This window comes from Cuculus canorus, chromosome 2, assembly GCF_017976375.1.
Source record: "Cuculus canorus isolate bCucCan1 chromosome 2, bCucCan1.pri, whole genome shotgun sequence".
Lineage (NCBI taxonomy): Eukaryota > Metazoa > Chordata > Aves > Cuculiformes > Cuculidae > Cuculus > Cuculus canorus.
The window spans coordinates 3,179,883-3,756,598 of record NC_071402.1 but is presented as its reverse complement, the minus strand read 5'-3'; the positions used below and the strand labels follow the sequence as shown (position 1 = coordinate 3,756,598).

At 43.1% G+C, this 576,716-nt stretch overlaps 1 protein-coding gene across 3 annotated transcripts; it reads left to right on the top strand.

Annotated features, from left to right (window-relative positions):
- Nucleotides 1-92,215: 92,215 nt before the first annotated feature.
- On the top strand, nucleotides 92,216-399,617 carry ADGRB1 (adhesion G protein-coupled receptor B1). 3 transcript variants are annotated; one of them, XM_054058902.1, is made up of 34 exons: nucleotides 92,216-92,970; nucleotides 174,076-174,996; nucleotides 221,087-221,245; nucleotides 230,278-230,385; nucleotides 235,701-235,865; nucleotides 237,365-237,529; nucleotides 242,328-242,492; nucleotides 244,453-244,617; nucleotides 248,690-248,791; nucleotides 250,289-250,395; nucleotides 251,281-251,475; nucleotides 252,475-252,543; nucleotides 256,734-256,842; nucleotides 257,699-257,842; nucleotides 261,120-261,195; nucleotides 265,817-265,919; nucleotides 267,088-267,131; nucleotides 301,667-301,808; nucleotides 321,020-321,123; nucleotides 322,303-322,398; nucleotides 328,754-328,856; nucleotides 333,401-333,551; nucleotides 338,233-338,302; nucleotides 349,617-349,683; nucleotides 355,115-355,200; nucleotides 360,899-360,997; nucleotides 369,420-369,591; nucleotides 371,275-371,370; nucleotides 374,277-374,331; nucleotides 379,038-379,717; nucleotides 380,718-380,753; nucleotides 382,671-382,775; nucleotides 385,851-385,904; nucleotides 396,832-399,617. In XM_054058902.1, the coding sequence occupies exons 2-34, from the start codon at nucleotides 174,249-174,251 to the stop codon at nucleotides 397,027-397,029; spliced, it is 4,938 nt and encodes a 1,645-aa protein (XP_053914877.1). In that variant the 5' UTR covers nucleotides 92,216-92,970; nucleotides 174,076-174,248; the 3' UTR covers nucleotides 397,030-399,617. The 3 variants fall into 3 exon arrangements, with proteins under 3 accessions (XP_053914877.1, XP_053914878.1, XP_053914880.1); XM_054058903.1 differs by lacking the exon at nucleotides 322,303-322,398 and having other exon boundaries at nucleotides 92,218-92,970; nucleotides 237,365-237,530; nucleotides 242,320-242,492; XM_054058905.1 differs by lacking the exons at nucleotides 322,303-322,398; nucleotides 360,899-360,997; nucleotides 385,851-385,904 and having other exon boundaries at nucleotides 92,223-92,970; nucleotides 374,277-374,316; nucleotides 396,832-399,616.
- Nucleotides 399,618-576,716: the final 177,099 nt, after the last annotated feature.

The window sequence follows — 576,716 nt, the reverse complement described above, 5'->3', positions numbered from 1 at the left end:
AACTGAATGGCAAATTATCACAAGAGTGGAGTAGGGAGCAGAATCACCTCCCTTTCATTACTTCTCCCACATCTGGGAAATAGTCAGAAATAGTCAGATCTCTAGCAAAGAAGGCACTGACATTTGTTTGTTGATTTGTCAGCCCTGCAGAAACTGATCCACAATACTCATATAGTGGTTAGTTGAGTTCCTCCTTTACAGTTTGAACTTTGATAAAATTCAGATGTGGCAGATTGTGCAATTTGTGAGTGATATAGAACTAGAAACCAAGCATCCTGAGGCTTTTATTTCCCTGCTCCACCATTAAAAAGAGAAATTTTTGTGAAGTAGAAAACATGCCTTTAGGATCTGGGAGCTACAGTGGGACTTGTGGAAGGTGGAAATGTATTGGATGAAACACAAATCTATATGGAAGGCCCATATACTCCTTTAATCCAGCTCATGCTCAGGGGTCCCTAAGTCTCCCCAGTGATAGCCCAGGCATCTGCATGATTATTTTCCCCTTTGAAAAACTAATCCCAGAGAGATTTGATATAGTTATTACCAAAATATATCTATGCTGAATTGCTCAAGAAGTGAATGTAAACCATATATTTTAAGCATGCATAGAAATTGCACAACCACACACCTATACAGGTAAAAAGTGGTGGCAAGTGAGCAGATTTGAGTTTAGAGTTACCTTAATGGGCAGCAAAGTGCAGTGACTCTTCCCTTCTCTGAGGGGTCCAGTGGAGCTCAGCTGACGCATCTGGACTCCCACCATATCTTTCCCTCCTCCTTGTTATAGAGACCTGCACCCCACAGTGACTAGGACCTACTTCACAGCAGTAAAACTTGTGCACTTCAAAACTCTCTGTGCAACAAGGGTATGTTTGTATGAGAATATGTCAAGCTATGTATACATGCCTGCATCCTTGCAAAGGAACCCTGGTGGTTTGTTCCTTTTAGAAAACCAAGGGAAATGTCTTCAGTATATTCAAGACAAAAGCTAGTTTGCTTTGTATTCAGGAAAAATTCAAAGTTCTGGGGCCAGATTCTGCAATGTCCTGAGCATTTTGGCCTCAGGTTCTGACAGAGGAGGTTTAGATTGGATAGTAGAAAAGATTTCTGTACTGAAAGAGTGTTCAAGCATTGGAGGAGGATGCCCAGGGAACTGGTGGAATTTCTTTCACTGGAGGGGTTAAAAAATTGTGTGGCATTTCGGGGCATGATTTAATAGGCATGGTGGTGTTGGACTGATGGTTAGACTGAATGATCTTAGAGGTCTTTTCCAACTTTAATTATTCCCAGCCTTGTCTTCTGTTGCGAAAGGCAAACAATCCCAGATGCCACATAGGAAAGTCAAAGGGTCAAGGTTGTTCCTTGGAAAAGCTGCATCCTCCATGGAAGTGTTTTCTTGAGCAGGTGACAGGGGGTTGTGCGCCGTGCAGAGAAGGGAGCACAATGTGCTCTTCATTTTACTTCTGCATTTGTTGGGAATTTTACACATTCTGAAAATGCTAGTCTTTCACAGAGCACAGTGGAAGCTGCAGGATTTCTCATCCCATTGGCTTGCTTCCAACCACAGCAACCACCTTCACTTCTGCTCTTTTCATTTTCTTATGCTTCCATCCTGAGCATTGTCCAAGGGAAGAGCTTTCAGGTCTGATCTAATCCTGTTTCACACCCGGGAGCTTCATCACAGCTGGCAAGTGCTGGGAATCTGGCCAGGCCAGTAGGTACCAGGGTTGGACAAACTCTCTCCCAGAAGAGTAGCTCTGCAGTTGAAAGAGCTGTGTGAGGCCCTGAGCATCATGGTGTTCATGTGTTACCATTACCACTTCATCCTGTCCATTTGAGACTCTTTCTCATTGATTACCTCCTTAAATCAATACTAATGGATTTTCTCAGACTTTTTTTTTTTTTTTCTTTAACTCCTTTCTCCTTTCTCACCACCCCTTTCTGACACTTTCCATCTCTGGTGACTGGAGTCCTTGCCAACTTCCCTCCCTTGCATCAAAGCAGTGTTTCATTGTAGGACTGTAATTTATACAATTTCTCCTGCTAGATTTGCTTAATTGTGTCATTTGTAATGTTCTATCCTCTTTCCTTTTTAGTTCATTCAGAATACTCAGTCTGGTTAAAATAAATATGTATTTTTAATTTTAAGCATCTTAATTTAATTTTGTAAAAGTGGGATGAGTATTAATCAGGACTGCTTCTGAATCCAAGGCACATTACGCCTCAACTAGTAAAATAGCATGTGTTGCTCAGTTCTACACCCCTCCTGTCACATTTTTTTACATGCAAAGCTCTGAATTTCTCTGCCTGAGGTTCAGGTACTCAGCGGACTTTTCAAGCTCCGTGGAGGTGGCTAATACTGAAGAAGTGGAGGCAGAGTGGAAGATGGGGGGCTCTGACAGGTGTTGTTCTCAGGGTCAACAGCCTGCTTTTGGAGGGGTTGTAGTAACGTCACTTCATAAAAGACTTGCTTCCCAAGTGTCTCCCGTGAACCATTTGCTTCTGATACTGCTAACCTCACCAGTCCTTGTGCCTTCTTTCCATCACTGGCTTTATCCCACTCACCTGAAATAAGCTGCCAAACAAGTGTTTTTCTTGCCATACCCATGAATCACCACCAAAAACATTCTGGCTGTCTCTGTTTCAAGAGACTCTTTCCATTTACAAGAAGCTCAAAGTTTTCACCAGATTGATATCAAGGCTTTTCTTAGAAATCTCTCCGTGTCTTTCATCTCCCAGATGAAACTTCAGAGCACTTGATGCGTATCCCAAGGCAGGTCATGGGCTGCTGCCTGTTTCACCCCAGGGGGAAATGTGAGTCTCCAGGGAGCTGACATGACTCAAAGCATTTTCAGAGAAGTGCAGAACTTCAAAAAGTTTATGGGTAGGCATTGCTGGTGAAGAGAAGTTTTTCTGAGTAAATTCTTAGAAACCGCTCTGTGCTCGTTTGTGGCTCCTATTCATCTACCATCTATAACCCTGTGTGCCTGAGGAGACCAACTCAGTGCTCCATGTTCATTTCTGTATTCGAATAACTTCATGTATTTACTTCTATGCGCTAATTACAGACAAGACAAGACATTCATCCCTTCTCTACATCCCTACCCTTCCCACTTCTAATGTGTTTTAATACTTCTGGCTCTTCTCTTGGTGACTGACACCTCATCACACTGCAAAAGGGCCTGCAAATCTTCAAATCACATCAGTCCCAGCCATAAATCATCCAAATGCTGCTGTCATGAGGGTCTTTGGTGGCAAGGTGCATTCCTACCCCATCCTGAAAACTCCCTTAGTAAATTATGGTAATGGCAAACCAAGGGCACGAGGGCCAGAAAGACTTATTTGGTGTGTACTGCACTTTGCAGGAGTCTGGGTGAAAAGTCAGAATGAGCTTATGAGGGAGTTTAGGGGGACTACAGCTCACTTCCCAAAACTTCCATTTTTCTGTTCAACAACCCTGAACATTACTTTATCCCTTACCTCATTTCTGTAGCGTTGATCATAGAGTTTATTGAGGGTTGCAGCTATGCAATCTCAGAGCATTGTCCTCTAAAGTGATTACTCCCAGTGCTGATCTCAGTAGTGTTTCTGTTCTGTGCTGTGAGAGTTCTATTCTATGCACCTTGGCAGAAATGACACTTGGGACTTTATTTCCCTGTGCCATCATGCACATGAGTTCATCCACTGAGCTTATCCATGCAGCAGGGAAGGTCTGCACTCAGGATCACTCCTGTTTACATCGCCCTCTCTCTGCCCCAGGAGCCTCTTGTTCATGGGAAATACTGAGCCTGACTATATTAATTTTTCTTAATATCTAAAAGTTGTTTGAGCCATATTCAGCCTGGCCTTGAATGCCTCCAGTGATGGGGCATCCACGACTTTTCTGGGCAACCTGTGCCAGTGACTCACCACCCTCACAGTAAAACATTTCTTCCTAATATCTGGTCTAAATCTCCCCTCCTTGAGTTTAAACTGTTTAGTCCTTGTCCTATCCCTACACTCCCTATTAAAGAGCCCCTCTCCAGCTTTCCTGTAGGATCATAGTTACTGAAAGAGAACTTTTAACCACCTATACACATTAAAGTGTGGTTTTGCAAGTTTGCAACCAACATGTGGATGGAGTTAAAAACCCGAAAGAGACCTACAGTGAGGCCAAGGCTGGTGATTCCTTCTCAGATTGAGGGACCTTTTTCAATAAAGGGATGTTGTGCTACTGTTGGGCTGGCACGCTTCAGGGTACATTTGATGGACATCTAGACCTCCTCATCCACTGTCTCAGGAAGTGCTATATCAGTGTCATGTTTCCACCGAAATTTCTTAAGAATGAGATGGGCACAATCTTCTTGGGCCAATAAAGAGGGAAAAGCACTGTTGTGACAGTTTCTGGGTCACCTGTCTCAGAGAGAGCTAGATATGAGGGGGCTTTGGATGGTAATGCTAGCAAGACAAAAAGAATAAGTAGAAGCATGGGCTACCCAAAAGGTCAGAGGGAACAGAAATGGGCAGCGGGTCAAATTGCATCCTGGGCTTCACACTAGCACTTCTAGCCCCGTTCCTTCTCTCTTTCTTTCCCACTATGTGCACAAAATATTCTTGGTTTAAAGACACACTAATTTCACTTGAAATGGTCCTGACCATTACTTAATGCCTGGTTTTAGAGATAAGACAAATTCAACAAGGCATGACAGTGATCTGGCCAGCTTTCTCTGCAAATTCACCACAGCCCAAGAGCTAGAGCTCGCATGACCAGCATCATCTCCATCCAGAGAGAGAGTGTCCATTGGGACAGCAACTTCACCCAAACTTAATGCACACATGACAAACTCCTGGCCATGCAGAAACACCTACAAGGTCAACTAAAGAGGCAGGAGTGCTGTTGTCATTGAAAATGTTTGATGGCACTGGCTTGGCTGAGTTAGAAGGACATTCTATGTCTCTGAACTGTATCAGTACCCCACTATGAACACGGTGACCACTGGTTCTCTAGAAGACATCTAGGAAATGCTTCTATATTTTTTTTAAGTTAACTAGATCCCAGATTTGTGGCCCGTGGCACTAGGACACACACACAAGGGACACATCTAGATACGGGCCTATAATATCCCACAAAAGCTTTTTCATCAATTTAGACTGTTTCTGAGTTGCAGTGATCAATATGATGGCTAGGGCCAAGGGATGGAGAGTCTAGGCTGGCATGGGTGACATGACACAGCATTTAAATTGAAAAAAAAAAAAATCACAAAAAAATTTCTTCCTCCTCTGAGATATTCGGTAGGACACTATGGCCTTAGTGCTCTATTTTACAGACTGTAATAATGGACACATTTTATTGAGTATATGGGCAACCAGCCATCAGTCTGGTCTGGAGGTCTGAAATTGAAGGGCAGAGAGGGCAAGTATCCCTTATTTTGTTTCCTTCCAGAGGTGCATCTTAACACTACAGGGGCACTATTTATTTCCTTGTGCTCAGGGGGAGCTGAACTAGAACTTGGCTTTTTTAATGGCTTTCTTTAAATAAACTTTCTAAAGCCCTAGCCCAGAAAAGGCTGCTATGTGCATGTATTTTGACTAGACTCTTACTAATTCCAGACGGCCCTAAGAAAAGAAACCTATTTAAAAACATTCATTAAGAGAGCTGTGACTAATCTGAGGTGACCCAATTAACCCAAAGTGTCCTGTGTGGAAATTGTTGTGGACACAGAATAAAAGGCCCAGGCTGAATGCACATAAATTTTCTGTCTGCACTTTCATTCCCAAAGAAGCAGTCAGTTCTTCAAGTGTTATTTCTGGATTGGTATTCAGAGCTTACACCTTGCCAGTGGCTTCTCCTGCAAGGAAGCTAAATGTTTTCACCTCACCATGGAAAAAAAAGTTGTGCACTTGACAGCAACAAATTCTTTTTACACTTGGTAATATAAGCAGGTTTCATCTATGTGTGATATTTTCACAGGAACCAGTTGCCCTCAGCTCCACTATAAGTGGAGGAGATACAGTCAATATAGTCAGTAGAGCATTGTAAATTGGGGTAAAATTCTTCTTCTCATTAAGAATAGATGTCTCAAAATAAAGTGGGTCAGTTGGACCCTGGAGTATCAATTCTTATTTTCCCACTGACTATACAGGGAACCTCTAAGCAATGAGCTGTATTGTAGATGTTTATATGACAACCTTCACAGGGTAGGTGAAATGAATCCTGTCCTGCATGTCGGAATTAGGTAGCTACTGGGCTCCCAAGCTGATGCTCACACCAGAGATGGGCACAGGGCTATGAGGAAGGGAAAAATCAAGTCTAACTATCAACCTACTACTGCCAAGTCTACTGCTAAGCCATGTGTCTAAGCACCACATCCACAGATCTTTTAAATATCTCCAGGGATGATGAGTCAACCACTTCCCTGGGCAGCTTGTTACAATGCTTGACAACACTTGTAGTGAAGAAATTTTTCCTTATATCTAATGTAAATCTCCCTTGGCACAACCTGAGGCCATTTCCTCTCGTCCTGTCACTTGTTACTTGGGAGAAGAGACCAAGATTGGCCTCACTACAAACTCATTTCAGGTAGTTTAAAAGAGCAATAGGTCTGCCTTCAGCATCCTTTTCTTCAGACTAAGCAATGATTCTGTGGTTTTCTGATTCTATGAAATCTTGTCTATGAGGAAGCAGGTTTGCACCTTGCCAAAGACATGGTAGCAGAAGATCAGAGGAGTGAGGAGCAGGATGGTGTTTAATATGTTGCACAGTTTTATGTACAGAGAAGAGGAACTGGTGACTATAGAGATGTGTAAAATAGCTTAAGAAAGTAACTTTCACAATGTTATATGTGATGGAAGCACAGATAAATGCTCTGGGGATTATGTGAGAGACCTTGGCCCTCTGGTTTAGCAGCAGAGGCCAAAAGGTGAGGTTGTACAGTTATTCAAGACAAATCTGCAAAACCAAGGCACATCTTGGATGGGTGGGTCAGAGACAGAGCTAGTCAGAAGCTGATAGATATTCAGAGTCTGTATAACATTTGAGATTAAAGAATGAGACAGTAGAACATACTGTGTTGCCTTGATGGAGTTTAGAGCTTTCAGCTGAAGCAGAGGGAAAAAGTCCTGGAATAAATATTAAAAATTAGCTTAATTTGAGCAATGAGATGTTTATGGGCTGATGTCAAAGGGGAAGGGGAAGGTTTACATTTGGAATGTAGCTGACAAAGAGGAGTGATTTTATGGTGCCCTTTCATACTGATGGTGGTTGAACATGTGTCTGGAGAAAAGTGGTGAGAAAGGTCTGGGACCATGTACAAAAAGGAAAAAAAAAAAAGTTCAAATCAGAATCTAGAAACTGATGAGAAACAAAATCTTTGAAACAGAAAATATCTTAACCCTGAAGTAGCAAATAGTGCAGACTGGAAGTAGACGAGGTAAAGAACAAGAAATAGACAGTCCCAGATCTATCCATTCCCTACAGATACAGGACATGCCAAGTTTGAAGTATAGACATGAACCTGGAACAAGATTTCTTTTTTAGAGAGAAATTATTGATCAGGAGAAATTGACACAACTGCTATTTGGGCTGTCTGGCAGAAAATGCAGCCTGAAATTACTTTTCTTTGAGACATAATATCCCTGTTATTGTAGTCACTGACTAGAGGCATTTGTGTTGTTGAATTGTCTCTCCCCAGTGTAGGACAACATGAGGAATGACACTTGTTTGAGCAGGAAACAGTAGAGGAAACACGCTCTGCTGGTATTGATGCATCACTGTTGTAGCCGTATAGATACAGTTCTTGAATATTTTTGGACAGATACTTTTGAATTATAGAGTTACCTTTCTCCTTGAGGGTGATGCCTTTACAGGGATGTCACCCACAAACAAGAGGACTTCATTACATAGCTAAACCACCCTATTTGAAAGATGAGACTTGATCCCAATTTACAGATACCACTGCATTCACATGTGAGTTCCCATTCCTCGCTATGGAGCAACAGATATGAGAAAGAAAATTGTGGGTAAACTCTGCTAATCTGAATTGATATGAGTTTTTCCTTTTTCCTCCTCAAAGATGACTAGATAAAAGCACCTGTCAAGGAAGGCAGGAGGATTGGGTGCTGGGTAAGACAGTATTACACACCGCTCAGTACAGCACTAGCAGGTGTCGTGGATGAGGCTGAGTGAGTTAAGAAATATAGCTCAGCACAATGTCAGGATGAGAAGTAAAGCAGCACTTCTCTCAGAAATGCCATCCACCTCTTCCTTCAGCTGTTCTGGTATGGAAAAAGTTTGGCTGAAGGAATGTCAGGGAGATCAGTGCAGTCCTGTGTTATGGACCAAATGGAACAGGGCAGGTTTCCTCTTTTTTATGTCTCTGTCCTTGGTGTTTGACAGTGCCCTAGTAATCTCTGCTTGGGAAATAATTCTTAATTTAATTATATTAATAATATTAATTCATAGTAATAGCAACAGTAACAGCAGTAGTAACAACGGGCTTCCTCAGTGCTTGTGAGAAAATGTGAGCTCCTAAGCCATACTTTCCACTTAGAAGTGAATAAACAATTCTTTTCCCCTCTTTTTTGCTATTTCTATACAGATGGTGGTTGGAAAGCACAGTCTACCATGCTATTTTGCGAAGGTGAAGTGATTCTGATTGTCTCACAGTTGTCCAGTGCTTGTCTCTCACACTGGGTGGAATTACTTTTATGCAAACTGTTTTCTTTGTAAGGACACCATAATGTAATTAATGGCATTTGTGTGGATTGGTGGGCTTGTATATTGAAAACACTTTAGTCTTTCTTTAAGAGAATTAATAAATGTGGAGAAATGGGATTGCGCATAGCCCGTGTTTCAGCTCTGTGTCTCTTGTTGGCCAGGGACTTCAGCCTGTCAAAAAGCCTAAACACATCCAGGCATGGGTATCTGAATAATGTAACTGCAACTCCTGACAACAGTGTCGGGAAGCCTTCAAATGCCTCTTTCTGGGATCCTTCTTTGCAAAAAAAAATCTCATCATCCAATTTTTACCAGGTGATACGAGGTGAGGCTGTGGAAAAAAATAAGTAGTGTGTTTATCAAAGCCAGGATAAACTGGCAAGTTTTCTCCCCTCCACCCATTGCTATTTATCTATTGCATTGTATTGTGTTCTATTGTATTCTAGTCTATTCTATTCTAGTCTAGTCTAGTCTGGTCTGTTTTCCGGTGCTGGTGTGGGTACATATTGGCTGATCACTAAGGGCAGTTATCCACAGGCGAGAACCCAATGAACAAAAACACTGCAAGCTTTTTAGGGCAGGAACTGTTTATTTAGTGTATCCCAATACAGTATGTCACATCGTGAGGCCTTGACCTGGTTGAGACTGTCACGAGTAATAAATAAATCAGTATTAATCATCATGAGCAGCAGCCACCTTGGGATGAGAAAATGATTCATTACTCCAATCTGCTGAATTATTCACTCTTCTGGTGCAAAAATGGCATGAAATATGAGCTCCGAGGATGTGGAGGTTTTTAACATGATAGGGATTTTATTCTGGTATTAGAGGTAAACTACTAAAGCTGGCATAAAAAAAAAATCTATCTGAAATTCGTGATGATAAATGTGGGAGTACTGTTATAGAATAACATATTTTATAAAAAATAGCCTTTCTTTTGTCTACACTTTTTTTTACATTGTATCATATAAATAGCTTGTTTAAGCCTTGCCCATCCAAAATTATAAACAGCACCTTGCAACGCAGAAAGAATTAAAAAGATGAAAAATCTTAAATTTTTCTTATAGTGTTGGGGTTTTTTTTTTATTTTTAAAGAGGAATGAATATTTACCGAAAAGAAAAGTTTCCCTGTAAAATCAAGAATTTTCTGGGTGACTGCAGTGTGAACTTCTAGAAGGAAGGTTTTCTTTCAAGTTGTTGAGAAGTTATGTGACTAGGAACATTTCAGAGAAATTCAACAAAGCGAGTATCAGGGAACAAATGGGTGAAAGTTAACACCTTCTGTACCTGTATGAAAGGAAAATTCTGTGGAAGATTAACATTTGCCCAGAATATTAAGTTACACTCAATGTTTATGATCTGGCTACTTTCACCTAAGAGGCCAGTGAGAACATGAAGCACAGAAATATATTTTAAGGTATTTCTTTTCAAAAATAAGTTTTCAACTTAAATTTCCCCTTCAGCTTGCCACTGTGGATCTTCTGGAGCATCATGACTCATGGCAGCACCTCCACTTCTTGAACGATTCCTTGCTTACATGGCATTATTCCTATTAATAATGTCATATCATATGATGATTTGTACGTTCGTGGGTCCTGTAAGAGAGAGGGTTTCACACAGGGAGATACGTAAATTAATGAAAATTTAAAAAAAGCATCTCATGCAGAGATATCGAAGCAAACAGTATGAATACCTTTCTTCTGCCAGTCCTCTTTTCAGTAGGTGAAGCACCAAATGAGATGACAACTACCAGTGTTATCACTGCTGTTTATCTCATGCAGACAGGTTACTTGTGATCTGGTAGAAGCTGAATTTATTCCAGGTAAATTATTGCATTCCGATCATCTGATTCTTGGATGATGATGATGATGATGATGATGATGATAATAATAATAATAATAATAATAATTTAATAGTAATAATAATTTAATATTATTAATATTATTAATAATATTATTAATATTAATGATGCTGTGGGGCCAGTGGTGCTCTGGGATGGATGATGCTGTGGGGCCATAATTATTATTATTATTATTATGGCCAATTTGATATGTATTTTCTAACTGTGATATAAGCTATCTTGAGGACACTTTTGACTAAACAATATTGGGTTTCTGCCTGTATAGGCAATAAAACCATAGAACACAAAGAACAATGTAAATTAAATAAACTGAACCAATAAAGTGCTTTAAACACTTTACCTTCTTGCAAGTATTTGGGGATGTGAATGAATTAGAATATTGGTTTTCCTGTCCACTCTGGTCTTTCCAAAGATCGCCAGCAGGGGATACACTTTCAAGAATGTAAATAAATGCCAACCTAATGAGATCCCATTAATATTATTAAATTACCCAGAAAACACTATTCGTGGCTGTAAACTCATTTAGCAGAGAAGAAACTCAGCTGAATCACTGTAGGGACCTTGGCAGTTACCCAATAACCATGATGAATAAGGCTAGTTCCTGACAGCTTATTGACACTGATGCTGCTCTCAGAAGCTCCCCAGCACCCCATCTTCAAATTGGACTTCAGGAGGATTGCTGCAGTTGTCTAGCAGAAAAATTGCGTGGAGAGAGGAGATCCAGTTCCAAGATGATGGAGAGAAATGGGCATCCCTTTGACCTTTCTACCTTGCCAAGAAGTACCCTCCGCACCTTTGCCCAGCAGGTCTAGCCCTAAACATCATCCCCTTCCTTCGGACTTCTAGAGGCTGTGGGGTACAGGGTGAGAAGCACAGTCATTCATCTTCATCCATTCACTGGAGCCCAGATAATGAATTAGCACAGACATAGCAGATGGATTCACATAACTCATAACATCCAGTGAACTCAGAGCGGAGCAGGGAGAGAAACTCACAAGGGAGAAAGAGAAACCTTAAATCAAAATCAGGCTATGTAAGCATGAAGACAAAATTCACCTGCTAGCCTCGGTGAACACCCCAGCATCAATCAACTTGCTATTCCAGCAGGAAGTGTGGACTGAGAGAGTGAAGGCTGGGGCTGGTTTTTATATTCTTGTGTCCTGTATAGTTGGCTATGCAGGGATTGAGTTCCTCAGTGCTACGTTCATTGAACCATCAAGGCAGTATGCAATACTGCTGGGACTTGTGTCCCCCCTGTTTGGTGGTAGCATAGTCTTTTCAAAGAACACTGTGCATCTCCATCGAAGTAAGGACCGGAAACATTTGTTGTTGAGATACTGAGTGAAATAGTGGAAGATCTTCTTAGTAATCCATTGCTTTGGAAAGCCCTAACAGATCAACATAACTTTCTGGGCTATTGGATAGACAGATCCCTATTTTTCAGTTTTCTAATTATTTCAAGGTTTCTTATGGCTTCTGTGCTTTTTAGGAAAATTGTTCTAGTTGAAGACATCCTCTGTACAGATCTAGCAGGCAAAGCTTATAGCCCTATAAGCTCAATTTTTTCTGAGTTTTTTTTTTTTTTTTGTTGTGAGAGCACACCGTGTATACAGTGTTCAGTTCTAGAATCCTCAGCACAGGAAGGACATGGATCTATTAGAGTGGGTCCAGAGCAGGCCACAAAGATGATTAGAGGTCTGAGGCACCTCCTATATGGTGACAGGCTGAGAGAATAGGGTTTGTTCATTCTAGAAAAGAGAATGCTCTAGGGAGACCTTAGAGCAGCCTTGCAGTACTTAAAGAGGGCCTACACGAAAGTTGGGGAGTGACTTTTCATCAAGGAATATAGTGACAGGACAAGGGGTAACAGTTTTAAGCTGAAATGGGGAGATTTATATGGGGTATTAGGAAAAAATATTTTACTGTGAAGGTGTTGAGGCACTGGAACAGATCGCCCAGAGAAGCTGTGGGTCCTCCATCCCTGGAGGTGTTCAAGGCCAGGTTGGATGAGGCTATGAGCAGCCTGATCCAGTGTAAAGTGTCCGTGGCCGTGGCAGGGGAGTTGGAACTGGATAATCTTTAATGTTTCTTCCAACCCAAACCAGTGTCAGCCTCTATGAAGGCTTACATGGTGACTGTCTATCTATTGTCCTGAATTGGAAAGTAGTTGATTGAATTTAAGAGTGAAGAGCTAAAATTTGGTCTGAAGTGAACTATAGGGCATGAAGCTAGAAAACTTATTGTGATGATGTAAAACTGAAACAAAAGATAAGATACTCTCTAAGCATAGCATCAATCTTTTGCTACTCTTTTCCTCATCTGATTTGCCATCAAGAGCTTTATGGTGACTAGCAGTTACTGGAGCAATTACAATAGTCATTGTTATGCTTGCTTGCAATAATTACTCTTCCAAATGAATCTCTGTTGCAACACTGGATACATACGTGAAAAATACAGGTGCTCATTATGAACATCGGTGTTTATTAGACACAGTTTGATATCTGGGCATAATTTGATTTAGCTTGGCAAGGGTTTAAAAAACAGCTAGCTGAAAATGCCTGTCCAAGATCTCCTCGAATCCAGCTTGCTAAGTAATCATTACAGACTGGTGATTTTACACTGAAACACATCTGGTGAGATATAGAAATGGCGTATATAATTCATAACAAACCATTTGGTCCATTTATGTACTTAAAAGAGGCCCACAACGAGATCACAATTTTCTGAAGAGCAACATATTTGCCATACGCTGCCTGCCAATAACTCTTGGTTTGTAGACGGTTCATGAGCAGTTGGCTGTGATCATTGAGTGTTTTGGCCTATGCCCATTTTGAAACGACTGTGCTGCTTTCATCTGTTCTTGGAAATGAACCCGTTCGAGGCCTGGTGAGTATTTAGGTGGGAGACTGTTTAGGAATTCTGGTTGTTCTATTAACAAGCCAAGGAAATTGAGGTAAGCACCAGAAACCATATCAGAAAGCTGGCTCCTAAGCTGTGTTGATGAATGGGAATAGAATAAACAAGAATCCAGTTGCTCTTAATTAATGCTCCAGCCCCCAGGATCATTCTGTTCCTAGCCTGCCAACCATAGCACTATGTATTGTTATAGGGCCACGTTCTAGGTGGAGATTAGCTAGTTAAGGAAAGAAAGAGGCTTTAAAAGCTAATTTTGTCATTATTTAACAATGATATAATAATATTAGAGATGCTATAATTTTGGGGTTTATATAATTTTCTCTGATATTGCATTAACATAAACCAACTCATGCTCAGATATAATATGACAGCCCTAATATTTGTGCTGATATAAAAAATACCAAGATATGACTCTCTTCACCTAGTCATCTGAACATGTCCACTACCTTTGGGTGATTATCTGGGGCATCCTCAAAGTGATGTTCCTAAGCGATGTTGACACTCAGACTGAAAAATAAATCAGGCATTGTGTTCAGCTTCTGCAATAACAACAAGCTGAGGAGATCTTACTTACATTTGAGTGAATATCAATTTTTTAAAAGGTTTTCAAGCAAAATAACAGGTGTGGAAAAAAACACCATCTCAGCTCAAAGATGTCCAGGTCAAGACAAACTCCCTGATACAAAATATGAGTAAAAAACAATGCCGTATACAAATAGGATCCCCTCTACCACTTGACAATTAATACTTTATTTTTATCTGGAAGACTTTCATTCCTGTTTGGAAGTGTCTTATGCAAATGTGTCTTGATTCTGATGTAACCAGAGTGTTCTCATTATCTCTGTAATGACTGAATATAGCTAATTAGGTAAAGATTCATAGACTCATACAAGGTTTAGAAGAAAAGATAAGAGAATAAGGGTCCTTAGGTCACTTTTTTGAGCTCTTTCTTTAATTTTACTGGTTCCTTCTGTAGCAAGGCCAATAGTGTATGTTTACTGAAAACATCAGGCCTGAGAAATCAAATACATTTGCTCTGAAAACATCAGGAGATGAGATTCTGCTTCTTCCCCGGATAGCTTGTTTCAATGATTAATCACCATTAATAATGTGTGCCTTTCCTCTAATCTGGATTTCTCTGCCTTCAGCTTTCTGCTGTTGGTATTTGTTTTGCCTTTCTCTGCTAGATTAAAGAAACTTAGGCACCCACTATTTCCTCTAATGCAGGTACATCTAACCTAGGCACTGTATTTTTTTTGGTAAACGACATGACCTCTTTATGTCTTATTTAATAAGGAATCTTTCTGTACATCTTAACTTATAATGCAGTGTTTTCCAGAACCTCCAGTGACCTTTTGAAAAGGTTGGGCAACAAAGTGACGCAAATTCAGCAGTACCAGCTTGACCAACTCTATCTCTAAATAGAGTATTGCTTTTCTCTCCCACTCACTTCTCCCTTGGTTGCTCTTGCCACAACATCGTGTTGGCAGGTTACGGCTTAATGCCATTTGGCTCCCAATTGTTTGCAGTCAGAGTGAGCTAGAGAACCACATTCTGTTCTGTAAGCACAGCCCAAGCTCCTTGTTCTAGGTATTTGGTTGGATGTTCTGGGTGCTTGGGGATTGGAACTAGATGTTCTTTAAGGTCTCTTCCAACCCAAACCATTCTATGAATCTATGTAGCTGCATTTTACTGGAATAGGCACAGCTGACTGCCTGGTCCAGGCTGCCCTATAGTACTGTCCCAGTCACATCACATGTCACTATTTCCCAACTTACTGTTGTCTGCAAATTTTGTCATAATTAATTTTATACATTTTTTCAGAGTATTGATGAAAACAGAGGATGAGTGCAGGCCTAAGATGCAAAATCTTGTTAAAAGCAAGTCTATCTAGAAATGATTTCCCACTGTCTGTCAGCCAGTCATGTTATAAACTATTCAACTTGATAATGATACTATCTAGGTCTGATTTTTAACATCTATGTCATCCATCACTTGAGTCTTTATCCATACGGGTATTCAAAACCCGATGGGACATGGTCCAAGGCAACCTGCTCTTTTTAGCCCTGCTTGAGTGAGTGGTTGGACTAGATGATCTCAAGAGGTCCTTCCCAGCTTCAATGACTCTGGTTCTGTGATCAGTGAGCCAAATTCCTTAAGAATGCTTGTCTTTCCTCCCAAATCACTTCTAGCGAATGCCCTGAAAGAATGAAGTCAGCCTGAGTTTTTCGCAGTGCTTCTTTCCCACAAAATCGTGTTGACTGACACTAGATACATGCCTATCCTTCTGTTCTTCACGAGCTAACAGCTATATTTCAATGTTGTGTTTGGGATTGATGTCAGGTTGAGCAGCCTATAATTTCAGGTTTGCCCTTTCAGGGTGTGAGAGTAGCCATAACTCCTACTCAGTCTTCCGAAATGTCTCTGGGTTTCTAAGGTGTGTGAAAACTTGGTATTACCAAGGCTGAAAATCTCAACAAGTGCATAGATTTCCTAATATAGAACAGAAGTGTTCATTCAAAGCTTACCCTTCTTCTATAATGTCATTAGTTGGATATGGTTAAATTGTTGGCCTTTGACATTCTTTACTTTGCTCTTATTCTCATATATTTAAAAAACTTCCTTCAACAATTCTTAGTTCCTCACAGTTTGGCATTTCTCCACCTTATTCTTTCTAAAAACTTCAATTGTTCTTTTCTGTTTGCCCCCTGTAATCTAGGTTTCATAAGTAAATAAATAAAGGCCAAGTAAAGTAAATAAATTTTTAAAAAGACTGCATAAAAAGACTAAGTGCAAGGTCCTACACCTGGGTCAGTGTGATCATAGAATCATAGAATCACCAGGTTGGAAAGGACCCACTGGATCATTGAGTCCAACCATTCCTAACACTTCCTAAACCATGCCCCTAAGCAATTCATCCACACATTCTTTAAACACCTCCAGGGAAGGTGACTCAACCACCTCCCTGGGCAGCCTGTTCCAGCGCCCAATGACTCTTTCTGTGAAAATTTTTTTTTCTGATGTCCAGTCTGAAGCGCCCCAGGTGGAGCTTCAGGCCACTCCTCTTGTCCTCTGTCACTTGGGAGAAAAGGCCAGCTCCCTCCTCTCCACAATCTCCTTTCAGGTAGTTGTAGAGAGTAATAAGATCTCCCCTCAGCCTCCTCTTCTCCAGGCTAAAGAATCTCAGCTCTCTCAGACTCTCCTTGTCAGACTTGTTCTCCAACCCCCTCACCAGCTTCGTTGCTCTTCTCTGGACACGCTCCAGAGCCTCAACATCCTTCTTGTGGTGAGAGGCCAGGAAATGAATGCAGTATTCGAGGTGCAGTCTCACCTGTGCCGAGTACAGAGGGAGAATAACCTCCCTGGACCTGCTGGTCACACCGTTTCTGATACAAACCAAGATGCCATTGGCCTTCTTGGCCACCTGGGCACACTGCTAGCTCAGGTTCAGTCGACTGTCAACAGCTGATATCAATATAGAATAAGTTACAGACAGATTGAGGGCACCCCTGTGGAAAAGGACATGGGGACGCTGGTGGATGAAAATTTGAATGTCAGTCGGTGATGTGTGCTTGCAGCCCAGAAAGCGAATTTTCTCCTGGGCTGCATAAAAAGAAGTGTGACCAACAGGTCAATGGAGGTAATTCTGCACCTTTACTCTGCCCTGGTGAGACCCCACCTGGAGTACTGCGTTGAGCTCTGGGATCCTCAGCACAAGAAGGACATGGACCTGATGGAACAGGTCCAGTGGAGGGCCACAGAAAAAGATCAGAGGAATGAAACACCTCTGCTGTGAGGAAAGTCTGAGAGAGTTGGGTTTCTGCCTGGAGAAGACTCCTAGGAGACCTTATTGGTGCCTTTCCATATTTAAAGGGGGCTTATAAGAAAGATGAAGAAGAACTTTTAAACAGGTCCTGGAATGACAGGACAAGAGGCAATGGTTTTATACTGAGAGACAGTAGGTTTAGGTTGGACATAAGGAAGAAATTTGTTAGAATGAGAATGGTAAGACACTGGTTTCCCAAAGAAAATGGGGATGACTCATCATTGGAAGCATTCAAAGTCAGGTTAGATGTGTGTTAAGCAATCTGACGTAGTGAAAGATATCCCTGCCCATGGGGTTGGACTAGATGATCTTTAAAAGTTCCTTCAACGCAAACCATTCTATGACTCTATGAAAAATACATAAATGCATATTTTTTCATCTGCATGAAAAAAATACATGCATACACAGAAGAAGTAAGGAAGCAATTAGACATAATAAATGCACACAGACACAAAGATAATACGCCCGTATGTAGATGTTTCTACTTGATGTTTTCACATTGGCGGGAAATTATAATGGCTTTTTAGTCAAAGTTATCCTCTGTCTTGAATGCGGATGCTTGGCGTTTGGCCATCTAATAAATTATTCCTAAATGACTCTTGATTTTCATTCACAATTTCCTGTCTACACTTATGTCAATTTCCCTCAAAATTTTTCTCAGCTTTCAGAAATTAGTCCTTTTAATGTACAAAGCACATATTTCATGTTTGAGACTGTCCTTTCTATGCCTGTAATAAATGCAATCATAGGAAAGCAATACTAAGAAGGAAGAAGAAATGTATAAGTTTACAGCATGGATTTGGTTTTTCAGCTTCGGATGGAATTTTCAAAACTTTCTAGATCATCTAGAAGAAATTTTCATAGATAAAGGAGAACGACAGCCCAGATAAAATACCCAGAATTGCATGGGCAAGCCTTGTTTGGTGTTTTACTCTGTTATGTGTAAGTGATTGCTAAAAATTCGGTTCAGATCTTAGTGGGCTTAAAGGAAAGAAGAACTGGAATGTGTTGTCGGGTTCAGATTCCTAAAAATGAGAAACCTGCTTTTTCTATGCTACAGCATGCAAGAAATCCTCAGAAGAGGAAAAGTGATGATAGAATGAAGTCAGATTCTGAACACTGAGTAACATTTTTAGAGTGCTGAAGTCCCTTTGCCTCTCATTGTGATCTAGCATTCAAAAACTCTTGATGAAAAATCAAGCTTATTGCCTATGTTTTCAGGTATCAGCTGGGATTTTCAATGTAAGAGTTAATCACAGAGGTTATTTTCTTCTCTGTTTGCTGACAAAGAGGTCTGGACAAACTTTCTTGTTTGAACTGACAACATATTCAGCAGCATATGCAAATGATTCATTATCATATTATTAATATTTTCGTCAAGGTCATTTGCATGGAAATTACTCATGCAGCAGTACCTGCAAATAACGGTGAAGATGAGTCTCTGAAGCCTCGTGTGTCAAATCTCATTCCCTAAAACCTGATAGCCATGTAGCACATGCAGCTGACCACTGGAAAAACAAGCAACCCATTGGCTCTCACTGTGTAAAAGTTGATGGCCTTTTCTTTCCTGCAGCTCTAAGTGATATCTTGGCAATATCAAGAGATCTGAGCTGTATGCTGGAGTTGGATAAATTAGTGCTTTTCCTTTGGGGATGGGTTTTGGCTTGGATTAAAGGCTACTGGGATAGTTTTATGATGGGGTAATCCTCACCTCTTAAACCTACAAAACTCATGTCCCAGATGGAAAGCAGTCACCATGGCACATAAGTCATCATCTAGGCTGGATTCATACTTTTAGTCAGCTAAGAATTCCATGATTTGTTGAAGCAGTCAAGTAAGTTCCCTCAATATTTACTAGAGATTGAATGATACCTCTGTGGAGTGATTCATCACATGAGAAATTGGGAAAATGATCAGATGTGGGGAGAGAGGAAGATGAATCACCTCTATAGGTGCTGATCTTGTTCTATTGAGTGAGGAATGAAGCAAGACCAACTAGCTTAGTGGGTGCCCACTTCGTAGGTAGATGTGATGAAGCCAAGCCTAATCACAGGTTGTCTGCAAGTAGCTGACACCTCTGTTATTAAATTGGTCATAGCACACCCATTTCCTGGGCATAATTGGTTGTGGACATAATGAAAGATTCAGTGTGTTATTGTCAGAGTGGACCACTAGTTACTCCCTTAAAATGGAAAAAGGGCAATTTTACCACCCACAAAAATACCCATGTCTCTCTTATCCCAATGACGTATCTCCTTTTGTGCTTTGATAGGTTGCGGGATTTTTTTTTAATAGTTGTGCTGCACATCCTGACAAAGTACCAAATTATTTCCATCCCAAAAATTAACTTATGCACCCCTGTGATTCCTGGGAACTCATCATGTTTTTCCCCTGGAACGCCATTCCAGACATTTGCATGGCAGTGAGAGGGAGACAGGGTCCACTGCCCAACGTTATCTGAACCCACCAAAGAAGAGCTGCCTACCACAGGCTTTACCATTATGAATCAGCTTCTTTACCTTTTCCTCTCTCTGCAAATCAACGTAGCCATTTTCCTCTGCACTAACCAACTCCTTTCATCCCTATTGGAAAACCTTTTTTCTCACTCTTCCTTTAGTTGCCAATCCTTTTCATAGGAAATTTCTGTCCTTCACAGCGCAGATTTCAGTTCATGCTCATCACCTCCTGTTCTGTTTACTGCAATAGCTTGCATTACCAACTAATCTATTTTCCAAGACTTTCTCCACTTTTTGTGGCTGCCAGTGTTTTTAATTCACAAGCCAATCATTCTCTTAAAAATCTAATCTCTGTTTCCTTACAGAACCGCAGCCTCACAGAATGTTAGAGGTGGGAATAGATGTCTGGAGGTCATCTGCTCCAACTCCCCTGCTCAAGCAGGGCCATCTAGAGCCAGTTGCCCACAACCACGTCCAGATGGCTTTTAAGTATTTCTAAGAATGGAGAGTCCACAACATGTCAGAACAACCTGGGGCAGTGCTGAGTCACCCTCACAGTAAAATAAATGTTCCCTGATGTTCAAAAGGAACCTCCTGTGTTCCATTTTGTACCCATTGCCTCTGCTCCTGTCGCTAAGAAGAGTCTGGCTACATCCTCTTTGCATCCACTCCCCTCTTCAGGTATTTATATACCTGAATATATATAATTATAATATATAATATATATAATTAGATCCTCCTCTGAGCCTTCTCTTCTCCAAGTTGAACAGTCTCAGCTCTCTCAGCCTCTCCTCATAGAAGAGATGGTTCAGTCCCTTCATCATCTTTGTGGCCTTTTGCTGCACCCTGACCTGTATGTCCCTGTCTGTCATACTGGGGAGTCCAGAACTGGACACAACATTCCAGGTCTGAGTAGAGGGGCATGTCATCTTCATCAACCTGCTGGTAATGCATTTTTCTAATAGTGCTGAGGATACCACCTGTTGCCTTTGCTACAAAGGCACATTGCTGGCTCTCATTCAAACTGGTGTCCACCAGGACTCCCAGGTCCTTTTACACCAAGCTTCTTCCCAGCTTGGTGATCCCCACCCTAATCACTGCATGGGGTTGTTCCTCCTCAGGTGCAGGACTTTGCACTTCCTCTTGTCAAGATGTTTTTGTAAGCCCATTTCTTCAGCCTGGCACATCCCTCTGGATGGCAGCTTGGCCCTCTAGCATAAATGCCATTCCTCCCATTCCTCCCAAGCTTCTCTTTTTTTAAGTCCTTCTTCTGCACCTCTGTGTACTTACACAGATAATTCTGTTTTGACTTTTCTCTACCAAATACGAGCTTTGTCTCTGTGCTTCTTTCTTGTCCCAGCAGCCTCTGCAGCTCTGGGTGTCATAGCACACTGTTGATGTTTTCTGCTCAGCTAGACTTAGTCAGCTGAGAATGCACACTAAAACCAATCAGTTGTCCCCCTCTCATGACTTTTGAGCCCATTTGCCAGTTTAAGTAAAATCTGATAGAAGGAAAATATTAAGTTCTTGCAAGCTTGAGTGAAAATGGTTGGACTTCCACATAGAGAAGAGTGGCATAATTAGTGGTTCTACGGGGAGAATGGTCATGGCTATTGTATGTTTTTTCTCCTGTTTCTCTTTGTTGTCTAACAGAACACAAATTCTACTTCAAGTATTTTACACAAGCCAGGCATTCAGAAAACCTCTTTGTCTTCTGCCTGACATCCAATAGAGTGGAATTCAAATGACAATTTTAGCACAACCATCTAATACATCATGAGATGCAATTTCACAGGAACCTAGTTTCAACATCCAATGTTGAATACCTTAAAAATAGTTTCTTTCAATTGATATAGAGTGGTCTGATCGCTTGCAGGCCAGGCATAGCTTTTGTGCTATGTGTTCACAGCTCAATGCTGACTAGTAAAGTCTCAGAAAGTCCAGAAAGGCTTTGTTATCATATTGCCAACACATTTGCATTTTTCCACGTTCTTCACACAACAGCATCTTTTGTTGTTTGTAGGGGGTACTTCCCAAGGAAAACTCCCTCCCTTCCACTTAGCATTACATAAAAGCTGGAATAATTAGATGTATTCAATATTTATTTGTTTCCTCATAGGTAAGGGCCTCTGTTTGAGGTAAAGCTTCCTATATTTTTATGGTCCAAACCTTACTGCTGGGGCCTTCTGCTGGCAACATCTCTGATCAGAATGCATTAAGTTCACTTCTCCCCAGATGCTTACTGGCTTCTGTTTTATTTAGTGTGCCTGGATAGTTTTCTAGGACTACATCCAAGGTAGTCTCTGACCTTGCTGGTCCTTTAGTTAGCTGCTGTGTACACAGAGCCCGCCAGAAAGATGAGGTCGGTTCCACAAGCCTCCCTGCAGAATGTGTCAGGTACAGTAAACTTCCCCACATTCACTCTTTTTGACAGGATGCACATACAGGGATGCAACAGTGACACATTTTTCACAGATGCCTGTGTAAGGCAAAGAACAGGTTCTCACATTCATAAAATCAGCACAGTCTACCCTCAGGGAACCAAAGAACTCATTTATTTTGCCTTTCCCTATCATTATTTCATCTGATCTCTCCTCTTGGTCCCTGAGACACTAATGTGCATTTCAGCCATGTGTTCCATCCTGGAAATATCAAAGTATTATGCCAATGTGAGTGACTTCAGCAGCCTACCAGTTCAACAAGGGTTGTTATTTTCAAGTTTCTCTTGTCCGTATTACCAGCCTTGTTTGGAGAGCAATACTCTGCTCCACATTACGGAATAAGCCATATATTTTTAAGGAGAGAGGTATCACCTTGAAAAAGAAAATAGACATAGTGGTAGGAGGAGGTACCTCAGATAAGATGAAAAGTACCGGTCCAGTTACTGACAGCAGTGCAGCAGCACAAAGTCTGCCTAAGCCCATTCTACCTGTGTTGAAAGCCTTAAATTTTGGTGTGGGGCAATTTACTCTGCATTTTTGGTGAGTGAGTCATTACATAAGAACTTAGAACACACTCTGCAGGAAGGAGAGAGAACCTAAGACTTCTCTGGCAGGTGAATATCTTCCAATAGTCTGGAAAATAGAACAGCTTTGACACAGCCAAGGGACAGTGGGATTGAGGGCACCCTCAGCAAGTTTGCTGATACCATCAAACTGTGTGGCACAGTTGCCATGTTGAAGGGAAGAGATGCCATCCAGAGAGACCTTGACAGACTTGGGAGGTGGGACTTTACTAATCTCATGAAGTTCAACAAGGCCAAGTGCAAGGTCCTGCACCTGGATCTAGACATGGATCTGTTAGAGTGAGTCCAGAAGAGTGCCACGAAGGTGATCAAAGGGGTGGAGCACCTCCCAGTATGAGCACAGGATGAGAGAATTGGGTTTGCTCAGCCTGGAGAAGAGAACGCTCCAGGAAGACCTTAGAGCAGCTCCCAGTACTTAAAAGGGGACCTACAGGAAAGCTGGGCAGGGGCCCTTCATCAGAGAGTACAGGGATAGGATGAGGGGGAATAGTTTTAGGCTGAAAGAGGGGAGATTTAGATAAGCAATTGGGAAGAAATTTTTCCTGTGAAGGTGGAGAGGCACTGGCCCAGGTTGCCCAGAGAAGTAGCAGGACACCCCATCCCTGGAGTTATTGAAGTCCAGGTTGGATGAGGCTTTGCACAACCTGATCCAGTGGAAGGTGTCCCCAAGGCAGAGGGGTTGGGACTGGATGATCTTTAAGGTCCCTTCCAGCCCAAACCAGTCTATGATTCTACGAACCTTTGGAGGGCTTTTTATATGAAGCATGCAAAAAGACTGTTCCTTTGCTACTATATTTCATGGTGAGACTGGCTGCATGGCTGCATAGTCTGTACTAGATGCTGATTATCATTGTGGAGTTACAGGATCTACCTCCTTTTCTGGATAATAAATGAGAATTGCACAGAAAAAAAAAAAAACAGGAGAAAAAGAGTAATATTATAAATCTTGTAGAGTTTCAATTGTCTGTGTACCAGGCAACACATTGCTTGATGGAAATAGAGAGAAGTACTTCAAAATTTCTTTTCTGAAACTGCCAGCCAGACGTTCTTCACTGGAAGTATAAGGGGTCAAGTGGAAAAAAAAAAAAATAAAAGGAGGCAATTGTGAGATTACTCTGCACCTGGTCCAGAATTAGGTATACTTCCTTACTGCCAAGCTCAATAGAGGTTAATAATGTGTTAATGATTTTGTATGTGAAATAAGTGAATATGGCATTGAGAAGCTCATCTGCATAACTGGGTTCACTTCTGAAGTATGACACCTCTAATTTTCTTTTGATGATTTTTTGCCTGTGGCCTTTCATCATCTTAACTGTAAGGGCCATGACAAAATACAAGCTATACATGCTGTTTCTTTTGCTATAGATCAAGGGTCTTTATTGGGGGATGTAGCGATAGGATGAAGGGTAACAGTTTTAATCTGAAAGGAGGGAGATTTGGGTTAGTTATGTAGGAAGAAATTTTTGCTGGGAGGGTGGTGAGGCACTACCCAAAGAAGTCATGTGTGCCCAATACCTGGAGATGTTCAAGACCAGGTTGGATGGGGCCTTGAGCAGCCTTATCCAGTGGGAGGTGTCCCTGCCCATGACAGAGAGGTTGGAACTGGAGGATCTTGAAGGTCCCTTCCAACCCAAATCATTCTATGGTTCTAAGTAGAGGTTTTGTGATGGTAACAAGATTCATGAAATGAGATCACTGCTGTGGCTGAAGGGCATTTGCTGTTGGAGACCCAACAAAATCTTTTTCCTCTGCCAGAAGAGGAGGTTCCCTTCATGGAAGGCATTTCTCTGCTTGTGTCACTTTCCTGCCTGTAAGTTACTGTGTAATTACATCATCATGGGAAGTATTCATTAAAAAGCTGGAACCATTTGCAGAGGCACGGCAGCCTCCTTTGTTTTGTGCAAAATTAGATACCAGCGCGAAACCCAGTTCTGGCTGCATTCATGTTCATAAATCAAAGTCAAGTATTTCATTAAAGTGTCTGCAGTGTATGTATATAACTCAGCAGCAGAGTGTCTGCTAAGCCTAATGTGTTGTATTTAATTAACAATTAATTAGAGGGTTTTTGTGGGAGGTGCATAAGTATTTGCCAGGCATCTCGTAGCATGAATCCACATGTTGCTCGCTGGACATTAGTGTTCAGTTCTTGTAAAGAAAGGCTGCAAACTGAAATCATCTTTTCAAGCTAGGCAGATCTAGCCTCAAGATACCTTGAGATTCATATTTGACTTAAGATTTCAGAGAGTTTAATTTTATATTGGATCTCTTCCTCTGGTTTTATTTTGCTGATCTTACACATGTTATATTTTAAGGATTATACTTAATCCTCTCTTACTCAGTTGGGTGGAGAATAGTCAGGTCATGCTGGAATGACTTGTAAAAGACCAAATGTATGCTATGTTTTAGGAAGAAACTCTTTCCTGTCAGATTTGTGAGTCAGTTCTGGGGAAAAAGAAACTGAGAGGAGACCTTATCACCATCTACAACTGTCTGAAAGGAGATTGTACCAGCTCATTTTAAACTGATTTTTGCATGCACAATTCTGTGTTCAAAGTAGGAAGTGTCTATGTTAGCTGGTCACCTGGGGTCTTCTTTGGAGTCATTGGAGTGAACTAAGGCTTCTTCAGAAATATAGAGCACACCCAGGCCAAACACCTTCTCCAAATTACCTTCCATAGGTGAAAACTATCTGACCTAGGCTGGATATCTGCAATATAATATCTTCATCTAAGCAAGTCAAACCAGCTTCTCTTTATTAAGCCAACTTCAGAGCATGATTTATCTGACCAAAGCAAGATATCTACCCTAGCACGGGAAGACTTGCGGAATTACCTCTATTGACTCTGTTGACTAGATCTCCACCATTACAGGAGGCCAGAAAACCCTTGCACTTGTAGACACCTGAAGGTAGACACCTGGAGACAGATAAGATAAATCTCATGTAAGGTTTCTGACTATCAGCTGCAGAGGGAGACTGCAGAGATCTGTCAACTCAGGTCAACAGAGGGTGATAAGGCTCTAGAACAGGTTGCCGAGAGGAGCTGGGGATGCCCCATCCCTGAAAGTATTCAAGACCAGGTTAGATGGGGTTTTGAGCAACCTGATCGGGTGGAAGGTGTTCCTGCCCATAGTAGGGAAGTTGGAACTGGATGATCTTTAAGGACCCTTTTAACTCAAACAACTCTATGATGTATGATACAGGTTTATATCTAAAGTTGGGTGATGTGAGTTCCTTTAGTTATCATGACATGGCTAAAACAATCTCCAAAGTAGTGACCATTGCATGGACATCCTTCTCTCTTTAGACTTTTAGTCTAGGTGATGTATTTCTGTTCTAACTCCCTGCCAACCTCACAGACAGATATGTGAGACTGTATATCTGGACTGTCTTAGGACATAAATGTGACCAGTGTTGAAAGTAGAACAGAAACTTGGTGCAGAGTTGTGAGCTCACAGGCTCATTGCTGCTGTCATGGCTGCAGGCTCCTGGAAAATTACAACTAATCCACTTCATTTCTCCTAAAGCTTCATTTCTGAGCATGGTTTCACCTCATCCTTGTCCTATATGGTTTTTACCCCATGCTGTGAATCAGCCACTGCTGTGCTCACCCTGTGGTTGATGGGAGAAGTGACCCATTTGGAGTAGCTGTCCTTTTCAGAGTGCTGCTGTGGTAAGGAGACTCTAACCAAAATGACAGATTTCCTCATCCTGGACTAAACACGTTTTCTCACTAAAAATAAAAGGAAAGGAGAATAAAGGAGAGTTGGTTGGGTTTGGTTTGTTGGTTTTTTTTTTTTTCCTCCACTTGACCAGCTGCCCAATGCTTTGTATTATGAGAAGCTGTTAAGGAGGGCTCAGCTCATTACTTCTCATTTCTGTAGACATTTGTCTGAGAAATGATCTCTCTGATCCTCTGCAGATCAGCTGGCTGTTCCTCGTGTATCCCATTCCCTAACTGGTTTTGTCATGCCTGATTCAGTGGCAGAATGGCAGGATAGTGTAGGACCCTCAAGGGAAAAAAAAAAAAAAAAAAAAAAAAGCAGGAGAGAAAACAAATCTTGTTTTTCAAATGGAGATCTGTATTTTTTTTTCTCTGCCACAATAGTGTAAGCCCCGCACAACTCCTGTACGGTGGACATGGTGTGGTATAAAAGAAGGAAAGATGAGAACAAGTATAGTGAAGGTGGGTCTGACATACAGTGTAGTTTCCTACCTGGGTTAGTGGGTCTAATGGACTATTGCAGGCCAGATCTCAGCTGGCATAATTTGTGTATCCCCCCTAAAGTTAATGGAAGTCAATGCTAAATTACACCCCATATGGACCAAAAGACCACTGAGTTGAAGGGGTTTTAAATGATGCAGTTCAGTGAGGTGAAGCAAGAGATGGGTCTGGCAGGAGTGTAATAATCTCTCTGTCTCCTTCATCAAGGCTTCTACCTCCTCTCAGGGAGTAAATTTCATCAGCTTAGACTGCCTGAGCCTTCCCTTCTGCATTTAGTTTGTGCAACTTAAGCTCATGATGACAACTCAGGTTATATTCCCCCAGACCCGTGGAGTGAAGCTGGGTTACACCAGGAGCAGATTGGGAGCTGTCTCATTTGCTACTGGTGGACTTCTCATGGGAACCAGAAAGTGTTGGAGGAGGTAAAAATCAAGAAAACAGCAGGAGTTTGATTCAGTTTTGAGATCTAAGTTGCCACTGATCAAATCCAAGTATATTCCTCATATGTTGAAAAAGATTGCTTCCATCAATCTTCAGGAAGGCTTCAAGATGAACTTCCCTGTTGCAGGCGTCTTCAACCTTTCAGATCTGGGACACATTTGTTTTTCAAAGTTAATTTTATGCATCTTCCTCCTCATTTCCGCTTCCTCATTTGCCACAACCTGTAGGAGAAGGTCCAGCTACAGTTGATTGATGAGTTAGCTGTCAAAGGCACCACAGCAGTGTTGTCTTTTTTTCCTCCTTTTATTTTTAATTTAGTGTTAAAACTTTCTGTTCTCTCCACTTTGTGGCTGCCAGTTTATTTTCCAGATCAATAGAAAGTTATCTATCTCTTTATTGTTTTATATTAATACTTGACCTACAGATAAGAAGGGAAATGTGACAGGAATATGAGGGAGGAAAATGTGTAGCCATAGGTGGCATTTGAGGAATGTTCACCTTCTGTGGCAGCTGCTTTTTCTGGGTTTAAAAGTAATCCTTTCCACAAGTAAAATAAATCTTTCATGGGAGGGCATTTTATGGTTGTGTAAGATCAGGAAGGGTGGAAAAAGACACTGTCACTACTTGCTTCACAGTCACTTTTCAGACCAGCAAGTCACTGTCACGTACCGATATTGCTCTAGCAACATGACTTGGCTTACCACCAGAGTTTACATTCACAACTCTACACACTTCACTGTTTATTATGTTTCCACAGATGTCCTCCGTTCTTCTTACTATGAGTTTGTGTATCATGTGGGATTGAGATAAGAGAATGGGAATCATTGTATGAGGATATTTTACACAAGAGTGCCCAGAGATAGAGATGCAGAGTGGATACCACCAGTGATGAGACTGTGAATGTACTTACAACGACGCCTATGTTCAGTATTGACTCTTGCATCCCTTGTCTCTAAATCTAATCTTAGTCAGTCTTCTGGTCATCTCTGTTCACAGGAGCAATCAATCCCTGTAGTCACCACAATGGGAGAAAACCTTAACTGGAGCCAACCTGACGGTGGGCAGAGAAGGCAGATAAGCAGCTATTCAGCCATGTGGGCATATCATAAGTAATTCTAACGTATGCTCTCCTGAAATGGAAGAACTTTGCAAGAAGGGAAGGAAAGGGAAAAGGAAAGGGAAGGGGAAAGGGAAAGGGAAGGGGAAAGGGGAAGGGGAAGGGGAAGGGGAAGGGGAAGGGGAAGGGGAAGGGGAAGGGGAAGGGGAAGGGAAGGGAAGGGAAGGGAAGGGAAGGGAAGGGAAGGGAAGGGAAGGGAAGGGAAGGGAAGGGAAGGGAAGGGAAGGGGTTACTTTTCGCTGGCTTTACCTGCATTGTTTGACAAACTCTTCCGCCCTGTGCAACATTCCTCATGTCCTCTCCACCCCACATGAGATATTCATGACCCTGCTTGCACTTCAACCTGGTACTTAAACCTCTTGATTGATTTTCGGCATCAATCCTGGCCCCACAACGCTCTGATGCTGCTTTGGGGAAGACAGAAGTGGTTTTTTCAGACTGTTAGCTGGCTCAGAAAAGCATATATTTCAATATATATGAATATTTCGCCTTGGGCTATCAGTTGTATTTTCCTTGTAAGTATGATCATCCATTCAAAGAAACTGATTTTGGTCCAGTTCTTCTGGACAACATGAAGCAGGAACACTAAAGAACAATTCAGACTCACCTCAAGGAAAGGAGCTGTGCACAGGCCTTTTTTTTCCCAATCTGGCATGGAATTTGCCTGCAAAAGGCCTAACTTCAGTTTCTTTGCATCATCTTGAGAAATAGCAAGGTGAAATCTACCCCAGGCTTGTGCTTTGCTACAGCCCCTAATCAATCTTAACTGCCATTTATTGCTCCATATTTTACCAAGCAAAAGAGATTATCCCTTAATTATTTCCTCCAGTGCCTTTGAGGGTTGCAGGAATAAGGCAAACGGAGTTCCAGCAAAAATAATCAGTAACATAAAAATTAAAACATCAATTTTCTCTTTCGTGATCTTGTAATTGAAATACTCTGTCCTTTTCAAGCCTCATGGTGTTCACGCAGCTTAGTTTCCTCTGTGTGATCAGTAGAAGGAATAAGGCTCCTTCAGAGATGGGTCACCCCATTTCTGAGACATGGTATCCAGAGGTGGTTGTCTGTCTCTGCTGACTGTTGTAGAAGCCTGCCTTACGGCAGAGTTGCAAGAAATCTGCTCTTAAAACCGAATTTCACATTTTTTTGCATGTAAACCTTCACTGATACGGTGTTTTTAATCTCCTACCTTTAAGCCACTTTACAAGACAACTGGGGAGACACAGCCCCAATACTCTTCTGGAAGCATCTTGAATTATTACTGTGAATTTATCACAGTGTTCAGCTATTCCAGATTTACTGCCATATGTTGGCCTTTAGCGTAACTCCCTCCATCCCCCACATAGTTAGCAGCCTCAGGTGTGCAGAATGGCTCCATGAATCTGTGAATGTGATAAATGCTACCCATTACTGTCAAGAGTGTTTCGCATCTCTTTGCAGTTGGATTCACTACAAAAATGCTTCCTGTAAATCAGAGTTTTTATTTATTTATTCAAGTGATTCCTATATCTTTACTGTTGCCCTGGTCGGTGCACCTTTCATTAATTACTGGTGATTAAAAAAGTTGTACAATGTTGTTTTCAAATGAAAGCTGTTGTCTGTTGTCCTCAGGTATCTGACCGGGAAGATGACTTGTGATGCATACTTGAACTCCTATGGCTTGGCTGAGTGGATGCAGACCAGGAGAGCAGAAGATGCTCCTGAATCTTTAAGTCTTGCTTATGTATGTTCTCTTAGAAAAAGCGTCATGTGCAAAGAATGACCTTCAAGGGCTTTTGGTTGTTCCTAGATGGCAAAAGCCATGCCAAGGACCTTTTTAGTGACTTAGTGATACACACAAATAATTTCCAATCTCCTTCAGCATTTCCTGCATTGCTTAACATATCAGTCTATAGTCAACTCTACTGTCCCTGTGTTGTGCAGTTGCAATGTGAGCTGTGGAGTTTTTTCAAAACCCATCAGCCACAGTTTTGCTTTGAAAGTCATTGTAATATGAAGGTAAGAGTACCTCTCTGATTCCAAAAGCTGCACTGAAACTCCCAAAGCCCCTTATACCAAAAGTAATCATGTTTTTTAAATCCAATTAAGTACCAACTCTGGCTGAAATTCCAATGATCTGACGCGCTGGGGGACAAGAGGAAGGAGAGAAGATGGAAACCACAATGGTAATTTTGATGCATCCAAAACTTGATTTTGTTCCGTATCTAGCTGGAGAGAGTCCTCTAACTGGGAAGTAAAGCATCCAGATAAAGCTTTAAATTTTACCTTGACAAAACCTGGATGAGGAAGAAAAAAAATGTCTGGGGAAGAAACTGAGTGCATGTTAGCTACAAACTACTGTGTAAGTACATCATGGAAATATTCTTTCAGGAACCAAAAACATTTACAGCAGCACATCAGTTGTCTTTTATTCTGTGCAAAATTAGATGCCAGAGAGAAACCCAGTTTTAAGGGCATTTGTGTTTGCAAATCATACTTGTGTATATCATTAGCGTCTGCAGTGCATCCTTTTGACTAAGCAGCAGAAAGGCTGCTACTTTGGAACTAATTAATTTTTAATTGAAGGTGACTTATAAGAGAGGTCTGAATATGCAGAATGTATATGTCATAAATACATATGTCTACACATATATGTCTGTAGAAGTCTTTTAACTATTTTTAATTGTCAGTCATGGGGTAGGACAGTGCAGGATACCCATCAAGACCATATCTTCTCCACCCTTGTGATTTTAGTTATAGGGCAGCTCTTCAGAGGACTTCTAATGATCTCCCTGTGACTTGTCTTTGCCCCAGTTGTGCTTACTCTGGATTTATAACTACCTCAAGTAACGAGGAGGCTGAAAAGCCTTTGTTGGAGATGTGTGTAGACATCAGTGTCCTATAAAGAAAAAGGCTTAAGAAATTTTTGTAAGGAAAACCACTGATGAACTCATGAGAATCCCATGACTGCTGTAGGCTTAGTGATGGTACAAGTACTTTCCCTCTGGATTTGCTTGGATTGCGCCATGGTCAGATCTTCAAAGCTGAAAGATCTATAAGGTCTCTGCTATATTTTTGCTTTTACTGCAAAGTCCCCAGGAGATACCACAGCTCTCAGCATGCTCCTGAGGTCAGCACAGCAGGTGGTGGTCTTTATTGGATAACTGGTATTCCTGCAGGTGCTGTGGTTGCACACTGCTGAGAAATAAGATCCTACCTGTTTAGTTTTCCCAGGCATTTCATTTCTATGAAGAATTTCTCTTTGCAGCATAGCACTGGTTTTGGGTGTTGCTAAACAGCTGGTCTGTTCCACTTCTAAGTGGACCACCCTCCAGTCTAGGAAAAAAGCCTGAATGAGAAGAAGGTACTGTGTTCTCCCAGCGTGAAGCATCTCATTTGAGTTTTCAGGGGTCTCTTACAGAGGTCTCTCTGAAAAAGTCTGAAGATATATTGCTGCATTTTCTCTTCTGTTCTTCTAACAGCAAGAGTTCACACCCATTCCCATCACATTTTCTATCATTCAGTGGGCACTGTGGTTCTGCCTGCATGAGTCCTTCTGCAGAACGAAGAAGAGGAGCAGAGAAAAGCTGCTGTGTTTTCTGTCAGATGGAATTTAGTAAATAAGTGTAAATAAGTCTTACAGAGCCATCCATGAGTTTAAAAGGATCCAGCCAGGAATAGCAAGCTGGCAGGACGGGCTCTGCTCAACAGCATCACCCCGGCCATCAAGTTTGTTTGTACATTTTTTCTGTGACAGAGGCAAAAGCTGATGGAGAAAATGTGCGTAAAGGTCCAGGAAGTGACCTGGAAGTGAAAAAGAAAGAAAAAAGACTCTGTAAAATTGTTGTATCTCAGTCATGGGCTGGGCAGCTTTCTTTGCTCCTCCATTTCCTTTTATCTGTGTGTAAGGTGCTATTATTTCTGTTTTCAGAAGAACGCAGAGGCTCATCTGACACTGAGATCCATTATGCCATGTGTTTTTCATAAATGAACAACAGAGGACATTTTCTGTTGCAGAGAGCTCTCCCAGAAATGGCTTGATGGAAAACCCTTACTCAAAAAAATGCCCATGAAGCCTTTTGGAAGGACATGGGAAATCCCTCTGGAGATGCAATGAACCAGAGGGCCTTTGTTTTATGATCACAGATGATCCAAATCTTGGATGAGTAGCAGCAGTTGAAAGGCATGCTGAGTCCAGCTCCGTGTGGTGGAAAGGGACTGCCTGCGTCTTGGAGCATAATTCCTGTTCTGTGTTGTGAGTCACATCTATTTCAGCTTGAGCTGTTGAAAATTAGCTACATAGATATTTGAACGAGTTATCTAGCTTTCCTTCATAGCAAGTGGATACAGATGGGTGCCTTCAAAGGCTCATTCACCTCATGGGCAACTGAGATAAATGAGCCAACAGGTACTCCCTGCAAGGGGTCTGAACTAGATTCAGGTCTTTCAAATTAACAGAGATGAGGGAAAGACCAGCTACTCCACAAAGTTCAGAGCATCTATTGCTTATACCCAGAGGTGCGATTTTATGCAGCAAGTAGCATACAAAGTCACCTTTACATGGTGTTTGAGGAGTAATGCAGGAGACTTTACAGTCCTCTTAGACTCAATAAGCACCAATTTCTTTGGGGAGACCAGGTAGTTATCAGAAAGAGCTTGCATTGAATTACAGTGTGTCTGATACAGTTGGGACTCTAGAGGTTAACAGATACTCTCATTAAAATTCAGTCCTTTAAAATGAAATATCCTGAAATCTGCTGCATTTCACACCACATGAAAGTGGGTGTAACAGCAATGGAATGAGTTGGAGTTCATCTCTGCTTAAAGCGTCAGGCAATTTGCAATGCAATATGCAATATTTTGGTGTGAAGACATCAACTGGCTTTTCCCAATGCAAACAGGGCACAGATTTTAATTTACACTAGCAGAAGACCTGGTCCCAGAAGTTCAAATATACGATTAGCAATGCCCGAGTAGCACAGTGCTAGTAAGAGTGACAGAAATTGTCAGTCAGTTTGGTTAAAAACAAGCTTTGAGCATCCCTTTGCAATAGATTTTCTTAGCTCCTGCCAGCCCCATATATGTCTACTTATAATTGCAACTTTCCTCAGTTAATCATGTCAAAAGTGGCATTTGTACCCCTGGGAACGGTATCTGACGTAACAATTTTTGTGAAGTTGTTAATCCCAGAAGAGAATCCCCAAGTAAACTGATTACAACACTGGCAGCACGAAATAAGCTCAGACCTTCCACTAATCGCTGCACAAACCACAGCAAAATTCTGAGCTGAATTTAGATCTATAGGAACATTCCTGGCACTTAAGGGAATAATATATAGACAGCTTCAGACATCATGTGTGTGGGTAGTTGCTGAACACAGAAGCTATCCACTAGTTGGTGGTAATGCAATAACCAGAAACTCCTGTTCATTTTCTTATTTGCTCGTATGGAAGTAGTTCACACAGTAATACTGGGGCTAGAAAATTGGAATATATTAAAAGAAATGACACTCAAGGAATATTTTGCTAATGGCTGTCTTGTCTTTCCCACCAAAAGCTGCCCAGACAGGTCCTTCTATCATCTCACTGCTGATTGACACCCATCAGATGCAGGCCGAGTGTTTCCACTGTGGTTTTCTCCAAGAAATTAAAAATGATTGGAGATGGCAACTGAAATGACAACCTGACTGCAGAAACCCCAGTAATGAAAAGGACCTCATGGAGAAGCTGAAATGACTGTTAGATACCTGGAGATTTCAATTTGCTAAGCCTTGGCTTTCTCCAGTCCACCTTGGCAGGGAACAAGAAAGTATTTTATGAGGAAAAATAATAAGAGCAGTTTCATTTTACATCTAGCACAATAAAAAAAAAAAGCAAATATGTTTGAGTTTTACAATATTCTTTTTTTTCGTAAGACAAAACCGTGAGTCCTACTCCGACTCAGTCTGTGTTAATGCTGGCTGAATGGGTAGATTGCTTGAGATCATAGGAAACTTTCTGCCCTATCAAATAACTAACCTCCCCATTTTACTCCCAAGTCCTGATATCCCCAAACATTACTGCACTCTTAGACTTTATTTCTGGGAGACAACCCAGCAGCTGCCTCCTAAAACAAGACCTGCTTTGAGCAATACATCCATGCCAAGTGACAATAATGATGAGGCTGCAGTGTGGGTCTTTCCTTGTGATAGGTGAATTTGGAAGTGGAAATGTAACCAGTGAAGCGGCACAAAAGCATATGGGTGGAGCCATCAGCAAGATACAGGAGTTGCTTTCCATCAGTTCATTTTGCAGAAAACCATGCTGCTTCCTTAAATATCTGTTCCCGCTGGTCCTCATTAAATGCTGCTCAATTGCTTCGGAAATAAAATAGCAGTTTCTTAATGCTCCATAGTCCCTCCTCCCCTTTTCTGCTGCATGTGTCTGAAATTAAATTCAGATTTTAAATCACAGGATGATTTATTACCATTTTCTAATGGTTAGCCTCCCCTTGGTTTAATAGATTATTTACCAGTAGCTCCACCCCTCAGGGAATGAAAGTCTCATACACTGAATGGATGATACAAGGATCTTTGTTAGATGTTGATGGGCAGTGGAAAAGTCATAGGATTTAAAATACAATATGCACACCATTTAAGTGAATTCTCAGTGTCTTCCAAAGGTGTCGGGGACTGTCCCCATAAGCAGCCATTTGCTCGTTGCTTTTTAGGACCTCAGTGTGGTCATTGTGATCTAGGGAAGTGGTTGAGTTACTATTCCCTGGGAGTATTTAAAATTTACACTTAGGAAATGGTTTAATGATGGACTCGGCACTGTTAAGTTTACAGTTGGAGATGATGATCTTAAAGGTTTTTTTCCAACCTAAATGGTTCTATGATTCTGTGATTCTGCAATTCTATGTTTCTGTACTCTGTCTCCATTGTAGAAGACTGCATCCAAATTGCACCTAAAGAACAAAGACTGTAAAGTACACCGAGATCTCAGCTACTTAACAGTGTGGCTGCATCCTGAGAGACCACTTGGGTGCCTCCATGATCAAAATACTCTTAAAGATGAAGGAAACCAAGGCAAAGGAGGTAGGAGGCAGCAAAAGAATACAGATATATTCAGTGCAATGGAAACACTTAGGAGCATCCTCTGCCTACCAAATCCAAATAAATGGGAAATTATCACTGTGGTACATTTAAAAGCATGCTCGGTATTCCTGTGAAAAATAGTTGAGTGTGATTCAGAGCACATGAGACATTTCCACTGTGCTGAGTTGAATACAAATACGCATCTCTGCTAGGTGAGGTGGGATGTAAATCAGTGTTAATAGTTCTGGTCTTTCACACTTCAGGGCACCAGCCTGCACCAGCTTGGGACCAAAGTGGGCAGTCCCCACAAATTAGTGCACAGTTGAGTGCCTTTTGTGAGTATTCCTCCTGGGCTATTGTGGGCAGGTGACTCCAGCTTGTCCTGGGGAGATGTTGCCAGTGGATCAGATGGACCGAAGAGCAGCTGGCTTTGAGTAATGGAAACAAGAAACTGTCAAACACATTTGGGAGTTCACTCCCTGAGCTGTAAAATGAGATTGAAAGAGGAGACACAAATAACCTTTGCATTAATCTGTCCTCACTGCTGCTGGAAGCTCCTGCTGCTTCCATTAGACAGTCTTTGCTGAGCCTCCGAGCTGTGGCAAGGTGTTTCTGCAGCAGACACGGCTGTGCAATATCCCTCCTGCCTTGAGGTTTTGGTGCTTGTTTTTATGATTTTTTGCTGTCTCTCCCAATTTCCTCTTTGTCTAACGTAAGAATGTATCCCTTCTTACGTTAGACAAAGTGACTCTAAGCAGAAACCTAGCAGAACACGGAGGGTTTTGTAATTGGCTTTGCTGTACAGCATACTTTCTCCTTCACAGCCAGATTTGCTTTCTAAGCTAAAGCCTTGTGTGGAGGGGTGGGGTTTGCTGGGAAAGTGGAAAAGGCATCTCCAGATATATCATTAGACACACTGTGGATGCATCAGAGCCTCCTTCCCTCCATTCTCACCCAATATATTTCACACACCTGTCTCTGAACCAGGCAAGTCCATTTCCCCAGGGTGTGGGAACAGTGATGCAGGTCCTTAAGGTAAATCAGGACCAGCTTTGCCTTCTACTACTTGCCCATGTTGGATGGAAACAATCACAGAATCAAAGACTGGTTTGGGTTGGAAGGGACTTTAAAGATCATAGAGTTCCAACTCCCCTGCCATGGGCAGGAACACCTTCCACTGCGCCATGTTGCTCAAAGCCCCATCCAACCTGGCCTTGAAGACCTCCAGGGATGGGGCATCCACAACTTCTCTGGGCAACCTGTGCGGGTGCCTCACCACCCTTGCAGGAAAGAGCCGTGCAGCTCCAGCTGCGGTGATTGTCTGTCCATCTGTGTCTGTCTGAAATCCTCACAGTAGTGATGTAGCAACAAATGGATGCTATCTCTACTCAGCAGCTGTTGGGAAACTGAGCATTCCAAGAGGGATTTGAAGGAATTAAAGAAAAGAGGATTCATTAATGCATAACAAAGGAGTGAGACCAGGAGAGCCCTTGCCTGTCAGCTGGAAGTGGCTTTCCTTGACATCTTTCTGCATCGATTCTTCTTAACATTCAACTTTACTAGCTTTTCAATATCTGCTTAAAGTTTAGTGTTTCATGCAAAAATGTTCCGTATCCAGTAAAGGAAAGCAAAAGCAAACTAAATCACACATCAGCATTGACTAAGGTAATGAAATAAGACAGTTTTGTTCTCTCGTCTCATAGAATATTTCAGAAAAATGCTTATATAAATACCAACCAAAGTTTCCGAATCTCTAGCGGAAGGAAAACTGATATCAATTATGTGGTTAGTAATCCTCTCAAAATACAATAACGAAAGGCTTAATGACGTCAGGTCTATCTGCTGTAGTGAAAAGACATTAAAAAGCAATCATAAACAAAACAGATCTCTGTTCATTGCAATATAGAAAGGCAGATTACTGTACTTCAAGGGTTTTATCTAAACCAGCAGTGTAAGGAAGGATAAATCGGAGATTTACTACACGTATTTTGGTTAAAACACTGGTGATGCACGAATCCTGATTCTCACCAGATGAATTTGTCAACTGAATTCTTGCTGAATAGTTACAGGCAAAGGAAAGAGCTCACACAATTGTCAGTGCATGGTTGTTTTCAGATGTTTATTTCTTCTCCTGAATTTGCAGTGTACGGCTAATTAGCCAAATTTGCATTGTTCTGCTTCTTCTCCCTTACTGAGGAAATCAATGTTTTCAGCCTGAGGGTAAGGAGTAGCAAATGCCACATATGCTTATACAGTATCTGTGTGCTCTTCAGTTCTTCTAAAAAGAAGTAGGACGTATCCAGAATCAGACTGAAGAGGATTCAAAATCAGTGAGTATAAACATTCAACATCAAATACGCAGGCATAATAATTATATAATTCAAAAGAATCACAGAAAAATGGAGTGTTTATTCAAAAAAGAAAAAATATTTGTAAATCAATTTTTAATGACATAACTGATGTCAGTACTAGAAAAAAAAAGACATTTCTATTTGGGTGATTAAATAAATATATCAGCATGTATAGCTGAGCTGGCAAAGCTATTGAGTCTCAGCTTCATGGAAAATTCAGTAGTTCTGATATTTTTTTTTTCATTGCAATCTGAAATATAATGTTACATTTTGATTTTTGCTTCTCAAGTGCATTTAAAAAAGCATCACGTTTTTGGTCAATGAGAATACATCACTAAAACTATTTCAACATTTATTTTCATTTGACTTCTAGTATTTCATTTTTACCAGATAAAACTGTAGAATATAGAATTAAAATAAGGAAGTGAATGTAAAATTAAACATGAACATAAACGTGGAATAAAAACAAACATAATAAATAAACTGATTTTATAACATAACATAAAACAGAATAAACAATATATTTCAAAACATATTTCAAATAGAATAAATCTTACAACTAAATGCTAAAATGTATTATGTAAAAGACTTTTTTAAGCAACATTGAATTGAAATCTGTGCATTCTTCAAGAAGGTGGAGATTTTGGTGACTTTCAGATTGTGATGGAGAAATATTTTGCCAAAATCCTGTAAACCAAAGCTAATGTATTTTGAAAAGCATATGTTAAGAAGCAGTTTCAGATGACATACTTGGGCCAAAGGGATAACAAGAATTTTTCCAGTGAATTTCAGATGGGAAAGCAGATGGGGCTGTTTCTTGCTGTTAGGCTTCTGTGGCCATGATCTCTCGAGGGCTCAACTTGAACATCTGAGTTCTTGCAATTATTATTATTATTATTATTATTATTATTATTATTATTATTATCATAACTAAAATTAATGTGATGAGATCTGTACCCCTAACATATAGCCTACCGTACTTTGCGGGTATCAAAATCTTCAGCCCATCAGAATTTTAGGTGCCATGTACATGATGCACCTCACCTAGGTTTAGAGCTGGGGTTCACTTGCAAATACATGGAAGTCTTGCACTATTCAGGAGTTCCCAGGATGTGTAAAGCATCTGCACAGGGCTGACAGTGATGGCATAAGACCTACAGAAGGCTCACACTCTTCTGAACTGTCATCAGGTGCAATCAGTATTTGAAGAAGTACTACGTGTCTATGTTAAGACAACTAACCCTCATTTTATGAGGATGTGGGTCTGTATATGAGTGAGGTATCAAGGCTCTGGATACAGCCAGTAGGGAATGTGTGGTAGGTAGTTTGTGATCCGAGCTATTACAGGCCTCTCTTTTAGGAACAGACAGTTTGTCTCCACACTCCACTTCCTGTATGGAGATCATGGAGTGACTTGCTGGCATTGAATTATTGAATGGTTTGGGTTGGAAGGGACCTTCAAAGATCCCTTTGAAGGATCATCATCTAGTTCAACCTCTCCTTCAGGAGCAGGGACATCTTTCACAAGATCAAGTTGCTCAAAGCTCCATCCAACATGACCTTGGACACTTCCAGTTATGGGGCATCCACAACTTATCTGAGCAACCCAATCCAGTGTCTCATCACCCTCATCTTAAAAAATGGTCTTCCTTATGTCCAATTTAAAATTGTTGCCCTGTCGCTATTGTCCTTGGTAAAAGGTGTCTAACCAGTTGAAATACTGAAACGTGACCCCTGGAGACGCTTCTCTTCTCCAGGCTGAACAATCCCAGCTCTCTCAGCTTTTCCTCATATCAACCAGTTTTGTGGCCTGCCTCTGGACCCACTCCAGCAGGTCCATGTCCTTGTGCTGGGGACTTTGAACTGGGTGCAGTGCTCCAGTGGTATCCCACCAGAGTGGAGTAGAGGGGCAGAATCCCCTCCCTTGACCTGCTGGCCCCACTTATTTGGATGCAGTCCAGGATGTGTTTGGTTTTCTTTCAGCCTGGAGAAGAGAAGGCACAGAGGAGATCTTATAGAGACCTTCCAGGACCAGAAGGGTGTCTACGGGAAAGCTGGAGAGGGGCTATTCACAAAGGCTTGTGGTGATAGGATGAGGGGGAACAGGTACAAACTGGAGAGAGGCAGGTTTAGACTAGACATTAGGAAGAATTCCTTCACCAGGAGAGTGGGGGGACACTGGAACAGGTTGCCCAGGGAGGCTGTGGATGCCCCATCCCTGGAGATGTTCAAGGCCAGGTTGGATGGGGTGTTGGACAGCCTGCTTTAGTGGGATGTCTCTGCCTATGGCAGCAGGATTGGAAATCTATGATCTTTAAGGTCCCTTCCAACCCTAACTATTCTATGACTCTATGATTCTTGGTTGCAAGCACACATTGCCAACTCCTGCTTGGCTTTTCATCCACCAGTGTCCCCAAAGCCTTCGATGCAGGGCTACCCTCTATCAATTCATAACCTACTCTTTGACATGCAGAATTGTACCAATCCAGGTACAGAACCTTGCTTTTGGCCTTCTTGTACTTCATTACGTTGATCATGGAGCTACCTATATTACTGACTTCTATATTCAGGGTGAGTTTTCACCCTGATGTTTGCTGGAGTGCTGATGAGATGCTGAGACCTCAGCGAGCTCAGCCGTGAGTGACTCCAAAGCAGACAACGGGTGACCTCTTGGATTGGCCTCTTTCATAAGACACCATGCAAAATGCTAACATTTGGGTAACCTGAACTGATAGCCACTTGGAAGATCTCAAGCTATGAAATGTTGCTTTTGCTGTCATTCCTGCTTATCCTTGAGGTCTACAGAGATGCATTCTACACTTGGGATTAGACTGGAGATGGCTGTGCAAGGCTCTGCCTACAGTTGCAGATATCACATCATACAATGCCACTGGAAATTGCACTGGTTCAAACCCATTTAACTGCACTTAAGCACGGACTGACAGGTAGCTAAACCTCTGGCTATGTTTCAGCAATGATGCTTTACCTCCATTCTCATTTTTAGTGTGATCACACTGTAACTGTCCATCTGTCTCAGTTGTCAGTCCTGCCTCTCCCTCCTAATACTGTTTCCTACCACTTGCCATTTTCAATAAAACTGAAAGAATGACTCAGTCTCAAGAAGTTGTTCCTAGAAATGGAACATTTATGGGCCTAAGGGGGGCAGAGTTTCAGCATGAAAAACAGAATGACCTCTTCCTCTTGACCTCATGGCATACCGGCCAATATGTACATGCCCTGTGGGCACTGCTGCCTCTTCTGCTTCTTGCTAAACTGCTAATGAGGGGACATGAGAGGAGCTGGAGACAGCGTGGATCGGAGTTCAGGGGTTATCAGGAAAAACTGAAGGGATTTGAGGAGTTTCGGGCTTGTGGAGGACCAGAGGTGCCGGGATCTGCAAAGCTGAAGCATTACCAGCCTTGGGACTTGGGAAGGTCCTTAGTGTGCCTCAGTAGGTGGAGATTGTTCTGTACATGAGAGGAAAACTGAGACTAATGTTGTAGCATTATTTATAGAATATTGTGTGCTGAATTCTGTAGAAAATCTGTCTTCATTTAAATCTGCTGCTTATGAATGATATTCGGGTGGCTTACAGTCAAGAATATTCATGGTTTCCTTTGCAGAACTGAACACTATGGAGCCTGTTAAGTCCTGGTCCACAGAGTTGTGCATTTTGATTTTCCTTTTGTGTTCATTTGTGCAGCTAATGTGAGTATTTTCCTAATCAATGCTGGTAGAATCCTCTTTAATTAATATTGATGAGTCGTTGAAAGAGTAGCATGGAGAATAGTTGGGGTTGCTCAGTGTGGAGAAGACAAGGCTCTGAGAAGACCTTATAGTGACATTCCAGTACCTGAAGGGGGCCTGCAGGAAAGCTGGGGAGGGACTATTCATAAAGGCTTGTGGTGATAGGATGAGGAGGAACAGGTACAAACTGGAGAGGAGCAGATTTAGACCACACATAAGCAGGAATTTCTTCACAATGAGGGTGGGGAGGCACTGGAACAGCTTGCCCAGGGAAGTTGTGGATGCCCCATCCCTGGAGGTGTTCAAGGCCAGGTTGGATGGGACCTTGGGCAGCCTGATCCAGTGGGACATGTCCCTGCCCATAGCAAGAGGGCTGGAATAAGATGATCTTTATGGTCTCTCCCAACTCAAACCATTCTCTGATTCTATGATTCTGTGATTCTGTGATTCTGCGATTCTGTGATTCTATGATGCTAGCAATATTTCCTCATGACGGTGTGGGGAGAAGAAGGTAGGCTTGTAAACCAGAAACCATGGTGGAGGGACATTCTGCAATGGAGACCCTCAGCTGGACCTCTGCCCATTCAGAAGAGAGAAGAGCACTCCAGAGTCATCACATGAAGGTGGAGAAGATACCTTAAGAAACCAGGGATGTTCAAAAAAAGAGGAATTGTAAGGCTGAGAGCAAGTCTGTATGGCTTTGATGGTGCTTCACTTTATCCCTGATTGGCTTCCCACATGCACTGACACCACTAAAATCTCTGCTGGGGATTTGGTGCTGTGACATATCCCTGCTCCTGTGACATCCTGACATGGCCACCCTTGGACATCAAGGTGCAAGTGGCTTCAACAAGCTTCAGTGGGCTGCCAGTGGACAAAACTCTTTACATGGAGAAATAAAAACTGCCCAGAGTGCTCTCTCTGACAGGAAAACTTCATGTCAATACATCCCAATCTCACCATAGCACAGGGCTGGCAAAGTAACACTGATATTCCCTGTTGGATTCACAAAGAGGAGATCTGGCAATGTGTCATGGACAAAATAGATCTGTTCAAATGAAACCACCCTGACAAACAGCATCCGTCTTAAAATTTAAATTAACGGTTTTCCCTCCCCTAATAATACCAGTCACAGAGCCAAATTCTTAGCTGTGCTTTCCCTTGGTTTCTTTTGTTTACTTAATCTAATTTAATTTAATCAACCATTAGGTTTTGGACCTGTCTTTATGAATCTGTTCAAACGTATTGAGTGCTACTTGGGAAATAGAGACTCGCTGTCCTTCATTTGTCTTTCTTTTTTCCTCCTGGTTTGCACTCTTCCTAATAAGGTGCAAAACCTAGAGTTTAGAAGATGCTTTTTCATGTCTCTTTCAAGCAGACAGTGTTCTTTTATAAAGACTGATAAAAAATTAATAGAGAACTTCAGAATCTACCTTGATGCAAAGTGGAACTGTTCCAGTGACTTAAGGTAATGCATTCCCCAGGAAAACAAAGCTTGTAGGAAGGAAGATTCGTGTCCCATGGTCAGGAGTTCAGCTACCTTTCCTATCAGTCAGACTTTCTCTCTAGATCATTGTGCCTACAACATCATTGCAAATAGTGATGTTAGAGACAGCTCTGTCCCAGCACTGTAGGCAAAATCAAAGATTATTATTTTGAATGATGATGAATGAAGGCTAGGAAGAGCTGAAAAGGGGCTGCCAGAGGGAGGTTGGTGTTGGTGTCTTCTCCCAAGTAACAAGTGAGAGGACGAGAGGAAATGGCCTCAAGTTGCATCATAAGAGGTTTATGTTGGATATTAGGGAAAGTTTGTTTACTGAAAGAGTGGTGAAGAGGCTGCCCAGGGAAGTGGTGGAGTCACCATCCCTTGCGGTGTTCAAAAAGCAGGTAGACGTGGCACTTTAGGACATGGTTTAATAGGCACAGTAGTGCTGGGCTGATGGTTGGACTTGATGATCTTAGAAGTCCCTTCCAATGTTAATGATTCTGTGATTTTATGACCACCAAGGATGAAGGGTTGATGGGACAGCCCTGAATGTTCATGCTTATCCCTACAGTTTAGAGAGGAAGGAGGTGCGAGTATAGTAAACATTTCTGCATGGAGGAATTAAAAGGGAGGATCTTTGGCCAAGCTATTGGATGCTTGCTTAGCAGTATCACTGTGACTTTTCATAGTTCTGGTACGGGGAGGGAAAAATGTGTGTACTGATGACCCTACAGTGTCCGATCATTCCCATTGTCAATCCCATTCTCCTCCTTTGGGCAAGATAGAAGGCCACAGCTGTACGCACAGAGAGGAAATCTTGACCTCAGCAGCAGCAAGGAAGAGAATACCATTCAGTGTGGCTATTCCAAGCACCATGTCCTGCCAGTCATCACATCACCTGCAGCACCCAGAGCTGTCTCCTGCTCTTCACCACCAGTTGAGGGCTGAGGATGGCTGCAGTGCAGAGACAGAACGGTGTTGGAAGTGAGTTACACAGTAGCCAGGCTGCTGGGTAACAGAAGGTGGGAGTCAGCAAGATGACTCTCATTTTATATATGTCTTGACAGGTCTGAGAACCTGTAGTGCTCCCCAGCCACAGACTAAACAGGGCCTGTCAGCTGATCCAAAGTGAAAAATTAGATAGGTTTGCCTGGATAGCAATGAAACAAATGGGGCTTATCAGAAACTCAAAGGTCAGAACTTGTCACTTACCAAAAAGAGTATCAGATGGGAGTAACTTGTGAGTACAACAGAAGCTATGGGATAAGATATGAAAGAAATACATTGCAGTATTGCCTACTGTGTTTTCCTTGCCTATGCTTGGGCCAATTACCCTCATCACGCTTTTAAAGTTTTGGGGCGGAGGGTATCTAAATGAATACCCTAAGGGGTTGGCATAAGAGTTGACTTTATTATAATGATTTATTAATATTTTCAGTTCTTTTTAACAATTTATTTCTAGAACATAACTGATTCAAACCAGCTGCACTCTTCCTTTTCTTAGTATTTCTTATTAGAATTTAATCTTCTCAAGATTTTCAGACCTGTCATTAAGTTTTTGCCAAGTATGCTGAGTGACACAGCAAAATCTCTGTGTCTGTTATTCTTTACCTTACTGCAGAAGTTATCAAGCTATGGAGCTGGACATAGTCCACATCCAGTGACCCCATTACCCTTCCCCATTATGCTTGATACGAAAGGAGTGGAGGACCCTTAGGAAGAAGAGAGAAAATGTGTAAGGGGCAAAGTGTCTTCTTGCCACAGGGCTCTATCTTCTCTCTCATTTCCCCACTCCCTGCTTGCCTTCCCTGAGAGGCAACCTCAAAACAGACGAGATGTCCCCACTCCATTTTGAAAGCTTTCTGCTTCAAGGTCTCAGGCTGCTCTAAGAAGAGACAACAGCTCAGGTCTTTTTGTCAGGACAAAGATGCAGAGAATAGCATATAGATAGGGAGATTGCAACCACCAGCTGGGGAACTTTATGAAGAAGAAATTAGATAGGGGATGTGGCCTGGGAGGACAGATGAAGCATGTATTTTAAGGTGAATAAGACAGAAAAGGGACAGAGGAATTACTTAGATGGGATAGAGATCTACAGGGTCCAGAGGGAGTAGGAAGAATGGAGGGGAAAAATAAGATAAATACAGTTAAGGGAGAGTGACTTCTGAACCTGTGTACTCCCAGGACACCTCACCCTCTATTCTCATATACCCAAATTTTAGGCTTGCCAAATCTATGAGTAGTTCTGGAAGGTTGTTCCTTGAGGTATGGGTCCTGACAGCACAAAATATTCCTGTGTTCTGCTGTTTTCTCTGAGATTAATCTACATGGATGCTGTCCCTTGAGAAAAGTCATGGCTAACAGGACCTCTCTAAGCAAAATAAATTTCGGACCACAAATGACACAGATAGGAAGGTGGAGTCCACACCACCTCTGGGTACCCCAATCCAGTCTGTCCATCTAGCTGTCTGTCCAACCTCAGAGAAATCTCTGGAGGATTCCTGCTTTGGTGTCCTGAGTACAATTCTGGGACCAGCAAAATCAGAGGTTGCACCAGGAAAGAGATTAGATGGTTGGAGTGAACCTAGGACAAGACTCACTAAAGGGGTCTCAGGCCTGTGTTTGCTAGGGTGTTGCAGATGCCATTAATATTGATAGTTGTCTCCCCATCCCTTTTGCTAAAGCATCGAGTACGACTGGTCAAATAGAAGGTTTGGGATCTGTTACTTGGAATCCATCCTAAATTAGAATAGATCGATCTTCTAAAGGAAAGCCAAACTCATCTTTAAAGTTATGGAAGTTGCATCAACATTTCAATCCTGCTGTTATTAATTAGAGCACAGATGTGTTTAGGTGGTCACCACTGACCAGTCAAAAAAGTACTTGATAAAATTGCGTATAACGGACATATTAGCTAATGAGGCCCAGTACTGATTAAATGCATAGTTAGAGAGGAAAGCTATACGTTAATAATGAACGCATTCCTTATCACATGAGAAAAGTAAGAATTCATAACACTTACTATTTTTGGAGGATTTAAAAAAAGTCACAACACTTGAAATTGTCCAAGTCCTGTTTCAGGAATGTGAATGAAGTATTTCATTTTCCTAAAGCAGGAACATGCAGTACTTAGCATTTCCAATCGGAGTTTATTTTAGTCTAATTTATTTTGAACAGCTTTCTCCTCATCTTGAGTGCTCTGAGAAGAGATAAAGATAATACATTCCCACAAGAGACAAGGGATAAAACAACATCAGCAAAAAAAAAGATGTGTACATTGAATCAATCCTCTTAGTGAGCTGAGATTTCAGCCAGAGAAATAGGAGCAGGAGGTTTGGAAACTCCAGGTGTGCAGGATGTGTTCTTCTTGGCATGGGGATGTGATTGGTATAAGGTTGAAAGTAAATTTGTATTTTGTTTGGTTTTGAGATACAAAAGTTGAAGCTTCTTTCACACATTAAGGGTCCAATACCTCCAGCCAAATCTTTGATATTTAGGGCAGCATTTTTATATTTGTGTTTGATCAAAAATAAAACAGTTTTTTTAAAAAAAGAAAGAGAAAATCAGAGATATTTTCTCTGATTTTTGTTTTATTTCTTTTAATCAGATAAAGAGTATAAAAATGTTAACCTGAAAGGAACAGATTACTCCCACATCCAGATAGACTTTGGCTAAAAATCTTGTTGTTGGATGTTGGTGATAGACACAGTCAAGCTTATAATTGGTAACTTCTTTGTTTTTAGGAGACTCTTTTTTGTGATAAGGGAGCTGGAGCTGGTATTTAGATCCCAACTCAGTGCTTCTGTTTTGTCTTCTGTCTTTGTTTGGCTAGAGGTGTTATTTTTTTCTTAGCAGCTGTTTTTCTGGAAAACCTTAAAATATAGACAGCATCCTGCTTTTGATATTTTCTGTTCCTCTGAGAGGACTGAGTTGATTCTGATAAATGTTCCTGGTGTAATGAATTTAACTGTTATGTCCACAAATTGCCAGATTCTGTCAGCTTGAAATGCAACAGTTTGGCCTACTTGTTGTAAAGGTTTGCTACTCCTGTGTTTTTCTTTTATAATTATTCTAGGATTGTCTGGAGAGCTTGGCAGATGTTGGCACTTCATCTAATTGTGAGGTTTTGCTCCTGACACAAACCTTTACATGTACCTACTTGCCCACTAACCAGTTGATTTTGTTGGCTGCTTTCATTTGTCATTTGCTTCTTCATTTTTAGAAGTGGTTTTGTATTTGTTCTAACTTCTTTCCTATTTGACTGTGCTCAGCAAAGATGATTGTACCAGTTACGACACAAAACCTCTCTCCATAAATTACGCTTTTAAAGACTCATTCTGAAAATCCTCTGCAAGGACCAAAGGCTGCTTATTCACAGCACTTGTTGGAGATGTTTGAATAGATGCAGCATCTTCTTGTTCTTCAAAGTCTCTGCAAGCAAAGCAAAGAACATGCAGTCCAGGGTTAATGGTGGGGTGACGATTTCTGGGTTGCCTCAGTATGAGTAATGGTTACATACAAGGATTTGTCAAGACAGCTGGAATACATCAAGGTTAAGGACTGTGGAGTAGCTTTTAGAATAAGTTATTTGTGTATATTTCTGTTTCTCGTGTCGTCTCCTGGGTGCTTTGTACTGTAATATATGAAGAAGTCAATGATAAAACACAATTCGATGAGCTAGCCTTGGTTCAGTTCATTTGAGGTTGATGGTACACATGCAAAACACAAACAGCGGCAGCTGGACATCCTTGTATGGACAAGCCAAGACCACATGCTTCCCACCTACCAACTCAACATTACTGCCTAAACAAGGTCAGTTACCTGCATCCCTCTCTTGAGTGAGATATACCTTACAGTGACTGCTGAGGGGGATAGGAACATCTGATCTTCGAACCTAGAATTAACATTAAGATATGTATTTCACCAGACTCAGAGAACAGAAACTCTTAAATCATTATTGTCTAAAAAGCATGGTGTGGAAATGCATTTTGGGACTGTGAAAGTTCTAGCAAACCTTTATATTTCTTGGAAATGGATGACACTCTAGGCAGGAATTTATAGCCTTTGCTAGTGCTCCGTTCAAGAGTTTTACCTGAAAAGATCTGTTTTTTTCTCTAGGTTATCTACAACCAAAAGAATTGCCTGCAATTTTGGGACTTAGATCTGGAGATTTCTGAACATCTCCGAAGATGGAGTTGCTGGATGTGTCAAAAGTCAGCTCCAGGTTATATACCACAAATCCAACCCCTCTACTTCAAACCTACTGCTTTTATATCCACCATTTCTGTTTAAAGAAAGAGGGTGAGGTGAACCCTCATTGAGTAGATGCTGATTATAGAAGATCTCCTGAATTTAAGCAGCCTCTTGACACTAAAATCTCTGCTAGCTGGGGTTGAAAGTTGGTCTCTGCTCAGTTTAATATCAGGTGAGATCCTGGTGTTCTCTCCAGGCTGATCGGTGGATTACTGTCTCACTGAACAACAAAGAACAAGTGAATAGCTGGTCTGAGCCATCCCAAGGATTCTTGTCTAGTTTGTCAATCACAAGGACCACCCCCCTGCTGTGTTAACAAGACCTTAATTTTTCTGCCATGCTGTATCTCCACGCAGGCTGTGCATAGCAAATGCGTCATTCCTTCTCCACTCCCCATGTCTCTCTCTCTACCACCTTAGTAACCACCAAAATGTCATTCTGGCCACCAATCTGTAACTTTATTTTGAAGGAAGAATGAACTATTCAGCAAGGGGCTCAAATGCTCCAAACCCCTTTACTTAGTGCAAGATGTTTGTATGTTCTTAATTATTCCTTCCTCCTTTCTCCATCTCCCTGGTCCTCCCCCATGGCTGTTCCGCCCTGGCAGCTTGGTCCTTTTGTACATTACATCCTTTCCCTTTCACAAAACACAAAGACCTCGTGGGGAGACGGACACAGGAAATGCTGCAAGCAAGCAAAATCCATCTCCTCCCTTGACACTTGAGCTGCTGAGGAAGGGAGGTAATGGAATTTTTTGTGTGTGTGGGGTGCGTGTTTTGTGGTTTTCCCTTTTTCTTTTAAAGTCCTCTTTTCCACACTTCTGTTCCTGTTGATTTGAAAGCAATTGAAAACAAAACCTGCAAGCTGAGCATTGTCCCCTCTCATCCCCCTTCCCAATCTTTCCCTTGCTTTCAGAAGTTCAGTCCTTACAATGCTTGAAGAGGAAGGGGAAAGATTTCATCCTGCTGTGTCTTCTACATACACATGATGCCCAGCTAGCTCTGTGCAGCAGAGTGCTCGAGCCTGCTGTGACAGAAATCCTCCACCTTATTACACAGGACCTGCATATGCAAACTTCTACTGAGATTCCATGCACTACAAACATCTGGCATGACCATGGTCACTGTGTGAACACAAAGGGAGCTAACAGGAATTGTTTGGGAGCCAATGTTGCACATGAGGTATTTTGCTACATCCCATATCTAGACAGGACGGCTGAATTCTTTAACTTACATTACAATTTCAAGTATAGGATCAGAAAAAAAAAAGAATTATATGGCATCAGATAACAGGGCACCTCACAAGACTCGAGTTTGCAGTGGTCTTATTCTTGGCCATGTGTTTTTCAGTGAGCAGGGCTGTTTCATTCTGATTCCAGGACACAATACTGTTTACATGCATGAGAACATGCCATGACACAATTCAGATTTTGCCTCCAAATGGCATTGAGGCTTCACAGAAGTACTCATTAGTACTGCAATCATGTTCTGGTGCCCAAGAAGACAAATATCGTCCTGGTTTGTAGCATAAATAGTGTGGTTAGGAGGACCAGGGAAGTGTTTGTACCCCTGTACTCAGCACTGGAGAGGCCACAACTCAAATCCTGTTTTGGGCTCCTCACTACAAAACAGACACTGAAGAGATGGAGCATGTTCAGAGAAGGAAACAAAGATGGGGAAGGGTCTGGAGCACAAGTCTTATGAGGAGCAGTTGAAGAAACTGAGGATGTTTAGTCCAGGGAAAAGGAGGACAAGGGAAGACCTTATCACTCTTTACAAGTGCCTGAAAGGAGGTTGAAGCAAGGTGGGTGTTGATATCTTCTCCCAAGTAACGAGCAATAGGACGAGATGAAATCGCCTCGAGTTGTGCCAGAGGAGGTTTATATTGGGCATTAGGGAAGATTTCTTCACTGAAAGAGTTGTCAAGTACTGTGACAGCCTGCCCAGGGAAGTGGTTGTGTCCCTATCATAGTATCGTAGTATCATAATATAGTTAGGGTTGGACGGGACATTAAAGGTCATCTAGTTCCAAGTGCCCTGCCATGGGCAGGGACATCCCACTAAATCAGACTGCCCAAGGCCCCATCCAGCCTGGCCTTGAACACCTCCAGGGATGGGGCAGACACAACCTCCCTGGGCAACCAGTTCCAGTGTCTCATCACTCTCATAGTGAAGAAATTCTTCCTAATGTCTAGTCTAAATCTGCCCCTCTCCAGTTTATACCCATTCCCTCTGGTCCTGTCCCCACCAGCCTTTACAAATAGCCCCTCTCCAGCTTTCCCGTAGACCCCCTTCTGGTCCTGGAAGGTCTCTATAAGATCTCCTCTGAGCCTTCTCTACTTCAGGCTGAACAAGCCCAACTCTCTCAGCCTGTCCTCGTAGGGAAGGTGCTCCAGCCCTACAATCATCTTTGTAGCCCTCCTCTGGACCCGTTCCAACAGTTCCATATCCTTCTTATGTCGAGGATTCCAGGACTGGACACAGTATTCCAGATGAGGTCTCACAAGAGAGGAGTAGAGGGACAAAATCACTTCCCTTGTCCTGCTGGCCATGCTTCTTTTGATGCAGCCCAGGATATAGTTGGCCTTCTGGGCTGCAAGTGCACATTGCTGGCTCATGTTGAGCTTCTCATTGACCAGCAGCCCCAAGTCCTTCTCTGCAGGGCTGCTCTCAATCACATCGTCCCCTATCGTGTACTGAAAACGGGGATTGCCCTGATCCAGGTACAGGACTTTCCACTTGGCCTTTTTGAACTTCATGACGTTCTCACAGGCCCACTTCTCCAATCTGTCCAGGTCCCTCTGGATGACATCCCATCCTTCCGGTGTGGCAACTACACCCCTCAGCTTGGTGTCATCCACAAACTTGCTGAGAGTGCACTCAATCTTGCTGTTAATATCATTGATAAAGATATTGAACATCGCCGGTCCCAGTATGGACCTCTGAAGGACACCACTCATCACGGATCTCCATCTGGACTTTGAGCCATTGACCACTACTCTCTGAATATGACCATCCAACCAGTTTCTTATCCACCTTACCGTCCACCCATCAAATCCATCTCTCTCCAACTTAAAGAGAAGGATGTTGTGTGGGACTGTGTCAAAGGCTTTACCGAAGTCTATCCCTGGAGGTACTTAAAAACAGTGTAGATGTGATATTTAGGGACATGGTTTAGAGGTGGAGTTGGCAGTGGTAGATTAAGATCTATGATCTTAAGATAGATTAAGATCAATCATCTTAAAGGTCTTTTCCAACCTAAAACAGTCTACTAGTCAATTATTCTATCCCTATGTGAGCCACGTACTGACACCCAGGCACACCTTCTCTGATGTTAGGCATGGCACCTGCTATTGGAGATAGAAGCTAGCACTAGAAACACATATCAGTGGGCAGTGTGAAGGTGACAGCCTGGAGCTCCTGGGTTTACTTCGAGGTATTTTTCTGTTTGGGGAAGATTGTACTATAAACTCATTGTTACTTCCTTTGTGGGCTGATTAGAAAGACTGTGTCTGGGGTGAAGACCAGAGAGAAAGAAGACATCTCTGTGATGGGAAACTACACCCAAAATCCCACTTCAAGGAACATCTCTTTAAGATTTTTCTCTATTTTAGCTGTGTGAAGGATGAGCCTTGGTCCAAAATCTTGGCCAGTTGTGGCACTGTGAGGTGTCTGGCCAGCAGCCTGCTCTTCTGCAAAGGTTAGACCAGCAACTCACAAGCTGGCAGCATTTCGCAAGCTGGTAAAACATCAAAAAGCCAAAGTCTTTCTCTCCATCACAGATCTATGTTTAGCATTAAAAAAAAGTGTAACGTCCAGTCTTTGAGTATTAGTGGCTGCCAACACCACATTTCAAACCAGATATCTCAATTTGATCTCTTCTGATGGTTTAATTTTCTCCTTCCCCGAGCCTGCATTGTCCTGTACCACTCCCCCCACTCCCTTTCCAGAGACTTGTGATAACCATTGCCTAGGTAACAGCATCTTGCCTAGTGTGTTTTACTGACTGCAATGCATGTGGGGGCGTGTGCTGTGCCTGCATTCCCAGTGGGATAAGAAGCGGAGAGTCAAATATTGTATGTGGGAGAAAAACTTCTTACGTTGCTTCTGACACCAGCGGAGGCAAGAAGGCCAGCTTCTTGCCTCCCTCTATGATAGCTGCTGCTGTAGTGGCTAACATAGTATTTATTGACATCTTGGGGTCTCATTGACAGGGCTAGGAATGGAATGACATGGTAGACTATCTACCAGCACCCTTGACCAAGATAGTCTTGTCAAATGCAAGTAAGTTGTGCCTGGCTAAAGTCGTGATTACTGAGAAGCTAGCTGGCTAGGAAACTGATTTGCACTCCACTCATACCTTGGGTTTGATCTGGAGCAGGCTTTAAATCTGTCAGGGGAAAAAAACTAACCCCAAGAACCATTTATCAACAAAGATCAAGAGAAGGAGGACCAGAAATACAGCAAATCAAACTAACAAGAATTTTCCTGCTCCATCAAGGGTTAATCTAGGCCCAGAGAATGTCAAAAAGTCTCTACGTCTCAAGAAACTTCCATGTATCATTAATTTAGGGAAGTTTGGGTTTATTTTTACTCATAAGTGGGCTAGAAACCAGGTAAAAGACAGCAAACAGAAGGTCAGGCGTAGCAGAGTGGGTAGAATACAAACAGGACCCATGGAGGCTTTGATTATCCTAGTTCTAAAGTGAGCTCTTAACATATTAATGACTTCTTTTTTAAAGCCATCTGAAACACTAAGGTTTGAACCAACCAGCACAGGAAGAAAAAGAAGAAACAGAATGCTCAGGATTTAGAACTGGTGGTAGAAAAAGCTAAAATGAGATTGTATGTCAGAGATAAAGGGAATAAATTCAAATGTGTATATGTAATGCAAAAAAAAGAATGTAAGTACCAAGGCACGCTGAAAGAGACATATAAGCAAGGATAGACAGCAAAGTAGATGGCAATTTGGTCCAACAACTCATGACTTGCATCAGGTAGAAGGGGAAGGGAAAGGCCATCTTGTTTCGCTGCTACCGCCTCATGGACTTGCTGCTTGCAGGTTTCCTTGAAAAGTCAGCATCAAGGGATTTATGGTTCCAGACAACTCAACAGATTATTGAAAAGAGTCCTGAGATCAATGCCCATCATTGATGAAGAAAGGGGTGCAGAACAGATGACCACAATTCCATATTGAATCGCTCACACCTACAGAACCTGAAGGTTATTCTGTTGCAGTAAAGGTGTGAGCAATAAGAAGAGAGACCGCAGAGTAGCACTTAACATGGCAGTGGAAATAAATCCATGAGTTTCAAAAATATACTGGTTTTCACCTCTACCACAGTTCCTTCTCTGACCAGCTTGATAACACATCAGGAAAATTCCTGACCTACAGCTTCCTGAAGGAAGTAAAACTCCATGTACAATTGGTGTAAATTTTGAGATTGTCTTATGCAGGGATAGGAGGTAGACTTGATGATCCTTGTGGGTCCCTTCCATCTTAGGTCATTCTGTAGTTCTGTTTAGTAAATTTGGCTGTTTGGAGGAGGAACAAATCAAAGTGAACTATTCTGCATCCAACCAGGGTCTTCTCTCCACTAAAATCAGCTTTTCATAGCAGAGAAAGGATTTGAAATACTGGTATGAGGATACAGGGCTCTCGTAACAACTCGTGTAAAAATTAAACCCTGTAGTTAACACAGGGAAGTATGAGCAGCTTCCCCTTCCCTCAGTTGGGTAAGATGAAAATAGGGCCTGGAGAAGAATAGGTTCAAGCCATCATCCAGGAATGCAGATACACTAACAGTTGTTGAAAATATCAGCCAAACATGAAAATCAGCTGACCTCTGGCCACTAAACCAATCTCTCCAGTATTAAGTCATCTTCCTTCTTCTCCCTTTGCCCTGAGGTTGCCCCATCTTCCCCTGTTCCCTCATTTTGAAGGATGCTTTTTACTTTGACTTTTCTCCAATGCTTTTATGTCTGTTTTCCTCCTCTGTGCAGAGCTTCTTAACCAAACCCAGAGTGTCAGAGGTGGAGGGAACAGTACCAGCCACCAGAAAACACTATTGAAATGATTTTCCAGTACAAGTTAAAATGAAATAACTCAGCATAATGTGCACATCAATCCTGTAGATTTATTCCCAGCTCAGTACAGATTAGAAATGAAAGGAGCAACCCTTGGAAATGAACACAAAGCTCCCAATATTTCTCCAAACCTTTGAACTCACTCTGGTGTTCCCTTCCTTCCTTTTTCTTTTTTTTCCCCCTTTCCCTTTCTTTTCTTTTTACCAGGAGTGAAACAACTGCAGGCTTTCACCAATCATTCTTGTGCCATTCAAGTCAGATTCAGAAGCAAGGCAACAAGCAAGTCCTCTGGGTATAAATCAGACACTGAAGTCCCTATGCAGGGAGAAAGAAACCAGCTTCAACATGTACTCAAACTATTGGAAGGGGAAATAAAATTCCTTGAAATTAGTGGTTTCTTTCATTTCCCTCTCGTTGCAGTTTTGTTTGTGTTGGATGGGTGTCCTGTGGTTTGCAGCTTGTATACTATTCGATTTCTTCTTTTGGGACTTAATGTCCCAACTAATAATGTCTTTTGGGATTCCGATATTTTCTGGGTTGTATGAAGACTGAAAGGAAGTTTATTACAGGACATCACAATCATCAATTTTCATTATTAACTCTTATTAATCTGGAAGCATTTAGGAGCTACAAACACACAAAAGCCCCATTGCATCATGAGTGTGGCTACAGTCCAAAGGCTTGTAGCAGGGGCAATAAGTGCTTTAACCAGACCAGCTAGTGGGATACCAAAAGACGATACTGGTTATCATCATACTTTCCTGCTAATTAGCTCTTACCCATCACCCCTCTGCACCATTGATGTTCCTTTCTCTGATCCCAGCCCTAGGGGTCTTTTACGTCATTCTTCCTTGCTGATTTCTTAATAATCCTTTATCAAAGCACTACTTTTCCACTCAGTGCAGCATTCACACTCCTTTAGAGAAGAAGCTGAATCCTTTGAGGGTGCCCTTAATGGTGAGGGGAACTGGCTGGTCTCTGAGCAGTGGAAAAAGTTTTAATGCAGTAGTTACCTACTCATGAAATAAAGTGGAGGAAGAAACATAAGACTAATCATCCTTTTCCCCATTTATTTTCAGGTGGTTGATCAATGCGAAGGGCAGATACTCAAGTGTCTTTTTCACACAGGGGATTTGCAAAAGCTGGAAGAAGAAGCAAGGATAGAAGGAAGAATATATGGAAATGGGCCTGAAGAGTGGCTAGAAAATAAGTGAAAAATAATGAGCGGAAAAGAAAGAGGAAGAGGATGATTGGAAGAGGGAGGAGCACCCACAGTAGGAAGAGACACTCAGTGTCCTGCCACCTGGTTCCCTGTAGTCCTAAAACACTGAGGAAATTTCCAAAGAGAAAAGTAGTAGTACAATGAACACTGATTTTCTCCATTGTATTCTAGAATCACTCATGAATACTGGAAAGGGTCTTTGGAGCTTCCGAAGGAACATCCTCAGAAATTGTCTCCCGTCTCCGTATTCAGACAAGGGACTGTGATGATTCACCAGCCACTGACCAGGAATATTCATGGCCTTTCCTTGGTGAAGGCAAAGTGCTTCTGTCCTGAGGCTGGGTCCATCACCCAGAAAAGTAGTGTTGTCAGCTCTTGCATAGGTCTCTGCCCCCCTTAGAAGTAATGCTTTGGTGAAGTGAGGCAGCAGGTCAGACAGGGCAGTTTTCTTTCTTACTTTGGGCTTCCTTATATTGTATTAACCTATGACAAACGTACTAAAAGGGAATGAGAAGCTGAGTTTTTGTTTTGCTTCTGAATGAGAGAGGAGAGTGACACCCAAAAGGCACAATGTGCATCTGTGGAGTAGAACTTTGAGGGGAGGGTGCGTGTGGGGCAGACACCCTCCCTCTGTGTGTCTGTGGGGTGTGCATCTTCCTCCATCCCCTGCCTCTCCCTCTCCCACTCCTCCTGAAGTGCCTTTCAGAGCTGCTGCTGTGGTAGATGAGTCAGTGTGACAGCTCAGACATGGGGCAGCCCCCTCAGCTGCTGAAATGCCAGCCAATCTCCCAGCAGACTCAGAGCCCACTATTATAAATGAATGCAATGCATTATTTCCCCCCCCCCTTTCCTGCTCTCCTTCAGCTGGCATGGTGAGTCAGTAATCAAGGTTCCTTTGTCATTTTGTGGGGTGGTGGTGGAGCTGGTGGTGGTGCCGGTGGGCACAGGCTACGTGGGACAGATTAGCTGTATCCTTGTATGGGTCTTGCATTACTTCCCTGCTTTGGCTGAGAAAGCCCCACCAGCTGTGGTAAAGGGCAGGAGCAGGGAAAAGACGGGGAAATAAAAGAAGAGGGGGAAACAGCCCCACTCTGATTTTTAACACTCTCCTTTCTGATTCACAGTGCTCTTAAAGAGAGACTAAGATCCTGCCCGGTTAATGACAATTGTTCAACGAACATCGAGGGGATTAGGAGAGGAATAAAAAAATCACAGCGTTTGTAGTACCAAAGTTCTGTGAGAGCTTGGAGAAGCTGGCAGGCGACAAGAATAACGTCAGCCCCTTTGTTTTGTGTCTCTTTGCTGAGGTGGGCTGCATGCTGTGGAAAACATGACAGCAGCAAGAAAAGGAGCAAGGGAAGGAGGGGAGTGAATGGGAGGACAAGTCAGCGTGTAGAGGGGGGTTGGAGTTTCACTGCAGTGAGGGAAAGAGAGCCCTGGGCAGAGGGGAGAGAACCAGGAGTACTGCCAAGAGAAAGGGGACAGCCTAAAGCATGCTGGGGGATGACATGGAGAAGAAAACCAGCCAGTTCCTGCTGTGTGATCCCTCAGACATCTGTGAACAAGCCTTCCCCTGGGATGACACATCTGCAGTGACGGGTTTGAGCAAAGGATAGTGCAACCCTGAGCAACCAAAGTAGATATCAAGGGGAGGACAAAAGCAGGGTAAATGCACTGGAGTACATCTCTGTAATACCCCAGTCCCAGCAGGGCTCAGGGACCTTCTGAACCAGTGCTGGTGTGATGATAAGGGACAGTCCTATGTGGATTTTTCTCCCGTGAATTTATCTGAACACTTCTTAAACCCAAGCAAGCACCAGCAGTAGCATCCAGTAAAAAGCTTCCACAGCTTAGCACAACTTGTATGAAAAAGTATGTCCTTGAGTTTCTGGTGTCCTTTTCTTCCGGTATCAGAAGAGAGTGTAAATGATCATCCCTTATTCAGCATCTCTTGTCCCCTTATGACTTTGCAGCTTGCTCATGTTTCCCCTCAGTCATCATTTTTCCAAGCCAACAAGTTCTTCCACACATCACAATGTTCTCCCTTACATTGCAGGACACCTCATGACAAAAAAAGTGGTGTTCACCATGACCTTGGGGTTTCTGTGGTGCCCGTGGGATGGTAAACTGGCAGAGATCTTCATTAGGTGCCAAATCCAGCACCAGGGCAATCTCCCTACAGGAATCAGCATAGTGAAAGTGCAGAGAGGGAATTGTGTATATAGGATAAAGTCAGAGAAGGTGTGGTATGAAATGTCGCTGGTCCTGAGATCATATTAATGCTCCTTTTTCTGAGCCATTTCTGTCTTCAACCACTTCTTTCCAGCACTTATCCTGTGTATGCACACATAGCTTTGTGTAAAAGTCTATGTTTTTAGAAAAAGCAGAACAATCATTGTCCAGATCTTACAGGAAACTGTTAGTTTGTGAATTCACATTTGCCTAAGTTGCTGTCTGCCATGCAGCTACTGAAGACACGTAGTTCTTCCCATGGATATGAGTAGGGATAGGGTTGCCCTTCCCTCTGGGCTGGTTCTCCTGTTTGAAGATTATTGGTTTTTCTGTGTTGTTTTTCTGCTGGATCAGTGAGTGGAGCAGTCATTGTGTGTGAGCACATCTGTCAGATCTGACAGACAGGTGGCTGTATGAACGTACCATCAAGGACACTGGAGCAAGTGGGATGGTCCTTTTCAGTGGCAACACAAACCTAGTTTGATTTTCTTAAGCCGGCAGAAAACTGTACCTTTCATTGCTGAGTGATGCAGAAATACTGAAGGAAGATATTGCAAGATTATACCTCATTAATCAGGGATATCAATGAAATCCCCTGGATTTGTATCTCTTGGTTGACCCAGGGTATGACCTAAGCTTTCCTTTCTGTTGTGAGCATTCATAATACCTTTCTGATTATACCTCTCAGATGTGGACTCCTTGTTATCTATTAAAAGCTGGCATGCCACAGCCATTTCTTTGGAGGGGAACGCTGATTCTCCTCCAACAGCATGGCTTTGTTGAGAGTTGTCTGAAATTAGTCAAAGAGTTCAGAAGCTACTGGGGAGATGAATAGGCAGAAACTATTGTCAGTGTGAGCTGGGTTTTCCTGTGAAAATGAGTCTAAAAACGTTGATTGAGAGAAGGGAATACGAATAGAGAAGAGAGTAGTGGACCTGCTGCAAAGGGGAAAAAGGACTGCCTGAGACAGTGACCACAGGAGTTGTTCAGAAGAAAAAAGGGGGCAATGAAATGATATGTGTTTCACAGGCTGGTATGGAATAAAACAAGGGTTCGAAGATTGCAGAAGGAGTACTGAAAAGACATAGGAGCAGTAAACATTTGACCCTCCATAAGGGAGCTGGCTGCTGAATGCTAAGAGATGTTGGCATATTTTTTGGTCTTTGAGTCTATTCTAGGGGAAAATTTACACTTCAAGTTTTTCTAGCACTGAAAAGAGTATTTTTATTGCAGTATATTTTCAGTTAACTGTGTATTGATTTGCATTTTATTCCAGAGTAGAGATTAAGAGACAATTGATAGTTTGCATAATTTACTAACTTCTGTAACTGCTAAATTGTCCAAAGCATGAGAAAAATCATAATGGAACATTCTCTTTGTGTATATCTGAAGGACAAGTGGGCTTTTTTTTATCAACTCTAAAACATTCTAAAACACAGCTCAACCAATCTCACTTGTTGATGACAGCAGTCTAATACATACTTATGCTAAATAATACCATGCTTCAATGCATACCAGTGACATCATGATAATAGTGGAATCAGTTGTTGAATGCTTCTGAGCACACCTCAGGGGCTAATCTACATCAGTTTCTTTTAAGTATTTCTCTGCCATTAGCTGTTTCTTTATTGACCTGTTATGTACTTTTTCTTCTACTCTCTCATCTCAGATGTATCCACCTGAGTTACTTTCTCTGTAACTTTGCTGTAAGTTTCTGTATTGTACTAAAACGTAGTGATAAATATGTTCCGGAGCTCAATATATTTATTGAGTGTAGGGTTGGGTGAATGCACACCTGCACCCAAAATTCCTCACGCTGTACAAAACTCGTGATTCAACAAGGCCAAGTGCAAGGTCCTACACCTGGGTTGGAGCAAACCTGAGCACAAACAAAGGCTAGGCAGGGAATGGATTGAAAGCAGCCCTGGATAGAAGGACTTGGGCGTGCTGGTGGATGAGAAGCTCAACATGAGCCAGCAATGTGCATTTAGAGCCCAGAGAGCCAACCATAACCTGGGATGCAATAAAAAAAAAAGTGTGACCAACAGGTTGGGGGAGGTGATTTTCCCCCTCTACTCTGCTCTTGTGAGACCTCTCCCGGACCCCTGCATTCAGTTGTGGAGTCTGCAGCACAGAAAGGACATGGATCTGTTGGAGTGTGTCCAGAGGAGGCCATGGAGATATCGGAGGGCTGAAGCACCTCTCATAGAGGACAGGCTGATAGAGTTTGTGTTGTTCAGCTTGGAGAAGAGGAGGCTTCAGGGGGAAATTATAGCAGTCTTCCAGTACTTAAAAGGGGCCTACAGGAAAGCTGGGGAGAGGTCTTTATTAGGGACTGTAGTGACAGGATGAGGGGAAATGGTTTTAAGCTGAAAGAGGGGAGATTTAGCTTAGATATTAGGAAGAAATTTTTTACTTTGAAGATGTTGAGGCGCTGGCACAGATTACCCAGAGAAATCATGGAAGCCTCATCCCTGAAGGTGTTCAAGGTCAGCTTGGATGCGGCTTTGAGCAACCTGATGGAGCGGAAAGTGTCCCTACCTATGTTAGGGTGTTTAGAACTGGATGATCTTTGAGGTGCCTTCCAACCCAAATTGCTCTATGATTCTATGATTGTATGATTCTATGATTCTTATTCCCTAAGTCTGACAGTGAGGTTTTCAAGGGAGCTCTTTCAAGACACAAAACCAACTGTTAGATTTCAAGGTGTTTATTGTTGGTTTTCTATTTTATACTATTGAATGAAATGTGACTGCATTATGCTTTGTGCCACTTTAAAATTCTTAGTCAGAGATAATTCCTTCTGAAGGAACCTGCAATCTGAGAAGACAAGATGAACACACACAGAAGCAAGGATGGGAGGATTATTATCCTTTTAGTGATGAGGATTTGAGGTTTTCAGTAGTAAAGGTCAGCATCTTTCAGGGGTGACTCAGCCCAGCTTAGATCTGCGTCACTTCTTATGCCCATCTATATCTGTGGAACACCGAAGAAGCCAAAGATGGTATCGTTCCTTCCATAGACATCTCCAGATGTATTTTTAAAGATTGGATACCTAATATTTGTGTGCAGCTCAGTTATGTAAGGTGAAAACAGGTCTGAAATTTCCTTTAGGCTTCTCCATGTGTTTCTTGGGCGTTTAAATACCTTCAAAGCTCACTCTTGTAACACCAACCATCCCACTTCCAAGAGGAGCTGGGAGACACTTTAAAGGACAGTGACAAGAGGCTGTGTGTTGAAATAAAACACGCAGTTCTGATTTCATGCATTATTTTTATTCATTAAACAGTTTAAAATATCCAACAGTCTTCCCCCGCCCCCTCCTCCTTTATCTGGAATGATCATTTGTGTGCATTCATCCACGTAACACTCTTAACAGAGCTGCAGAACTTTTTAAAGAGATCAATAAAACTTGAAAGGTGGAATAACTGTGAGTTTCTCAAATCCTTTACAATGGGTTTACCCAGGGGTCGGCTTATTGACCTATTTGGGGTGATTGTTGGAAGAATAAAACTCTTGGCATAGACAAAGGCAAGTGAGTATGGGACAGAGAAGGGGACTGTGCAACTTATAATGCAAGAAAAGGCCACAAATGTTGAAATCACTGGAAAGGCCAAAGTTACATGCTTCATAAACATAGGGGTAAATCAGGCTGATAATGAGCAAAGGCATAAATAGATGTGTCTTTCTACAGGGAAGTGAATGAAAGAATTGGGCAAGTATCTGGCAAAGCAGGTGCTGGGAGGATCCGGTGTTGTATAATAAAGAATCATAGAATCATAGAATAGTTAGTGTTGGAAGGGACATTAAAAATCATCTAGTTCCAAGCTCCCTGCCATGGGCAGGGATATCCCACTAATCAGGCTGCCCAAGGCCCCATCCAATCTGACCTTAAACACCTCCAGGGATGAGGCATCCACAATTTCCCTGGGCAACCCGTTCCAGTGTCTCACTACTCTCATGGTGAAGAAATTATTTCTAATGTCTAGCCTAAATCTGCTCCTCTCCAGTTTATACCCGTTCCCCCTCATCCTATTACCGCAAGCCAGTATGAAGGCTTTCCTGTAGGCCCCCTTCAGGTATAGAAGGTCGCTAAGAGTTTGTGTGGAGTATTTAAGGCTTCATTTCTTGATGTACATGGATCCACTGTCTCTTTGTATTGATTTAGTGAGCGGGGGAAAGAAAGTCTTTGGGAGTCTTGATGTATTTAGCAAAACCAGGAGTCAACATGGTTTACATCCATGTGTGCCTGCCACCCCTCCAGTCTAATGAGGACGTTGGCTACCCCTTTTCTCACCAGCTTGATGCTGAACTACTGCAAGCTGCATTTCAGAAGCCTTTGCTCTTTCCTTCATTTCCCTAGATGGCTTCTGCAGTGGTTTCATGCAGTTAGGTAACTCACGTAAGTACTTCTGTGGAGCGGCCCTGAATTTTCATCTATGAAAGATGCTTTACGAATATTAGAGAGTCATCATTACCTAAATGACATTTGATATCATAACAGTAAAGTCAGATTTGAGCTAGCTCTTATAAGCTTCCCAGTAAATTGCGTTGACCCCAGTACAAATGTCACACAAACATTCATCCGTCCATCCTCACTGTACTGCTGTACAGAAGAACCTGGTAGTACACATCCAGAGTTATTGCTGCTGAGGAGAAACAAAGGTCATATCTCCAGACACCCATGAGTACTTACACATCGTTAAAGGGATGGTAGTGAATATAATATACTTACCAGAGGGGCAGACAGCAAGAATGTGGCAACCAGAACAGGCAATTTGATGTTGTGCAGGAAAGCAAGTTTGATTAGGTGAGTTAAACTCATCTAATTCAGCTCCAGATCTCAGCAGTACAGGCACCCTTCCCTGGCAAATTAAAAATTCATATATAGAGAGAGAGAGAGAAGGAAAATGAGAGTGAAGTTCAGGACCTCCAGCAAAGTTAAGATTAAATTTCAGGCAGAGGTTCTGATTCTATCTTATTTTGCTTGAAATATTTTGTCTTCCATAGCACAGAACAGAGCTCCTTAGAATGGAGTTCATCCTGCTTGGGGCATAGTTCTGAGCATAAAATTCAGATCATGCTTTTCTGAAAAATGCAGACCTGGGTCACAATAGCAAATGTCAGACCTGGAGTTGAATTCTTCTAAAATCTCAGAGTGCCAGAATTCGGAATTGTTGGTTTGATCTCTTTTAGGGAAGATGCTGAAGCTTCTGCTTCTTTCTGGATTGTTGTATATTCGGATATTTTTTTTACTTGTTGGTTTTGTAAAAGAACTATGTTCTACAAAGAGATTTAATAATAAATTTGATACAACTTACACTTTAATGTCTAAACATTTTAAAGATTCAGGTTTTTTAAAATTATTTTAATGCATATTAATAAACAAATAGTTCCAAATCTGCTTTGAAATAGTCTACTTTGAAACTGATAAATATAATGGACCTCAAAAGGTTGTAAGGCAATCTTCTCATGATCCCCTAAAAGCATCTCTGTATGGAACACTTCTGAGAACACCCTTCATGCATTTACTGCTTTTTCACTCTTCTTTCCCAACAGCACACTGAGTAAGGTAGGTTAATGAAAATAAATCCTCCAAACAGCTGATGACGTCAAGTTATTCTCATTTTTAACCTAGAAGTTTTTTTTTCCCCCTCCCCTGCCCTTTTTTATTTGGCCTAGATAACACCTTTTCTTCATAAATACCAAATGTCATAGCTACCTAGGCATTTGTATGGTGCCTACAGAGAAGTATAATTATGTATTCATATGCCAGATGTAGCTTATCCACAGAGATTTGCACCACCATTTGGTCTAATGAAGTAACAGCTGGATTGAACGAGGGTGCACAATGAAACAGAAGACAGACATCAATTATGAAGCATTCTCACCAGTCAAACTCCTGGTGACATTACATCCCACATTTACATTTTACTTAGAACCTGAAAACTAGTTCTTCTTGGAGACAACATTTTGTCTTCTCCCAGAGCTTAAAGAAAACCACCTTCTGCTCTTTTCAGTTGTTCCCCACTGGTGAGCTACTCTCATTCCATTCTTACTCAGCCACAGCCAGTCCCTGAAAGGTTTAATCTAGGGGAATATCATTGGTCGCCCTCCAAAGCTAGAAGGCAAGAGGAAAAATGAAATGAATCTTTAATTTCACCCTTTGGCTTCTTTCTTCTGACACTGAATCTGTGGAATTATACTGTAAAATACTTTCATTGGCTCTGGTTATCATCTTCACAGCCTCAGGACTATCTCAAAGTTCTCCAGATTCTGGTTTGTGTTCAGAATTCAATGTTAAATGCCTTTGGTAACATTTCTTGGACGCTAAGGTACCCAGGCAAGGTTTAGACTTTTGCCCACATGGAATATATGCTACAGGAAGGAAAACAAAATATTCATTATCTTTCCTCAGATATTACTGACAATGTGTCTTCTTGCAGTTTCACTCAAAAAAAACTATGGTTAAAAAGCTTTTCCCAAATATTCAGCTATTTCGCAAGATTCTCCTGAATATTTTGATGGAAGAAGGCCAAACACAATCAGGCTGACTGTTATGCAAGCATGAGGGATGCATGTGTTTCTAGGATCAAAGTAAACTTTTTAAATTTGAGTGACCTTGAATTGTTCTTGTGTGCTGTGCAGATGATCAATGGCAAACAGACTGAGCTGTCTCTGTCTCTGCAAGTTTTATAGTCCCATCACTATAGGATCTGAGTAACCATCACATAAATCAATAGAAAAAGTCTAGTTGTTGTGGCCAAGACATATCCTACAAGACTGCAGATGCTTACCTGAAACACTTCTCAGATGATCCCAGGATCTTCCACAGACAATGGAGCAAAAGGACAGTCCTGCCTCCTCAAGAGCTACTTTTCCTTGGATATGAACGTCATGAGATACAACAAGGCTAAGTGGAAAGTCCTGCACTTGGGTCAGGGGAATCCCCAATTACAGTAGACAATAGGGGATGACGTGATTGAGAGCGGACCTGCAGAGAAGAACTTGGGGGTGCTGGTCGATGAGAAGCTCAACATAAGCCGGCAATGTGCACTCGCAGCCCGGAAGGCCAAATGTATTCTGGGCTGCATCAAAAAAAAAACATGGCCAGCAGGGCGAGGGAAGTGATTCTGCCCCTCTGTTCCTCTCTTGTGAGACTTCATCTGGAGTACTGTGTCCAGTTCTGGAATCCTCAACATAAGAAGGATATGGAACTGTTGGAATGGGTCCAGAGGAGGGCTACAAAGATGATCGGAGGGCTGAAGCATCTTCCCTACGAGGACAGGCTGAGAGAGTTGGGTTTGTTCAGCCTGGAGAAGAGAAGGATCCAAAGAGACCTTAAAGCAGCCTTCCAGCACCTGAAAGGGGCTACAGGAAAGCTGGGGAGTGACTATTCATAAAGGCTTGTGATGATAGGACAAGGGGGAACAGGTATAAACTAGAGAGAGGCAGATTTAGACTAGACATTAGCAAGAATTTCTTCAGCATGAAAGGGGTGAGACACCAGAACAGGTTGTCCAGGGAGGTTGTGGCTGCCCCATCCCTGGAGGTGTTAGAGGGCAGGTTGGATGGGGTGTTGGGTAGCCTGATTTAGTGGGATGTCCCTGCCCATGGCAGGTGGAACTAGATGATCATTAATGTCCCCTCCAACCCTAACTATTCTATGATTCTGTATTGGGACCTGTATGTTACTACAGTGGAAGATTATGTTCCTAATTTCAGTGCTTAATTTAGCTGGGGTAGACATCTTGCTCCAATAACTCTGGAGCCTAGGGAAACAACATGCCTTTCTTGGATTCTTCCCTTGACAGAAATTCATGGAGTCTCTTAGAAACATTTTTTTTCAAAACTTGCACTCTCCTTTGTGCTTACTCTTCCATTCTGAGAATTTGCTGTATTTCTTTTTTTTCGTGCTTCTATAATGTGCTGGGGAAGAAAAGCTTCGAATATCAACATTATCCTTACTACAAAGATTCCAAAATTTCTTGGCTTAATTGATCTCTACCATAATTTCTTGTAAACTGACATGATGCTTCCTTTCTGTTAAATTTGCAGTTGATAGTTCTGTTTTGTATGGACTTCAGGACCATCTGGGAAGAATTATCATAACCTAAGATGCTAATGACTGTCTTGATCATCTGTTTCGGAATGGCTACTCTAACTGAGATGTGAGTTGATTTTATTTTTAAGAAAGGATGTGGTATAGTGGTCCTCTAGGTTGTTGGGCCTTGGATCAATCTGCTCTGCTCTGGGAGATTGTCTGTTTTTCTCTCCTGATTATGGACTACTACTACAAGTCTTCCATTTCAACTGCCTTTGAGATGAATTACTGGATATTCAAATGGATGAGTTTGACTCACCAGTGGCCAGGATAGCAAAGGTAGAAGTTTTCAATTGTTATTTAGCACAGCGGACATGTTTCATGGAATCACAGAATTGCAGAAACATAGAATCATAGAATGGTTTGGATTGGAAGGGACAAAAAGGTTATTTAGTCCAACCCCCCTGCAGTAAACAGAGACAACTTCAGCCAGATCAGATTGCTCAGACTCCAATCAAATGTGTCCTTGAGTGTTTCCAGGGATAGGGTATCTACCACCTCTCCAGAATACCTGTGCCAGTGTTTCACCACTCTCAGTGTAAAAAACGTCTTCCTAATATCTAGTCTAAATTTTTCCCGTTTTAGTTTAAAACCCGTATCCCTGTCCTATTCCTACAGGCCCGGCTAAAAAATGTTTTCCCCATCTGTCTTATAACCCCCCTTTAAGTTTGAGCCTTATGTGTTTCTAGCAGCTGGTTCAAAGGGAAGAAGGACAGTCACTCTGCGAGTGCTCTGGAATGTTTACACGAGTCTCTTCTTCAGCTATCCACACAGTGAAAGAAGTGTTCATCCTAAGACAAAAATCAAAAACTCTAATACCATTCTACTATCAAGGTCCAGCTTTACTAGTCAAAAAAGACCTCTCTAAACTTCAATGCTACAATTTCTCTTCAGTGAGAAACTCAATAAGCATTGAAGACTTGACACCTGTTTCATAAACTGGATAAGGGCTTTTAGATAGGGACATTATCTCGTCTAGCTTCTCCCAGCATCACTTTTCTTGTTGTTTCGCTAGAGGAATCTGCTCTTCACTGAAGAGCTCAACTCCCTTTAGTGTCTCTAAGTTTTCAGACTACATTTGCATTTCAGTTTTACTGTTCACTTTGTTTTCAGTGAATGCCTTTGCACCTTCTGAACTAAAGAAATTAAACTTCTGTTGCTGTTTTGAAAAGAAAAGGAGTCGTTATCAGTGGTGAAAATTGAGTACAGTGTGTGGCAAACTTAGCAGTGGTTCCTCTCACATAAGCACCTCTGCAAGCTTTTAGGAGGTGTTTCAAATTAATCTTGACACCCTCTGGGGTTTTGCAGCTCTCGTAAAGGTGTTAGGTTATGAAAATAGGAAAAGAACAGCACAGAAAGCTCTTTTGTGCTTACCCTTCCCAGCACCATCTCTTTGAGGGATGTTCCATATGATGAAGAAGTAATAAGAAAATTTAAGAAGTGAGTGTTTGGAGAAAACAGAAAAAATAAAAGCCCTCCATTTTCCCAGCAAAGTAACAGCTGACCACACTGAAAATGTACCTTCATGAAGCATTAATTCATTATTGAACTACACCTCCTTTATTCTAATCTGGATACCTTATTATTAGCCCAGAGATCAGTGCAGAGAGGCAGATCTCCCATGAATGCTTGTGAATAGATAGTCCCTGAGGGTCTGATCTTTCCGTCTCATGGACATTAGCTACCTGAAACAGTTAATTTACCTTTCCCACCCCAATCCTGCAAAAGAACTACCAACACTTTCAGTGGAAGCCAGCACTGTATTAAAATGGAGAACTACATTCTTTTTTCCCCCTAGAGTTGTGGTTGGACTGCAACCCAGTGGGGCTCCTTTGTGCAAGGAAGGAGTACCACCTCCTGTGGATCTGTAGTGGTGTGCATTTTTCTGCCTGCCTGCTCAATCATTTGAAAATATAATGAGCTGCGGACAGATACTTCCCTGCCTATAAAGCAAATTCTAGGCATGTTTAAGCCAAAGGAAATCCTTACCATTTTGTTTTCCCTCCTGAGGCTTCCATATAACTTCTCTTGAACCAGTCAGTGAAATAATTTTGGGGGCTTTTACCAGTCTGTTTCTAATGGGATGGGTGTCTTTTGGGATGTGTTCTCCTTTTCTTGGAATGTAACCAAGAGCTAAGAATAATGCATTTTTGAGCCATCTTCCATTTAGACTGTGGATAAACAGAAGTTTTTTCTTCCTCTCTATTAGCTCCTTCACAAGGCCTTGGGAAGATGTTCTCTCTTTCTTCCTCTGCCTTTTCTGATTACTGCTGCTAATTTTCTCCTCCAAACAGGAAAGGAGGAGTGATTCAAGACATTCTCCACCATGGTGTCGTTCCTTAGTTTCCAGAGAAATCTCTGGGCATCCACAGTTAAACTTGGGCTTTGGATTTACTACCATAAGAAAACACTTTTGATAGTTTCACATACCACAGAAGACAAAAACAGCAAATATCTTCATCCTTCATTATGAATGAAAAGCAGCTTGCATGTCCATCATCTACCATGAGCTCAGAGCGTGCTCACAGATCAAGAGATAAGACTAGTGGTAATTGATTACAACCTCAAATAAAATATCAGCATTTTTTGGAGATGGAGTAACTGTACTTTTTACAAGCTTTTTGTCTCCTGGTTCCTGGAAATCACTGAAAGACTGACTCCATTCCTCATCATGTGTCACTGTTCCCTTGGTGCTGATGAACAGGAAGGGTGCCAACCCATGGAGGACTTTCAAGCCATATTTTCAGGCCAAGCAGCAGAAACAAACAATATTTAATGCAGAGATGATTGGCATGGGGCTCATAGAGCATTTGCAGTTGTCCTTTTTCATTGCACAAAGTGATGTTATGGTGAATTTTACAGTTGCAATCACACTACAAAACAAGTAGGGAGGAATCAGTAGTTTCTGATCCAACCTCCACTCTCAACAGGTTGCTCAGGGTCCTGCTCCTAGATGGACTACTGTCCTGATGAAAAAATTGTTCATAATGCCTAGCCAAGGTTTTCTTTCTTGCAACTTGGCTTTGTTTTCTCTTGCATGCATCCTGGGAGGCTTCAGGAGCTATTAGACATTCATGGTGGTGTTACTTCCAACTTACCTTGTCAGTACTGAGGCTGGAGGGTAAGGCAGAGAGACTGCAGACAGATATAGAAAAACCATCTCGTTAGAGGTGTATGTTGTGTAGGATGCAGTAAGCTCTAGAACATAAGGAGAAAAAATATCCCCTTTCTCAAGACCAGAGATTCCCAAGCTGTGGGTGTTACTGTACACCTACCTCTGAAAACTTTTCCCAAGCAGCTGTCTACAGAAATTAGTGCCTGCAGAAAACTGCAAGGAGGGATATCTTGAGCATTGTTGCACCAGATTGTCTCGTGACTTCTTTGTGCTACATTGTTGGTTTATATCCATCTGTTGTTTCTTGCCTCTTCTTTCATCTATTGAAAAGGACTTGGCAACATGGCCTAGGGATTAGACCTTCATCTTCAGGCTAGGGAAGAGATGAAAGCCAGATGTAATGAGAGACACAAGCAGAAACTAAAGACGTTGTTAGTGTGAAATGTTATCAGAAAAAGAAGGAAATCAATTAATCCTTTCTTACATTGCTGTTACAGGCTAACTCATGCTTTGCCTTTCTCTCCATCAGCTGCTGGAGCATTCTGGTCATTTTCTCATGGTTTCTCTAACTTCTTTGCTGAAATCTGGTAAAATAATTCCGTTTAAAGTTCGTGCTTCTTGGTGAAGTGTTTCCAGAGTTGTCTGATTAATAAATACTCTATGCTCTACACTCTGCTCCGAAATGGGTGAACAAGTGAGTAACAGAATGGGAAATTCATGTACCAAGATTTTTCTAACATGTGCAGCCACTTGCCTTCATGTACCTAATGCAGCAAAACACTTAAGCACATTCTTGTCTTTAGGAACATGAGTGTGTGTGCATCTCAGCATAGGTGAAGATTGATTGATGATATTAATAATGTCAAATTATATTCTTTTCTTTAATACTCCTGGGTTATTTTACAGATAATAAGCATGAGACAGACAGTTGTAATGAGTCTTCGGATGTTTTAATTTTGTCTGATTCTTTGCTTCTATTGTATTATATTGTTTCCAGGAGGAGAAACTTGGGAAATTTAGGCTTATGACACTAAATTATCCTCACTGGCAATTCCACGGAGGGTACCAGAAATTGTTTTGACACACTGAGATGTCACATTGCTGAAAGAAGGTGACCTCCACAATTATATCTCCTGAGAAATTAACAAAATAATCTGGTTATCATTTTGAGACTATCAGCCCTCTGTGATGTTGTCCTATATTCTTTTGACTCCTTGTTCAATCCCAGCCTTTGATCAACAACTCCAGATAATTTCTAACTGAAGGCTGAGAGTAGATGATGTGGTGTTTGATCATAGAGTGCATAGCCATCAGCCAGGGTAGTATCCATCCATTTATAGTACATGACTCAACTTCTGCCCTATGTCCTTCTCTGGAGGAGCCTGACATCTGAATTCCTGTTTGACAGTCCCAGGAGAACAAGCAAGTACTGAAAAGGTCACAGAAACTTAACTTCTTCTGCTCCCCCAAAAATGTCAGAAACTGCGATGGGATTGTATGTGGGAAAAAACTGACTTTTGTCTTTCCTTCCTTGGAAATATGGAAAACGAGAAACTGCAGCTTTTGAAACTGTCCTTGGAAGATACTGCCCGAGTAATAGTCCAGTTGTGTAGACTTGTGCATGTATATTGAGCAGGATGCCTCCGACATGCCATGGTTCTATGGGATAACACTTACCACCAGCAATGACAAGAAACTGATGCTTGACCCCTTCAATAAGCCCTACAGCTCGTATAAGGCAGATGACAGTAGCTTTGAAATTCTTCGAATTTGTAAGGAAAAAGGCACAGAGAGTAAGGGTCAGGCTTTCATGAGTATTTAAAAAGATATCTTGGTGAGTTTATGAATGAGCAAAAACAGTTTGTGATCTCTAAATGTAGTAAAAGGAAATGTGAGTTAAACAGTAACCTAATTTCCTGTGTTCCTACCTCTATCACGAAGCCCTGTTTTTCAAAGGATTTCAAGCACAGGAATAGCATCATGCAGGGGGAAGTAAGGCAGTGGGACATAAAAGTTAGAGCAGAGACTCTTACAGCTTGGGGGTACCAAAGGAGAAGATTAAGATAACTTGGCTTTGGCAAGATTTAGGAAACACAGAGCACACCCAAGCTTCCTCTGACCTTAGTGGAAGATATTAAAAGGTGGGCCACACAGAGAGAAATGCAAGATATGTTTAAAACATCGATAAATAATTCCCAAAGTTGGTGTTATGTTCATAGCAGAAATGCTGATTGTTTTGGTGCAGAAGTCAAGAAATTAATTAGAGAAGAATGCAAGCAATATCCATCTTTAACTCAATTAGAAAGCTGATGAAAAAAATATCACAGAATGGATTAAATATTTAAATGTGAATTGCCCCACCCCTCTTACCTCCAAAATTTCTGGAGCTGTGGAGGTTTTCCTTTTACTATCAGTCCAGCTAATTAATACCTGCCAGTTTATTTTTCCCACTCCTACTATTTTTGGACTACTATTTTATTGAAAAAATAAAACAGAAAAAGGATAGAGAGGGTGAGAAGGCTATAAAGAGAAAAGAAACAGTTGAATCTTACCTCTTCTGATAAAATGTATGCAATTCTGAAGATAATTCAAATATTGAATCTGTTTAAAAATTTCCTACGTCTTTTTTTGCCTCATTTAAATCTTTTTATCCTTTTAAGTCATGTTATGCATTATGTCATGCTATCCATTTTCTCCATAGAATATTGTTTGTATTGGTTCCTTATTTTCTTCCTAGGTGCTCTTGCTCACTGAAGGAAGTCTGTTCGTGACAACCTTGATGAAATGGCTTTATAGTTGGAGTTGTCCAGGGGAGAGGCTATGGATTACTGTTTGCAACAAATAGCAAATACAAGCAAGGCAAGTCCTTCGTACACAGTGACAAAGAAAGTTTCTAAAAAATTAGTGACAAAGGAAGTTTTTCAAGTTTTATTTTGTTTAGTTTTGCTTTTAAAGCCAGGGCATGCTCAGTCTTACTAGGCTGAGGTTGAGCCAGATGCTTTTCCTTGTAAGAACCTTGACAGATTACAAGTGGGGCTGGAAGCATCACTGCAAGGCACTGGACCTCATCAACATATTGCTGGCAGCAGTACTTGAGTTCCTCTACATCTTTCCTACTGATTGTCTGTAAACGAACAGTAATAATCCAGGGCTGAGTTCACAGTCTCAATTTTTAGGCATGAACCAATAATTCGTCACTGAGTTATAGTTTTCTACTAAAGAAGAAGTAGCCAAAGCCTGAAAAGAACAATTAATATTGGTATATCTGGATATGCAGGTAGAAATAAAAAGCAGTATGTAGCCAAGACATATGTGACCCTGCAGTAAATCAGAGCTATAAGAAATCAAGGAGCTCACATGAGAAGCCCATGCCTTGCTGGTATGCCAACTCATGTCAAGATGGTGAGATTTGTGGAAGGTCTGACAGGTCCACAGATGCAAGATAATCTGGATAATAAAGATGCTGTGCACAGGAGGGACTCTCTGATATCAAATTTCTTCCCTCTTCCAGCTGAATGGGTATTCAAATCACGTTCATCTCCCTGTTGTGATAGTAGACACATAAGAACGACATCTAACGTTTTAAGGACCTGTAACACGTCGGACCTTTTATGTCAGGTCAGACCTTTCAGTTCTTTCCAGAAGCCCATGTGGAATAATGACAGCTCTGGGGTATGTTTCAATTTAATTTCTATGTTTGTAACCTGACTTCCAAAATTCCAAGAGGTCTGAGACAGGTAGACTGTGGTTGAGCTTTCCCAAAATCTTTTCCACGATGGCATTCAGCAGTAGTGGCTACAATTCTCACTACCAGGGACATTATTTGCTTTATAATAGCAATGCTTTGAAACTACAGCAGGAGGAGAAGTGCTTTAGCATATCTGGATACCAGATTGATAACATCTCTGCAGCAATCTTCACTCAATCAGTGAAGATTGACCTCATCTCATACATTCAGGATGGTACTCATCTGATTTATCCTTTAGGGATGAGATTTGTCCCACTATTTATGGGTTTCCACTCAGAGGAGAGTGAGTCAGTGGCATTGATGAAGTTCAGGTCAAGATGTTTTATCCTAAAGAAGGTGATTCTCTCTGGTTCTATGAATCATACCTCTACCCTCACAGAATACATTGACTAATTCTCCATTACTACATTGGGCATCTGATGAATATACTAAATATGGATAGCTAAAATTAGAAGGGTTAATCCCAATCAAATGGCCAACAGTCAGCTAGTGGAGTTACGTGCAAACAATTCCTCTCTGTTCATCCCAGAGAGTGATAAATCCCATCCCATGATTAATGCCTAGATAAGGTGACCAGCCAATGCCCACCTGTCTTAGGACAGGCTAGATGGCTTACTCTTAGGCAACTATGGTTAACTATACTGAATTGGACCCTGATACATGTATCATCACACACCGTTGTTTGAAAAATTATCTCTTAGCATTGATTGTGCTAAAGCTTCAGTGTCCTGTTCTGAGAAAGTTTTTCCACAGATTTTCCAGTTGGGAAAGGGAACTAGTAAGGCCTTTTCAGTATTAAAACTCGACTAGGTGACAGTAAGGTAGATGTTCTGGGTGATATGGACATTCACAAACACAGAGACTTTGCAAAGATAAAGGACAGCATCCAGGGAACACTGTCCCATGATGTGAGGAACTGTACAAATATCGAGCCATCAGGATGGGCTTTCTCATATCTTTCGCTTTCCATAGTCTGTGTTGGAGAAAACAATCCTGTTTGCATTCAATCATACATTTTCCTGTCTGTGGCAGAAAAGAAAAGGATACAAAACCAACCCCCTCCATGCTTTTTATTAGAGGCTTTTTGCAATGGTACTATCTCCACAGCAGGGGCTTAGAACCAAACTCATCGACTTCCTGTAGACCAGAAAACACCTTGTGGTTATTATTACTTTACACCAGATTCCTGTCACTGACCTTGAGAGGAAAACTCCTTAACCCACTTACCAAATCCCCAAGTAATCTTGAAGCCAGAGAGTAACAGTTAATAAAGCACTTGTCAAGTTTCACATCGTTTTTAACTGACCTGTATTTTGACTTGTTACATGATTGTCAGTGTAAGGAAGTCCCACGGGTAACACTTCTAATGCTGAGCCCTGTGAAGTGACACCTGAGAATAAGACTGAACTCTAGTCCTGACCCTGATGTACACATGTGTAAGTTCGAAAGGGGGGGTGGAGGTGAAGAAAGGGGGAAAGACAGAGAAAAAGACAGCAAGAGGAGGGAAGGAAGAAATCATAGAATCATAGAATCATAGAATCATAGAATCACAGAATAGAATGGACCTTAAAGATCATCCAGTTCCAAACCCCCTGCAATGAGCAGGGACACGCCCCACTAGATCGGGCTGCCCAAGGCCCCAACCTGGCCTTGGACACATCCAGGGATGGGGCATCCACAACTTCCCTGGGTAACCTGTGCCAGTGCCTCACCACCTCCGTCATGAAGGATTTCTTCCTAATGCCTAATCCAAATCTTCCCCCTTCCTTTTCAAAGTCATTCCCCGTTGTCCTATCACTACATGCCTCTGTAAAAGTCCTCTCCAGCATTCTTGTATATCCCACTGAGGTACTGGAAATCTCCCTGAAAGATGAGAGGAGAGGAGAGGAGAGGAGAGGAGAGGAGAGGAGAGGAGAGGAGAGGAGAGGAGAGGAGAGGAGAGGAGAGGAGAGGAGAGGAGAGGAGAGGATGTCACCAAAATCGCTTGCAGAATAGGCTCTTGAACATGGGATTTTTCAAGTCCTACTATACTACCTTCCTCTACTACCTCCTTCCCTTGAGCTGCAAGGGCCCCAGTCAGCAAGGCTTGTGAGTCTTAATCAGATGATAGTTTCTACCCAAGACTACAGTTATTCCCATGAGCTTTTTTCACAGACAAGAGAACTGATGGTTAAATGAACACAAGCAGAGAGGTTAACAAGTACAACAAATACAAGCTCACTCTCTGAAGACCCTTGGATAAGAGCTGCTATGGAAATGCGTGTTATCATTGCTGTTACACTAAGGATTACCAGCTATGCCTGTCCATAAGGAATGGTTCCTGTTTTGAGTTGTTTTTCCTCATGCTTGAAGGAGACCATCCAAATAACTTGTGTTGAAAAATCAACTTTAAAGGGATGTCAACTTTGAAGATGCTATCTGGAGAGTAAAAAGAGGCATTTTAAATGTTTCAGTTAGTTAGAATCATCTGCATAAGTGCAAGACCAGTCCCTAAATACTGACTCAAAACACATTTTAAGAATTTCTTCTATTATTTTACAGAAGCTGAAATTTGCTGTTAGTGTCATAACTATCCTCTACTCTTTAGTCTTGGTACAGAATGAGAGCACTGTTAGTTTTACACTTGCAGTGATACAATCGTTAATGCTGCTACCTGGCATTTCCATGCTTCCAGGCTCAGCTGAACTGACAATGTTGGAAAGATTGTGCAAAAGAGAAAGAAGAAAGTTGACAGCTCCTTAAAAGCCTTGTACAAATAGGACAGGGCTTGACATAATGCTGTTCCAAAGTCAGTCACTTGGACTTGATTTGCAAGACTTGCAAGAAGCTGGTTGTTGCCTGAATTTTGCTGTGAAAGATGGTTGGATTTGGTACCTCTGGGTTTAACATCTTGAGAAAAGCTGGGCAGATGCCATCAGTAACAAACAGAAAAGTTGCAAGGCTTAGCTTCGTCTGAGAGAGGAATTAGAGCTGAAGAACAGAAATGTGTCTAGGGAGGATCTGGCAGCGGTGTTTGCAAGTGAAAATGCACATACACAGACACACATGGAGAAACAAAAAACATTTTCTGTGACTGAACAGGAGAAGACCACTATTGAACCATGCCACAGTAGATTTCACAGTGTCCTTGGTTTGTATAGACCCTTAAAAAATAAGAAAAAGTAGTGTAATTCGTTTTGTTATTTCTCTAAATGCTCCTGTTTGTCTGTCCTTATTCTTTAAATGGTCTCATTTAAATACCCAGGCATCTGAGATCTTCCTTGTGAGCACCACTTTCTGCTCTGTGTCTGGGTACAGACTGCTTCTCCCACCGTTTAACCCCTGAGCCTCTAGACTCATTTCACCACAAGATAAGTGTTTACAATGTCAAATAAACCATCCTCTGGAAGTTGCAGCCTTCCTCTGTCCACTAGAAAGTCCAGCTGTGATCAGACGCCTAGTCAGACACCACAGTTGAGGTGAACCCTACACTAGATGACCCATCACAACGCTGTAATCTGAATTTAAGACTCCATTTCCCTTTGATGACATCAGTGCATATTCTGACCTCTGAAGCTCCTCAAAGACATGCTGTATATGATGAAGAAGGTGCTTTCATGTCCCTGCCCTGTGCAGAAGAGGAGCCAGTAATGGTTTCTGCATGACACAAGCAATGTCATGAGTTGTTCTTGGTATAATTGGGAACCTATTGTTTGGAAATGTTGTTCCTCCTCTAATATAAACCATTGCTTCTCCCATGGGATCCTTCCCTGGAAGAAGCTTCCTTCCAACCTTGGCTGCCCAGGGAGATAGTGGAGTCATCATTCCTGGAGGTGTTCAAGTGTGTAGATGTCGTGCTTAGGAAAATGGTTTAGTAGGCATATTGGTGTTTTGTTGATGGTTGGACTTGATGATCTTAGAGGTCTTTTCCAACCTTAATGATTCTATCATTCTAATCTTCCCCATTTTTTTTATCTTCTGCTGCTCAGCTGGCAGAAATATCTAAAGAGTTTGTGGACAGCCAAGGAAGAGAGTTGTTAGCAATGAAGATGGAGACTGAAATGGAAGTAAGAAACAGGAAAGGCTTCTGTATTGGTTCAGGAAATCCTTTGATTACTATTTTCCAAAGCAACTCCTGCAATATTACTAAATCCTGGGAAGTTTTGGGTTCAGTCCAGGAGTCAATGAGAGAGAGGCCAAAATGAGCTGAGGCTTAGCGATACCAGAGCAACAAAAAACTGATAAAACCATTTGTATAGGAAACCCTCAGAGCTGGTGCACATTTGGCTAGGAGAGAAAACAACAGCAGGCAGTTAGGGTAACTACCTACCCTTGAGTAAAGGGATGTTATAACGTTGACCCAGATCAATTCCTCTGACCACCTAGTGAGAATAGAAATAGATGCCCAGGGCACAGCAGAGAAAGCATTAAACCAAGAATGGCTACATGCTAGAGGAAATTTCATAAATAATCAGTGCCAAGCAATGCAGAGCTGTCTACTGGCTCTGCAGGAGGACAGAGAGATGGCCCTGGGTCTACTGAAGAAGAGCACAGTGTTTTCCCTGGGCGGTAAACAGCTCTGGATGGAAGAACCTCGAATCTATCTGGATCGGCTAAAAGCAAGACATCCTCTGCAGTACTCATCTCCCTTTGGGGTCTCTGCCAGAGGGCAGATGAGATCACCCCCTCATTCCTCAGAGTAGCAACTGCTTATTCAAAATTCAAATATTTTGCAGTCTCCCACTCTCTCCCTGGCAGCGTATAAAGTATACACAGCCCTTAGCAGTGCTAAGCAGCAGTAAATCATCTATGCAGGAGATGGCTGGGAGTGAACACCAAACCTTGTGGTAAAAAAGTGCATGTGGGCAATGGGGGTTTTGCTTTGCCTCAGCTGGAAATTAAAAATGTTGCCTGTTTTTCTACTACCTTTGCTATCTTGTAGGGACCTCTCTCCCCTCAGGGCTGCAGCCTCCTCACTTGAGAAATACTGAGGTCAATAATTCACTTGTGTATCTTGCCATGCTAAATAAGCACTTCCAAAACCACACAGCAAATGTCTCTTGCTACATCGATGTCAGGAGCTGGAAGCGAGAGGCACGAAAAAAGCTGGGACCTTCAGGCAAATGTCTCCTTCATAGTTTGGGAGCGATTAAACTGCAAATTTAATTGCTTTGATATATATTTGTTTTACATGAATGCAAGATCCAGCTAATCTAATTGGCTTACTCGCTCCAAAGTTGCTAACAATGGACCCTAAACTGTACATAAATGACCGTTAAATTATTAGCTATCAGAAAGATCTGCAATTGGATTTTGAATGTGAAACAAAACGAGGGCTCAGAGAGGCAATTATTATTTTTTATTTTTGTATTTTTTTAAGCAGCATTATTATCTCTACAAGAACCTTGCTCAGGAGAAAGCGTTCCCATTAGAAAATCAATAACAGAGCTGCTGTGATAGCAGCAGCAACCTGTCTAGTTTCAATTAGTGCTTGGAAGAGGTTGATCCTCTTCCCTGAGCCTGTCACTTTCTAACACCGGTGGAATTTTGTACGCATTTGTTTTCTGGAGAAATCTAAACTCTTGGCAGTAAAAATGTGGAGACTGGAGCTCTTTTTCTCTTTTTTTAATGGCAGGAGCTGGTGTTGCAGTGGGTCACAAACACACAGCTGGGGGCTGTAGGCAGAGATGGTTAAACCTTTGAAGTGAATTGCCCTCATCTTTCATTTGCCCCTGAGCAGCTATAGCAACAGCATGATCTGCAAGGAATCCCATGATTTCTTTGTCCCTGTTTTCTTGGACTTCTGAAGGTCCCTGAGACCATGAGAGATTTTAAAGGGTTTTATGGGAAATACATCAGTAAGGAGATAAGGGTCATAGTCTGCTTCTCTCATGATTTGAGCAGGAATCCTGTTGCATCTTGACAGAAGTCAGAGAATCCTTCAGAAAGATATGGAAACGCTGCTCATCTGTCCTTCACTCAGTAGAAAAGGGGAAGATTTTGCACTTGTAACAAGAACAGGCCTTTGTTTTTGTCAGAAAAGTGAATAAACCTAGTAAGGAACAGGTCCATTGGAGGAGATGCTGCCTTTTCAGGTATCTTCTTGGCACTTTAAGGAAGAAGTAAAGCAAAAGCAAAACTTTGAAGAGACAAGACACTACATATAAGGGGGACCTCACCTGCTTAACATGGCATGGGGTGCAGGCAAGAAGTTGGTCTAAACTGTTTTAAAAACAACAGAGAGAGATCAGCTCTTCCTGATTGTGGCTTGACCCATACTAACAGGGCAGGTGGGACAGTCACCCTCGAGGAAAGGACAGCTTCTTCCCATAGTCCATAGAGTGTCCCCTGGTGAGTAGATTGTATGAGATGCCTGGGCTTTCAGATACTTAAAGTTTGGTGAAGAATTCTGTGGTTGGTGGCTTGTTCTAAACTTTCTCTCTGCATAAGAAAAATCAAAGCATTCTGTCACTGTCTTGTGTTACCACTTGGTGGTTGACATGAAAGTTTCCTATCTTCCAGTGCCCCTCATCGAACAGATGTTTGTGAGAAAGGTGCATCCATATCCTTTCACAGAAAGTTTAAAAGTAGAGTTCTGACAAGATTAATTTCCTACTGCAGACAATGACTACTCTATTAGAGATTCTTGAATACTTAATTATTAATCTGCATTATTAATGAACACTGCAGGATTCATGGATTGACATTGGAAAAATGCATACACCTAACATTAAATGTGTCTGACAATTAGAAAAACATTCAATATTCATTAAGGTGTGGAAGTTCACACTGAATTTATGACAGGGTGCATTTTGCAACTCACTAGAAGTAAGTTGTCTCTGAGTTTAGGCAATTCCACAGCAAGCAGATTCTTTATTATTTGCCATCTTGCTCTTCTTGTGTCTTAAAACTTAGAATAATGACTAGGACTGATATTCTGAAGCATAGGTCTGCATTTTCAGCTCCCTAGACATAGACTTGCTTGTTTTGAGACTTGGTAAAAGCCAGTCAAAACTTTCCAGCTAAAAGAATTTCATTGCAAAACATAGTTTCCAAACTGACAGAAACTCCATGTGATTTTTTGACATGGAGTTTTTTTTTTTCTTTTCATCTGCAGAAAAATAAACAAGAAAACAAAAAACATTTCACTTTGATTTTCTCCTAAAAAAGATGCTTTCTCTTTATTTTTATTTTCTTTTAATTTGAACTGATATTCCATTTAGATTTCTTTTCTACTCTGCTGAGGAAACACATTATAAAGCTTGAAAACAACATGAAGAAATTTGTTGTGGGTGGAAGACAACATTAATTTAAACTGAGATATGCTGGGCTTGTTAGTCTGTTTGTTTGTTTTCCATTTTCAGTTAGCTGAATTTCTCTTTTTTTCTTTTTAGTTTCATCTCAGATCTGCCTCCAATTTATTTATTTATTTGCTTACCTTGCGGAATTGGCAGCAAAATGAAAAATCAGTTATTCCCACATCTCAGTTTAGCAAATAGTATGTCACTATCTGTGCCTGGGGGGGTCCAGAAGTGGCTCTAGATCTCCAGATAACATTTTAACGTAATTGAGAATAAGTAACATACATAATAGAAATAACAATAAAGCAGTAATAATAACAAGACAGATTTAAGCAGTTGGAGATTAGTGTCGCTTAGTGTGTTTTCCACACTGAGTGTGAACGAACAAAATCCTAATGCCTTTCTACGTCAGCCTCTTCTTCTAAAATCTCCACTCTGGGTGAATGGCAGGTCTTGCTTACTGCTCCCACCTTCCTGTCTCTGTGCACCTCTCAGACCTAGCAGTGGTTTACCATGAAGTGTCGAGCAGTGCCTTTTGCTGGAGGCTTGTCTCTGATATCATTGTCGTCCTCAAGTCTGGAACAGAGACAATGAGATGCTGCTCTTCCAGGGAAGTCAGAGGGAAGATGTTCTGCCAGCCCAGAGAGGAACAGCTGCTGCTGAGGTTGTCTCAGTTAAGAGATCAGCCTCCTGTACCTGAATTGATGCATTGCAGATTATTTCCGTGGTCAGCTACTCTGGGATAGCAACAAAGAGATTGTGGCTAATGTACATTAGACAGAGATGATCGTAATACTGGAAGAGTTTAATCCACTGACAAGCAGATAGGAATTATCCTATGAGTCTGTAAGTCTTCAGAGATGAGAAGAACCATGTCTTGCTCTTCTACTGCATTGTGACCATCAACAGACAACCTCCTCAACTGAGCTGAACTTCAAAAGTTCAGCTTGAGGAACCTTTTTCCCACTGCTCAGCTATGCAAACCAAGCTCGACACCAGTGAAGACATCAGAGCAGGAGGTCACAATTTTGCTTTCTACTAGGACTGGGGGCAGAGCACAATGTAATGTACCCTTCAGATACATTCAGATATGCCTTTTGGACAATACCTTTGTATTTTGATTTTTGGGAACATGAATATTCAGAACTGACTTTGTTGTAACCTATGCTGCAAATACATCAAATCCAGTTAGTGCTGGTGTCTGGATTTTGATTTGAAGCAGGATAGTTTGGCAAGCCGAACACACTTCTTCTGGAATGATTCCCACAGGGATACGACAGCACCTTCTGCAACTTCATTTTTCTATGCCACTGTGCCTGGTACAACAGTACCCTTACTTAACTGAAAAACAGGCTCCAGGGATGTGTTAGAGTCCAGAGGAGGACCACAAAGTTGATCAGAGGGCTGGATCATCTCCTTTATGAGGACAGACTGAGAGTGTTGGAGTTGTTCAGCCCGGAGAAGAGAAGGATCCAGGGAGACCTTACAGCAGCCTTCCAGTACTGAAAGGAGGCCTGCAGGAATGATGGAGAGGGGCTCTTTATCAGGGATTGCAGGGCTAGGATAAGGGGTAATGGCTTTAAGCTGAAAGAGGAGAGTTTTGCGTTTGGTAGTAGGAAGAAATTTTTTCCTGTGAGAGTGGTGAAGCACTAGCACAGATTGCCCAGAGAAGTATTGGATGCCCCCTCCCTAGGGGTGTTCAAAGTCAGGTTGGATGGGGCTTTAAGCAACCTGATCCAGTGAAAGGTGTCCCTTCCCATGGGAGGGGGGTTGGAACTGGATGATCTTTAAAGTTCCTTCCAACTCAAACCATTCTATGAATCTTTGATCTATGCAAACTTCCCCCCCAGTGAGAATAAAAGGAGAGTTTAAAATAAGTGACAATCTCCTTTTCCTCCTTCCCTGTGGGCAGAAGACATAACTGGCTTAGTCCAATTTGGCTTTTTATTTTTACTTTCTACTTTTACATTTCTTTTCTTTGAACAAGCAGCTAGAGATGGTTAGGGCCTGAAGACAGACCATTACTAGAGTCTTAATCCCTTTTACATAAGCTAATTATGCCACTGCCAGCCTTTTTGTAAACTTTTTGGTACAGGGTCACATTCTTGCAAAGACTTTCCCAACCATCCCTATCCTGAATTTTGGCAGTCTCAGCCTGGGAAAGGAAACCAGCTGTGCATCTGCTAGTGTGGGTCTGAACCAGCCTGTCACTAACTAGTCTGGTATTTTGCCTGTGGTTTTCTCTGTTGGAGATATTTCCACCGGGTGGCCAATACTCTGCATGTGTTTCACAGTTATATTTAGCTTGAAAGCATCTGACTCAACAGGTAAGAAAGAGTCCTCTCTGCAGATATGCACTGTTCTGATTAAGAGAGACACTGAAATTCGATATAAAATCTGTTGTTTCTTGGGGAAACTGTTAAAAAAACACGACAAAACAAACAACAACAAAAAAAAGGGTTTGTGGTATAGTGTTTTACTTGCTTAAAATTTCTTATGAGCTCAGGCTGATGTGTGTTGTCTTCTGGTTTAGTGATCATCCCTTCCTTTTACAAGACAGTTTTACAAGTAAATGCTAGAGCCAGTGGATTCTCCTTCTGTCTAGGAAGGGTTGTGTAAGATCTCAGCTATCTGAGAAGGCTTCACATTTTCTGTGTTGGAAGTCATGTGCAGATACTGTTTTTAGTAAGCACTGGTGAATTTGCTCTTCATGGATTTATCTAAATCTGTGTCAAGGGAGAGACATCCGTGCTGGAAAATGGGGAAGGTGCACCAGTAAATCTATCAATCTATCTATAAATCTATCATCACCTTGCAGCTGTGTAGGGTTTACATGCCAATATGAGTGTATTTTCTCAAAAGTAAGATTACAGTCATGTAGACCTATCGGACCATTGCTACTGCAACACCGTCTGAAGCTATTTGCAGATTGTTAAGGGTTTGGGTTTCTTTTCTAGCTGTGCAGCCCAGACAATCAGGTTTATGCTGCAATATATCTGCTCTAAAGACACAAGCCTCTGCTCTTGTGTCTTCATCAACATCTCTGTTAGTGACCAACAGGTCATGGCCAAAACTGAACAGGTTCTGAGCCCTCCTGGGGGAAGGCAGTAAATCCAAGAGACAAGTTATACGTTATTAAAATCACAACATATACGAATTTCTTTCATGCTTATGCCCTCCTTTAGAAGAGCATCAAGGAAGGCAGAGCAGAAAGAGAGTCTCTGCCCCAAACCATTTACAATGTGCAGTGTTTGACACCATTGATGGTCGATCCATACTTTGTCATGCATGTAAAAATGTTACAATTGTGCCTTTAGACCAAATATTTCAGTGACAACAGGAAAATCATGGTGACTTCCAAGCATTTTCCATGCAGCGTGAACTAAATAAGCTCACTAAAAGAAAATACATCAGATTCAGGGTAGGAATTGCGGTTGTATTGAGCAGGATGTTCTCAGTCTCTTCCAATTATTTCAAATCATTCCTACACCCCCATGAAGTTGCTGATTATGTGAGTTTTAACACCCCTGGAGATTCTTATTCCTATTTTACCAGTCTTTTTGCAAGCTCTTGGGATTTCTCTGACAGGGTTGCTTTGGAGTCAGTGATAAAGTCTGGAGGAGTTGAAGGAAAACTGGGGTGGTGCTTGGGTCAAAACATACAGACATGAGTGCGCCCATGTGCTTACACAATGGTAGTGCAGAAAACTGAGCCTGTGGCTGCCTAAATTATGTGAGAGATCTGTGTTTCTCTTGATACGGGGAATTTTTCTCACACGTGTCTCCAAATAAACAAATTAAAGTGAAATTTACTCTGTTTTCTCATGGCTCCAGCACCAATGGATGCCTCAACATGAACTTCAGGCTGCTCTGTTGATCCCAGATTTTTAGCAGTTCATATGGTCTCCATCTTCGGGCACTCTCTGTCATCCTGCAAGACTATTGTGTGTTGAGAAATGGGAAGACAGGGAAGAAAATTAGCAATGTCTGACTGTAAATGTGGGTCTTGATGTAAAGGCACTCATATTAGAAAGAAAACAAGCAAGCAAACATGGTTCATTATGTATTAAATGACCCTCTCAATAGCACAACTTTCTTCAGAAGAAATGTAGATGGAAGGGTGTAATGCAAAATTTGTAATGTAACAACAAATGCAATCAGCACACCAGCTTCTAGTTGTGCTGACAAGCCTAATCAAGGTGAGGCAGGATTGGGGATACAGCTGGTGCTGGAAATGACCCTGCGGTCATCTGCTCCATCCCCAAGCTTCTGGACCACCATTGTTCTGTCTGTTTGAATCTCCTTAGGCCCGTGTTTTCTGAAGGAGATGAGCAGCTTTTGCATGCAAAAGTGACACATCAGCAGTTCTTAAATTCCTCTCAGATTACCTTCCAAATTTTCCAGCAGCCTCCAAGGGCTGCATCTAAACTCAAAATACGCCTCTAAGCAGAGATTAAGATGGTTTCTAGAGTCTTTAGTCTCCTCTTGGTGGAATGGCAAATGGTAGGAAGAGAGCAAAGGTCCTTGAGTGAAAGTGGTCTTGCTTTCCATTAAAGTACATAATGAAAGTAATGAGTCAGATTTCACTCAAGCTGTGGCAGTTGCATTCTCTTCTAGAAGTAAAGTGGGCTACAGAACTTGAGGGTCATTGAGAATAAGAAGGAAAAGAAACACAAAAGAAACTCAAGTAACAATTACTTTGCTTGTATATCTTGAGCTTAATATGATTTGACTATGTCCCTTAAGCTTATTTAAACATTTAATTTTGTTCTCTTGTTCTGCCCTCATGTACATATGGATTTCACATAGGTTTAAGTTTAACAGGACAGCGGAACATTCCTTGTAATTGAAACAGGCGTTATGCACAAGTGTTCCACACTCAGAGGGAGAAAACTACCTCCTTCCTGTCTGAAGTGACTTACTTTCTGATTAAAGGAAACAGCTGTGAAAAGGGAGAAAAGTATTTCCTAGAAGAGCACCACCAACAAAACAGTTGTTGAACTCCGTTCAAAGGGAATACCCTTAAAACTTTAGGATGGTAATACAGAAAAAGCAGAGGAGGACTCAAGCAACACCATGGCTTGTTTCTGGGGAAGAATAGTGTAGAAAATTCAATAATTGTAATAATACTCACAAATGCTTATCATAGACTCACAGAATCATACAACTGTTTCAGTTGGAAGGGACCTCAAAGATCATCCATTTCCAAACCTCTTGACTTAGCAGGGACACCTTCCGCTGGATCAGGTTGCTCTAAGCCCCATCACATTAGCAGACCTGATGGAAAAATGGTCTGGAAGCTTAGGACTTTCTTTACACTAAACCTCAATTAATAAAGTCCCTTCACAGTGCAGCTTCAACACACCAAATACCCAGCAGGAAAACAAAGATACTTGCAAAGAGTTGCATATTTCCTCAGTCTGGTTCTTTGCTCCTTTTTTTAGCTAACAGTATCAGTTCATTGAAACTAGTGTTCAATTTGTAGAAAAAGAGTTTTTTACTATTAGGAGGAAAGAAATGTTGCTATTTTTTTTTAAAGCCTCAAACATTATTAATCTAAAATTATTTTGAATTTTGAAAGCTAACTTAGATATTAAAGCAATAACAAAGCAGAAATGTAAGTTGAAATAGAAGAAATTATTTTCACTAGCTTGTTGTGCTTAACTGATGGTTTGTGAAAATAAGCCTGGGATTTTCAGTTTATTTCAGCTTTTTGTGACAGCCAGTTGAGATATCTTAAACTTTTTACCAGTACGGAAAATTGTTTTCTTGTTCAACTAGCTAGGTATCATCCCTGTGAAAAAGGATCTACAATCCTATACAACAGAGAGGCATTTTACATTTCAAGCTCTCTTTGCCATACTCGGGCAAGGAGGCTTTTCTTGCTGTGTTCTTCCACTTTTGATTTAGGAGTTCTCATTCTGAACGCATTGTAACTACCAGGAAATGAAATTCCCTCACTTTCTGCTAAAATAAGGAGATTTACTTGGGGAAACAACTCCGTAAATACTACGTACTGCCATCTATAGCTCTGCTTGGGAAGCACATACACAAGGTGAGGGCTGCAAATGAGCCTGCTCTTACACCATCAAAGAAACCTTTTGTGCTATCGAAGGTTTTTTAAAAGTGGCTAGCAGTTTCCAGCAGTTATTGTGGGAAAAATACACCGTTCTTATTATTATCATTGTTATTTTTAGAAGGTGTTCAGCACTTTCCTTCTCGTGAATAGTTTCCAAACAAGGAAAAGGAAGAGCTGAGAACTTGTTAGAGAGATTCCCTTTATATGACCATTAGGGATGCTCTGGTTTTGACTTTAATAACTTCTTTCCGTGCCCCACTCTAATGAAGGCAGATACAACAGAGCTGCCCCTACAACAAACCTCTTCAACTTTTTAACAGATTCCTAGTCATTAAAATAACCTCATTTTTATTTCCCCCTCTATAGTACACTTTTTTTTATCCTCATGCTACTGGTTCTCAGCCTCTGGCTCCTGGATCTCCACCAGCTTTTGGTTTGTCTGCAGAAGATGACTCTGTGATGTCTTACCAAGCTCTCCATGGACAGCCAGGAACTTCAAATGTGAAAAGTCTGGAAAGCAAGCCTCAAGACTGGGTCAGAGGTGGGAAAAGGAAGGTTTAAATTTCTCACTTAAGTGTCCTGTGGTATTTAGGCTGTCTCCTTTGTCCCCATGAGTCTGGCTGGAAGGGGGATTTTGCAGAATTAGGGTCAAGTTGGGGTGGTAGCACATAATGTCTTGGCCCTTTCATCTTCCCCAGTCCTTGCAAACAGAAGGTCTCTCTAACGCTCATTCCCTTGCAAGCTGGGTTATTGAGCCACCCCATTTCTCACCTCCACACTCAGTACTTAGAGCCAAAAGGAGATGCAACCAGGGCCAAGCATCTCTGCTGGGTGGTGGGGGGTGGGGGTTGGCAGGGCTGGGGACTAAGGTAGAAGTCATTGCCTAAGAGCTGTAAAGGCACCGCTGGAGTGTCCCTCTCCTTTCATAGTCCAGCTGAGAGTGATGTGTAAAGCTCCTTTAATTCCCACAAGAGTGTGCATTTTTGTGCAATGGACATGTGGAGAAGATGTGGGGAAGGAGGGCTGAAACCACAGTGAATCATTGTGGTCAGAGTGGAGTGAGAAGGCTAGAGGAGGACTTTGCCATCATCTTCTCTCCACCTCTTCCCTTCCTAGCCAGGGAGGGGAAATAGGAAAGTTCAAGATCTGTGCAAATCCGTAGGGAAGAAGAGAGGATCTGTGAACATCTAAGCTTGGGGCTTCATCACTCCTTCTTGCTGCCAGATCCTACATCACAAATGCTTTCAGAGGGGTATTCTATCCTCTTCCCTGACAATCCAAGAGCTTTGGAACCCTGGTGACGGCTTGGCTTCCTCACCAACAATGCAGTCACTCATCCACCATCACTGGTCATGACTGTGTACATATCGGTGCTTGTTCCTCACACTAGGATTCCTCTTTTGGGTTCCATGAAGTTGTCCCCTGGCCCTGATGTGAAAAGCAGGGTAGCAAGAAGGGCTGGAGTTAGGATTTCCCCATGCTGTCACATGGGAAGCTGGGACTGCTGCTTTGCCTCACTTTATAACTCTAAAAAATGCATTCAAAGCTACATTCCAGGTTTAAAAGTTTACTGTCCAAGAATGCCTTTGATCAAAGGCACTTCTTGAACATAAACAATTCTTTCACTTAATAACTACAGCCCATGTGAGGAGGAATAGCAGTTTTATCTCTTGCATTTAGGAGAGGGTACATTTTCAGGGTTTGAGACGTGTGATGATGTGAGCATGAACAATCTCAAGAAGCCTTTGCCAGCAGAAACCACAGCTGGTAACAGGACTGAAAATTCATTTTAAAAAATAAAAATGAAAAACAACAAAAGTAAGGTAGAAACCACAAGCTAGCAGTCATGTGAGACAAAGTATGGGAAAATCCGTTTTAAGCCCTGTGTCCTGCCGAGTTATGCCATGTCGTTCTTCAGCAGAAGGATGTGGCTGGCTGGAAACAGGAAATTTTCAAGCAGATCTTTAGCCAGACACAATGCAAGGTGTTATAGATGTAAACACAGTGGTATCTGTTGCTGCAGGGGAAGTAAACTGATTGCATACAAGCTGTCCTGCTTAGCAGTTATCCTCTTCAAACAGATTCCCTGGGAAGCCCAGATATTCCCTATTTTTTTTTTTTTTTTTTTCCTTGCCATCCTCATTCACACCTCTGATGGCGGGGTTGTCACTGGCAGGAGAGGTCTCTTCCAACAAACTGGCCTCAGTTCCTCTACACTGTAATCTTCCAGCAGATTTTAGGGACAGATATTTTAACCCAATGGGACCATAAGTCTTCCTTCACAATGTTGGCAACACAGAGTTAATAAATCTAAACTGACTCTAAACAAGCACCTGCCCAAACTGTCTATTTCCATCAGTATTAGGTACTACGAAAGAAGGTGCAGAAGCTAGAAAAATAGAATATGTTTTGCTCTCTATTTCATGTCTCTCATGTATTTTGTAGTCTGAGACTGGCTTAGGCCCATGAAGGGTGCAGATTATTCCTCCTCCCAGTATCTCTTTGTAGATTCCAAGGATGCCGCATTTAATAATAGACATATCCCACCCCTTTTTGATCTTGACCAGTTTTGCTGTTTTCTTTAGTCAGAGAGAAGCAGAGTTACAGCTGGATCCAACACTTGCCATCTGCAAAGCCCAGACAGAAATCAGACCCCGGGCAAAGGCAACAACAGCCTAGTGGAGAGGAGACAAACCTCTGTCTCTTGGTTGTGATATTGCACAGCAAAGCCAGTTTTTGTAATTAAGCTCCCTGGGAAGTGTTGTGGGTGGGTCAGCATTATTGACACCGCTGTGGTAGTATGGGGATGTTATATCCCAGAAGCTGTTGTTTTGTGTGACCTCTGGTTTTGCTGATCTCAGTTTGTTCACTTTTCTCTGGCCATGGCCTGGAAGATGCTGATGACACCCCTGTCTTCCCTGAGTAACCTCAGAAGCCCTCACACCACATCATAGTAGGACAAGGGTTGCCATTTTGGGGTGAGCTTGAGTTGAGTGGCCTAATTTCAAGCAGGCCTGTGGAGACAGGTGAGGAGAAAAGCTCAGTGTAACTTCTCTATCCCTTTTCATTACGTAGATCCTCATTTATTCCTGCTCTCCAGCATGATGGCTCCCTTTTTCTTGAGGACACAAGGGATTCCCTACTTCACCATGTGAGTGTGCCAGGATAGAAAATGACCTAGAGACCAGTCAAACTGCTTGACTTGGAGGCTGACTGGTATAAAATAGGCCATTCTTTCCGGGGATTACATGTTTTGGTTATACGGTAGGTTGGAAAGAAGGGTACGTGCCTTCCCAAACTCAGACTTTAAGAGACCTGATGTCCTGAGAGCAGCTTTTACTCTGCAAAAGAACTTCTTTGCCCTTAGGGGTATCCTGCAGCAGTGAGTTTCACAGATTATGAGGTTATGGTAAACTTCTTTTGTCTTCATCACTTCACAGACGTGAAAAACCAAAGAAAATAGGTGAGCTATTGTATCTGGTTACGTCAGCCAACTGTACAACCCAAATCCTTGGATGCCCTGTTCCCCACTGCAGCTCATTCCCAGTTCCCCCTGGAGGGCACCTAGTAAGAAACAGGGAGGTTAGCCCTCTATTCTCTGTTTTTATGGTGTGGGTCATGTTTACACTCTTGTTCAATGAGGGTCTGGGGATTTATAGACCTCGCTACCTAGGACTGCATAGAAATGGGCTGCAGTGAAAGTTTTCATTACATCAAGCCCATTTTCCCATTCCCACAAAGGTGACATTTCTATCATGCCCTGTTGCAGCAGGTTGGAAATGGGTTTAATTTTACTTGTGGCACTTTCTGATCATTTTCTTTGTGCTGAGCTTCTTTGCCCTACAACACAGGCAAGATGCTAGCTGCACCTTGCTCTACTGACCTTCCTATACCACAGGACAGGGAAGGCAAGGGACCTCCTGCTTCCCCCCCATCCCAGAGGCAGATCTTTAGCCAGACACAATGCAAGGTGTTATAGATGTAAACACAGTGGTATCTGTTGCTGCAGGGGAAGTAAACTGATTGCAAACAAGCTGTCAACCCCATAGGGCTGACAAGGGCAGGACCCACAGCTTTGCATGGAGTCCTTTTCCAAGTACACCGTGGTTCCGACTAGAAGCTTTCTGCTCTCTCGCTTGCACCTGCTGGTGCTGGAGAAATACAAACTGGAAAAAGAGAAGCGGAGAAGAAATCCCTGGGGAGCTCGGGGGAGCAGGAAAACCTTCTTGAAGGAAAACAAACCAGCCAAGCAAACTCCCGAAAGGCTGGAGAGAGAAAGAGATTTCCATTCGGAGCATGCAGCGTGATAATCCAGCATAGCCGCCTGTCGGCTGAAAACAAGCATTTCAGGCCCCAGCTGCCCCTTTGCTCCAGTCCCTCCTTAACTGGAGATTTCACAGATGCCTTTGGCCAGCAGTGCTGCAGTGCTGGCTGGGGATGAGGAGAGGTTTCTTCGTTGTGCTGTGACACAGCCAGGGTTTGATGTTCAGCTCCCCGAAACGAGCAATTTTCTCCCTTTCCCCCTCCCAGAAGTTTTTCTGGCAGGTGAAAGAGGTTCAAAGGTGTGGAAGTGTGGGTAAAAGGGCTGGATGAGGTGAAGGGGAGGGAATAAAGGGGACGAAGACCAAGGGAAGGAGATGGAGGCGCCTTGGAGAGCCCCTTGGGGGAGGAATGGGGTGCTCTTCACCCTTCCTGAGGCAGATGGACAGAAGACGAGGGAGGCTGAGGGTCTCACCTCTGCCTCTTGGGGCACGTCTGTGCCCCTCCACTGATGGGGAGGCAGCAGCCCTGAGCAGGGAAGGAGGTGATTTTGTCACGGAAAGGGGTTTCCTCTTTGTTGGGGAGAAAGGGTTAAAGACAAGGGGCAGGTCTTGAAGTCTGGCAGGATGCTGAAATCCTCCTGCTCTCCCTCCCTTCTCCAGCCTTATCCCTCTCCCCTCATCCCCTTCCCACACCCCTCTCTCTGCTCAGCAGGCTCCTCAACACCTGGGGACCTTCCCTGGGCTGTAAACCAGGAGGCAGTACCTTTACCCCAAAGCTGCTGGGATGCAGCACGTACCTTTTACCTCAGCCCATGTCCTCCTTCTCCATGCGCTCAAACTCTCCCTTCCCCCCCATCCTGCTGCCCCTCTGGGGTATTGCATTGCTGTGATACTTTCCTCCCCTTCTCCACTCCCCCACCCTCCCCATCCCCCCCTCAATATGTGGGTTCATGGAGCAAGGAATTAGGGAAGATGCTAGGAACGATGTAGAAAAATAAATAAATAAAAAAGGGCTAACGGCTGTTGCTGTCTCCAGCCTGGACAAACCGTGTGTCCTGTTGCAAAGCCACAGCCAAATTGGGGTGCACAGGGAGCTCCAGTCCCCCCTCTGCCTGCCAGGCTTGTGGGGGACTGGGGGAGCTGCTGTCCCAGCTCCCGTTCCCATCTCCCAGGTTGTCAGCTCCAGGGGGGGCAGCAAAGGATCCCCAGCTCCCGCTTTTCCCTCCCAGGATCCAGGGAGCAGCAAGTGTGTCCCTGCGCATCGCTCTGCGGGTGACAGGCACCTCTCCCGTACTGAACCCCTGCAGGTTTTGTTGGCAGAGAGGGGGGACCAGAGCCCTTGCCATCCCCACCGCCACCATCCCAGCTCCCTCTTCACCTCCTGCTCCCTGCTTAGGGCTAAGCTGTCCCAGGAAGGCTGTGCTGCCCATCCGCCAACGCACTCTGGCTCTCGCAGGATCCTCTGCTTCATCCTTCCTTCCTTCCATCCATCCATCCATCCATCCATCCATCCATCCATCCATCCATCCTCTCCTCCTATAGGCTAGCAGAGCATGCCCGATGCGATACTGTGGTAGTTAGGGTCCTTGCCTATAGCTGCCTGTTTTACAAAGCTCCGATCCGTGCGTGTGCGTGTGTATGTGTGTGTGCATTTTATCCCTCCCTCCTATCCCTCCCTCTCTCTCTCTCTCTCTCTCTCTCTCTCTCTCTCTCACTCTAATGTGTGATCTGGAAAGCTTATAAAAGCCTGATGTAATCCTTAATGCAGCCCCTGGCTACAAAGACTGGATCTAGTTTCACAGAGAGAGATTCAGAAGCAGAATTTTAAAAAAAAAAAAAAAAAAAAAAGTGGGGGGAGAAGAGAGAGAAAGAAGGAAAAGCAGATGAGTGGATTTTAAACAAACATATCTTTCTGAAGAAGACCATTCTCACTCTTCGCTGCCGGGAAAGCTACTCTGAATCCTGCTGTATATTTTTTTTTAAAGGAGAAGACTTGATTGTCTGCTTGGATCTAATGATTTACTGGCTTTCAACTGCGTTTTTCCCCTCTCCTAAGGATTCCTCAAAGAACGGCTTAATTATTTTCAGCTTTTCTCTTCCACCTGCCTGTCTGCAGAGACACCAAAGGTTCTCCCTTCCTCTCCTTCCCCACCCCCATTTCTTTTAGGATTTGTTTTTTTTCATTTTTCCTTTTAAATATATATATATGTGTATGTATATATATATGTAGAGGCAAGAGTGGAGGGAGCAGAGGAAGAGAGAGCTCTGCCATCCTTTTGGACTTCACGCGCTACCCAATGTTGGGCTGGTTACCCCTGGATATGTTGCTGGTTTCCATTTGGAATTTGACAAAGGGAAGAAGCAGGATATAAAACCTGGGGAGCTCTACAAGGTAAGGGGCTCCTGGCCACCCTTCCATCTTCCTTGGAGGGGAGGGAAACAGGGGAGCCGACTTTTCTGTGCTGCGATTTGCCTCGAGTGCAGGGGGGTCTCTCTCCATCCCCAAGGGAGACAAGCATAGGGACAGAGATGGACACCTGCTCCTTTCTTTTTTTGCCCCTGGAAACAGCTCCTGGAGAATGTTTTTGCCCCCTTCACTCTGCAATTTGGACTAATAGAGCACAATCACTCCCTGTCATGGGAAGTTTTAACTTTCCTGCATGCAAGTCCTGTCAGCAAACATCAAGCTGTGGTGAAAAATATTGATGTCTGTAGGATGCAGAAGGGGAAATACATTCATGTCCTGGGGAAAGGAGCTGGGAACTGGGTTGTTCATGGGGAGAAGGCAGCCAGCCGGAGGAAGGGGAGCAGAGGATTGTGGCAGGAGAACTGCAGAGCCAGCCGGGGCTGAGCTGCAAAGTGCTGGGGAGCCACCGTGCCTTCATGGACAGTCCCGGGCTCCTCAACCTGCAATGTTGGCAAAGTCTCAGAGGGATAGGCAGCTCTCTGCCCCACATCCCAGCTCCTTGCCTTCCTGCTTTTCCTTGGAGACTTTGGAGGGTGGGGGGGGAGCGTGAGCCTTGATTGCTCTGCTGCTCTTGTGGCACCTTCCCAGGGCTGGAGGCAATGATGATTGGGGAAGCAATGAGCTCCTAACGTCCTCCCCCCTCAATGCCGTTTAACAGCACTTCACTGTAGGAGAAAATTAGTCTTTACCCTATGTAGATATCAGAGCATGGCACAGAGGCACACATACTGCTCCTGGAGCTGGGCTTCTGGGGGATGCTGGCACCCAGGCATGGCTTAGCCTTTCTTTAAGGGGGTAGAGAGAGAAGTCTCCATCAACGATGCGTAATTACAAAGCATCTTGTTCTGAATCACTCTGTGTGGGAATGAATCGCAAAATTTGTCTCTCCCTCTTCCCCCACCGCCCCCTTCCCTTTCACGGCCTGACGTTCGCTGATGGAGGGTGGCTGTTGATGCATCTTCAGACTTTCACAGAGAGGTAGTTCAGCCATGGCTTTGCCAAGGCTGCAAAGAAAAGCGAGGTGAAGGGGTGCAGGAGGGGGTTTCAGAGGGACTTTTCAGGCTGGTTGTACTCCAGTCCTGGCTGAGAGAAGGCATCGATCCCAAGCAATTGAAGGCATGGGTTGATGGGTTGCAGATCAACTCTGCAAGGTACCTTTGGCTGTGACTCACTCTCATGTCCCTGACCCTGCCCTGGCCAAGGAAAAAAAACCCTGTGAATCAGTTGCCCAGAGAGGAGGTGGTGGGGAAAGGAACATTAAGACAAGGTCAAAAGGATGTAAGACAAAAAGAACCCCCCTCGCTCCATCCCTGGCCACCCCTTCCTTTTGGAGCTGGGGCTTTCCAAGGCTCAATCCAGCTCCAGCACTGGGTCTGGTGAGCGCCAGGGCCAGCTGACAGCTGATGGCTGAGGGAAAAGGAGGAGGGGGTGGGGGGGGAAGAGTGAAGCTACTTTGACAGATGCCAAAACCTGCCTGTGAGGAAGAGCGAAAATTGCAGTGCTTCGAAAGCCAGTGCTGCCTGGGAGGGTGCCAGGGGTGGTCAGGGTGCAGAGTGAACCTCCTCAGCCCCTTTACCTGTTGATTAGAGATAGGTTCGCTCTTGCCTGACCACGCAAACCCTAAGGAAAGCCAGGAGCGATGAGCTCCGGGCACTCCTCAGAGTTGACTGGCGACCTCCGCCACGTAGCAGGGAGGACTGTGTATTAATGATGATGACTCTGCTTTGGCTGGTGCTGAAATATCTGTATTATCTATTATCAGCTGGGAGACGAAGCTGGAGGCTTCACAGAGCTGGGATCTCATCCAAAGCCTGAGCTGCTAAAGGAAACAAACAACTCCCCGTGCATATTAAGTGGGTCCCTAATTAATTAATGACTCATTAACCTGGGTCCCACAGTCATTACTGTGCCCAATACCTTGCTGAGGAAGAGGAGGGGAGTCACAGAGCAAAGCGGAGGAGGTTTTTACCCTCAGAGAGTACTAAAGAATTGCACCAGCTCTCAGCCAAGCTGCACTGCCAGGGGACAGGGTGGCTACAGGGCTGAGCTAGGCAGGGGCCAGTGGCCAGGAAGGAGGATGAGCAGGCAGAACATCCTGCCTGGTGGGTCTCAGCTGCAGCAGAGCGGCATGGGGACAGAGGGGATGCAGGGGGGGGAGGTAGAGTTTGGGGATCCCCATGCTCCGCTCCATACCTTACAGTGGGCTCAGGGTGCAGCAGCCTCTCTGCTGTGGAGGGCAATGGGAAAGACTAGGTAGAAACTGTACATCGGCAAGGCATAGGCAGGGAAGGAGCAGGGCAGAGACAGGGAAGGAGTAGAACTCCTTCTCCTTTTCATGGCATCTGGGATGGTGTTGCAGAGCCTTGAGTGCAGGGATGGGGGCTTGAAGCCCCCATAATTGGTCAGCAAATGTGGGTATGTTCAGAGAAGGACTGGCAGCAAAGTGGGGGTGTGATTTTTTCCATTAATGAAAGCTCTGTGCCCCTAATTTCCCTTTTTACGTGGGAGAAACTGAGGCAGAGGTATACCAGACCCCATATCTAGGCTAAGAAGTGTATGTGTAGCAGGGGATACTCCATTCACAACCCAAAGCAGAAGCCAAAGGCAGGTTTGGGGTGACAGGAGCACCCCACCCCACTGCTCTGTCACCTCAAGAAGACCTGCAATATCCTCCACCCCGAAAGCATTCAGAGGTGGTCTGGGACACACACACACACAGAGCCCTTCCCTCTCTTGCAGCACCCCCTGCCCACTCCCTCCAAAGCCCCCCAAACTTAGCAACAGCCCCTCTCCCCTTTTCTCCGCTATGGCATCAACATCCTCCGCGCTGCATCCTCAGGCGATGGAGGCTGAGAAAATGAAGGGGGTGTCTCAAATTGATGTCAGGGTCCCCTTACCAACCTTCCCCAGCTTTCGGCAACGGGGAGAAGGGAGGGGGCGTCCAGGGCTTGCAGCGAGCGGCGGGGAGGTGGCGCTCTCAGCCCGGCTATCACCGCCCGCCGCCCCCGGAGCGCAAGGATGCTCTGTACAGCCCTGTGCAGAGCTGCCCTCTCCCTTTATTTCACCCCTCCTTCCCTCCAAAAAAAAAAAAAAAAAAAACCAAACAAACAAACAAAAAAAACCAACGGTAATAAAACCTACCTCTCACCAAAACATGCCTCCCCACCAGACTTATTTGCCACTCTGCAAGCATCAGCTTCCCAAGGGCGCTTTTTGCGTCCCCTCCTCATGTGTTTTTTTTTACCATACTCCTCCACATGTTTTATTTCTCCCCTTCTCCCTGGTTTCAGCATCCTTGTGAAAGCAGAGGCTATTTGGGCTCTCCCTGGGAGTGCAAGCAGCAATGTGCAGCTCTGCTTGCCTCCATGCCCAGGAGGAGAGGGAATGGCTTCAAGTTGCTCCAGGGGAGGTTCGGTTTGGACATTAGGAAACATTTCTCCACCAGAAGAGGAATGCTGTCCAGGGAGGTGGTGAAGTCACCATCCCTGGAGGTATTTAAAAGACAGGTAGATAAAGTGCTTAGAGATATGATTTAGTAGGGAACAGGTATGATTGGGCTCGATGATCTCAAAGTTCTTTTCCAACCCAGTGGTCCTGTGATTCTATGATCCCCCAGCCCCAAAGGGTTTGCTTGGGGACTGTTTACAAGCTCCCTAAAAGTGAGGAATGGGATTTCCAACTGCTCTGCTCCTGGGAAACAGCCCAATGTATTGTCCAGCAAGGATCATGCCCCTTCATTGCTCCTAAGAGTGGAGAGGAGATAATGGAGGGGCTTCCCATGGTGCCTGTGTGGCTTCAGCTGGCTTTTCTTTTACCTCTCTTGGGGAAAAGAAAAGAAGGGAAACAGTATTATAATAGATCCAAATTCACCTTCTCGCATAGCTCAAGTATAGCACACAGGAAATCCCTTGTCATCGATACCTGTTGCAGGGTATCAGCTTGTCTCATTAATTAGCTCCAGGAAACCTGCACTGGTAAACAAATGAGTCAAACCTTTTCTCTGGGCCTGATTCTGGGCTTGCAGCATGCTGATCACCACCTTTCTAGGAGAGGCGTAAAGAGAGAGGAGTATTTTCTTCAAGATGGATGACAGGTTGTCTCTGTAACTAGCTTGCTTCCTCCTTTTGGAGAAAATTCACTTCCCCAGGCGAGGCTTCAAAGGGAAGGGATCTGGCACCTGGCCTGGAGGTTTGCAGAAGAATGTCTTTCTCAGTGTCGCAGCACATATCAGAATGGCTTGATGTGGCTGCCGGCAAAGCACAAGGGTCCCTGACACATCCCAGCACTCACTGTGCACAAGATTATCCCATGTTGTTCTTGTGACTCCTTCTCCAAATTCCCTGGACTCTGCATTTGCTTGGGGCTTTCAGAAGGTGCTGAAATGAAAGAGGGCAGGAAGGCGATGTTTGTGTTTGGATGAAACTGTACTTAGGCATATGCAACTTGCTGATCGAGGTTGATGCCCATCCATATATTTGGGCGTGATGGGGATTTGGGGCTCTGAAGCATGAGAATAAAAGGGTTAGGGCAGATTCCTCTCAGCCAGGGTGGAGATAGGGATCTCCTTCTTTGCATCTCAGTTGTTATGAACCACATCTCTGCCAAGGAAAACAGCATTTCACTGTCCCATCTGTACTGGAGACGCAGGAGCCCCTTTGACTTGAGATGCATGCTTTTTCTTGTGTGACCCCTCAGGTCCCAAAATCCACAGGGAACGAGCCCTCTAGGTCCCAAATCCTCATGACAATGAACTGTGGCAACCCTCGCTTCTTCAGGTTAGGGCCACCACAGATGTCATCTTGGTCTCTATCATCCTCCAGCATCCCAGTACAGGAAGTCCCATCGGTTTAATAACCCTTCTTAATGCTCCTACTGCCCAATGTACCCCAGGTACACAGTACCACACTGCCCCAGGCCAATTCTAGTGACATTTTGTTCATAGACTCATAGAACCATAGAATATCCTGAGTTGGAAGAGACCCACAAGGACCATCAAGTCCAACTCCTGTCCCTGCATGACAATCCTAACATTCACATGACGTGTCTGAGGGCATTGTCCAAATGATTCCTGAATATTGTCAGGCTTGATCCCATGACTGCTTCCCTGGGGAGCTGTTCCAATGCTCCACCACCCTCTGAGAGAAAAATCTTTTCCCAATATCCAAAGCAAACCTCCCCTGACACGTCTTCCTACTATTTCATTATGTACCAATGCAAGAAAAGACAAGCTGCAATCCAACCTTCTCTCTGGCAATCTGGCAGGTCAGCCAATGTGGGGAGCATACATTCCTTTCTCCTACCTGCACTCCATGTGGTGGTTGGCTCTTTAATATGGTTACAAAACGGAACAGTACACATTAAAAAAAAAAAAAGGAAAAAGGATAGTAAATTTAGTCCCTTCAAAACGTCCATTCATTCTCACATCTTGGGCTCAGAAATTCCTTGCGGTGCCTCTTGGAGCAAGGGTTTTGTATTAGTCTGATTATGCTGAGATAATCTGTCATGTTGCTCGAAGAAGCTCTCAGGGAAAGGGAAAAAAAATAAAAAAGAAAAGAAAGATAATATTTTAAATCATAGGATTGCTAGATTGGTGACTCTGTCTTGCAGAGACACACATCACTGCCCCCTTTATGAAAATTTAAATTGGTTACCTCTGTCAGAGAAAATGAGAGAAGATTTGCTGATTTTAATTTGCTAGAGTGAATTACCCCTGCCAACGTTATCAAAATGAAACTAGGGATGGTTTTCTATTTTCCTTCTCCAACTCCCTCTGCATTTTTTTCTGAAATATCCTTTCATAAAACATTAATCAAGGAGTGACCAGCTGATGATAAATGAGCTGTTGAAACTGTGAGCTCTGATGTGTTTGGTGGCATGCCTTATCCCTGGGACAAGAGGGATCAGGGACAGTAAATGACATCTGGAGGAAGAATGGAGAGAAACCTAGTAAAGAAACCTAGAGTTTCTATGAGTTTTGAATATTATGGGGTAAAAATTGAAGCAGATGGCTGTGATATTATAAGGTGCACTCTATGTTAGCCTGAAGTGCATGTGTGAAATACATACAGTATGAAAAATCCTCCTTCCAGTGAGCATCATATCTTTAGGCAGGTGGTTTACTCCAGGTAGAACTGCTGCTTACTGACTTGATTTGGTGTGAGGGATGGATGGAGGAATCCTGCATATATTCGGGACACCATTTTCTACATACTATACGCATGCACCAACGTATATTACTGCTGAGTTCTTTTTCTGAACATTTAGTTTTAGTCAGTCAGAGGTAGGTCTTGTTATACCTCATTCTATGACTTTAGCACTCCCTTCTGCAAGCTCACCTTTGTCTCCTTCCTATTATCAAGCTGGCTTTGCTAGATGGGAGGCATTTCCTCTGTTTTTGAGCTCAGTTGGCCTATAACAAAGTCCTTGCTGTTTTCAAAATGGCTTTCTTTCTTCCCTTTGTGAGATACTAGGACCATCCCATTCCTGGCAGACCTACCTATTCCATTTTCATTGCAAGTTATCATATTTCTCTCTCTAAATACATTCAGGATAGGGGTCATCATGATTTCCATGATGATCCAAAGCTGAAACACTTTGTTCCTGTCCCCCCTCTGCTGCTGTCTGCTCATCGACCTCTCAGCTGATAATTTACGCTCCACAAGCCACCGAAAACTTTGTCTACCCAACACAAAACAATGTGACTTGATTTTAAAAGATGCTGTAGTGCAATCCCCATGGATGTTGTAGGGCTGATCTCACCCACTGCCAAACCACATGTCTCGGGCCAGGGGTTCAGGTCACAGTTAATGCAGACACTGGTCTTTCTTCACTTTGGTGTTTTCATTTGTAAAATGAGGATGCCTGGCTTCCTCCTTCCCAAAAGGGCTCCGTACCAGCTGATCAAATGGACTTGGTCAAACACTTTTGGCATTATGAGACGAAGGGCACCAGATAAACACCAGGCATGAATTATTATTATTGTGTTTTGACTGTGGAAGAATGTCCACCTTTAAACTTTCCTCCTGAGTCATGTTTTCTTGCCTTTTTACAATCCTTTTTTTCTTGATGTCTTTCTACATCTGAGAGATCTGGAAGTCTGCAAGTCTCCTGTACCCTTCTTGGGTTTCCTGTGGACTAAAGTCATGTTTATTTCAGGAGACCATGTATAATACTTCATCCTGCAAAATTGTCCTTTGTATAGTACAGCCCACTTTGATATTCAAGTAGATGAAGCCTGGGGTAGGAGTCTGGTTTATATGATATGTTGTTTAGCAGCAATCTAACAATTGCTATCTTCTCGAAACAAATATCTGCTGGTTCCTGCAAATGAAAGTCAATACACCTTCAGAAGGAAATTTGTCCCAATAGGGTCTTTTGTATTGAAAGCCCTGTTGCTAGATTTATTCATTGTGCAGACTCGTTCCCTTAACAAGTCAGTTATTCACTGGCCATTGCTTGAGGGTGTGTGGAATTTATGGTCATAGTCCTGTAATCAGATATTTTCTTATAGAGGGCTTTGCCACTGTGGAAGGTTTGAATAAATCAGTATGCAGCAGAAATTGATCCTCTTGCAATCTATTTCTGGACTTGGCTCCTGCTTTGAGAGCATTTTCCCTCTTCTTGATCCACGTTACTAAAGACTTTGCATGTTTGTGCTCTAGTCGGCTCTACCAAAGCTATGCATTAATGCACTTACACAGGAATACCCACACACTTATGCATGTTTTCTGGGTATGATTTTTCGTTCTGACTATGCTTGAGATACACGCTGTTGCCATTTCCAAGACAAAAAAAAAAAAAAAAGATTTTTCTCTGTCACCTGAATTAAGCATCTGGATTTTGGAAAGGACTGCTTGAAAAGGCTTTAATCAGATGCCAGTGAAGAAGGGAAATCTGATTTTGAGTGGCTGCACTGAAGCCTTAAGTACTAAAGAGTTTGGCCTGCTAATCTCCACTTCTCAGATGTTGTTCTACAATCTGATCGGCCCTATTGAGCTGAAACAAGGGTTAATTGCTGACAAAAAGCTCCTCACCTTTGTGCATACAAAGAAAGGGGCAAGGTGAGCACCTTGCTTTTTGGAGCTTAGTGTGAGCTTGCCACGTGCAGGCAATGGCAGGAGAATTGGGTTCTTGTATGTGCCCGAAGGATATCTCTCTCTGAAGGCAAAATTACAGCAGAGCCTATGATTTTTATGGCAGAAATCAGGGATGGGAGGAGAGGAGAAAAATCTCTGTAACCTAGCAGCCTCTACAGCTGCTGACTGTTAGGTTGTCGGTGATACTAAATGCATAAATGGCAGTGAACGTCTCTGCTGTAAGCAGGGCTGAACGGTCTTGGCACTTACTCTTGGGATGGAGTTTGGCAGTGATGGTTAGTCAATGGTCTGACATGCTGCCCGCCTTGAAAGTGTTCCCTGAGGCACAGCATCTTTCTAGGGAAAAATCTGATGGCTCTAGGGATGGGTTTAGTTTTAGAAAGAGTACGTGACAAAGGACATTTAGTGCCTGCTCTGCTCTGGTGGGTGAAGCCAGCCAGAAAGAGTGTAAGACAGTAAGATAAGGAGCATGTGGAATTTGTCCGTAGAGCATGTGAGTAGACAAACACATGGGTGCTTATGGGAGAGCAGGGCTGTTCTCTGGGCTGCCCACATCTCATTAGAGGCAGCAGATGTGACATAGTAATGGTCTTCCAATCACCCATTTTAGCACTTGCAGGTCAGCCATGAGGGCAAGTAAATGAATAAGTTAATAGTGACTATACATTTGCTGCATAATCTGAATGCTTAAAAACCCAACATGAACAGTGTAAAATAGAGTTTGTCCTGTATGACTTACTGGCTCCTGCCGGCTTGGGATTTTTATATATGTTAATAGGCATAGCAATGTTGGGGGGAATTCCAAATACTCCAGATGGAGATGATTCTGCTAGCAGCAGGAGAGATGGTGACAGTTAGAAGTGCAGCAAGGCTAAGAGGGCAAGGGGGAAGCCATGAAAGTTCCCAGCAAAATGCCAGTCAGCTGTGGGATTTAGTTTAGTAGGATGCATGGAAATATTAGGTAGGTGTCCTTTGCTGTGAGAGTTTTCATGCTTGTAGATCCACCCAAGGCATCCCTCAGGGACTGGATGACTAGCTATATGTGAGCAGTGCCTCCAGGCATGGAAATTCTACCAGAAGGGGAGATTTCTGTAGCAAGCCCCCAGATGAGTAATCTCAGTCCAGAGCCTGACCCTCTACAAAGACCAAGGAAGATGATGACATTGTCTGGAGGAGATTTCCAGAGTTCTCTTCCATCCTCAAGCATTAGTGATTCTGTGAAGATGGGACATGAAAGCTGCAGCCCACTGGACACTGATGTCCTCGTCCTCAGGAGCTTCTCTTTGTCCTGTATATGATGAACAGACACCATGCAGGATATTTAAAGGTGTCCTGGGAAAAGCACCTGAGATTGTGTTGAAGGACAAAATCCAGAATGGGACTGTATTACAGCACCCTTTGAGCTTGGCATCTCACACTGAGGTCTGTGGGTTGAAATCTAAGGGTGCTGAGGCATCTTGAGGGAAATTGTTTTGCTACTGTGTGAGACAGCCTTACTGCTCCTCGAGAAGCAGAGACAATCCTTGCCCTGTATTGGGACAAAGCCCTGGATTGATGTCCTTTTGACATTACCCAACTTCTTTAGGTAAGGACCCTCTTAGTTAACCCATACACCTTCTTCTCTCTAGAGCCTTATACTGACTTTTTGGCTGGGCTCTGGCCAGTGGCAACGCTACAGCATCTTTGATCAGAAATGGGAACACACATTGCTCTAACATGGGATATTTAGCTTGCTTTACTTTCCTCACTGAAACAAGTGATTGCCTTGTTGTGAATGGCTTTCTCTGTTATCCTGGGAAAAGCTGAACATTCAGGCTTGCTCTGGAGCTGAGACATGTCTAGCGTGTAGAAACAGGGGATCCTCTACCACAATAACTCCTTCTTCCTGGTTCAGTGGGGCTGATGGCTGGTAGGTCCTTCCCTTCCTTGGTCTGGTTTTTGACTTCTGACTAATAGAATAAATCTTCACAAAAGCACCTCTAAGACCAACCCAGAGTGCCCAACAGAACAGCACCTTTGTACTAACGGCATCAGGTATGATGTGGGATGTAGTGCCGGTGATGAGGATGATGGCTGATAAAGCTGGTTGTGATTCCTAGCAGCTCCCTGCATGTGCAAGGAAAATTTCTTGGGTTGGAGCTCAACTTAAAAGGTTAAGGAAACTGAAACACCTTCCTCTTTCCTGTCTTGAATAGGTCTTGAATGTTTTTACAGAGAAGCTCCCCATAATGGTTTCAGTTTTGTGTGATGTGGGGAATGTAGGACGAAGCAGCAATTTTTCTCACCTCCTTTCCCTCCCCAAAAGGGTAGTTGGATCTAAATAGGACATGACTCTTCCTAGCTCTGGAGCTGGGTCACCAGACTCTGCTTGTGTGCAGCTGACAGTGCTGAGGTGTGATAGGGAAGCTAGTGCTAAATACAACTACCATGCACAGCCAAATACATCGGATGCTCCACACCAGCCATGGCTGCGTTGACATGGACTGAAAAGTTTGCCCGTAACTTCCTGTAGTCATAAATGCAGTTATGAAGCACAAAGTGCACAGTATGCCAGAGTGATGTGATTATTAAAACCCCAGCCTCCCACCTCAAATTACAACCCAAACGCTGTGTTTGTTTCCCACTTAATGCTGTCCCTCTGAGGTTTTCTTTTAGAGCTAAGCCCTTTTGAAGTTGCTGTTGATTACAGAGCAGACAGCATAATCTCCCTATGGAAGTTATTTGTAGCTGAGGAGGAGCATGGAGGAGAAATCGATCACCCTAATGCACACGCCAGAAATGGGGTGGAGAATTAATGCTGCTTCTCAGCCATGCTTTCCAGTCAGTGGCCTATCCTGCCACTCAGATGTCCTTTTATGCAAATGTCGGTCTGATTGCTACAACTCCTTAGACAGTCAGAGGATTGCCCTGACTCATGTGCAGGACCTTACACTTGGCCTTGTTGAATTTCAAGAGGTTTGGACAAGCCAGCCCCTCAGGCCAACCGAAGTCCCTCCGGATGTCATCCCTTCCCACTAGTGTGTCACAGCTTGGTTGCATTGGCAAACTCACTGAGGATTCACTCAATCCCACTGTCCATATCTCCGACAAAGATGTTAACAGTGGTCTCAATACTGACCCCTGAAGAGCACCCCCTGTTACCGGTCTCCATATGGATGTTGAGCCATTGACCACAACTCTTTGAATCATCTCCTTTTTTTTTTTTTTTCCATGTGCCTTAACATAGTTCCCAGGAGGATCTGCTCCATGACCCTGCCAGGCACAGAGGTGAGACTAGCCTGTAGTTTCCCAGGTTTTCCTTTTATCCATTTATAAAAATGAGGTAAAGGCTCCCTTTTTCCAGACAGTGGGAACTTCACCAAACTACCATGAATTCTCAAATGTGATGGACAGTGGCTTGGCAAATTCATCCACCAGTTCCTTTGGGACCCATGGATACATCTCATCAGGTGCCATGCATTTGGACACCTTCAGGTTCTTTAGATGGTCCCAAACCTGATTCTCTCCTACAATGGATGATTCTTCATTGTACCAGTCACTGCCTTTGCCTTCTGTGACTTGGGTGGTGGCTAGAGCACTTGTTGGTGAAGACTGAGGCAAAAACTTGATTGAGTACCTCGGCCTTCTCCATATTCCAGGTAACCACATTTCCTGTTTCCTTCCAGAGAAACATTTGTTCTGTCCAGCTGCTAAGCCCTCATCAAATACTTGCAGCTAGGTCTCTGCCTACATCCTTTTATTCTCTGTTCTTGTGACAGCTAGGCTGGTTGTTTCCTGGGTCATCAACTCTGTGAATCATTTAAAGTCACTGTGCTTTATTCCTTCTCCAATTATTGGCCAATAGTGTCTGCTATCTCTCAGCTTTTCTTGATGAGCTCTTTTAGACTCATATCACTTGACCACCGTGGGTTGTACAGCACCGAATATGAGCATAGCCGATGTGAGCACAAAGGCAGCTGGTTGGTGTATGGCCTGAGTTAGGTGGAAAGTGAACCTTTGGCAGTGAAGAGGTCAACATCAGGTGATCTTTGGATCTTGTTCAGCCCTATCCAGCTTAGCCCTATCCCTCAGGGAAGCTCCTGGAGAACTGTTGCCATCTCTTGACTTTCGAATTTCTTCGATTCTTTCTTTCTTTCTTTCTTTGGACACAAAGGCTCTTGCTGGGGAGTTTTGTTTTCCAGATGTTCTTGACTTGATTAACTGCAGGTCCTAGAAGGCTGCAGCATTTGGGTCTTGCCAATCATTAACCATAAATAAAGTTGAAATAGTAACAGTGCAAAGCCTGGCACTTTTGCACTGGTGCATAGGCAGGCAGAACTGGCAGGTGGAGGATGTTAGCCCTGACCAACCCAGTGCACCAGCTGCTCATTAATGGTAGTTTCCCTTTATTTCATTGTGTACATAGCACAGATTCCAAGAGTGGTTGAGGCTCGGTAAAACATTAACTATTCTTCCTCTTGAAGAAAACTCTAATATTGGTAAATATTCAAGGTGAAGGAAGAGCGAGGAAGCCTGGGTAAATATGATGGGAAGCCTGCTTAAATATGATGCTGTTGCTAGCACCACAATGGGTAGTAGAGGCTCCGATCAAGGCTAATCATTGTTGTTTCTGTAAAATTGGTATTTTTAAGATCTTTTTCCTTCTTTTTTGAGGAGTGGAGGCAGATTTCACCTGAGCACCATCAGAATTTCTTTTTCTTCTGCTTAATCCCCACAACTACTTTGCTATGCCAGCATCTTTAGCATGTGCAGGAGTCTGAATCCCTGCAGGTCCTCAATCAATGAAATATCAGATCAAATGTTAGTCAATGATACAAGCTAGGCTTTGTTCTTTGACTAAATTGCATGGTGCAACTTCTTGCTGCAGTACTAAGTTCCATATATCAGGACAACGCTTTGTCTATAGCCTGGGATGTGCCAAAGAGTATCCTAGCTAGTGGTGTGGATTTGCATTTGGTAGCTTGGCCCATAACTAGTTGAGGTCAATTTGTTGTGCAGTGGGATGTGGCATCTCAGATGTTTTTCCAACAAAATGTTGGTCTGTCTGGGCTGGACCTCTTCATTCACTCTTGCTTTTTGATGGGGGCTTGTGGCTCACAGAGTGACACCAGTCCACTTCACATATACAAGAGTCAGACAGACTTGGCAGAACAGTTTTGTCCAAGCTTCAGTGATTTTCGATAGCTGGGAAGGAACTTGGCTCCTCCTTTGCACCACTTCTCAGTAGTGATGAGGAAATATACCACTGAATACCCTGAGCATCTGTTTCATCCATGGCATGGGGAAAGTGATTTTCTTCACTGCTGTACTGATTGGAAGTCAAAGAGCATTCAGTCCTGTGTTGATTATGTTCCTTGGAGCTTTGAGTCTCCTGCAGTCTCTGAGAGCCTATATGCATGAACGCCAACCTGTAACACAGCAGTTTTTGAAACCATATTTTCTTGTGAGACAAAGCCTGATAATTTCTGGTCATTCAGAAGCATTCAGGAACATCCTAAATTGTGTCCTTTGGGCTGGATTCCAATGTCAAGTCTTTTGTATTTCAGACTCTTCTGTATGATTATTGGAGCAGGAGGATGGACTCACTGCATGAGCAATCAAGGACGATCCACTCTGCTTTTCTCCACCACTATGACATTTTGCAAAACCCCAGGGTACTTTCTAATCCTCTCCTCCTCTAGGGCCCAGTACACTAAAGAGGCATAAGGCACAGACCCACAATCTACCTTGCATTTGTACAGATAGTTTTATATTTAGAACACAACACAATGTAATTTCAGACCTGCTCAGGCAACACTCTCCCATCCCAAGCTTTGCCAGGATTTGACAGCCTGGCCAGGGACTCTTCCCAGCAGCGATGTGGTCACCCTCTTCTGGCAGGGAAGGAGGTGAAATCCGCCGTTGCACAGTGGCCCCGTGTTGATTGGAAACCGAGCAGCAGCATGTGGGCTGAGCTGTGTGGAGATGCCTTTCTGGGGTCTCCTCTCTGTACTGTAACACTGCACTGCAACAATCAGCCACTTTTACAGCTCCATAGATCACTGGATAAAAAACACATTTAATTCTATAGTAAGGTCACTTTTTAGTTAAAAGGGACAGAATGGATTTAATTTATAAGCCTCTCCAACTTTATGGCTTGCATTTAGAGTTATATCTATTATGTAGTGCCAAACTCTTATTATAAAAATTGATTCCCCTTTTCTACTCTCTAGATTTGCTGTGTCAGGCGGATTCTGATTACCCTCCTGTTTGCTTCAAGCCAACAGATAGACTGAGGTAGATCTAAGTGTCAGGGATGACATCTGTGGTGGCATAATGCAATTTTATAGGGGATGAGCCTGGCCCAGATCTATTCCTGGGTAGCTGGGAATGAATCTGATTTCTATCAACCTACTACAATGCAAGGTATGAGGACAGGAACACATTCTTCAGGGGAAAGTACAGGTCAAAGTGATTGCAATGTGTCAACAGGTTACTTTGTGTGGGTCCTTACATGGTAATAAGTCTTAGCCTCTAAATGGAACAGCAGATTTTAGGCAAGAGAAATAAAGTCCAGAGGAGGTCAGGGAGAAGAATCATTAATTTATTTCTTCCAGAAAAGCTTTTAAAAATTTCTAAGAGTTATAACAGCAGTGAGAATGAGGGTTGGAAAGAGACCATTGCAGGGAATAGAGGGAATAGAGTGACAGCAAGATGAAGTAGACCAAATTTATCACCTGGTCATCACTTCCAACATCTCTACAGCTGATGCTATAGCCACACCTTACTTGATTTGAGTGATCTCTTTGCAGAACAATGAACATCAGAGTGAGGGACAAGGAAAGGGAGAACATGTGAGGCCAGAAGGAATTATAATGTTGTGTCTGAACTGCTGTGGACAGGGTGGTAGATTAATCTCACGATTGCATGGATCCTGTGACTTGTGGTAAGAATCAAGTAAACTTGTTCGAGACACCCTACCTTGACTTAGAGGCTTCTAAGTCATGATGAATGGAACATGTTATACAACTTAGGGTGATAGACTTAGGGCTCTGAAAGGAATAGGGAGCCTGACTCCTTCTCGTAGCATCTCTGTATTAGTCCACTCACCAGGAGGGCAGTGAAGGGGGGAATCGTCCTTCCTCTCTTGCAGCTGTGTTTCTCAAGCAACTGTTTTCTGTCTTTGTGATTAATTTGTGCTCATAAAATTCGAAGCAAACACTCTGGACAAGCTGTTAGTTGCCCTTTAAAACTGAGGAGGGGAGAAGTGAACTGCATTTGCCTATAGTCTTGGCCATGCTTGACTGAGTGACTGCAGTAAAGCTAGAGCTATAAATAAAATGCACGTGCCTCTGTCCACTCTAGTAATCTCCTGAGAAGATGCCATTTGTTCAGGACTTCGGTGAAATATCGATATTTTCAGCCTCCATTTATATTAATTAAGGTGTTTTTATTGTTGGGGTTTTTTTTTATTTTGTTTTTTGTTTTTTTTTTTTCACTTTAATACAGTGACAACAAAGAAGTACAAGACACACAGTCTAAAATAGCAGCATGAACAAGGTGTTAGGGGACACTTGGACCAAAATATCAGGCAGTGGTGAGGAACAAGCACGGTGCCAGCCAGGGGTAAGGAGGGACTGCATATTCCTTGAAGACGATCACAGCGTGGCAACGGCTGCTCTTCTTCTTGTAGGCTGGAGGCACTCTTCTCCAAAAGCTCTGTCCAGGCTGGGTTGGGCCCCTCATTACAAGAAGGACACTGAGGTAGTGGAGCACATCCAGAGAAGGGCAATGAAGCTGGTGAGGCATCTGGAGCGCAAGTGTTATTAAGAGCAGGTGGAGGAACTGGGGTTATTTAGTCTGGAGTAGAGAAGGCTGAGGGGAGACCTTATTATGCTCTACAACTGTCTGAAAGGACATTGTAGCGAGGTGTTTGTTGGTCTTTTCTCCCAAGAAACATGGTAGAACAAGGGGAAATGGCCTCACGTTGCACCAGGGGATATTTAGATTGGATATTAGGAAAAATTACTTCACCAAAAGGGTTCTTGGGCACTAACAGAGGCTGCCTAGGGAAGTGGTTGAGTGACCATCACTGGAAGTGGTTAAAAGACATGAGAAATGAGGTGCCCAGGGATATGGTTTAGTAGTGGACAGGTACGGTTGGATTCAATCATTTCAAAGGTCTTTTCCAACCAGATAATTCTATGATTCCATGAATCGCACAATCTTGTTTGAGTAATGCATGCCCCTGAATGGGAAGATTCTGTGCTGTTCATTTTTGCTCACCTAGTTACGAAAAATGACCAAAATATTAAAAAAAAAAAATTAAAAATTGTGAAACTGGATCCTTCAAATTGTGACTTGCTTAGAAATCGGGGTTTTTTAATATTGAACTTGAACTCTGGTCAGCCTCTCTATCTTGTTTCAGCAATGACAGCTGGAAATTTTTTAATTGCTTCTTGTATTTAGTTTTTTAATGTTATCTGGTTTTTTTTTTTTGATTGCATAACTCAAGGAATTCTGATTTCACAGAAAAATACCAGGCACTACAAGAGCTGACACAGAGGTGTCAGAATCTAAGGCCAGAAGTATGTCCGAAATGACCAGGAGATTACCAAACAGTAATAAGGACAGAATGGAATCTCCATGGGGAGTAAAACGTTTGCCTCTGCCTCTTTTCTTTCCGTCTCCAAGGAGCTCTGTCTGTCTAACAGCAGCATCTTAGAAACTGAAAGGAGCAGTTCAAAGGCAATGAAGGTCTCTCTGCACTGCACTCACATTTATCAGCATCCTGGCCAGAAAGGCCATGTACTTTATGTCCATTGTATGTGTGGAGATGGAGAGTCTTATTTTTAGAAGCTTAAACTTAAATTTACCTAAATTTAGACAACCGAAATGCACCAATAAGAAGTTTGGACTTGAAGGTGAGATTTAAACAAGGGGTAGTTTTTGAGAGTCACACCTACATCAAGAAAGATGGAAGAGCTTTGCACCTCTGCTGCAAATATACATGTAGTACCACTGCTAGAGAGGATAATGACTACAGGAGGTGTGTGAAGGTGTGATTGAGGGTAAGATGCATCATGGGATAATATGGACAGGAGGGGATCAAGGGTCACTCTATTTACAGCGACTGTTTCTTCAAATTCAGATTTGTTGATGTGCAGAGTTTCCTGCCATGTTAAAAGGGAATAGGAGATGTTTTCTTTCGTCTCTCCTGGCTACCTTCACCTTGACATCAAGTGGAAAGTAAGGCAGGAGAGAAATAAATGTGTAAAGAAGAGGTTTCTGCCCCCAGGATGCTGGTGCTCAACAGCCCCTGGAGGTTTACCAGGAATCTGTGTCTCAGAGAAGGAAGAGGAGGACTCTAAGATAGCTAAGTAAGGACAGAGTAGGACTTCTTGGTTTGGACCCAGTGGTTTGAAAGTGATCTGGCTTGTTAACATCATGCTATATCTTATCAGCATGAGATTGCTCTCTGGAATTTGTCCTGGACTCCTAGAACACTGGTATTCTTGAGAATGAGACACTAGAGATGGAGATCCTTGAAGTAAAATTGAGTACATAAGAGGAAGGAGTACCTGCAGAAGGTAGCTGTCAGGCCTGTAGGCTGTCACAAGAGTCCTTGAGCTATTAGAGACATTAGTGTAAGGTTAGACCAGAAAACCTTCACCTTGTTGCTGATGACTCACTGAACACCTGAGAGAAAACAGCAAGAAGGCATGTCAGAGGATACAGAAATACACTGATGCAAAGGCTCCCTGATGTGCTGAGCTCTATAGATGGAAGCTACAGAGGTGTAAAGATGTTTCTATGCCTCTACAAAAAATGTAGGAGGACAGAACTAGAAGGACACTTCCCAAAGCCAGCTGCCCTCCTCAGTTCAGTGGTAGCAGGGAGATTTCCTTCTTAGTCATATGTGATTGACTGTTCAGGACATTTTTTTTCCTGGTGGCTGGAAATCTCAGCTGGGAATATTTTTGCCGAATCAAGCCTGTTTATTCTTATGTCATCACTGCCCTTTAGTTTAAAGAGTCTTTCTTTCCCTGGTGTTCCCTTCTCAGCATTTAAGTACAATATTTTAGTCTTTTGTTCATCTTCCTTTTGCAAGGTCAAATATAATGGTACCTTCTGACAAGTGTTCTACTCTCTTGAGCATCTTGGTGATATTTCTCTGCAGCCATGTCTCACTGTGAATTCATCTTTCTTGAAACTGAGTACAAATTATGGATATTATATTTTAGTTATGGCTGAAGACAGTATCTTCCTTATATTTGGAAATCTGGAAATATCTCTCTCAATGAATCCTAGGTTGTTGTCTTTGTCACAGCTGTGTTGTTTGTTTGAACTCAACACTCATCTCCTGCTGCTGCTTGTTTTCTGTAACATAGGAGTTACTGCTACAACTTTTAGATTAAGAATGTTGCCATTATCTAAATGTGACAGTATTACCCTTATGTTACACCTGGGGAAACTGAGGCAGAGGCAAAAAAGTGACTTGGTTTACACAAAGCAGGTTGCGAGCCTTGCCAAAAGCACTGATAAGGAGAAATGCTCTTTCAATGTGAGGGTGCTGTGGATATCAAGGCTTTGTCCTGCTGTGACTTTGCTCTGATGCTGATGAAGTCTAAGTTCAAATGCCTCCCTGTGGGCAAAGGCTGCCTCTACCAGGCAGGCATTATTATAAGGATACTGGTTGTTTTTCCTGCTCCTCAGCCTTACAGCCCCCCCCCCCCCCCTTTCTTTGCCAGGCTGGGGATGAATGGGAAGAGAGAGGCTCTGAGTGGACTCTGTTCTCCAATGCCAGTCGCTGCTGAATTTCAAATAACTCCCCAAACAAAACCCAAACAAGCAGACCCTTGTGTTCCTCTATCTCCTCTCTCTTTGGCTTTAGTCACTAGGCTTGGCAGCACTGCTGCTCTTCTGTGGCTTGTCACATGCTATGCAGGGAGGATGGGCTGCTTTTTGCTTTTTCTTTCCCCCCCGGGGGTCTGAAACAACAGAGCCCTTTGCCTTGTTTGCTTTGCTGGGACAGGAGTGAGGATGGGCTAGAGGAAGGGTGAGGATGGTGTAACCCCCCTTGGCAGGGTTTTTGTTCGGGAACAGGGTTGAGCTTGGTATCTCCAGAGCAGCAATTGCCAACACCCATCCTTGTCTCCTCAGTCCCTAGTTCTGGTGGTGTCTGGTCTCCTCTCAGAGGTTGATAAGAAGGTGCTGGCTGCTCAGAGATGGAGGGAGTAGAGAAGGTGCTGTCTGATGTCTAGGGAGAGTGGCTTCATTGTAACCTGAGGGGTTTTACCAGCTGGCTGGGTTGTCCTGGCTGCAGAAAGAGGTCAGTGCAACTAGATCAGGTTTGGGGTTTTTTCCCCCTAAATGCAGCTAGACATGAAAAACGACAGCAGGACAAACCCTTCTGGGAGCCACAGTCTGGGTACAGAGCTCATCTTGAGATGTTCAAGGCAGACACCATTCTGCTGGTTCTGGTATGCATGGTGGACTGGGGAGGCTAGACTAGGAGAGGAGAAAAGGAGAACACACAGCTCCTCTGATCAACTCTGCACTTTTGCTTTCCAAAGTGGTCTGGGACATGGCAGTCATGCAGAGAAGATCCGGCCAATTCATTTGATCAGAAATTAATTTCTTTGAGCAGAAGGCTTTGTAGGAGCCTTAAGACCCCTAAACTCACTCCATTTGTGATCCACAAGAGGGCTTGAATTTCTTTGATCTGCAGGGAGAAGGGTCTCTCCGGATGGAGTGGTGGGGCCAAAGCTATTGCAGACTGGGTCAGCTTCTTATGAACTATTAATTTTCTGCAAACCAAGCCTGATAGACTGGGACAGTGAAGTCTGTTTTTCTGGGAGGAAAAAAAAGAAAAAAAAAGGAGGATTGGATTTAGCACCATTTCCTTATCTTGTGTTTTAAACCAGAAAAGCCCTCTGTGAAAAACTCATTCAAGATGCACTGTGTGTATTTGGCAGCATATTGCGGTGTTGTTCACTCTGCTGTGCTCAGGCACAGGTCTCAATTCAGCCCAGCTTTAATTGGTTGAGAGGGGCTGCTCATCCTGGCAGCCCGCTTGGTGTGTGCTGACTTTAAACGGCAGGACATGACCCCTTGCTTGTGATAAGGGATATTAGCTCCTGACCTAAATAGGGCCAAAGAGACACGAAGTTTACGGAAAGCCTGTTCCACTTCCGAATAAAAGCCAGCCAACTTCTGCTTATGATCTATTGACCAGAAAGAGAAGATCGTTAATAGCCTTCCTGATTGTCTACATCACAGACCTTAAGTGATAGCTGGTGCCTTTGCAAACTCACAGGATGGGTGAGGAAAAAGGAAGCTGACTCTGCCTTCTGAATAATAGATTCTTCCTTCTTCAAGGCTCATCACTAGTGTTTTTTTATGGGAAAACCAGCATCCTAAATATTGAAACGGTATCCAAGATGTTGTTGTTAGTCACCACTGCTGAATGGCTCATGGGGCTGTTAGAAAATAAACAAGTAAGGTGTAATTGTGGGGTTTGTGCTAAATGAAGGTTTCTGGGCTAAATGTAAATGTGCATTTAAAAAAAAAAAAAAAAAAGAAGCAAGATATTTTATGAAGAATGACCTAGACTTAATACCATCCCATTGCTTCCCACAAGCTGAAGAAATGATCCTGAAAAACTCCTTGAGAATGGTACTTCATACAACCTGATTTTTGCATCTGTTGCTATGTATCCAACAGTGATTTGCTGGGCTGAGCAGGTGCCTCTGATTTGGGTGATGCCTCACTGCTTTTGGAAGGGTTTGGCTTTTTCCAGTTATATTCAATATTCTGATTTTAAGAAAGAGCTCCTATTAATATATCTTCTTATATATTCCTACATGTGATCTTTATAGCTAACTATATATATGAAATAGGGAACACCTCCAGCTAGGAGTGGTATGCAAAGAGACTTTTACTGCTAGGCAACCACTTTAAATCCAAGGCTGCAAATTGTTACTCAGTTTAAGACAGCTCTCTTAACCCCTGAGCTCTTCTGCTGAAAGAGAGAAACAAGAGGCAATTGGAAACAAAAGCAAATCTAACTTGTTCCAGAGACAAAATTCAAATCTTTTCAACATAGATGCTCTGCGGTTTGATTGGGGAAAAATAACAGATAAAAGCAGTCAGAATTACTGCTAAATAATAATTGATAATTATAATGATACTAAAAACCCCACAGGTTAGTCTCCTTTCTTTCTTCCTTTTTCTGAAGTCCATTGGGAAAAGATTTTGAATCTCTGTAAACAATTTTGTTCATTCTATATCTCAGAACCAACTTCTAGCAAGTGATTGTTGCCAAAACCTTTTTGGCTGCTAGATATTCATGATCTCTTCAGTTGAATTCTATATTAAACCATATTTCACTGAATACAGATCACGAATCATGGTCATTTCATACATAGAGTGGTTTAAGTGAGTCCATATATATCAGGCATAGGCAGTTTTCCAAAATGAAAAATAAGATAAACTCATTATTTACTAACTCTTCCATATAGAAATGCTGGGATTTCTGAAGTCTTATTTCAGCTTTGGTTGCATGTGTGTTTCTGTCTTTCTCCACTTATGTGCTATACACTTATGTATACATCTAATTCTGTTCCTTTGGGGAGTAGATAATTAAAACAGAAAAACGACAAGTACTGAAGAATTCATAACAAATAAGTTAGTTTTTCACAACATTGCAGGCCTAGTAGTCCTAGAGAAGCTCTCTATGGAGAACTAAATCATTAAGTGCTGTTTTTGAAAGTCTTGCTCCACCAACATGACCTTCCCTCAGCCTCTATCCAAGTCTTTGTCACCAGAGAGAGGCAACCGGATGGCTTATAAAATGAGATAGTTGACCTAGAGATCTTTTCATTAGGAACGTTTTCAAAAATGATTCACTAATCATCAAAGTATTTATAAGTGATCATAGAATCATAAAATGATTTGGGTTGGAAGGCACCACAAATATCATCCAGTTCCAACCACCCTGTCATGGGCAGGGACATCTCCCACTGGCTCAGGTTGCTCAAAGCCGCATCCAACCTGGCTTTGAAGACCTCCAGGGAGGAGGCATCTATAATTTCTCTGGGCAATCTGGTTCAGTGTCTCACCACTCTCACAGGAAAAAAAAAGATTCTTCCTAATATCTCATCTAAATCTGCCCTCTTTCAGCCTAAAACCATTCCCCCTCATTCTATTCCTGCACTCACTGATCAAGAGCCCTTCTCCAGCTTTCTTGTAGGCCCCCTTTAAGTACTGGAAGGCTGCTCTAAGGTCTCCTCAAAGCCTTCTCTTCTCTAGGCTGAACAACCTCAACTCTTTCAGCCTGTCCTCACAGGGGAGGAGCTCCAACCATTGGACCATCTTTGTGGCCTCCTCTGGACTCACTCTAACAGGTCCATATCCTTCCTGCACTGGGGACTCCAGAACTGTAGGCAGGACTGAGGGTGAGGTCTCACAAGAGCAGAGTAGAGGGGTAGAATTCCCTCCCTCATCCTGCTGGTCATACTTCTTTGGATGCAGACCAGTTCATGGTTGGCTTTCTGAGCTGCAAGCACACATTGCTGGCCCATGTTTGGCTTCTCATCCACTGACACCCCCAAATCCATCTCTTCAGGGCTGCTCTCAGTCCATTCTCTGCCCAGCCTGCAAAAATATGAAGGACTGCCTCAACCCAGGTGTCAGACCTTACATGATATAAGCTCCTATTAATAAAGAATGGAAACAAGAGACAATACATTACTCTTATAACTGCAAATTCATTGCTTCCTTCTCTTCCTACACCCAACACAGGCTCACCACATTTGTGAAATCTGGAGATTCTCCATGTGTAAGAAGAGATTGATAAGAAGAAGTATCAGTTGATGGTCAGAGGTAAATGGCTGGGATAATAAAGAATTTGGAAGATTTCCTGAACATGTTGTTGAAAGCTGCATGAGAATCAATTTCTAAAAATGGGATATGAAAAAAACTTAATGGATTAAAAAAAAAGAGAGAGAGAAAAGAGTGTAATAAGGCACAAGCTGCAGAGCTGATGGAATGGCAACATCATTTGCCATGCAAATCACTGCATTTTTTACTTTCCTTTACCTGGAAAAGCAGATTTATATTCCCTATAGTGACTTTTCTATTACTTAAAGTTCACAGATTAAGAAATAAACATTTTTAATATAAATAGCATTACTGCTGTCCTAAACAGCCTTACTGCTAAAGCCGAGTGTGTGAAGATTAAAAGCACTGCTTAAAGGTTACCTACATTACTGATTATTATTTGTCATTAATGGCCAATCACAGTGTGAGAATGGCTTTGTATTGATCCCTCCCATGACCTATACTAGTCAATCCCACTGGCTTCTTGCTCTTACAAAGGATGCTCCTTCTATCCATCTTAAATGATGCTCCTTCTATCCATCTTAAATAACTGCCCTTCTCATTTCCTGGAGTATCAGCCAGAGAGGTTGAAGCTCTGTGTCATTCTTTTCTTCTCAGTGAGTATTTGTGATATTTAGCATTTGTCTGCTGGGTTAGGAAAAAAAAACCCCACAAAAATTCTTGTTAGATTTTAATCTTGTTCACTTGGATGATAAGATACCTTCTCTTTCCTGCTCCCCTAAATAAAGATTTCCACACCCCACATAAGCAAAGTCACAAGAGTTCCATATAAAGCATCTGTGGTCAGGAAAAATTCCAAATGGAGAAGATTAGTTACCTCATCCTTCATCAGATGATAATGAGCTCTTGCTCCAAAGCTTCCAACTCCCACACTTGTGAAAGGTGTCTTATAGCTATCGTCACAGCTGAGCCAGGAACTTCAAGAACCAAGTTTTAATCAGTAAATTCTTCCCTTTTGCACAAGCCAAGATGCTCCATGGACCCAAGTCATCTGGAAAGATGACTCAAAGTTGTCACTGGCCCACTCTGGTCTTCCCTGTTTGTTTCTCTTTATAAACAGTGTTGACTTCTGGCTGAAAGGTTGATGAGAAGAGGTGACTTGAGAATTTATAACAACTTACTTTTGTCCATTGTGCATCCCTTGGCAACGGCTGTCACCTAATAATTTCTTTACAGGTGGCCAAAAGCAGGTAAAAAACACGGCTTGGGTTCCAGTATCCCCAAATTGCTGTTAATGTTGGTGGACTCGGTTGTTTAAGTGGTCAGGAAATCCTGGGAGAAGAATCCATACTTTGTTCACCTGTTACGTGAAAGTGGACTAATACAGCCTCTCCATGGGGTTACCAACTAATTGCCTTTTATTTAAACTTGCCTTGAATGTAGCTCCCTATACACCCTGTGGACGTAGGGTGAGCATGTAGCTTAAGCACATGCTTAGTGCTCCACAGCTGTTATGAACTCCTTTAGCTCTTTATATGGTTCAACTGTACCGACACTGCCTAAAAAAATCCTTGAGGCAAAGTTTTAGGAAACTGGTCAGTCTTAGAAACTGAGTCATTGGGGATGAGTTGAACTTTGCTTTTTTATTCCAGCTGCCTGCTGTGTGTTTGTCAGATGGGGATTGGACTGAGAAAGGGTCTTAGAGTTCAAATGCTTAAGCACTTTTGAGCACGTAGCCACAGGTCCTCCCTAGAAGCCTCAGAAACATGTGGATGCCTTGGAAACCCTGCAGCCTAAAGCCAGCAAGGATTTTCCCAAGGTACAAGCCATCAAGGTTGTGTCATTGAGTTTGTCTACCATTAAGGACTCCACAATCTGCCTCTTTAGGATATACTACATCTCCTCATTCTTTCTTCAGAGAGGAGTCCCCTTTTAAGCCTTGATCTCTGAAAGCAACTCCAAATCTCTCATGTCTGCTGCCACAGTAATTTTCGTACTTCAAGACCTCCAAGGATGCTGTGAATCCTTCAAAACACTAAAAGCAGTTTCTTCAGTATTGACCACTAGCAAAAAAATAGGTCTCCTGGACAGAGAATAGAAAAAATAGTATGAGACTGACTGGAGAACAAGAGATGACACAGGCAACAGATTTGATACTTCGCTTTTTGCCTTCAACTGTCCCAAGGTTTTAGTCCCTCATGTAAATTCTGAGCAGGGAACAAGGAAGAGAGTTTTTTAGGTTCCAATAGTGACAAGGGGAACAAATGTTCTTGAAGGTCACCAAAATGCTGATATTTGATAAGCAGCAATAATGGAAAATTACAGATCTTGACCTCCTCTGGCACAGCAGAGGACATACCAGCACATAACCGTCCCAAGAGAGAGGAGCTGCGACTGCACCTGCTGCCAAAGGGCAAGGAGAGGACAAACATCGTGGAGAGCTGGAATTTCTAATGTTGCCAGCCCAGCTAGTGTCTCGTTGTCCTCTCCTGGGAGGTCACTGGGATGTTCTGCGCTAAAGTCTGAATAGTTCATCCTTTCCAAGATTAATACCCTTTTGTGCTGATGATCTGTTGTGGACCTTCCTGCCCAGAACATGCATGCTAAATGCTATTTATCTGCATTTTATTTATTTGTTTAGTCCTTCCCGGTTACTTTAGAAAGAGATGGATATTTAACTGGACTCTACTTCATGCTCAGAGAAGTGGAGAAAAAATTCTGACTTCCTCTCCTGTCCTGATGCAGATGGTGGAGTTGTTCCAAGGCTTTAAACAATTGGTCTAAAGAGAAAAATGACTACTGTATTTAGGAAAATGTCTTATTCCTCAATAGTCGTTCTAAAACCACCTCTCATTGCATAGCATCTCTATCCATTTTTATCACTCAAAATGTTTAATTTTGCCTCTAGAAGCATACCATACATTCTCATGTTGGAAAAATTTGAGATTTATGCAATTACTCTATGTGATCATCGATTCAAATGCACCTCTGACTCTCTCCTTCACACTCTGACTGTGGACTCTTCTTTGATCTCGGCTTTTCCCTGTGATTACACTCATCAGAGGCCTTTCGTGACTGCGAAGACAAAAGATATGTGATAACAAGCACAGGAAGACAGAAACAATCTGTTCTCTTCCTCTTAAGCCCCATGCTCATTGCTGAGCAGAAGAAACAATCTGTGGATTGCCCTCAGCTTGAGAAGGCTGAAATAGAGCATCAGTGGGATTAGAGGGGTTTAGGGGTATTAGAATAATTGGTGGTGCTAATTTCCTATGATGAAGACTTCCAGCTGAGTGAAAATAATGCAAGTTGCTGCTCTCTGCAGAAAGAGGTGGGCTTTAGAAAAAAAGGAGAGGTAGCTGGGTGATGCCTAGGAGAAGTAAAGAGATACAGGGATTAGAGTGGCAATATCAAAGGTTCCCAGTGCAACAAGATCTGTAGCTTTGGTATTTGGTGAAAAATAGCTATAAAATACCATGCATAAAATTTGGTGAAAAGTGGCAACCCAGGGAGGAGGAGCAGGGGAGAGAGGATCGAGGGATAGAAGGCTTCATTTAGAACTTGAATAGGGATGGGAAAGAGGAAGTACCATTTTATTTTCTTGATACCTGGGGAAAGATAAATAAAACCCTGCCCTGTCCTGAGTGTGAGGAAGCTCCATAACCTGATTGGACTATCTGATAACCTATGTGTCCCTTGATCTCACCTGCAGCCTGAGAACAGGACACACAATCTTTATACTGGGGCCACTGGACACCAGAACCTGAACAAAACTGTGAAGAGAAAACATGCCAAGACTGGAAAGCAAGAGTAAGGACAAAATAGTTGAGGGAAAGGGTTTCTAATGTCCAAGGACATGATGGATCTGTAAGCTTCATTAGCTGGTTGAAGGAGTTGTGTCGCTGACAGTGAGAAATAAGGGAGGAAGCAATGGGCTTTTTAAGGTTGGCCCATTACCTGAATTGTTTTGACAGGATGAAATAAATCTTTCCCTGTACTGGAAGCACATATTAAATGGGACCTGCAAGCTGTTTTCTACTTTGATGTTCCTTACTATTGGACTAAAGGTTTCCCTTCCTGTTATGTATCCTGTGCAAAAGGAAGCTTTTTACTGATTGTTCATCTTTCCGCTGGGTTCGCAGCCATTCAGTCTTTACGTGATTGTCTCCATCACTATCTTCAGAAGCCACCACTGTAACTAAAACTGAATGAACTGGAGCTTTGGATGTTGATTATAGGCTGGGTTGCCAATTCTCTGAGTGGTATCAGAAGAATTCTCTGGTGCCTGCTTGGTCAGTTTTGCCCTTGTCTAGACAAACTATCCATCAGGTCAGGTTTTCCGTAGTAGTGTTAAATGTGATCCTTTTAGAGCCATCTAGGCATTTTTAGCTAAAAAAAACCCCTCAGTGCTGTGGCCCAGCTCTAAGATTTTTAAACATCATTTCTGTCTCTCTCTTAATGCAGTACATTGTAGTTTTATAGCTTGTGGCATTGCTCTTCAGAGAAAGGCTGATGTTTTGAGACCTTCCGGTGGTGGGTGAGGGAAATTCTTCGTACTCCTCCATAGCTGCACAATGCCACCTATAGGAGAGGCCATGAATTTTAACTCTGTAGACTTTCAAGTGTGTTTTTCCTTTTAGAACTAAGGGCAGTAGAACCTTCCTTTCTAGCCTTTGTCACTTGGTCCCCAGGAAGGCTCCAATGAGGTCCTCATATTTGCTGCCTGAAGAGTTCAGCAAGTAGCTGGTTAAACCCAGTGGAGGCAGGAAAGTTTGTCTTCACAGAGAGATATGAATGCTAAAACTTTGTGAGCAAGACTTCTCTGGTTCCATCATCAGGGAAGTGAGAAGTGATAGCATATGATTAACTTATGAAGTGTTCGCCAAGGCAACGTCATTAGTTCAAACAGGCCCTTGTGAAAATGGGAACTGCCAGAAAATGAATTTTTAATGTCTGGGCTGCATTAAGATCTAAACGTGACAGAGACTAAACTTAGAGACTGAACTCAGAGAGCAGTGCTACTATTTGTGGCAGAAACAGAGGTGGGTTCAGGGGAAAAGTAGTGGAGTATTTGTTTAGGGGCTTTTTGTCAGGGGAAGCTCCACAAGTTTGTGGCAAGTGTCAACACCTCAGTTTTGGGCAGTGGCAGACTAGTTTCTAGATGATCAGCATACCTTTGTCTATGCCCAAGGTCTCCATGAAGCTAATTCTGATTCTGTCTTTAAATGCTCTGCTTCCATCCATCACTGCATTTGCATTCACTCTTGATGGTCTGTCCTCAACTACTCTCATGCAATCCTTCCTTGTCCTAGGCCATTTCTTCCCATTCCATGATGACTGCTAGTCCCTCCTTTTCAGCTACTTAGCACACACACACACACAAACACACACGCTCTGCTCTCTCCATCAGGAAAGCTCCTCTGCTCTGAAACCAATAGCTGGTACTAGAAGGAAACAGCACTGTGCAACTCAAACGATGTGGGAGATGGCCAGCTAGAGGCTGCCATGGCAACAGCTGGATTTCCTTCATCTCCCCTCTGCTTCCCTTAAGACTAAACTAAAATGACAGAAAAAAATAACAGCTAGGGGGGAACAAAAGAACCCTCTTCTCTAACTAAACCACTTGGGCTTTTTTCAACATGTTTCCCAATGCAAATTACTGGTATCCCTGTTGTTGGTACAATGATCTTGTGATTGTTGCTTGTATATGCTAAGCAAAAAAGGGGTTGGTTTGCTTTCCCTTGGTGGGGAAGATCTTGCTGTGCACTTCTTATTCTGCGCTATGGTCAAAGACTGTATTTGGAGATCACTGTGCCTTTTAGGGACCTGTTGCAATTGCTCCATGCAAAGAGGCGCACTTGGGAAAAGCTGAGTTTTGGGGTGTGCATGTGTGTAGGGATGTGTCTAGGAGAGGTCTCAGAGGTTCTGCTTCTCCTGTGACAATCCAGAAGATAGGAAAGCAGAACTCTTTCTCACAAAGGCATTACAGCAGTTGTTAGCATCATACGTGTGCACACAGACACATGCAGGTCTGCTTGACATCGAATAACACAGGTGAGATGTTTCCTAACAGTATGCTTTAAACACAGGATGAATCTGAGTGATGTGTATCTTTCTAAGTGAGGTCTGGCCCTTTAACTCTTTTTTGAAAAAGATATGGCTGATGTAGGTTTTGTTTTTCTCTCCCCTCCCTTTGTGTCGAATGGCACTGGGATATACCAAAATTGCATGGAGAAGGATTTCCTTTCAATAAACAGGAAATTCACTCAAACTGCAAATTGATATTTAATGTTGCATCAGAGAAGAGTGACTATCTGGGAATGTTTGTGTAGTACAGTCTTTCAATCTGTGCTGTCATATCACAGATTCCTTTATTCCCAACATCCTCTGCCTGGCACAGCTCCTTTCAGCGCTGCACAGTGCTTCCAGAGTCTGTTCACCACTAAAGACAGGCAGCTGCCTGCATCGTAGTCCTCCAGCTCTCAAAGCCCAGGCTGGGCCCCTGGGAAGGTCCGGGAGGGCTGGCATCCCACCTCAGACAGTGGCCACAATCTGTCCCTTTGTAGAAAGACAACAGATTCCACCCCAGTCTCTAGAAGTTATATGCTGAACTTCGGCACTGAAGCACAATGAAGGATGTCCCTTCTCTGGGCCAATCAGCAGTGACAGTAAACTTGAAATATTTGATTCTTTCATATGTCTCCAAGACCACTAGCAGGTGTCTCCAGGGACTTCCCTTCAGACTAGAGGCCTTGAAACGTCATAGTAGATCAGATATGGAAGACTTCAAGCTTGATTTCTGAATGAAGCAGTATCTAAGAGATGTCTTAGCAGCTGTAGCAGCAGAATAGCTCTGTCCTAGTCAATGAACCTACAGCAAAGAATGTCAGCTGGGAATATAGCCCACAAACAGTCCCAGTTGTGATACAGTCACATAATTTCCTCTTAACACCAAGATACCCTCATTCTCCTTGTGTCCCAGCCTGAACAGGTTTTCAGGTGAATTCTGATATTTCCAAATTGCTGCTTTAGCAGCTAGTGGGACTAAGTCCTTTCCTTGTGAGAGAGGGTGTTACAGGTGTCCAGTCAGAGAAGCATGCAGGGATAGACACATAAAGTATATGAGGGGATGCATTTGGTACGGGGCAGAGAAGCTGAATTACAGCTTTATCTTGAGCATCTCAGACTACTGAGCTCTGATATCCTCACTTAGTTTCACACTGTTTGTTTTTCTCAGCCCCCTCCTCCTCAACAATTAACTTTGCAATTAGACTTAATTATATTCAGTAGCTATTGAATGTGTCCTCTGCCCCAGTTGTTGCTGATGGAGAAGTGCTACAGTCACAGTCAGCTCAGTGGACCGTTCAGCAGTGATTCAAGCATCTTCTGCATGGGTGAGAACAGGGATCTCTCTTAAATATGTGGCCTTGTTATTTACTCCTCCTCTTGTTCTTCTAGAATTTCACCTTTCTGTCTCATTTAGGAATTAAGCAACTATTCGTAAAAGTTAAGACGTCCCATTCTGGAAGGATCCCTTGAGGGATGTTTTTTTCCACCAAAGGTGGCAGGTCTCAGGACAGTATTATGCAATCATAAAGCTGTTTTTTTAATGGATCATAAAACCAAGGTACAGTTATCGTTAGTAGAACACGATGTCCGTTCTCTCCCAATCCCTAGGGCACACAAAGAGATCACTTATGAAGCTGTCAGACCTCAAAGCCAAGTTTGTAAAAGGTCTTTTGATACCAAGTGTTTTTTGGTATTACTTGACTCTGAAGTGTTCAGAAATCCTTCCAGTACCTGAAGGGGACCTACAAGAAAGCTGAGGAGGGACTTTTTACAAAGGCTCATAGTGAGAGGACTAGGGGCAATGGCTATAAACTAGAGAGGGGCAGATTTAGACTAGACATAAGGAAGAATTTCTTCATCATGAGAGCAGTGAGACACTGCAACAGGTTGCCCAGGGAAGTTGTGGATTCCCCATCCCTGGAGGTGTTTAAGGCCACGTTGGACGGGGCCTTGGGCAGTCTGATCTAGTGGGAAATGTCCCTGCCCATGGCAGAGGGGGTGGAACTAGGTGATCTTCAAGGTCCCTTCCAACCCAAACTATTCTATGATTCAATGATTCAATGATTCTAAATCCAATAACCAATAATGCCCTTATGGTTTCAGTTTTAACATCACTGTCCTGCCTTCATCTGCATACAGGGCAATGCATAAAAAGCGTGTGCATGTATGTGTGTATGTATATGTGTATGTTGGCTTTTGTACAATATACTTCTATGCTATGCATCAGTAGCTGAGGTATCAGGTGTTTTGACCATCTCATAGAATCATAGAATTGTTGAATGGTTTGGGCCAGAAGGGACCTTAAAGCTCATCTAGGTCTCCCTGCCCTTGGTAGGGACAGCTTCTACAAGATCAGGTTGCTTAAAGCCCCATCCAACTGGCCTTGAACACCTACAAGGATGAGGCGTCTATCACTTTTCTTGGCAACCTGTGCCAGTGCCTCATTACTCTCAAGGCAAATAATTTCTTCCTAATATCTATTTTAAATCTACACTCTTTCAGCTTAAAACCATCACCCTTCATCCTATCCCTGCACTCCCTGATAAAGAGCCCTTGTCTATCTTTCCTGTAGCTCCCTTTAAGTACCGGAAGGCTGCTCTAAGGTTTCCCTGGAGCCTTCTCTTCTCTAGGCTGAACAACCCTAACTCTCTCAGCCTGCCTCTTAACAACCCATGTATTAATACACTGTATGAAAGTTAGATTACTTTCATTCCTATTTGGGAGATAGGTGGCAGTTTTCTTTCATGGAGGATGAGGTAAGAAGTAACATTTCCAACCTTTATCCAAGTTGAGGATTGCTTCATCTTTTGGAAAACAAACATTTAATTTCAGCACGGTTCTGTGTGGAAACTACTGTAAAGGACAGTTTTGGTTTGCAAAAACTAGGTACTGAAAATTTTTAAAATAGAGGTCCAAGATATTGCATGAAAATGACCTTGTGTTGATAAGAAGTGAATTTTTTTTTCTTGACTGAAGGCTATCTGGAGAAATAAATTTATGTAGTTCTTGATCTTAGATTTCCCAAAATGATTACAGTGATTGAATAGGAAGAAGGAGGTTTTGCAATGAATGAGCATTAATCGGCTTCAGAGAAGATGCGCAGGCTGCATTGTTGTGATTATAAATGTAACCCACTGATTTTAAAGGAGATTGGAGTTATTCCTATGATTTGCTGGAGCCTTTTATCCCAGAGGACTGATACTTTTATAGCCAAAAGGCAAGAAGTACTCCTTGCAGAAAGGAAGAGGCCACATGTTTTCCCAGTAAATACTGTCACAATAGTCTTTGGTTGCATCAAAGGAAGTTTAACCAACTTGTGGTTGCGGCAAGTGATGTGATTGTCCCCCTCTGCCCTCGTGAGACCTCACCTAAAACACTACATTCGGTTCTGGAGTCCTCAGCACAGGAAGGACAAGGACTGTTAAAGGAAGTCGTGAAGATGATCCAAGGGTTGCTGCACCTCCCATGCAAGGGCAGTCTGAAAGAGTTGGGATTGCTCAGCCTGGAGAAGAGAAGGTTCTGGGGAAATGTAATAGCAAGCAGCCTTCCAGTACTGAAAGGGACCTACACGAAAGCTGGGGAGGGGCTCTGTATCAGGGAGTGTAGGGGTAGGATGAAGAATAGTGGTTTTAAGCTGAAAGAGGGGAGGTTCAGATTAGCCTTTAGGAAGAAACTTTTTCCTATGAGGGTGGTGAGGCACTGGAACATGTTGCCTGAAGAAGTCATGGATGCTCCATCACTGGAGGTGTTCAAGACCAGGTTGGATGAGACTACAGGCAAACTGATCCAGTGAAAAATGTCATGATGGGGGATCAGATGATTTTTCATGTGCCTTCCAACACAAATGATTCTATGATTCTAAAGGCAAGTATGGAAAGTGGAGCAACAGTAAACAGAAGCAGCAGCCCAGTAAGTGCTTGGCTGTACTTGTTCTGGGAATAGAATACTTCATTATTTTGGGCTGTCAATGTAAATTAATTTTTAATGCATAATACCTTCCCTATCACTTTTGCTAGCTGGAACTTAACTAAATAGTACATATCATGAGATAAACAGGCAAAAACCCCACACATTGGGTCAGTTTGCTGGGATCAGGTATCAGTCGGACACAACGCATTGGCCAATCACTTCCTCAGGTACTTCATTCAGGGAACACTAGGGGAATATTGAAACTCTCCATCTGCTTGGTGAGGAATCGTGCTCAAAAAGCTGAGAAGCCTGGTCCTTCCTACAGAAGCACTTCTTTCTTGCTTCCAATTAGGTAGTCCAGATACTGCACTGTCAGAAAGACATAATTGATAGAGAACAAAGAAATTCACATCCTGTTGGTCACTCCCCATCCCCCACTGTGAGGTAAAATTTGATTCCTGCTGAAAACTTCCTTTTTTCCACACTTTTTCCAGAAGAATATTTATTTATTTATTCACATTCTTGGTAATTAAAATTTTGTGTCCTGCCAAATAAAAAAAAACAATACACAAAACCTAAATATCTCACATTACTAAAGGAACATAAAGACTGGAATTGCCATAAATAACACAGTAGTTCATGAATAATTCATACCAGAATATACTTGTTATTGTAAGGAGTTATTGGAGCTAATTATAGTCTATTGCTATAACTCTCTGCAAAGCTCTGGCATTGATCACTGCAGGACATGCCAAATATTTCATTAAAACAAAATATTGCACTCGATACTTCCCTGTTGATAAGCGAGCTTTTCCCCTAAGAGGGATCCCTGTTCATCAGTGGCTTTTGTTCCTTCAATTATGATTGGTAAGAAACGGAAAAGACCTTTCACTTAAATGACTCGTTCATCTCTATTAGTCCAATCGGTCTCTGCAGACTATTCTCCCCTGTCCAACCTCAGTCCAACTTCCTTGGCACAGAAAGGGCTCAGCCTTCCACGATTCCAAGAAAACAGGGAACATCCTCCTCAGATATTTCTTATATAATTACATATAGAGAGATATTCTGATTTTTTTTTTAAATATTCTGGTTTTTTGTTAACTCTGTCTGTCTCGTCTTCAGAAAAGACTTACATCCTGGGTTGGCAGGATGATTTATGTACTTTGTAGAGTACTATCTATCAGGACATGTGGCTCCTCTGTTGGGTTTCCTTTCAGATTTCCCTGTGAGCTGCAAGATTACTGGGTGTGTATAAGACTTTTTGAGTTGTAGGCTACTGGCAAGCAGCAGATGTTGACTAGACATGTGCTTGAAACTAGAGACATTTAAGGCATGAGCTCCAGAAAATCAGAATATGCCAAAGAACATCCTGTAAAAGGAGTTTTAATGAGAATATTAATCATAAAATGCAACAAAGAAAGTAAAATAATGTCATAGAAATATTTAATGTGAGAAATGCAAAGACACTATTATTTCTATAAAATTGACAGACAGGGAGGAAAATTACTGATATTTTTAGAAGTTGAAGAGATGATGAAGGATAACAGATGGCCAGCCTTGTAGGGGTAAATCTTTCCCAAGCTTCAGCTATTAACTTGCAAGGAAGCAAGGGTGTTATTTTACCTGCAAGTGGGAACCTTAGCATGAACACGAGCCCAGTGCCAGAAAAACATTGCTCCAGGGAAGAAATTGCCTATTGTCCAGTCTCTGACATAAGATTTACAGTATGTTGTATCATTGCAAACGGTTGTTGTCCTTGGTCAGACTAAATTTAACTTTCAGCCTATTTTGAAATATAAATCAATCTGATACTGCTGTGTGGTAAAGGTAGCAGTTTTTTCCTATGACACTCACTTATGCCTGTGATTCCTTTTCCCTTGACATCTCTTTCTGGCCTAACTTTGGCTAAAGGCCTGAATCGACGGGCATAATCTATATTCCTAAAATCTACTGAGAGGTCTGAAAAAAAAATCTGTTATTATTATTATCATTACTACCGCCTATATAACTTCATTTTGTGTATGCGTTTCCTACAAGACCTTTAGAATCATAGAATGAATAGAATGGTTTGGATAGGAAGGCATCTTAAAGATCATCTACTTCCAACCCCTCTGCCATGGGCAGGGACAATAGAATCATAGGATCATTTGGGTTGGAAGGGATTTAACGATTATCTAAGATATGTGATTAGATTAGATAAAGTGAAGACTTTTTACATGACTGTATGGTGCATGATATGGGCTTGCTCCATCACTTAGAGTCTTAGATAACTGTAAGAGGTCTACTAAGGGGCAGAGAGTTTGTGGGTCTGCTTCAAGCTCCTCTAAGTGAAAGAAAAAGCCTTGGTTTACCTGCATTGTTCTGGAGGAGTGGCACTGGACCAGCATTAATACAGTGTGCTGCACATCTCACCCCCTTCCACCCTCACAGGCACTCCTTTGAGTGCTGGCAGGAGAATGCGAGATTATTTGCTGATATTTCTGCTTCATGAGGGCATGCAGGTATTACCTAAAAGGTTTATTTGGCTGAGTTCATGAGCTTCCAAGATGTCAAAGTGGGCAGGTATAGTTTTGAGGACATGCAGGAGCCATTATTACTTGAAGGAACAGAAATGGCCTCTTCACTGACTTAACTCGTCAGGCCCTTATTTGCATTAGTTGGGATGGGAGGATGCACAAGATGAACACAGCATGTGAGATTCCTTCAGGTTCTAAGCCCAATTATTTCAGATTGAGAACTCTCTTTATTTCATAGATATATACCTAGTTTATTTGTTTGCAATAAAAAGGAAATATCCTCCAAAATGTCTACCAGGAGGCTGCAGAAAAGATAGTCTGAACAGTGACTGGTTTTTTTGGGATAGAGAGAAATCCTGGCATTGCAAGGAGAAGACGAAAACTGTGCATACATTTTGCATGAAGAGGTTATTTGAGAACACGACAGCTATAATGAGAGAGAGATCATCTTGCTTGTGGCTGTACAGAGTGGAGGTCAGACAGCTCTGAATTAGCAGAGTCATTAATATTCTACTACAACACACGGCTGGAAGGGACCTTCTAGGTCATCAAGCCAACCATGTCATATAATCCAATTTGAGAAGAGCTGGTGACATTGGAGGGTAAGCAGTGGACAAAATGCTTCTGGAGACATAAAGTACCGGTCACTGACCAAGTGGTTTACAGAGAGTAGGGGTGAGGGTTTTATTAAGGAACTTGAGGGAGTTACGTACCTGACTGGGACGTCTTGGAAGTTTCCAGTATTTATAAAGTAACTTCTAGATTCCTTCCTGTGCTTGGGGAAGGGAGGCCCAACACTCCACTAAACATCTTGTGTTATCAAACCACAGCGTATGGGGAAAGATACTCCTATCTGGATCAGTACAATCTTCAAGCAAGGAAGGACTCACCTGCCTGCTCTTCGATACTTTCAGTTCTTACTGGATGTGAGGGTGCTCAGCACTGCATAGAATATCTCATTTTGGTTTGTCTCTGAGCTGTGAAGGACACATAACCTTGACTGTTTCTGAAGCATGGATGCAGGACACAGTGATATGGAGCAGGGAATTGAGGAGCCAGGTTTTCTTCCTGGGAATCCCACTTGATTCACGTCTTAGCTTTGCCTGAGCAGAATTTTAATTCCTGTCTCCCTTTGTTATTATCCATGTAACGTGCTAAGCTAATTACATTTTTATGTCTCACAGGGATGTTGTGAGGCTTCTCTAACATTTATCAAGTGTTTGAAGAAGATCTTATGAAGGTAGAGTGTAAGCACCAGCAATTGCTAATAGTCTTGATGAAGATCCTTCCTTCAAGCAGCATAGACAAATTCAAGCTGGAACTATGGCAAACATTTTTTAACAGCAAAATTAATTAACTGCTACTGTAGCTTCCCATGGGAAGTGGTAGATTTTCTATTGCTCAAAATCTCTAAGTCAAAGCTGCCTCATTTTCTGAAAGGCAGGCTCTAGCTTAACAAGTTTGATTCAATCCAGAAATCACTGGATGATGCAGGCATTGGACATGATCATCCTGGGGAATTACAAATGTACCCCCAGTCTCTGAATGGTTTTATATGGGAAGGAGAGAATCCCCAGCAGATTTTTCTGTTAGTGACATATTCACCAGGTCCCCTTCCCAGTGTGTGGGTCCTGTTTCTTCAACTAAGTTTCCATTCATGTTGTGACACCAGATCTTGAGAACTGTCATCCTATTTGGGGGCATAAGAGCTCTTCTGAAAGCCACTGTGACATCACTTTTGCATCTCTTTTAGATGACAAGTAGCTTTCCCTGTCATTCTTTTTACTTCTATCTCTAACTTTGTAGAGACTATGCATTCAAAAAAGTTGTCTGATGTCAGAGACTAGAAAAGTGTCTCCATGGTCAGTGCCAGAAATACAAGAGAGCCCAATTATCTGAAGTACTTGTGAAAGTGTTTTATCATCATATTTACCTTCAGTATTTTTTGCCTTATTCCATATTCTGTTAAGCCAGCAGGGCACATCTTTTTTTTTCTATTTACATTAGGCCCCAGATAGCAGCTAAAACAATATTTGAGAAATGGGGCTTTCCAGTTCTCTTTGATCTCTGCCTCGGTGTGTTGTCCTTCACACATCTACAACATTGGAAAGGACACAGTCAAAACTGTCTTGTTTCCACCTTCCATATACTCTTAGCCTCCTTGTGATATATGCTTGGGATTTTTAGATAGACTTCAGTCTCAGGGCTGTCACTTTGTGGCCAATGGGCTGGATCTAAGTGTAAGTGGAGGATATTTGGTAATGGACAGTATCCCACTGTGAACTGTGCCTGACCACAGCCAGGACCTTTGATCATGTCTAGCTGCATGGAGGAAGGCAACAGACCTGGTGAAACCTCACCTAGAACACTACGTTCAGTTTTGGAATCCTCAGCACAGGAAAGACATGGGTCTTTTAGGGTAAGTCCAAAAGAGGGCCTTAAAAATTGTCAGAGGGATGGAGCACTTCCCATATGATGACAGGCTGAGAGAGTTTGAGTTGTTCTCCTTGGAGAAGAAAAAGATGTGGGGAGCCCTTATAGCCATCTGCCAGTACTTAAAGGAGACCTACAGGAAAGTTTGGAAGTGGCTCTTTATCAGAGATTGCAAGGATAGGATGAGGGGTAATGTTTTTAAACTGAAAGAAGGGAGATTAGATGAGATATTAGGAAGAAACTCTCTCCTGTGAGTATGGTGAGGCACTGGAACAGATTGTCAAGAAAAGCTGTGGATGCTCCATCTCTGGAGGTGTTCAAGATCAGATTGGATGGGGCTTTGAACAACCTAATCCAGTGGAAGGTGTCCCATGGCAGTGTGGTGGGAACTGAATGATCTTCGAGGTCCTTTCCAACCCAAACCATTCTATGATCCTATGATTCTGTGCTTTGTGCTCTATTGTCTTCTCCTAAGACTTTGAACAAGAAAAGTTAATTCCTCACTTTAGAAACCTGTTTTTTTGTTCTTCAGTGCCTCTTGGACTATGAGCTCTATATATATAGCTCTAGGTGTTCAGGTGCCTCTTGGACTATGGATAGCTACTTTCATGTATCTAACCCTCATATTGTGAAAAACTGAAATCATATGTCTTACTTTCATGGACTAGTTTATATACTGATTACATCTAAATGAAGGGAGATCCTTGCTGCTGGGCAGTACAGAGAATAGAGGACCCCCCAGGCCTCACTACACAGAACCATTTCAAAGCAAGAAGGGATTATGATGATCTGCCATCTGTGTGGAGTAGACCAGAAAGCTTCACTCAGCAGTTTCTGACAGCATCCCCTAACTCAGGCTGAGCCGGAGATATAGATCCAGTCTCAATTTACTATTCCCAGTGACAGAGAAGCTGCTGTCTCTTCTGTGGTTAGTTACCACAGTTTAGAAGACGCGCGCACACAGAGACATTGAATTTCCATTCTAGATTCCTATTTGTGCTCCACTTCATGAGTTAATGACACATTTTATACTCCCACTTGGATTATTGTGCCCAATTACTGAACCCTCAACATAAGAAAGATGTGCAACTGTTGGAACAGGTCCAGAGGAGGGCTACAAAGATGATCAGAGGGCTGGAGCACCTCCCATATGAGGGCAGCCTGAGAGGGTTGGAGTTGTTCAACCTGGAGAAGAGAAGGCTCCGAGAAGACCTTATAGTGACCTTCCAGTACCTGAAAGGGGCCTACAAGAAAGCTGAGGAGAGACTTTTGTGAAGTCATATAGTGATAGAACAAGGGGCAATGGCTTTAATTAGGGAGAAGAAGATTTAGACTAGACTTACAGAGGAAATTCTTCACAATGAGGGTGATGAGGCACTGGAACAGATTGCCCAGGAAAGTTGTGGATGCCCCATCCTTGGAAGTGTTCAAGGTCAAGTTTGAAGGTTCCTTGAGCAGCCTGGTCCAGTGGGAGGTGTCCCTGCCCATCGCAGGGGGTTGGAACAGGGTGGACTTTAAGGTCCCTTCTAACGCAAACTGTTCTATGATTCTATGATGCTATTTTATCAATGTAGCACTGATGGAAAGGGTAGGTGAAGATCTTAACTGGTAGATGTGCCAGCCTGGCTGATAGGCTATGATCTGATTCTGGATATCATCTAGACAAATCCCACATATACCTTTCAGCCTACAGGCATGCTTGAAATATGTGTGTTATCTCTTTTCTTTGTTTCAAGGCTTTTCTTTTAGAAACAAAGCCACCTTCATCCCTTCTCTCCTCGGGCTCCTTCCAGCTATCTCCAGTTCCTCCTTGCACCATAGACCCACTATTCCTTGTCTTGGGCAGAAATAAAAAAAGTAAGTTTCAGTCATTTTTTGTGCCATTTTTTACCTCCACGAAGGAAAGTCAGGGAAGAAAAGGGGGGGGTACTACGTGATTGACCTGTGTGGTAGCCAGGACATATGCATTGGTCAGCCTGTTTTATGGTCTGTGAGGCTGCAAAGAAAAGACTTCAGAGAGCTTTCTGGATGTATTGCATAGTCATCGACAATGCCTGAGAAAGAGATTCAGTGGTTTAGATAAGTTCTGCTAGACCTTTATTCCAGGCTCTGCCCTCCGTTTTCCCTTCTTAAAGCAGCCCGTCCACCCACTTATTTCTAGGTTTATATATTTAGATGAACTGCTCAAGGGTTTTGTGGCCGTTCTTTGTGACTGTTGTGGACTGGCTGCCAGCAGCCTGCTTTCTGCCAACTGCTTCTTCTGGGGGTTTTTTTTGCCCCTAAAAGGAGAAAAAACATAATCGACAGGGTGTCCCTCCTGCTCATTTTGCTTTGAGACCAGTCCCCAGTGCAATCACTGTAGGACATATCATCTCCACATGGCATTGTTGTCATGAAGGGTTAAGAACATTTGATCTCCACCCATTATAGCAAGAAGAAGTTTGTGCAGAATGCAGACTTGATGCTAGGAGATGGGAACCTTGTTAAGTAAAATGTCAGTGACTCAAATTGCCTTAAGGTGAGAAAGCTGTATTTTTTATTACCATTGCTGATAATGATACAGTCAGCTGGTACCTTGTAGAGCCATAATGCATTCTATTTATCTTGACAAGACCTGCCCACTTTTCCTGCTTCCTCTGTGCCTCATATATGACTCTTTAATGAAATCATGAAATAAGGCTAGAGATGGAGAGAAAAGGAAAAAAAGGCAGTGACTGTATTTTTTCCATCATCTTAGGCTAAAGCCATTCTTTATCATTCTCCAAATCTTGAATACAATATTAGAAATTAAGATAGAGCTCACAGGAAGGGAGGAACAGCCTGGAGGGAAATGCAGGTGGAGTCAAGCAGGAATAGAGGTGAATCTGGGAGAAAGCTAAGGTAACTACTCTAGGATGGGTTAAAAAATTGTGACTTAGTTACAGCCTGAATGACCTGCTGAAAAACCTCACTCCTTAATTCTTGCGTCACTGGAAATATCTACTCTTCTTCCCTACTTCCAACCTGTTAACTTCAATGACCGCTGTAAACCTGCCCTTCTCTGTAGACGATAGAGGAAAGGACTGTAAAAAGAAGGGCTTTATGAAGTATCATGAAGGAACTTACAAGCTGTGGCTAAATCTGTGCCCAGTTTCATTGGGCACTTGACAAATACATAGAGCCATCTCCATGACTTAGAGCACCAAGCTCTCACTGAAATCATAGCACTAATGAGGCATGAACCCTATTTTGCCTCTGCTTTGCCAAAGACAAGCAAAGAGCAATGTGATCACAGGATTTGTAGGGCGGAAAATACTCAGATCTTTCTTATTCCAATTTGGTAGCCTAACCAATATGCAGTAGTTCTTTCACAGCTACTTAAGCACCTGCAAGATCCCACTATAGCAGTAAGCATGTGGTTCAAGAGCTGCAATGGATGCAGACTCAGCTTAAGGGTAATGGGCCTTTTCCGGCCTTGAGATACAAAATATTTCTGTCAGGACAGCATCTATGAGTCAGGCTCCAGTGATTCCGATTCCACCTGGGAATAGTTCCCACAAAGGCCAGCCAAGTCATTAACAGCCTATGACTAATTGACAGGCATAAAGCAACGTTTCTTTGAGACAGAGCTCAGTTTGAGCATTCTTGCTGGTTTCTCATTGTGGTGCACTTAGTCAGGATTTATCTGCTATCTTGGTATTCATGGCAGTTCTGGTCACAGGATGGACAAGGAGAAGATCTGCTTAAAAACCTCATCTTGCCATGACCTTTGCCTTTGGTGAGCAAGGTATAACATGAGACTCAGATGTGAAACCTGCTCTGGCAGCCTTTGCACATGCTTGCCATTGCAGCTCTGCACGTGCAAGAAACCCATTAGCATCATCTCATCGTTGCTAGGAGATGACATTGTCTTTGGCTGCCAAACCATGACTCAGCAGGTTGTAGTGGCGTGTTCTGTTGTTGTGAGAGAAGGCATCAACTCCAAGCTGTAGAGATGAGTCTGAGGAACAGAGCAAATGCCATACGAGGAAGAAAATGTCAAGCACAAGAAGGACCCCAAGGTTGTGCTGAGAAGCAAGAGGGAATTTTTAGGAGTTAAAACTCACAATTTCAGAAGTACCTGAGAGTGTTTCTGCATTAACAGAGCACAGAACTGTAAAGATACCCCATTAAGTCCTGTACAGATCAACTCACGCTTTGGCAGCATGTTGGACATGTTATTGCAGCTTATCCAAACAAATATAAACTGACTATAAGGCTAAAGTGTTTCTAGGCTTAGCCAATTCTCTGCTATGGGATGTGTGCATGGAAATATTAGATGTATCTTCCACTGGAATTCAGTGGGGTTATCATTAATTCCGGTCATTAGAGGGAAAACGCCGTATTGGTTATTTAATGTTTTTCCTAGTGAAGAGCTCTGCAAGGCTATGAGGAGAGGTAGTGAAGAGCTCTGCAAGGCTATGAGGAGAGGTAATCTTGTTGAAACCCTCAAAATCTAAGGTCTTTTATGAATATATACTCATATTTTTTAAAAAAAAAAAACCAACAAAACAGCAGCTAGCTGATTATCCTGGTGTTTTAGACTGTTATTAACCTTTTACATTCTAGATATGCACAGCACATTGAAGATTCACAGTTTCTGTCGAGTGACCCAGACTTCAGTAAACTGCTGCAGTACCGATAGTAATAAACACAGTGATTATTTCACTGACAGGAAAAATAGATTCTGCAGGGGAAAAAAATTAACATGTACTGATTTTTACCCTCATACTAGAATGTTTCTGACAGCAGGACTGTAGTACACTGCCCAACAAGGAGAAGAAGCAGCAATCTGTTACTGCTCTGACTGATATAAGTAACCAGCCTGGCATCCCAAATAGCTCTTGTTCCTATTTGTGATGATGTGGCATTAAGAGAACAAAGTGCAGTCACCAAGGAACAAATAATTGAATAAATGAAAATAACTAATAAACATGCTGAAATCCTAATCTTTCAGAAGGGAATGATACAAATCGTATCGGATCATTACTTGAAGTTGACTACTTACTAACTTCTGCCTTGGGACTCACATTTCAGAGTGGACAGGCAAAACACTGGAAAATGAACAGTTGGACAGTATTTCCCAGCCTAGAATGAGTAGATAAAATGAACTATTGCTGCAAATCTTATCTTCTTGGACATGTCTTGGCCTTGGTAGGGCATCAACAGGAGATTTTTTCACAAAGTTTTGTCCAAAAATGTTCTGACCTGGGCTCTTCTTTCTGATAAGAGTGGGAAGGTTGCTGCAATAATGCTGCCAGGATACTACTCTTTGTGACAGAGTAACAGAGCCTATTTTTCTGCACCTGAATGGCAGCTTGCTTTCAGAGACATGCATATTCCCTGCAGCAGCAGAGGAACCTCTGTAGAAAGCCACTGTTGTTTTGGACAGCTGCCTCACCTCCCTGCTGGAGAGTTTCTCTTCTGACCTTTTAAATTGTCTTTTCTGTTTCTCTCACTGTGAGTTAGTTTCTGATGGATAGCACTGACACATACATGGATGTGGTCTTCCTGCTTGGTTGATGGGTGACAGTTTTTAGGGTTTGGGTGACATGCAAAGTTCTTTGCTTAGGAGGCTGTCAGATTAGTATTAAATGTCAGACAAATGATAGAGGTCTTTCCATAATGATCCTGACAGCACTTCTCTGCATTCACCATCTACATGACTCCAGGATATACAAAGCAATCAAATCCCCTGTCTACATCATATATACAAACACGCTCAGCTGTACCCCATGTACCAGAAGTGAATCAGACCTTTAGACTCTCTGAATTGAACTGAGAAGTGAAGAAAGCCTAGGTCCAAGATTGGCCATCTCAAAAGAGGAAAAAGAAGCCAGAGCATCACAATAGCTCTGACTTCTACAAATTGCTGTTTTATACCTGATACTTTCCCTTTCTGCCCAAGACCTCCTTAAGGGGTGAAATGTCTAACATATCTATTGCAGGGCTTTGTTTAGGAAGAATCCTCCTCCCTCCCCAGCCACCCGAATGACTCAATAATTACTTTAACTGATTCAACGGTCCCCCTCAAACCTCCAACAGCCCCCCTTGCCACCATTCAACTTTAACACAAGACCACACTGTTTCTCAGTTTCCAATGCACCCGAAGCTATTCAGGCCACTTGTTCCTCTCTGAATGGAGCTGACAGAGCTGCTTTTGTACAGAGGCAATTTTGGATTTAATTGGAGGCCTACTGGGGGCAGGGCCGGGGGGGGGCAGGGGAGGGAATGGGGTCACTGGGTCAGTGTTTTGAAAAGATCACCTCAAAGGAGAGTCCAAGGAGAAAATGAATGTGGGTTAGGTGTTTGGAAAGAGGTTTTGTGCATTCCTGTGTATGTAAGGGCAGTGTTCCCCATCTTCCACAAATGATCATGGCACCTATTTGGCATCAGAAAGTGAACCAGGTCAGGCTCGGGGCAGATGGCTTTAATGGCTATTTTGAATCTATAATGACAGATCCCAGGGTCATTTCTGCAAGGATCACAGAATAATTCAAGCTGTGGTGAAGGAGGTCTGATGTCGGAAAGGTCACTTGCTGCAGTCCGTCCCCTCAGGTCAGGCATTCATCATGCACATTAAAGGAGTTTTGCTAAACTCCCTTCTACAGTTCTGCATCCCTCCCTGGAGGTAAGTTCAGCTTCAGCCCTGTCTACACTACTTATGGGGCACAGTTCATGCCAGCACTGTGAATGCACCACAAGGGAAGTCCTTTTTTCTAGTGAGGCACGTGGTAAGTCATGCCATGCTTTGAACCAGTGCAGTCTTGCTGTGTGAGCCACCATAGGTCATAATCCAGATGAAGTATGGACATCAGTGAGCCAGCATAAAAGCAGTGTGACTCTTCTTCTTCACTGCTCAGCTTCTTTATAGACCTTCCCACTTTCTCACTTGACTTAAAAATATAAATTGAACTGAAAAGAATTCTATTGATTATGCTGCAGAAAAGCCAATATAATCCTGGCAGAGAGAGACCACAGCCCAACAGAGACTTAGTAAAGCTATTTGTGTGAAAAATCCCCTCTTTTGACTCAAAAGTTAGATGGACATGGTTTGAGACACAATTGATAAGACTGCTTTGAGTGGTTTAAATAAATTCCTCCTCCCCACCCCTGCCAATCATCCCCTGTTGACATCACCTTGAGGTCACCTCCCCTCAACTGAGGGGTTCCCAGCCCTGGTCCCTACTTCTCCTTTTCCTGAAAAACATAGAGTGATGGTTCTCAATTTGCTGACCTATCTGACTTAATTTTTAAAATGACTGAAAGCACCAAGAGAGGTGGGACCATCTCCTCTTAAACTGCTCCAGGATGACGACAAGCATGGAGCAGCCAGTGTTCTTGTACAGCTTCAAGACAGACACTTGCTGGGATCGCGTGCTGGGGGTATGATAAATAATTTAGAAGCAAAACAGCATTGTGCTATTATCCAGAGGATGCACTTTAAAAGCTGACATCTCCTTGCCAGCTGCTCCGGGACTAACACTGCTGAATCAGGACGACCAGGAGGAGCTCCTGGTTTTTGTAGGGAAGCAAGGGGCTTGCCTCGGTTGACTGAACAGAGGCAGGGTGAAAAAGCTGTTTAGTCAAGCTTGTTACACCCCTGAGAATTACCTTTCCACCTAGCATCACATTTTTTCTCTGCTTTTTTCACTTATGAGCCTCTGGCTGAGCATCCCTCTGGGATGCCTCCGCTGCCAGTTCACATCATCCCTATGGGCTCCAGATTCTGGTTTCCTCTAGGGAAACAGGGAGAGATGTTTAAAGATGTTGGAGACCTGTTGAGTTACATTTTCATCAGCAGTTCACCAGTCCTGGCTCTGGCTTTGTTAGTCAGATTGAGGTAGCAGAGAGTACAAGTATACTTTGCTCTATTCCCCTTCCTACTTGAAAGCAGACAAGGCTGACATTTATAAGGCACTAGAAAGACTGGGTTTAACACTAGACCTGCTCTCAGATTCGCACAAGCTATCACATTCCTCTCCTCAATAGCTATTTGGTCTCAAACTGCTTGTTTCTAGGATAGCAGCACATAGGGATTGGTGACCTTCCTATCTGAGAGGTGATGGTGGTTTGGAAGAGGCAAAGAACATGTTCTGAACCCTCTCAGCTGAGGGAAACACATGGGGCTGTGTCTTCTTAGTACATTTCTGTTCCCAAGGAATTTAAGGTTACTATTCAAGCCCAGGAAGCAGTTTTAAGAACCACTCTGTGATGCCAATTGCAAGAAAATAAGGATGGCTTGTGTCAGACAATTTGATCTCAGTGTCTTTACTGGAGTGCGCCTTTGGAGCACTATTCTGGGCTGTGATTGTTCACAGAGCTGGCAGTAAGAAGGACTTGCTAGACCAAGGCTGTGAGTATGGCTGGAAACTCACAACACAATGTGTCAAGATTACCTCGTGCTACTTCAGGCTGGTGGTGCTGATAATTGGTAGCCAGGTACCAGCCACATCACAGATAAACAGTGAAGAATTGAACAGGCTTGGTCAAGGGTAAATGCAGCAAAGGAGAGCACAGAAGGCTGCTCACTCAGACTCAGATGGCAAAGCAATCCAGGCACAATGATCCTGGCCTCTCTGCAAGGCAGACCATGGTATACATCAGTGCAGAACCTCAGAGGAGGGCCAGCAGCATAACTCATGCTGGGCAGCATCCCGCAATGCAGAAGGCTCTTGCTGACTTCAGCTTTGGCATCACAAGAGAGAGATACTACTTTCCATCACCCGATGGGTCACACAACATTGGACTCCACTCCTGGGATGGGAAGGCATGGGTAACCACAGCAAGCAGCCTGCCTATGTTCAAGTTACTGCCAGCTGGGCTTTTCATGCTTCACAAAAATCAGCGATTAACCAATGCAGCCCAAACTTGAAAAGGTCCAATTCCCAGAGGCTTTGGAAGGGGATCAAGGGAAGAGAGACAGACTGGCATTTTTTTTCTCTAAAACCTTCTCACCCTGGACTGTCTCTATAAACAAATAAGAGTTTGCTAGTTATCTGCATGGAACTGAAGAGAAGTAGCTCTGATCCAAAGCTTTTTTATATATTGAACATTCTAAAATGGTTGGGTTTAGAGAGAAACCATTCCACCATTGATAGATCCTATGAACACCTGGATTTTCAAGGCTAGGATGTATCACCAGTGTATGTATCTCCACCAAGACTACAGACTGTCACACAAAGTATAATTAATGTGCCTTTAGCACTGTGGAGGTGTTTGCTGCTGTATATATACCTTCTAAATACGAGTCCTGGCATACAAAAGCATGACCCCAGCATCTCAACTAATCTTCTTTCACTCACATGCCAAGATCTAATGTCCAGGCATAAGTGTGAACAATCACCACGGCTACAATTGCTGTTTCCCAGCACTGCTCCATCAGTATTTAATCTGCTGCTTTATAGAGCACCGTAGGGGATCCCCAGAAAGGAAAGCAGCTGCAGCCAAGTTCTGCTCCAAAAAGTATTTTCGATTGAGATGCCTATTAATCCAGGCAATAGGCATTAAATGACGTAATAGTAAAGCTGGAGGGCTGATATGTCCTTCTACCCAGAGCAGGAAAGATTTCTTTTTTTATGCCTAGGATAGCTGCTACAAACAAGGGCCCTACAGGAGTCTAAGAAATGTGTTTCTGCGTTATTATTTTTTTCTCCCTTGAAGTGACAGCTTTTAGCTTTTTTAATTTTTTTTCCTAAGCCAAGATAATGTATTTAATTTCTTTGGTTGTTGCAGTAATTGGTTAGGTATCCACAGATGACAGGCAACTGAGTATTTTCAGTGCAAAAAAAACCCTGGAGCTGCGTGCCTGTGTTCCCAGACATTTCCGTTCAAACTGTTTTGCTCTTTGAGTTTGCAAGGAGAGAATATCATCCAAAGAGGGATTCAAGGGGTGTCCTAGGAAGGTAGTAGGCTTAGGCAACAGAAAACTACAACTCATTTTCAGGATACTTGTGTGACCCTGAAAAACTTGCTTCACACCTCTGTGCCACAAACCCCAGTCTGAAACATGGGGGAAATCATAGAATCATAGAATGCTTTGGGTTGGGACCTTAAAAACCATCCAGTTCCAAATCCTCTGCCATGGGCAGGGACACCTTCCACTAGGTCAAGTTGCTCATAGCCTCATCCAAGCTGGTCTTGAAAACCAGGAAGGAATGGGGCATCCGAAACTTAAATATAGCTCTGCTATATAAATAGTTCTGTTTCATTCTTGAAGACGTGGTCAACAGTCATTTTTGACTTGTAATAGCTCATTCAGAGCTGAGATTGACATGTAAGAGGTATTCACTTTTCACCTGAGGAACAGCAGCCAATGAATCTTACAGGACAAAGAAAGGCAGGTCCTGCTTCATCGTCTTGACTCCATCTCATCAGGCATTCCCTGTTATAATAATCCAGTGTAATAGAGATTAGACAAAGTTAGTGTGGCTATAGTCAGAAGCTTAAAAATTAGACCCAGTTCTCCACCAAGCAATTTCCCATTATTTCCTAAGCTACATCATCAATATAATCCTGTATAATAGGGTTTTCTTCTTTGCACCTCCTACTGCCCAACAAGTGAAACCTGAGATGAGATGTTTGGGACCATCCACAATGACAAGATTTAAAACACCATTGAGTATGTGATGTCCTGATGAGCTGGGATGATGTCAGTGTGTAGGGCAATATCAGAAAGATGTCCCCACCTTCATGCGTCAGCAGTGTATATGCTGTCATAACATAATCTGGTCACTTGTCTTGGTAAGAGGCATAACATTAGGCTTCAATGTCTGGAAAGGTTAGGTTTCTGGCCCTGTTTTCTTCTAGGATCTCCATCACTGAATAATGTTTTTAAGTCCAGATTAATACATTCACATTATTGGATTTTGGAAACAGAAGCTGCAGATTTCCCTCTTTGACCCATTGCTCCTGTTGCAGTCTAGATCATATTGAGCTTGGAAAGTTATTTTTGACTGTATATAACGGACACTTTACACCGTAAAGTACTTTAGTAAAACAAGAAGAAAAATAGACTGCAATAAATTGCCAGAAAGCTGAAGTAATAAAGTATCTCATTGGACTGTCTGGTCTGCAACTTGTTTTTCTCTCCTCAAAATGGAAATACGCAATCTTGTCTCCTCTCTTTTGTCTCAACACTCCCCTCACTTTCCTCTTAGACACGTTGATTCTTCTGCCTTCAGACATAAATTGCTGTTCCTTGAATTTGTTTTTGTTTGCCTTTCGTGACTGCCATCACCTGACAAATCCCTTTCATCATTTGCCAATTTCCTTTATAAATTTGCTCTTTAATCACTGTTCAGACTTCTGATCAGCTTTTGCCTAACCACTGCTTGGCTCCCAGTCCATCTGAAATCTACTGGCTTCAATAACAACACAGTGCAACATGAATATTATTTGTGTTTCTCATCCCGTTTTATGAATGAACATAATGCAAAGAGGCATGTTCATTCCTCACCCTGCTGAAGGAATTAAAATTGCAGTTATTTAGGAGAAACACTGTTCGTGATCATATCTCCTAGTATACAGTGGGTCTAGCCCATAAAACAGTGGACCTCACTACTGTGAAGGGTGTCATTCTTAGGGACTTTTCTCACGTACAAGGCACCTATCAGTGGGTGGCACCAGTTTCTTCTGCTTTTAGGTACATTTGGAGACTCTTTTTGTAATCTCTCTAAGTCAGCTCTTCCACCTCCTCACTAGTTTCATCCTTGGAGTTTTTGTTCAATGCAGAACAAACTAATGAGTACCTGAGCATCAAAATAAGTGTGATCAGTAGGTAGAAAATGGTGATTCTGCTCCTTTGCTCTCATGAGACCTCACCTGGAGCCCCACATTTAGTTATGGAGTCCTAACATGGATCTGTTAGAACAAGTCCAGAGGAGGCCACGGAGGTGATCTGAAGGCTGGAGAACTGCTTATATGAGAATAGGCTGAGAGAGTTGGGGTTGTCCAGATTTGAGAAGAGCAGGCCCCAGGGAGAGCTCCTAGCAGCCTTCCAGTACTTAAAGGGGGTCTACAGAAAAGATGGGGAGTGTTTTTTTTAGCAGGGAGTGAAGTGTTAGGATGAAGGGTAACAGTTTTAAGCTGAAAGACGGGAAATTTAGATTAGATCTCAGGAAGAATTTTCTTTCCTGTCAGGGTGGTGAGGCACCGGAACAGGTTGCTCAGTGAAGTCATGGAAACTCCATCCCTGGAGGTCAGGGCCAAACTGGATGAGGCTGTGAGCAACCTGATCTTTAAGATCCATTACAACCCAAACCATTCCATGATTCTATGACTCTCTGATTCTATGACTCTCTGATTCTACCTTTCACCTCATGAATCATGTACAACTTTTCATTGACTCCATTTTCTAGACTACTACTGATGATATGGGAAGCCTACAGACTTGCATGTATGAAGGTACCTACATTGAAAACAGATAAAGTTGGGAAATAGAGTGCTTACTGTCTTTATCCATTATTTTCAGACCTTGATACTGGGAAGTGAGGGCTGGAAAAAATTCTGTAGCTCTCATATGTGTTCAGCTTTTGATACAATAAGACTCTAAATCAGCATTTTTCCAAATATTTGAATGTATACCATGGTGCAGAATCGTTAGCTGTAAGATGAAGAGCAGAGAGAAACTTTCTGGCTGTTAGCTGAACCTTATTCTAAGGTTTAGAATGTACACCATACTTGTAAGGACCTGAGTAAGTGAATACCTGCTAGTGAAGAATATTCCATCCTAGTTCGATATACCTAAGAGAACCTAGAAAGGCACAAAACTCCTCTTCTAGATAAGTCTGGAGACTGATCTCAGAAATCTTCTTGGGGTAGATTGGTGGGATCACTGTAGATAGAGGAATTGAAAACATATACACCAAATGTTTTAACTCACTATGTCCAACGTTACTCCATGCCTCTGGTGTTCTTACATCAGAATGTCCTGGTCATTTGAGATTCACATGGCTAATCCACTACTACAAAAGCAACAGATTTATGAGAAAGAGCCTTAGCATTTCTTAATGTACTTTTTCCAAGGCCAATCCTGCTGCATTTTAGTGCCTTGAATGCCAATTATGTACCTGGCACGTTTTCCCAACTCCTTTCTCCTATAGCCAGTATTATCCTTTCCAAAGCCATGCAGATTGCTGCAGATCACAGCTCCTATGTTGGATGAAATCTTAATGACCTTTGGCCTGTGAGATGAGCCAGGACAACTGCATTTCAACTGCTTCATTGCTTTCCTGGAATTTCTTTGAGCACGCTTTCTCACCAGGCTCCCATCTTAGGGCACAGCTTTCAGCTTCCAGTCATGTAAAAGAATATTAGTCAAATTTTTTGTGTTCTGGAGCAAAGCTGAACGTGAAACTTTTTATATTTTCATTGGCTCATGATCTAAATCACCTTTCTGAGCTTTGCCTTTTGTTGTACTTGAATAAACCAAGTGTTTATGACTGGTTAGTTGAAGTTTTGATAACTACATCTTTTATTAAAGATTCACTGATGTTACTGCAGATTTAATATTCATATTTAGCATTTGATTGCTGTTCTGAAAGGATTCTCTGATTTTATAAGCATTGTTAAGTGTCTATCTTGATACATGGTACATGAGGCTAAAGAAAGAGCATAAGAAGTTATCCAATGCAGTCCCATCACTAACGGAACCTCAGCAACAGTACAATAAACCATAACACAAGGACATGGTCTAATGATTCAACCATAAAACTGGTCATGTGGTTTAGTAAGCATGGTGGTGCTGGGCTGACAGCTGGACTTGATTAATCTTAGAGGTCTTTTCCAACCTTAATGATTCTATGATTCTATGATTTTCCTTCTATCTCTGCTACTCACTAAGCAACACAGCCAAATGCAAGTCGCGTTGTTCCTGATGTATTGTTTAAAATAAGATCATGTTAATATTGCTATCTCTTGGATGTGGTGTGCAGGTTTATCGTGACACAGGAAGCCTCATTGTATGTAGTATCTCCTAATTAAACTACACAGGTGCATCCAGGAAACATGTTGACAATCTTTAAACATATAATAGTTCACAGGGATAACTTCACAAGAAATCATTGAAGAATATGTCTTATGCAGGCTTTCATATTACCATGACAATTCTCTCTTACACAACTACTTTCATCTTTAGATAAAAACCCCACACTCAACAGAAAAAAAAACAATTCATAGGTAAGGATGCTAAAGTAAAGTTATAAAAAGGAGGCTGGAAATTAGAGTCCATGGAAAAAAAAACCCAAACCATCAGAGCTATGAGGAGAGCCCAGCTATCCTGAGGCTTAATGCCGTAACAAGTTTTGCACCTCATGATTTAATTTGTATTAGTTCTAAAAGACACACTAAAAGTAAAAAGTTCCAGATGAGTGTAATGTCTCAGGCAATCATCATTCAGGAGCTAAGAAGGAGAAGGATTCAACTAGCCTTAAAATCCAGGACTCTGCAAGTGGCTGATTCTTGTGAGTCACTTGAGAGTAATGTGTCCTGCAGGAATAACTCGGATAGATAGGAACACAGCAGCAAACCATAGAGCACCTTATGGATGGTAAAGTAAAATAATTCAAGGCTCGTTATGAAAGGAACCTGTATGGAAATAATCTCAGTTAAAAGTAGAATAAAAGAACAAAGGAATCAGCAAGTACCCAGAAGGGTCATGTAGGGCACCCTCCCTTGATATGATTAAATAGATGAATAAGTGAATAAGTAATAATCTAATCATAGAGGGGGCCAGGCAAAACGGCATTAAACTACTAGAGTAGGCAAGTTTTTCATTTGTGACCAAATGACCTCATATTTTTTCCATTTGCTTCTATTAAGCAGGGACATTTCTTCCATCAGTGCAGCGGTGAAAAATTTCTCCAACTATTCCAGAGAGAAAGAGAGGAGTAAACGGTTCCTTCTGGAGAGGGAAAGCAGGAAATTAAGGCCATGATGTGCTTTTTCCTAAAATCAGGAGAATTTTGCTGTTAATTTCTGGGGTCTTTTGGGGGAGGACTGAACCCTGGATAGAACAGGACTTATCTTCTGACACTGACAGCAACAATCACTTTACAAGTGAGTTACAAGGAACAGTATCCAAAACTGACATTGAGGAGTAACTCCTTTCTCTGCAGAATAGATAAAGCCTCAACCATGTGTACAAGAGGATGACCCATGTCTCAGTAAAGAGGATCAAGCACTGGCTCATCTGGAGTCCATGATAACAATGACCTCTCCTTCACTCTTCTTTATCTCCACCCCTTCATCTGTAAAGTTGTGCTACTCCCTGCCTGTGTTGAGCATATTGAGCCTGATCTTCTTAGCACTGGGGACCTTCAGACTGGTCACTAATGTGGCAGACCAGAAGGGCACTTCAGCATTGTTATTGAGAGGGCAGGTAACAGAGAAAGTTGGGACTTTGCAGACCCACTCACATCCACTGGTGCGATTCTGCTAGTAACATCTGCTCCCTCCTGTGGAGTTTTTCATGTGGGACTTTAAAGCATTGCTTGAGATACTCTAAGGAAGACTATATCAGTGCATTTTTTAATAGAAGGACCAGCCAAGGTACAGAATTAAGCGACTTGCCAAAGAGCACCCAGGAAGTCACACCTGGGAATCGAGAACAGGCTTTGATCTTCTGCCTTTCAACAATGTTTGCACTCTGTTATCTTGTTTTGAAGAGAAATATCCACCCCATCGATGTTTCTTTGGCCACTCTCTTTCTGCTGGTAGGGATAAGACTAAATTTTGGTCCACTGGGTCTACTTGTGTCTGAAACAGAAAAGCTGATGGTAACCCATCCCAAACTTGGTAGCTCAGTGTGGATCACAGCACTTCTGCAGGGCTATTCTGAAACCTGTGGTGTTAGAAAGGTGCCTGTGCAGGCAGGTACCTCTATTGTGATATCTTGAACCTCTTGAAGCTCAGAAGACCAACAGCAATCATAATACTGCTCCGTTGTTCTCAAAAACTCAAAATGGGTGTTTCTTGGGCAGTAGAAAAAGTTCATCCCTGGGTATATTTTTTTTTTCTATTAAAATTTCTGTTGCAAAGACTGTGAATTGGTGAATTTGATACTATGCCGCCTGGCAGGACAGAAAAGCTACACTGAGACAGCTCAGTCAGCCATATATTTACAGGATAATTGGAGGTTATTAACTAGTTAATTGATAAAGATTAGATGGAGTGGTGGTGGAGGGGAATTGGACATTAAAAAAAATCTGGCAGCAGTAATAGTTGGCTGATGTATTATAAAGTTTTGTAAATCAGTGGAAGAAGAAGAGGAAGTCAAATTCATTGTTAGAGAACAAAGGGATATGACAAGTGGGAACAGTCTTAGCAGGAGAGCTCAATCTTTAAAAAAGGAAATAAGACAATACCCTCTAACCAGCCCCAGCTGGTGAATAAGATCAGTGCCTCACCTTGCAGGCTGCAAGTGGAATGTGAATTGAGCTTCCCATCCCCAAGGCTAATTCTGGGCAAGCAGATGCTCTGCAGAGTCGAGAGATTGATTCAGCGTGAACCAATTGACAGTATGTGGAGGAGAGACTTTTCAGACTACTCATAACTTGACTTTCTCTCATAGATTCCTCTCCTCCACAGGATCACAAAGCACTACATAAACCACAGCTGGCTAAATTTTTTGATGAAGGTTTTCCTTTCTTATTTTAAAGAGCAGGCAAGGGTTATTAGCTTTGTTCTGCAGACGAGGAAACCAAGGCATAGAGAAGTCAATATACCTCTACCCACAAATCCCATTGAAAGCATCCCCTGGCTGCTGAGAGCCATGCAACGATTTCTGGGAGACCTGCCAAGACAGCCAAGTGCCAGGATCAGTGACTCACATTGTCGTGGGGGGATGAGAGATGATTTACACCAGTGCAGTTCAAGCAGTCAGAGCTGGGTTGGTCTGATGCCATCAATGCAGACTGCACCAATGCACTATACCCAGTGCTGCCCCCAAAGACGGAAGCTGGAGGCAGAACAGGGCGTGAAATCAAAACCAAACCTTGTAATTATCATGATCATTTGCTCATAAAACCAAGGTGATGCAGTTTGCGGGGTGCTAAATCATTTTTAGGAGATTGCTGTCACTCTCTTTTGACTGTCTGAATGGTTGCATTCTTGTACTACTCCTCCTGTCTTTGTCCCTCTAATATAGTTACTATCCGAACCAATAGTAAATCTTATGTATGTGCTGACTTTTGGATTTAAAGCCCTTCTTACTTTTAGCAGAGGTCTAGCATAGAAGACTTAGTAGAATCCAGGTGTCTCATCCAAGGAAAGGAGGATATTGGCTGCAGGTGTTTTCCTAGAGAAGCAGAGTTTATTTTAGCCCTCCTACTGCACACATACATTTTAACAGCTTTTTAATCCTGTCTACTGGCCTCTAAACTATCACTTACCCATACTATCTTTCTTTCATCCAGTTCCCTTTGTATGTATTCTCATCTCCATTTTCCCATACTGGGAAGGAGTTTGTATCCATTGCAGCATTCATTTCTGGAAAGAAGGAGCAGTAGGAAAAATATACTTTAAGTGACACCTTTAAGTGAATAGGTAAATGGAATAGAGGAGATCTGCTCCTTGGCTCCAACAGTTCCCAAGGCTCATCAATAATATTTTGACATTCTCTCTTGAGCTGAATACATCAGTGCAGACAGCAGCCCTATGATGTCCAATGGTGTCCTCTAAAGAAACTGGCTGATGATGAAACCAGGTAGGTACTGAAAGGGATACCTGGCAGAGTCTCCTCTGCTGCCTCAGAATCAGCAACTCTTAATTCTGAATAGGAGAGATGGGCCAGAAGCATATCCCAAAATAGCATCTTCTATTGGCACTATTGGAAATAGAGTACTAGGCTTTTCTGGTAGGCCATTTTTCTTATGAGCTCTCTTAAGAGCTGTTGAGTTCAAAGTTTACATTAGGACACAACCGATGTTGAAGAATAGAGAGATAGAGACATAGAGAGATAGTGAGATAGAGAGATAGGATTTTTCTCAGTCTACAGAAAAGTGCAATAAAAAGAGATATGAGACAGGTTTGCCCAGCATGGGGATACAGGAGGACTTGTGATAAAGAAAGAAAATAAGGTAGGTCTCTGAATCTCCAAGAAAAAAACTAATTGGTTTAGATTGCAGGATGTCTAAATTAGACATGGCAGAGCTTTTCCTACAGAGATGGTTAATGACACACTGAGCTGTTACTATTGGGAGGCTTCTAAAAGCAGATTGGAAGGTCATTGCACAGGGATGCTTTCTGCAAGGTGAAACACTTCTAGAGGCAGGGAGATGGAGTAAGTCTATCTCTCTGTATAATTTCAATGTTATTTTTCCAATCCTGGGTTGTTTAAGGACCTGAGAAGTTTGTTGTGAGTTCTTTAGTTCCTAAAATAACATCCCGATGTTATACACACTCCTTCCAGACAAGCGTTTTCGCTGTCACAGCAAAAGAGCTCACTTTGGTCATTCAGTCAGTATCATACTTCAGGAAATGGGTTTCCACTTACGTGCTTTTCCCCAGCTTTGCGTATATTTTTGGCAAGAGTTTTAAAGTAAAAGAAGAGTCCCCTTGAACAAGCTATTGAAATGCTGAATCTAAGGCAAATCGCACTATGTGCTAGATTCATTTATTTTCTAGGTAGAAAGTTTCTTAGAAGGTTTGTTTTCTGGCATATGTATTTTTTTCAGAATAAACTCCAGGTGTTGATTGGTTATTGATTTCCTGGGAGAAAACAATTTCCTGAAATAGCCCCTTGCTTGTCCAGGACCCTACAGAGAGAAGAAAAGACTAATCAAGGTGATTCTTTGGTAGGGGCTGTTGATACGGATTATAATTGGTCTTCATCACCAGTTCATCGACTGGTTTGTTAGATCATTAATTGCCCTTGGCTTTGATCTGGGCCATTAACTAACAAACTTGTCATTAGCTGTTGGAAAATGACCAGCTCTTTTTTTAGGATTATTGCACAGAGCAGTCATTGCTGTTAAATCCTGGAGGGTGTGAGACAGGACTCTCCAAAGCACTGTTTGCTTGGTTCATCTGTGGTGTTTGAGCAACAAGCCAGGCTATTTGTTTTGCAGGGCTCAAGAACTATCTAGGATGCTGGGGCATGTTTTTTTTATTCCTTCCTCAAATTGCCAGAGAGAGGTATTGTCTCACTGTAAGAAAAGAAACTTTCTCTCTCTGGCACCCTGTTAAAAATTAATGAGTTAGTTTGAAATGATGATGCTTGCCTGATGTGTTAGTTTTCCTGGTTTATGCCAGCAGAAGTTCTTTGCTTGGAAGCTTATTTTCATGCTTGCTAAAGGTGTGGGATTGGAAGCTGTGGAGATCAAAATACACAGAACAAGCAAAAAGAAGCTGGACTCCATCCATCCATCCTTCCTCAATAGTGTCTCTCAGACCAGATCTCAAGTGGCAGAGATGTCTCTCAGTCTTACTGGAGAATATCATCAGTAGGGTTGTTAGCACATGTTGGTCTTGTAGTTTCTGAAGTGTGACCACCAGGTTAGCCAGAAATTGAGGAAGGACCACAGAATTCATCAGGGAGCCATGAAAAGGAGATTTCCTCTTGTCATGACTGATCTAAACATAAACCTCTTGTTTTCCTTATTGGTCCAAACAAGAATCGAGCCAGTCCTCTAGAAATGAAACTCCCCATTTTTCATTCCAACTTGTCCTGAGCCAGCTTCCCACCATGGCTCTTTTCCAAGACACAGAGAAGTTGAGCTGTACTACCTCGACTTTCCCAGGAAAGCAAATCTTGTAAACAGGCTTTTCCAGAAGAAAAACCTGCATCTTTCCAGCACTGCAAAAGCAACTTCCTTCACTTTTGGTAAAGCTGGCTTCTCAGGAAGAAGCAAGCCAACAAGTAAAAATAGACAGAATTCATGCAAGCTGCAGTATTAAACAAAATTGCCAGCACTGTTTTATTTTAAAAACACTATTAATGGTAAATTCTCTTCCAGCTCAAGATATGGGAATTCAATTCCACTGCCACATTGGACTCAATGCCTCTCCCCACTCTCTGCCTTTCCTCCCCAGCAATTCAATCACGGCAACATCTTACTGCTGGCAAGGAAGACATGGAAAAGAAGAATACATCATTTTTAGAGTTTGTGTCTCTCAGAAAAATTGTGATCCTCCAAGTCATGGTTTTATGAAATCTGTAATAATAATAGTAACAACAACTAAGAAGAGATGGAGGACTTATGTCTGCATGCGGCAGACACTGCAACACAATTCCTTTCTGCAGAGCATCATTTGTGCTAATACATCCCAAAAATCTTTGTATCTGATTACAGGCTGTGCAGAAAAATGCAAGGATACTCCCTGAAAGATAACTGCTTGAGGCTGCGATCTTTCAGAGTTCATCAGCTAGGCAATGAGTCGAGGCTGATCGGTAGTTCAGCTTTAAGTCCACTGAGGAAGGAAGAAAAGTGGGGCCGGTGCTGGGGCAGGTGACATTCTTTTTCTTCAACTTAATATTCAGTCAGTTCTTGATAGCTACTTTCCTTTTTTCTCATTTCCTAGCCTATCTTGCTTGAATTTTTGCAGATGTAACAGTAAAATACATGGTCTTGACAGCTTACTTCACTAAAGATATGCTGGACATTTCAAAAAGGTAAAGACAAGCTGAGTGATGGTTAAACACAATGATGGATGTTGCAACCATTTGCAGTGCTCTTGAGGTCTTAGAGAAGGATTTTAGCTGATTCCCTGTCTTAGTTCTGAGATGGAAGTGGGATCCCTTTAAATTAGGAGGAACTTATCTCACAGATCCTCACTGAACCCCTTTTAATGTCACCAGGGATTCAGGGATACCTCAATAACATAAGCCTCAACTCACAAGATAGCCCAGCTCAGGACGCTCAGAAGGGTCTGGCCATTAGGAAAAGCTGAGGTCTTTTCTTTGAGAATCAACTCTGCTGTGATTTCTAGAAACAACTATCCAGTCTTGAAAAAAATCTCATTGCTTGCAGAGAGACTCCTCAAGGCCTTCAGAAAGGCTGATGGCATTGAGACCTTGTGCTGAGGGGAAAGAAGCCCCACTGGACATCTTAGCGGACCTATTCTGCATCCCTTTTTTCAATCCTTCTTCATGTGGCTTCAACTAAGTGACTTTTCCCTCCAGAGATGAAAGTTTTCTCCTGATTTTTTCTCCGGTTTCAGTCTGCAGTCCTGCCAAATCTCCTTTCTTTCACTGTCCAGTCTTTTATTTCCTCATCTTAAGGCTGCCTTAAGCATGTACCATGATCTGACAACATAAATGAGTCCCAGGGTTCCACAGCAAAGATCATCCTTTACAGATCTTCCTTTACATAAATGCAGTTTTAGGGGTGTTGACATGTAGAATTCCTCCTACTTCAGCTACCATGTTCCTAAAATGTGGCATTTTTAATCTCTGGAGATGGATCAGTAAGTACCAATTTTAACCTGAAGTGTTAAATGCATCATTCCTTGTTACACAGAGAATCCTTTGACAAGAACGTATAGTATATCTGTTTAACTGCATTTATCTGTATACACACATAGGTTTACGCAGTGACGAATCCCTGGAGTATTGAAGGATCCAGGCTCTTCTTAGCTGATAATTTATTGAAGCAGCATCTTAGCATAACACCATGCCTTGTACAGTTATTGGTTCTGGCAGGATTTTCTTTTTAATAGCTTGATCTGCTTTCTATTGAACAAGAATGGAATTGACTGTAGGACAGTGGTGTATTTTCTAAAAGCGCAGTCTCACTCTCCGAATATCCCAGAGCAGTCAATAAAGTAATGAGTTAGACTGGTAGCACGGTGACTGTGGAAGGGAACAGAATTGCCAGCTCAGCTAGGCTTATGCTTTATGCATTTTTGGGAGGTTTTTGTGGATTTTTCTTTTTACGTGGTGCTGTTAGGCTTCTCCCTGTGCTTTTTGTGACAAGTGCTATGAGACCACAGCCCTCTTTGACAAGGATTCCCATCAGAGATGGGCAGGAGGATCCTGCCTGTGCTGTTTTCCCTGCAGGGTGCATGTTGGTTTTTCTCCCTCCCCACTTTCCCTACTGCTGCAATGCAGTGTCAGCGCTGGTTGCAAGCCCAAGCCCTAGCACAGAGTCTGACTGTGCCACAGTCTCCTGGCTCTGGGGAGAAGTATGAAAACACTTGGCCCCTGTGTAGTAGCTGCTGCAGTCTGCCTGCATGCTTCAGGAGAGAAGGCAGAGCTGGAGCCGTAAGGCAGGTTAAGGGGTTTCCTGCTTTTTGTGTCCATAGCATTTCTGCTGGGCAAGGTGACAAAGAGCAAAAGTCAAAGCAGCAGAAGCCAGGCTCCCTGTCAGTGTCTCCTGTGGAATTTGTTGGCCAAAGAAAAATCCCCAAACACTCTAGAAATTAAAACATTTTTCCCCCCCGCTGGACATATTCCTTGCAGTTGGGAGTTTCCTGTTTTTCTGGAGGATCTGGGTGTATCTGGTGCCTGTGAGGTCTCACCACTCTGTAATTTTCCTTTGAGTCTTGGCCTGAAATCGGCTCATTTTTCAGAAAGAAATACAAGCAAGACACTGGGCTTGAATACCTCTGCAGTGATAGGCATTGGGCCATGATTCTGAGCTCATTGTCTATGTTTACTGTGTTTGTCTCAGGTTTCCCTGGAAAGTCATGAACATTCACAAACCATTCCTAGCTCTGGAAAGACAAGCAGTGGCGCCAAAATGAGCAATCCAACATCTCCATAGCAGTATGGTTTACTACACAACTTGTCCAGAGCATGCCCTCTATTTAACAGACATGGATTCTCACCAGAGATATTTCCTAAACGTGGGGAGCAAGCTGGAGTCTTTGCCAAATGCTGATCCAGTCATCCCTCTGTTGTTGTCACTCTTTACCTTGCAACATCATTATTCACGAGGGCAGATGGGAACTTTGAAGGCTGGGTGTGACTTTGGGCACAAAAACTCCTTAACACCCATGCTGAGGTAGATAAGTGGTCTGTGAAGCTAGTGTGGATAGCAGATGCCAATGAGAAGAATAAAACAAGAAAGAGTAAGCGTAAAGTAATCACAGAATCGTAAAATGGTTTGGTTTGGAAGGGTTCTTAAAGATTATCCAGTTCCAACCCCCCTGCCATGAGCAGGAATACCTCCCACTGGATCAGATTGCTCATAGCCTCATTTAGCCTGACGTTGAACACCTCCAGGGATGGAGCATCCATGACTTCTCCTGGCAACCTGTGCCAGTGCCTCACCACTTTCACAATAAAAACGCATCTTTGGTGCAAACTTCCTTTCCAGCAGTCACTGAATTAAGGATTATTATTTTTTTTCTGAGCTGGAAACTGTGTCTGAACAAACATGCTCTGTAACCATGGATGGATTGTGCCCCTGTGAGTCTGTGTAATCCCTCCTGAAGCCCACCAGAACATTTAGTCTCTAGGGCATGCTGTGGTGATGAGTCACAGTGTTTAAGTGAGATGTGCTGCTCCATCAGTTCAGAATGTGCCTTCAACCCATCTTCCAGCCTCCTCTCCTGTTGGTTTTTTGGAGGTTTGTAATAACAGGTGATGAAAACTTCGTGGTCAGCCTCATTTCAACTGGGACTAGATCGTGCCGTCATGCGAGTAAAGAACAATATGGAGAACAGTTCATGATAAACTGGACAAAGAGTTTTGACCACTAATCACTGCCCTATACAGGAGGTGGACTGGAGAAAAAAAAAATCCATTATCATGTAAACGTTAAGACAAAAATGGAAAAATCAAAGGTAAAGGAGTTCTCTTGAACTACTTGTTGCCATGGCTACCATGTCATCCAGAGGATCCAGGAGGCACACAGGATTTCATTCCCTTCCAACTTTTTCATTGAGTTGAGTTTTATTATTTTTTTAAATGAACAGGAAATAAGAGGGGAAATGGAAGAAAGGAGGATATTAATTGTTCATGAAAATGCTTTAAACTCAAAAATATTTTGAGGCTGAGGATAATTGTCATCACCTGAGAGGTCTCCCAACCCTTTCTTGTCTCTGAGACAAATAATGTAACTCTCTTCAGAGCTTCTGTGGGGCAACATCTTGTGTTATCACTGACTTCAGAGGGATCTAGGGCTGCTCATAGCATTGCATCTTGTTAGGTGGGATAAGCATGAATAATCTTTCTCATGCTTTTTGGTTAGGCAACAATCCTGAATTGAGTGGAGTTTTGGGGAGGTAACCAAGAATTGTATAGAATAAGGTTCCTTTTTTCCACTATAAACACTAGAACATTTTCAAATAGCGATGAAAGAGGCCTGCTTAAAAGCTGGAGGAATCATGGAATGGTTTGAGTTGGAAGGGACTTTACAGGTCTTCTAGTCCAACTCCTCCTGCAGTTAGCAGGGACATCTTGAACCAGAGCATGTTGCTTAGAGCCGCAGACAACCTGACTTTCAATGTTTCCAGGGATGGGACATCTACCACCTTTCATGGAAACCTGTTTCAGTGTTTCACCACTGTCAGCATGAAAAATTTCTTCCTAGTATCTAGTCTAAACTTCTGTTGTTGATGGTAAGGATTCATCTATTGGCACGACATCCTTCTATTAGCTATTTTTTTCAGATTTTTTTGAGTGCTACTGAGTTGGAGATACTGGAGAAATGAAGAGTTCAAGAGGGCTACACAACAATGTTGCTCTTTATAGTCAATTTTCCAACACTAATCCAGGATTAGGTTGAAATAATTGATCAGTGATGTATCCTCTTCTCTTGGGAGGCTGTGCAATATTACACAATAGTACAATCTTTTAAAGTGATGAGAACAATGTCTCACTAATTCGATTGTTATTGGCCAAGCCAAATAATAGAAAAAAGTGTAATTACAGTAGAATTATATTGCAATTAAAATGTAATTACACTGTGATGTTTTGTTTTTTTTCTCAATCAATAATTATTTCTGTTGATATAATAAGAACATTAACTGCATGAGTGAATGGTTTGTGTAAGCTCTCTGGTGTCTTTATGTTAGCTGAATTGAATATGCAGCATTGCAGTGATATTTACAGTATTATTCTCAGCCACACCGTGAAGCATTCAGTCACTTCTTTTGCAGGACAGGAAGGGGGGTGCACATGTGTATGTTGGCACATATGTAAAATACTAATACATGTAGTAAGTCCTACAATTACCAATTACTTTATTACATTATCGTAAAACTATATTGCAATACGAATATATATTTTAATGGAGTATAATTATATTACATTTGTATTTGTGGTATTAAAGTATGTCAGGGAACATACTTATCATAATTACACTGCAATTGCTCTTTAATATGAGTAGAATTACAGTCACCATATTATGAAACATGACAGTGTTATCTTTGCACATTATTTGTATTAGAGCACAGCTTAGTGGGCCTTTTAATTGGTATCTGCTTAAGAAGATAGCGATCTGCCAGTGGTACTAGGGAACAGACCTAGACTTGGCTTTAGTAAAGCATTTTGGCGTAATAAGATTTTTGGTACGTGGTTCTGATGTGGGGTCTGGATCTCAGTTTTAGGGTCCAGTTTCTGTCTTCCTATCAATTGTCCTCACTATACAGAGCTGCCAGTGAGCTTGGCTATGGAAACTTACGTGTCCTGCAAAATGTAGGGGGATAGGGGGATAGTAGTCATTTCATACCCACGAAAATTTGTCTGCTGGTGCAGGACTAATCAAAATACTAAGATTTTTGGTGGCTTGTCCAGAATCCAGGTCAAAATTCAATGGACAGGTCAAGGAGCCTTGAAGGGTCAGCTCAGACTTGTACCTCTGTCTTTTAGCCATCTAAAGATAGTTCAGTCTAATCCATATTGAGGACCTTCCAGATGGTTCTGCCTTTATCTTCAACATCAAAACCTAGCGGTAGGAGCATTATATCACTTTTCCAGTAAACTGAAAATCCCCATTTTCTCAAGTCTTGGGGGAACTTGTACACTTATCCTTGAAAACGGTTCGGGTAAAATCTAAGCTATAATGACACACTCTACTTTATCTTCTCTTTCTTGTTCTGGGAGCTTCCTGCATCCTGCCCTGGGTCATTCATCAGCTTGGAGAGGCTGGTGACAAAAGTGTGTTGAGCAAAGAGGCAAGGATTCAAACCCACACATACTCCAACAACCCCTTCCACAGCTATGGTGATCCCTGGAAAGGGCAAGGTCATGATACACTGCAGAGTCACTTCCCAGAGTATATGCTGAAGCACTCCACTTTGTATCAGATGTATCCTTTAGTCCTTCATCTCAGGCAGGGAAGAGTGAGCTGGAGATCCTTCTGCACTAAAGAAGGTTCACTCTCCAAAATCTAGTTATTGCCCAGTGGAGCCAAGACGCTTTGATCTATGCAGCTCTTAAAGTGCTTCACCAAACCAATGCCAAAGAAGCTGAGATGGGAGTAGCTTTTCCTCAACACATTAGCAGATGGGTTTGCAGATATGTGGGCTTCTCTCAGGTGAAAATGTAAAGGTCTCCTAATGAAGCGCCATTGCCATTTTAGCTTGTTTAGTGAATTAAAATCTCAGATTTCAGAAGGAATTCATGTACTCTTACAGCTAGATCTGCCAAAGGCAGAAACAAACAACTTGAACTAACGTTAACTTTCTGCAGTATTTATGATTCACCAAAACAATTGCTCTTGGCAATTTTGCAACGCAGGAACTTTATTTCAGTAAAAATTAGTTGGACAAATATACTGCAATGTAGGCTTGGGCAAGAATATGTCTGAGTGTGTGGGCTTCTTACAGGATATTCAAGGAGCTCCAAGCAGAGGAGGATGAATCAGGATGAATGAGAGAGAGAGAAAAATCAAGAAAATGCATAAAAGAGGTCTTTACAGCTGCATGAAAACAATATGTAGGCATTGAATTCAGGAATAAAGAGATGGATTCCTAGCCCCATTGATGTCAGTGAGGCTTCTTGGATTCAGTGAATAAGTTTGGGTCAATAATCAAAGGCAAATGGCATTTATTTCCTAAGAAAATGGCTATAAAATAGCCAAGTAAGTTCCCACACCGCTTGAGTACAGTCTCCACTGATTACCAGAGGCCTCATGAGACATGATGAATTCAAGATATTAATTCTGGAGTTACTGAGCATCTTATGTCATCTCCTTTCCTCTTTTTGCTTCCTGCATCTTTAGTTTTGACAGTTACAGATCTTTAAAAATCAAGTCTATTTTTTTCTTCTTCATCTTCCTTGGTTTTTGATCAGCTTTTTGACATTTCTGGAATCGTATAGAAAATCATCGTTATTCAAGTTACTTGCAAAGTGGATAAAGTATACTCCTGGGGACCAGCTGTTCCCATGGGCATGGAGAGATGGAGAGGAAAAGTAAAGGAGCCTTCTGCCAGAGGGAGGTTGGGTTAGTGAGGTGAGATCTCTATCCTATTCTAAATATTCCGAGCTGTTCAGAGGTGTAGAGTATGCTCAGAGTGATGTGTGTAGCTATACTCAAACTGTGAACACAATGTAGAGAAAAGAGTTTCCTATGATGAGTGGGACAGTTGATGTCAGTACCGTGTTTCAAGCACAGCTGATCTTCAACTTGTAAAAGAGCAACTTCCCATTCATCTCTCTCTCCTACCATGATGCTAAATGCCTTTAGCCAGGGGCTGGGGTGCTTTTCCCATTTCTTTTCTAGGCTCTCATTTCATACACCTCCTTCCCGAGCCTGGAAAGTGAGGCACCATTTCCACCTGGTTAGTTTTTAATTGGTATTAGTTTCCAGTCAGTCAGAACTGTCGAATCATAATCTCAGGAGCTGTTGATCCTCTTTAACATGAGTTTCTGTGTCCTTAGCTTTACAGTGAGTCATAGAATAACTGGGCTGTAAAAGACCTTTGAGATCATCAAGCCCAACTGTACTCAAGAAGGATAACTGACTCAAGAAGGAGGATAAAGATTTACCCTACAGTAGAGTTGTGAGTAAAGCCAACTAGTCATTCCAGCTTCTTCTAGGCACAGACTGAGTTTGCATCATTTCAGTGGGAAAGAAACAAACAGTACTGTCTAGTACTACTAGAATAGTTTTACAAGGTTGCCAGGGTCTGTGCTTGGACCTCCTAGTTCAGTCATCTTTCCCTTAGGCTGGATGTGCTTGGAAAGCTTCTGGTAGAGCTGGATTCAATCAAAGCTTTCAAAACCAGAGACATTTCCAATAAAGTACACAGAGTTCACATAACTGTATTTTCGTGCTGAAACTTCGTTCAGCTGTAACATTTGCTGCTGACTTGTACCTTTATTACCTGAGTTATACAATACTCTTCAAGATCCCCAGAATGGCAAGGACTGTAGAAAAGCAATGTAGCAGTATTAGCTGTTTGCCACAATCCCTGTCTAGGATCACTATGCTTTCCCTGCGGCAGGTGAAACAGCAAGAAAACAAATCAGAATTTCACCCAGTGCTATTAGGAGTGAGTGGGCAAAAAGGACCATTTTCACCAGGGTCCTTCTGACTAGCATGGACCTGAAACAGCACCATTTCTGCTCAAAATAGCATGCCACAGGCAGAGACATTTTGTTTTTGCTAAAAGCAAACAGAGTTGCTAAGAAACAAATATCGCAGAGACGGAAATCCACAAAAGGTTTGACAGTTGCCAAACGGTGCATGCTGGATGGAGTGGCTTGGCAAACATGGTCATACAGATAGCAGAGAGGAGTCAGCCGATTCCCAAGCTAAACATGGTCCTTCCAGCAGGAAATCCATAAATTCGCTCCTTGCCTCCATCATGCATATCTCTGATGGAGACTGACAAGGCAGAAGTATAAGAGGGGCAGGGCACAAAAAGATCAAAGGATTTGCAAAGCTGGGAAGACCTAGTAGTTACCAGTCTTTGAAGGACACATATCGCAGCATTCGTGTCTCTCAAAGCTGGGAGCAGCAAAGGAGGTTAGTGAGTGGTTACAGTCGTTCTCATCTTTGCTCCTGAAGGTCCAGTCATGGCAGTCGTTTCTTAGTATTTTGTTTCTTGGATGTCCAAGGACATGTAATGAAGTTGTGTGATTGCCCTCATGATATGGTTTAGTAGGCATGGGGGTATTGGGCTGGCAGTTGGGCTGGGTGATCTTAGAGGTCTTTTCTAACCTTAATGATTCTATGATTCTGTAATTAGCGATAGGTCTTCTTCATATTCTGGTCATGGTACCCATTAATAGTGAGGTTCAGTAACTCTGTTAGTACCAGCTTTCCCAGGATGAGGAAACACCTGTGTTTAAGTCACCATGCAGCCTCTGGAGATAGGGGTCACCTGTGGCTACCGAGGAGTCAGGTTTTTATCTACACTATGTCTCCCATGAGGCAGTCAAATTTTAGCTACCTGAATTTCATATGCTAGGAGAAGAGATCTTACATAACTTTCTTATAAGATGATAGATGACAGATGCACCGTACCCTAAAGGTGACTGCATTTCTTCACATTCGTGACTATGTGCATGGGGTTTCTTCTTGAGCAATGCTTAGGGAACAGTATGGGTGGAAAACGTCGCTTAGATATGACACATTCAAGGGGCTGTTGTGCCCTACTGGGGCATGGTACATCTTTTAAAGCTTGAGAAATCAGAGTTGATCACTACCTGTAATAGCTCAAAAGCCATCCCTGCTCTCCAGCTCATTGCTGTTATTGTTAGGTATGCTCTTCAGGAAGGTGGGTTTAGGGGAAAAAAAAGAAAGAAATATTAAAATAGAAGATAAAAGTAAACCAAACTAACACTGAGCCAACCTGATTAATAAAGGATGCCAGGAGTTGGTGTTAATTTGTGTCTGATTTAAAGTGCCTGGTGGGTGGAGAGAGAACAGCCCACAAGAAGCAGCTGGGCTCCTTTTCCATCCCCCAACCCTGCTGTTGGTGCGGCGTGGTGGGGGAAAGAGGAGCACACAATCAGGCGATTCATCCCCACACTGTCGCACTTTGCAAAGGCAAAGGAGAAGGAGGGAGAGGGAGAGAGAGAAAAAGCAGCAATCTAGTTCTTATGAAAAGCATTGGCAGCAAACATTATGCTTCTGTTCACTTAACCAGGATAAATCCATCCTATCCATGTTTACTGGTTCTTTGTGAGATTCCACTGGGTAGCTCTGACAAAAATGATGAGCTGGATTGATGCTTTTTCTCATCTGGCTGCTGGGGTCAGGTGTGTTGAGTGATGAAAGAAGTGCCTTAATCAGTTGTGGTGGGGTTGGCAGGGTTCACAGTCTTCTCTCAAGACCAAAGTTCCCAATTTATTTGTGGAGTCGAGTAAGACATAGACAAAATTCCTCACTGACATGGCTCCAATGTAAAGATCCACCTGAACAAACAAAGGTGGCACCTAGATCTGCTCCCCACAAAGAGATTTTTACCACTTCTCGGTTCTTCCATGAAACCCAAGATGATAAACCCTTTTCTGTTGATGTCCACTCACTCCCTCTGATTCTATATCTATTGTTGTAAATAAATGAGAGATTAAATGCAGGAACGAGTGTGGTCCTGTGATCACCCAGACTGTCTGATTACTCATATGCTCCCTGGTGCAGTTTTTGGCCCAAGACGGTGCCAGGACACAGTCTGGTAGATGGCTGAGCCAAGAGACTGTCTCCCACAGGTTTGTGGGATGAGGCAAGCCTGTTTCACAGGGGAAGAGAGTTGAGGTGTGTGGCTGCAAGCCGTGCTGCACTTGGCCCCAGAGCCAAAGAACAACCCCTGCTTTGTTTTGTTCAGTAGTATAGACATAGCCTGTGGAGACAGACAGCAAAAGGGCAAATTAGTATTTAGTTGGCATGTGAATTTATGTTCTTTAGGAACAAAAGGAGAGCCATCTGCTCATTGTGTCTCACAGGAGGAGGGGACTTTAGTACACAACCATCCTGTGCTGGATTTCACATGAGCATGGAATGTGGAGATGTGGAAGGCCCTCCAGGTAGCATCCTGAGAGTATTCACCGTGACCCACTGCCAATGGGGAAACCTAGCCTCTGGGCAGAGAAAGGCAATGATCCTCATCTCCTGGCACCTTCCTAGAAAGAATGCTCATCTCTCCTGCTTCTCCCAGCTTACTGAGGCTGAATTTTGGGCCACGCACATGCATTTGTCATTGCAGGACTGCTTGGGAACACCTGGGGCTTTACACGCTGCTATGTTATAGTGGGGTATCTTTAAACAGTTCTGGGCAGGAAGAAGGAGAACAGCCTCAAAATCTTTCTCTGGAGGAAACGGGAAACAGAAGAATTGCATGCACGTGGCTTTGTAGCTGAGGTCCCCTCCTAGGTCTTGGGTCTCAGATAGAAATCTAAATCTAGGTCCAGCCTGTTCTCTGCAGACCTCCATCTCCCCTTCAGCTCCTCACTCCAGTCCTGTCTGCCTGTAGTCTGAGCTAGAAGGTAAAACACATACAAATGAAGGAGCATGTCAAAATCACAGACTCTGCTGTCATTCCTGTGATAAAGCATCACCCAAGCCCTTCTCTGAACAAATAAAAACCATCCTCCTTCAATCCTTCATCTTCATCAAGGCTGCACATAGACAGCTAACTAACCCCAGCCCCAAACCAGCACACTCTCAGTGCTGCACAAATCACTCCATAACATCTTCCATCATCTCCTGTGATTAAATGAAGACCAAGAAAGTGAGAAGAGAGATTTCCTTTGCTTCCCAATAATCCCCATGGTTGCCCCTTACTGGTAAGACATCTTCTCTCCCATCTCTCATTGCTCAAGGGTTCCTGGAGAGAAAGACTGGATAGTGGAAAAGCATACATCTGTCACATTTATGCAAATCTTGAACTGCTTGTCATGAGGCTGATAGATGAGATGCAAGGAAAAATCCAGTTTGTTAGTGCCTGCACTATGATTGCATCCCCCTTCTTGTCTGTCTACATTCAAACCTCCTAAGATTTGTTACAGGGAAGCCTATAAGGCAGTCTCCACCCTGAGGACCATGCAATGAAAATGAGAGTCTCCAGGGTAAGCAGGAACACCTTGCTCTGCAGAGTGGTTAGCTCAGGTATGGCATTGCACGGGTGTGGGCATGATATTGCAGAAGGGCTTGGGTCATGGCAGATTATCATCCCAATGACCACTCTCACAAGCATTGCGATGACACTATGCAAGACATAGCATTGGGCTACAGTGTGGACAGGAGTATGTAGACCAGGACAATCCGTTTTGGTACAGGACTTTAGAGGCATGGATGAGACTTGTGACACATTTAGTTTCAGACTGTGGCTATGGTTTGTTTAGCAGCATGGATATATTTCTTGTGGCTTAGGGGTGGTTACTAATCCTCCTACACCCCTCCATAATAAATACAAGGGTGCTTATTTAAGAAAGAAACAAAGTTCATAGAATCACAGAACATAGAATCATAGGCTTGTTTGGTTTGGAAGGAACCTTTAAAGATCATCTACTCTATCTCCCTTCCTCCATGAGCAGGGATGTCTTTCATTAGATCAGGTTGCTCAAAGTGCCATCCAACCTGACCTTCAATACTTCCAATAATGGGACATCCACAACTTCTCTGAGCAACCTGGTGCAGTGTTTCATTACACTTATTAAAAAATTCTACCTCATATCCAAAGTAATTATACCCTCTTTCAATTTTAAACCATTACTCCTTGTCCTGCCCCTGCAGGGCTTGGTACAAATCCTCTCTCTTTTTCAGAAGTTCCCTTTATATATTGAAAAACTGCAATTAAGTCTCCCCAGAGCCATCTCTTCTCCAGGCTGAACAACTTCAACTCTCTCAGCCTGTCTGTCTTCATAGGAGAAGCATTCCAACACTGACAATTTTTGTAGACCCTCTCTGGACCCACTCTAACATCTCCACATCCTTCTTGTGTTGGCAACTCCAGAGCTGGATAACATACTCCAAGCGGGATCTCATGAGAGTGGAGTACAGAGACAGAAAATCATCCCTCAAACTGCTGGCCGTGCTTCTTTTTTGACTGACTTTCTGGGCTGCAAGTGCTTATTGCTGGCTCACGTCAATCTATCAGAATCCCCAAGTCCTTCTCCATGTGGCTGCTCTCAATTCGTTTACCCCCTAGTCTTCACTGGTATTGGGGATTGCCCTGATGTAGTTCTAAGTCCATCCGGATGCACAATGAAGGACTGAAGGAAAATCTTTTCCTCTAGTTCTACCTTCTCATCTACAAAGAAGAGTAGACACTTCTGAGACTGCCAGTTGCATCCAGACCATTGTGTTTAAGAGCAAATGATGGACTTGTCCTCCACAAATTCCCTAATCTATTTTGGCATTCTTTTATACCTTTAGCTTCCACAGCAACCTGTGGCAATGAGGTCCCCAATTGAATTACAAACCGTATGAAAAAGTACTTCCTTTTGTTTGTGTTCAGACTTTGGGGTCAGTAAGGATGGGTTTCTGCGTCATGAGTCTTAGTTTACTGCTGCTCCTCATGTCTCTCAAGAACCCCGCAGAGAAGGTGCTGTAGAAATGAACATATTTACCGTTCTTTTGTTTTGTAAATTTGGGTTGTAGACTTCTGTTGTTTCACGGTCATGGTTGGATCTAAACACCTGCAAATTTGGGGCTTTGAAGGGAATAAGGTGTGTTTCTGATGTTCTCAACCTTTGGGGTCTTTGCTCAACTTGGTGGAAAGGTCCACCTGCTTTAGCTCAGATATTTCTACCCTCTCTAAATCACTGGCAAGTTCCTGTTTGCTTACATTACTGTGACAATGAAGATCTCAAATCCCCTCATTTCACTTTGTAGAAGTAAGTGGGATTACTCCCATTGCTAGCGCAATCCTCTAGCCCAAACTCTCTTGTGCTGCTCACTCTATGGAGAGTGAAAATAAGGTAAGGGATGGTCACGGTTCTAGTTTTACTCAGAAGACCTGTATTTCGGATGTCTCTTGTAGGTACAACTAGAAAATGTGTTCCTTCTGCTGAGAGGTACACGGAAATTGCAGCTTTGAGCAATACCATCTTATGGTCCTTCTGTGTGCAATTTAGAAGACATCGTCACTGGGCATTAGAAATAGTGCCTAAAATTATGAGATGAATGTTGTCAGAAAGGGAAACATTCCCAATCCAGTTTTGACTGTGCTGAGACTGCAGCATTCAAAAACTGAGCCCTTCGGGGCTGCTATAAAATTGGACTCTGATGTAATCTTTCCTTCTTTTCCCAGCTGCTGCCAGGGAAATCTATCCACATCATTTGGGTAGTGTCAACACTATTTGTCAGATTAGGGAAACTGAGGCACAGTCATTGAGAAAGAATACAAAGGAAGGAGACAACAGAAGAGGACACATTAAGTCTTTTGTACATCCAGACCTAGTTGAAGGCTTCTGATTGTGGTTATTCTCTGCTGCTGATGGTACCAAACTGTATAATGAGCTGGAGGACACCGAAATAGAAATACACTTGCCTTATGTTGGAAGAAGCACTAGGACTAGGACTTGAGCTAGTGCAGATCCTAGTCTGGAGCTAGCTGCAAAAACAGATATTTGAGTGTTCATCCCCTTTCTGTCCTTTCATTTGTCCAGTACAGCTCCAGGCTGCCGTGGGGCAAGCAAAGAGCATTGGGACTAAAAGACACAAATTTTCCTTTATCCTCTATAGACATCTCTGCACCAGTAATTCCAGAAGGCAAGAATATGGCCTTAAACACTGTCCCATCATTGTCTATACATCTTAGGACACTTTCTGGCAAGGTTTTGGCTCCAGCCAACAAACACCACCCCAGACCATGCCTGAGCACATCTCAGGAGAGAGCACGAGGAGCTGTAGTAAGGCTGTTCTGCTTTGGGGGATAGGCAATTTGGCCACAGGAACATGTGCTATGTGAAGGCTTTTGGCCTCAGGGGCAAGAAAATGAGCCCCGGTGCACAAGCGCGGCAGGATTTATGAAGGATGCACAAGTAAGCAGCATGAGGACACCTACTGAGCTCTGGCTTGCATGCGTGCAACCCAGTGAATTTTAAAGCCTTGTTTTCTGTTTGCCAACCACTGCTCTGCCCACGCAAGTTTGAGCTTCAGCACGCACACACAACCCCTCCCTAAACATGCCTGCTCCCTGGGGGCTCCCACTTAGCTCCCCAGCTAACACCAGTGTTTTTAACCTCCAGCTGATTTTCCAATCAATCGCATGCTGGTCCCCAGCACAAATGAACGGTGATGGAAGCAGTCTGGACCCTGCCTGATTTCTGCCACTCATGAGGATGACCTTGCCCTCAGAGGCCCTCTTGTGTAACCCTCACACCCAGGAGTGGTGTGGGAGAATACAGGAAAAGACCCCAACGGGTTGGCTGTGGAGCACTAATAGACAGAAGTAAGGCAACAGAGCAAGTGGGATTTTCTAGAGTTTGCTGGTGGAGAATACGGAGTTTTTCTGGCAGTGTGTGTGGCACCTCAAGTGGTACCACTGATGAGGATGGACCAGTGCTAAGACAATCAGAAAGCATGAGTGATGCCAACATGGAGGAAAGGCTGATCTCACCAACATCAGAAGAGTGTTTATATTTGGGGGGTGAGGAAATGCCTGGGAGCAATGTGGAACAATGGCCAGCCTAAACCCACAGCAAGCTGCACTTTACCAGCGTTAACTGGGATTTAAGTCTTCTTTGCTAATGGGAAACTGAGGCAGAGAAAGATGTAATAATGTGGTAACCTCCATCAGCTGCCTTCTGCCAAGAAATCTGTAATATTCTTGACTTTGCTGTGCAATTGCATCTAACCTTCATCATGCAGGGACTTGCATCATGCAGTCCCTAAGAAACTCCCAGTTTTGTGGGAGTTGGTGGTATTCCCAACAGGCCACGCCAAAGTTGGTGGTATTCCCAACAGGCCATGCCCATAATATTACACTCATGTGAAGGAAAGCCAAGGACAAACGTAACTACAGCTCAAGCTGAGGTTATGTATAAAAGATACTAAATACACATACAGCATCTATGTGAAGCTGTGTTAGACCCAACAGAAAGTGCTGCAGAGCCCTGGGCCCATTTCCCTTGGGCAGCCACATCTGGGACCAGATGGAGCACATCTGGCCCTCCTTGTCTTCCTGGCTGTTCTCCACAGATGTTTTACTGGTTCTTAAATTTGAGAGTCAAGTCTTGCTGCTCAGATGTCTTCTGATCCCACTTACTGAAAGAAATCATGCAGTGCTAGGAACTGATCCTGACCTGCCTACATTCCTGCCTGAGAGTTTTAGCTATTGACCCCTCTTCAACCAATGTGATCTGGAGCAGAGACCTTGGTCTTTAAAGCCGTTATTCTCAGGGTGAAGTCCTACTGTGCTGGAAATGAATCACAGTCTTCATCACTTTTTCTGGAACTCTTCAGATCACAGAGCACTGGAGAAAAGCAGAGGATGCTTCTTGCATCCACCTTTTCAGGTGGGAAAACTGAGGCATGGATTGACAGAGGTGCTTGATTGGAAGCACACACTACTCCTGAAGCCAGGATTAAAATCTGGTCTCTGGATCCCCCAAACAGCATCACCTCATTTGGCCAAGGGTGAAGGGGATCAGAAATGGGATAGTTCAAGTGAGGCTCAGAGGCTTTGGAGTTTCCTCAATGTGACTGAAAGCCTTCTAGGGCATCCCAGTATCATCTGCTTGTTTATACAGGCTCTCAGTCCTTCCTTTTCCCCAAAGTACTTCTTCCAGCCATTGAAAGTTGAAATGGGACTGCGATTCTGTCCCCACAAACCAATTCCCGTCTTGGGATTTGATATTTCCCATTCTATTCATGCTGTTCCTGTGGGTTTTTACATGTTTCTTGGAGTCCATTCCCAAGGGGGCTGCCTTTCCAGGTTAGAGCTGAGAGAAATTTGGGATGAAGAATACTAGTGTGAATACTAGAGTTGGCAGGCTGATTTAGTGGGATGTGCCTGCCCATGGCAGGGGGGTTGCAGCTAGATGGTCTTTAAGGTCCCTTCCAACCCTAATGACGATTCCATGATTCTATGAATAAATATCATTCATTAACAGCAGGCAGCTGAGAATCAGGCTGTCTCTGGACTCAGAAGATCGAGATGGACAGAGGCAGTGGGCAGTACCTCAGTCTCTACAGTGGTGAACCAAATGTCCCCCATGCAGAAATATATTTTAGGCAAATGTTTAGGCAGGAGAGCAGCAGGGCTGAACCCATTGTCTACCTGCCCCCTGTCTGCTTTCCTTTGCTTCCAGAAGTACCTTACAGTTCAGGTCTCAGCATTTGGTCCGTAGGCCAGATCCTGACCTGGGGAACTGCAGCTTCAGATGGTTTAGCAGTCTTTCCAGGATACGGTCCACACCTGAAATTCCTCTCCAGAAAGTGGCTGTGCACTGAATCAGCATAAGACTTAAAGGATTCCCCAGTCCTAGAATACCCATCAAGTCATCCTTTTTCTCTTTCAGGTCCTAGTTTTCATTAGATTCTGCTTTGTCAGAAAATAAGCATGAATTTCTGTAGATAAACTGTTGCTTGGAACACCTGGAGTGAAGTAAATTTTCATCAAAAACAGAACAGAAGGAAAACGGATCATTAAAAATAATACTAAGCAAAAACCTGATTCTGAGGGCTGAGTTTACAAAATGGCACTGCTCCAGGACTGGTCCAAGCCTTGTTTCTCGTAGCTGCTGACCAGGGCTAGCTCCTGTCTTTGCAGCCCAGCAGAGCCACTGCAGCCAAACCACAGCCAGGTCGTAGAATCATGGAATCATAGAATGGTTTGGATTGGAAAGGACTGTGAAGGTCACTTAGTCCAACTCCCCTACGCTGAGCAGGGACATCTTCAATCCTATCAGGTTGCTCAGAGCCCCATCCAAGCTGACCTTGAACTCCTCCAGGCATGGGGCACCTACCAGCTCTCTGGGTGACCTGTTCCAGTGTTTCATCACCCTCACAGTAATTTTTTTTTTCCCAATATCTAGTCTAAACTTCTCCTTTTTTTAGTTTAAAACTATTATTCCTTGTCCTATTGCCTTCTTGATTACTCTGTCTGCTGTCGGTTCACAGATGCCCTAGTGTTTCTCCAGGCACTTCCACCGCGCTTTGTTCATTTGCCTCGGTAGCAAAAAGAAAATTTCCAAGCAGTTGCAGCTTTTCTTTTTTTTTTTTTTTTTTTGTTGCTAGCAATTCCTTCTGAATAAGGACAGAGCATACCCATTTCCCATGTTTTTTTCAGAGTTGCAAGGGACTGAGCTTTACAGGGCCAGGCAGTTTTCTGCCTCCAGCAAAAGGGATATTTTGTTTGATACCTGGGGACTTCTTACAGGGAAATGGGAAGCCCTGGGAAAGGAGGATTAGCTTGATGAGAGCGGTTTTCACCCTGCTGGGATGTCAGCCCTGTGCCAAGGTCAGAAGAAAGAAAAGCAGAGGAAGGTAAATCTTGAACAATGGCACATCTGAACCAGTGAGCAGAGAGAGGGGAGTTGGGGAATGACTGATCTAGTGGGGGTAGATTGGGCTGAGGGTGTTGGGAGAGGTCCTACAGACAGCAGTGGGGAAGGATGCCCTTTCTGCAGTCATTGTTTTTATATTTTTCCCCCTTTTTTTCGGTGGAATATTTGTGTGCTTGTGTGTTTGTGTGTATATCTAAGAGTGCCCTCCATTGGCCAGATTCAGGCTGCTGCACCGAAACTCTTGTGTCACCAACGCAACTGAGGAAGGTCGTGGATGCACAACCAGGGAGGTTGCCCTTCCCGCGTGGGAAGACTCTTTCCAAAGCACAGAACTTGCAAAGCAGTGTACATTGCAGCAACATTGTGCTTCCCAGGCTCCTGCTCATGCAGAGCTATCTCTGTGCTGGGGCATGGTCACAAAGTCAGACACAGCCATATAGAGATGTCCATCTGGAAAGTGTTAGTGGGACACGGTGAATCGTCACTTGGGGCTATTCAGGCAGTGGTTGAAGGCAGTTGTAGGAAGAATCTAGGAAAGCCCTGATCCCTCCCTGCTCACACACGTCCCACACTGCCTGCAGCAGGGGATGCTGTCAGTATCCCTGGGACAGATGTGATTCAGGCACATGGATGTGAGCAGAAAGCAAGCAGGAGCATGAGGGTGGTGGTAAACTCCAGCCTCAAACTCAGATGGTTTACCATTACTGCAGGAAGATAGGATGCAACACCACCTTGCCATGGCTTTTCAGGCTCCCAAATTTACTTGGACCAGTGCAAACTGGATGTCTTGGGTAGCCCAGGTACCGAGATTAACATGATTCAGTCCCTGTCTGGGTTTGTTTAACCTGTGAAGCTCTGTGTCAAGTTGTGTTTCCGAATCATGCATAACTCAGTGAGCACCAGAGTGGGATTGGAAATGCTCGGCAAGGAGACAGAAAAAATTACCAGGGCTCTGGGCAGTGGTGCGAGGGGGCAGGGGTCATGCCAATAGTTCACATCTCTTCATAACCCTCTGCTTCATTATCTCTTCATAACTCCCTGCTTAATCATCTCTAACATATGCACAGGAAAACCAAGGGCCATTCAGACCACACTTCTCTAGTCTTTTTCTGTGGTTACTTGAGACAAACATCTGTATTCTGCTGGAGTCACACACACAAAGAAGACAGTATTTTTTTGCAATTTGGTTTGTCCTTAAGAAATGCAGGCAAGGGACAGCCCAGAATGGATGAGGTGAACAACTTGATCCAGTGGAAGTTGCCCCTGCCCATGGCAAAGGGGCTGGAACTTGATGATCTTTCAGGTGTCTTCCAATCCAAACCATTCTATGGTTTTATGAACGTACCTTAAAGTCCCCAAGTTTTACTTCACAAGAGACTTCTTTGCCAGATGCATTTTCAAGGCATAGGGCTGGAAGAAAAGGGCAGGAAGTGTGGGATGTTCTCCAAATTGGAGCCAAGAGATGGGACCAGGCATCTCACATCACACAAAATTACAGAAATAGTCAGGCTTCATAGACATTACCTGTGGCAGCTACCATGGGAATATGTGCAAATTAGTTTGTGTGCCATAGGAATGTGATCTCCAACACTGGAATAACCTGTTTTTTCACGCATTTAATACCACAACTCCAGCTGCAGCCTGCAACCTCTGGTGTATGTCCCCCTTGCGATTCTTTGGGGATTAAAGTGCGTACTGAAATGCAGCATCCAGGCAACTGTCCATTGCATCTTCCCTCCCTGCCAGGTTCAACACATCGTCGGTCAAAGATTCAGGTGTGGAGACGGTTCTGTCTATTCACTTCCACTCTAAGTTAAGATTCCCACTTCAGCAAGGCTTAGTTGAAAGAGAAAAAAAAATACGTTTATGTTCCTTATGGTGAAACCTCCCAGATGGGACTGCAGTCAGGGGAAATCAATTCTGAGACCTAACAACCGTAACACAGCATCCCATTAATGGGTCCATTTAGTTAAAGTTTGTTGGCTTTCACAGTGCTTTTCCCAGAGAGGGGCAGTGAGGCGAGATGCATTTTGTGCTTGCTGCATCCTCATTCAGTAGCAGGGTAGTGGCCAGCGTGAGAAAAATTGGGTTTTTGGAGGGCGGGAGGCTTGGGCTAAATCCCACGTACTGAAGTCACTGTTAGGGACTGGATCTCGGCGCAAGCCCTGTCTCCTAATCATTTTGTTGCTATGGAGGCACTGCTGGCTTCTGCTTCCAACCAGGAGAGGCAGGTTTCTTCACAGACTGGACCAGAGGTTATGATGTTGTCTGGCTGTCACATAGGTATGAAGGTAAGATAGACTGTCTTTGCAAAGGCTATGCCCACTTGCAAACAGTGCGAGCTGCTCAGGCACTGTCCTACAGCAAGAGAGAGGTGAATCAGTGGTCCCCTCCTCTCTGTTCCCTTTCAGAGTCTCAGCTAAGTAAGCACCATTCACTCACCAAAGCTGATATTTAAGTCATTCACAGTCATTTCCAGATAACCGCTCCTGCTAATCGGGATGACCTCTCTGGAAATTTATAGGATGTTTGGTTAATGCCTGTGGTTTTTGTTGCAAGGAAGCGCTGCTTTGAATCTGCTCAGCAGGCTGTGTTCCTGAAAACCGGCCCCGAAGGCAGGCGGGAGTCTGGCATAGGAAGATTTGCACTGCAGAGCTTTGCAGGCTGCAAACCACTGTCAAGAGTAGGGACCTGACTTGTAAAAAATTTAAGTGCAAATGTATTTGGACTCCATGCTGATTAGTGTCAGGTCTAACAGACATTCAGGAAGCTGCTGGCAGAGGCTGCAGTGATTTGAAGCTCAGATGAAACAGAGTTTGAAAATAGTGGATCTGACTTTTGAGTTACCTAACCCTTTCCTCCCCAGATTAAAAAAAAAAAAAAAAAAAAAAAAAGGCTTTTGAGGAAAAGGGGAAAAGCAGAGTCAAAACTTTGATATACAGCAAGGAGAGAAACCAAGAGGTGAATGTGGAGATGCATTTGGCTTCTTATCTGTTCCCAGATGCACAGGATGGTCTATGGGCTTCATCTTTTATTTGTCAGTCTCTCCTGGGATTGAATTTGGCTGCCTGAATTGAAGATTTGCTGGGAATTTGTATGGTTGCTGTGAAAGCATCCTCTGTTTGCAGTCTGGGAAGGCAGAGCCTGGTAACAGCGTGGGAGATGGCAGGACTAGGAATGAGTGCTGAGGACAACATGGGGCTGTGATAAAGGCCAATGGCTGCAATGAAGAAGATGTCTTTTCCTTCATCCCTTGCAGCAGGCACCCCTCTCCATAGAGGGGTGTCATGCTAGTTGCCAGCATGGTCTCTGATCACAGAGAACACATCCCAAATTACCTATATTATTTTGGGGTTACAGCCTAGGACAATGTTAGCTTCTCAGGAGTTGAGCTGTTTGCACCTAGATTTCAATGAAGAGGCCCTCAGCACTTACTTATCACTAACCTGTGGACCATGGTGCTCCTGAAATTAAGACAGTAGTCTGACTTTGTAGAGGAAATCTTCCTCCCAGGGTTTGGATCTGTCGCTTTGAAATTGGGCAGCAGCCTTGTTTTGGAGGCAGCAAATGTTGCAGGGCCAGGGCAAACCTCAGCTAAAGGAAAACTCATTTTTCTCTACCTGAGGTGAGCCAAGAGGGTGGAAAAGGAAAGGTAAGAGGGAAAGGACCCCCACACTGAGGGTCTGCCACTACTGTATTGACCAACAGACACCCTCTCCATGTGAGGGTGCACACTGCATGGGGAAGAGGTGCAAAACGAAGACAGTCCAGCCATTAACATTGTTTCCCCTTCTTTCTCCTTCCCTGAAAAGAGGGGAGATGGAGAGAAGGGAGTGCAGGACTGTCTTCTTCTTGGGGTCTTCTTGGAAGGAGATTTAGAAGAGCACAGCAGGCACAAGAGTTACTTTGGCATGGAGAGGGGCACAGGGGTCTGAGCACTTGAACTGAAGAGGGGATCTGAGCTACAAAGGATTGTAGGGAACGGGTCCCATAGGGCAATATAAGAGGGATATTGCATTTACTGAAGGGGTTTTGGGGGCTGAAGGAGATCTTGGAGGTGGCAGGAAGGACTCTTATTCTCTGAAGGTGCTCTGTGCCCTACTGCAGTATGACTTTGGGGTGTCCTGCACACAGGGGTGAAAGGCAGGGCAGCTGTCTGATGTGGGAAGACCTCAAATCTACATCTATCCCCCTTTTTTTCCTTCTGTACTGGGTCCATGGCTCCTTCCAGTCTTGCTCTCCTGTGTGGTCTCAGGGTAAGACCAGGGTTGGGGTACTGAACAACTGCCTTCTCCTGCACTGGTTTGGTGGAAGAGAAGTGAGGAGAGAAAAACACAGACAGGAAGAAAAAAATAAAACGATTGGCAGGAGAAAGAGGGGGGCAGATGCCTGCCTCCACCCCACCTTCCCCACGTGTAGCCTGAAGTCTGCATGGAACCAGCACCCTGGTTCCTTTGGGATGGAGAGAGCTGGAATCGCCCTAAAAGGGTGTCTGTGGTGATCAATTGTGTTTTCTTCAGGGAGTGGGCTGGAAGGGCTAGAAATGCTCAGCTCAGCTCAGCAGAGGGGCACCGCACAGGCAGAAGGAACTGGGAAAGTGGGGTCACGGCTGTGTTGTCCATCACTGTGAGACACAGCTGGGCCCCTCCTGGGGATTAGGACATCCCAAGGATGAGGAGACCCCCAAATCTAGCATGGAAATGATGATAGGGGGCTGCATTTCCCCCCGTAAGAGATGTGCTGGGACTGGAGATCGTGTGTGGATTCTCAGGATTACAAAGGGTTAATAAGAAACAAAACAAAACAAACCACCAAGAAAACAAACCAAATCTCTTCTCTTTTTCTCCCCTCCTCCTTCCCTTCCCTTTTTTTCCAGGTGTTGTTTATGGCCACAGGAGGGAGCTCAAATCCAGACATGGGAGGATCGGCTTGATTTCGGATCCAGAGCCTCTTAAACTCTCACTTTTCCTCTAAGCTGGTCCCTGTTATGTCCAGGATCTGGCGCCTGCTTGACATTTACTTTGAGTTCCAGAGGACCAGAGACCTAGGATGAGGAGCATTGGATCTGCCCTGAACCTGCTTTTGGTATCGCCACTCTACTTTGTGTGGACCGTGGTCGCTCTGGACCTGGCACAAACTCCCTGCACCACTTTGGTCCAGGGGAAATTCTTTGGGTATTTCTCCTCCTTTGCCGTCTTCCCACTGAACTCCTCTCTCTGCTCTTGGATTATCCAGAACCCTGACCCTCGGAGGTACACCTTGTACATGAAGATCCTAAAACCTACCAGCGTATGTGACCACCAGCACATCCGCACCTACCAGTTTGACTCCTTCCTGGAGTCCACCCGCACCTACCTGGGCATGGAGAGCTTTGATGATGTGTTGAAGCTCTGTGATGGATCCACCCGCTATGCCTTCCTCCAGTCCAACAAGCAGTTCCTCCAGATGAAGCAGACCGCACCACCGGATCTGGAGAGCTGGCCTGTGCGGTGGAAGCCCACAAAGGCTCAAGAGAGGGACTTCTCGGTGGAGTACCTCGTGGTGGGCAACAGGAACCCTAGCAAAGCTGCTTGCCAGATGCTCTGCAAGTGGCTGGATGCCTGCTTGGCCATCAGCAGCAGCTCCCACCCATGCGGCATTATGCAGACACCGTGCTCTTGCTCAGGAGGGGAGGTCCTAGATCAGGCCAGCGAGGTGGTAGGGTTCACAAAGAAGAAGGAAGATTGCTATAAGGATGGGATTTACTTGGACAACTGTATGAGCAGCCCCAAGGACAGCAGCGGAGCAGAGTTCCTGGGTAAGTGAGGGGCAGCGGGGGGTGCTTGGGAGGGAGCGCTGGTTGGACTCCTCTCACAGGTCTCACCCTGTCCTCCGTGTCTGAGTCTACGGGTGCTTGGTATGCAAAATTAGTTGCTAATTGATAGGTAGGTCTAATAATCCCTGGTGGGCTCTTCATGTGAATTCCATTAGACTGGAATTGAGAAGGAGCTTTCCCTAACTATACCCCAAATAGTTTAATTCATTCCTGGGGCTTGTGCCTCGCTTGTTTTACTTCTGCAGCCTCAGAGTTGCCAAAGGGAAAATCTTACCCAAGGGCAAGCAGCTTTCCAATGTGATTACAGATGCCCTAGAAAAGGCAGAATCCAAGCTACTTCCTAGGGTGGGCTACACTCAGCAGCTCTATCAACCATTTTAATTCATGGGAAAAACAGTTCTTGGGTCTGGTTCAAGGAAACAGCTACAGAATTCACACTTGTTTTGTTCTCAGCCTCATTTTCCTTCTGGAGATTCTCAGAAAGAAAACTCACTGTGCTGCTTCTGAGGAGTTACTCGGTGCCTTTGCTGGGGCTTCTTCCTCAGATATCTCAGAAATGTTTTTCTGATGATCTTGGGTATAGTATGTACTGGAAAGGGACTAGGGACATGGAAGAGATGTGACAAAACTGGCTGTGAATACAGGTGAGATGCTCCTGAGCTTTGATGGACATGGATAAAGGGGAGGGAAATCCTCCTTAATGTGGTCTCCACTGGTGCCGTGATGCCATGCAAAGCAGAAGGGATTCAAGGGATCCAAAAGTGAATCCTCTATTTCAGTGCCTATGTCAGATCCACTCTGATGCATTTATTCTCGGCTCTCATACCACCTGGCAGCAGGGATGTTATGTAAAGTGCAGGTGTGATGCGAAATGGGAATCTGCACAGCAGGAAGGGGAGCCACCAATTCAGCAAGGTTCTGACCCATGCCTGACTGCCAGGGTCTCATCTTCTTCAGGTGCTGGATTGAATGTCCTCTACCACTGGGAAAAAGTAGGCATTCACCTGTGTCTGAGGTTTTGGGGTTCTTATTTGGCTTTTGTAGCTACCCTTAATCAGGGGGAAAATCCTCAAAACAGAAGGAAGGAGGCTAAATTTGCTTGCAGTAGGAAGGTGGTTACCAGGCACATGTCCAAGCTGTGCAGTGTGATTTTCTTACAGACCACAGTCCGGAGTTAACTGAAAGATTACTGTATGATCAGGTATTAGTGCTTTCGTCAGTGTAGTTTGGGGGCGATTTTGTTTCTCACTGATCTGTGAATCAGTATGTGAAGGCACAAAGCTGAGCCGTAAATCCTGCAAATTAGCTCTTCAGCCGTGCCTCCCTCCCTGGCTATGAGTACAAGGCAATATTCGTTCTCCAGATTTTGGATTTTTTTGCAATGCCCTTTTCTACTGTGTGAATAGCTTGCGAGGAGTACCGTGTTGGCTGCCTCTTAGGAGTTATGCGAGCTTCGTTAAGTCATGTGTCATGCCTTGCATTTACTGATTGGATGATTTATGCATTCAACCCAAGCAGCGTGACCTTTTTCATCGGAACCAAAGGTGAAATTTGAAATAAGATTTTCAGCAAATCCTGAAGCATTCAGGCTTAATATTGGTTTTTTTAAAGATCTCTCCTAGTCCAGCTTGAGTGCTTGAATGTTCCCAGAAAATAAATATAAGAGAGGCTCAAAGGTGGCTGAATCAAAATCCTTTTAGGGTGTCAAATATTTGTAGAGAGAGTAGGTTTTTGGGTTTGGTTTTTTTTTTTACTGTCAGTTCACATCTGCTCCATATTGAAGATACAGAATTATCATCTGCACTGGTGGGATGCCATCTACATAGAAATGAGGCCAGAGTGCCTGGCCTCTCCATGTGCTGCTCTGTCTGTCACCATGTCTCTTTGTCTGTTTTGATTTTTGCAAAGGCTTGATCAGGAAGATGGAGGCGAGATCCAATTTGGACAGAGAGCCAGACATCACTTAACAGTATTTTGTGGGTGGAATATTTTTATAGAGTTCACAGTTTCTGAGCGGTGATGTTCATTATTACTGTCATTGTTGTCCTTATTGTATTTGTAGCATTATTTTTTCTACAAGCTTTTTTTTTAGTCTCCTTCCTGCTTCCCAAGTTGTTGTTTCTGAGCCTGTGTTGAGACATTCATCTTTGAGCAGGGATGCATGAGTGTGTTGTACACATCCAGGCTTTCAAGGCACATAAGGAATTTACAGATACCCAGATACCAACCCAAAACTGTGGAACTTGACTTTTCTTGATATGCCTCTTCTATACCTGGAATATTTCCAAAGCAAGTGAGTGGGTGCAAATCTAGAAAGGCCTTGGAAGCAGCCATACTTTGGCTTACAGAGTCCATGGGTGAGAACCTTGTTAAAAGCTTCCCTCCCCATTCCTGGGCACTGCTTTACCAAAGAATGGAGAATGCATGTACGTGTCTGTATGTTGCATTAGACGATGTCTTCTCCCTGCTCTCTGAAGTCACTCAAGAGTAGCCCAAGAATAGATCTGTTGGACTGGATATTGGCTTTGCTGGCCAAAGAGTAGAGCTGGGAGATGAGCTTCTAATGCCACCCCAGGCCACAGATCTACTGGCCACAGCTGAGAAGTGGGCCTACTGATCCTTTTGTTCCAGAGCTACCAGAACACTCAAGAAACCTAAGTAAGCTTGATTTCACTGATGACCAATGAGTTTATGCTTGGCTTAGGTGCATAGAGAGGTCTGTGAACATTTATGATGGGCCTTCACAAAGTTACTCTGCAGAAATGGCATTGCCTTCTCTGCAGCATCTATTCTTCAGTGTCTGGAGGCAGGAGACACCACTCCAAATTTACTTCCCCGGTTTACTGAGACACCCTTTTTGTACTTGCTGTCCCACACAGACATTGCAGAGGTTACAACGGGCAGTGGTGGAGGTGGTAAAAATCTGTCAGGGTGCAGAGGCGGCAGGAGATATTTCAAGTGTCTTGCTGCACATGGAGCTTGTCCTGGTGATCAGCAAGAAATGCTTGGAAATGTATTGACGGCAGCAGCCCTCTCCTTACATCGTCCCTCCTTGCTGCAGACTTCTCAAGCTGCTGCTCCAGGAAGGCTTCAATAGGGGATTTTTATTTTCAGAAGAAGGCAATTCGACAGGGGAAATATTTTGGAACAGCATCAGATCTATCTTGACTGACTCAGGCAATATGGGAAGATGACAGAGACCAATTGCAGGTCTTCATGTTTAAGGTGAATGCAATTAGGCATTCCTGGAATAGGCTTACACACTGGTCTGGGGTAGGAGACCAGGGGATGAAGATGGGGAAGCTTCCTGATGCGCTGAGCATCAAGGAATTTTCAAGGTCTGAAAATTCTGGTGACCCTCCCAAATGTGAGTTGGCTTCACAGTAATCAGAGTTGGAGCTGTAAAAGGGATGCTGATGTGACACTGTAATGAGAGAAGGTTAAATGTGTGCTTAAGTGCTGTGCTGAGTTAGGCACTTAATAAATGTCTGATTAGCCTTGTCTCCACTTAATCTGTTCCTGGAAGGCCATTGCAGTGTTGTCACTTTTTTGTGGCCCAAAGAGATAACCAGTATGCTCTGGTCCTTCTGCTCTTCATAGCCTCATCTCAAAGTGATCCAAGATGCTGACTGCAAAACAGGGTTGAATGTGTGCCCCTAAAAAATATTATTTGCTCCCTGGTAAAGCCAATGGCTCCAGGGATTTTTATAACGAGCGAGTCTGATTGGTTCAATGTCTTGGCCAGAGAATTTTACAAATTAATTCCAGCAAAGAGCTTGAAACTGAGATTTAAATGGAGTTTCTTAGTTCTCAAAAAAATTATTCAAAATATTGCTAGTATGATGTGCTGGGGATTTTTGTGCCTTTTCTGATAAACTTTTCCACTCTTTTGCTGTCTCCATTGCTCTGAACAAACACAGAACCTCCTGATTCACACGTGCATATCACTTCAAATCTGTTGTTGATGTTTCCACCTTCAAGCCCTTAGATGTTTTTCTGCCTGTTTGCTAGATGAAGAATTCATCTAATATCCATTCTCTGTTGTTTGGAGAGGCATTTATAGACTCATGAACAAGTTGCTTCTTAAACTCAGCTGCATCAGTAGGCTGAACTCCATAAATCTCTCATTGCAGGACACATCCTCCACACCTTGGCTGTTGTTGGGAAGCTCTGGTTCATGCTTGGCCATCTCTGCTGCTCAAAATGTGATGCGTCCTCAGCAGAGCTGACCTTCTGCCTGGACTTGAGGCTAAGTGACTTGCTGAGGAGGTCCATAGTATGGAAGAGGGGCCAGAGACATAGGACAAATAGATCAACTGCCTTCCTCTCTGCTGCAGGAATCATGTTGTGTGGCAGAGCTCTTCTCCCCTTGAATCTCGCCTAGGGCCAAAATAACTTTATATAGATAAATTCCTATGTTTGTGATGAGCTTTAGTGACTGTCAAAGCTCAGGGATTAATAAAAAGGTGTGAATAATTGCCCGGGGGCAGGCTCTCAAAACTGTCTTTGAGTTCTGCAGCTCCTTCTTACCACACAGTGTCTATTGCTCCAGCAAGGGTTCCTGAGGCCCAAACAACAGCTGGGCTTGCAGAGAAAGTTGTTTGGCTTTGGATTTGCCTTGAGTTTGGGTTTGTCAACCAAACGGCAAAGGGAGTTGGATGGGTGCAGTTTCAGTTCCTCTCCTTCCTCCTGGCATGGAGTTGTTGAAAGTGCTGGAGGAAGGTGTGGCACTTTCCAGTTCCTTGCTGCAACATCTGTGTTTGCCCCTGCGGTGCGATCTAGCCTGTACATCCTTGAGAGCAGAGCTAGGATATGGTGGCAGATCACCAGCAAAACATTGGGTAAGGAAGGGCTGGATTCTGCTCACATATAATATTTTCCTGTGGAACTCTGCTAAAAGTTTTGGGATTTTACCTGATATCTTCCCAGCTAAACTCCAAACCTCAGCAACTGTGAGCAAGAGCTGATATCCCTTCACAGCTCCTGAAGTAAAAAGTTTGACAGAGCCTGGCACATGGCAAGCAGAGACCTTCACCACTGTGTTTCCGGCAGTGAATCCCCACTGGACCCATACAGACAGTTCCTGATGGGCCTGTCCCCCTAGAATGCAATTAATGGGGTGTTTTAATTGTGAGACAAGTATAGGAAACTCCCTCCTGGGTGCTGGAAAGAGGATTCCTGACTCAGTTTAAACACTCACAGCTCTTTGGTCTGTACAAGCCCTGTCCGTCCTACTGCTTTCATCTGGGGTCATTAAAGATCTTGCAGTTAGAACTGTAGAGTGATTAAGGTTGGAAAAAACTTCTTAAGATCATCAAATCCAACCACCACCCATACACCAACATGCCTACTAAAGCATGTCACAAAGTGCCAGGTCTACGAAGTTTTTGAACCCCTTCAAGGATGGAGACTCCACCACTGCCCTGGGCAGCCTGTTCCACTGCTTCATCGCTCTTTCAGTAAAGAAATTTTTCTTAATATCCAGTCTAAACCTCTCCTGGCACTACTTGAAGCCATTTCCTCTTGTCCTATCACTTGTTGCCTGGGAGAAGAGACCAGCACCCACCTGGTTATAACGTCCTTTCAGGGAGCTGTAGAGACCAATAAAATCTTCTCTCATCCTCCTCTACTCTAGGCTAAACAATTCCAGTTCCCTCAGATGCTTGTCATAACCCTTGTGCTCTAGACCCTTCACCAGCTTTGTTGCCTTCCTCTGGACACACTCCAGCGACTCAAAGTCTTTCCTGTACTGAGAGGCCCCAAACTGAACACAGTATTCAAGGTGCACCTTTACCAGTGCAGAGTGCAGGAGGACAATCACTTCCCTGCCCCTGCTGACCACACCATTTCTGATACAAGCCAGGATACTATTGGCCTTCTTGGCCACCTGAGCACACTGCTGGCTGATGTTCAATTATGCAGGAGTTTGAAAGTACCTGGGTCCTTTCAGTGGAGGAGCAGAGATTTCATCTGCCCATGCTGCTGTTTCAGCACTAAATCCAGGAGTGCCTGTGTCTATATGGACATGTTCTGTTTAGGAGATGGGGAGCAGGAAGAAAAATGAGAAAACTAAAGCATCAGTTCCACTGTGAACACAACAGCTTGTGGGCTTGATCACAATGCAGAAACATCAGCAATTACCATCTGAATGTGCTATTGTTGTAGCAGGGAGACTAAAGGTGGAATTTGCATCCAGTTGCTGAGGGAGTTTCACAGGCAACTACTCCCATCATTGCTATGAGGGGACTTTTACGGGTAATTTAATGAGTGGCAGCCTGGTGAAAGGCTCAGCTTTTCAGTGATGCTTTTTTTTTTTTTTTTTTCCTTTTAATTTGTCATTGTTTAACATCCTGTCTTATACAGGACTCATAGCAGCTGCCACAAAATGTTTTGTATGGGAATACAGAGTGAAATTTGGATGCACGGAAACACAGACACCAGATTCAAAATCATCACATCCGCAAAGTAGTTTTACAACTGTGACTGGTGAATATGAGAATTATAATGCTAATGTCTCAGAAGGGAGGGTGACTAGAGACACTGCTGGCCCTTTTCACATCAGCCCTGACTATCTGATGTGTTAAGGTGATGGGAGAAGACTGAAAAATGGAATATGTTGTCTTTCCAAGAGGAACTGGAGTTTTCAAGTACCTGATTCACCTTTGAGGTTCCAGACCTCTGTGGATTTCCTTGGTGTTGAGCTCCCTGACCTGGTGGATCCTGTCTTTCATGGTAGATAAAGGTATGGGGTTTCTCCCAGGTTTCCTTGAAATGGATCTTTCCTTTTTTTTTCAATGCCGGTTTTCTCTAATCAAGATGTAACTCCCAAATACATTGGGTGAAATCAGGACATAGCAGAAGATGGTCTTGGGCCAGCTGACTTGAAGACCTTGTAGACCACAGATCCAGGAGGGCAGAAAAGCCCAACAGGTTGGGAACCGAGGCTTAGCAGTGTTGAGAGCTTGTCCATGAGTACTCTGAGAGTGTATATGGATGCTTTAGACCACAGCAATCTCTCTCCATATTGGACAGAGCAGTATATTTCATGCCTCTTCCGGGGCATCTTTATCACCTCTGCAACTCATCCCTTCTCCCGTATTTTCTGTTTCTTATTCTGATAATCAGTGAAATCTCGCAACATCTATGGAAGCTGACTCTGTCACCTGTGGCCCCTTCATACCCCCCAAGGCAGTACTGAAGCAAACTTGGGTAAATAGGCTAGAATACTGGTTTCGGATTCTCAGCAGATATCCTTTCATGCTACTCTGTGACATTTCAGCCTGGGGAGGATTCAGAAATTGTGTGTCTCTGGGGTGGCTCTGCCAATGTCACCTCCAGTTGTCGACTCTCCCTTTAGTACATTCAATTCTTGCAATAGCTGCAGACAGCAATCTGATACTGATGTTCTAAGTTTCAGCCCTCCAACAGGAGTGAGACAACCAGGCTGGGAAAGGACGTCCTTTAGCACATCATCAGAATTGCAGATCTATTGAGTTTAAATATATCTCTTTTTGTTCCCTGGCTCTGGTTTTAATAGAGCAATAATTGCCACATACCTCATTAAGCTGAATGCTCTCAATAGGTCTTGAGTGGTCCATGCCATTAAACAAACAGATACCAGCCTGGGATATTTGCAGTGCTTGGAAGTAGTAAGGAAGGCAAGGGACTTGGAGGGATGAAAGCTGCAGCTCCAGCCTCTTGAAGAGACTGGGCTGCTCTTGCAGGGTGGGTGCTTTGTCCCGTCATTCCTGGGGCAGTTTGAGCTATGTTCTCTCTTCAATACATGGGCTTTGCTCTGCACAAGCACCAGTGATAAGGGACAGGCACAGAGAGAAGCTGATGTTGATTTATATAAGTGCTGTAACAGTTTGTGTGCATGGAGATGATATGGCAATGGACATGTCTGCAAGAAGTTTGGTAGAATCCTAAAGCACAAGGATGAAATTCACATCAAATAGAATCATAGAATCATTGAATCATAGAATCATAGGATGGTTTGAGGTGGAAGGGACCTTAAAGATCATCTAGTTCCAACCCTCCTGTCATGGACAGGAACACCTCCCACTAGACCAGGCTGCTCAAGGCCTCATCCAGCCTGGCCTTGAACACCTCCAGGGATGGGGCATCCACAACTTCCTTGGGCAACCTGTTCCAGGGCCTCACCACCCTCATTGTGAAGAATTTCCTCCTTATGTCTAGTCTAAATCTTCCCCACTCCAATTTATAGCCATTATGTTATTTATAGCCCAAATAGAAGGGGGTCTGATCCTCCACTGTGTCCCGTGTCAGGAACAAAATTAGTGGTGCAGGTCCCTGTTTTTGTCATCTTCCCTGGATGAAAAGGAGGGTTCCCTGGTCTCTGCCCTTCTGGATGTTTGTTTTTCAAAGGAACATCAATAAACATGACTGATGACTGTTTCTGCCCACCAACTCCTCTCTTCCTCATACCCCTTCCTCCTTCCTCCTTTTGTTTTGTTTCAAAGATGTGTAGATGTGGCATTTGGGGGTGTGGTTGTGTGGTGGAGCTGGCAGCACTAGGTTAGGTGTGGGACTGGATGATCTTGAGGGTCTTTTCCAACCTAAAGGATTCTATGATTCTTTATGCTGAATTACAAAGCTTCCTGCTGTGCTATACACTTCACCAAGCACTGGACAGCACATGTTTCCGAGAGTTCTGCTGGGTTTGTAGTGACTCTTAACATAGAAGCAGCTCCATGAGGCTGTGCTTGATATGTAGCCATATACTCAGTCTGTGGATGCTGCAACCAAATTGTGAAGAGTCAGCATGGCCCTCCTGGGGTGATTCAGCCTGGAAGTGTTCATGATGTTTTCATCACGACCCAGTAACGCAGCATCTAAATCTGACTGACCATCTTTCTCACTGAAATGAGATGCTCAGCCTTATTTGCCTCTCTAAACTCTTCTGCACCATGCTGAGGTTTTAAATTCAGGGCACACCTTCTTTAATTGGCTTGAAATTTAGCTAGCTACTGAGCATTAGGGTCAGCCAAGATCAATGGGGGGTGGTGTGACTTGAGATCAATAACATTTATAAAAGGAGGACAGCCAGTGTGCAGCAGAGGAGCTGCTCATAAAGACAGCTGGCTAGCCACGGTGGTACTTGCTGAAGAGGAAGTGATGCAGGGACCGGAAGAGTCCCCAGGTGACTATAGAGAGGTATTTAGAGAGATTGTTTTTCATGCTTCTGTGCTTTTGGGACACGGAGGAGTTCAGGAGGCTCCTTTGGGGAGCTCAGCCACCTGCACCCATAGACCCACTGCAGCTGAAGAACCATCAAGGAGAACAACAGGCCTCATGAGAGAGACACGATGGATCCCACCAGCTGTCAGGGCAGGGATGGCTTTTCTCTCTCAGCAGCTCTTGCATGCAATGCACCACTCTGTGTAGTCCCTTTTCTCCTACTAGCGTGGTATTCCTGGCCCATGGGCAGTGCAGCAGTGCCATGTTTTCAGCCTATTGTCATGGGAGCCAGTGGCAAGTTTGGTTGGAGTTTTGATGTGGCATAATTTTGCTCCTGTTGCTGCAAATCAGAGGAAAAGAGTACCTAAAAATTTTTCCAAACCTTTAAATGCGATTACCCACCTTCTTCTCCACTCTTGAGCCTGATGAATTGTCCCCAAACTTGCCAGTAGGGAGGACAGGGTGGTATGCTGTCCCTTCTACTCTTAAAAATGGGGCATTGTGAGTAGTGGAAAGAATGAAGCCTGATTTCCTACCACGTGAAGTCCTGTATTCCCCAACTGTGACAATCCCAGCTCCTCTGACTGCTGTTCATATACAAATCACTCCTGATTTTCATCTTCCTCCAATAACTTCAAGTCTGTCTTGCTACCAGCACTTTCTTGGATCCCCTTGTCATTTTCTGGACACTAGTTGACACATCTGGAGCATCACGGGCCTGGGTGGTGTGCCAAATAACCCAGATAACTGCTGAACTGTGTATTTTTCTGGTGAGTGGGATCATTTAGGCTGACCTCATGTTCATCAGAAACATTCTTTAGGGTGAGGCTAGCCTAAAATGAGGCAGACAAAAGTGATAACCTTTCTTTGGGGAGTTGCCTGGAAAGGAGACCTGGGATAATGTTTCAGTGGTTACCCTGGGACTTCTCCCCCATGGTCCCAATACAGCTGTTGGATTAGCCTGGTTTTGGGGTGGCATTTTCTCTCCTGTGGGTGACAAGGCTCCTGCACTGGGTACTGGAGGCAAAAGGACATATGAAATGAGTGGTATCCCAGGAGAAGAGCAAGAGGAGAGCCAGAGTTGGCAATGTGTGCTGGGTTACAAACACAACTCTGATCCATGGGACTTAAGTCTCTGTAGGGAACAGCTTGAGCCTCTCTCAGAAATAGACAACAGTGTCTCAAGATTCTTTTTTTTTGGAGAGTGAGTAGCCCTCAACTCTTTTCATGTTATAAACATTGATAAATACATGAAATGTCTATTTAATTCTGCCTCTAGAGATTACTCCCCTACCTGCTCCAGTACAATTTTCCTCATGTTTTGTTTATTTTTTCTTCCAGCTGAATATGCTGCCAGTCTAAAGGGGGACAGACAGAAAAAGGCAACAACCTCTTATACAGGCTTACCAACTGCTTTTGCTCCCAAGACAGGGGTTGCATCTCAGAAAGTGCGATGGGACATCTCATAGTGGGTGGCTATAGGACAGAAACATGTCTGTGAGTGGAAGATCTTTGAATACAGTCCCACCAATCACAGCCTTTCCTATAACTGCAGGGCTGCTCTGCAGCATCTTCTCTGCGTAGAAGCAGCTGGTGTGTAGGTCACATCCCTGGGGAAGCATCTAGGTCGCACAGGAGGAGTGGGTCTTGCTCTCTGGAGCAGGGCTGGGTGGCTAAGGTTCAGCAGGAGAGATGCCATACATAGTGCTGAAAGCTTCAAAGGCTTGTGGAGGAGTATTTGTCTTGCACCTTTCTCTCAGGTTCAGAAAATAGCTCCTCTCAGTGAGAAATGGCTGGAGAAGAGCAGGCATTGTGCACTCAAAGAAACATTTTTTAATACTTCGGCAGGAAAGAAATGAAATGGTGACGGGAGAGGCAGAAGCAGAAGTTATAAAATGTGAACAGTACAGCTGGGTTTCCCTTGCTTGACTGAGAGCATGCATCTACACGGTGGGAGGAGGGAGCAGAGGAGGCAGCAGCCAGCAAACCCTTTATCCCTCGTCAAAGATGTAACCCTCTATGGCTTGCCCAGACCTGACAGCCTGCCTCTGCTGTCACCCAGCTGTGTCCACTGACCTGGTGTAAGAGCTGCATTCTTTGTCACCGGATACGCTAACTGTCCCCTCAACTCCTGCTCTACCTTATCCCTCAGCAAGGTGAAATACACAAATCTGTCCATATACAGGCAAGTCCTGTCCAGAGATGCTTGGATAGGCACACAGCTGCATCAGCACTCATCTCTGTTTGTGCATGTCCAGAGAGTCAGATGCATGTACACACAGGCTTGATTTGGTGCATGGGTGTAGTCACACAGGGATATATGCATATATATATACAGGCATAGACTCATGTGATTATGCATGGACGCCCAAGTGTGCATATATTTGGACATATTAATGCGTGCTTGCGGCCCAGAAAGCAAACCATATCCTGGGCTGCATCAGAAGCGTGGCCAGCAGCGCAGGGGTGGGGGATTCTGCTCCCTTGCTCTCCTCTTGTGAGATCCCACCTGGAGTATTGTGTCCAGTTCTGGAATCCCCACATAAGGATATGGAACTGTTGAAATGGGGCCAGAGGAGAGCTACAGAGATGATCAGAAGGCTGGAGCACCTCTCCTCTGAGGACAGGTTGAGAGGGTTGGGGTTGTTCAGCCTAAAGAAGAAAATGGCTCTGAGGAAACCTTATAGCAGCATTCCAGTACCTGAACGGGGCTAAGAGAAAGCTGGGGAGGAACTTTTTATAAGGGCAGGTAGTGATCGGATGAAAGGAAATGGCTTTAAATTGGAAGGGGGAAGATTTAGATTAGACTTAAGGAGGAAATTCTTCACAATGAGGGTGGTGAGGCCCTGGAACAGGTTGCCCAAGGAAGTTGTGGATGCCCCACCCCTGGAGGTCTTTAAGGCCAGGTTGGATGAGGCCTTGAGCAGCCTGGTCTAGTGGGAGATGTCCCTGCCCATGGCAGGGGGGTTGGAATTAGATGATCTTTGAGGTCCCTTCCAACTCAAACCAGTCTATGATTCTATGATTTTATGATCTGCCTGCACACTGCAGTGTAAAACCACACAGAGCAGGCACATATGCAGATGGGCATGAATGTAGCTGCATGCACTTGCAAATCTGACAATAAACACACATACAGAGCCAAGCAAAGTGATGTACACGCTCTTAGCTGGACACACACTCACACAAATGAGTCTACAAAGGTGTATACATGTACAGCTACTGCACATCCCCATCCTTGCACACCCCCACAGCCGTGGAAGAGGCAGCACACACCTATGAACATATCCAGGAGCTGAGACCCCCATGGGGAGCCCCATGACCAGATGCTTAGAGAGACAAGGGGCATGCTGCTTCCCACTCAAGAGAGGGCATCCGTCCATTGAGACCCACAGTGTGTAAACTCACTGCAGGAACAAGACGCTGACTCATCTTTCATCCTTTCCATGTTTCTTCCAAAATGTACCATGAGACCCATCTGGAAAGCGAACCCCTCATGGTACATTGTTGAAGAAGCTGTTTATACTTCGTTTATACTTTCGGGACCCTTCGTATGAAAAGTACAACTTCTGTTAATCCCCCAAGACCGAAATCAAGCTAATGGATTCCCCTGTGTGGCTTGATGGCTTAGTGGGAATTGGCAACCTGCATGGCTTGGCACTCAGAGGGGACAAAGCAAAGACTTGCTTTGAGACTGCAGTTAGACAAAGCTGTCTCCAATGTACTGCTGGTGGGACATGTTTCATAGTATCATCGTACCATAGTATAGTTAGGGTTGGAGGGGACCTTAAAGATAATCTAGTTCCAACCCGCCTGTCATGGACAGGGACATCCCACTAAATCAGGCTGCCCAACGCCCCATCCAATCTGGCCTTGAACACCTCCAGGGATGGGGCATCCACAACTTCCCTAGGCAACCTGTTCCAGTGTCTCACCACTCTCCTAGTGAAGAAATTCTTCCTAATGTCTAGTCTAAATCTGCCCCTCTCCAGTTTATACCCATTCCCCCTGGTCCTATCCCCACAAGGCTTTATGAATGGCCCCTCTCCAGCTTTTCTGTAGGCCCCCTTCAGGTACTGGAAGGTCACTATAAGATCTCCTCTGAGCCTTCTCTCCTCCAGGCTGAACAAGCCCAACTCTCTCAGACTGTCCTCATAGGGAAGGTGCTCCAGCCCTACAATCATCTTTGTAGCCTTCCTCTGGACCCGTTCTAACAGCTCCATATCCTTCTTATGTTGAGGGTTCCAGAACTGGACACAGTATTCCAGACGAGGTCTCACAAGAGAGGAATAGAGGGGCAGAATCCTCTCCCTCACCCTGTTGGCCACACTTCTTTTGATGCAGCCCAGGATACTGTTGGCCTTCTGGACTGCAAGCGCACATTGCCAGCAAGTGTTGAGCTTCTCATCAACCAGCACCCCCAAGTCCTTCTCTGCAGGGCTGCTCTCAATCATGTCGTCCCCCTCTGTGTACTGAAAATGGGGATTGCCCCAACCCAGGTGCAGGACCTTACACTCAGCCTTGTTGAACCTCATGATGTTCTCAGAGGCCCACTTCTCCAGTTTGTCCAGCTTCCTCTGGATGACATCCCGTCCTTCTGGTGTGGCAGCTACACCACTCAGTTTAGTGTCATCGCCTTCATCGCCTTCACCCCATTCTTTCCTTCCACACATTTCTCCACCCTGACTCTCTCACTGGAAATGAACATCTGATGACAGCTGGGGAAAATGTATTCATTCAGCAATTAAATAATTGAATGCTCCTCTGGCAAAATGAACTATCTCCTGCTTTTCTTGTGTTTTACCACTTTTTTCCCCTTCTTTTCCCCTCTTCTTTCTTCTTCCCTCTGGTGAGATAAGGCTTCTATTCCTGAAAGCCGTTTTAAATATTCATGTTTTAATTAATGGACTTTATTGCATGAACTCTATGTAAGATAATAAAAAGACTGCCTGAGGCACAACACATTTTTTGTTTGTTCTTGAAAGGGGACTAAAAAGTAAAAACCCTAATGTGTTTCCTCAACAAATATTTGAAAGATACACAGATATGACAGCCGTGGGTCATTTAGCCATTGGGTCCTTCATAACCCACGTGCTCCTGACTATTGCTGAGTATTGCAGTGTGTATCCATGAATGTGGAGCACAGTGTAAATCCATGGGCCTTTTACAAGCACTGGTTCCTCCAGACAAGCACGAGCCTCTGCTGTAGGCAGAGTAGGGCAGTAGTTTGCATCCAGAGGATGTACAGATGGGGATGGAAGCAGACCTGCAGCAACCTACAACACTACAAGCTTGGGGAAGAGTGGCTGGAAAGCTGCCTGGCAAAGAAGGACCTGGGTGTGTTGGTTGACAGTTGCTTAACATGAGCCAGCACTGGCCCAGGTGGCCAAGAAGGCCAATGGCATCCTGGCCTGTATGAGAAACAGGGTGGCCAGCAGGACCAAGGAAGTGATTGTGCCCCTGTATTCAGCACTGGTGAGGCTGCCCAGCAAATCTTGTGCTCAGTTTTGAGCCCCTCAGTACAAGGAGGACATTGAGATCATGGAACACTTCCAGAGAATGGCAACAAAGCTGGTGAAGGGGCTGGAGAACAAGTCTTATGAGGAGCGGCTGAAGGAACTGGGGTTGTTTAGGCTGGAGAAAAGGAAGCCCAGGGAAGACCTTATCACTGTCAACAACTTCCTGAAAGAGGGTTGTAGCAAGGTGGGTGTTGGTCTCTTCTCCCAAGCAACAAGTGATAGGATCCAATGAAATGGCCTCAAGTTGTGCTAGGGCAAGTTCAGATTAGACATCAGGAAAAATGTCTTCACTAAGAGGATTCTCAGGCACTGGCAGGGGCTGCTCCAGGAGGTGGTTGAGTCACCATCCCTGAAGGCATTTAAAAGACAGGGAGATGAGGTGCTCAGAGATATGGTTTAGTAGTGGATAGGGATGGTTAGACTCCATGATATTAAAGGTCTTTTCCAACCAAATTATTCTATGATTCTGTGATCAAGGACAGAGCTGTGAGTGTTTGGGGTTGAATGCAGTCTTCAGTCTTTCGCTGGAAACTGAGTGTGTGGGTTTTGGTTTGGATGATGTTTTTGATCAGATAGAGTGAGAGTTTGTGGGAGTCCCCTTCCCCAATATTTCTGGGCTGTAAAACCCAAATATTGACTGTACATTTCTGCATTTCTGTAATGGATTTTGCTTTTATTGAAGAAAAATGATTCGATAGAATGCATGAATTTGTGAAACATCTGGTACTGCCAGTTATATATTTTTGCCAAAAAAAAAAAAAAAGAAAAGAAAAAAGTCATGTTAGATGAAGCTTCATTCTATGTGGGCGTTTTCTTATGGTGCAGCATGCTCAAATTAATTTTACTTTCCAAGTGCATCATCTGTGCTGTGTAACATGGGCCTCTACACCCAGTTTAGCTGTGGTTTTATGCTGGGGGTCGTCCTAAGGATGCTGGACCAGAACTTCATAGGGAGGCTTCCGTATCTGTTTATGACCTTGAAGAAGGCAAGGCTTTTGTGCACATGGTGCACTTAATCTTGTTTTTATCCTACTATTCTTTTCTTTCTGTATTCTGGCTCAGATCTTCAGAGATATTGGCACTTTCTTGGAAAACAGATGCACAGTGCCTAGCGTTGCCACTGCCTGAGCTGTGATTATGGCTCTTAGTAAGACTGGATGCAAATAATCATAATGGTTAATGAATACTCCAGTGGTCGCTATGGCTAAAGCTGGTGGTGGAGTTGCTTCTTTTTTAGGAAAAGGATTGTCTCTTACAGGGTGACACTCTTGCGTTGAGGCTGTTTGCTAGCTAGGAAGAGGGTGATTGTTCAGCATTAAATGAGGCAGGTGGGTTGTGCAGAGAAAATATCTTTTAATTGCCCAATGCAGGTTTTCAGTGCTTCAGTGGTAAACTGTATTGTGCCCTGAGGATATCTCTATCTATCACATTGATTACTCCATCTGCTATCTGCCTCGTACTGAGGTTTTTGATCCTAAATCAAGAAAGAACCAGAGTTCACTGTTAGCTACCAAGGTGTAAAGGTGGGTCACTCTGATGAGTGGAGATGAAGGGCTCTGTATTTCCACCAGGATGAACAAGCACACAGGTATGCTGGTCTTAATAAGAGGTTGTCCAGTGGAGAAGACTCCATTCTACCTTCTGAAAGTGCTGTCACCTCTGTTAGGCACCATTTGTGGAGGTGAAAATGTTGGACCTTTTTTGCTTGTATGCTCCCTGGTAATGGCTGCAGCATCTGCTGCATCTCTTGGTGTGAGCTATGGGTGACCAAGTCAAGGTTGTTACCTGATGAAGCAACCATTCGCCCGTGTATCTGCAGAGCTAGAGGTGGTTTTATGAAGTCTAAAGTCAACGAAGCAGCTGGGGAACCCAGTAAAAGGAGTGAGTCCAAAGTGGAAAATTCTTGCTCAATGCTTGCAAAACTTCACTTACAGCACTCTGAGAGGAAGGAAAACCCAGATTTGGGCAGATTATGTAATACAGAAATTCATTTACCAGCACACATGTCTTAGGATGTGCCAGATAGACAAGTTCAGCTTGATCATAGCCCTCATTATTATATCTGGTCCATCCACTTCAGTAAATGATTTGCTGATCTCTTCAAGCCATGAGCCCTGGCTCTCAGATCTGTTTTAAGTTGTCTGGCTGGCTGTGAGCAGCAAAGGATCTCAGCTCTTGGTGGTCTGTGTGCTATACTGACTAACTCCAGCTGTCTCCAGTGGAGACATTCACATCTTGACCTCCCTTCTTAGGCAACAAATAGCTGCCTGAGGTGGTTGTTGGGTATGAGGGCAGGCTTCATCCTATCCCAAAATAGACATCAGAGGGAAGGGGTCAAATCTTTAGCAAAGGGACTGGATAGTTGATTTTTAAGATGAGCATGGTTACAGGTGACATCTCAGCTCCAGTGCAGCCTTGCAATGGCTATACCTGAGGTGATTTTCTTTGGGCTGAAATGGGGTACCAAGGTTAGCCGTGATATGAGTCGATCCCTGGTAAAAGCCACCTGCCTTTACTGCTCCTCTTCATCCCCTTTCCAGAAGAAATTTTTCTGCGTGAACTATCTCTAAAGGCTGGAGCACAAGAGCACTGCAGGGAAGATGCTAATAAAGCCTGTGCATTCCAGAGTATTCCTCTTGATCAAGCTGTCTCTTTTCCCAGCTTTAAAAGAAACAAAGAAATCACTCATCGGAATTAAAATTAAAAAGAGGCTTTCAGTAAATCTAAACCTTTGGGAGGTTTCCCATTTCATGGTTGCTGAGGTCTGCTGTTACCCCTGCTCTGCAAGTCTTCAGATTATTTTTCTGCCCATCTTGATGATCATCTTCAGTCCCTGCCTGGAATTTGCCTTCCCCACTTTCAAATTATAGAATCATAGAATGGTTTGGGTCAGAAGGAACCTTAAAGATCATACAGTTCCAACCTACCTGCCATGAGCAGGGACATTTCCACTAGATTAAGTTGCTCAAAGATTCATCCAGCCTGGTTTTGAACATCCAGGACTTCCATGGGCAACCTGAGCATTACCACCCTCACAGTAAAATTACTCCCTTATTTGCTAGCAGAGTGCCATGAGAAGTGGTCCTTGCCTACTCCTTCACCCACCTATCTTAATTTCAAGCTAAGCTTGCACTGGGCTCTGGCTGACAGGAGAAGAGCTGAGATGTCTCTTCATCTGGGGTTAATGAATTCCAACCCTGAGAGAAAAGTGAAGCTTGTGCTGATGCACCTGTCTTTGTTCACACTTGTCTTGGACCAGCTTTGGGAGCCTGTTTACCCTCAGTGCAGATGATTTGCACACTGCAGGAATGGCTGAGACCAGCTTGCACAGCCTTACCCAGCAGCCTGCATTATAAGCCTGCCTCTCTCATCCAGCCATAAAGGTGGAAAATCTGCAGTGTGAGCCATCATGTTTTTTTACTCTTTCACCAGCTTTGCACTAGGAGGAGTAGAAACAACCATGCAGTGCTTGTTTTGTAGAAATTTAGAGCTGAGCATGGTGTGGGCATGTGCCTCCGACGCCGTATGACCTGCACCCTTGGCAGAGAGACCAAGTCTGAAGGTGGCGTGGTGGCAGTCTATGTGCTCTGAGCTTCTTAGGTGCTGCCTCTCACTGCCTTTTTGAGCCTCCCCTTCCTTCCTCAGCAGCGCTGGCACAGCTGCATACACAACCACTTGAAAACCTGGATGGGGAGCCAGCCCAGCTTAAAAAGAAAAAAAGTATTTTGAATCACTTGCGGGGCCTGATTCACTGTGTGGACCCACAGGCAGACATGCTATCACAGGAAGGGTGGTGGGGTGATGCGGGATGAATGGTGTAAATTATAGCCCCTACAGCAGCTATGCATGTGGAGCTTATCCTTTGGTGCATTGTATCCTTCGGTGCATTGTATGCTTTGGTGCATTTCTGAGATGTGAGTGACCCAAACTCATCCTGGACTGGCCCTGAAGGGGTGCTCTGGTCTCCCCTTCTCTCCTTGAGAACAGTCTTGCCATCCCCATACCCACCACGTCAGCACCAGTAATACTGCAATGGGTGGTGGATGAATCTGTTCATCAATTCAGCTGGAAGCCAGCTCCACGAAAGAAAAACAGGGATGATTTTTAATTGAGATCCATGAGGTGTCCTGAATCATGGTGTGACTACCCAGCTGTCAGAAAGGGGACACACAATACCATGCCTTCTAGCCACAGCCTGCCTCAAGGTCTGGTTCAGCTGCCTGCAAAGCCCCACCTCTTGGCTCTTCCCCTGTGTGTGAGTCACCAGAGATTTGATCCCTTTTGTTTGCATTTAGTGTAGATGTTGTTAATTGGCTCTTTCATTCCTCTAATTAAATGGAAATGAAGAGTGGATCATTAAGCAGGGAGACAGCAGCCCTCTCTGAACAAAGCAGGTTTCAGCTGGAGGAGGAAACATAGGAAATAAGTTTTCCTCTGCCCTTTTCACTCCAGGTCTCTCCTTTGGTTTCAATCCCAAAAGAGCTTCTGTGCTCTTTTGCTGCTGAAGGCTGCCTTCTGTGGATGTGCAAGGGATTTCCTGGTGATAACAGGATGAGCCAAGGCCAGAAGCAGTGAGCCAAACCTGGCAGTCTTCCCTTTGCTTTGCAAACTTGCATGTGACTTAGTCCTGCTTGAATCCTGTGGATTGCCCTGCTTGGATGTAAAATTCCCTGGGGAGGTTGCAAGCAACTTCATTGGATGCCTACTTGGAGCTGCCAGCCCTTCATTATGCCAAGTCAGCTGTGATGGTCTTCAGGGTGTATCGCTGTCTGTTTTGCCCTGGCAACACCTTCCTGTTCAGGACGGAGAGGGGTTAAGTGTTGCTTTGCTGGAACTTGTAGCTAATGCCTTTTGCTTAGCAGTGTGGTGACGCGGCTGCGCAGACCTCAAATCTGTCCCTGGCATGCCTCTGATGGCCACCTTAGGACATTAAAGTGAAGGTCTTGCTCCTCTATGCTGATCAGTGAAGCAGGGTCTGTGCGCGTGGATGGAGTAGGGGGGTTAGTCTGGGATGCTTTTCTGAGGCTCAGCAGATATTCTGCATGAACCTTGAGTGGCCTGGCCCCAAAGCTGCTCGAACTTCAAGGAGATGATCTTGGCAGCCGGCCACTCAGAATGTGAATAGCTGGAAGATCACCCCATGGTGACATGGGAATAGCTGGGATTTGGAGGCTGTTTTGAGATGTAGCCATGACTTTCTATAATTGTAAGGGCTCCAGAGGATGACTGCAGCTCCCTAAAGCATAGGGACAAAGGGAAAGAGCAGCCATCACAGAGACAGTCCATAGTAAGCAGAGCAGGGTGGTCTGCCATTGGTGCATGGAGCCAAGGAGATGGCTGGGGTGCTGAGCCAAAGGTTTAAAGCCAAAGGTTTAAAGCTAGGTCTGAGGCTGTGTGTTCACCTTTGGAATCATCACTCCATGAAGCTTGGGCACAACAGAAATGCATCAAACATCTACCATGACCAGTTTAGCTCAATTGGTTTGGGGTCTCGGTAAGAGAGAGAGCTCTGCCCTCCCAAATGCCACATCTCAGCTTAGGACAGAAGTTGCCATTTGGTTAAATGCAGCTGGGCTGCAAAAGAAATGAATTTGTCATATTGAATCAACACAGCAGGAAAAAATCCCAGACCCCTGAAATGACATTGAACCTATGCAGTGTCCCCTCCAGGTCTCAGCATCCTGAGAAGCCACAGCCTCCCCTTTGCAAGCCTGGTCCTGTGTCACAGCCCATAAGGTTTCCTGGACCAGAGGGTGAACTCAGGTCATGGGGAAGGGACTGGCTGGTTGAATTTCTTTTTCTTCAGGAGACAGGGTGAATGGGAGCGTGCGGCTTGCTCTCCCCTTTGCTTTCCTGAGCTACTTGTTGGCCTGAAGGGGATTTTGCCTTTGTGTCCTCATGTGGCCTGGTGGAATAATTATCAGGGGAGCTGATAAGCCCAAGGAAGCTCTGCGGTGCCATTCAGTGCAGGGGAGAGTTCTTCTTGCTTCCAACCTGGAGGGTAATAATGGGGGAAGCTGTTGACCTTTTTTCTGCTTGGCTGTGTTGTACTCCTCCAAGCAGATGCTACTCTTGCTCTGGGAGACAGGCAACTGGGAACTAAGCATTGGAGCCAGGGCTTTGTAAATGCAGCCTCTCCAAAGTCACTGCTGATGGGACCTGGCATCCATTCCCCTGTGGAGGATTGCCTGGAATTCATCTCCTGCTGTGCCCATCTCTGCCCCCACTGCAAACACAACAGGAGAAAGGTGCTTTAGGTTTTACACTCACGGATGCCCCGTATCTCTTTGGGCAAGAAATGCAACCTCACTGTGCCTCAGTCTCCCTGCTTGAAAGAAGGATTTTGCCACCCTTTAGACTTTCATATGGGGCTTAGTGGTAAAAAGCATTTTTTTTTTCTTTCTCTTCCTCTTTCTCTTCATCAGGCAATGGCTGGATGAGAAACTCAATGTGAGCTGGCAACGTGCACTTGCAGCCCAAAAAGCCAACCATATCCTAGGCTGCATCAGAAGTATAACCATCAGGTTGAGGGAGGTGATTCTGTCCCTCTGCTCTCATGAGACCTCACCTGGAGTCCTGAGATCAGTTTTGGAGTCCTCAGCACAGGGAGGACATGGATCTGTTAGAGCGAGTCCAAACGAGCACTGTGAAGACGATCAGAGGGCTGGAGAATCTCCCATATGAGGACAGGCTGAGAGAGTTGGGGCTGTTCAGCCTAGAGAAGAGAAGGCTCCGAAGAGACCTTAGAGCAGCCTTCCAGTGCCTGAAGAGGGCTATGGGGAAGATGGGGAGGGACTTTTTACTAGGGCATGTAGTGATAGAATGAGGGGAAATAGTTCTAGGCTGAAATAGGTGAGATTTAGGTGAGTTTTAGGAACTTTTTTTTTTCCTGTGAGGGTGATGAGGCACTGGCACAGATTGCCCAAAGAAACCATGGATGCCCCATCCCTGGAGATGTTCAAGGTCAGGCTGGATGGGGCTAACCAGGTGAAAGCTGTCCCTGTCCATGGCAGCAGAGTTGGAACTAAATGATCTTGAAGGTCTCTTCCAACCCAAACCATTCTATGGTTATTTGACTGCTGTTGTATGGCTTTTCCCAGACCACTGTGCAGTTGGCAGCTGTTGTGTTCCACATCTGAATCAGCTATGTTTTGGTGTTGGGTAGAATAAAGTTTCTAGTTCTTTCAGCGCAGCTGTGTTGTGTCGCTGTTGTGTGAGCCATGGATAGATGTGGCTTAAAAATAAAAAAAAAAACCCTACAATTTGAATAATTACTTACGAAACTCCTGTTTATTTTGTAAGATCTTGGATCTGTGTGCAGATCTTTAATTTTTACCTACAATATTGCTTCAGGATAGCTGGGAATTTGGGATAAGGTTCACAACTTCTACCTGGAAAGCACAGTCCAGATGGAACCTGGGGTACCCTGGGTAGGAACTGTGGGTGTTTCAGGCTGTCTGAGGGCTTGCTAGACAGAGAATAATTTACTCCCACTTGTCCCCAAACTGTGTGATGTTCCTGTAAACCGATGCACATGCAAATAGCACTGATGACTGCTGAAAATATGCACCATTGCTACGAATTCCTGTCATGACAACCTACCATTTATCAAGACGCAAGAATCAGAACAACTTTGGGTTTGGTTAGTTCATCCCTAGGGCAGGAGCTACTCAATCCATCCCTAGTCCTTACCCAGTCCATCCCTAATAATCTGTTCTTCAAATCCAGTGAGGGAGCCATGACATCCTTTCCAGAAGATTTATCCCCATGTCTTGTGGGTGTTCAGAATTATCAAAAAAGGGCACAAAATCCAATCATCTAACACATGTCACTCTTCTTGCTCAGTCATATACTACCAGCAACTTGAACGAACATTTGTCCCTTTGAAATTTGTTAAAAAGAAAAAGGATTCTGATTTAAAATAATGTTGGTTTCTCCTGGCCAGCTGGTTGGTCCCACAACAGCCTCATCCTTGCCTTGATTTCTACTTCTTTCTGTTGGTAGCGGAGCCTGAAGAGAGAAGACACATGGCTTGGATAAGCGTGGGTGATTGCTGTGGGGTCTCCACATCTTGAATGCATCTTTTTTCATAGCCTCTTTCATGTCGGGTGCATCTGAAAGGTGATAAAGGAGGAGCCTACCTTCTCTTCCATTAAATCATTGCTGGAGACTGTCACTTCTCCAGCATATTAGCAGCTGAACTTAAAAAAGGAGCAAAGGAGTTATTTTATTCCCTGGAGGAATTTATTCTCTGTCAAGGGAGGTGATTCTGCACCTCTACTCTGCTCTTTACTCCCCACCTGGAGTAATGTGTCCATTTCTGGAGTCTTCAACATAGGAAGGATGTGGAACTATTGGAATAGGTCCAGTGGAAGGCTACAAAGATGATCTGACGGCTGGAGCACCTCTGCTATGATGACAGGCAGAGAGAGCTGGCTTTGTTCAGCCTGGAGAAGAGAAGGCTCCGAGGAGACCTTATACCGGCCTTCCAGTACGTGAAGGGGACTACAGGGAAGATGAAGAGGGATGTTTTACAAGGGCATGTTGTGATAGAACCAGGGGGAATGGCTTTAAATTGGACTCGAGAAGATTTAGACTAGACATTAGGAAGAAATTCTTCATGATGAGGGTGGTGAGGCACTGGCACAGGTTGTCCAGGGAAGTTGTGGATGCCTTCTCCCTGGACATGTCCCAGGCCAGGTTGGATGGTGCCTTAGCAGCCTGATCTAGTGGGAGGTGTCCCTGCCCAGGGCAGGAGGATTGAAACTGGATGATCTTTAAGGTTGCTTCCAAACCAAACCATTCTATGATTCTACATGTTGGGAAGAGATTAAGCCTGACATCTCAGTTACAGAGCCTTCCCCAGGTGAGGAGAATATGCACAATTGAAAGATGTTTTCCCTCTTTCCCAGCTGCTGGGGGAAGGACCCTCCTGATTTATTGGCTTTTAAGCCACTTCTGCAGATACTCACTAAACAATCCCTCTTGCTATTTAGCAAGGTTTCCTGGTGCTCATCTTTCAAGGTCATCAGGTGGGAATTGGAAAGAAATGTCCAGTGTGCCAGCAACTCTGCCTGTTGGAAGGAGTCTTTCTGAGTCTCAGCCTCACACCAGCTAAGGAAGGAAATATTGTGCTGGCTTAGTACTCTCCCATGCATCACAGCAAAGGGTTGCTAAAGACAAAAAGTCAGGAATAAGAAGAGCTGTAGTGCTCCAGCCAAGGGTGTTTTTATACCTCACATACCTTGTGTTTTCTTCCTTTGTTTATCCTTAATAATCAGATGTGTCTCATCTGACCTCCAAAACAATGCAGCCTCCCCTTCCTGCTGCACCTCTCAACTCCATCTGAGTTTGGGCAAGTGTCTGGGCAGGGTGATAGTCACTTGGTCCATGGAGGGTAAGGAAAAAGCAAGGCCCGGACACTGGCAGTAGGTTGCCAAATGTTTCTATCCCACTCAAAAAAAAAATAGCTGTGATTTAAGGAGAAATATTGCCTTGAAGCCTTGATTGTCTAGCTCTTTTCAACTGAAGGAGCTTTAGTGAGGTTGCAGGCACCACAATACTTATTTCTCCAACAGGTTTATCAGGCTGTAGGGTGACGTTAGACAAGGCAACCATTTCTCATCTCCAATGTCCCAGATGGTTAGTCCAAGTGATGTTAAGTTTTTCATTATTTTTTGTGGGTCCTTGAAGGGCAAGGGATGAGGCAGAGAGCAGATATGAGGCAGGGGCAATATGAGTCCTAGTGCCATCATTGTTCTGACATAGCAATGGATCTGCCTTCTTTATCTGACAGATAGATTGATTTAATCTGAAATGGTACTTTGGAGGTCCTCTAGACTGCAACCTGCCTGGAACATATGATATGGGCCAGGGCAAATGCTCCCCTGCTCCTGAGCTCTGGGCCTGGGGCCATCCACAATCCCTGAGTGATTTGCATCAGTTTTCCTCCCACTGGATGCTGCGAAGGTCCCCACTCGTAGATTGTTTTCTCGTTGGTAACTGAACCACATCAGATAAATACAGACTGAAACCCATCAGCCTGCAAACTCCAAGCAAAGAGAGGGGAAGGAGTGGGAAGGATGTAGGAAGCTTTGGTTTGGCTGGTGAGGGGCATCACGTAGAAGGATCTACTGCTTCCACTGCCGCATGTTTTGTCCCAGCTTCCAGCTTGTGCTATAGCTCCCATATAGGACAGGTCTTGCAACACATCCATGCCTTACCAACACTCTCTTTTTGAGGAAAGCTGCGATGTCTCTATGCACTTGCTCTGCCCCATCCATTCCTGATGAAGTGCACACATCTTGGGAGAAGACAAGCCTTGTCTCCAATTTCTTTGAAACCTTCCTGCTTCAACACAAAACTTTATTATGGGGAGCAGTGGACATGGACCAAAATTAAATCCAGGGTATGTTTGCTGCTAGCCCTCTGACTGTGGTTGAGGACTCTTCTGTAGGGACGTTGGCTGTGTATTTGGATTTTCTTCCATCCTTTTGTTTGGCCTGACTTTGATCTACTTTGATCATCACTGGGTTATTTACCTTTGTAAATAGCTCTGGAAGGTCTGCCCAATTTTGACTTTAAATTAGAATCAGTATTTTGACTGAGGAAAATGGTACAAAATAGTAAGGAGTGGGTTTTAAAATGAATCACCCTGTTCTAGGCATCCTTTCCCTTTCCTGCTCCCCTCAGATCTCCTTTTCTTCTCACCTACCCCCTGAGTCTGATTCTTCTTTTCCTTCCCCTTCCTGCCAACTGACTCCTTCCCCTGTCATTGAACCCCAGCCAAACAGCCACCTTACTGTCCCTGTCACCTAGACATTTAAAATCTGGAATACCTGTCCCAAGACAGAGGAGAAAAAAGCCTTCAGCATATTGAACCAGAGTGGGTATGCAGTGGCCCTATTTCCTCTTTCATAGACAAGCTTGGCAGAGGAAGGGGAATCTGATCAAAAGACTGCTTTGCTTTTAGTTTAGGCTCTGTGTTTCTGTGTCTATATATATATGTATATATATAATCTTCTTTTTTTTTACCTTGCAAAGGCAGTCGTAACTTCAATGGGAAGAAGACAGCACTGACAGAGATGGTTAGATGTGCAAGGAACCAGAGTCCCCACTCCTTCTGATGCAGTGCCTTTAAAAAGCAGCACCAGTTATAGTTTTGGAAGGACATCACTAGACAAGTATTTTCCCTCCAGTCCCTGGCAAAAAGTCAACATTTGCACTTAAACAGCTCTTTTGCTAGCAAACAGAGGCATGTTACAGAATAGCTGCACAGAGATAAAGATTCTTTTAAGAGAAAGAGCGGGGAAAAAGTTAACCTTATTGAAAGCCCAGCCCATCTCCCATGTGCTGTCAGCAGTGCAGAGGTTATTTATGCATTCAAGAGCGTGCCCGCTGAGATATAATCTAGTGCTCTCAGGAGCCTCTTCTTGTTGGATGTGGAATTTAAGAATTAAAAATTACAAGCATAAAACAGGGCCAGTCTAAAATGAAATATTACCCAGTGGGTGTAAATAATTCATGGGCAAAAAAAACTCTCCTGGGTCCCCCATCGATTCATCTCACTCCACAGATGTGAAGATGAACAATATGTTAAAGGGGTATTTGGAAACCTTCAGGATGCTTTCAAGGGTCTGGGATGGTTTCTGAGTGGCCGTGGTTCCTGTGGGCCATGAATGGCCCCGTGGAAAAGGATGAGTGATGCCACAAAATGGAACTTCCTTTGATAATGAAACCTTTCTCATAGTTGACCAGGGGAGAAGAAAATGCCATTTGTGCTTAGAAGCAGAGTACACCAGTAATTTAACCTGGATGTGCAGAGATCCCTGAAGGACCCAGCAAGACCTTCTTTGGCAAATATTTGCCTTTCATCACGATCAAGTTTGTTCTCAAAGACAAAGGCTGGCTTTTTGGAGGGGTTTTTGCTAGGTCTGTTGCACACAGGCTGGCTGTGTCTGAGGTTAGAGACACAGCGAGTGTGTGGCTCCCTCTTGCTTGGATGAGGAGTGGGAGGGACCTGTAAAACCCAGCTGAGCAATGTTTGGAACCAGAATGGAAAAAGCAGGATGAGAGCTGGCCTTACTGCAGCCAGTTTTCTTCATGAGAGGAAAGCTGCTACCTAATGCTATCATCAATGCAAGCCCATGCCTCAGAGATGACCGTACTGAGAGACTGGAGGTTTGGACCACACAGGGGGGAAAAAATAAACGAGGAAAACTTCTTCACTGTAGGTTATATTTTCCCGATACATGTCTGTATAAAGATATTTATGTACAAAAGCGTCTTTGGAAGCTGTAGGGTTAGTTGAGGTCATAGAAAGCAAAGTGCATCAGTATTGATCCTGTGCATCTCTCTTGGTTATAGGACTTGTTCACAGGCAGTTATTACCCCTGCCCACCCAGAGACATTCAGAGTCTTTGGAGCTGCAGCCTTTCTACCGCAGCAGGTCCAGCAAATGCTGGTACGGTCTCCATGGTGGCTCTTGGAAGGGATGCTTTTGAAGCAGTTTTTGTAAAAGCTTTGTTTTTGCAGTCTGTCTTCAGGCCAGCCAGAACTCATATACACAGCTTAGTGTCCTACTGAGCTACCTTGGCTTTCAGCAGGGCTTTTTGACTAGTAGGTGAGCTCAGCAAGCCACATCTTGAATCTGTGGAACCAAGCTCTGTAAGACACTGCCTGCACTGTAGAGTCCATGGGGCCAGAAATCAATACTGCAGATTTATTGAGAAAAAAAAAATTAAAAAAATTATGGTGGTTAAAAAATAAAGTCACCACCTCTGAGAAGATACAGCGAACAGCACAGTGCATGTTCGACTTGTCCATCAATGAGTCCATCACAGGGCTGAGTGAGGCTCATTTATTTACAGCTGTTTGTAGCAGAAAACTTAATCCTATCTGATTATTTGTATTTCTCCTCATCTCTTCCAGTCTGTGTCCCTGGTAGGGCTTTTGGTGGACCTGGAATTTAAGTGCTAGATCAAAATGTGTTGTTATGGGAAGGCTTCATTTTGGTAATGCTTTTAACAGTATGTGTAATGTGTGAGAAGTCACAAAATCACAGAAGCGTTTAGATTGGAAAAGAAGTTTAAGATCATTGGGTCCAACCATAAACCCAACACAGCCAACTCTACCATAAAACTGTGTCCCTAAGCACCACATGTCTACCTCTTTGTGACAGAAGAGGACTCGTTAGGGCATGGAGGCGAATTTTGGTATGCTTTTTAAAAAAAACTTCTGTCTCCCACTTTGACTTAATGATGATAGGAAAATCTATTGTGTGTGTGCGTGTTAATCATCACCCTGTTTATCTCATATTTCATTAATGTCTCCCAAAATGTATAGTTATCTCAGGCACATCTAACCACAACTCAGATCTACACAAAAGGATCTGGTGTCTGGTCCTGCCTAGGCTTATCAGCTATTGCTTGGTGTCTTCAAATCAGTGCTGGTGGATAAGAAGACCAACATAAGCCAGAAATGTGCACTTACAGTCCTGAAACTCAACTGTATCCTGGGTCACATCGAAAAGTGGTGTGACCAGCAGGGAAAGGGAGGTGATTCTACCCCTCTACTCTGCTCTGATGAGACCACACCTGGAATACTGTGTTCAGTTCTGGAGTCCTCAGCACAGGAAGGACACAGATCTGTTAGAATGAGTCCAGAGGAGGACATGAAGATGATCAGAGGGATGAGCATCTCCCCTGATAGGACAGGCTAGGAGGGTTGTTGTTCAGCCTAAGGAAGAGAAGGCTGCAGGGACACCTTATAGCGGCCTTCCAGTACTTAAAGGGGTCTCCGGGAAATCTGCAGAGGGGCTCTTTATCAGGTAGTGCAGGGATAGGATGAGAGGTAATGGTTTTAAGCTGAAAGAAGGATGATTTAGATGAGCTATTAGGAAGAAATTTTTCCTGTGAGGGTGGTGAGGCACTGTAACAGGTTTCCTGGAGAAGTCATGGATTCCCCATACCTGGAGGTGTCGAAGGCCTAGCTGGCTGGACCTTAGTGAAGGTGACCCCACCCATGATAGGGATGTGGAACTGGATGATCTGATTGAGGGTGTTTTCCCATTTTGCTTCACAGCCAGTATAAAGAGAGAGAGGCTGTTTGTACCCACAGGTATAATTTGTCAGGTAATGCTGTGATGCTGTTGCAATGTGTCCCCCCACTTTTTTTTTTCCAAATTTGCCAAATTCAGCAATCCAGAAGTCACTGCCCATTAAGGGCAAAAGTTGCAGGTACTCTCCTGGTTTCTCTGTCTCTGCAAAGCTGGTCAACAACTATGAAAATAGTTTCCCTGAAGTCAGAGCCTTATCTTGAGACAAGAATACATTTTAGGAGCAAGGGAAGAGGCACAGAAAATACTGTCTGGACACTTAAGGATGCTCAAAGAACATTGAAAAAGGCAGTAGGGAGTAAAAGATTAGAGGAAAACAAGGAGGAAAATAAAGCAATGTTTGAAAGGAGGGGACACAGCTCTGGCTAGTGGGATTATTCATTCTCATAGGAAACATAAAAGAGCTAAACAAGGAAAATGCCATGCAGAGATCACACATTGTTTTTAAGGACAGGCCCCTAGACACGATCCCCGCTGGCTGAGCTGTAACCCAGCTCCCAATCAATCTCTCCTTCCTGAAATGTCACTAACCTGCACTTAAGTGCAATAAGACTTTGCAGACTAATTGAAATTCTGAGCCAGAGTCAGGAGACATTTGCTTCAAGTAGTGTTTTAATTGTCTGCTCCCTAGGCTGGTAACAGAATATTTTGCTCTTTGCATTATTCAAGGAGACACAAGAGCTCAACCTTTCCCTTTAGATTAGTGCCCCTTCTGCCTTGGGTTTATGTTCAGTTCTTTGTTTGGCCTTCGCTCATGCCTTACCTGCATGCATCCTCATGTGACTACTCAGCCAGGGATCAGAAAACCTCAACCATCCCATCTGCTTAGATGCAGCATTTTGATTCAACCTGTTATCTAGAAATAGGGGACAGGTGTGAAGCATGGGGCTGGAACCAGACCACAGTACTTCTGTAGTCAAGGGTAATCTGTTTTGTTAGACATAAAGGGAACTCCTTCTTTCCATGCACAAGGAGATACTTTCCCTTAAAGCCTTCTGTGTGCTCTTTGCTGTAACCAGGAGCCTGACCAGAAGTCCTGAGTCCTGTGATACTGCTGGTCCCTACCCTTTCAAAGGGAACAATTGCATGCAGACCTCAGTCATCCTGGTTTCAATCAGGAATGCCTGGACGTCAGGTCCTGAAAAGAGACTGCCAAATGGACAGTTGGAGGTGACTGTGAGTCAGCAGGCAAGACACCTATATAGAACAAGTTCACAATCTGCCTGCCGCAGGCTGGCTTCTTCCTTCTCAATTTACACGGTTTTGGCCTGAAGTTTCTGCTCATTTTAACCACTTACAGTTCTCTGCCATCTCTCAGTTCCCCATACCATGAGAGAAGAATTCCTCTGACCAAATGACATCCTTGATGTCTAAAGAGGTTACTCTAAAGCGTAGTGAAATAGATAGCCTACACTCCAAAAACGCTTATTTTTCTCCTTTGTGTGCTCACACACACAGAGCTGTACTGTAAACCTCTCAAACTGAGATGTTGCCATCTCTGCAAATGCTTTGGAGGATTGTATGTGGTCTTGCGGTGATCTCAGAATATAGATCAAGTTGTTTCGCTCTTACTTCCCATTAAATCTTGTTCTGCAGGGAGAAGTGGTTCTCTTGAGGGTAAGAAATTGTATTTTATGTGTAATTGACTCGGAGTTCCTTAGAGCTCTGTTCACCCATCAGTGCCCAAATGACCCTGTCATCCCGGCCATGGTGATGAAGGCATGAGTTATGCCTGTTATTAATGAGTTTTAGAGTCAGTCTTTGCAATAAGATGAACTTACATGTTTTTTTACTGCTGTTTTTGGGGTGTAGCTTCACTGATTTCTCTTTTTCACTCCCACTCATTCCCATGCTCCCTTTTGAGAAGGACCATGAAGGGAGAGGCTGAGGGACAACAAGGGCTGATAACAGTGAATTTAACACACCTGGACAGACTCTTCTGGAGGGTGAGGCCCTTTCCTTCTGTCTTCTCTCATAATCCAGCTTTACTGGCATAATTTGTTGTATTGAGCCCCAACCTTGAAAGGTTATATATATACATATACATATACATATGCTCTTAACTCTCACCCTCCACACCAATATGCCTAGCCTCCAAATTTGGACCCTTTATTTTTGATGTCTAAAGTTAGACCACTCGCATACCCCCCATTGTAAGTTTCTTGCAGCTTTTGGTGGCAACAGATGGACTGAAACACACCTTCAGACCACGAACACTTTTGAGGAAATGAAAGAAACACTGTGTGATGGAGAAATAGGGATACATAGATACCTACTATCTACCAAGATGCACTGCCTGGGACACACTGGACTTGAACAGCAAATTTCAGATTAAGCATGAATATGATCTAGGCCCAGATGTGCAGGGCTGACGGATTTGCTTTGATGACAATTTCCACAGCTGGGAAGTGCTGGTGCTAACCTTTGCATTTGGGTGCTTACTAAAAATATGTCACAGATGTGTTGTAGTCTGTAAAATCCATGGGTTGTGTCAGATCTACCCTTGGTCTTACTAAACAGCTTGGCCAGTAGGTGTTGCTCTTGGTTCATACTGATGTGCTCAAAAAAGATGTATCCAACCTGAGACATTTGGGAACCCTCTGAAGCCATGCAGTGCAGCTTTCTGCTTTTGGCCATGACAGACCATCCCAGATGACCACAGAGAAAAATAAAACACAAGTCCTCAGACAGCAGTCAGTTGTAATTAGTAGATAAAATTCATAGCTGTTGTTTACTCTGTTCAAAGTGAGAATTGCTGGACAAACAATCAGTATTTCCAGGGGAGGTGTTGGGTTGTACTTATTAGAAAGGCAGTGTGGACAGATGCAGAGAGAGAAATGATGGGACTAAATCATGTTAAAAGGAGCTGGAGTCAAACAAGTATTGTTTTGAGGACTGTGGGGGCTGCGGCTCTCACTTGGAGTTGACCACCATGGTCCTTTTGTGCCATGTGTATCTGATGGCTCCAGATACAAGCTATGAAGACAGAAGTGGAGAGATGGCTGAAGTTCTGGGGTTGTATAGATGTCATCTTCCAGGCAGTGTTAGCCATGTTTTAGTTTCATGGAGTATTAAAGGAAAATGAATCACCTGGTGTATTGACTCTCCATCCTGAACAGTCCTAGTAATCGATGATAACCCAGCCATTTCTAACTCCTCTGAGCACCAGTGGTGACAAAAGGAAAAAAGGGCTCAGACAAATCTTCCGCCCTCAGTCCCTATCCTCTATTCTCATATGCATTACTTCCCTTGATCCTTGACCTGCTCAGAATCCACTATTTCTACAGACAAACTTATAGCTCAGGCATGTTTGTCTGCCTTTTCTCATAGACAAAAGAGCTAGTGCACACGGTGATTAACGTTTAAGTATGGTCAATGATGTGTAAAGTAGCCTGAATCTCTGTATATCTGTTAATATATCTGCTCTTTTCCTCTTCCCTCTCCACACACACTCACCTCCCTTGCTCTGTAGTTCCAATCAGAGCAATATTTAGGCACTGCCTAATGCAAGCTCTTAGGATCAAGGACTGTCCGTGACAGTTCTGGTCATAAAGTGCCAATCCCAGGACTGCTCCTGTCTTACTCAAGGCCTTTTAACACTGCTGGAATATAAATGACAAATATGAATAACAGAGAAAATCATTTACAAATGCCCATGTAAATGCTGAGCCTTCCGCTCATCTCTTCATCATCTGTGATGGTATAACCTCTCAATGTTTTGCCTTTCTTTTCTTTCATCAGACCAAAGGAATTTCATGTCTGATCTGTCTGTAGGAAAGAATGATTTTAAGCAGGACAGACCTGGATCTCTGATGGCTTAAGATTATGGATATCAGGACCTGACTCAGCAGACTCAGGGTTAGAAAATGCTCAAGAAGATGCTTGTGAAGTTCATTAGTGAAAAGGCTTCCTTTCAGCAGTCATAACAGGAGAAATCAGAAGGTCACCTCACCTTTAACAAGGTTGCATGGCCAAAAAGGCCATTCTGCATTAAGCCATTATGAAGAACCAGAGTTCAACTCTTATTTAAGTTTCAGGAAAAAAATGCCCACAGGATGAGATCACAAGCCTGCTGCCTGCAGAAGCAGATGGAGTTTCATTTCCTTGTGTCACTGTGGGACTTTGAAGGGACGTAACAGGCATATGTGAGTAATCCCCTCTCACCGTTAAGAGAAAAGGTGATGACTTTGGGAACAGTTGTTTATGAATCAGACTGAGAATTGCTTTAATCATCATAATCCCATGTCTCTAAGGGATCTGTGAGTGAATTGCTGTGCCTGCAGTCTGTTTTACAGTGCCCCAACTTCAGGTTGCCAGCAAAGTTGCTAATGACTCAAACACTCATCACATCTTAGCACCAATGTCAAAAGATCAATACTAACCTCTTAATTATAATGTTGATCAAGGTTAATGATATCAGTTTCTTTCCCTTGAGGCTAAGGCATGCTGGAGACACATGGCCATTACCCCAGATGCAGAACTGCTACTGCTGACTCCTTAAACTATGATGAAGCAACCTAGAGGCAGCACTTCATTTGGGTGCTTCCAGTGATTTGCACATATCTCTGCCTTCTCTTTGGACTGCCCATGGTGGTCCCATTTGTCCATGGAACACACTCATGAAACAATTGTCACTTACTGCAGGTGTTTGCTATGTTACAAATCCCCTTCATTCATCAGGATTCCCAAGGTGGACTTGTTCATATCTCAGATTCCTATTTCCTACCTTAGACAATGGCAGATTCAAAGAAATACGTTCCTCCATTTCCAGAATGTTCTGATTATTAATTTCAACATCCAATAGTGCTCAATTAATAGTCAGAGGAGTATAAATTGAGAGCCAGCAGGATGGTAATATTAACTGTTCAGTATTAAATAAATAAAAGACCCTACAAAGACCAAGGAATGAAAGACTTTATGGCTAACTTCAGGATTTGTGATGCCAAGAACCTGATCTCCTATCAGATGGCCCACTCTAATTGATATCCCAGAGAAATGGGGGATAGATTTTGTGGAAAATGATTACCAGTAGCACATGAGTTGTTTTAAAGGCTTATAGCATAACTCGTACAGCCTTCAGAGACCTGTGTGAAGGTGACAGCCTGCATTTCTCTGCAGTTCATAATTGCATACAGAGAAAATTTGATCCCGTATGCTACTCAGTGCCTCTAAATTGTGAGCATGTCCTTTATCACTGCTAATATTTACAAATCACGTACAAACTCAGGGTAAACTCTGCCCAGGTCAAGTCTGCACTCTGTAGAAATTTTAGGGTTTCATCTTAATCCGATCTTTTCCATCATTCAGGTAATGAATGCCTTTAAATATTTCCTTTTTTTTACTAACACCTACGGGAGAACCATGTGCAGGAAGGAAATCCTTTCCCAACACAGCGGTGTTTGAAGTGTAAAGCTTCCTTCTTTTCCCACCACAGCCCAATGAAAGAGCCCAAATCACTGAAAAATAAGAAGATGCTGCATCTCACTGTCTATTTTGTTACTCTATTTTGCTCCCTTGGCAGCACAGGGTCTGTTAAAGGAGCATAAAAGGCAGACAGATTCATTTCTCATCTTCATGACCTGCCCTGGTGCAGTAAGCCTATCACTTTCTCTGGACACTTCAGGCACAGACATAGCTCTACATCTACATGAGATATAGCATCTACATGTTGAGTGGTTGAGGGAATTAGGATTGCTTAGTCTGATGAAAAAGAGACTGAGTGAGATCTCATTTCTCTTTACAACTACCTGGTAGGGGGTTGTACTGAGGTGGGTCTTAGTCTCTTCTCCCAAACAGCAAGTGACAGGACAAGAGGAAATGGCCTCAAGTTGCATCAGAGAAGATTTAGATTGAGTATTAGAAAAAATAGCTTCACTGAAAGGCTTGGCAAGCACTGGCATAGGCTACCCAGGAAAGTGGTTGAGTCACCATCCCTGAGGGTATTTAAAAGGTGGGTAGACAAGGTGCTGAGGGGCATGCTTTAGTGGTGGACTTGGCAGTTAGGTTACAGTTGGAATCAATGATCTTACAGGTCTTTTCTAAAGTAAACAATTCTATGTGTCTATGACTTCCTACCATTGTTGTCAAGGCTCGGACTGAATCTTTCCACACTCAGACTGGTCCTGATTAATCCATAATGTCACTACTGACCCCACTGGGAATGATCAGCCCAAGAATGGATCTCAGATACTTCCCAGTACAATGCAATTTTTGATGTAGTTCAGACAGCATCTCTTGCAAAGGATGCTTTAGCTGTCTTTGGACACAGCTGGGTATCTTCTCAGCAATGTGACCTCCTGAGGTCCCAGGGCATGCAGCCCTTATTGATCCCCAACTTTGACTTGCAGATAAACTCCTCCCTGCTCTACATCCTAACCCCATAGACACATGTCAACATTTAATTCCCCCAGATTTGTTAATTTACCTTGCCCAACTGGTACATGACGCAACTATTCTGTCTGTCTCCCTCTTAACAAGGAGACAGAAGCTAAACACAGAGAAAGTCCTAAAGCCTGATCCCTTCTGCAGCTGGTAAAGGCAGCCTCTGTCCTGCAAGGCAGCTAGGATTAGCATATTCCCGCTGCAGGATGAATGTTTCCGACAGCTCTGTGAAGGAGAGGACACTGAAGAGAGAAATGCTCGCTGACAACTTACTTGTTTAACAGCCTTCCTCAGAGATGCACACACCCCAAGTGCTTTCATGTGGTTTTCAAGCGCCTCCGTTCCCCTTCCAGGCAAAAATCCTTATTATTGACATATCTGTGTGAAGAGGGTTTGGCTGTGCGTATCAAAACATCATTAAATATTTGGTTTAATAACTGCCAAGGCTGCTGCCTCAGCATTGCACTGGAGTTTGCATTTCTGGCTCTGTCTTGGGAGCAGTTAGTGAAGCCAGGAGCACTGTGAGACACAAATAGTGTCTGCAAAGCGGCATCTCCTTGGAAAAACTGCTCTAAGAGGAGGACATTTGACTCTTGGGATGTCCTCCTGGATGATTTACTCTGTGTCCTCCCGTAAGATGCTGACTTCAAGAAAATTTAACTTCTGTCTGTGCTGTATAGCAGGTGCCCTATGATACTGCAGGTGAGTCTTTTAGCATTTCAGCTCCTCCCCGGTTTATCTTGCAGATGCGATAATAACACAGCCCTGCCTTGCAGGACTCTTTTGAAGAAAAATGTATTTTATCTTGTGGAAGATTGAGAAACTGTGATCTTGGAGGGCATAGAAATCCTTCAGCTGGAAATATTATTCAGAAAAAAAGCTGAAATTGCATGAGACTTGCAGAGCTCTGGGTGTTACAACATATCACTGTATTAGTGGGTTTATGCAGTGTTCTACAAGTGCTTTATATAGAAAAGTCAAAATTACTTTGGTGAAAACTGAGGCACTTCAAGCCAGGGTAGGTGGAACATGAAAGGAAATTTCACATCTCATAGAATCGTACAATGGTTTGAGTGGGTAGGGACATTAAAGATCATTCAGTTCTACCCCCTCCCTGACATGGGCAGCGACACCTCCCACTGGATCAGGTTGCTAAAAACCTCATCCAGTCTGGTCTTGAGCATCTCCAGGGGTGGGACATCCATGTCTTCTCTGAGGAATCTGTCCCAGTGCCTCACCACTCTCACAGCAAAAAAAATCTTGCTCATCTCTCATCTAAATCTCTTCTCTCTTTCAGCTTAAAACCATTACATCCTATCCCTACACTCTCTGATAGGAAGCTTCTCCTCAGCTTTCCTGTAGCCCCCTTTAATTATTGGAAACCTGGTATAACGTCTCTCCAGAGCCTTCTCTTCTCTAGGCTGAACAATCCCAGTTCTCTCAGACTGTCCTTAGAGCAGAGGTGCTCCAGCCCTCAGGTTGCCTTCTTGGCCCTCCTCTGGACACTTCTTTGATTTCTTCGGTGAACAAGCTTTTATGAAAATAGATAGTGACACTCATATCAGGAAAGATTTCAATCAACTTGGGCTGCATGGTTAGACTTAAATGTGTTCGTATATTTATCACTGTACAGAGGCACGCATGTGTCTATGCTAATACATCCCCTCTGTGCTTTGCAATGAGGTCTGCAATAACTTGAAGAAGCAAATAGTGTGTGAACTCCGCTCTGATGTGATTTATACAGTATCAGAGAGGTTCAGGGCAGAAAAGCATTTCATTCCTCCCTGGTGATGCATACTGGATTTTTCTTCACAAGACTGTTCTCTGATATTTTGTCTGTTTTACTTTGAAATAAGTTAAGTGATTAGGCCTCTACGGCTTTCTTAGGGGAGAATGTTTCCACAGTCTTATTTGATCTCCCACTCCAGACTAAACATTCCCTTTCTCATTTCCCTGCCCATCTCGCCCACTATTTCCATGTAAATAATCCCTCTTTATCCCTAGTGTTTCATTTGCAGGGATTCATGTAATAAGCACAGCTTTATGCTGGGTTTCCTTGAAAGCTGAGCACTGTGGCCTCATTTCCATCCTTCTTAAGTGATTTGCAGAACAGGAGGAGATTGAAGCTGGTCCTAAATGTTTGTCCAAATCAGACCTTGTTACCTTCATTTGCAAGGACCTGTGAATGTCACAGAAATCAATGACAGCTTTGGCCACTCAGCAGTTTTGAAAAATCACATCGTTTATTTGGATACCCAGAACTGAGTGATCTGAGCAGCTTTTTAGAATGATGATGGGGAATATTGGCCTGACCTTGAGCTGTCTGTGCTCTGAGCACGTCTCTGTGAAAGAGAGTCATGTAATGAATTTAAGGTAGGAAGAGGCCAAGCAACTGGGAAAACACCAGAAACCATCTTCCTGGCCAGATCAAGCGACTTTCAGTCCAATATCCTCTCATTAGCAGCGGCTGCCAAGGGAAAAAGCAGACCAAGACAAGCATACGGCATCCTTGCAGCCTTCAGCAATTTGCAGCCTAATCTTCCAAGCAAGAGCCGCTGTCTTTGCATCTAGTAGTATTTGGTGAGTTTCTCTTTCATGCATTTCCCCAGCTACATTTTGTACTCACAGAAATTTTAGTACTTTTTACATGCTGCAACAAGCATTGCACAGCTTGACAGTGCTTTGTCTCTGTGGTTTTTGCCCATCATGGGTTTTGCGCCTGCCTCCTGCTGGTTTCATCTGACACCTCTCAATTCTAATGCTGGAAAAGACAATGAACAGCCATTCCTTGGTTAAATTTCTCTGGTCACTCATGCACTTTTATTGCTTCTTTATCATTTATCCACCTCCATCCATCTTCTTTCTGTGGAGGAGAGTCCTAATGTACACTTATGTCTACTGTTACTGAAGAGTTTGTCAGGAGTAAACACACACAGCACAGAATCATAGAATCATTCAGGTTTGAAAAGGCCTCTAAGAGCATCAAGTCCAACCTCAGCCCAACACCACTGTACCTACTATGTGATGTCATGAAGTGCCACATCTATACTTTTTTTTAAACACTTCCTGGGGAGGAGACTCCACCACTTCCATGGGCAGTCTGTTCCAGTGCTTGACTATTATTTTGTGAAGAATTTGTTTTCTGATATCCAATCTAAATGTCCCCTGACACAATCTGAGGCCATTTCCTCTCAGTCTGTCACTTGTTACTTGGGAGAAGAAACCAGCACCCACCTCACTACAACCTCTTTTCTGGTAGTTGTAGAGAGCAATAAGGGGCAACGTGTGTCCCTGTCCTGAGTCTTCTCTATCCTACCTGCTGGCTAGTCTTGCTTGAAGTTTGCTAGTGGATCAACCTTTCCTTTACCTCATCTCTGGGAATCCCATAAAAACTTCTGTGCAATCCCCAAACTCTCTCCCACAATTTCTCTTTTCTCTGTAAGACAACAACTACTAACCCTCTTGGTTCGCATTGCATTCCCAAGAATGCCTTTCATGATGATTCATGATAGTGGGTTTTACGCCAGGCACTGATCAGTCCTCTTACTGGGTACTACTTGTGCATAGTCCATTTTCACTAAGCTGATTACCAAGATGCTTCTGCCTGTTGTGTTACTTTGATCATCTCTGGGCCTTTGCGTTTACCTAATTTTGTTGTTAGCCAGATAACATAAGAGAGATCATGACTTTCAATAGGACTAGGGGAAATCATAGAATCATAGAATCACTAGGTTGGAAAAGACCTCTTGGATCATCGAGTCCAACCATTCCTTTCAACCACTAAACCATGTCCCTGAGCACCTCACCTCCCCACCTTTTAAAGACCTCCAGGGATGGTGATACAACCACCTCCCTGGGCAGCCTCTGCCAATGACCCTTTCTGTGATTTTTTTTTTTTTCTGATGTCCAGTCTGAACCTCCCCTGGGCGAGCTTGAGGCCATTCCCTGTTGTCCTGTGCCCTGTCACTTGGAAGAAGAGGCCAGCTCCCTCCTCTCCACAACCTCCTTTCAAGTAGTTGTAGAGAGCAATATGGTCTCCAAATGGCTATAAATTGGATAGGGGCAGATTTAGACTAGACATAAGGAGGAATTTCTTCACGATAAGAGTGATGAGGCATGGGAACAGGTTGCCGAGGGAAGTTGTGGATGCCCCATCCCTGGAGGTGTTCAAGACCAGGTTGGATGGGGCCTTGGGCAGTCTGGTCTAGTGGGAGGTGTCCCTGCCAATGGCAGGGGGATTGGAACTAGATGACCTTTAAGGTCCTTTGCAACCCAAACTAGTCTATGATTCTATGATTCTATGATTCTATGATTCTATGATTCTATGATTCTATGACGTACAATATGGACAGTGGGCAGAAAAGTATACTTACCCCCCAGCCTCTTCATTTTTTTTTCTCAATAATCAACAATGGGAGTGACATGTTCATATGTTGTTCACCAAAAGATTTGGCATCTGATGGAAGACAATTGTAAAGAAGAGCTAGAATATATGATTGCTTTTTTTTTTTAATGGAGCTTTGTGGGGTAAATTTTGATATGAGCTAGCAATGTGTGCTTGCAGTCTAGAAGGCCAACCGCACCCTCAGCTGCATCAAAAGAAGTGTGGCCAGCAGGGCGAGGGAGGTGATTAAGCCCCTCTACTCTGCTCTTGTGAGGCCTCACCTGGAGTATTGTGTCTGGAATCCTCAACATAAGAAAGATATGGAACTGTTGGAACAAGTTCAGATTTGGCCACAAAGATGATCAGAGGGCTGGAGCACCTCACCTATAAGGACAGGCAGAGAGAGTTGGGGTTGTTCAGCCTGGAGAAGAGAAGGCTCCAAGGAGACCTTCCTGTACCTGAAGGAGACCTATAAGAAAGCTGGAGAGGGACATTTTATAAGGGCATGGAGTGATAGGACAATGAAGAATGGCTTTAAATTGGAAAGGGGAATATTTAGGTTAGACATTAGGAAGAAATTCTTCACCATGAGGGTGGTGAGACACTGGTACAGGTTGCCCAGGGAGACTGTGAATGCCTTCTCTATGGAGGTGTTCAAGGCCAGGTTGGATGAGTACTTGAGCAGCCTGGTCTAGTGGGAGGTGTCCCTGCCCTTGGCAGAGGGTTTGGAACTGGATGATCTTTAATGTCCCTTCCAACCCAAACCATTCTATGATTCTACAATTCTATGATTAGCCTGCACAGTCTGCAAAACACCAAAATGTTATGGGATTTATTTTTGAAAGGGCAGAGAATGAACCCCTGGAGCAACTCACTTGTGCTGCCGCAGGCTTTCATCGCATGGGATACGAGGAAGTGACATCTTCTTGAAAGAATTTTTACCTTTCTTTCTTAGAAGTAGCAAACTGAATGCATGGCTCTACAGGGAAATATCACTGTTTTGTGTAATAGAAGGCCATCTTCAAAATAATCCCTTCTAGACTTGCTCTTTCTCAGAATATTAAGAAAGGAGAGTGATAAAACCTTGTGGAGCAGCTCTCCCCATTGTATAACAAATTTAACTTTCAGATAGGATAAGACAATCTTAATCTCCTTTCAGTATCCTTACCCCTATTTGCAAAAGAAATAACATTTTTTTTCACTCATTTGCAAACTATGATGATTCTCAGGCCCTCAGATACTGTGATATAAGGTCCAATACAAGTATTTCCAGTGGCAGCACACAGAACTGTGATGGCTTTATGTAGTCTCAGCATGTATTTCAGACATTAGTTGTCCTGGCCTGCTGAGTTTGAGTTCTGCCAGCAAGAAGTGTCTGCAGCTGGGGTCAGTGGGAGGCTAAATCCAAAAAAAAAGAACAGAATTGGAGATGGATGTAGTGTGTCAGCAAAGACCCTTTTGCTGTGCTCTATTGATTGTTTTGTGTTGATTCCTTAGGTTTTTTTTGCTGTTGTCACTCATCTAATTTAAGGCATTCCTGTTAAATTAAAAGGCATGATTGACTGACTGGCATCTTAGACACATCACAGCTGTCAGCTGCAAAGATTAACTCCAGATTGGGATGCAAATCTTCCCAAAGATCAAGGGTGTTTAGACTAGGCATCTTAAGTGGAGCACTCTCAGTTAATTTGTAGTAGGGAAGACCTATTCTTTTGGTATGTCTGCTTAAGATTCAGAGCAAGAAATCCCAAATATGAGCTTGCCGGTTGATTCTGACCATCTTCTCCATTTAACTGTGGCGAATTAGAATACATTGGGTCAGCCTAGCACGGAAAGTAATTTGCTTTAGTACGTGATCATGATAAGAATCAACTGAGAAGGATCGAAAGGCCCTTTCGAAACTGGATTAAAGGCCTCCCCAAATGATAGTCTCTGTGGCACTCAAGACACTCCCATGAGCAGCAGCCTCATGTGCAACAGTCGCCTTTGCAAAACTCATGCTAGGAGCTAGGACTATTCTCAGTAATAAAAAATAAAAGCTAAACCTTGCTACATGAATGAGATGATAGCCACTTGTGATGGGAACCTCTGGAGATGGAAGCATGAGCAACAGCTGCTCCAGTTAAAGGGACTAAAAGCAAAGTCAGAAGAAAAACCTGCAGGACTTCATGGCTGGAACTGAGTAAAATTTTGCTAAATGATAATGAGTTGGGTATGTAACCTTCATAGGAGTCAGTGCCTTTGAAAAGCAAAATCCTTCATAACGCAGTTGCAGCAGACTCATTATTTCTGGATTAAGGACAGATGGTAACTCAACCCGCATCGATCAGCAGGGTGCAGCAGTTTGTTGAGAGCTGATGAAACAGGACTCCAGGGGCAAAAGGGACTATCTGCAAAGAGTTCCATTAACCTTAGTGGAATTCTGCATCATAATTTGCATGGGTTACTCACTTCCCAGCATCAGAAAGGTGTCCTCCAACCCTATGTTCACAACGTAAAAACGGGCAAAGCAGAGAATTGTGCAGCAAACTTGTGGGAATGAACATTTTCTATAAGACAGGGAATCCGTGAGGGTTGTTGCAGCTCAACAAGTCATTCCTGATGAACTGAGTGATGCAACGTGTCACTGCAGTGACAAAATCCCACTAGTGTCTTTTCTACAACATCTGTAGAAGAGCAATGAAGCTGGTGAAGGGGCTGGAGAACGAGTCTTACGAGGAGCGGCTGAGAGAGCTGGGGTTGTTTAGCCTGGAGAAGAGGAGGCTGAGGGGAGACCTTATTACTCTCTACAACTACCTAAAAGGAGGTTGTGGAGAGGAGGGAGCTGGCCTCTTCTCCCAAGTGACAGGGGACAGGACAAGAGGGAATGGCCTGAAGCTCCGCCAGGGGAGGTTCAGGTTGGATATCAGAAAAAAATTCTTCACAGAAAGAGTCATTGGGCACTTAACAGGCTGCCCAGGGAGGTGGTCGAGTCGCCTTCCCCGGAGATGTTTAAGGAACGGGTGGATGAAGTGCTTAGGGACATGGTTTAGGAAGTGTTAGGAATGGTTGAACTCGATGATCCAGTGGGTCCTTTCCAACCTGGTGATTCTGTGATTCTGTGATCTGCACTAGGCTAAAAGCATCCATGTGTTGCCACAGCTCAGCTGCTCCACCGCCATGGTAGTTCATTCACGTGTTGTTACCAAGCCACTCCTTTCCACCAGCCAGATGCTTTCAAGTAGTAAGCAGAAGAGCCAAGAATTTCACTTGTGGTACTGCTATTTTTCCTGCTTTAAAGATGGGATGGGTATAACTTCATACAATAGATCCTTAACCACTTGTTTACAGCGCCACTAAAAAAGACAAATAACTTGAAACAGTGAATGACTACACCCAGGGAAAGAAAGGAGGTTTCAAAAGGTTTATCTGACAGCCAATAAACTGAATAAATAACACGCAGTATTTCATTTGTCAGGACCATAGGACAACTTGATGATAAAAAAGGACTACTCCATAAAGTGGAGAATAACTTTGTCTTGGCTATAAATGCCTGTGTTGATTTAATAAGTGCTCTGGTACTTCTCTATCTTCTCTTTAGTACTCAGAAGTGGGATGGAAACTGAGGAACAGGGAGAGAAAGGAAGTTATCTGTGCTCAGTCTCATGAAGAGATTTCATTCCAGTTAAGGGTTTGAGAACATGATGGTTTTTATCTTATTTTGACTGATTCTCTCATTGCAGAGGATAAGCAGAGTAAGAAGTTATCAAAGACTGGAACCTGCATTATGCCTCACTCATTGCTGTAGTGAGACCAAGCAAGGCATCATCTTATTTCTATATATTTTAGGGAGTTAATGTCATTATAACAGGTTATATCCTTTAATTATAGAATTGTAGACTCATAGAATGGTTTGGGTTGGAATGGACCTTAAACATCATCCAGCTCCAATGCCTCTGCAATGGGCAGGGACACCTCCCACTAGATTAGGCTCCATCCAACCTGGTCTTGGCCCCAGTGCAGATCTATTTGAATAACCCATCATCAAACTGTTGACACGGTGATAGGCAGTCAGTCTCGGTAAGCAGTCTGTGTTTTGCTTACAAACACAATAAAAAATAACATTTTAAGATACTGGAGAAATTATGCATTTTGACTTAAAAAGCATCCCACGCAAATAAATCACAAGCCTGGCAAAGCTGGTGTGGAGCTGCTTTCTCACTTCCTAAGACCCACTCCAAATCTGCAAGGGAGTAAGAGTAAAGAAACATATCCTTAAAAGGGCAAGTACAGAGCTGATTAGCTCCTGAATGTGTCTGGTTACAGATGTCCTATCGACCAGCTCAAGCAAAGCATCGGGATACCTTCCATTATGCCAATGCCCTCTCTTGTAACTGAAACACAATCTGTCTCCCATCATGAAATGGGAGAGACAAGCCTGTTTCCCCGTGTAGTTTAGAAAAAGAACCAGCAGAGAAAGTGACTTTCAAGGCAAAGACAGTCTTCTTCAAGGTCAAATATTTATTGTGTGCCAATAACAACCCCATCCTCGGTACTGCTGCGAGGATATCTGAGCACCTTGCAGGCAAGTTCACTAGCCTACATTTCTATCCTGCACTATTTCCCCATACTATTCTTATTATTAAGTATCTAAGAAGCTTCTTCTGCCTTCAGAAGTGTGAATGCTGCTCAGCATGTGCTTATTTTCACTCCTTCTTTGGAACAAAAGTTAGAGCACAACTAGAGTGGTGGTGGTAGAGAACTCGCAGCTTTATGCTGTGGAAGCACATGAGTATCTGCCCATCCTTTTGCAAAGGGGTGCTGGTAACATCCTTATATTCTGATCTGGCACCAAGCTGGGGTGTTGAGGGCCCTCAATTTCCCTGGCTGTTGTCCTGCCTACTGTATGTAAGAAGCAGTGGCGACCACAGCTCAGAGGACAGACGTTATCTCCACTGCCTCATAAATATCAGTTCAAGAAGGTTGGATCAGCTGAAATGAATCATTTGCAGCTCTGAAATCTCTGGTTTTGATAGGGAGAATATTTTGATAGGAGATATTTCATTTTTATTTTAAAAACCAAAATTTGTCTTTCTTCCAAAGTTTTCTCTCTTTTAAAAAGCTACATCTTTAGCTCATTATCTTTATCTGTGCCTGAGCACAGCACAGAGCTGAATTTCTTGGACCTGAAGCATCTTCAAGGGTAGCTGTAGGTAATGAGAGAATGCACAGTAGGAAAAGCAGCTATCTGAGAGTGGCCACCTCTGGGGTGAAGGGCCACATCTGCCCTTCCCATGAGGTGGGCAAATGATGCAGTGGAAGCAGTCCCTGGCTGCTAGAAGCACAGGCCTGTTACAGAGCAGATTTTTAGCTTGCTGCATATGGTCAATGAGGAGTGAACTGACCACTGAGGGGTATGACAACTTATCCATCACTTAAAGGACCTAGATGATCCCCTGCTGTCTTTTTACAACACGAAACCAAGCCTTTCTAGGCTCCCTGCAGGCACCCTACTGTATGGCTTTGGGCTGCGGGAGGTAAGCCAGATTCAAACAGCCTTCATGGTCCATTCCACCATCACGGATTATGAACATCTCACCAGGGCCAGTTGTTCTTTGCAGCAAGATGGAAATACGCAGGATGGAGAAGGCTGCAGAGGCTTAGCATTTCTCTTTTCAAGTGGGAGAGAGATTCATCCATGCAGCAAGGGGCTTGCTGGCTCCATCAGCTTGCAGGGCTGTAGATGGTGGTACAAGTGGGAAAACAGAGCATTGCTAACACCAGTGCTGGGCATGGCTAAAAAGGGAAGCCAAAAAAGCACCTTCCTCTTATGGTGCTCCCCACAGATTGCTCCCCATGGGTGCTACAAAGGTGGTGGAAGGCATTATCACTCCCTACCAAAGCTGTCCTTGAGAGCCATGTCTCTTTGTGGCTGGAGGTATCTGCAGTGTGAGGAAAAGGAGTGTCTTTTTTGGGTGAGAATGAGTAGTGGAACGACCTCTTTCTAGCACCCTTGTGCTGTCTGCACATAGACTTGTGTATTCACATGGGGGAAGAGGGAGAAGAAACACCTCAGTGATGTTGGATGTGTATCTTCTAATGGGTTTTGCAAATGCCTTCTGGGGTTAGGAGCCAACAGGACATAAAGTGGGCAGAGGGTCTTCTCAGAGGAGGAGACATATTTGCCGCAGCAAGCATTGGTAGAACTGGAGTAGTTAGAAATGGGGCAGGGTTTCCAGGAAGGCAAAGTCCCTGTTTAGAGGTAAGGAATAATAAAATAAGTCCATGAAAAGACAATACTTCTCCCTCTCCCTCCTGTGTCTTGACTTTCTGGGCTACCCTATGGAGTTTAGTCCTACCATAATCAAAGACATCTCACTTTCGGGGCTTGGCAGTGGGTACATTGTAGAGTCCTCCGGGCCAGTGCTGCCTCTGCTTCCTGGGTGCTGGGCTCTCACTGAACCTGACAGGGCTTTTCTGGATTTTGCCCAGGTGGTTGGAACCCATGGTCGGCTTGGGGCGACTGCACCAAGGACTGCGGGGGAGGCCTGCAGACCCGCATGCGCACCTGCAAGCCCCTTCCCAACGAAGGTCTTGCCTGCGAGGGAGTCCTGGAGGAAGGACGACTGTGCAATAGGAAGGCATGCAATAGTAAGTGGAGGCATGTTCCCTTGCACACGCGCGAGTGGGTTGCTCTTCTCAGGAGGAGGTGGCCTCATCACCATAAACACTAAAGGATGCTCTAGAGGCGCAGCAAAACTGCTGAAGTGCCACATTGGAGCAGCAAGCCCAGGGGAGCATGTGACTTCGGCTGTGCATGGCCCTTCCCTTCCCTGCCTGTCTCACAGTCACGCATGCACACACGCATGTGCTGACAAGCGCCTTCCAACACATACACCTGCAGATCCAGACCTTTACCCCAAAGAATACAGGTTAATATAGGAATCTATAAGCAGGCTTATGTTAAGTATTCAAATATCGGTGATAAACCTGCCACTGATGGCAAAATATACACTCTTAAAGTAATTTCTTTGACAGATGGAGCCTCTCTCACAAATAAATAAAACATGGAGTTAAAAAAAGATGCTCATTGTGATTCTCTTTGGCTTTAGTTCACCTTCCCAGTCAAGAGCAGTGTTGCTGTCCCTTTCTTTTACAAAATGAAGCCTCTAGTGCTAAGATGTGGAGAAAACCTGGTCATTAGACAGACAAAATGCAAGGCTTGAGCAAGGCAAAGTGTTTAGCAGATGTTCCACTCTCCTCCTGTAATGCAGACTCTTTCCAGGTCCCCTTCTCATGAGATCAGGGGAGAGACTGTCAAAGCCAGTCAGCAATTAGATATCAGTGGTCTGAGGTGGTGAACATCATCTCCAGTGCAACTCCCTGCACTTTCATCCCCAGTTCATCTTTCGTATTAGAATCATAGAAACATAGATTGTTAAGGTTGGAAAAGACCTCTAACATCATCAAGTCCAATCATCAACACACCACCACCATGCCTACTAAACCATGTCACAAAGTGCCACATCTACACATTTTTTTGATACCTTCAGGGGTAGTGACTCCACCACTTCCCTGGGCAGCCTCTTTCAATGCTTCATCACTCTTTCCATAAACAAATTTTTCCTGCTATCTAATTTAAACCTCCTCCAGTGCAACTTGAGACCATTTCCCCGCATCCTAGCACTTGTTACTTGGGAGAAGTAAACAGAATCCATCTCGCTGCAACCTCCTTCCAAGTGGTTGTAGACAGCAATAAAGTTGCCCCTCAGCCTCCTGTTCTCCAGGCTAAACAACTTCAATTCCCTCAACCGCTCCTCATAAGACTTGTTCTCCAGACCCTTCACCAGCTTTGTTGTTCTTCTCTGGACATGCTCCACCAGCTCAGTATCCTTCTTGTACTGAGCTGAGTTGAGAGGAGGATGGAAAGGGAAAAACAACAGTAGAAGCAGCTCAGCCCAGCAACTACAAGTGAATGGCTGATTATAATTATTCCCTTCTTTTTGTTTCAAATTCATACTAGATAATGTTTGAATAACTCCTCCAACTAGACAAATAACTAGGAAAAGTTCAAATGCCTTCAAAGGCAGAGAAGTATCTCCTGATAGAGGGGAAGTTCAAATAGAGGAACATAAATATATTCCTCTAATAAAGGCTAAAATGATTTCATACATTTTTTACAATTTCCATAAATTTAAATCACTTTGCAATTAGAATTTTTTCTTTTCTTTTTTTTTTTTTTTTTTTAATGAAACCTTCTTCTATATTGAATTTAATCTCCTTGATTCACAGTTGCTAATTTCCCTCTGAGGTTTGCCCATACTAAGGGTATTTAGTCTATGTCCCCCGTGGTTATTGGTGACTTTGAAGTAAAAATGCAGCTGGGGCTTCAGGCAGTGAGAATAAGAATGCAAGGATATGGAAGCCAGATGTGAAAGGAGTTCCAGCTGTAAGACTTGACTGTGCCTGCGTGGAGCTCCAGGAAAGGCCACAACAGTCTTGGCAGACAATGTTGTGAAGGGGAAGAAGGTGTGAGTGGGTAGAGGGGGCTCTGCAGGTCTCGCCATTCTTTAAACATGGGTGCACATGGAAAACCACCTTCAAAGCGTCCCTCCCGTGCTGGACAAACCAGGTGGAGACCCAATTCGTAAGACTACCTTTGTAGGACATCCAACCGCATCCTGAACTATTTCCAAAGCCCTCCACAAGACCTGTTTGATTCCTTCACATCTGTCTTGAGCTGGGGGACATCAGACTACACATAGTTTTCCAGGTCCAGCCTCACTATCACCAAGCAAAGGGCATAACATCTCCCCTTGATCTTCCCCAGTGGCAAAACTTTGCTCTTCTTCGTGGTAGATATCCTGATGTGGCTGTGGCGAGGAGGGATGATGTCAGATGATTGGTAGCCATGGAGCCTGGAAGCCTTGGTTGAGTTTCCAGATCTTCTCATTGCTCAGAGCACAGTGGTGAATGATGAGTGGCTATTTACTCAGTATTTACTCACTCATCTTTTCCAGAACACAACATTCAGCAAAGCTGGTCCTAATTGCTGGAAAACCTGATTTGTGCCCCAGGCAGGCTATGATTTAGTAAATAATTTCACTTGTCTTTCTGTCCTCTTCTCATTACATATTCAGTCAGATCCTGCTCCAAACTTCAGTGAAGTTAGTTCAGCTGAGCTTTTTTTTGGGATAAAAGATCTTGAGCTAAGTGGAAGACCTTAGTTTGGAAAGTACATTCACAGAGTGGACCAGCACAGATTGATTTATCCTTTTAAAATAAAGTTAATTCTGATTAATTTTCCTAAGGACCTATTTAAAGATGAATTGCTGAGCCCCATTGTGATGCTTTCCCATTGGCAATCTAGAAAGCATTTGAGGGAAGATATGAACAATTAGTCTTTCAAGATTTACCTATGCTCATCTTGAGGTTTGTGTCCTACCTCAAGATAAACTTGTGTCTTCACATCTCCCAAAGCTCTGAATTTGTCTCTGAACTTGCTATTTAGTGAACCTGTCCCTTGTTGCCATTGTAGCTATGCCTGAGAGGTGCACTTTTGACCCAGGAAAGGCATTTAATTTGTTTGCACATATCCTTTCCTTCTCTTTGCTGTGACCTATTCCAATACCCAAGAAGACTTAAAGTTAGAACAGAAATCTTTCTGGTATAATTGTGCCATTGTTATTGTCATATGACTTTTGCTCATAGATTTGTTAAGGATGAGTAGGTTGTTCATTCTGCCACTTTAGCCATTATTTTCCTAAGTGTTCATTATATGTTGCAGATAAATAGATTTTAATTCATTGTTTTTTAAGTTAAAAAAAAAAAAAAAAGATAACTTCTTTATACTTAATTGTGCAGAATTTCAGTAGCTCGTAATAATACCTGACCACTTCTCCATGTATTGTGGAGTACCTGACACCTTAATTTTCTAGTAGAAAACAAAAGGAAAAAAAAACACTCTTTTCCTTGACCAAAGGATCATCTATAATCTTGTTAAAACTCATCTATAATCCCCATGAAACTGCAAAACAAAACAAGGATGAGCGCTCTTTGCTGTGGGGTTTCATTGGAACTTGTCCAGGGAAATTAGCACAATCACTGAAAAGTGAAATCAGTTGTTGGCTAAGCAACATAGGTTAGAATAACACAGAAATCACCACCACGGACAAAGGTATATACAGGTCTTTTCTTTAGCTTCTCTTTTCTTGCTTCCGCCAAAATGGCTCACAAGCTGATTGGTGATTAGCAAGAATGCACTAGCTCTTTATTTGGATCTCCAGCAGCAGGAAGAGGTCTTAGATTGATATTGCATCTGGGATAGGTTCTCAGTGAGAATAACTTAAGGGGCTACCACTCAGCTCCATCGAGCCGCTGAGATGGGCTTTTCAAAAGGATCTGTGAGAGTTTCATTGGTTGCTTTATTTTGGCTGGCCATGGTAAATGCGCTAGAGGGATTTACCCTCATGCAGATCCTCCCCAAGTTGGACCTTCTCTAGGTCTTGCCATCCTTCCTTTTCCAGAGCTGTCTCAGGTGGATTTCTAGCAGGTATACAGCAGTGGGAATTGTGGTTCTCAGCCTTTCCAAGATGTGTGGCTTCTGGCAGCTTGATCACTGAAATATAAGCATAGCCACATAGTTCCCAAAGAAGTGTCTGAACATGTCCGGAGGTCATAGTGTTGTTTGAAATCACTGATCAGGGGCAGCTGAATGACTCCACAGGTGCCATTTGTATGTGGTCATTATGTTTTTGCACTTGCTTGGGCCACCATCTCTGCTGTTTCATGCAATGGAGTCTCTTGCTTGATGACCTTCATCTGGCTAAATTTCCCCAGGGATACATACTCAAGCCCCATGACAAGCGAGCCAGGTAAGTTGTGTCCATGGGCATAACCTAGAGCTGTAACTTACTGAAGAAAAACTGTAGCGAAGGCTCATCCCAAACTGGAAATGAAACTTTTTCTGGTAACAGCAGCTTAGCTTAGGCAGAGCCTTTTTTTCATGGCAGATGTTCAGCTCAAGAGACATAATCTGAAGGACAACATTCAGTATTTGTTGTAACTCTGTTTTTTCCTTGCTAGAGGCAAAGTACCCAGTGATATCCTCATCTCAGGCACAGACAGGAGATTTCCTCCATCTGTTGGATTTGGCCAGGAGCTGCTGTTTTACAGAGGGAGGATAAAAAGCCAACCCGAGTGTGGTGGCAAGTGTTTGCAGAGGAGCTTTCCAGATCCACCCTCTTTGGATGGAAAGGAACATCCGCTGTGCTCTGGTGGCGTCTCTTGGCTGAGTGGTGCTAAAACTTGTGGTTGTTCACAACCTGGCACGCAGAGGGCCCTGACAGAGAGCCTGGATGGACATGCAAACCAGAGGAGGGATGTCATGGGTGTGACACTGGCTCTGGAATTCAGCAGTGCTGGGAAAATACAAGAACAACCAGGGATGCAGATGGCCTACAATTACACCTGGGAAATGAATATCAGTAAAGGATAACTGAAATCCTGCCATTCTGTCTGGTAGATGCAATACAAAAGCATCTTTGACATTTATGAATATGCAGATGAGGCAGATAGTTCTACCCTTGGCTGGGAAAGAGGTGGCTGCCCTCAGGTGCAGAAGTGCGACACCAGTGCATGATCCATGTTAGATTTCTAGCATCAAATGGGTTCAAGATCTGGCCTTTCAGGTGTAAAACCACTAGTGGTGTGAAGAAATGTTTGTTCCACAACACATTCCAAAGACTGAGCTTCAATCTCATTCTCTGCCACTCCTGATTTTCATTTTAAAAGAGCCCTTTTGCTGCAACTGCTGAGCTGAAATATCCTGTGCATGTGTGAGAGCATCTTCACTCCCCAAAGGCAGACTAGAACTCATTGGAAGAGCATCTTTTCTTATATGTACCTGCTTCTGCTTGCAGGGACTTCAACCTGTCCCCCCTTTTAATAGTGGTTTGGACATTTAGTATCTGGGAGTCAGACACCTTACCCAGCTATGCTTTCTGTAATGTTTACACCAAAATGCTTTGGGTCATTTCCTTACCTGCTGCAATTGTCATCTATCAAGTGGACTCCAGAATGACCTTTTTTGTATGTATGCTTAGATCTTGGTTAGTAGGGGTTGTTAGTGATTCTGCCCTTTTCAGTTTTACTCTTTAGCAGCTGCTAGATGCTGCAGAAACTTCACAGCCAACACCTTATCCTTCAGTTTTACTGCATTTTTTGCTCTGGTCCTTCCTTTCATTTCCACCACTCCAATTTGTCTGAACAATTTTAATTATCCTGTCATTTTCTTTGCCTCTCCTGCTTAGGGAATCACAGATTCATAGAATGGTTTGACTTGAAAGGGACCTTAAAGATCATTCCATTCCAACCCCACTGCCTTGGGCAGGGACACCTCCCACTGGATCAGGTTGCTCAAAGCCGCATCTAACCTCGCCTTGAATTCCTCTAGGGATGGAGCAGCCACGACTTCTTTGCACAACTTATTCCAGTGCCTCACCAACCTCGAAGTAAAAGAAAATTCTTGCTAATATCTAATCTAAATCTCCCCTCTTTCAGCTTAAAACTTTTCCGTCTCATCCTATCCCCATATTTCCTGATAGAGAGCCCCTCCCCAGCCTTCCTATAGGCCTCTAAAGAAAGAAGAAAAATGTGTAGCTCTGGTGAGACATGCCTGGATTTTAAAATCTTGCACAACAACACTGCAATGTCTTTACATTCAATTTTTTCCTCCCTGTTTGTGTTGCAAAGTGCTGTCTGACACATTACATGTTATCATTAGAAGTGTCTGTCACCTGCTGCTTCTTCCCACCACTGCCAGCATTGCAAGATCATCCTCCCCATCTACATTTGAGCTGTACTCTTCCAAATTCACATGTACTTGTCTTTGCTTGCAATTGAAACATCTTTGTTCCCTCCAAGGGAATTACTTTTCTAGCCCTCATGCCTGCTTATCCAGCGTGCTAGGTATTGCAAGGATATGACATCCTCACGACATTTATAGAGCTGGGATGTAAATTAAGTCTAGGTTTTCCTAGGATTCGGGTATTACTCCTCTCCACTGACCTTGTGGGGAGCGAGCTGCTGAAAGCCAATCAGTTTCGTACTACCTTTGTTTTGTGACTTCCACCTTATAAAGTTCAGTTCATAAAACCCACAGCAAAGCATCACTTGTACCAACTTTGCCTTGCACATAAGGGACCCAGCTTCTTCCTGCTTTGTTCAGAGTCACAGTTGATTTTTGCATGCATGCAAGGCAACTGTCCAGGTTAAAACTAAGCCATGTTATGTGTTAAATGGTTCTGCTTCAGTGCAACACCTTTTCCATAAGGGAAGGCAGCCTGTCTGCTGCAACCGAGGAATCCCAGCATGGATCTGGAGGCAGGTTTTGCTGAGGGAGGACTGGGGCAAGCTGGAAGTGTAACACATTCAAATGCCAGACCTGATTGCTTGTAGGATGAGCAATAGCAGCACAGGCTTGTCATATCCATCAGGAAGAAAAAGAATTCATGCAGCTCCTTCGAGACCAGGATCAGTCATTGGGAGATATCAATAACATTGAGGTCCAGGATGCCAAGGCTGCATTTAAAGCTTTTATTTTACTCTTTCATCTTTCCATCCCTCTGACCTGATTCTTGTCTTTCTGTCCGTCCATCCTTCCATGCTCTCTGATTGCTTCTGGGATGTTGAATCTCAGGTTTTCCTTGTCACCTTCCTTGATCTGGGCTGCTGATAAAGCCATCCAGGCTCCACATCTACTACTCGTTGCCCAGTCCTTGTTTCTCCTCCCAGCCTAAACAAATCTTTGGGAAGCTTTTGGGGATTTACTGCAGATGGAGATGTTGTATGTTCTTGTGGTTTATATGCTTTCATGAAGAGGGCATAAATAAGAGCTGATAAAAGTGAGTGGGTATAGCCAGCAATGGGTGGTGGGAATGGAGCAGGGTTTGCCATGTGTCCCAAACATGGGACTAATTAGACTTGTCTCCTAAGCAAACTCAAGACACCAAATATTGGAAGGCTAGTTAGAGGTTGGCATTATTTTTAAGTCTCAACCAGGACAGTCCCGTGGCTTTGTAGATATTTAAAATACAGGATTTGAGCCCTTTCTATTTCAGTAAAGAGCCGGGGGGGGGAGGGGGGGGGGGGGAAGAAAACCACAAAGTGTATGCAAATATCAAGATGTTTGTAGTCTTGATGTCTGGTTATCAGTACCTATCCCTTGATGATGGCAAGTGGGTAATTGCCCCATCCCATCCCCTCCAGCCAGTAGCCTGAATGGCAGGGAAAGTTTGGAGGAGCTGGTGTGACCAGTTTCTACACTCCTTAAGTGTTTCAGGCAACAGTGATATGGAGTGACATAATTTCACAAACTAAATGGGCCTCTTCCATGAACCAAGCTGCTGAATATGAAGTCTGGCTTCTGGCAGGGACTCTGATTTGTTCCTCCTCTGCTTTCCCTTTTGGGATGGAAATAAAGACTTCTGCCACCACACTGAAGCTTCATTAACCTTTATTAATTGCCTCAGGGTTCCAGGATCAAATTTGTCACCATTTCATCTCTTGGCAACTTGTACTTCTTGAAAAGATGTCTGATTGTTTTACCTCCTTGGGGAAAAAGATCCTCTGTTTGTTACTCACTCTTTGGAAACAAATTGGTTGCCAGATCACAGATTACTTGGGCTCAGCTCTGCTCTTTGCTATTCTACACGAGTCCAGTGGAGTCAGCTGAGCTCCACTGATTTACAGGAGGCAGTAGTGGTAGGCAGGATTTAGTTGTTTCTGTGTTTACTAGGAAGGGCATGTGGCAAGGTTGTAACATGCTCAATAACATGGAGAAGGGAATTTTTATTTTCCCCTGCAGCAAATTCAGGGCTGATCCACATGGGATGTAAATGCAAAGCTGTCAGAAGTGCGGGTTTGGGAAGAAAAGGGTTGTTTGCTGTCCACCAGGAATTAAGTGCCTTTATTTTACAGTGGATGCACTGTCTCAACACCTTGGTCTTCAATGGAAGATTTTCAGTTAGGACACTAGAGTCAGGAGCCTTGGTCCTTAACCTGAGTTGGAAAGGTGCCCAGCCATGTCTCTGTTGATGTATAACTCATTTTATTTGTGTCAGACCTTCATCTCTCCTTGCTGCTGGTGATAGAGCCAGTGAAGGAAACAGCCTTTTGAGCTATCCCTTTCCTTTTCACCTGCCCTTATCTGCCTGCTCTACTCAGCATTTTCTGGTTACACCACATAGTTATTGATTGAAATGAAGAGTTTTCCACCAAAAAATATTACCAGTCATCACCATAGACCTTAAAACACTACTAGGGATGGTGGGATTCACTATCAGCACATCTGAAAAGGCTAACTCCTCCATAAGTACAGCAAAAATTACAGACAACCTAGGAATTAATTGCCATTGAGTAATGACCTGGTGTAAGGGATCATATTCTGCATGGTCCCAAGTCTCACAAAAAAAGAGGGGTGGAGCTGCCAGCCATTCTGAGTCTCACAGGCTGACTTGGTGCTAAAGTTTCAGGGATTGCTGGTGGAGAGGGGTGCTGGGGTTGGAAAGCAGGTGGTCATGTCAACCAAAGAGATCGCTGTTGTTTATACGTGTAACCTTTGTAGTGAAAGATCTTGCAGAGTGAACCAAGGTGTATTTACATGACCCATTACCTTGCCATAGCCAATGGACGCTATAATTCCAGAAGCCAATCGCTGAGGTCCACAGATAACAGAAAACGAGAGGACACTGATGAACTGCAACACTACGGGTACCCTGCACCTCAAATAGGTAAGCTCTGACCTACCACAACGACCTCTGGAGCTGGCACACTGTCTGGTCCCTGCACCTCCCAGCTAGGCTGGGCTGACTGCATTGACTCACTTTGCTGTTTTAATGACCTAGCTAACCACCTCTTTTCCTCCCAGGTTAGTGTGGGCTTATCCAACAAGTCGCACATTGAACAAATGGTCATCATCCACTCTGTTCCCATCCCATTGCCCGACAGGGTTTTGTGTTCTTGCCATTACCCAGAGAAGGCAAAAAAAGTTAGATGCAAAATCCTAACCAATCCTTGCTTCTCACAGACTGCTTCTCATCACCCTGCCTACTTTGAAGTCACTGCTTTGTCTGAACTATCTAAACAGTCATGGTTCATTAAGCTAAAGCTGACCTTACTGCAATACAGCCTCTTTGCTGATATCCATGTCATGCCTTCTCATTGACTGTAGAAGGAGGTGTGCAGGGCATGATGAGGAGAGAGCAAGGCTGTTTTTCTCTGTCATTGGGTCTTTAGTTCTGTGCAAGGACTTATATTTGGTAGGTCCTGCAGGAGGACCTTCCATCCTTCTGAAGTAGGAGAGAAATAATATTTCGTATTATCAAAGGGTGTGATCTGGGAGGACAGGAATGAATTAGACCTCTGTCTATGTCAGGTCCAAATTGGAGAGGCTTGGTGCTCTCCCTTCACAACTGTCTTTTCTGGTAGGAGCTCAACACATTGAGGCTCCTGGGCAAAGCAGTGCATGCTGACCCATGCTACAGGTTAAATTCATTACCCAGTGACCTTGCAAACAGTTTATGCTCTAGAAAGGCTTCAGACAGGTGATTCAAACAGCCAGACTTGTGAAATAGATTACACGGGAGCATGGGTCATATTCTGGTGTAAATTAGCCATCATCCTAACAACCTAGCAGGACTTTGCTGCTGTACAACAGTGAACAGTGTCAGGAAGCAGCACCATGGTGTGAAAGCTTCAGGAGTGATTGGGCAGTGGTTGGATTTGTGGCTTTCATGACAAGGCAGGAAACGCTCAGAATTTCCTTGCCGCCATGTATTGAATCCGTTCCCTCTGGTGGGAGCAGCTCTGCTGCCTGCAGGATCACTGCTGGCTGGCAGAAGTCTGTGGGAGAGGGAAGGCATTTACAATGCCGTAAAATAGTGAAGCTTAGCTCAGTCTCTCAGTCACTTGTGTCCAACTGAAGGGGGAAGAGAAGCCAGACATTCCAAGGCAGGTTCTGTCATGCCCCCTGCTGTTCCTGCTCTGCCTGGTCCCAGGTGCTTCCCCAGTGCTTTGTTTCAGCTTGGAGCTCAGCTATCAGGTTTATAGCTTGGCAATTCTTCCTGCTGTGCAGCTGGGTACTACATTTGGGCTCAGTGACATCTCCATTAACTTCCTGCCATCATAGCCACTGCTGTAGCATGACTGACTTGGGCTGTGGTATCCCTTAGTGCAGCATGAGCTGGAAGAGCCTAATGGGAAGATGTCTGCAGCTCTACTATGAGCTTGCAACTCTCCTGCTGCTGTCCCAGGAGCAGCAACTGCAGCCAGGTTGTTCAAGGAGATCAGGGTGAAGGAGACGTACAGACCAGGCAAAAGGTACAGACCAGGGAATGGATATAGAGGGAATCTTTAGCTGGGGATCCTAAGGGAACGCACAAGCCTGCCCTAGCAATTGCCGCAGATCACAGGGTATAATCCAATTTGCATCCACTCAAGACCTAGAAAAATATGAAATACAAGCAATAGCTGATGCCAGCTATAAGGAGTAGGGTTGAGAGGATGGCCTTGCCAAGATGAAGGACAGTATTTGCTCCTGCATGGCCTCAGCAACCCTGCGGTCCAGTTCCTGTTGGCCCACAGGCTTTGGCACAGTTGTGCTCTCAGCTGCGATGCTGCTGACTGCCCGTGTGTCCCTCCCAGCAGTAGCAACAGTGAGATCCAGCCCAGCAGGTCCCTGGCACGGCTTCCCCCCTGGCTCAGCCTGCAGACTGCTTCCAGGATGTCTTTGCCAGCATCAGGATGTGAACGAAGAAGTGGCTGCATGTGGTGAGATGTCAGATTGACAGTCAATGCCAAAAAAGAGGGATCCTGGCAGAGGAATGACAGCAATGTGCTGCTCCATTAGTGCCGAGGGAGGATGCATCACGGAGAAGATACAGGCATTGGTGGGGACCCCGCATCCAGATAAGCTCTCTGTAAGGTCAGCTCAGTTACTGTCAAGCCTGTCCAGGCACTGGAATGGATCCTGAATTGCAGTGCTACATCCTCGTGGAATGATTCCCAGTGTGTCTCTTTCTGGATCATCTGTTACGCCCTCTCCAGTTGCAGAAGAGGTGCTGCTACTACCTCTGTGAGAGCAGCAATCCCTGGAAGGGGCTATTTCCCACCTGCAGAAGGGTCCTCAACTGTGCTAACTCCTTTTGGGACACTCCTGTTAATCTCCAAACTAGACTGGAGCATCACAGGACTAATCAAAGGTCAATCCTGCAGACATGTCTGCCTACAGAAACCAGTTACGATGAAGGGCAGTGCATGGCCCTTGTTCTCTTTGGGGTGAAGACCAATTTGGTCGAATGCATCTCTGACAGGTCTAATTGTATGACAGTACAGAGCTGTATGTTGAAAGGGGGCTTTCTAACCTGATGAGCATCGCAGACACTTGTCCTTATATCAAAAAGTAGAGCCAGGATCCACTTCTGGGATAAATAATTGGAAGATAATGCATTCAGTAATTTGTGTTTGCTGCAATCTAACCCACAGAGATGCAGAAAATCTTTTCATTCATAGCTTCGGTGACGGACAGTATTCTGCTTCTCTTGGGTGTAGAATGAGAGAGCTTGTCTTGATGCCTGAGAGCATCTCTAACTGTGTTTTGTACAAATCCAAAGGAGTAACCAGCACTTGGAAAATAAACTCTATTATGGATTTAAGAACCAGGGACTGATGCAATGGGAGAGATGATTTACCTCTAATCATGGTTATAACTACTGTGAAAGGAGAAAGGATAAAAGTATTAAAAAAGGGGAAGGAGGCAGAAGAGATGGAATTTGGTTCGAGGATGTTGTTTGTGCATCTAGTGATACAGTAACTCTTGCCTGAATAAGCAGGCTGCAAAACCACAGCCAAGTCTGAGTGATGAGGTGGTGGAATGGCAGAGTCTCCAAGCCAGTTCAGTTCCCTATTGGAAAGGCAGCAACATTACCATGGAAATGTAGATCTCTGTATGCCAGCAGATGTAATATTGAAAAATAGGATATGGGAGCAGTGTTTTCTTGAACAAACACAGATCATCTCCTACACATCCCAGAGAAATATCAACAGTCCATAATATTTAGTTAACTGGAACCAGTTGAGTAGATTAACGAAAGAAAATGCAAAAGCAAAGGGAAACAGCATTGAGCAACTTTGCTTTATTGAACAAAAGCAATTATGTCTCATGATAGTCTTTGCAGTAGTATAGATGAGGTGGAGAAAGACTCATCCTTACCTCAACCTTTCTAAGTCCGGCCAGCAAATGAAGGAATGAAATCCTATCCACATTACATCAAGGACAGGTTTTCCTCTACACTTTCCACCTTCAGCAGGTCTCCAATTAGTGTGCATATTTTTAACCACCAACTGCCTTAATGACTGGAGACATTCAGAGCAGATGTGCTGAAAAGCATGAAACATAACAAATAACATAGATTGCTACCAAAAATACCTATGAGCAGATTGATGAGAGCTACAAACACTTGAAATCCCACATAAAACTTCATTACACACAGAAAACTCCCCTTAAGACACTAGTAAATAAATATACCACCTTGAAGAAAAAATCAGATATTCACAGCTTTAGACGGTATTGGTCATTTTGATGGTCTCCAATCTTTAAAGTCCCCTTCACAGTTCCTCTGCTGACATTGACTGACACTTTTATAACCCTCCTGCTCTATAAACAGGCTCAGATGTCAAGCTGTCTAGCAGCCCACTGCTAGAGCCTCTTTCATGCTTTATGTTGCAGCTGGTCAGTCTGATGCAGCATCTGCTACTCAGCTTTCCTTGTGAATGGGGTGGTGATGTGGGAAAACCCATCCGTGTGCTGGGTGTAGTTCAGGTTGTGCCATGTTGTATGACTTTAAAGGTCATACAACCTGCTGCACCCAGTGCCACAAGCCTTCTAATATCTGTGGTCTGCCAGATACACATGGTTAGGATGCGACAGTGCATCAGATGCTCTGAAGAGCTTGTTACTAGTAGGGTATGTCCCTCTATTATGCATCCTCAAAAATGTGCTGCTGTTTATTTGTGCCATATGCCTGTGTACTAGACATACCAAATGTTACATTCTACGTTTATCATGGTAATTATTAGTAATCCATTAAAATTCTGAAAATTCGAAGAATGCAGAGCTTAATCAAAAGAAACAGAGCAAGCTTTTGTTTTCATCTGAAGGAGAAAGGCATTTTCACAAGGATAGACATGCTTATGAATACTAACGGGACACTGTCTTTTCCCTGCCTGTGCCATACTTCTGGTGACCTATCTGGAGGCTGCGACCTGGCTGACTCCTGGCATGACCACATGACTTTCTATCTGCAGTGATATTAATAACAAAGGGAATATGTCTCGTTGCTTTCCATTCTCACATCCTGTTCAGTGGGATGATTTTAGCTGCTACTCCGGTACTACCCCATCATGTAAGCAGTTTATAAGGACTGAATGACATTTGGGAACAGTCAATCTTATTCTCAAAGCAGATCTTCTCCACAGGTGAAGGAGATGACAAGAGAAAGCTCTGTGGCATTACTTCAGCCAATGCCCCTCTCGGGCACTGTGATCTTCTGTTTTGCCTGTTCCTCCACTGTCAATCTGCATTGGCAGAGGCTGTGAGTAGGCAGGATAAAGAGCTGAACCCTTACATCTGCTCAATTTATGGACCCATTTACTATCCTTGTCTATCACTGTTAATTAGTACTATCTCTGGGCAGAAGATCCATATGCCAGCTCACACTTTTCTGCAGTGGCTACACCACCTTGTTATCCATGGTGAAGCCTGCCCTGCCCAGTGCCCTGATGCTTCCACAGTGTCCTTCACATTTTATTTTGTGTGTGTATGTGTTACGGCTTTATGCATTAGACACAAAATACATTTACCCCACTGTAAACCATCACACTTTCTCACCAGTCCCCTCAGATCCTTGCTGTCTCACCACACATTGGACATATTGCATAGCTCCACGTAGATCTCCAGCAACTGGTGAAGTGCAATTTGAAAAGCACCACCCTGGAGATCCAGGAACCTAGGATGCCATGTCCTCACCTTCTGCTCCAACCCCAACAGGTGACCCTGCGGCAGAGGAGTGGTCCCCATGGAGCGTGTGTTCGACCACCTGCGGGGAGGGCTGGCAGACCAGGACGAGGTTCTGTGTGTCGTCTTCCTACAGCACTCAGTGCAGCGGCCCTCTCCGGGAGCAGAGACAGTGCAACAACTCTGCTGTGTGCCCAGGTGGGCTGAGCTCTCCATGCATGCAAGCGCAGGAGGGAAAGGGAGATGCACAGAGGACTGTGATTTCTCCACTCTGATATCTGCTTGGAGGGAGACAGTTCTTGTTTCTTCTTCTCTTTTTAATCTAGCGCCTCATACAGAGACCCTTGCTAGACCAAACACTGTTAGATGGGCACTAGTTTTCTTGCTATGGATAATTTGATGCTAACTAAAGGTAATGAATACAGTACATCTAAAAGGCATGTGCCCTTTGGGGTGTTTCCAAGCACTGGGCAGGCTGGGAAAGAGAAGTACTAGATGACACTTCCAGTTGCTCAGATGCCAACACTGGGCATTGGAAAATCAGGCTGCTGGTTACGTTTATGAATTGTGCCAGCCATCATCTCTATTTTCATACTCCTTCTTCCACAATTTTGAAGAAACAGTACAGTCTGGGAAGTTTGGACATGATATTGAAGAATGTTGTTATTAAACTAGATGTGTTATTCACAACTCTTGATGTGCAATATTGTTGCTCAGAACCAGTCTTACAATGGTGAAACCACCAAGCTGTTTTCCTGTGCTCTTTCCTGCATTTCCCCCTGTTGTTATCTTTTGTCATCGGAGATAATCAATGACAATTATAAAACATTAGGATTTAATTCCCTTTCCTGATACTGGTGGATCAGTGACTGTTAGCAACTGATGAAGGACTGCAAAAATATTAAATTTTATTCTTGTTTTTCTCCTGAAGTATTATTGATTTTGCATTAGCTTCTCTGGTAAAGCTGGAAGGGATGAAGTCCCATAAGAGAGATCAATAAACTCTTGTGATATTTTTCCTCTAGAGATTGCAGGGACTAAACTTCCATAAAAAAATGGCCAGATTAGATTAGATTAGGTTGGAGAAGATTAGATTAATTTAGATTCGAAGGCTTTAGGTATCTAATTCCAGGTGTTACTGGTAATGGCCTGAGCAGTGTTGGAGCATCTTGCCAATGTCAATTTGTTCTTCTAAGTTTCCCTTGAGATGTCACTGAAGTATGGTAGGGATGAGTAGCCAGACTAAAGTATTCTGAGATTTGAAAATGATGTGGACTTTGAGGATCCAATGCAAAAAAAATGTTGAGGGAAACAAGGGTAAGAAGAGACAAAGTGATAGTGATGTTGCTTCTCAAAAGGTGGTGGGGGTTTTGTTCCTCTCTAGCTAACTGCCTCTTTCACTCAAAAAACACCTTTTCTCTTGGCTCAAAAACCTGAAAAATTAGGGTCAATTAAAAGTTCTTTGTGATTTATTTTGAACAACTGGAAAGTAACAGACACTTGCTGTTGATACCAAAGCCTAACAAATTACATGATGTTCCTCTTGCACATTTTGGGTTGGTTTGTTCTTAGCCTTCCCACACTCACTTCTCACATGCTGCTCATTTTGGATGGGAAGATGTCTGTGTTCTGCAGTATCACTCATTTCTCCAGATCTCCTTTGGAGAAAAAACTGACTTCTTCTGCTTTGATTGCAGTGCACGGCACCTGGGACGAGTGGTCTCCATGGAGCTTGTGCTCTTCCACATGTGGGAGAGGGTACAGAGATCGGACCCGCACATGCAAGCCCCCACAATTTGGTGGGAACCCCTGTGAGGGACCGGAGAAGCAAACAAAGTTCTGCAACATTGCACTTTGCCCAGGTAAGGCAGTTAGAGATTCAAAGGCTTCCCTCCAGCAGGTCTCCCCATCTCTGAAGATGCTCACGCATGGCTCATCAAGAAGGTCTGTAGCTATTTCAGCTGAATGAGTACACAACCTGCACTGTTCCAGAGAGGATGCTCTATAAGGAAAGGAAATATCTTCAGCACAGGAAGGACATGGATCTGTTAGAGTAAGTCCATCCGAGGGCTGGAGCACCTCCCCTGCCAGCAGGATGACAAAAGTTGGGATTGTTCAGTCTAGAGAAGAGAAAGCTCTGAGGAGACCATAGATCAGCCTTCTAGTACTGAAAAGGGGGCTACAGGACAGCTGGGGAGGGGCTCTTTATCAGGGACTGCAGGCATAGATTGAGGGGGAATGGTTTTAAGCTGAAAGAGAGGAGATTTAGATGAGTTACTAAGAAGAAATATTTTACTGAGGGTTGTGAGGCACTGGCACAGGTTGCCCAGGGAAGTCTTGAATGCCCCATCAATGGAGGTGTTCAAGACCAGGCTGGATAAGGCTTTGAGCCACTTGATCCTGATCTTTAAGGTCCTTTCCCATCCAAACCATTCTATGATTCTATACTGAAGGAGTAACCTAGAGGTGGTTTTTGAGGTTGTTCAGCTAAGCATTGTCTTATTTGGTTCAGAACTGCGCTGTGTAACAACTATCAGAGGACACATTACATTGGATGGATCCAGACTGACTCAGCTACCAGTACTATTTCCAAGACCATATTAAGCCTCTCATCTGTTGTTTCCAGTGAATGTTTTAAAGTTATTCTGCCTGACTGTCCTTGTTGTTGCGCTTGAATTAATTAGTAGTTTTACTTGCTGCCAATATATATGTATTAATTCACCAGGTATGCAGATTTTCTGTGTACCTGATCCTGCTTTGGGTGGTGGGATGGACTAAGAGACTCCTCCTGAGAGCCTTCCATGACATATTTTAATACTTTTAAGTATCTTTTTCCTACTTCTAGAATTCACTTCAAAATGTGTCTCCCCAAGTTTTGCTTTGAAACATCAGAAAGAAACCTTGAGATGAAATGGCTTCCTTCCCTTGAAGGACACAGGCTCTGGGTTTACCACGGTCTCCATTAATTTAACTCAGAGTGTCCTGGTGAACATGATCTGAACACTAGAGAACTCCCTAACTCCACCCCCCCCGCCCTCATCCCCCCCCACCCCCGCTCCCAGTTTAATGTTAACTGACGTTTTTCCAGTTTAATGAGAATCATTAATCATTAAACTGGCATTTCCCACCCAGTTTTCACCCCACATAACTAACTATCCTTGGATTTCTGTCTGCTGTCCAGAGGGCTCTACTTGGAATGAGAACATCCCAGATGCCAAATTGACTCTGTCATAAAAAGACAAATGGAAGATGTCAGACCTGGCATTTCTTGGACAATAAAGCATATCCTGAGTTAACACTTAACCATAATTAATTCAAATACAAACAAATATGTGGGTACGCTGCAGCCAACAAAAGAGTGGTGGAAAAGACAGGCAGCCCAATTGCAAGGCTTCAGCTCTATTTAATGCCACAAAAGCAATTAGTGGCTTTGCAGTGCTAAATGAGTGTTGTGTTGGGGCACTCACTGAAGACAACAATGGGCTCTGCTCAAAGCTTGACACAACAGACACTCATATTGCTTATCACCGCCCTGCTCTGAGGATTTATTACTACAACTGATAAAAATGCTCAGCTGCAGGGACAGAGGAGTAGATAAACACAAGCTGAGCCCAACGTCCTTCAGAGAGAGAGAAGGGGGAAGACAATGCCAGTCTTTATGTAGACTACACCAGCCAGACTCCAATGAACACGTTTGATAGACTCTCCCTGTGCTGTGACAATGGCTCTGAGCAGTCTTTGCTGTGGTGGTGATGGAGACCCCTCAGCATCTTGCCTAAGAAACATCTTTACATCATCAAACATGGCTGGAAGTACAACACGGCCATCTCTGTTTCTCCTTTTTTCAGAACTTTATGAAATCACAGTCCATGAATAAATAATCTCTTATCTCGAAGTGATCGTGCCCCTATATTAGGGGCTGGTGAGGTGACACCTTGAATACTGTGCTCAGATTTGGGCCCCTCATTACAAGAAAGATATTGAGGTGCTGGAGCGAGTGCAAAGAAGGGTAACAAAGCTGGTGAAGGGGCTGGAGAACAAATGCTATGGGGAGCGGCTCAGCAACATGTAGTCATTTAGCCTGGAGAAGAGGAGTGACCTTATTGCTCTCTACAACTACCTCAAAGGAGGTTGTAGCAAGGTGGGTTCTGGTTTCTTCTCCCAAGTAAAAAGTAATAGGATGAAAGGAAATGGCCTCAAGTTGTATCAGGGTGGTGTACACTGGATATTAGAAAAAAATTCTTTACTGAAAAAGCGGTGAAACACTGGAACAGGCTGCCCAGGGAAGTGATGGAGTCGTCGTCCTTGGAAGTGCTTAAAAAAATGTGTAGATGTGGTACTTCGGAACATGGTTTAGTAGGAATGTTGGTATTGTGTTTGTGGTTGGAATGGATGATCTTAGAGGTCTTTTCCAACCTTAACAATTCTACGATTCTACGAAGGAAGTTACCTAATCCCTTTTCACCACTGAATGAGCAATTTATGGATGTGGCTTTCTTCTATTTTCCATCTTGAAATGCTCACACTTGTGGTAATCATCCAATCACCACCACCACAGCAGCAGGTAGGGCTTTGGTAAATGCAACTTTTTTGGTAAATGTAACTTCTTTTGTTAAATGCAGCATTTACTTTGTTAAATGCAGTGTTACTTGGCTAATATAGGGAAATAGTAATGAAGGACAGGCACTGTTTGTTCATGGAAACTTCCTTCAATCAGAAATGCCATGCTGATTGATATCTGATAGGATGTACTTTATGGAGTTTTCCATCATTTTCAGAGAGGAATCACCTGTCAGTCACCAATTCTTGCATTTCAGAGGAAAATGGAATCAGAGAATTGTTAAGGTTGGAAAAGACCTCTAAGATGATCTAGACCAATCATCAACACAATACTAATATGTCTACTGAACCACATCCTGAAGCACTACATGTACATATATTTCAATCCCCTACAGGGATGGTTACTCCGACACTTCCCTGGGAAGCCTGTTCCAATGCTTCACCACATTTTTCTTCTAATATCCAAACTAATACTCCGCTGGTGCAGCTTGAGGCCATTTCCTTTTGTTCTGTCACTTGTCACTTGGTTGAAGAGACCAGCACCTGCCTCACTACAACCTCCTTTCAAGTAGTTGTAGAGAGCAATAAGGTCACCCCTAAGCCTTCTCTTCTCCACACTAAACAGTCCTGGTTTGGTTCCCTCAGCTGCTCCTCATAACATTTGTTCTCTAGACCCTTCACCAGTCTCATTGCCCTTCTCTGGACGTGCTCCAGCAGCTCAATATCTTTCTTGTACTTCATTTACCTTCCTTGAGATTGACAAGCACTGACAATGATGCCTTCAATTTATGCATGATGAAAACATCAAGTTTGTATTGCTAAAAACAAGCACCTTTTGGAAGTACCTTTATGCCTGCCTGATTTTTCACGCCTACTGAGCTCACATGACCCCATCTGAGTTAAGAGATGCTCACTTGGATGTTTTTGACGTTTTTTTGCCTGTTTGCAAACAAAAAGCTGCTTGACTGGAATGGAGATGATTTCAGACTGTTTTTGTCCTTGCAGATTACACAGAAGACCAGGTTGCATGTGTTTTGCTTGGACTGATAAACTTAGCTAAAGAAAATGAGCTACAATCCACAGCAATGTGATTTAAGTCAGTATTCAGACTTTTGAGGGATTCAGGTTGTTTTCCTGGGTAAGAGCTGTCAGCTAGCAAGAGCTAAACAGAGCTTGATGACCACCACTAAGAGAAAAAAGTACTCAAGTAATAGCAGGCTGGGTGATGGATCTGTTAATCAAGGATCAACTAAGATGTAACTGCCACACTTGGGAATGCCTCACACTGCACTAATATCACTTATTCAAGTTTGTCTCCAACTCCGTCCATATCATAACCTCTCTTGCCCCTCCCTCCCCTATTTAATTACCAAAGATACTGCTGTTTAGAGATATGCCAAGCCTGGCATTACTAATTCAGCTGTGAGAGAAATACAGTGACTGCACACACACTTTGCTTATGGTCTCCTGCTGGAGCACACCTTTGCTCTGAGCATTTCCCAAGTGGCAGCATGAATTCTTGTGAATAACACAGTGATTCAAGATTCTGCATGTCCTTTAATGAAAATCAGAGCATTTGGATGCCTAAGAAAGTTCCTTCCTTGCAGATTTGTGCACTGTTATGGTGAAAAAACAGATTCCTTAAAAAGTGCTGATTTCCCCAAATGGGAAATATCATGGTAATGTATTGTTTCCTTCAAAAATTGCAGTAAAAATGTGATCCATTATCTCTATCTTGATATTATGTTGTGATCAGCAATATTATTAGTTTTGATTCCTATGCTGGAACATGTAACATCAATAATTTCAAGTTTTATGATGTTATGGAGAGTATGGACATAAAAATTGAAATGTTATGCCACTTGCATCCTGCTGGGCCATAGCACAGATGTTGCAGGGAGTCTCAAAAAATTGCAGTCGCCACAGTTGTCTGAACATTTTCTTCATGGTCCTTGCCTTCTCTCTTGCTCCGTGATTCCGATTTGTCATTCTCTGCCTCGGACACTTACAGGCACAGGCCAGACACTCTCTTGCACATCCCCCCTTCCAGTGGGAGCGATTTTCACATTCCGCTTTGTTTTCTTTCTTTGGGCCACTCAGTGGACGGCAACTGGAATGAGTGGTCGAGCTGGAGCTCCTGCTCTGCCTCCTGCTCCAACGGTACCCAGCAGCGGACAAGGGAGTGCAATGGACCCTCCTATGGGGGAGCTGAATGTCAGGGACACTGGGTGGAAACCAGGGACTGCTTCCTACGCCAATGCCCAGGTGAGTGACCTCTTCTCCTACAATTCTCCACCTGTAGTTATAGTTGAAGCAAACACAAAAGAAATCACTATTGTATCACTGCTTTGGACCTTATCTATGATAAAGTCTGGCACAATGAAGCATCGGCTCAAGCCTATCTAAGACTTGTTACTTATTTTAGGCATCTAGATGTGTTTCAAAATAATAACAATAATAATTATGATAATAATAATAGTATCAATTCCTGTTGCCCCAGCTGTTGTAGCCAGGACCTTACAGTCAGAATAATCACCTTATCTTTATACCACGGACTACAATCTCCAGTAGAGCTGTTTCATGGAGGAGAAGCAAAGAAAATTAAAGCAGATACCAGAGCACACCGAAGACCAGGAGTCTGAATTTCTCAGACTGACACCAGCACTACAGAGTTGCAGGTGCTGTTTCCTCCTTTCTGTGCAGAAGTCTTGGGGAAGACCATTGCGAAGGGACTAATTAGGTCAGACAGTGTAGAAAAGATTCTGACCTGAAAACAAAGTGTGAACATCTAGAAGTCTTCAAGACTGATCAGCAACCAATTTTTCTTGTCATCCTCTTGGTCCTTTCCCTGGTTTTCACTGACTGTTCCATTCCTGCTAGACCATAGGACTGAGGAGGAGTGGATTCCTGAGACGGAGAGGGTCTTCCTTCTGTTTCTGGGAGAGCAGGGACAGCCAGAAACAGCTCAGTTCTTTGAGACACTTTTCGTACCTTGCTTAGGTGAGCAAGAATTGTTGTCTCCACTCTACAAGCATAGAAGCCAGTAATTTCAGCCTAGTATACCTATTATCTCAGGGAATCCTCATCCTCTCTCTTATTATCACCATCTGCAGCAGAGCGTAAGCATTATTTAACATAGGCATTGGACTTCCCTACATGATCTCTAGGAGGTTTTGGTGTTTAGGTATCTCACTGTTTCTTTGCCTCTTATGAAGATCCTCAAAGACAAGAAGAGCTTCACTCTTTCAGGCAATCTTTTCCCACTGATTTCAGAGTAAGTTATCAAAGCAATGTTGGTCATGGCTTCCATTTCATAGTGTCACCCAGCGTCCCTTTTTTATGATAATTTTCTTGTAATTCTTGGAGATGAGAGGCATCCCCCACCCTCCCAAAAGCCACCCAGGATGATGTGTTAACTCCTAATTAAAGCCCAAATAGGAATCAGGAGATCTACATCTTTGCTCCAGTTCTGTCAGTGAGTTGTTGTTTCTAATCTGCGGTGCAGCAGAGGAGAATGTTTTCCTACCTTGCAGGCTTGTTGTGAGGGCTAATTAACATTTTTATAGTGCTTTGATAAATGCCATTGTTAATGTAAAAGAAGTATCATTTTGATAAATGCTGTTGTTAATGGAGAAAAAGTAGCATTTCCATTGAATCTGTAAAGATGCTGAGAGAAGATACAATAGAATAAGACAAACTTCTTTCTAAGGCACATGAAACAATAGAGCAATGGAAATGGCTGGCAGGAGATTTATTTGATGGTTTTTTTATGTTTTCTTGCCCATAGGCTCAGCTGGTCTCTCTGGACTAGGCCTTCTCTGGGAAGGTCTATTTTCATATAGACATTGTACAGCCCAAAAAATTCAAGTTATGGACTTCGATTAGCTGATGTAGCTGCCAGGCAGGTTGAATCTTTGCCCACCTGAAGAGCATAGCTCCATATCTGAGCCCAAGAAAAAAGATAGGGCTGTTTTTTTTGCAGCGGATGAAGATACCAAGGAGAAACACAAGAACATACTTCAAATAAAGGACTGCTGCAATGGAAAAGAGTACACGCCTATTTCATGTCTCTTGAGGATCAGACAAAGATACAAGGCTGGAGACCCCCCTTCACACCAAGCCATGCTCTACTTAATCCTATGTTCCAGTGCTCACCTTGAGATCTTTCTGTTGCAGACTATAATTGCGACATGACAGAATGTTTCTCTCTCTTTCTTGTCTCCAGTGGATGGGAAATGGCAGGCCTGGGGAGTGTGGGGCAGCTGCACTGTCACATGTGGAGGTGGGACTCAGAAACGTGACCGTGTGTGCTACGGGCCCTTCTTTGGTGGACAGACTTGCCAGGGTCCCAAGGAAGAGTACAAGCAGTGCAATGACAGAAAGTGTCCTGGTATGTACCCAAGACCTCTCACATTTTCCTTTGTGTGGGGAGACTTTGGAAAGACTGCTGTGTGAATGCAACAAAGAGTTGTGATCCAGCTGAATTTTGCTTAGAACTCAAGCACAAGATAGGTCAAGGGCTTGACTTAATTCTTGCCCAAGTCAAGCTGGTATAGCCATGCTGATTTCAGTGAACATTGGCAAGTCCCATCATTCTACTCTTAATGTTTTTCATTGCTGAAGAGTCATAAGAGAAAAAAAACAGTGATAGCAAGAACAGACACCAGAGTCTTGAGTCGATGAAGTAGATGGGTATTGAGGATGCTGCCAGGGTTTTCCACTCTTTACCTGGCCTCTGGGAGACCTACACACTCCTTAACCTTTAAAAAAGACAGGTATGTCTACATCTGTCAGTCTTACCAACCTCACTCTCCTCCAGCAACAGCCATGGGGTCAGCATCTGTTGGAGAAAAAAGGTACAAAAGCCTGAATGGAGGACAAGTGAGTGATAGGACAGGGGATATCCAGAGGTTTAATGTGAAGAATAATCAGGAGCAAACATTTGAAAGTGCGAAAGTTTCTGTCTGTTTCTCACACAGCATAAAGAGGCCAGAAAAAAAGGCATGTTGACCACTTTTATTTTCTTTCTCAGCCTCAGATGCAGCACCTGGTGAAATTGCTAGTGGGTAATCAATGGCCTATGTGATGCCTGCAGTCAGACTTCAATTGTAATAGGCCTTGATTTTTGACCATAAGGGTAATTAATTGTCAGAGCAGCTCAGTTAGAGACAGGAGAGATTCTCATGGCAGCATTCTCGTGGTCCTAGTGAAAAGGGATGTCTCCCTAAAAGACAGGCCGGAGCTTAGCATAGCAGGAGTCATTCCAGTGCAGATATTTCTGGGGATGGGTCTGTCATTTTGAGAACAATTAACCCTCAGGCTCCCTTGCAAACTGCTGAAGACGAAGATAAAAGCCAAAGCACTTCAGCATGGAAGTTTCAGCCCGTTTTGTTCAAAGATAACAGAGAAAGAGGCTGTGTGCCTGAAACGGCACATTCACTTTTTCCAGCTATGCTCTAATAAAAGATATCACCTCCCTTACAAGCTGTGCCTCTCAATTAGCAGCGGTGTGTGAGAGTCCCCTTTAAGTCAGCCACAAAGCTCTCCCTCGCCATAGAAAATCTTAGCACCAGGTTGTCTGGTGGTGTCTATAGAGCGGTGCAGATTTAGTTCAGCTTCAGTGTGTGCCAGCTGGGGCTCTGGCAGAACAAGCCCCATCTTTTCTTCTCTTCCTGCAGGGGCTGATGCCTGCACAGCGCTCTAAAGGAACAGGCATGTCTCGGGGACTGAGCCCTGCTATGTTTCAAAACCAGAAGGGTCTCGTTGCAGTTGTTAATTTGCAGGGGCAGGAGGAAGGTGGGGAATCATCAGAGGCTAAAAATAAACCCTCTCAATTTGTTCTCAAGAAAGTACCAAATGCCAGCACGATTTGATTTGAACAGAAGAATTGAGCTTAATTGGGTTAGTTGTTAAAATCTCCTGATGCAAATAGGTTACTGTGGTAAAATGGGTTTTGTTATGAAGCAACATCAAAAAGAAAAAAGGAAAAAAAAAAGGAAAACGGGAAAAAAGAATTGCTTCTGCACTCACTGACAAGACAATGCCAGACAATCAGTGTATTTCTAAAGAGCAGCTCTGATCCACAGCATCCCTCAGCGGTCCCCAGGGAGACTGCAGGGGTGATGAAACCAGGAAGGTTTGATGGGTCAGAGGAGGAGAAAGGGGAGGTGAGATGCAAACACACTCCTTCACTGTTTTTCGATGTGCTCTGTTGTTTTGTAGTCGAGGGATGCTAAAAGTTCCCCAACACACACTTCAAATCCTCTTTTGAACTACAATTTGATGAGGATAATCATGTCAAAGCCCTGGTCCAGGTGGCAGGAGGCTGTATTCAGCTCCCTGCTCCATCACAGGCTTTCTGGGTAACCAAATACTGGTCACAACTTGGTGACTTAATCTCACTGTCCAACAGCTCTGTGCCAACAGGTTTGAAATAAAACTGCTTCTTTTCCACACATCTTTGCCTTATCTACAGAAGTCATAAGCTGTTGGCCTAGGGACTATTTTTGTTTACATGCACAGCACAGCAGGGATCCTGCTTGCCCTTCATGACTTTATTACAATAGCGATTACTCACAAGGGAATTTTAAAACAGGAAGAAAGAGCATCTGTTTCCAAGTAGAGACTGTAAGTTATTCATTACCAGTGTTTACTAGGGAGAAATCTGTCTTTGAGCTTCAGATGAAGTCACACAGTCTTGGAGCTTGATTTCAAGAGATGTGTAGGCAGCTTCTTGGGTCTTGTGTGAGTCCTTCAAAGAAGTAGGATTTAACTGCCCATAATGTTAGGTGTGAGTCTTCCCCATAGTCAGATTGGTGCCCTGGGTAAATCAAGGGAATCAGCAGGGTATGTCCGTCGCTGGGTAATTGCTCCATGATGCAGTTCCTGAAATGGTCTATGTTTGCACATCCATTATACAATCCTTTGTAGAAGGAAGCCTTTAGGGTCATCACTGCCCTACAGCTGTTTTAAGAGAAACAGTACCTGAAGGAGGCCTACAAGAAATCATGTAGTGATAGGATGAGGAGGAATGGTTTTAAATTGGAAGGCGGGAAGATTTAGATTAGATGTTAAGAAGAAATTCTTCATGATGAGGATGGTGAAGCACTGGAACACGTTGCCCAGGGAAGCTGTGGATGCCCCATCCCTGGAGGTGTTCAAGGCTAGGCTGGATGAGGCCTTGAGCAGCCCGGTCTAGTGGGAGGTGTCCCTTTTCATGACAGCATGCCTGGAACTGGATGACCTTTAAGGTACATTCCAACTCAAACCATTCTATGATTCTATGAAAATTCAAGACTTCCCTCTTTTTATAGCAGATGTACATTTTCCCAGAAACCTTGCTATGTCTTTACTGGCACCACAGGATCCCAGTATAGGCAGGACATTCCTGCATAGAAGCTCAGCAGGCAGCTGCCAGGCTCCACAGCTGGTTAGCTTTAGTGTAGCTGCTGCCTTTCCTGGCCAGTTGCAGGCATGCAGTCAGCTTCCTTTTTATTGGTAATTTTACATGCACAATAAATAAAAGCCATAATCAAAAAACATTAAATATAATTTTTTCTCTTCCCTACTCTCAGGAGTGATAAATAGCTTTAACACCATCCTCACAACTACCTCCGTTTTACATGCTACAAGTAATGAGTTTCTCAGCACAAAGCTCTCCTGCGGTGAATGTTTTTTCCCAGGTCCCACTGGCTCTGGGGCCAACTCAGCTCCACTCTCATACAGAGGCATCAGAAAATTTCCTTCTGAAAAGCTTTTTCTGTGAAGCCTCAAAACACGTTTCTTCAGTCTCCCAGAATCTGCAGCAGTGTTTGGAAATGAGCTGCTGGTGCAAATCCAGCCTATTGGTGCTTGAATCTTCTCCCTGTGTCCTCTCATGAGACAGCAGCAGACAGAGGGCCTGAATGAAGCCCTCTGTCCATCTCGTTTTTTCAACCGCTTGTTGTTCTTTCCTTCATTCTTAGTCCAATTTATTTATTCTGAGCCTGATTTTAGACACATCCAGCCCTTAACGAGGTGACTGTGAAGAATGGAAAGAGTAGAGTCTGGACCCGTGGAGTTCACCTGCAAAAGGTGGACACCTGCCTATTAAACAAGAAAAGAAAATTTTGGTCAGGTGTAGCAAAGCCAGTTTTCTTGAAAAGAGCTGCCACAAGGCAAGACAAGGCAAGCATGTTAGTGGAGTTTCACAGGTTGTTGCATGCATATTAGCAAGTAAATCACTGGGATGGATGGATGCCCAGTTTTCAGACAGGCAAAGCAAACTCTGGAGAGGTTAAGTGGCTTTGTCAGAATCCATGAACCAAGTTGCTGAGGAGTTGGGAATTCACTTCCATGCCTCCTGGCTCACATCACCGTGGGGTTCCCTTCACGCCACACTCCAGTCTTTCCTCTTTCCATTCCATTTTCCATGTCCCTCCTGAGGAGGAGGCTTTACCAATGGAGATTTTCCTTTCTTGAAGAGCCCCACGAAATCTGTGGTGAGGAAAGTCTTGCCTCTGTGGTTTGGAAAGAGACACCTGCTGGGGATGCTGCTGCTGTCCGATGTCCTCGCAATGCTACTGGTAAGTATGACTGCATGCCTTGGCTAGGGAGCTGTTCCACCCATAGGGTACCCTTCATTCTCTGCCTTCTAGATGGGGAGAACTTGGTTGTGGGAGGACAGGACAAGGAAATGGACTTCCCTTCCTTCACTCAGAGATAAATAAACTTTCTTTGGATTTTGTGGTCCTTCACTGTTTAACAACTTCCTATTTCACACTGGAGAATTTGAGATGGTCTCCCATCCACCTAGTCCTGGGACAGCTTTGCAATTAAGGGTTGCTATGTTACGTTCTTCCTACTATCTACAAATAGCTCTGCAGAAGCAGGAAGGGCTTTATGAGACCTCTCTAGACTTGGGTGTTATATTTCTCTACACTGTCCTTAAAAGAGAGTATCTGAAAGCAGGTAATTGGAATTGTATCGTCCACTCACACTTGATACTTTCCTCTCCTTCTTTGAAACCATAGTAGCTCTCTAAACATATATTCAGGTGCTCCAGTTGATGATCTTATCATGGTGGTGTGAAGTGATGGGATCAGTCTGGGAATCCAAGTGTTATTTGTTGTGATCATGGCCATGTGTTCCCAAGGAGTGGGAAAAAGTGCAGAGACATGCTGGTGGTGGAGCTTGTCCTCGGCTGGATGTTCCTCACTTCCGGGCAGGAAGAGAAATGGAGGCAGCAGTGTCAATAATGAATGTAAAGTTTTTGTTTTGTTTGAGTGAGGTGGCTAGATACAGACAAACCCTGCAGGTCTCTAACTCACACCACCTGGGACAGTCACTATCATTCCAAATGATAGCCTAGAAGAAGAAGCAGATCCATAGAAAAGTCACTGAAATATTTAGCAGTAACAATGGGACTGTGGACCTAACAACACCTACTCCTCAGAGCCTTTCCAAGTGGCAGCACGTATGCTTGGGCAAGCCAATCCTTCTCCCATTCCTCCTTGCTATGTGTTTTTTCCTCTGCATTGCAAAGTCGTGTGATTACCACCGCAAAACCCTCTGTAGGCTGAAGCTAAAGGAAAGTCTGGGGGAGGACTGCAAGCAGCTTTCAGAGTTTTTCAGCTGATGCAAAGATGGTACTGTTGGGTATTTATTCTGCTTGAGTCAGTGTGGGCAGCACGAGCCACTGCGGCTTCTTTAGTTGCAGGTACCAGACCGTGCCACTTGGGGAGGCTCGTGGGACTTCCTGAGCCAGGCAGAAAGCTACCCTCCATGGCAGAAGAAACCTTTCACCTTGATTAGCCACGTCCAATTCCCTAGGTTTTGTTTTCTTTCCCAGTTCCTTTTGCTGTCCTATCGCTCAATAAGAAGATGCAGGAGAAGGAGATAAATATAATCTCTCCTACATCCTTGCACGTGTTGTTCAGGCATCTGGAGATGCATGTGCTGCTCTTTGTGCAGGTAGACGTGCCTACATGGGCATATTGACCAGTTCTGAGTGACCTCCAGGAAGGTGCTTGGCTTTTCATCCTGCTGTCCTCACTCTTGTATTGATTTCTTTCCTCTCCCAGGGCTGATCCTGCGAAGATGCATTTTAGATGAAGAAGGGATAGCTTATTGGGAGCCTCCGACATACATCAAATGTGTTTCTATTGATTACAGGAACATACAGATGATGGTAAGACACACTGGCTTCTCAGCTCAGAAGGTCTGGGATCCCATCAAATATGTGTTACATTGCTATAGTTATGAAAAAGAAGGAAAGTAGCATTTCCATGTGAAAGGAAAATGCCAGCTCTGCCCTGCTTTTCTCTGGTTTTGTCTGCTTAACTTCTAATGCATGAACAACCCATGAACAAGGGATGGTTCCTCACTGGATATTTTAATATCCAGTTTGGCAGAACCCAAGTCCTACCATGTCTTTCATATCACACTATCAGGAAGAAGAGCTGTGAATGTACCAATTTTAAATTAGCCACTTATTTTTCATTAGTTTTAAATACATTGTTGTGATGAATTTCTGCTGGTCTCCTGTGGCTTGCCTTAAAATGGCTTTTTGTTTATGATAACCATCCTTTCTTGTTCAGGACAAGCTACAGTCTGTCTTGAAATCTAAGAAACCTGATCTAGTAGAAGGTGTTTCTGCCCATGGCAGGAGGGTTGGAACTGGATGATCTTTAAGATCCCTTCCAACCCAAACCATTCTGTGATTCTATGATTCCGGAAATAGTTACAAATTTATTATAAGAAAACAAGTTTTTCAGACAAAAATCTTCTATTAGCTGGGCTTGGGTTGTGAACAGAATAACATCTCTGTAGTAGAATATTTTATTCTGAACCTACACATAATCTTTCCTTTGCTGACATACAGAAAATTTCACTTCTGCTCTTCTACCATTTTAAAAATATCACAGACTCTCAGGACAGCAAAGATTGTCAGAATCATCTAATCTGCATTACCAGGAAGGTCAAAAAACCTTCCTCCAGCAATTCCTTCGCTGAGCTCATTAACTTGACTTTGACTGTCCCTAAAGCATTTGTCATGTTTCTTTCTCTTTCTCAGACCAGGGAACATCTTTCCAAAGCTCAGCGTGGGTTGATGGGAGATGGTCTTTCAGAAGTACTCCAAAACCTTGTGGAAATCTCCCAGGATGGAACCAGCTACAGTGGTGACTTACTCTCCACCATCGATGTACTCAGGAACATGACAGAGATCTTCCGTAGGGCTTATTATAGCCCAACTTCTGTGGATGTGCAGGTGAGCTGAGATTCATATCCTGGAGACCAAGTTTAGGTTACAGGTGTGTGTGCATGCACAGGGCTCAGGGGTTTATTACCTCCTTTGCAGCTGATGCAACAGTGATTAAAAGCCGGGGTATTTTCTGCCCAAGTGAGGTGACTTTTTGTGCTAACTCTTTTCCAAGTCATTCTCCCTGGTTTACAAAGGGAGAACTTGAAAATCAAAGTCACTTTGAAATGTTTCAACCTGATAGCACTTTACCATGGAGTCTATTTGATATGAGAACGTTATTTGGAAGGGATTGCAGTCTAATGACTAGAGGTAAGATGATCCTGTGGTATTAAGTATCTGGATGTTGACTAAGGAGAACATCTTGATGCCTTCTCATTGCAGGGTTCTAAGTGGCTACAAGATATACTCTTGGGATGGGTCACCACCCCATGACTAGAAACATTAAACTGATCCTACAAGATCTTCAATGAGTGTTAAAACTAGAGAAAAAAATCAATAGTCTTGAAATATCCTTTCTCCTCCCTTCTCATAGTGTGCTGCAAAGGTACTACCGTACATAGCACCCTCTTGATCCATCACTGCTTCTCTTGCCTGGTTGCAGGCTGTAGAGGATTATAAGGGTTCCCTATGCTGGAAATAGCAGCAATAGTAGAAAATAGGATAGAAAAGGATTTATACAAGGCAAGACCATCTGTTTTTAACCAGTTTCTGACACATGAACTTTCAGTAATGGGTACAAGACATATTCCCAGTTTGATGACTTATCAGATATAGCTGTCAAAGTCAAAGTCTGCAGAAAAAGGTGTTACTACAATCTGTTTTGCCATTAATATCCTTGGGGGCAGAGGCTTGTGAAATGTGGGACACTCTGGGAATGGGACCATGAGAACCCTCTTGGAGCAGGATTGATTCTCACATGTTCCTCATGCATCACTCTGTCCTTTTCTGGCCTGTGCTATGTTTGATTAACCACCTCTTTTTTATTCTTTTGTCTCCGTTCCCCAGAACTTTGTCCAGATCATCAGCAATCTTTTATCAGAGGAGAACCGGGAAAAATGGGAAGAAGCTCAGCTGGTACGAAACTTCAGAACTTTCCCTGAAACAAGGCAGGATTTCAGCATAGGCTTCAGCCATAATAAGGGAAATTTCCAAATATCTACATGACTTCCTACCTCTTCTTGCTTATGATACATTGTCATTAAATGTCCTGAGTTGGAAAGGACCCACAAGGATCATTGAGTCTTAACTCCTGTCCCTGCCTAGGACAACCCCAACATTTGCACCATGTGTCTGAGGGTGTTGGCCAAATGTTCCTTTAATATTGTCAGGCTTGGTGCCATGTCTGCTTCCCTGGGGAGCTGTTACACTCTTTAGGTGAAAGAACCTTTTCCTAATATGCAGCCTAATGCTCCCCTGGCACATCTTCCTGCCATTCCCATGGGTCCTATCACTGGTCACAAGACAGAAGAGATCAGTGCCTGCTCCTCCTCCTTCACTTGTGAGGAAGCAGTAACCTGTGTGGAACATGTGCCTGTTACAACCACAGACCACAAGATACCAATGCTCTTCTTCTCAGATAAATCCCTATGATGGAAAAGACAGACAATCCAAACACGATCAGCTTCAGCATTGGCCACCACTCAAATGATTCATGCAAATGGTTGTGTGGGTGAGCTCAGTATCAGGCTGAGCCATGTTTATGGAATAACTCAGTGAACAACAGGATCTCAGCACTAAAACAGAGTCTCTGCATGAAGAACAACAGAAAAAAATGAGGGTGAATAGGCTGGCTTTGAATTTGATAACAGTCTTGTCTTGTCATAAATCCCCTTTTCTCCTCTTGCCAAGACAAAGATGTGGGATTACATGTGTTTGAGTTCCTGGCTAAAAAGATGCAGGACAGGCAGGATTTTCATACTGTAGACCTGGGCCAGAACCAGAAATTCTGTTTCTGCTCAGCATGAGCGGAGCAAGGGTTCAATAATATTTTATGTTACTTCTCTCCTCTCGGTGTTGGGGATCCTGCTGAATAATTCTGTGGATAATCCTTGTGTTTCAGGGGAAGGCATTGCTTATTTTTCTATCTCTATCTTATTTTGTCTATTGTCTCTTCTGCCTCAGTTGAGCTCTCTTTCTGGGCTGCTGTAAGACCTATTCCTTGCCCCTTTCCTATTCTCTTGGTGGGCCCTTGGGCTGCTTGATGCTGTTATCTCACTACAGCCTTTGGGGATCACATCAAAGCCATCTGCCTCAGATCAGCAGCTCTGGTGGAAAGGCCCATATTAATGCTCATTCCTTCCCTGTTCGTTCCTCATTATTGCATTTTGGAACAGAAACACCAGCTCATGTTGGTCTCAGCTTGAAAAATAACCTGGACAAGGACTATAACTTGGCCTTTGTGAGAGATTGGTCCTGTGGAAGGTATCCGAGGTGTGGATCAGAACACAACACCTCCTTTTTAACCACGAGTAGCTGCTACAAAATTCCTTGGAGAGATCTGGAAATACCAAACAATCAAGAAAAAATGACCCAACACAAAAAACAACCCCAGAATCCAGTTAGACTCACACCAAGCAGAGAAGTGCTTGGGGAAAAAAGTACCGCCAGTTAAAGCTGGCACAATTATTGGAAGTCCAGTACGTGAGACAGGGACCTGAATGCAGCTCCTTCATGCAACAGGAACTACACCACAAGCTGAGCAGCCCTGTGAACCTTTTCTCCTCTTTTCTGCTGGGTGCTTATTACATTTGGAAGAGGATGACACAGTCTGGCTCCAGACAAGATAAAGCACCATCTGGGCATGGTACTGGGCAATTGGCTCTAAATGGCCCTGCTTGAGCCAGCACGTTGGATCGGATGACCTCCAAGTTCTCTTCCGAACTCAACAATTCTGTGACTCTTGAGTCTGTGACCAAACACTCAGTTTCAAGGCTGCAGGTGTGTACCTATTTCAGCACATAGCAGAGGAGATTATCAAGTTGTCATGACAACAGGGAAACCCTGTTGATCTCCCTAAAACCAGCTGCAGCTTACTCTCTGTGACAATTCGTTCCCACAGGCTTTCCCTGTACAATCTGCTCTTTGTACCTATAGATAGATACAGCTCAACCTGCTGCCAGAATCACTGTAAGCTGCATGAAGGTTGGGTAGATCATGGGCAGAAAGTTTGGCTGGGACATATTTCAGTGGGAACGGAGTTGTCAGCCCAACACCATGACTTTAGGACACAGAAATCTTTATGAACTGGACGACAAGACAGGTTTCAGCAGTCTCTCTCCTTCTCCCTCAAAGCTGCTGGACCAAACTTACACTCTGCATTTTGCAAGATTAACCAATTCTTATAAAACATGGTCTTTGGCTTTTTAAAAGCAAACCAAACTTCACTGCAGTTTCACATCCCTGTGCCCTATGGCTCCCCAGGCAGAGACATTTTCCAAGGAAAATAAAACCCAAACCAACACAAAATAGTATTCAGAGAAGGGCTACTATGCTTCTTTGAGCAGATTGTGTTGTCAATTATATGATAAAAGCCTGAAAGACCATAGCCAGTGTAGAGTGGGGTTAGTTTGACTTTTTTGATTTCCATCAGTAATAGAGTATGAAAGTATACTGTCAAGAACAGTTTCCTTACTCCCTTATCTTCCTTTCATGAACACTTGCTGACCTGGAAGAACTTTTTAGTCTGATCGTTATAGAGTTTTGGTCTTACCAAGCTTCTTTCAGATAGACAGAGACACACATGCATGGACACTCCTGTGCTCGTTGCCCATACACTCAACAGCTCAGCTTCCTGCTTCCATCCCGTCCTCTGTCCTGCTTGTCCCCAGCTGTCCCTTCAGCTCTGCTTAACCACCTCAGGATGCATGGATTGTGATGAGGAACCCAAAATGCTGTAAAAGTGGTGGAAAAGGATAAGAAGAGATATAAGGAGCTGAATTGCTTTTCTTCAGCCTTTTGTGATATTTGTTAAGCCCCTGTAGGCAAATGTACTTTGAGGAAACGACAGGTAGTCAACACAGCACATTTCAGATGGATTATCTTTTATGAAATCTGTCACTGGAATAGTAGTTATTGTTTAACAGCCTGGCAAAATACAGGTGAAGAATTATTGCCATTACCTTTATCATCAAGGAAACACCAGAAAACAAAAAAGAGACAAAAGAAACTCAAAGACAGCCTGGACAGAACAAGCAGTAACTTGGTTACTGAAGAGTGAGATCTTGCCAATAAAACAGGAAAGCACAAGCCCAGACTGTGATGATTTTCTGGAAATGATTATGTGATCTGGTATCTAAGATTTGACATTTGACCATGGAAATCCTTTGATGTGGCTGCTTCAATGGCATGATAGCAAAATTCATTATTGTGGTGGGTGTAAGATCATCAAGTCCATCCATCAATCCAACACTACCATGTCTACCAACCCATATCCTGAAGTGCCATGTGTACATACTTTTTTAACACCTCCAGGGATGGTGACTCCACCACTTCCCTGGGCAGCCTTTTCCAGTGCTTAGTCTCTCTTTAAATAAAGAATTTTTTTCCTAGTATCCAATCTAAACCTCCCTTGGTGCAACTTGAACCCAAATATGTTTCTTCAGGCCAAGTATCACAGCACCTGAGTAACAGGGAATTCTAAGGCTTGAGAAAGACTCTTAGAATTTGACAAGGGGCAAAGCTTCAACATATCAACGTGAACACATCTTCACTCCCTGGCACAATGTCTCTGGATGTGCAATTTCAAAATTTTCTGTTTTGTTGACAGCTAGGTTGGGTCAAATACTCTAGACAATGGACTTGGAAAGAAAGTGGAGCTACATTAAATCATGGCTGCTGAAATTGTGTCCTGGTGTGTTTCTCCTCTTGCATTAACTGTCAGAACAGGAACATAATGATCATCATCAGTATTTTACCTGCCCTGGTTGAGGTTGTTACTAGAAGAAGTAATCCTAGAGAAGGAAAGAGATGGATGGATTATCTTTTGCTCCAGAGAGTCCCTGATATTTTCCTTTGCTTTGAGGTATTGCTGTCCATGCTAAGTTTTATAAATCTAAATGCCAGATTATCTTTTGCCCCTTTCTTTTTATTTTTACAGGATTCCTTTTAGGATTTTTCAGTCCTCATTCTTCACAGCTCTATAATATTCTATTATATCCAGCATACGCTTGCAGTATGCATGTAAGGACTGATACCCTTGCCCTCAGACAAACTCATGCTGTGCTCTTTAGTATCTGTGCTACTACATATTCTCCTTCTCTCTGCAGATAGGGCCAAATGCCAAGGAGTTGTTCAGGCTCATGGAGGATTTCATTGATGTCATCGCTTTTCGCATGAAGGATTTCCGGGACTCTTACCAAGTGACGGACAATCTCGGTGAGTTGATTGTCCCTCCCCATATTGGGTAGAGACCCCAGGAAACTGTAATTACTGTACAATATGTGTAACCTGGGCTGTGGGGAAGGAAGGAGGGAAGGCAGAAGGTGGAACATTAAAAGGTTTGAGGAAAGAGATGGGTGGTCATAAATATGGGTGGCTTTTCTCCAAATAAGTTAGGACTTCGGCATGAAGGAGAGATGTCCATGGAGAGACAAACTGGGCAGAAATAGTTGCTCCCTTTTATTTTTTTTAAATACAAGAGCTGTGCAGCAGCCAATGAAGTGAGCAGGCATCGAGCAAACAGCAGGCAGTATTTGATTTATGCTGTATGCACAATCGCAGCGTGGAACTTGTTGCCAGAGGATGTTGCAGAAGCCAAAAAGTACAGATGGGTTCATGATGGGATTAGGAAAATGCACAAAGGAGAGATCCATTGGTGGTTGTTAAAGTTGATGATCTGGATATAGCTACTAGTTCAGGAAGCCCTGCTGACTGTTGGAAGCTGAGAGGACAGACAAAGATATGTCTTGCTCTGTTCTTTGTCACACTTCTTAGCAGCTGCTACTGGCCACTCCTGGAGACAGGACACTGGAGCAGGCTGACCTCTCTGCTGCCATGTTTAGTGCAGGCAGGTCCTTTTCAATGAACAGAAGCATGAGCTCTAACAGTCAGTGTCATCTTCCTTCATGCATAGACATTACCTGAAGCCAGCATCACTGCTATAGCTCTCAAGGTCCAGCCTCGCTCATTCTGCTATCTGATTTCCCACTATTCCCTCCAAAGGGTTTTTTAGCACCTGGGAATTTATTGAGGCTGCTTTTGCTTACTGGCTTTATTTCTTGCTTCCCTCTAGTCCTCGGCATTCACAAACTGCCTGCTAATGCAGCAACTGACATCACCTTCCCCATGAAAGGCTGGAGGGGCATGGTGGACTGGGCCAAGAACTCAGAGGACAAGGTCACTGTCTCCAAGAGCATCCTGTCTTCAGGGCTGACAGGTAGGCAGCACAGCCAGGGCAGTCCCAAATGATATTTCTTCTTCATTTTCTAGGAAAGATTCCTTCCATTTGTCTGGTATTCAAAATCTCCTTCAAGCTCAGCTGGTTTTGCTCACCAGAAGCCTTGCTGAGTGCAAATAAGGCTTTCAGATATGGCCAGACCACAAGTCAAACCTAAACTGCTTGCAAAAGTTCAGAGGCAGACTTAGTGCCTGGATGTAGATGTATGTCTTCTCCTTAAATAAGCAATGTATTTAGAAAAGAGCAGGAGATGGCACAAAAAATCAGGGAAACACTGCACTGATAATTGCTTCTTCCAAGGCTTCTGAACCTGGGAAGGAATGGAAACATCCCTTGTCTGCTATGTTACTCTGTCATTGATGCATGTGTGAGCTGAGCTGAATCTGCAATCTTCTGCAGGTCGTGTTGGGTGCTGAAATGAGTCTCTCATGCCAACCTAAGTGTATTTGGTTTCCATTAGGAGTAGTGAATGGTCGTTGCCTCTGTGACTACCATTTAAGAATGATTTGTCAATGCGAGAAAGGCAGGTGCGCTAAGGGCATGGTTCTGCCACCTATTACCATGGCTGTGTAGGCAAACACTGCTGTAGACGCCCTCCAAGTCTGGATCCAGCCTTGATAGGGCCATCTAAGGGTAAGCAGCTGGGGGTCAGCATGTCAGGCTGAGCAAACAGTGGGTCTAGGACCTCTTCATGGACAAGCCTTTCTAAATTGTGGTATTATGGCAGTTGTGTGAAATTTCCTGCCCTCAGAAATGAAATTGCGTAGGCATTTATCACTGAAGTCACTAGCTCCACACCAGGGCATGGATATGAGGCACAGTGTGGAGGTGGGAAGCACCGAGTGCATCAGCCAAGCTGGCCTGATTGCCAGATCTAAAAGGAAAACAGAGTTCTGGGATTTTTGTGAATAATCCAGCTTTTACCTGGATGCGAGTCCAGGTGGAGAGACTGAGTGAGTTTTCAGAAGCAGAACCCTAAATTTGGCCTGTTGCTGGGAAATGGTGGGTTTCCTTCTAGATGTCCTTGCATTGTGTGTGACACTGTTGGCTTTCAGAGAGCAAGCTGCTGACTGCTTCATCAGGCTGTTCCTTGGGGCAGAAGCCAGAGACTGTGAGTTGTTACTGTCATAAGACCTTTGGCCTCTTCTTGTCAAAGCAGGACCTCTTGTTATAGGCTTCCCTACTGGGGATGGAAACAACAGAACCATCATTTCTACTTGGGGAACCTGAGGCCAAGAACATTTAAGTGATACCCCCAAGGGTAAACAGTGAGTCACTGGCAGACCAAGGGTCATGTCCAACATTCCTCGTATTTTGTTCTGCCTTGAAGACAACATTATCTTCCTGGAGGAAGTTGGAGCATGCTGAGAAGGTTATTACATCTTATTTGAGGAGATTGTTGAGCCTTCACCTTTCAAAACCTTTAATCGCTTGTTAGACAAACTGCTGGCACCAAACACAGGCGGAACTGATCCTGCTCTGGGGTTAAGAGCTGTCCTAGTGTCCTCATTTGCTTCCTCATTATTCTGTTTTCCAGATTTTCACTAGAAACATGCTTACATAGAGCTGCTGTAGAGCCCTTGAGCAGTAGTCACTGTGGAAACAAAAGGTGTCTTCTAGCCTGAATAACCAACTTTCTTTCAGTCTTCACCTCTCCATGGTTTACTGAGTCCCACTCAGGGCTCTACAGCCTCTGCTTAGTTCAGTGTCCTGTGCTGGTGGTATCTCTGAAGGTTTACTGAGTGATTAACAGTGGAGGCACACCTTTATTAGTTTTGATCCTCGCCTTTCTTCAGCTGCAGGGAATAGGGACAACTATTCTGGGCAAGGTGATCAGACAGGTAACTTAGTGAGACCGTTTGGACCGTTTTGAAACCACACCCCCCATCACTGCTGGCAGCTGACTTTGCGCAGGTGTTTTCAGTGGGCCAACACTAATTCATGTAGTTGGGTGGTGTGCCTCATGGCACACAGGCTGAGCCAGTGCTGCTGATGAGCGAACACTGCTGAGATGTTACATGACCAAAATGCAGTGATGTTTCTGCTGGGTAGCACATCAGAAGATTTTTATATACCAGGATCGATGGGCAGATGCATTATTAAAGATCTGCCCCACACCAAAAGAAACAAGCCTCCACCTCTTTTACAACCAGGAAGCTTTCCTTCTTGGGAGAGTGCTGTGATAACCCAGCCTGTGGGCCTCAGGGTGTTGCTTGCTCACAGTCTCATAGAGCACAAATCACTTCTGTAAATGCCCTGCTGCATCCTCTGAGCACAAAGAAGGAAAACTCTCTTTGAAGGCAGCAGGATCCTTGTTTACATAGGGATTCACAGGAAAGGGCAAAAGGCTGTGCCAGCTTTCCTAAAGAAGCAAGGCTTATGCAATTCCTTTGCAAGTCTGTCTGTCAGTCTCTCTTAGTTATGTTTTCACCATTTATCCCACTTGAGCCCAATCTGACAAAGATGAAGACAAACATGAAGAGCCCTGATGGAGCAGGTGCACTGCAAGTTCAACCTCAGTACGAGACAACAGAGAAACCTCAGCTCAGCATGCTTCCCCAGCAGTAGTTTCAACTCACTCATTTGTTTTTATTCCACCTGAAAATGTGGCCATAGGGCTGCCTCTTGGGATTGTCTTTTTCCAGGGAAGTTCTTGGTTTTTGTAGCCGGGCACCATGAGGCAGTGGACAACGGAGAGGATGTCAAGTGACATGCTCAGACATTGTACACATGATTCAGAGGCTCATGTGGCACTGTGACCCCTGCAGACTGCTGAAGCACTGCACAAGTGGTGGGTTCAGACCAGGCACAGTGGGACATCTCCCCTTCTTGGCTGCCCTTGTCAGTTCTAGTGCAGCTCTGCTCTCTGATGGCTCAATAGCTGTGGACAGGACCAAGTGCCTTTGGGTGGCTGCAAGAGACATTTCACCCTGCAGATTTGTCCACTGAGGTGCTGTCAGAGGGATTAGAGGGATTTCTGAATGGGGGGAACCAAGCTGGTCAGTTGGGATGAATGAGCCTTGCATGAAGGCAGACACCTGGGGAACCGGGTCACACTAAAGGCTCTGAACCCTTCCTTGGAACTGATGGGGATGCGGTGTGATGATAGCAGGCACTGCATCCCACCACAGTGATATTGACATTGGTTGTGCCGCATATGAGGTCTAAACCTGCATCCAGGTGTCCCATGGGGACAGCTGACATCCCAATTGTCTCAATGCTATTGACTTTTTCTCTTTCCTTTGGTGTTCTGCAGAGACGGATGACTCCTCTGTCTTCGTGGTGGGGACTGTGCTGTACCGAAATGTGGGCAACATCCTCTCCCTCCAGAGGTAAGAAGGGCTGCCTAGGGAGGATGAGTAGCTGGGCAATCACCTGCTGATCCCTTTGGCTGTAGAGGTCTGGGTTTCCAGGGGAAAAAAACAACAAAGTCACTGGGTGTGACAAGACAAACTTTGACTTGCAGTGCAAACATTTTGGCCCCCGTTGACTGGTTCTGTGTGTTTAGATGGGGACAGGCTCATGCATCACAGACATTGCTTGCTGGAGAGGCAAAAAAGTTTTCTCCACCCATATGCAGTGCTGTGCACCCCAGATATGAGGGGAAGCAGAGTGCTGTTGCTGCTGCCACATTCCCGCCTGCCAGCTGCCTTCCATCCTTAGTCCTCCAAGAGTGGATTTTCGTGCTGTCCCGCTCATCACAAGGGATTTTAGGGGTGCTTGACAGATGGGGGATGCTCAGCTGCCTGGATCCTCCCAAGCTACTGGGGAGCTGCCAGCCACGCTGAGCCCTCTGAGAGCATCACGGCAGAAGACAGGCTCAGGGAGAAGAGAGGAGAGTAGCAGCACGCCTGGCTGCACATGTCTACCATGTTCTCGGCAACTGCAAACCGCCTCAGGCTCCAAAGCTTTTGTGTTCAGCACTCCCTTTCCTTTTCTTCTCTCCTCTCCCTTTCTTTCTCGCTATCTCATTCTTTTTTTCTGAGGCTGGTACTGAGGCAGTAAATTAAACATCCTAAGGCACCTTCTAAATCTGTTCTGCACTGATTAGCGTGAGCCCGTTTACCATAAACACCAGGGCATCTCTCCTCACCGATAATCATTTAAATACCTACAGATTTAGCACTGGCAATGGCAAAAGAACTCCAAGTGAGAGCAGAGAGGAATTAGCAAGCCAGCCAACTGTATTCTGTAATATCTCACATTACAGCACTGGGAATTAGATCAGAAAGGCAATAAACATCATTGGCTCAAATGATCCAGTAGTATTTCAGCTTTCTCTGGCCAAGCAGTGAATGAGCTCTGATAACCAGCAGCTGCAGCAGCCACAGCCTCTGAACAGCACTCTCACAGGAGACCTGATTTAAGACGTTCCTTAATTAAAGGACAGTCCCTCATAAAAATAAATAAATTTAAAAAATCTGAGTCCTGAATCACCTGTGGAGATTCGAAGGAATTAAAAAAGAGATAAAAGAAACAGCAGCAGTACAGTACCTCTTACTTCACAGCTGCACAAGTGAACACAGCAAAAGGAGAATGTCTTTAAATAACCGTGTAGCTGTATAGCAAGTGCTTATGGGGTAAAAATATTTCTGACTACAAAGGAGAGCAGCTATTCCTGGGTACACACGAGAAATATGGATCCAGATCCTGGGTGTGAATGCATTAATTCAATGTAGAGTCATTTTCCCTAAAAGAAAAAAATGTTGATTTAACTCAGCAAACAGCACCAGCCGAGCTGTTCCTAATTGTCCCAATTTACCTCCCCCAAGCAGCAATCCTTTATCTGAGCCACATATTGCTCTGTCCCCTTGGATTCAGAGAGCCCTGTGGTTCTTGGCAACTGTGACAACTGAAATGAGAGACACATGATGGCTGATTTTTCAAGCCAGGGAGGTGGGAGGTGAGCAGTGCTTGGTCCCGTCTGGGCTCTGCTGCAGAGGAGGTATGCAGCAGTTGGAGAGTCAACAACCTGGCACCTGACAGCCCCGTGTACAAAACAGCATGTTTACAGCTGTTAGCACACTCTTTACAGCCACGCAGGAGCCCTCTGAGCTCATCTGACCTTCTGTCCAAGCCAAATCTTGATGTGTTTTGCATTCTTCCCAGAAGCTGGGTTGCGACATGTTTTTTTAAAAAGACAACTCATCCTCTTCCTGAAAAGATTCCTCGTGACGCTGAGTCCCTTACCTCCTCCAGCAAGCTGCTCAGATGCTTAATTACCTTCTCTGCTGGGAGATTCTCTCTTAGATTAAGGCTGAATTTGTCTGACTTTCACTTCCAGGCACGGCGCCTTTAGATGGGCAATTGAAAAATATCCTACAAGCAACAAATTATCCCATGTGCCTTTAAACAGAAAATATTTTGTCTGGTTTTCTAACACCTGGATCAATTTTGTGTCTCTCCTTTGAGATCTCTCTACTTCCACTATTTGCACACCTTGAAGTGGAATTGAACCCAATAGTACAGTGGCATCCCAACAAGGAGGGGTGCGGAAAGAAGATAGTAGAATTGTTTACGTTGGAGGGGACTTCATAGACCATCCAGCTCCAGCCCCCCTGCCATGGGCAGGAACACCTCCCACAGGTTGCTCAAAGCTTTATCCAGCCTGGTCTTGAACACCTCCAGGTATGGGGCATCCATGACTTTTCTGAGCAATCTGTTCCAGTGCCTCACCACCCTCACAGGAAAAAAAAAATCTTCGTAATATCTCATCTAAACTTTCCTCTTTCAGCTTAAAACCATTCCCCCATCCTTTCTCTGCACTCCCTGATAAAGAGCTCCTCCCCAGCTTTCCTGTAGGCCCCCTTTAAGTGCTGTAAGGCTGCTTTAAGGTTTCCCTGGAGCCTTCTCTTCTCCAGGCTGAGGAACTGTCTCAGCCTGTCCTCAAAGGGGAGATGCTCCATCTCTGGGATCATAACTGTGACCTCCTCTGGACTCACTGTAACCAGCTACATGTTCTTCTTGTGCTTGGGACTCCAGCTGAATGCAGGATTCCAGATGAGGTCTCACCGGAGCAGAGTAGAGGGGGAAAATCACTTCCCTTGACCTGCTGGTCACACTTCTTTTGATGCAATCCAGGATATAGTTGGCTTTCTAGAGTGCAAGCACACATTGCCAGCTCATGTTGGTCTTCTCATCCATCGCAGATGACTGTTTCATCTCCTTGTTTCCACACAGGACCACTTCTGTTCTTTCTGTCACAACTCCTTGCACTGAAGTCCATCTCCCCAGGTACATTTTGGGTCACTGCTCCTCAGAGCCTGTAGCTCTTTATGCAGACCATGCACATTTTGAGCTCAGATGCGTTTCCTGACTCATGGATGCACTAGTACGACTTCTGGTCAGGCTGTGACCACTTGGCCATTAAGCACCCTTCACAGTCTGCAATGCAAATAACATCTGTATGTTAAGAACTTGCTCTCCTGAAAAATCAAATGCTTCTCCTGCTTTTGCTTGCCCCACTGACTTCTACATGGTCCACACCTTTCAAAAGGATGTCTGTGTCGTCTAGGATTTAATACCACTGAGCCAAGAACTGACCCTTACAGATCCAGCTACTAATGAAGACATTCACTGGTGTTGACCTGTCAGCAGCTTCTGGTTTAAGCTTATCTACAGCTGCCTGCATTTCAAAGCTTAGAGCTGATATTTACTCCCATTGGCTTTCCCCTTCACCCTTCCTTTGCAGACTGATATTTGTGGTTTATTGTTTCTTTTTCTTCTTTCTTTCTTCTTAGGGAAATATTATTCTGTTTCTCTCTTTACCCTGCTAAAAAAATGTTCTCCTTGATGCTGACGGAATGCTTTCTGAACACCCATTACGTGTCTGTGGACGATTCTAAGTTGGTTTTCTTTTGTTTTGGAGATTTTTGTAACCTCTTGCTATTAAGGAAGTGCAAATCTTTTCCATGTAATTATTTTATAAAAGGAAGATAAGACCCAGAAAAAAAGGTGAAAAATTTTGTCCATGCCTGTAAATCTGTTGGAGATTTTGATGAGGAAAGATTTCCGCTGCCTATGGGTGCAGAAAAAGCTGGGAGCAAATTAATGCTGGGCTACCACTGTAATATCAATTCCTTCATGGCGAACTTTGAAAGGCAGTGTTTTCAATTGATGGTTCAAATATTTGTTTATTTAAACAACTTTTGTTTATTTAAACACTGAAAACTTTTCCTGCTGTAGAAACACCAGGAATCCCTATGTATTTAGATATCCAGTGTCCACCGAATTGCCTAAAAAGGGTTTGGCTTTCCAGGGAGTGGGAACACACACATGGGACATATCTCCTCCCTTATTGTCTCTCCTGTCAATTCAAATCTATTAGGGCTGCCAGCTTTCTTAGAGTATTTGCCTGGGCACAGACATTTAGGCATATGCATGAAAGGTCTGGGCTCTTTCCATTTGCTTTAGAACCTCAGAAGGTGGAGATACACACCAGTACTCTGGTAGTGAACTATACAGCATCATGTGCTGCCCCATCGAAATGCTGTTAAAGGCCACCATACCCCTGCCTAACACTTACTGAATGCTTACTGTGCAGATTAATCCAGATTTAGAGAGAGAAAGCTAGAGGGTTTTTTTTTGAAAGTACATGAAATGAGCTTTTTTTCCACGTTAGGGCCATAAAAGGGGTCCAGGACCATTTTATTACTGGGATAGATACAGTCCAATAGCTTTAAGGGCCTGTGTGGTTCATAAAATAGTCTGATACACAGAGGAATAAAAGTCAAGAGGCTGTGAAGGGAGATCAAAGGGCAGAGGATGGGGTCCAGCAGCACTAAGTGTCCTTGATGGTATTTTAAAGTGAGGAGGCCAACTCCTTGCACTGTGTACACTAAACCTTGTGTCGCCAGTGGCAAATGCAGTAGGATTCACCACTCTGCAAAACTCCCTCGGTCCTCTTTAAGACATCTATTTCCCCTTTTTTTTATTTTTTTTTTTTTTTTCCAGGAATGGCACTGTTCTAAACTCCAAAGTCATTTCCGTGACTGTGAAGCCATTTCCCCGGTCTCTCCTCACCCCCTTGGAAATTGAATTCTCCCACCTTTACAATGTAAGTCTTTCCCAGGAATCTGCCCCATCCTGTAGCTGTGTTTGATTATGCAGAGAAGTAATGTGTGAGCACAATGGAAAAAGTGGTTTCGTTGGGCTCTTGAGCTTTCTTTGCCAGTGCAGGACCCTTCATCTCCCTTAATGCAGGCTGCTGAGGGACTTGACTTGATTGGGCTGAGATTGGGCTGGTGTTGGTGTTCTGGTTTATGGGGCAGCTGTGCAAACCTTGCCTGCTTTGTGCTCCTTGCTCAGATGATAATGCAGGAGGAGGGTGTCAGCACTGCTTCCATAGGGAACATGAGTATAATTGTCCCAAGGTCACACCATTTCATTGTAGGCATGATCATGGGAGAACTGTGCATACTTTACCTTAAAAAATGGGCTGTAACAGTGATCTGCCTTAAGGAGGGAAAGAGGGAAGGGAAAGGCTGTTTCAATTAATGCTTGCAGTATTCTTTATGGTCCTCAGATACTACTGGAAACATGAATATTACTGCTGTGATTGGTGCTTTAAAAGGCACTTGAAGATCCCCTCCAGGTTCCTCTGCTCAAACCTAAGCAGACATGTGTAATGGACATTTACACACCCTGAAGCTTGTTCTTGTTGTGGGCTTTAGATATTCTCCTGAGGCTTTGCAACATGAATATTAGATCCATTCTGTCTCCGCTTTGAACTTTCCAGGAAGGATTTTTCAAAGTGGTCTAGGACAGCTGTAGCTAGAGTAAGTGGTGAATCTGTTCCAGGGGTCTTTAAAACACTCTGGCTATCTCCTGCAGGGCTAGGGCTCTTCTGAGTACAGTGTCCCACCAAAGTATATGCTGTTGATCCATGTTTCAGAAGGGAGCAGCAAAAGGATTCTGTGTGGCAGGAGGAAAGAAGAAGAGCAGCAGTAGGCGGTGTCAGGAAAGATGCAGAGTCAAATCCTTCTGTGGTTTTGTTGATGCAAACTGAGGTCTATCATATTCATGCCTTTCAAGCCAAGGGTGAAAGAAGTTAATCCAAGGACTCAGATCTCTGATTGCCCATCTTGAGTATCACAGACTCACCATGCTTAGCATAGTGGAAGTTGTTCTACAGGACCTGCATATTTCATTCTAGTTGCTCCACATACTCCATAAATAGCACAGCTCTGATTTGCTTCATTTTTCCCTTTCTTCTTTTTTGGCAGGGAACAACCAACCAGACCTGCATCCTGTGGGATGAGACTGATGGGTGAGTTCTGCGGATTTCCCTTTACTCTGTCAGGTCCATCTGCTTTTTGGAGTGAAATCATCACAAATTTAGCAGTGATGTGGAAGTTTGTCACAGCTACTCTCTTTCTCTACTTAGTTTTAAGTCTGCTTTCCTGGATGATAAAGTCCTCCTTGGTGGAGACTGCTCCTTCCTTCACACAGATGCATCCCTTCTTACTGTGTTTCCTTTTATCACCATTTGAACCGAGTCTTATATTTAAGTATCTGCTATTAGATGTTGCCAGCGTAGCCTGTGAAGGGTCCTGTGTGCCAGGACTGTCATGTTTCTGTACCAGGGAAACAACTCTCAGTGTCCAAGCAGGGATGTTCATGTGTACTTCTGCTCCAAGGGAGGAGTGTTTGCAATTTTTTATTATTTTTTTTTCTAATATTCTGGACCTCACCCTCATTTTGCAAAAGTAGCCTCTTATTTTGACTCTTCTAGTTTTGCATTTTCCTGTGTGAGGAATATATGGAAGGGTGGGGAGGGCTCTTTGTCAGGGGGTGTAGTGATAGGATAAGGAGAAATGGTGTTAAGCTGAAAGAGTGGAGATTTAGATGAGATGTTAGGAAGAACTTTTTTATTGTGAGCGTGGTGAGACACTGGCACAGGTTGCCCAGAGAAGTCATGGGTGCCCCATGGTCAAAGGTGTTCAAAGCAAGGTTGGACGATGCTTTGAACAACCTGATCCAGTGGGAGGTGTTCCTGCCCGTGGCAGAAGGGTTGGAACCAGATGAACCTTAAGGTCCTTTCCAACCCAAATCATTCTATGATTCTATGACTGTGGAGTCATTCACTGACTGCCCTAAACTGAGGTTGACATAGCAGTGACTATACCTCCTCAGCGGTCACCCCAAATTTTTCAGTATAAGAATAATAATGCAAAATCAGAGCCCACTGTTGCAAATAGAGCCTGCAGTGCTGAACTAGGTGGTGTGCTGCTGTAATAGTGAAAAAATTTCTGCTAGGATTCCTGCAATGTTTTGTGCTGATCAGGAGGTGCTGAGTGATGTGATTGTGGTCAGCAGTGAAAAAAATCATTCCAAGTTACCAAAAAGAGTCAGGACCATTAAGCACACATGGGAAGTAATTGTCAGAGAGTGTGCATCTTTAAAAACTAAATAAAGAAATAAAGCGCGCTCTGAAAGTGTGGTCTTAAATCCTGAGTGAGTTTGACAAGGATACAAAGTGTTTGATTTAGTGGTGTTTTTACTCTATTGACTTTTGTATCTCAGTTTGAGGACCAACCTGACTTCTTTCCTGCTTACAATCAGTTTCTCTCCTTGAGATCTCATGCATTTGGCACATACCTCTGCATTTATTATTAATATTTATTATTATTACCTGCAGTGTTTGAAAAATGATTCTATTATTCTCTTTTTCTGCTCCATTAAGTAGCACGTACACACATAGGCAGGTAACATATTTGCAGTCAGCTTACCTTTCTTGTTGGTCTGTGATTAATTTGGCATGTATGAGGGGATCCAAAGCAAAGCTGAAGAGTCAAGAGGGGCTCTCTGCTTGTGAAATCACACCCGTCTTATAGCCCAGGGCAGATCTGGTGCCTCTGGGTTGTGATAAAAATTGCTTCAGCGTTAGAAGACCATTGGGATGCAGGAGCCCCTTGTGTGCTATGCTGACCTCATGGCAGCATGTAGGTGAACCTTCATGAAATTGGTAAAATGGGATTTTATTATATAACCTATGTGCCAGAGAGAAGACTGAGTCTGTAGGTCAGCCCAGAGCAGAGGCTTGTGTATAGGTGGTCAGACTCAGCAGGAAGCTTAGATAGGACCTGTTCTACTCTGCTAAATTTGTTGTCTCTCCATGCTGGAATGGGATTAAAGCACTTCCATAGAAAGCAATTTTTTGGCAGGTAAGGAAAGAGGTTGGAACCAATGTCATTTCTGGTCTGCACACCACCTTGTTGTTCTTGACTTGGAGAGAGTATTATGTCCAGAACAGTGGCCATGTTTCCCTATTATGCTCAGAGCTGGATTCAATTAACGGTAGTCTGAGCAAGAAAAGAGCAAAATTCAGTTTGCATACACTTGGATCTGAGGGAGAGTGGTGGCATTCAGGTTGGGTACATATGTGAGCTGGTGCTGAAAGTTGCCTGGTACAAGAAAGATGAAGGGTTGACCAGTGCTGAATGTCCTGTGAGAAGCTTGAATTCCGTTTCTGATCTGCAGACAAAACAGTGCCCAGTCCAGCATCATCACTTCTGCCTTGTCCTGAGAGGTCTAGCTGTTCCATATACGTACTCCCAAGGCTTGGCGTCTCGTTCAGTTGACTGTCGTCTCTCTGAAAGTGTGGGGTGTTAGGAATGCTTTCTGTCTTTAATCCTTGCAACTCCACAGTGTCAAAGGATGGGTTTGTAGTTAAGAGTTGAGCAGACATTTTCTTGGCACATATGCTGTCATTCAGTTGTCAAGGATGATTTCCAAAACCCCAGCAGATTGGTTGCACAAATGTTGCTGCTAAGACTCTGCTTTTGGTGTGTGTTGGTGTGTGTGTGCACGTCTGCAAGTGTTTTCAACCAACATTTGCAATCTTAAGTGGTTAAAATGCTGATGTCAGCAGATTTTGCTAGGGGATGTTCCAAAACTAGATCCAATCCAGTGAGTGCTGGCAACGGGAGCTGCAAAGCTGTTTGCACAACATTTGAAAGCTGATTTGCTACCACTTCTGCCTCCTGGGAAAGTCTAGTGAAAGGCAAATTATGCAAACCCTGCTCTCCAAGCCTGAATGCTCACCACAAACTTGAAGAGCACTCTGGAATTCTGAAGGAATTTATATCACAGTTCTGAATAATTTTTTCCTGATTAGAGCAAGTATTTTTAGGTTACAGCCTGGACCTTTTTGCCTGGTACATGGTAGAGATCATGACTGGTGACTCTAAGCCAGGAAACCTTGAGGTTCAGTCACATTTATGTGAGTTCCTTCCTCCCACCTTTTCCTTCCTGCCACCTCTCTCTTTAAATTCATATTTTCCCATTGATTAGTCTCATAAAATGGTTGTGCAAGTGGGTGAATCTCAGGACATCCCAGTTCCCAGCTCTGACCAATACGATGGCTTTACGGCTTCATTTCTCTGTCTGTTGTTGCATAGAACAATAGAATGAAAGAACATAGAATGATAGAATAATAGAATAATAGAATAATAGAATAATAGAACCATAGAATCATAGAATCATAGAATCATAGAATCATAGAATAGTTTGGCTTGGAAGGGACCTTAAAGATCATCCAGTTCCAACTCCCCTGCCATGGGCAGGGACACCTCCCATTAGATCAGGCTGCTCAAGGCCCATCCAACCTGGCCTTGAACACCTCCAGGGATGGGGCATCCACAACTTCCCCGGGGCAAACTCTTGCAGTGCCTCATCACCCTCGTTGTGAAGAAATTCCTCCTTACGTCTAGTCTGAATCTGCCCCTCTCCAGTTTATAACCATTCCGCCTAGTTGTATCACTACAAGCCTTTAGAAACAGTCCTTCCCCAGCTTTCTTACAGGCCCTGTTCAGGTACTGGAAGGTCGCTATCATCTCTCCTCGGAGCCTTCTCTTCTCCAGGTCGAACAACCCCAACTCTCAGACTGTCCTCTTATGGGAGGTGCTCCAGCCCTCTGATCTTTGTAGCTCTCCCCTGGACCGGTTCCAACAGCTCCATGGTGTTGCTTGCTCAGAAGACACTGCTGTCCCTTAAGCTTAGTCTTTTGCAGGTTTTCCATAGTCCTGTTCCAAGCCTGACTGGCCAGGGGGACCTTCCCTTTGTTCACAGTCATCCGCCTGAGGCTGTGGATTGTAGGGATCCAAACTCCACCTGATTCCAGTGGATCAGCCTCTGGATTTAGCCCCTTGCAATCAACGTGCCTGAACAGGAACAGAGGCAGGACACTCAAAGTAATCTTCACAGAAGAGCTCCTGCCTGTTATTACAGCCACCTGGGCTTTCAATTCCATAAAAAACATGCCACAGCCCTTAAAAGACCACTTAAAATCCATGGACCATGAGGAGTTGAACTGTAAAATTGCAATTAGAGCAGACAATTACCATGTGGGCATGTGCTTCCTCCAAGAGAGAGTTGTTGAACAGAGCACTTAAAAAAAAAAGATGATGATGAAGAACCCCCAAGTGTTCATTCATTTGCATTTAAATAGGTATTTAAGCTTGTAATATTAATAATGGATTTTTGATTTATTAATTCCAGCCCCTTTGAGTGACTGTTAGGTTCCTGGGTGGCACCTCTCCATCTCTTTTCTCTTCCTCTTGCCCCCAACTCCTCATGTCATGAAATAAGAGGGGAGAAGATCAGGGAATAATTTCTGTTGTGTTTGGTGCTGCAAGCATGATTAATGAGCTTAGCACTGGCTGGGTAAATTGAAAGTTGAAATCGGAGAATGATTTGGGATTCTCTGGCTCTCCTCCAAGGGTATTCATCTGGAGTAATTACTAGCTGCATAGCCCTGCTGAAGATAAAACCTAGGCAGGATCTGGTCTCTTGCTCCCTCTTTCTCCTGTTGGGACAGGATGGAGATAGTTGATGGATGCAGTCGTCTTATGTGCTTTCATGTTCTTATGTGTCACCAGACTTTTATTTCTTGCCTGCTTTGCTCTGGTGCACAACAGGAATGCAATGTGGCAAAGGGAGCAGGAAGACAGTTGCCAAAATTTGTTGTTAACAGCAGCAAAATTGCTTCACAGCTGCAGCAGTACTAAGATATAAAAGGTGTCTACCAAGAAGATAGAGACTCCCTTTTTACATGGGGTCACATGGAAAAGAGAAGGTGTAATGGATGTAAGTTCCTCCTGGAGAGATTCAGATTGGATTTCAGAAGAAGATTTTTCATGATGAGAACAGTTAAACGTTGAAATAATCTCCCCAGGGAAGTGGTGGATTCCTCAACGCTGGACACCTTTAAGGCTCAGCTTGACAGGGTGCTGGGCCATCTCATTTAAACTATATATCATATAAAGGTTGGACCAGATGCTCTTTGAGGTCCCTTCCAACCTGGCATTCTATGATTCTGTGTTTCTATGATTCTGTGCAATGATAGGGGCTATTGTGAGATGAAAAGGAACAGTCACAAGCCATCAAGAGAGACCATGAGATTAGGCTGTCTGCTGCCATAGACAGACCCACAGCTAATCCTCTCCTCCAGCCTACTTTGTCTCAGTGGTGACAAAAGACCTCAGAGACCAAGCCAGTTAACTGGGTCTTGTATTTCAGCTCATGGTGCATTAGAGTATCATGCCGTGCAATTGTGAAATCCAATCTTATACCTGCAAAGAGTGGGATTCAGCTGGTCTCCATTCCCAGGGGACCTCATCCCACAGGGAATTCTTGATCTTAGAGGAGCTGGCTGGCTTTAGCTATGATACTGTTTTCTCAGTTTCTCTGTCTCAAAGGTTAGCATAATCATATCTAAGCATGAGAAAAACTGATCTTGAGAGGCCTTCCAAACCTTCATAAATATTTGCATAAAAGGCTTTTTGCTCTTTGAAGAGAAAAATCCCCAGGAGTTGTTGGTTTTATTTCAAGGACACTCTTACCTTCCCTTCGGAAAGATCATCTGTTCTAGTAATTAAAATTTCAACCTATCTTACATCAAAAATGTAAATCTTACTGTTTAGGAAGGTGCCCCATGAGCAGCAAGGTTAGGTGTGGCAAAGAAGATGAACAGTTCGGCAGTCAGCGGGGCAAGGCTAAATCCTGTCCTCCTGGTTCTGGGCTGGATCTAAAGCCCAGCTGAGGTCAGGCAGAAATCTCCCCTGAGGGTTTGCAACTGCATGGAGCAGTATTTTATGGTGCTGCCAAAAAAATGTAGATTTTTCAATCTATCCCACTTGGAAACTTACAGGATCCTAAGATACAGCTCACAGATGCTGAAGAGAGTCCTGCTCATGGACTCTTTTCAGACAGGAATTATGTGAGGTGTAGGTTGTAAATTGATCCTTCGCAGGAATGCTTGAGAGAGCTTTGTGGACCAAGGGCTGTCAGAACTGAAGGGCACAACACAGAATTGCAATCATAGAATCATTAGGTTGGAAAAGGCCTTTGAGATCATCAGCTGCAACTGTACCTGTCCACTACTAAACCATATTTGTAAGGAATTCATCTACCCACCTTTTAAATACCTCCAGGGATGGTGACTCAGCCACCTCCCCCAGTAACTTCTACCAGTGCTCAGTAACGCTTTCTGTGAATAAATTTTTCCTAATGTCCAATCTAAACTTCCTGTGACACAGCTTAAGGCCACTCCCTCTTGTCCTGTCACTTATGAGAAGAGACCAACACCCACTTCTCTACATCCTCCCTTTAGGTAGTTATAGAGAGCAATAAGGTCTCCCCTCAGCCTTCTTTTCTCCAGGCTAAACAACCTCAGTTCCCTCAGCTGCTCTTCATAAGACTTGTTTCTGCGGACCCTTCACCAGCTTTGTTACTCTTCTCTGAACTCACTCCAGGATCTCCATGTCTTTCTTGTAGTGAAGGGCCCAAAACTGAGCACAGCATTCAAAGTGTGGCCTTACCAGTTCTGACTACAGGGACAGAATGACTTCATGGTCCTGCTGGCCACACTGTTCTGATACAGGCCAAGATGCTATTGACTTTCCTGGCCACCTGGGCACACTGCTGGCTCCACACAAAGAGCTCTGCAGTGACATAGGAAGTTTGTATGGGTAGATGTTGTTTATTTGTTTCCTCTAGAACAACTCAGAGGGGCCCCAAAACCATCCTAGAAGGAGATATTGCCTGCCAGTTACTACAACTGAATATGGGCCAACATCCCTGGTAGCTGTGAGGGCCAACAATGTCCTGGGGTGCATTGAGCCCAACATTGTTAGCTGATGGATGGAGGTGATTGTCCTGCTCTGCCCTTGGTGTGGCCCCACCTTGAGTACTGGGTACAGTTTTGGGCACCACAGTACAAAAAGGCTATAAAGCTGCTGGAGAGTGTACAGAAGAAGGCCACAAAGCTTGGTGAAGTGTGTAGAGGGGAAATTGTACAAGCAGCGGCTGAAGACACTTGGTCTATTCAGCCTGGAGAAGTGGAAAATGAGAGGAGACCTCATCACAGTTTACTGCTTCCTCACAAAGGAAGGAGGAGGAGCAGGCACTGATCTCTTCTCTCTGGTGACCAATGATAGGACCTGGGGGAATGCAAGGAGGATATGCCAGGAGAAGGCTAGGATGGATATTATTATTTTCCTGTGATATTAGGAAAACGTTCTTCACACAGAGGGTCCGGGAGCACTGGAACAGCTCCCTAGGAAAGCAGTCATGGCCTCAAGCCTGACAATATTTAAGAAGTATTTGGATAACATCCTCAGACACATGGTGTGAATGTTTGGGTTGTCCTATCCAGGGACTGGAGTTGGACTTGATGATCCTTGCAGGTCCCTTCTGACTCAGGACATTCTATGATAATTTTCCCACAGACTAATTGAGTTCTCTGGGCTGTTTGTGGTCCAACCATCCCCTGAGTCTTGTTGTGCAGCTCCTTTATCTAAAATTTCTCTTTTCAAGATAGAATGTTGGGTGTCTAATCTACAGAGTCCCAAGCTGTCTGAATTCCTGACTGCATGTCCTAAATGATTACAGGAATGCATGGTGCAAGGCAATGTGAGGAGAAGGACACTGTGTAGGCTCCATGGGCTTCAACCTACTTTTTTTGAAAGACTCTGATGCACTAGATAGAGAGAAAGGCAGGAATTCTTCTTTTCTTTGCTTTCTGGGGCTTTCTAGGACTGCATTAGAGTCTCAGTCTTGGTGGTTATGCCCTCATTTCCTTTAAAGTCCATTTACAATAGGTCCATTTCTTCTCGTACTTACCACCAGGAAAGTGTCACAGAGGACCAGTCATATCTACAGCATTCCAAGGACACATTTTGCTCATCACATCAGTTGATCCATCCCCCATTGCCTATCTTTTGAAGAAAACAATTCTAAAGTTAGGAAACAGCTTCCCTTTTCTTCTTTCCATCACCTAACACAGTAATGGCCCTGCCAGAGGTGTGGATCGAGCTGTAACACAGCTTGTCTGTGCTAACAAAGATGGATGAGTCCCCCTAGATACAGACAGGGAGAAAACTCTGTTACAACCCCATTGCTTCACAAGAAATCAGTGCACTTCTATCTGTCTTGAACCTATGCGTGACGTATTATGTATTATATATTTGCTACTGCAACACTCCAGCCAGCTCTGGAGAAACATTGCCAGGAACCTGTCCTTCATGTGATCCCATGCAGGGTGTCTGTGCTGGTCTTTCCCAGTACCCCTTTTCCAGATCCACTGCCCTTAACTAACATCTTCAGTTTTAGCTCCAGCTGCAAACGCTGCCTTTCCCAAGTGCTCCTGGGGAGGTATTGAGGGGATGTCTGTGAAAGAAGGCAGCATTGTGCTTGCAAAGCCTGTCTACGCAGGGACATGCAGAGAGGTTAGTCTGAATTTTCTATTAGTTCCCCTGTGTTAAGCCCAGTTAAAAGTACCCCCTAATTCAGCCTATCTGGCTGCACTTGCAATGTGCAACCAGGCAGATTGAATTATGATCCCAAGAGGGTTTTTTAGCCCTGAATGAGAATAGACACGGCTAATGCAGTGAGACCCAGTCACACCTATAGAGCCTGAGGATTAAACTTCCCTGCTCAACCTGAGCATTGGGGCTGCTGAAATACCTGTCAGAACTGCTTCCAGGGGACTATTTTTCCAGGCATCTGCCTTACACTGAGGCCACCTTTTCCCAGAAACACTTTGTCACCTTGACTTCCAGGTCTTGCAGGAAAGAGGTGGTCTTTCTTTTTCTTTAGGGCAAAGTAGCAGGCACAATGTACCAGCAAACCACAGGGCTGTGCCCATCCTCATTCAGGAGACACTTCTTTGGCCTTTGCTGAGTTGCTGCCCAGTAGTCAGCATTGTCTGTGGGACTGGAAAAGCTGGAGCTGGCTCATTCTGCAGTGCCTTTCACAGCACAGGATGCAGAAGAAGCTGAGCAGCACAATACAGGGCTTCTGCTGCCTGCCAACAGAGCATGGTTTAATGGCTTTCGACAGAAGGGAAAGGGGGAGAGGACTCAGAGGCTCTGAATCAAATGCTCCAGCTTTTCCCTTGCTTCCCTAGTAAAGTCCTCAGGAGTATGGATAGACTAAATCAGTTCCCTTTGCAGAACTGGCAGAAACCAGACACTGAGACCTGAACGATGCTTCCATTGGGAAAAGGCTTCGGGTTCAGTGGTATGATTCCCAATCTCAGTTCAGCGCTGAATGTGCGCTGATAGCCAGAGCACCATAGGGTGCAGAATGTATGTCCACACACGTGTGTGTACTATGTATTCATATAAAGGTACATGTGCAAAATATGTGCAACAATATAAAAGGGTACGTCTGTTGGAACAAATGAGTGCTGGTGCTTGAATGTGAGTACAGACACATATGAGTGTGTTTCTGTGCCCAATCAGGCTGCGGGGTGTTGGTGGTGTCAATGTGAATGTAAGCACACAATGGACACAGGTATCTGCAAGTACAAGGCAGGATTTGCACATATGTGTTTGTGCACAGGCAGCACAAAGGTACAGGTATATGCAGGTGTTCAAATCTACACAAATACTAGGATAAGGTTGTCAACACAAGCCATCCTTCATTGGTGCAGTGTGTTTCCAGATATACATGAATGCATGCAGCCACATGGGCACAAGTTATAGAATGTTTAAATGCATGCAGGAGCTATAAAATGTGTGTGTGTGTGTGTGTGTGCAGGAGGTTGTGCACACACAAACCTCTGTACAGCACGTTATGCAAGCTACACTGGGGCTGCATGTTTTGCGTGCATCCCTGCCTGCTCTCTTTATTTACAGCTCTGAAGCCACAATGCCCTTTACTCACATTCCCTTTGCAGATGGGAGGGGATAAGTTTAACAGCCACAAGCCCTTCTGTGACCATCTGCCACAGAAATGCCAGGCCGCTGAGGGCTTTCAGTGGCACATGGTGGAAGCCCAACTTGACTTCCCAGATTGCATGAAGGGACTCCAAGTCTACTCCCTGGCAGGTTTCTGCTGCATTTCACTTGGTGCTTGCTGTGTGCTACCTTGCATGTACTGAGAACGTACTAGCACAGTACAGGCATCTGTATATGCTGGCAGAGAGCTCTGATTCACAGCTCCAGGCCTTTAATTAAGGGGGGAAAAAAGGACGCTGGGAAAACCTGAAACCCATTCTTTGTGTGCTCTAACTCCAGTGACTCAATAGCCAACAGGGTGCAGCTTTGAAGGAACTTTAAGGCAGCTTAAGTTCATGGAGGAAAGGCAAACAAAGACCTGCACTATGGGATGCTCATCACCTTTTACACGTAGAATTCAGAGTAGAGTTGCTGTACCTCCATGTACATCTGCTGGATTGATTTTTTTCTGCCTTTATGAGCACAAGAAAGCCTGTCTGGATCCAGAGCCAAATGATTCTGTCTCTAAACTTGCAGATCCTTTCAGTGTCCTGAGGATATCGGGTCTGTATCCTGTGGAGGGTTGTTTGGCTTTGCTAGAGGCTGGAGGCTGCAGAGCAGCCTGTGCATGGTGTGTTGAAGTCGTGTCATGACCAGAAGTATGCCAGGTCCAGAGCTGTCTAAAACGCAGATCATCAGCAGTAGGTAGATGTTCAAGCAGGTTGTGTCCTCTCTGTCTCTGTTAAGAACATAAGAATGTTTCATTATAAGACTTCCTTGCTCAACTTCCTTGCAAGACTCTGGCAAGTTCAGAACTTCTTGAAATGATCATGAAGATGATCAGTGGGCTGGAGCACCTCCCATATGAGGACAAACTGAGAGAGTTGGGGTTGTTCAGCCTAGAGAAGAGAAGGCTACAGGGTTACCTTATAGCAGCCTTCTGTTGCTTAAAGGGGGATAGAGGAAAGCTGATGAGGTGTTCCTTATCAGGGAGTGCAGAGATAGGACAAGGGGCAATGGTTTTAATCTGAAAGAGGCAATATTTAGATGAGGTATTAGGAAGAAATTTTTGACTGAGAGTGGTGAGGTCCTGGCACAGGTTGCCTAGAGAAGCAGTGGAAGCCCCATCTCTGGGGGTGCTCAAGGCCAGGTTGGATGAGGCTTTGAGCAACCTTATCCAGTGGAAGGTGTCCCTTCTCATGGAACCGGATAATCTTTAAGGTCCCTTACAACCCAAACTATTCTATGGTTCTATGAAATACCTTGTATTTTAAATAATTGATTGGCACTGGCACACAAGCCAGAAACACAACAGAATCCATCACAATCACATAAATTTTAGATTGCTAAAATTTGGGGGGTTCAGTGTTTCTCAAAATCTCTTAAACAACCATGTAGCAGCTTGTTCTTTAACTTCACCAACTGGGCTAAAGAAAATCCTCCTGATTTGGTATTTTTAGCATTATCTTTTGTCTGCTTTGTGAATCAATCATAAAAAGGCACTAGCATGTATTCCATAGTCAAAGCAATGGATTGTCCCACAGTGACAGTCCTAACTGGGGGGCAATATTGCTTCTTCCAGTCCAAGAAACCTAGCAGAGCACTCACTCACATAATGAGTGCCCATGGGAAATGGTCAGGGTGCAGAGGCAGGTTAATGAGTCCATGCCATTGCCAGGGGTGCGTAGGACCGATGGATGTGAGAGAAGAATGCTGAGAACTGACACACTGTGAAAAAGGATGGGGAAAGTTTTTCCCTATTTTTAAAGGCAAAGGAGAAAAGGAGAAAAGGACTTGTTTTCATTTTTACCTGACTGCCTGTGCACTGCACTTGGAGATGAAATGTTCTGCTAAAACATACCAGCAAAAAGAGGACACAGTGCCTGGGTTACAGCCTTCATCTAATGATGAACTTTCTGTGTGTCTGGGCAAATCAATGTAAGCTTTGTGCCTCAGTTTTCCCTGAGTCTACTGTGCTAATAACATCAGACAGCTCTTCTAAATGTCATGAAATCTAGGAGCGTGGAACTCCATGAAGTGATAGTAAGTAGGAAAAATAAGTATTATTATTTATTACTGCGAAGTGATTATCTAAATGGAAGCTTTATGATTGAATTGGTCATCCATGCGAGATGAGCTTACATCATGTCAGCTTTGCCCATCAAGCCTCGGTCACGTGAGCAAGTACCGCAACATGAATTTTAGTCTTCATGAAGCGGAATGGGAGTAGGGAGGCTCAGGGCAATTGCTGCGAGACTGAGGGTGCAATGGTGCAGGGCACCAGCCCGCATATCCCAATGGCTGCCTGAGCTAACGGTGGCCTCTCAGCCACGTGAAAGACGGGATTAGCAAACAGCATCCAGCCAGCTCTGACAGCGAGTTCAATCCAGAGCATGGCAGCTTCTCCCACCGCAGGGGGAACTGATGTCTTGCAGCCAACCTGCTGCCTGAGCATGAAGAAAAGGGGCAAGGAGAACCATAGCACATGCAGTGCTGAGCCCTCGTGAAGGTAATGGGTAAAGCTTTCCTTCTGGAGAGGACAAATTCTCCTTCCCTTGACTATCGGATGTATTTGGATCCACCTTAACCCTCTGGAGCTGCAGAAAGAAAAATAACTGACACAGCAAGGCCAGAAAGTCCCATTACATGAACTATAATGATTTTCAGACTTGTCAAGGCTCTTTCCAGGGCTTTGCAAATACTTTGATTCAATTACAGTAATGACTCTTTGGAAGACGTTTATTAATCTCCCGGAGTTGCCCTCTGCTTTCGACCAGAGCTACATCTCAAGGTGGTTTAATGCACATGTGCAGTATTGGTGGAATGGTAAGTCAGGCAGAGGAGTTGCTGCCTGTCTCTAATGGAGATTCAGGAAACAAAATCACACTCTCCAGAGCATGGCAGAGTGGTCCTAAGCCCAACTCAGCTAGAGGCTAGATCTTATGGGGATGAATTCTGCAGGTTTGAGGACAGCTTTTCTTTCTGATGGGAAAGGAAGTGCAGGCAGCAAAGTGGCTGCGAAGTACATAATTTCCCCTTTGCTTTCAGTGATGTATCTAATCTACCATCAGCTATCCAAGGGGACGAAAACAGAAAGGGTCATAATTGCATTGATGAGTTATGGGCTGTCATAAAAAAAACATAACTGTTGTCATTTGCCAGCGGGGAAGGAGAAACTGAGGGAGTGATTTAACCAATGTCACCAAGGATCAGCAGAGCTGAGCCAGAACTCAGATCCCCTGTCCTCTCTTAGGGCTGTACTGGTGTCTCTGAATAAAAGTTAGCTGTTCCCTGTACTGGGAGAACAGGAGCCCAGAGGAGGCAAGGATCCAGGAGAAAGGACACTACTCTTTTTTTAGCAGTGCACATTACTTATTTAATGGTCATTTTAACTCATATGTCAAATCTTAAGGAATGCTGAGCAGCCTTTAAACATCAGCGAGGCTCCTGACAGCTCCAAGGGCACTCTACAGGATTTGGCCCAGGGATCAGCAATATCCATGTGAATTTTCTCAGCCTAAATCTGAGGCTGGGCCACAAGTGCTGCAATCATTGTTTGCAGTTTTTTTGGCTGTCAGCTGGTGTATCTTTGGCTTTAATCTTTCAGACAGGCTCAAACAAAAGGTGCAGTGATGTATCAGGGGCTGCTGCTTGTGGGAAGTTTGTTGTGTTCAGAAAGACTTTTTCCAGTCTATGTCCAGAAGAGGCCACAAAGATGATCCAAGGGCTGGAGCACCTCCCATATGAGGACAGGCTGAGAGAGTTGGGATTATTCAGCCTAGAGAAGAGAAGACTCAGGAGACACCTTAGAGTAGCGTTCTGGTACTTAAAAGGGGTTAATAGGAAAGTTGGGAATGGGTTCTTTATCAGAGACTGCAGTTATAGGATGAGGGAGAACATTTTTAAGCTGAAAGAGGGGAAATTTATTGGAGATATTGTAAGAATTTTTTTACTGTGAGAGTGATGAGGCACTGGAACAGGTTGTCCAGAGAAGTCATGGTTGTCCAATCCTGAAGGTGTTCTAGGCCAGGATGGATGGGTTTTGAGGAACCTGATCCAGTGGAATGTGTTCTTGCCCATTGCAGGGTGGTTGGAACTGGATGATCTTTAAGGTCCCTACCAACCCAAAGCATTCTACAATCCCATAATTTGATGTGTGCCATGTATGGGTCAAAACTGTGCTGGAGAACATGCTGACACTCAACATCATGTGCCAAGGGACTATTTAGTCACTGGCAGCACTGAGAGAGGCAGCACATTGCAATGAAAATACCTAAAATCATGTCAGCTTCAAAAAAAAAAAAACTGTCTGCAGAGCTGCCACACATACGGCAACGCAAGGGGAGAGGAGGAAGTGCCCTGTGCCTGGTATTACTGCTGGGTCTGGTCCTGCCTGGGACGACGGGCCTTCAGCTTTCAAATTACCTGAGGAAAAGGGATTTTTGGTGCCTAAGGTGAAATTTACACATGCTAGCACAGGAAGAGCAAGTGTGAGTGAAGTGGTTAGAAAGACTGTAGAACGCACAGGACTGCGGCTGTACTGCAGCCCTAACATCTTTGCAGTCATTAGAGTTGTGCTGATTAGTGCCAGCAGAGATTCTGCTGTCCATCCAACTTAGAGTGAGGGGAGCAGGTGGGGAGATAGAACGTGCTTTGGCTGAGAGTCCTGTAACAGGGAAGGGAAGGAAATATCCTGCAGCTCCAAACTGTCATTGGTTCAGCATGATGGACCAGATACTCAGGAAGTCCCTGTGCCCACACAAGGAATGGGATGGAGATGCTGAATAGAATGGAGTGGAGTAGAGTAGAGTAGAGTAGAGTAGAGTGGAGTGGAGTGGAATAGAATAGTTCCAGCTGGAAGGAACCTACAACAACCATGTAGTCCAACTGCCTGACCACTTCAGAGCTACCCAAAAGCCAAAACATGTTTTTAAGGACATTGTCTAAATGCTTGTTAAACACTGACAGGCCCGGCACATCAACCACCTCTCTAGGAAGCCAGTTGCAGCGTCTGATCACACTCTCAGCAGAGAAATGCTTTCTAATGTTAAGTCTGATATGATGGGGAAGTGTATCTTATCTCAGTGTTCTCAGGAGTATTATGTTCATGGGACAATACTTGTTTTCATTTTTTTTCATGTAGCTATAAAAAGAAATGCCCACCTCCTCCCCCTCTTCTGGAGGCTGCTGTGTTTCTTTCCACTCAGACATCAATGTCTCAAAAGTATTGTTTGAAATGGCATCACAGAGTTGGGCATTTCCCTGCTTCCCAGCTCATTTCCACCTAATTCATTCAGTTTACAAGCACAAAAGATGCTTTTGCTAATTGAAGCTCTACTGACTCCTCCTGGGATTTGGAAAGCAGCTGAGATTGTCCTGCCTGTTACATCTTCAGCAGCAGTAAAGAGCTGTTGCCGCAGCCTGTGAAACAAGACTTACATGACTCCTATTACTGTAGTGGTTGAGCACTTCACAGCCTTCAATGTGCTGTTACTGCAACTAGGGCTGAACAAAACCCTCGTTTTCTAGGTCACTTACAGTTCTCAAGTTTCTTTAACAGTTGCCTCTACCCAGATTAATATTTTAGGAGAATTTTGGTGAACAGAAAGAGCAGGAGAAAGCACTGTCGGTCAAATGACGACTGTGACTTCACTTTTCAGGCTTTTGTGGTTAAGATGGCTTCAAAATGCAGGAAAACTGACAGTAACTCCCAGAATGTTTCTGCTGCTCTGATGCTGGAGCCATGCAGGGACCTGCTTTCGTGACCCCTGAACACGGGACTTGCAGGGAGAACTTTTGGTCTCCTGGTCTCCCTCCCAGGAAAGCTGTTAGAAGAGGTGGCCAGGGAGCCCTCAGCTTGCGAGCAGTACCCTCACTCTGACACCATTTGTCATCTCAGGAAAGTAAGAAAGATCAAACGGGAGGATACAGTGGGAGCTGTCACATCCACTGTACATTTCCTGCTCAGTTTTGCTACTCTTGGGTAGGTGAAGGTTGGGACCAGTAGCTTCATCAGTTAGTTTGGTCCTAACCTGCCTGTCTCTTTATTGTTCAGTGTGTGTGGAGGACCTTGATTCACAAGCCAGCAATGCCGGCAGAGATATTTGGATGAGCTGGAGAGGATACAGCAAGCCTGTACCAGCACGTATCTTCACACTGTGCTTTCCAAGCCTTTTTTTCCTTCAGGACCACTGAATGTCAAACTAAATATCTGGATCGACTTCATCCCCTCTACACACACATGTACACCCTTTGACCCCTTTTGATCTCTAGACCCTCTCTCCTCAGCTAATTCTCTTTCCCTTGTGGCTCCAGAAACTTCCTTCTCTGCAAAATCCCTACTTTTTATTTCTTAGAGTAAAGCTGAACAACTCCTATTGCTATTGCTGAAGCTCATTTGCTTCTCTCTTCTGGACATTCTCCTCTTCCCATCTTCCCCACTGGGGTGGAAAGAGCCGCAGAAGCAGGAATCCCCCCGATTCACCCTCTGCAAGTCCAGGCTTATCTCTTCCTACTGAGACTCCTGGCTCCTGATGCCAGCTTGGCTTTTGGAGACAGCATCCTGGCAATGTGCACCTCTGCTGGGCCAAAGGATAAAAGCTTCCTGCTGGGATTCTGCATTTTATCTGTGGTGGTGACACTAGCTGGCTTATTCCCATATTCCTTGCCTCCCCTGGGCCTTAGGAAAGAGAGAACCAGGAGGGTTCAGTGCATTTTGTTGTCATCAGCTTAATACCTGAGATCTCAGTGAGGCTCAGTGAGACTTCTGACTGTCCCAATGGGACTTCTCAGTGTCCCAGCTTGGGAGCTATAAACCCAGTCCTGCTCCCTCCAGGCTCTGTGGAAAGCTGTATCACAACTCTGTACCTCTGAGCAGCAAAAGCTTGTTCGCACTCTGCAAGGGCTCTTTGCAGCACGGAACCAGAGCCCAAAGAACCTGCAGAGTTCTGCAGGAGGAGCAGAAGCAGGGCTTTAGTGGTCAGTCTGCCAAGGGAGAAGGCAATGATAGATGTGTTTGGCACTGATGTGTGTGTATACTACTGCTTGGCAGATTGGGGTGGATGGATGGACAGGGTAAAAAGGACACTCCACCCTTATGATTGTGCCTTGTGCTATATGATCGACAATTTCTGTAATTCCCGGTGCTGCAAACCAGACAGGACAGCACAGACATTTTTCAGTATAAATTGCTTTAGCCAGTGGAGTCATCGTTTGTGCTGCCTTATAATTGACATGTATTTAATTAGCTGAGGAGCATTTCCACATCTTCCTACTAAGTGGGAAGTCAGAAAGTCCCTATTGGGTAAACACTCTTTGAGTCCTTCCAAAGCTTGTCCCTGCAACTCAGCTAAACTTCAGCACATAAAACACAGCAGACAGTTGAGCACAAGCTTGCACAGATGCTGCAACATCTGTCGAATTCGGACAAGTTGGTTGGTTGAGGGTAGGGGTGTTGCTGGAGGTGTGAGATAAAGCCCGCTCTCTGGGTTCCTTGGGGAGCACTTTGTCCTTTGCATTGCCCAGATGTTCAGAGATAAGGTAGGATGTGGAGGAGGGAGGCGAAAGCTTAATGAAGAAATGTTGCTGGAAGGAGAGTGGTTTCCAACAGCCTGCATCTCTGAAAGCCATTTTCATTAGCAGAAAGTGGTTTTAAAAGGTTTTGATAGCAATCTCTCTCTGCACAAGTTCCAGGGGCTGGTGGAGTGTTTAGTTACCAGCGTAGCTTTGGTTAAATACATCTTCAGCAGCAAAGCTGGGAAATGACTCCCCCTCCTCCCCCGTGACCTGCTTTCCTGAGAAATGCACAAGCAGATCCATGTTGCTCTGTTCAGCACCTGCTCCTTATTCCTGCTCTTTGCAAATACTGAGGTGATATATCAGTGGGTCAAGCATGCCTTTTCCCCCAGCCAGATCCATCGGCAGCAGAAAGTAGGAATTAGAGCAGACCCGACAACAGTCATTCTGTCTCCATAAAACCGTTGGGCTTGCATGGCAGGGAAATCTTCCAGCAGCAAAACCTCAGCCAGCCTTGCAGGTCTGGAGATTGATTTGTGTTTCAACCTCCTGCCAGTCCAGCCAAGCTTTTAGCAGGCTGGAAAAGGGAAGTTTGCTCCACTGCTCTCTAGTTTCACTGCGATCCTGAGCTTTGCTGTCAGTGGTTTTCTGCATCCCTGCATCCTCACTGCTGTCATGCATGTCAAATTGCGACAAGGTACCATTCCCAGCAGCGTGGCTTGGGGCTGAAAGGGAATCGATAAATCCAGCTGCCTCTCTGCTTGCTGCTCTATTCGCAGCTGAGGAGCAGAGCCCTGCTGAGGGATCTCACCCTCTCCTTCTGATTGATCTGGGTCCTGCCCACCAGGGAGCTGTTTACATCGACCCCCGCTGAGAAACCATCTGATCAGCACCCAGGAGGGTTGGAAACAAGTTGTTAAAGAAGAGGGAGCAGGAAGATCTGAAACATCAGCATTTATTTATTAGCATTTATTTAGCCACTAGTGTACCAGCCCCCTCACTGCATTAGCCATCATCTTTATTTCCCAGAGGCTACCTCCTCTTCTGCTAATGTAAATCCAAAGCAAACCCTCTAGTAGATTCCTTTATACAGCAATGTAAATCAAGTCAGAAATTACACGGATCCCACCAGGGTGGGCTTTTATGGTTTGCTTTAGATTTTATTTACACTCTCTCACCAAAAATCTGTGACAAACTAACATGTAATGTGAGAGGACATCTGTAACAGCTACAGATGCAGAATAATGATGAGGAGGCAGTGAGCAGCGATGCAGCATTCCTGAACCAGGATCCAAATGACCTTCAGGAATGGCCAGATGCTGCTTTCTGAAATTTGAACTGGGAACAAGAGAGGCACTCCAGGCATTCAAGGGGCTGTCAGCTCTGCTTCTCTTGGCTGCTCCACTTCCATGAAATGCTCATTTTGCAGAGTGCAAAGGAAAAGGAGGCCAAAGGGAAAGGAGGAAACACAGGAAAGTGCTGGCAGAGCAAAAAGTACAGCTAGCTGAACTCACACTGACAAAACCTTCTAGTGGACACAGCAGCATCCCTGTGTGCATGTCTGTCTGTGTACCTGCTTCTTGCTGCTATCAGCTGGCTCTCTGAGCTTCTAATCACTCCCTGGGACTGATTCAGAGCTCACTGATGTTCATCTGTGGACTTGAAGTGGGCCTTGAATTTGATTTTGATTTTGGTGTTTCCCTGAGGTTCTAATTATGGAACAATTGTGCAAATAACAGCAGGGTTCAAAACTCCTGTCTTTCTGTCCGAGAAGTAGGGTTGGACCATAACAGTCAGAATAACATAGCCAGAAGTAAACTGCTGCTGTCTGTACAGCCACTACCAAGTCGGTATTGCCTAGGAGAACCTTATTAGTATGTTACAAAGACATGATAAATCCACTTTTAATTAATTTAAAAAAATGTTAATTCCACTACCCCCTCCAGTTCCTCCATCCCCTCCATACTCTTATGGAAACTGGGTCTTAGATGCTTCAGTGCAAAATGTGAGTTGATTGTGCTAAAAGGAGGTGGCAAAGCATAAGTGACCTTTCTCCCGGCAATCCCAGAGTGGTGATGTGAAATGGTGCAAACACATAATGTGCCGTGATAGGACAAGTATCTTCTGTGCCCCATGGCTGAGCTGGAGGGTGACCTGCTTCACCTGCCTGCAGTTTGATGAGGATGTTTGCTGAGCTCTCTTGCTTTCGGCTGTAAAGAAGCGGGTGCAAAAGGTGCACTTCTACATCAAGCTCACCTACCATTACTCTAGAGTTATTTGGCAAGAGATAGGCTGGAAATGCTTAGTGAACAGAAAGCTCCAAAGGGCTCAGCAGCTCCCCTGGATTTAGAATAATTTCAAAATACTGCCAGAATTTATTTGTACAGTGCCAAGCCCTTCTCAGAGGATTTATTGCACGCCCTCCCCTTCGCCTCAGCCAATGACTTTCCATTTTTTAGGGTGATTGCCTTTGCTCTGCTTTTAATGCCCCTTCTCAGCTGGAAACACTGGAGTGTAAATCTATTCAGAGTTCCCAGGTCTGGATATATCTGTTACTGAGATCTTGTTGCATCTGTGAGGACTTTATTCTTAGGAGGTTTGTGAGGCTTTTGCTAAGTGTATTGAAGTAATTTGTACCTTTAAAGGACTGCATCTCCCTCTTGGTTACGGTTAATCTTTAATCCAGCATCTTCATCTTTGCCTGCAGCACCTTAATTTGGCTTCTTGATTTAATTTCTTTTACCGTCTGCTACCTCCTCCTATTCCCAGCCCCTCTGTCATCTGCCTGATTTATTTTTCTTTGTATCTTTATCCGTTAGCCCTGCACTCAGCCATTAAAATTTTCTGATTTAGGTTTCTGAGAAGCTGCGTACCCTGCAGCTAGTGTTTTTGTGTTGAGAGCACCATCCTTCTTCCCAACCTGGCCCTGGGGCCTTCTGTACTCTTTGAGACAAGGCTGGGACATCGACATCAGTGTTTATCAGCTGTTTTGCAAAGTGCTGCTTATAGGTAGATGAGAGGCAATCTGTGTCTCCATACCTAAGTTTGCCATGAAAAGGTGGGAAGACCGTCAAGGCCATTTCAAAGAGGGGAAGGCTGAAAAAAAGACAGTACAAGCAGTAGGGATCCAGACCAAATCTGGGATTTACGGCTAATTGCACACATTCATCTTCCTCTTTACTTTCAGTCACAGGCACCACAGCAATGTTTAAAATCCACAGCTGGACATACAGACACAAGCCTGCTTTCCTGTTGTTGCCAGGGTTTGGTGTGAGCAGCCATGGGGTGATAAGTATTGTGTCCAGTTCTGGAATCTCCAACATAATAGGGGTATGGAAGTGTTGGAACAGGTCCAGAGGAGGGCTACAAAGATGATCAGAAGGCTGGAGAACTTCTGCTGTGAGGAGAGGCTGAGAGAGTTGGGGTTGTTCAGCCTGGAGAAGAGAAGGCTCAAAGGAGGCCTTATGGCAGCCTTCCAGTACCTGAAGGGGCTAGAGGAAAGCTGAGGAGGGACTTTTCCAAGGGCATGGAGTGATAGGACAAGGGGGAATGGCTTTAAATTGGACGGCGGAAGATTTAGATTAGACATCAGAAAGAAATTATTCATGCTAAGAGTGGTGAGGCACTGGTACAGGTTGCTCAGAGGAGTCATGAATTCCTCCTCCCTGGAAGTGTTCAAGGCCAGGTTGGATGGGGCCTTGAGGAACCTGGTGTAGTGAGAGGTGTCCCTGGCCATGGCAGGAGGGTTGGAACTTAGGGCTTAGGGGGAGATCTGAGTCCTAGGCTCCACGGGGGTCATCTGAGAAGGTAGAAGTACTGTACAGAAAATAGGACATGGGTGCTGGTCTAAGCCAGCCTGACTGTATCCTAAAGAGAATGTGGACTGTCTCTTACCAGGTGTTTGTATTGCTTTCCTTGCCTTTAAACCGAGTACATTGTACATCCTTGACTACTCAAAAGGAGCATTTCCACCTTGTTAACTGCTGGCTGCAATGTCTTACATTTCTTTTGGCATCTGGTATGCTCAAAAGCATTTACTACCTTGTTTCTCCATCCTCCCCAAACCTCCTTTCCCATGAGAATTGAGCACGGGACCATGATGTCCAGGCATAGAAAATGGTGTTCTCTGCTAATGCGCTCGGTTCCTCTGAGGGTTTTCCCTGAAATGTTTTCACTACGTACAAGGCTGCTGCTTATCACTTCGGTGTGCTGAATATTGTTCTCTGTGTAACCAGGAAGCTTCCCTAGTTTCTCAGAAATGATCACAGGATGACTGGCTGTGGTACAAGGCAGAGAAAGAGGATTTCCTGCACCACATACAGGTTAATGCCTGCCATGGAGCTGCAGCATTTTACAAATGGAAAAGCAGGGTACCCATCTTTTGGATCATGATTCAGTTTGAGTCTCCCTATCATGAGAAGGACTGACTGTGTGACCAGCCACAAGTCTTTAACATGTCAGGCATTTCATGGTAACTGAGAAATTAGTCTGGAAAGCTGTGAAGATGAAAGATGAGAGGGTAAGATGAACATTCTTGTGTCCAGTTGGAACATATGCTCTTTTTACACATTTGCTAAAGCAGGCAATTTCAGGAGGGTACAACAAGCGGGTGACAGACCATTCAACAGAGTACTAGGCAGCCTGATCAAGTGGGATGTCCCTGCCCATGACAGGGCGGTTGGAACTAGATGATCTTTAGGTCCCTTCCAACCCTAACTATTCTATGATTCTATGATTCTAGGCCCATTCTTGTTTTACAAGACCTCCCAAAACATTTCCATTCAAGCACTCCAGTCAAGGGCACCTGAGGAACTGTCCCTGGAGAGAACAGTCCAGCAAAGCCTGGATAAGCAGCTGTGAATGTCATGTAGAGGTGTGAGGGAGACAGATATATCACTCCCTGGTTTCACCTTGTCCTTTGCTGGAAAGAAGCCCTGTATGATAATGAGACCAGCCATCTTACTGCTCATCTTTCTATTTGCCTGCTGTCCCGGTGGTACACTTCCCTTCACTCGGAAAAGTCAGCTTCAGAAACGCCCAACCTCTATTTACACTACTTTCACTATAACTCTTGCTTTTACCTTTTTCCCAAGACAACCCTGATACCTAGTGAACTATTTATTGCTCTGATATTCCAGTGTAGCAGGAAAACTCCAAGGGGGCAACTTTGCCCAGAAATAAGATTACGAGGTATAGCCTGTGCTTCTTGCATTGGAGGGATTCCAGAAATACCGAAATGATGCTTTTAGCTCTGGATAGCAAGAGCGAGTTTGAGAGCAGAGGCTAAAGTCTTGGAGGGATATAAGATTGATTTATCGTGGAAAGTAATCCAAGGTCATCTTCTGCAGTCATTGACAGGTGAGCCAACCTGATGATAGCAGTGTTTGCAGTGTAGCTGAATCTGAGAATGATTTTTCTTTTTTTCTTAAAACTACAAAACTACGGGGTTACAAGGAGCTGTAGGCTTTTCTGTATCTATTTCACAGGGTTCTGCGTAGCTTGAAAAATGTCATCCTTTTAAAGGAGAAAATCTACAAGACAAAGAGAATTCAAATATGCTATATATAAAAAGAGAAACTCTCATGATACTTCAAGCCAGATTCATGACATTGTGTGTAAGTTCAGCTGTGATGCTGTGGAAGAGACCAGATCTGTTATTATTAAGCAACCACTAGAAGGAGGGTCAGGAAGATTTCTGCAGGTTTGATGAGGAGGTGTTATTGAACTGATTTCTTCTGCAACATGAATATTATGACACCTCACAAGGATTTTCACTTTTTTTTTTATGTTTTAAAGACCAAGAAAACTAACAATGTCTTCAGTTTCTCTGTTTCTACTCTACAACCCATTGTAGTTCACCGTATAAGGTCTTCTGTACTAAAGGTTTTATACATGCGGCATTTGATTAGGATTGTTAAGTGGTTTACTGGGTAGGACACACAAGGCAAAGCTGTCCTTCTTGTGGTCCACCTCAATGAAACATCTGTCCTGCGGTTGCATTTTGAAAGGAAGTTTGGCATGGAAGTGCAAGAAAATTGCAATTGCAAGGTATGAACCGATCGACCAAGTTCATAGAATTATAGAATGTCCTGAGTTGGAAGGGACCTGGAAGGATCATAAAATCATAGAATCGTAGAATCACAGAATGGTTTGAGTTGGAAGGGACCTTAAAGATCATCTAGTTCCCCCCACCCTGCCATGGGCAGAGACACCTCCTACTAGATCAGGCTGCTCAAGGCCCCATCTAACCTGGCCTTGGACTATTCCAGGGATGAAGCATCCACATCTTCTCTGGGCAATCTGTTCCAGTGCCTCACCACCATCATTGTGAAGAATTTCCTCCTAATGTCTTGTCTAAGTCTTCCCTTTAATCATTAAGTCCAACTCCTGTCCCTACACAGAATAACCCCAACGTTCACACCATGTGTCTGAGGATGTTGTCCAAATGCTTCTTGAATATTGTCAGACTTAATACCACAACTGCTTCCCTGGGGAGCTGTTCCAGTGTTCCACCACCCTCTGGGTGAAGAACTTTTTCCTAACATCCAACCTAACCCTGCTGTGGTGCATCTTCATGCCATTCCCTCAGGTCCTATCATTGGTTGCCAGAGAGAAGAGATCACCACCTGCTCCTCCTCTTTTCCTTGTGAGTAGGTAGTAATTCTATCCATCCCATCCCAGCTTGAAGTTCTTCTATCCCATCTTCCCCTTCTTTGTACACCGAGGCAGGCCTTTGGAGACCAAGGCATGATGCAAGTTTCATCTGCAAGGGATGATGCCTGCATTTCAGGCTGTGGAACTCTGGAGCTGGGATGTAAAAAAAGTGCTCATCAATTATCAACCACATGCTCTGGATTTTAAACAGCAGAGTCCAAAGCCCAGGAGGCCAACGATGTTGGGAAGTGCTGAGCTTTCCCTCCGGTGGGATAGTGTGGCCTTCGGATGAGAATCATTACAGCTTAGCGTCAGCTGTATTTATGGTGTCTGAAAAGATTATCTCCAGATAATCTTACGGGTATTTAGCCAGCCATATGCTTTATTTTGATGGTAATATGTATTTCTTTGTGCATTTTAACATTGTTTATGTTAATTAAGGCTTCAGCCTGGATGCTGCATATGGGCTCTTTCATTTTCTTCTGGGGATAATTTGCAAATAGTAAGAAATCTTGTCCCCTGCAAAATGCTCCAAATCAGTTAGCCACGATTCTGAATCCACAGCTGGGAAGACCTTGCTTTTAACCTTTTTCTCACACTTTCTGTCCCTCCCTCCCTCACACACAAACAGAAGAAAACTGAAGAACAACCCACATATCCCTTGTCCTCCCACGGGTCCCAAATCTTTTTTTGCGTCACTAATGTCTTCATTCTGCTTGTGTCAGTTTTGAAGTAAATCAGCCCAAACCACCAAGAATTATGGGCTTCTGAAAAAAAGTAAATTAATATTCTTGATTTTGTCTTCCTCTCACCAAGCTACTAGATCAATAGTAGTCTTTTTTTCTTTTTTTTTAATTTTTATCCATTTTCATTGTTTTTTCTAAAGAGCCAATTTAATATTAGTTGCTAATCTGATTATTGATTCTTTCCCACTGGCAGAAAACTGTTTTGTTCAGTGCCATGTCTGTGCTGTCAAGGCAGAGATGAGGAGAAGGCTATCAGTGCCAAGCAAAGCTCACAAGGAGACAGAGTGATCTCAGCAGTTGAACATAAAGTTTTAGAGTAACTCTAGAGACCTGCTTTTGTTTCCTTTTGTGAGGAAGCCATGGAACCCAAGCAGAGAATGTATAGATGCTTTTATTGACTGGGAGGCATGTTGATCAGTAATTTCAGGAGACACTGCTTAATCCAACGACCAGAGCTCTATTAGTCTCCTCTTACGGGACAGTATCCTTTCCCCTTATCATACACTAGTTTGGGTTGGAAGGTACTTTTAAAGGCCATCTAACCCAATCCATCTGCAATGAGCAGGGACATCTTCAACCAGATGACGTTGCTCAGGGCCACAGCTATCGTGACCTTGAATGTTTCCAGGCAGGAGGCTTCTACCACCTCTCTGGGCAACCTGGGCCAATGTTTCACCAGCATTAGTGTAAAAAAAATATCTTCCTAATATATAGTCTGAATCTATCCTCCTTCAGTTTAAAAATATAACCCCTGTCCTATAGCAATAGGCCTTGCTAAAAAGTCCATTCTCATCTTTCTTATAAGCCTCCCTTAAGTACTGCAGGGCTGCAAGCAAATGTCCCCAGAGCCTTCTCTTCTCCAGGCTGAACAACCCCAACTCTCTCAGCCTTTCCTCATGGGAGAGGTGTTCCAGCATTTTGCTCATTTCTGTGTCCACCTCTGGCCATGCTCCAACAGGTTTGTTTCTTTCCTCTTCTGAGGAACCCAGAGCTGGATGCAAGGCTTCAGGGAGGTCTCACCAATGCAGAGTAGAGAGAGAGTGGATGGCCATGCTGCTTTGGATGCAACCCAGGATACCGCTGGACTTCTGGGCTGTGAGATAATGATGACACTTGATTTCCTTGAAGTGAGTGTAGGAAAAGTGCTGGACAATCCAGTTTTCCAATTGGTTTACATGGATGTCAACAAATTGGTGCTACAGTTCAAATCCAAAGATGCACAAGTGCATGATTTTTTTAGGAGTAAAGGTTGACTTGCTAGATGTGTTGACTCGCTTGACTGACTTGCTGGATGTATGAGGTATCTCACAGGATTTTCAGTAGCACAACTGAGAGCTCAGCCTGGCTTTGAATCAGTAGATTGATCACAGACAGGCAAAATTACCTCTTGGATAACCCTTCTGAAACATCCTCTAGGATGACCCTTGTGAAACAGTTTTACAACTTTGGTTCAGTTTTTAGGAAGGTCTAAACTAACCAAAGCATGATTACTGCTTTGACATTGACATCTTCCAAAACTTCTCAAGCAGCTAGAGTGTTAAAGATTGATTTTAGCCCTTATTTCAATTAGAGTTTAATTTAGTTCAGTGTTTACCTACTTGGCATGAGATCCTTTGTGACTCCTTTAGAAGTGAATCAAAGACTTTAATTTTATTTTTTTTAATCAGCCTCTTCATTTTTCAAAAGGTACAAACCTTTTCATGTCCCTTTTTCCTGGGAATCTTCCATTTTTCAATCCAGCCCTGAGGTCTTGCAGAAACAGTGATTGTGACACACTTGCTGCAGAAAAATGATTGCACCTTTTTTTTGTCTCGAGCTGTTGTGCAGAGCCAAAGTGTTTGAAAGGCGCTCTGGGGCAGCCTTTGGCTGGAAATGAAAATTGCTTTTGGGAATCCCAGAAAAAGGATTAACTTTGACTTCATCTCTGGTTCCTTCTCCAAATTAATAATCAATCTGCCAGATGGACCCGTGCCAAGCACTTTCATGACCTGACTGGTTAGCAAACGGGGAATGGCCCACGTGAAGCAAGACGTATCAGAGAACCAGAGAAGCATGGAGGTTGGAAGAAACATCTGGAGATTGCTTATATTATTTAAGTCTCAAATATATACCCCATTTAAAAAATCTCTTTCTGATCCATTCTTCTTCCTGCAATAAAGGCTCTCCATTTGTGCACATTCCTATTCAGAACAGCATTTCCATGTAAGGAAGTCCTTAAGCATGTGCTTAGCTCCTACTTAAATCTACAAGACAGTGCTTAATTGCTTTTTCCCATCAAGTGCTCAAATGATGTTCATGGCCATGTTATAACATATGGTGAAACATTTTCTTGTGGAACATTCTTGGAATTACACTGGAGATAAATCTGACCATAGACATTAGAGACAGAACCAACTTGTCAGGTTTCCTGCTAACCCTTTCAGTACAATGTTTTTTACGCCAGTCTAGTTTGGGGATTTCTACAATTCCTCTTTGACTGGCTTGTAATCACTCTGACTACACTGTTCTCTAATATTCTGCCTGTGTTTTCCCTTTAATGGAGTTCCTCTTTCTTCCTTCCCTTCTTGAGACTGCCTGGAAATAATTCTGCCTTCTTGTTGGTATAGATGGATTCAATATTTGTGAATAACTCAAATACTGCTCTTTTTTCCTTGCCACTGGACTGTAAGCATGGGTTTTCCATCAGAAACCAGGTATACTTTATCAATGGTTTTGTTGAGAAGACAAAGTCTCAATACTGATCTACAGAAGAAACCTGTACACACAGGTTTTCACATACAAATACACACATGTAAAGAAGCGTTATGGACCTGTTAATTAATATCTCATTTGCTTCTACAGGTTTTAATCAGATCCATAATCAAAGTATTTTCCATTGAAATATGCAATATCCCCTTTTTCTGATATCTCTGTTTCGTAGATTGAGCAAATCCCAATTTTTATATTACAAAATTCAGTGATTGAATCACTTGGGATTTGAAGTCTGGCCTGAACTATAATGCTTTTGGGAATAGTTGCTGGCTTAACCAGAATGCTATCCGCATCCAGCAAGACTGAAACTCCCTCAGATGGGAATCCCTGTTGCACAGAGAGATTCCAGTAGGTCTCTCACGGTGGTATTGAACGTGTTATAGAGTCACAGAATGGTTTGGCTTGGAAGGGATCTTGAAGACCATCCAGTTCCAACTCTGTTGCCATGGGCAGGGACATCTTCTACTACATCAGGTCATGTGCAGCAGATGTTACTGGAGACACTCATTCACAATCAATGAATGGGACCACCCAAACCCACAAGACTCGTATTATTCACTAGACTTTACATCAATACCGCTGTGATTTTGAGGCCTTCTTGTTGCAACTTGTTGCATTTTCTGGAGTTTCTCAGCAACCTTGTGGACCAGAAGTTAATTTTAAAATAAGGAAACATAGGCTGAATCCAGAAGTAAGACTTGAATGAAAGTTCATAATATGTCCACATTGGGAACAAGGTAATGGTGGCACCTTGTCTTGAGTGCCACAAGAGAAGCAATGACCACGCCTTTGGATAATGTATAAGTTAGCCCTTGTAATGGTGTAATGCCCTTTTACTCAGCTCTCTGAATGAATCATAGAATCATAAAATGGTTTGGTTTGGAAAGGACCTTTAAAGGCCAGCTAGTCTAACCTCCCTGCAGTGAGCAGGGTCATCTTCAACCAGATCAGGTTGCTCAGAGCCTCACCCAACCTGGCCTTGAATGTCACCAGGGATGGGGCTTCTACCGCCACTCTGGGCAGCCTGGTCCAGGGTCTCATCACCCTCATTACAAAAAAACATCTTCCTTATATCTAGTCTGAATCTTCCCTCTCTTATTTTAAAACCATTCCTCTTGTCCTGTCGCTACAGCTCCTGCTAAAACTTCTGTCCCCACCTTTTCTATCGGCCCCCTTTAAGTACTGAAAGGCCACCATAAGTTCTGCCCAGAGCGCTCTCTTCTCCAGGCTGAACAACCCCCCTTTCATCATAGGAGAGGTGTCTGATCATTTTTGTGTCCTCTTCTGGTGAAGTGTCTTGTGTTGAGAGCTTCAGAGCTGGACACAGGGCTCAAGGTAGGGGCTCATCAGAGCAGAGTAGAGGAGCAAACCAACTTACTTGACCTGCTTCCTTAGCCTGGCTTTTGCTATGTGGGGGCACTTGGACAGTGAAAAGAGGCTAGAAAGTCTTCTGGCATGTCCTCCTACCTGCAGGTCCTTCCCCGCAACCCAGCTCCAAGCCCCACCCCAAACAAGAGCAGATGTGTTCATATCAAAAGGACTGCAGATCAAAGAGAATAGGTGACTAAGCAGATGTGCAGAGAAGATAGGAAGGATGGGAGAAAAGTTATTCTTCTGAGGAGCTTAAACCATAGGAATGGACATGCTCTTTGGAGCACCCAGCATGCGAATAATCTGAGTAGTGTAATAACTGATAATAAGCAATTAATAATCACTGGTAGTAACGAGAGCCAGATTTTCATTTTCTATTAAATGGCATAGTTGAACTTATTCTGAGATGATTTACACCAAGTTTCTTACTCAGCACATCCCATGGCACTCTTTCTTTATGTGATTTATAGCAGCTTTTAAAGTAAAAACTGGATGGCTTTGGTCCAATTGATTTCTTTGAATCCAACAGGATAAATAAGCAGGCACCAGACCAGGTCTTATAAGAGCAAAGGGCGGATATTATATATATACTTTTTTTTTTAAATTTTTTTTTTGCCTAGATATCACTATGTGCTCTTTTTGTATGTGCATCTAGAAATGCATATCAGACCGTGCCAAGTATGGCTTTGGCCCTGGACAGACTTTGTTCTGATATTCCATTCACTGATGTACTGTCAGCTTTTCTGCTGGGAGAGTGTGAGACCAAGCGCAGCATCTAGGGAGCGTTAGTTGGTTTCTGATACCTTCCTTCAGGGATCCTGGTATGGTAGGCTTTGTGATTTCTGGTTTTATTTTTTTTTTCTTTTGGATGAGGTTACTTCTGTTGATGCATGGCCTATATCTGTCCTAGTCTACTCAGAATGCTGGTAAATGAGTAAAGCTGGGCTTTGGAGTTGAAAGTGATGTTAAGGTAATTGTATACACACATTTCAAAAGAGTTCAAATTGCTCGTGGGCAGTAAGTGAACAATGTATTTAATGCTTTAAGAATGATAACTTGCATTGTCTCTATGTGTTGTGAAAGCCTGCTCAAACAGAAAAAGTTAAGGGTAATTAGAAGCCCGTTCTTTTAAAAGCACTTTTCCAGATATCATAGAATAATAGAATGGTTTGGGTTGAAAGGTACCTTGAAGATCATCCAGTTCAAACCCGCCTACCATGGCCAGCGATACCCTCCACTGGATCAGGTTGCTTCAAGCCTCATCCAACCTGGCCTTGAACACCTCCAGCGATGGGTCAGCCACCCATCTCTGGGATACTTGTTCCAGTGCCTCACCACCCTCACAGTCAAAAATGTCTTCCTAATGTCCAATATAAATCTCCACTCTTTCAGTTTAAAACTGGTCCCCCTCATCCTGTCCCTGCACTTCCTGATAAAGAGCTCCTCCCCAGGTTTCTTCTAGGCCCCCTTGTAGGTACAGGAAGGCTTCTCTAAGGTCTCCTCTTATAAACAAAAAAGAGAGCCACAGCACTAAAAAGAAACTGAACTAAGCAAAAAAGAAAAACCCATGCAAAGACAACGAAACCAATATCTACAAACCCCAACAGTTTGGTTTAGAGAGAAAGTAAAAGCTTTTGTAGAGATAAGGACAAAGGATAAATTGATAGCAGCAATTCAAATTAAAAGCTTGAAACAGATAAGAGAAATAAAAGATGTAAGAGTTTTATGGTTCAGGATGTTTAAAATTAATAAACCCCAAAATTTAGATATTAAAACCAAACTAAATATTAGTGGTATTGGTTTGTTACTGGCTAGAAATGACAGGTTTATTTATAATAATGCAGAAATTTCAATAAACGCCTGTATTCTGTAATTGGAAGAGAGCCTGGTTACTTAATCCACATCCCAGGCTAATGAAATAATTTTCATTACACCAGCAGCTAGAAAACATACTATACATCATCCAATAAAGTAAGACATTTTTAAGAGAAACAAGTCGGATTAATTTTGCATGCAAGAGTTTTAAAAGAGCAAGCTAAGGCTAATTGGGGATCATTGCTCTTTAGTAAATGAAGAGTGGAAGTGTTCCCAAAATCTGGAGAGGGAAGCATGTGTCTGTAAGCACAACAGCTCTGCTCCAGAGCCATCCGCTTCGCATCTGTCTTAGGCACAGTAATGCTCCATCAGACAGGGGATCCAAAAATTAAGGGATTGTGGGTAATAGTATGATTATAATTGAATAATAGCATACTCATTAAAACAGAGAAATTAATTGCAATCGACTTATGGAAAATAGATCTTGTCAAGCTAAATTAATACTTTCTATGAGAATACATAACTGGTTGGTAGAGTCTGAGCATTTGTCACTATTTGTACACATCATAAATGAGGTGTTTGTCTTGGTGACAGTGAATAAATAGAGAGACTAGCTACTGCAGTTTTTCGGAAATATAGGTGGTAGGTAAGAAAGACATTGAGGTCCTGAAGCCTGTCTAGAGAAGAGCAATGAAACTGTTAAAGGTGCTAGAGAACAAGCCTTACCAGAAGGGAAGTGGGGCTGTTTAACCTAGAGAAAAGGAGGCTGAGGGGAGATCTTGTCAGTCTACAGCTCCCTGAAAGGAGGTTGTGGCGAGGTGGGTTTGGGTCTCTTCTCCCAAGTGATAGGTGATAGGATGATAGGGAATGGCCTCAAGCTTCAACAGGGGAGGTTCAGATTGGACATTAGGAAAAATTTCTTCACGAAAAGGTTTCTCAGGCACTGACAGAAGCCGCCCAGGGCAGTGATGGAGTCACCATCCCTGAAGGTATTTAAAAGATGGGTAGATGAAGTGCTTCAGGACATGATTTAGTAATGGGCAGGTGTGGTAGACAGGTAGATGATCTCAAAGGTCTTTTCTAGCCTAGTGATTCTATGATGCTATGATTCTAGATAAAGGGGAGAATATAGAATTCATATTCCTTCTGAGACTAAACTTGAATCTTTCAGTCCCTTCCAAGAAGGTTGTTGGTGAACTGCAGAAGGTGTGTGGAAGAGATCAGAGAACAATGTCTGATCCTGAGAGTTTCTAAAAGATGATGTGACTCAGATAAATGAGAAGCATGTGAAAAACTGACTATTTCGGGAAGACCTCTTTATGTCCCATCACCTGGAAGGACATGTAAGAGAGTCCAGACATTTAGAAAGGCACCAGGAAAAAAAAAAAAAAAAAAACCAACAAAACCCAAACAGCCCTCTTCTGGACTTCAAGAAGCATTTGAAAAATGTGCTCAGACACATGGTGTAAATTTTGGGGTTGTACTATGCAGGGATAGCAGTTGGACATGATGATCCTTGTGGATCCCTTCCAACTCAGGTCATTCTAAGATTTTGTCATTCTGTGATTTTGTGCTGCTAAAAACTTGTACAGTAGAATTAGTTTGGCTTTTTCTTTTCTTTCACTCTGAAAAATGTTTTAATCCAAACTGGAGATAATTCAGGAAGGCTCAGTGTCGTGTGCTAAACTGGATCCGAGTAGATAATTACAACAGAATCAGCAGTGTGTGTTGATGGTCTGCTGCCCTGTTGGTACACAGCCCATCTTCTCTGCTTTCCTGCAGAGTGGTTAGGGAGGTAGAGGGAGGCTCTGTCTTGCTGCGTGAGAAACATGCCAGTGTATGCATGGAGTGGAGACCTGCAAAAAACATCTCTTCAGCTCAAGGGAGGTCTGCTGGAGTCAGCAGTACGGAGAAGTCTAGGCCATCTGTGATACACCTAAGGCTGCTGAGCAGCTTGGCTCCATCTGGACCTGCCTTGAGCTTGCTGCTGGCATTCTTGCCTTGGTCCCCTTCTCTGAGGATGGTCAGATGTGGAGAGGAGACGTCTTACACCCATATTCCTCCAGTGAAGGAATATGGCCCTTTTGTTTTGTCTCCACATCCTGTCCCAAGCTTCAGTGAAGCCCAGGTTAACCACACGGATCCTGACCTTCTGCCCATCCATTGCATTTCTGCACTTACTCCCTGCTTTTGCACTCTGTATGTGACCACGTTTCAGAAGAGTGGTCTGGACAAATCATAGGAGCAAGTGTACTTTTTCGGCAATGACTGTATCCCAGCACACAAGGCAAAGCGTGAGATTCCCTTTTTCTTTGGCTTAGCCTTTAGTGCTTACACGGTGATGAGGCTGCAATAACTTTTCCTGATGAAACCATCTCACCCGTGAGATGAAGGCCAACTTCACATGAAGTCTTTTCCACTGATGACTCCTTCCCCATCCTGCTCTTCCTCCTCAGGCTGAAAGGATGCCTTGAGAAAGCAGGGACTCCATCCCTTTGATCTCTTGAAGTCCTGGCCACGAGGCAGGGGTAACTCTGCCCTGCCCAGAGCTCCGGTTGTGCACTGGGGGTCTGAGAGGGGTCCTGTCACAGCCTATGGAGACCCTGGCCTCAGAGACCTTGGGACAGTGAAGAAGGGGAGGGGAAGGGACAGCTGGACATGTGGAACAAGGCGATAGGATTATGTATCCATACACTGGATAAATGGAACAGTGCTATAGGGTTGTGTATCCATATGTGGGACATATTGTACCTGGGTTTAGGGTTATGGATTCATATATGGGACGTGTGGAAAAGGTCTATAGGGTAGTGCATCCATATAAAGGATGCATGGGACAAAATAATAGGACTATTTCTGCATATATGGAATATGTGGGTCAGGGCAATAGGGCTATGCATCCATACATGGGATATGTGGGACACAGTTATAGGGTTAGGTATCCATACATAAGATATGTGGGACAGGTTATGCATCCTTATATGGGACGTATGGACAATAGCTATAGGGTTATGCATTCAAATATGGGGTATGTGGGACACGGCTATAGGGTTACACATCCACAAAGTGGGCATGTGGGACAAAGCTATATGGCTATGTGTGAATATAAGGAATATGTGGACTATAAGGTCAGGGAGGTCTCTATAGGGAGAGTAAGACAGGGTGGCCTGGAGGGCACAGGGGGACATTTACATGGGTGAGAGGTGATGGAGAGGTCAAAGTAGAGTTGAGGAGCTGGGGATGGACCAGGACCAAGACTGGGAGATCCAGGTCCAGGGGTGGATGGTGGGATGGGATGGGGGTGGGGTGGAATGGGGACTATGGGATGGGATAGGGGTGAGATAGCATGGGATGATGGTGGGGGTGGGATAGGATGGGGTGGGATAGTATGGGATTGGATAGGGGTGAGATAGGATGGGATGGTGGGGGTGGGATACGATGGGAGGAGGGATGGGGGTGGGATAGGATGAAATAGGTGTGACACGGATGGGATTGGTGTGGGATGGAATGGGGTGAGATAGTATGGGATGGGATAGGGGTGAGATAGGATGGGATGGTGGGATAGGATGGGATGGGGGTGGGGTGGGATGGGAGTGGGATAGGATGGGATGGGAGTGGGATGGAATGGGGTGAGGGGTGCCTGTTGGAGGGGGGGCAGCGGGGGGCGCGGTGCCCGCTCTGACGACCGCTCTCCCTCTCTCCCCGCTCCACCGCCCCGTCCCTCCCTCCAGCCGAGCCTCCGCCTCCGCCTCCCCGCCCGGCGCCTGGTCCTGGCGCGGCTGCCGAACGGTCCCGCTCGACGCCTCCCGGACTAAGTGCCTGTGTGACCGGCTCTCCGCCTTCGCCATCTTAGCCCAGCTCAGCCCCGACATGGTGAGTCCCTCCGAACGGCTCCGAGGAGGGAGGAGAAGGGGAAGACACTCGGGGAACCGGGAGGGAAATAACGAGGGATGGGGCTGGGATGCAGCGGAGCATCCTCAGCGAGCGGCTTTCGTGTACCCGTGCGGAGACGCGACGGGGACAGAGCATCCCTGCTCCATTCCGGGGGTTCCGGGACCGTGGGGATGCACCGGGAGGCTTTGCATCACCCTTTCCCACCGCCCTTCCTTTCCCCTTCCCCCCCGACCCTGACGGCAGCTTTGAGGAGGGACTCACACATTGAAGCTGCTGCTGCACTGCTTTCCCCCCTTTCCTCCCATCCCTCCATCCCTGCGCTGAGCGTTTTGAATGGGAAAACCGCTAAACGACCAACCTCGGCGGGTTCGATCACTCCCGTGGGGTCCCCACGCAAGAAATCTTCCCACGTGTCTTATTTTTGGGGAGGGAATTACCCCACGCTGCCTCCACCCCCTCCACAAATCCATAGCTCACTCGTGTTCCCTTCCTTGCCTCGGGGTCTTTCTGCTACCCCACTCTTTTGGGGGTGGGTGAGTGGGTTCTCCACTCCTGAACTGGGGACCGTGGAGGGAAAGAGTTGGGAAGTTTCGTCCGCTATCGGTGACACAAAGCCGGTTCTGTGTCTCGGACAGAGCCTTCGGAAAAAAAAGTGCAAGATTCCTAGAAATTATCACCGGGCGGTTGCACCCTAGGTCAGGGAGAAGCACCAAAGGCAACACCAGGGTGGTCAAAAGAGGCTTTGCAGGTTCTTTCATCCACCTTGTCCTATTAAAATTTATTTTTCTTTTTTTTTTTCTTTTTTTTTTTTTTTTTAAAGTAGTTCATGCTTTTTTGGACAGTTCTCAGCTTCACAGAGCAAAGCGCACACCCCCACCTAGCACTTCTCCATCTGCCTGGGCACTGGGAGTTACTGGGCCCTTGCAATTATTTACTAATTATGCCTTGCTTGTTAAACGCTGGCTTAATTCAGCTGAAGGGGAGGGGAAAGGAAGAAAGGAAGGGTGATGGTGGTAAAGGGGAGGGGGAGATCACATTTTCCAAGATGAAGGTTTGGTTTATTATTAGAAACACTAATGTATTTGGTCCACTAGTTACCATGGAAACAACATCTGCACTGAAGTGGTTTTAAAGACACAGCGTTGGTTGTGTTTGCCCGGGTGCCGTGCAGGCCCAGCCACTATAGTTTTGTGAAATGAGCTTCTGGGTGTCTGGTGGAGCTGCTCTCAAGGTCCTCTTGAGAGCAGAACCAAGCTTCTGGTCTCAGCAGAGATGTACTGGTTGAAGGATGCTTGAAGGTAGGGCCAGGACTGGGTTCCCACTTGGAGGGGGCTTGGAAGGAGCTGGTCACATTGATGCTGGCATCCCTGCTTCTGTCTTCTTCCATGGGTCATTGTTTCCCTGTCTTCCACTGGGCAGGCTGGGATCTTTGTAAAACTGAGCGGACAGAGAGGTAGCTTGCTCAGGTAGTGCTCTCCAGGAATGATATCCAGACTTCTCATGGTGGCCAAGCTGAGCTCAGGTGGGCCAGCTGGGACCCGTCTTCTGCAGCTCTATACCTTGCTGCTCTGTACCTGCCCTGTGAGCTTACAAGGCTGTGTCCTGCCCACAGCAAGGCTTCACCCTTCAGCTCAAGCTACAGCAGCTTGATGTCTGGTTCCAGAGGCAGTGATGGCCACCAGGATGATTAATGATTAGTCCCGTGTGGGAGGACTCTGTGCTGTCATTGCACACAACCTAGTCCTGACAAAGTTTAGGCAGGCTGCACGGTCAGAGAAAATAAATTGTGGTTTCTGCTGCAGGAATACTTCTAGGGCAAAGCATGGAATGAAGCCAGCCCAGGTGTACAGCTGAGCTGCCGGTGAAGGTCCTCTGCTAATCCTTCTTCTGGAAGTGGGCAGAGGACCAGACAGTGTGGGAAGAGAGAAAGGAGTCATTGGCTTGGCTAAAGCAGAAGTTTCTCTAACAGACGGCTAAGTCTTTATGTTCACAGTGCTTGGTATTATTTAACTAAGCAGCTAGGAAAAAAAAAAAATGGTTAATTTGAAATGACCAGATACTGCTGCTCTCTCAGCTCTGGGTGTTGGGATTGTTATCTGGATAACACAGGGTTGGTGTAAGCCCTTTATCATCAGTGCAAGTGTTTTTGCATCTGAGAGTGGGCTTGGCTGCAGGAGGATGCAGCTTCCTTCCCCCAGGCATGTTTTATTATATCTGCAACTAACCTCTTAGCTGGTCCTTTGGGGTTTAGGCCTAAAATTGCTTCCTTCATCCTCTTTCGAGCCCCGCTGGCTTCAGGTTGGGTTACATTTGCAGAGCTCATTTTCTTTTTCCACCCTGGAGTCAACTGATGAGCACCAGGATGAGTTCCCTGGCCATGCTGGGAGGAAAGCTGGGATCTGGCTGCCTCCTGAGTCCCTCCAGTAAGCAAAACTCAGGGTTTGTTGATGGTGTGGAGCGTTGTTCACTCAGATGCTCGCCATACCACTCTCCGTTTCCTGACTGAGTGTCATTCTGAGCAAGCCCACGCTGCCTTCTTTCCCCAGAGGTGGCATCTCGTCACAGTTGGTGTCTGCGATGGTGACATTTATAGTGCAGTTTTTCATGTGCCTTTGAAGCTCTCAGGACAAGAAGCTCCGTCCGCCTGTGTCATTAATATTATTTATTGCTTTAAATCTCCCTTCTGGAGTCTTTGGCCCTGGCAGTTTGAAATATTTGTAACCCTGGTGTAGGCACAGCTTCTTTGCAGTGATAAAGAACCAGGAAAGGCTTGTGGGGGATGAGCATTGCTGCCCAGGCAGCCAATTCGAACTTGCCAAGGACAGAATTTCCCCCGGCTGGGCCATGAGAGTTGTTCATGTGGTGGGGAAATGAAGCAGTTTTCTTTAATTTCAATGAAGCTAGGAGCTGAAAGTGCTGTGGTTTGAGTTGGTTTTGGATACAGACATCCCTAAATCATGATGGAGCTGTTCAAATCCGGCTCAAAAGCTGGAGTTCAAAATCTGACTCTTTCTCGGTGTCATATTTCCCTTGGACCCTGCTATTTTGACTAGACAGAGGCAGCCTCTTGCACTGTTTGGCGTGATTGTTGTTTGACCGTCATGGAAGATTAAAGCCTCATAAATTAAAGAACACAGATGAGATTTTTGGGGCTGTGTTTTGATTGTATACCGTACCTAGCTTGGTAGGGCAATGGTATGAACATGATCTAATGCTACACCTGTGTAATAGCAGTGCTAACAGAGAAAAAGGGTGAAAGGAAATTGCAGAGCCAGCTGTTCAAACTATACCTCTACAAACCGTGATCAGTCCAATTCAGAGTGTTGTGGTGTTGTTTTTTCGTATTTCTTGACAGTCTTGGCAATTTGTTGGAGATGGGAAGGAAAGAGTGGAAGCCTGAGGATGGGCAGGAGAGCCTCTGACTCTTTGATTGTCTTGTTGGAATTTGGCTCGTGTTGTCTCATCTGCACACCAGCCCATGGTTGGCCTTTATAAACTCAACCAAGCTTTAAAACTTGGTTCTTAGAACACTTAGGACGATAGTAAGACTGTACAAATGTGGGCTTCCTGCCCTCTCATCCCCTCCTTTAATCTTGTTCGCAGAAATGAGACTGATTCATTGGTTATCTGAGCTCTGCTCTCGTTTCTGGTGTTAGCGAAGGCTGAAAGGTACTGATGGCAAGAATTTATATGGATTATGGGCCTGTAATGGCCGTACTGAATTTTTTGATCCTCTTGTCTCCATAATGATATTTACTGACAGGCAAATGGTAACTGGAAGGGGTGTACAGCAGCTGTGTGTTTTGGGGTGTATTGTAGCAGACCAAACTACGGACCTGACTTGGAAACCTGCTGGCAAGGGAGGTGAGTGTACGCAGCGAGCAGCCCTGACCCTATGATATCCCAGGTTGTTGGAAGAGGCTTTGATCATTGTTATATTCAGTTTGCGTGAATGCAAGGCACCTTTCCTGGTAGGCTTCCTACCAAAGGGATAATGACTTCCAAGATCCTCTCTCAACTCACAAAATGTTTTATTCCTGAAAATATCGTAGTGTTGGGTGTGCAGCAGAGGAGAAGAAATCCTTTTTACCCTGGGGAAATAACGAAGCATGGAGTGTAGACTTCCAGTGTATATCTTGGCTGAGTAGGCTGTGGGGAGGGGATTGACATGCAGGTCTATTGTGATCTTGCTGTATCTTGAAGATCTTTGGTATGCAAAGATTGCCCAGTACTGTGGCAGGTCTGTGTACTTCATGGAGAGTGTGTAGACACAAGGTGGATTATTTTAAGGTCACAAAGCTGTAAGGCTCTGCTTGCACAAGGAGTTGATCCAGGTTTTCCAGCAACATGCTTTTCCTATGTTGATGTTAATGAATTAAAATATTTTGGATAGATGTAGCAGTTCTGACAATGTTTTGATGGAAAATTATAGCAGTGTTTCACTTAAATAAGGCTGGAGCACGTTATTTGGACATAAACATGTTAACATTTATATTCTACTATCGTTTATCATGTAAGATTTGGAGTCTGGATAAGGACAAAGCCTTTTGCATACTTTGAGAAGAGCCAGTTCTCAGGTTTACAGTAGTTTTCAGGTTTTGTTAATAAAGATGCAGTTTCTCCTGCAGTGTTAACTCTTTGAATCAAAAGTTGGACTTTCTGCTGAAGCGAAGCTCTTGGTTTTGCCCAGCTTGAGGTCTTAAGGCATCATGCTAGTGCCAGTTTTTTAGACAGGTTCTAGGTAAGAGTTTATTAGTCTGGTGTATATGGGTATATTGGCTAGGCTACAGCCAGAGCTGTTTCTGTGCCTGCCAGTGACCTTGGGCTAATCACTTCATTGTTTTCTGCTTCCCTTTGCCCAGCTGCAGCACCTTTGCAGGTGACATCCCAGGCTGTGGGCATCCAGATTTGCACAGAGCCCCAAGCCTGAAGGGTGCTACAGAAAGCACCAAGTGCTGTCATTTCCCTGACAGAGCCTCCGTTTGCTCGTTTAGCAAGAGCCGAGCCAGGGTGAACAGGGCTGAGCTGAAAACACTTGTGCTTTTGAGGTCCAAATTCTCCACAAGCCTCCCATGCTTGTGCTGTTGGCACCTCTTACTGCAATCACCATGTCCTCTCTGGGATGCTGCTGCATGTGAAGTGTCTCTCAGGAGCTGATTGTGCCACTTGCTGTGGAGCTCTTGAACTGGAAACGTTTCCTAAAATTTCCTGGGGATTTGTGCTGCTACTGCTGGATTCTCCCTGGATACGGAGAGGCCAAAGTGGGAGTGATGAACGGACACTCCAGCTGGACTCCTGCCCAGTTCAGGAGAGCTTTGTGCTGAGACTGGGGACTGTTATGGTGTAAGTGCTACTGGGATTTCTGAGGTTTGCCTATTCCCTGTTCCACAGCAGGAGCTGCTGTGTTTTCTCACAAGTGCCTTTCCCTGAGGTCTGTGGCAGCCTGTATGAGCAGGCTGTGCTTCTACAAATCTTTGCTTTGCTCAGCAGGGATGCTCTTTTCTCTAAACCCGGTATAGTCCCTCTGAATTTCAGCAGGCATTGATAGCGTGGAGAAGATCGAGTACAAAGCAGCTGGGCAGACAGTTTTCCCCTCCCACTCTCTCTTGTAATACTATTAGGAAGTAGAGAGGACCTGGAGTCAAGGTAGGGATGATTTATGTTGGGATTTTTGAAGAAGGGGATTGCTGATAGAGGTTGTGCTGCACTCCGAGTGCCAGGGAGCGGAGGAACCCTGGCTTTATTGTTTTGGTGGGAGACACGAATGGAGATTACCATTGCTGTATGCTGTACACTGATATCTAGGAAGGGATCCCATCAGCAAATTGTGTGTGTGAACAAATGTAGGTAAGGAATCTGAGACAAAGGCAATAGGAAATCCCTCTCTCTGTGCTTCGAGGAGCGACAACACTTGAATATATTAAAAGAAGACAGGTAGCATACAAGGTAATAATAGGAGGATTTGGCTCAGCATAATAAGCAGTCATCCAGCATCCCACCTCCTTCGCAGCTGTCTGCGGATTCAGCTTTCTGTTGATCCAGCGGGTAGTTTGGGAGATATTCCCAGCTGACAGCTTTCCTCTGCTGAGTTTCTGCTCCATGCTTGTGGATTCGCTCAGGTCTTTAACTCATGACAAAACTCCAGGTGGTGGGATTGCAGCAGCGTGGGTCTGCAGCTCTTCCCCCGCGAGCTGGAGCCAGCAAGCTCCGCACAGCCCTGGCAGTGACTCTTCTGCAGGCAAATGCTGCATCACCCTGTATCTCTTCATCTGAAGGGGACGTGGGAGAGGAGCATGATCAAGTGGCTGGGAGCTTAAAACAATTGTGGGATTCACTGCTTCAGCGTGAGTAATATTGAATCAAATTCACCCTTTGGGGTAAAGGCAACAGGAGCACTAGCATTAACCAGTGACCCTAGGAGGAGACCAGGGCTGAGGTTAGTCCCCTGTCTTCAGCTGAAATTAAAGACTCCCCATGCGTGTCTGAGGTACTGTGTGTCCAGGCATTCCTGAGAAGTTTGGTGCTTATTTGAGCTGCAATGCTTAATGGCTTGTTGCAATGAAGGCAGCTTAGTAAGTGTGACAGCTGCCCTATTACCCAGCCACAGCTTACTGCTCTGTAAAGGAGGTGTAGATTTAAGCCAGGACACCAGAGTCTTCCCAATTCAGGCTTTCTCTTTTTCTAAGAGCTCAGAAAGCAGCTCTCAAACTCAGAGCATGCAGATTTGAGCCATTGAGGGCCAGAAGTGTAGCAAAAGGGGTGAGCAGTACCTTTCTGGGATGCTCTTTTCTTGCTCAAGCAGGATGAGTGGCACAGTACATGAGGGTGGGAGTGTGGGATTATATGCGTGGGAGAGGATGATACGTCAGAACTGTTTGGTGTGGTACCTCCATGCTGATGGTGAGTGGAGGTGAACTCTGTGAGATGGTTTGGCTCTTTTCTCAAGAAGAAAAGACAGACTGGAAAGAGGATAATAGCCATCAAATGGGTAGAAGGTAGATGCAGAAAGGGTGTGATCTGCTTTCTGTGTCTGCTGGAGCCTGGGCTCAAATTGCAGTGTGAGAGCTTTAATTTAGACACAAGGGAAAACCTTCCTGCTGCAGGGCTAGTCAAGCACTGAGACCCTAGCCCTGAAGGTTTTCTTGAACAGGCTGGGGATGGTTTAGATAGCTTTGAGGCAGGCAAATGGGTGAGCTGAGCTTGTCAGGTCTTTTCTCACCCTCTTGCTTGTAATTCTGTAAATCAGATCACCTTTGTGTCTGCTTCTTGCTGTGTAAAAGAAACATGGTAGAGGTGAGGCAACTTGCTAGGAGATTGAGGTGTGGGATGGAGGCAAATGGGCAAGTGTTGGCTGGTTAGGGCAGGTATATGGAAAAGACACAGGGTCTGTCAGCAATCAGAGACCACTTTACCTGCTTTCCATGTCCTACTGTAGCTGTTGATCTACTGTTATTTTATATTTATTGTGTCTTATTTGGACCACCACATCACCACAGGCTTAGCTGTGAAGCACGACTTCAATCTGCTCAGTGCTGAATTAGCCACAAAGCCACCCTGACCTAAAATAGGTGAAATAGAGCTGAAATTGCCAGTTAAGGATGCTTGGATGCAGTTGGGTGTAGTGGTACATATAAACAGAGCAAGGACATTAGTCATCGAGATCTGCAGTAAATCATGGCACATCTTCCATTGCCAGGGTTCTTTTATAGGCATTGCACTAAGCAGGGTTTTACAGAGGAGGTTTCAAGCAATAGCACTGGATAACTCTCTAGGTGTTTTCTGGGGAGGTTCCCCTAAAGCAGAGGACGGCGTGGGAGGCATCACAAAGGCGCTCGTTTGATAATGGTAACAGGTGGGTGATGGAGGTTGGGTTTCATGGGCTCATCAGGAGTGGGAGTCAGCGCATTAGTGCTAAATGAGATTATCTTCCTTTTCAAAGCACTTTAAGGACTAAGTATGTTGTGTTTGAAGAGTCAGTCAAACTGTTGAGCATTGCTTGTCTTTCTTATATCACTCTGCACTTATCTCTGTGGTACATTGGGCTGGAAAAGCCCTTTTCAGGTAATTTTGGCAAGCTACTTTACCATTGAGTCCTGTTGCACCCTGCCTAAAGGTTTAGCTTGCCCTTGAATTGCCTTGCAGCAAGACGTGGAAATTATGTTACTGGATTTTTTAATAACAAATATCTACTCATTTATCCAAAATTGAATTAGTTTCTGAAAGGCTTGTGTCCTTCATACTTTTGCTGTTGATGAGTAGCTGAGTGGACAAATCTGCTGGCCAGGTTTTGACAGTAATGGCAATCCTTAAGCAGAAATGGACAATGCAGAATCATAAAATGGTTTAGGTTGGAAGAGATCACAAAGCCCACTCAGTTTCAACACCCCTGCCATGGGCAAGGACACCTCCCACTGGATCAGATTGTTCAAAGCCTCATCCATCCTGGCCTTGAACACCTCCAGGGATGGGGCATCCAAGACTTCTCTAGGCAACCTGTTCCGGTGTCTCACCACCGGAGGTTGTTCCCTAGTTCAACCTAAAATTGAAATATTTCCATGCATATAGAAATATGCACAAAGGAAAAGTCAGACTTAAAATCATGAATATTTGAGTGTGAAACTAGGTTCTAAATGGTAGGGCTGTCTAATAAGAAAACTGAGATTACACTGTTCATGATAGCGGTCACTCCAAACTAAGTCTGCAGCTCAAGTGCTCACTAGCTGCCTGCTCTCCGAACCAGAGGGATATACAGAATCTATTCAGTAAATCTGTGGAAGCAAAATGACTACTTTTTTTCCCACAAGCAAGACAACGTGTTCATTTTTCATGACAAACTGTTCTTTTTGCTCTTTTAAATATGGTAATCATGTCAGCCATTCCCCAGATGGGGAATATCTTACCACTGGGGCCGGTTTTGATCTTGTTTGTATCAACTCTCTGTAGTAGATATAACTCTCTGTTTATATCAAGCCCCTGTAAATCTAGTGGCGGTTACAGTTTTACTTCCCAATTGCTCATCTGTGAATGAGATGGGCATCGGTACTAGCTGATTCCTTGAAATTCTATGTAGAGGGAATTATCACCAGTAACTCCTGGTAACCAGCTGTGTATTGCACTAGGTGGGCAGAAACATGCTGGGGAGGTTGGAACTGAATGAACTTTAAGGTCCCTTCCAACCTAAACCATTCTATGATTTTAATTTAGCTATTATGTTTCATTTTCTCTATGCCATTATGCTGACAACAGTTTTATTCCCGTTGCAATCTGAAAGGCCCGTGTTGCATGAGTAGGGTAACTTTCCACTGGATCACGTTGCTGAAAGCCTCACCCAACCAAGTCTTGAACATCTCCAGGGATGGGGCATGCATGACTTCTCTGGGCAACCTGTGCCAGTGCCTCACCACCCACACAGGAAAGAATTCCTTCCTAATATGTAAATCTCCCATCTTTCAGCTTAAAACCATTAACCTTTGTCTGATCTCTGCATTCCTTCATAAAGAATCCCTCCACAGCTTTCCTGTAGCCCCCATTAAGTACTTAAAGGCTGCTGTCAGGTCTCCCTGGAGCCTTCTCCAGGCTGAGCAAGCCCAACTGTCTCAGCCTGTCCTCATATGGGAGGTTCTCCAGCCATTGTATCATCTTCCTGGCCTCCTCTGTACTTGCTCTAACAGATCCCTGTACTTCCTGAGCTGAAGACTCCAGAACTGAACTAAATTAAATTTAGCTTAATTAAATCCCTTTGTCTCTTTCTCAGAGGCAAGCTTTAGCCAGTGAACCCCTGAAAGCCTCTAAGGACTGATAGTGGGTTGGAGATATCTTTTATTTCAGTGTTGTTGGTTCAGTCCTAGTTGGAGTCAGGAACCACTGCCACTGCATGGATCTTCAGTGTTTGAATAGTAAGAGATGGGAACCTTAGCCTGGGTCCTCCAGGAGAGCAATCACATCTGCGAGTAATAAAGAGACTGAATGAAGCTGGAGTTTTAGATGTTTTAGGGGTGGCTTGTCTTTGCATGAGTGTTCATAATTCAACTTTGGATGAACCTTTCCCTTAAGACATGTTTTTTGGTATACCAGGGTGCTAGAAGGAAAAAAGGAAGGCAGGTGTTTGTTCTCCATAGTGGTATGAGCATCTTTGGCAGAAGTCTTCCTCCAGACACCATGACCTCAGATGTATCTCCCTCTCGTCGGTTGGGTCTAAGCATGAGTCTTGTGAGGAGCAGCTGAGGGAACTGGCGATTTTTAGTCTGGAGAAGAGGAGGCTGAGGGAAGGCTTTCTTGCTCTCTACAACTACTTGAAAGGAGGTTGCAGCGAAGTGGGTGTTGGTCTCTTCTCCCAAGTAACAAGTGATTGGATGAAAGGAAATGGCCTCAAGTTGTGCCAGGGGAGGTTTAAACCGGTTATTAGAAAACAAAATTCACTGAAAGGGTTGTCAAGCGTTGGAAGATGCTGTCCAGGGAGGCAGTTGAGTCATCATCCCTGGAGGTGTTTAAAAGACATGTAGAAGTTGTGCTTAGGGACATAATTCAGTGGTGGACTTGGCAGTGTTAGGTTTACGGTTGGAGCCAATGATCTTAAAGGTCTTTTCCAACCTAAATGATTCTGTGATTCTATTCCAAAGGGCACAGTGCACAGGCATGGGGAACACGTGTGTTGCCCATGCTGTGGGGAGAACTGCCTGTCTGGCATCACTCAGCAGCATGACATTGATAGAGAAAAACAAACAGCGGGCTGTTTTGGAATAATTTGGTGAAATGCTGTCGCCTGGCATAGAACCAAAACACTGCTTAAATCAGGATAAACACAGTCTGGATTCCACCCTCATTTTCCATTCCCAGTCTGCCATGGAGTTATTTTATTTTAACTGTGTGTAAATCTTACCACATTTCCCTGCAAGGTGCTTAGCACTGCTGCTGCGAAGTTACTAGAGATGAGGGCATATTTGTGAAAACAGGGAAAGATGGGTAATGCAAGGACCAGCCTACAATCAGTTACGGATTTTGAACTGATTGTCCTTTGTGTAGAACAGGGAAGGGACAGTCCCAAGCAGAAAGGAGCAGTAAAGGAGCCTCATTTTTAATGTAGTTAGAGCATATGTTGATACCATAAAGTAGTGCTAGTAATAGCAATAAAATTATTAATAGTTAATTCCATGGCAAAGGCTCTAGCAGCATCATGTAATGGTCCTTCTTGTTTGATTGTTATAATGCTCCCTGTCTGTGTCTTGGCTTGTGTCGACTAGCAAAGTGCAGATGTGGTCCAGGGAATGGCAAGGCTCATGGAGGTGTGCTTCTGCCCCTCTACTCTGCTCACATGAGAACGAGATGCTAGTGCTTCGTTGTCCTGAAATAGCCCTAGGAACCCCCCCGAGTCATTTATACATACCAGAAATCCAAGCTAATTAAGCTTTGGAAAAAGGACTGGAGGGCAATATTATTCTCTTCCATTTCCAGGGGGTCCAAATAGGCCCCCGGGAAGTTAAGACCAGTGTTTGCAAGCTAAAGCAGATTGGCTGAGAGGACTTTGAAAAGATTGGCTTAAACGATGGAGCCACACTTACACAGTTGACCTGTGAGCAAGCTGGGAACAGACCCCCTTGTGCTCCTCGCTTGTGGTCTCTTTGCTTAGTACTCTGATTCCCAAACCGCAGCTCACAGAGGGATGCAAAGTAGATCACGTCTGCACATGAGAGCCCTATTAAGCAGTGATTTCAGGAGCTTTGCCAAGCAAAGTGCAGTGGGAGAGGGGCAGGGAAGGAATAAAACACAGTGTATTTTTAATTATGATGGTTCATATGTTTGGGAACAGCTGGCTGGGCAGTAGTAGAGCGGTCCCTAGAGTTACTATGAGCCTGATCCAGCCCTCCTTGATATCAAGACTGGAAACTGAGGCACTGAGAGCACAAGCTGGTGATTCAAAGAGTGGCAGCAAATTGACAGAGGGATTGGCAACTGGCAGGTAGTAGATAATGCATAATGTTAACTCCTGTAATTCCCTGCCAGCCTGAAGGAAATTATCCTGACAATTCCTATTAACAAGTGGCTGCGTGACCACTCCCCTGTCCTGAGAGCTTCATCAAAGCTGTTTACTAAACGCAGATTGCCATGTTGTATCTTGAAAGCAGACTCAATACCAGTGAAGAGGTAGCAATTGTTAATAAATAGTAGCACGTTAAGATGTCTCTCTGGGTGATTTTTGTGTACTGTAATTACATGGAATTGCCTGTTAGACTGGCCAAATTACATAAAAGGGGCCCTCAGCTCCACAAATGCATTCCCAATAATGGGTAATATTAACTTTGGCACGAGAAGCCTGTAGTTATGATACAAAGGAAGCAAAATGAGGTACTAATCCCTGGACTTCTCTTGCAATGGCATGGGCTGAGCTGGGAAAGATGTTGTGTTGTTCCAGAAAGAAGCTGTGAAGCAATTATTTATTAATGATGCCACTAAACAGTCTTCACGGAGGGATCTCAGAGTCCTGAGTACTGTGTGCAGTTTCAGGCACCACAATATAAAAAGAATATAAAGTGACTGGAGAGTGTCCAGAGGAGGCCACAAAGTTCGTGAAAGGTTTAGAAGGGAAGCTGTATGAGGAGTGGCTAAGGTCACTTGGTCTGTTCATCCTGGAGAAGAGGAGACTGAGGGGAAACCTCGTTGCAGTTTACTGCTTCTCACAAGGGAAGGAGGAGGAGCAGGTGCTGATCTCTTCATAGAATCATTTAGGTTGGGAAACACTTCTTAGCTTATCCAGTCCAACCTTCAGCCCAACACCACTGTGCCTACTAAACCATGTCACAAAGTGCTACATCTACATGTTTTCTGGACCTTTCATCACTCTTTCAGCAAAGGAATTTTTCCTAATATCCAATCTAAACCTCCCTTGGCACAACTTGAGGCCATTTCCTCTCATCCTAACACTTGTTACTTGGGAGAAGAGACCAGCAACCACCTCACTACAACCTTCTTTCAGGGATCTGAAGAGGGCAATAAAGTCTCCCCTTAGGCTCCTTTTCTCCAGATTAAACAGGCTCAGTTTCCTCAACTGTTCTTCATAAGAGGCATCAGTGGCAGCATCATCAGCTGAGTTGTGTCGAGAGCCTGATTCTCACCCAGGTGAAGGTCTCAGAGCATCACTCATTATCAAGGTCACTAAAAGTTATTGTGTATGGCTGTGCATTGCCACCCTTTGGGTTAGCTACTGTCCCTCTGTCCAGAGGTTGCACTGGAGTACATGAGTGATGCTTTATCATATAACTGCAGTGTGTATGTTTGTATACAAAGGGCATGAGCCTAAATAATAAACCCAGAATCTAACTGAATACGGACTAAAAACCAGTCAGGGTTGTTTTGGCACATGACAAGAACATGTTCACCTCTTGGTCGTTCAGCCCTTCTGACTTGTTTTCTTACAACACCGACATACACCTCTTTGTTTAGAAAGTTGTTCACTTTTGTGAGTACTGGTAAAAGCATTATTTTTCAGCAATTTCAACAACCAGCTCTCTGCTTTGACAAGGGTTGTCCAACCAGCGACAAAATCAATACAATGTGGCTTAAAAAACATCTCAAGAATCGAGATGAGCCTTTAGGCCAGTGACACAGTAAAATGGTTCCTGAGCAATTCCTGCAGTAAATCACACCCACATGGACCAGTTTGTTGTCAGAAGAATGTAATGCAGGGAAGGAGAAAGCGCTGGTCTTTTCTCGCTGGTGACCAATGATAGGACCCAAGGGAATGGCAGGATGATGTGCCAGGGGAGGGCTAGGGTGGACATTAGGAAACGGTTTTTCATCCAATGGGTTTTGGAGCACTGGAACAGGCTCCCCAGAGAAGCAGTCGTGATACCAAGCTTGTCAGTACTCAAGAATCATATGGACAATGCTCTTACATATATGGTGTGAATGTTGGGGTTGTCCTATGCAGGGACAGGATCCTTGTGGGTCCGTTCCAATTCAGGACATTCTATGATTCTATGCTTTGAGCTCATGACCTGTGAGGAGAGGTAGAGAGAGTTGGTTTTACAAGACAAATATAAGGGACAATCTAATCACAGCCTACAGGCATCAGAGAGACAATTACAAAACCTGTAAAATCAAACTCCTGTCACCTGTGCCTGACGATTTAACAAGGAGAAACGCCACAAACTGTAGCTTGGGAGGTTCATGTGTGACCTTAGGAAAACCCTGTCACTGGGAGAGTGTTGTGGCTCTAGAATGGTCATCAGAGGGATGGAAGCTCCCTGCCTTTGAGAATTTCCAAGGCTCATCTCAACAAAACCATAGCCATCCTCACCTGATGTTAGTGGTAGTCTTGCTCCAAGTAGTAAATTAGATTAAGAAGCTCTAGATGGGCCTTGCAGCCAGTACTTCTGTAATTTTCTGACTTAATGAGTCTTTAATTTCAAACGTGCAGGAAGTCAAGCTCAAGGCAACCATTCTGAATAACAAACACATTTCTAAAAACAAAGAAAGCCCAGCAACCCCAAATTCCAAACTCATATGTCTATATTTAATTTGGGAGTAAAAGAAATGGTTTATTTTTTTGGTGACTGTATTGGTATCATGTGTACCTATAAAGACTTTGTTCAGCCTTTTGTGATATCAAGGACAAATAAAAGCTAAAAGAACAGCTTGCTTGTAAGGTCTCAGGCAAACTGTATGGCATTAGGAAATACAATTTTTGACTTTGTTCTAATTGGAGCCTGTTTGACCCTGGAGCCAAAGCAGGGTAATGGAACAAGCATGGCTTAAATGAAGTTGCTTTTCATGGTGTTCTGCGGAAAGTAAGAAAAAGAAAGAGAGAAATGCAGAGAATGTAAAGGCGGGGAAGAGCTGAAGAGATACATTAAGAGCAAGAAGAAGGGTCAGAATATGGAGAATGTCAAAGAAGGGGAGGAAAGAAAACAAAGGACAGGAAAAAAAAAGGAAGAAAGGATGAGAAGGAAATAGAAAAGAAGAAAGAAGCAAAGTGAAATTGTAAAGAAAAGGAGGAGTGTCCTTCTGCCCAGCTAGGCAGAGCAATGAGGTGGTAGGACAGCAAGCAGCTCCAGGCAGTAGCACTTGTTATTTCCATCCCAGATGATGTCATTGATTGCTTCTCTTCACCCTTGTCATGCTTGGTGACAGAATCGTAGGACTCACGACTCATAACGACTTGTGCTCTGTTCCTTCTTGACTGAGGCAAAAGGGTTTTTTTCCATTTCCAACTGGGCACAGCTTCGTTTGTATTTCAGGGTGCTTCTGGTTGGCACCCTTCAGCAGACATGGGAAAGTGGGGAGGGACAGGACATCTGGGACTATCTCCAGTCCAAGCAGGGGAAGACTTTGCTACTAAGCTCTCCTTTGCAGGCAACCATTTTGTTCCTAGAGTATGGTGCTGGGAAACTCCCATAAAACTGCTTTCTCACTTGCCTTGAGAATGCTTTGCTGTTTTTCTGTTGATATCACTATTTCTCTTTAAACCAACCTTGCTTTTTCCCTTCGTTCCCCTCCAAGGAAATTTCCCTCGCAAGGCTCAGATCCTATAGCATCCAACCACCTTCTGTCAAGGGGTTTAATTAGTCAGAAGAAATAAAACAAACGATGCTTCATTTGCCAGAGCAAAGAAGTGGGGGAGGGTGAAAAGAAGATAGGGAGGGCAGAGAAACCTTTAATAATGAAAAAAGCAAGCAAAAACTTAAGCTGCTTGGGTTTAAGCCCTTAGGGTTTGTTATTCCCAAAAGAGCGAGCTCCTGCTCTTATTGCAGCCAGTGTTTTTTTCTAGATATACGCCTTTGTGATGCCAACAGAAGCCCCTCCAGGTCTGAACCGACCATCCATTCTCTTTGAGAAGAAGGAATAAACTTCATATCATCTGCTCGGGATGAGGCCTGGTGGGCATGGGTTTTGTAACAGTCTAGGTGAAGAATAAAGAAAGAGGTAGAGAGCAGGATCTTTCTTTTCTCTGGGAAGGGCTGCAGGTAGACACCAATTATTGCCCACTGGTCTGGCTTGCAGTTGGCTAGTCAGTCATTTGTGTAATACCTTGGCAATGAGCAAACATCTGACCTAGGGATGGTCTACTACGTGCAACCTCTTACTTAGCTGATGGAGAATCCAGCTGAGGATTATAAGTGATGTGGGAAAGGGGATAGGAAAGGGAGTGAAAAAAACCCTGAGGTTGTTGGAGGTGGAGGGAAGGCAGAGAGGATGTGGAAGGGAGGGGAGTTATGATTACTGTGTTGGAGATATAGGGGCATAGCCCGCTCATCTTTTAAAATCCAAACTCCATTTCTTCCATTTCTCTTGAATGGTTTAGGATCAAGCTATGTGTTGGGCTTTTTTTTTGCTTTAATGGAGCTCCTCCCTTGCTTTTATCCAGTTACCCATGAAAAGTCAGTGAAATGAGACCTACTTAAATCAAATGTCACAATCGATGCTCATCCCAGGCCACCATTTGCACGATGTGAACTCATATTGCCGTAAGGGAGGAGCAGAAAGAGAAAAGGGGTTGAGAGTGAGCTTGGAGTGAGCGACCAAGGAACAATGCATGTCTGAGAAGCTTGTATTTTGCAGTGTGTTTATCATGACCATGTGTCTCTGAGGTGGGGCAGGGCTGTTGCACACCTGGGCTCTGCAGAGTGGGAAGCAAAGTACGGGTAGAAAAGGAAGAACAAAGGAAGGAGATTGCATCACTCTCTCCCATACCCCACACCAGTACCTGACTAAATCAGAGTCCTCTGTTCCCAGAAGAAAGTCCCTTACACATTTCAATTTGTAAGGAATAGGATATGATATTTCAGGACTTGTGGTGCCTGGAATATGTCCAATTTCAACGTTGTTTGAGGGAAGACAAATCAAAATGTTGATATTGTCATTGAAATTACTTTCTGTTTACCTAGTTCCCAAAAAACTGCTTCTAACCTTCTACAAATATTTGGCAGGAGTAAATTCTCAGGATGGGAGTGCAGACATGAGTCGATGTTAAAAAAAACACAGTGATCCAAGCCTCTGCGGAAGTTTAGAGAAAGAATCTACATGTGCGTTGTATTTTCCATGGGCACTTTGGGAAGCCATAGGTGGGAGAGATGCAGAACTTTGCTGGATTGCTTGGTGAATCTGAGTGCTGTGTTGTTCTTGCAGTTTCTGCACAATTGCTCACAGTTAAAAGGACTAAAGTATTGCCTGAAATCCAGTTCTGTAATTTCAGCAAGTGGAGTTAGGCTCGGCATCTAAAGCCTTTGTGTGTGTCTATGGTGGTGGGTTTGGAGAGTCCCAAGCCTCCTGTTTCACAGAGCAAACTCAAGGAAAAGATACAAGCATGCTGGGCTGGTGACGTGTAAGAGCTAATATGATCTGTAGGGAAGGGACATTAGAGACATAGCACCACACTGCAGTGCAGTTTGGCTTGCAGTCTGTAGCTGGTCTGCATCCAGTAAAGATCTCTCAATCAGCTTGTACTCCTTATATATGCCAGTTGGGCATTCAAGCCATTGAATGTGTCACTAAATTTTGTCTCAGATCCTTTAAGCTCTTGTGCCAGCCTTCCCAATAGCTCCTGTGGGGTTCGCTGCAGCAGTATGGTGAAAGTTTTGTTCCTCGTTAATTCCCTTCAATGAGATTCAAAATGTGAGAGGTGCCCTTGGTCAAAACATGCAAGTAAGGAGAATTTTCCCAAGCGCTTCAGACTGCAGGGAAAATTCAGCTCAGATCTCAACATACTAGAAATGTTTGACTCTTCTTGATGGTGGGTTCTGTGGAGTAAATCTGTATTGAATTAATGGACACGTACTTGCTTTACACATGTGTTGAGCTGGCCAGACTCCACTTCATGAAATGGTAGGCACGGTGGTGTTGGGCGGATGGTGGGACTGGATGATCTTAGAAGTCTTTTCCAACCTTAATGATTTTGTGATACTATATAAGCATAGCGCTGAGCCTTGCCTAATGTATTTTGCTTTGCAGCAGGCTCAGTAGCCTGGAACAGAGCTGCAGTAGCTTCAGCTTCATGGCATCCTGCTGATTGAAAGTTCAGGTTGAGCAGCCTCAGACCTGCCAAGAAAATGGTGTAGACAAGTCCTTAGAGGACTGCCTGTTCCATTCCCAAATTCATGCCTAATTACATTTTTTTTTCCCCTATGCTAAGCCCTTGCTATGTCAGAAACCATTTCATCTCCATGGCTGTAGCGATAGGTGTTGGTACTGCGCCAAGCTAAGAACAACCTTGACTGGCTCCCACACCTCTGCATACTGACTAATCATTCTAATAGAGGGTTCTCGAGTGTCTGCTATACGGTGGGTCTCTGCTTCTCTGCATTCATGCCAGCAGAGATCACTGATGTGGAAATGAGAAACATGATGGAAAAAAAGCCTGCATCAGAGATAGAAAAGTGGGATCCAGATCCTCACTCTAAGCTAAGAACAGGGGTAGTTTAGTTATATTAGTCTGGAAGGTACTGGCTAGTTAACCAGTCCCAGTGATGCAGAGAACTAGATTGGGAGAGGTTACAGCATGTGTGTTTGTTCTTGGTATTGGTACAGCTGATAATGAGTAGATCTTTTGAGATCAGACAAGAAAGAAGAACCATTCCATACCAGATTTTCCAATTAGGACCCCTGCATATGTAGAAACGCCTTGTATAGTTATGCAGGAGTAGTGAAATGATGGATGGTATGACTGGATGCTGGGTCCTTGGGGAGAATATACATCTTATTTTTTTCTTTGCTTGCTTCATTTCCTCCTTTTCCAGATGGGTTTTTGTAGCTGATGGAAGATTTTCACCTTCTTTTCATCCTCCAACCATCATCACTGCCATTCCCAGAAGAGTTAATTTTGTAATTTTTCCACTGCCTTTTGCTATCGCCTCATTAATTATCTTCAAAGTTTCACACTGGGTACGAAAGACCTGATTCTTCTCTTGCAACACATGCTTTTTACACCCCTCACCATGGATATCAGAATTATTAACCAGACTTCACACTGGTGTGTGTGGGAGTAGAATCAGGTCAAAAAAAAAAAAAAATGCTGGGTCAACCAGAAATAGATCTTGGTCATCTTTCCTCTTTATTTGTATGTGCAGTGCAATGTGAAGGTCAGGTGAGTTGACACACAGACAATTAGGAGGAAAGTTCTTGCCTTGAAATTAACCTGGTAGCATTTGGTGAGCGTCTTCTTTTTCATTTTAATGTCTTGTTTTCTTTCTTTCTTTCAGAACATGGAAAAGGTGCTGGTCCCTTCTGTCACATTAATTGTAGGCTGCGGAGTATCTTCGCTGACACTTTTGCTGTTGATTATCATTTATGTCTCTGTTTGGAGGTATGGCTTTCATTCTTTTCTCTTCTTGTTGGGGAAAGTAACTGTTTCTTGTTCTACATGGATCTTGGAGGTTTTGGTCTCCTGTTTTGGGTGTCTGGTGCCTGGGGAAGAAACATTTTGTAATGAGTGCATCCTGAAAAAAAGTCATTGTGGTGACTTAGTTGGCATTATTCTTTCTTTTTAGTGCCAGAGAAATTAGTACACTGAAATTAGTGCTATGACCCCATGTAGTTGCATTGTTCCATTTTCAAAACCCGCATGATGTTTTAGATGCCTTTGTATAGCCCAGGAAACCTTGTTGGCGGAGAGATGGACTTGCACTGCCTCCCAGAAGGCAGATTGCTTCAAGGTATTCCTGGTTGGGTCTTTGCTAACAGCGAAGCATCCATGATCTGTTATGAAAACATCTGTCCCGAAGAATTGACAGCACTTTTCAGGAGCTTAAGGATGTTAAACTGCATGGCTTAAATAACTTTCCAACCTCTTAGCTATGTTTTGCCTGTAGATTCAGATGCATATGGGATTTCTCAGTACATCCCATTGCAGACAGCTCCTGTACACCTATAAGCAGGTCAGGTGCAAACTTAAACAGTATCATTTATAGAAGCTGAAGTGGTTTAATAGCAAAGTTTTATCAAACAAAGGCCCATATTGGCCCATGCTCCTGGTAGCTACATGTTGTTGTTCTCTATAAGCTGAATTACCTGAGGTGTGTGTGGGATTTTCTTCCTGTAATGCATCATCGAAGACCTGAGACCCACTATGAGACCTATACCTTTCCTAAACCCATGGCAAACACTCTGTGACCTTCATGACTGTAAGCTAAAGAAAAGAAAGAAAATCAGAACTGGGTGAATAACTGTGAAATGAAATGGAGTGGCAGCAGAGAATACACTGTTTCGAAACCATTGGTGACCCAACTTCGGTTTGGGGAGAAGGAACCAGTCTGAGGCTCTTATTTTGTGATAATGATTCTTCTTAGTAGGGAGGAAAGGGTAAGTTCAGCTGAGACTTGTGAAACAAGGTAACTTTTTGTACCCTTTGATAGAGGAAAGAAAGAAGAGAGTAAAAATGAGCAAAACTGCATTTTTTTTTGTTGATACTGTGACGGTGCATAGTGGCTGGTTAATTATGGCAAGTGCTCTGAGCTGAAGACTGATCATAATAACATTTATCTAGAACTCAGGTTTTTCCGTGCCTGGGGTATCATTGGATGTGCTCAAGTCCTTGTCCTCTCCTGCTTTTCCTCAGGCTGGGCAGCACTGGGCAGCGCTGGTAGGTGACTTACTGGTGTCACTGGTGTCAGGATCAAGTGGAAAGTTAGGATAGAGGAGTAAAGAGCAAGTGTTCGAGCCTCACCCTCTGTTTCCAATCAGAAACAAGTTCAGGATCTGAAAACCACATTTAGACATGAGGTTGAATCAGTTTGGAGCATGCCAGAGTCATTTAGAATAACATGATGTATTTTCTTCCAGGAATGTGCCCCTCAATATTTACTGTTTCCGAGGACAGTAAAGTTAATTGCTTGCCCTGTTTAAAATATGCTCTTTTTAATTCCTCATTCCAGTTTTTGCATTATGCCCATGCCCAAAATGATCAACATGAATGGGGGGACATGTTTATGGGAGGCTTGAATGAGCACTTCTGAGCTAGCCCAGGATGGACATGCATTTCCAAGTGATCCTGAGACCAGCTATGTCTTGGTTAAAGGACTCTATTCTAAGTCTCTTTGTGTAAATATTTGTAAAGCATGATCAAGTGATCTCTAGAATTTCTCTTCGGTGGGCTGAGTTTGTTTCATTTCTTCTCTGTAGATCATGTTTTCATGTTTTCTAAACTTCACAGCATTCCCATAGCTGAGCCCTGAGCACTCTATGTGTCCTTTTTATTTTAGGCATAGCTGCTGGACATGAATGTGCTGTCCTTTTAATGGTCTCAGGAACATCATAGTCAACATTATCTCCTGGCATCTTCTCCTATCTTCATTCTGCCCTCAATGTTATATAGTCTGGTAGACAACAGCTGGAGGAATGCTCAGAAGTGGGATCAACAGTATTATTCCAGCTGTTGTTACTAAAATATAGGAGCCATATCAAAGTGATCCTTTCTCACCATGCAGAGAACAAAATCCTTATGCCCTGCCAGCCTAGTGTTCTCACCAGAGCTCAGCTATTTCGAGGAGCTTTGGTTGGGAAATTTCCCATTCAGACCTCTGGACAAGGACATCTGGATCATGGATACATATACTCAGCTTTAGTATGAAACACTTCTGATGAATAAGCTCACTGAGGCTGACAATTTGGAAACATTCCCAGAATTTTGCCCAGCTAGGGTTTGTTTATACACGGGAAGCATAAAGAAAGGGTAGGAGACAAAGAAAGAAAGGAACACGGTAGAGAAAAAGGGACAGAGTAAAATTGGGGTGATCCCGGCTTGAGGCTGCATATGAGAGAGGAAATGAATTTACCCTCTGCTTCCCATTCAAAATTCCCAAATAACGATCGCTTCTAAGTGGCACATACACAGCCATCAGCATGAATGGCCTGAGCTTTTTGATGCAAGTGATCACTTCAGACACAGCCAACTTGGCACAGTCTCATGGAAAACTGGACGTAGTTTCTGTTTGACGGCTGTTGGTGGCCTGTTGGTGGCCTCACTCCAGTTCCCAGTAGACAGATGGCTGCAAAAACTCTGCTGCAGATGGTGCATCTCTGGCCTTATTAACAGCCTCGACAGAGAGGTCAGTGACACAGTGGGCCACAGAAGTGGAGTGACCTTGTTACATCTCGGCAGTGGTTGTCCTGGATCACAGCTGGAGACACAATATGTGTGTGGGCCACGTGCTCCACCACCCATGTGGAAAAAGAGGAGGAATTCAAAACAAAAGAACTTCTCTCTTGAAAACTGGCATGAAAATGAAAAGCTGAGGAGAAAACGAAGTGTTTGAGGGCCAGAACAGGTGAAATGACTTAGTACCACATTTCTCTAAGCTTTGGTTTGTACCACTCCTTTCAAGCAACTCCTTAACACAGTGGCATTTCGGGAGTGCCTGAATGTGTTTTCCATCCCTGAACTCATTGCAGTTCAACTGCCTGGAGTCAGTGACCTTTCCATAGCATGGAGATCAATGTTTGCTATCGAACAGCTCTTCCACCAGCCCATCAGCATGTGGGGCACGGCAGACCTTTTTCACTGGAGGCAACTGGGTGAATGCTGAATTGCTCAGAGATATCAGCGCAAGCTTTTCTCGCTCCCTGCCCATAGAAGCCTGAGGATTGATTTAGTGGTTGTCAATTAGCTCTCAAGGGGCTTTTAACACTTGCTTTAAACCCACGAGCTCTGCCTTTGCTGGAGATGCTGAGGCACTTGGTGGCCCTGGTGGGAGGTAGCAGGAATGAGTAAGTGCACAGAGAAGGATGTGTGTAAAAGCAGTGAGAAAGCAAGAGTGACTCAGTGTTTGTGAAGAGAGAGGGAGTGTAATGGGGAGAGAGAGACAGACTGCAGGGTTTTCCCACCTTGTCCATCTGTCTCGGTTTGCACGGGGCTTCCCCACATCATGCAGGACCTGCTCCAGAGCAGAAGTTCCATACATTTGCAGTGAGAGCTTTCCCCTGCTTTGGTGGCTGAGTACAGCATATTTTGATAAGTAGGGAGAATCCATGTATCAGTCAAGGAGTAGCGAGGCAGCACCTTGGAGTAGCTTTGTCTTTGTTGGAGATCTCTCCTCTGGCAAAACCCATCAAGTTCTGTGGTTTTTCCCTTTGTGATACAGTCCCTGACCTCTTTGGCCAAAGGGCTTGGATAGTAAGGCTAATTTCTTTCTGTGGAGCATTCTGTGCTGGAGATGGTAAAATGTAAGGAAAAAAAGCAAGCATGGCAGGAGGCTTTCTTAGCATCAGAGAACTACCAGGGTCAGGCTACCAAGGAGAACTATAGAAGTGTTGCCCCGGAATGCAGGATCGAATTAGGAAAGTCAGACTTCAGCTGCATTTGAAACTGGTAAGGGATGTGAAAGGCATCAAGAAGAGCTTCTGTAGGTACGTCAGCTCCAAAGGATTATTCAAGGAAGTGCTAGCCCAGTGTTGAGAGAGGCACATACCCTAATGTAGAGGGTAGTAGAAAAGGTGAAGTTACTCAGTGCCTCTGTCACCTTGTTCTATTGGCACAGTTGCTCCCAGGCACCCACGTTCCTCTACCTAGTGGCAGAATCTGGGGAAGAAAATGCTATCCACTGCAAAGGAACAGAATGCAGAGGACCACTGAAGTAAGCTGGGCATTTGCAAGTCCATGGGACTGAATGGGATGCATGTTGAGGGAGATGGCTGGTGTAACTGTGGGGCCACTCTCTATCATCTCTGGAGGTTTCTGGTGGCTGGAAGAAGGCAAATGTTACACCCCTCTTTAAAAATGGCAAGGAGGAGGATCCAGAGAACAACTAGCTGGTCAGCCTACTCACAGCCCCTGGGAACAGTAAGGAGCAAGTAGTTTTAAAGGTTATTTCCAGGCAAAATGATGGACAAGAACGGGATTGTGAATAGACAGTACAGTTTTATTGAAGGCAGATTGTTCCTGACTGACCTATTTCCCTGTTGTGATGGGATGACTGGTTGTGTGGACTGTGGAGAGAATTAGGTGTTGCATATTGTGACATTACCAAGCCTTTAACACAGTCTCCTGTAACATCTTTGTATCCAGACCAGGGAGCTGTGAAATGGATTGATGGCTTCTAAGGTGGCTTAATAGCTGCATGGAGTCCATGCAGGCTTAAAAGGTAGTGGTCAAAGGTTTGAAATCTAATCAGGAGCTGGTTACTAGTTGCATCTGATGAGGGTTGATACTATGGTTAATATTGTCTATCTTCTTTAACAACCTGGGTGATGGGTTGCACCTTCAGTGGGTGAAAATGCACCTTCAGCAGGTTTGTGAATTGATGCCAAGTGGGAGGGATGACTGGCACGCTGGAGAGCAGCACTGCCATTCAGAAAGACCTTAGCAAACTCAAATTACAGGCTGGAAATACGGCACAAGAAAGACAAATGCTTAGTCCCGCACCTGGGACAGGATAACCACATGGAGCAGGATGGCTGGGGACTGACTGGCCTTGTAATGCCTTCACAGGGGAGGCTTTGCCTGTTCTGGTGAACCACAGTTTGGAAATGAATCAGCAGTGCACCTGTGAGGCAATGAAGGCCAACATTATATTGGGCTGTATAGGCAAGAATATAGCCAACAGGTTAAGGGAATGGATGATTCTCCTTTGCTTGACACTCATGAGGCAACATCTGGAAAAGCATGCCCAATATTGGTCTGCCCCAATACAAGAGATGTCAGCAGACAAGTCCAGTGGATGCTTGGAGAGGTGGAGAACTTGATGTAGAAGGAGGCAAAGGGAACAAGGCTTAGTTAGCTTGTAGGAAAGGAGGTTATTAAGGAGGAGTCACAGAGATGTCAAACAATTTGCAGGAGTGTACAGTGAAAGGTCTAGAGGCACCAGCTGCAGCAGGAAAGAAATCCAGCTGGATATAAAGAAAAATAATCCTTCACCATGAGAGCAGTTAAGCACTGTAACAAGTCATCCAAGAGAGGTGGTGGCATTTCTGTTCTTGGCAATTTTCAAGACTTGATTGGACAAGACACTGAGAAACCTGATCAGACTTTGAAATTAGTCCTTTTTTTGGCAGAAGATAGGACTGGGAACTTGAGAGGTTTTTCCCCCAACCTAAATTATTCTGATTCTGTAATACTATGCATTGCCAACCTACATCTCATTCTGTGGTGGTTTAGGAATGTAGGGAACATCATGGACTCTCAGTGCATGAAGGGAAGCATAGAGAAAGGAGAGGCTTGTTTAAGGGAGGAAAAATCTGAAGACAACTGATTATCTTCCCTTACATTCGCGTACCTATGGTCAACTCATTTCTTACCCTTTCTGGCCAGAGGAGACATTTGAAGTGCACAGTTATGTCAGTTGGATGATAGTGTTTCTATACAAAGTTATTATTACATTCCCACCAGGACAGAGTCCAAATCTCCATTTGTATCCCCTAGAAGCTGTTGACTGGAGACTTGATGTTTAACTTCACACAATCAAAGCATAGATAGATTGGTGGCTCGATATGCTCTGGCCACAAATGGAATAGGATCCAGCCGATTAACAGCATTGTATTGAGCCAAATGAAATAGGAAAATTTGGGATCAGATTGACCATGAAAACAAAAGAAGTCAACTCACTTTCCAGCTGATCTGGAAGCCTGAATTTTGTACTCTATTCCGGGGTTTGATGAGTTTTAGGGAGAACTACTTATAAACCAGATTTCCAACACCCTAAGTATAAATTCAGGTTACTTTCCCTTAGTGACTTTTTTGTGTCCAGGAGAGCATACGTTTGTCTGAAAGTAAAACTTGAAGGGAAATTGAAATCGAAGTTTTGCACTCTTTATTAGAGCTAAAGCACAGGTTTACGCTTGGTGTGCAGTAAAATCATCCTGCCCATCTAGTCAGAACCTCAAACTCTGCAACCTAAGCACGACCAACTCAGTCTTGCTAAAATTAGTTAATGAAATTAAATTCCCAATATAAATAGTTGATGTGCTGGAATAGAGGAAATAATCCTGCATTAGCCTCCAGGGGTGAGCTGGTTGATTAATAGATCTAGTTCTAATTTCTATAAGCATCAGCATCTACTTTTCAGTCATCTGGTATTCCGGAGGGGCACTTGGCAAATCACTGAGATTATTCACATGTATGAGGGTTTGTATGGTCAGGTCCCGGTTCAATCTTTGAGGACTTGCACTTCTGCAGTTCCCTTTTAATTTTATTGGGTAAATAAAAGTGCCTTTAAAGACATTTTCCTCCATAGCCAGTGGTTTGAATTAATGATCCTGCACATATCTCAGCATCAAGTTGGTGCTGTGCTACACGTTGCAAATCAGAAATGACAAATAGCTTGCTCCTGCAAGGTGCTGAAGGCAATAGCTTCCTAACTTGGATCCTTAATGTCCCAGACCCACAGCTTCGGTTAAGTATTTGGCCTAGTTTTGAGAAGTGTTAAACCTCTTTGTCTGGGCAAAAACAAAACAAAAAAAAAAAGCCACGAATACTTCTCCCTTCAGGACTGGTTGTTAGGTTAAACAAAGGGGAATGCTGAATCACAAACACTTTGTTGTGAAGGTGCATGCATTTGTAATCCGCTTTCATTGCCAGCATGCCTGTGGCTCTTCTATTTGGGAATCTTTCCATGTGTTGCCTGTATGTTTTCTTTTAAGCTCCTTTTCAAATCCCCTTTCAAGTAAGCAGAACTAAAGAAGACTTGCAGCATTCTACTGGTTTTGGAGTGTCTCAGACTAGGGACCAGGCTGGCCCCTAGTTTGTTGACTCATGCTCATAACTCCACCATTGGTGGGGGAGGATGGAGAGCTCTGTGGGCTGAGCACGGGACCCAAGCTCTCCTCCTCCCTTTTCCCTTTGTTCTTGTCTGGTTTAAGTACAAAATCTGCAGGAAATGGGCAATCTCCTACCATGACCTTTGGTAGAGCCCGGCCCAATGCAACCTGCACCTGGTTGATGCTTTTCAGAGGTAACTTAAATTTGTAACAGGATGGATATCCCTCCCCCTCTTCTTTTGCTGCAGGTATATTCGCTCAGAGCGCTCTGTGATTCTTATCAACTTCTGCCTATCCATCATCTCCTCCAACGCTCTCATCCTGATTGGACAGACTCAGACCCGGAATAAGGTAGGAGATCAGTTGAGCTTTGTTTGTTTGTTTGCTTTTCCCCTGATTTAGCACTGGAATGATCCATTCAGGCAGCGCTTCCTCATTTTTCCTCCATCTGTTAATTAGCAACATGTCAAAAACACGACTAAATGGCAGATTTCAATTTTCTCTCTCGCTCTCTCTTTGATAATTTGTCACCATCCTCAGGGCTTTGATTAAAACCAATGTGATATTTTTGAATATCTGCCTAGAGTAGCTGGCACATGGCACAGTGAAGAAACATGGTTATTTGCAAGGCTTTAGTCATTTTATTTTCCAAAATTTACAAAGAAAGACAGGTTGGGAAAGGGCTTTAAAAAACCAAAAATCCAATATCTCAGCATTACATTTATTTCTCTATCAACTTTTATACTCCGAGCTTAAAGCACTTGGCAGATGTCAATGAACACAGCCACAAAGTACACCTTTTTGGGGGGTTAGGAAGCATTGCCAGATGTGCTGTGCATGCTGCAGAGCCGGAGGCCACAAGGGACTCACTGCAGTGTGACTCAAGCAGTAGAGGCAAGACGTAATGTGGATTTTCAAGCCATGTACGCTGGTTGTACATACATGCCTTGCCACTTTACAGACCCATCTGGAGAGATGTTTGTTGCCTGTATGACTTTTCTCGAGTTAAAGGACTTTCGGTTTCCCCTTTGGTGTCCGGTATAAAAAAATCACATCTGATCATTAGTATTTTCCTCTTGTACATTTTCCCGTCTTCCGAAGTGCTCCAACCATCATAATTGATGTATTAACCTGAAAGAGGAGTGATTTAGATGAGATATTAGGAAGAAAGTCTTTCCTGTGAGAGTGATGAGACACCCAGGTTGTCCAGGGAAGTCATGGTTGCCCCATCCCTAGATGTATGGGGCTTGGAGCAACCTGATCCAGTGGGAGGTGTCCCTGCCCATGGCGTGGGGGTGGGAACTGGATGATCTTTAAGGTCCCTTCGAACCCAAACCGTTCTATGATTATATGAACACCACTAAGCAGAAAAGTGAGGCAAGAAGCGTCCTCCACTACTCTTGCTGCCAAAGTTGCAATCAGAAGTCAAAATTTAGTTTTTAATTAACAGTAACTAATGACCAGCCAGTTTTTTCGAGCCTCTAGTTTGGCAGCCAGAGCATGCTGTCACTTTTGGAAGCATTTCTGGAGAGAAGCCACAGGGTTTATTGAATCACAGAGACTCATTTCTATAGAGGGCCCTTTAGGTTAGGGCTAAGTTATGTTTTAGGAGGAGCTTTGCATGTGCTTGAAGCGTATGTGTGTAGAGCAGTGTGGAGAGATGCATACAGCCAGCCCTGCTCCTATTAAACAAGTGCCCTTTAGAAACTAAATTCTCAAAGCAGAGCTGTCTTTCATGGCCAACGCTGATTTCTCAGGGCAAGAGGTGGAGAAAGGCTGAACAGAGCTCTCACTTACCCTGGGTGCATTGTCTGCAACCCCAGGTGTATGCTAGGAGCTTTGTTCCGTAGAAGGAAATACTGAGAGATACTCAACCTGACAAACCATAGCTGGGCCTCCTCTTTAGTTATTCTTCTTCAAGGCAGAACAGAAGGTGGAAGTCTTTACTCTCTCCCACCCTCTTCAGAGTACAGTTATGAGCCCAGGTTCTCCCTTGTGCTTTTTTCTCACAGAACTCAGGGTGTTCACTGTCAAGAGTTGCTAGTGAGGATTCAAAGCTCCCGGCTGCAATTGCATGAGACAGATTAGCTCTTTGCACATACATATGCATGAAACACCATAAATAGAAAGGTTATTCTTGGATTTCCGCTCAACCGTCTAGTAAACAGTCGCTGGCAGGCAACAGAGAAAGAAAACTATACCGAAAAGAGACAAAGGAGTGTAAATTAGGATTTTATTCACATTCAGTTATTGATAATGGAGCATCTTCAAATGTTGGTGATTGATTTATAATTGCAGTTTCTCTAGGAGAATCTCTATGATGTTAGTTTCTCTGGAAATGCCAAATTCTCCCTTGATTTCCATCTGTGTAAACTCAAAGGCAGAATTCCACCCCTGGATTTGCTAAGCTTTTTGAAGATAAAAGGCCTGGGAAAAGGCAAAAAAATTACAGTCAGCAATAACTTGATACAAAAGAAATGAATGCTGCATGTACTGGCCATATCTCAAAGGCACGGCTACATGCTGCATGGAAATGGATTTCTCCTCTTAAATGAAGACAAGAGCTAACGGCCTTGACAGACTGACAAGCTCTGCTAGATCTTTCTGCAGTAGCTTGGGACATCATATCCTTGTGCTTAGGCATTCATGGAGATTTTTTTTTCCTTAGAAGGAAGGAAAAACCTGCAGCAGAGCTGGCAGAAGCAAATATGTGCCTGCCCATCTGTTGGCCAAGTTCACAGCCTGGCTTCAGTTGAGGCAATGGGTTTATATTGGCCCATCTGAGATGTGCATAGAATCGTAGAATCATGGAATGGTTTGGGTTGGAAGAGACCCAGTTGAGATGAAGTGTTACGGTATAGGTAATATTCATACAAACTCACCATTTGAAACGGAGGAATCTTGTTCATATTGCCCAGTGGAACATTCACAGCATCATAAGAATTGTTTGGATTAGAAGGGACCTTAGAGATCATCCAGTTCCCACCCCCGTGCCATGGGCAGGGACACCTCCCACTGGATCAGGTTGCTCAAAGCCTCATCCAACCTGGCCTTGAACAGCTCTAAGGACGAGGCATCTACAACTTCTCTAACAAACCTGTTCCAATGTGTCACCTCCATCATTGCCAATAATTTCTTCCTAATATCCTCCTCTCTTCCCATTCTTTTCTATCAAAATTACCTGGCTGAGCAAAAATACCTGGAAAATGTATCTCTCTGGTATAAAATTGTAAAGCAAGGTTTTTCTCTTCCCTTTAAAAATTACTAGCAAATTGGGCAGAACAAAATCAAAATGGTAAAATGAACAGTGTGGTATCTCTTATTAGCATAAAAAAGAAACAAACAACCCAAAACTCTAAAATAACAATGTCTTAAAATACATTCCTGAAAGCATCCTGTGTTTGTGTTTTAAATAGGTCAATAAACTGATGAATTACAATCACCTGGACTTTTTAAAAAATTGATATTTACTTGAAATTATCATGTTGAGCTGTGTTATTTGTGCTTAACTGTCTTCCAGATTCCATTTATAGGCAGAATACCAAGGGGTTTTGTGTCAAAGACAAATACAGAACAAAAAGACAGTTCCTGTCAAAAAGAACAAACAGTTGTACTTTTTTTTCATGACCTCAGATAACGTTAGTTTGCGCCAGTGTATGAATCGAGAGCAATCTGATAAAATCAGGATAAAAGACACTGCGCATGAGAGGTCTGTGTTAAAAGATGCTGGTGGATGCAAAAAGGGGAAGATTCATTGACCGTAAACCTAAAATCCATGCTTCCTGATATAACTCAAAGCAGAGCAATTCTTCATTGTAAACCTCCCCCTCCCCCCTGCCCTGAATGCTTTAAGCCATTTTTTTTTTTCATCCAGAGTGACTTTTAAAGTCTCTTTGCTCTCCCTTCTCCTTGGGAGCCACTGGAGTTTCTTCCCATAATTTCCTTCTCAAGTATATTGATTCACGGTTTCAAGCTCGGAGATTAAGCACAGTTCTGACAGAGTTAAACAGAGCAGCACCAATTTACACCAGTGAAAGATTTGGCCTTGCTGAGTTAAAAACAAAGAGGAGCTTGTCAGCTTTCCAGTCCATCTCCCTGGCACTACAGGATTGTTCTTCATAATGCATTTGCTAGTACTTTCCCTAGTTTAATTTTAAATGGCTTACGCTCCTTGCATTTCCCTTGAGAGATTTCCCCACTGAGTAACAGAGCTCTTCACAATGAAATTCCTTCTAATGTACTTTCTATTTTTTTTTCCCCCTTTCCTCTTTTCTTGTCTGCTAGTAGCTATATGCTTCTGGACAACCCCATACCTCTCACGTTTGCAGCCCTTACCAGCCCCTGGCAGTCGTGATTTCACCCTGCTCTCGTGGCTTAACTCTTTCACTCAGCAATTCTTCCCTGGCAGGGACCAATCTAAATTGCCTCCCTCTGATTTCGTTTCTGCAACTCGGCTGCCAACAGCATGGTGCTTTGCAAATCTTTTTTGCTGAGATGAGCGCACATCTTACGAACTGCTGCACCCTCCCTGAGAGGGTCATGGCAATAGTTTTGATGATTTGGAGAATAAACATATCTTGCTGAAGTCAAGGAAGAACCAGAATGGGATGTGGGTTCAGTAAAACTGTTAACCATGGGGTTATCTTGGAGTTCATGCTTAAGAGTGAACAATTTCGATGCAGTGCTTAAATTTGAAGCAAAAGCTTTGGTCCTTTGCTAGGTCAAAGCAAAAGGGAAGACTGCCTCCTCCTAAAATGTCTTTCATGTCCTGATCTCCATGACCTTGCCTTCCAGAGCCTGATTTGGAAGTATTGCCCTGTGACTTCTGCTCTCCTACGTGCTGCTCTCTCCACCTGCTGCTCCTCTCACGTGTCCTCCTTTCCTCCTCTCTCCAGGTGATATGCACACTGGTGGCGGCTTTCTTGCACTTCTTCTTCCTCTCCTCTTTCTGCTGGGTGTTGACCGAGGCTTGGCAGTCCTACATGGCCGTGACGGGCCGGTTACGGAACCGCATCATCCGCAAGCGCTTCTTGTGTCTTGGATGGGGTGAGGATCCTGGGTCTGTGAAGCAGTTCCCCCAGGGTCAGGGGAAAGCACTGTCCTCCACCCTGGGATGTGGAGCAGAGAGAGTCTGGGCTACAAGAAGCTCCGATGTTCTGCAGAAGGCTTGGCAGAGGGTGCTTGCAACTCCTTTCTGGGGTGTCAAGAAGGACTGAGATGATTAAAAATAAGATTAACAGGAGCCACAAGTCCTGCCTGCTGCACAGTGCACCCAAGGGTCACACTAAATAGATCAGTTGAGAGGGGGATAAGTTTTCAAAGGGTGTGCTGGTAGTGGTTTCTCCTGGGTCTAGGTCTCATTCTTGCTTTCTTCTTTTCTCTCTCTTGCTGTCTTTTTTCCATGTGCAGCTTGGAGTGAGGCAAGCTCTGAAACCCCGTCTCCATGGCAGCAGGTCTTTTCGTAGACAAATAAACTATGAGACTGGTGCAGATGCTTGTAACTAATTTTCCTCCCTCTGCCTCTTCCATATGTTTAATTTATTAGCCTTAAATGATGCATTCTGTAGTAGAAAACAAACACAAACCGATAACCTGGGCTTTCAAAGCAATAACAAGCATGCATTTGAAAGGAGCAACTGAACAAAAAGTTGCTCAAAAACAAGCTGGCAAAAAAGAGAAAGGAAGAGAGAAAGCGTTGTGTGTCTGAGCTGTATTAGTGTCTCGTTTTACTACTAAAGCCTAGCATTTCACCCCAGGCAAGGTATTTCTGATGCTTACGAAGCACCCTGATGTGATTTATTCTGGCACATCAAGAGCCGTCCTCATTCCAGCACCTGCATCCCTTTAAGTTTTCACTCCTGGCTTTTGCTTACGATGGAAAATAATGTTATTGAAATATAGTGTTTGTCTGTAGCAGGAGCATCGCCACATATGTGCAAACCACAGGCTGCGTGTGCCTATGTGTGTTCGTGCGTATGTTCGTACATAAACATTCTGTGACTCACAGAACATCAGGGATATCAAATGCTGCAGATTAATAGCTTTTCTAGGCAATAAAAAGGGATTTTTCTGATTTGTAAAAGCTGGAGCAGATGGGTGTGTTAGTAAAGGGAATTTTGGATGAGCGGGATTCACATTTGTAGTCTGTACGGATTAAGAAAAAAGCCACTCTACATGTGTAGAAGCACAATTTGCACTGCTAATAAAATGTAGTCATCTCTGAGCTAGGATACACTGGCTGATAAATGATGCATAATAACCATTTGGAGTAGCTTAGGACACGAAATGAAGAACACTCACCTATTAAGGCAGCAAGGGAGTTTTCGATATTTAGTATCGTGCTAGACTTCAGCTGTAGAGTTGGGATTAATGGCACTTCTAGGAGGAAAGAGACCAAAAATATGTTTTAAGGAGCATAATCTGAAATAATTAGCACAACTCGCTTTGTCATGGACAGATTCTCCTCCTTTTCCCCTGTTGCGTATTAGCATTTCTCTAAGCCCTTGTTCTAGATGTCTTTGCCAAGTTCTCAGCTGCTGTCAGCTGTGGCTTATTGAAACTACAGTGGTTTTCATCAGCAGTGAGGTTTATTTCCTGGTTTTTTGTTCTCTTGAATATTCAACTTTGCCTTTCCAGGAAAGATTTTTTAACAATTAGATTTTTTACATTTTTAGCATTAAAAACAGTCAAAGTGTTCCCTAGAAACAATTCAATCTTCATGTTGAGGCCCAGTCTTTTTGCAACCATGGCATAGTTTCCACAACTGGATTTTTAATGCTGTCATAGTATGGGCTCTGAGTAGGTTTTCGGTTCATAGAATCATTAAGGTTGGAAAAGATCTCTAGGAGCATCTAGTCCAAACATCAGTTGCTTGTAACAGTTGTGGCTGTTAGTAGTTATTAGGAAACAAGCTTTTCTAGTGGGACATGATGAATGCACGTCCCTATTCTCCTCTGACCTGGCAATACAAATCTCTTTGAAACAGGTTTCTAATGCATGTATTTGGAATTGTGAATCTAGAACTCACTCTTTTGCAGAAAGCCTCCAAAACTTTGCCAGTGTCTACGTAGCACGAGTTAAGTGCCTAGAAGGCTGATACAAACCATGCATATTATACAGAATGGACCAGATAGGAGTAACTTTCTTTCAAATAAATTAAAATTAGATTAAATGTTTTGATTTTTTTTTTTTAATCTAATCACATTTATCTGTGATTAAATCATTAACAGCTCTCCCAAGGCAGAGTAGTACAGCACTCCTCATTACAATGCTCTGTGGCTTAGCTACCATGGCAGAGCTGCCACTTTCAGTAAATACTGCTTGTTCAGATCCATTTTCAGCACAAGCTGGGGCTCATACCCAGGCTCAATGCAAGCCGGTACCCATAAGCTGACAAATTCACAGCCTGAGTGTGTATTTGTGCATAATTATCACGTCTAAGTGAAGCACTTTGTGAAGAATAAGTTACTATTTTTGGCCAACTTTCCTCTTTTGCAGGGCCTCTTGCATCAAGCTATACTCCTGAAGTCCTTTCAGATGTGGTTTCTTGGTGTGCTTGCCATTGGATGCCACTTTGAGGGCATCACAGTGAATTCAGCAGCCAGGATATAGCTAGATAAGGTGTGAAGGAGGCTCAACAAGAGGAGCAATAGTCAATTAAGAAAAAAAAAAACAAAAAAAAAACCAACCCAAAAACCAAAAAAAAGGACAGAAAGAAAATAAATAAAGAAAAAATATTTTAAACCCACTGCCTGTTGGGTTTGTACTGGTCAAACATGAGCTGTGCTTGGAAATTTCATATGGGAAGAGAAACACTTCACTTTATGTAACTCTCAAATGCAGTGTATTCCAGCCAATTTGGCCTTATACCTCCCAACTGGCTGCAGATCCTCACTATTAATCAATCTTGCCATGTTTTTTTATTGCTGAGAGACCACTTTGCCAGCAGGGTTATTGTTTGGTTGCTGTGTCTGCACATCCCTTCGATCTACAGTGTCTTTTGCAGCCACCTGCTGTGACCTCTACAGCATGCGAATTAGGGTCTTGTCAAGAAGCACTAATCCTAGCTGGCTACTGATCCTGCTAATACTTAATGGGATTTGCCCATCTTTAGCATTGAGACAGCTTAATTCATCATGTCACAAGGAGGAGGGCTATAAAAAGCCTCACGGAGACCTCTGTAGCTGAAGAACCAGATGTTACTAGCCGATATCCAGGCATTTCTTTAGAGAAAGAGGAGAGCTGGGGTAGGGCAATGAACCAGAAAAGTACCCAATCTCCTCCATAGATCCTTGAGCAGTTTATTGCAGCAAGGATAAGAAGGATCCAAAGACTATTAGCAGGATGCAGTGTGTTTTGCTACTTCTGATTGTGCCTAGGCATTCAAGGACCCAACAATCTGACAGGCTAAGAGAGTTGGGCTTGTTTAGCCTAGAAAAGAGAAGAAAAGGCTCCAAGGACAGCTTTCAGCAGCCTTCCAGGACTTAAAGGGGACCTACAGGAAAAATGGGGCAGTTTCTTTCTCAGGGAATGTAGTGATAGCATAAGGATTAATGGTTTTAAGCTGAAAGAGGAGAGATTTAGATCTGATACTAGGAAGAAATATTTTACTGTGAGGGCGGTGAGGCACTTGCAACAGGTTGCCAGAGACGTCATGGGTGCCTCGTCCATGGAGTTGTTCAAGGCCAGGTTGGATGAGGCTTTGAGCAACCTGATCCAGTGGGAGGCGTCCCTGCCTGAGGCAGGGGTGTTAGAACTGGATGATCTTTAAGGTCTCTTCCAACCCAATCCATTCTATGAATTTCTGAACTTTTTATGAGTTTTAGGCCAACAACAAGCAGATTGCACGATAATCAGCAGGTTTTCTTTATACGCCTCAGTCTAATTTTATGGGAGCTTCTAGCAGTAAGATCAAGGCTGTAGCTTCACCCCCACTGGCAACTGAAATGACATCCTGTGCTGACTCACAATGCTCTGAAGATAACTTGTACTTTGTACATTGTGATATCCCAGTCACAGACTAACTTGCTCATCCTTTGCAACACCTACAATGAAGAGTTTCTTCTTGAGGGCAGCTGGTTAGTCTTAGTTTATTTGCTTTTTGGACACAAAAAAGGACCAGGACTCAGTCAATAGAAGAAGTATCATGGTTTGCAGAAAGATCTGATGTTCTGATGCTCTTTTCCATTGTTCAGAGGGATCTGCTCTATTATAGATCGTGGCCCAGAACTTAAGGGATGTGTTTGGGATAGGGGGAACTCATTTTACATTTCTCTTCTGTCTCATTTAGGGTGAAATTTGAACCTGAGTTGTTCATATGTTATGTTAATAGCAACCATAGCCCTTAGTCTCTTCCTCCTTAGCGTCTTTGAGTTGGGTTGTGGCTGAGTATTCCATCTTCAGGAGATATGCTTGTATATTCCTGGCCAGCCTGTGTACCTAAGAATAAAATAAATATATTTTGTGCATCTGCATGTACCATCAGTCCCCACACCATGGCAGGATATGAGCTGATTACAGCTGATGTCATTTACTTCATTAGCAGAGGTAACACGGGTTCAATGCTTTTGGCTCCGGAGGTCCTCAATTCAGTCCCTGCCAAAGACCCACGCTGGGACAGATGGTGCTAAAATAACGCTGTGAAGAATGGGGTAAATTATGCAGTTGAGTGGGAGAAGAGCTGCACATATGCTTAAATGACCAATTTTCTCTTGTTTCATTTCCGTAGGGCTCCCTGCCTTGGTGGTTGCCATATCCGTGGGATTTACTAAAGCCAAGGGGTACGGCACCGTGAACTAGTGAGTAAAGGAGCTCTTCTGCCTTTTTCTTCCTGTCTCACCCTCTGTCCTTTTTGTCAAAATCCAGTCACTGACCACCAGCAGCTAGGCGAGGAGCTAAATTCTAGGGTGCTGTCCGTGGCAGATGGAAGCAGGGATGATGGGAGAGGAAGCCATCCTGCCTCCTCAAGTCATCAGCTGTATGAAGTGGATTATATATTCTTTTAAAAAGAAGTTCCTAGAGAGTAGTTATATTTCAGTGTTGCATGTGTAGCATCACTTCGATTTAAGTACCTCCTAATTAAAGATTTTTTTAATATATTTTTTAGGGGAGATGTGGAATATTTAAAGTTTAGGATGTTTAAAAACTAAAAATAGCTTTTATGTTTATCCATTTAATGATTTGCTTGATTGGTCCCAGGCTTTCAAAATAGTTCAGCCCAGTTTTAGGCACCAGAATAAATCTGGGTTTTTCAAACTAAGGTTTTGAAAGCATTCTTATTTTGCCTGTTCTCCAGGATTTGCATTTAGGAAACTTTTTTTTTATTTGTATGAAATGGGGAAGGACAGGTAGAAAGGATGGATCTTTTAGAGTGAGTCCAGAGGAGGCCACAAGGATGATCTGAGGGCTGGAGTACGTCCTCTATGAGAACAGGCTGGGAGAGTGGAGTTGTTCAGCCTGGAGAAGAGAAGGCTCTGGGGAGACCTTAAAGCAGCCTTCCAGTACTTAAAGGAGGCTGCAGGAAAGCTGTGGAGGGGCTCTTTTATCAAAGAGTGCAGGGACAGGATGAGGGGTGTTGGTTTTAAGCTGGAAGAGGGGAGATTTAGATGAGATCATAGGAAGAAATTTTCTGCTGTGAGGGTGATGAGGCCCTGGCTCAGTTGCCCACAGAAGTCATGGATGCCCCATCCCTGTAGGTGTTAAAGGCCAGGTTGGATAAGGCTTTGATCAATCTGATCCAGTGGGAGGTGACCCTGCCTGTGGCAAAGGGGTTGGAAGCAGATGGACTTTGAGGTGTCTTCCATTCTATGATTCCAAAATTCTATGAAATAACAGAATAAGACTGTGCAGAGGTAAAAAATACATTAAGGCAAAGCTGGAATCACTCAGAGATGAGCATTAGTATAACTTAAAAGAAAAATAAAGAGAGTTATTTTTTTCATTGTGTTGTGAAAAAGATAGCTTAGAATTTTTATGCACAGTGGCAGCCAAAGTATAATATTTTATGTAGCAATAAATCTGGCCCTTCTCTACTGCAACCTATCATTACCCAAAGCCTTCCTGGTGAGTGGTTCGCATCCCACATGAGCAATATTTAAGAAAAAAGCTGGAGATGAGGCCAGCAACAGAAGAAGGTTTGATGGGTCCACTGAGAGAATGTCATGTGGAATCCCTGCTCTTTCTCAATTCCACCATATTCTGCACACCCACGACCAAATGGCCCGGGGTTTGCATTTTGATTGCAGGGGAGTATTAAAACAGCACAGCAGCATTCTCCGTTTGCTTTGCAGTCAAAATTACTGCAGTCTAAATTACCATACAGTACAGAGGGCTCGGGAAGGTGGATTTGTCAAATGAAAGCCATAGATACAATTCCTGCAGGCTGTTCTGGTATCGGAATGCATTGGCTGTCCAGGCTTACCTGCCCCTGCTCAGGTGACTTGGCCTTAGTGTATCCTGGTGGGGAGGGTTCCGGTGCATGTTGTGTGATGCAGAAGAGGACAACACACAGCCTGGCCTTCAGAAGTGCTGCTGAGATCCCAGAAGCCCTTTAGCTTTTCTGCGGGTCTGATGTTTCTGTCTCTTTACTCCATGCAAGTCCATAAGAAGAATCCACAATGAACAAGCATCATGGAAATGGGAAGAAAGTCCTAAATGTTCTTGTTTCCTTTCCTGTTTATAGACTGGTGGGAATTAGAATTGTTTGTGTCAGAAAAGACTTCCAAGATCGTCAAGTCCAACCATAAACCTAACACTACCAAGTTCACCACTAAACCATGTCCCTAAGCACCATATCAACACATCTATTAAATCTCTCCAGGGATGGCGACTCGACAGCTCCCCTGAGCAGCCTCTGCCAGTTCTTAACAACCCTTTCTGTGAAGTAATTTTTCCTAATACCCAGTCTAAACCTTCACTGGCACAACTTGAGGCTATTTCCTCTCATCCTAAATTGGTGCAAAAAGCTCTGTAGCTCCTTACCCATTAATACTTCAGGGCCACCACAGAGTTTTGTGGTCAACACTGAGCATGCTAAAGAGCCTGGGCAAGGAAGGGAGGAATGTGCACGAAAGCACAGCCTATTTCACTGCCCTGGACCACTGCCTGCCAACATCTCCCCACCCCAGAGCAAAGCCCTCCCAGACTGCAGCCTTAGGGGTGTCAGCATGTGACAAAACCTTCTGGACTCCTCCTTTGCTCTCAGATTGGCACGCTGGTGAGGTGGCCACAGGCTGTAGTGACTTTCCATGGTTCCCAGAGTGTGCTTAACCACACCAGCTCTCCTTTCACTGCTAATCCTCTAACTCCTTTCAACCCTAAAGAGTCTGTTGCTCCTTGTGTCCAAGGGCTGGATGCTGCCTGCCTCCTTGCCCAGCAAGCTGGCTGACTGCCTGGGGCATGGCAGAGGATCCTGTACTCCCAGCAGGAGCTGCAACCCAAGTGACATCATTTCCTAGCTCTGCTGTCAGGGTGCTTGTCAGCAAAATAGCAGGGAACTTTCACACCCAATTAAGTTTGCTCCTCCTTTTTCCTCTCATCAATGCTGCAGCCGAGAGTATGATAAAGCTGGGGAGTCCCAGGAAAGTTGGGAGACAAGCAAGAGTTCCTCTCAGAGAGCCCATCAAACATTCCTGATGCTGCCATCTTTTTGTAATTGCCGTTGTTGGCTTTATCAAGAGACAGAGCTAAACAGAACTAACTTGCAGTCATGCACATAGTCAGAAGGTTGAAGGAGGGGATTCTGCCCCTCTGATTTGCTCTCATGAGACCCCACCTGGAGTATTGTGTCCAGTTCTGGAATCCTTAGTGTAAGAAAGGTATGGAACTGTTGGAATGGGTCCAGAGAAGGGCCACAAAGATGAGAGGGCTGGAGTACCTCTGCTATGAGGACAGGCAGAGAGAGTTGGAATTGTTCAGCCTGGAGAAGAGAAGGCTCTGGGGAGACCTTATAGCAGCCTTCCAGTACCTGAAGAGGTCCTACAAGAAATCTGGGGAGGAACTTTTCCCAAGGACCTGTAGTGATAGGACAAGGGGGAATGGCTTTAAATTGGATGGGGAAGATTTAGATTACACATTATGAAGAAATTGTTCACAATGAAGGTGTTGAGGCACAGGTTGCCCAGGGAAGTTGTGGATGCCCCCTCGCTGGGAGATGTTCAAGGCCAGGTTGGATGGGGCCTTGAGCAGCTTGGTCTAGTGAGAGGTGTCCCTGCCCATGTCAGGGGGGTTGGAACTGAATGATCTTTAAGGTCCTTTCCAACCAAAACCATTCTATGATTCTGTGAGTCTATGGTTCAAGCCAGCATCCCTGCCCCAAGTAGTGTGTACGTCCCCATGGGCACTGGTTAAACGGTTCCTGCCCTGCATCCATGCAACAAGGGGCAAGTGGGTGCGTGCGTGCTGCTGCTCCAGATGGATGGCGTGGTGGGTTCATGGGCCATGATGATGAGCATAAAGTGGTGCTGAGTGTCACTGTAATGAGAATTACATTTGCACATTGGTGCATTTGAAAATATGAAACTGAGCTAGAAAGGGTGCCTCGACAGACTGCAGTGCACTCACACCCCTGTTTTCCCACTCAAAAGGCATAAAAGCTCCCTAACATTTACATGTGAGGAGGCTCTTTGTTTTATCTCTCTTCTAGAGGAAAGTCAACACTCCATACCAGTAATTTCAGATCTGAACTCCAAAATTTGAGGTTGTTCAGACCTAGATTTAACACTGTCTAATGCTAAAGGCAGATAAACAGAATATAGACTTAAAATGAAGCTTGTCCAAGGACGTTTATTAGTTTCTGGCAAGTGCAGAAATGTGTGAGGTAGTTGTAAAGCTTGAAGCTAGACCTGGGGAGCTGTTTTAGCTTTGTCTCTAGTTGGTGTAGGGCATGCATAGGGCATTTCAAATGGGCAATGGCAGACTTTCAAGGCACAATGTTTCCATCTTACTTAAGGAAGAAAAGACATTAGCCACAACACATCCCTCCCTGTGAAGCAGGGGACAAGAGCTGACATGATAAAACACCAGGCACTTCACAGTGTCTTTCAAAGCTTTTTCCAGCCCTGCAGTTTCTGGATCTTAAGAGCAATGCATTAGTACCTGCTGCTTTTCTTGTGGAGATGGGCATTAAGACAAAGCAAAGCTCTGATACTTAGTTGAGCACCGGGTTTGACGCTCAACATCATTTCTTTTCTCGTCCCACTTGTAGTGGTGAATAAAACCCTGACATCCATCTATGGGACATGGCCATCAGAGCATTTTGGGGACAGCTGCAACTGTTGAAGGCATTGCAGCACTGATTCTGGTGCTACAGGCTCCCAGGACAAACCTGGTGCAAAGGATAGTGTGTGAAATGCATAAGGTGTCCCTGTGTCAGGATGACTGAAACTGTTCATCTGCAGGATACACCAAGGTGGCCAGCTGCAGTGGAGCAAGATAAAGGAGGAACTTCCAACAGGGTGGTCTAGCTGAGCCCTAAGGATGATTTCGCCCAGCTTTGTCCTCAGTACAGGAAGGACATAGATCTATTACAGTGAGTCGAGAGAAGGGCCATGAAGATGATCCAAGGACAGGCTGAGACAGATGGGATTGTTCAGTCTACAAAACAGAAAGCTCTGGGGAGAACTTTGAGCAGCCTTCTGGTACTGAAAGGGTGCCTACGAGAAAGCTGAGGAGGAACTCTTTCTCAGGGAGTGCAGGAGTAAGATGAGGGCTAATGGTTTTAAGCTGAAAGAGCTTAAAAGCTTTTAAGCTGAAAGAGAGATTTAGATGAGCTATTAGGAAGACATTGTTTACTCTGATGGTGGTGAGGCACTGGCACAGGTTGCCCAGAGAAGTGGCTGCCCCATCCCCAGAGGTGTTGAAGGTGTTGGATGGGGTTTTGAACAACCTGATGCAGTGAGAGGTGTCCCTGTGCATGGCAGCGGTGTTGTAACTAGACCTTTAAGTTCCCTTCCAACCCAAACCATTCCATGATTCTATAATTTGTTGTCTTTTTTTTTTTGTCCATGGGATGAAGCTGTTCTGTAAAGATAGAAACACAACTGAGCAGCAGTATGGAGACCTGTCCTATCAAGATGTGGCAGCAGTTGAAGGGTTGGCCATATCTTCAAGCTGTAATGGAGAGAGATCAGAGACAGTGCTAAGTGTGGGATGGGAAAGCTGTAGATAATATTTATCCTTTACCTGGCCAGACTGGGCCACTGTGTGGTGGGTTGAGAAGACAAGCAAGAGAGACTGCTGTAGTTTAGTCCAAACAAGCAACTGAGTTCAACGTGGCCACTCGCTTACACCTTGCCCTGTCAGTGGGACAGAGAGGAGAATAGGAAAGAAAAAGGAAAAAAAACTCGTGGGTTGGGATAAAGACAGTTTAATAGAACAGCAAAGGAAGAGAAAAATAGTAACAACAGTAATAAAAGAATATACAAAACAGTTAATGCACAGTGCAATTGCTCACCTCCCAGAAACTGAAGCCCCACCCATTCCTGAGCCGGAGTCCTTGCCCTGGACAACTCTCCTGGTTTTATATTGAGCATGATGTCACATGGAACACTGCTGCTCAGGGGAGTGGTGTAGTCACCATCCCTGGAGGTGTTCAAGAAACATGTAGATATGGTGCTTCAGGATGTGGTATAGTATGCATGTTGGTGCAGTGTTAATGGTTAGACTTGATGATCTTAGAGGTCTTTTCCAACCTTAACAATTCTATGTTTCTGTATGACATTGAGTACCCCCTTGGCCAGCCTGGGCTGGTTGTTCCAGCTGTGTCCTCTCCCAGCTTCTCATGCATTCCCTTCTCTCTTGTTGGCAAGCCAGTATGAGAAGCTGAAGAAAATTAACTCTATTGCAGCCAAACTCAGGACAGGTTCAAATTAGAAATTGAAGATGTACTGCAGGATTTGGGATGTGTCTCTATTGTTTTCTGAGTGGCAATTCCCCAGCAACCTTTCACTCAGAGGCCTTTATTGCTCAGGACACCTGTTCTGGGGTGCTATGAGCTTTCCGTCTACAGTGAGGGGAGGAGGACACAAGGTGTTTTTTTTCCCCTTTTTCATATCTGAACAGCACTTGAAAAGAGATTTTGCAGTTGCTTGGAGACCTGTTGGTGTAGGGTACAGGCTGTACTTCCAGTCTCAAACAAATTCTTAGAGATAATGGAAGTCTAGAGGACTTGTCCCTGCTCAACTCCTTCTATTAGTCTGAATGCCTGAATAATAATTCTGCTTTCAGCTGGTGCTCCAGGGGCTGACTCTGAACCTCTAAAGCTTGACAAACTGCCTTCTAAAGCTTGTACTGAGTAACTGAGGTTGTGCTACTGGTAGCAGGGAACTCATATCCTTCCCCACAAGGGAGTCTATAAAGAGTTTCTGAAAGCAGTGCCAGGACACAGCAAATTTCCAGGGGTCCTTGTGTGTCATCACATCAGGGCTTCTGTCACCCACAGGCATCTCAGCAGCTTCTATATTAATCTCTAAATTAACACTGGTGGGGCAGCCCTGACTCCCAGCTGCAGTCTTAGTTATAAAAATATGTTGGCAATTGCGTTGAGGCTGCTTAATTTTGCACACGAGTGAGGTGAGACCTGTTACTGGCAAAGCTGTGTGGTGTAGTCAAGAAGGTCTCTCAGTGGAAGTCAGCTCTTTGCTGGACCAAGACAAAAGCCATCCATCTCACATCTTTGCTGTGGCAGATTCACAAAAGGATCAGATGTTTTGCAAAGAAGTCTTTGGTGTTGAACACAAGAGCTGCTGTCAGTCATGGAAACACTGCTGAGAAATAGTAGTGTAGAGCTGCTGAGCATTGTTAAGCTGTTCACTTACTCCCTTCCAGTAGTAAGAGATCTGTGAAGAGATCCCTTGGCAAGTACTGGGGAACCTTTTAGCGAAGTGCAAATATTTCTATACCTTGTAGGCACAAGGCTAAAAGCATCTCCACTCAACTAATATATTGCTGGAGTTTGCTGTCGGTTCCCCTTCTTGGATATCACTTCACCCTTTCCCTTCCTTTGCTGTCAGCCACCACCTCTGACAGCCCTGGTAATGCTTCAATTATGCACTGTGGCAAGGAGTTCGAGCAGTCAGAAAGGATAAAGACCAGTGCTTGGTGATGTGTGAACTTGCCTTCAGAAAGCCTGGTGCTTAGAGGGGAAGAGCGACTGCCAGGGACCTGCCATGAACAAGAGGCCTCGTTGTACCAAGTCCTCATCGCTAATTGGAGTGCAAGTCTGTCAGCCTCTTTCTTCAGTTCAGCTGTCAGTTGAAAGAGACCCTGGGAAAAATGGTCCCAAAATTAGGGTGAAATGTTGGAGAAAATGATACGGGTAAGGATTTGGGAACCCTTCTGATTCCACCTGCTTTCTCTGAAATAACCTCCAGTTATTTTAGCCCTCCAAAGCTTCATTCTTATTCCCTCCCTCCCCAGCTGATTATTTCCTTTATTATTACAGCTGCTCAGACAGTTTATGACAGAGCAACTTGATATCAGGAAGAAATCAGAATTTATTAAATTAACACGCTACAAGTTTAATTTAGACAGAAATGAGATGCAGATCTCAGAGAAAAACAGAATGTCCTGCTTTCAGTGTTCAATTTGAAATACTTTTTTTTTTCCTTGTCCCAAACGTTCTGGGTTTTGTGGTAAAAAAGAAAAAATAACATTTTTTGCAAGTCAGAATTGATACAAAAACATATGAGGCTGATCAACAAAACTGAAACATTTCCAGGAAGGCTTTGTTTCCTGGGGGACTCTGAAAGGCAGGATTGCTTCTGATGCAGAATGAAGCATGTTGCTGAGAGTAGAGGCACATCACAGAATTACTAGAGGGTTACCTGGGTTAAGAGCTTTGAGAAAGTCCCGGCTCCATTGTGGTTGCCTGCTCTTATCCTGTGGTAAAGGCATGGCAGTTTACTGCTAGAACAGGATTACTTCATCACACTTTTTCTCCAGGGTACTGTGATGCCAAAGCATAAAACTTTCCGTGGGGTTGCTGACACAGTGTAAATTTATATCTTGTCTTCCCCTGAAGTGCCTCATTTATCTGTCTGTGCTCTGAATTGCTGGATTCCCCACAACATGGAAATCTCAGCTCCAGTGCTGCTATAAATCATAGAATCATAGAATTGCTTGGGTTGGAAGAGACCTTAAAGATAATCTAGTTCCAACCCTCTTGCCATGGGCAGGGACACCTTCTACAAGGTCAGATTCCTCAAAGCCTCATCCAACCTGGCCTTGAACACCTCCAAGGATGGGACAGCCCCAATTTCTCTAGACAGCATGTTTCAGCGCCTCACCACCCTCAAACTGAAGAATTTCTTCCTCAAATCTAATCTAAATCTCCCCTCTTTCAGCTTAGAACCTTCACCCTCCTCCTGTCTCTGCACTCCCTGATAAAGAGGCCCTCCCCATCTTTCCTATTGCCCTCTTTAAATATTTGTGAATGTCACGAAGTCTCAGACTGGCTGAGATGGGAAGGGATCTCTGGAGGCCATCTGGTCCAACCACCCTGCAGCTCAAGCAGGTCTGTCTGGAGTTTGTTGCCCAGGACCACACCCAGACTGCTTTTATGAGTCTGCAAGGATGGAGACTCTACAACCCCTCTGCTCATTCTTTGCTGGTGCTTAAATCACTGTTAAAAGGTGTTTCCTTCCTGAGATGACCAAATCCTTGTTGGCTATCCAGACACCCTGTGATGCTCAGCTCTGAGGATGGGAGCAGGGAGACATCTCTCCTGCCTCTCTTAGCTTGTTTTTTTGGTTTTTTTTTTAACATCAAATTTATCACTACGGGGATGTTAATGTGCAGTGAGATCTGCTTGTGAATGCACGGTGCTGTGAGAGCTCTGTGGGGACACCTGGAGCATATTCATGCTATTTATGTGAGAGATGGGATTCAGCTCCCCAGTGATGACTCAGCTGAGTTAGATGCAGGGTGAAGATGTGGTCAAGGCAATCATTGGAGTTCAGGATGTGATTCATCTGATTGAATGAAGATGCCTCATCCTGGACTCTTTTGGTTGCATCACTGCTGACTAGAAATGTCATCAAGTGGGACTGGTTCTGTGGTTGGCACCAAAAGGGCAGACATTGCCCAGTCAGAAGAGTCCTCTCAGTTTGTGTAGGCACCAGGCAGTTAAGGAGCCTAAATTCCACATATACTCAGTGGAGAAAGGAGAACACCTTCTCAAGTTGTATGTGAGGGAGAAGAAACGAACTAGTTTCCAGAAGAGGAACCGCACCCCTCACATTCAGTTCATTCCTTAAGGGCGTGCACTTAAGGAGTGCTGTGGTTTCCTACCTCCCTGTTGTGTTGTAGAGCTTCCCCGTGGCAGCAAGCTCAAAGAGAGGATCCAGGAGAAGAAATGTACTGCATTTAGTCTCAGGGTCTCCTAGACCTGAGACCCTGGCAGACATAGTGGTTAGCAAATGAACAAGGGACGATTTCCACTGTTTCTGTGTTTTTGCCTGAGTGAGAAGGACAAGAGCATTATCTTGCCAGCAAACAGATGCAACTGGGACCTGGCCTAAAACAGAGCATGCACTCTTCTATCGATAATCAAATGTTATTCCACAGGCAGATCCTCAGGCAAATGAGCCTTTAAGCTAGTTCAATCGAAATAGAAAGCAAAACTTGCTTGGTTTAAAAGTCTGAGACATTTTTGTCATAGAGTTTCAACTCCCAGTATGAACTCTGGAGGCAAGGAGTAGCAGCAGTGGCTCAAGTGGCCAAAAGGCCAATGGTATCTTTGCCTGTTTCAGAAACACCATGGCCAGCAGAATCAGGGAAGAAAATGTGTCCCTGTGCTTGGCATTGGAGAGGCCACACCTCAAATACTGTGTTCAGTTTTGGGCCCCTCACTACAAGAAAGACATTGAGGCACTGGAACATGTCCAGAGAAAGGCAAAGAAGGTGGTGAAAAGCATGTGGTCAACACCCTCAGACACATGGTGTGAATAGTGGGATTGATCTATACAGGAACAGGAGTTGGACTTGAAGATGTTTGGGTGGAAAACTGGTTGGATGGCCAGGCCAAAAGAGTGGTGGTAAATGGAGTAAACACCAGCTGGAGGTCAGGCACAAGTGGTGTCCCCCAGGGCTCAGTGCTGGGTCCAGTCCTGTTCAATGTCTTTATAAATGACCTGGATGAGGGGATCAAGTGACCCTAAGTAAGTTTGAGGGTGACATTAAACTGGGTGGAAGTGTCAATCTGCTGGAGGGTAGGGAGGCTCTGCAAAGGGATCTGAACAGGCTGGACCGCTGGGCTGAGGCCAACTGCATGAGGTTTAACAAGGCCAAATGCCAGGTCCTGCACTTGGGGCACAACAACCTTGTGCAGTGCTACAGACTGGGGGAAGAGTGGCTAGAAAGCTGGCTGGAGGAGAAGGACCTGGGGGTGTTGGTTGACAGCCAAGTGAACATGAGCCAGCAGTGTGTCCAGGTGGCCAAGAATGCCAATGGCATCTTGGCTTGTATCAGAAACGGTGTGACCAGCAGGTCCCAGGAGGTTATTCTACCCATGTACTCAGCACTGGTGAGACCACATCTTGAGTACTGTGTTCAGTTCTGGGCCCCTCACTACAAGAAAGATGTTGAGGCTCTGGAGCGTGTCCAGAGAAGAGCAACAAAGCTGGTGAGGGGGCTGGAGAACAAGTCTTATGAGGAGTGGCTGAAGGAACTGGGCTTGGTTAGCCTGGAGAAGAGGAGGCTGAGGGGAGACCTTACCTCTATCTACAAAAGCCTGAAAGGCGGTTGTAGTGAGATGGGTGTTGGTCTCTTCTCCCAAGTGACAGGCAATAGGATCAGAGGGAATGGCCTCAGGCTGGACCAGACAAGGTTCAGATTAGACATCAGGTAAAATTTCTTCACCAAAAGTTTATCAGGCACTGGAAGAGGCTGCCCAGGAAAGTGGTTGAGTCATCATCCCTGTAAGTATTTGAAAGATGGGTAGATGAGATGCTCAGGATTATGGTTTAGAAATGGACAAGTATGGTGTTAGACTCGCTGATCTTAAAGATCTTTTCTGACCAAGTGATTCTATGTTCTGTGTTCTAAGAAGAAGTAACCATGTGTCTGTCAGTGATGTTAGCCACTGGGTAACTTTTTTCTCTCTTCTTTTTCCAGCTGCTGGCTGTCATTAGAGGGAGGTCTTCTCTACGCCTTCGTGGGACCGGCAGCTGCTGTTGTTTTGGTATTTAAGCATGGCTGAAAGCTTTTTTTCTTTTTTTCTTTATCTTACAGAGCTTTCCATGTTCTTTCAACCCAAGAATGTCCCTCTATATTTCCACTTGTGTTTTGAATAGCTTTCTCCTTCAGGAAGAAAGAGCAAAGTGTTAGAAGCCAGCACTCTGGGATGGGTTTGATTCTGAAATATAATATGCCTCAGCCTTCCAACTTTCTTCTTTCTGGAGTCCCCTAGATATCTGATTAATGTTTTATCTTGGTTTTGCCCTGTCTGGATGGAAGCACATATGATGTTGGAAAACTTTGACATTAACTCCTTTAGAAACTGTTATTACTGGTTGCTTTCAGATAAGGCTGTGCCTCCTCCTGCTCTGTCCCAGATGGCCAGTGTGTATCAGCAGCTTCCTTGTCTGAAGGTGAAATGGAGGCCTTCGATTCAATACTAAAAATGTCCTTTGTGACTCTAAAAATGTCATGTTTGCTTCTAGTTCAAATATACAGCATGGTTAAGTGAACATTTCTAAACTCTGTCCCACCACCTCATGCCTGGTGGGAGTCTGTTCTGCTGTCCCTTCACCCAGCACCAAAGCAAGTCTTGGCCAGTTGTTACTTGAGTTGAAGGTGTCACTAAAGAAACGACATACATTCCTTACTTTGGAAGCCTCAGAGGCCATGAAAAATCTTGATGGTCAGGGTTCAAGGAAACTGAGACCTGCTGATCTGCTAGGAAGTCCCTCCTGCAGCAAATTCAAGTGGGTTTAATGCCACATTTGAGCTCCTACCTGTGACAGTCTGCAGTTTCTCTCCAGCCCAGTATTTTATCCAGTGGAAGAGCTGTATTTCCTTTAAGGCTGAAGTGACCCAGAAGGTCCCACAGGAATGGAGCTGTTGACATTCACAATTTCTTTTTCTGATCAGGCTTTTGTTTCATGCAGTGCCTGGGGGTTAACTGCCCCACAGCAGGAACAGGAGAATAACTACAGAGAAGCTCTTGCTGCCTCTATTCTCACTGCTGTCAGTGCACATCAAACCACCATGACAAGGCGACAAGCCAGCAGTTATCTCTCTTCTATACTAAAGCAGACCTTGTATCACTTAGGGTCTTTCTTTAGGGTAGGGCTGTGACACATAGTTGAGCCTTCGCATAGCAGTCAGTAAAGAGTGAGGATGGACAGATGTTCGTGCCAGCCACTCATTAGATCCCTGTAAGCACGTGGTAGTTGGATTTCCCTCAGTAATGTAGCTGATGGGGGTCAGGGGCTTCTTTATATCCAGGATAATTGACAGGACCATTAAGTGGCTTAGTGCTTTCAGATTAACTCGCTCTTTGCCCCAACAATATAGCAGCTGATAGCTCTGGCTCAGTGGTTTGAATGTTCAATAGACAGCAGTGATTAGGAGAGAGGGAGCTTTGCTAGAGCCCACAGAAGGGGGAGTCAATCTGCTGCCTCAAGCCGTCTTGCTTTTGTTGCTCTAACACAGTAATCCTTCAGCTTTCTTTAGCATTTTTAAAGTATGGAGAAAATTCGTGAGCCTGCTTCCATTTGGCATCACAGTTTTCACCACCATCAAAGATGAAAATGGGGATGCCCTTACAGAGAGGTCAACCTGCAAATGGTGGTTCATACAGCTGATCTTCGTAAGTGGTGAAGCATCTCTGAAGATGCCTGTCTCTGTTAAGTACCTATAGAGAGAGAGCCTCCATTCCTTAGTTTAGCCTACCTGACTCATTGCTGGCTGAGGTGAGAAGAGAATGCTGCCCAAGGTGCTGTATATCCTGGGGAGCTTGCAAAAGGAGAGGAAGAAGCAGCATTATAAGCCTTTTTATGAACAGGAACCTGGGAAACGATAAGCTCAGTAAGCTGCCCAAATTCACACTGTGACTTAGTAGCACAGCAAGTAGTAGAACATGCGATCCTCAAGCATGCACTATCCATAAAAATGGACAGCTATCTGTTCTTCATGTGCTTTGTCCTGATTTCAGTTTGAGCATGCCAGTGATAGAGGAACATTCCACCTGGCTCAACATGAGGATAATCAGGCTCTTAAGGGGCCACACCAGGGATATAGAGCTGCGCTACTCTCAGGACAGATTTACTTCAGAGACAATGCAGCTGCCGTTGTGCACGGATGCACAGATCAAAGTGGTACTTGACTCTGTGCCTGAGCTCTTTCTCACTCAAAACTCTGCTGAGTATGATATATAGAAACCCAAAGAACATTGCACGCAGCTGGCTTGGGTCCACTACCTTAGCCCTGGCCAGGCTAGACATGTGCTCACTCTTTCCAAGGCATTCCAAGCAGCTGTGTACTGCAGTTCTCCTATCAACAAGATTTTTCTATTACCTGTAGCAACCTTCTTCCTCCACAGTCTCCCTTATTATTCTCAATGCTGGGAAAAAAAGCCTTTGGTTTGGAGAATATCTTTACTTAAAATAATATTCTTAAAATGCTTGGCCTGCAGCTTCAGTAATATTTGCAATTTGCAGTCAGTCCACTCACACTGAACAACTGCAAAGATTTGACCTTTTGTCTTAAGAACTCTGAGCAACCTGAAATGCAGAGCTGCTGCAAGTAATTTACTCACCTAGCTCAGGTGAAGCACCCTGGTGGTAATTGTGTGCAGGCTGAAGGCAACAGGTTACTGCAAGGCGAAGCTCATGGCATGGTGAAGTCAGGACAGAGCCATAAGTCATCAGGTACAGGTTATCTCAAGGGCTGAATCTCAGATTTGTGTCTTTGCTTCTGCATAGCATCCTGCAGATAAGGAAGTAAAGCTACACGGTATGTTATTAAGAGTGGCTGTGTTTAGAGGCATGTCCATGTTATATCCCTGACTTTGCAAAGAAACAGAGCCAGGATCAGAGCAGGGTGTTAATTATGATGATCAGTGTACTGGATAAAATATCTTTTATTTATTAAATAAGAAATAAAGGTGTGAACCTCATGAGGTCCAACAAGGCAAAGTGCAAGATACTATACCTGGGTCAGGGCAATCCACTGACAGGCTGGGGGATGATGTGATTCAGAGCAGCCCTGCAGAGAAGGACTTAGGGCTGCTGTTTGATGACGAGCTCAACATGAGCTGACAATCTGCGTTCATAGCCCAGAAGTCCAACCATGTCCTGGGCTGCATCAAAAGAAGCATGGCCAGCATGGCGGGGGAAAGGATTCTGCCCCCCTGCTTTGGTTCCATGAGATCTCACCTGGAGTATTGTGTCCAATTCTGGAATCTTCAACATAAGAAGGATATTGAACTGTTGGAACAGATCCAGAAGAGGGCTACAAAGATGATCAGAGGTCTGGAGAACCTCTGCTCTGAGGACAGGCTGAGAGACATGGGGCTGTTAAGCCTGAAGAAGAGAAGGCTCTGAGGAGACCTTATAGTGGCCTTCCAGTACCTGAAAGGGGCCTACAAGAAAGATGGAGAGAGACTTATTAGAAGGGCATGGAGCGATAAGATGGGGAGGAATGGCTTTAAGTTGGAGGGTGGGAAGATTTAGCCTAGATATTAGGAAGAAATTCTTCATGATGAGGATGGTGAGGCACTGGAATAGGTTTCCGAGAGAAGTCATGGGTGCCCCGTCCTTGGAGGTGTTCAAAGCAAGGTTGGCTGAGGCTCTGAGCAACCTGATCCAGTAGGAGACGTCCTTGCCCACTTCAGGAGGGGTTGGAACTGAGCAATCTTTAAGGTCCCTTTCAACCCAAACCATTCTATGATCCTATGAAAACCGTTGTGGAGATGCAATTACAGAGCTGCTCTTTGTCAGCTCCCCTGCTGTAGATGAATGAGGATACACACTGTTTCGTGGCCAGCCCCAGGAGTGATCCAGCCTGCTACACTTCAACCACATCTTTCCTACTGTATTGTTGCGGCACCTTAAAGAAAAGTCTCTCTTGCATTCACAAGCCTCCAACACAATGAAAAAGGATTAGTGAACTGGAAGTGCTCTCTCTCTCTAGGCACATAACTAGGGTTTGATTTCTTGCTGATCCTTGGCCGAGTTACTGTGTCTGAATTGCCAGTGTTGTTTCTTGAAAACAATACCATGGTGAGCTCTAGAAATGGGCTTGCAGCTGTGGAAAGTAGTCCACTGACCCAGCAGCTGATGCAAAAATAAAATAACTGCTATTTGTGAGATCTTCCATTTATTCCCAGCTGTGGACTCCACATCAGTGAGCTGGGTCATGTCCTGATGAAACCAACAAAACAAATTCAGAAAGATTGCTCATTCTTGAGGATGATTTACCCAATTAGATGGAGGCTTGGTATGAGCAAACATTTCCCTTCCTTTGGGCTATGTGTTCTAGTAGGTGTCTCTTAGGACCATCTCTCCAGTGTCTATTTAACTGACCAAGGTTCTCAGCTAACATGTAACATTGCACATCTCTGAATTTGGTCTTAAACGTTCCCTTGAAAGCACAAATACATCACTCTACCAATACGAGATGTTTCACTGACAGCCAAACAGGAGAATGTCACTTTTTTCCTGCCATCAGTGCTGTGCTTCCATGAAGAGGGTGGTGGTCATGTGTCAGTAATGTGTTCACATTCAGCGGTTGACGAGGTTTGGATGAGGATTCTAAAACAGATGCAGCTGGCAGCAGTGGATGTCATCAGAAAGGCACAATGAGGAGCTTAGAATCATCTTGCAAGACCTCAGCTCTGTACAGCCTGTATTTCACTGTGGATATTTATACCTGATTGATATAGATGCCCATGGCCTAGCAAAGTAGGCTGGAGGACTGCATTGAGTTGTCCTGCCCATTGATTTCTTTGGAAATGACTGGATGGCTAATCTACGTGCTGTGTCATTTGCAGAATCTCCCAAGACATTCAACCATAGTAGCTTATGTTTCTGTAATACTTGCTCCAATGCCCCTCCACCTCTTACCTTGAGAGCAGTGATGCTGATTCACCGGGTAAGAACTATGACCATTTGTCTGCACCACATAGCTCCATCCTGTTAATGCTACCACTTCGGTTGTATAGACTCCAGAAGGCACTTTTAAAACTATTCAGTGTCAACCTATTGCTCTCCCCTGTACTGGCCAGTTTATTTTTGTATTAGCCTGAAAAAATTGTTGTTGTGTCTGGAGTTTCCTTGCTAGATGTCAGGCATGCATTGGGCTTCGAACAGCCCTGCAGGAATCTATTGCTTTATGATCTTGTCCTGGTTCATGGACACCTCTCTGATCTGCTGCCAGCTGCATTCTGCTCGCTTGAATTTACTGATGCATGGTCAGGGGAGGTAGGTGGGACAGGCTGAAGAGAAGATAAAAAGGGTGGTGGCCTGCAGAAATGTGACCATGCTACCTGGCTTTGGGAGAAATGGGAAGGACTTCTTAACTTGCAAAATGTTTTTTTTTTCCCTCATGTTCTACCAAGTTTGACCTGACCTGCTTGAGAACAAAACTGTGTGTTTCTCTTTCAACAGGTGAACATGGTTATTGGCATTCTGGTTTTTAACAAACTTGTATCCAAAGATGGAATAACAGATAAGAAACTGAAGGAACGGGCAGGGTATGCCTTATCAATACATCTAAGTAAAGATTGAAAACAAAAAAACAGGCAAGGTTGTGATCAATAACCAGGCAACAAATCCAAAGAGAGTTCGGAGCTGCAAACAAAAAGCAAAAGCAGATATAAACAAAATGAAAGAAAAAAAAAAAAACAAAAAACTGTTGGTTGATCTTCCTGCCTTGTCATTCAGTGCAATAGAGACAAAAGACCCAAGAAGGTTCCCAGGTTCTCTCTGTTAAAATGGCTTCAGCCCAGGCTGATCTTCCCAAAGATTAGGAAGAGCAAGATGACTCATCTTAGCAACCCATAGAGACAGCAGCTGGCCAGAGAGAGACTTATCGTTGCTGAGTGTGGCATGAGCTGTGTGACAGAGGTTTCATGTCTAATGACTGGCAGGTGGCTGAGAGACAGAGGATGCTTTGAAAGATAAGGTCTTTGGAGATATAGCAGTTTTTAGATAGGTGGGTACGTAAAGAGGGGCACTGGTGAGTAGATATACTTCTCCTATGAGGACAGGCTGAGAGCTGTGGTTGTTCAGCCTCAAGAAAAGGTGGCTCTGGAGAGACCTTATAGCATCCTTCCAGTCCTAAAGAGGAAAGATGGGGAGGAACTCTATCAAGGAATGTAGTGATAGGATGAGGAGTAATGGTTTTAAGCTGAAAGAGGGGAGATTTAGATGAGATATTAGGAAGAAATGTTTGACTCTGAGAGTGGTGAGGCACTGGCAGAGGTTTCTCAGAGAAGTTGTGGATGCCCCATCCCTGGCCATGTTCAAGGTCAGGCTGGATGTGGCTTTGAGCAACCTGACCTAGTGGAAGGTTTCCCTGCCGATGGGAGGGTTGTTGGAACTGGACAATCTTTAAGGTCTCCTCCCACCCAAAACATCTGATGATTCTGTGGTCTTCTCCACAACCACCACTCCAACCCATCCCTGAATCCCAGGCTTGTGTTACCTAGGTTTTTTTTGTAGTATAGATTGAAGAGCTGATTCCACAGTTCTTATCACTGTGGTCTCTGTAGGGGTTGTCTGCGGTGGCAGCTACCATGCAGGATTCTCTATTGGCTTCCTTCCAAACTCTGTTGACAATGACTCAAATTTTGTCATTGGCTCCAGCAAGATGAGGGGCCCCTTCATCTTTGTTTCTAGAAATGAGTCTGTAGCCTGTTCATACTTTATCCCTGAGCTATGCCATGCTCCAAGCAAAGGACAGAAATGGCACGCTGACACTCTGTTTCAAATCAAATGCATAGGTCAGTCTGGATGCTAATGTTAGTACATTATTTTCCACTGTCTTACTTGGCTTGCTGTTGCAGACAGAGAAACCTGAATAAGAAACCTCTCATTACCTCCTTCTTGGAAAGACAGGGTTGTGTGCTCTGATTTCTCCTTTGATGACGCTTGATGTATTACTGCAGATAATGATCGTGTTCTTGAAGGAAGGAGTTGTTTACAAAGCGGCAAGGAGAACAAGAGGTGTTCTGGTGCCTCTCTACCACAGCTGCAGTCAGAACCTAAAACCTGAGGAGGCTGGTGGAAAAGACACAGGATATACCCTATCTATGAAAGCAGAAAGAGCATGGGTACCTGCCACCTTGTTTGCCACATGGCCAGGCTTCATGGAGAGGCTGAACTGCTTTATTCAGCATGGTGATGCAAAAGCCTTGGGTCTTAAAGTTGGATCTCAAAGAGCAGAGGCAGAAGGTACAGGTGATGTTCAACATTCCTGTCACTACACTATTAAGTAGTTCTGGTGGAAGTAGTTTTTAATTGAGTGATGGCAGCAAAACTGTGGGCAGAAACAAGCTCTTACCCAGCCAGGGGAGAAACACGGGAACCTGTGAAGGTTTGTGTTTTATCAGCAGTGTTGACTTGTCCTTGGTGCAGCAAAGAGGGGAATCTCAATGCCTGAGGTGCCATGGTCATGATAATAAGAGGAGACCTAAGCACATTTGGATGACCAGAAGTATCAGTTGCTGCTGGATTTAACAGGTACGTGAAGAAGTGACCTTAGTGCATTGGTTAAAGTAGCTGATAACAAGCAAGTGCTTTATACTGGGTGAAGCCTTCTTTACAAAGAGAGAACTCAAGAAAATACCTAAACTGCAGGCAGAGTCTGTAGCAAGATAATGGCACTTGAAAGTCAGCACTGAAATAAATGCTTTATTGGATTAGCAGAGCAGTGAGTTGCTGTCTATCAGTCTCTAGCTCTCTAATCTAAACTGCATACAGAATGACCTTATTTAATGCGTAGCAGCTGGTTATTGATCACATTCATAGCTGCACTTTCAAAACAAAACCTACAAAGCAAAACAAAAAAGTCATTTTTCTGATGTTCTTTGTTTTTTCTTTCTTTTCTCTTTTCCCCCCCTCTTTCGTGTCCGTGTGTGTGTGTGCAGCACTTTTAAGCCTTCTCTGTGCTCAATGATTTTGTTCTTCTTTTGAAGTGCACCCGTGAGAGCGTGGAAGCACTTTTGAGAGCTCTGGTGCCCCTTCCCTTTAGCTGGCCGCTTCTGGCCTGGGCTTGGGAACCGTGTTGGAAGGTAGATCTGAAGATAATCAGAATAAGTAACAGCCTTGGAGATGTTTGGATCTGAGGAGATGGTATAAAGAAACATTCTGTTTCCTTTAGCAGAGGCAAGAAGTATGGTTCAGTGTTGCAAAACCAAAAACAATGCGGGGAGGGGAGAAAACCAAAATGAGGGAGAAAAAAGACCTGTTGAACCCTAAAAGGAGTCCGGCACACATATGGCAAATCAGCTGGCACAAATAAATGAGTGCTAACAGTTCCCATGAAATAGTACAAGAGACACAATAGGGTCTGCCCTATATTTAGCAGAAGAAATTGCTGTAATTACTGTTGTCACTTCTGTCAGAAAATGTTGACTTTCTTATGGCAATGGCCTTATAGATCTATCACAAAACCAGGGTGTAGAGAGTTAGGTGTGATTACCTGGAGAGCTGGGGAAACGCACACAACTGCCACAACTCCTGTCCAGGCACAGGAGAAAAACATGCTAGTGTCTTCCAGCAAAAATGATCTCTGGTCGCAGTCAGCTGCACCGGCAGCATTTGAGCTCTATTGATGGGAGTGCTACTAAAACCGAAAGTTTTAATGTCAGACGCAGCAGCCTTTAAAATGCATTTTAAATGTATTCAACTAGCATTTATTCCAGAAGCATTTGTGTGCTTACACAGCCAGGGAAGAAGAATGAGACTACAGAGTATATTCACAAAGGCTAATTTTAGCCTGCTGAGTTTAATCTCCCTAGGCTTCCTCTGTAACTACTGAAGAGAGACGGGAGCCTTGTTGGGTTGTTCCAACTTGCCCCTTAGAGGACCTTTTCTTCTTTTATCTCTGCATTGATTATAGAGAGGACTTAAGAAAGTTTGCCCCAATACTTTCTGTGAAATACTCTCTGTGCGACTGTCCTAGTGGAATGTAACAGAGCTGGATTGTCAGTGCGTAGAGCAGAAAGTAATTGGAAAGATAATAACTACATTAAAATAGGAACAGATTTGAATTGGCCTTCATCTAGGAATATTTCATGTTGGAAGCAGCGTTTGTGCTCTTTGGGCCACATGAGGTGTAAAGCATTGTTCAATAAAAGGTAGGAAAGTCCAGGCTCCAGTGAACACACCAGATGAGTCTGTGAGCTGTTTGTGGATATTTAGGAAGCAGAAAAAGCTAACTGAAATGAATGCATTATTCAGTGTGATTATTTCATTAGCTACCCTTTCATACATAGAGACACCAGCAGAAACCTGCTATGGAAATTTGTTAACAATGCCCCTGACGAGAACAAATTAGGGTATAGATGTATCCACATCTGTGCCTACTGCTTACAACTTTCTGCATAAATGCACCCAACAGCAGTTTACAGTTGTGTGTTATAGTGGTCTTTTGGCTGGTTCTTTGTGATTCGGTGTCATTCATGTTTTTTCTGGTATAGTTTTCCATCAAATTCCTCAAATCAATCTGCTTTCTTTTTGCTGCCTATCTCTGCCTCTCTCTGTCTCTCTGCTTATCTGTTCTTTGTGGCTTATAGATCTGGGGATAAGCTGTCTCTCTCTCTTTTTTTTTTTTTTTTTTTAAGGGTCATGCACTTAATGCCTCTCAAGACCCACTTTATCTTTGGTTCAGCCATTGTCCTTACTGGATTTACACCAATCTTCCTGGAAGATATGTATCTATTGACATAGGAGCTAATTCTCTCCATGTCTGAAGGCTGAAAAGTTTCTGTGGGATACCTTAGCCATTATTCTGGAAAGGAGTAATGGCTTATGTCACTGTAACTAATGAAAAGACCAGTCAATAGCCACTTCAAAGCGGGCCACTTGGACTGCTGATAATGCTGTGTTGGTGTTCAAAGGGAGGACGCTTTTGCAGTGAGACTGAACACAAAGCTGTAAAAGTTAAGAAACAATCTGTCATTTCCTCATCTCTCAGGCAGAGTAGGGCTGTAAAAGCCCCCATGTTTCGTACCTGCAACTGTTACCCCTCACCAGCTGCACTGCTACCACCCAAGAATGAAACACCTACTGTGCTTGGGCAGCGATGATCTGCCTTCTCTGATATCAAGCACTGCATGTAGGTCTGTAGGATGCTTTGCAGACTCCTGCCTACTTTCTAAGCGAGATCTGATGTAGATATCATATACCTGCAGGAATCAGGATGTACACACAAAGTAATAAATTCTGTGTAAGAGTAGGGCTAATGCCAAGCTAATGTGGCTTCCAGGCTCCTGATTAAGAGCTGGCTTGTTAGCTAGGTGTATTCACACATGTCAGCATCTAAAAATGATGAGGACATGCCCTTTCGCAGATCCCTGCAACCCTTTATACCAGCAGCCCACAATGGCTTGGCTCTGTGGTTGATCCCATTAAAAAAAAAGGGAGAGCAACTGATGTGAGTAAGTCTCAGGGTTCATCCCAAAGATGTTTTTAGCTCCAAAACAAGATCTGAGAGAAGTGTCTCAGAAGTCATCAGCCAGTCCAGCTCATTTCAGGGCAGGTTGATGGTCTTACAAATCACCCAAGTGCATGCTTAACTTCCAGGACATAAACAACCATTTGCATGTCCTTCATCACAGATTAAGCAAGCAATGAGTGGCCCATCTCCTGGCATTGTCATCCCCCATGTAGGTAACCCCACCAGGATTAGCACACAAGGACCATTTGAGAACACATGAGACATATGTCTTGCATTGCTTTAGGAAAGAAGGTAGGCAAACACACATCCCACAGCCCTACTTCTTGCCTTCTACTGTACAACCCTGCCACCTTTTTTTATTTTGGAGCAAAAAGCTCAATTTCTTAAAAAAAAAAAACAAAAGAAGGAGGTGGAGACTGAGAGACCAGTACTGGTTTCTCTTCCGTGGATGCCAGAAAGAAACACCCTGAATCTGGCAAAACATTCACCAACACAGTTCCACCCTCTCCAGCGGCACCAACACGTCTCTGAGTTGTACAGTTTTTTTCCCCATTTCCCGCATCTGGAATGGTACAGATGAGAGAGTTTTATTCCTGCCTATCTTTCATTTCTCTTTTCAAACTGGGTATGGTTGGTTGGTTCCCTTTCTTCTTTCTTCCTTCCTTTTGTTCTTTCTTTCTTTTGGCTTCTCTTTCCCTTTCCTTGCTGCGTTTGTGTTCATAAGCAAAGTGTTTTGTTTTGTTTCAGTCTTTTGGTTTTAATTGCAGTCAGATGGCAGTGCCCCTTTACGGCATGACGCTCAAATGTTCCAAGTGTGGAGTAGTTTCTTCTGCTGAAGTTTCGGCCACAGCCACCAGTAACGCCATGTTAGTTCCTCTAATTTCAACTTCTTTTCTTTCTTTCTTTCCACTTTCTTTTTGATTTTAATTTATTTTATGTCCCTCTTCATTTCCCTGCACTCACCAGCCCTTGTTTGTTTTCTCTCCTGATGTCCCTACCCAGCTCCCCACATCCTCAATTCTCCCTGACCTCATTCTGTATGGGCCATGAGCAGTGTAGGGCTCCTGCAACATTCCTGGAGCAAAAGCTGATGGGCTGGATCCTGAAAAGCGCTTTCTGACATGCTAAGATTTAAGCATGTGAGCAGCCCATGGAAGACAAAGGGTTTCTTCATTTGTTGGAAGTTGGGTATATGTTTAATGCCCCTGTTTCTTGGAGTTACAGACTTAAAGATGTGGTTCCCATTAATTTAGATGGTAGATGAGGGCCTCAGACTCCAGCTTTGTCAAACACTTAAGCATGTGCTTGAATTTTTACTCCAGAGGGTGCAGAGCATTCAGTATGATTTAAGTGAGTTGTTTAATCACTTCTAAGTGGGTTTCTTTTCTCTTATAAAAGGCTAGAGTTAAGTTTAATACCTCGTAGGGCTGTAGTTCTGATTTGATAAGTATTGACTGCCTCTTTTGGACCTCTAAAAACACTTGGAGTTCTGAAAATCTTAAAATGTTTCATAGCTCTGAGTTATAAAAGTCAAATGCTGTTAAATTTCTTCTTAGATGCCGCTGGAGTTATTAAGAAAAAACAAACAAACAAAAAAAAACCAAAAAGAAAATGCCAGAGCTTTGTTCTGCTGGAGAAATTGTTGCTATTTATATAGTTGGCTTTTTCCCCAGAGGTTAAGGTAGGAAGGAGAGTGATGAGGGAAGGCTTGTCTTTCTTCTTTTTTTTGAATTTTTATTATATACATCATTTCCAAGTGATGCAAAATTTTGGGTTTGGTGTCTGAAGTAATATAGGTAAAAGATGTGAAAGAAACACTCTCAGATCTAGACATTTGCTATTTAAGTAGTCCTACCTTTAATTAATCTGAACAAAAATAGGTAGCCAAATCTCAAAATGTAGAAATGTAAATTCTTTACTGTGAAGATGGTGAAGCACTTGCACAGGTTTATGAGAGAAGTCGTGAATGCCCCATCATTTGAGGTGTTCAAAACAAGGTTGGATGAGGTTCTGAGAAAACTGATCCAGTGGGAGGTATCCCTGCGCATGTCAGGGGGATTGGAACTGGATGATCTTTAAGGTCACTTCTAACCCAAACCATTCTGAGATTCTAGAAAAGAAAAACATACCACAAGGTTTTCTCTTTTCTCCAGGCTGAGAAAGTTGGGATGGTTCAGCTTGGAGAAGAGAAGGCTGTAGGAAGAACTTATTGCATCCTTTCAATACTTGAAGGGGGCTTATAAGAAAGATGGGGAAAAAATTTATAGCAAGGCCTGTAGCAAAAGATCAAGGGGCAATGGCTTTAAGCTAAAAGAGGAGAAGTTTAGACTAGATATTAAGAAGAATTTTTTTTGCTGAGCATGGTTAAACACTGCAACAGTTTGTGCTGAGAGCTGGTACCCCATCCCTGGAAACACTTAAGATCAGGTTTTATGGGGCCCTGAACAACCTGATCTAGTTGAAGATGTCCCTGCTTACTGCAGGGGAGTTGGACTAGATGGCCTTCATGGTCTCTTCCAATCCAAACCATTCTATGATTCTCTTTTTTATTTTTTCTTTTCTGAAATCTGAGCTGTTTATATAAGATCTGAAAGTGGTTAGGGAAAAATGTATATTTCTGAAAAACAATTGGTTGTCATTAGAAAAAAAGAACATGCAATTGTCTCTATTAAGACCTAGCAGTTTCTATGAGATGCAAAACCTAAAGAAAATCTCATTTACTTTTCGCTGCTCAAATCATTTGCTTACCTTTTTCAACAGTGCCCAGCTGAGATGGCAACATGGCATTGGTCCAGATGTGCATATCATAAGTCTGGAATTAGCAGTTCACTGCATTTCAGTTTTCTCTGACTACAGAGGAATGCTTAATCAGCAGAACCTTTACTATTCATAAATTAAACTGTTAGATAGGAGAAGCTTTCATAAATAGTAAATTGATTTAGAAAGTAAAACAATGTCAAATCCATCTCCCATATTGTCTGGTATTGTTCTGTCATAAATCATGTATTCTGATTCATCTTCAAATCAGAAAGAAAAAGGGATATGAAATCCAGATCTCCTATTTATCCTGCTTTTCTAATTTAAGTGACTTGATAGAAATTGGAGGGCTCTTGTAAGAGGATATATCTTTTGTTTCCAAGCAGACAAAATACCTTAGGTGATAAATTCCAGCTCTGGGTTTGTTTTTTGTCCTGAAGTGTCTGATGCTTTTATGCTTGCAAAGGGACCACTGGGTAATACACTAATTCGCTCAGTCCTCATCTACCCTTGTTGTCGACTTCATTCTCTAGCTGAACCGTTTCTGACATTTTTCCTCCAAATCCATTGTAAATGAGGTTGTCATTAAGGCAAAGCCCTGACTATGCTTCACGTCACTGCCACCATTCTGCTGGCCTTCATCCCAGATCTTGGGCCAGCTTTGCTATTCACTTTTGAAGCCTTGTAATGTAAATCAGATGCTGTGAGGAGTCCTGGCTCCTCTCTGACCTGGAATTGGCCATAGCCGTTTGGTGGAGAGCACATCAAAGAATGTGCCTGCTTTGTCCCTACTAGGGTTCGTCATACCTTCTCCAGCTAACCTACCATAGGTTTCTGGTATAGCGTCGCATGAAAGTATAGAGAACCTTTAGTCCGTTTTTCTTGGCTTTTGGAAATTATAAACATTTTGAGCAGCTCTTCTTGGTAATAACTGTGTCTAAGAGGGAAGGAGGCATAGAAGGGGGGGCGTAACTGGGGGAAAACATGATAAACCACTGATGGGAGAGCAGGTAGCAATCATGACAGAAGAGAAAAAATATACCCTGGAAATTATGTAATTTCTTGACAAGGGAAATTATAAAAATGAAAACTTTGAATGTTTATGACCTGTTAAAGTTAAGCCAGACTTGACAGCTGTAGATTAAGAAAAACCCACCCTGTAGGTTGTTCTGGACAGGTTCTCAACCATATTTTGCCACCGGAAAACTTCTGTTCCCACATTTCCTTCCTTTTATTGCTGCCTATATGATATCCTCAGTCTGTGAAATATTACCTTATATTTCATTTGTCTGTGCTACCTGTGATTTTTTTTTTTTTTTAATCTGAGATAGGCAAATAATATCTTACGGGCTTTTGTGTCTTTGTACTTGCTGTGAAAGTAGACATTCACTGCCAATACTCAGGGACAGCTGCTGGAAGGAAGGAAGGAAGGAAGGAAGGAAGGAAGGAAGGAAGGAAGGAAGGAAGGAAGGAAGGAAGGAAGGAAGGAAAGAAGGAAGGAAGGAAGGAAGGAAAGAAGGAAGGAAGGAAGGAAGGAAGGAAGGAAGGAAGGAAGGAAGGAAGGAAGGAAGGAAGGAAGGAAGGAAGGATAGACTCTGCAAGGGTAGACTCAGGTTCTAACCATGGAGAAGAGACTGGTCAAAGATGAAGACCCTGGCACAATTTATTCTTCTTGCAGGCAACCCACCCAAGAGTCAGCGTCAGGGAGTCCTCATGACCCTTCTGATGTATCGTCTTTGTTATTTCATCAGAAGCTCCTCTGTCAAATCTCCTGTCTAAGGGATTTACTCTTTTTTTTGGTTTGAAGTAATTTTGGGAAGTCTTAAATATCAATTTTTCTGCTGATATTGTAGTTCCAGGACCAACATGAATCAATATTTACATGCATGGCTGGTTTTATAAAGGCAACTCTCCCTCAGCAGAGTGTTGTCCTCATAGCTCAAGGAATTTGAAATTGTATTCTTACCTTGGGATAGTACTTGGCCCCTCCAGGTTATTTCTTGGACTGTCAAAGAACAACTTCCCTTATTAAGGATGAATAATCGAGCGGTCTGCCCATAACTACTTCGTTGCCTACCTATCTTGTTGTTTACCTATCTTGATTTCCTGTTCTTCTAGTCATGTTGTTCAGATGGCAGCATCTAAGCGAAGAATCATCTTCTAGAGAAAACAGAAATAATGCCATGTGTTTCTGTGTTCCCTGGGCATGGAAAGAGTATGCATAGTGCCTCTTCTTTTCAAGTTACAGATTTTCTATCTTGGTTCTTTGGGCATTGTGTTAAAGAGATTTTCCCTGAATCTGTCCCTAAAATAGGGACAACAGTCTACCTTTTAGGATGAATGCAAGTTTGAGGATAAAGCACAAGAGAATGAATTGAATAATCCTTCTAGGGTGAGGGGTAGGGGTCCAGGAGGAGAACTGCTGTGATGCAGGAGTAGCAGTTCATCAGTATAGCAAAGCTATATCCTCTGTACAGCATATAAGAAGCCATCTGCTGTGTCATGTGTAGAATTTACCTACCTTATCCCTTTCTAGAGTTCCTCTCCAGAAGCTGCTTCTGAATTACAAATCTATTTTTCTTTCTACCACTTCTTTAGCTTATGGTACTGGCTACCCCATCAGTGTTAAGGAATGAGAAGAACTGGTCACTCTAACACCTTATAATAACCATTTACATGTTTGTTGGCATGTCCAGTATGCCTTTTGTTAGGGTGTGGGCCTCTTAATCTTTCCTAATTTAGAATTTGTTTCCAAAACCATTTTTTTTTCATTGCTATCCTGTAAGTGCCATCAGTTCATCCTGCTTCTTTTGCGAAGATGAAGACTCTCAAGGCTACCAGCTAGCTGAAGAACAAAAACATATCTAGTTTTTGACTTTTTGACTGAAGTCAAAATCTGCTTGTTGCCAGAGCTGGATCTCCTAGGTGTTTTCATAAACCTAAGCTTTTGCCATGCTAGACAAAGCTGTGGACAATGTTACTGTGTGATTATATTTGGTTGCATTGTGCTGTGGCTTTGCCGTATCCTTTGCCATATCCCTTCCTCTTCAGTGCAGCAGTAGCATGGTGTGGTGTGACACTACAACTTGTCACCTCAAGGTCATCAAACAGTAGCATTGTGCTTCTACAATGCACTGTGATTATCATCCCTTGATGCTGTTGTCACTCATCATGAGTGCTGTCAAGTATGGGACAAATAAGAGGATCTGCCAGTTAATTCCTTTGTCTGGAGCAATAAAAATCCTGGATTCATTGATCAGAGATAATCCATAATGAAGAGTCATTAAGTATTTGCAATATCATTATATAACAAATCACCATGTGACAGCATAATGTGAAGTTTCTTAGGCCCCATAAGTTATTCTGGAACATGTTAAGGATGCACAGTACTTTCTAAGAAGAGACAGATGGAAAGGTGGCAGAAGTATGTGATCTGCTATGAATTCAGCTCACAGGAAGTAGAATTAAGGGCAATGCCGCAGGAAAATCACTTATCTTTCACTAAGTTTTCATCTGAAATTTCAGCCTTGATATGATTCTTTTTTTTAAATGGAACTTTTTTTAGATTTAATATTTCAAAACCTAAGCAGAGCTCTGCAAGTGAAATTAGAGTAAGTTATATTCCTATGACCTATTGCCATCTGCTGCCTGAGAATAAAGATTAGGCTTTAAGTGTCAAGCAACATTTCCGTAATGATGGTAAGGAATGAATATCATTGAGAAGGCATCTGCAAGATGAATCACAAAGAGAGCAGAAAGGCCGTACTCTTAGCTGATGTAACTCAACACAACTCGGGAAAATCCTGATTTACTCCAGCTGAATATGCGATGTAATACTGTTTTCATCGTCTGAGTTGGATGGGCGGAAGATGTTTTTCATCATCTAAATGGAAGGGCTAAGATTTAAGTGATGATTTGAGGTTGCTTATGTTCAGAGTTATAGTGAAACCCATCAGGATGTCTCAGCTCAGAAGAAAGTTGAATACCCATATTCAGACACACAGAATGAGGGGTTAGGGAGGACTCACAGAGCCCAGCATGAAAACAGCAGGAGCTCTGAGGGAAGATCACTGTAGTTACGAATCATTGCATCTGTGGTCTGGATAGCAAGTAGAATCAAGCAGGGACTTATTAAAGCAGTGTACCTGCATATTTTTTGGAGCAAGTTTTGAAGCCAAGGGACTGAAATCTCTTGGCTAAAGAGAAACAGAATTTACTTCATCAGCAACATCTCTTACAATCCCAAATCCATATCTAAATCTTGGATCCAGATCTGACTCATCAATCTCATAGTGAAGTTCTTTTCAAGAGTAGAAAATCTGTCCAAATTTAGATAGCCAGTTCAGACCTGTACTTACAGGTCAGATCCATTCTCAGATGCGGTTGCCAGGTTTCTTATTTGCACATTGGTGATAGCAACATACACATAGTGTATCAAGAATATGCTGGGAGACTAGATGGTTCTGGGGCACAGAGTTGTTTGGTACAGACCTTTTCTGGCAGCCTCTATTGACTTTGCTGGTTTCCAGCCATCAGAATCACAACTACTGGAATCACTTCATCTACCAAGCCATGGCATGTTGTGTTTGGTGATCCTTGCATGGAAGATGCATCTAGAGTGGCATGTTATGGAGTAAGTCTTATCTTTCAGATGGGCTTTTCTGCCTCGGATACTTTTTTGCTGCACTTACTACTTAGACAGTTTTATTAATGCACCACTGTAGGTCACAGCAAAGAGAGATTTCAGTATAATGAGGCAGATTTCAGAGGGCTGAGGGAGAAGAGGTATAAAATCCTCTGTTGAGGAGTTGTTTGGTTGAGGGATGTCTGGCTGCTGCTTTTTTTTTTAAAAAAAAAAAAACAACTGTACTTTGATATTATTGTTCGTATTGGACATTAAAGAATATTAAGTTTGTCATCCTGTATAAAATTGCAAGATATGAGATTATATGATGACCCTTACCTTACATAATGCTTGTTTTAGTTGTAAAAATAAAAGTATATGCCATTTACTTGCTCATTTAATTAAATTACATTGCTTAATAATGTGACTAAGGAACACATCTGAGTCTGGACAAGTTGTAGGACTATTTGCAATTGGAGTACCATAATGACATTATATCCTTCAATACATGGTCATTATAGCAGAACTGATGTAAAACCCTTGAAAAACTCTTAATTAAAGCCAGGGCATTACATCCTAATGTCCAAACCTGTGTCGAAGCTCCAGCTTTGTTCAGGGAAAACTCTCACTGGGGTCTTTGAGAGCCATACCTGGATAACAGGAAGTAAACACTGTTAAAAACTTGATCATATATCAGAAAATGGTAAGCAAGTCCCATGTAAGTACTGTAAAATATGTGTGATGGTATCTATCCTATAGTCTATTGTGTTACCTGTATGTGTTAGTTTATAGGCAGAGGTTTTCTACACAGAAAAATCTTGAAGCTTAACTTGTTATTCGGCCTGCTCTTACTTGCTAGGTAGAAGCCCACAGAGAAATTCTCCTCTTACACTTGTTGCACCAGTGCTGCCAGATATAGAGGATGACTGACAGCTTAAAATCTCCCTAGTAAGCTGCTAAAATTGCTTGGGACCCTTTTTGGCCAGAGAGTTGAATGACTAAATAGTCCATGGGAACAGAGCTGCTTTCCCCTTTTGAGAATCATCATTCATAGATAAAGTGGAGGTTCATGGGGCAGTACTTGCATTACAGAAAACTGTTCAGTCTGATTTTCTCTGTTGTGAATTTAGAAGTGTTATTTTGACCCAGGATGTCTACCCAAGAATAAATTTACAATAATCTCTAAATATAGAAACAACTGTAGGTTTTTTTCAAAGCATTCAACTGAGGAATTAACATAAGAAAGAAGAAAACCTTCTGTTCACATCAAAAAATGGGTCAAGTAGCACTTCTTGTGATGTGAATTTACGTAGTGTTGTAGGGACCATCAGCTGTAGAGTAAGGGAGCCACAGCAAAATGTCAGTCTCCGCGTCTGCTCTATGCTTGTCTGTTTTAGTCACTTGAAACTGTGGCACATCCCCGGTGTTGGTGTCTTCCATGTGCTGTGGAAGTGCAAGTGTCTATAACCCAACTACTGACAGCCATCGTGACAAACCAGTTTCTGCTGCAACTGTTCCTCTTCCCTTTGACAACCTACAGTGATTGCATTTTGTCTCCCCTCCTTGGGAAATGCCATCGTTGTGGACTAGTGATATAGAGTGGGAAGGGTGTGAAAGGAGGAGTGAGGTATCTGCATCCTTCCTCCCCACCTCAAGTTTTATGCATGACTGCACCATTGAAAAGTAGTCCCTCCTGTAGAAACGTGTGTCACTTGTTTTGGTAGCGTGAGTGTGCAAAGCATCTTCCTGCTTCCCGTGATAGGGCCTCAGAAGACATCTAAAACAAATATACATTTGCTGACGAAGTCTTCTGAAGCCCCATGGGATCAGGAGGCTGAATTAGCATCCCACGTGGAAGTAGGTGAGGCTGAAGTGGAGTTGAATTCTCTTCTCCTCTCCTTTGACAGGGCATCCCTTTGGAGCTCCTGTGTGGTCCTACCTCTCCTGGCTCTCACCTGGATGTCTGCAGTTCTGGCAATCACAGATCGACGGTCAGCACTCTTCCAGATTCTTTTTGCCGTCTTTGACTCATTGGAGGGCTTTGTCATCGTTATGGTCCATTGCATCCTCAGGCGGGAGGTGAGATGAAGGAGTTGTTGTTTTGCGTAACCAACAGTTCCCACACAAAACATCTGAAAAACGTCCAGTCAGCCTGGTAGCTTCTCAAGTCTGTGAACTTTTGCCTTTGTGTAGACAGTGACCACAAAAATGACCATGACAATATTGGTCAAAGGGAAGGAAGGATAAAAAACTTGTTCTCAAGCTGAGTGTACTGCAGAATTATATTTGGAGGACAGCTAACAAACATGTCAGTTTTTCCCTGTTTAACATCAAAATTGATATTTCCAGGATGTTTACACCCTACCTCTAAAGCCAGAATATTAATAAAAACAATTTGTTTGATTTCGAGAGGGGCAACTTGCACTGAGATTTTCAGAATGATTGTATGTTGGCATTAGCACCTAGATTTTTGAGCTAGAAAGTAAAGCTAGCAATAATCAAGCAAGGAAATTGAGTAAATTCTCTCCAGCCTCCCTGTGGAGATTTAAAATGGTAAATTATATCAGGGAAGAAGAGGACGAATCTTTTATGCTTCTTTTATTCTTTTCATCCTACTGAGTGGGTAGACTATTAATAACAGAGGCAGGAAAGGGTTTTTATCAATGTTCATTTTATCTTCTTTTTGGTCCTTTAAATTAAGTAAAACAGATTAATTTCTTATGTCAGGCCAATGAAATGAGTGGAATTACACCACTGTCTTGGCTGAGACTCCTTCAACTAATTACATTATGAATACAGGCCTGTGTTTAACTCCCATTGCAGACACTGGCATTTTTCCCTCGGATTTCAGTGAGGTTTGGATCAGATAAATATTACAGCTGAAATAAGACAATAATCAGACATTATAGGCCCCAGTATAATGATTTATGCAATAGCATCCATTAGAAATGTCTTTCAAGCTGCAAATTTGAAGACTTTTATATCCTTGATTATATAAATAAAGCAACTAGAACTGATAAACACAGTGACCCAGGATAACTGTAACAAACTTTGAGTTGCTCTGCTAATGTGAGATATCATAGAATCATAGAATGGCTTGGGTTGGAGGGGACCTTAAAGATTAGTCAGTTCCAACTCCTCTACCATGGGCAGGGCTACCTTCCTCTATCAGGTTGCTCAAAGCCTCATCCAGCCTGACCTTGAACACCTCCAGGGACATCCATGACTTCCCTAGGCAACCTGTGCCAATGCCTCACCACGCTCACAGTAAAAAATGTCTTCCTAATATCTCATCTAAATGTCGCCTCTTTCAGCCTAAAACTGATACCCCTTGTCCTGTCCCTGCACTATCTGATAAAGAGCACCTCCCCAGCTTTCCTGTAGACCCTCTTTAAGTACTGGAAAGCCGGTATAAGGACTCTGGGGAGTCTTCTCTCCTCTAGGCTGAACAACTTGAACTATCTCAGTCTGTCTTCATATGGGAGTTGCTCCAGTCCTCTGATCACCTTTGTGGCCTCCTCTGGACTCACTCTAACAGATCCATGTTGTTCATGTGCTGAAGACTCAAGAACTGGACATAGGAAGCATATGAACATTGTATATAGCATATAAACCATTAGAAATTAATACATGAATGCTACTAAAGTAGAATCCATGTTGTTTTGATCCACCAAGGAGGCTTTTTTTCTTCTTTGGCAGAATTTAATTTGGTTTGATATTGCTTTCTCACTCTGATTTTTGCAAACCCATTTGTTTCCACAGGTCCAGGATGCTGTAAAGTGCCGAGTAGTAGATCGTCAGGAAGAGGGCAATGGAGACTCAGGGGGGTCATTTCAGAATGGACATGCTCAGCTAATGGTAGGGAAAACTACCACCTAATCTATCTTTTTAGGGGACTTATGAATGGTTTTAACTCATAACTGATAAATGAATATCTTTGTCCATGATAGATTTTGCATCATCATTCTTTTTTCCTTTAAACCTTTACATTCTAATATTAATGGTCTCAAACCTACACACCAGGTTTCATAGACATCTTAGTGAGTTCCTTTCTTTCCCAGAAAATATAAAGCCAAAATATCACTCGTGGGTCATAGAATCATAGAATAGTTGGAATGGAAGGGGCCTTAAAGATCATCCAGTTCCTACCCATCTGACATGGGGAGGGACAACTTCCACTAGATCAGGCCTTCCTCATCCAGCCTGACCTTGAAAACTTCCACGAATGGGGCATCCGCAACTTCTCCGGGCAACCTGGTCCAGTGCCTCACCTCCTTCACAGTCATATCTAATCTAAATCTCCCATCTTTCAGCTTAAAACTGTTACTCCTCATCCTATCACTGCACTCAGTGATAAAGAGCCCTACCCATCTTCCAGGTGTTTCCATCCCATCATGCTGCCTTGTCCTTGCTAGGTCTAGGAGGCAGTAGTTTAATACTGCTTTAATCACAGCGTATTGGGTCATTAGTATAAATATGCTGTCTCAAAGGGATTTCTTTCTCTCAAAAACACACTTGCTTACATCGCTTCACTGTGAATAGAGTTTAAGCACTCTAAGTCTTGGTCCTGTTGTGCAAGTTACAGAATCATAGAATCATGTCCTTTACAGTCTAGATAAGGCCGTAGAAGAATAAGCTATGGGGAATCATCTTTCTTCTGCTTCGATGTTATGATATAGATGATATAAGAGGCATTTGATTTCTGAGCTTGGGTTAATGGCATAAGGACAATCACATCTGAGCAAGCTGGAAAAACATCTAGTTAAGATTAGACCTTTATCCAGTGGTGATTTTTAGCAGTCACTCCTGGGCTTAGCTAATTAACTTGTGCTTAGAGATAAGGTCTCATTTCAAACAGCACAATCTTTAAGTTGAAAAATCTAGAGATATATAATTCTACCACACCTCATAGGTGTTTGCTAAAAACAGGTGCTTCATTTCTAATTTAAGTGCATAGTCTTCTCATTTTCAGTCAGGTTCTTGCTATGCCTCTTTATGTGTAATTAGAAAGCCCCTTGCATGCCTAGTACTTTCTCTCCTTCAATAATAGACACCATAATCACATCTAGTCTCAATCTTCCTTTCAAGAAGTTAACACACTGAGCTCTTTTATTCTCCCTCTGTCAGACATTTGCCTTCAAATTATTTATATAACCCTTTTCTACATGCCTTTCAGACTCTTACCATCCTTTAAAAATATGGATGCTATATTTGGTATTATGCTATTGTCACCATCTCAAGTGCTATATTCTGAAGTTTCAGGCTTTGTGTAACTCCCTGTTTTCATTCATTATCAACTACCTTGCAGAGTTCTGTGTCAGTCGTGAGTTTTTTTAGCACTGATATTGTGTTTACTTCTGCACTGTTGATGGATGTGTTGAGAAGTGGAGAGCTTACAATCAGTTTCTTCACATTCAGGCACAAAAAGCTCTGGTGAATGTTGACTCTTCACTGATATTTTTAGAGGGGCGCAATGTTATTTTATAGCAACCGAGTTGTAAAGTAACTAAAAGAAATCAAAAGCTTTGCTTGATGGTATTTTTGCCATTACCTTTTCCAGTAATGTCCAAATCTGCCCAACAAGTGCAAAGAAGCTTAGCTAAGTAGAACCATTTTCCGCAAAATCTTGTTGACTGGTATTATATATAAACCTGTCTTTTATTTATTTATCAGTAGAACTAGTACAGGCTGTTCAAGTACATTTTTCTGGAACTCCTATCACAAAAATGAGATTATATTTTCCTGCGTCATCCCATTTACCCATTTAAATGTTAGTTCAGTCTTATTTCTCTTCTATTACTTTCAGATTTGTTTGATAACCCAAATAATTAGCATCAAGAGGGTTGAGATAATTTCTCAACCAGCTCTTCAAAAACTCTTGGATCTCAACCTGCAAATATTCAAGTGTTTATCCTAAGGGGATGGGGATTTTTTTTCACACTCTTCTTAATATTAAACTAGAATACTTCTAATCACATTAGTACAATTATGGTAAGTTTCTTCTTTCTGAAATTATACTAGAAATCATCAATGAACTCTTCTACCTTTTGCTAGTCTGTGCCCTTTCTATTACTCAATGAAAACCCATGGCCCACTGTGACTCAGTGTACTCCGTTCTTTGAAATGTTATCTGCTAAAAGCTTTAGAAAAAGGATTAACTCATACTGGGAGAAAAAAGGAGTTTCTTTTGGCTGTACAGACCACTTGAAAAAGTTATTCAGCTTTTGTGCCTGCAGGGAATATTGATTTTATACGCTAAGAGTCTCAGAAGCAGAGATTTGATTCCACTTCATGTGACTTAGTGATAAATCACACGAAAGCCCGGTGGGTATAAATCATTCTTATATAGTGGCATCCCCAGATCTTTTTAATGAGTGGAAGGGAATCCACTTAGACTAAGCGTGGGGTCACATATCCAAGGCAGATCAGGCCAGGAACCTGTCCCCCTTTTTTTAGGAATGCACATAAACATGTTCCAGGGAGATATTTCAATCCATCAGCCCGTGCATTAGTTCAGCAGATGAATGCAGCTGAAAAGCAATGTTACAGCTTTACCACTGCGTGAGATTCAAAATCCATATGAGGAAAAAAGTGGTCTGTTTACCTTGCTTTAAAGCCCATGCAAAATATGTCTCCTCCACTCTTCTGGTAATGGTTGTGTCTGCTTCACTAATTAAAGTGGGGGTTCGCATTCTCCAAATGGCTTGCTTTCCTCCTGCCTCTACCTCCTTTTGACCACATCCTCTGTGTTCTCTGTCTTTCAGACCGATTTTGAGAAGGATGTGGATATGGCTTGTAGATCAGGTGAGCACATCACAGGTGAGAATCAACAAGTGACCTGGTTTGGGGATTGAACTAGGCCATTTTTTTTTTCCTTTCTGTTTTATTTGTGTGTGTTTTAGTGTCTTGCATGGTACTTGTGAGCTGCCCTTTGTCTCAATTCTGGCCAAAAGAAAGCAACACCCCTAATTCTTCCCTGTGCTTTGCTTATCCTGTTTCCCCATAACCCTCTTGGCCTTTTAACCAAGATAAGCCTTGCCTCCAAGGTATTATTTCTTACCTATGTCCCATGTAATATGGTGGCAGAGAAGAGTATCAAGGAAGAAGAGACTGGATCCATCTCTTCCTATTGTGATCCTTCTTTGCTTTAGCAACCCCTGTCCAAGGGGGTCACACCAACCTATGCTCAGAAGAGGTGTCTTTGAGAAGGTCTGAGATCTGGAGAGCCTTTCCACCACTCCACGTTGCTCTATGCACACTTCTAGTGTAGCTGTAAGCTGCCCTGTACACATGGAGGTGGGTCAGGTCTCTCCTCCTTTGCCTGCACTTTTCTATTGTGTATTCAATCACATGCATTCATCTTCATCCTGAAGATCTGCATGAGTTGACAGCCCCTGTCCCCAATAACTCCCTTTGCTCTCATTCCACGTGACGGTGCCATCAGGATTCTCCTTTGCTACCTGTTTGTCTCTGCAGGTTTCGTCCTCTCCTGGCATGCTTGACCATTTGGCTGCGGTTTCTTTTTCTTACCCTTTGTAGATATTTAGCCTTTCTTTTACCCTCCCAGACTTCTTCCCTCTCCCGAGTAATACCAGCTTGCTTGGCACCTGCATATAATTCATATCTTCCAAACCAGGCTCTGCCCTTGCCAAGGGCACTACATACTGTGTGTTTAGTTACCATCAAGGGAAAATTTCTCTCTCTCTTTATTACTCGCTCTTTCTTAGTTTCTTTCTATCCTTCCGTCTTTCATCTTTCTGTCTTCCCTTCTTTCCTACTTTCTCTCCCTTTTCTCTTTCTTTCTGTTTCTCATCTACCTGTCCCTCTTCATTTATCTTTTTCTTTATCTAATCTCTCATTTATTTATTAATCTGCTTTTAATGTATTTATCTATAATTCATCTCTTTCTCTATCTTGCAATCACTTTTGGCTGGGCCCAAGGAGTGGTGGTAAATGGAGCTAAATCCAGCTGGAGGCCAGTCACAAGTGATATTCCCCGGGGCTTGGTCCTGGGTCCAGTCCTGTTCGATATCTTTATCAGTAATCTGTGTGAGGGCATTGAATGCACTCTTAGCAAGTTGGTGGACGACACTAAACTAGGAGGAAGTGTCGATCGGCTGGAGGGTAGGGAGGCTCTACAGAGGGATCTGAACAGGCTGGATTGGTGGCCTGAGACCAGTGGGATGAGGTTTAACAAGACCAAGTGCAGAGTCCTGCACTTGGGGCATAAAACCCCCATGCAGTGCTACAGGCTTGGGAAGGATGGCTTGAAAGCTGCCTGGTAGAGAAAAACTTGGGGCTGTTAGTTGACAGCTGACTAAACATGAGTCAGCAGTGTGCTCAGGTGGCCAAAAAGGCCAACAGCATCTTGGCTTGTATCAGAAACAGTGTGGCCAGCAGGATCAGGGAAGTGATTCTCCCCCTGTATTCTGCACTAGTGAGACCAGACCCTGAATACTGTGTTTAGTTTTGGGCCACTCACTATGGGAAAGGCACTGAGGTCCTCGAGCATTTCCAGAGAAGAGCCATGAAAATGGTGAAGGGGATGGAGAACAAGTCTTATGAGGAGCAACTGAGGGAACTGAGTTTGCTTGGCCTGGAGAAGAGGAGGCTGAGGCGAGACTTTATTGCTCTCTACAACTACCTAAAAGGAGGTTGCAGAGAGGTGGGTGTTGGTCTCTTCTCCTAAGTGATAGGACAAGAGGGAATGGTGTCAAGGTGCGTCGAGGGAAGTTTAAATTGGACATAAGGAAAAATTTCTTCACAGAAACGTTTTATCAGGCACTGGAGTAGGCTGCCCAGGGAGGTGGTTGAGTCTCCATCCCCAGAGGTGTTTAAAAGGCGTGTAGATGAGGTGCTTGGGGACATGATTTAGTAGCAGACAGGTATGGTTGGAGTCGATGATGTCTAAGGTCTTTTCCAACCTAATGTTTCTATGATTCTATTATCTCTATCCTCAACTGTCTGTCTCACTGTACCTGCTACTTATGTATTTCTATCTCTGTCAGCATTTATCTCTGTCACTGTGTTTCTGTGTATTGTCTGTCACTGTCACTATAATTTATCTATCTAATATCTATCTATAGCTTATTTATCTTTCCCTGTCCTTCTCACTGCCTCACTCCCTCTCCCTAAGTTTATCACAGTCACAGTATATTTATCTCACTTATCCCTGTGATATCTTATTTCATGGTCTCTTTCTGTCCATTTGTATCTTTTCAGGGTCTGCCCTTTTTTTTTCTTTCTCTTTCTCTATCTCACACTCTATAATCTAATTTCTAGCTGTCTCCCTCTCCTCATTTGTCTTCCTCCTTCCTTTTTGACACCAAAGATCTCAGTTCCAAAACAAAATCATGTGCAGAAAACATGCGAGTCAATATCTGACTGGAACATGTGCTCTGTAAACATGCATCCAGGCTGGGTGTTGGCACACACAACCAACTACACAGCCAGCAGCCCACCTTGTACTGGAAACCAAGGTTGACCGTGGTAACCTGCAATACAGGAGGATTTCTGGGTTACGCCCAAATCAAACTTCCCAGAGGAAAATAAGGAGCTGACTGGTTTCACATGACTTCAGGGCAGAAGACCCTGGATCAGCAGCTTGCAAACAGCCTAGGCTTCCCTTCCTTTGCCAGCGTACAGCTGTACAATTTGTTCGTTCTGTCTGTTTGAAAAGATATTCTTCCTTTGATAAAATGCTGTTAGTCTGTGCCAAGCTAAGTAGTTAATAATAGTCCACATTTCAGACACTTTTCTGAATCATCCTATGCATTCTGCTTATTGAATAATGAAAAATTGAAATAATAGAAATAAGAAAGCTGTCCATTGGTTTCTGGCCAGCATTTCTTCTGGAAGGATCAGCTCTCGTGTTATGACAAATTGGAGATATGCCTGGTACCACTCATAACCTCCTCACTTATGTTCACTGGTAGGATTGGGTCCATGGCTCAGTGCTCCATGTTTGGAGATTGCCAAGTGCAAACCTCTCCAAACCGACTTTCTGCAGCTGGTGTGAGCATGGAGAAGAGCCTGAATCAATAAGGCTTTTTGGCACTCACAAGTGAACGGTTGGACCCGAGTAACATCTTCCTGCAGTGTAGGCTATGAATACACTGTAATGCTGTGATTTATCCTAACATTTCCCCTAGCAAGGTCAGGATGACCACGACTATCATAGTTCCACCCAATGTGTTTAACTTCCAAAGCTTTTAAAAGTTCTTTTATTCTGCTTGATCCCCTTGTCATCCTGCCTTGTCTGCTCTGTATTCATTGAGGCAAGCATTGCTCTTTCAGCACACATCATTGGCAGTTTGAGTTGACAGAGTAGCGTGTCCTCAGTTCTGTGGGCTGCATATGTCAGGTGCTGCCTCTGTCCCAGGTGAAGCAGCTGAAGAGTAAACTGAATCATATCAAGTTACCTCAAAGATCTTTATCTCTGGTCCATTAAGAAAAAATAGGTAAAAGAACCCTTTTCCCCCCCTTCTAAAATGAGTGAAAGGGGAACATATATTTATTTCTTCTTTCCTGTGCTGAAATACTGGGTAAGTGTCCTTCAGTCCTGCACCACTTCAGCCCTGCCCCACAGTCTGTGATTTCCATTCCCTGGAGATGTCAAGGCTGGTGTCGTTATTGTCTTAAGAACTTTGATGCAGCCTGAAATCAACTGAGTAATAGATTCTTATGCCTAGAAAAAGAGCAAATGTCTTATTGTGGACAGTGTTGTATGGGAATGAGTGTCTGTGTCCTTTATATACCTCCAAATCGGCGTGTTCACCTCATCTTCTGTTTAAGGTTTTCCTCTCCTGTTAAGGAATATCCATGACACCCCTTTCTTTCCTCAAGGGAAACTGAGAAACACTAAATAATTAGCTGTCACAAAGGCTTGGTGTGATTACTAGAATGTGAGCTTTTTGGAGGTCAGTTAGAAACTAATAAAAAATGTGGTGTTTCATAAAATACAAAATTATTAACATTGAAACTGTTCCTGTGAAAAGATCAACTTGATGTGTTTGGGTGAGTTTAAAACCAAAAAGAGTTTACATTTGAAATCTTTGATAATCATAGAATCATAAAAAGGTTCAGATTAGAAGGGACCTTAAAGATCATGAAAGTAACCTTTTATTTTTAAAAAATCTGCTATTTTAAGGGCTATTAATAAGAACTATATATACATGTACCTATACTACCTGTACTAAATATATAGACATATATTTGCTTTTCACGATTCTATAATCAAAGTGATAATATGCGATGGCCCAAGTTTGGAGTTTTGGCCATGATTGTATTGGGAAATTTGCATCATAAAGAATTCTTTCAAAATGAGAAGTTTTTTTCCTCCCTAGCTTTAGCTTTGCCTTCAGCATCTTGGTTATAAAAAAATGTCCCAATGTAAAACATTGTTCTGCCACCACAGCCTCTGAGAGGTCCAAGGAACATGCTAGCATGATGTGACTGTGGAAAATGTATTGATGTGTTAAGAAAAATTTAGGTGAGATGCTAAGGATATTTGTCTGTCTCCCTAGTGTTGAATAAAGACATCACTGCCTGCAGGACCTCAACCATCACAGGAACACTGAAGCGTCCATCACTACCAGATGAAGAGAAATTGAAACTAAATCACCAGAAAGGGTCATCAAACTTTAACAGTCTTCCAGCTAATGTCTCCAAGATGCATCTTCAGGGCTCACCACACTACCTGGGGGCCATCAACCTGAATGAGTTCAGCAATCACAGTCTCACTCTGAAGAAGGACAAGAACCAGCCACCTAAGTCCATCTACATCTGCGATGGGGACATCTTCAAGAAGTTGGACTCAGAACTCTCGCGGGCACAAGAGCAAACGCTGGATACCAGTTATGTCATTCTGCCTACCAACACGTCTACCTTGCGGGCCAAACCGCCCAAAGATGAAGGCAAATACAGCATCAATATTGACCAGATGCCCCAGACACGGCTCATCCACCTCAGTATGGCTACTGACCCAGGCTTTGTTGTCAAGAGTCCTCCACGGGAACCTGTAACCATGACATGCAGTGAGGCTCAAGGTTCTCCCATGGTACAGCAGCAGCAGCAGCTGGCTCCACAAAATATCTCCAACGAGTCACAGATTCCCAACAGCCTGTGTGACACAGGTGACTCAGGGAACTCAGGTGTGGTGTCCAAAAGTGAGACTGTCTCCACCCTTTCCATGAGCTCCTTGGAGGTGAGCACATACATTACTGCATTGTTCTAACCTAGAATGATGCCTTGCCCTCGGTGCTGGCCATATCAGGTGTTTCAAGAGAAGAACCTTAGACCAAATGAAGCCCACCATGCAGTTCCAATATTATATTATCATGAGGGATCACTGGCGCGTGGTACGATTTTGTAATGTAGTGTTTAAAATCTCTCACAACCTCCATGTATCCCATTAATGGATGAACTGTCTTTAACCCTATAGGCAATGCCAAGTCCAATACAAGTGTTAGTTTGTCACAGACTGTTCATTTTTAACGCAAGGCACATGGCTTGCTCTACCTTTTCTTCTTCTGGTCTCTGCCTCTGTTTTCCATTTAGATGACTTCAGTCATGATGCAGATGAGAAAACCCTAGTGATCACAGGTGTAAAAGGTCCCATGCCAGGATGGGGCTAAACTGAAACACCTACAATGCTCTTTGCATCAGAAGGATGTCAGAGGTTTTGCACAAATGCCGCCATCTCCTTCTGATCTGTGATAACTCATTACATGTATTAGCAATTCTCCCTAGATCTTAGATTTGTGCAGAGGTCTGTCCTAGGGCATCTGGCCTTTTTCTTGCCTATTATCAGAGAGCATGGCTTGGTCATTGCTGTCCAAATCTCAGTTTCAGCTGACTAGTGCTCAAAAGCTCCAGTAGATCAGTTGGCTCACCTACAGCTTCCTCTGTGCTTCCCATTCTGTGAATGAGCTGCAAGATCTTAACTAGGACAAAGCTTTAATTGTCCAAACTCCCATGTTTAGCCCATGCACAGCCATCCTTAAGGCTGGTTTTTGATAGAGAATCCTCTAAGTGGCTGGCACATTCCATCATGAAAAGTCAGAGAAAGATATTACAGGTGTAGGAAGAAGGAAAAGGAGAAAATCTCTCCCTGCTTTACCTATTGTGTGGGTGAGTTTGTGCCCACTCACCAGCCTCAACCCCTTGCTAACCACTACCCATCTCTTTTTCTTTTGAACACCCAGAGGCGGAAATCCCGGTATGCAGAGCTAGATTTTGAGGTGAGTACATCCTTTTCTGAATGTTTGGGGTTTTTTTTGTTTTGTTTTTGTTTTTTTTTTTCCCTGAGGGATAGGATAAGAAAGAGAAATGCTGCTTTCTTTTCTTTCTGATGCCTTTGCAGGAGTGCTACCTTTGCCAAAGAGCTGCTTCAGGGGTCTAAAAATAGGGGGTTGAAAGAGTTTTGCAGCTACCTAGTAAGACTTACCCTGTACAGATAAACAAATGGGTGATTTATATTGATTCATGCTTAATTTATGGAGCAGCAGCTTCTGTGAAAACATTGGAGAATCTACAGTGGTTTGACAAAGGCCTATAATGTCTCCTCTGTGAGTAAAATGCTGATGGAGAGCTGGTGGAGCAATACAGATGACTGCACCACAATCATGTTTGTTAAGCATATACACGTTTTGTTGGTGGCTTAAAGTGGCAGACAAACTGCATCCTGGGGTGCATCAAACACAGTATAACCAGCTGGTCAAAAGAGGTTATAATCCTACTGTATTTAATATTGTTGTGGCCTCACCTTGAGTGCAGTGTGCAGTTATGAGACTCACAATTAAACAAAGATGTGAAAGTCCTTGAATGCATCCACAGGAAGGCAACAAACCTGGTGAAAGGGCTGAAAGGTGTGCCCAAGAGCCGCGGCTGAGGACTTTGGGTTCATCTAGTTTGGCGAAAAGGAGGCTGAGGAGTGACCTCATTGCTCCCCACAGCTTCCTGGGATCCCGTGATAGGATGTGTAGGAATAGTTCAAAGGTGCACCAGGGGAGGTTTAGATTGGACATTAGAAAGTATTTCTTTCTCAACGGGGTGATCAAACACTGGAACAGTCTTTCTGGAGAGGGTGTTGATGCCCCAGACCAGTCATTGTTTAAGAAGCATATGGACAATGCCTTTAATAGAAGGTTTAACTTGATGAGCCCTGATTTGGTCAGGCAGTTAGGCTAGCTGATGGTTGTAGGTCCCTTTCAACTGAAATATTCTGTTCTGTTCCGTTGCATTCTATTCCATTCCGTTCTAGTCTAATCTAGTATATTCCATTCCGTTCCGTTCCATTCTAAAGTGCCTTACCTCTTGTGCACAAGATATGTTGGTTAAGAAAAAGGCAGGTAATATGTCCCCACCATCAACACACCATCAACCCATCACCAGCCCCAGTCTTTCAGTTCTATTCACAAACCTCACAGATCTAGCCTGGGTTGAAAGAGTCTGTACTGTGCGAGGTGTTTGTACAAGAAGGAGATTGTGGAATAGTATCTGATGGAACCTATTCTGCCCAAATCCTGCATGTTTGGGTAAGCTCTGTACAAATGTGCAAAGGAGGCACACTGAGAATAGAATCATAGAATCTCTAGGTTGGAAAAGACCTTTGAGATCATCAAGCCCAATTGTACCTATTCACTACTAAACCAGATCCCTAAGCACTCTATCCACCTGTCTTTTAAACACCTCCAGGGATGGTGAATCTTAACACCTCTCTGAGCATCCTGTTCCAGTGCTTGATAACCTTTTCGGGGAAGAATTTTTTCCTAATGTCCTATCTGAACCTCCCCTGACACAACTTGAGGTCCTTCCCAGAGAGTGGGAGTAGGGTTGGGTATCAGTTAAAGAAAGACAGCAAAGCTTCTTAGGTCAAGCTGGTAGAGCATTGCCAGTCAAACACAAATTCTGAGTATAAAGTTGCACATTGAAGGCTTAGTGTAACCATAAGGTCAAAAATTAGTCTTTTCCTCTTTCACTTACTGTCTCATCCTGAAAATAAAGGCAGTGTTACACTGGGTCCTTAATGAACTTTGGAGGTATTTTAGGCTTGCAGGGAAATTGAAGCGGTTTTTAATAATGTATGCAACTGGGGGGGGGGGGGAACCTGTTATTTCTCTATAGCTGCTGACCTCTAGCCCTTTTGTTTCCTTCAGAAAATCATGCACACAAGAAAACGTCACCAAGACATGTTCCAAGACCTGAACAGAAAACTCCAACATGCAGAGAAGGAGAAGGAGTCTCCAACAACGGACAGCAAGGTTAGTCAGACACTTGCAGAACCATCGTTCCCTAGAGCTCTCTACTGCCAGCAGGAGCAGAGGAAGAAGCAGGAAAGCTTAGGAGCTCTCACTGAATGCTTTACCTTGATTTTCTGTCCATGTGTATGGCAACAAGCCCATGTGCACCACACAGGACGTGGAGAGTCACAGAGGTACTGCTAGCTTATCTACAGAGAGGTCAGCAGCCCAGAATTAGAATGTCTGTCCTTATGTCTGTTCATGGTTCATGGAGTCTGTGTTGTCTCGTTTTTCTCTGTTCCCTCTGCCCATGTCTGCTCTTTGCACCTTTGTTAAAGCCGTCTCTGAGTGCCCCATCCATCCGCTTATAGTTAGGAAGTGGAAACCAGAGCAGCCTTGAGGAAATCTAGGTGGAAATGGGAGAGGACAGGAAGTGGGGACAGCAGGAATCTTCTATCCCACTTGCTGAGAGGAATCTGAGTTGGAATCCAAGACAACAGTGTCAGGCATATTTATATAGGAAAGCCACAGCAATGGGATTTGAGTAGTGATGGTGGCAGCTCTTCTTGAGGACTGCATGCTAATTAAGTGTAGCATAAGGGTATTTGTGGCAGCTGATCACCATATACATGGCTTTCCTCGACAGGAGCAAATTTCCAGGGCAAGGAGAGTCCTTGAAGGAGGCTGTCTGAGGGAAGGACCTTCAAGCCTTTCAGAAGGGCAGAAATTTGGTACTGGAAACAGATGTCAGGAGCCTGTGTAGTAAGTGATGTGGATAGTACAAATAAAGAAGGTCAGGCTGACAACATCTCCCCTATGTCTCAGCCCATTAGGCCTGCTGGGCAAGAACTGAAATGCTGCAAGGGAGTACATTCAGTTCTGGAGCCCTCACATAAATCTGTTGTAGCAATTCCATAGGCCATGAAGATGATCTGAGGGCTGGAGCACCTCCCATACAAGGACAGACTGAGAGAGTTGAGAAGAGAAGGCTCCGGGGAGACATTTGAGCAGCCTTCCGGTGCCTAAAGGGGGCTTACAAGAAAGCAGGGGAGGGGCTCTTTATCAGGGAGTGCAGGAATAGGACAAAGGGCAATCGTTTTAAGCTGAAAGAGGGGAGATTTAGATGAGATATTAGGAAGACATTTTTGACTGTGAGGCACTGGCACAGGTTGCCCAGAGGTATCATGGATGCCCCATTCCTCCAGGTGTTCAAGGCCGGGTTGGACGAGGCTCTGAGCAACTTGATCCAGTGGGAGGTTTCCCTGCCCATGACAAGGGAGTTGGAACTGGATAGTCTTCAAGATTCCTTCCGACACAAACCATTCTATGATATCTGCTCCAGCAGAAGGGAAAAAAAGTGGCACAGCCAAGGTGGGAATAATGAATAATGTCTAGGTTGTGCCTGCGCTCATGAGAGGGGCAAGGAGAGGTATTTATAACATCCTTGGGCATTCTTGGACAAGGCCAAATGCCAGGTTCTGCACTTGGGGCACAACAACCCTATGCAGTGCTACAGACTAGGGGAAGAGTGGCTGGAGAGCTGCATGGAAGAGAAGGACCTGGGGGTAATGATTGACAGCCGACTGAACATGAGCCAGCAGTGTGCCCAGGTGGCCAGGAAGGCCAATGGCATCTTGGCTTGTATCAGAAACGGGGTCACCAGCAGGTCGAGGGAGGTTATTCTCCCTCTGTACTCAGCACTGGTGAGACAGGACCTTGAATACTGTGTTCAGTTCTGGGCCTCTCACCACAAGAAGGATGTTGAGGCTCCAGAGCGTGTCCAGAGAAGAGCAATGAAGCTGGTGAGGGGGCTGGAGAACAAGTCTTATGAGGAGCGGCTGAGAGAGCTGGGCTTGTTTAGCCTGGAGAAGAGGAGGCTGAGGGGAGACCTTATTACTCTCTACAAGTACCTGAAAGGAGATTGTGGAGAGGAGGGAACTGGTCTCTTCTCCCAAGTGACAGAGGACAGGACAAGAGGAAATGGCCTGAAGCTCCACCAGGGGAGGTTCAGGCTGGATATCAGAAAAAAAAAAATTCACACAAAGAATCATCAGGCACTGGAACAGGCTGCCCAGGGAGGTGGTTGAGTTCCCTGGAGGTTTTTAAGGACCGGGTGGATGAAGTGCTGAGGGACATGGTTTAGGGAGTGTTAGGAATGTTTAGGTTGGACTCGATGATCCGGTGGGTCCTTTCCAACCTGGTGATTCTATGATTCTATGATTTGCAGGCAAGTCAGATCCAGCACGCAGTCACCACCAGTGTGGCCGAGGAGGCACTAATAAAATTTATTTTATGGGACTGCCTTACAGACAAGACCAGGCCTCAGGCTGTGATTGAACAAGAGGTTTAGTTTGGTTCTTTGTGGAAGCAGAGCACTACAGAGCCTTTGGTCTGCATTCAGATCTCACAACATTGCTGTGCTGAGCTCTGGAGATGTCCCAGCGAGTCCTACTTTTATTGTGTGTGGCAAGGTGTCATTATGGGCTGTCCAGTGTTAGAGAATGAAATGAATAGTGAATCTAGTAGGCAGGTTCAGATCAAAGAAGCCTGTGTTGGCCCAGAATCTCACTGCGTTTCACTGAATGTCATCTCTCTCTGCTTTTTTTCCTATTATTTAGGTATAACAGTTGTTAAATCAGAAATGCTTAAATGCCATGTAAAAGTTAATCTATGGTGTGCTTGCGGAAGGGTTTTATAGATTGAGATGTTTTGGGCACTTCAAAGATGTATCTACCTGAAATTAAAGTTGCCGATGTTAGTATCAAAGAGCTTTGAACTGCTGGAAAGAAGCTGTGAAGGCGGCCTTTGCATATTGACTGAATCTTTTTCAAGTTGTGATTTTACCTTGGATGTAACCTGAGTGGTTGAGCTTGTGGAGATCAGTATTGGCAAGTCCACAGTGGCTATTGGTTTTTAACATCCAAAGCAGCACAAAGAAAAATAAAGAGCTTGCTTCACCCCCTTTTTCTGCTGTTTGCTGCTGGGGACGCTGCTGGAAATCGTGGCCCACCTTCAGCTGGCCCTGAGAAGGCAAACTGCGGATACCAGGGATTAAAGTAACAACAAAAGAATTTATTCTCTTTTATGTATGTTTAGGTTATAAATCGGTGGAGTGTTTCTTCTGGTGGAAGTGATAAGACTAACGTTAGCGTAAGTCTGGCTTTCATTTTGCATTGAAGAGCATTGTAGACTTCTCCCAAATCCTTCCATGATGCATGAATCCAGACACATTCCTTCACCAGTAGGAAACTCCTTGCCTTGTGGGCATGAACAAGGTGATAAGGATCCTGGAATACCCTTGAACGCTCTCGCACCTGGCATCATAGAGCAGAAGGGATGTTTACTGGGTCAAGTCCATCTGCCTGTGTTGATGTATCTTTGATTTCCCTTTTAAATGAGCAACCACAAAGTCAAGCTACCAAATGTCTCCCCAGCCCTGGCAGTTTCACAGCCAGGGAAGCATGTCCCACTGTCATTAGCCCTTTCCAAGATATGATGCTTTTTGTAATCCTGTTACGCATCCTCTTTCCTCCTTCAACTCCAAGGTCAGAAAGGTGCTCCTGAGACTTGGACTAAAAGTCTGCGTAGGAGAGACCTCCTTTGGGGAATTCCTAGGAATGCTGCTGGCCCTATTTAAGGATTGGTTTGGGGTTTGGTTTTGATGTAGATGCTAGTCCTCTCTGCTCTTCAGGACACTGGCCAAAACTGGTTGCCCCATCACACTGACTACATAGATCCTCTTAGATTAATTACTGCATTGTCAGATTTGAAGAAAGCACCAACAGAGGAATGAGAGGGAGAAACAGATCTTCTCTCTCTTTAAAACAAGAGGTTTAAAACTCAACCATCACATGCATTGACTGTTGAGAATTTCTCCAGATTCAATGATAACACATGATTTCTGAGGGATCTTCAACAAAGATCTGAAGGTTTGTACCAACACATATATTCCTCCTGACACATTTAAACTTTGGATAAGTGCTACCACAGCGTACACTTTAAAGATAAAGAAGACTGCCTTTTGCTCACCATCCCAGAGTGGTTACTGGCAGAGCTGAAAAGGACAACTGCATGCTTGAGTTGTTCATCTTTCCTGCTTTACAAGGTCCATTTCTGAAAGCCATTACTGATGTGAAGAAAAACCCTGTCCCTATCAAAAGCAACCTTGACAAATGCCTCTGGGCTCATCTCTCATCCTGCAGATATGTAAACAAATTTAGCGATGAATTCTGGTTTCACCTCACCCAGAAGCCAAGTAGTTGTTCCTTGGGACCTTTCTTTTCCCTTGCACTGGAGGGCATAGGGTGGAAGCATGTATGTGATGCAAAGCACTGTTTGACATTGCTGCTAGCTGTTGGACATCATCCTTCAAGTCAGAACTGCAAAGGGCTGGAGACTAATCCACATCCTGCTTAGATTAGGGTGTCCCCGTGCCATCAACTGACTGTCATCAACTTACTAATGGGCAATGTTGCCAGAATGGTGTGTCAGAGGTAGGCCATTAGGAAAACCAGAATACTGCCTGAAATGCCGACCGCATCTAAATCTTGAACGAATTTAATACATTCCCAGGAATCATAATGGCACCAGCGTGTACTGCAGTTATTTTGCTACAAAGCAAAGCACATTGCTAATGCTGAACTAACTTGAGCCTCAAAGCACAATAATACAGAATTGTCTTTCCTTGGACAACAAACTTGGATTTTTATCAGGGAGTGTAGTGATAGGATGAGGAATAATGGTTTTAAGCTGAAAGAGGGGAGATTTAAGTGAGATATTAGGAAGAAATTTTTTCCTGTGAGGATGGTGAGGCACTGGAACAGGTTGCCCAGAGAAGTCGTGGATGCCCCATCCCCGGAGGTGTTCAAGGCCAGGTCGGATGCACCTTTGAGCAACCGGATTGAGTGGAAGTTTCCCTGCCCATAGTAGCTGGTGATCTTTAAGGTCCGTCCCAACCCAAACCATTTTATGATTTTCCATGTTTTTTTTTTTTTTTTTTTTTTCACTTTACTATATGAAATCTATTCCATGTGACATGCACTTTCTTCTTTATGTAACTCAACTATAAAAATGCTCCGTTTGGAAGCATGCTTGGATATTCCTGATTAAAAGTGCATTATACTCCTTTGCTCCTTTTTTTACTGGGCTTTGAGACAGATTATCCCTCTCCACATTTTTGTGGAGGGGATTTTGAATCTAAAACCAGTATTTCAGAGACAGCTGGGTTTACTTTACTCATTCTCCTCCCAAACAGAATCATGGAATCATTAAGGTTGGAAAAGTCCTCTAAGATCATCAAGTTCAACTGTCAACACAACGCCACCATGCCTACTAAAGTGCCATGTCTACATGGTTTTAGGAAACGTCTAGAGATGGTGACTCCACCTCTTCCCTGGGCAGCCTGTTCCAATGTTTCAGCACTCTTTCAGTAAAGAAGTTGTTCCTAATATCCAATCTAAAATTCCCTGCAGCCAACCTGTGTGTGGAGGTTGCACACTGTTGCTGTTCCGTTTTATCCCAGGCCAAACTGGAAGCTGATGTAGACCCCGAGCAGAAAATTGAATGAGCTCTGTTTGTTGAACCATCAGAGACGTCTGAATATTTATCCCCTCGACAGTTTATTTGCGGCAAGGAAGCATGAAAGGAACCAAAGGATTGGAGACAACCACTGCAGGATTTGCATAAAAAAACCCTCAGCCACCCAAACAAAACATCCCAAGTGATTTAAATTAAAACTTGCTCAGTGTCTGGGATCCAAGCCTTCCATTTTTAAGATTACAATAAGGAGCGAGTGGCTTTCACTGGGATAGTATCTATTTCTTCATAGCAGCTTTAAGGTGCATTTTGCTGGCTAAGCAGATGCATATTGAAATATTAGGTTGTATTGAGTCAGACAGCAGAGTTCTTCTTCATCACTCCTATCAGTTGTTCTTTACTTACCCAATTACTACAAAACAAATCCAATTGTTTGAAACCTTGCTGCAAGTTTGTTTCTCCACGTAGAAATTTGCCCTCCACCTGGCAAATTCTAGGCTCCAACATGCAGAATTTTTTCTCTTCTTCCTCCTAAATACACATGCTGCTCAAGGTCTAAACTCTTATATTCGAAAGCTCACCGTATTAAAGCAGGGCAGTGGCTATTTTCAAGCTGCTTTGAGCTATTTAGGAAATATTTTCCTGCACAGATCTCTATTGTCAAGTTAATGCATCTCCCAACACTATTCCTCCTCCTTAATTGCTGAAGAAATTCCAGTGCTTGGGTTGGACTTCAGGAAGGGTTCACAAGCTCTGCAACAGCATGGTACAAAAGTGGAGGCTTCACAGCCTTTAAAAGAAGTGAAGGCTTTGTTTCTTCTATGTTTAATGCCAGCTTTGAAGGCAATGGAAGTGACACTCCTGCCTTCCCCCTCAGCAGGAGTCCTTTGATCCAGCTCCATTAGAGAAGTTTAAATCACATGCATATTCATCTGTCCTTGCCAGCTTCTGGCTTTGCCTTCATTTTAAACACAGCTCTTTACTTGTGTCAAGGTCAGCGACAGCCATGCTGAACAGACCTCTCCAAGTTTCTCTGATGTGCTCATTCCTGTTTATTATCTACTTGCTACATTCATGTAGCTTTGGCTTTTGCTTTGGCTGGTGCACTGTCCTGAAGCTCACATATACGATCTGGACTCAGTCTGTAACTGAGGTCTCAAATCCAGTCCCATCATTCTGTTGGTCCTGAAAGAGGCACTTGCTCTAAAACCCAGTGGAAAAAGCTACAAAGTTTTTTTCTGCCTTTCTATGACTTTTTCATAGGTCCTAGACAGCGTTTCTGTCTTGGTTACTTGGGAAGGGCAGGAAGATGTGCCACAGGAGGTTTAGGTTGCATATTAGGAACAGCTTTTTCACCCAGAGGGTGCTGGAGCACTGGAACAGCTACCCAGGGAAGCAGTCATGGCATCAAGCCTGAAAATATTCAAGAAGCATTTGGACAATGCTCTCAGATACATGGTGTGAATTTTGAGGTTATCCTATGCCGGGACAGGAGCTGAACTCAGTGATCTTTGTGGGTCCCTTCCAACAGAGCACATTCTATGATTCTCTTCTCAGGTTGAGATTTTTCTTAGCTTTCCTCTTTGGCCACCTGGAGAATAGATCCATTCCACCAGGACATGCTTTGGCATCTAACAGAATAGTGAGAAAAAAGGAATATTGATCAATATTGCAGCTCATTTCTAGTCAGAGCTGTGTGTCTCCCTAGCATGCTCTGCTGCATGACAGAATGAATTCTCTTTCTTGCTGACTACTTGTCTTTTCGCTAGCTAACCCGGGAGCAGGCAGCCATGCTCCTAGACGGGAAAAGTTGGCACGTGTTCATGGGAACCTCTTCACATTAAGTGACACTCAGGGTGGAGGAGCTAATATGGTGGTGGTTATGTCAAACTCAGGTACATTCCTCACTGAAGAATAAGAAAACTGGGGGCTGTCCTCCTCCTGCTGTTGGCGGTGTGTCCTTTTGCAAGGGAGGTTCCATCTATGGGTAGGGTGTATCCTCTGTGCCACATATTTAATCCTCTCTGCACTTCCTAAAGGCTTTAATAACTGGGAAATTTTAAAAGACCAATTAAGGTAACTTTTATAGGGAGGAATGCTACATAAAATATAATAATTACTGCAATAAATTCTGTTATGCAAATGACGTCAAACCTTAATTCATTCAGCCATAAACCATCTGCCAGCTACTGCGTGTCTAAATATACCATCTATGAGAAGTTCATCTCCTTCTGTATATCATTTGATACCTCCTGTCCCAAGTATCAGGCATCAGTTACTCTGCATTGCTCAGAGAAAGACCTTGTCCCCTGTATCCTCTGCACCACAGTTAGCTCCTGCTATGCCCTTTGAAGCTGCCCAGCTTTCTCAGATGCTCTAAAACCATGCACGCCCACCAGCACACTGAAGATCCTGATTGTTTGGGATGGTTAAAAAAGGAGTGTATAAAGAGTCGTACTTTGGGTAGTCCTAGTCCCCTCATGGAGTCCCTAGGTGCTCCGGCGAGGCACAGGGCAACCTCAACTGATTTCAGCATTTTGAGGAACCCTCAGTTCTCCATCTCTACCAAGTGGAGTGGACTCGACAGTAGACCATAAACATTGTCCAAAACAGGATGTTATGTTAACCAGCTGGGCTAGTGGCAGGGATAGCTTGGAGAGTAGCCTGTTCCTCATGCTGGTGGGACCACATGCTTTCTCTACAACCCTCAGACAACAGACTGTTTATGAGTCAATGTAAAGAGCCTCAAGGGTCTATAAAAACTTCCCTGATTCAGCTCCTATTCATCTTCAGCTGTGCATGGCCTCACTAGACTTTGGCTCATAGCAGCCCCTACAGGTTACACTTTCTGAACTTCATAGAATACAGAAGCAGAAGAGGCATTTTTATAACCCAGCAAGTACTAGGTATTTCACATTTCCTAACTAATTTCCATCAATGCAATAAAACCAACAAGTTATTTCTTCTTTAAAAAAAAAAAAAAAGAAATTCTGAACAAAGCCAGGCACTTCCGTTAATTTTTTTTTCTCATAAATGAAAAAGAGAAAATATCATCTTAGCAGTTCAGTAGCATGAAGTGAAGGAACTGCAGCTTGTTTCAAGCAAGGAAAGGAAAATTTATCATTCTGTAAAAAAACAAGACAGCTCTCCCATTTTCTAATCACTTTTCATTGACATTGATCCAAAGATGGATTAGCTAGTGTGAGCCACATTTGTCTTTCAGATTGCCTGCTATATGCTCTGAATAACTTCATTCTGGTCCTAGAGTGATCGGTGTCATGGGGAGAGACTATTTGGGTCATGAAATATCCTTCAAGTTGACACTAGAGGCAATGAAAACAGCATGGGAGTAGCTGGTTTGAGGGGAGTTATGCTAGAGTAGTTTATAGAAAGCACTGAATTCCTCTTCAGGTTATTCAGGGTAACTGTAAAAAACGGATATTATGAAAAAAAAAAAAAAAAAAAGAAAAAGAAACAACCAAACCCACCAAAAGTAAACAAGCACAAGCAGATGCAGCTTAGCAGCTTGCACGATTAATTTGTTTTGACTGAAGTGTGAAATAAAATTTGTGTCTTAGAGCAGCCTGTCAATCTCCCATGCCATTTTTATGTGATATGGTGATGCTGCTCCTAAGCAAAATGAGTTGCGCTAGGATCCAGGTTCTTTGGGTGAAGCCAGCCTGGACTTTTGAAGGTAGCACAAAGCCAACGGGCAGAAGACCCCATTGTGTGGCAGTGCCGCACTCCATCACCATCACCTTTCTGTAGACACCATGAGCTCAGCCCAGGTGACTAGTTGCAGTCTGCTAGAACTACCTTTAGGAGAGCGCTCGGTGGATTATCTCAATGCACTTTGTCTCTGTCTTACTTGAGGATTTGGAGAGTTATGTTGGTACAGCATCTTAAATGCCTTTTGTTCCAAATCTTTTCACTCTACCTTAAAGACATGCAGCCAGAATGAAAGCCATGGGTGAATGAAGGAGACTTCATATGCCACCAAGCTGATGCAGACCTCCAATTTGCCCTACACAGCAGGTTTTATCCTAGCCCTGGGTCTAAGCACTCCCTTTCTCCCCACGCCTCTGACAGAGCAGTCTGCTCTGCCATCCTGGCACCAAGCAGGAACCGCTAAACATTTCTCTTCTACCCTGATGGCCAGAAGCTCATGGGCTGTGTCAGGCCAGAGTAATGGCCTTGTCTCTGTTTGTTACTGGCAAAGCAGCCTCTGCTGCTTTCAACTTCTGTCTCAGGCCATTCCTGGCTGTCTCCAAGGTGCCACGTCCTGGGCCAGCGCTGACGCCTTTTACAGCCGCATCACACAAACCTCTCTCCAGGTTTTTTCTTCGCACTGTTAAGTTTTCCCTCTTGTCTGCAAGGATTGCTATGACCCCACAGTGGGGCTGGAGGAAAATGCCAGAGCTGAAGCATGAGCCCAGGGGCTGTTTCTATATGCTGTTCAAGTGGCCAAGACCCGATAAAAACCTTTTCCATATGAAGGGAAATAAAAAGGGAGCTGTTCCCAGGAGCCTGCTACCAATTCCCAGGGTGCCTCTTGCCAAGAGGGGAAGATTTTCTTTTTCCTCCCAGCATCCTTGCCAGAGCTCAGCCTGGCTGATTGTGTTTAACCTTCTTGGAGTTCCATCTGTGATCTTCAGCCATGCTCAGATCACGGACATGCACACAGCTCTATGAGCTGCTTGTGCACCGTTGTGGACAGCCGGTGCATCCCACCCCTGAGATAACACCTCCACTCACAACGTCACTAGAGAAGTCTAATTCTTTTACGAGAAGTGGGAAAATAAAAGCAAGCCTCTTGTTTCCATTTGCTGATCTCCTTTGTATCTTCTAGCTGTAAGGTGATGTCTTTGGAGTCACTAAGTAATAGCTGGATAGCACATCACACTGATAAGCTAAATAGGAACAAACATAGATTGTTAGACCCAAGTCCAATCCCTGCCTCCTCACCATGGCAGACACTAAAGCAGCTGGAAAAAATTAATAAGCAGGGCAAGCAGGTGGTAGTGCAACTTCAAAAAGATCCCCAGACTCCGGTAATTTGTGCACAGAGACCACTGATGCAGAGTGCTGTTACTTTGCTCCATTGTACTGAATAGATGTTGTTTTTGTGAATGTTTCCACATGTTTTTTATAACTTTTTAAGTATTCAGCATCAACAGGGAGCTGTGGAAAGGTGGTCTGAGGTTTGGCTGGGCACCGTGTGCAGGACCAGCTCCTGGGTTTTACTCTGGGCCAGACACTGCTTGGTGTCTCTTCGTGTTTTGTAGTTCTTGTGTTGGAAGAGATGCTCCCTACCATCAGTAGTCTGTTCTTACTGTCTACAAGGCACTAAGAGTTTCATTGGCTTCCTTCACATCCATCCATGATCTCTTTTCAGTGCTGAAAACTCTTAGTCTGTATAACCTTATTCCTATGTAACGTGCTTTATAAGTTCACGGCTGTAAACTGGCCACCCTTATCACTTTGCCTATATTCTTTGTTTGGGAGGTCTATGAGGAAGCCCATGGAGTGCACATGATGGTCAAGATGCAGGTACAGAATGGAGTTACGCATTGTCGTAATTATGTTTTCTGTTTCATTCTGTCTTCTTTTCTTAACAATACCCAACATTTATCCTTTCTTAATAATTCACAGTGTTTAATATCTGGATTTTATGCCTACTGAGTAATTACTGTAGTCCTTAGGTCTTGTTGCCCAGTGACAGGTCCAATTAGAGGCCATTGCTGTAGGTGGGAACTCATGATTATTTGGGGGTTTTTGTCCAGTTTTTGTTCCCTACATAGATTTGCAGCTGCTCTCACTCAGTAACTCAAAAGCAGCCCATGACAAGAACAGCTCTGAGATTTGCTGATCATGTTTAGTGTACATGATCACATCTAGGTGCATCCTCACAGCATGAAGGAGAGGCTGTGAAGGTCAGGAGTCTGGCAAACAGAGGGACTGTTATCACAGAGATTGGTTGGGAATAGAAGGACCAGATGCTAAAGGTGACAGTAAATAATGTCATCAAAGAGGGGCTTTCATTTGAGGGAAAAGATGGAATTATTTATGAACTTCACGCATATGATCACTTGTGCAGCTCTCTGCTAAATAATACAGCTGTGGGCTTTAGTAACATTGATAACTTGTGGCATTGCAGCCATCGGGGGAGAAAACAACATGTTTTTCATTGAAAAGAGCTGTTCTGACCAAGCTTTTAATCTTCATCTTTTGGGAAACTTTTAGTTTCATTCCATTTTTTCCTCTATATGTGGTTTTGTCTTTATGTGTGCCTTCTTGCTGCATCTTTTCAAGGCAGACTAATGGCCTACAAAAACACCACAGGTAGAAGTTTCACTTCAGGAAGCCTCCAACTTGTCTCATTAAGATATGTGGAGAGATAAAAAACGTTTCGATTTTTAGATGCAGTGGTTCTTAAATACTTTCCAAAATAGGTAATGGAGTAAATCAACAATTTTACCTCATTTTCTGTGATATTTTATTAGTGTTAGTAAAGTAACAGGAACAGCATAAGAAAGGCTCTGTGTCATAGAGTTTATGAAAAGAAGAATGTAAAATATGCATTGTCCAAAACTGGATTTAAGAAAAAACATAGTTATCTTTCAAAGCTTTTTAGAAACTTATTTTTCTTATTTTTCTCCCTTTGAATTAAAATAAAGATAATATCAGAACATTTTCATTTCACATCAGGAAGACCAGACTTACCTGGTCCCTACACTTGCTATTCTCTAGCCATGAAATGACCTCACCCACAGCTTTCTCCCTGTGAGCATCTGCAGGGGAGCAGGGATGACTTCAAACACACTCTATTTCTGTAGTAAGAGTGTGAATTTGGAAAAAAAGAATTTGCGGCTTTGGTAATGTGATGAAAGCTGACCCTGTAGGGATAAAGCTGCAGTACCTTTCCTGTCGGTGTTGTGGTGTGGAGGTGGAATAAATCACAGACTTAGAAAGGTCTCCTAGGGAGGGACAAACTCAACAGTCAAGGCAGGTGTATTAGCATGTAGCAGAAGGGCATTTACGTTTCCTGTGGTGTGTCTGCAGCATCCTGGTGTGCAATCATGACAATGCAGCCTTTGTGTGGCATCATATCCATTCAATCAAGACATTCTGGTGACAGCATTGAACTGTGACATATCTTAGACTGCATGTCACCTGCACATCTGTCTCCTCACCTTCTCCCTGGACTTCTCTCCTTGTTGTCCTTCATGCAGCTGCCTTTCTTCCCACCATTTCCACTAGCCACTCCTTTCCCTTCGGCAGATGGCTCAAAAGGGCTCTGTGCTCCTGTCACATGCAGGGAAGCCTTTTCTTGCCCAGTGCTGGAGTGTTTTGTGGGGATAATTAACTGTGAAAAGCATCACTCTTGTTGGGGGGTAGAAGATTAGTGGAATAACTCATTTAAAGTCCTTGCATGAATTCGCCTTCATATACGCGCTGAAGAATACAGACGTTTTACAGAGCCTCAGCCCTCCCCAGAGTCTTATCTTGGTGCATATTGGCAGAAACACTGAAAGATATTCTCTGGATTAATATCCACGGTGGAATGCTGGCAGGAGACTAGGCTAACGGTGGTCGATAAAGCCTTGAAGGCTTGGTGTGAAGTTGATGGAAATGCTCTCAGTTTCAGAGCTGACAATCTGGCCCATCAAACAGCATGGGTTCACAAGCAAAATAGTTAGCATGTTTTGCTGCAATTAAATAGCCTATAAATAGCTGTGCTACATGAGGAATGTGTTCTGGAGTCCTCAGCACAGGAAGGACAGGGATCTTTTAGAGCGAGTCCAGAGGAGGCCATGAAGATGATCAGAAGGCTGGAGCATCTCCCATATGAGGACAGGCTGAGAGAGTTGTCATTGTTCAGCCTAAAGAAGAGAAGACTCCCCGGAGACCTTATAGCAACCTTCCAGTACTTAAAGAGGACTACAGGAAAGCTGTGGAAGGGCTCTTTTTCAGAGAATGAAGGATAGGGCGAGGGGTAATGCTTTAAGCTGAAAGAGGGGAGATTTAGTTTAGATACTAGGAAGACATTCTTTACTGTGAGGGTGCAGTGGGAGGTGTCTTTGCCCATGGCAGAGGGGTTGGAACTGGATGATCATTAAGGTCCCTTCCAACCCAAACCATTCCATTTGCACCTATATATAACAGTCAATGTATGTTCAGAAAGGCTTCTTCATAACCTGGATTTCTGTGGGGGTATTTTCTGTAGAAAAGGTTCTTAAGTTCTCCAAAACCATGTTTAGTTTTTCAGTGGCAACACAAATGGCAAAATCTTCAGCTGAAAGATGAAATATCTAGACATTAGATGATAATGATAAAAATGAGGGGAAAAAGGTTTATATCTTTTCCTGAAAATAGTTTACTCACCAAGTGCAATTTCCATTGAAACCTCATTATGTTTTGGATCACAGAAAAAATTATGTTTTTATAAGATAAGAAGGTAAAAAAATTGTTGCACAGGCACTAACCTCTCTTTTGTTCATTCTTTCTTTCTCTCCTCTTGTATACTTTCCTCCTCTTGCAGCAAGAAAAACAGCAGACACCAAACAAGAGACCCTGGGAAGGAATCAGGAAAGTCCAGTCCCCACCATCATGGGTTAAAAAGGACATGGAACCTGTGGCACAGTCTCCCCTAGAACTCAAAACTGTAGAGTGGGAGAAAACAGGGGCCACCATCCCCCTGGTGGGACAAGACATTATCGACCTTCAGACAGAGGTCTGAGTGGAAAGGGAAGAAAGGGACTTTTTTTTTTCCGGAAAACAAATGAAAAACAAACAAACAAAACAAAACCACATTTTAAAGAAATGATTAAATTAAATCGGAACCGAGCAAGAGAAGTGTTTGGTTTCTTTTGAAACCTTTGGTAAGACAGAGTAACTTTTTTATTGTTCTCAGCAGAGAGGAGGAATATTACTTTATAGAATATAGTAGCTGTAGGTTCAGGACAACACGAGCTTTCCCAGGTAGGACTGGAGAAGAAGCAAACCTGGAAGAGAGCGAGGAGGAGGCAGAGAGTGGGGAAGGGTCAAGCCCTGCAGAGATCCTTTCAGGCTGCTGTCACAGGCCAAGAGCCATCCTGCTCTGCCATGGGGAGGTGTGGAAGGACGCCCAGCAGCCACTGAGAAGGGCCAAGAAGATCGGGGTTGTTTGCAGACGACAAGAGAGGATGCCTGCGGAAGCCTTGCTGGGATGCGGTCTGGCTGTACATCCCTGGGAGAAACCCAGCCTTGAGGGTGTGTGGCATCCCTTGCCAATCCTTGTCCCCCGCCTCTCTCTCACCAGCTCATCCAAGAAGGAAGGAGACGGGATGCACCTAGCAGTGGCCAAGAAGAGATTCTCACTCCTGTGCCCCACACTGTGACCTGGCATGTGGCATCCCCACAGCAGGTCCCGACAGTGCCTGGAGGGGGAAGTAGTGGCATCATCCAATGCTTAGGTGGAGAGGTAAGGTGGGGCTTCCTCCTCTCATCCCTCCACAGTGAAGCTTCTGCATCCCCTAAGGAGTGGGACAGGCGTAGGAGGAAAGGACCACCTCCAAAACCTTCTCGCCCCATCTCCAGGTCGAAGGTGTTAGAAAAACAGACCAACAAGAAGAATGTAGGTCGTTTCATTGACTGTTAAATAGATAAACTCAGCACGGGCCTTATGAAGGTCCTCTTGGCCTCATCCTTTCTTTTTTTTTCTGTTACTTTTCCTTGCTTTCGGACTCAGATTTATTCTAAATTCTCCCTTCCTAGAAGGCAGAGAGAGAAAGAGGGAAAGACAGACCCGCCAATGTACCTGGAGATATTTGGTATACAGAGACATTGCCTTAGGACATTGAGAAAAACTGACAACATGAATAACGTCCACTTGGAAACAAACAAACAAACAAACAAACAAAATAATCTATTTTTTTCCTTCTTCTTTTCTTTTCTTCAATAAAAAGAGAACTTGAAACCCGAGACCTTTCTTTTCTTTGGCTCTTGTCATTTCGAATGCCTTTCTGTGCTGTAGGACTGTGCAGGCATGGGGTGAGGATGCCACCTGCTGAAGGTGGAAGGCAAGTTGCTCCGTGGAAAACTTGGGATGGTGGGAAAACACAGGCCCTTCGCTGCTCATTTGCAATGTTTTGCTTTGTTTTATTCAGTTTGGGCTTTGGTTATTTTCCCCTTGCTGGCTCTTCCCTCCCCACTGCCCAGAGGCAGCAAGAAGGTTTGTGGTCCTACAAGAAGGTGGAGTTGGTCAGGAGAGCAGGACATTCTTCATCATAAAATACTGGTTTTTTTATTTCATCATGCAAAAAAAAAAATTATTTTTGATTTCACAAAATAAATAATTGCAAAATTGCAATTAATAAGGTATCTACGTCTCATTGGAAAAAAAATCTGTGCAATATTTTCATCATTAAAAAAAATATACCACTGACATTACATGCAGACTTCATTTTTTTATTCATTCCCAGCATTGTCTGTCTGATATTTGGAATAAATCTCCCAGCTTTGCAGATGGGTGGTGACAAACCTCTGTCTGTGAGTGGCTGCCAGACAGCAGTAAAATATGATCAGGGTCTGAGTTATTACTGCGTATTTAGGTCTCTTATTTAACGAAAAAAAACCAAACAACCAAATGCTTTTATGAAGAAGCTAGCAATGAATTGAAGAGGCAAACTGATCACTGAGCCCAGTTATGCTTCCCCCCTGAGACATGTTGCTTGACACACAAACATCCCTGCTTCAGCTTCCCCTTGCGCCACCTGGGTAACTGATCTTCGAGTACAACGGCATTTACCTTGCCATTAACTGTATAATATGAAGGATGGGAAGAAAAATTTCAAGAAAAATAATCCAAATAGTTAAAAAAAAGTAGGGAAACCAATTACTTATTAAAACTGTGATATTATTGCTCAATTTTAGATTATTCTATGAAACAGCAAAGCACAAGGCCTCCCTCAGATGCCGGGTTGTATGATATTGTAATTATTATAATTACACATGATGAATTTTAGCATACAGAGATCTTTCTACTGTGTTTTAATTCTTCTCTCTTTTATTTTTTTCCCTTCCCTCGCCCACCTGAGCCTGTCCTCTCCAACCTTCCCCATTCACCCATTCACTCCAGCCGACTTGCAGGACATTCACGGTGTAATGTAATTACAGAGATAAATGTTTGTTTAATAACTGTTGATATTCGACTTTCTCTGCTCAGCTCCTCTGGTTAATTCTGTTTTCCCATTCCTTGCCCTGCCCCGTGCCATGCCTTCCCCTCCCTCCTCTCTGTATTCATCAGGGTTTTTTTCTGTACAGTTTTCAGAGCACAAAATGAATGTGTCTTATTTCTAATAAAAGAGGTGTAAACTCTAGCGATGTCTGCTTTTTAAAAGCGCCCCTGCCCGCGCCCTATGTGTGGTTTGCATTGTGCCCGGGTGCTGGGAAACACCTCTCCTGGATCTACAAGCTGCCACCTTGGCTCTCTACTCTGGAATAGCCATCGCCCAGAGCCAAACTTGCCCCATGAGTGCATCTTTCACTGAATCATTAGGATAGAATAGAGCAGAGCAGAGCAGAATAGAATAGAATAGAATAGAATAGAATAGAATAGAATAGAATAGAATAGAATAGAATGCTTTGGGTTGGAAAGGACCTTTACAGGTCATCTAGCAACCCCCCTAGATGAACAGGGATATCTTTAGCCAGATCAGGTTGCTCAGAGCCCCATCCAACTTGGCCTTAAATCTTTTTACAGGGATGAGGTGTTTACAGCCTCAACCTGGTCCAGTGTTTCACCACCCTCATTGTAAAAAATTTCTTCCTTATTTCCAGTGTAAATCTTCTCTCCTTTAGTTTAAAACATTTTGGTTTAACTTTGTTGTTTCTTGGTACCCTCAAAAATAACTCCCCTTGTGATGGCCTTTTCCAGTGCACGAGGAATTCCCTTTTCAGTGCAGCACATCCTGCTTTTCTGCAGGTAATTCTAACCCAAGCATTGATGTCTCTCAGAGTCACAGAATCATTTGGTTGGAAAAGGCCTTTGAGATCATTGAGTCCAAATGTACCTGTCCACTATTAAACCATATCGCTGAGCACTTCATCTAGTCATCTTTTAAACACCTCCTGACATGGTGATTCAACCACCTCTCTGGGCAGTCAGTTCCAGTGCCTGATAACTTTCAGTGAAGAATTTTTTCATGGTATCTAATCTGAACTTCCTTTTGGTACAACTTGAGGCCATTCCCTCTTGTGCTACCACTTGTCTTACTTGGTACAAGAGACCAACACCCACCTGTCTACAACCTCCTTTCAGGAAGTTGTAGGTAGCGATAAGGTCTCCCCTCAGCCTCCTTTTCTGTAGGTTAAACAACCCCGCTCCCCTCAGCCGCTCCTCATTCCCAATGTATGACGTGAGGGTGTCATTATTTAACACAGATCAAGCAACAACACTGGTAAAGGGCAACAGTGCTGGGATGTAGTTTCCAGTGGGACAAGGGTGATGCTACCTTGCCTGCATGTCTGCAAAGCAGATCTCAACCTCACCTGGACTTCCCTTCAACCTCGTACATTACCAGGCAGGCTGTGAGCAGGAGCACTGCTCCTGTGATAGAGTCAAGGATATCACTCACAGATGATGGATTGAGCTAGAGATTATTCAGTTTCTTGGTGCTTACCCTTGAGTGGCTGAAATCCTCCAGCAAGAAAATGTGTCCTTATCTCCCTGACTCTCCTTCATCACCTGATTGACAGCTTTTAAGTTTATATACTGGACTGCAGGAGGCTTAGAGGTCTGGCAAGTCGGATCCGTGGCTGTTTCTTTCCAGAGCCTTAACCCAAAGCCACCATGTCCCAGCAGGTCCCCACATGTAATGACTTCTTTTGGCCTTGCTGAAATGAATCTGACGTCCTGAAACATCTGAAATGATTGCAGAGGTCTGGATTGCCCGGAGGCTTTTAGCCCAGTTTCCCCCACCCCTGAGCCATGATCCAAACCTTCAATCAGCAGCACCTGCTGGTGAATCCCAGGGCTTCTCCAACCTTTCTACAGGAGTGTTTCTTGTGCTACATCTCCCATACCACGATCCTGCAGCTTTAGCTGGCAGAAGGGAAATACTGACCACCAGGCACTACATGAAATGATGGGCTGAGATGGCAGGAGAGTCCAGACTTTGGATTGCAAGCCTAGAGATGGATCAGGAAGTCCTGCTGCTTCTCATGGATGGGAGCTGGAAGGAGTGAGCGCTTGTCCCTGCTGTGTTCATAGGACTGTAAATAAGAGCACTGTGAGAGGTGGCGAATGCAGGGGATGAGTGTATGTACAGGTGGATTTATATGACACTGTGATTGTAATAGGGTGTGGCTGCAAGGGAGGGTCACAGGATAGTCCAGCTTTGACAGGACTCCTGAAGTCCCCCTGAACTGTGCTACAACCAGATATCTTGCCTTGCAGCTTCCCTTTGCTAAAGCCATGGGGCAAACAGAAAACACCTGTACATACACTAAGTTCTCGCACAGTCACGCTATGGCAATGGGTAAATGTTACATTGCACATAGAAGAAACTATACCTCTTCATTGCTATTCTGGGAAAACATGGCTATGCCGGAACATTGAGAAGAATCTGAAAATTTAAGAAAATGTGAACCATTTTTCTTGAGTTGCCCATGTAAGAAAAGGCCCACATGGAGCAAGACACCATTCCTGAAATATTTGGGACCAGGGCAGGAGGTTGCTCTCTGTTGTCTGACTGTTTTGTGGCTGAAGGGAATGCTTGGATTCACTGTGCTACTATTTGTCCAAGATGATGTAAGATGAATCTGGGCCTCAGCTGAATATCTGCTCCTGAGACTCTACTGTGACAAGATCTAAACAGACAAGAAAAGAAAGAAGAGGACTGTTTGGTACATTTCTTCCTTTTTTTTCCCAACGTGCTTCTCCCATGTAGAGGTCAGTGCCTCCCCAGGGAATTGTCTGCCTTGCAGCTTTCAAGCAAATAGAAAACACCTTCAAAGTAGCTTTCAACAGAACTCTGAGTAAGAATCCCTGAGGGAATCCATGTAGAGGACCTCTACAGGTGCTTGTTTGCTCAGACTTATTTTCATTCATGATTTTCCAAAAAACCTTTTAAGTGTCTGAGACTCAAAGCTCCCTTATGCTGCAAATCCCCTTGGGTAGGCCAATTTCCTACCAAGGCCTAGAGATGACAGCATGGAAAACAAACACAGTTTCTAAGCTAGGATCATGCAGGGCTTCATGTTGAATGGTCAATTTCATTCCTTCCTGGCCTTAAAAACCTGCGGATCCTTTTAGGACATGATGCTGAATGGTACCAACAGAGAAACTCACTGATGATTGTATGCACATTATGTTTCAGTAATGAACATCACTCATTACACTGGCTCATTAGCAAGTTGAGTAGCTGTTACGGCAGCAATGCCAAAAAAGAGGCCCGGGGGAATGATGTAACTCTGGTTTCAGTCACTTCACTGATCATCTAAAGAGAAGTCAACCTTGCAACCTGAACTGCCTTCCTTAACCCTAACAACTTCCTATGGAGCCACACCAGAAGGAGGTGGGCCTTGCACATGTCCTCCTGTGTCTCAGAGACATTGTGGCTTTGGCACATTAGTAAGGAGCAATGTAGCTTCTGAAGACAGTACACAGACACCACGACAGACAGAAAAGCTGTGGTGCTTTGAGAGAGGAAGTCCCAAGATCATAGACCTGGATCAGGTTCCCACCAGCCAGCTGCTTCACAGCTGTTTGCTTCTTTGAAAAGCAACAAGTCTTGGCTCCTGTGGAGCTTGCAACAGCCCCTTGAACTTCTAAATCAGGAAAGAAAGATAGATGTTGTATTTATTTATTGTTGTATGTTATATTCAGTATAGGGAGTGTGTATTTTGCTGCTGCAAAGGGGCAACGAGGGTAAAGGGTCTGGAGTGCTATGAGGAGCATCTGAGAGAACTAGCATTTAGTCTGGAGAAAAGGAGGCTGAGAGACCTTATCATGCTCTACAATTCCCTGAAAGGAGATTGTGATGAGGTGGTGTTGGTCTCTTCTCCCAGGTAACAAGTGATAGAACAAGAAGAAATGGCCTCAAGTTGCGGCAGGGGAGGTTTAGACTGAATATTAGGAAATATTACTTCAAAGGATTGTCCAGTGCTGGCAAAGGCTGACAAGGGAAGAGGTGGAATCCCCATCCCTGGAGCTATTTAAAAGCCTTGTAGATGTGGTACTTGTGGACATGGTTTAGTGGTGGACTCGGCAGTGTTTGGTTTATAGTTGAGCTCAAATATCTGAAAGGTCTTTTCTGATTTAATCGATTCTGTAATTCTGTGACTTTGGGGGGAAACAGAGGACAAGCAGAACTTGTGGGGGAAGAATCCTATGTAAGTTTTCAGTAGCTTTGTTTGCTTTCTGCCCTTGCAGATGTCATTTAAGAAATAACAAAGTGCAAGAGGGCTGCTCGTGGCTGGTGCACCCTTCTTTGAGTTAGATGACTCCACCTCTTCAGAGACGCACCAGGGCTGGGTCCTCACCACCATCACTTCCCACTGATTTTAAAGTCCTTCAGGTAAAACACCAACTTTGAGGAAAAGGGAGTCACTACTGTGTAATTTTCTGCCATGTAAAGGCCTGCAGCTCCATTAGCAGCAAGAATTAAACACTTATTCATTAGAAAAGGTTAAAATCCAAAGGTTTAGAGCACCATGCAGAAAACATACTGCCTCCAAGGTATTGCTTCAGTTAATTAATCCAGATCTCTGAAGGAAAGCAAGTACCTGCTCTATCATCAAAATCAACATGTCCAGAGCACATTTGGTATTGACAGACGTTTATCTGATGGGGCTAGGATCGCTTTAGCGTTTTCATATGGCCAAGGAGAGATCAGTGTGCATGTATTACCCTTTCTCCTGGGGCAAAATATCAGATGTGATGTAAAACAGCACTGCCACCCTAAATCTCTGACACATGCACATGCATACACATACAGATTCATAGATATATTCACACACATCCCCATCATGCATCCACTGCTCTGTATTAAAACACAGATAAGCAACCATAAATGTACTAAGCCATTACAACGCATTGTGATGAGTTAAATATAGCACATTGCTGATGTCAAATTGACTTGGAAAGGGCATTCAGACAGATTTATGTGAAAAGTGTACTCACTGGACACAAGAAAGAGAATGAGAATTAAGCAGGCCAAAGCAAATAATTAGCTGCAGTAGCATTTGTCTGATCTGTACATCTGCAATAGCTTTTTGTTGGGGTTTTGTTTGGCTGGGTTTTTTTTGTTGTTGTTGTTGTTTTCTTATTTTTGTTGTTTTCTTATTTTTCTATTTATGAGGAAACTGAATTTTTCAGCCAAGCAGTCCAGCTTCAGCAAAGGAAAAGCAGAAGCCCATTTCTCACCTGATACTATGGGACATGCTGATTTTTGATGTCCAAGAGTGACCAGCTGCGAATGAACAACTTAATTCCAAGCTCAGCAAGTTGCTATCCTCTTGCAAACCTAAAGGCAGGCATGAAAACCACAGAGCTTGGGTCATGGAGGTGAAAAACCATCTTGGGTTCCTGTTTGGGTATAGCAGGAGACAACATGAATTTTGCTATGAAGCAGATATTGAGCAAAGACTTCTGAGACAGAGACTCACTTTCTAGTGATGTTACAGGCTTTCCTGTATCACATTTGCATAAACAACTTAATCTGCTCGTGTTTCTGCTTCCTCAAGTTTTTGGGCACCAGTGGTGTTACCCACATTTCCCTACAGAACCAGCAGGTTTTGCAAGCCATGCAAGGCAAACTGCTGCTGTGCTCTATGCAGGGCACAGCAGGACGAAGGCATTTTTATTTTCCTCTAATGGAAAATGTCAGCTTCAAAGCCAAGGAGATTCATAATTAAAATACACTTTGTGGCAACACTTTGACAAGTGACCTCTCCAGATGTGGAGCAACGATTGAAGAAAGTTATGCAAATGCTGGGGGTGATTTGAAAGCAGGAGAGGAGGAAGGAAGAAAATTCTGCAAAAAGAAAGAGAAGTCCAGGGGAGTTTCTATTTGGGGAAGATAATTACCTAAAAAGGCAAATTGTCATCTCCTGGTCTATGTGGGCTGAGGGTTTTCAGGGAATGGACAATCAAAGGGTAGCTTAATGTGTATCAGGAGTTTCTTGGCTTTGATCAATTGTTGTCTGAAATAATTGGCAGCTTCTTCGCATTAGCTCATGTTTGGACCTATTATTAATATTGTAACTCAAGCCTTGAGGTCTTGGTCAGCTTAAGGTTTCATCACTTATAGGTGTTTTGCATTTACATGGAAAATAAGAGGCTATGTCCTCTTCAAAGGGCTGCCAATCTGTTTGAAATACAGGAGCACAGAGGAAAGGTGGAGAATCACAGAGTCCTTTAGGTTGGTAAAAGGCCTTTAAGATCATTGAGTCCAACCGTAAACACAACACTGCTTCATCCACCACTGAACTATGTCCCTAACTTTCACATCTACACAAATTTTCAATACATCCAGGAATGGTGACTCAACCACTGAACTGGGCAGTCTGTTCCAGTGCTTGGCAATCGTTTCAATGAAGTAATATTTCCTAACATCCAGTCTAAACCTCCTCTGGCCCAACTTGAGGCCATTCGCTCTCATGCTATCATTTGTTCCTTGGGAGAAGATACCAATACCCACCTTGCTACAACCTCCTTTCAGGGGCCTGTAGAAAGTGTTGAAGTCTCCCCCCCAGCCTCCTCTTCTCCGATTAAACAGCCCCAGTGCCCTCAGCTGCTCCTCATAACACTTGTGCTCCTTCCCCATTTTTCTTGCGCTTCTTTGGACATGCTTCAGTATCTCAATGTCTTTCTTGACTTGAGCACAAAAAATCAAGTAGCAGAGAGAAAGGCTGAATACTGATCATCTGGTTCCTCCACAGATGCCCTTTAGGCCAAGCTGTGGTACCATGGTTAGAGCGATAAAATCCTCTCACTCAGCTGTGCTGAGTTTTCTGGAAGAGGTCAAAGGCTTAGGAGGAATTGCTGGGTCCAAGTTGCTGCCCATGAAAGAAGCACTCCTCTGGACTCCGATAGGGAAGGGGTGGCATGTCAGAGCCGACACCTATTGTTTGTTAATGAAAGAAAATTATTTAAAAGCTTGATTACATTGGTGCTTTCAGTCTAGCTGGGCCAGGACAGTACAAATCAGTTTGGTTTACAAAAGTTTACCCCCCTTCAGTACCAGGCAGGGCTTTGGACCCATTATAAGAGTCAGTAAAGACAAAAGGAAATGGAAAACAGACCACACTGCATAGACAGTCAATCAAAGGGTACTTTTCAATAGTGACTAATTACCTCCCTCAAATAAAAAAGCTGATTTCCTTGAGCTTAGATCTGTGATTAGAATCATTTATCTATTCTCAGCAAGATATCTCACAGACTATTGCACTATTCTATTGCACTGCCACTATTCGTGGAGAAAATGAGAATTCGTGTATGTGTTTTATTAGGAAGGTGCTGGGGGTAAAAGAATATGATGGGAGTAGGGCATGAGTCTGTAATCGTGTTCCTCAGTTAAGCTGAAGATTTTGCCTTATTTAACATATTTGTTAGAAGCATTTGGCACGAACAAAATGGTATTTGCCAATAAAAGTTTGCAGGCTAAATTTTGTGGGATGTTGTCAATATGAAGAAAGACTGAGATATCATCTGAGGAGAACTAGATGCCTGGCGAGAGCAGGGAGAGGAACGGAATAGCACAAAGCACATGGTCAAGCTAAGGACAGAGCTCCTGCTGCAGCCTGAGAGGTTCAGCAGATGGAAGCGACAAGGTAGAGAGGCTTGGATGCATTCAGGACAATCATCAATTGGAGAAAAATAAAATCCCAAGCTTGAGAATTACCATGATAGACCTTTCTAGTAGCAATAAAGAAGTGATGAGATTTTGCACAAACCTGATGAGATCCTAAGGAGCCTTGTGATAGGATGAGGGGGAATGGTTTTAAGCTGAAAGAGGGGAGATTTAGGTGAGATACTAGGAAGAAATCCTTCACTGTCAGGGTGGTGAGGCACTGGAAGGGTTTGCCCAGGGAAGTCATCAATGCCCCATCCCCAGAGGTGTTCAAGGCCAGGCTGGATGGGGCTTTGAGCCACCTGATCCAGTGTGAGGTGTTATGGCCCATGGCATGTGTTGAAACTGGATGATCTTTAAGGTCCCTTCCAACCCAAACCATTTTGTGATTCTGTGGTTGTGTACACCCAGGCACCTACGAGTCCTGGGGCTTCCCAAACTTCTGGTGCCTCCTTGGTGGTGAGACCATCACAACCAGTTATGCATGGTCAGAGAAGAGGTATTCAGACTGAGAAGAGGTATTCAAAAGCTCAGAGGAACTAAGACCACGTGTTCAGGCTGAGAGAGACTGGCTCCTTTATTTGGTTTAAGCCATTTCAAGAGGTTTGTGACTGTTACTGATGATTGTTGAAGTGATGGAGTGAGATGAAAGTGCATAGTTGCTCACTAACTTTCTTCCTCTTTTTTTGGTATTGATTGCTAGAAGCTTGGCTAAGAGTCTTGGAGTGTTAAGGACTAGTATTAATTACTATGAGTAACAACCTTTGCATACTTAACTACTCCGTTTCCACCAGTCTGTGGAAATCCAGTGGTTGTGAAAGACAGTTTATCAAGAAGAGGACAGACTTTCTTTTCAAAGTAACTGAGCATGTTTGTCCCTCTGTAGAATATCTAGTGGTGCTGTAGGAGACACAGACTCACAATCCCAATCTCTGTTAAGAAAACAGACTCCTTGTTTTTCAAAGATTTCCAAAGACATATTTTCTTTGGAAGATCAGGATGCTTTATTTCTCTGGTCGCCTAGGAGCCCTCCTGCAGAAGACTGAAAATAAGCTTAATAATTCCATTCGGTTTCCAGACTGCCTTCTGGATACAGATGGGATTATCCCAGACTTGCCCTTTTCAGTTACTTATACTCTTTCAAAAACGGAAAAGAGGTCTGAGAAACAAGTACTGTTACTTCCTTGTCCCAGCTTGTCCTTTCAGGAAAGATCTTTGAACTATGAAGAAGAAAATCAGCAAACATTGGAGGACAAAGTGGAAAAGAAGGAGGGATTTTTTAATTTATTTTTCCTTTTCCCAGGAAAACCTTGACTAGTTATAGAACTCTTTTAAAAGGCTCCTGCTGAGCAGGTGAGGGGCTGAGATGAAACAGCAACTTAATCCACAGGGATGAACTGTATCAATGATCCAATTATTTAGGATTTGATGTCTTTTGTGTCTCAGAGTCGGCAATTCCCAGCCCTGTGTACAGAGATGGACAGCATTTTGAACCACTGAATTTAGGGTGGGGGGAAGCATTGGAAAAGACTGCCTTGATTTACAAATGAAAAAGATTAGCATATAAATTGGTACTATAGGTTAGTGAGCAGTGTAGCCTTGCCGAGCTGAATGAATCAGCAGGTCTGAGTCTGTGGGAAGAAGGCAAATTAAAGTCTCTGCTTATAAGGCTCACTTTGGAGTGCCTGCAAGAGAAAATGAAAGTCGGGGTTTTTTTGTGTGTGTCAACTTTATTTATCGTTGATTATTTTGCACTTGTTGCTGCTTTAATTTCTCCCTTCTCGCTTCTTCTGCCTCCCTTCACTCCTTTCTCAATCACTTGCTCTCTGATGGGGTTATACACATCTGTCCAGCAATGCAGATCCTGCTTATTTCTCATGTAATATTGATTAGCGAAGCCAGTGCATGTCCTCCTTCTTCTTTTTCCTTAATGTTTTATATTTGTTTCCCATTCCTTTATCCTTGTTTCTTGACCTCTCAAATTTTCTCTCATATTTTCTCCGTCTTTTATTTGTTTTCCTGTTTCACCTCAATCTCTCTCTCCCTCTTCCTTTTAGTCTCTGGTGAGAAACAAGCAAAACTCCAGGTGTAAAATAACAGTAACAGCTGAGGTGGATGGTTTCCCTGTGCTGTTTCAGTCACAATCCTCTCTCTGTGCTTGGAAATGACTCTAACAACACGTCTTTTTGAGCTCTGGAGGAGAAATGCAGTAGAAGTCAGGTACTTAGCTAATCTTACAGTGGCCAGAAAGACAGACACAGTAGATAAATTGCAGGATGCAGTGATGATGGGCCATATTTTCCAGGTTCATCCTTTTGCCCTTTGCCCTCCCCCAGCATACCAAATTGTGCAATCAGGAAATCACTTTCTCTTGGTCCTGTCTAGCTCCTAATTTTCTCTCTTTTCACCCTTTTCTCACTCCCTACTCGCTTTTCCTTGAAATAAGCTCTTCTTCTAACAGCACTTGTCTTTTATTCAACAAAGGAGAGTAAGAAATATCCTCATGTGGTCTGGGCAGGAAGGGAAACCCATTTATTCTGCCCTTGTCTCTGGTCTGTATTTCTAGCTGCTTTCTGGAGGGTTCTATGCCCAAGTGAATTTCAGGGAGACGGGCACGTTCCTATATTATCAAGCATGTTTGTGAGGGGGTAACCACATTACATTCAAAGCTGACTGTACACACTGTTGTTTCTGATATTCTTAAGTCACGGCTCAAAACAGCCTTTGTGTATTCAGTGCAGGAGGAGTGAAATCTTCCGCAGTTCCTCTGTCTTGAATGATATTATTGGCTATCAGCAATATCCTAAGTAGAACTGAAGATTCCTAAACATGCAGGTGGGAGGGGACTTCTGGAGGTGTCTTGTCCAACCTACCTGCCTTTCCTGGGGAGCCCGTAGTGTCCATTGAGGGACTTAGTCCTTCAAGCTGCCCCACCGTGTCTCTTACTGCAGGGATGTTGTTATTGCGCAGCAGAGAGGATCACGTGGCAGAACTCTGTCTCCTCTGCTTGTTTGCCAGGCATTTGTGCACAAGCATGAGAAGTGGATAATTTTCAGAGGTGTTTTCACCTTCCTAGGAGTGTTTCTTTTACTCTAACCCTAGATACTTAATACCCCGATCTACATTTTCCTCAATTAACTGTAATTAACAATCATCTGTAACCAACATCCCCTAAAACATCTAGTTTAACTGCATCCTTTCCACACTGACAATATTATTGTTAAAGATGCTCTTACCTGACTTTGTTAAATGGGTCTCACCCCATATCCATGGTCCTCATTACTGAAAGAGGGCCTTTTGCTCTAAAAGCAAGTGATGCCAAGGATCAGGCCCTTTTTTAAGGAATCAGCCTACCTGGGAGACACAAAGTAGCTGTAGACGGCAGTGACCCGGGAAGCTACCAGGGCAACTACTTTTCTAGCGCACTAAAGGATACAGATAATACTAATGTCCTAGGGCTTGATCACATCTCTATTCTGACTCAATCAAAATGATATAATTTTGGTTGTCTCTTAAAAAATACAGATATAGTGGTTAATGCACTTCAGCTCCCAGCTATGCCTGGTTTTGCAATAGGATTTTGGCTGTTGGGCTCCACACGCTGCCATAGAAGATGTGTCTTGCTCCAGGACTTTTATTTTTGTACACACAGATCAAAGATGAACTTAGGCAAAAAAATAAGCAACTCCCCTTGCACTCATGTACATTCATATTTAGTCACTGTGGACAGTAGTATAGAGCATGGCGAATATCTCCAGGCTGGCTTATGGGCCACGAGAGCATCTCCCTGCTCTCCTAGCTCTCTTATGAGGAAGGTGATTTAAAAAGAAAAATTGGTTTAATAAAGAGCATCTCACTGTGTGATATACCAGCCCTGGGGTAGCAGTACATTTATCTGCAGACATTATGGGTTTAATTTGGTCCATGCAAAACCTAGAGAAAACCAATTAAAAAAATCGTATTAAATAACTCCTCATCAGAAAAATGGAGTTCAGTCGAGTAGCTGAAGCCAGGGAGATGAATAGAACTCCTGGGGCTCTATTAGATGTGGGACTGGCAAGAGCTCTATGCCAGCTCCCAATGCGGTTTTCCTTTGCTATGCTGTGTGTATACATACAATGGAGAGGACATCACCTATTTGTCACATGAGAACAGGTAAAACTGTTAGAAAGGACTGAATAAAGGTGCTGCAGAGAAACAAAGAACAAAACTGCCCATAAAATACTGAATTACAGTTGACCTTGATTAAGGCACTACCTTCATAACATAAGTACAAGCTTTAAAAAAACTTTTTTTTCCTTATCAGAACAGGCGGGATTTTTTTCTACCACCATGTGAATATTAAACAAAAGAATCAGTTTCTCTTTTCATTAATTTTTCATGTACAATGTCCCCAGTATAATTACTCACCCTGAAATAAACCACCTCAGCCTCGATTGACTGAGTTGTAAATATTGATGTGAACAAAAAACAAGCAGAAATGTTTCCTCTGAGCATTCGAAAGCAAGTGAGTTGTAAATACAAATGCAAGCAGCTGTCATTTTCCAGAGCAATGGAAAACATCTTGCTTGGATCTAGAGAGTAGAGCCCAGGCAGTGGGACAGGATTCTGGGTTAGCACACAGCTTCCGGATAACTTGACCTTTACAGAGATTCTGTAATCTCAGCGCCAAGGTTTTGGGCAAATTACTTGTAAGGATTCACTGCAGGCACTGACACTTATGCTGATGACTCCAAACTCCCTTGCTAGTCCACAGAGATCTAGTGAAAATTAGCAATGGAATTTAGCACACCCTAACATAGACACTCAAAATGTGTAACTTGAATCACTTACCACATGCACTTCTTTCTCTTTGTGCACTTTAAAAGGGGTGACCAAGTTGCAGGGAGACAAACTGCAGGTCCTTAAATGTACATAAAATTAGTCCAACTCCATCTTCTAATTTCTCCATGATCAACACTATTTGTGCATTTCAGTTACTATCATAGACTCAGAATAGTTTGGGTTGGAAGGGACCTTAAAGATCATCTAGTTCCAACCTCCCTGCCATGGGCAGGGACACCTCCCACTAGATCAGGCTGCCAAAGGCCCCATCCAACCTGGCCTTGAACACCTCCAGGGATGGGGCAGCCACAAATTCCCTGGGCAACCTGTGCCAGTGTCTCACCGCTCTCATGGTGAAGAAATTCTTCCTTAGGTCTAGTCTAAATCTGCCCCTCTCCGGTTGATGCTCGTTGCCCCTAGTCCTATCACTACAAGCTTTTGTGAACAGTCCCTTCCCAGCTTTCTTGTAGATCCCTTTCAGGTACTGGAAGGTTTCTACTATATATTGATCGGGTTGGTTTAGAAGAGTGTAAATGACTGAAGAAGAGACAGAGTTGTGGAGAAAGAGGTTTTTTGCCTTGGAATGTCCAGGTCTTCTAGAAAAAATGACCTGTTACTAAAGACTTTTTCCTCAAGGAGTCAATATTTGTTTTCTTATTAAGAAACAGATTTATAAGATAATGCATGATGGTACTGATTCCTGCCAATGCTCCTGATTTAGAGTAATGTCACCTGGATAGATTCTTCAAAACAGAGAAAGGAAATAAACAAATCTGTTGTAGCAGTTTACACGGTTTGATTTTTTGCTGCAACTCTGACTGACTCTGTGTCTTGCAGTTTTAAACAGTAGGGACTTGAAAATGGTGTGTCCAGAAAGAGACAATGGAGAAGAATCTAATCACGTGGCAAATATTACCCATTCCCCCCGGTTTTCTGAATGAAAATTGTGAACCCAGAAATATTCATCTCAGCTTTTTGAAGACTGAGGATGATGCACCAGTCAATTGGCTGAAGTTGATCTCTCTCTCTGTGCTTATTTATCAAATACATGGCTTCCAGGAATGCTTTCCAGTGAAATAAGGGCACTTCAGCTGGCTCTGATACTTAAAGAGGAAAATGCCTGGACCATTCTTTCCTGCTTAGAACCAATGCCAGCAAGCAATTAACTGATAGGGTCTTGACATTTTGGTAGCAAAACCATGATCTGTGCTTGATTTATTTCCTCTTTGCTAAATTCAGGCTCTGGATCCTTGGCTGTTTATTTCATGCTACTATAACAGGTGTGCTGTTCCATATCTTTCCCATTAATTATGTGGAAACCTAATTGGGAATCTTATATTTCAGGTCACAAACACTGCCTCACCTACAAAAAAGAACTACACTGGATTCTGACGTAGATGGACCCTTAATTCAGAAGAAATTTCTTCTGACAGCTCTTGCCCGTATGCTGATCCTTAGTTCAAGGCATAAACAATAACACTGGAAGTTAATGTTAGATCAGGCAAATGGAAAAAAGTTGTTTATTCATCCCATACCTCCAAGCCAGTGCATCAGGATATAACTCCTTTCTAAGCTGCATTTTGAAATCATATTGCGCATCATGTGGAATTATTGTGAGTCTTCTGGATGAAGAGAGACCTAGGTATACTCCAGTTACAGATAGAAATGGTGGTTAAACATCAGGTCATATTATTCCCTGTCAATTGTCATTTTAAAACAGCAAAATGCTCCTATGGCTTCCCTGTAGTTCAGCATTCCCTTGTCTGTTCCCTATTCCTAGCTGTGCCTCATCCTCCGAAAGAAATTACAGTAGCACATCAAGATTCAGAAAAGGAATTTTCTGAATTCCTGTGTAGGTGTTCTTAATAAAAATTAAAACCAAGAAAATAGGGTGGGGTTTTTTTCCTCTCTCTTTTTTTTTTTTTTTAATTCCTCTTGCCCTCCTCTTGCCCTACAAGGGCACCATTTCTTTCAGAATGCATTAAGATTTACCATCTCATCCTCTAGCAGTTTATTGCTGGGTTACATGTGGGAGAAGATTACTTTAAAAAGAGCTTATTAGTGAAGAACTCTGCAGATGATGTGGTAAGAAAGAGCATTAAAATAAACTCCCCTAAATGCTAAGAAAAATTTAATGGGCATACAAATGAAAAAAAAGTTGCTTTAAAAATCTTATATAAACTGAGGAAGACAGTATATAATAAAGCAAATTCTAGCGGCCTACATAGGATAGAGAAACTGAATTTTCATAGAATCACAGAATCATGGAATGGTTTGGATTGGAAGGGACCTTAAAGATCATCCAGTTCCACCTCCCTGCCATGGACAGGGACACCTCCCACTGGATTAGATTGCTCAAAACCTCACCCAACCTGGCCTTGAACACCTCCAGGAATGGGGCTTTCACAGCTTCTGAGGTAGGAGCTCAAGAGTTTTTCCTTTTAATTAAATCTTCTGCTTTGATAAACTAAGACACAAGTTGTTCCTATGTAAAGGATCCATAGGGTGTTGCAAAGAATCAGCTTTTACATTTCTACAAAGGCAAGGTTTTCAAGGTGCTCAGGGAGCTTTGGATTATTTTGTTTGGACTTTTTTGAGTTAGTGAAGGATGACTGGGCAAATTCTTTATAACAACATATTTTTGGTTAAAGTCATCCTTTTCTAACTAAATTTAAAGAGAAAATTCAAGAAAAAATGGACCTCCAAGGTCGTTATTTAAATGGTTTAAATTGAGTTGAATTAGAACATTCCTTTCAGCCAGTAAATAAGTTAATTTATGCATTGTGCACTGTAAATTTGCCATTGAAACATTTTGTAAATATTTATCTAATTCTTATGGAAGAAATATGTTTTCACTCCTCCTTTCTAAAAGAAATGATTTAAGGTTTTTTTTTTTACCTGGCCTCTAGCTGAAAAGATTTCTCTGAAATACTTCCACACCTTGAAAGAAAGCAAAACATTCAATCACAAGTGAAGAAAACATGAAGGTAAAATGCAAATTGAACCAAATTAACACCCAGTTTCGCACCAATCCAGGTAAAGAACACTCAGTTTTTCTTTGATTCACACACTGAACTCTGACTCTGTATAATTTTGAGCTTTTACTTCCTAGAAAAGCTACTTCTGGGAGACAGTGGATGCTTAATAAACATCAGTATCAAGACACATCTCTTCATGCTCTATATTTAGGAATCTTGATTCCCTAACCTTGAAAGAAGTGCCCTATGTCTCTGTAAGTGCCATGCCATCCTGCAGCAAAGAAGTCTTAGGTGAAGAGCTTAGGCTTGTGTTGATGAAAAGCTTGGGCTGTGTGTTTCTAATGACAATACTCAGAAAAAAATGACATCTTGGTTGTTGACTGAGTATCTAGATGGTTCTCTTTCACAGGAGCAGCTGACTGAATCATAGCAAGTTGGAGCATTTCAGCTTTTAATGGCTATCATTTGTTTTCATCTCTATTTCAGTAAACCTGACAAAACTGAGAGCTTTTTTTTCTAAAAAGGACTACCCACAGTGATAAAATAGCAGCAAAGACCCGGAGCCCTGAAAACTTCCCTTAGTACAGTGTTTCATATAAGATTTCAAATCTACTACTCCTCAGAGAAAATATCCTTTCCTGCACTATGAAAAGTATGTGGGAGACCATAGTGTCTATACTTGATAGTAGGATCACAGGTTAACCCATGACGGAGCAGATCCAGGAAGACTCCAGACCAACCTCTTGCTCAAAGCAGAGTCAGCTATGAGGTCGTATCATGCTTATCTTGGAATCAGAATATGGTTCAGGTTGGAAGGCATCTTTGAGAATATCTAGTTCCAACCACTTTGCTGTGTTCTTTATTCAGTCACGTCCTGAAAAGTTCTAAGAATGCAGACTGCACAGCCCTATTTGGGTAAACAGTTCCTCATTATGGAAATGTTCATCCTGATATCCACTTTGGATCCCCTTCTTTCTACTTGTGGGTAATGCCTTGTCCTCCCTCCATGCATCCCAGTGAAGAGTCTGTCTGTCTCCTTATAACCACCTTATACCAGGAAGCTACTGTCAGGTCCCACCCAAAGCTGCCTCTTCTCTAGGGTGAACAAGTAGTGGTCCTGCAGCTTCTCAACATGGGACAAGTTCCCTATTCCAAACAGCTCCAGCACTCCTCTACTGAATTCAGCAGGAGGTCTTTTCTGTATTGTGTTTTCCTTTTTAAAGATCAGATTTCCTCAATCCATAATCTTTAACTGGAAACTACTAATACATTTTTGTTAAAAGATGGTCATTATTTAAGCGTGATAGGCAGCTAAGACCTAAAGTGCTGCTCACTCACTCCACCCATAATAGGATGAGGAAAGGAATCTGGAGGACAAAAGTTAGAAAATTTGTGGATGCGGATAAAGACAGTTTAATAGGTAAAGAAAAAAGTGCGTGAAAAAGCAGAGCAAAACAAAGAATGCATACACTACATCCACCTTCTCTGGAGATGTTAAAAAAAACTGTAGGCATGGCACTTTGTGACATGGTTTAGTAGTCATGGTGGTGTTGTGTTGATAGTTTGACTGAATGATCTTAGAGGTCATTGCCAACCTTAATGATTCTACGATTGCTAGCCCACTCTTCCAGCCTTCCCAGGTTTTCCTGCAGGGTGGCTCTGCCTTCTGAAGTGTTCACTTCTCTGCTCAGTTAGGTATCATCGAACTTTTCTGTAGACCTTACAACACAGTTAGCTCTGAAGGTCTAATAAATGTTTTGGCTATATCTAAACAGATTCCAGTGAGATGGGACTAACTTTCCCTCTTATATTAAGCAACTCAGGTGGGGCAAATTAATTGTTAAAATAATTCATAACTACTATAGGGCATACAAATTGGGCCAAAACCATTAAAATATCTGCCCAGCTGAGCTCACTAGAAGCAACATGTGTTGCTACTTGTTTGTACTGAGAGAGGTAATTAAGATGCATCTCAGGTATTGGTTTGACTTGTCTATTCTTATACTTCTTCCATTATTTACAACTACAGAGCATTTGCAGATAATTCCGCTACATTAAGATTCACATCCCATAGCAAAGGCAGGTTTTCACCCCATCCTTTTTAAATCAGGTTTGCATTGGCTGTATGTGAAATGTATTATATATCGTGCTCATTAACACAGCGTATGAACACATGGCTGAGAAGATAAGACACTTCAAGAATAGGAGTAGAAATGCTGAGATGGCAGGCTGCCTTCTGTAGAAAGAAATGTCAGTAAAACTTCAGCACAATGAGATTCTTCAATCATCTTCCCCAATAACCCATTCCACTTGCTAACTATCCCTCGGAGTCTCTCTCCCTCTCTCTTGTGTGCAGCATTTTGAAAAGCGACAGCAATTTATAAATTCACACGAAGGTTACTGAGATATTCAGTAAAGTCCAGGAAGGCTTGAAAATTTTCTTTCATTCATTTTGCATTAAGTATAGGTTTTACAAACATTACCAATAGGAGCGATACTCTGAATGTACTGGTCACAAATCAGTGAATTATTGCATCTGATTCAACACACAGTATTTCCATCTTCCATTAATTTTAAGGTGCAGAAAAGAGAATACTGAATTCTTTCATCCAAAAATAAATGCTGGCATTTCTTCCATGCGTTCAGAAATATGTTCTTAAAAAGTTGCACTTTTCATTTCAGCAAGTGATAAGATCTTTATCTTCTGCCAGGACATTTCAGGCACAAAACCAGAAATTGTGGCTTTTGGGGCTTGGGTTACTGTTGCATTCACATCATTTGAAGAGATTGATTTTCTTGTCTATAATTTCCTGGAACATGTTGTGCTGCATCTCTATAACTAATATTTGTTGCTGAATGCTTGTTATCACCAGAAGCTAAGGAAATGGAGCAGAGTTTAATGTGCCACTTACCATTTTCAAAGCGCCATTATTGCACTATCAACAACTGCATACAAGTCTGTGGGTATGAAAAAGGCAGTGGTTCTTTGAAGTATACAGCATTCGTTCTGAGGGGATGTGTGTTTCCATCCCATATCAGGCTGGATAGCTTCCAAGTTGTATTTACCAAATCTTCTTCGTTCAACTGAACTTTCCCCAATTATACTAGTAAATGAGAATATTCCCTTGGTAGATGAAAACAGAATCTGAGATACTGCGTGAATCCTCCTGTTACACTTCATTGATAAATTTACTTCTTAAATTAGTGACAGTTTCCTGGGTTTATGAATGAGTAAAGAGCCTGAAGGGTGTTTGAGGTTTCAATGGAAAGAAAGAACGGAGGGAACTGAAAGGCAGGATAACAGTTTTCTAATTTTTCCCTGTATGAAACAGATATTTAGCATTTGAAACAGACTCTCATTTCTGTATTTTCTTCGTTTTACAAAAAGAAAAAAGCTTCACTGAAACATTTCCACAGTTCAAAGCACTGAGTGACTTGAAAGATTTCCTTTGGATTTGACAATTTTTTTTGTTTCATTCCAAACAGCAGGAAAACTACTCTCTTAACGAAAGTGCCAGTGAAGCCACAAATGATTTTGCATGCTATGGTCTAACAGACACATGCATATAATGCCTCCCCAGCTTCTACCCTGCTGGGACAGTCCATGGTCACCGACTGTTCACAACTACAGCCTCAAAATGCATCTCAGTGCCAAAGAAACACTTCTCTCATCCTTCAGACATCTTCAAACAGTATTTGTTTCCTCCAGGAGTTAACTGTTACTTAGGGAAAGATGTTGAATATGTTTTCCAGGTTGCTCATGGAAATTGTGTATTCCCCCTCTAAGGAAATGTTTCAGGCCAGGTTGGATGGGGCCTTGACCATCCTGATCTAGTGGGAGGTGCCCCTGCCAATGGCAGGGGAATTGGAATTAGATGATCTTTAAGGTCACTTCGAACTCAAACCATTCTACGATTCGATGAATATTCACATGGCAGATGTAATGAATGTCTCTTTGGATGGCCAAGTATGCTTTGTAGGAGCAAATGGCATCACTGTGTTACAGTAAATAAGAAAAGAAAGGGAGAAAGTTCAGCTTGGTTCTCCTGAATGACCCACTGAATGTTGTTTACCTTGGCCAAAATCCCTCCTTAAGATCAGGAAAGGCTTCAGGCTGCTTCTCCCACCTCTCTGGTGACTCCTTCACTCTTTTGGTGCTTTATAGAATCAAAGAATCAAAGAATGCTTTGAATTGGAAGGGACCTTTACAGATCATCTAGTCAACCCCCCTGCAGGAGCAGGGTTATCTTTAACCAGATCAGGTTACTCAGAGGCCCTGACCTTGAATGTTTTCAGGGATGCAGCATCCCCTACCTCCCTGGGCAATCTGTTCTAGTGTTTTACCACCATCATTGTAAAAAATGTCTTCCTTATTACATGAAGAAAATGAGGGTTTTTTTCTACAATAATTGCTTTCTGAACCAGAACTTCTCAAACTGACCCAAGTTTTGAGGTCCTCACAAGGTTGTTTTCTTCATAGTCATAGCTGCTGCAAAGATTATTGAAATGCGTGCATTCCTCCTGGAAAGGACAGGGAGATTTGTAAATACGCTATTAACATGTTTCATAATGTGAGAAAACACAGATTTCAGTTGTAATTGAAAGTTACTCTTAGATAACCCTATGTTCTTTCTCATCTGCCTTCTCTTACCCCTCACAACCACTACCTCTGAGCTACAGTTAGCACTCCTATCCATACCTGAGAGAAAGCAAAAGGAATTCTGAGATGTATGGCAAGAAAAGGCAAACTGTGTCCACATAACAGGAATAGTGTGGTCTTGTGTTATCATGAAAACATAATGTCGAGCAAAATATTATTTTGTTGTGCCTGAATAAGGGAAGAGTACTGTCTGCTAAATCACCTTCAGTACAAAGACCTTGTGGTAAGAAATTCTACATGAAAATACAAGCTGCTTCACTGACAAACACTGAACAGATTTTAGTACACCCAGTTATAACTAAAATTTCAACAGATGAGCTATTCCATTAATTTTTTTGTCTCCTGCAGTACTCAGAACACTGGTATTGAGTACATTCCTCAGCTCTGACTCTCACAGTCAGGATGATAGAGCACAGTGAGAAAGCTGGGAGAGAAATTAAAGGAAAGATGTGGGGGCACAGTGGAAAGGGAAGTAATTTCCAAAGGGATATAAAAATGTAAATAATAAATGTCGTCTAAAATGGCCTCTTGGGGTGAGTTGTTTGCACAAAGAAAAGCTGGGTCACACAAGAAGCGGTTGGAATAATCCTCTGGGAGCTGGTGAATTAAAAGCAATGGTCTTTGATGTGACAATACTTGGCTCTAATCCCTAGTATTTATGGATTTGTGTTCCCATGTCCCTCCATTATTTTTTTTAGCTGCTCAAACAAGGTGAGAAGAGAAAGCTTTCAGTTGCTTTTTCACCTGCAACACTGTAGTGTTTGAATGAGAAGCTGTTAAAAGCAGGGGATAACTTAGGGCTACAACTGGCCTCTAAATCGATGGCCTTCAATAGAGCTAAAAGAAGAAACACCATTTCAGAGCAGTAGCACATTGTATGGAAAAAAACACTGAAATAATCTTTGCAGCAGCCATGACTATGAAGAAAACAACTTTGTGAGGACCTCAAAACTTGGGTCAGTTTGAGAAGTTCTGGTTCAGAAAGCAGACTGCTTGATAAAACACCTCTGTGGATTGAGTCTTTGCTAACCTGTAAAATAAGGTACATCAGGGTGACGTTCTCCTTTGGTTGAGCTACTTCATTCAAATCATGCTGGTGAACAGTGTTTTCAGGAGTCCTCAAACCATACACTGCTTCATTAAAGTGTACCTTGTCACCAGTAAGAGAAGTCAACATTTAGAGAAGGGCTTTTGATCAGAAACTCCAAGCACGCTTGAAATGTTGATCATGACCACTGGGGATTCTGCATGGGGGAATCCCACACTAATGCAAAACTCCAAGGCAAACTCATAAATGCAAAATCTGACTGTACACAGCAAGTACTGAAAATTATTCTTCAAGGAATAATTGAAGGCCCTCCACTTTTCAGTGTATCCTTTTGAACTAAAATGTCTATACATTTCTAAAAACAAGTAGAGAAGTATTTTATGGAAGGTGTTTATCCCTGCAGGGTGGATCTATCAGCTTTTCCACAGAGTCCCTCACAGCTTCTGGTGCCCTTTTAGCTTTTACATGGAATTTAAGCCATAATGGATTCCTCAATATATTAAATCCTATTATACATGTAAGGATAATTCACATTATCCCTGTAGCTATTTAGCATGCAGCAACATTGCGATTCTTGAGATGAGGTTGCTATAGGATACACAGCTCAGAGACACGCAGTTCACATTCTTTTTCAACAAGCTGATGTTCATAAGAAGTGTGACCAGCAGGGCGAGGGAGGGGGTTCTCCCCCTCTACTCCTCTCTTGTGAGAACTCAACTGGAGTCGTAGTATAATAGTATCATAGTATAGTAAGTGTTGGAAGAAGCCTTAAAGATCATCTAGTTCCAACCCCCCTGCCATGGGCAGGGACATCCCACTAAATCAGGCTGCCCAACGCCCCATCCAACCTGGCCTTGAACACCTCCAGGGATGGGGCATCCACAGCCTCCCCAAGCAAGCTGTTCCAGTGCCTCACCACTCTCATAGTGAGGAAATTCTTCCTAATGTCCAGTCTAAATCTGCCCCTCTCCAGTTTATACCAGTTCCCCCTGGTCCTATCCTCACATGCCTTTATGAATAGCCCCTCTCCAGCCTTCCTGAAGGCCTCCTTCTGGTACCGGAATGTCGCTATATCCTGTGTTAGGTTCTGAAGTTCTTAGAACAGGAAAGACATAGATCTGTTGAAGCAACTCCAGAGGAGGGCATGAAGATGATCAGAGGGATGGAGCACCTCTCATGTGAGGACAGGCTAAGAGAGTGGGTGTTGTTCAGCCTAGAGAAGAGAAGGCTTCATGGAAAACTTAAAGCAGTATTTCGGTACTTAGAGGGGGCTTCCAGGAAAGCTGAGAAAGGATCTTTATCAGAGTCTGCAGGGGTAGGATGAGGAGGAATGCTTTTAAACTGAAAGAGGGGAGATTCAGATGAGACAGTAGGAAGAAATTTTTCCTGTGAGAGTGATGAGGCACTGGCACAGGTTGCCCAGAGAAGTTGTGGCTGCCCCATTCACGGAGGTGTTCAAGGCCAGGTTGGATGGGGCCTTGGAGCAACCTGATCCAGCGGAAGGTGTCTCTGTCCATATCAAGGGAGTTGGAACTGCATGATCTTTAGGGCCCATTCCAACCGAAACCATTCTATGATTCTATGATTCACCTCCTCCACCTGTAGTACAGATTTTAGGCATTGATGTAACAGAGCTGGTTGTTGAGTCCCCCAAAATGCTGACCTCTACTGACATATTTAAATAAATTTTTGGAAGAAAGCCTTTAGAATCATGGCAATATTTGTGATCCTGAACCCTGTACTCCTGGATCTACTCAGTTCTGCATTAATTTGGGCTTTTACAACAGGCTTAATATGCTCAGCATTTCCTGTTTTTTTTAAAGAACTCCAGGTTTTGTGCCCATATTCAATGTCTGTAGTGGGAAAGTCTTGATTTATGAAGTAATACTGCAATATCCAGGACAACGGTTCTTCTCATCCTCCTTGAATTTCCTCTCTAGCCTTGCAGGTGGGACAACAAGAGAGAAGAGACCTACAGCCCTGTTAGACGTGACTGCAGCTATGTCTTCCAGCAGCTTGATCTGGAGCTTAAGTACAACAGCTTCTCCCATAAATAAAAGAACAATATTCCAGCAAGTTAATTTCACTCAACTTTTGACCCTCAGCTATAGAAAAGCAGAGATCTTTAATATGAGGCAGTGGAGGGATTATGTTATTGCTGTACTGAAGATCTGCAAGGGAACAGTTAATCCTTGCCTCTACATGGAAACGTTGTGATTTAAACACACCAAGAGGTTGGGTTCAGCTTGTTTTCTCAGCATGAGAAGTGATACAATTCTTATGCTATTCTTTGGCCTCTTGTCTGATAATATGACCAACTGTTGTGCCTTGTTTCTCATTTTAACCAGGCATAACAAATAGCTTTACGCTGAAGTTTTTCCTGATATTTGATTGCCTTGAAAACAAGTGTTTCTCCATGGCCACATTTCCCCACAAGTGTTTCCATCAGGCTTTTCAGAAGGCAGCAGACTGCAGCCAAGGCGTTTGTCCAGTACATCCAGGAATCTCCTAGGGTAGCTTTGTCTTTCATGATAAGGCATATTTTAGACAGGCTTTTGGGTCAGGGGAATGCTGAGAACTTCAGAAATGTCATTTCAGTTTCCAGGCTTGCTGCAATCAACAGCTTTCAATGGGGAATAGGGATGCTTCTATCATGTGTAAGCTCTTTCTTTTACCACAAGTAATGAGAAATGTCAAATTATTTGCTCATGAAGACCAGCTTGAATTTGAAAGCTGGCATAAGCCTGCTGCAGGAACTGGATGATCTTTAACACCCCTTCCAACCCAAACCATATGATGATTTTATGATTGTAGCCCTGCTCATGCCTTGTAAACCCACAGTAATTTCATTGGATATGATCATGTAAAGTGTTAATATTTGAACCTAGGTCTCCAGCAGGAGAACTAATGCATTTTCTGTAAGCTTTGGATCTGCTTATACAGTCTTTCTAGTCAATTCACAGTAGAATAAAAACAACAGTTGGGTACCCTTGAAAAACAGACCCTTTGTATTACAACATCTAACACCCTATCTACAGCACTAGATTTCTGTGATTGCAGTTTGCCCAGTCTCTGGCCAGAGGTAGGTTTTCATAACTGAACTGATCAAACCAGTCTGGGCTACGACTCCTCCTTGTCTGATGAGGATTTATGAATCACAGCTGAACAGCTGCCTGCTGATAACAAAGCAGCACATTCAGTGCACATTCCCACATTATTATACTATTGTTTCAAAGAAGGTGCCAGAGGGTTATTCAAGCTAGATTCAATTAAGATTGGGGTCAGCCTGCTTACCCATGGCATGATAAATGTCCTGCTGTGCTTATAGCCCCATCTCCTAAAAGACTGTCAGGATACATTCCTGAGTGGACTTTGTTTGCTTCTGATGCTCATTTGCTTGTCACTAGGCTTTGCCCTCTCAAATATCTTCCTTTTTGGGCCCGCTTTAGTGAGAAGAAACTGGGATGGTTTGACTTGCAATGGGGAGTGGGTGATTTAGTAGACTCTATTGTCAAACTCATTTGGTCTCTGCCTCTACCAGTCACTCACTTGATGGTCCTTCAGATCTGAAGGTGGCAAGGGGTTTTTGCCCTCTTAGGGCTCCAACTGAGACTTTTTCCTTCTGTTTGAGGGTAAGAACATCTCCAGCTCTCCAAAGCACTCTGCAATGATAGCCTTTTGCATCGTTGTTTGTCATCAAACAACAGTCAGGGAATGGGAAAGAGGATTGTATTATTCTCAGGGTGTACCTACAAGGCCTATTGAAGACAAATAGTGCAGCCCCACCTTGAGTACTGGGTGCAGTTTTGGGCGTCATGGTATTAAAAAGATATAACGCTACTGGAGAGGGTTTAGAGGAGGCCACACAGTTGGTGAAAGGTTTAGAGGGGAAGTCATATGAGGATCAGCTAAAGTCATTTGGTCTGTCCAGCCTGGAAAAGAGGAGACTGAGGAAAAATCTCATCACAGTCTATAGCTTCCTCGTAAGGGGAGGAGGAGGAGCAGGCATTGATCTCTTCTCTCTGGTGATCAATGATAGGACCTGAGGGAACATCAGGAAGATGTGCCAGGGGAGTTTTAGCCTGGGTATTAAGAAAAGTTTCTTCACTCAGAGGGTGGTGGAGCACTGGAACAGCTCCCCAGGGAAACAGTCATGGCACCAAGCCTGACAATATTCCAGAAGCATTTGGACAACACCCTCAGACATATGGTGTGAATTTTAGCTTTGTCCTATTCAGGGACAACAGTTGGACTTGATAATCCCTGTGGATCCCTTCCAATTTAGGACATTCTATGATTCTATGATTTTGTTGTCTCTGATCTGCAAACGTGGTCTAATCCCCCAAAAACCCATGTGAATACATTAAGTGAAAGAAAGAAAGTTTGAACCTTACTGCTGAGCAGGTTTATTACCTTGACCTAAGCAGGTGGCTTTTATCAGTCTGGCTGGCGCATGTGTTCCTCAACATCAAAGAAGGTCTCTACTTCAGACTCAATGAGGAAATATCTAGGGAAATACAACTGTATAACCTTTTACCTTCTACACAACTTTGCCTGACTCAGGGTAGCCATTGCTTCTCTGCTGAAAGTATCTATTAGAACAAAACCTTTCTGGCTCCTAAGGGCTTCCTGGGGAATGTATTGTCCCGTTATTTCCCAGTTCCCCTACTAACGTGGACCAAATTAAATTTGATCAAAAAGATGCAAGCCATCCTTCATCTGCACGGTGGTGTCTAGCCTGAATCAGTACGTGATGGCCCAACTATTAAAACTGCTCCAGCTGTACACTGGCAGCATTCCTCACATGCAAATACATATGTTTTTCTTAAATGACAGTTTGGAACAGAGATCATCAGAGTCTCATTTTTAGCCAATTACCCAGAATTTGCTTTGCCCAATTTGCATGGAGAACAACTTATTATTGCTCTCAATCTGGGGGGAATTGTTTGCCTTTCACAGCCTCACAAGCTGCAGATGGAGCCTAATCTTTTTGTAAATATGTGAAACAACAAAGCATGGAGGAAGTAGTCTATCCGCGGATGTCAAGTAGAGAGAGAGCAGAGAGCAACTCACCACTGAAAATGGTGGCATTGATAATTTCTCATTAACTATGAAAAAGCCTGAGCCATGTGTCATCAAATCTGCTGCAATACTTCATTGCAAAGCAGTCCTTTCAATGCTTTACATCCTGTCTCCAAATCCTAGGGAATCTCAAAATTATTGAGTTCTTAGTTGGATTTAAGAGCTCCATACACTGCTGTTAACTTTTTACACCAAAACGCTAAACGTGTTTAAATACTTTTTCCTCCTCAAAACCTTTTAAACACCTAACTTCATCTTAATTAGATATATTAGATTTTGATTTCTTTCTCACACTGAAGATGCCCAGTGAATAGTGTCATCATGGACATCCTGAAGAGGACTGATATTTTTTAAAAATCCCTAATGATTTGGTGGATCTTTCTTGTGGCAGTGCACAGCCTGATAAACTTTCAAAAGAGCTTTCAAATCATGTGAGCAAATGCCTTTAAAAATAATGTCTCAAACTATGGAGATCAAATCCAGAATCATAAAGGTGCCTAACTCCAATTTACTTCAGTAGAAATAAAAATACCTCTGTGGGTCTGATCCGTCTCTGATTTTGAAAACTTTGGTCCACTCTTCATCACTAGCTCTGCTTTTATGTATAGATGTCAAGGAGAAATTTGCCAGTTTACGTAGTCCTAAATGTTGTTGCCAGGAAGACCCTAGTCCAGCCCTATCAGTCACATTTTTATAGCCAAACCATACAGTGATAGCAATGCAAACTACATGCAGGTTCCCAAATGCAGAGATTCAACAAGAATGATGGTGTACTGGAATCATAGAATTATAGAATCATAGAATCATAGAATCATAGAATCATAGAATAGTTAGGGTTGGGAGGGACCTCAAAGACCATCTTGTTCCAACCCCCTTGCCATAGGCAGGGACATCCCTGCTAAATCAGGCTGCCCAAGTCCCCATCCAACATGGTCTTGAACACCTCCAGGGACGAGGCATCCACAACTGACAACGAAGTCAGAGATCTGACTTTGATTATGTCAGTGGAATGAGGCCTGTGGTTATCACATATAAGAGTGCTAGAAGAGTTGAACATAGAGGGAGAAGAGTTACATGATGGAAAGGTCAATGCTGGCTGAAGAAAAAAGGTCTAAGTAGGCTAGAAATGAAGTTTGGCTGGAAATTACAGAATTATTCCTGGCTATCAGAATAGTCAGAATTTGGAATAGATTTCCAGTAGAAACAAAGTCTTGAGTATGTGAAAGGCAAAATGTGATCAGTTTAAAAATCTGATCTCATATGACATGGTACCAGATGACCCAGGAGGCTGAAGATCATGACCCAGGTAGTCCCTTCCAACCTAACACTCCGAGCTGCCATTCAGGTAACAGTAGAAGAAGCAACAGCCCAGCAGAGAAACACGTTTCAACACGAGACTTTGGGAAATGCAGAGTCAGCCCTCCAGGAGCTGCATGCAGATGCTTTTCTTTACCTCTCTATACATTCACTCTGTACCTGGCAGACGAAAGTGGTAATGTGAGTGGTCGATTTATGGCTTTTCTTTCTCTTTTCTCTCAGTGACAAGAGGGAACTTTCTGGCCCTCAAGCGAAGGAGAACATAAAAGCTCTGGACAGAGGGTATGAAATTGTTTGTTTGTTTGTTTGTTTTCTGCTGTCTCCAACACATGTGCCACTTAATTTGATGGTTATAGTTATGGGCAACCTGTGTTTAAATAGCACAAAAACCCTCTTTCCCTGCAGGTCTCATTATTGAAGAAAGTCCTTGCCACAGCTTCCTCTCTTGGAAGGAAGCCTGGCTTCAAAGAATCAGCACAAATCTGCTACTGGGCAGTTGGAAGGGAAGACAGGTTACGAGGTCCCAGCAGGAATCAGCGTTTGTACCTAGATGTGTACTGATGAACAAGATCATTTAGCTGCATTGCAGTTCACAATACAGTTCTCTTCCTAGTGATTTAAATATGTATTACAGCCAAAAGCCTTCAGGATCCTTTAATACTATATGGGAAGCAAGTAAGGTGAATTAGAACTCACAATTGAGAAAGGAAATAACTCTACAGGCTTCAAACTATAAACCAAGAGAAAACCAGCAAATTGCAGGAAGAAAATCACAATTTTTATAGGTGAGGTGGTTTACCAGTGCCCACAAGGGCAATACTTCATGGCTTTTCTCCACATGGGAGAGGAGTAAGGCTGGTGTCACATAGATACTTTGCAGAAAGGAGAACATTCCTACATGATCATCATCATCTCTTTAATGACTCAGACAAGAGACTATTTTGCTGAGTGGATGCCTGATGTCAGAAGCTATAGCAGACAATAAATAATGGATTAGTTAAGTCTTGTAAGAAGTTGGGAGTCTGACAAATGCAACTTTTCTATTGTCATTGGGAATCATAATGTCCCAGCATTATCTACTGACAGCTAGCAGAGACCTAAACATGTCAGCATCTCAGATGGCTGTCCTCAGGGATAAGAGGTTAACTCTGGTTTCACTTGCAGAAGGCATTTTACAGAGGTAAAATAAGTAGACATCTACTTGCTTTAATCATCTTCTATTAATATCTAGATAGAGAAGAAGGCTGGATTCATTCTACAGCATTATGCAACAAGGCTTTTCCATTAGGTGTTTTATGCTTTCAAGAGACAGCAAAATACTCTGAAGAAAGTTGTTCAGACACCAATAGAGACCTCAGGACGCCATCCTCTCTTTCTCTCATGATATGTTTGCTGTACCATGTAACACACCCAACATCCATTACAGCCATGCATTAAAAATGAGAAGGAGTTGCTCTGCATTATCACAAGGGTTCTTCCTGCTTTTGGACCTGAATTATCCAAATTATGGGTAATGGAGAGGTTGCAACTGCTACACATTAAGGATCAGGGCTGCAAAAATGATCAGAGGGCTGGAGCATCTCATCTATGAGGACAGGCTAAGAGAGTTGGGATTGTTCCTCCTGGAGAAGAAAAGGCTCTTGGAACACCTTAGAGCAGCCTTCCAATACTCAAAGGGGTCCTACAGCAAAGGTGGGGACAGACTTTTTAGCAAGGCCTGTTGTGACAGGACAAGGAGCAATGGTTTCAAACTGCGGGAGGGGAGATTTAGATTGGATATAAGGAAGAATTTATTTTTTTTTTGCAATGAAGGTGGTGAATCTCTGGAACAGGTTACTCAGGGAAGTAGTGGAGGCCTCATCCCTGGAAACATTCAACATCAGGTTGGATGGGGCTCCGAGCAAGCTGATCTGGTTAAAGATGTCTCTGCTTCTGCAGAGGTGTTGGACTAGATGACCTGTAAAGTTCCTTTCCAATCCAAAGCATTCTATGATTCTTTCTTTAAAGGATGCAATCTTTCAGACCTGGGGTTCTGCTTTTAGAGTGTAAATATCTTCCTTAATAGAAGCTGCTCAGTTATAATAAAATGAGCAAAGAAAATGATGCATAACTGTAGCCTGACATTGATGACTTATATAACTGTTTAATAAACCATCTATAACACACTCTGTGAGAACACAAATGACACAAACAACTCTTTAACAAGTCATTGATAATGGGAAGCAAAATATATTATCTGGGAGGAAAGAGTAGTGATTTAGGATTATTTGAGGGTAGTAGTATATCTTCCAGGTCTTTGGAGTACATCCTTATAAATATATTAATTCCTAAGAGCTGTCAGCTGCGGTTCAGTTTAATTTAAAAAAGCAGAATTACAATGTTGCATTGCACACTTTTGTTTTTAAAAATAATAAGAACCCTTATTTATATGCTCGTTTTCAGAAAGTTGTACAGCTTGCCACTCTTTAGTGATGTGAAACAGCCTATAATCTAAAAGCTTAGTAGATGGGCCATAATTGTTGGTTGACAAGACAAAGCAATGTGATTATAATTAGAGGGGAGTGATGCCTTGTGATTTTTAAGCTTTTTATTGAAAAGAGTTTATACTTTGATTCACTTCTGTTTATGGGAATATGTCTAGATTTTATTAAAGGATACTTACTTTTATCCTCCCTTTCACTTCTTTATGTCCTTCATTTACTCACGGAGTCTTTTTATTTTTTTTTTCTTATAGATGGGGAAGATAAACATTTTTTATAATGTCTTATTGTTTAGGCATAAAACAACCTGTATCTTTGGTTCTCTCCCATTTTTCTGACATATTTTGTCTCTCATGAATTGTGAGGTGTTGCTGTGGTGTCACCATGGGGGTCATGCATCTTTTACAACTGTTTCTAAGCAGAATTGTATTAGCAAAACTGAGTTATGCTAATTTTAGGATGGCTTGTTTTCACATTGATACAAAATGACACCATTGTCTTGGGCAAGAAGTAGCTGAATGTGTAGATTTCCTGGGCTCGTCAATCTCCAAATTCATTATTTTGGCAGTGATTCAGAACATCAAAGTATTATTATTGGCTAAAACCAGAAGCCCCTCTATGTTAGTGTCTAAAGCCCTCCAGTGGCCTCAAGCATGCCCACCTTGCTGTCATTACCTGTGGAACACAGATGTGTTTCATATTACCTGAGGAATCTGTCATGGATGTATAGAAAGAAATGTTCAATAATACCTCCCAAGGGGAGAGTTTAAGGGTAGAAAGGTATACTGCAACACACTAGGCTGCCCTATAGAGACCTCTGGAGCTAGAGGTGATGCTATTCTATTTAATGGTCATCTGCTGATTGATATTCTTTCCACTAGTCTGTCTAATTTTGCACCTTCTCTTTGCCAGGCTAACAACACCAACTCTCTGAACCTGTCCTTACAGCAGAGGTGCTTCAGCCCTCTTCATGGGTTCCTCTGGACTCGCTGTAGCAGATCCATGTCCTTTCTGTACTGAGAGCTTCAGAACTCAATGCAGGGCTCCAGGTGAGGTCTCATGAGAGCAGAGTAGAGCGGCAGAATAATTTCTCTTGACCTGCTAGTCACAATTCCTTTGATGCAGCCTGGGATGTGGTTGGCTTTCTGGGCTGCTCATGTTGAGCTTCTCATTCACCAGCACCCTGAAGTCCTTCTTTTCAGGGCTACTTTCAATCCATCCTTTGCCCAGCCTGTGATTGTGCTTGGGTTTGGTTTGGGTTTTTTTGTAAAAGGATGACAATGAATAAACGGTCTTTCCCTTTCTGTGACCATTTAATACTTTGCAGACCTCTGTCAGTTCTCAAAGGTCTAATTTTCTAGGATGATGAAACTTAATTTATTTAGCCATTCTTTGCAAGGAGATTGTTCCACTTCTGTGATAATCCTTGTGACCTTTTTCTATAACTTTTCCAATTTTATTCTGTTTTGTCAGAGACAGGGGAATTGGAAAGGCACACAGTAATTAGTGAGTGCCTAGTAGATATGTACCATGGCTTAACTATGAAAACAGACAATTGGAATTGCCAAGATACAGACCATTGCAATGCCAACTCTTTATTTTATTCCATGTGCTTATCAGTGGAGTCCTCCCTGTCCTATAACTGGACAGCAAATGTCCTGAAAACAAAGACATCAACGAAGGAGGTGATTCTGCCACTCTTCTCTGCTCTGGTGAGACAACACTTGGAACATTGCATCCATCTCTGGAGCCCTCAGCAAAGAAAAGACATGGACTGTTGGAGCAGGTCCAGAGGAGGGCCACAAAAATCACACAAGTCCTGGAACACATCCCTTATGAAGAGAGGCTGAAAGAGTTGTGGTTGTTCAGCTTGGAGGAGAGAAGACTCCAAGGAGAAGTTATTGTGGTCTGTCAATACTTAAAGGGGGCTTCTAATAAAGATGGGGCAAAATGTTTTAACAGGACCTGTAGCAACAGGACAAGGGGCAATGGTTTTAAACTAAAAGAGTTTAGACGAGGTATTAGGAAGAATTTTTTTTTTTTTTTTTTCTGAGGGTGGTGAAACACTGGCACAGGTTGTCCAGAGAGGTGGTAGATGCACCATCCCTGAAAACATTGAAGGTCAGGTTGGATGGGGCTCTGAGCAACCTGATCTAGTTGAAGATACTCACTGCGGGGGGGTTGGACTGTATGACTTTCATGGTCCCTTCTAATCAAAACTATTCCGTGATTCTATGATTGCATGATTTAGTTCCCTCCTCAGTGCCTGACACTACTGGGTCTGGCATTGGATGAAACCTCAGACCAGACAGTGCTGTGGAAACGCTGCTCATGCAAACCTCTTTGCCCTGTTGTCTAGATCAATTCTAGATCAATTCAAAGATTCACCTCCTGCATTTCACTGTCAGATTCAGCAGTGATCTCCCCTCCCACTCAGCTGAAGGCCTCGACTCATCTTCTGATTAGAGTCTGTTTGCATTCAGCTTCAAGAAATCAGTTCTGGTTCAGCCTTTCTCTGCCAGATTAAACAACCTTTTCTTACCCAGTATTTTCTCTCCATGGAAGCTGTTATGCACTGTAATGAATGTTCTTTTTACTAAGCTAAACGTGTTGAATTCTTTGCCCTTTTTTAAAGCTTTCCCCACAATGTAGCTTTTTTTCTAGCCTTCAAGTAGTTTTCGCATTTCTTTCTGTACACATTCTGGGATTTCTCAGCACCTTGTTTAAAGAAGTTGACAGCAGAGCTGGACTCAGTAGTGACTGTTAATTCTGTGATTGTTAATTCTGGATTGATGTATTCTTGGATCACATTTGAGGACACATCTCATTTGGATCAACGTATGATAGCATGGAGATTATGATGGCTTTAGACTAGCTTTGGGAAGACAATATCTGACCCAGCTTGAAGCTAAGGTGTCAGAGAGAGATGATCCCTTCTATTTTCCAAAATACAACTCTGATATAAGCAGCATTATGAACTGCAAAAACTATGGTCAGTGGATCAGTGCTTTATACCCTATGGAAGTGTTGGTTTTCATCTAATAGGGCAAAATTTCAAGCACCGTCCATCACACACTTATTTATTTTTCACACAAGCTAAATTAAGAGATGAAATCATCCCTCAGGCCCTACTTAGCTGGGATATCCCATACAGAGCTAGGGGCTACAAACCGGTCAGAAGTTGCTATAATTTCTGGCAGTGGGTGTGTGTTTTACCTCTATTCAGAATACCCCTTTTATGTCAGGCTAAGGACATTTTACTGCTTGTTCTACCAAGGACTTCTGGGGTGGGATCCTGTGCCTTCCCCCCACACAAGCCACTTGGATCACCTAGGAGCTTTGGGAATCCCACTGAAATGGGGAGATGCCAACATTTCTGCTTAGGTCTGAAGGAAATCAGTTCTTGCTCAGCAAATGCAGGCTACTACCTCTTCCCAGCTAATCAGAACAATCTTGTAACACAGTTTTACAACCTTAGGTGCCAAATAACCGGGAAATCAGCAAACACATGTGCCCTTCCAAATAATCCTTTCTCTGGAAAGGGCAGCTATTGAGCTGATATTTAGCTGTAATTGGCTAACTCTCTTTAGATACCTGGCTCAATATGTTTAGGCTGTTGATCTTTGTTCTTGGACAATTTCAGCTAAGCGTGTTTCACCTGTCCATAACAGATCCCCTGCTTAGCAAAGACTTCTGCTGGTAGGACTTGAATGCACTCAGCTTTGTGGGTGTGCATTTGAGAGGTCCAGTAGTGTCCTATCTTTGACGATTTGGCTTATCTTGAAGTCTCTAGTTGCATAGCTGAAAAATTGGTGTTCCCAACAAGTGGTGTCAGGACACTGATGTTCTATACTGTGAGCTTAAGAGTGGTGCGCTGTCACTGGGTTAATTTTTATTTATCTTACCTTAATCAGATGTAGCTGTAATTATTAAACGCGTTATTTAACTTTACTAGGAGGTTTTGGGAAATGCACTGCAGAGAGGTTTGTCACCTATGCCTATGTGTTGCTTGAGGCAGGAGAGATTGGAAGAAGCAATACAGAAGAAATGTAGCTGTTACGCCAAGAAGAAAAAGTTAATAGATATATTTCATCAGGAAATTTGTTTTCCAAACAGTTCAGTAGCCATCTCTCAGTGACCATCATCCCCATGGATATGGAGAAATTATTAACTAAGTTTGGAATCTTTGCCCCTGCAAAGAAGGAGAAACCACTTTCAGTGAGATGCAACTTTTTAGAGGGTTGTGGATACTAATTGGGAGAGGGGAGACAGGATTTCATGTCCTATGTCACTTTTAACAATGTCCCGTTCTATGTTGTGCCTCCAATAAAACTCTTCAGAGTGAAAAAAAAATAGGTATTAAAAAAATGTATAAAGTACAAAAACTCTTGGGTCTCAATAATCTGTTTTCCCTCTTCCTCTCTACTTATGCACTTGTACATCAAATGGTTTGATGTGAAGTTAATGATCACCATGCACAGAACTTTTGCTTGTGCTCAAAGTGTCTAAGTGGGAAGTGGCTTTGTACTCATGCTTCAGGCAAAGGCCTTTTGAAACAGTCACTCGTGTGAACAGCTGGATTCAAAACCTGTGTGGGGCGGAGGGTAAGTACTCTCCTTTATTTTGTGATCAAAAGGCTCAAAGGCAAACTGCAAATATCACTCATCATTTATTATTCCAAATTATGCTGAAGGGGAAATAGGTCTCTGGCTTCAGTCCTACTCCTTTAAGATCAGTCTGTCAGGATGGAGAACAGGAAGAAGCATTACTTCCTTGAAGTTATATTTGAGCAATATTAGAGTGTGTTTAGGGAGAATAAAACTGCAGGGAGAATAAGCAAATATTTTAGCCCTCCTTAGTGGAGTTCAAGCAGCTGCCAGTACTTTTGAGTGGCAGGAAGAGTGGTATTGAAAAGAAGACACATAAAAATAAATCTGCTCTGTTCTTCTGAACAGAAACTTTAAAAAAACTGTTTTCAAAAGTTTCCAAGAACTCATCTCACAGTCTTTTCTACAGCAAAATTAGTCTCTATCACCTTCAGTGATGTCTGGCCAGTGGAAAAGACCTGGGAAGATGAAGGTACAAAGAGCAGCAGCTGAGAAGTACTGTGGGTGGATTGAGGTGGCCAGGCTATGCAAGTGCTTGTGTGTCAGTCAATGTCTTGACCAAAAGATAATTGGTGATCCTCCCAGGATATCACCGATATTTCAGAAAAAAATATGACTTTGGACAATTACTTCAATTCAGTTTCAGAGAATCGTGAGTTAAGGGAGGCAGGAAATGATCAGAAGTTATGCCTATCATTTTCTAACCACTTCAGAAGTGCAAGGGACAATAGACATACACTTCATCTGCCTTGATGACAGCATGAGCTTTTGTTTCTTGCTGTTGATCCAGCCATATAAATTCAAGCTTCATTGCAGATTTCCTCAGATGACCACCAGATAATGTCCTCTGAATGAGAAATTAAAAATGGCCTAATATTTGCCATTGCAAATTGGACAGAAACATATAGTCTTCAGCCTATAAATACAAGAAGCCGTCTGGGCATCTGGTGGACTTTAGGGCAGTTTGCTGTAACCTGTGCAATTATTTTCTTTCTTAGCAGCAAAGAGGCAAAAGCAGTTCCATGAAGGACTTCACCAGCATATTTATGACCTACATTTTTCAAGGGAATATAATGGAAATCTTTGAAAAGAGGGAAATGGGACCGCATATTTGGGAGCTTAGTTCTAGGTAATAATCAATCCTCCCTGGTTGGCCACAGATATCACTCATTTTCCATCAGGTATAGGATCCTGGCCTGGCCAGATCATGATGTCCCTTTACAAAATAATTAAAAGCATCTAGTTGTAGACGGAAACATCTGCCAGATAGAACCTTTAAAGGGACTAAAGCTCCATTCGAAGAGACAGGTTCTTGATGCACTACCTGAAAACCTACTTGATCGTAGTAGAATGCACTCTGTAAAGCAAGAAGATAAACCTGGTGTGTCTGAAAGAGCATGGCCATCACCCAATAATTTATTTCAGTTGTTGATTTTTATAATTTCATTAATTGAAATGAAACGCATCAAAGAAACTGGTATTCAGTTCAAGGCAGGAATACTTAAATGCAGGTGTCAGCAAGTAGCTTCCTATAAATGCATTGGTATCTGAGCTCACAATAAAATTAAGAGCTAATCAATAAAGTCAGTAGCTTCATTTGACTTTCAGAGACTTCTAAGTATGTCACAAATGCCATTAAATATCTATGTATAGGCAACTGGGTCTTATCTATGATGCCTATTGCAGGGCAAACTGAACTGTTGTCTTGGATCCTCTGACTGTGTTAATTAGGTCTGTATTGATTGTATTCACCTACAGGAAAGATGGGGAGGGGTTCTTTGTCAGTGAGTTTAGAGATAGGAGGAGGGCTAGCAGTTTTAAGCTGAAAGAGGGGAGATTTAGATTAGATATTAGGGGAAGTTTTTTTATTGTGAGGGTGGTGAGGTCATGGAACAAATTGTCCAGAGAAGTCCTGGATGCCTTGTCCCTGGTGGTGTTCAAGGCAAAGTTAGATGATACTTTGAGCAACCTGATCCAGTGGAAGGTTCCCTGCCCATGGCAAGGGGGTTGCCATTAAGCAGTCTTTAAGATCCCTTCTAACCAAACTGTTCTATGATTCTATGACTGGAATCTGGACACCTGATAACCATGTTGATGACAACATATAGAATCCTATGTAACCATGGCTTGTACTAGAGCTGAATCCCACCGAACATGTCTTCAAAATGCCATCAGTGTTTCCTCTCTTGTAGCTTTAAAAAGTTTATAGAAAATTATTCAAGCAACACTTTTGTTCATGTCTCTCATCACTTATTGGATACTAAAGAATAGACACATTCCCAAGGACAAGCACTCCCTGTTTGGTCTTGTTAGTACCCAAGTAATGTCTTGGAAAGAACAACACAACAACATCTTCATATTTTCTGACAATATTTGTTTGTGTGTTAACTACTGAAAATGAACAGGCTTTTGTCACATGCTTAAAGTGCTAACCTGAGAATTGGGATTTCTGGATTTAGCTCCCAGCTACAGCACAGATGCCCTGGGTGCATTTTGACAGGTCCTTCAACTTCCTTGTCCCGTAAATATTAATAGATAAAACAGAGGCTATTTTTCCTAGAGCAGTTGAGCTGAACGCACTAATGACTGTGAGATGTTACAGTAATGGAGGCTTTTGACAAATGTGAAGAATGATGATGCTGCTACTAGCATGATGGATCAAAATTTCACTTCAGGTTCATTAACTTCATCTTTTCACTTGTCAGTGTATAAACACACTATTTTTGGAAGCTTAGATTCCAACGAACTTGTTATTAGTATTAAGTCTGTCTGAAATTAAAAAGTAGGATGGTATAGGGGAGTGAGGTATTTTTTCCTTCTCTCTGCAAAATCTGACATTGTGAAAATTATGTCTTTTGGCACCACCGTATAAAACAGAGAAGTTTGCCTCAGCACCAGGAAAGAGGAAAGTCTGTAAAGGGCTGTAGGAGGATTTGATAAGTATAAAGGTGAACCACTTTTGCAAAACATCTCTAATAGCATTGGACTTAGCTGGAGCTGAAGAGAAACTGATAAACATAGACAACCCAAGCTGATTCTGCTGAGCCATTTAGGATATGTCTGCACTGAGCACCCGGTTAAACTGCTTATTTTCTCTGGTGATGTAGGACTCAGTAGGTCTCTGTGCTTATGCAATTGTCTCTGAGACAATATATAAGACCTTCCATCACCATAAATATTCACAGTGGCTTTGCTAAGAGCTAGGTACAAGAGTAGACTGGCCTCACTTATCCTGTGCTGAATCTCCAGTAAAAGGTAGACAGCTGGTTTTGCAATTGACACAAGGTCTGTGCCTATCAACCTAAGTTGTCCCTTACCTATTTGTCTTAGCATGGGTAACTGGGATTTCACTCTGATTTGTTGAAGCATAAAAATGGCATTTCATTTTCCAAGGGCTCAGAGAATTTGAGGTATCTGGAGGATGAAGGATCTTCTAGGCAATTTTTTATGCAGATTACACTAAGTACACTAAGTGCAGCTCACAGTCATTATTGACAGAGGTGATGGATCAAGTTGTTTCAGGTGAGCCACTGACAACCTCAGCAACTCTCATTTCTTCCTTGGCTGTGCTGAAAATGTGTTCTGCTCTGTGCTTAAGGGGATACATAACAATGTGTAACATTTGTGGGGTGTTTATGGATATCTACACCTTGGAAATCCAGCCTAGGGAAATTCATGCCAATGCTGGGTTTTATATACTGCTGTTCACCATTCAGCTTCTCCTCTTAAGATAAGTAAGGTAGAAAGTCAGCCTGAAGGCCGAATTGCTTTTTTTCCTGATGTTTACTTCTCCATCTCCATTCCTCATTAATGTCTTGTTTTATATTTAGTGTCCCATTCCTCTACACTTGACAGCACTTTATTCTGACCTGCTTTTGTAATCAGTGGAAGAAAAAAGTCCACTCAACTGTTATCTTGTAGAGAGGTTACAATTAGGAACAAAGATCCCATGGTGTTTTCCTAGCAACAAGGAAATATATTTGTTCCTGAACTCATCCCAGTGGAGAAGAACAGAGAAGTACGATACACAAGCCTGCTTCTCTTACAGAAAGGAAAATTCACTGCTGGATTTTTGTGCCTTTGGTGAGAGGTTTCATTAGCTTATATGACATCTGCTGGCAGTCTGTCAGGGCTAAGGGAGATTTAGACAGAGCTGCATGGCTTAGCACTGCCACGGGTGAGGATGTTCTTTTGTTGCAGGGCAGCAGCGATGATGGAAGTATCTGCAGGGTAGCAGCTCCTCAGATTGATTTAGCTAGATACACCAGCTCCCTTTTCTCCACTGCTTTTGCTAATGTCCTTTCTGGAAGAGGTAAAAACATTCCTAACGTTTGCCAAAGGTGTGACATGTCACTGTGCCGACAAACATAAGTCATAAATCTGACAAACATCATAGAATCATAGAATCGTTTGGGTTGGAAGGGACCTTAAAAGTCATCCAGTTCCAACCCCCTACCATGGGCACACCTTCCACTAGATCAGGATGCTCAAGGCCCCATCCAACCTGACCTTGAACACTTCCAGGGAGGGGCATCCACAACTTCCCTGGGTAACCTGTGCCAGTGTCTCACCACCCTCATCATGAAGAATTTCTTCCTAATGCCTAGTCTAAATTTCCCCCCTCCATAGATCTTCTGGCCACGCTTCTATGCAGCACAGGACATGGTTGGCCTTCTGGGCTATGAACACACATTGCTGGCTCGTGTTGAGCTTCTCATCAATGAGCACCTGCAAGTCTTTGTCTAAAGGACTGCTCTCAGTCACATCATCCCCCATCCTGGATTACCCTGACCCAGATGTAGGACATTGCATTTGGCCTTGTTGAACCTCATAAGCTTCACCTTTCTCATGGCAGTAATTTTGCAGTGATTTGGGAAAGAGCTGTATAGTTGTAATTCAGTGTCACCACTATTTTTGACTCGGCCTGTTTGGGTTTCAGTGAGAAACGATGTCCAAGCTGATTTTTCTCACCAGCAGCCATGAAGGGTGAATTTCCCACTGGACTAATTACTGTAAATTGTGATGCTGCCATTGTCTCATCATAAATCATCCTAATAACGAGGTAGGTGACTGCAGATTCCAAACCTTGGGCTCATGCAGGTTCGATGAGGATAAACCCATCAAAGGATTGTGAAACACTGTGAAACTTGTTGTTCCAAATCTGCCATGGAAGGAGAACATAATTAAAAACACTCCCCCGGAGAGAATATCATTTAATCTTCACATAACCCACCACTAGAACAGAAAACATGACAAAAAAAAATCTGAATCACAATGAAAACAGTGTCATATTTTGTTGTGTGAATTGCTGGAATTCCTTGTAATAATTTTATACTTGATACTGTATATAAAGTCAATTATTGAGACTCATAATTGAAAAATGCTAGGCTGTATTTCAGTAAACACGACATGTCTGTTGTGCACGTGAACCTCTTGGACTTCTGTTTTCCAATATGCTCTACAGTCTCAAAAACACAGCATGGTTTCAGAAAAACAACAAGGGACTTAAAGCATGATATTTTATTGAGGAACATGGGATTTATTAGACTCAATTAGACTGTAGTCCATTTGTTCCTGTTCCTTGCCTCAAGCAATGAGTGAATTCCAGTATTTGAGAGGCAAGTGAAATTACAGTGAAAGAGGAGACATGGGATATTGTCTTAATGAAATTCCAGAAGTTTCTTATTGACATAGAACACAGCTCTTGTTGAATGGAAACTCCAGAGCAAGCTGAGTCTTACAGTGAAATTTGGGTCAAGTTTTGTCTAATTTCAGGATGAAAATTTAAGCCATATTCAGGCTGAAATGAAGGGACAACTCTCTCCAGCTTTTAAGGATGTGGTATTAGTAACATCTATTATACTCATGACAGCAGTGTCTTGAGGCACTAGCTTTGGTCAAAGCCTCCTTAGTATCAATACTGAATAAAATAAAGCATAGCTTCTCTTCTAGATTCCCTTGTCCTGTCATATTTTCAGCAAAAATGAGGAAAAGAGGCAACAAAAAGAAATATTATTTTCATCAAATTTTAAAAAGACAGATAATTTTAAACAATTGACTCTCTCAAACTCCGTTTTGGTTTTGTAATGCAGACTGGAGAGTTCTGTGTGCAAGCTATAAACCCCACAACAGGGGAGGGACAGTCACAAGAACCATTCCCAGCATAGTCCCTGGTTAAGCTCATTTTTTCATTCCTAATTCTGCTCAGTTAGATGGTACATAGGTATTTGATCAGTTAGCTCCCAGCAGGCCTTTTAGGAGGTAAGCACAAATCCTTGTGGCAAGAGCTTTCTGGGAGCAGGAATCTTCTGTTCGAGTTGTTCATTCCTGTAGACCCAGAACCTGACTATGAACTGAGTCTGATAAAACCCAGATTTGGGATGGTTGAAGGAAATAGTTGTTTCTTACCAGATGTTAAACTCTTTGCTGCTGGATTTTGCATGAATGTTTGATGGACTGTACTCATGACGATTTTATCATAGAATCATAGAAATCCTAGGTTGAAAAAGACCTTTGAGATCATAGTCCAACCATATCTGTACAGTACTAAATAATATCCCCAAGCACTTAATCCACCCATTTTTTAAATACCTCCAGGGATGGCGACTCAACCACATCCTTGGACAACCTTCAACAGCTTCATTGCTTTTCTCTGGATGTGCTCCAGGACTTCAGTGTGGCTTCTGTTCATCGCGTGGTTCTGATCCTGCCTGAAAATCCTGGTCCAGTCTAGAGTAGTACAAATGTCTCCAGGTGTCAAAACTAGCAGTGAGGACTGGGAAATGTGTTAGAGATCCCACTGTGGGTGCAAATGGTTTGCCAGAGATCTCAGTGATAAATCTTTCCTGATAAAATATGCATTGCTCTAAGCAGTCATCGGTAACACTGGAGGACTCTTTCCAAGTTCTTGTTGATCCATGGGAGAGCTTTCTCTGGTGCCTGAACATATTACCATACGTGTATGACGCTGCATGCAATTAGGATAGTAATGGTGACTAAGAAAGAGCTAGGTTTTCCCTCAGTTTTGATCTGATTGTGCACAATCATGATGGAACAATAAACAAAACATTCCTAAGGTTTTGTTTTTAAACAAAACACTTCATTGCAGATGTGGAAAGCATAAAAAGCATAAAAAGAAAGACACAGTAGTCTGAATCTCAGACTTCTGCAGCATTTCAACACATAAAGAATTTGGACCATGTATGATCTAAATTTTCTTAATTAACAAATACATTCAGTTTTACCAATCTGATCTTTATTTCTTTCTAATATTTTGTGAAAAATATGGAAACCCAAAAAGCTGAAATCGCACAACCTCCCTGCTGAATACTCCTATGCACAGATACTAAGAGAAGAAGTTTGAATCTCTCTGACTATATACTTCTGGATTGAGAGTAGGCTTGAAGAGAGGGACTTGGAGGTGCTGGTGGATGAGAAGCTCAACACGAGATTAACATGAACCATTCTATGATTCTGTTTCTGCACCTGGGCTCATAGCCAAGAGAGTCATATCCTAAAAGTATGTATGCTGTCTTTCTCATTTTAGATTTTTACTTGGAGACAAGCGATTCGCGATTCTCCAGCTCTCCTCTATTTGTCAACGTGACATGTTTACGCTGAATTTATAATTTTGCAGCCAGCCTTGGTGTCATGAATGAAATCATGGAATCACTTGGCTGGAAAAGACCTTTGAAATCATCAAGTCCAACCATAACTTTCCACTACTAAAACAGATATCTGAAAAGGGAGACAAATCTGATATGTCATCCGCAGCAGTTGAATTGCAGTCATGCTAAGGCTAATTAGGATTCATAGTTCAGGAGAAAGCTGTACAAAGCAATAGTAAAGTATCCTCATAGAAACTCACCCTCAGACAAGATCTGCCTTTGGCAATGTGAGTCTCCTGTTGCACTTCAGGGAAAATGCTTTTGATTTCTGTCTATCCTACCTTTAAGGCAACTAGTGTCTGAGACAGCTGCAGGAAATACCAGAGTTCTGTGGAGTAGTGGTCACTCACAGGTGCTGCCTGAGACAGGTTGCTCAAAGCTTCTTCCAACCTGGTGCTGAACACCTCCAGGGATGGGGCAAGACCTGAAACCATCACAAATGACGCAAACTTCTTTTCAGGTTATTTGCTTGCTTGGAAGAATGTGCTGTGTTTACCTACTCTGGCTTCTTGCCTGCTGAGACAGGGGACAGAAATTTTCAGTACTAATTTCTACTTCAAGTCTAATCGTTATGCTAATAATAAACCTTAACTTTTAAATAAGAAAGTTCTTGATTTAAGAGTTACAAGTATGGAGAATCCATCACAGCATTAGTTAAGCAGATTAAATAGTTAATAGCACAGTGTTACAAATGTATTCCTTAATTTCTTCTTTAAATTAGACATCTGCAAATAATTGTTATTTTGGTTCACTGGGCAAATTAAAAAAAAATAAAGAAGTAATTGATAATGAAAGAAAACATTTTGGCAAGAATGAACTCTTCAGTTTGTAAACTAAAACACTGCTATGAAGGTCTGAAAAATGTGAAGTCTAATTATAGTAGCACTGCAACTGTAGTAATGAGGGACTAGAGAGTGTGACTGATAAGCAGAAGATAATGGTCTAATAGGCGTGATGTGCACAAGCCTTTGAAGACTAACAAAAGCCTACGCGAGACATCCATGAGACTGTGCAGAGGACAGGGCATGAAGAAAATGTGTTTGAAAATGGTATTTATAGGTGAAGAATGTACAGTGAGTATGCGGCTCTGCTGGTGATTGAAATTTTCATGCATGCTTTGTGCATGAAGAAGGTAATTAACTGGCTGAAATGCTCACCTCGGGAGACTGCAGGAGTAGGAGAAAGCGTGATGCTAAAAAAGGAACCTAATCCTCCAGATGTGGACTGCTGGGCAGCCAGAACCTGCTGTGTGATGGCTAGTTATTAGCACATGGTATTTGGCCTGCTGTCTACAGTACTGCACTAAAAGAGAAAAGTGCTGGACAAATCCAGCCTTGAGGGTAGATATGCATTTAGAAGAGATCCAAGCTTAGGTTGGAAGACATGATTAGAGACAGACTCAAACAGGCAACTGTTTCTTGTGGCTGAAACAGATCCTGAACAGAATAGCTAGTTTAATTTATTTTTGCCTCTTTCTGTTTTTCTCAATGAAAAATAAAAATTAAAAAAAGGGAAAAAAAGGAAACCAAGGATGTTTACTTTTTGCAATGATTATTCTATAATTCTATAATTTTTCAGTGAGGGTAGATTTTCCAGAGGGACTAAGGGAGGTTGTTAGTCCTTCATCCTTCCCTCTTTGACAATATTCAATCTATGTATGTTGTCCCTTGTACAACAGAGAACACAAGCACATGCATCCTGGCTTGTATTAGAAACAGTATGGCCAGCAGGACCAGGGAAGTCATCCTTCCACTGTACTCAGCACTAGTGAGGCTGTGCTTCAAATACGAGTTCAGTTTTGGGCACCTTACTTGAAGAAGGACGTTGAGGCACTTAGAGAGTGTCCAGAGAAGGGCAACAAAGCCGGTGAAGGGGCTGACACACCTCTTACAAGGAGTAGCTGAGGGAACTGGGATTGTTTAACCTAAAAAAATGAAGGCTGAGGCGAGACCTTGTCACCCCCTACAACCACCTGAAAGGAGGTTGTAGGGAGGAGGGTGTTGGTCTCTTCTTTCAAGTAACAAGTAATACGATGAGAGGAAGTGGCCTCAAGTGGCATCAGGGGAAGTTTAGATTGGATATTAGGAAAAAAATCTTCACTGAAAGTATTATCAGGCACTGGCAGAGGGTTCCCAGGGAAATGGTTGAGTCACCATCGCTGGAGGTATTTAAAAGGTGGAAAGACAAGGTTCTCAGAGATGTGTTTTTGTAGTGGAGAGATATGATTGGACTCGAACTCTTTTCCAGCCAAGCAATTTTAAGATCTTATGATTCAATAACTATTTCTCTCTGCCTGTTTCCTCTAACATATGCATTTTGCCTGCATCACGCTCTGTATATTTAGGAAATACCAAACAGAAAATAAGCAGTCTATTTTCTTAGGAAATTACATCTTTCTAGTAATAGTTCCCCAAGTTTCAAAAACATCATACTTCTGAAGATTTTTAACTGATTCACTGGTAATTTCAGCCAAGGGAAAAAAAAAATATTAGTTCTTCTATTCTATATTCTTTTGGTTTCTGTTTCAGAAGCTGTAATTCCTGTCCTTCCCTCATGTGAAGGAGCTTGAAGATTACTTGCAGGTCGATGATGGTTACACTGCTTCTGTCCTTTTATTCCTTCCATTTAAAACACATCCCTCTAGACTCATATATCTCTTTGGAAGGAGGTAGCAGACAGGTCAAGAAAAACAATAAATGCAACGAATGGGAAAATCTCCAACAAACACACACAATAACTTTTGAACAGAGTCAAATAATGCCACGACCAGGAACTTTGTTATGCTCAGAGGTGACAACTGTAAAACCAAGCTCTGAAACTGAAACATTTCATTCTCCTTCAGCCATTTCTCTGCCTATGTTGTGTGCATGTAATGGACATCTTTTGTCCCAACAGGCTATGATTGAATGAAATAACTGTAAAACAAGTAAAGTGAAAAGTTATAGCTTGAGCTGAAGGGCTACAAAAGGCAATTAATATCCTGGGTGGATAGAAAAAAATGTAAGCAACACACATTGATCAAAACTTGGTTATGTTTTCCAGATGTGCAGACTGTGTGAACTTTTGTGCTAAAAAAAACCTTAAGACTTACATTATAATTGATGGATAAAGAATCTAACAGTCATCAGCAATCCTCTCAGCACCATCCTGGCTCTCAGCCAGAGTAATATATTAATGGATTATGAAAATGATTTAAATCGCAGTCCTTGTAGTAGATGTAGGACTTATAAGATGACATTGCATTGTTTTATCTGATTTGGGGCATACCTGGTTGTAAACTAGGGAGGATGAGAGAACTAATTAGAGACAACAATTAATAATGATGAAATCTGAGATCAAAGCACTGTGGGAAGATATTTGATGAGATGAGGAATGAAGAAAACTGTATATTGGCAGGTCAATCCCTTGCTTGTTTTGCAAGATTAGCTGGTCTGCCAAGAGGTCCTCATGCCTAAATGCAATGTGGTACTTCCAGGCAAGTGAGTATAAAAAACAGTAGATGAAGCAAGGGACGGGGCACATGGGAATAACAGTTCTTCCCTTCAACATAGAGCCAGTAAGAGATTCTCAAGAGACTGCTCAGAGGAGGATAGGTAGGACAAGCTGCATATGGGGTCAAGCACAGGCAAAGGCTAAATCCCAGAAGCAGCAATACAGCCAAAGATTTGCAACACTTTTGCCTAGTGCAGAGCTATGGAGAACTACTTGGCCAGCTGTTGAGAGAGGAGCAGCAATCTGTGAAGCTCTACCTACTCCTGGGAAGTGCAGTTCACCAGTAGCATCTCCTCCCTGTGCCCCTCAATTAGTCTGGAAACAAGAAGTTAAATGTTCCCAGTTTCTTGGAACTCTTGGCAGTTTGATGTTCCAGACGATCCTTCTTTCTGAACCTCCTTTTCCTGCAATGTGAGCAAATCTGATCTGATCTCAACTCCTTTTCTTGAGAAGAAGAAATATTGAGTTTTATTTCTTCTACTAAGAAGAGTCTAGCTAGCTCAAAGGGACTACTTTTCTGGCTATTCCTTGTTATAGTTTGGGAACCGGAATGCTTTCTTTAGCCCTCTGTGGTTTGATGTGTTACCCTGGGGCAACTTCTCCAGCGGTTAACTGAAAGAAAAATTGGCAAAGAACTACTGTGAACTTCCCACATTTTTCTTTTTTTAATTTTTTTTCACACTGGCACCTGCAGGAAAAATGATTGTGACAAGTCCTATACTGAGAGACTGAACTTTCAGCTTTGTGTTACTGGAAAGGCCATCAAGAAGAAGTGGCAATTGTGACTTCATTGTAAACAGAAGGAAAGGTTTATGAAATAACTGTGTTTAAACATGAAAATACTTGCTGCATCTCAGAGTGATGTTACAGATGCTCCAGGGAAGACCAAAAGCTCGAACTACTCCAGTACGTTGTCCCCTGCAGTAAGCAGTAGCAGATGTTTTGAGAAGAGTAAAAAAGCTGATGCCTCCCCACTATACTCTCCCAGCCTCCGGCAATCTGCCCTCTATGTATTTTCCAAGCCAGAGATGATGTCTCTTTGTTTGAAAGCCTTTGATGAAGATTTTATTTCATGGCATTGTGGATTGGCTGAAGGAATAACTGAACCTATGTGATGCAGGCTGTCAGATGAAAGCAGTCATTCCGAAGCCATGACTCTTGGGCAAAGCATTTTCTATAAAGCTTGTGAGCGCTAGACAGTCTGTAAATAGAAGAAATATAGGAGAAATACAGATTTTTTGACACATAAGTAAAACTGATGAAAGTTTGTCACCAGTATGTTACTAGCTGAGTAGCACTGGCCATAGAATCATTGAATCAAAGAATCACTAAGGTTAGAAAAGTTCTCTAAGATCAGTAAGTCTAATTGTCAGTCTAACACCACTGAGTCTACTAAAACATGCCTCAAAGTGCCACATCTAAACGTTTTTTGAACACCACCAGGGAAGAAGAACCCATCACTTCCCTGGGCAGCCTCTTCTAGTACTTAACCACTCTTTCAGTAAAGAAATATTTCCTAACATCCAATTTAAACTTAATTCCATTTTCTCTTGTCCTACCACTTGTTACTTGGGAGATGAGATCAACACCCACCTTGCTACAACCTCCTCTCAGGTAGTTATAAAGAGGTTTCCCCAATGGGTTGGGGAAATATGAGTTCACACAAAAAGGTGATTCCAGTGGCTTTGTTGACTCTCAAATTCTATTAAAATAGTAAACATTTCTTTGGGTGGTTAAAAGGTCTCTGCCAATCTCTATTACCACCTAAAATCTGAAGAGTATACAAGAGCCACAAGTTACTCATTTTTCCAAGGTAAGATCCAAAGCTATTTGAAACTCGCTGTTTGACTGATTAAAACCCAGTGAAATCAAATTTCTGGGTTTGAGCAAATCTATTCCACTTGTTTCAGCTCTCTCAGCACATAACCTCTTTAATTGACTGAACAGTGGAATACTATGTTCTCTTCTTCCAAGTTATTTATGTTCTTCTAACGAAAAATAGAATTTAAATTAGAAAACAAACAAACGAACAAACAAACAAAAAAACAGAGAAAAGGAGAGACAGAACCTGAGCAACCCAGTGACCTGCTGAAACATGACAGATGCTTTGGATTTTTCCCACTCCTGATGTTTGCCTTGACATGGATTGACCCAATGTTGTTAATTCGCAAGAAGAACATTTTGTTTATTATGAACATGCAGTGAATTATAATAAGAAGTCAACTGACAGAGGCTGAGAAATTGCACAGCACTGCGTATGATTTACTTTAATGACTCAAAAACTTCTTGAGCTGGGTACAATACAAACATTCTCCAAGCAATTCCTTGGCCAAGACTGAGAGGTCCTCGGATACAAATTTGATGCCTACTGATTTCCAGGACTCCATTTCTTCATGGCTTTCAGCTGAGGTCCAATAAGATGAGTTTGTTGCTCCATCTAACCTTAAACCCTGTGGGGCTGCTGAACTAAATGTCTGGGAAATCAGGTACTGTGGCAATATTTCCTGACTGTTGCCAGTTACCTACACAACAAAATGTTTGGTAATGAGGTCCTGGGAAAACAGGTAGATGCTCTGGCTGTGTCTGTCTCTGTGCATATCTATGTTTGTGTGGGTCTGTAACTCAAATACATCTGTAATTCATACCAATACGCAAAGGGACAGGGCTACAGAAAATGTTATCAGTGTATGCAGCAGTATTGAAAGGCTGTATATGTAATATATATGTATCCATACACATTCTTTGGGGTTTCACAAAGATATTATTAGAACCTACAAGATGGTAGAAAATTAGAATTTTCTAGAATGATTTATTTGTGTTCTAAATCATAGGTATAAGCATCACAGTTCTGGATGTAAATTCAGTCATAACCTGAGAAAATCATGGTAGAACGGATACAGGACATTGTTTAGAAGTTGTATGTTTTGGTCAGTGTGTATTTCTGCCCTTATCCTCCACATGATGCCAAGTAAAAATTAGGCTGAAATCAGAACAGCAAGAAAAAATCTTCCCCTCTCTAGAATGGCCGACTCCAAACCTAACAGCTCCAAGTCCACCACTAAACCAAGTTCCTAAGCCACGTCTAACCACATCTACCAATCTTTTAAATACCGCCAGAAATGGTGACTCTATCACTTCCCTGGCATTCTGTTCCAGTGCTTGACAACCCTTGCAGTGAAGAATTTTTTTTCCTAATTAACAGCATAAACCTCCCCTGGCACAACTTGAGGCCATTTCCTCTTGTCCTATCACTAGTTACTTCAGAGAAGAGACTGACACATTTAAATAAATATTTTTTGAAGATCATAGAATCATGGAACAGTTTGTGTTGGAAGGCACCTTAGAGATTATCTGGTTCCAACACTCCTGCGATGGGTAGGGACACCTCCCACTGGATCAGATTGTTCAAAGACTCATCCAACCTGGCCTTGAACACCTCCAGGGATGGGGCATCCACAACTTCTCTGAGACACCTACCCAAGGCCTGGTGGTGAACTATTTGCAATCACACCCAAAGGAATAAAAAATAAAGGGTGAATTGGAGCAATTTTGTATGCACCTTCCATGGCCCACTCTTGAAATACGGAAGACGTGAAAAACAAGATGTATGTTGAGCATTGAGCCAGAACACAAGTTAAAAACCAACTGAATAAGCCAATGAATGCTGGCCTCTCTGAGCTGAGATATGCATACAGAGATGTCCCAAGAGGCTAATGAAATTGGAAGTAGAGAGTGGGAACAAACCAGTGCAAGAGACTACATTTTAGGAAAGAAAAGGCCAGTCAGTTAACAAAACGGATATAGAGGTTGAGCAGTTTTGCTGTTGCCTCCTCTCACTCCATAGAATGAAATAGCCAGAGCCTAAAACAGCAAAATCACAGCACATGTGCTTGTGTTAGGGCAATCTGCAGGTGGTGGTTCCTTATTGGAGACATGGCTAGGAAAAACCCCAGAGTTCAGTATGCTTTTTTGGTGTGTGGTTTTACTCAGGGAACACACAAAAGCATCAAAAGATGCTGCTTATCTCATCCAGGCCACTAAATGGGCAATACTAGAGGAGTTCAAATCATTTTGAGAAGAACTCAGCAGTCTATCAGAAAGTATTGATTACCGTAAACTATGTCTCCTGACAGGCTCATTCAGTGCCAAGTCAATCATGAGTGAGTTTATGGAACTGTTTGCTCCACTTACGCTGCCCAAAATAGTCCTGCGGGGTTTCTCTGAAGGAAATGAAAGAGTAGACATGCTGTAATACCTAATGCATCTTTCTGACAGAGAAGAAATAAAATGTAGCTCTGGATTTACCATGAGAATTCTACTGAAACCAAGGACTGACTGTGAAACTGTCTAGAAGAACCCAGCTAGGTATGGCAACCTAGTGCAAACCATCCATAGACTGTGGAAAGAATCTGCCTTCCTTACCAAGAGGACATCCACAACTCTCTTTTCTCATTTGGATGAGATGTTGGTAACTCTTAAGAATAAAATCAGATACTTGTGGGAGTATCTGAGAGCTTCAGATGCCACCAAGACTGGTGGTTCCGTCTGCCGTGAGGTGTCATGTCTTGATACCCTGCAGCCAAATAATATCATAGTGGTAAAGCAGCTGAACTCATCTCACACAAGGGAAATATCTAAGGAAGTCATAAGGAAATCAGATGCCAATCTCTCCTTGATTTATTTGGCGACTGCCAGTTTCTTTGAGATGAAGGCACTACTTTCTGATCAGGATTGGTCCATTCTAGCTAAATGTAATCTCAATAGCAATGGGCAGTCTCTTGCTGAAAAACATCCAATCCAAACCAAAATAAACCAAATAAAAAACACTTGAATTTTATTATGGTTGCAGTTATTTTCTTTCTTTCCAGTGACTGAGGTCTTTTATTTCTTCTGCTGTCATTCATCGCTTCTCTTCACCTTTGTTTTCTTTTAATATTTCAGAGCAGGAATAGGTATATTGTCCTGCTGTGATTAAATAATTGAGTTCTGACTCAGTTAAGAGAAAGGTACAAAAAATCCTCATAGGTATTTTAGTTGGCCATAAAATTGCAATTAAATTTGTGAAGGCTGATAGGACTTGAGTGTGAAGAGTGGAGATTTGTAGTTCTTATAATTTGATCCGAATATATGAAAGTGATAGCAATAGAGTCATAGAATCATAGAAGTGTTTGGCTGGAAAAGACCTTTGAGATCATCAGAGGGAAATCATACCTGTCCACTACTAAATCACATCTCTGAGCACCTCATCTACCCATCTTTTAAATACTTAAAGGAATAGTGACTCAACCACTCCTCTGGGCAGGCCTTCCAATGTCTTTTAACCCTTTTGGTGAGGAAATTTTGCCTGACATCTAATCTAGACCTTTCTTTGCACAGCTTGAGGTCATTTCTTCTCATTCTATGACTTGTTATTTGGGAGAACAGGCCAACACCCTCCTCACTACGATTTCCTTTCAGGTAGTTGTATAGGCTGATAAAGTTTCGCCTCAGTCTTCTTTTCTCTAGATTGAATAACTCCAGTTCCCTCAGCTGCTTCTCATAACACTTGTGCTCCAGAATCTTCACCACCTCCATTCTCCTTCTCCAGACACGCTCCAGACCCCTGAAGTCATTCTTTTAGTAAGGGGCTCAAAACTGAACACAGGATTCGAGATGTGGCCTCACTGACGCCAAGTACAGAGGAAGGATGACTTCCCTGGTCCTGCTGGCCACACTGTTTCTGATACTGGTCAGGGTGCCATTGGCTGCCTTGGCCACTTGGCCACACTACCGGCTCATGTTCAGCCAGCTGTCGACCAGCACCACCAAGTCAATCCTATTTATATTCCCTAATAGTGACAAACATCTGGGTCTCAGCAAAGCTCTCAAAAGGTACTTACATGTTGGATAGGTTTTGTGGCTGCCTCTCTGCAAAGTGATGACCTTAGCCTGAATGATCTACTTACCTCGAGAAGATGTGGCAGCAACGAAATTAGAAGATTAATTCCCAATTAAAATTTGGGCAATAATCCCTTTGCCTCCCTTACCATCCTAGAAGAGCATCTTGAGATTCTTTCCTGTCTGCATAAGAAAGTGGCCCATCAGACGTCTCCAAATTCTTATCCTTCCTACACCAGATATGTTCATGTTTGAAAGCAGATATGCACATGATGAATAAGTTTTGACATATCTTCTCTGAGAAATTAAGTCTTTGACTGTCATGACTGTGGGGTGTCCCTTAGGTAGGCTCAACATCATATGCCAAGAAAGAGAGTTGCTATATCCCTTCCTTTTTATAGCAATAGGACTAACTTCAAGCAATAAGACTACTTCCTCTTCCCTTCAACTAACGCCTCCTTCCCCTTTCCCCATCAGAGTATCTCTCTTCCTCACATAACAGTTGAGTTAATATAAAAATCACTGTCTCTGTTTTAAACTGGTCATGACTGATGTAATCATCTGCTTAAATACTCCTCCTGTCAACTCTGGCAATTCCTTGGCTGTGTATTTTTTTGCTTTCCCTTCAGATCAAATGAGTGAGTCATTTGCATTTTCATGAAGAGCAGCTTCCTATGGTCTACGACTATTTACCAGGTGCCATAATTGGATTTGGTGATCTTAAGGGTCTTTTCCAACCTAAAGGATTCAATAACTAATCATGTCCTACCTGTATTTCTACACATCTCTTTCTTTCATTTCTCTTCTTCCCAGCCAAACCATTCTGGTCTTTCTATTCTTGAAGGCTTAAAAAATTGCAAGAAGGTTTGTAGCTTATCTACCAAGTCTGAAAGGTTTACTTTATAGTTTCTGGCCTTACAAAATGGCCTCCAAGCTGCAGCCAAATCCTTTAAATTCACATGATTGCTTGATTAAATTGAGAGAAGTGAGAGATGCTGGAAATATTTCAACTTACAAAGGAAATAATTGACTTACAATATTGCAGAGCAATTGCAAGAAGTGGGATTTACAGTACTGGCTTTAAACATGGCAACAGTTTGACAATTCATATACATGACTTGACTTGCAAGTGTAATCACTTGCAAAGGGAGTCTCACCTCTCTGATTTTGTCTGCTCTATCACTGGACCTTTGCTCTGCCAACCAAGCAGCAAGAGCTCATCATGCTTTTCTTTAGTAAATTTGAAACTAAGCCATTCAGATTTATTATTTTCCCTATCAAAGGTTTGCCCACCCAAAAGACAGGACTACAAAGCCTCAGCCTGCCTATATTGTCTTAGGATTCCATTTTTGAATTAGAGGTACATCTGTCATGGTAAACAGTAATACGCTTTCTTCAGCCAGCTGACATTCAAATGTTCCTGGTGTGTACAGCATGTACAGAGTCACACGGTCTGATACAGGGTTAACAATCTTCCCTGAATGACATGATAGACTATTTTTCTTGCATAAATTAGCGATGAGATTAAAAATACGAATCGGAAGCCAATGAATGCAAAATGAAAAAGATCTGGCAGGTCTGATGGTGTCTAGAACTTGGTTATAGAATCATAGAAACGTTTTGAGTTAGAAGGGTCCTTAAAGAACATCCAGTTCCAGTCCCCCTGCCATGGGCAGGGACACATTTCACTGGATCAGGTTGCTCAAAGCCTCATCCAACCTGGCCTTGAACACCTCCAGGGATGGGGCATCCATGACTTCTCTGGGCAACCTGTGTCAATGCCTCACCACCCCCACAGGAAAAAAATTCTTTCTAATATCTAACCTAAATATCCCCTCTTTCACCTTAAAACCACGCCGTTTCAAGCTATCCCTGCACTTTCCGACAAAGAGCCCCTCCCCATCTTTCCTGTGGACCCCTTTCAGTACTGGAAAGCTGCTATAAACTCTCCCCAGAACCTTCTCTTCCCTAGGCCAAACAAGCCCCAGTGTCTCAGCCTGTCAGATACCATTGTGTGATGAGTGCCAATCAAGTACAGGATAGACTCTGAGAAACACACTTGCCAACATCTGTGCAGGATGCTTTTGCTCAAATTATATGCTTCTTTGGAGAATGAGTATTACTAAACTGAGGACTGTCATCCAATCTCCTTCTTCAAAGGAAAGTAAGGGAGGAGAAATAGAATTTAATAAAGAATGAAAGATTCTCCGAAGAAAATTGTCATGAATGGCATTGATTTATACTGAAGCAGATCCGGTAAATATTAAGGAATATATGCAAGACAATAAAATTTATCATAAAATAGGAATAATAAAATGTCTTCACAGAAAAAGTAAGACACACATCTATATGATCCTCCTGGGTCCGGAATGTTTAAAGCGAAGTTCATGTCTCTACCACAGAGTATGTCAACAACATTTTGTAGATGTTTTTAATTTGATTATTTCTCTCTAAATTGATTATTTAACACTCTTTTGCCCTTACCACCAGATTATAGTATAATCTTAGGATACTTGGATGCTCCATCACTATATTGTTGAATACACCAGGTCCTGGATTTTCGGTAAATTTTAGACATCATCAGCTTTATGTGTGTGTGTGGTGCAGGGATTGAATGCCTTGAGAAATGAGTTGCTTTAAATTTCTGTGTTTTGTGATCGAGACCTATATCGGATCTGCTTGCCAGTTCAGCATCTTGATTGCCCCTACCTATCAATGCTAAAAGAACAATTGTTATAGTATAAGGGCATTATGTTTTACATTTCCAAGTTCATCAGTGATATGCTGTTACACACAGACTGAAATATAAGATGAAGTTGCTCTGGAAACAGGGAAAGATAATTGGACAACTATACCTGATCTGACTTTGAAATGTGGTTAAAACCCATTCAGAACAAGAAGAAACATGGTTCCTCAATTCTCATTTTGGGGATAAAAAATGAATCACAGAGTATAACAAGAATATTCTCTTATCGGTAGAAGTTATTCAAGGATATGATGGAGATATGCCACAGGGATGTGAACTGCAAGCTCAAGTGATAGTTCCAGGGCACCACAGTTTAAAATCCCATTGTGAGCTTCTTAAAATGCTGTTTTTTCTTACATACACTGAACACCTTTGAAATCTAACGATGGAAAAAGCACTCACTACCATTATAAAAGATTCCTATGATTCACTATGCTAATCCATCTCCAAAATCAACCTGCTTTCTTCTTTCAGTCTTTGCTGCTCAGATCTAGCCACAGAAAGGTAAAAAATGCATTGCTTACAACCATTCTCAAAAGAAAAAAACCTGAAGTTTCCTTTCTGGTTGTTTTTTTTGTTTGTTTTTGGTTTGTTTTTTTTTTTTTCTATCTATTTGTTTTTTATGTGTGGTTTCAATTAGTTTATCATCTCATTCTTCGACAAATTCCAGTTTACGTTCAATGGGAATTTCCTTGGTATTTCGCTGGATGGCCCTGCCTTGTGTGACTATCTTTTGGAAAGGTCATGTTTTCATTTCTGAATTTCAAAGAGCAAAAATGATCTGGATGCAGGGAGCTGGCATTTTTGCAGGTCAGTGTATTGGCAAAGTCATTTATGTGGTGGATCTTCCATCACTTTCATACTTATTGGCCATGCCGTGACCCCTGGAATTCCATTGATAGGATTTCTGTCAAATTCCATCATAATCTTAGTGAGTGCACCCAGCTCCTCTCCATGGGGAAACCAAAACCAGAAAATATATCCACTCTCAAACTAAGGTAAGCTTTGTCATATTGAATCAGAACTCTGGTCTTCATGTCCCTGGATTAGAATAACAACCTTAGAGAACGATATAACATATATTTTTGTAGAGAAACACATAAAGCAATCTCTTTTCAATGTACTGTTCTGCCTTCATTTTTGCTAAAAATGAAGATGGTGTGACTTGCTGAAGGTCATGCTAGAGATCTAGAGGGGAAAACCTATGTCTCTGTGTGGTGATCTAAGCACTAGACCCCATCTTTGGGTATGCTTTTTTGTTCCTTGTTGTTTTTTGGGGTTTTTTTCAGGAGCCTCAGATTTGGCAAAAAGCTAATAGTTCCCTTGCTGAGGAAGTCCAGCCATGGAAAAGTACTCACCTGTAGTACTACATCTAGTTCTGGACCCCTTAGCACAAGAATGACACGAAGCTGCTGGAGTGGGTCCAGAGGAAGACCACAAGAATGATCTGAGAGCTGAAGCATACTAGGGGACATATTAGTAGTCCATATTAGGACAGGCTGAGAGAGCTATGGTTGTTCAGCTTGGAGATGAGGACAGTCCACAGAGACCTTACAGTGACATTCCAGTACTTAAAGGGGGCCTACAGGAAACCTAGGGACAGACTTTTAGGAAGCCCTGTTGTGACAGCACAAGGAGTAATACTTTTAAAGTAAGAGAAGGTAGATCTAAACTGGATAAAAGAAACAAATTGTTTTACAATGAGGGTGGTGAAACACTGAAACATGTTGCCCAAGGAGGTGGTGGAGGCTCCATCCCTGGAAATATTCAAAACAAGGTTGGACGAGGCTCTCAGCAACCTGAACTTGCTAGAGATGTCCCTGCAGGGGGTTTGGACTTAATGACCTGTAATGGTCCCTTGCAACCCAAAGGATTCTATGATTCTACGATTCTGTAATTCTATATCTGCCTTTAGAGTGTATACTAGAGGCAATGGGGGTATAAATATTCCAGTGGAAGGTGTCCTCACCCATAGCAGGGGGATGAACTGGATGATCTTTGAGGTCCCTTCCAAACCAAACGGTTCTATGACTCTATAATTTGTCTGGTTTTACCCATATTGAAATCTCTCTTTCTGGTATCAACAGCATCTCTTCATCAATTTTAATATCCTTTCTGATATTTTTTTTTTACTTCTTGAAATTAAGCAAGACTCAAATAGAACTTGAAAGGGCAGCAGTGCAATGGTGCATGTGTGCACTGAAAGTATTTTGATATACTGAGACCTCAATGTTACCTGCGTCGTATCCATTGCCAGCAAACCCAGCCCAGACTGTGTGTTCATTCATAAGATTTATGTGTCCACAACTGCCTACTGGTTAGGTAATATTGTTTCCGCTTTTCTTTTGTAGAATAACACAGAATCCTTTACTACTGGAAAAGACCTCTAAGATCACCAAGTCCGATCGTCAGCCCAACACCAATATGCCTACAAAGTGCCACCTCTACACATTTTTTTTACACCTCAAAGGATGATGACTCAACTGCTTCCCAGGGCAGCTTCTTCCAATGCTCCATCACTATTTCAGTAAAGAAATTTTTCCTAATAGTCAATCTAAACCTCCCCAGGTGCAACTTGAGGCCATTTCCTTCTATTGTATCACTTATCACTTGAGAGGAGAGACCAGCACCCACCTCACTATAACTTTCTTTCAGAAAGCTGTAGAGAGTTATTGGTCTTCCCTTAGACTCCACTTCTCCAGACTAAACGATCCCAGTTTCCTGAGTTGCTCCTTATAACACTTGTGCTCCAGAACCTTCCCCAGCTCTGTTGCCCTTCTCTGGACACGCTCCAGCCCCTCAATGCCCTTTTTGTACTGAGGGGCCCAAAAGTGACAACAGTATTCAAGGTGCAGCCTCACCAGCACGGAGTACAGGGGCACACTCCTTTCCCTGTCTTTTTTTGGTCACCTGGGCACACTGCTGGCTCATGATCAGCTGCTGCCAACCAGCTACCCCAGCTGGGCATCTTTCCAGACACTCTAAGCATGTAGTGTTGCATGTGGTTGTTGTGACCCAAGGGAAGGAGACACTTGGCTTTGGCACTTGGCTTTGTTAAACCTCATATAATTGACTTTAGCCCATTGATCTGTCCAGATTCCTCTACAGAGTTTTCCTACTTCTGAGCAGATTAATACTTCTGCCCAGTCTGGTGTCATCTGCAAACTTACTGAGGGAGCAGTCATCATAGAATGACTTCTTTCCAAGAAAAATCAGGAAAAAGCAGTAGCATATTAAGACTAAGGATGTAGAATCTGGAGATGGCTAAAAGATCTTAGTGCCTCAACATCACAGTCTGTAAAATGTGGTTTCTGGCACACTTCTAGGCATGACAGTTATCAAAACCTTACAGATAATCTTTTTAGGAATACAGAAATGCACAGGTAAACAGGAAATACTTCTGCAGAAACATCAACAGAGCCACCACAAATGTCTTTCACTAATATTTGTACATATTTATTGCTAGCTGACGTTTCAGACGTGAAGCAAATGAAAGCAAAAATTATGGCATTTGTTTGGCTCTGATCGGTTAATGCAGAAGTGGCCCCTCCTTCACACCGAGAGTCCTGATGTACATCCCACTGAAATCGATGGAGATCTTTCCATCCAATTAGCTACACTTTTTGGCAGACTCTGAGGTCTTTGTTACAGACAGGTCAGCATTTGGCAATAGTGTTAATATACCTGGGCTTGCAGCCAAGGATTCCTGTTTTTGCTGATGGTGTATTGAAACCTTTTCCCTGCTGTAGTCGATGTATTCCTTGCCTCAGTGATTTTCTAAGTCCCAGAACATGGACCCACCTCCTATAACAATGCACAGATGCTTCTCTATGTCATCATCTACATTTGAAGGTTCACCTGTGTGTCATGATCTTCACTGGTTACATGAATAGCATGACATTCTTGTGCTTTTTAATGTGGTAGAAATTATGCCAATAATAGGTCAGGGAGGCTTGTCCATGACAGTGCCATCTTCTACAATGGCTGTGTAAGTTCAGGTGGAGATGAGTGCCCACACAGCTATTAGAAGATGCTGGCATTCTCTGTTAGCAAGATTCATTCTTGGACAGAGCTGCACAAACAACTTCTGCTTGTTTATTTTCTTCTGTTCAGAAAATTGAGGCTGGAGTCCTAGGTGACTGCAGTTTGTTTCAAAATCTGTTTAGGCCTCAGGCACATTTGATACCTTCATCTTGCTTGTTTCTCTTGACCAGGTGGTGTCTTCCAGGTGGTAGATCACATCAGAAATACAAAGCTCATTAGCCTTCTCAGGTGGGATATGAAGGTAGGCTCTGAGGCAGGTATGTTTTGGATGTTTTACAAGCTCTTCAGTTCCTAACGGGGGCTTCAAGAAAGGTAGTGAAAATGTTTTAGCCATCTCTATTGTGATAGGAGAAGAGATAATGATTTTAAACTAAACTAGAGGAGGTTTAGACTAGAAAAAAGGAAGATTTTTTTTTTTTTTTATGATGAGGGTGACGAAACATTGGCACAAGTTGCCCAGAGAGGTGGTAGATACTCTGTCACTGGAAACACTCAAGGTCAGTTCGAATGCGGCTCTGAGCAACCTGATCTGTTTGGAAATGTACCTGCTCGTTGCAGGGGCATTGGACTAGATGACTTTCAAAGGTCCCTTTCTCCCATGGTGTATTATGAGGGTTTTTACATTGATTCAAAAACATATTTTCTGTTCTTAAAACTCAAGATATATTTTGTCTCTGGGAAAATTCTCGGTGCTCTTGGGACCTTGCTATATTGCTGATATTTCTTGAACTTGGTGGGTTTTCACCCTTCTCTTCAAGTGGCCAGAACACCTCTAAAGTGAAATTACAAATAAAATGATCACCTAACAGAAGAATCTTTGTTTGGGGTTGGCAGAAACGACTTGGCTGAGATTGGTTGTTTGCTGGCATATCCTCCTATCTACCTGAGCAGTCATTTCCTTTGACTCACCTTGGACTTTAGCAATTGAAGCACTCCTATATATTAAGTAGCAAGACTCCACGTAGCTATTTCTTTTTAAGTATAAGTTCAACTGAATGACCTTAATAGAAAACTGCCAACAAAAGCACAAAAAAGTTTAATTGAATTAAGTCTAAATAATACAATCTTGAAGTTTTAACACACACTTATCTATTGACATTGTCTTGCAGTTTGAATAAAAGAACAAAGTCCTTGTTCTACTCTTCTGCCGAGCTGGCATATTTATAATATATAGGAAAAGGAATCTGAAAGGCAAAGTCTTCATATAATCTTTTACCCAATATTAGAAAGTGAACTTCATAAGTACAGCTACCAAAGTGTGGAAACATTCATATCACAGGGTGTTTGGTGTCCAGCAATATAGCGCACAGGGCACATGTTCTTTATTTCATGTGTGACAGAGGCAAATGCTGTAATAATGTTCAATGGGTACATTTTGTTTGTCTTAGCACAGGTTTGAAGTATATTTAGGATTATCCTTATTTACACAGGAAGGATAAATAGTTGGAAGGTGATTTGGGTTTTTTTGAAGGCTATGGGAAGCAGAGAATAAGAATAATGGAAGCATAGAATCATAGAATCATGGAATCAAAGAATGTCCTGAGTTTGAAGGGACCTACAAGGGTCATGAGGTCCAACTCCTTGCACAGGAGAACCCCAAAATTCACACTGTGTGTCTGAGTGGATCATCCAAATGCTTCTTGAATATTGTCAGGCTTGGCACCATGGCTTCTTCCCTAGCGAGCTGTTCCAGTATTCCACCACCTTCTGAGTGAAAAACCAGAAGATTTACACTGCAAAGTACCATCTTAGATATTGTAGCAACTCCAAATGTCCTCCTCATTCAGATGGGATATTGCATGATATATGTGTGGTATAGCTTGCCTAAACCATTCTGAATATTATGTATGACAACCTTTATACTCTTCAGCTGCAGACATCTCGTCTTTCTAGTCTTTTCCATGAGAGATGTGTGTACCTCTTTTTGCAGCTGTAAGATCCTAAACGTTCAGAGAAGTTGATGTAGGTTAACTGATATCCATCTTTTCTGCTAGAACAAGGTTAATAAAGACAATGAATAGAAGAGAGATTCAAAATAGAGAAAAAGACACGATTCTCAAAGGAAGGTGTTGTGGTTTAACCTCAGCCAGGAACTTAGCCCCACAGAGCCACTTGCTCAATCTCTTCCAGTGGGATGGAGAAAAGAATCGGAAGGGTAAAAGCATGATAACTCTTGACTTGAAATAAAGAGAGTTTAATAGGTAAAGCAAAAGCATGCACACATAAGCAAAGCCAAAGAAGGTTATACATTGCTTCCCATCAGCAGGCAGGTGTTTAGCCATTTCCACAAAAGAAGGTCTGCATCATTCAAAACACTTACTTGGGGAGACACATTCCCCTTTCCTCCTTGTCCCAGATTTGGTTGCTGAACACGTGAAGTATGAGATGGAATATCCCTTTGGACATTTGAGGCCAACCCGCACAGCTGTGTCACATCCAGTCTTCTTGTGTACCCCCAACCTACTTGCTGACAGGGCAGTGTGGGAAGCAGAAAACGCCTTGATGCTTTATAAGCCCTGCACAACAGTAATTAAAACATCAGTGAGATATAAACACTGTTTCATCACAAATCAAAGATTTAGCACAATACAAGCTATTAAACTTCCCTGAACAAGTACAGCTATAGATCTCAAAAACTTCTTCAAGGGGTGTCTTGCCTGCAAGATGAAAGTTTGGGTTCAAGACATGCTTTGAGGCTACACGAACAATCAGAAAAGATTCCTGCTTTGACTGAAGTTGGAGACAGGTTACTGTTCTTGGTCTAAACCAATTCCAATGTTTCCATGACTCTAATCCAGGTTGATAGAGACATACCTATGTGAATACTCTTGTCCTGATGAGGTAGTTGAAATTTATCATTTTTTATGATTATTTTCAGTAGCACTTGCTGGGAGCTGCTATTTGTTAATACACATATTCCCTCATGCTGTTGCTCCAGAGATGAGGAAGCTGGAAATCAAATAATAAAAGTTAACATGAAGGGATTACTACAATCCTTATAAGGACTTGGGGGAAATTAGTATGGAAACGGATAGTACTCTGAAAATACTTCAGATTAGTTTGTCTGGATAATGAAAAGAAGATGAAAAGAATATTAAAAATAGAGACTTATAATGATGTTACAGACAGGTGAAACAATTTTTTTTTAAGATTCTTCATGGAGCTGCAGCACTCCCAAATCTTCTTTCTGCTTTTTGCTCTGCTTTCTTTTTCATTTAAGATCTCATACTCCACTAATAATGGAAAAATCGCTCAAGTTTTATTAGACAACGAGGATCTCAGCTATTCTGAATAGGGTCTGCTTACTCCACATCTGTAATCTCAGCTCTTAGTTTTCCCATGTTTTTTGCCCACTGTGGTTTTCTACAATCAGCCTTCCTTACTAGCCTGCTTTGTACAAGGCTTGAGTCATAATCGGTTGCAGCCTCTGATGATACTTGGCTGTGAGGCTAAAACCATTGCAACAGCTCATAGGTGTGATTTTAAATTACAAAAGATAATTCCAGATTTCAGCTGTAACCCTGTCACTGACTCTTATCTCCTACTTCTGTTTAAACTCTATGGAGGACTACAGAGCTCTTCTTCCCCTGTAGAGGGTATACCAAGGATGAAACACTAGAAAAGAAAATAATTTGGCCAGAGTTATTCCCCTCATACTGATCTTCTAGTGGTATAGGATCATAAGGAAAAATAAAGATAAATCAATTCCTGCTCAGGTTATAAGAGGATGAATCTCAAGTAGATGTGTTTTACCTGTTCCCTTGACAGTACTGTCTTAACTGCATAATATGGAGGAGGAATGAAGGCCAAAGTCAAAATTCCTACTAATTACAAGAATCATAGAGTCAATGAATCGTTAAGGTTGGAAAAGATCTCCAAGATCACCAACACCATCCTGCTACTAAACCGTGTCCCAAAGTGCCATGTCTATGCATTTTGTGAACACCTCCAGGGATGACGACTCTACCACTTTGCTCAACAGCCTGTTCCAATGCTTTATCACTCTTTCAGTGAAGAATTTTTTTCTAGTATCCATTCTAAACCTCCACTGACACAACTTCAGGCCATTTCCTGTCATCCTATCACTTGCTCCTTGGGAGAAGAGACCAGCAACCACCTTGCTGCAACCTCCTTCCAGATAATCGTAGAGAGATAAGGTCCCTGCTCAGCCTCCTCTGCTCCAGGCTAAAGAATCCCAGTTCCCTCAGACTCTTCTCACAGGACTTGTTCTCTAGACCCTTCAAAAGCTTCCCTTCCCTTCTCTGGACATACTCTGGTGCCTCTATGTTCTACTTCTAGCAAGGGGCCTAAATCTGAACACAATATTCAAGGTGCTATCTCACCAGCGCTGAGTACAGGAGCACAATCACTTCCTTACTCCTGCTAGCCACATTTTTGATACAGACAGAAACTTCAAGGCATAGACATGAGACTCATATCGGAAACACAGTATGAGTGTTTTTTTTTTTTACTGAGTTGGCTCAGTCAAACGTAATCCTTTACTTTTACAGAATTCTCTGTCTCACTGGATGATGGTCTGAACGTAGTTTTCTTCCATGTAACGTTCATCTTATTTCTCTTCCTTCACAGTCTTTCTTACTGAGCTCACCTCCTCGACCCAACACTTCTAAAACTTCCAGCTCAGGAAAGGAAGATTAGCGTGTGCCTTTCTGCATCTCTATGTGCACATTCCCATCACCAGACATCACAGATAATTACTTTAATGGGCAAACAATGTCCACCTTTAATCAATTTCCAACAAATTAATTTCTACAAGTGTTGTGTTATTACCAGGGAGGGAGATGAACAAAGGGAACGAAGACAGACAGAAAATCCCAGGACACCAGCGCCTTGCTCTGAGAGGCAAACATAATTAATTGTAGTGGTTTAATTTCTGCACCTTCTGCTTGCTCCCATGTCAAAGCCCAGGTGCCTTAACTGGCATGTTAATTAGTTTTGTGTTAGCAAACAGAGACACTACAATTGTTAAAGGCATAAGACTGCAAACTCAAAATGCTTCTGCCCTGGGCCAGCTGACAATTACCTGCCATATTTAGGCAGATCTATCGGTAATACAGAGATCTGATGAGAATAAATGTCATGGGGTCCAGGAGTCACTTGTTCTTTTGGGATCATGTCATGACTCATTAGTCACGACCCGATGTTATCTCAGAACAACACAAGGGGAACTTTCCACCACTGATCTGTCAATGATTTATCATATGTCTGTTTCCTAAATCCATGCAGGCTGGGTGGGAGTAGAGGGAGCATGACCAACATGCATATATAAGAAGATTTACTTGGTTTTTAATTAGACTCCATGGTCTCTCGCAGTTGATGGATTCGCCTAATTTCCCATTGAATCCTCTTTAACTATGTAGCCGATATGAAAAAGACAAAAGGCTTGTCTGTAATTCTTTTTATCCTCATCATAACCTCAAAAGTTGGCGAACTATCACTTTCGTTTGCAGCTGGAGAGCTTGGACAGCAAGGTTGTCAGGGTTTTTTGACATTGATGATTCTCTGGCAAGGCAATGAACTGAATCTACACCCTGCTTGGTGTTGACACTCTCCACAAATCCGTTGATCCTGTCTCACATCAGAGGGGCCATGCACAACAGCATCCTTTCCTAAGCACAGGCAAATGAAACAAGATTTTTTTTGGGAAGGCTGTATGTTTCAAATGATCAGCTGTGTATTTTTTTAATTCAATAGGACTGTACACTGGCAAGAAACCAAGAGCACCTACTACCATGTTAAAATACATTTTCATAGAGAATGGGTTTGATTAGCACAGGAAGGACATGTATCTGCTAGAGAGACTCCAGAGGAGGTCCACAAAGATGATCAGAGAGCTGGAGAACCTCCCTTCTGAGAACAGGCTGAGAGAGGTGGGGTTATTTAGCCTGGAGAAGAGAAGGCTTTGGGGAGACCTTATAGAAGCCACCTTATAGAAGCCTTCCAGTATTGAAAGGAGGGGGAGGGGGTCTTTCTTGGGGAGTGCAGGAATAGGAAAAGGGATAATGTTTTGAAGCTGAAAGAGAGAAGACTTAGGTAAGATATTAGGAAAAATTCTTTTGTGGGAATGTGGTGAGGCACTGGAAAAGGTTGCCCAGAGAAGCTGTGGATGACCCATCCCTGGAGGTGTTGAAGGCCAGGTTGGATGAGGCTTTGAGCAACCTGATCCAGTGAAATGTGTCCCTGCCCATAGCAAGGGGGTTGGAACTGAATGATCTTTGAGGTCCCTTCCAACCCAAACCATTCTATGATTCTATGAATCTATGAATCAGAAAAGCTTAACTGGTATGCACAATATGAAAAGAGAATCCTAACAACTTCCCAAGTTTATGCACACAATAAAATAAACTAAGAATCTTCTCACAGTTTTTAATATTTCTTCTTTTCATGAAACTCACTGATCGTTCTTCAAATAAAAATATAATTGAAAAGGAGCAACTTCTTTCTATTTTCATACTGATGACGGAGCAAAAACTGTAGAAATTTTAAGGCACCCTATACTGAGACCCTACAGGCATATTCATGGTGAACTGTCCCATCAGTATGAAAATGAAAACTTCAAATTCATTTTGTTTTCACAATGGGAAAAAGCCTGTCTCATAGCATTGAGGTTTTATGAAGTATGCAGAAATTTACTAGCTAAAAGCAAAACTGGAGTGATATTATATATGTTCCAAGGATAAAACATCCCCTCGGAAATGAGCAATTCAACGTTTTGAAAATCCAAGCAAGGGCAGGAGGTATCTTATAGAAACCTAACATTGTAGTAAAACATTGAGAAAATGCTAGTGCCATCTATTGGCATAAAAATATAAAGGTGAAAAAGAAGCTGGGATCATCTGTGTGTATCCAGACAGCAACAGAGGAGGCTGTTTGTTTTTATCACATCAAGTTAAGATATTTGTAAATATGCACTTTTCTGTTTAGCCTTTTTAATGATGTTGTATTTTGGGTAAATATGTTGACTTTAAAATTAATCACCGTTGTAATCAAGCTGCAGCGAAAGATGGGGATTTGAACGTAATGGGAATTAAGAGTCATTGCTGAGTAGATAAATGCTGGCATACTGTCTAATGCTCTTAAGCAGGTTTGCAATGTCATCACAGACTGTGTCTGGGCTAGTAAGCAGGTTTAAATTTTCCATGGAATCAAAAGTGGAACAATCTATAGTTCCTAGATCTTTCCTGCATTTCCTGATCAGCTGCATCTGGAAAATATTTTCATGCCTGTATCAGGACTGAAGGAAAGAGGACTTTTAATTCAGAAAGTCAGTAGGAGGCATCTGGCATGGAAATTCAAAGTGACTATTTTGCTTTAGCATCAAGGAGGGTAGAATAGCATCAAATGACCCTCAAATTTTCAAATTCTAATCAGTCTCTCTCCCTACTCCTTGTCAACGGAGCAAATTAGACTCCAAGTACTTGACTTGTCATTTGGCAACTCAGGGCCTTCCACAGCCAGCATAAAGGAACTTATTTAGGGCATGGGACTCTTGAGCTCTCTGCTTTTGGAACACCATCACTTGGAACTATGCACATAACTTACCTCAAAATGTTTGACATGCTGAGAGGGATTGACTTGTTCAGCCTGGAGAAGAGAAGGCTCTGGGGAGAGCTTAGAGCATCCTTTCAGAACTAAAGAGGGCCTATAGGAAAGATGAGGAAGGGCTCTTTATCAGGGAATGCAGGGATAGGATGAGGAGTAATGCTTTTAAGCTGAGAGAGTGGAGATTTAGATGAGATATTAGGAAGAAATTTTTTCACGCTAGGGTGGTGAGGCACCGGCAGAGGTTGCTCAGAGAAGTTGTGGATGGCCCGTTCCTAGAGGTGTTCAAGTCTAGGTTGAATGAGGCTTTGAGCAACCTGATCCTGTGGGAGGTGTCTCTGCCCATGGCAGAGGGGTTGGAACTAGGTGATTTCTAAATTCCATTTTAACCCAAACCATTCTACGATTCTGTTTTAACAGGATGACACATTACATCTCAAGGCTCAAAAGAACTTTAGGGCTTAGCATGGAGCACTGAGGTCATCCATGAGTTTTTATAAGGAGCTACTACCTTCCAATGGAGATAACACTTACTTTTTAAGAGTGGCTTACACAAAAATTCTAAGCACTGCTGAACATCTTTTCCCTACTTATCTTTTTCCAGTGAAAAGGTGCCTTCGTCGTTAGAAGTATGAAACTATTCTCTTAACCACACATATCTAAATACAATATCCAAATTCAATGTCCAGCTGTTTAAAGCTTGGTGAAAATTTCTAATCTTTGTTAACTTGCACACACCTTCAGATTTTTTTTCCTAGTGGACAATCAGAGCTTCCTATTATGCATGTAATGTCATATCAAGTTGATTTCTAGGTCATGTGGGATGAACTCCTTAAAAATTTAGGGTTATATGGCACTTTACTGAGGTACTCCACAGTTGTACCTGGAAAAATAAAAAAAAAAAGTACATTTTACACCAGTGAAGAAATGCCAGGTTAAAGAAGTGGTGGAAATTCCATGTTGGTTTGATAACAGCCAGCTGTTTGCAGACAGTCATCTCTTTTTGTGGGCTCTTCCTTTTCCATTATGCCCAATACCCATGGTATGTAAGGGCTAGTTCCACAACTCTTCTTCTTTCACCTTGCATTTTACACTGTAGGCTTAGTTCATGTACATTTCCATTACATAAAACATAGAATCACAGAATGGTTTGGGTTGGAGTGGCCTTCAAGATCTCCTTGTTCCACCTCCCCCACAGTCCCCTCACCCCCCGACTCCCATCACCCCCCCACCACGGGCAGGAACACCTTTCACTGGATCAGTTGCTTAAAGCCTCATCCAAAATCTGGCCATAACACCTCCAGGGATGCAGTTTCCATGACTTCTCTGGGCAACCTGTGCCAGTGCCTCATCACTCTTACAGGAAAAATTTCTTCTTAATTTGTCATCTGTATCTCCCCTCTTTCATCTTAAAACCATTCCTCCACACCCTGTCCCTGCAGTCCCTGGTAAAGAGCCGCTACTCAGCTTTCCCGTAGGCCCCCTTTAAGTATTGGAAGATTGCTATAAGGTCTCCTCAGAGCCTTCTCTCCCCTAGGCTGAACAAGCCCAATTCTTTCAGCCTATCCTTGTACGGGAGGTGCTCTAGCCCTGTGATTATCTTCAAAGATTCATCTGGATTCGCTTTAGCAGATCCATGTCCTTCCTGTGCTGAGGACATCAGAACTGAACACAGTGCTCCAGTTGTGGTCTCACAAGAGCAGGGCAGAGGGTCAGAATCACCCATGTCTCAGCCTTTCCATACACCCTCACTTCGTGGCCGACTGAACTCATCCAGGGTTACTAATAAATGCAATTGGGTGGCTTCATCTGTATACCAAGGAGTAATCCTCACCCAGCAACATCAATGCTAGCAAACTCTTCAAAAGCCTTATTATCATGTGGCAATACTGCAGTCTTCAGACCTGCAGCAATCCCACTGCAGGATTAAGCCGATGGCTTTCAATATTTCCTCACTCACGTCAATTGTAAAGCAGAAGTGTTTCAGACAGCACAGTAATGTAGCCATCCCATACTTGCTGAGTGCCCTCTTCTGTTTGTGTGGGTGTGCGCGCATGTTGGTTTTATGGGTTTTTTGTTTGCTTTTATTGTTTTATTAATAATTTTTTTAAAAAAAAATTACTTCATATCTGATAGCTACTGTGAGAGCTCGGTCCCAAAGACCTTGCAAGACTTCCTCCTGCATCCTACACTCATATAGATCATCATTTTCTTACTGATTTTTTCTCTTATGTGCTGCCTTTACAGTTCTCTCCCTGTCTTCTCCTCTTTTCTCTTTCTGGCGGAGGGATTCTGCACATATGACATTGATGCACATCTCATTGAAGTCTGAAAAATGAATTCTTCCATTATGTCCTTTTATTTTATTCTGGTGGAGAGAATTATTTTTAAAATGAAAGAATGTAAACCAAGTTTCTAGCTCTGTATCTCTCTTAAATATTAATGTGTCCCAAGGGAAAATATCTTGCAAGAAGATCTAAAAAAGACATTTATTTAGTTGTGTGCTTCCTTTGGTCAAAGCTTATCACTAGGAGGGAAGCAGGAATACAGTAAATGAGTTCTACAGAGACTTTAGATAAGGAAGAAATGTGCAGTGAATGATCCTGAATGATGTCATAGCCATTTTGTCACTTTAGCAGTGCACATGACAAGTTACTGTGGCACACATTAGTCAGTGGTGGGGAATCACAGGTAAAGATGGATCCTCTCTATATGAATATCTTGTGTGTTTTTTGAATTGTAAAGCAGTTTGATGATTATCTTCCTGTAGCCAGTTCTTAATAAATCAGAATAAAAGCCTGATACTGACTTCAACTAATAAGAAAAAGTCCTTTCCTTTAGTAGCTGAGAAGCTAGAGCACTATTGGGGCTATTTTAGGAGTTATTCTTTAAGAATATAGAATTACAGAAGCCTAAATGCAGATATAAAGCTGAACATGGAGCTATGAGACATCTGATGCATAAGTACCTGTGAAATTAGCCAAGATTTTCATCAAGAAGTCAGAAAATGCAGTCATTACCCAGCCTGCACGGTGTTTCAACCCTGGTCGGCAGCTCTAAAAACAATAAGCCTCCTCTCTATGCATTTCATTCATTGGATAAAAGCCATTTCTAATTTTCTCAGCAGCTGCTGCAATACTGTTAAAGGAAAAGTTTGTGAGATTAGCAAGTGTCTGCCTCACTTTGCTGGTTTAAATTGGATTTGATCAATCATTTTAGAGGGCTGGAACACCTCCCATATGCGGACAAGCTGAGAGAGAGTCAGGATTGTTCAGCCTGGAGAAGAGAAGGCTCTGGAGAGACCTTAGAGCAGCCTTCCAGTATTTAAATTGGGCTACAAGAAAGCCGGGGAGAAACTCTTTTATCAAAGAATGCAGGGATAGGATGAAGTGCAATGATTTTAAGCTAAAAGAAGGGAGATTTTGGTTAAACACTAGAAAGATCTTTTTCCTGTGAGAGCGGTGAGGTACTGGCACAGGTTGCCCAGAGATGTCATGGATGGCCCTATCCCTGGAGGTGTTCAAGGCCAGGCTGTGCGAGGCTTTGAGCAACCTGATCTAGTGGGAGTTGTCCCTGCCCAAGGCAAACGGGTGGGAAGTAGAAGGTCTTTAAGGTAGTTTACAATCCAAACCATTCCATGATTCTATGCTTCTATGATTTTCAAAGATGCTGGTAGATATGTTGAATCAGCTGCAGTCGCCTGCCTGCTCTAGGCACTCGGTGGACCAGGCTGAGTAGAGATGGCCTTGCCCTGTCTCATATCTCTCCCCTGCCTTGGCAGAATTAAAAAAAAATGTATTTTTAAGTATCAAATTTCTTACCAGCATTATATTTCCAAGATATCTACCTGGCCAAGAATCATGGTGAAACTCTACATGCATACAAGGATAATTAGTAGGAATATAATTCTCCACAGAAGTAGTCTTGGAAAGGGCATATGCTGTCAGATCAGAACAACAGTGCTGGAGAAATTTGGAGTATATTCAGAGCAAAGAGGTTCTCAATAAAAACCATTCCTTTCAAGGGTGATGTCTGCCACAACGTAGGATAGGAAAGTATTAGGAACCAACCTGTGGCACTTTATCTGTATGGTAAAAGATGAGCTGCCAACTTCAGTGCAGGTGACTTGTAATTTTCAGTGCTTCCCTACAAAAAGTATAAGTGCTAGAAGTCACAAAATTTTTTTTTCATTTAATTTTTCCCCCCTTTTACACCAGTAAAACATTGATCCTTAAAAATAAACCCTACCAGTTCCATTGCAGAAGAGAAGGCTGCAGGGAGAGTTTATAGCAGCCTTCCTCTTCTTGAAGGAGGCCTACAGGAAAGATGGGGATAGACTTTTCTCCAAGGCCTGTTGTGACCAGACAAGGAGTAATGGTTTTAAACTAAGGAAGAGTAGATTTAGACTGGAAGTAAGGAAGAAATTTTTTACAGTGAAGGTGGTGAAACACTGAACTAGATTGCCTACATAGGTAGTGGAGACCTCACCCCTGGAAACATTCAAGGTAAGGTTGGATGGGTGTCCGAGAAACCTATTGTAGTAAAGATACCCCTGCTTCCGCAGACAGGTTGAAATAGATGAACTGTAAATGTCCCTCCCAACCCAAAGCATTCTAATTCCATGATTGATATTTCTTTGGTAAAATCAATGAATATTTGCAAAGAGAAAAAAAAGGAGAGAGAGGGGGAAAAAGCCTGAAAGGAAAACCTGGCAAGAACACCTGCATATTGGTTCAACATTGACATTATTTTAAAAATTATGTCAGGACATTTGGAAGGGGAAAACAGCTTTCATGAAACTCATACTGATTACTGGTATGATCTTAAAACTTTGAATAATTCTAAGCTCCCATTTCCCAGTCCAGAAATGCTTGCAATAATAACTCACTTTACAGGAGCGTTATGAGGTTTGCTGTCTTTTGCACTGTGCATTGCCAGATGGCTCAATGGAAGGACAAAGATTGATATCCACCAAAACACTGTGACATTTTCACATTGTTTAAGCACATTCTCTTAGGTACTTCAGGTTCAATAACTGCTTAAAGAAAACCTTAAAATTATTTTACACAGATATTTGAGTCGGTGTATCAGCACTTACCACCCATCTTCTTGGCTCTTACTGTCCCAGAACCACCACTCAGTTGTTTAAATCTCTTTGCGCATTGATTCCCTGCAAATCCAGGGGAAATATTGACACTTCCCAATGAGCAGAAGTACAGAGGAGAGGATATAATGACCAACCATGTACACACACAAAGCCACTTTATCTTTTACAGTCTGCAAGCCAATGTTCTACATCCAGCTAAACAAGGCCAAAGGTTTTCCACTTTGAGAAGCACTTTTATTTGTCATAACAATCCTCTTAATATTTTTAATCTGCATTAGAAGAATGGTGGTAATGCAGAAATGCAAATAAATAGCTCAAAGACAAAGGGTGTATAACATAAGGAAGTGTATGATCCGACACTTGAGTAGAAAATGTAAATCAGAGTCTATGAAGAAAATAAAATGTGTCATCCAAAAGGAAGTTTGGCAAAACAGGGAAGAAATTTTAAAATAAATCAGGTTCGGAATGTAGAGTCCAAAATCGCCTCCTCCATGGAAAACACCAACGAAAATGATTGATTTTTAACCATTTAATCTACATAAATAACAATAAAAAGATAGTTGACACTGTCTCTCGGGATCATCCACGCACCTATTGAGCTCTTAAGGACCCGAGACCATCGTGTTAATTACCCTGATAAGTTCCATAGCTGTGCCTCTGAAACGCTAAATGATGAAGTACCATCTGCAGCTTATGAGGCACAGAGATGAGATCCACAATGTTAGTTGCACTTTCCTTCCCTCACTGTCCTCCACTGTCTGTCTCCACTTGCAAGCCCAATTTTGGAATTGAGCATGCTTGAACACATTTTGAATGAGTTGGTTTTGCATAGCCTCAGAGCCAGCAACTAAGTCTGGACAGTTTCCTGTGCTTTCATTTCCCTGCTATGTGAGCCAGTATTGCTCTTGACTCCAGCCAATGTGCAAACTTTATGACCTACTGAGGTGTTTTGGCTTGATGGATCCAAATTGGGCCCTAAATAAGTATTGCAACAAAGATATATCTTTCTAAATGGTACATGTAGTAAGCGACCTTTTATAATGTGACAGACATGCATACTTGCATACTTGTGATGGTGAGTTCTGGAGAGCAAGGTGGCAACACATGCAGAATTACTTCTGTATTGACAGTGAAAGAGAAAGAAGGGCTATATTCAAAGTATCTTCAAAAGATGGACGAGATTCCGCATCAGACCTCAGATGATTTTTCTGGCCTCTTCTGGACCTACTCCAACATCTGTGTGTCCTTCTTATGCTGAGGGGTCCAGAGTTAGATGCACTACTCCAGGTGAGGTCTCACCAGAGCAGAGTAGAGAGGCAGAATCCTCTCCTTTGCCCTGCTGGCCACACTTCTTTTGATGCAGCCCAGGATACTATTGGCCTTCTGGGCTGTGAGAACCCGTTGTTGGCTCATGTCCAGCTTTTCATCCATCTGTATTCTCAAATCCTTCTCTGTAGGACTGTTATCGATCACATCATCTCCCAGCCTGTATTGAAACTGAGGATTGCTCTGACCCAGCTGTTAAACATTGCACTTTGCCTTGTTGAACCTCATGAAGTTCCCATAGACCCACTTTTCCAGCTTGTCCAGGTCCCTCTTGGTGATGTCCTGGCCTTCTGGCGTGCCAATGGCACCACTCAGCTTGGTGTCATCTGCAAACCTGCTGAGGCTACATTAAGTCTTGCTGTCTATGTCACTGCTGAAAATACTAAACAGTCCTAGTATGGTTTCCTGAGGGTCAATAAAGGCAATGACTCCCTCGGACAGTGCATGAGCAGAATTTCCTGAAGGCTTGTAGTCCCTTTTCTGAACCGATTCCGACAGAGCAGTTTGCATGCCTGGTGTGGTAAGAAAGCAGGCAGAAAATATCTAGAGAAAAGATGGAAATTACCCTGGAGCAAAACAACTGTAACCTATGTACACAAGTATTTTGGGAAGTGCTTTTAGCATTACTTCAGACCACCAAACTCTGAGTCTGAAGAAGCACTTTTCTTGTGGCTCAGCTCTTTCTTGCCTCTGTTCTTTGTTGTCTTGGTCTCTCATGCTCTCCATCTCATTCTGCCCTCCATCTCCTTGTCAGCCACATTTGCACATCTCACTTACCATGGTTTCCATGCCTGGTGAGCACCTAAACAGGAATTATCGCTGAAGGCAGCTGGGATGCAGATTGCCAGTGTTTACACACTGATGGTTAAGTGACCTTTTGAAATCTGTGGACATGAATTTTCTATCTAATTTCCCATAGGAAAATATTTACATACTGCTGAATGGGCTGAGCTTGCTGTTATCATGTTGCTACTGTGATTTACAAAACATTACCAGGAAATAAAACAATAATGATGACAAACCCCAGCATTTGTCTGAATTGGAGCCTGAGACATGAGCTGTGAGAGCCTGGGGCACTAAGAGCAGAGTACAGCATGAGAGCCTGCATGTGGCATTCACCTCCCACTCATGGGTACCCATCTGCTGCCTACTCCACATCAGTTTGTGGCAATTCATTCATACACCTTTAGAAAATAAGATTAAATCTTCTAAAAACTTGTGAATATCCAGTTTTAAAAAAAGGCAGCTGATAACTCTCTGAGGAAAGGGGGTCACTGGTGAAAAAACAGTCCTTAATTTTTGGATGAGAGAGATTTTCAATGCATTTCTTAGTACAGAAATGGAACTGGAGAGAGGAACGAGGGTGACTTTTGTGCTATTTTTCCAGCACCATAGAACTTTACATCCTCACAGGACCAAAATGGCCTGAATACCATGGTGTTTTTCTCTCATCTTTTTCACCCTGGTTTCTGTCAAATATCGGAAGGGGGAAAGAAGACACTGAATGGGGGAAGAGAGATAACAAACATAGCACATTCACAGAATCACAGAATCACTAAGTTGGAAAAGACCTTTGAGATCATCAAGCCCAACCGCACCTGCCCACTAATAGATCATATCCCTGAGCACTTCATCTACATGTCTTTTAAATAACTCCAGGAATGGGGACTCAACCACCTCTCTGGGCAGTCTGTGCCAGTGCCCGAGAACCCTTTCTGTGAAGAAATTTTTTCTAATGTTCAATCTGAACCTGCTCTGGAGCAGCTTAATGCCATTTCCTCTCGTCCTATCACCTATCACTTCAGCAAAGGGACAGGCTCCCACATCGCCACAACCTCCTTTCAGACAGTGATAAAGCTGCTGTCAACTAAAGTTCAGTGACCCTCTGTGTGCTGCTCTTGGCAAGATCTCTCAGACTGGAGAGTGTTTGCTTGATTGTACCAAGTGGTGAAAGGGACAGAGTGGGAGGATTTTTTCTGGATATACTAAGAAAGGATACAGTACTCACTATTCACTAGAACTTGAGATTAATATGTAAAACACAGGGCTTCAAAGTAGAGATACCTTCCTATGAAGTGTCTACAAAAACCACCAGTAGATGGTGACCCATTTTGCCAGTACTATTTTGTTGTTTCTTTGCACTCACGTGACAGCGGCTTTGTGGTCATGCCTTTGGGGCAGGAGCATCTTTATGTTTTGCATTGTAAATAGAGAACATTATGAAATCCTGGAGCTGCAAGATGATGCTATATTATAAGTATCAACTACTCATTTGTTAACTAGCAATGACAATGTTTTTGGCGTTCATCATTTAGTAGTACCATGAAACCTGAATCATCTGAAGACTTTGAGACCATTCAGAAGAGGGAAGCCTGAGCCACAGCACGAAACAGCTGTTGCAGGTAGGGCATGTTACTTGATGCTGATGTTTAGTTTATTTATTTTTTCTGTTCCACGCAAAATGGATATTTTACCATAATTTAAAATAAAGCAAAAAGAAAGCAAAAGAGGCCTTTATTGTATAGACATTGAACACAATGTGTTGAGAAAACAAGTTAATAATCTACAAAGTTATTCAAATGATTCCCTTTGCAAAAAGTGGGGTCCCGCTTCAGCAAGAAACATCTGCAGTAGATGAATCATAAATCACACAGATTTCCCCATATGCCAAGGCATAAATTACTGTCATACAGGACTGAGCCTCCTGCTTCATCCAGCTGCTGTTCTGCCCTGGATATGAAACACGAGGGAGGCCACAGTACTCAGAGGCTGGTTTATGGTCCCCATGCTAGAGCTGGTCTGGAGTATTATGTCCAGTTCTGGAATCCCCAATATAAGAACGATATAGAACTGTTAGAATGGTTTATTGGAGGGCTACGAAGATGATCCGAAGACTGAAGCACACCCCATATGAGGATAGGTTGAGAGAGTGGAGTTGTTCAGCCTGGAGAAGAGAAGGCTCTGGAGAGTCCTTATAGTAGCCTTTGAGTACCTGAGGGGGGCCTACAAGAAAGCTGGGGATGGATTTTTTTACAAGGCCAAGTAGAGCTAGGATGAGGGAGAGTGGCTTTAAATTAGAGAGGGGGAAGATTTAGATTAGATATTAAGAAGAAATTCTCCATGACGAGGGTGGTGAGGCACTGTCACAGGCTGCCCAGGGACGTTGTGGATGCCCCCTCCCTAGGAGTGTTCAAGGCCAGGCTGGATGGGGGCTTGAGCAGCCTGATACAGTGGGAGATGTCTCCGCCCATGGCAGGAGCGTTGGAATCGTTGAGGTCCCTTCCAACCCATACCATCCTATGATTCTGTGATTCTATGATTCTACGGACTAGCCCCTGCGTCTCATAGCTTTCTATATCCCCTGTTTGGGGGATACTGCTTGACTCTGCTGAAAAGTAAATAGACATCCTTCAGTTCCTGAGAACACTGACTTCCATCTGCTTGCACAGTTCACCTTTTAAGTTATTTAAGTTGTTTAAGTCATACATAGACCATGTTGCATGCAGCCCCTCCCTATAGCCAAGAGCTGGGATGCATGCTTTTTACATCTAATACTAAGTTGAAGAGCAAGACTTTAAAGGCAGAAATTTATTCATTTTAATGGGATGCCCATCATGCACAGTGGTTACATTCATGCAGCAGTCACTCCTTGTAGCCAACAGAGAGCACTTGAGTGGAAATGATCAATTTAGGGGCATGATTCTACTTATCCTGAAACAGATGGCTACTCTTAAATTGACCAGAGTGAATTGTTGTCTCTATTGACTGCACTGCCCATTGGGAATCGGATCAACTGGCTCAGCTGAAGAAATCTGTGTTGGTGACATATGATATTAAGTGTTTACATGGGGATTTCAGCATGACAGGTCTCAGAACTCGCACAGCTTGAGCTGCCATCTACTCAAAGGAGCGTGTAACTCAGAAAGGTGAAGGCAGACTTGAGTGTGTGCAGAGGCATCCAAGGAAGAGGGTGTCTAAATTCAGGGCAGAACTGTGAATACACACAGTTGCTCTCCTCCCCAAAGAAGCTGCAGTGGAGGAGACTGAATGAGCTTAAGTTGCCTTAAGTCTGAGTTTGTACCAGATATTCTGCCTAAATCATAAAGACTTGTCAGTCACTCCAACAAATGAAAGCAGAAACAGCAGCATCTACGAAGAGTCCTTGGAGATTGTCCATGCTGGAGACCTTACATAAGATGAGCACCTAACTCATGTTTCATACCCAGTGACATCAGAGGTGCACACAGAGCAAACAAAAGAGAAAATGATAAATCCCATTTTTTATTTGTCAGTGCTCACAAGTATTTCAGATTAAGCCAAGTCACTGGGTTTGGGGCTTGACTCCTTCCTATTCAGAAAGAATGCTTAAACACTTCTTCATTTTCCATGGAAGGCAATGTGATGTAGGCACCCACTCAAAGTTAAAAGTAAGATTAAATGAATGTGTGGCACTTTGTGCCTCTCCAGAGGAAATAAGTGGGGCAATCACCTTTTGTGTTAGCATACATAGCCATGCATCTTGCATGAGCTGAACATCTCTGTCTCACTCTTTGCACCTTTACAAGCTATTGTGGAAGTATCTAAATAGGGCATAGAAGAATCTAAATAGGGCACAGGAAAAGTTTAATCTGGGAAAGGATTGATGTAAATGGTCCCATGTCACTTCCTTGCACTAACTGAAATGCTACAGCCAAAGGGCCTGGAAGCTGAAGGGCATCCACAAATTTCTGACCAAAAAAGGTCAGAATGGAGAAGGCAGTTCTGCCCTGCAGGCTGATATTTTTCACTTTGCTCCAGGGTGCAAAAAGCATATAGCTGTTCAAAGGCCCCTCTTTGCTTTGAAGCCTTACCTGGGAGGGACTGCGCTGAGAATCTTTCACTTCCTGAAGCTGAAACAGTTCTGTTACCCCGAGCTATAACTGAACCCAGTAACAAACTGAAAGGGCATTTCTAAATAAGGGCTGTTTTGAAGCCTTGTAGAAAGATGGGATTTTGTTTTCCTTGAGAATGGGCCCATGGTGAGTAAAATAAGAATAAGTAATTAAGTCTCAAAAAATCATCCATTTTTTTTTGAAAATTTATTCTAAAGAATAATGACTTCCAGTAGGAAAAAGTCTCAAAAATTGGACTTAATACCCATTTCAAATTTACTGACAATAGCACAGGCAGGTTGTGGCAAGCCAGGTCTTAAACAGCATTTGTAATCTGCTCAATCTCAATCTTATCTTAAAGAGACTTTCTTGAAACACTTGTAGGATAAAGGGAAAAGCAGAGGCAAAACACCTAGAGAAATGTGAACCTTTATTGATATACATGATATTCCGAGAAATATAACTTCTGGTTTTCTTGTAGTGATCATTTGCTTGTGTTTCCTAAAAAAGAAAAGAAAGTCAGTTGGTGGGCTGCTAGAAGGTTTTTTTCCCTGAACCCTGGCAAGTTCTCTGGGCTCAGAGAACACCTCAAGATGAAGTGAACAACTCAGTGCCCCATAATGTTGGCCTGATGATTCTATAATTACCTCAAAAAATAAAAAAATCATTTAACAGTTATCTTGGGGAAATAATTTCATTTCTGTGGGAAACTTTCCTTTATGGTGGATCTCTGGCATGCTAAGCTCCTTATAGCTGGAAATACTTTACTTTGTGGGCTTTGTTGTCTAAGCCCAAGGACTTACAGCTTAGACCAATCTCATGAGCTAATGAAGGCAGCAGTGCTTATAGAGCTACCATTGACAATTTACATGAACTCTTGTTTCTGCTGATGGCTGACCATAAGCAGATCTGCTTCATGACTCACTTCCTCTCTCTTTTCAATAGAATAATTCAGCCCAAACTTTCCTGATCAAAGACTGACATAAACTTGCACAAGTCCAGCCTAAGCTCTGAGTATAATTATTTTAAGGCAGTTAAGTATTCCCTGCCATTCATTCTGTTGCCAGCTTCTTTATTCTCTCCTGGTGCATGATGTTGGAAAGAAAAATTGATTTTAGCTCCCCTCTTCAAGTCTCAAATGGAACCAGTATTTGACAAGGAGCTAATTAGCCTTTCCAAGGTGAACACAACAACGTCAGTGGAGGCGAAGAGAGATGATGGGCTATTCTGAATGACAGCTTGAAGTGACATGACTGCTGAATAGAGAAAGGCTGCAGAACTTTCTTATTGTCCATGAGTTGTTCTCCCATCTCATGATTCAGTATTCCAGCATTGGGTTCAGAAAATTGCTGTCAATTAAACAACACTTTGGCAACGCTTTAAATTGCAAATACTGCTGATGGCTGCTCAAATCAGACTTTATAGCAGATAGATACATAGCTATCTGGGATCGGCAATCGTTAAGTATCTCAGTAAACAAAACGTGCTTTCTCAAGCCTGAATTTTGAAGAGGGCAGCATCTGTAAAGCAATCAACGCAAGAGTTATGGGGGACTGTGGGATCCTAACTTGAAGGAAACCAATACACCTTTTTAGTCTCTCTACCAGGGGTCTCAATGCGCTGAGATTTTGGAGAGATATATTTGTTTACCAGTAAATTTCCTCTTCTTTTCTGAACATTAAGACAACTGGGGAATAAAACTCAGGAAAAACTGATTAGGTAAAATCTCTACTTTCTCACAAGATGATTTCAGGAGAATGTTAAAGTGTTTCCATGAACACTGTCAGAACAGATACTGATCTGTATTTTTCACCAGATCTGTCATCAACACCATTTCCACAGGTGAGGAAATGAAGTATGGAGCAGAGGCCAGTGCATATGGCCAGGAGTAAGGAGACCTAGGGTAATTTCCCAGTTCAGATCATCACCTCTCTGTAGCTAGGTTTCTTCCTTCCTCCCTACTTTGAGTTGGAGAAAGTTCCTCTCAATTCTTATCCTATAATCTTAAAGTGGAAAGAGGTTCTATGATGAAGTTGGTGCCATTGACTTCTTATTTCTGGATAATGATGTAGTAAGTGTCACTTGGTAATTGTACTGTCTTCTAAGACCTTTTTATATTGGAAACTATTAATCTTTGAAGAAGTTTCTCTGTGATTACTAGGTTAGACAGGTTCTGCAGAAGAGTAAGCTGTAATCAGCAAGAAACATAGCTCCACTTTTAATTTCATAAAGCAGAATCATTCTGTTCAAAGGTTTTATCAATATTGGATTACAGTCCTTGAAGAAGAGAAGTATCTGCATCTCAGTCCCAGGCCTTTACATTCATATATGGACAACCAACTTCAATTAAAAATAGACTCAGACTCATCGTATGAGTTTTTCTTCTACCAAGACCTGAACTTTATTACATTAAAATGAAGTTTGACTAATGGATAATGCATGAAAAGGCACAAAGCCTTAATGGACAAACAAAAGACTGATTCCACACATACTCAGTTCATTCAGCTTCTTAGAATTATAAAAGAGAATCATAGACTCATAGAATCATTAAGGTAGGAAAAGACCTCTAAGATCATCAAGTCCATCTGTTACCCAACACCACCATGCCTACTAAACCAGATCCCAAAGTGCCATGTCTCGCCATATTTTGAACAACTTCAGAGGAGACTCCACCGCTCCTCTGGGCAGCCTCTTCCAATGCTTCAACTCTCTTTCAGTAAACAATTTCTTCCTAATATCCAGTCTGAACGTCCCCTGGTGCAACTTGAGGTCATTTTTTCTTATCCTATCACTTGTTGCTCGGGAGAAGAGACCAACACCCTCCTGGCTCCAACCTCCTTTTAGAGAGTTGTAGAGAGTGACAAGTCCTCTCTGCAGTCTCCTCCAGGCTAAACAATTCCAGTTCCCTCTGCTGCTTCTCATAATACTTATTCTCTAGACCTTTCACCAGCTTCTTTGCCCTTATCTGGACACGGTCTAGCAGCAAAATGTCTTTCCTGTACTGAGGAACCCAACGAAGATATCTTCAAAAGAAGATAACCAAAGAGGCACTTATATTGTATTTCCTTGGGAACACCAGTCTGGGAAAATATGAATCTTAGACATATTTTCCAACCCTACCATAAAGCTGATACAAACCTGTGATTTGGCACTGTGAAGGAAGAACAATGTCATCATGAAACTGGATTCTGATCCTTTAAAATATAGATCTGTTTGCTCCTGGTGATCTGTACTGCATTCATTTAAATTCTTCATTTTAGTGTTTCTTTTCTGTAAAATAATCCGGTTTCGTTTGTTTAAGAGCAAAGATCAAAATTTGGTTTAAGTTAAAACTATGCAGTCTATCACTCAGGAGATATTTAGTAACAGATCTCAGTGAGGAGAGGTCATCTTGAACATCATGATATTTTTTATGCCTCTCTTTACCTAAGAATTTGTTTTCCACCTTGGAAACACCTCAGGGCTACTTAGACAAATGAACAAAGATTTGAAGTTATATCATCTTGCTCATGCTAGGTTTGGAGTTGGTGGTAAGAGGAGATAATATGGCATTAATGTTAAAAGGGCTTTTTGCTAGCAGGAAGATTCACCAAGGAGCCTGAAAGTCATACAGCTTCCTGTCCACCACACTGTATATCAGGCATGGAATGAGATAGCTGTGGTACAGTTCTGGCGTTTCTCTCATCTCCGAGATCCATCCAGTTCATGACTCCCATTTGGTTCATGTTGCGTCTTGAACAATCCAGCTGCACTCTCAGTACCCTTTGCAAGCTCATCTCTGTTAGCTGAAACATCTACACGTTCTTTGAAAACCTCCAGGGATGGTGACTCCACCACTTGCCTGGGCAGCCTGTTCCAATGCTTTACCTCTCTTCCTATAAAGAGATTTTTCCTTCTATGCAGTCTAAACTTTCCCTGGCACAACTTAAGACTATTTCCTCTCATCCTATCACATGCTACTTGGCAGAGGAGAACAGTACCCACCTTTCCACAACGTCCTCTCAGGTAGTTGTAGAGAGCAATGTCTCCCTTCAGCCTTCTGTTCTCCAGGCTAAACATCCCCAGTTTCCTCAGCCATTCTTTCTAAGAATTTTTGCCACAGAAGCTACTGGTATCCTCAAGTAACATCTTTATCATTCGTATGTCGTATCATAGCCAAGTGAATGAAGCAGCCAGGTAATGGTAGAATCTAAGGGAAATTTGTCCTATGATTTGATGCCTATATGTGTACAGTCTGGCTGTTGTTCCTCACAGTAGTTGTCTCTGTAGCATTGAAGCACAAGTCCTAAATAGTTTTGAATCAAAGCTTGACCCCCCAAAGTGTCACTGTCCCACAGGAAATCTGTTTGATCCATTTCAATCCCCCTCAGAGAGTTTTATCCCTTGTCCACACTTCTGCCGCTTCACCTGCCAGATTGAAATTGTATGTTTGCTTGTAAATTGCCAGCTCATTCTTTATAAAATATGAGCAAATATTCCTGAGTTTTCTCTGTCTTCTAGGGGAGAAAGTTAGGAGTGTTGAGCAACTGGCACAGATCGCGTCTGTAGATTTTGTCCATTCATTCATTTTCATTCAGGCCAAAGAAAGAGGAACAAGAAAGGTTTCTGAAATCCTCATCTTTGCCCACAACTGTACCCCATCCTTGTCCTTGAAATGGTTGGTTTGTAACGTATTGTCCTTCCTTGACTATTTCACTGATACAAGGGAGTTTACCTCTCACCTGTCAAAAAATAGGGGGACACCATCTTCGTCCACACTAATCCTCAGTATCCACAAAGCATTAAACATAGTAAATCAAGCCCAACATGGACACACATTCAGGCTGCCTGGTCTTCAGAAGGTAAGAGTCTTCTTCTCATCACCAGTCTTGCAGGTGACCCATCCCTTAGAATCCAGCAGCCCTAGCAGATAACTGTTTAATCTTATTTCTGTGGTGTGTGCCAATGAAACACAAACACAGAGGATGTCTGGCTGGCTGCCAGCCCACTTCAGATGACAGGACACATATGGAACTGAGGGTGACCATACTGAAAGCTGCAGCATAGCTGCTCTCCCTAATTGCACCATCTGTGCGAGTGCCTTGCAAGCCTGAGTACGCTTGTTCCTTGCTTGCAATGATGGGTCAGGTTTTGTGCTCAGCTTGGACAATTTGAGAATCTGTTTTGGTCCAGACACACCTGTAAGGCTGACAAAGCTGGAACTACATGACTTGAATGGGAGTACAGCCTGGGGTTAACAACCAGGATACAGAGGACTGTGTAGCTGAATGGGTTGCTCCCTGAATTTCTGTAACATACTCATGGAGGATGAGCTTAGGGATGTGATTTCAGGCCTTTATCCTGTTCCTTATCCAGAGGGTAAAAGGGTGAATGAAGAGGTCCAGTGGCCTTGCTCAATTTACTGTGTCTGGATGCTCCCTACAGGCTTAACAGATTGTATATGTATTTGTTTGACTCAAAGAGTTTTCATTTTCATCTCACAACCCTATGTATTAATTTCATAAACAGCAAAAGATGACATCAAACCAGAGGCCTTTTTGAGAAGTAGAGAGCGTTTTTTCCTGAAACCCTGCTTCAGTATCTTTCCTCTTCCCCTTGTCAAAATGTTCAGGATAACACAGCCTTATAGCTTGTGTAGGCCTGGAGCTTCACAGAGCTTCTGAGAGCCCATCCTCAACAGCCCTGAGACCCAGTGAAGCTGACATCCTCTGTAAATGAGTCTTTGGCCCCTAATCCCTACAGTGGGCGTAAGAGGACAGTATTTTACCCACTCTACTATACAAGGCAGCACTACTAGATCCAGATGTACATAAATCAATCTTACCTTTCTTTGATTATATAACACTATAACAATAATTACCAACTAGTGTCTTGTATTTCTCTTCAGATTCCTATTACTTACCCTGCAGAATTCATTCCCCAGTTTCCTATGTCCTCTTATTCATTGTGAGAGGACAGAATAACTCCTTGTTTTAATGGATAAAACTGGTTGGAGAAGAGATGCAATTTCACCATTCTGTATTTAAAATTATCTGGAACCATGCAGTGTCTATATCCAGACCTCAGAGTATACAGGAGCCACAGTTACTCCTACATGTCAAAAAAGCAAGGCAATATAATGCCCAAGATGGTCCCAAATTTACTATATACCTGGTTCTGCCTTTTAAGGTTTGAGGCACACCTGGACTTTCTCCATGTTTCAGATATGATTATCAATCCCTAGTCCAGCACAATCCATTTTGTTCTTAAGTGAGACTCCACACGGTGGACATATGCCATTTCATTTCTAACTGCACTCATCATCTTTAAACATGTCCTTTATCTTCTGTAAAAGCATCTTCCTGATCTTTCTACCTCCTTCCAATGCCTCTTTTTCTTTCATCTTTTCGCTACCAGGAATAGGTTTCCTTTTCTTGTATTCTACTTCTTAACATCTTCCACCAGTCTCTTTCCTCACATAGAAGGTGCTCCAGCCCTCTGATCATCTTTGTGGCCTCCTCTGGACTTGCTCTAACAGATCTATGTCCTTCCTGTACTGAGGACTACAGAACTGAACACATGGCTCCAGGGGAGGTCTCATGAGAGTAGAATGAAAGGGTAGAATCACCTCCCTCTACCTGCTGGTCACACTTCTGATGCAGTCTGGGATGCAGTTGGCTTTCTGGACAGTTGCTGTCTGGACACATTGCTGGCTCATCTTGAGCTTCTTATCCACCAACACAAACAACTCTTTTTCTGAAGACCTAAGAGATTGCAAGACTAACAGGATCTCCCCATCTTTACATTATAAATCTTATAAACACCTTTTCCTGTTAGTAAAAACTTCCAGTCACAGGGCTAAACATAGGATTATTAGTCACACACCATAAGTACAGCAGGGAATATTGTAATCACTGTTGAATGATCCAAAAGCCTCTGCCACAAAAACCTTTCAAATCAAGTCCATGACAGAAGAGATGACAGATGCTGATAGATGGCTAGAGACCACAATAAAAAAGCAACCATATTGGTCAGCTGTGAATCATTCTTCCAAGCACATCATCTGCTCGTACTGCTGGCAATTTCCCTTCCCCATGGGGAAGAATGAACCACAAGAATGAACCAATTCATACATTTCATAAAGCTTGGAGGCTGAATTTAGATGTATAATTCTCCTTGTTTCCAAGTAATTTTTTATTCAAGGTCCCATTAAAGGTAAGTAATTTGGGGAGAAATGTGTTTTATAAGGTGTTTTAACGCCCTTCAATATTAGGCTGCCTAAGGTAAACTGTGATAGGAGTAACAGTGATGCTAATTTTAAGATGCAAACTAGGGAATATTTACTAGCTGTTACAAGCTGTCAATGCTGAGGTGACACCTGTTTTGTTCCAACATGATATTCCTTGACTTCTCTTGGTTACACTTTTACATCAAAACTAATCCTGGAAAATGTCTGGTAGCCTCATTTCTTGAAGCTGTGTTAGTCAAAATTGGATTGATGTGTTCATACTGTTAATATAGAGCACTTTGCCAGATTTTATTTCTGTGAAGAAAGACTCTTGCTCATAGTAAATTATCGGTCTGCCTTGGCACAAACCTGAAGGAATCAAGATTTCCAGACATCTACATAAGAAGGTCCAAGGTCCTACACCTGGGCTGGGCAATCTCAAACACAAATAGAAGCTTAGTGGAGAATGGATTGAGAGTAGCCCTGAAGAAAAGGACGTGGGCGTGCTGGCGGAGAAGGTGGTCAATGTGAGCCAGCAATGTGTGCTTGCAGCCCAGAGGGCCAGCTGTATCCTGGGCTACATCAAAAGAAACATGACCAGCAAGGTGAGGGAGGTGAATCTGCACTTTTACTCTTGTCTCATGAGTCCTCACCTGAAGTCCTGCACTCAGTTCTGGAGTCCTCAGCGCAGGAAGGATGTGGATCTATTAAAGTAAGTCCAGAGGAAGGCCATTAAGATGATCAGAGGGCTGGAGCACCTCCTATACGAGGGTAGGCTGAGAGATTTGGGGTTTTTTTATCCTGTAGATGAGAAGAGCACGGGAACAGCTCCTCAGAGAAGCAGTCATGGCACCAAGCTTGTCAATATTTAAGAAGCATTTGGAAAACGCCTTCAGACACATGATGTGAATACTGAGATTGATCTGTACAGGAACAGGAGTTGGACTCGATGATTTTTGGGTGGAAAACTGATCGGATGGCCGGGAACAGAGTGGTGGTAAATGGAGTTAACTCCAGCTGGAGGCCAGTCACAAGTGATGTCCCCCAGGGCTCAGTGCTGGGTCCAGTCCTGTTCAATGTCTTTATCAATGACCTGGATGAGGGGATCAAATGCACCCTAAGTAAGTTTGAGGATGACACTAAACTGAGTGGAAATGTCGATCTCCTGGAGGGTAGGGAGGCAGTGCAAAGGGATCTGAACAGGCTGGACCACTGAACTGAGACCAATTACATGAGGTTTAACAAGGCCAAATGCTGGGTCCTGCACTTGGGGCACAACAACCCTGTGCAGTGCTACAGACTAGGGGAAGAAGGGCTAGAAAGCTGCCTGGAGAAGAAGGACCTGGGGGTGTGGAGTCACAGCTGACTGAACATGAGCCAGCAGTGTGCCCAGGTGGCCAAGAAGGCCAATGGCATCTTGGCTTGTATCAGAAACAGTGTGGCCAGCAGGTCCAGGGTGGTGATTCTGCCCGTGTACTCAGCACTGGTGAGACTGCACCTTGAGCACTGTGTTCAGTTCTGGGCCCCTCACCACAAGCAGGATGTTGAGGATCTGGAGCGTGTCCAGAGAAGAACAACGAAGCTGGTGAGGAGGCTGGAGAACAAGTCTTACAAGGACTGGCTGAGAGAGCTGGGGTTGTTTAGCCTGGAGGACACTGAGGGGACACCTTATTGCTATCTACAACTACCTGAAAGGAGGTTGTAGAGAGGAGGGTGCTGACCTCTTCTCTCGGGTGACAGGGGACAGGACAAGGGGGAATGGCCTCAAGCTCTGCCAGGGGAGGTTCAGACTGGACATCATAAAAAAAAATTTTCGTGGAAAGAGTCATTGGGCGCTGGAACAGGCTGCCCAGGGATGTGGTTGAGTCTCCATCCCTGAAGGTATTTAAAAGGTGAGTATATGAGGTGCTCAGGGACATGGTTTAATGGTTGATAGGAGTGGTTGGACTTGATGATCCAAGAAGTCTTTTCCAACCTAGTGATTCTATGACTCTATTCTATGATTCTATGATCCTGGTGGGTTCCTTCCAATGCAGGACATTCTATGATTCTATGATTCTTTTTCTGTCTGCAGGCTTTAAGTTTGTTCCCCACATTCAGGTAAGAGTGAGTTGCAGCTCTCTATAGGGTATTTAGTTAGCTCCACTCCACTTACTAGACTGTCTCCTCCCTATCCCAGAGGGCAATATCTGCAAAAACACATAAATCCAATTGGATTGTAGGGAAGGTTGAAAGATTTAGAGCACCTCAAGTCAGTAGACAGCAAATGCTGAGAAAGATTAGTGAAGAGAAGTGTAATTGAAGTTTTTCAAGTCGTGCCACTAAAACATCTTTCTTGCTTCCAGTAGACAAGTGATAACTGAAAAAAACCCACCATGCTTTTCAATCATTTAACCACCCTTGGAATATCTTCTTTTCACTAGGGCTACCAGAATAACCTTTGTAAGTCCATTTTCAAGTGTCGCTTTTACCCACATGATGAATTTGGCCAAACCAAGGCTTTCTCCTATTTAAACCAAGACTGCTGGTGACTCCATCTCTCCATGCAATATTGCATGTTTGGTAGCAGAGAGAGAAGAAATCTGACCACACAGCAGTCACCAGAGTTTGGAGGACAATGCAGCTCAGGCATTGTCAAGAGCATAGTAGCGAAAACTTCAACACGCAAGTTTGCTGATGACACAAAACTGGGGGGCAAGCTCTTGACACTCGAGGGCAAAGAGGACTTGCAGAGGGATCTAGGCTAATTGAAGAGCTGGGTAATCACCAAGCGCACAACAGCATGTGCTGGATTTTGCACCTGGAACATGGCAACCCTGGATATACATACAGACTGGGCAGTGAGAGGCTAGAGAGCAGCCCTGCAGAAAGGGATCTGGCATTTTTGGTCAATGATATGTTGAACACAAGCCAAAAGTGAGCCCTGGCAGCCAAGAGGGCCAACCGTGTCCTGGCTTAAACCAAGACTGCCAGATCTGCATCTCTCCATGCATTATTGCAAATGTGGAGGTGGAAGGAGGACGAATCCAACCAGGCATCAGTTACTAGAGTTTCGGAGACAATGCAGTTCAGGCACCATCAGGAGCATAGTAGCACTGATCTCAACATGCATTGACTACTTAACAGTGAATTCACATTTTAAAGCCATTCAAGAAAATGTTATCACCTGTCCCTTTCCCTAGCATCTGTCTCAGCAGCCTGTTTAGTTCAGCTGAAGCACATATTATGCTTCTGTTTAAGATGCTTCTCCTGCATGCCTTCTCTTTCTCTGATGGAGGAAATGGCAGCTATATTGCTGCATTCCTTGAAAAAAAATGCCTTAGAGCAAAATAATCACTAAATCAACAGGTTTTTAGCACACCTGCAGATGGAACAGCTCCAGCTATTGGCAATGGCAATTATTTAATGAAGCAAGGAGTTTCTATTGATTTTGTGACTCCAGATGGAAATTAGAAGGCCTGTTATAATTAGCCCTAAACTCTCCTATTTATTATCATTGAAAAAAAGCCGAGCTACTTAGAGTATTTGTAGTTGAAAATGATAGTTTCATCTGCCACCTTGCAATCTGTGTGTTGATAATTCAGGTTCAAACCTACATCAGGGTAACAGGGTGGGGTGGAAGGATCACTTTTTTCTCTGCCAAATGCTGTTATGAGAAAAACACATGCTTCCTGAGAGAGAAATATTAACTGGGTATAGTATAGCAACACAAGTGCAGGGCTCATTCCTGTAAAACTGGCACAAGTGGTGATTCCAAGGGATCATAGCTAGATCTCCAGGAGGACATTGAAGATACTCAAAATGGCTACAGACCTTATCACGCCCTCTGGTACATGGCTTCTCATGGAAGACCAAATTTCTTCATAACATTGGGATTTATGCTATGGAGTAGCCCCAACCCACATCCTGAACAGCTTGTGTGAGCAATCTGACTACACAAGAAACTTGTTCTAAAATGCTTACCATGGGTTGTGACTTGTTTTTGCAACACTACCTCTGGCAGTAAGGGCAAGGCTTTATTTTGAGATGCTTTTCTCAGTGAAAGGATTTTGCACGTTAGGCCTGGCTTCTAAAGAGAAATGTCTTTAAGGAGGAAATAAACACAGAAATTCTAATCTGGTTGTGTAGACTCCGTCACCAGTGGAGATGAAGATGATCCTTCAGATGAATGTGCCCAGGTGGACAACAAGGCCAAGAACACCCTGACTTGTATCAGGAATAGTGTGGCCAGCAGGACTAAGGAAGTGATTGTGCCCCTGTACTTGGCACAGGTGAGGCTGCACCTTGAATTCTGTGTTCAGTTTTGGCCTGCCACTATAAGAAAGGCATTAAGGAGCACATGCAAAGAAGGGCAACGAATCTGGAGAAGGGTCTGGAGAACAAATATTATGAGGAGCAGCTCTAGGAACTGGGATTGTTTAACCTGGAGAAGGGGAGACTGAAGGGAGACCTTATTGCTCTCTGCAGATCCCTGAAAGGAGGTTGTAGCAAGGCGGGTGTTGGTCTCTTCTCCCAAGAAATAAATGATAGGGTGAGAGGAAATGGCCTCAAGCTGCACCAGAGGAGGTTTAGATTGGATATTAGAAAGAATTTCTTTACTAAATGAGTGGTGAAACTTTGGAAGAGGCTGCACAGGGAGGTGGTGGTGTCACTATCCCTTGAGGTTTTCATAAAATGTGTAGACATGGTATTTCATGACATAATTTAGTAGGCATGGTGGCGTTGGGCTGAGGGTTGAATTTGATGATCTTAGGGGTCTTTTCCAAACTTTATGATTTTATGATTCTATGAATATATATGGAAACTCTCTTCTTGAGAACCTTGAATTATCTCTGGCTTTGTCTACTTCTTGCCCTAGCTAAAGGGAAACTATGGTCCCAAATTAGTAGAGATCTGAAAGGGTGATGCTCTACATCTGTTCAGTATCTAGACAGGAGAGATTTCCCTTAGCCAATTTTGGACCATGTTGGTAAAAACGCCATTGCAGCAGCTGAGATTTAAAACAGGAGATGACAGGGTGTAGGACAGGCCAAGTTATTAATTTGCAGCTGAGATCTGAGGTAGTGTGAACTGGATCTGCATCTCAATGGACAGTGAAACAGAAAAAACATGGTAAAGCCTACAGTGAGAATTGTGCAGTGATAAACTGGGGCTTCAGGACACATAAATAATTGAATATCTAACGAAAGGCTCTAACCTGACACTGAATTATGTAGGATCCTTATAGAATTGTTTAGAAATCCCCATCCCAACAGTATTAGCTGGACAAGATGTCTGGAAGACCCTCATCCAGATCCCAGCTTGAAGCAGGATTATTACTAATGTGAGCTCAGGTCAGATACGGCTTTGTTTAGTTAAACCCTTAGATATCCAAGGAATAAGATTTCACAAGACCTCTTGAGTGGCCTGTTGGTGTTGTCGCTGCCTTCTCCCTCTAGGGAAAAAAAGATTTTTTTGGCCCCTAATGTTCCATTTGAATCTTTCTATTGGAGGAATAGAGGTTTCTCACCCTCTCTGGAGTGGAAGCGTTGATTGTTTTTAAACCCGCTTTTGTTTGGATATGATGATTAAAGAAAGAGAACAGTTGAAAAAATATAAATGTGGTTAATATTTCTCATTATATTAAGGTTAAGCTTTATCAATCTGTTGTCAGAGAGCTGTAACAGCAGAAGCCAACGAAGTGGAGAGAAAGTGTAAATTAATCTATGTGCTAGAAATGTTAATTAAAAAGGCAGAAAGGGAAGTGAAAAGACATCCTCCCCCACGTGGCACCGTGTGAATTCCTCCACGTTCCTATGTGGTGTAAGTGTCATGGGAACAGAAGAGTGAGGTGGGAGGGAGTCATGCCACCTCAGGATAAGAAACGAGCAAATTTGCTGTCAGAATCATCTTCTGTAAGGGGAAGTGGAAGGTGTCAACCTAAGAAATATTTAGGGCGTGCTTATAGCTCATGCACGCTAATTACACAGCTTCAGGAAATACCCAAGATACTGGAGGTAGCAAATAATCAATAAATAGTTGAATTATTGATAAACACATATTTCTAAAGATGCCATACTGTTTTAGGTTGCTTGAAATCTTCCCTTATTCCAAAATGGTTTCATTAAATCTTTTCTGGTGAAAAGTTTACTCTGAGAAATGTGACTGCACTAGCCATGGTGCCCCTTAGTGGTGACAAATTTGTTCTTATGGCTCAGCTGATACAGATCTGTTAGAGAGAAGCCAGAGGAAGGCCATGAAGATGATGGAGCCTGGAGCACCTCCCATACAAGAACAGGCTGAGAGAGTTGGTGTTGTTCAGCCTGGGGAGGAGAAGACTGGGGAGACCTTAAAGCAGCCTTCCAGTACGTAAACGGGGCTACAGGAAATCTGGGGAGAAGTTCTTTATCAGAGAGTGCAGAGATAAGATGAGGGGTAATGTTTTTAAGCTGAAAGAAGGAAGATTTATATTAGATATTAGGAAGAAATTTTTTATTGTGAGAATGATGAGCCATTGGCACATGTTATCCAGAGAAGTGGTGGATGCCCTATCCCTGGAAGTGTCAAAAGCCAGGTTGGATGAGGCTTTAAGCAACCTGATCCAGTGGAAGGTGTTCCTGCCCATGGCAGGGTTGTTGGAACTGAATGATCTTTGAGGTCTCTTCAAACCCAAACCATTCTACAACACTATGATTCTTGGAGCATCTAGTGGGAAGTACGTTCCCATGAATCTACCCCACCAAGCAGGCAGAAACTGGTGCAGGAAATGGTTAAATTGCTTTGGAAAACAGCACAATGGTGATGGCAGTGTAAGATCCTGATCCAAGTATGCAACTCAAGCTCCTATTGCCTGGAATCACCAAACTCTCCTGCCAACATGATGTCAGCCCTCAGTTCAGCCCTAGGAAGAACCTTGCACACAAATCAAACTATTGTTTTCAGAGGCCCAAGTTTGTCTTAATTTCATCCCATGGTATCCACAGTTGCATAGACACTGTGAAAAAATACTTGAGCAAGAAAACTGAAAATTATATAGTGCGTCATGTAACTAGACCTAAAGAAGAAAAGAGCAATTATGCAGATGCAATTTAATACTGAACTCTATTTAATCACTTGGGTTTTCATACATGCATAAATGCCAAAGAATTCTGACATTATACTATGAGATTAGGTGATGATTATTGTGTGCTAAAATGATTTAGTTAAATTCTTGATATTTACACACCCACATGAGAGATTTCTCAGGAAATTTGAGCAGTAACACTTTTCTGAACAGTACAGGAACTACTCCAGATGCTTGGGCAGTGAGTCAGGTGAGAGGTTGAAGGGCTGTTCACTAAGTCAGCAAGAAAGATTAGGATAAACTCTTCTCAGAAAATGAGCTGGAAAGTAGGGAAAAAACGTACTTAAACTAGGAGGGTATCTCTCAACTGCTCTCATCCCTTGGTACTTTGTGTTCAGGGATTTTCTCTAGGTCAAGGATTATCATTAGCATTATTCCACCTTCATTCCTCCTCCCTTTTCTTCACCAAAGGTGGGTGATTTTAAGCTGCTTTTAAAAAAAAATCAGGACAGCTTGTGGAACAGAAAACATGGCCAGAGAAAAGATATAAATAGCTGTCTTTTTTTTTTGTCTTTTTTTTTTTTATTTATTTCTCCTTCAGAACATAACAAAAAAAAACAGAGAAGCTGTTGGCACTTGTTTCTTTTTTAGAACATCTTAACGGACTGGTTTTCTTTGACTCTGCTTACATCCCATTTTGCAATGACACGAATTTGAAAGGGAAACTGAGCGTTTTTATTTAAACGTATTAAAATAAAGTACAAGGGCTTCCATATTTTCTTCTTTTTCTTAAAAAAAAACTGTAAAAAATTTGTGTAGTAAAATTTGTCCAATTCGATGAGGGAACAAGGGCAGAGGACAAAGCTCAAGTGTAATTGGCAGTCTCTGCTTTATATGTGGATCATGAAACCAGCTTGTGCAGAGCATCTTGGAGGATGTGCTTTTAGCTGGGGTGAAAACACACGATTCATTTGTTCAAGGGAAATAAGATTTTCCTAGGGACCCCCTTCCCACAGTAGCCCATGATCACTGCCAGACCTTAGGCAGCAGTTTTGTCCCACAATACTTTATCTTCTGTAATACTCTGGCTCCAGTATCCCCGTTCTTTCTATGATTCTCCTTTTCTGGTCCCTTCCTCATCTCTGTAGCAAGACCCCTGTCTTGCCTTCTGTTTCAATGCTTAACGCTCATGACAGCAGGCATGTGTCTAGTGAAAAGTCCATCTATTACATCTGTGACACACTGTGAAAAGTTTGGAGGAGCCAAGACCATAAATTACGGGATACAGCACATCATAGAATCATTAAGGTTGGAAAAGATCTCTGATATCAAGTCCAGCCGTCAGTCCAACACAACCAACTAAACCATTTTCTAAGGTGACACATCTACATGTTTTTTTAAAACCTCCAGAGATGGTGACTCCACCACTTCCCTGAGCAGCCTCTTCCAGTTCTTCACCTCTCTTTCTACAATGAATTTTTCCTAATATCTAATCTAAACTTCCCTTGATACAACTTGAGGCCATTTCTTCTCTTCCTATCACTACTCTCTTGGGAGAGGAAACAAATACCCACCTCATCCGCTTGAATGAGCATATTAGGATGCCCAAAGTCACTTCAGAGCAGTAAATTACCAATCACAACATAAGCAGTTTCTATTACTTTAGAGGTTTTTTTGCTTTGGTTATTTCCCATTGAAGATTCACAAAAACCAAGCTGCTAGCACTTGAGTGCATTTTTCTTTGATTTAGCCCTCACTCAACCTTTGGAGTGCCCCCTGCCAAGACACAGACTCCCCACAAATGCCAAGAAGTTTCCTACTGAAAACTCTTTAGAGGACTCTGTCAATTCTGTCTTCTCTTGGAGATCATTTTAGAGGAACATTGTGTTTTTATGCATAGATCAGCTGGAGAAGAAACTTAGCCCATACATCAGTACAAGGGTAGGCTCAAGGTCTCTCATCTCAGCAGATATCTGTCTAAGCTGCTTTTGATTTTGCAGGTGAAGGAGATATTCTTCCCAGGAAATTCATCCTGTGGTTTCACAGAAAGCTTTTCTTATCTCAAATCTTCCATTTTGAAGATTAAGTACGTGGCTCTCCATGTTGGGTTGGAACTAGATGGCTTTTAAGGTCCCTTCCAACCCAAATCATTCATGATTCTGTGATTCTATGGATCTATATTATTCATTATGAAGATAGAAAAAATGCATTTTCCTTCCTTTATACAACAGCATAAAAACTTCAATCCCATTCTTTCATCCCCTTTAGTCTCAATTTGAAGCCAAGAGCAAAATGTTTGACCATGATTTCTTTTTGTACTACTGAATAACATATAAATGGTTTGGGGTTTTTTTTCAAGAACTCTATTGAGTTTGGTGTCTGCCCTTCAAGGTCTGATGGGGAATAGCTCAGAGGTATGATGGGTGATTGATCTGAAGTTAAAGATAAGCTCTTCAGTGACAGAAAATCAGAAGCTTGATTTCTTTAGGGAAGTGAAACAGCTGAGCTGATGACCACATTACAGATTCTAATTACTTATCAGATACTTGCTCAGGAGTTCAAAAAAAGAGGCGTAGCAAATTCCAGTGGCTGGAAATTTAAGTCAGCAAAATTAGAAATGAAGTCAAGGTGCACATCTTTAACAATTAAGTTAAATCAGCCTTCAGAACAGATGACCACTGGATGTGATAACTTCTCCCATCATTTAGCGTCTCTAGAGAAAGATTATCCATTAATCTTTATTAAAAAAAAATAAAGGAAAAAAAGAAAAAGGAAAATGAAAAACATTTTCAATGTAGGTTAAGCAGAAATATCTGGGTTAGCTTCTGGATATTGCTGAGGCAAAACTTAATCCTCTGAACCATATAGGTCAGGCAAGATTCTCAGAAGGGCTTTTTCAGGTTTGAAAGCAAATATGTGTTGATTTGCTCTCCGATGATGTGCTTGAAAGGAAGTTCCTATTTAACACCACTCAGCCTTCAGCAGTAGCCCTTAATGTGTACAAGAAAAAAATTGAGGTGCTGCAGTGTGTCCAAAGAAGGGCAATGAAGTCGGTGAAGCAACTGAAGCACAAGTATTATGACTGGCTGAGGGAGCTGGGGTTGTTTAGTCTGGAGAAAAAGGAAGCTGAGGGGAAAACATCACTCTCTCTGACTCCTTGAAAAGAGGTTGTGGTGAGGTGGAGGTTGGTTTCTTATCCCACGTAACCAGTGATAGGATCAGAAAAAAATGGACTCAAGTTACACCAGGGGAAGTTTAGACTAGATGTAAGAAGAATTTCTTCACTGAAAGAGTTGTCAAGCACTGGAACAGGTTGCATAGGGAAGTGGTTGAGTCACCATCCATGGAGGTATTCAAAAGATGTGTAGATGTGGGGCTCAGGGACATGATTTAGTGGTGAACTTCGCAGTTTTAGGTTTATGGTTGGTCTCAATAATCTTAAATGTCTTTTCCGACCTAAATGATTTTGCAATTCTGTGAACAGATAAAGATGCTACTGCCCTGTCCTTCTGAGGATGCACACTGCAGTATACTCTGCTCTTTTCAGTAACACCTAAGGCTGCAAGATGCCTGAAGAGACATTACATTTCTGACAGACCCTTTTCTGTATTAAAGATGATGAGAGGGGAATGAGAACATTAACAGTACAGTTGCCCTTTAAACCACTGCCCCTCTTGCATCCCCATCCCTGTGAGGCCCCACTGCTTCACCACGAGGATTTTCGATGAGTGGTCTAACTAAATCCAATGGTCTGCTAGCAGTATTGAGCAGATAAATCATCAAATTGTGGTTGTGCACCTGGAGTTCATCATTACAGCACTGATCCAGGGTAGTCTCTATGTGCACATCCAATAGAAATGAGCACTCAAAGAGAAATGTTCTGGGATACACCAACCAGCAGACCCCGGAGCAAAGATGTGGGATATGCTCCATGGATGATATACACCTGGAGCAGATGGTTGTCCTCAAAATTTTACCTCCTATATCTCATGATGAATTCTAGTCATCAAAAGACAGTAAATTCTGGCTAGTTTTGCATAGAAGACCATGTGAAATAATCTGAGCAACCTCCAAGAACAGTGGTGCAACTATGCAATACATATATGAACTCATTACAGAGTCATAGAACCATGGAATCATAGAATGATTTGGGTTGGAAGGGATCTTTGAGATCATCCAGTTCCAACACCCCTGCCAAGGGCAGGGACACCTCCCAGTAGACCAGGCTTCTCAAGGCTCCATCCAACCCAGACTTGAACACTTCTAGGGAGGGGGCATCCACGACTTCCCTGGGCAACCTCTTCCTGAGTCTAAGCACACTCATCATAAAGAATTTCTTCTTAATGTGTAATCTAAATCTCCTTCCTTCCAATTTAAAGCTATTCCCCCTCGTACTATCACTACATGCCCCTCCGCAGCTTTCTTGTAGGCCCCTTTCAGGTACTTGAAGGCTGCTATAAGGTCTCTCTGGAGCCTTATCTTCTCCAGGCTGAGCAACCTCAACTCTCTCAGCCTGTCCTCAGAGCAGAGGTTCTCCAGCCCTCTGATCATCTTTGTAGACCTCCTCTGGACCCATTCAAATAGTTCCATATCCTTCTTATGCTGGAGATCCCCAATCTGGACACAGGACTCCAGGTGGGATCTCACAAGAGCGGAGTAGAGAGGCAGAATTGCCTCCTTCAACCTGCTGGCCACAATTACTCTCCTCTGGTATTAAAGTTTCATTGACATTGATGGAAGTTGCCAAAAAGAATGCTGGAAGTGCTTATGCTGTAGTTAGAGCTCTAGGGATGTTTAATGGTTGTCCAAAATAGTTGCATTTCATAACTGAAATAATAAGAACAAGCAGTGAAAATCATCTGTGAAAGGAAGCTGTGTCCCTCTGAAGTTCCTGTGCTGAGTTTAGCATCCAGGTTTTTGAAAGAAGCAGTAACTGGTGTGCTGGAAAGATTTTAAAAACAAGCTATGAATAAAAATATTAATACAGGAGGAGGAATGAAAGGAAGTGGATGAATCTCTGCCAGGAACTTACACCAAAAAAAAAAAAAAAAAAGCTAGGGAGCAGCTGTCTCCTCAATTAACTAGCCCCTGTTGTCTTCATAAATCATTTTGTTCTGTGGTATATTAGTCTGAGAAATCCAGAAAAGTATTTGCTCATCTAATTCCTATTTAAGCAGCTAAATCCCTTTTGAAATCCTTTGTCTAGTAAATATAATACTTCTGCGGATCTGAGCCTGCTGGTTATGATCTAAGAAGGGAGAAAACAAGAAATACACGTATTGGTTGCTGTTGGATAGAATAGGATACATCATGTCTTGTACACAGTGAAGAATAAGCTAAAAAGAAAATACTGAACTACCCAATGTCTTTGTAGGTGATTTTGGACAAGTTACCTGGAAAAGTCAGTATTGGGCTGCATTGCCCCTAAGTGAATCAGAAGCATTAAATAGTTTGGGTTGGAAGGGACCTTAAGGATCATCCAGTTCCAACCTTGCTGCCATGGACTGAGACACCTTCCACCAGATCAGGTTCCTCAAAACCTCATCCAACCTCATCTCCAGAGACAGGGCTTCCACAACTTCTCTGGGCAATCTGTGAAGAAGAAAATCAGGAATCCATGAGGTCTTGTGTTTTGGCACACAGCTTACTTCCTCTACCCATATTAACCAATCGGTGACATGATTAACCAGTGCCTGCTCTGACAGAGGTGCAAACAGATGTAAAGAAAGACTAGATTATTCAAAGCCTGACTTTTTCTCTCCCTTGCCTTCAACACCTCCAGGGATGGGGCATCATGACTTCTCCGGGCAACCTGTGCCATTCCCTCATCACCCTCACACTAAAAAATTCTTCCTAATATCTAATCTAAATCTCCCCTCTTTCATCTTAAAACTATTACTCCTCATCCTACTCCTGCACTCCCAATAAAGAGCTCCCCCCACCCCAGTTCTCCTGTAGCCTCTTTCGGTACTGCAGGGCTGCTATAAGGTCTCCATGGAGCTTTCTCTTTTCCATGCTGAACAACCTAAACTTTCTCAGCCTGTTCTCGTATGGGAGGTGTTCCAGCCCCCTGATCCAGTGGCCTCCTATAGAGACTTTCTCTATAAGATCCATATCATTCCTGAGCTGAGGGCTCCAGAAGTGAACATGAGAGTCCAGCTGAGGTCTCCTGAGAGTTGTCTCTCTAACATACTAATCATTTCTGTTGCACGTCACCCTTAGTACAGCACAGCTTATTGTAAGTAGTCAAATGTTAATAGCTTTCTAATAGAAAATGAGTTATATTGATAACGTGTGTCAGACCAAACAAAATGAGAGATTTGGAGATGAGAAGGAACAAATGTGATTTACAATGTTTATGTGAACCTATAAAGTATGTGGGTCTTCATCAGTAGGGAACATTTCCCCACACCTTAACAAACGTAGTATACAGATAAAAGGATTTACACAGACCTTCAAAACCCTGTTAATTTGCCCAGTTTGCTTGGAAGAAATCTGAATCTATCTAATTGTCATTGTGTTTTGAAACTCTCCATGGAAAATACTTTTCCTAGCACATGAGAATCTCATTAAACCAGCACATTTTAACCTTATTTCATTTTGGATGGCATAATGCTGAGATCACTAATTTGCAAAACTAATGAGTACAGTCTGACCCAGAGCTGCATTTTACAGCATCTATTTACCCAGTAACTCTAGGAAGCTGGAGCTCTTTATATTTCCTTTTTTTCGGTATTTGATTTAGATGTGGTGAGCTCAAGCCCCAATTAAAAACCTGCAAAGAAAAAGGATTCCAGAATTCTGCAAAAATGTAAGTAGGTTTTCAAAGCCTTTGTAAAGAGGGTATCAGGAAATCCTTTTATTCTCCTACCTCTCCTTATTCTGAAAAACACACTATGGAGTTTAATCCAAGTCCTAGCTTTGTAAATTTTCATTCAAGAGGGGGAAGAAAGAAGAAGAAAGTAAACACAGAGCATGTAACACTGCACAATGGAAGTAAAACTAGAGGAAACAAACAAAGTACAGGGATAACTTGTGATTTTTCTTTCCATCAGAGTCATCACAAAACACACCTCCTGAGCTGTCCTGAGCAAAACCGAGCTGAAGTCACTTTCTTCTACTGCTTTCCGTGGTTAAATAGTTTTCCTTTTAAAACTGTACTAAAACCAGACCCTTTTATGTGCATACAACCCTTCCTCCACACTTTCCTGAAAAAAATGTTTCCCAAACTGCCCTTTCTTCTGTGCTCTTACCTATTCCTGCTGATTCCCACCTTCCCACAGAGTGGTCCCACTTGGCCTCCACAGTGCCTCACAATAGGAGTAACGGACAGATAGGAAAGCAAGGCAGAGGAGTGAAAGGAGACTGTGGGATGTCCAGCCCCCATGTAAATGTAAATTTCAGTGGTCACTTTCCTTGCTTCTCCTCCAAAGGTTGCCTCATTTTTATATGCCAGGAGTTCAAGGAGCAAGACCATGTCTGCCTAAGGGGGAATAATATAATTATAGAATCACAGAGCGGTTTAAATTGGAAGGGACCTTAAAGATCATCCAGTTCCAACCCCTTAGCCTTCTACTGGATCAGGCTGCTCAAAGCCTCATCCATCCTGGCACTGAACACCTCCAGGGATGAGGCATCCATGACTCCTCTGGGCAGCCTGTACCAGTGTCACACCACACACACAGTAAAAAATGTCTTCCTAATATCTTACCTAAATCTCTTCTCCTTTGGCTTAAAACCATTATTCCTCATTCCATTCCTGCAATCTCTGATAAGAAGCCCCTCCCCATCTTTCCCGCAGCACCCTTTCAGTACTGGACGGCTGTCATATGTTCTCTATGGACCCTTCTCTTCTCTTGTCTGAACAACCCCAACTCTCTCAGCCTTTCCTCACAGAGAGGGTGATCCAGTCCTCTGACCAGCTTTGTGGCCTACTCCTGACTCACTCTAACAAATTAATACCCTTCCTATGCTGAGGACTTCAGCACTGAACCACCACATTAGTGCTGAGGTAGTCAAGTTGGTTTGCATCCTCAGAGCCTTTTCTCATGACCAGCTCAAAATCTTTCCTGTTACAACAGCTTTGTTCTTGCAGGAGTGTTTCCCATGGGTCAATGTTGTCTTGTCTGACATCTAGCATCATCTGACTGTGCACATTCTCTCCAGGAAGGAGGGAAAGACTGCAAGAAGACAGTGCTGCCTTTCCAGAATCATCAGTCCTTGCAATTATTGTTTTAATTTTGAGAGTAAGGCTGTGAAATTCACACCACAGAGTAGCTGTCTTTCATCACCCTATTCCTTCCTACTGTTCCGTGCAGATGATTAATCCCTTGAGCTAGTGGGAGGGAGTTTAACTGGCTTGTAGGAATCACAGAAACCAGAGAGAAATGAAACCTCATCAGTTCCACTCCTAATTATGTACCGTATTTTGCCCCCTTACTTTATTCCATTTAAGTATGAAAAAAATACAAGTCAGTGTATAACGACATTGAGGCACTGGAGCACATCCAGAGAAGGCCAACAAAGCTGGTGAAAGGTCCGAAGCACAAGTCTTATGAGGAGCAACTGAGGGAACTGGGGCTCTTTAGCCTGGAGAAAAGGAGGCTGAGGGGAGACCTTATCACAATCTACAACTCCCTGAAAGGAGATTGTGGTGATGTGGTTGTTGGTCTCTTCTCCTAAGTAACAAGTAATAGGACAAGAGGAAATGGTCTCAAATTGTGCCAAGGGAGGTTCAGATTAGATATCAGCAAGAATTTCTTCACTGAAAGGGTTCTCAGGCACTGGAGCAGACTGCCCAGGGAAAGCGTTGATCCATCATTCCTGGAGGTGTAAATAGTGGATAGGTATGGTTGGACTCAATGATTTCAAAGGTCTTTTCCAACCAAACAATTTTATGATTCTATGATTTATATTCTTTTTGGCTCTTTTGATGTCTGGAAAATTAAGAAGTCATTTGTGCAGTACTGTCAGAACTCACTTGATTCTTTTCTCCCCTGTTGCCATGAGGAGAGGCAGATGTCTCTAAAAGAACAATGTATCTTACAACACTCAGGAAAGATGCTTTTTATGTTGTTGCTCCACCAGTGCACTGTAAGTGGAGCTACTTGAAGATAATTTGATTTGAGTAATTGCCGTATGGAATTGTACTTTCATCCATATTGAAGTGTTTTGCAGGACCACTTTATTTTCAATGAGTTTTAGTGACTTTTTAAAGAAACAATTTCAGATGGAATTATTGTTCCTTAAGTGTATTCAGATATTCCCATTTTGTTTTAGTGGTAGATTATATTATATTAATCACATAAAACACATTATAGAACTGTAATGTTTCTTTCAGGCTATTATTGTCTTTCTGAATTAACTTTTCAAAGTCTGGTCCAGTTAGAGGAGAAAACATGTATATATATATACACACATATATAAATTTTGGAGAGTACAGGAACTTCACCTTTCAACCAGCAGCAAATGGGAATATAAAAAGAAATAGGAATCCAGAATACAATTCATTTTGTGCAACTTTAATCTAACATCTCAACTAGTCTTCTGAGTCAGTGGGGAGAAATAAGCTTTTCTAGGCAGTTCACATTGTATTATTTTCCGTATGTAATTTAAGATAAGGGAAATCATTCACAAGGAAACTTCTGTGTAAGTTAAATGAGATGAGTCCCTTTCTTAAATCTGCTGACAAAGAGTCTCCGGGTTAATATCTCCAGAGGTGCACCAGCTGGGACCCGAAATGGTGCAAGTACACATCAGACGTGTTATTTTCTCTAGCAAGCAGGGACACGAGCATTGCTTTCTATAAATGAACTCACATGCACAAGTAGCAGGAGAGACATTTCTCTGCGTGAGCAGTGATGGAGCTGAAATTCTCTGAGGCAGGATGCTCTGCTGACAGGGGACTAATATCAACCCAGATTCATTTTCTAAATGCTCAAGTGACATTCCTTTTATCCTCACCTTGGTTCTTCAAGAGGAGAGAGCAGAGAGAGGTGGTGGAGTGCAGCCAAACTGGCAGCATCGAGATCTTCACAGGCTTCAACATTCAGGTTGGATTTGACAAGCCCTAATCACAGCTGAATCTGATTTTGTCCTGCACTGTACAGAGTGGCTCAGGAACACAATTTCAGGCAAGAGGCTGTCAAGCCAGAAAGCATCATAAAACATAAGAACATGGGGCTGAAAGTAACCTCATGGATCAACATGTGTAAAATGACTCTCTTAACACCAATATGTGGGAGGAAAATGCTGAATTAATGGCAGTGTTATAGAGAAGTATATTGAGTACTAATTTGTCCTAGACAGAAATATATTCAAGAAAGCTAAATAAAACCTCTCTGGCACTAATTAAACTTTGACCTGATTTTCAGGGATGAATTTTAATTGCAATACACTGCATAGCTTTGATTTAATTTCCTTCCATTGAATGCAATTGCATTTAACCAAATCACATTGCATCGATTACTGTTTGGTTTGAGCGAATACTATTTATTTTCTCTGCAGCAAATTATTTTTAATGAAATTCCTAGAATTGCATTTAACTGCGTTGCAGTTAGTCTGAATAGATTGAATTAGGGCAAGTTGAATGAAGAACCACTGAAAACAGGCCTGAATTAAGTTGCATTGAATTTTGTTAAATTTAATGGGATAGTGAATAGTATTTCCACTGAGGCATGGACAGGGAGGCAAGAAGAGCAAAAGAAAGTCTAAAGGGAAGTCATCAGAGAAGGCAGCAAGCTGGAAACAACTGGACAACAGGGGAACTGTTTCAAGCTGGGAGAAGGGTGATTTAGATGAGATATTAAGAAGAAATTTCGCACTGTGATGATGGTGAGGCACTGCCATAGGTTGCCCTGAGAAGTCATGGATGCCCCATCCCTGGTAATGTTCAAGGCTAGACTGGATGAGGCTTTGAGCAAACTCACCCAGTGGAAGGTGTCCCTTCCCATGGCGGAGGGATTGGGATTGGATATTTGATGTCCATTTCAACCCAACCATTTTTTGATGATAACTACACTACAGAAGTGCTGGAATATCGTGATACATATCACACATTACTACACTAAACCCATATAAATACTTCCCTGACTATCTTCAGTAGACCCAACCTGCATCCATCCACTGTCTTCAGTGGACCTTTCTGGATGCAGTCATACAGGGCTGCTGAATTTCACATGGTTGATGGAGGTTTTAGCAATATCTGCACAAAAGTACTGTCCTTAATTGAACTCCAGCCAATGGGATAAAAGATGAGGTGGACTTCTCCCAGGTGTCTCTCCATCCAAATTTGCTTTTGCAAGGCTTGGACCTCAGTTAAAAATTCATTGGAAACAATGAGAAGGAAAATCTGACAGAAGAAAGCGAGCAGTCCTTGGACAAATGAGAACTATGGGTAAAAATATAAAGTATGGAACTTCCTTTCTCTCTTTCGCCAGAAGGGTAAAACCATGAGGGAAAGTAAAGGCAAGAAAGACAGGAGAGATGCAGAGGCACAGCTTTACTTTTCAACCTCCAAGACACTGTATACTGCTTTCTTCACCTGTTTATCTGTCTTAGAAACAAGGATAGTGGTGTGTGGGGAACATCTGTATCTTCAATGACCCCTATCCATCTGTATTCTGAGGCCGAGTCTTCCTGTGTTCACATTAGAAATGGCTTTGAATCCTCTAGAGAAACCCTCCACCAGCAGTGACGAAGAAGTCTCCAACTCTAATTCAGAGAGCAGATAGACAGGTGATCTATCTCCTGCTGATGGGGCTGCTTTTGTATGCCAGCTAATTAACTGTTTTGTTAATTATTTAGTTAGTTTATTAATTAATTTGGCTTAGCCAGTCTTCCAGAACCACTTACTTCAAGAAAGATTTCCACCTTCCTTTCACATGCTCGATCTCTTGCAGAGATACTACTTTCTACCCACCTGATGCAAGACTGATCACAGTTTGTACCACACCCTCACCTTTGCTAACTCAAATTTTATGTGACTCAGGAAAGAGGAGTTTCAAACTCTTTCTTTGGAAAAGTAATTTGGTTTTGTGAGTCTCTCTGAAATGACATTCTTCTGTGACATCTCAAATACAAGACCATTTTTAAGCTGAAACATAGAATGATGCAGCTTGAAAGGGACTTTAAAGCACATCCGGTTCTAACCTCCCTGCCATGGGAAGGGACAAGTTCCACCGGATCAGCTTGCTCAAAGCCTCATCCAATCTGGCCTTGAACTCCACCAGGGATGGGGCACCTACAACTTCTCTAGGCAACCTGTGGCAGTGCCTGACCACCCTCACAGGAAAAAAAAATCTTCCTAACAGCTCATCTAAATCTCCCCTCTTTCAGCTGAAAATTGCTATTCCTCATCCTATCACTGCACTCTGTGATGAAGAGCCCCTCCCCAGCTTTCCTATAGGCCCCCTTTAAGTACTGAAAGACTGCCATAAGGTCTTTCTGGAATCTTCTCCAGGTATAACAACCCCTGCTCTCTCAACCTGTCCTCACAGAGGAGGTGCTCCAACCCTCAGACCATCTTTGTGGTCTTCTCTGGATTTGGGCTATTAGATCCATGTCCTTCCTGTGCTGCGAACTCCAGAATTCAGTGCAAGACTACAGGTGAGGTCTCACAAGAGCAGAGTAGAGGGCCAGAATCCCCTCCCTCAATCTGCTGATCACACTTCTTTGAGTGTAGCCCAGGATACAGCTGGTTTCCGAGCTGCAAGCACACATGGTTCATGTTGAGCTTCTCATCCACCAGCACCCCCAAGTCCTCCTCTTCAGGGCTGCTCCCAATCCATTCTCTGCCCAGCCTGTAACTGTCCTTGGGATTGCCCCAACCCACACGCAATCCCATGTGTCTGAGCACAGGACCCTTCAAATTGTAGTAGGAACCTCTGCCCATTAACTGGAGAAATGGCTCTGCTCATGAATAGACAGGAGAAAATTGCTTGTTATTGCCGAAGGGATCATTTGCAAGGGAATCTTCAACTACCGACTGTGAAAATTATGGACATGGATGTTGATTTTGGAGGTGTTCACTCCTTCCATCATCTGAACAGTACCCGCTTTCCCCAATAGACCATGCTTCATAGTTAGTGAAGAAGAGGTGTGGTTACACTACCTTGATGTCTGAAATTGGCAGACCATATTCCTCTGCCATCTGTCAGTACCAGGTGAGAACCAGGCACCTCTGCCAGGATTTGCAGTCACATTTCACCAGCAGAGAGTTTGCAAATTAGCAGATAAATTGAAATCCATGTCATAAAGTTTCAAAAGCTTCGGGAGGATTTTTATTACTATTTTATCTTTTTCTTCACTACTTTGTTCCTGTTCATCAAATTAATTGCTTTGAAAGGGGGAAAATACAAAGTAGTCTGTATTTCTTACAGGTCAGTTTGAGCTGTGTGATTCCTAAATAGGAATATTTAGTGTTTGCTCATAGATTTATTCAGTTAATTTTTTTTTTAAAGTAAATGGCATCTCCTTCTTCTCTACTCTTTTCTTCCACTATGAGATCACTTCTGCTTAAAACCTGCCAGTTCTGACATGCTGTACATCACAGGCAAATAAAGTTCATCCAGCTTCTCTTGTTGGCAAAAGTTGATCTGCTCTCCTTGCCCAAACATCACTTGTTTGCTTCTCTGTGTTTAATTCTCCCGTTTTGCTCATTGTGCCAATTTTGGAGTACTTTAAATGTCAGCATAATATAACGGTAAGAGTTAACATAATAATTAACTGCAAGACTTAAGGGATAGGAATCATAGAGGAGCAATTCATTAGCAGTGCTTCTTTATTTCTTGCTGGTAAACAGAGTTTCTCTCAGTACAGCTCAGTTTAATGGGAAGAGAGGGCACTCATAAAGATACACTTTTAACCCTGAAAATGAGGAAATATGGTATGAGAGCACTCGTTGCTCCCATTTCCCTTTGGCATCTCAGAAATACAGCCTCTGAGTAGCTCCTGGTAATATAGTTTCTGAAGCCCCTAGGAGAGAAACAGCCTTCCTTGTCTTCAAAGTTAACACTAGACATAGCACCTGCCTGGAGCCAAAACATCACTTCAAATCTATTTACATTCAAAGAGGTGGTCAAGGCTACTCAGAAAGACTTGTTTATCTGCAACATTCCTCAAAAAAAAAGCTTCAAATGTACTCAAAAGCTGTTCTTTATGCAGAAAGCTCAGTAGGAGAACAACAGTAACACCAGCTTTGGAGTCAAATCCCAGAGGAATGAGCAGGCAGGCAAACAGATGGTAGGAACTAAATTTGTTTAAATAATTAGGAATATTAATAGGTAAATTGATAGAATAAGAGCATTAGTGGTCATGGAAAGATGAATGGATGGCTGCATGGATGGACAGGAATGATAGATGTGTCTAAAATAAGAAAGATATTACCTTGTTTCTGGCCCATGAGACACTGTCTCATGGGGGTTTTGTCCAATATGCCAGAGCCTCTGCTTGATGTCATTTAAATTCTGTCTGCAATGCCATCTTGGACATGCATAGCAAAGGTTTCTGGCTGACATTTTAAGAAACGGAGGAAGGAAATACTTAGAATATTGGAGTTTTTCTAATGAAAAAAGTTTGTTTGCATAACTGCAAGAGCACAAAGAGTAAATGAGATTCCTATGTGTAGATCAACATTTTTGCAGCCCTCTAGTGGAAATGCAGCAAGTAGGAGGAAAGGTTTCTCGTCCTGGTACAAACAGCATTTTCTAGGATCTGCCTGAATAGCTTTTTCAGCACACATCACAGCTCTTTCTCAATTCTTACTTCCACAGCTATGCCTGAAAACTTCACAAAGAGGTCTTGGCTTTTTGTGCATTGCACGTTCATATTCCTTTCTGCATGCGTGCATCACCATGCTTGCACGTGCCTTGTGGATCCTTGTGCATGCCAACACATAGATGTATTGACCGGTGTGCCCCCTGCAAGTGAGTCCACTTAAAAGGCTGTATGATTAGGGATTAAGCAAAGTCCCTAGTGAATTTACCTACAAACCTTTGCTGGCAGCTGCTCACAGAAGCAGCATATGTAAAATAATTTTGATATATAATCATCTTAGAAGTTATACTAGGGCCCCAATAATAATTAAAATATAAATATCTTTTATAGAGAATGCAAAATATTGGTGAGAGGACGGACAGTATGTAAAAGTTGAGTTAGTGATGTACGGAAAAATCAAAGAATCGGTTCTATCATGAGGAGTAACCATGGGAAAAATAAAAAACAAATGATTCTCCTTCTAAGTTAATAGTGCTGATGGATGAAATATCACTGACCTAGCACATCCCACCTTGTTATGTGGGATACATATGTACACCTCTGCTGTATGCCTCAGCCTCCCCCCTCCAGAGAGCAAATAAAAGAGATTTAATTCAAACACAAGTTGCTGAGGACAAACAAGGGGAAGAGATACAGTGAAAACTGGGAAAAGAAAACAAAAGGAGAGAGGCAGGTAGTGTAAAATGAACAAATAACACACTGGCAGTGGGATACTTGTGCAGGGCATAATTATCAGGAGAACTGGGAAGGAGGAGTCTCTGAACAGGAAAGGCAGCCAAGAATCAGCTTTACTGGCAGATGCCATTGTTCTCAGGCCATCATTCTTGGATTTCACCATTTTGAGAAAATCAGAAGCATTACCTGAGCTTGACAGAGCTTCCTCCTTCCACTTTGATCTCTGGCTGGCTCTTGTTTACTTAACATTGGGCTGCAGTTGATTACCTGAGTGCAGAAGACATGGGATATTTGGTGGCTCTGTGTACAAGGAATGAAGGCAGGAATTTCTTCTGGTCACCATCAGTTCTTTATCAACCTCGTAGTCAGTGGAAAATTCATAGAATCGTAGAATCACGGAATGGTTTGGGGTGGAAGGATCCTTAAAGTCCATTAAGTTCCAACACCATTGCCATAGGCAGGGACACCTCCCACTGCATCAAGTTGCTCAAAGCCACATTCAGCCTGGCCTTGAGCACCTCCAGGGATAGGGCTTCCACAACTTCTCTGGGCAACCTGTGACTGTGCCTCACCATGCTCACAGTAAAAAATTCTTCCTAATATCTAATCTATATCTCCCCTCTTTCAGCTTAGAACCATTACCCCTTAGTCCTAGCCCTGCACTCCCTGATAAACAGCCTCTCCTCAGCTTTCCTATAGGCCTCCTTTAAGTACTGAAAGGATGTTAAAAGGTCTCCCCACAGTTTTCTAGGCTAAACAAGCCCAACCCTCTCAGCCTGTCCTCCTATAGGAGGTGCTCCAGTGCTCTGATCATCTCTATCACCTCCCCTGGACTCAGTCTGATTCATGTCCTTCCTGTGCTGAGGAATCGAGTACTGAACATAGTATCCCAGGTGAGGTAATTATTAAATAATATTAATTATTGGGTTGAGATCCAAGCCACCTCACTGTGTCTCCTCCCTTTATTGTTCACTAGCAGCACATGAATAATCCAATACAGTCAACGTATCAGAAAATTGAGTTTGCATGTTTTCCTCTGGTAAACCATAACAAACCTAACTGTTAAGAATTTGCACTTCCCTGTTTCTATGTTATTGCCCCATTTCTTTAGGAAACACAATTCACTGTGCATGCAACCTCCACATTTTTGTTTTTGGGTGTTTTCACGAGACAGCTTTACAGATAAGCAAGGAGAAGTGAGTGAAAACAATCCAGTCAGAATTTATTCAAGCTTGAGAGAGAAAGAGCGAAAGCAGGGGAATGATAGAAGTGCAGCACTAAGCTACACACCCACAACTCAGCAAGTGCTTGCTTTCTATGTGTGGCAGGGGTGGCAGGTGATCCTGGCTCTTGCCCCTCTTTCAAGGAGATGACAATCTCTTCTGAGGTTTGGCTGTATATTCAGAGTACAAACAGGCACGGATCTATGTATTCAAAACCTGAAGGGCTTGCAGCATATTTCCACGAAACACAGGAAAAATACAGAAGTAGAGGGAAGTCACTCAGGCAGCCTGAAATGAACTGCTAGAAAATCATTTTGGAGGTCAGGACTAAAACTTTACTCTTTTTCTTGGTGAAAAATGGGGATAACTAAGAAAGGTAAATTATTTAGTTATTGTCATAAATCCTGATGAGACTGGAACAAGACCTTTCCTCCCCAAGATCTTTTCTCCCAGACTATTCCTTTGCTTGATGGGTAGTTGGTGAATAAGACTGTTTCCAGTTCTGGAATCCTCAATGAAGAAGGGTATGGACCTGTTGGAACGGGTCCAGAGGAGGGCTACAAAGACGATCGGAGGGCTGGAGCACCTTCCCTGTGAGGACAAACTGAGGGAGTTGGGCTTGTTCAGCCAGGAAAAGAGAAGGCTCAGAGGACATCTTATAGCTTCCAGTACCTGAAGGGGGCCTACAGAAAGCTGGAGAGGGGCTATTCATAAAGACTTGTGGGTATAGGACCAGGTGAAATGGGTACAAACCGGAGAGGGACAGGTTTAGACTAGACATTAGGAAGCATTTCTTCACCATGAGAATGGTGAGACACTGGAGGAGGTTGCCAAGGGAAGTTGTGGATGCCCCATCCCTGTAACTGTTCAAGGCCAGATTGGACGGGGCCTTGGGCAGCGTGCTTTAGTGGGATGTCCCTGCCCATGGCAGGGAGGTTGGAACTGGATGATCTTTAAGGTCCCTTCCAACCCTAACTATTCTATCATTCTAAGAGGTCTCTGCAGGGTGTCCACAACAGGCCTCTAGAAGCAAGGTGACTCATACTATACATTGTACATTGAAGTAGGAGTTCCGTTTCTTTTCAGTCCTTTAGCTGGACTCCAGCCCTCAGGGAAATGCTGGAGAGAATTTGTTCTGAATTCAGACTCACAAGGGTATGAGTAGAATTTCCTGAACCAGCATGAGTAGATGACCCCAGATCTCTTGCAGGGAAAGAGGAGGAGAAAGCGGGAGTCCCAACACACTCCGAATGGTCCTGTGGAATCTCCAGCTGCTATAGTGGAAGCAGGGGATGAAATATGGGAAATTCCATACTCTGATAATGACGATGTAGAATGACACAAGGTCACTTGGAAAATCATCGTTTTGAGGGATTTGTGACAGACGAAACATGGAAAAAGAAAGATTGATGCACACGGAAGAGAAGGCACTGGTAAAGATGCGAAGGTCCTAATATAATCTGTTGTGGGCTCTTACTTCTACTTTCCCTTTCTGTGGCACTTCAGACAGACCAGAGACTGGTTGGTACTATGCAGGCAATTCAGGCTACTGAGATAACAACCATCTTCTTGAATACTATGTCCGTCTCTGGAGCCCTCACAGGAAAGAAATTGACTTGTTGAAGTGGGTCTAGAGGGTGGTGAAACACCATCCCAGGTTGCCCAGAGAGGTGGTAGATGCCCCACCTCTGCAAACATTCAAGGTCAGGTTGGATGGGGCTCTGACTCACGTGGTCTGATTGAAGACATCGCAGCTCACTGCTGGGGGGTTGGACTAGTTGACCTTCATGGTCCCTTCCAATCCAATCCATTCTGTGATCCTTCTCTTTCTACTTCTTTGCAGCATACTCGCTAGCAAGTTGATTTGACGAAGGAATCAAGGCATCATGCCAACACAACAAATTAACAGGATTTGTTAGCACATTTTGTCTAAATGGTCCCACACAAGCTGGTCTGAGGGAATTTGAGACAATAAATGATGTCTTAAGAAATAATGCTGATGATGACATATTGTCATAGCATCATTACTGCAGATGCTGTGCCTTTCAGAGATGAGAAAGTCCTGTTTCATTCCCCAAAATATCTGATACACGCCATGGTCTGTCTACCACACAGTATGAAGGTGAGGGTTATGGAGAGGAGGATGTTATGTGTTTTCCTGTTGTCTAAGGGAAAAAGATGTTCATAGTTCAGGCTTCTTTGCTGTCCTGCCTGTGGAGTTTAGAATTACTGCAAGCTCAATGAAATCCTTCTTTTTAACTGTAAATTGACAGCAGTTTCAGCAGAAATGAGCACAGCTGAGAAAGATTCCCTCTGTGCAACTGCCAGGCATTTAAAAACCAGGGCATTTTGTGTCACTAGCACCCACCAGGTCTGTTTTCCTTCCAGACAGATCTGTGTCCAGGCAGGCTGTGAACAGTAGCTAATTGGCACCGTTAACTCAAACACTGATCTATCTCAGCAAGCCAGTGTGGATTCTGTCAACAGCCTAATAGGGGCAAAAGATGTTTTGATACCAGCTTAGAGCAGCACTGCAGATGCCTTAGGTGTTGTTTCTTGTGATCTGTTCTGGTTTGTCCTTTATTTTTTTGTGTTATCAGTCTCTGTCTCTGTTTCTCTTAGTTCTTTTGGTATTACATGCACATCCTTTGATTTTGATTTGAAACATTTGCCTATGGAGCTTCTGCTCCTTTCCACCACAGCTTGCCTTTAAATAAGATGCTGATGTTTTGTGCTTCTATGCCAAGGCTCCTGGAATAAGAGCTTAATTCCAATTTCAGTGCTCAGAACCATAGCCTTTGGTTTAAAGATGAAGGTTTTCCCAGTGTGAAGGCAGCAGTTAGTTCATAGTCTGTATTTCCACCAAAGGGGTTGGAGAAAATGGTTCTCTGCAGGGCAGACAACTCAGGCTATAATACAACAGGGAAACGTCAGGTCAAGGAGTGCTCTCCAAGAGGTAATTTAGAAAACGTTACAAGCTCTGTGCTTCCTTCCTTTTATCTCCGGTAGTCCTGCCCAGGTCAAGACTGGGTACAGCGCTCTGGTGTTGGAGATATTCATAGCTGTCTGCATGTTGCCCTGGACAACCTACCTGGATGGCCCTGTCTGAACAGGACAGCTGCACAAGATAAGTTCCAGAGGTCTCTCCCAAATGCATCCATTCTCTAAGCCTGTGACTGCTGCTGATGCCACAATTTTATCTCTTCAGCAGATGCTTGAGTGGGCTCAATGGAATAATGGATAAATGGATAAATGGATAAATGGATAAACCTTGCTTAGAGGGGACAACCTCTCAGCAAGATTGTCCATTCTTAACCCAGAAGGGAGAGTTTAATTTGGGAAAGGAGAATGTGCAAGTTAAGTCCTAGAGAAATTGTGGTCTTTCTGTCACTTTTGGTTGATGTGCCACTTCAGAAAGGACATAAAACAACTTGGAAAAGAGAAGCCATGTACCTCTTTCTTCCTCTCCTCCTGTATCTCTGATAGGACAAACTGGACTTTAGCAAAACTAAAATCACTTGCTGTGTTTCAGTAGTGAATTGTGATAGAAATGCTGATGCTGACCTGAATGGAGAATGCTGGGAAAGATCAGGTGTGGAGCCAACAGAAAGAGCAAAGGTCAGGAGAAGGGCTAAAAGGATGATAAGTATTGGTGACAACTAAGTTACCAGGTCTTTTAGATCCCAGTGTTAAACATGCAGCTTCTTTGGAAGTGAGTAAATCCTCATGAACTGGATCCTGATAACTCTCACATCCTGTGAGGGACAAAAAAGGCATATTTAAGCCAACGTGTGGTGATCTACCTAAGAGGGACCCAGGACGTGAGAGTTGTGTGATAAGACTGATGTTCCTTGACCTCTGTGTTGTCATAGGCAGAGCAGCTGGATGCAAACATCTTTGTGTCTTTCATGCTGGACAGCTTTTAAGAACAAGATGCTTATGTATATGTGCGTATAAGAATGTAAATGAGTTAAAATGATACCTTGCAGGTTTTTTCTTCATGTCCTCTCTTCCAAAAGTTTCTTTTAAGTTTTTTTCAATAGTTGCAGTCTATTGACCCCTACTTGGAAGGACTATTCATCACCTCTAGTTCACATATAGTCACTGGGTAGAAGAGGATTAAAATAGGGTGTCACTACACTTTCAGAGTCCATAGATATTTCCGAAACATTTAGGCATTGCTGGAGGCTTAGGAAAACTCATAAGAACACCAAGTAAATATCCAATTTGTGAACTAGCAACAACTGAGTACAACACCAGTTTCTCCAATATGGCTTGGTTGATCTATGTCTCTGATTCATTTATGAAACCACTCGCTTTCTTGTTTATCTTGAGGCATTATCTGTTCTTTATTGAGTACCCGACAGTCCTGCCAATACACAGTTTATTCTCCCAGTCCTTTATTGAAAAATGTGCCAGTATACCCATTTACAGGGGGAAAATTGAAACACACAGAGGTGCTTGGTTGCACAGGCTGTCTTTCAGAGAGCTAAAAAGTGGAACCAAGTCCACAAATCCCAGAGCATTCGAGATGTATTCAAGTTTATTTTAAATTCATTAACTCAAGTATCAGAGTATTAACCAAGCCAGGATGGAACGAAGCATGAGCTAATTTATCCTTCTTGTGGGATTTTGCAGATACTGTTAGCTTTGTGCTGCATGGCTGGTTTAAGCTACTTCTGATATCTTTGTGCACTGTGACAGTTCAGAAGCTGTTATCTATTGCTCCATCCAATGCTCATCTGTCTCTTTTTCAAGGCAGTCCTGTGACATTGGAGACCTATACAGCAAGAAATCAATTCTGTTTAGGCTCTTTCCTGATATTTCTTAAGAGTAGCTATCCATGTTTGTGCAGAATTTCCCTCGCAATTCTGAGGATTCAAAGTTTTATAATAAAAAAAAATGATGAAAAGGTAAAATAATAGTAAAATACAATGAGATATACTACACTGTGCAGGATAAGAATAGGATTCATGCACAGAGGAAAGGGGATTTTTAAATGGTGTTTAACCCAGTTGGTAATTCTGACAGTGCAACCTTCCTAAAAATTTTTTATAAAAATGTGAAAAAGTGAGGAGTTTTAAATTAATTGGGCATTTAGAGAAAGAAAAACGATGATGGAATTGTCATCCCCACAGAAAACAAGGAAACCCAGGAAGTAATCAAGACCCTATACTCGGTGCTGGTGAAGCTGCATCTAGAACACTGTGTTCAGCTTTGAGACCCTTCCCTACGCAAAAGACACTTAGGTGCTGAAGAGTGTCTAGTGGACACAACAAAGCTGGTGAAGGGGCTGAAGCACAAGTCTTATGACTGATGGAATGGCTGAGGGAACTGGGATTGTTTAGCCTGGAGAAGAGAAGGCTGAGGGAAGACCTTACTGCTCTCTACAGCTCCTTAAAAGGAGACCATAGCAAGGTGAGTACTGGTCTCTTCTCCCAGATAACAAGTATAAGGACAAGAGCAAATGACCCTAAGCTGCTCCAGGGGAGATTTAGACTGGATATTAGGAGAAATTTCTTTAATGAACGTGTAATGAAGCATTGGAAGAGTCTGCCTAGAGCAGTGGTGGAGTTTCGATCCCCGGTGGCGTTCAAAAAATGTGTAGATGTGTTGCTTCAGAACATGGTTTAGTAGACCTGGTGGAGTTGGCCTGATAGCTGGACTTGATGATCTTAGAGGTCTTTTGCAACCTTAAAGATGCTATGATTACCTCAAGCAATTCTGCAATTTAAATTTCATGGAGATGCCTGTTTTACCAGTTCAGCTAATAATAATGATATCTCAGGAATGTAAAACAATTATTAAGTGATAGACAATTATTGAAAGAAATAATTAAAAATAAAAGGGTTGGGATAAGGGCTGATGAATTTGGGGTCATATAGATTCTAATTAACACCCACCAGTTTATCTTTAACATCAGATCTTGTCAAGTACATGAGAAAAAAGAGATTTGTACCAGTTTAACACATAAAGATAAGGAATGCTGCAGAGTTAATGATACCTCCGAGGTAATTCGTAACTGTATAGTAATCTGAGATCTAGTAGTGGAAGGTATCATATAAGTATGGTAGTACTAGCACATGTCCAAATAAACATAGACAAGCACGTAAATGTAAAGAGAGCAGTTGAAAAGCAAAGTGAACCTATTCTGGATTCAGGAACAGCATGGCCAACAGGACCAAGGAAGTCATCCTTCCCCTGTACTCAACATTGATGAGGCCATACCTCAAATCCTGTGTTCAGTTTTTTGCCCCTCACTAAAAGGAGGACGTTGGGGTGATAGAGTGTGTTCAGGGGTGAACACACTCTAACAAGTGTTGTGAGGAGCGGCTGAGGAAACGGGTTCTTTAGCCTGCAGGAAATGAAGCTGAGGGGAGACCTCATTACTGTCCACAACTACCAGAGAGGATGTTATAGTGAGGTGGGTGTTGAATTCTTCTCCCAGTTAACAAGTAATAGGACAAGAGAAAATGGCCTCCAGTTGCACCAGGGGAGGTTCAGATTAGCTATCAGGAAGAATTTCTTAGCTGAAAAGGTTCCAGGCACTGGACTGGACTGTCCGGGTTGGTGGTTGAGTCACCATCCATGGAGGTATTTAAGAGATGAGTAGATGAGGTGTTCAGGGATATGGTTTAGTAGTGGAGAGATATGGTTGGACTCAATGATCTCAAAGGTCTTTTCCAACCAAATAATTCTGTATTTTTATAATCTTATCATTTTCCACTTAGTGACACTGAGTTGAATTTAAACCCTGTCAAAATCAATGGAAATCGATCCAGAGGGCTTTGGACTCCATCCATTCACAAGGCCATAGAAGAATTAAATCAAGAAGAAGTCTTTTCCATAAAAGTAGGGAAGTATTATGTCCTTCGTCCAGCTTAGAGTCAAAGATTTCAAGGTTAGAAAGAATAATTAATTCAATCTCATTCAACCCTCTGAGAACTGTCTCTCTGTCTTTCTCTCTATATATGCATATAATCTATAAAATCATAGAACAAATCATAGAATAGTTTGGGTTGGAAGACCATCCAGTTCCAACACCCCTGCCATGGGCAGAGACAACTCTCACTGGACCAGGTCACTCATGGCTCCGTCCAACCTGGCCTTGAATGCTTCCAAAGAGGGAATATCCACAACTTCTCTGGGCAGTCTATTCCAGTGTCTCACCACCCCCAGTGTGAAGAATTTCTACCTAATGTCTAATCTAAGTCTCCCCCTCCAATCTAAAGCCATTACTCCCCATGTAAAAAGTCCCTCCCCGTCTTTCCTGTAGCTCCTTCAAGTACTGGAAGACCACTACAAGGTCTCCCCAGAGTCTTCTCTTCTCCTGGCTGAACAACTCCAACCCTCTCAGCCTGTCCTCATAGCAGAGGTTCTCCAGCCCCCTGATCATCTTTGTGGCCTCCTCTGGACCCATTTAAACAGTTTCATATCCTTCTTATGTTGGGTGTTCCAGAACTGGACACAGGACTCCAGGTGGGGTCTCATGAGAGCAGAGTAGGGGGGCAGACTTCCCCAACCTGCTAGCCTATGCATCTAAATGTCTATATAATCATAATCATGCCTATAATGTCTAATTTTATGGCCACAAAGCATTTATTTTTCTTTCATTTTTGGGGGGTTTTAGGTCATTAAATTTTGACTAAATCAAATGATAGGGAACCTATCATCTCTCTGTGTGGCTGTTCAAACATCTAATTATTTTGTCTGTAAAATGAAAAGAAAGGTGCATTTTGAGCTTTTATGCATCAATTTTGCTTGTGTTCTGATATCAAAGACAACCTGCTGGAATTTTAGCATGGTTAGGAGAAATGTTTCAGTTTTACATTTCTGGAAGTGGGAGAAGGATTTTACATCACCCAGTGAAATGTATCCTCCCTAGAAGGTTGTTTTTACTTTATTCATGCTAGCCCCAGGATATAAACTGGATGTGTAAACATTTACATTTAATAAATCAGTCACTGAAAGCCAGTTTAAGCACTGTCTTTACACAAAATGCATCTTCTTATTAAGTCAGAACATATTATGCAATGACTATAATATGCCTCAGGTGCACTTTAAAATGTATATATATGTTTTCATCCCATGCTCAGTTATTTATTACATGTAGCAGTTGCCGATATTTCACAACCGCAGGTGCCTGATGCATTTTGATGTAATTTATAAACAGCAAATAAAATGAAAATGTTTATAGAGGCTGCCTGAGAGAAATCTGAGGTCTAACAACTGCTCTCAGTCAGCTGGTCGGTGGAAGAAGACAAACCATACAGTTTGATGAGTCACTAAGTAATTTTTCATAGGTGTGGCTTGAATATATAAGCACAAGTAATTTCAGACTCTATTTCCATCCTTTTTCCTTGGTAGCTAATGCAGACAGTGTTAAGAAAGAAAAGCTATTTCCACTGCATTACAGCAAAGTGACGGGTTCCTAGATACGCAGAACCTTTCATCTTCATAGATACTCTTTCTCACACAAAACTCATCCCTTGGAGTGTTTCCTAAAACATTCCTTAAACTGCTGGCAGAAGATCATAGAATCAGAGAATCAGTAGGCTGGAAAATACCTTTGAGATCATCAAGTTCAACCATACCTGTCCACTAAATCATATCCCTAAGCACTTCATCTACCTATGTTTTAAATACCTCCAGGGATGGGGACCAACCACCTCCCCAGGCAGCCTGTTCTGGTGCCTGACAACACTTTTGGTGAAGACACTTCGGTCTTCACAGGGGGGAAAACCAAGAAGTAGGAGTACAGTATTTTGTTCTACAAGAGATATGTAGAACGTCAGTGTAATACTGAGCATAGATATCCATGTGATCTGGTGCTGGAAACTGTTCAGCACCATCAGACTAAGTCTGTATTTAAAGGGAGCAGACATCCCACCTTGGCACATCTAAGTTGTGGGTGCAGACCTGATGTCAACATCCTTGAGATACATTTCTAAGAGCCCTAGGTGATTTTATCAGCTGGTTTATGTTTTAATGGACAAACTGTGAAGTGTTTCGTGTTGATCTTCATGGAATCATAGCATGATTTCGGTTGGGAGGGATCTTAAAGATCACCCAGTTCCAAACTCCCAGTCATGGGCAGAAACACCTTCCACTGAATCAGGTCGCTCAAAGCCTCATTCAACCTGACCATCACCACCTCCAGAGATGGGGCATCCATGACTTTTCTGGGCAACCTTTTCCTGTGCCTCCTCATCCTCAAAGGAAAATATTTCTTCCTAATATCTAATCTAGATCTACCCTCTCTCAGCTTAAAAACATTCCCCCTCATCCTGTCCCTGCACTCCCTGGTAAAGAGTCCCTCCCCAGCTTTTCTGTAGGCTCCCTTTAAGTACTGGAAGGCTAGTCTAAGGTCTCCCTGGAGCCTCCTCTTCTCCAGGCTGAACAATCCTAATACTCTCAGTCTGTCCTCATATGGGAGGTGCTCCAGCCCCCAAATCATCTTTGTGGCCTCCTCTGGGCTCACTCTAATGGCTCCACGTCCTTCCTACTCTGAGGATTTCTGAACTGAACGCAGTACTCCAGATGAGGTCTCAGGAAAGCAGCGTAGAAGAATTACCTCCCTTGACGTGTTGGCCGTGCTTCTTTGGATGCAGCCCAGGATGTGGTTGGCTTTCTGGGCTGTGAGCTTTGCCAGCTTATGTTGAGCTCCTCATCTTAAATTGCAGTATGCTTAAAACAGAGTGAGGAATAGATGCAGTCTGGCACAGACAGTGGCCATGCAGCCAGTGCCTGAACCAAAGGGTAGTTGTTGAAGTGCTCTTGTCTCATGGACACTGTGGCTCTGTACTGGGGAAAGCAGTCTTTCCTTCACCCCTATGGTCGTTGCGATAGCAAATTGGAGAAGGTGAGATGCTCTGATCTCAGTATCAAGGCAGGACAACCCAAGGGACTGATTTGACTATTTTCCCCCTCAAGACAAAAGTTGATAGCATGCAAACAGTTAATAAAAGAAACATCTCAGTATCAGGAACTTCTTCCTTCAGCTTCAGCTGTCATCTTGTCACTGTTTCTTCTTGACTCTCTTTGGATTTTAATCACCCAGAGAGAAAGACTTTCACCCTTCACTGGTTGGAAAAGGGGAGTTTGGCAGAGGGGCTGTCTGAAAAACACAGTGAGTTCTCCCGGACCAGTTGTTTCAGATGGGAGTTAGCCAAGCTTGGGATAAACAAGCAGCCTGGATACCTCAGAGGGCTTGGAAGAGCAATATGAATGTGCTCCTGTCCCACTGGGGAACAGACAAGCGTTTCTTCTTCCCTGAGTGCATGCTCGAGCAGAAGCCTGCTCCTTTGAAGCCACTGCAGAAGCATTGATTGACATCAGTGGAGTTAGTCTCCTACCTCCTGAATATGATAGTCTGGAAACTGAGCACAGGCAAAGCTTTGACAACGCCTTTAAGCACTAGATTGATCTAAGGCAATATATACCCACACACACAGCTCTACACTTATAAGCGTGTATGCATGAAAGTAAAGCAAAACCAGCAAATGTCTCTTGATTATTGAATAACTCAGTGGGCTGTACCTTCAAATAGGTAATCAAGTTATATTGTTCTGCATTCAGCCTTCAAGCTGAGAAAGAAAATAACTATTTTTTTCATTCTAATCTGGCTTTTAAGTACACTGAAGTGGAAGTTTAAAGCATGAACTTTCTCGTCTCTCTCTTTTTTGCTGTGAAGGAAGTAGCTTCTGACATCCTCAGACTTCTACTACTTGGTGATGAATTGTACTTAAACTATATTTAATTTCAATTCATCCAGGTTTTAACCTATATCAGAGGGGCCAAGTGGTAGTGAACTTGTATTAAAGTGACTAACAATACCACCATCAAATTAATTTTCATAAACACTTATGTTTAAAAAGGTATCTGGCCTTCCTGATGACACTATCAACAGAAGCTGCCATTCATCGGCAAGCCATAGAGAAGTGTCGGAAGGGCAGGCATGACACCAGAAATTGGTTGTAATTTCTATTATCGCAGTCCTTAGTCAATTTGAGGAACCCTGCAAAGTCTCAGGGATGTTACTAACCACTGCTGCTTATGTACTGAATGAAAAACACAGCCAATATGTCCTGTTTGGTCCTCTACTTCAAACTAGACACTAGCATACTAGAGTGCATCCACCAGTATGACTGGGGGAGCAGGACCACAGGATCTACTGGAATGGGTCCAGAGGAGGGCTACGAAGATGATCAGAGGGCTGGACACCTCTGCTGTGAGGACAGGCTAAAGAGAGTTTGGATTGTTCAACCTGGAGAAGAGAAGGCTCTGGGGCGATCTTATAGCAGCCTTCTAGTAGCTGAAGGGGGCTACAGAAAAGCTGGGAAGGAATTTTTTATAAGGGCATGTAGTGATTGGACAAGAGGGACTGGCTTTAAATTGGAAGAGGAAGATTCATATTAAACGTTAGGAAGAAATGTTTCATTATGAAGGTGTTGAGGCACTGGCCCAAGTCACCCAGGGAAACTGTGGATTCCCCCTCCCTGGAAGTGTTCAAGGCCATGTTGGATGTGGCCTTGAGCAGCCTGGTCCAGTAGGAGATTTCCCTGCCCATGGCAAGGGGTGGAACTGGATGATCTTTAAGATCCTTTCCAACCCAAACCATTCTATGTTTCTATCATTCTCTCATCTATAATGGGAAGCTGTGAGGGAATGTCTTGTTCAGACAAGGAAGAGAGATCCTACTATTGTAACTGAAACTGCCTAAGGGGAAGATATAGAAAAGGTGGATCTCAATGCTCCTCCACACAGCAAATGCTCCTCCACACACTCTCTCAGTGATCCTTCATTTTTCCCGTGCTTCCTCAGAAATTTATCTCTTCTTATTCTGTCCTGTGCTTCTTCCCCACACAACAGAAGCATTTAAATTTCTCTTGTCCCAGTGCTGACATGTGTTTTGATTTGGCGATCTATGACATGCATTTATGAAAATTACAAAATTAGTTTGCTCTTGCTACTGCTGTCTCCTGGGATGATTTCCCTGCAGCAATAGCTGGAATAGTTTATGTAAAAATGTTTATTATCCATTTGTTATTGTCACTCTGCTCCTAAGACCTTAGGTCCTTTCCAAACCAAACCATTCTATGATTCTATGATTGTAGGACAATGACTCTTTCTTCACCCATACAGATCGAAAAACAATGTCCTCTCTGATGGGAGAGTAAGGGAAGAAAACCTCTCCTCTGAAACTCCCCCCAAAATGTGCGAAGAAGAAGAAATTCCTGTCTGCTGAATTGTAACCAGACCAAGGATATTGCCCCCTGCCCATGGCAGGGGTCTTGGAATGAAATGATCTTTAAGGTCCCTTCCAACCCAAACCATTCTGTGGTTTTATGATATTCTCTGAACAAGTCATTTTTATCCATGGAGCCATGACATCAGAAAGCTATCACATGTCAATCTCATGCTCCAAGTCTTTTAATACTTTGGCATTTTACAAGGTAAGAAAGTGCTATTAATCTCTTCTTACAGGTAAGATACTGAGGTTCGGATGAAGAGTGAGATTCATGTATATAACTTTATATAGAGGGATCTAGTGGGAGATGTCCCTGCCCATGGTAGAAGGGTTGCAACCAAATGATTTTTAAGGTGCCTTCCAACCCAAAACATTCTATGATTCTATAATTCTATGAACTCTGAGTTTCTGTAAGTTAGTTCTCTCCATTTGGCTAATGATCTTCATTCCCATTATAGTTAAACAATTCCATCAACAAACTGCATGGGGTTTAGGGCATAAATCACCTGACAAAGTGCATGTCTAACTTAGGATGAGATAGATGTTTGCAATCACTGAATGTGATTAATTTATCCAGCCACTAGCATTTACTGAAATTTTATTCAAACAAAGATGTTTAATATACCTGCATATTGCTGGTCAATAGGACAGTGAACCAAGAGGAGACCCATCCCCTCCTACAGCCCACACCAGCTGCTTTGAGTCACCTAAAATAGTGCCAGGAACCTATGATAAGGCCAAGTAACTGTCTTAACTTTCTGAGGCCAACTGACTGTCTCAATAGACTCTTTCTGCAATGATGATAGAAAGCGCTGGAAGGTTAGCTGAAATATATATTAAAAACTCCCAGATTTTTGTACTTGATTAACTTTTCCAAGGTTAACTTGAAGACTGGAACCACATCTTCTAGCACTGAGAACCATGTACATTCACTGACCACTGTAGTACTTGAAAGGTCTCTGAAAATAGAGAGATACAGCTGAAAAAAGAATTGTCCATCTTTTAGTCACTCATTGCTGTACTGACTTGTGGAAAGTCTCAAGAACGAAACCTCTCAAAAGCCTCCAGCTTTCTGGCAGGCTGTCACTCACTTTCTTTCTCTAGGCTGCTAGCACAAGGCACTTGGATGTCTGTTTATTTGTATTATTTATTGAGCAAATGATTTCTATGCATGGCATCTGGAAATATGCCATAAATAAAACACAGAGAAGCTTTAAATTTAACTGCTACTCACAGACAGCCATACAAATGCCCCTCAGCCTTCCCTGCACTGCTACAACCTCCATAAATAACACCCAGAACTTGCTGTCCATGTCAAAGCTGATGCATTGCAGAGCAAGTCCTGCATCCTGCTGTCTTCTGGAGGAGATTTGGCAGGAGTCATTGACACCAAAACCCCGGCTCTACAAATCCAGAAAAAAACTTTCTAATAATGAGGAGTGTGGGGTACAGAAAGAGTAGATCCTATGTTGCTTGGGGATTGACAAGGTGACCTCTGAAGACATCTTCCATCTCTCTTGGTCTATCTTCCAAATGACATTGAGCAAGGCTCTGAAAGTGAGCCTTCCAGGTAAGGGTGGTTTCCTAAGGAAAGGAAATCTATCACAAGATCTATATTGACTCATTGAGTCGGGTTGGGTGCAGGTCCAGACTAAGGTCTATATCCATCCATTCTGCACCAGCATTGACTGAAGCATTTAATAATCAGGGCTAGAGAGCTCCCCAGAAAAGGGAAAGCTTGAATACTTTTCAGTACTACGAAATGAGTCCAAGTTCACACATAAGGTCTGAATGAATCAAGTAGAGCCAAGCAGACTGCAAGCTAGTTCATCCCAAGCTATGCCTCATAAGATTTTGGGTGGTGTTCCCAAAGTGTAGAATTTAATTTCCTGCCCTATTATACTGTTGCAGTGGCACATTTCATAAGATATTTTGCCCTTATGAGCTAATACTCTCCTAGACAATTCCAGGTTACTATATAGGTGAAGGAAGTTTCCAGCATTACCTTCTTTTTTTTGAAAAACAGATTTAAAATAAGGCTATTCTGCGCCAGTGGTCCTTATAACTGGAGAACAGAGGTGGGAATTTTCAATAAATCAGTCCAGATGTAACTTCTGAACCTGAGCAACCACAGGGTCAACACCCAGATATGTGTGTAAAAAATAAAACATTATAGGGAGGTTTAAACCCACTTTCGAGATTATTCCTAACTTTACAGTGGACCTCAGACAATACAAACCTAAGGAGAGTGACCTGCTCTGCAGGAAAAAGAGCAAGTCAGTTTGTTTCACACTGGGCAAATTCTTCAGGAGCTTGGAACGATTATAACAAAAGAGGTGACTGCTGATATAATATAGATTCATAGAATCCTTAAGGTTGGAAAAGACCTCTAAGATCATCAAGTTCAACCATTATCACAACACCACCATGCCTACTAAATCATGTCCTGAAGCACTACCTCTGTATGGTATTTGAGGACCTCCAGGGATGACTCCACCGCTTCCCTGGGCATCCTCTTCCAATGCTTCTCTACACTTTCAGTAATTTTTCCTAATATCCAGTCTAAACATTTCCTGGTGCAGCCTGAGGCCATTTCACCCAGTCCCATCCTCCCTGCCATGGGCAGGGACACCTTCCATTGATGAGGTTGCTCAAAGCTTCATGCAGCCTGGCCTTGAACTCCTCCATGGATGGGACATCCATGACTCTTCTGGACAACATGTGCCAGTGCCTCACCACCCTCACAGTAAAGAATTTCTCCCTAATATCTAATCTAAATCTGCCTTGTTTCAGCTTAAAACCATCCTTCATCCTGTCCATGCACTCTCTGATAAGGAGCCACTGCAAAGTTTTCCTGTAGGCCTCGTTTAAGCACTGGAAGTCTCCTTGATGCTATCTCTTCTCTAGGCTGAACAATCCCAACTTTCAGCCTGTTGTCATATGGGAGGTGCTCCAGCCCTCTGATCATCTTTGGTCTCCTTCTCTGGACATATAGACATGACATATAGTTATGTCTTTCCCGTGTTGAAGGCCTGGGGAATGCTCAAACCACTTTGTGCAGGGGGTTTATCAGCCCTCTGCCATGATGATTGTGCACAAAGCCAAGAAGAGACATAAACTGGACCCTTGAATCCAGTGACTGGGCTTTGTCGAACAGGTAGTGTGGAACAAGTTTAGGGTACTTCAATAGGCCCTAATAATCTACTAGGGCACTTGCTCTGTCTCTGTCACAGTTGCATCTTCTAAACTGGGATTGCCAGAGTGTGGTTTGTCCTCTTCCTGCTACCCCTCCTCCCCTCCCAGCTGTACCCCCCAGGGAGACATTGTTCATTCCCTAGCTCATTATTTTCGGGTATAGTTCAATAGGCTCAATAATTAATGACCCTCCGAGGAACAAGGACTGCCGTCAGACGGAGGCTCCTAGTCAGTGCAGGTGTATCAGGGCTTGAAGCACGAGGACTTGTAATCAATGTCCTCTAAAATATGCAAATGAGATTTCCTTGCCCTTAGACTAAAGGCAACTGATTTAGTCAAACAAGAAAAGGAAAAAGAATAAGAGATGATGTTTAAATTAGAGAATAGAGTGGGGATGATGCTTTTGTTCTACAGTAATTTAGATTACAAATCCATTCTCCCCTGGACCAGTGAGCATTTCTGTTTGCTCAGCTGCCTAATTTGTGTTTGGTTCAAAGGAGAAACTTATTTTTTAATTCTTTTTCTTTTTGTCCACAACTCATGAAGCCTGGAACAGGAGAGGGTCTGGAAAAGCACAGGCAGATTCAGAAAGCAAGACAACACAGAAGCAATCAGTGAGGTGATCTCTGAAAGCAGACAGGAGCTCCTGAGACTCTTTCAATTAGTGGTTTGCAGAAAATCTTTGAGTATAGATAAAAAAAAAAAAAAAGAAAACATCTTTCGCAACTTGAATAAATTCTTTTTGCTCCTAAGTCCTTATGGGAAGATGAAGACTGGAGTAAATAATTCTCTGAGCAGGAAAGCAAAGAGGGTGGTTGTATACTAAACCCACCAGAAAAGGAGAGAGGGTATTTAGAGATACTCAGAGAGATAAAAGAAGACAGAAAATGGAAAGACCAGGATGTGATGTCCATACAGTGGGGTCCTTGATGAATGAAACTGGATCTTTCTTGTGTCACAGCATAACTTTGTTATTGCTTTCATCCTTCAGGTCTTCATAAGTCTCCAAAACTGCTGATTTACTCTGTTGAAAATAAGACTCAACCAGCAGCATCAGGATTGGGCTCTCCCACTCCACCCCACTGCAAAGGACCAGAGGATCACAGCCCACCAAGATTCATCTTGCATTCAGTCATCTTCTTTACCATCTAATGAGTTCAGTAAGCAATAAAAGCTAGAAGGATCTACTCTCAGTCTTGCAGAGATCTTAAGCAGATAGGTCTGGATGCTCTGTTCCATTGATATAGGTTTCATCTAGCCAGATGTTGACACTTATACACAAATAAATCACAGAATCATAGACTAGGTTAGGTTGAAAGGGACATTAAAGATCACCCAGTTCCAACCCCCTGCCATGAGCAGGGACACACCCCACTAGATCAGGTTGCTCAAAGCTCCATCCAACCTGGTCTTGAATGACTAGATGTTGATTTGTTTTGGATTTTTTTTAAGGAAATCGAGATAATTAGACACTTTTAGGAAATAAGGAACCTCATCCTAAGGAAATCCTCTAAACTAGGTCAGATAAATCTAAAAGGATTTACAGACCTGAATGAAATTAATTCATTGCTTTCTATCTCTAAAGCCAGATGTAGGAACATCCCGTATTTTGGTGACATGTTCCAGTGTCCTCCTTTGCCTGTAAGGCAACAATCCTGTTTTTTCTCTCTAATTAGGCAAAATGAGTCCATAAGTCCCACCTAGGAAACTTTCTTCTTTCTTTTGCATTTGTGGGTGATGGTCCTGTTCATGGAATCATAGAATGGTTTGGAAGGGACCTTAAGGATCACAGAATCGTAGGATGATAAAATCATAGAATCACAGAATCATAGGATAGTGAGGGTTGGAAGGGAACTTAAAGATCATCTAGTTCCAACGCCCCTGCCATGAGCAGAGACATCCCACAGAAGCACGCTGCCCAAGGCCCCATCCAACCTGGCCTTGAACACCTCCAGGGATGGGGCATCCACAACTTCCCTTGGCAACCTCCTCCAGTGTCTCACCATTCTCATGGTGAAGAAATGCTTCCTAATGTCTAGTCTAAACCTGTCCCTCTATGGTTTGTACCCATTTTGCCTGGTCCTACCCCCACAAGCCTTTATGAATAGCCCCTCTCCAGCTTTCTGTAGGCCCCCTTCAGGTACTGGAAGGTAGCTAGAAGATGTCTTCTGAGCCTTCTCTTTTCCTGGCTGAACAGGCCCAACTCCCTCAGTCTGTCCTCATATGGAAGGTGCTCCAGCCCTCCGATCATCTTTGTAGCCCTCCTCTGGACCTGTTGCAACAGGTCCATACCCTTCTTCATTGAGGATTCCAGAACTGGAAACAGTATTCCAAATGAGGTCTCACAAGAGAGGAATAGAGGGGCAGAATCACTTCCCTCGACCTGCTGGCCACGCTTCTTTTGATGCACCCCAGGATGCAGTTGGCCTTCTGGGCTGCGAGCGCACATTGCCGTCTCATGTCAAACTTCTCATTGACCAGTTGTTAGTAAAATACTTCAGCCTTCTCCTCATCTGTTGATACATGATCCTCATTTCCAATCATCATTGGGGGTATATCCTCTTTGATCTTCCTCTTTTGACTGACCTACTTGTAAAAGGCCTTCTTGTTGGTCTTTACTTCCCTTGCCAAGTTCAGCTCCAGCTGCACCTTGACCTTCCTGACTTCATCCCTACACAACCAGGCAGCGTGTCTATACACTTCCCAGTTTCCCTGTCTCTGCTTGCACTGCCTGTGCAGTTTCTTCTTCTTTTTTAGTTTAACCAGAGGGTCTTGACTCAGCCATGCCAGTCTCTTCCCTTTCCTACCTGATTTTCTACATATGGGGACTGAGCGCTCTTGTGCCTTGTGGAAAGCTTTCTTAAATATTTTCCAACTCTGCTCCTCTCCCTTGTCTCGGAAGACCACGTCCCAGGAGGTCCTACGAGGTAATTCCTTGAAGAGCTGGAATTCTGCTTTCCTGAAATTCAGTGTCTTGACTATACTCCTCACCTGTCCCATATCCTTTTGGACTTTGAACTCCACCAGTGCATGAGCACTGCAGCCCAGGCTGCCACCAATCCTAATGTCACTGATGAGTTCGCCTGTATTGGTGACGATAAGGTCCAGTGTTTCTTCTCCTCTGCTGGGGGTCTTTATCAGCTGTACTAAGAAATAATCTTCAATGCACTTCAGGAGTCTCCTGGGTTGCCTACAGCTTGCTGTGCTACTTCTCCAGCATATGTCTGGGTGGTTGAAGTCCCCGAGTATGATGAGAGCTTGCGAGCGTGACACCTCCTGTAGCTGGAGGAAAAAGGCTTCATCAGTTGTCTCTCCTTGATTGGGTGGCCTGTAGTATACACCAACCACAAGGCTGGCGTTGATTCTTCCATCTTTAATTTTTGCCCACAAGCTTTCAACCTGTTCATGGCTACTCTTCAACAACAGCTCTTAGCATTGTATCTCTTTCCTGAGATAGAGGGAAATGCCTCCACCCTTCCTTCCCAATCTGTCTCTCCTGAACAGCCTGTAGCCTCCGATAGACACATTCCAGTCATGGGACTCGTACCATCACATTTTTGTGATGGCAACCAGATCATATCTTTCAAGTAACACAGTAGCTTCCAGCTTCTCCTGCTTGTTACCCAAGATTCATGCGTTAGTGGAAAGACACTTCAGCTGGGCTGCCAGCTGCATCACCTTCCCAGTGGACCTTCTTTTACCTATAAGATGTTTTGGAGAAGTACTCTTCCTAACACCTGACCCCTGACACCGGTTCTTCCACCTCTTGTTAAGGGCTAGCTCGGTGTTATCCCCCTGCCCCTTTGTATCTAGTTTAAAGCCCTATCTACAAGCCCCGCAAGCTCCCAGGCAAAGATCCTCCTCCCCCTCTGAGAAAGGTGGCTCCCATCTGAAGCCTGTAACCCTGGTGCCATGTAGGCTATCCCGTTATCAAAAAACCCAAAGTTATTGTTGTGATACCAGCCACGGAGCCATGTATTAATAGACTGGAGCCATGTATTAATAGACTGGAAAATCACCCAGTTTTAACCTCCCTGCCATGGGCAGGGACACCTTCCACTGGATCAAGTTGCTCAAAGACTTGTACAACCTGGCCTTGAATACCCCCAGGCATGGGGCACCCACAACTTCTCTAGGCAACCTGATCTAGAGCCTTACCACCCTCATAGGGAAAAAATTCTTCCTAATATGTCATCTAAATCTCCGTGCTTTCAGCTTAAAACCATTCCTCCTCATACTATCCCTGCACTCCCTGATAAAGACTCCCCTCCCCAGCTTCCTTAAAGTCCTCTTTAAGTCCAGGAAAGCTGCTCTAAGATCTTCCTAGAGCCTTTTCTACTCTAGGCTGAACAACTTCATCTCTCTCAGCCTGTCCTCACGTGGGAGGTACTTCAGCCCTCGGATCATCTTCATGGCTCTCCTTTGGACTTGGTCTAACAGATCTATGTCCTAAACATCTAATAGATCTAATATCTAACATGTCTTAAACGTCTAACTGATTCATGGACGATGTTCATAGAGCTCAGTTTTCCTTCAGACCAGGGGGCAGGGCAGACTGTTGAAGGCTCAGGCTGAGAATATGTATTTTTTCTCAAATCATCTACCCTCTCCATAATATCACAATCATTGCCTGTCTCCACCTGGAATGACTAATAAGGTTGTACATTCTTCAAGAGAGAAAAATCTGCTTCTTGGGGAGAAGGGTCATCTGTACAGTAATACTCATTTAACCCCGTGTCTCTTTTTCTTTGGGTCCATTTTATTTAGTGTGTTTTACAGGATGGCTTTCCACCCAAATCACTTTGCCTGAATTGCCCACTAGGTGTCATGAAATGATGAGCTCTCAATGCATTAGGAGAATGGGACTTTAAGCTGTTTTGAAGCGAATTGCTGGAGTTCCTCCCTGGCCATCTGCTTTGGGTAGGTAGCCCACTCACTTGGGAACTGTGAGCAAAAGCATCAGCTGCTGCCAGGATCGACCTATTTTCAGCTCTGAGGAATCACGATTGTTGGCTGTGCTGCCAGGAACAGAAGAACTTGGCATTTTCTGTGTGTTGGTGTTGAGCAAACCCCAAAAGAGCTGGATTTGTCTTCAGCCGATCCACTGCTAGTTGTGGACAGATCTACATCCCTTCTAAATCTTCCTGTGTGCTGCAGGAAGAAATTTGCTCCCCTCATTTACAAACTGCTTGAAGATGAAAGTGTGATGAAAGAAAAAGTTGTACTTGGGTTTGCTGAAGAAACCTTCATGGAAAGGCAGACTTGACTCAGAGAGAAAATATATTAAATCTGCAGGCTAGGGGTGTGATTCATACTCAGATCAAGAGTTGCAGGCTCTAAACAGTTTCATATGCAAAAGTCTTCAGAGTCTAAATGTTCTTTAGGTTTTGGATGCTTTTCTTATTTTTCAGAACTGTCCTTTCATTTTTCTTTCGTTCTTTGTATGGTTGACTATCACTTACTTGCCTGTCTTCTTTTTTAAATAGCTGCCTTTTCTTACTACTGATCTTCCTTCGGGGGGTCAAATGTGTGTAGGCTACTTTTCATTAGCTGCTTGACCTAAGATAAAATGATTTTTAATGGAGCTGATTGTTTATTTCCAATTGTAAGTTTTATTTCTTTCCTTGTAAAGAAAAAGAAAGGGAGAGGTTTTCTGATCTTTAGTTTTCATCTGAGGGGCTTCCAAGATGGAGTTGATCAAGTTGCCTTCCATGTAGATAAGTTCTGTTAAGGTGAAAGCCAAGTTTGTGAAGGTTTGGACATCTCTACACTAATGTGAGGGGCAGACTGCCAAGGGATAAGCTGTCACTATCGAGGGGATGTTTTCACACCTTCTTCCTTATGCTGCATTGCTGCACAGCAATGTACTAGGTAACCCTTAAGCAAGGTCACTTGGCTGGAAAGATCCTCTTCCAGACATGATGTCACGTGAATTGGAGAGCAAGCACATCTTCCCAGAGACACATGTTAGCAGTTCAGAAAATGGATGATTTTTCTGAGCCAACAACTTGTCAGACTCAAATAAGACTTCCACATTTCTTCTTCCGTCTCTGGAAGCAAATCCCTCAGGATGTTTTGTGAAGGTTTTTTCCTGCCAACCTCTTTCTGATTATGTTCTGGCCTAGTTTGTGAGTTGGCTTAAAACAGAGACAAGTCTGAGGAGGTGCTAAGGATGTGAACCCCTGGTTTAAGAGTGAAAAGGAGGGTGAGAATTTGCCCATATGGAAAAAATTTCTGCTTCAAGGTCAGAGAACAGATGCCAGCTTATTTTGCTTAGTCTTACAGACCTTGGCCTGAAGTTTTAGAAATTCAGCAACAGAGGAAGAGGAGCCGAGAGAGGAGAACAGACTTGTCCTAAGGCAGAGAGAGATTGCCTATAGAAGCAAGTCTCTAAGTTTTTCTACATGCTTGTGAAGTCATTAGGAAGCCTCACACAGCTGTGCAAAATCTTGTGCAAACCTCTGCAAGGCAAAAGTACCACCTTCATGAGGAATCACCAGTGGCTTCTGTTCCCTCATCATAAAGAGCCTGGCAGACATCCACAGAGAGATTCTGCCATCCTTGAAAGGCGGCAAAACCACCAGGAAGCAAGAGCTAGTTGACAGGAACCCAGTGGCTTGGATGATTTGGGGTGAGCATCTGCAGGCATCATGGATGAGCTTTCCCCAGTAGGGTGCTGTGCATCTCCCATCTGCCCTGCATCCCTGCACACCCTGCTGCCATCCTCGTCTTTCCTGAGCCAATTTATTCTGGTTTTATCTGCTTTGGAGCCAGGAGAGGGCAGCAACGCTCGCAGACAGACAAGACAGTCACAGTGCTGTCCCCTGGTCCCTTCTCTGGGTGTTTTGCAGTAGCATCCCAGCACTCTGGTCATGTCTGGATGGGCTGCAGTGTTGACAGGTACTGCTGGTGCTTCTAACTCAGGTAGAGACATGTAGTTAAAAAAGCTCTTTATTGCAAAGTGCAACTTCTCCTCCACAGTTGTTTGCACAAGACTGTGATTTAAAAATCCCATCCATCATATCAGTCTGTGCCCAACCAGCTTCTCACCTGTCCTTCCCCACAGATAAGACTTTGGAGACCTGTAAACAAGTGCCTTTGACTTAATTGCACCTTCTGGCAAATACTTAAAGCCTTCCATGCCTTATAAAATTAAATAAATACAAAAACATACACACACACACACTTCCCCACCCCCAAATAATGAATGAAAAAATAGGGGAACCTTCTGAAAGACAGTCCCATTCTTAATAAGCATTAACTAATTATAGTCAGATATCTCTGCCTAGCAGCTAGAGTATGAGTTGAATGTGGATAAGTCAGAAAGGAGAGCCAGCTGACAGAGAGACCTGGATAAGTTTGAAGAGTGGGAAAGCTAGAACTTTGTGAAGTTCAACAGACAAGTGCAAGATCCTGTATCTGGGATGACATAGCCAAGGAGTCCAGAGGAGGCTAGAGTCTGTGTGGCTGATGAGCAACCTTGCTAAAAGGGATCTGGAGGTCCTGGTGGACAACAACCTGAACAGTAGTCAGCAGCAAGTCGCTGCAGCAATAAAGGCTGCATTGGCCGGGATATAACTAGCAGGAGGGAGGGGTGTGATCACCCCACTCTACTCAGCTCTTGTCAGGCTGAACCTGGTGTACTGTGTCCAATTCTTGTCCCCATAATTCAAGAAAAACATGGACAGTCTGTAGAGGGTCCAAAGGAGGGCCATGAAGGTGATCAAAGGGCTGGAGGACTTGCCATATAAGGAAAGACTTTTATGAAGGAATTAGGTCTCATCACCCTGGAGAAAGCTCAGGGAGGAGCTCTTCAGTGTTTCAGTATTTAAAGGGCAGCTACAAAAAGGCTGGAGGCTCTCTTTTCACAGAGTCACAAAAGACAAGGAGCAACAGGTACAAGTTGCACCAGGACGCCCTTAGATTTGCAAAGTCCCAGTCATCAAAAGAGAACCCTAGGCAGCTTCTGCCTCGTAATGAGCTCCAGTCACCAAGGATCTCATATGGAAGATGAGGTCTATGGCATCTCATGCGATAAGATCCCTCTTGCTGGACGTAGGATGAGAACATATCCTAATTTTACACTGGTTGGTGTGGTATGTGGGACACTGGAGATGTCCTTCTGAATGAGTGCCCTTTGTGAAGTACCTCTTCTCCACAGTGTCTGACCTTGTAAAGTGGCTCTGCCCTTTCTCTTAGTGGGTGGTGGCTGCCCTTAATCTCTAGACTCCTTCTGTGTTCAGAACTAAACTCTTAGGATGTGCATCAGAGAATTCTCTGCCCCCTCTCCTTTCTCCAGCAAGGATGAGCAGAAGTGGCATTTACTTTTTGTGATTAAGCAAGAGAAATTCGTGGGTGTAAAACCTAAGCTGTGGAGCTATGCCAATCCAAAGGCGGGCAAGGTGAGAGGGAAATGGCAAATGCCTTATTGATTTCAAACCTGCTACACGATCCTGCCTGGGAGCATGTGAATCTGCTAAAAAAAAAAAATGAAAAGAAGAAATGCTTTAAAAGGACATAGTGTTGATGGGAAGTTGGCAGGTTGTTTTGTGCCAGCTGTTTATGCTCACACAAAGCACCTCAAATGTAGAAAGATTACCCAATGGAAACTCCTTGGCATTGTTTTTGCTACTGTGAGACTCGTGCAGCTCATTCCTCACCAGCTGGAGTTCTGCAAAACACCTTTCTTAGTCAGCAGTGTCCACCCACATCCAGATGCCACCAGTCCTCAAAGAGCTCGAGGAGTAGAGGTTGACCAGCATACCATTCAAGTCAACATCTAGGTCTCCTGACTTGCACTCTTGCTCTTTTTCTCCATCTCTGTCTTTAAGCTAACAAAAGAAAGGAGGGACATCAGTTTAGTTGTAGGTTGGTACTCAATTCCATAGTGTTTGATTTCCTTCTCCAGCCTTATTGTCTCTCATAAAAATGGATCATGCCACTAAGGCAGTGTCCCTGTGATAGACAGTGACAAAACAGTTCTTAGTATCCATCAAAATCATGAGCACTTGCAGTGCTGATTTTCATCAAATCTCAGTCTCTCAACGTGGCCTATTAGCCAGGGTTAAGGACCACACCAACTGTAAACCTGTAAAAGCTTTTATTCAGCCAGGCACATGAGTAGAAGCTTGGCAATGTTAGGTTTTTGATTGGACTCAATCTTAAAGGTCTTTTCCAACCTAAACAATTCTGTCATTCTGTGATTCAGTGACACCCTGGACATGTTCTTTTACCAGTTTGGAAGGATGAGGGAAACTTTTTAGTAGCATAAAGGATGCTGAAATGTTCCTCTGTAATGATATATTTATAGTAGCATAACGGCAGTTCATCTAGAAGGGGGGGTGGATGTATACATATTTAAAATATCTGTATAAAACTAATCAGGTGAGGGATGAGAGAGGCCCCAGGCTATATCAGGCCACCAAGTCTTCCTCCAAACCTTCAGAACTCCTTAGAACATCAAGTCATCATTTTTTTCCTCTCATCTCTTCTCTTTTGGACTCTGCTTTTGGGTTGAGGTCATCAGTGTGGCTGTAGTTACCTAGCAGCTCTCCTACCCTCTGCCTTTGGTTCCTTTCTTTAAATGTTACTTCTCTTTGCACCAGCCTGTGAAGGTCCTCACCAGTGACCAGGACTACTCCATAGCTTGTTACCACTAAATACCCTTGAAATACGATGCATAAAGGGGAAATTTTGTTTTAGACATCTTTTTCTCAGTGAGATACACTTTGTGGGCCACTCTTGTTACTCTCATAGATTTATCTCTTACCTTGATTTCACTCTCTCTGGGAACAAATCTCTTCTCCGTTTGAAACTGAAAATGTTGTACAAAACTCATTCATCCATTACCCCTTGATTATATGGCAGGGGCATTGGAACTGCATGATGTTTAAGGTCTCTTCTAACTCATACCATTCTATAATTCTGTATGAGTGATGTCCTTCTGTGTGTGCTCTATTGTTTAAGAAGAAGTTGCACAAAACTCATACATTATACAGAGGCTGTCTGATATTTGCATGCAAGGTCTCCATTCAGGGGTGTCTTTTTACCATGCTAATTAGTTCCAGGTCATTTTCAGTTATCTTTGGGCTACCTCACATCCCCTTTCTCACCCTATTCAGGAGGTGATCTGTCCTTGATAGCCTTCCCTCATTTCTTTTTTATTCAGGCACTAGTGATTCTTGACTTTGAGGACCACACTACCTCTACCAAAAGCAACAGGTGACCTTCCTCAGAGCAACTCTGGGAAACTGTTCCCTCTTGCACTGAGATTTAGATGAAATCCATGGTGCTTCATCCAGACATCAGCTCCTGCTTACCTGTAGTTCATCCAAAGACTGTTGGACAAATCCAGCACTTTATATTGGAGGGAGGAAGAAGAAGAAAAAGGAAAAGGAAAAGGGAAAGGAAAAGGAAAAGGGAAAGGAAAAGGAAAAGGAAAAGGAAAAAAGGAAAAGGAAAAGGAAAAGGAAACGGAAAAGAGGTGGCAGAGGTAAGGGAAAATGCCAGAAATTAATTGCCTCTCCTTTTTTTGTGTGTGTGTGACTCTCTTTATTTTTCCCCCTTCATTCTCTTGGTTTGTAGTATTACACTTGTTAAGCCCATGCTAACCGAATTGTTAATCTATTGTGCCACTTACTGATGGGTAAGTGAGCAGAGAACTGTCAGCCTTATGCCAGTCTTGCAAAGCTCTCACCACTGGCTTCATCACTCAGTTCGTACAACCACGTAACTGTTCCTTGCTAACCACACGGACTGTTGAGGAGAGCTCTGGCTGCCCAAGGAAGTGCTCCATACTTGTGAAGGACATGGTCAGTGGAAAACAAATTGTTAGCCTCATATCATTCCAAGTGACATACAGGAGAATGAAGACAAGCTGAAAGATAGTTGAGCTAGTTCAGCCAAGAGAACAGAAGGCTCCAGGGAGACCTTAGAGCAGCCTTCCAGTGCTTAAAGAGGGCTACAGGAAAGCTGTGGAAAGGCTTTTGATCAGATTGTGCAGGGATAGGACGAGGGGTAACAGGTTTAGGCTGAAAGAGGGCAGATTTAGATTAGATACTACAAAGAAATTCTTTACTGTGAGGGTGGTGAGGCACTGTCAGGGAAGTCGTGGATGCCCCTCCCTGGAGGGGTTCGAGGCCAGGTTGGATGAGGCTTTGAGACACCTGATCCAGTGGGAGGTATCCCTGCCCATGGCAGGGTTGCTGGAACTGGATGAACTTTATGGTCCCTTCCAACCCAAACCATTCTATGATTTTATGATATACAGGAGAATGAAACATGCAGGGAGAGATCCTCTTCAAACCTAAACAAGACAAGGCAAAAATGTAGCAAGTCCAGCAATGAAGCTCAAAACAATCTTTTTATATTTTTTTTTATGTATCTGTGAGTTCCCAACTTTTATGCTGCAAATTCTTTGGAATTACGTCTTTTTTTGATAAACTTTCATAGAACACCATGGTGTTAGTGTTTTGCTGTTATGCAATGTTATATCTCAGAGCAGTAACTATCAGTTGCAACTGCTTCATTTCCCTTTGGGTTCAGTTAGATGGGTTGTTTTGAGACAATTTATCAGCTCTTGGTGCCCAAAAAACAGTCCTGCCACCTTCTACACCCCTCTGCTTCCTTTCTTTGCTCTTTCAGGCTCCTTTGAACCAGCAACATTGCTCTCTGGTCTCCTTGGTGATCTGAATTAGCTCACTTAACTGCCAGAAAAAAAAGAGAGTATTAAAACAATTTAATGTTTTTTCTGCCAGATGAGTGAGCTGAGTCATTTCACTTTGTCTAGGTATGATCAGAGTAATGGAAACATTAAAAACATTTGTTGGTAAAGGTATCTTAAAAATATGTTAGGATCATCAGATGGGCAGGAAATTTACACAAGATGGGTCGCAGTTAATGATTGTCTTTTGTAATTTTTGTGTGATGGGACATGTACTTTTACTTAAAATTTTCTCAGCTGTAAGGGAATTAGGCTTTTGGAAAAAGTAATGCAATTTATCAACATGGTTTTTGAGTGAGGAGCTGAAAACTTGAATAAGCTAAGAAAGTTCCAAGCTACTGATTCAGAAATACCAAGCCAAAATTTGGGAGGGGGCTGAAAACAGGTGGCTGATAGATGAATTTGGCAGGTAATTTTTGGGATGCCAACAACCAGACGCCGTCAAAAAGCCAGTGAAGAAGCATGTGAAGAAGGTGCAAGGAATGACTTGATATTTATTACAATTAAATGTAAACAGGAATAAATAAATGAATGCAACAACCCACTTAGTGTGTACTTGATTTGAGGAAAACCTCCAAATACCCAGGATTTGTGCAAATCTGAATAAAACAGAGTCTCTCTTGTGGCATAGTTATCGCCTTATTGCACACCAGGTAATGGATCACATTTTGGACAACACATTTACCTGGCTAGGCTAAATATGAAAGGTGGCCATGTATGCACTCAGTCTGTTGGAAAGAGAAGTACAAGTAGGTGGTTTAGACTATACTGAAGGTTTTTCTTTCCCATTTAAAGGAGGACCAGTGTTCATTTGGCCAGCTGCTGTGTCTCACATGAAAAGTGGCAACCAGCTGTGAAGTGACGGCTTTTAGAATAGTTCAGTCACAAGCTGCTTTTTTCACCATAGCTTGTTATTATTGCGATCAAATCCCAAGTCCTGGATTTCTTTCACCATTTATGGTAAAAAACAGTAGCTAGTTCTTGAGATTCCCGTGCCTGCCCAACAGAGAAGCCCAGCAGACAAAGGTACTCACTCACTTCTGCATAAAAGGAGTAGGAAAACCAATTTGTCTAGAAAGGCAAGGAAACTGGATCAGATGACTCATCCCATCTTTACTTCCTTAATAAATACAATACAGCAGCACTTTGTGTGGTCTCAGATGTGTACCTCCCACTGGACAACATCACCAAAGGACCTTTTCTGCTGAGATGAAAGGAGAGAAAAAGAGTCCAGAGCTGATGTCAGGAATTAAGACATTCAGAGAGAGAGAGAGAGAGAGTCTTCCTTTGAGCCAAAAGCATTACTCTGTGGAAGCAAAGATTACTGGCTACTTGCAAGAGCACAAGTTCAATTGCAGTACAAAAATGTGCTGTCTCGTTTTCTCAGTACCCCAGGAATATTGTAATTGTCCCTGCTTTCTTATCTGATGAAACATTGCACCTAGGTGGTTTCTAAGAGAAGCCAGTTCAATCCTTTGATCTTCCATTTCACACGTCCTCACTCAAACATCATCTTTTTCCCAGGAATCACTTATGCCCCAAGCCTTTTCTCTAATTAAAAGATCTATTTTCAACAGCTTTCTCAAAATCATATGCTCTGATGCAATCAACAATGAGATTCTTCTCCCAAAACTGCTGCTGAACAGAAAGGACTGAGTGTACCAGTGTCACCTGACTCCCACTGTGGAATCGTGCTAATTCTGTGCATCAAAATACCAGGCAAATATTGGTAAACTGCAGGGGATGGTGTAGAACAACTAGAAGTATTTTAAAAGTCAGGAGGGAGACAAGATTAAAAGGAAACAATATGCATAATTTGTCTAATCTATGACTAACAGGACCAGAACAGTCTACAAGCATTTGCAGAATGTAAAAACAACAAAAAATGAGAAAAATTGGTTTGGAGTGGAACAAAGAGTATTATTAGGAGCAGTGGGAAGTGAAAGAAAGTATGGCATGAATTGCTTTAGAATTTAATGTATTCCACTGTAGACATTCATATTATATAACAGTCTTTTTAAACACTTTCTCTTTTTCTGGAGAACTCTGGCCTTTTCCAGAAATATCTAGGGTTTTTTTTCAGAATATCTGATCACAACTCATCACAAAAGAAAAAATAAATAGAAATGATAAAAAAATATAATTCTGGCTTTCAGTGGCTGCCTTGGAAAGCAACGCCATCTGTAGTCTTGTTTTTAATAAAAAGAATTATAAGGTAAAATACTTGTGTCAAGAGCCCACTCTCATGCCTCAGTTCCTGGCAATGCAGGAGTATTCCAAGATCTCCTTTGGACACATTGAATATATTTTAGAGATGCCTCAAAAATAGGACTATGAAGGATAATTGTCAGGGAGCTAATGGCAGACAAGAAAATTGGTCACATTCCCAAGAGCAACATTCATAGAATCATAGAATCATGGAATCCCTAGATTTGAGATCATTGAGTCCAATCAGACCTGGCCACTATTAAATCATATCTCTGAGCACTTCAACTACCGGTCTTTTAAATACCTCCAGGGATGCGGACTCAACCACCTCCCTGGGCAGCCTCTGCCAGTGCTTCATAATCCTTTCAGTGAAAAAGTTTTTCCTGATGTCCAATCTGAATCTCCACAAGTGCAGCCTCAGACCGTCCCCTCTCATCCTACCACCTATCACGTGGGCAATGAGACCAACATCCACCTTGCTACAACCTCCTTTCAGGTAGTCGTAGACAGTGATAAGGTCTCCCTCAGCCTCAACCTCTCTTGACTAAACAACCCCAGTTCCCTCATCTGCTCCTTGTAAGACGTGTTCTCCAGCCACTTCACCAGCTTCGTTGCCCTCCTCTGGACATGATCCAGGACCTCAATATCTTTTTCTTGTAGTGAGAATTCACTATAAGAGAAAGTCATCCTCTCAAAAATTTTATTCAGTGCCTTACTGACTGTGTGTATGTATATATATATGCAGATGCACATACATATATTCATGTTCACACACACACATGCATAGGGAACTGATGCTTTTCAAGAAGAGTTTTATAGGAAATTAATTAATATACTTGCCAAATCTTTGTTGCAGAAGGCTTTATAAGAGGCAGGATATTTCTTTTCTGCTGGTATGAGGTGTGAGGCTCCCTCCTCCCAAGTGGTGCAAAGTGTTCCAGAGTGCTTTCTGGAGGAAAAAAAGCTGCATAGGTAGGTCAGTGGGGAGACAGAAAGACTGATGAATGGACTTGTTCCAACACTTTTTAAATGGACTCCATCTCGAAATAGCCCACAGAAATAGTTTTTCCTTTTCTGATTAGCTTTAACATTTGGATTCACAGGAGTCTTCTGGTTTTCCAGAAGTCAGAAGGAAGTCAGTAGCTGATTTTTGCAGCATGGCCAGCAATTTGGTTGAAGTCAATATACACTAAAAAAGGTATCCCCTCTTGACCAAAAGACTTCCAGACAGCTTTGTGCCCGAGTTAAGTTCAATTAATGGTCTGATTTTCTAACCTAAAATTATGTGTCTAGCATATGGCACATACATACCCATCTTAAAACTTTAGAACAGGTCACTTAGAGAAGTTGTAGGTGCCCCATCACTGACGATCTTCAAGACCAGGTTGCGTGAGACCATGAGCAACCTGGTCCAGTGAGAGGTGTCCCTGCCCATGACAGAAGGGTTGGAACTGGATGACCTGTCAGGTCTCTTCCAATCCAAACTGTACTATGATTCTATGATTGAGGTAATACCTGAGAAGGTCTTTCTCAGATAGTCAGATGCTCGTAGTCACCAGGTCTTGTCCTGCTTCCCTGAAGACTGTGAAAACCTCTGTAAACCACAGAGAAGTCAGCAGTACTCTTCCCAAACAATGGTTGTCCAGGAGGAGGAGATAGTTAACTGCAGCTGATGCTGAAAGGGTTTAATCACTCCTATCCACAAACACAGCTCTAGTGAAAGTGTTGCAAGATGAACCCAGGTCCTAAACAGTGGATTCTCCAACTTTTCAGTTCTATTCCTTCTGACTCTACAGAAAATCTCAGGACTGCAGATGCTTCTCTTTTCTCAGGCCTCTGCTCTGAGACAGGCTTTGTCAAACTCTTCCCTGTGAGCCTCATCCAACTTTATGAAAAATTAATCTATGCTATAGCATGTCTCCTGCCTTTTTCCCAGCATTGTACCCCAGCCACTGGATCAGAATTAGATTGAGGCTAGATTTGATTTACATCACTCTCTGCATCAGCCTTTGGTAGGAGCAACCCAAACTACCCCATCATCCCACCACTACAAAGTATACAGAGAATGACAGAATCTCTAGATTGGAAAAGACCTCCAGGATCATCGAGTCCAACCATTCGTATCAACCACTAAACCATGCCCCTGAGCACCTCATCTACCTGTCTTTTAAATATCTCCAGGGATGGGGACTCAACCACCTCCCTGGGCAGCCTGTTCCACTGCACAATGACCCTTTCTGTGAAATTTGTTTTCTGATGTCCAGCCCGAACCTCCCCTGGTGGAGCTAAAGGACATTGCCCCTTGTCCTGTCCCCTGTCACCTGGGAGAAGAACCATCCTTTAAGGTGGTTGTAGAGAGCAATAAGATCTCCCCGCAGCGTCCTCTTCTCAAGGCTAAACAGCCCCAGTTCCCTCAGCTGCTCCTCGTAAGACTTGTTCTCCAGCCCCTTCACCAGCTTTGCTGCTCTTCTCTGGACACGCTCCAGAGCCTTAACATTCTCCTTGTAGCAAGGGGCCCAGAATTGAACACAGTATTTGAGGTGTGGTCTCACCAGTGCCGAATACACATCAGCTCAAAACAAAAGGCAGCTGTTTTCCTCATGTTGTGCATATATATTTTGTCAGAGGACAGGCTACACATGTGCAATCACATTATATGGTCATATGCAAGTGTAATCTCATAGGATGTTCAGATGGAATCCTTTTCTTCCTGGAAAGTCACACAACCATGTTATCGTTAAGGTTGGAAAAGACCTCTAAGATGATCCAGTCCAACCATCAGCCCAGCATCATCATTCCTACTAAATCATGCCATGGAGTATCATGTCTACATGCTTTTCTAACATCTCCAGCGAAGGAGACTCCATCACACCCCTGGGCAGCCTGTTCCAATAATTCACCACTCTTCCAATACAGGAATTTTTCTCAATATGCGATGTAAAACTCCCCTGATGCAACTTGAGGCCATTTCCTCTCACCCTATCACTTGTTACTTGGGATAATGACAGTTTTTCAAATGCATGGCTCGACTTACAGTCTCATGAGCTGGAAGGATATGGGAAGGAGAAATTGTCATAAATTTTTGATTTTTACAGTGTTGTTTGAATCAATATGCCAGCCAATTCATATGGTCTGCTCTGCTCAAGCCTCTCTGCCTTGAGACCTTTTCCCTTGGCAGGCCATGATGGTATCCAGACAAATCACCTCCCACACATCCTAATTGCTGTTCTTTGCCTAGTTAACACATACCAATCCTCCAAGCAAAAGCAAGACATCTGCACTCACTGAAATGATGGCCATGAGTTGAATCCAGAATGTGCCTCTTATTTCCAGTTCTCCTTGTAGTAAATCTGTGCTTGTCAGGGCCGGGCTTTCCTATTCAAGCACATAATTAAGCAAGAGCTGACAATAAACACACCCAACTGTGTTCCAGCTAATGCAGCCCCCTGAAACACAGTGTGGAGCAAAGGAGCTGACATGAGAAAGCCAAAGTGATTTCAGTTCCAAGGTTTATTATACGCCCTGCTTAATTGCTTGTAATTCACATGAGGAAAATAATCATTCCTCCTTTCTTTCTTAATTGCACTCAAGTATTAAGAATCCAACTGCATTTCTCCCCTTTCAATCATCAGACCCAACTGTTATTATGACAGGGTTTTTTGTAATATTAATCTGCTATTGATTTGCATGGTGGATGGTTTATGTTGGTAATTAGCATCTATTAAAGCTGGTATCCCATTCAGGCCTTGATGAATGGAGATGAAAAGGAGTAAGGCATCAGAATAAATCAGAGCATGAGAAAGTGAGTTGTCTTTTAGTGCCCATTGGGAAATGTCTCAGAGCCGAATGTCAATGTGCTTGTAGGTTTACATGTGAATATTATACATGCACCTTGCATCGTTGTTATTATATATGATAATAGTATCATATATTATCATATATGTCTCTCAAGCACGCCATCCAAGGTCTGGGTACTATTGAACAAAAAAAGTAGCAATACTGCATTAATCCAGGTACAGTAACCTGTCTCCAATGAGCAACTACAGATTTCCAGGTAGAAACATGAGCACTGGGCAAAACCAGGAATGACCAGTGTCCAACAGTCTTAAGTTCAGGGACTTTCCAAGCCAAAGGTGTTAGTGGTCTAGGTAACTCACAGAAAACATATGACCAAGTCTCAGGAAATATGCAATCATAGAATCATAGAATGGTCTGGGTTAGAACGGACTTTAAAGATCATCCCGTTCCAACACTCCTGCTATGGGCAGGGACACCTCCCACTAGATCAGGTTGCTCATAACCTCATCTAACTTTGTCTTGAACACCTCCAGGTTTGAGCCATCCACGACTTCTCTGGGCAACCTGTTCCAGTGGAAGGAAAGAGGCTTCTCCTAGAAACTCCTAAATGCAGCTTTGTTGCAATCCAGAAAATACTGGAAACTGCTGCACTAATGTGAAAAGAAAAGGAGCTGGTTTCTAAAACAATGTTCAAAGGATATCTTTGTTGCCAAACTTTTTTTTTCCCTTTTTCCCTAGGAGGTCCAAAGATCTTCCTTTAAACAAAACATTACTCTTAAATTCAGGAAAGCATACCTTTAGAGAGGCAAATGCAGCTTAATGCTGCTTTTTTTGTGTGTTCAATTTTATTCAATTTTTTTGAAAAATCCAATTCTCTCCCTTCCTTCCTTCCTTCCTTCCTTCCTTCCTTCCTTCCTTCCTTCCTTCCTTCCTTCCTTCCTCCCTTCCTCCCTTCCTTCCTTCCTCCCTTCCTCCCTTCCTTCCTTCCTTCCTTCCTTCCTTCCTTCCTTCCTTCCTTCCTTCCTTCCTTCCTTCCTTCCTTCCTTCCTTCCTTCCTTCCTTCCTTCCTTCCTTCCTTCCCTCCTTCCCTCTTCCCTTCGTCTCCCTCTGAGATTTTTGAGAGCTCAGGCAAGTTTCTATCAACTCCATCTTTGCTGAATCTCAGGGACTGAGTTTTGTACTCAGCTTTTAATTCACTTTTCATACAGTTTTAATTTCCAAATAGAAATCTTTAAAAAGTAACCCCTGGCTGAGCATATAACTTCAAGACCAAATCATCCACTCACACAATTAAGTGTAACAGCACAGAGATCAATGAGCTGTATCTCTTCATTTGACAATCTGCCTCTTGGTTGCTGGCTTGGAGGAGCCTCCACTGAATCTTTGGTATCTGCTTTTCAGAAAACCCTAGCAAATGAGCAGAAGTCATAGCTTGTATGAGGGTTATGGGAACTGAAAAAGACTATGAAATCTTAGGAAGTATTAGTAATAGAGTTAAGAAAATCCACCGTCTGCATTCCTTTAAAGGGCAGTTCTCCTGGTAAAATAGCATATTGTTCCTCAATGGTAATAATATCCCTTCAACAGGCAAACAAGAATGGCTAAAGACCAAGCTTTTAACTGGTGGAAACAGGCCGTATTCCATTCATGTCAAATAATCACATCAGCCACTTGAGAATTCTAAGTATGGAAGACAAACTTAGGAAAAGAGAGACACTGCCTGTCCTTCTGCAAGCAAGGTTGTATCTACCTGGATTCTTTCTTAGTCCCTAAGGACAGTCAACTCGTATGTATATTCCCAAACATTGTTCCCCCCCAAAGAAGGGGATTATATCCAAAACATCTATTGATTGTAGCCCTTAGCCTGTGCTGTTCCTCACACCATATATTGGGTTTGTCCTGGGCAAACTCTGGTTGGTACAGATCAAAACATCCCAGAATGAAACAAGATGAACTATCGAAGGCCAACATCCGCCTTCACATGCACCTTTTTATATTGAAGTCACACAAAATTGTCTGTGGAGCTGCACAAATAGTGTTCAAAGAACTACATTCTCTAAGCTTACATTGTAGCATCTTCTAAATTTAAGAAAGAAAAATCAGGCTTTTAAAAGTCAAACAGTATATTTTTTTTGAGAATGAAAGGCCATATCTGAAACTAATTCACACAACAGGTCACAGGATATAGCATGCCCACAGAAGTATCCATTTCTTATACTTTTGCAGAGCTGCATCTCTCTAACCATGTCCTCTGTCAAAACATGCAGCAGAGTTTCTTCTCTAGCTTCCTTTTACTCCTTCCTCGGCCAATCACAACAAACAAGAAGACCCAACTAGTTGTTTTGCACAAAAGACTAAGAAGAACTTCAGAGACTTGCTATGTCCTTCCTACAAAGAAAAGAAATCCGGTGTTTACAGAAGGTTGCTATTTTCAGTGATTCCAGTTCTGTTTCCTCTGCTTTGTATACTATTGATACTGCTGGGCTGCTATTGCTAAGTGGCAATTCTGGCTGTCTGCACAGCAGCGTAAAACATATGGCCATGGTAAAGGCTGTACCTCAATATGTGTTTGTTTACCAACTCTGTGTGTATTTGGTTGATTTCACAGCACTTGGTGCACCTAAAGATGTATGTACAGGAGTGACAGCTTATGGAAAATGAACATCTATTTTTCTCTCAGTGGCTTGAGGTTTTATGGTCATCCCTTTTATGCCAGCGAATTGAAGCAGAACAGCTTGAATTAAACATAGACGGTCTAGGAAATGTGCCAGCTAATAAACGCTATGGTAAACAGGGAATCCCACCTGCTTGCAGGTGTCTTTCTTGTTTTGTGGGATAAGAGCAACATGTTTAGTACTATTACACCATTAGAAGTCATTTCAATGAATTCTCAGAGTAGAAAATTGCCATGGTGCAATCACTATTAGCACAGATTTCTCCCAGTAGAGTTCAAAATGGAACAGAAGGATATGAATAGATGTGCATGCCAGCTGAAAAAATCAGATTAAATGATTCTTTGGAACAAACTCAGTATACAAGAAATTACATTCCCTGAAATATGATGCTTTTTTCCCACTGTTATTAAAAAAGAACACCAAAACATAAAGAAGTTTCTTCTTAACAGCCTACAGAGAGGTATGGAAGGAGTCCTGCTTACCCACAGCCAGATTTCAAGAAAATGAGAAATGCAAAATAATTGTATTTTAGAAACATCACTTTTTTTTCTAGTTACCATGAGTGATCTGAAGGCAGTTAACCCCGACTGTCAAAATTTCTTAAGTAGAAATATACAGGAAATGCTAACACCCTTGACAGTGAAACAGAACAGGCAATAGAAATCCAGTTGATGGTGGAAAGCCAACCTAAAATATTTTACCTACAACAAGCACCCATCATTCTTTAATGGAAAGCCACCATCTTAATATTTTCCAAATATGGATTATTTATTTCTTAGGCTGAAAGAGTTAAAAATATGCAGTATTTTAGCTCTTCTGTACCCCTCTGATTAGTCTGCTTTCACATGTGTTGTGCATGTATACAGTGACTTTGGACTGGAATTGTATGCATGAACAAGAATAGCCTGAGGAGAAAATACGTAATCCAGAGCCCCTGGATAAAAAAAGGAGGTTGTAGTGAGGTGGGTGTGGGTCTCTTCTTCCAAGTAACAAGTGATAGGATGAGAGGAAATGGAGTCAAGTTGGATCAGAGAAGGTTTTGATTGGATGTTAGGGAAAATTTTTTTACTGAAAGAGTGTTGAGGCATTGGAACGGGCTGCCCAGGCAAGTGGTGGAGTTTCCTTCCCTGGAGATGTTCAAAAAGCTTGTAGACGTGACACTTTGGGACATGCTTTAACAGGCATGGTGGTGTTGGATTTGATCATCTTAGAGGTCTTCTCCAAACTCAATGATTTTACGAGTCTATAAAAAAAAAAATCACTAGTTTTGAAGAAAACTAACTTGATGAATGTGTCAGTATGACTTTCTGCACCTATCGAGTCTTCATTGGGAAGGAGGGAATTCCATCTCTCAACTTCCATAGTGGCACAGTATGGAAAATTATTTTGGAGGAGTGAGAGTAATCAAAGCCTGAGGAAATACAAAGGCAGAACTTGAAAATGAAATTCACAGAGATGAAGGACTTGCTTATGTCAGTCATTAAAGTCTTTGCCTTTAGGCATGGTTATCTCCACTTGGGTTCACGCTGGTCTGCTTGTGTAGGATGTGCTTGCACTTCTTACCCTTTCAACAAGCAATTCCTGTCCTTCATTAGCATTCCTGATGAAAGAACTGGTGATAACTTCAAAGCTTATCTCCTTGGATGCAGAGTCTCTTATTTCCCGAGTATCTCTTATGGACCTGCAATCTGGACTGTACCCTTTGTCCCAACAAAAGGCTTTTATATAATGGCTCTATTATCAACTACTTTTATTAAGTCTCACTACTGATGACACACACGAGTATCCTCCTTTACTTACATATTGGCTGGGACATTGTAAGGTTTTGAACTTACAAATGGTGGTGGGTTAGCAGTTGGCATAGCCTGTAGTACATTTGTTACAGGCTGGGAAATTTCCGTGTGTCTCAGCTCCAGATAATTTTTGATAATGTGGGCTGGGCATTCAAAGGAATTTAGATTTTTTTTTTTTTTGATAGCCTTAAATGACATAATATGAAAAGTCTGGGCCATTAATACCCAAATCTCTGACACACTCTTGCCACTTGTCTCAGGAGCAGGTAAAATAACCCTGGCCAAATTGAAGTATGGTCCAAAACTCCAGTTCTGATTAGCCCAGAGTATTTCAGAATGACAGCTCCTCATTACAGAACAACTAAGTCTGGTATATAGAACCTGCCTTAAGTTCAACATCTTGAAGGGTGATCATAGAATCATAACATTGTAGAGTTATTAAGATTGGAAAAGACCTCCAAAACCACCCAGTTCAACCACTAGCCAACACCACAGCTACTAAACCATGTTGCCAAGTGCCATCTCTATATGTTTTTTGAACACCTCCAGGGAAGGACACTCCACCACTGCCCTGAGCAGCCTCTTCCAGAGCTTCACCACTATTTCAGTAAAGAAATTTTTCCCAGTATCCAATCTAAACCTTCCCTGCTGCAACTTGAGGCCATTTCTTCTCATCCTGTCATTTGTTACTCAGGAGAAGAGACCAACAGCCACCTTGCTGCAATCTCCTTTCAGGGAGTTGTAGACAGTCATAAGGTCTCCCCTCAGCCTCCTTTTCTGCAGAGTAAACAACCCCAGTTCCTTCAGATATTCCCCGTAATACCTGTGCTCCAGACCCTTCACCAACTTCATTGTCCTCCTCTGGACGTGCTCCAGGACCTCAATGTCTTTCTTGTAGTGAGTAGACCAAAAATGAATTCAGTATTTGAGATCCTTGCAGACAGCAAAGCTACACTTCCAGGACATGGAGGGAGGTAACTAAGGGGTCAAAGCCAACCACACTAGGGTCCAAATTTAATTTTAGACCCTGATCATTTTTCCACATGCAAATAAAAGGGGCAGCTGTTGGGAAAAAGTCATTAGAGAAAAGGACGATATTCCTGGTCAGTCAGGTGCTCTGATGATTCCTGAGATGATGGTTCATACTACCTGTTAAGTATAAACTCAATTCTAATTGCATCTTCCTTATTTTTTTTTTTTTTTTTGGTATCTTGTTTAGGTATTCAACATGTTTTTAACACTTTCACCATGCAGAAAACTCCGTCTCGCTCTTAGGTTTTCAATGAGACAATTTCTGTTCCATTGTGATTTTAAGACACTTCACATTAATATCCCATAATAATTCTTACCAGAAAGATAGTGTCTTAGATGGCAATGCTCACAGGTGACATTTCAACTTGACTTCTCTTCATTAACACACTGAGGTTTTTCAAATACTAATTAGAAGCCAGGAGAGGAATGCATTCCAGTCCTTACAAGAACTCCCTTCCCCCACAACTTCTGCTATTATTTTTAAATACCTTTCCCTCTGCCATTTTATCCTACGCAAATGCACTCTGTCAGCTTTTCTGGACATCCTTTGCATTTTCAGCGTTAATGGGGCATGAAGGTACCTAAATCATCTTCCACATGATCAAGAAGTGGAAGGTGTTGACAGCAGGTCAAAGAATCTGTGAGATGCCCGTATGACCGTCACGTCCAGAGCTGTACATTGGTATCACAGTATTTCTTCATGATGAGGGTGGTGAGACACTGACACAGATTTCCCAGGGAAGTTGAGGTGTCCACACCCATGGCAGGGGAGTTGGAACTGGATGATCCTAACGGTCCTTTCCAACCCAAACCATTCCATGATTCTATAATTCTGTGATCATCAACTTCATAAGTCCCAATGAGCTATTTTCCATAGACTTGAAGTACTTTTTAATGTGGCTATTTCTTCTTATAAAAGAAAGGGAAATTCCAGCAAAACAGTGTAGGAGCTGGAACTGGGAAATCTACCATTTTCATCAAGTTTAAACAGAAATACATATTATATTGTGTATTGCATCTTATAATAATATGCCAGGCTATATTACATTGTAACAAGCTGCATTGCATCCAATTGTGTTCATAAAAGCATAGGATGGTTTGGTTCCAAAGAAAATCAGGAAGGATAGTGGCAACCATTTACAAAATGAGTCTTTTCTGTGATGAAAAAAAAGAAAAAAGGAATAATGTCCATTTCTGATGTCCCAGGCTAATAAAACTGGGTGAACTCCACATTGGTCACATTAGAAATCAATAAGCTGCACCAGCTTTTAACTTCAGCCTCATGTCTCATGGTTTGGACTTGATGATCTTTTAAGGTCTTTTCCAACTTAAACGATTCTGTGATTCTGCGAAATAAACATCTCAGAGCTGGTCAGGCTGCTTTCTGTTCCGACGAGAAGGTTGAGTAGGGTCTCTAAGCCTCAGAGTTTGAATAGCAAGTGTCTCTCCTATAACAGAGACTGTGCTATATCTGGTAAACTGGCAGTTATCAGGTCAGTGTTAAAGCACATGCTTCTGCCCTGTCCTCTAAAAGGAGGTAAACATAGAGGAGCTATGGAAACACAGAGATGAGGAGGTGCAGGTAACCCCCAGGATGGAAAGAATCTTTCTCCATTTCCAGAAGCAGAGCAAAGTTTCATGTATAAAACCATATGCATTTTTAAAGCCATAAGAGCTGCCTGTGTGCTGCAGCCATAGCCAGGAGAAGCTGTGCATCAGGTTGGCATCATATGGCAGGGAAAAAGCTGGCACATCCAGAAGCTGGTCATTCCTGTTGCCTTCTCTCACCTAGTGGCCAGTTTTATGGGGCTACAGCAGTTGTATAGAGCTCATGAGTTGCACAATTGGACTGCAGAGGTGCTGGCTCACGAGTCAGGGTGAGTTGTGTGAAAGCCAACAGACTAAGCAAACCATAACTTCAGTCTGTGATGTTAAAGCTTCTCCTAGGTGGGTCAGTGAACCTCTAAGGGCTCAGGTATGTCTTGCACTTGCAGTTCAAACCCAGTTTCAGGTTGATCTCAATATTTATCTCAGAAAACAAATGACTTCTTTCTCTGCTTTGAAAAAGTGTTATTTCTATGTGAAATGTCTCCTTTCAGGGGATTTGTCTTTTTTTAATAAACAAAACAAATAGCCCTACTTCCCCTTCACTCCAATCCCAAACCGTCACTTGACATTTTTCATTCTTCTACAAAAATCCTCAAAGTTTTACGTTTCATCTGGAAAAGGTTCCGGTTGTGAAGAAACCTCACAAAGTTCTATGAGAAAAACAAAAAAATGCTGTGACCGTTTTCTGTGCAGCCTTGTTTTTTCCAGTAGTCTCTGTTACAATAAAATCTGTAAGTTTTTCTTGGTGCTAGTCCTAGGGATTTTTAATGATGTGGTCATCAGGACCCCAATTCCCCACCTGAGTTTGCTAAACAGTTCTTCATGTAGCAGCATTGACTGTTCCAGTGTGGTTCCTCACTTATACCATTGAGATAAAAGGTAGCCCTTGGATTTTTCAGTGTGTTGGTGCTGAAGTAGCATGGAATGAAGTCCATCTTTTGAATCTGCACGGCCGTTAGCATGTGTGTATGTGTATGGATAAACCTAAGTGTTCTCCTGACTATGTTTTCATGCAAACATGCATCTTTGTTTGTGTACATCAGTGATGATGATGCTTTCATACAGCTCCAGGTATGCTTACATCTGTGTGTGGGGAAGAACATCTGAATCTTTGTGAATATGAGAATCTCCCCAAGTGTAATATTGGAAGGTTTGAAATCATAGAATCATAGAATGGTTTGGATTGGAAGGGACCTTAAAGATCATCCAGTTCCAAGCCACCTGCCATGGACAGGAACAATTTCCACTAGATATCTTCTGCTATGTGCACATGCACTGTCTTGTGTGTGTGTTTGCAGGTTGGCACAATAAATATTTAAAGCTTCTGTGTGGAAAAGCTGACCTTCCATGTGATTCATGCACTCCAATCTTGTCAGAGATGATAGACATCTTTTTAAAAATTGATGAGACCTCTGAATTTAACATATTTCTAGAAAATATTTTGAAATAACAATTGTTGCAAATGTTACGAGGAGTGCCTGAGGAAATATGTTTGGATGTGATTGCATTTATAGTGCATTTAAGTTGAGGCTGGTTTTGCTTAGCATGAATATCTTACCACAGAGACCTGTCATTGTGCGTACAGTGGGTTGTATCTAAGCCTTCATTTATGTTCACTGACCTGTACTTAAACTTACAGCAAGAGTTAACACAGATTTCTATTCCAGATCTCAGGAATTTACATACACAAATGGTGGAAGTAACACAGATTCTGTTTTCTTTACTCTTTTGTTCCTATTAATGCTTGTCTGTTAGATTTTGGTTTTACAAATACACATTATTATTTTGATTGGAAGTGACCTTTACAGGCCGTGTAGTCCAAGTCTCCTACAGTAAGCAGGGACATCTTCAACTAGATCAGAATGTTCAGAGCTCTGTCCAACCTGACCTTGAATGTTTCCAAGGATGGGGCATCTATCACTTCTCTGGGTAAATAGAAAGAACAAAGCATCTCTTTGCCTTTTTCCTTCCCCTGTTTCATGATAATGAGCACAAAACTTCGGGTGATGGAAGACCCTATCCGTAACTTTTATTTTTCCCTCAGTAAACAGCAAGTAGATTTAGGATTGTAAATTTTCTTCCTCACCTCTAGACATCTTTTTGAATAAGAGTAGCAGATGCAGTTTTTGCACAAGAGACATTGACAACCAAATTACTCAGTTTTTTCACACAGTGACTCTTCCTCCTTCCACCCTATCTTTTAGCAGTCCAGATTTTGCTTTTTTAGCTCTTGCAGAGCCTTACCCTTAACCAATCTGATAAATTGAAAAATTCATGACCATGATTGAAAAGCCAATTTACTGATGGAAACAGGCCAGTCTATTAACCATCTCCACCTTCCTCAGACTAGACTATATTCTTTGGGGTGATACAGGTCCAGCATGGAGTCACCTTAAATGAGAGTCACTTTTAGAATCACAGAATAGTTAATGTTGGAAAAGACCTCTAAGATCTTCTTTTATAGAATCTTGGATCAAGATAGGACAGATCAAGTCCAACCATCCACACAACAACGTGACTATTAAACCATGTCCCAAAGTGCCATGTCTACACATTTTTTGAACACCTCCAGAGATGGGGACTTGACCACCTTCCCGGGCAGCCTCTTCCAGTGCTTGAACACTCTTTTAGTAAAGACATTTTTCATTATATCCAATCTAAACCTCCCCTGACGCAACTTGAGGCCATTTCCTCTTGTCCTATCACTTGTTACTTGGGAGAAAAGAACAATATCCACCTCACTTAAATCTCTTTTTTTCTGTTTGTTTTTTTTTTTTTTTACATGGGAGAAACTTTAAAACTGCTCCGTTTGTAGAATTTATTCAAGTTTGCTAGTTAGATTAGAGATTGTGCTGACACTTATTTGATACTCCCCAAAGAGAGATACCCGCTGTGCTTCTGAGCAGCAGGAAAATGTTTACCCAGGCCTTACACAAGTAAGAGGGTTTTATTGCTGTCATTGCTAATAGCATTCTTAAAATTTATAAATGGATTTTATATTGCATTTTAAAAAAAGATGGAAAAGCAACATGATAAAAGTTCTAATAAGAAATGGTCAAAACACTCTGCAAAATTTGTTTCCTTTAAACACAAGCGAGCTTGTGAATGGGGAAACAGTGGACTCCCAATGTTTATAGATTGAAAAGAATGCCCTTTTTGTATTTTCCCATGTCATTCCTATTGCAAAGGAAATTCTTAGCTTTCACATATGCTCTCCCAAAATGAAATGCAGCCACTCTGAGGAAGAATTCACGTCATTGTGGAACAGGAGCCATGGTGCCTGAAAAAGAAGAGAGTAGGGACAGTATCAGAGAGAATTCCCAAATCCTTGAGGATTCCTCCAGTGCATTTCCAGAGAGATTTGGCTTAGATGTCTTTCTCAGACAGATGTATGACTAGACATAGTCTTCTGCAACTTGAACTCCACGGCTTTTTTGTAGTCCTTCTCGTAAGTGGATCACATACCACTCCAAACCTGCTGGGTGTTTTGGCAGGCTATTCCAAAACCTCCTTTGGCTTTGATGCTTAGAAATGTTTGCATTTTCAGCCAACATTCATTTGAAATTAGTTTTTAGCTCTTTGTTCTGGTGCCAGCTTTATCCTACAGCTAAAATAACTTTTCCTCCTCCCTGCTGCTCGTCTAGAGGAAGAGTCTGTAGACCAGGCATACTCCTACTCAGCTTTCAGTTCCAGCCAGGCTCTTCTAGTCTTTTCTATTAAAAGAAGCTTTTAGCTCTGACAGTTCTCACAGTCTTTTCCTGTATGTATTTCAAGTTTTACTCTTCTTGCCTGTGTCAAGGTGAACAGGCTGCTTTGTGACATCCCCAGTAAGCTCTCAACTTACACAAACGTATAAGTTTTTCTCCTGGATCCTTGATTACAGCATCATAAGACCTAATTCCTATAGTTAACCATTACCTACCTTTAGCACAGAGGTCTCTATGCAGTGGCCACCGAAAATATGTGGAAAAAGGAGAAATGGAAGAGTTGGCAACAGACTGGTTTGTGTCAGACACATCAACATTTCCCAGAGCAGCAAGGTAGAGACTTCTCCCTAAGACTTCTTGCTTGGCAGCAGGGCATTGGGACTGTCTTGTCTCCAAACAGGTGAACCTATGACTCTAACTCATTTGAAAACTCTCTTTTTGTTTGGGCAAATATTTTTACAGAGCTGTTTTGGTTGCTGTGTGTATAAGGCTGAGTTAGGTTCCTCTTTAGTGCCACAAGAGGAAAAAGAAGTCTTTCACTCAGAAACGACATTTTCTTTTCATTTTATCTTTTGCAACTAAGATAAATAAAACAAGCATTACAATTTGAGACTTTTTGAGTTTGTTGGTTTGAACTCCCTTTGCGTAGAAATGATCCTGAAGAGTTTGTTTTTTGTTCCCAACAGACAGCAGAATTTCTGTGAAAACAAAGATCTTGGGAAAAGAAGAAGAGAAGTAATTTAATTTTTGTCTTTTATCAGTTGGTCACATGAAATATGACTGTGCCGTCACTGTTGTTCCTCAGTGCCATCCCTCAGAAGGCTCAAATGCCTCATGAAACTTAAAGTGATTAGCACTACAAGACCATTTCATCTAGGTCCCATCTGATATGGTTGGTGCTTTCAGTTCTCATTAGCCCAGGGTTAGGTGAATAATGAGCTGTAGACACCAGAACCTAAGTATCAAGACATTTCAAACTTGTAGACAAGTTAAGCAAGCCTTTTTTTAAAAAAAAACATTCTTGAATATAGATGCCTAAGTTCTGCTTACTTGGTTCTTTAGACAGATATGTGTTATTTTTTATCTTGCCCTTTAATTAATCACTGCCTTAGTTTTCTCTCAAGTTAAATGAGTATTAATAAGGTCATCATTTCAGATGAGGAGGGAAGGAGTGAGGGAAAAGGGTGCTTTGGTCTACCCAAAGTGCTCTGAGGTCCAGAGAGATGAAAATTCTCATTTTATCACTTGTCCGATAATTTTCATGATCAAAGAAGCTTTTCCCAAGCTCAAGTCTTTGTCCTATGTGATTCTCCAGCCACAGAGAATAAATCTCTTGCTGTAAGGGACAGACTAGAGACTCCAATCCTCTATCAAGGTAAAGCTGGACATTTCATAACCAGAAAGGAGAGATGCTCAAAGGGAGTGCTGTAAAGACTGGAAAAGGCTGTAAAAGAAAATAAAAGAATGTAAGTCTGGACATAAGTGCTCAGATAAAACTCAGTATTTCATACTCTTTCCAGGAAAAGCTGAAGGCAAAACACACAGCTCATTCCTGCTTTCCATCAATGCCACTACAGAGAGCAGAGAAAGGTAAATGTGACCCCAAGCAAAAGAGGGAGGAGCTGGGAGGTCAAAAGAAGATGCAGCAAGACCAGAACTAGAGTGGGAAAAGACATGACCTGACTCATTCCTTCAAGACACCCATTGTTCCCAGTTGCATATCTTCCTGTCAGTAAGAAAGAAGCTTTGCCAATTCATAAATAAAGCTGTGATGGGGAAAATCTTATCCCCATCCCTTCTTCCCGCCTCTCATTCCCCATATCAAAGACAAATGAAGAATTCTCACAGGTTTGTCATGGAGAGAAGGGAAAAAGTGAGATCTGACTGCCTTTCCCAGCAAGGAGGGACCTGAAGTGGGTCTAAATTTGCATTTAGAAATGCTTTTTTAACAGCACTGGGTGCAAAGAGACCCCTCTGGTCTTCGATTGTTTTTCAGGGGAAAAAGACGATAGCGGACATTTCATAACCAGAAAGGAGAGATGCTCAGAGGGAGTGCTGTAAAGACTGGAAAAGGCTGTAAAAGGAAATAAGTCAATGTTGAGAGAAGCCTCACTGGAAGCATCCTCTAATAGTGCAGGGGGTGGAGAGCAAAAGTGTTTATATGGGCATAAGGCAAGAAGAGCCTTTCACCATATGCAGCATGAGACAGCGCATATCCTCCGCACTATGTAAATGGTTGTGTGGCCAAGGACTTGTGCTAATGCTCCTGGAAGAGTCAGAAATGGATGATCAGAAGAGCTGTTATGGTAGGCCGGAGCTGGATTTGCCTTCTTTGAAAGATACACTGGAATAAAAAATGCTGTCCTGAGCCACCAAGGATAACATTCTTCTGGAGGTCACACCTTGAATACTGTGTTCAGTTTTGGACCTTCATTGCAAGAAAGGCACTGAGGTTCTGGAGCATGTCCAAGGGAGGAAAACAAAGCTGGTGAAGGGGCTGGAGAACAAGTCTTACGAGGAGCAGCTGAGGGAACTTGGGTTGTTTAACCGAGAGTGAAGGAGGACGAGGGGAGACCTCATCACTGCCCACAGCTGTCTCAAAGGAGATTGTAGAGAGGTGAGTTTTGGTCACTTCTCTCAAGTTATAGGTGATAGGACAAGAGGGAATGGCCTCAAGTTACACTAGAGGAGGTTGAGATTGGACACTAGGGAAAATTTCTTCACCGAAAGGGTTCTCAGGCACTGGCACAGCCTGCCCAGGGAGGTGATTGAGACCCCATCCCTGGAGGTGTTTAGAAGACAGATAGATGAAGTGCTTAGGGATATGATTTAGTATTGGACAGGTATGGTTTGGTCTGATGATCTCGAAGGTATTTTCCTAGTGATTCTATGATTCTATGATGGTTTTATGAAGTTTTCTTAGGTGTTACAGATTGTTTTAGGATGTGAAGGCCTAAAAAATAAACTTACTATGTATGATGGCATTGCTTATTTATGAATGTAGTGTTCCTGCAGGAATATCTGTGCTATCTCTTGGTTTTTTATTTTGATGATAGCCTGTGGCTAGACATCCATATCGGTGGGATCAAGTAAATCTAATTTCCTTTTAGCTACCATAAGTTATTTCCTTAATCTACGAATTCAGTGACTGATCTGCAGAAATCATCTGTGGTCTTTCCGTTATTGATGAGAGGGATGTACTGTGAGACCGGTGTTTAACTCACTGTCAGGAACATTCAGCTTAGAACAAGAGTGCTGCTGGCCTACCTGCATGGATGACAGAGGGTGTCTATAGCATTTATTTTAGCATTAAATCCCCTCAGACTAAAGGCATTGCACACATATACCCTTTCCCACTCTATTTCATGTATCTATTGCTGCATTCATAATCAAGAAAATGCTAAAGAGAAAAAAAACAAGAGAGAAAAGAAATCAAATGAGAGAGAGACTCAAAGAGCTAAAAATGAATCTACTTTTCATTAGGTAACTCATTAAGCAGTAAACTAATCTTGGATGCTTGAAGTAACAGACCTCAGCCCACACAGTGAGCAATCCCCATTTGAAAACCCTTTTTTTCTTCCATCTCTTATTTTTTGAAGATGCAGGAAGGGAGAAGAAATGAAACCCAAAGAAATGTGCTGATGTGATTTCTTGGGCTAATGAGGGCCAAGGCTGGGAGGGTGGATGAGGACAGTAAATACAAATGAGCGCTAAGTGGAGTGTGGGTCAAGGAGGGGAGGGTAATGTTAGCAGCAGGACCAGTGAGTCAGCAAGGATAATATTCCTTTTCTTGAAAAGTGAAGGGCTGAGGAAGGGGGAGGGTACTGGAGGAAGAGTAATAGCTACATGTGATGAGATCAGAAATGCATCTTCAAAGGTGAATATCTGCGATAAAGAATTTGTAAAAGAACAGGATACCGAAAGAAGTTCCCTGGAATAATACAGAGCATTCTTTGCCTCTCAGGAATTAAAATCAGTACTAGTGGGGTGTCATCCAATGTATTGTTCAGTTGCCATCTGTCAGCTGGGCTGGCGTGGATGGTTTTGTGAGGTTCATTTCAACTGAAACACCTTGAAGATAGTTTAAGTTATTTTATTTCATACCTGAATATGATTCAAAGCACAAATTGAGTTTATACCTGAGCTCATTCAAATTTGGACTGTTAAGCTATGGTGAAGTGATCACCATGGAGCATCTGATAACCCACTGTCAAACCAGCCATGATACTACCTCAGTCATTTCACTGAGATATTTCCAGCTCTTGACTATTGCCAAAACTTTTGGTTCAGACGTTTGTAAAGAGGTGTAAATCCCCTGTAGACGAGTGGTATCATATCATAGTCCATAGTTGGAACTGAAATGGACACTGAGCTACAGCAGTCTGACCAAAATAGATCTGACCTCAGATCTTCTATCCATGTTGTGAATTCTGCTTCTAGATACACAGCTTTACTATCCATATATACTGTTCTCATAGAATCATAGAATGGCGTGGGTTGGAACAAAACTTAAAGATGATTCAGTTCCAACGCCCCTGCCATGGACTGGGACACCTCCCACTTGACCAGGCTGCTCGAGGTCACCTCTAACCTGGTGCTGAATACTTCAAGCGAGGGGACATCCACAGCTTCTCTGGGCAACCTGTGACAGTGGCTCACCACCCTCATTGTGAAGAATTTCTTCTTAGTGTCTACTCTAAATCTTCCCCCCTCCAATTTAAAGCCATTCCTCCTCGTCCTATCACTCCATGCCCTTGTAAAAAGTCTCTCTCTAGCTTTCTTATAGGCCTCCTTCTGGTACTGGAAGGGTATTCTAAAATTTCCCCCAAGCCTTCTCTACTCCAGACTGAACAACTCCAACTCTCTCTGCCTGTCCTCATAGCAGAGGTGCTCCAGCCCTCTGATCAACTTAATAGCCCTCATATGGATCCGTTCCAACAGTTCCACAGCCTTCTTTTGTTGGGGGTTCCAGAACATGTTCCCTACCAGAATATAATCCACTTTGTATTTAAGATCATACTCAAACCACTCAATACAAGCAGCTAATAGATACGTAATGTCTACTACTGTGTATGAAGTTTGAGACTGATGAATGAGTCCTCTATAGAGAGAGATGAGATCTTGAATCCCTACTTAGTCAGTACAGGTAGACACACCACTATTTGAGCCCATTCCTTACTGTTCCCCATTAGCTGTATGGGGCAGAGAAGGGGAATTAAGTTTGCCAGCAACCTCCAGATCAGTTTTTGCAGATGTCAAAACTGTGTTTGACTGAAAGATATTGATATATTGAAACCAAATACATCCTTTTTGATAGGAAGGTAGATTGTCTGATCAGGTTGACAGTGAAATACTTGAATGAAATGTCAGCTGTTCATCCCTCCTTTGTCTGAAAACAGAGTTTTCTGGAGGTCCAAAATTCTCCTGATTGGGATTCCACAGGTAATAGCTAATCATATGTGCAGGAGAGTGGACTAGAACTGGCAGGAGAAAGGGGTGTTATGTGCCAAAGACAGCCACAAGTCTGGTCTTGATGGCTTTCTCATTTAATTTTAAGTCTTGTAAATTTTCCATTTTTTTTAAACCTTTCTTATACTTGAGAAATCAGGATGAAAAAAGAAAAAAAAGAAAAAAGAAGGGGAAGCTTCAGCTCCACTTCTTACAAGAAGCAGATAAACAAAACAAGCGGGAGTAAAAGCAAGTAATTCAATTGAGGATATAACAGAACAGAGGTGAAGATTTTCACGTACCAGTGTGGAAATGCAAAGTCTACTATGCTGCCCCTGGACACAAAGCTAATTCCCAGCTGGACAGGTGTTTGGAGAGCTGTTCTTTATGCTGTGTTAACCAAGGCAGCTGATGTAACACTCTATGTCCTTTCCTAGCATGTTATTTCACATAGTCAGAGACTGAAAACAAATTGACTGAAAGACCGAGAGTAGCCCTGGAGAGAAGGACTTGGAGAAGATGGTGGGTAAGTTCAACATGAGCCGTCAATGTGCCCTTGCAGCTGAAAGAGCCAACTGTACCCTGGGCTTCATCCAAAGTGTAACCAGTATATGGAAAGAGGTGTTTCTAATCCTATGCTCCACTCTCGTGAGGCTTCACCTGGAGCCCTGCATTCAGTTCTGGAGTCCTCAGCACAGGAACAATATGGATTGGTTAGAGAGAGTCTGAAGGAGGGGTACAAAGATGATCCAAGTTCTGGAGCATCTCCCATATGAGGACAGGCTGAGGCAATTGGAGCTGTTTAGCCTAGAGAAGAGAAAATTTTAAGGAGCAGCAGCCTGGCAGTAATTAATGAGGGCCTACAGGAAAGCTGGGGAGGGACTCTTATTCAAAGAGTGCAGCAACAGAACAAGGGGGAATGGTTTTAAGCTGAAAGAGGGGAGATTTAGATTAGATATTAGGAAGAACTTTTTTACTGTGAGAGTAGCAAGGCACTGGCATAGGTTGCCCAGAAAAGTCATGGATGCCCCATCCCTGGAGGTGTTCAGGGCCAGGCTGGGTGGGGCTTTGAGCAGCCTGATCCAGTGGGAGGTGTCTCTGCCATGTGCAGGTGTTGGAACTGGATGGGCTTTAAGGTCCCTTCCAACCCAAATCATTCTACATTTCTGCGATTCTATGATTTTCAGGAAGCACTCCAGGCTTGGGATACAGACCTTGTTCTCAAACCTCCAGTCTTAACAGATGAAAGGTAGAGTCAATATTTCTTTCATTTGCTTTCTAATCTTATCATTTCTGAGTGTAGAAGGATAGCAAATCTATTGATAACTGATTTAGCCCAGCAGTACTGCAGCTGAACGCTTATTACATCATTTCGTTGCACACAGCTGCCTCATCCCTTGCTGCACTGTTTATATTTTGTGGTATTATTGCTGTGATGCACAGGATGCAACAGGCACCATGTTATTCATCACTTTTGTAAGGGGAGTAATATTAAGGCTGAAATACTGTGCATTGAGAAGCAAAATCCCTATTTATAAGTGAAAAGTCAGAAATGGCCTTATTTGAGAGAGAGTTGCTTCTGACACAATTGATCTCTAGGTGTAATTATAGACGAGGCTGCAATCCAGCTCAGTAGCAGCTGCTGACTAGTACCGTAGTCTTGCTTTATAGTTGGTGAGCAGTCACTGAGCATATGCATATTCATAAGCAGTGTGTTGGGAGTGGTGATAATAGGTGCATAACGACTTGTTCAATAACGTTCAGATCACACACATGATGAGGGAGCAGAGGGAGAGCTGAAATGAGGTAACTTGGCACAGAAAACCTGCTGCGTGCCATGAAGTGAATCCCTGAGCACAGTGGAGAGGTAATGGCAGTGCCGCAGTTGAATTGCACAGTTGCATGTAAATAAACAGGCTTTCAAAGGCATGAGCAAGCAAAAGAGAATGGTTTTGGTCTGGCAATGCCTATTATTGGTTGTCACAATTTAAATTCATGCAACTGAGCCTCCAAAATACCCGACCCATCCAGCAGGGAAAGGAGAGAGGGAAATGAGAGCAAAAAATTTTGTTGGTTGGAAACGAGAACTACAGCTTTACTAAAATGATAATATTAACAACGAAAAATAATGAGAAAGTAATAAAATACAAACAGATATATGAGATTGTGTTTCCACTGCACCCCTCCATGACTATATGTCACCAGAAATGCTGTAGAGCAGGCGCAAAGGGATGGGTCAATGGCAAGGAGGGAGATGGACTCAGGAATTGGGTTCAGGAATACACGTGTCAGGAATTGGGAGAGACCAAACAAACAAGGTCCTTACTGGATGTCATCCATAGCCGAAGAGAGCGAGACCCTTGTGATCTTTCAAGTTTATATGGAGTGAGATGCATATGGGATGGAATACTCAGTTTAGGGTCACCTGCCACATTTGCCCCTCCTCACAATTGTATCTTCTTTTCCACCAGCTTGAAGGTGGCCTTTATTAAGTATAAACATTTGCCTTTTTGCATACTAATGCCCTGTGTAATCGTTTTAGAGTTTCTTCCCAGAGACTTCTTCCCAGAGAGGGTCTTCCCAGAGACTCCTCTTCTCTACGTTAAAAAGTCCAGCAGTCTCATATTCTCTCCCATCTCTCATGTCCTTGTATGGGAGGTGATCATCTTTGCGTCCTCTGGACTCTCTTTAACAGATCCATGTCCTTCCTGTGCTGAGGACTCCATAACGGAATGCAGTACTCCAGGTACTTCAGACAAACTTGGCTCCTCAGAAGCCGTGAATGTGAATCCTATTTATTATCATGGATAAGAACCTGGTATCCAGAAACATGTTGTCTGCTCATGCCTGCTATGGACAAAAACCTTTGGAGAGAGAGTGTGGTAATCCTCACCTGCCCTGGAGAAGTCCTGCAAAGCCCTAATGAACTTGTCCGATGCAGGCTCTAAACCATACCTGTATTTTGTGTGCAGTTCACATTGTGCATTCTCCCAAGCTTTCTGTGAAGGCTACTTTGTTGGTAAATGAGGGGAATACAAACAGGAACAGCCATAGCATTGAGATAATAGAGACACAGGGAAGCCAAATACGCAGCTTGCAACCAGCAGCAGCTTCTCTTTATTATTATAGATATTACAATAACATTTAGCACTGACTGGGTCCCCATTGTGCTGGGCTCTTCGTACACATGCTATGAAGCAGTTTTAGAGAGATTTGTCAGATAAACGGAGCCATCTGTGACAGTCACTCTGCACTCCCTTTGCAATCAACAGGCACTTCTAGACGGCAATTCTTCTTATCCTAAAGTAGCCAGCTAAACAATAAGAGATGAACCATATCTTTAAATGCCTGGGTTTCTCCCTCTGTTAAGGGGGCTAGCTGAGCAGTAGAGGTCTACGGTGCATTTCTTTACATGTATTAGAGATGAATCACATATTCTTCTCCTTTCACAGATGCTGAACCTGAGTGTGACACCATTTGCTGTAGGCCACACAGTAAGTAAATGACAGATAACTGTTTTGCTGCCTATTCCCAAGGTGTGAAATCCACCCAAGGCTGCCTTTCTTTTTCTCAGGAAATATTTTCCATTCAGGCAACACAAAGCCATCCCCAAAACTTGGCAAAATTATGCCCAGTTCCTTTGGGGTAGACACTTAGAATCACAGAATAGAAACATAAAATCACTGGGTTGGAAAAGATCTTTGTCCAGAAGGTCTAGGGAGGTTATTCTGCCCCTATACTTGGTACTGGTGAGACCGCACCTCGAATACTGCGTTCAATTCTAGGCCCCTCACAACAAGAAGGATGTTGAGGCTCTGGAGCGTGTCCAGAGAGAGCAACGAAGCTGGTGAAGAGACTGGAGAACAAGTCTTAAGAGGAGAAGCTGAGGGAACTGGAATCGTTTAGCCTTGAGGAGGCTGAAGGGAGACCTTATTGCTCTCTACAACTACCTGAAAGGAGGTTTCATAGAGGAGCGTGCTGACTTTAAGTGACAAGGAGCAATGGCCACAAGCTACACCAGGGAGGTTCAGACTGGATATCAGAAAAAAAAAAAATCACAGAAAGGGTGAAAATAGAAACTGGAACAGGAGGTCATTGAGTCCCCATCCCTGGAGGTATTTAAAAGACAGGTAGATAAGGTGCTCAGGAACATGGTTTAGTGGCAGATAGCAATGGTTGGATTCGATGATATAAGAGGTCTTTACCAACCTGGTGATTCTATGATTTTAAACAACCCCAGTTGCCTCAGCCGCTCCTCCTAAGACTTTTTCTCCAGCCCATTCACCAGTCTCATTGCTCTTCACAGAGCCTTTTTTCAGTCTTCTTGGCACAAGGCAATTTTGTCCCTGTCCATTCTTGGAGACAGCAAAGCAGAAATGGTCACTTTGGTCACTTCATAGAGTTCCTCTCTCTGTACACACTGTAAGTGTGTGTCCCTCTGCACTCTAAGGTATCCAAAAAGCTGCAAGATACTGCCCTGCTGGTGAGCGAACAATGCAGTTGGGTGCTGTTCTGAAAGGAGACGGGGTATGATACTGGAGGTCAGGAATTTGTAGCATCCTTGAAGGCAAAGACAGAGAAACTGCCCTGAACATCAGCTTCCCAATGGGCAAGTCAAGAATAACAAACAGACACAGGACTTGGGCAGGATGGCTGGCAGAGGGAATTGTGTAATAATTGCTGGAGCTTTGAGCATGAGCTTGTTGTGGGCAGTAAGTACTGCTAACACCTGAGCAATCCCCTTGCCTCCCTGGCAGGGCTGAGGCTCCTTTTAATTGCATTCAAGAGGCACATTTTAATGAGAAGTAGCTATGTTAATTGCTTGGGATGTTCCTTCCTGATAAGTCCCTTTCAGAGCTGCTTGGTAAATGGGTCTCTTTTTAGGCCACACAGGCACTTTAAAATATCCCCAGACACTCACTTGCTGCATAAGAATTACTCCACTACCCGGCTGCAAGCTAAGGAAAGCCTACACCCTGTCCACATTTAACATCATTGTAACCCAGAGCCAAATTACACAGAAAAACAGTCACAAATGTGTCTAATGTAGTGCAAGGGAATCTCACCTGGGGATAAATCTTTGTCAGAAGACCCTGTGATACAATGTGACCCTAGTGAATCGTAAAATTTTATGTGTCTTTATTTATTGGGTTGAACTGATTAGCGTTGCTAGTTTTGGATCCTGGCCAACCCAGAGTAAGAGAAGCTTCCTTGAGATTCTCCAATGAGTAGGTTTGAAGAATACAGAATAATCCATAGGATCTCTTAGATTGCATATAACTTTCATACACTCCTAAAATCATAAAACAGTTTGGGTTGGAAGGGACCTTAAAGCTCATCCAGCTCCAAACCCCCCTACCATGAGCAGGTACACCTCCCGGTGAATCAGGTTGCTCATAGCCTCATCCAACCTGGTTTCAAACACCTCCAGGGATGAGGCATCCATAATTTCTCTGAGCAACCTGTTCCAGTGTCTCACCACCCTCACAGTAAAACATTTATTCTTAACAGTTCATCTAAATCTAAATCTCCCCTCTTTCAGCTTAAAACCGTTACCCCTCATCCTACACCTGCACCCCCTGCTCAAGAGACCTTCTCAAGTTTTCCCGTAGCTCCTTGCAAGTACTGGAAGGCTGCTAGGAGGTCTCCTTGGAGCCTTCTCTTCTCCAGGCTGAACAACCCTAGCTGTCTCAGCTTTTCAACATAGGGGAGGTGCTTTGCTAGTTTTGGATTCTTGCCTCTCCAGAGCAGGAGAGGTTTCTTTAGAATGGTCCAATATATAAGTTTAAAGAATACAGAAGTATCCACAAGATCTCTTAGATTATATACAGATATAATTTTCTCTTTATCACTTCTTACTAGCATCACAGACAATTTGCATTCACACTTGACTACAACTGGAAAGAGAATTACCTCCTCCACAAGCACCTATGGCTCACTGTCTCTTCCTCCCTTTTAAAATTCATGTTTTCAGTTTGGATAGTCCAGAGGACTGTCAAAGTGTGGTGCCGTCTCAGCTGCCAAGCCCTACCTCTTTGCAGCCCCATGACTGAGTTACAATTTGCTTTCACCTTCATTTCAGAGCCTATGGAATGTGCTGTGCCAGGTTTAGGGTCTGGGACTCACAGCAGCAAGGAAAAAAAAAAGAAAAATCACATCAAAGTTGTCATTCCCTTTGGCAAGCAATTGTATTATAGATGCATGAGGTGTGCTTTAAAGTCTCTCCTCATTTACTTCTCTATCTTCTGCCTGCTGTGGATTTCTCCAGTGCTCATTCATAATGAATGCTGGTGTTTTATGGAAATGACCCATGTTGGGCTGCACTGGGATAGCAGTGTGTGTTTGGATTACCTTTGGGAAGGCGCTAATGAGAGGTGGCATGGCTATTACAGAGGCTAGCAGCTCTGGAGAAGAGCTATCTTTCAGCTGAGAACACCTGGGATGCCCAGAGCTGACAGTGATCACATAACGCAATTAAAAAGCAAAGTTCAGGAAGAGTCAAGGCATGCAGCACTTGATCTGTGAAGCAACCAGAAGAGCTTCCTTCACATCTCATTTATTGTGGGAGGGATACAGCTCATCAGTGACATCCCTTTTTACTCATCTACATTCCTCCATTAGAAAAAGGATGCACAAACTGAAGTATCTAAGTACAACTACTACTAAACACTTTTAATGAGATTTATGTTCTATATGCAACAGTAGGTTTCCCCAGAAACTTTTCACTCTATCTTGTTGGTGTTGGGAGGTGGGTTGATTGTCTGTAAGTTAATGCTAAACCAATCTTAAGTAAGACAGGTTGCAAGAGGAACAGAGGGAGCTCCTGGGACTCAGTGGGGTGAGGGGGTCTTTCATTTGTCACATAAAGTTGGATCCAAATCCAGGGCCTGGAAGCCAAGCATAGAAATAAGGAGACTAAAAATATGGTACGAACATAGCTTATTAGGATAAATAACCATGGGAATAGAATATCTTTTCTATCAGCTAGGTCTTTCTGAAAAGACTGGGTGTATTTCCAAAGATAATTAATATAAGAAGTACTCTCTGTTAGGTAGATATAGGAACTTTTGAGAGGTTTTAATAACCTGTATCATGAAGTAGGTCAGGAAAAAGTTTGCAAAAGTTAGGAAAGGTTGTTATGAAGTCAGAAAATCTTTTCTAGCTTTGCACTTCCCTTACACTAGATAAAAATGGTTCATATACAAAGCCCATCATCTGCAATGGTCTTTTGAATAAACCACTTCAAAATGACCCTATATGTTGCCAAGTTATCTGCTAATGCAGATGAGTCAAATCCACCTCTTTGTTCCCAAAACTGTGAACAATTTGAGACCTCACTTGGAGTCCTGAATTCAGTTCTGGAGTCCTCAACACAGAAAAGATAGTTAGAACAAATCCAGACACGGCCATGAGGTTGACCAAAGAGTTGGAGAGCCTCCCAAAAGAGATCAGGTTGAGACAATTGGGATTGTTCAGCCTGGAGAACAGAAGACTCCAGGGAGGCCTTAGAGAAGCCTGACAGTACTTACAGGGGAGTCCAGAGGAAAGCTGGGTGGGGGCTCTTTAGTGGGGAGAGCAGGGATAGGATGAGGGTTATAGGTTTTAAGCTGAAAGAGGGGAGATTTAGATTAAATATGAGGAAGAATTTTTTCATTGTGAGGTTGGTGAAGCACCGGCACTGTTTGCCGAGAGAAGTCGTGGATACCCCATTCCTAGAGGTGTTCAAGGTGAAAAACCTGATCCAGTGGGAGGTGTCTCCGCCCGTGGCAGGAGATTTGGAACTGAAGGTCTCTTCCAATCCAAACCAATCTATGATTCTATGATTATAAAATGAAAGTCAAATTCATGTTTTGGTTTGAGCTTTTTGTGGGATTTTTTGTTGATTGGTATGTTGGTATTTTTTGTTGCTGTTGTTTGGGGATTTTTTTTGTTATAATGTTAAGACCAACACCCTGAGTCCACATTACAGAGGATGAACTTACCTTTATTGAATTTTACAGCTGCAGTAAACTCTGGCTGTATATTTTCACAAGTGTTCTGTTACAGTCAGTGGAGAAAAAATAGTTGATACAGCTGTCGAATACCATTTAAAATACCAAGGATGGTGTATTGTTTCGCATTTACCAGCCAAGAATGTTCTGGGTGGCAACAGAATTGACTCACTAGAGTCAGCACAGCATATTTTTTGCAAGGAAAGCCATGGATCAGGGACTCGTGGGTAACTGCCAGCTGGGCTCACATCATTCCTCCATTTGAAGCAAAAAAAAATCATATGATGAGCTAATGACAATGTCATGCCTAATGTAAAATCAAATCTGGTTTTATAGATGAATTTATAGCAAGCTTACTAATTAAAACAGGCATAAAATGATGGAGCATTACATACTAGAGAAAAATAATCAGAGGAAATTTGAAGTTCAGGCTGGAAATATTGTGCAATTGTTTTATAAATCTTTTTTTTTCTGAGATCTGACATATTTAAGAAGGCTACAATAATAACAATTTTCTTTACCAACTTTCCCTCTACCAAGCAGTTCCTATCTCTCCATATGCATAAGATGCCAGCTGGAAGTGTGTGTTGGGTACTGACATACAAATTATTAGCACAACATGTATTTTTCTTTCCTTGAGAATGTCTATATCCAGCCTGGAACAGAGTGTACTATTCCTGTTCATATTTATCTCATTAGTTCACTTAAATGTTGACTGTGCTTCCTCCTCAAGAAAACCATGCAATACAGAATTCCGCGTCCAGATTCTCATTCTTCATGTTGTTGACTAAAACCCTTACCCTTAAGCACATTTTTCTACAATTTACAGAAACCAAAAACAGTTTCAGAATTATGTATATCAATTGCATTCAATACATTTTGATTCAATGTCGCGTCTTTTCATTATGCACTTTCCAGAATGGAGCTGAAAGAGAATATATATATATGACATTGAGGGAAACTAAGAAAAAAACCACTCTTAAAACAACAACAGCTAGGTCATTTTTTATTTAGGATTCAACCCCAAAAGAACATTCTGACTAACAATCACACCCTAGACTGCACCCAAAGCAGTGTGACCAGCAGAGCAAGGGAGAGGATTCTGCCCCATGTGCTCTCATGAGACCCCACCTGCAGCCCCACATTCAATTTTGGAGTCCTCAACAAAGGAAGGACATGGATCTGTTGAATCCAGAGGAGGCCATGAAGATGACCAAAGGGCAGGAACACCTCCCATATGAAGATGAGATGGGAGAAATGGGGTTGTTCAGCCTGGAGAAGAGAAGATATCAATGAGACCTTAGAGCAGCCTTCCAGTGCTTAAAGAGGCTTACAGGAAAGCTGGGGAGGGGTTCTTTATCAGGTAGTGCAAGGATAAGATAAGGGGAAAGGGTTTTAAGGCAAAAGAGAGGAGATATACATTAAACATTGTGAAGAGACTTTCCACCATGAGGGTGGGGAGGCCCTGGCCCAGGTTGCCCAGAAAAGTCATTGCTGCCCCATCCTTGGAGGTGTTCAAGGTCGGGTTGGAGGAGGTTTTGAGCAACCTGATCAAGTGGAAGGTGTCCCTGCCCATGTCAGGGGGGTCAGAACTGGCTGATCTTTAAAGTCCCTTCCAATCAAAACCATTCTATGATTCTGTGAGTCTGCACCTCGTAGCCACTGCTTAATTTCAGAGCTCTCCTGTCCTTCTTTTTTCCCCCTACCCATTAGACTGAAATATGTTTTCAAAACAGTATCCGTTTGATATCATATTAACCATATCAATATCCAGCTGAACCTGGCAACCTTGGCTGAACAAGGTAATATATATATATATATATATATATATATATACACATATAAAGTTGCCTTCTGATTTAATACGTCTGCAGTCAGGATCAGGTACATCTAGGCCGTGGCATGCACTTGTGTTGCAATTTTATTTTTCTCTGGAGGGGATAAGTAGGCATGAGAGACAAGATAGGAGATTTTCCTTATCTTTCTTTTTCTTTCCACTAAAATCACATTAAAAACAATGGGAGCTCTTCAAATATTACATACTGAGCTCTGCCTGGTTTTCTGTTTGCTCACAGGCTGTTTACTCACTGGAAAGTCACTTTTCTGCTTTTAGGTAGTATCTCTAATAAAGTCCAAGCCTATTTTTGTTGGGTTGGGTGTTTATTTCTTTGCCTTTTATCCTTTTCATACCAGTTTGCTTTGTTGGTGAGAAACACCAGAACTAATACATGATCAGCCAAGGACTTAACAATTTCCCTGATGAGCCCCAGATGGCAATTATTCCATTGAGCAAGGCACCAGTGGATAAAGCTGCACTAAAAAAAGCCAGTGCTAGACATGAATCTGAATGGTTCTGGGTCACACTCAAGGACAGCAAAACTCCTTCTTTTTGCTTCTTCTTCCATCCAGGAATTTTCTTCACTTTTCCTTATCATAGAAGTTAACCATTTTTGCTGTCTGTGATTGTCCTTCCACTTATGGACAGGGATATCATTGCATTGTGTTACAGGACTATCCCACAGCCCAGTACAAAATCAAGGTTCTGCTGGATTGGGTGGTAAAGACCTCCTTTGTTCTACAAGGAAGAAATGGTGACCTGGGGAAGAAAGCAATTTTCTCAAGGTCTCAGAGCACCATGGCAACTGCTAGTGAAGGAGACAACCTCTTCAGGAACTGTTCTGCTCTTGCTGTGGTGGCCCATATGTAGCCTTATGCTCAAGGAAGATTTGCCTGTTCCCTCTGCAGCTCCATCTGTTCCTACACTGCTCTTTCTCCTGCCCATCCGAGGACAAGGCAAAACTGGGAGACAAACAATTAATGTTGGGTCTGGACCTTGACCCAGTGATGTCTAAGCTGTCAGATGACATTGTTTATCATCTGTGGTCACTGTTCTGATGCTTTTTGCTAGGGGATGCCCAACATGAAGGAATACATGGGGCTCTCCCTGTTTGGCTTTGGCATCCATATTTTTTCAGAGAACAGCTCTAAAGGGAACAGAGACAGTAGTTATAGCTTTCTAAGGCTGGGGTTAGACATTCTTTGTCCCCCTAGAAAGAGCATTCTGATCTCTTTCCCTTTGCTGCCCTGCCAGATCTGTTTCATATGCACATACCCAATTAAGTCCAGAGAAGTTTTTCCATTAACTGAGATGAACTAATGTCACCTGTTTTCTTCTTTATCATTGTGATAGGCTCCCTCTGTCCCAGGGGGAGGGCAGGAATAGTTTCAGAGTATAAAACTGGACTGCTAAAGCCATCTGAGAAAGAAAACCACAAAAAGGCAATACACAAACACAGAGGAAAAAAGAACTATAAGGAGCAGACAAACTGGGTAACAGATTACTGACTGGTGCTCTGTCTTTGCATGAGGCCATTAATCATGACTCTTGCCTGGCTTGATTTATTTTTAAGGATTGCAAAAAGCAGGAAGTTTCTGTGAGGGAAAGTATTCAAACTTCACATATGTCAGGCACAGAGAGCAGAGCGAGATGGGAACAGGCAGCAGACGGTGAGCTTCAGAGGAACAGATAGATAAAAGCCCCCTGCAGCAAAGAATACCTCAGAGACAAAACGGGAAGCCTAGAGCCTGCAATATTATTCAGGAAGATTTTATTAGTAGGTGGTAAAACTCCAGGCAGGAGAGTTGGGCTGGGCTGTTTTAAGGGGGTGAGGAGGAAAGTTTTAGACTATACTTGGCAATTCTTAATCTCTGCCAAAATTAGGTGTTTGCCATAGAATCAGAGTCATAGAACACTTTGGGTTGGAAGAGACTGTAAAGATCACCCCTGCCATGAGCAGGGACACCTCCCACTGGATCAGGTTGCTCAGAGCCTTATCCACTCTGGTCTTGAACACCTCCAGGGATGAGCCATCCATGACTTCTCTGGGCAGCCTTGGTCCAGTGTCTCACCACCCTCACAGGAAAACATTTCTTCCTGATATCTCATCTAAATCTCCCCTTTTTCAGCTTAAGACCATTACCCCTCATCCTATCCCTGCACTTCCTTAGAAAGAGCCCTTCCCCATCTTTTCTGTAGCCCTCTTTAAGTATTGGAAGGCTGCTATAAGGTCTCCCCAGAGACTTCGCTTCTTCAGGCTATTGTCATGCTGCAGTCTCAACAGTGGTGGTTCTGTCTGGCAAGGAACACATCCATTCACACTGGAGAAGCAGACATAGAGTGAGAGTGAGATGCTTGCAGTCACCTTTCATTCCACAGTTCCACATAGCTAGGAGTGGATATTAGGTATTTGTGGTGCAACATCTCAAAGTCTCTCCTGTTTTGGGTGCCCATGTGCCACTAGTTGACCTTATCTCATCCAAAGTCTGAGCAGTCAGTCCTCTAATCAGGTTTTATATCCATTGAAAGCACATGCAATAGAGTATTGTTGTTTCAGGAAAGCTATCAAGTGCAAGACTATTTGTAAATATGTATATATGTGTACATATAGAGGACATCTCAGTCTGAATACACCAAGGTCAGAAAAGAAAGGGAGGGATTTGTCTCAACAGAAATTGATGCTAGGCATGAGATTTCTCTCAGCCAGATTTAGAGAACTCGATACCTTTCAATATGCACTGCATCCTTAAGCGAAAACGTGAAGTCAAACAAAAAGTCCTTGGGAGATGCCTTTCTGTCTCTGTTGTCCAGAAAGAAAATCAAGGTGTCTAATTTGCATTAAGTAATTAACTTCTAGAAATATTTCAGCTTTTTTCTATGAATTTTCAAACTACTCATTCCCCTTTCCTTCCATGCAGGGTGGGGGAGGTTCTTCCCAAGTTGTTCCAGTGTGGTTTTAATACAAGCCCACCAATATCAGCTTTGAGTGTCCATGCTAACAGTAGAGCTGATTTGTACTGTGGCAACTGGATAATTTAAATAGTTGTGGGATGAAATGAACCAACAGAAGCTTCTGAGCATGTCTTTGCAGAGCCATGCAGCACTCAACAGCCTGCCCACCCCACTCCTTTACTGCTGCTGGGATTGTTGCAGTCGTCTAGCTACAAGCTATCCATGAAGATTCCCCTTTCCACCAGGTGCTTGCAGTCAATATATTAATGATCTCAGCTAAAGGAAGATGCTGTTTGGTACCCAATCCCCATATGTGCTGCTGAAGATATATTTATCTGAGGAGATAAAAACACCCTAGTGTCATAAACAGGATGAAGCTTTGCTAATGAGGGCAATCAAAACAAATTCAGACACAACAACTTATCTTCATAGCCAGCAAATGGAAAATCCTAACCTATCTTGTCACCCTCATTTTACTACTCTTTGCTTTTTTTGACTGCTACCACAGTCAAAGTCAAATAGGTTGATTTTTGTTTTCTCTTGAGACTATCAAGGTTAAACCAGTCACTTTTAGGGTATTTTAACTTCCCAGATCACTCCACTTAGAAAAGAGCAGGCTGAGGGTGACGAGTGTTTGAAGTAGACAACAGGTTTCCAGTCTGGGTGCTTGTGATTTCAACACAAACAACATTTTCAGCATCACTGTGAACAGTACATGAGCCATCAGTGTGTGTGTGTAGTCTTCTCAGCATCATTTTCCCAGTCTGAAAATCACCCCAGTGGATCCACACTGGGAAAGGTGCATGATTAACAGGTCAACAAAGCAGCATCTCACATCAGACCAAACAGTCAGATCAGCAGTTCAGGGACTGGTGGGGAATCTGAGTTTCTCAGATAAAAATCCTTGTCTAGAACTGAGTCATCATGACAGCTTTAATAATAAGGGATAAGTCAGGGAAATCGGGAGAAAATGGTTTTACTCTGTCATTACAGAAAAAGGGCAAAATGCAAATTAAACCAGTATGGCTGAGAATTATGGATGAAAGGATGGATGTGTTTGATTAAATCTAGGAACGGAGGCAAGATAAAGCTACAAAACAATGAGTTGTTTTCCCTTGAAATATCCAAAAGCAAAGAAAAGATAAATACATACATTAGAGAGTCCAAAGTGCTCTTTTCCAAGGGCAAGTTTGGACTAGCTTGTTAAAGATATTTTAAAATTCTCAGCACGTCATTCCAGCTAAGAGGAAAAAAATCTGGGGAAAAAAATGTCAACCAGGACAGCTGCTTTTCTAGAAGATTCCTAAGCTGACATAAACTTTATTAACAACAGTAGAGCAAGAAAAGAAAATTAGTTGGACTCCAGGGCTGGGACACTTTTGGGAAGACTTCTGACAGAAATAGGTTCTCCAAGGTCTGAAAGCTTCTGAAGGTGCCATTTCAGGTTTGAATTCCTAAGTAACTTCTCTAGAGTCATGTTGCTTTATCTCCTACAGCTGGTGCAGCCACACCTGTATTACATCTCTACTGAGTCCTGAGCTGGTATAGTCGATCCCACATGCATAGCACGTGGGTAAACGCATCTTCTTTAGGGGTATGAAGGAATAGAGCCTTGACTCACATCCTGTTTCATGAGTCTTTCTGTTGATGTGTGTGTGGCCTTGAGTGGAGGGTAAATGTTTAGAGACTTTTCTTCCTCCTTAGCTCCCTGAATAGATCAGGGCTGAGATCTATTGCTGAGAAGAGCAGAGAAGGCATGAACTCCAGCTGGAGGATGAGACCCTCAGCTACTGACCTATACATTTGTTGCAGGCAGAAGAAAGTTGTTCAGCATCCCTTTTCATCATTCTCACCCTGTATCAGGACTCAGAGATTCCATCACATGACAACCACACTGGTGTGGAAAAGTCTGCTTATACCAAAACGTGTGAAAAGAGCTTTGGGTTTCTTTGCTTTTTGGAGTACATAAAGGTATTTCCCCTTTTAGAATTCTGGTTCTGTCTTTATTTCTTCTCATCATTTAGTACCTGGGAGTCTAATTTCTAAAAAAGTTAATGGTATGGGAGTACTCATCATGCAGATGCTAAGGATGCAGTCTCCTTAGCAACAGCAGCTATAGAAGCAGTCAGAATTGATTAGCTCTTCCACCCATTCATGTCCCTTGCACTTCCAGCAGTGTCCTGCCTGAGGGATGAGTTAGCCTCTATATTATTTTGAATGCCTTGGGGAACATATAATTCCCTAGCAAACATTTGAGCTTACCTCTATGAGAAGACTTCCAGCTTTGTTATTTAAAAATGTACCTGTGGAAAACTCAGTTTCAGTGTCCGGAAAGAAGAATATTCTTGAATTATGCAGACAACAGATACAGGTGGAAGCTGGGAAAGTATTTTCAGTGGTGATCTTCTGCACTGGTGTAATTCCTCCTGTGAAATGGCATAAGCCAGCAAAGCAAGCTCTCTGCCCAGAAGGCCAAACATATCCTGGGGATACGGGACTGTTGGAATGGGTCCAGAGGAGGGCTACAAAGATTATCAGAGGGCTGGAGCACCTCTGCTAGGAAGATAGGCTGAGAGAATTAGGATTGTTCAGCCTGGAGAAGAAAAGGCTATGGAGAGACCTAGCAACCTTCCAGTTCCGGAAGGGAGTCTACAGGAAAGCTGTATTATGAAGGTGGTGAAACATAGGAGCAAGTTGCCCAAGGAAGTTGTGGATGCCCCCTCCCTAGAAGTGTTCAAGGTCAGGTTGGATATGGTCTTAAACATCCTTGTCTAATGGGATGTGCCCCTGCCCAAGGCAGGGGAGTTGGAACTGGATGATCTTTAAGGTCCCTTCCAACCCAAACAATTCTACAATTCTATGATTCATTCTATGATTCAAATTCAGTCTTAGAAATGGAGAATCTTACTTTCAGAAGTCCATTTTTCTTCAAGATTGGTGCTAACTATTGCAACAGAGAGATTTGACTGTAGAGTAGAGTTGAATACTCTTCAAAACCGTAGATGATGCTACCTGATCATCTAGCAACAAGCTACAATCCCACAGCAGCTGCTGTCTCTGGCTAATGACCTGTTGAGAAGACCTAGAGCAGGACTCAGTGAAGTTGAGACATTTATGTAATTCAGAGAGGACACTAATGGGTGTAAAAGAAGCTTTATGCGTGGAAGGACAGAATAGACAAGAAAGGGGTATGCTGTGAGAAAGTCCTAGTGCAGAAAGTATGGTAAATGAATAAATAAAATATGTATGAAGAAAACATTTCCCAGAATGAATCCTATTTAAAACACGGTGCAAAGGATAGTTGTATGAATGAACAGGGAAGCAGTCAAAGTGACCCTCGTGGATCTGGAAGAGTGTCAGTCATAGGATGAAATGTGGAAATCTTTTGTACCAATCCTTGCACTGAATTTCCTGTATTCTGAAACTACATCCAGAGGGGTGACATAGAATCATAGTATTATTTGATTTGGAACTGACTTCTAAAGTCTATCTAGTCCAACATCCCTGCAGTAAGCAGAAACATCTTCAATCAGATCAGGTCGCTCAAAGCCCAATCCAACCCGACCTTGAGTGTTTCCAGAGATGGGGCATCTACCACCTCTCTGCGTAACCTGGGACAATGTTTCACCATCCTCATCATAAAAAAAATCTTCCTTATATCTAGTCTGAATCTATCCTCTATTAGTTTGAAACCATTGTCCCTTACCCTACTGGAACAGGCCCTACTAAAAATTCTTTCCCCATCTTTCTTATCATCTTCCTTTAAATATCGAAAGGCTGCAGTAAGGTCTTCTCAAGCCTTCTCTTCTCAGGGCTGAACAACCCCAACCTTCTCAGCACCATGATCCTGTATGGTAAGAGCTTTTTAGTACAGAAAAGACTTCTGCAAGGAGGAAAGGGCTGTCTTGGTCTCCCTAGCCCTTGGTAATAAAGCCATGAGCTAAATTTGTTGGAGAAATTGTCAGGTCTTGACCACTAGAAGAACTTAAAAAATGAGGTAGGACATGGTCTGTGAGTTACAGCGTTTCAACAAAGACTAGGTTTGATGAGGCTTTGAGCAATCTGGTCTAGTGGAATGTGCCCCTGCCCATGGCAAGGGGATTGGAACTGGATGATCTTTAAGGTCCTTTCCAACCCAAACCATTCCATGATTCGATGAAGCAGGTAGGCAATATAATCCAGCAGCTCTTTGTGGCTGCATGATCTCCCAACAAGTGAAGCAGATTTCACAGAATTCCTTCTGCGATACCACTGAACAAAGTAGTGCAAAACATCTGGCAATGTTACAGAAGATAACACAGCAAACGGGTAAGTGGACACTTCTCTTTTCATAGCATGGAGAAATATACAGGAAAGTCTTTGCCAGGTCTTAGCAGGAAACAGGCTATGATTCATTGTGTTTCAGGATAAAAATGCAGCAGATTTCATAGTTGACACCATTCTCAGCCTCTCCTGCAGTGACATTTATTAAACCACTATGCCAGCAGTGACAGTTCCTGCTTGACTTATAGTCAGTTTTGGTAGGGACTTACTGTATCTGTGAGGAGCAGTGCCAAAGTCCTAGTGGACAGTCATCTCCAGCTTCACTGCACAGTAGTCACAACTACGTCACACTACTTTTTATATCTATCAAGCTTATTAAGTCTGACGCTTGACCCTCCACTATGTTCTGTTTGTGCCCCCTTGGCACTCCACAGTCGTGCCCTAAACAAATTGACTGCATCAGAGCTTTTTAATTTGAAGATTTGTCTCTAATTTACAACGCCATGTGCAACCAAACTCCATTTCAGATCCAAGACTCCACAATGGTAGGCACAGAACAACTCATGAATTTCTTGCAGTGGAAAATTCCCTTCAGCTCCTCAGATCCAGTCAAGATGTTGAATAACCCACCATTTTCTATTTTTCTCTAGCCCAAGAACAAGCAACTGAGCAACAAAAGAGAAAGGGAAACCACCCACCCACGGAGCAGCTCTGGCGGCTTTGTTTCCTGGCTGCCTGGCGGCAAGGAAAGCAAAGCAGCAACACAGGAGCTGTAAGAGGAATGCTCTGGAGGATGTTCAAGAAGAGATGATGGAGGGTCCTGAGATCACTTGCCTTAACAGGCAAATTTGAGGCTTTGTTTCAGAGAAGTTAGGGTTGGATACAGTCAGTATATGATATTCTTTGCAGTGGGAACACTTTTTTATCATGCTCCCCTACAAATACGTATGCTGCACTGGAGGACCCTGTCTTCTCCCAAAGCATCCCCTCCGCTTGGACATTTCTGTTTAAACCCACACTGAAAGGCTGCAAACCCTTGTTTTATCCTGACATGCTCTGTGGAGGGAAACTCATTAGATTGATATTTTGCCTGCATTGGTAATGTAATCATTTACAATATGGTGGTAAGTAAGTAAAACCAGTCAAAAGGTGTAGTTCATTGACTGAGGCTAGAGAGGAGAGGAGGGAGAGGAGACAACATTGTGGGGGTCTGTGGTTTGGGGACACTAAAACATTTTCTATTTATTCCAGAACCACAATTGTATTAATATCTTCAGCAAATGTAAACTGTCAGGATAGGAATCTATGCAGAAAACCTCTTCACAGGCACTATCACCTCCGTCTCGTTTCCATAGAGACTTGGGCCCCTGCTTCCAGCAGCGAAAATCCTGATTGACAGTTTGTACCTTCTGAGCCATGGAGCCTCAGCGTCATAGAAACAAGCTCTGAATGTTTATTAAAGTCCCCCCTGGCAGGGGCTGAGCTTTTCAGGGTTTCCTTAATTTATTTATTTAAAAAAATAGACTTTTTTTTTTTATTATTTCCCCAAGCTTTTCTCATGTCTTGGAAACAGTACTGGCTTGACAGCTTTGCAGTCTCTGATCACACCTTGTTTTCAGCAACCAGGTAAAAATTGTAGACAAATGGCTATTTTGCACTCTGATTGTTAGAGAAAAGGCTGAATAGGAAGGAAAAACAAGTGCTTCTGACAATCAGAACTGGGAGGGAACCTGGCTTAAGCAATGACTTCACAAGCTATGGGAAGTTTTGGAAGGATCTTCCACAAAAGCAGAAATAAGTGGTCTCCAAAAGCCATGATTGTGTGGAAAGGACAAGACAACTTAATTTTTTTTCTGTACCCTGAATACATTAGAGCTGGGCATGAATTGGGTCTATCAGGCAAAGTCACTCCTTTATTGGTTGGGGAATGGACCTGAATTCTGGTCTCATGATCTCTGTGTGATACCGATTTTGGACATTAGGCACTAAGTATGTCCCATCTCTGAAGAGATATCTTTGAGTGAGCTGACTGTGTAAAAAGAATACAAAATAATATTAACAAGCATACTCTTCTTGATACTTTTTATTACTTCTAGGCTCCATTTCATTCTGCAGGTTTTTAGCCAGCACTCTTTTGCTAGAAGTGTTGCCAGACGGTGATTTCTGTTGATAGAGGTGACAAGTGTCCCAGTTTTCTTGTTGTGGTTCCTGGAAAAATCAGCTTTATCATTGTCACCCTGTTATGCAGAGATTCTTGGTGGTCTCCTTTTCAGCCATCCAGCTTGGTCCAGGAGCTACAGTCTAGCAGAGATAAAGGGGCCAGTCTCTTCATCTAGTTTGATTTAAGGTAAAAGCAATAAAAAATAGTAAAAAGTGCCAAGAAAAAAGTGGATATTGAAAGATCTTGATAGACTATTCATGATGTATTCTAAAAAAACATTTACCAGCTGTTCAAATTTCACATATGAAAAGCCTGCAGAAAACAACATCTCCTGGGTTTT

Coding starts and splice junctions, on each gene's coding strand:
- ADGRB1 (XM_054058902.1), top strand. CDS start 174,249: ATGAGGAGCATTGGATCTGCCCTGAACCTGCTTTTGGTATCGCCACTC. Junction 265,920..267,087: donor AATTCTCCCACCTTTACAAT/GTAAGTCTTTCC, acceptor CTTTTTTGGCAG/GGAACAACCAACCAGACCTG. Junction 369,592..371,274: donor ATTGCATCCTCAGGCGGGAG/GTGAGATGAAGG, acceptor TTGTTTCCACAG/GTCCAGGATGCTGTAAAGTG.